Raw genomic sequence first — 576,716 nt, forward strand, 5'->3', positions numbered from 1 at the left:
AGTCAGCTCCCAGGATCACTGCTCTTGCTTTAGATTCTCTTCTTGTGCCTCAATCACAGACATTTATTTCCTTGATTTTTTATTAAATTGCAGAAATTTCAAGTCAGTAATTCTAGAAGCTTTTAGTAAGAATGATTCTATGCTGGCTTAAAGAAAATTATTCAAAAATTCAGAAAAGTGTCCTTTTATGAAGGGCCACACCCACGGAGAGATGTGGACAAATCATAAGTGCGCACTGGATTCTCACAAAGGGAACGTTGGGACAAACACACCCAAGGAACATTCTAGTACCCAGGGAGCTCACTTGAATTTTATTTGGTCATAAACTGCCCCCATCCCAAGTAACTATTTATCTGGATTTCTGATACCGTAGATGAGTTCTGTCAGTTTTTTAGAGAATGAAATATTATTACAGTGGACACCTCCCTCTTTGAACCTGGCTCTCCCTCAGCATTCTGTCCCGGGTCTCATCCCTATGGCTGTGAGTGGCTGTAGTTTATTTACTCTCATGGCTACAAGAGGTTCCATTATATGAACAGCCCACACTTCTTGTCTTCTGCTCATGGGCATTTTTGTTATACCCAGATTTTACAAATTGTGCTGCTATGAGTAATTGCTTCATATATTTGGCTCCCATATGTATGCATGTCTACTAAGTACGTGACTAAGCCTGGAAAAGCTGGGTCATAGGGTGAACGATTGTTTGGGTATCGTAATGTTGCCAGTGGAAATAGGGTTCTTTCATGGAGTCACAAGAAGAGCATTCTGACGACTCACATAGAGAGAGATAAGGCTTAGTTGTCAGATTTAATGTAAGTGGAGCAGACACAAAAGGCTGTTCTGGGTTCAACTCCATTCCGCTGTGGAAAAAGTCCAGACTAGTCTTCATGAGGCCTCGCACAAAGGCCAGTGTCCAAAAGTTCTGTGACATGCGGAAGCTCAGTCCAGTTCAGCCTTTCTCCCCACCTGGCTAACGTAGTCTGTGTTTCTGGTTGTACTCTGGCTAGCCTTGTGTCCAGGCCCACGCAGTCTGCCAAGGGCAATGGGTGGCTGCTAGTGTCTGGTGTCACATGGCTATGAAGAGATCACAGGACTGAACAGGATGAGCACGTTACAGAGAGAGAAGACAGACAGACAGACAGACATCTCTTTGTTAGCCTGATTATATTACCAGGGCTTGAGAAGGACCAGGCGCCTTTTTAAATGAACCAGTCAATTTCCCAAACTTTCACGGGCTTATGATGAGTCCTTTCCCTAATCAAGGTATTTCCTAGATCCTCAGGAATTCTGTTCCCTTATCCAATCTGATCCTTTCCACAAGCTAGATTGACAGACCTCTGCAGTATCATCTTAGTTTCTAGTGTGCGGGCCTCAGAGTAGAAGCACCTCCCCTTTCATCGTCTTGGCTTCTACTGGGCATGCACCCAGCAGAGAAATTTCCCCTCCTCCTTCCCCTAATAATCCGATTTCATACCAGATGGCAGTCCCCCCACCACCCTGGAGATTTGAAAGCTGGTGCAGAATGCTGCCATCCCCTGGGGAGTGTATAAAGCTGCAGCTCCTAACAAAGCAGGCTCAGCATCTGACTTAGCTCCACATTCATTAGGCTCGACAGTGTCTGATTCCCTTGATTTCCTTCTTTACTAATATCTAGCCACCTGCGCTAACAGTACCTCATGCCCAACATTTCTCAAAGTATTTTAATCAACTTACTCTCATACTGGTAAAATACAAGAGAATTAGTGCAAATTCTTGCGAACAATAGATTTAGTCTGAGTTTCTCGTTTTCACGATTCTGGGAGCTGTGCTGTGATATCACATTACAGCTTAATTTGAATTTTTCCCCTCTGACTAAAAAGTCTGAGCAACTTCCTTAAATTTATGGGTCATGTAAATATCCTTAATAAGATGATGGACTGGACTAATTGTTAAAGACTGAATGGGACTCTAGTAATATGTCAGCATCTTTTGACTGTTATGATACTTTTGTTATTAATGAATTTGTAGTCAAAGACCTGTGGTATAATGGAAAATATTTGGTCTTTGTCCCTGGATCCTGGCACAGAGCTCGTAAAACTCTTGGATCTCAAGGATGCCAATGAGATGGCTGTTGCCCAAGGGTCCTGGACAGTTTCAGGACGGGGCTGTTACCAGAAGACCAAGCCTAATCAGAAGGTTGGAAGTTTCAGCCTCACTGCCCAACCTCTGGAAAGAGAGTAAAGAGTTTGAGTTCAATCACCACTGGCCAATAATTTAATCAATCCTGTCTGTGTAGTGTAACCTCTAATAATGGGGTTCAGAGAGCTTCTGAATGATGAACACATCCACATGCCGGCGGCAGGGGTGATACTTTCCAACTCCATGGTTACAGAGGCTAAGGCACTCAGGACTTCCCTACCTTGCCCCATATCCTTCTTCACTGGCTGCTCACTTGTGTTGTTTATAATAAAATGTAATCATAAGCACAGCATTTTCCTGAGTTCTGTGAGTGGATCTAGTAAAGTAATAAGCTTGGTGGGGAACCTCTAACTTTTGTAACCACATCAGACAGAAGCACAGGTAACACAAGGGCCTGAACTTGAGACTCGCTCTGAAGGGAGGGCAGTCTTGCGGGACGGAGCCCTGCCTGTGTGGGGCTTGAAGCTACCTCCAGGTAGTTCACATCGGAATTGAGCTAAATTGTAGGAAAAACAGTTGGTTTCTGAAAATCAGAGAACTGGGTGAATGAAGAAAAACTCATTCACCATCCCACAGAGGAATTCAGAGTGAGAACAAGCAAGTGACCCTCTACCTAAGATGTCATTTATCAATCACTTGTTCTTCCAGCCAAACCTGAGTACCTGCAAAGTACCAGATTGTTCTAGTCTTAGATCTTAGCTCCAAGAATTGAAATTAGTTTTTCTTTCCCACCCCTCACCCCAGCACCAGATCTTGGGCAGAGACCACAATCCTACATGAAAGCAGGACCCCCCCACCCCCAACATTTGTGCATCTGGACACAGTTCGAGGCTCCATCAGTCAGGTGACCACATGCCAGACTCTGACTTGGGACCCGGGAAACAGAGAGGCTGGGCCTGCACAGAGTGCACTGGCAAGGGTGGCGGGAGTGGCAGTAACAGTGTCCAGGTGCTGGAGCACAGAGACAGCAGTCATAGCTGCAAGGCCCAGGGCCCAGCATCAGGGAGTCAGTGGTGTGAGTGGTGACATCTGTGCCCAGGAGCAGGGCAGTGGGTCCAATGTGGGACCCGACCCAGGCTGGACTGTGGATTGTTCCTGGCTGTGTGGCCTCTAGTCTGTTCTGCGGCTTTCCTCAAAATATTATACCATTAGTACCCAATACATTGCTTTATATCTAGATTAGAAACAATCAGAATTCCATTGTTTGCTCCAAGGTATACATCTGGGGAACAGTTTCAGAGAACAAGCATTCAGAGATTTTATTATGCTGATCCGGGGCCCTTCCTAAATCTTCCACCCGACTCTACGCCATGGTAGAGAGAACAACATGTCACTCCCAACATCATGTCTCATAATTGACAATATCTATCCTCCCTCTTCTTTCTGAGGGAAAAAACTACCTTTTAATGTGGATTTAAGACCCCTCCTTACCCTGAGCTCTGTCAATGACCTCAGCAGTCCCCATCTGGCTGAGCCCCATCACATAATCTGCTTCCAGGGTCTTCCCCATCTCTGCTGACAGCTATTCCATCTCTTTGCTTGTAGCCTCTGAGGTTTTTGGTGACCTTGGCTCCACCCCTCATACCCCAGATTCACCATCAGGAATGCTGTAAAGCCCCCGTCAGAAGGCATCCGGAATCCCCCCACGCCCACTGTCTCAGCAGCTCACCCAGGGAAGCATCTCCGGCCTGGAGCTCTGCACAGGCTCCTCCTGTGTCCCCACTGTCTCCCCCACCTCCCGAGTCTGCTCTCAGCACAGCAGCCACAACGATCCTTCAAATGGGACATCAGGCCATGTCCCTCTCCTGCCCTCAGCGGCCCTGTGACTCCCACCCTATTCAGAGCAAGTGTGTGCCCTTCCAATGTCCTCCAGGCCCACGTGGTCTGGCTGTGCCTCTGTTTCATCTCCATCACTCTCTGCTCCATTCCCGCACCACCCTCCACCGCTCCTCACTCTTCCCAGACACCAGATACACCCCTGCCCCAGCCTAGACTGAAATTCCTCCAGACAACCTCATGGATAATCTGTCACATCTCCAAATCTTCCCTCAAGGTCACCTTCCCAGTGAGACCCACACTGACCACCCAAGTCAAACACCCACCTTCCCTGTCCCCACAGCCCACACTGGGAGTCGCCGTCCTCTCTGAGCTTTCCCAAATCACTTGCCCTCCTAACACAGACACATCCTGGTTACTGTGCTCACACACTGTCCTTCCCACACACGTGCTCCACTAGGCCAGCAGTGACCCTGATTAACTTCAGTGATGTTCCCACATGCAGTGCCACACAGCTGTCACACAGCCTATTGGTTCATGAATGGTCAGTGCAGGGCACCTCCCTATGCTAGGCAGTGTCATTGTTAATGTGGCCTCAGACCACAGCTGTTCTGCAGCAGCGACGGCACCACCAGCACTGACGCTGACATCGACGCACCTGCACTTTCCCACAGCACTGCTCCCACTAAATCTAGAGTGGACTCTGCTCTGCGAATCCCGGGGTTTGCACTGGAACCCACACTAGCACGAAGGGCAGGGAGGGAGCGCAGGTGAGCAGAGTAAAATTTCAACAAGAACTTATCTGAGGTGAGAAATTATGGGTCCCAGCTCTGCTCATTTCAGAACCTGGTTCTTTTGAGAGTTTCGGAAAAGATGGGAAGATCAGTCAAGCCCTAGAAGGTGGTGAGAGTAAAATGAGTCTGAAAATTCATCTCTAGGTATCACATACTGCTGTGTGCAGGGAACCCCTGGGCCTTCTGGGGACAATGACAGGCAAAGCACCTCCTGCTGCTGACAGACAGGGGACACCCAGAGAAGAATGAGACCAGCACTCCTAACAAAACAAAAAGTCATATTGCTCTCTAGAGACAAACAAACAACAAATAAAGACCCAGAAGATGGGGGCTGAGGGTCAGACCCAGGCCTGAGCCCTGGCTGACTCAGCAGTAAGAAGCCCTCGCTGCCCACGGTCCTGGACATGTTCTTTATTAGGACAATTTTCAAGGCCTGGATGATGTTGGGTCCCCGTGATCCCAGGTCCTGGTGGACTAGGTCCTACTGAAGGAACAAGGACAAAGGGGCAGAGGGGAGACCCAGGCAAGCAGTGACCCAGTCAAAGAGTAACCACATTCATGACCATGACACACTGAGCACTGGCTGGACACCGGCCCCAACAACGCTTGGTCCTCACAGCCTCTCCCGTCTCAGCAACAGACTCAGCACAATAAACACTTGAGTTCTGGAAATTTCTCGATGCTCCATTTTATTTCTTCTCACACTTTAGACTCTTCAACTTTTTAATTAGCACATCAACAAATTATGGTAAGATTTGAAAAACAAATTTACATCCAGAGTCTTATTTCAGTAAAGGAGTAAGAAGTTGCAGCTCATTGAACCAGGATTAAAGACAGAGATGGTGAGGGCCCAGCCCTCCCTTTGCTGGAACAGGAAACTGAGGGGAGGGGGCGTGGTGGGCAGCGGTGGGCCAGCCTCCCACCTCCTCACAAATGCTGATAGGAACGCAGACATTCAGATGCCAGTTGCAGAAAGAGAAGTGAGATGTTCCTGAGGTCACAAATGGTTTGGTTGGTGTGTGTGTGTGTGTGTGTGTGAAGAGTCTTCCATCACTTATTCCCCGACAAGGCAGCTGTCTCACACTGTGGAAGAAAATAATAATGAAAATTTTCAGGTCAGTTGCTGTAAGTGGTGACATTGCACAACAGCTGACCTTGTGCTGAAAATGTCCCAGAGAATCCCCATTACCCTGTCCTGTCCCCTCTCCCCCAACCCCTCCCCATATCAGGGTCTCACCTTTACCAGCCGTGAGAGACACATCAGAGCCCTGGGCACTGTCACTGCCTGGGTAGCACAAAACAGGACGTGGTCAGAGCCCAGAACAGGAGACTAAAGGATCTCAGGGTCTCAGGGGTCACCCCCTCCATACTCACTGGCAGCCTGAGCATAGCTCCCTCCTTTTCCACCTGCTGGAAGAAAACATCCTGTGAGAGACCAGGGAGGAGGCTGGGCCATGAGGTCCTAAAGGAAGCCCTAGTCCTGGACCCCAGAGAAGTTTCCGGAACTGTGGCTACAGACCCAGGGCAGGATCAGGAATCCTAAGGAAAGTACATTTACAGGAACTGGACCAACGCCCTCCTGGAGGTCTGTCCTCAGCAGTTACCCCACTTCTGACCTGTGACTATTGGGAACCAGGTCCCCATCACTAGAATCATCCAGGTGATCAAATGTCCCTTACATTCACACCTGCCTCACTAAAGAGTAACTGAGAGTAGACAGGCCCCCAGACTGGCAAGCACCCGGGTGAAGATGGTGCTTCCCTTAATGAAGCGGGACTTATGTCTACCTGGGCTTGAAACCCCCAGCAGGACAAGAAACTCAGACCCCACCCCTCCCCTACCTGAGCGCTTCCTCCCCCACATCACAGCTCCAGCTGCCACAACTCCAAGGAGGACAAGGCCAACAAGGAAACCTATGATGATGATGGTGGTGGTGGTGGTGGTCTGAGGAGGCGGCTCTGGAAAGGGACAGGAAGGTGAGGGCCCTGACCCCCAGGCCCCAGCCCCAAATCTGATGAGGTCCTCCAGAGGCCCCCCACTTCCCTGGGAAGAGGCTCTGTGCCCACGTCCCCCCCTCACCCCATCTGAAGGTCCGGGGCGCGGCCAGCCCCTCGTGCTGCACAAGGCACGTGTATCTCTGCTCCTCTCCAGGGGGCACCACCACCGCCGCCCACTTCTGGAAGGTCCCGTCCCCCGCAGGCCTGGTCTCCACAAGCTCCATGTCCTGGGTCTGGTCCTCCCCGTCACGCTGCCAGGTCAGGGTGATCTCGGCAGGGTAGAAGCCCCAGGCCCAGCACCTCAGGGTGACCTCACGCTCAGAGATGGGGTGGTGGGTCACGTGTGTCTTTGGAGGGTCTGAGAGAAGGGTGAGAAAATTCAGGAGCTTTGCATCATCATGGGACACCCCAGCAGCGCTATGTGACCATCCTGAGAATGGACAGGACAATGGGGTCCGGGAGGGAGCGCAAGATCCCGACACCAGCCTGGACAGAGTCACCTGAGATTTACTCCCAGTCTTTAGAAAGTTCTAGAATCAGAGTGACACAGCCCCGTTAGAAGGCAGGTCTCTGAGGGGAGAAAAGGCATTTCTGGGCCAGACCCGGGTGGAGGCCCCGTGACTCAGAGCAGCCGGGTCACACCGGAGACACCGGGTGTGGGGCGGGAACAAGGCCTGAGAGAGAAAGTCCCCGTGGGCCCCGGAGCCACTGCCAGAGTCAAAGGGAACCCATGATCGGTTATTTCCGGGTTGTTCCCCGTGCACCCTCAGAAAGACGGCACCCCGGAGTGTCCCTGAGACGAGGTGGGGGTCACTCTCCGGTCCCGGATTTGAAAATCCCGGCGGGATCGTCTCCCGACCGAAAGCAGCGGGGACTCCGACACTGACGCCATTCCCGTCTCCTCGCTGGGGCCCCGGCCCCGGGGGAGAGGAGGCCCCGCGGCCCCGGTACCTGCGCGCTGCAGCGCCTCCTTCCCCTTCTCCAGGTACCGCAGGAGCCACTCCGTGCACCGGCCCCTCACGTAGCTCTCCCATTGCTCCGCCGCACCGGCCGCCTCCCACTTGCGCCGGGTGATCTGAGCCGCCGCGTCGGCCGCGGTCCAGGTGCGCAGGTCCTCGTTCAGGGCGAGGTAGTCGGCGCCGTCGTAGGCGTGCTGGTTATAACCGCGGAGGAGGCGCCCGTCCGGTCCCGTGTCGCAGCCGGACATTCTCTGGAGGGTGTGAGACCCTGACCCCGCCCCGCGGTCAGCCGCGCCCCCGGGTGAGCCCCGCCCCGCCCCGCGGGGACTGAACCAAAACCGAAAGTGCGACCGGGTCAACGTCCCCGCCGGCTCCTCCCGGGTGGGATGTCGGGGGTCCCGCAGCCTCGGGGAGAAGCTCGGACGCGGCCCCTCAGGCGACCCCCGCCCGCCCGTGGGAAGGGGGGTCGGGACGGCCCGGCCCCGCGTGCTCACCGCCGTCGCTCTGGTTGTAGTAGCCGCGCAGGGTGTTCAGGCCCACTCGGTAAGTCTGCGCGAATCCCTTGAAGACCCGCGTCTGCTCCTCCCAGTACTGCGGATACACCTCCTCCACCCACGGCTGCTCCATCCACGGCGCCCGCGGCTCCAGCCTCGGGTCCGCGGCGTCGCTGTCGAACCGCACGAACTGCGTGTCGTCCACGTAGCCGACGCCGATGAAGCGGGGCTCCCCGCCGCCGGGCCGGGACACGGAGGTGTGGAAATATCTCAGGGAGTGGGGACCTGCGGGCGCGGCGGGGCTGAGACCGGCGACCCCACTCCCGGCGCGGGTCCCGGTCGGTGGGACAGGAGGGGGAGCGCCCGGGAGACGGAAAAGGGAAGACGGGACGGGCGTGGGGTCGGGCCCAGGGGTGGTGGAGACGCCCCTGCCCCGGGGTCCCGCCCGCGCCGGGTCCCCCGCGCCCCCCCGCAGAGGCCGTTCCCTCCCACCCCGCGCTCACCAGCCCAGGTCTCGGTCAGGCCCAGCGCCCCCCAGAGCAGCAGGAGGAGGCTCGGGGACCTCATGACCCGCATCCTCAGGGTTTGGGGAGGATCTGAGGCCGGGCGGGTCACCTGAGACCTTATAACCGGGAACGGCTCTGACGCTTATTGGCGTCTCTAGAAACCGGACACCAATGAGAGTGACAACTGGGGACGCATCATGAGTATCCAGGAAGGAGGCCCCGACACAGGTTGTGAGAGGGCGAAGTGAAACCGGGGAGACGGGGACTCCCCAACACTGGGCTTCCCCGCCCCAGACTCCGCCCTCGGGCTGAGACCCTGACAACCGGGCCTGGGACCTGGGACCTCACCCCCCTCCTGCTCTGAGAGTCTTTGCCACCCTGTGTCCCCGAGTCCTGGCCCAGGGTCTGTCTGTGTGAGGAAACCAGGGAGAGACTCCCCAGGTGGGCCCAGCCCCCTTCCTTCACCTTCTGTTCCCGGAGTCCCTCTCCCTGAAATGGACTCTGCCTCCCACCCCTTATCTCTCCCCCTGGACTCCTCTAGGAAAAAACACACACGAGGGAACTCGATGCCAGAGAGGAGCGCGCCCTGGAAACGGGGGCACAGGGACAGGGGCTTTCTCTCTAACCCTGGAGGAGTTGTGCCTGGAAACACCTGATGGAGATTCTCAGTCCCGTCTCCTGGTTATCTACAAACTGCAGTGGGAACACGATCTTGGAAACCCAACATCAAGAAGCTCATCTGTGAAGAAGTGGTTTTGGCCCCTTGGTACAGATATGTGTCTAAACAGCCCTGCAGTCAGACTCACAGAGCCTCTAAATCCCACTTCCCACACAGTGAGTGTGTGATTCGGGATTGGTACATTGTAAAATGCCCTTCACTCCGAGCCCCAAGTGTGTCCCTGTGAGTCTCGCATCCTCAGTACGAAGAAGCCCGGGGAAGCAGTGTGTTGCTGTGCGTTTGAACAGGAGCATGTGCAGCTCAGAGCTGCAAGGACTCAGTGCGGTCACCCACGTGAAGGAGAGGGAGCATGCGGGTGGGGGAGGTGTCCTAGATCCAGGGCAGGGTGAGGAAAGTTCAGAGGGGGTGTTGGGGAGCCTGGAGCCTGTTGGCCTCCAGAGGATCAATAACCCTGCCTCAGTTTCCCTGCTGTCCTCAGTCGTTGACAGGAAGAAGCCTGTGAGAAGCGAGGTCCCAGAGCAAAGGGACAGCACATTAGAGAGCACAGCAGTGGGGACATCAGTCAGTCACAGTCCCTCAGGATGAATATACAGAATAGAGAGCCCAGAAATAAACCCATGTCTCTATGGTCAATTAATATTTGACAAAGGTGTGAGGAGCATACAGTGGAGTAAAAATCGCCTCTTCAATAAATGTGTTGGGAGAACTGGACTGGTACATGCAAAGAAAATTGAAACTACATCACCAACTTATACCATTCACCAGAATAAACTCAAAATGGATAAAAGACTTAATTAATGTAAGTTATGATACCATAAAAGCTCTAGAGAAAAACGGGCAGTGAATTTTTAGGTATCCCACATAGCAATATTTTTGCCAATATCTCCTAGGGCAAAGGAAGTAAAAGAAAAAAAAAAAAAAAACCAAATGAGACTACATCAAATTAAAAAGCTCCTTCATGGCTAAAGAAACCATTATCCAAATAAAAGGGAACAGACCATATGGGAAAACATATTTGTCAATGATACACTGGACAAGGGTTTAATCTCCAAAATACATAAAGAACACCAGGAAGACAAACAATCCAATTACAAAATGGGCAAAGGACCTGAACAGACACTTCTCCAAGGAGGACACACAGATGGCCCAAAGATATATGAAAGAATCCTCAACATCACTAGCCATCAGAGAGGTGCAAATTAAAATCACAATGAGATATCACTTCACACTGGTCAGAATGACCATCATTAATTAGTAAGTCAACAGACAATGAATACTGGTAAGGATGTGAAGCAAAGGGAACCCTAGTGCACTGTTGGTGGGAATGCAGACTGGTGCAGCCACTGTGGAAAACAGTATGAAATTTCCTCAAAAAACTAAAAATAGAACTGCCTTTTGATCCAGTGATTCCCACTGCTGGGAATATACACTAAGAATCCTAAATCACCACTTCAAAAGAACCCATGCACCCCTATGTTCGTAGCAGCACTATTTACAATAGCCAAGTGCTGGAAACAGCCTAAGTGCCCATCAGTAAAAGAGTGGATCAAAATGAATGGTACGTTTACACAATGGAGTACTATGCAGGGGAAAAAAGAAGGATCTCCTATCTTTTGTGAATGCATGGATGGAAACTGAGAAGATTATGCTAAGTGAAATAAGCCAATCAGTGAAAGACAAATAGCATATGATCTCACCTATAAGAGGAATCTAATGAACAAAATAATGAGCAAAGTAGAACCAGAGGCATGGAAACAAGGAACAGACTGACAGTGACCAGAGGAAAGGGGGGAGGGGTATAATGGTGGAAAGAAGGGGAAGGGGTTAGTCAAAGAGCACATATGGCTGACCAGTGGACATGGCCAAAGTGTGGGGATTGACTGCGGGAGTAGGGAGTGGGCTGGGCAGAGGAGGGCAAAGGGGAAAAATTGGGACAACTATAATAAAATGACAATGATATATTTAATAAATAAAGCTGCTGTGAACATGGGTGTACAAATATCTCTTCAAATTCTTTTCATTCTAGTAGATACTGAGAAGGGGAATTGCTGGATCAAATTGTAATTCTATTTTTAATTGTTTGAGGAATTGCTACACCGTTTTCCACAGAGGCTGTACCATTACACATTCCTATCAACAGTGCTCAAAGATTCCAGTCTCTCCACATCTTTGCCATCCTAATGGGTGTGAGGTGATATCTCATTGTGGTTTTGATTTGCATTTCCCTAATGATTAGTTATGTTGAGTATCTTTTCATGTGTTTCTTGGACATTTATGTATCATCTCTGGAGAAATGTTTATTCAAGTTCTTTGTTCATTTTTGAGTCAGTTTGCTTGTTTTATTTTGAGTCTTAGGAAATCTCTATATATTCTGGATATTAAGCCCTCATCAGATATATGCTTTGAAAATATTTTCTCCCATTCTGTGGGTTGTCTTTTTACTCTGTGGATAATGTCTTTTTTTTCTTTCTTATTTTTCCCATCTTATTGAGATATAATTGACATACAGCCCTGTGTAAGTTTAAGGTGTACAGCATAACAACTTATAAAAGTTAACATATACAGTGATCTCCCACTTACCGCAGGTGTTATGTTCTAGACCCCCACCCCCTCCATGATAGGTGAAAATCCGCGAAGTAGGAACCTTACATTTATTTTAGTATTTACATATATTTTAAGGCTTATAAACCCTTCCCACACACTTATAAACCATTCCTAGTCCCTTATTAACCTTTCCCACTCCCTTATTAACCTTTTCCACACTCTTATAAACACTACTTATGTTCTTAAACATATTCTACACTCTTAAATCTACATAACTTTAACAACATGTACACAGTACTGCAAAATCCCGTGATACAGCGAAAATTTCATGATAATTAAAATATAAAGTTTAAAAAATCCCATGATACAGTGAGGCCATGATAAATGGGCCACCAATAAGTGAACTGTGATATAGAGAGGGACTACTGTTAAGATTAATTTTTAAAAGTCAATATAGATACAAAAAAAAAAATGCTTGTTTTCATTGTGATTACAGCTCTTAGAATCTACTGTTTTAACAACTTCCAAATATACCATATAACAGCGTTAACTGTAGTCATCATGTTGTATATTTTATCCCCAGTACTGTTTTGTTTTGTTTTAATATTTTATTTATTTTTAGAGAGAGGGGGAGGGAGGGAGAAAGTGAGGGAGAGAAACATTGATTGATTGCACCCCCAATCGGGACCTGGCCCACCACCTAGGCACGTGCCCTAACTAGGAACCAGTTTGTGGGGTGATGCTCAACCCTCTGAGCCACACCAGTCAGAGCATTATTGTTTTATCTTATAATTGGAAGTTTGTATCTTTTGACCACTTTCATAAAATTCTCCCCCACCCAACCTCTGGTAACAAATACAATCTCTTTTTCTATGAGTTTGTTTGTTTGTTTGTTTTCATAGATTCCATATAAATAAGTCATACAGTATTGGTCTTTCTCTGACTTATTTCATTTAGCATAACGCCCTCAAGGTAAATCCATATTGTTGCAAATGGCAGGATTTCCTTCTTTCTCATGGTGAATAATATTTACCACCTTATTTACCACTTAAGTTGTTTCCCTGTCTTGGCTATTATAAATAATGCTGCTATAAACACGGGGGTGCAGATATCTCTTTGATATAGTGTTTTCATTTCCTTTAGATATATTCCCAGAAGTGATATTGCTGGATCATATGGTAATTCTATTTTTAATTTTTTAGGCAACATCCGTATTTTTTCCATTGTGGCTGCACCAATTTACAACCCCACCAACAGTAAACAAGGGTTCTCTTTTCTCCATATTTTTGCCAGGACTTGTTATCATTTGTCTTTTTGATAATAGCCATTCAAATGTGTATGAGGTGGTAGCTCATTGTGGTTTTGGTTTACATTTCCCTGATGATTAGTGATGTTGAGTAACTTTTCATGTACCTGTTGGCTATCTGTATATCTTCTTTGGAGAAATGTCTGTTCAGATCTTCTATTTTATCTTTTAAAAAGATTTTATTTATTTATTTTTAGAGCAATTGAAAGGAAGGGAGTAAGAGAGGGAGAGAAACATCAATATGGGAGAGAAACATGATTGGTTGCTTCTCACATGCCCCCAACTGGGGACCTGGCCCATAACCCAGGCATGTGCCCTGGCCGGGAATAAAACCAGCAACCCTTTGGTTCGCAGGCCAGCATTCAATTCACTGAGCCATGCCATCCAGGGTCATTTTGTTTTTTTTAAGATTTTATTTATTTAATTTTAGAGAGAAGGGAAGGGAGGGAGAAAGGGAGGAAAACATCAATGTGTGAGAGAAACATTGATTGGTTTACTATCACATGCACCCCAACCAGGGATGGCCCACAACTGAGGCATGTGCCCCGACAGGAATCAAACTGGTGACCTTTCGCTTTGCAGGACAATGCCCAACCGAGCCACACCAGTCAGAGCCTCTGTCCATTTTAAATCAGGTTGTTTGGGTTTGTTTCTTGTTTTTTGCTATTGAGTTATATGAGTTTTTATGTATTTTGGATATTAATCCTTATCAGATATGACTTGCAAATACTTTCTTCCATTCCATAAGTTGTCTTTCATTTTGTTAATGGTTTCCTTGGCTGTGCATAAGCTTCTTAGTTTGATGTAGTTTCACTTGCTTATTTTTAATTTTGTTGCTTGTACTTGAACTGTTTTCCAAAAATGGTTGCCAAGATCCATGTCAGGAAGCTTTTTCCATTTTCTTCTTTGAATTGTATGGTTTCTGTTCTTACAGTTAGGTCTTTAATCTTTCAAGTTAGGATTTGTGAATGGTGTGAGAGGGATTTAGTGTCATTCCTTCTTAGGTGAATATCTAATTTTTCCACCACCATTTATTGAAGAGAGCATCTCTTCTTCATTGAGCATTCTTGGCTCCCTTGTCAGATATTAGTTTGCTGTATATACATGGCTTTATTTCTGGGCTCTCAGTTCTGTTCCATTGATATGTGTGTCCATTTTTATGTCAGTGCCATGCTGTTTTGATTACTTTAGCTTTATAATACAGCTTTAAATCTGGAAGTGTAATGCTTCTCAGTTTTTTAGAATTGAATTTATTGGGGTGACATTGGTTAATAAAATTACATAGGTTTCAGGTGTACAATTCTATAATACATCACCTATATATTTAGTTCACCATTCCAAGTCTCGTTCCATCACCATTTATCCCCCCAATATTCTCTTCTACCTCCCCACATATCCCTTCAGTTTGTTCTTTTGTCAGAATTGTTTGGCTATTTAGGGTCTTTCGTGATTCTATATTAACTTTGGGACTGTTATTTATACTTCTGTAAAAAATGCCACTGGAATTTTGATAAGGATTGCATTGGATTTATAGATGTCATGGGTAGTATGGACATTTTAACAATATTACTTCTTCCAATATATGAACACAGGATACCTTTCCATTTATTTGTCTTCCTGGATTTGTTTTACCGATGTCTTGTGGTTTTTAGTGTAGCAGTCTTTCATCCCTTTGGTTAAATTTATTCCTATTTATTTTATGGATGCTATTGTAATGGAATTGTTTTCTTTTGCAGATAACTTGTAATTAATGTATTGATGTTACTGATTTTTAAAAATATCCTCACTCAAGAATATGTGTATTGATTTTAGAAAGAGAGGAAGGTAGAGAAACATTGGCTGCCTCCCATACACGCCCCATCCAGGGATCGAACCTGCAAACTAGGCATGTGCCCTGACTGGGAATCAAACCTGCAACCATTTGGTATACAGGATGACAGTCCAACCAACTGAGCCACCCAGCCAGGGCTGATTTTTTGTTTTTTAAGATTTATTTATTTTTAGAGAGGGGAAGGGAAGGGGGAAACATCAATGTGAGAGAGGAACAGCAGAAAGGGTGAGAGAGGGAGAAAGGGAAACATTGATGTGAGAAACATCAATCAGTTGCCTCTCGTATGTGCCCTGACCAGGATTGAACCTGTAACCCAGTCATATGCCCTGACTGGGAATTGAACTGGCAACCTTTCACTTTGTGGGATGATACCTAATGGATTGAGCCACCCACCAGGGCTGATTCTTTGTTAATCTTTTATCTTGCAACTTTACTGAACTTGCTGATTAGCTCTAACAGTTCTGGGGGTGTTTTCTATATATAAAATCATGTCATCAGCAAATAGAGACAATTTTACTTCTTCCTTTCCAATTCTGATGCCTTTTCTTTCTTTGTCTTGCTTGATTGCTCTGGGTAGGACTTCTACTACTGTGCTAACTAGAAGTGGTGAGAATGGGCACCCTTGTCTTATTCCTATTTTAGAGGAAAAGCTTTATAAACTTTTCACCATTGTATGCATTGTTAGCTGTGGGCTTGTCACAGATGGCTGTTAATATGTTGTTTTTATTATGAGTGGATGTTAAATTTTGTCAAATGCTTTTTCTGCATTGAGATGATCATATGATTTGTTTTCATTCTATTAATGTGGTGTATCACATTGATTTATGGATGTTGAACTATACTTGCTTCCTTTGATTAAATCTCATTAGATCACAGTGTACAATCCTTTTAATGTGTTGTTAAATCTGGCTTTCTAGTTTTCTATTAAAAAATTTAAAATCTATATTTATCAGGAATAGTGGCCTCTAGTTTTATTTTTTTTGAAAGAGATATCATTTATTTGTAAGATATGCCATCCATGTCAACAGATTACAGGGTCACAGAACCCTGAGTATTAAGTGAAATAAAATTGCTCCCTTTTACTATCCCCGAAGTCATGGCTAAACTTGGTAAGACAGGAATGAAAATTATATGTATAGATGAAGATCTTCAGTGAAAATAAATGCATATATGCTCAATGTCACAAATGTTAACCTCTAGTATTCTTTTCTTGTCATTATCCCTTGTCTGGTTTTTGTATCAGGGTAATGCTGGCATCATTAAGTTTGGGAGTGTTCCCTTCTCTTAGATTTTTAAGAGTTTCAGAAGGATTGGCTTTTCTTCAGAGATTTTAAATTATTGATTCAATCTCCTTACTAGTAATTGGTCTGTTCAGATTGTCTATTTCTTCTTCAGTCTTGGTAGGTTGTTTTAGAAATCTATACATTTTTTCTATGTTGTCCTCTTTGTATTTCTGTAGAATTTGTAATGTCCTCACTTTAGTTCTGATTTTAGTAATCTCAGTCTTCCCTTTTTTGTCTATCTAGCTAAAGGTTTGTCAATTTTGTTTTTTTTCCCAAAAACCAACTTTTGGTTTTATCAATTTTATGTAGTTTTTCTATTCTTTATTCTCACTTACCTGTGTTCTCATCGTTATTATTTCCTCCTTTCTGCAACCAGGGTTTACTTTGTTCTTTTTCTTTCATTCAATTTTAAAGTGAGGATGTTGATTTGAGATCTTTTGTTTTTAATGTAATTATTTATAGCTCTAAGTTTCCCATTTAGTACCACTTTCACAGCAGCCCATAAGTTTTGGAATGTTGTGTTCATTTTCATTCATCTTTATGTCTTTTTCTTGTGATTTGTTCTTTGATTCATGGGTTGTTTAATCTCCACAATTTTGTGAATTTTCTAGTTTTATTTTTAATTCATCTTGTTGTAGTCTTAGAAGCTACTCTGTATGACCTTTCTTTTTAAACCTGTTGAGACTCAAATGGTGGCAGAACATATGATCTAACTTGGAAAATATCCCATTGCACTTGAGAAGAATGTTTATGCTGTTATTGTGTTCTCTGTATATACCTGTTAGTTCTAGTAGGTTTATTAAGTCCTCTATGTCATTATTTTATCTTCTGTCTGGTTGTTCTATCCAGTAAGAGTGGGGTATCAAATTCTCCAACTGGTGTTGAAGAACTATTTCTCCCTTCAGTTCTGTCCATTTTTGCTTCATATATTTTGATTGCCTGTCCTTAGGTGCATAAATGTTATAGTTATATTTTCTTGCTATGTTGAAAGTTTATTAACATATAACGTCCTTTGTTTGGCAGCCTTTTTAAACATCTATTTTGTCTGATATTAGGAGAGCCACTCTTGCTCTCTTCTGATTACTATTTGCATGTAATTTATTTTTCTATCCTTTCATTTTCACTTGTCTTTGGATCTCGAGTCTTACTGTAGGCAGCATATAGTTGTTTTCTTTTCCAAAAAAATTTATTTATTTATTTATTTATTTATTTATTAGAGAGGAAGGGAAGAAGAGAGGGAGAGAAACATCAATTGACTGCCTCTCCCATCAGGCCCGCAACCCAGGCATGCACCCCGACCAGGAATTGAACTGGTGATTCGTCGCTTGCAGTACGACGCCCAGCCGAACCATGCCAGCCAGGGTGGATGATGTGTTTTGATTCACTCCGCAGATCTCTTTTGATTGGAAAGTTTAATACATTTCAGATATTACTTCTGTCATTGTGCTGTTTTCTCTGTGCCCTGTAAGTCTTTTGTCCCTCATTTCCATATTCTTTTATTTTTTGTAGTAGAATGTTTAAATTACTTATTATTTCCATTTGTGTATACTCTATTGCTATTTTCTTTTTGGTTTCCAGGAGGATTACACTTAACATAAAATCATAATATTCAAAGTTGGATTTACAACAGCTTAACTTAAGTAACTTACAAAAATCGCTCCTCACAGCTGTCCACAACCCTTTTGGTTTATGATGTCATAAAAGAACTATGCATTATGTGTCCAAATACATAATCATTCTTTTTAAATGTATTAATCTCCTAAAGTATACAGAAAACAAGATTTGGAGTTACAGTAATACCAATTTTTATATTAATAATTGTTTAAATCATGTAGAAAACAAAAGGTACTGTTACAAACCATTAGAACAACACTAGCTTTTATTATTGCCTGGTTACTTATCAGTATTGCGGCCTCTATTCCCACACATAGAAGGATTTGAGGTACTGTCTAGTGTCCTTTCATGTCCTCTAGCAGAACTCCCTTGAGAATTTCCTGCAAGGCAGGTCTTAGTGGTTATGAACTCCTTCAGCTTTTGTTTATCTGGGAATATCTGAATTTCTCCCTCATTTATTTTAAAATTATTTTTCTATTACAGTTGTCCCATTTTTTCCCTCATTGCTCTCCCCTACCCACCCACCCCCAGTCAATCTCCCTCACTTCTTAAAGTTTTGCTGAATAGAGCACCCTTTATCTTTGAGAACTTCGAATACATAGCCTCCAAATTTTCTGAGAAATCTTCAGATAACCTTATTGAGGCTCCCTTGTATGTGATCATTAACTTCTCTCTTGCTGTTTTCAAGATTCACTTTTTGCCTTTGTTTTTTGAAAGTATGATTAGAATGCACCTAGGTGTGTCTTTGAGTTCATCTTATTCGGATTCAGTGAGCTTCTTGGATGTTTATGTTCATGTGTTTGATCAAATTTACTAAGCTTTCAGTCACTATTTCTTATATTTGCTTGATTCTCCTGGTACTCCCATGACGTGTATTTGGTCCCCTTGGTGCCCCACCAGATCCTTAGGCTGTTTGCTTTTCTTCAATTTTTCTTTCTCTTGCTCAGCCTCAATAATGTCTGTTGTTTTATCTTCAAGTTCACAGATTCTTTCTTCTGCCTACTCTTGAAACCGTCTAGTCTATTTTTCATTTCAATTATTGTGCTTTTCAGCTCAAAGACTTTTTGGTTTCCTCTTTATTGATATATCCATTTTGTTCACACACAGTTTTCTCATCTTTAATACATTTGCCATGAACTCTTTTTCAGGACAGATTCTGTTGAATTTTTTTCCTTTGGATGGGCCATACTTCCGTTTCTTTGTATGCCTTGTGACTTTTTGTCAAACACTGGCCATTTGAGTCTAATAATATATTAACTCCAGATGTCATAATCTTCCCACACTTCCCAGGGCTGTGTTTCTTGGTACTGTTTTTTTTAATTGTTGTGGGCTGTCCCGCTACTGAGGATCAGCTTCAGGTGTAAACCTAACGTCTTCTCAGAGCCTTTTCCTGGGCATGTATGGTCACTTTCATTTTCCCTGTATATGACTTTTTCTTTCATTCTATTAATGTGGTTTATCAACTCAAGATCCCTAGCATCAACATTATTTGCTTTGGAAAAATATGCAAAGGCAATTATCTCAGTACCAAATAATTTAGCAGCCAAAAGGGAGTGTAACTCAAATTCAGAGATGAAGCAAGGAAGTAAGAAAGAATGAAAGGCCTGGAGCCTGGATCACCCTGTCTGTACACCTCAGTGGTACCTCTGGAGAAAGGTGTGCCATTGCCCCAGCCCCATGCCTCCTTCCTTTTGTAGTGTGTGAATTATGATTCACAGTATGTGACATCATCTCCTTAGGTCTTCAGAGTATGTAACCATGAGTATCTGATGAAATATGCTACTTAAGACATGCATGCTTAACACAGGGTATCGCCTGATATAGGCTTACTTACATTTCACATATTTATTAAAGGGCAAATTAAATCTCTTCATTTCCTAAACTGAAGCTACCTTACAATCACTTAAAAATGGTGGAATACCCACTGGTCAATGAAAAAACAAAATCCTCTTTTCTGCTTATTTGGTTCATTTGAACAAAGATGCATCATTCCACAGCCATGTTAGCCCAGTGTTGACTTCAGGGGCACGTCACAGCAAGGAGCAGGTCAATACTAGCCTTGCCAACTTCATGCCTCACTTCAACGTGGGCCCTACTCATTTTCCAGCCAAAACCTTGCCTGAAAACTATTTAAGTAAAACCAAGAACAATGTGAAACCACAATTTTGTACTTAAGGAACACAAAAAAAGTGCATCTGAATGTTTTTTAAAGTTTTGTTTTTAATTCATCCTCACTCCATATGCAGTCTAAAAGATGGTTCAGGTGCCTGCTGATTTCTAGACCAACTGTTCAAGATGACCAGATTTGATACAAGAATATGTGAAGTTTCTTTTTCTTGAGAGGTGATGGTCACCTTCTAATTGTTTGCTCAGACCCACTCACACACCCTTTCCCCTCTCCTCCACACTCCTGCCTGATCCCACCAGTGACACATACACCTTTGGGAGACAGTTGCTGGGCTAATCTAATTTTGGACATATTTTTGTTTGTTACCTGCAAAAAGCTAACTGGCCCTTATAGGATAAAATCTCAATCTTGAGCTTTCTAGAGTTGTGTTCTAGTCAACATAGCTACAAATGCGAAAGTTAGGCAAAATCAAATTTTGCTTTTCATTATTTCCTGGGTAAGATTTGGGGCTTTTAAAAGAAATATCTCACGGAAAAAGAAAAAAAAGCATAACTCAGAATTTAAAAGAATATTAGTTATCATTAACAGAGATACACAATTCAATTCCATCTGTTCCATGGAGAAGAACCCAGGTATAAAAGGTTGTAACATGGGTCCTAACCCAATAATAAATGTGCTTTGTTAAAATCACCATAAAAATTAAAACTAATCTAAAATATAATGCCAGTGTTCTTAGGATTTAAAAAAAGTGAGATGCTTCAGGTTGAAGTGAGCGTTTTAGGTTGCCAAATGCATTTCCAAGAGTGTTTCTTAGGCTGTGGAACTAGAAAGCCATGCTCAATCTTGTTTACCCGTGGGGACTAAAATTCAACGATGTGTACAGATTTTAAGACTTGCCTAACTCAATGCTGCAGTACTGGAGATCTTACACTAGAAGTACTTGCATGGGAAGCTTTCTTCATTCAGTTCTTAGTCACAACTCGCACCAGAACAAAGAAGCTCTCAGCACAGGAAAAGAAAGCCACTGCATGTCAAATCTGCAAGGAATACTCTAACGCAGCAGCACAACTACTTACTTTTTCGACCCCACAGTTTGTTTTTAAAAATCCAGCTACTTAATAGTAAAAAGTCAAGGTGGTTTTTTGTTTTTGTTTTTTTTTTTTGCATGAGAGAGGATTGTTTCAGAACCAGCATACAAATGTTTATGAGCCAGTAATTTTTTAAAGACAACAAAAAGATGCATTGGGCTTAAATAGATATGTAAATAAATCCACTCCAGGTCAGAGATGTTATAAGAACAAGTCTTACATTCTTATTAGCAAGGGTTAGCATGGAAATCAGGTACTGAATAGTAGCGATGCTAGCAGGCGGTACTATGGTCAACATTACTTCTTCCTAAAAAGAATAGAGGAAGGAAAAAAAGCACAATTCTGATTGCTCTTTACACATTTCAGCCTCTCAGAACTTCATCCAAAACAGAGAAAACTAATACAGAAACTCCCTCTGCTCGTTTTCATTGCTGAAGACTGTTTTAGGAATGACAGAATGACAGACTCCCTCCTCAGAGACAGGCTGCGTGTGGTAGAAATCCATTCTCACAAGGAGGCTGGCTCACCAAGGAGGGAACGAGGCTAAGCTTGCAAGCAAATGGCCTGTGAGGGTCTGGCTTTCAAGTCTGTGACACTGCTGTTGACCTGAGGGGACAAAAGACCCCCTCTACTGTGGCTTCTGTTGGTTAAAAATACGACAGGCACCTCCATGGCACTTCAGTTATTTAAAAAACTTCACCCTCCTTTCCCCCCTCCAACTGTAGGAAAGGAGAAATTCACTCAGCATTTATTTGTAGGTTTCTGAAGTGCTATTAAAATTCAATCACATGTACAAGCTAACAGACAGCTCCAAATTGTTAGGATGATCTCAAGGGACCCCGAACTGGACAGTGAAAGTTGACCTAAACTGAAATGAGCTGGACTTCCACTGTTGGCTCCATCTCTCCACACCAACAGTCATGTGTTTGTTCCCCCCGGAGTGGTCCCGCGCCACCCCTCAATGAGAGCACTGGGCAGCAGCAGGGTGTGGTTTTGGGGGAAGCTACTGGTTTCGCCATTTGCTTCCAGAATCACATAGACTATGACAAACTGTACACTGAACACTGTTTAGTCCTGAGTTGGGAGAAAGCCCGTGGAGGAGGGCCGAGTTCATTAGGACTCTTCCCTCCGTGGCATGGTGTCATACACGGTCTTTAGCTCTCTCTTCTTCCATTGCTGGACTTCTTGTTTCTTTTTCATTGGCGACCCCTTCTAAAGTCTTCTTGCTCACTGCTTTACTGGCCTCATCCTGAGAAGAAATAAGTGAAATGTTCAAGTAATTCCTGGCCCCGCATCCTGTCTGTCAAACCTAACACGAGAGGGCAGTACAAGGACTTTATTTAGGTTTCCCGACTGGGTAAGGCAGGGCTGTGCTGCCAGCGCTCACAGTGGCAGCGTTTACTTTTCTTTGGTTAAAGTGACTAGCTTGCCACCGTTTAGTAAGCAAGCCCATGTGACAAGGGGGTGGGGACTGGAGGATGAACTGGGGACTAGGAAACGCCTCTGCGACAGGGGAGGCTGACCTTTTATCACATTTGTCAGGCTGGCTCCCGAACTTCCAGGTGGAGGGCATGATGGTGGGTCTCCCCACCACAGCACATTTCTGGGAAAATCAGAGGTCTTGACGTGGAAGAATTATTTGAAAAAAACCTGCTGTGCTTGATTTTTAAAAAATTATAAACACTTCAGTAAACTTCTAGGGAATTAATTTTCCTCATCTGCACAGACATGTCAGTGCCTCTAGGACATGCCTTTGGTGAGTAGAACGGTCCCATCCTACCTCTGGACCCAAACCCGCCTCAGATCAGACTGGGTTATCTCCCCTGCTCCAGGCTTCCGGGGTTGGGTGGGCAAGCGGGTTCTGCACAAACCTTGGCGTCCCGCTCTGCAAACTTTGCGAACATGTTGGCGTAGATCCTGCGGTCCCGCTCATTGTGCTCCTTCGCCTTCTTCTGGCAGATGGAGATCTGCACTCTCGCGGCCTTATTCTGGGGGTTGACTTCCAACACTTTCTCAAAGTCGCCCTTGGCCAGCTCAAACTCATTCTTGAGCAGCCGGGCTTCGCCCCTCCTGTACAAGCCCTTCTCGTTGGTGCTGTCCAGTCCGAGGGCCTAAAACAGGTGGTTTATGTTTTAGAAAGAATGAATGTAACTTGTGGGAATTTTAAAGCAGCTCAGTATTTAAATAACTTCCTTAAGTTTTCTGGCCAAGAGAATTAGAAAAAGCATATTGAAAAGATGGGCTCAAGGTTATAATATACTTACCAATCAAAATATAACGAACTACCTAAAGTAATTTCATATTTAATACCATTTCCATGAAGATCACAAAGGCATTTGGAAAGGGTACCTTGAGAAGTTTGTTTTAAAGTTTAATAGAAGGAGTAAATGCCCAAAAATCCCTAAGAGAATCTTGGAAAAACAAAAATAGTAAGGGGACTTGCCTTACCCGAGAAAAGGATATACGATTAAACTATGGGAACAAAAACAGTTTGGTGACCAGTCCGTGGACAAACAGGTCAGTGGAACAGAATGAAGCATTCAGAAGCAGATCATGTAAGTCAGTAGGGAAAGGATTAACTTTACAATAATTGGGGCCAAGACAGTAGCTATCCATGCAGAAAGGAAGGGGTAATTCTTACCTCTTATCACAGACAGAAGAATAAATTCTAAACCAAGTAAATTTACATGCAACCCTCCATAAAAATATAATAGGCTTATTTTTAAATTATTTAAAAATAATAATAAACCTAGTTGGAATAGGTTTTGCAATTACTGAATGGGGTTATTTTTATACTCTTAGGGTAGGGAAGACTTCTAACTAGAAAGGAAGAGACAGATTTGACTATGTAAATATTAACACTTTCTTTACGAAAAAAGATACCATCAACAATGTTAAAAGACAAATAAAGAGAAGAGGTCCCAGCATCCCTGTTGTCAGACAATGGGATAATAGTGATAATGTACAGACTGTCTCAATCAACTGAAAACTCAATGCAGCTGAAGAACATGAACAGGCAATTCACAGAAGTGCAAATGGCAAATGAAAAGATGTGTAATAAATGAAAATAAATTTTTTTTGTTGCCAATATTAGGGGAAAAAAACACTGATAATATTCAATGATAATATATAACACATCAAAAATTTTAAATGTTAATGTATTAAAGTCATGTCTTTTGACCCAGTATTTCTACTTCTAGTAGTTTATCCTGTAGAAACAATCCCACAAGTAAGCAAAGAGAGACAATACATAATTTATAATATCAAACACCTGGAAATCTACCAAAGGCAACTGGTTAGATAAACCATAGACACATACAAGGGATACTACAGATATTTAAAAGAATGAAGGAAAGTTATATGATGGATGAGATGCAGAAAGATGTCCTTGAATTTATATATTCTAATTTTAAAAAATACACATACACGTTACTCTATGTGTAGAAAAAACAGAAGAAATTTGTGTGAGATGAATGACTGGTCTTGGAAGAGATGGTCAATGGGAATTTCATAAAAGGACTTCTACTTTCTTGTATGTTTCTACAATGTTTGAATTTTGAATAACTTTATACTACTATAATAAAAATGAAGCAAAAAGCTTAAAAATGTAATTAAGAGTAAATTTCTTCCTTAGGCAAAAATTTAGTAAAACATGAGAGGGAACATATTGATCCACAAAACTCAAAATATTAAAATTCAAAAATAATCTTACAAAGAATATATGAAATAGTTGCTTGTTTTTCTTACTCCTGTTTATCTTTAAGATACATTCAACTATTAGTTTCTACCCATAGCACAGTATACAACACTGTTTACTCTGAGACTGGATACCTGATGTAAAGTCAGAATCACACTGCGTATTGACACTGTCACAGAGCACCTACGTACTAAAAAACCAGGAACAGTAGTAACAGTACAAATGTAAAAAGGGAGCGGACCACTGATCCTTGATGGGTCTTCCAAATTATTTATGTATATGCCTATTCAGTGAATAAATAGAAGAAAAAGTGACTTCTTTATATATCCTCTACATGAGCAGTTGTGGTCTGTTATATGAAAGTCCTGAAAGTCTTAAGTAAAATCTGTTCTTATTCAATTGAACCTGAGGAGCTGTAAGTGCCATAAAAAGGTTTCAAACTTTTATTTATAATGTGTTATTATAAATAGTCTAGGCATCAGAAAAATCTTTAATCAAAACCTTTCTGAATCTCCCAGTTCATACTGAGAAACAACCCCAAACATAAGTAAATAAAGCCAAATGAAAAACACTCTAACCCTTGGCTGAGAAGATGCAAAAGAAGACCAGGGCTGAGGCGGAGAGAAGGCGCAGAGGACGGGAAGCCCCGGCGCACGCACACCCTACCTTATTGCAGCACTCGACGGCTTTGCCGTATTCTCTGAGCTTCAGGTAGCACATGGCCAGGTTCAGGAAGGCAGCGAGCAGAAACGATTCCGAAGCTTTAGATTCCTTTTCTGATAAGCCGTATTCCATCTCCAACCAGGATACTATCTTCCTATACTGAATCACCGCCTGCATGTACTTGCCTCCCTAGGAGAAAAAAAGGCTGGTAATTACTCTCTGGACCAGCTCTAGAGGGGGTACAACAGAAGTGTAGGCTCAGGCTCCCTGAGAGCCAGATCCTCAAAATGAAAACCATTCTCATATAAAACCTGGGGGGCTGATCCTTTCTTTTTGTTCTTAGGGGACAGCTACCCAGGCACTTTTCCATTCTTTCTGAAGTCCTGGTGCCCTGTGAGCTGCCGGGACAGCCACAGCACAGGCTGTTGCCCCGCACTCACCCCTCCTCCTTTTCTGAGGGGGCAGGAGGGCAGCAAGGCTTTGGGTTATCTTCTTCGTGCTAATGTTTATCTGTCAGACTTTCAAAAGGTTGGTGAGCAGTTTTAGACCATGTCACTAGTTTACTTAAAGGGGAAGTTACTTTTCCTTCTGCTCCTGGCCCTCAGCACTACACAGTAGATACAAGCAGCTATAGACAATATACAAATAAACGAGTGCCCATGTCCCAATAGAACCTTACTAACAAAAAGAGGCTAGAGTTTGCTGATCTATAAGCAATAGGAATATATACAGTTGAAAAAGTAGCATCCAACAAAAATAACTATAAACAACAATCACAGAGGTGTCAGACATGAGAAAAATCTTTCACTTAATCGTATTTTCACTCTCTTACCTTACTGGTAGAATTCAAAGATACCATGAGTAATAATGTGTAATTAATTCACGCAAATTACATGTATGCTCTATATAAGAAATTACAGGGCCGAGACAATGCATTTACTGTCATTTTAGGATGAGTGAAAGAAAGGTGACTATAAAGCCTGAAAACAGGTGACACATCCTACCAGATGGTAGAACTGTAGCCAGACCATTAGGACATTAAACCCAATGTGACGAAGGAACAGTGTTACGATCATGTGACTAAGATTTACCAGTCAAAGCGGTGCATACATCTCCATGCAGAGTGATGTCTCCCCTCGTACTCCAAACCTCACTTAGCGACTAAGAAGAGAAATCACAGCACAGTCTATGAGAATGTTCCTGTTTTAAAGGGGCTGGTGTAAGAAATGAGCCCCACCTGTAGAGGGAAGCCCAGATGCTGATTTTTGGTGAGGATGGGACAGGCCAGTGCCAAGTGGAGAGCCTGGGTCTGAATGAGGGCAAACTTGCATCCCCAAGGAGTATCCCCCTTCACTGGACGTGTTAGCGAAGGGACGACAGAGCTCACTGGATCTGCTCTACAAAGAGCGTGCAGAAGGATTCTCAGGTGTTCTGAAGGAGACGGGTCCTCTCTGCCTCACAAATTTGTGCTACAGGTTCTTTGTAAGACTACAAAACCGGGCCCTTTCATAATAAGTGCTGAAATTCTCGAGGAAATAATATTGTGCTTACTACGGACTAAACTGCCCCTTCCCCCTTTAACAATTCATATGCTGAAGCCCTACCCCCAAAGTGATGTTTTAGAGATGGGGATTTTGGGAGGCAATCAGGTTTGGGGCAAGGGCCCCACAGGTGGTGCCCTCGTGATAGAATCAGTTCCCTTGTAAGAGACACCACAGAACTTCTTCCTCTCTCCCCTCACCCACAAGCACCGAGGGAAACTCCTGTGAGGACACAGCAAGAAAGAAGCCATCTGTGACCCAAGGAGAGGACCCTCATAGACACTGACCCTGCTGGCACCCTGATCTTGGACTCCCTGTCTCCAAAACTGTGAGAAATAAATTTCTATTGTTTAAGTCTAGTCTCTGGTATTTTACTACAGTAGTCTGAGGTAACTAAAACAGTATTTATGTTTTGTCATAGCCACAGGCTCATTACTCCTTTTTTTTGGAACTACAAAAATAATAATAATAAAAATAAAGTCCTCACCCAGTTTCAGGGTTGGGTATTTTCTTTCTGTCACTCTTTCCTCTGGCTGAACTGTCAGCTCCTTTGAGGACAGGAAGCATGTCCTATCCCTTCTGGAGTAGTGAGGATTTAGCACAAAGAGGCCCTCACTGAAAATCTGCTGCGTAAATATTAAGGTCAAAGGAAACTGAAATATGAAGTTCTTCTATCACTGAGGGCAAAAAGGAAGTGTGGTAGATATGAAAGGTGTTGTTTATCTAGATTAGGTAAGGACATTTCTCCCGTTATGTCTAGTTTCTCTTCTCCCTCTCTTCCTTCATCTTTAATGTACCTATTACCTTTCCAATGATCTCCTAATATATTGTTATAGGGAAAGTAAAGAAGAGCCAGGGAGGACAAAGACCCAGATCCTATCACTTAAGTAGGTTCTGAATAATGAGAGCGGTAGAAGGCTATGGTTCCTAAAAAGAAAAACAAGTAACAGATTTCATAGTAGCTCCTTGCCTTGGTAGAGCATTTTAATTTCTTGAAAGCTCTCCCACATATAGGATAATCATACATACTTTTATTTAGATCTAAATTTCCAGTGAGCAAAGATACTTGCATTTTGTGATATTTCTGCTTCTGATCTGCTAAAACAAGAGTTCTCAACTGGGGTGATTTTGGCCGCCTGGGACATTTGGCAATGTTTAGAGATGTTTTTTAGTTATCACGACTGGAGCGGGTGTCTGTACTGGGGGCATCTAGTGAGTAGGGGCAAGAAATGCTGCTAAATCCGCTACAGTGCACACCAGCACAGAACTGTACAGCCCCAAATTTCAACTGTGCCAAGGTTGAGAAATCTCTACTAGAAGAATGTAGGAAGGAGAAAACAGGCAGGGTTGACTCTTATGAGTTTTTTTGTTTTTTAACCTAAATTCCTAGAGTCATAAATGACTTGTTTCTAAATCAGAGCACTGGTTTCTTGGTTCTGCAAAGATGGTCAAAACCTAGTAAAGCCTAGTATGTCTGAAGAAGGTTCCAGTGGTTGAGAGATGATCCTAAACCAGCTTGCTTTGGAAAAGATTTTTTCTCTCACAAGCACAAGGGGGCGCCAGAACCCCATGTCCCTGCAGCGTCCTCACATTTTTTTGCGGCTGAGCCTCCACGTTAGAAAAAGAGAAACACTAACCAAGTGTGATAGCGAACGCTCTTGTCCTGTAGAATGCTGTCGGCTAGGAGCAGAAAAAAAATCACGTTTGTCGAACGGCTTGCACACCACCTGGCATAATGCCATATTGTTATCTAGGCTTAATTATTTTTAGAGCCAAGTGAAGAGCATCCTCTCCTACCTTTCTTCTTAGTGTTCACAGGCTGACATGAGGACTTTACCATCTAAACAGCGAAGTCATTCCCATTTAAAAGCTGACCACAATTCAACCCTACTAAGGGGGAGAGGTTTACCCACTTAAGTGTGAACCAAATCGACAGGTCAATGAAAATGATGCTCCAATGAACTGAGGGCATGAAATGTACATTTTTATTTTACCATATCTGCTGTCACCCAAGAGTCTGGACGCTGTATGTGTACAAGGCTGCAAGTCAACCTCCCGGAAAGACGAGGCCCAAGAGGGCAATGCAGCAGGCTGGAACCTGCTCTGAAATCTGAAAAGGGAATGTGTTACAGGAAACTACTTACTGACCATTTTGAAGCCTTACAGCTAAAACTAGCATCATTGCTGGGATCTTTTACCTATAATTATGAAGGTGCCTCCGGGGAAGTTCTTAGTAGTACAAAATGTTCAGAGACATTCTGGGAGAAAAGTCTTAGGTCAGTGGTTTTGAACCTTTCATTAATTTTCCCCCAATGGACTAGTGTTTTGAAAGACTTTGTCTATCAAATAGCATGTTAAAAATAATATGTTCCATATGTGTGGCAGCTGATCCAGATATTATTCAAAGATCAGTAATTTTAAGAGGGGTCATAATATTATGAAACACACAAATCACTACTGCAGTTGTGATGCTAAGAAGGAACAAAGTTAAGAAATTGTATAGACACGTAATGCTTTTTGCTACTGATCCCACATTCTGGCCAGTTTTCTTTATATATTCAGGACACAGCTATATGGCATGTGACTTTGCAAAATTATTTCATTAGCAATAATGTTCCCTAAAGTTCAGAGTCATCAGCAACCAATTAAGAGTTTCTGAATTGTCAAGCTATTTTCTTTTACTACATTGAGTTGATAGAATTCTAGTTAAACGTCAAGAGACTCAACACACCCCACCCCAACTGTTAATATTCTATTTAGAAGTTTTGGGAAATATTTAAGAAATACATTTAAAGACTTTAACGAAGTCCAGGTATATAAGAAACACAATTCAGGACGTGTGGTCTAAAAAGATTTTACTGAAAATTTTCCTTTTATTCCAGTATTGTGTATTTGGGGTCTACAAAAAGCCCATCTGGAATCTTACTTGAATTGTTTAGAAGTATCCAATATACATAAATTGAGTTAAAAAAAAAATCAAATTTGCAATTCCACTTCTGGGAATTCATCCAAAGAAAACTGAACCAGTAATTTGAAAAAATATATGCACTCCTGTGTTCATTGCAGCGTTATTTACAATAGCCAAGATCTGGAAGCAGCTCAAGTGCCTATCAGTAGATGAGTGGATAGAACAATTATGGTATGTTTACACAATGGAATACTATTTGGCTATAAAAAGGAAGAAAATTTTACCCTTTGTGACAGCATGGATGGACCTGGAAAACATTATGCTAAATGAGCGAAGCAAGTCAGAGAAAGACAAGTAGCTTATGATCTCACTCATGTGTGGAATCTAATGAACAACCCGAACTAACAAGCCAACAGACAGACAGAAAGAGAGAGAGAGAGATAACTTGCTCTCAAGAGTTTAAAAACTCACAGGATTTTAGGGCTGGGAAGAAACTTGGGGATCATCTACTCTAACTCCCTCAACTTTTCACTTGAAAAAATAATGTTTTTAGACCTTACATGACTAAATCATTTGGAGCCATAAAGCCCAGTTTTCCCAGTTTCCATTTCAGAGCTCATCCCACCAAACCCCAACACTTTCTGGGGAGCCATCCATTATTGTAGCATATAAAATAAGTAGTTAGAAACAAATATAAATAATTATATATTACCCAAGCCAACACATTTCGAATTTGTTTAATCAAAACCCACAGTAAAAATGTTTTAAATTGTGATCCAGTATCCACTCACACACAAGTGAACAGAAGATTTATGAAACAAATTTTATCCTTACTACATAAAGCAATATACACTTCCACTAAATTGATTTCATGACCAATAATAGGTCGCCTCCCAAAGCTTAAAAAACAATAACCATGCACGCGGCTCCCTGGCTGTGCTCACTCTGTCTAACGCAGCCTTACATCGCTCTCTAGTTGTGTCATGCGCGTGACTGTCGCCTCTGCTCCCTCAAGATTGTCAACGCCACAGCATGTCTTACAGTCCGTGCTCCATGAAGACTTGTTGGAGCACATTTATGCATCAGCGCTTTAGACTGCTGAAAACATCATCTAATTTTTGTTCCTGGATTGCAGTGGCAAGAAAAAAAATAAGAAAGGAGCCTTAACAACACTCCCTTTCTTCCTCTAACTCTCCTCCTCACTAAGCCCTTCTGCCTGACATGGGGAAGGTACATGGTTGGGGCGGGAAAGCAATGAGGAGCGCACTTTGATTAGAATCGAACAAAGTGCTGTTTCTTTTCTTCTTATATCTGGGGTTTTAGATGTAACTGAAGAAATTACACATTGCTAGATGTTACAAGAAAGGGTTTTTGAGAAGCAGTCAATGACAAAGATCACTCAGAAATTTCTGAGTATCACTCACAAAAGCAGGTGTGGCAGGGATCATCATGGCCATCAAAAGACATTAATCCTCGCCTCCTGTCAGTTTCTTTTGAAATCTGTGCATGTTTTCTTTCCTTTGTCAAGTGCCTTAGTGACTTCACCAGGACAGTGGAAAGGGAAATTATGTAAAACTCACCCCTATGAATTCCATTACTGCTAACAATTTTTCTAGTCTCTTTTATTTCAGCCCACAAACATGGTACTATGTACCATGGCAAGATGCTTCAGGCCTTGAGTGATCCATTGGTGTCTGGGCATGCCAGACCTGGCCTGCCTTTAGGCAGGGTTACAATCTACAGCAGACCATGTAAGACTTTTGTATTCTTTTGTCATATTAATTCATTCTTTCTAATGACTTCTTATACTGTAAATAACAGACTTTAAAAAAAATTGATTGGCAGGGCAGGGCGGAGGGTAGAGAAACACTGATTTGTTGTTCCACTATTTATACATTCATTGGTTGCTTCTTGTGTGTGCCCTGACTGGAGAGTGAACCCACAACCTTGGCTATCAGGGCCGCATTGTAACCAACTGAGCTACCCAGCTACAGCATGTGAATGACAGACTTGTAAAAATTCAGGTTTACTTTAACCCAGAAAGGTGTTGATAAAATTCCAAATAAGGAATACTGGCACAATTAATTGACACTTGAGTATATTCTTTGAGACAGAAAAGGTTATTCAAGAACTCACATACCTTAAAGTACACAGTTCCCTTCTCTTTGACAATGGCAGCCCGCTCCAATTTTTCTTTGGTATCCATCTCCCAGGATTCTTTGGCCTATTGTGTAAATTTGTGACAATGGTTAGGTGAACAGGGAAGGAAAAAGTGTCAGCGATGCCCATAAGAGCAAACAGTAGCTCCTGTGAGGACACCCATACTTCAAACACACTGGCTTTTAAAAGTGCGCCCTTGCCAAGTCATTGCCCGGCTAAAACTCACTTTCCAAGGACAAAGCTGCAGCTAGAGCCCTGCGGCTCAAGAGGGAGGAGCAGGCAAAAACACAGTAAGTGACATAAGCCGCTAGAGACTTCTAAAGAGTGCGTCTTTAGACTTATATGGTGAGGCCACACAATGGAAGCTAGAGTCCCTTTTCTCCCTCCTGTAAACATCACCACTAAACTGCTATTCAGCAAATCGTTTCTCTCAAGCCTCAGTTTTTCAACTCTAAAATGGGAACACTACTGTAGTCAAGTCAGGGTTGTACAGTATCGCCTCTCTATATCGCCGTTCACTTATCACGGCCTCACTGTATTGTGGAATTTGTAAAAATATTATATTTAATTATTTATTGCAGATTTTTCGCTATATTGTGGGACTTTGTGGTACTGTACAGTAAATACTAAAATAAATGTAAGGTTCCTACTTCGTGGATTTTCACCTATCGCAGGGGGGCTAGAACATAATACCCGCGATAAATGAGGGATCACTGTACATTCATGAGAATTTTTAAAATTCCAGGTCACATAGTTGTCTCTTTCACTCTTAATATAACCAGATATAATAAAGCCTCCAAATTGTATGAATGTGCAGATGTATACTTGAAGAATTTCAAGTAAAACATAACGGAGAGGGTAAAGCTAATGCAAAAATATCACTTCAAATCCATAAATAAATGATTTCAAGTCATCTGCTCATTTGTCCTTTAAGGAAAATGACAAGGCTATGTCAGAGCCATTTATGGCGTAGGAATTATGAAGCTTAAGTGAGTAGCTGTAAAATTCTCTCTAAAGACAATTAACACTGTATTCCTTTAAAGTGAATAATAAGACAGTTGTTGCTTCCTAACAACTTGGCTCTATTACTTAAAAATCTAGTAACAAAGGTCCTTTGCATTTTCATATTAGGTTCAGTCTTAACGGAGTATAAAAATATTCTTAAAATGAGACAGAAAATTAAATCACATTGCTTCCAACATGACACACCCTCACATGGTTTCAAATAAAGCTAGCAGCATCCTATGGAATATACAAACTGCCGACGCGACGACAGGCCTGGGCTCACGGTGCAATGCCAGTGAGAGGCTGCCAAGTCCGCAATGCCCACTGGGCCACGGCGGAAGGGGGCAGGCAGTAACTTCATTAAAACGAGAGTAGGAAAGCCCAAGGTCCAAATAAAAATACACTAAAGATTATTCTCTCTAACAACAAATAACGCTGTACTATGCAGATAGCTTTGAAGAATCGGTGCTGAGCTAGCAGCCTTCAGAAAAGGCGACCTGACAACCAGCGATGGTCATGAAAAGAGTGTGCTTGTTTGGGGAATATGAAGCGTGAGGGGTCTGACAGGAACACCACTGTTGGCAGAGACTCCCAGAGCAGTCCTCCTCGGCCTTTCTTAGCCCAAAGATACAGGCCTGTATGACAGCGGTTTCTTTCCAGAACCTAATAATATAAACAGTCATGTTTCCAGTCTGAAGCTTAATGTACCGAACCTGGGGGGCACTGTGGGAATAAGGCAGGCGTACAAAATGCAGCTCTTGAGCTCTTGGGGAAGGATGGGCTTTGGTGATGGATGCAAAACGGACTGAGCTGGACATGACAGAATGCCTCGCTTGGGCACATGCTCTTTGTCTGTCCAGTGGGGCTGCTGCTGGGAGCTTCCAGAGGCAGGCCTGAGATGGCACACACACAGAGGCATACCGTTTCTGGAACACAAGGCGACTGACAAACTCTTTCCTACTGGGACAGGTATGAAAAGAAAAGGCCTGGGGTTAACAGGTTTGTCTGTCGTGTTCCTTGTCACAGAGCCCGGTGGCCCATGAAGCCTTGCATTTTTGGATAATAACTTGGAGCCACAGTGAAGAACTCTTCATCACTCCTGAGAAGGGTACACTCCGTTCAGCACTGGAAAGCTGCATCCCGCCCCCCCGCCCCCTGCCACGGAGCTGCTTGGCAGACCATGAACTTTTTTGTCTTCAGTTGAGGGGGAAAAAGTACAAAAGGAACAAGTCTAGGAACAAATAAGGGAACAAGTCTTGGATCCTACCCCAAAAAGTGAAAAACAAACAAAAACAAAACAAAAACAAAAACGCTGACACGCAGGAACAGAGTAAGAGCACTGAGCGCCTTGCTACGCATCAATGGGGCTGTCCCAGCGGTCCCACACTCTAGTAGCAGTCAGAGACCAGCCAAGAGAACGACGTGCAAAAAACCCCCACCAACCTAGCAATACGTTTTACAATTCATACTGAGTGAATGGAGAAGAAATCTACCATGATTTCAGAAAAGTTGGTATTTTCTCACCTTTTCGAAGCTCTTAAGTATAACTTCATACATAAGCTCAGCATTAGGTTCAATGCCAAATACAGGCTTCCCTGCCTCTCCAAAACCGTATCTGAAATGTAGAGTAAAAATAAATAAAATTTTAAAAGAATTGGTGTATCCCAGGAACTTCCTTCAGTCCTCTGCAGCATCACATTAGCACAGAGCTATCGTTTGCAAACTACACACATCGAAGACCCTGAAGACAAACCAGAGGCTGATCAGACGATTCAGTGCCAAGTGTCACTGTTGTGATTTTTAAGAAACAGGCTACACTGAGTTTTCTTTTCTCCTTCAAATTCACATGTAATGCAACACCTATACTCCCGGGGACAGCATGCTTAAGTGATCTTAAGTGCCACTGCCATTTTCTCTGCTTGATTTTCTGTCTAGTTCTTTTTATAACACAGCCATTCTTTGGCTATCAGGACCCTCCCCGAAGCTTTATCAGCAGGAGGACAGAGAAGGCAGCACTGTCACCGTTACGGTGCTGCTTGGTACAGGTGTGCTTTAGTAAGCTCTCAACTCTGAAGTGCTGTCTCCTTCTACAGTAGCTCTTCCGGTCAGATGAACGGGGGGAGAGGCTCACACTTCAGGGGGTAAAAACACATTTTCACAGTATTTCTTCAATACTTTAAAAAGTACACCAGAAAATATAAATGACATAGCAAATATATAACCAAGAGAACAGCCCTAGGAAGCTGTAACACCTCACCAAGAGAAACACCCTCATAGCTCTGTGGCTCTCACTGTAAAATGCTACACCTTTTACCAAAACTTACAAATAAAATCACTGGGGACATTTACTTTTGTTCTTTCAGATCACATAGAATCTTTAACAAACCCAAGGCATTCAGGGAGTACACATCTGCCAGGACAGAAGTTCTGGCGGAGCTCCGTCTGTCGGGGTCAATGGCTTCCCAGCATTCAGAACAACGCCCAGCATATTAGGAAAGTGTTCACTGGCATATGTTCTCTTTTCATGTTTCAAGCCAGACTACTCTTTTAATATATGGAAGGAGGTTGTAACAACTTAGTAAACCCAAACTTTCATGCTATGGGTTGAAAGATGCCAAACCAGGTTGATGCTACTGAATTTTCTCCGGGGCTGCTCGCACCACTTTCTGTACCCCTTGCCTGAATTTTTCAGGAAGAAAATGCTGACTCACTCACCTCCACTGTTACACAAGAAAATGGAAACTGGAGCCAGAGCGAGGCACTGAGAGCAGGTAGAAAGGGGTGTGGTGGTCCTATTAGCAGGGCAAAGGGCATCTTCGGCAAAGAAGTAAGAGAGGACATTATTTACCAGTGGCCAATTTTAGGAAGTGGTGACTAGTTTTCTACCTGAGCGCTTAGATCTATGTATCTGCTCTTTTGTTTCTGCCATCTGGTAAATAAGAAACATTCCTGAACTGTTGGGAACCAGGTCAGTGGGCGAGCCCTTGCTGAGCGCGGGCTTACTGACAGCACGTTATATTTGGAGCCCTGCACTGGACAGGGGATCTGACACGTGCCTCACACCAGTGGCTCTCAAAAGGGGTGAATTTATTCCTCCCATCCTCGGGTACTTTTGGCAATGTCTACAGATGGGCTTCTCACAACTAGGGAGGTGCCACTGGCATCATAGTGGGTATAGGCCAGGGACACACTGCACAACATCTTACAATGCACGTGACAGTCCCCGCAACCAGGAAACATCCAGCCCAAGTGTCAATAGTGCTGAGGATGAGAAAAGCTGCCTTAGAGACACTCACAAATAGTGGTCTCATGGCTGGGGTGGGAGGTGTGGTGGTTTGGTCAAGGGAAGCACCTAAGTGCCCTGGTTACCATCAATGGGATTAAAGAAGACTGAAGAAGGGTCCTATTTCTATCATCTCTCCTGGGTTCAAATGAAGAGATCCTATGGAGATGCATGTGGAACGAGTCACTCTGGGGAGGGGCATCTAACCCGACTTCAGTACTACACGGTAAGCTGTCTGACATACGCTACATCTTCCTGGGCAAGGAAGGACCCCAGGCCAGAAATGCATCTGAGTAGAAGACAGAACCCCACAAATGGAATTCTAGGACTTAACCAAAAGACAAGCTGGGCTACAGTAACAGAAGGAATCTGATATTAATGTTTTTTTTCTTTTTTTTACATTATAGCTATGTGAGAAGATGGATGTTAGCTGAACATATTTCACAATATATGTAAATTAACCAACATGCTGTAATGCCTTAAACTTATACAGTAACGTACATCAATTATTTTTCAGCAAAACTGGAAAAAGTTTACTTCTATTTGGTAAATTGGAAAAATCCACACGACCTTAGCATCTTTTGAAGATTTTTTAAAGGCCAGAAAGCAAAGTTTAATAAATTCCAAATAAGTAAAAATAAGTAATAAATATAATATTTTTGGATCACAAGTCAATAAAAATAAATTTTTTTTAAGTCAGAGAAAAAATTCCTCCTGGCTAGACATGTTAAAAATTTAATCTTAAACTATTGATGCAGGGCTACCTCAAGAGAAAAGAATGACAAAGAAAACAGTATATGTCAGAATCTCCAGGATACACATAAAATGATACCCATGGGAGCATTTATAATATATATTTTTAAAGATCCAAATTCTAATTTTACTCCTTTTGTATACTATTCATGGAAACATTTGCAGTAAAGGACTTATTGATACACCTTTATATGTATTCACTCCCACTTATGTATACAGGTACAAGTATATAACATACAAATAGGTATTGATTTGAAGTCTTTAACTATAGCTTTAAAATATAATTAAGTTAATAATAAGTAAATAGAACAATGTGTACAATATTAATGTTCTTCAATCGACAGTTGCCTGCAGACAGCAGAGATACAAGTAATGATTATTAGTGACCATTAGCCCTTATGTGCATACAACCACTTGTACCGTAAGTTCTTACCAATTGCTCCCTTTTTACAGATGAAGAAACTGAGGCTCAGAGAGACATGCTTCCTGAGAGTCACACAAAGAGGCAGTGTAGAGCCAGGATTTAAATTCAGACTCTGTGTGTCCCCAGAAAACGGTTTAGTCTTTGACCCAGACTGCCTCACAATTAGACACTATGGCTCCTCGCAGCCTATACTTCTGTTTGGGGTTGGTGCAGGACAGAAACATAAGGAAAAAAAGGAAAAAGGAAAAGTCAAAACTAGCCATACTTAAACTAGATTGAAGAAGACGAATCAGTCACAGTATTTAAAACAAAATAAGATATCGTCCTGACGGGGAAAACATCCTGTCAAGGAGTCTATCAGAGTGGAAGAGAAGGTCTGCCCTGGGACTCTCCTATTGCAGAGCAGGTCCTTCTTCATAACTAGCCAATGTGTTAAAGACAACGATAACATGTTCCTTTTTAACTATGCTAAGTTATTTCCAAAATATATGAAAAAAACTTTTATACCTAGAAATTTATGAGTTGTTGTTGACTACTTTTATGACTCAAACTAACGGGAAAAAAAAATCACCATGTGTTGTAACAGGGTTTCCTTTTTCTAATGGCCTGAGGGCGAAATGGAAAGACCTCACAAGAGCAAAAACAGCTAATATACTGAGGGATTTATATGTGTCAGGCACTTGCTAAGTTCTTTATATAATTATCTCATTTAGTTCTCCATAACTTTATGAGGTAGATACTATTATCCCCATTTCACAGAAGGGGAAACTAAGGATTAGGAGAGTTAAGTGACTTGCAGAAGTGCACACAGCTTACTAACAGACTTTAAGCACTAATGATACAACAAACAATTTAAACTTGCAAAGAACTATTTGCATTAATAAATATAAGGATAATCTGTTTCTCTGTCATTAAACTTGAGATATCTGCCCCTACAAGTACCTTGTTTGCTAGGTTAAAATGTAACAAACTGATTCATACAACATCATATGTTAAGGAACTTAAATCTGAAAGTACATGTATACATTGGAAATAAATACCACTCTCTTTCTTTAAATCTGTGATTTTGGAATGCCAGATTAAAAATCATTAGGTATTTAGTTATGAAGGAGAAAGCCTTTTCTATGCAGTTCTTAATTTTAAAAAGTTTCTACAGAAAAAGAGAAATGGATTCACCTAAGGGTGAACTACAAATATAGAGTAAATGTAAGGCGAACACACGGAAGTGGGACTCCAGTAGTGGGGCGAGTAATATGACAGAGAAAAAGAAGGTATAAAATAAAAGGTGCCCCCAGGGAAGGCTCTAACAGTTTCATGGTGTAGAGCATTTTGGAAGGGCTCTCAATTGAGTAGTGGTATGCTTAAAACATCACTTGAGAAATAGGATGATGGCCCAAGCGTTCCGGCAAAGGTAAATATGCCGCTGACCACTACTGACGCTACACAAAGGCAAGCGATTGTACAGAAGGCACAAGAGTACCTATTGGTACGTGTAGTTCATCAAGATTCTTAATTCCTCAAATTCCTACTGACCGAAATCCTAGGAGCCAGAGAGGGAGCAGACATAAGACAAGCAAGATGCACTTACAGGCAAACAGAACCAAAAGACCCTGGTTTCTCTTAAGGGTCCATTTCTCAAGACAGAAGGGTTGGATTCACGGTATAATTTTAGATCTGAAAATAACACCAAACATGTTTTTACAAGAGAGACTGTTAGTGTCTGATAGTTCTAAGCTTGGAAGTGCTATGGGCATCCTTATGACGGGAAAAATGTAGGCAAAAATGAGTCATCTCCGCTGCCTTTAGATCCAGGAAGAACTTTTTTTCCTTTTCCCCAGAGACTCTGTATAAGAACAGGTGGCACAAATTCAAGTGATAATAAATCATCCAAATGCTTCTTCTAACTTCCAACCTCCACGTGTTTTACTGTCTTCTGCTTAATTTTGAGAAAAGGGAAGAGGGGGCAAGAAGCTCACGTGAGAAGCGCCAACAGCTTCCTGTCCTGGCAACAGGGCAGGCAAAACAAACAAACCAAAAAGCAAAACTTGCAGTCCGTCCTACCCTTAGCGAACATCAATCAAGTAAACAGGCTCATAAGCCTTTGTTATGTAAGGCCCAGTAATTCACCACATCACTAACTACAGCTTGACTTAATTAATTGTTTCTACTGTTAGCATTAACTTCAATGAAAATATCCAATGTTGACTGAAAAAGCAGGCATGTCCCTGTCCTTCAGACAACTTCGCCGTGCACTGAACCGGTGCTGCTTACCGTGGTCCAATATATAAAATGCATTGTTCTCCCCGCTGCATCTTCTCCAAGGCTTTGTCAATCCCAATAGGAATGTCATGGTCTTCCCCTTCGCCAACGATGAAACCCACATCTCTGCAATCAAACATCCTTTCACCACAGTGGCCTTCCAGGTGGACTGAGGGAGAGGAGAGGGGACAGTCAACAAGCTGCTCCTCAGGACTGGCGAATTTAGGGAAATGATAAATGAGTACTTTCCCTTTCTCACTTCATCTAGAGGCGTAAATGGTATGTCTTGTAGAAGCTTAGTTTACCTGGTCTGAAAATTTAAGAGCAATTATGTTTCTTCCTGTTTTCAGTTCAAAACTTCAAATTACTAATTACTGTATCAATAAGATAGTTTAGTGGATAATAAAACAAAGTGAAACATATGTTTAATTTAAACCCTCTATATGGCAGAGGTATCCTCACAGGATGAATACTAGATTATTTAACAGACAATGATCAAAATGCCACAAATATACCATCAAGTATATAACAGCTTAAACATTTAGAACTATACCTGGGCTGGGATGAAAAACAACTGAATGACCATCTCCCTAATGATATACAAAGGTTAACTGAATACAGCAGCTCTTTTTTTTTCCTTAAGGGTCTTAATCTCATTCACAAATATATTTGAATAAAAATGGAAAACCCAAAGGCAACATCACCAACAACTAACATAGCTATATCCCTTGGGGGAGAAATAAATGTAAAGTGTGACAGAATCAACAGTCTACCATAACTTCACAAACCAAAGTACTTAACCATCACCTCTAAAATGTCAAGTGAAAAGATCAGTTTCTTGGGGCCTAATTCCTTGCTCCACTCAAATTCACTCAGCTCATTTCCAGGGTTATTTTGTATTAGATATCAGGCTTTTATGTTTTTTTAAGACAAAATAAGAAAAATGAATATAAAATGTATATTTTTCTTGGTCGATTAGATTTTTTTTTCTAGGATAAACAATTCTCTGAAACTTTCAACTACGTTTAATAGGTCTTTTACTGAATAAGAAAAATGGATTGCTTGTATCATAACACATCAACAATATAATTATTTGTCTTTCATAAGGAAATTTTTACTTCTACTTCTGTAATATAATGGCCTAGATTCAAATGTAGTAATTATCTAAAATGCTTTTTTTTTTGGACTGGTTGCTCTACTTTAGATCAAAAACTTGGTTTAGAGAAACTAAAAAAAAAAAAAAGGCTCGTTCTGTTATGCTCATTATTTTCCAAATATGAATTCAATTCCTACTTATTCTACTTTTGAACTACATGATCTCAAAGGTCCTGTGAAGCTCTAAAATTCTATGATTCTATGACCTAGTAATACAACTCTCAATATAGGCCAAAAACCAGGTTCAGAGGTAATTCCTGTAATTAATCATCTGATCGGCTACCTTTAGCCTGGGCCTGAGAAATGACAGAAATCCTGAAGAGTAAACAGCAGTTATATAGACACTAGTGCCCTTCTGACTCACTAGGATTAATACCATCCTGATTTGTTCCCACTGCAGACATAGGATGGAGTCTAAGAAGTTTGGCCAGACTGGAAAAGGCCTGATTCTCACGGTGGAGTTGGCAAACAGGAATTTTGCTCTTTGTCCCGTACTCGTGAGTGCTGATTATTCTAATCCACTCTTGGAATGCTCTAGATAAAATAAAACTTAATCAACTTGTAGCACAGTGAAAATTCTTTTGAATTGGAAAATATTTTCAAAATAAATTCAACTTTATTATTTTCAAATATATACCTGTACTAGAGAGGTTAAGCAGGGAGTCTAAGGCTTAAGATATTTTCACTCCATCAGCACTAGCTGATGTTTTTAAGAGTTGAAAATTCTGAAAGGTTCGCATTAAATATTTTTAATACTGCACAAAAATTAAATTTAGACTAATGCAATGAAACTTTTCAAGAAAAATGATTTGCTGAGCCCTGACTGGTGCGGCTAGGTTGGGTGTCATTCCGCAGAGCGAGAGGTTGTTGGTTTCACTCCTAGTCGGGGCACATGCCTGGGTTGCAGGTTCAGTCCCCAGTTGGCAAGCGTATGAGAAGGCAACCAACTGATGTTTCTCTCCCTCTCCTTCTCTCTCCCTTCCCCTCTCTCTAAAAAAATAATAAAATCTTTCAAAAAAAAAAAGATTTGCTGAGTGAGCCAAGTGAATTTCAGCCCATGTACTGCAGAATTCCTCAAGTATTGAGATTTATTATCCTAGTAGCTCACAACTTAGTTGACAAATCTTTTTGTCTGAGGCTTATTGTTAGAAGTATCTTCCTCCCTAAAGGAATGTACATTTAGTGGGAGAGGAAATTATCAGTACATTCATTGTGGTTTTTGGTGATCAAATTTGAATGTGTTTTCAAAACAGGAAATCCAGAGACTGCAAAAGATTCCTGCCTGTGTCAGTTTCCTAGCCTGGTTCTGAGGTTCATGCATGTACTAGATAGATATTAAAATTCTATAAATAATTTCATAAGTTCTCTTTAGATCTGATACCCCATCGTATTAGGGGAAAAAAAGACTGGCTACTAATAAACATATTGGGAAAGATAAGTGAAGCAAGCAAAAAAAGAAAAGTTCAAGTCAAACGATAATGAAGGCATAATTAAGCAAAAAAAAAAAAAAATTTTCATTGCAGCTGGTCTAAGAGTCAATGTTTGTAGCCACCTAATAGAAAGGTTAAAAAACTATAATAACTCTTACAAATATTTACTACCTTATGTATGTATGGACTAACCTTTTTTTATTTCTGGTAAATCTAACTCTTCTAAGTTGGACCTAAACAAGCGCTACGTACAGTACCATAAAACCTGAAACTGATAAACTGACCTGCATGCTCACAACCTCCCCCCTCACCCCGCCCAGTTCATATGTATACATAAAACCAGCACCTGTTAGACAAGAGGAGGTATCATAGCCTCCAGGAGTATATACCTCATTGATTCTTTACTCATACATCTACAAGAAGCAAAGGCTATCATTTCTTAACTGGCTTCTAAACTGGGAACACTGGTGTGACAAGTTCTGCAGGACTGCTGACAGGCACTCACACACAGCCTTGGAGCCACACAGATGCATGCCTATTGCCACAGCACGGAACCCCCTTCGTGGCTGTAGAGGCAGACGTGCCTAGCTCCTACAGGGTCAGTGACTATTTTTTTAACTGTCTCAATGATTGCTACAAAGGATAACCATGGCAGCTCTGGCTGTGGAAGAGGTAGGGCTGCGTTTGACCTTGCCTCTCTTAACGCAAATACTCACTTAATAAATATTTAATAATAACCACCATGACTCACTGGGAGCTCAGCCTCTGGGGCTCAGGAGGTTTGTTGCTAATTCCAACCAGCATAATTTACGGGAAATAAATGATCTATGACGTGCCCAAAGAGAAGAAAAGTACATACAGGATGCTTCTACTTAGGGCTTTTTTGGTAGGGAAAGAAATACACAAGTTAAAAAGGGACAACATTTTCTCTTGACTTAAAGGCTATGCAACTTAAGGGAAAGGGTCCTCCAAACCCCACAAAGTCAAACCAAACCAAATTACTCAAGCTTAGCTACGTAATCTGAGGGTAACCACATCAAGTGAGCTCCGTCTGCTGCAAAACATCACTTAAACTGGAGCTCTGACTTATTGTTCTCTTACTGCCCTAGAGCAATTTTGTTTTGAAGAGCACAGAACACCCTGTTCTGAATGTGGCTGGCACATGAACTCAATGTGCTGACAGCAATTTGTACTCCGATTAAAGTGTGTGTGTACGTACTGCAGTTACAAAAACTGGAATGCAAAAACTGTGTAATCTGTATTTTAGGAAGCAAAAGTGAGAAAGAGGCTCCAAAAAAAAAAAAAAAAAAAAAAAACAGTGCTGTAAACGCTCCAGCCGAAAGACGTAGCTCTGGTAAATGTCTGTTTTCCCCTTTTCTAATTATAGTTGTTGGTGTCTGATAGCTTTGCACTCACTCCTAAAACAATTACTGGGTCATAGGGATCTAAGTGGGAATGTTGTAATAGCGTTACTACTAGACAAGGTCAGTCATTCAGCCAGAGAAAACCAGGTTGTGACAGGTTACTCCCACTAGCCAAGGGTTTTCTCTGCTGCCTAATTCATGCCAAATGAGTTTGTCTCTGCCTGTGCCTCCTGCCTAATAGAGCAAGACCATCCAAGAGTCAAGGGGATCTTAATGACTCCTTGAAGAGGCAAATGAGGAAGCAGAGATGGTTTTCTAAAATCAGGAGAGCATATTTAATCACTGATTAGAAGAGAAACTGTTCCCACTGAGCATGGTGGTGAATTTGGGGGCAAACTACCTCCCTTCCTCCTCTGCCCCATTTTGTACTATTTGAGATGAAAAATACCACTGTAAGATTGCTTATGAGACTGAGGGACAGATGCTAACTGACAGCAGGCTTGGAAGCTGGCTACTTGAATAGAATAAAATGTATGTAGATGACATATATCTCAGTCTAAACAGGAAGCATACTTACAGCAATAAATTCTACACCAAGACAAATCCTCACCACTCTTCTTTACACAGGTTTACACTTTAATCAAACCTGGATTCCTGTCCCAGTTTGCCACCTAATGATTGTGGCTTTGGACAAGGTCATTTAAATGATCTGACTCAGTTTCTTCATCTATAGATTAGGGGAAATGAGATTAGTTAACTCATAGTTGTTGAGAGGATTCAATTAGGTACTAATTGAAGCTTCTAGCCCAGTACCTGGCATTCATTCATTCATTCATTCATTCATATAGCGGGGCGGCTACTATGTGAAAACACGGTTTATGTGTGGATACACAGAGATGAACTCAATGAATGTTAGCTATTATTTTCCTGTACTTACACCAGATAAAACATATTTTAGAACTTGCTATGAGGAACCACATAACAGCTCCACAGAGAGAGCTGTCAAGAGTACGAAGAAAACTCAGAAGTAGTTTTGTACCTCACAGTGTCCAACACACTGTTCAGGACCAGGAAGTAAATATTTACTTAATGATTTCTCTTTTTTAATTCAATTTATTGGGGTGACATTGGTTAATACAATTGTATAGGTTTCAGGTATCCATTTCTACAATACATCATCTGTATATTGTATTGTGGTCACCACCCTAAGTCAAGTCATCGCCTTCTATCCCCATTTATCCGCCTAGTTATTTAATGATTAATCTGAAACAGGACAGTAGGGAAAGTGGTAGTAATTTTCCTTTATAAAAATTTTCCTTTTGACATATTAGTACCCCTATGTTTAATAAATTCCAAGAGCTATTTAAATTCTTTACTGATGTGAAGCTTCTGTTTTTTTAATACTATTCTAAAAAAAAAAAAAAAGATCCATTGGCTGGATTCTTTAATAACAAAAAAGCCTATTTTCTACTAAGATTTTCTCTACCTTAAGATTTAAAGATACCTTTTTAAAAGGAGCTATATACATCCAAAATATCTGAAAGAATAAACATTGTCCATTTCAGACCATAGTACATTATTTTGTGAAAACATAAAATAAAATGGTCTTAAGAATTCTCTCTCTTACTGGACAAAATGTGCCCTGACATTCATAAATACTCCAAAAGCATGTGAAAAACCACACTAAAAAAAACCTCATAGCTTTATCTGATCTCAACATGGGCATACATGAAATCTTTCCTCTATTTTCAATGTTTGGTGCCATTTAGTTTTTGGTCTTTTATTTATGAACAGAATATAGCTAGATTTTGTTGTTATTTAAATCTTACGACAATCCCATCCATATTTTTCTGTAATCACTGATATCACTTATTCCTACCATCTTACTTTAGGTTTTCTACATAATGTCTTCTTGTTATTTTTCCTTTATTACATTTACAGGATTGGTCAAATTTTACTTGTTCCTCTACTTCCCCAGTCCTCACTGGGTAGTTCGGAAGTTCTACATGCTCTTCTCACTAGTACCTAGCATTACATTTAAAACAAATCATTTCAAGGCATATATAATCTTATCTATGTTAACAATTAATCAGCATAATCTCTCCTGGAATAAGAAAATCATTTCAGACAATTTTGCCTCCCCTCTTCATTTCCCATCTGTGCCACATGACCCATCTGTAGGTCATTTCTTCTTAGCTCACCTTGGTTCTTCTTTTTCATGGTATTTGCTAATGATTCTTCGTTTTTTGATCATATTATACAGGAAGGATTAAGCAACATGAAATGATTATAGTTACCCAGCATAGTATTTCTAAGCAGTTGAACACTTCCACTACGGGCCTTTTCCCAAAAGGGGTGGGCTAACTGTAGACACCAGACATTCCCTGGGCATGTACTATGTGCTGAGCACAACATGCACAGGAAGATTGTGGACTCCTTATCCATTGGTGGTGTGTGAAAAAGTTTACTTCAGAAACAAGATACTTTAGCATATATACTGTTGTGCACACCTGCTATTTCACCTTTCTTCTCTTCACATCCGTTTTAAAAGTTCAAAGATACATTACACCCTCATCTCCAGTCCAAGTCCTAATATGTGGAATCTTCTGGGGCAGATCCCTACTTTATTTTAAAAATCTGGCCTTACTGGCTTTAGCCTGGGAGCTAAAGTCACAGCAAGACCCTAGAGCAGTAATTCTCAATCCTAAGCTGCAAACTTAGAATCATCTAGGGGAGTTAACACACACACACACACACACACACACACACACACACACACACACACACAACCACTTGTGCCTGACAACAGCAGTCCCAACCTTTTTGGGACCAGGGACCAGTTTCATGGAAGATAGTTTTTCCACAGACCAGGGAGGGAGGGTAGCTGAGGCAATAATTTTAGTGAAGCTTCACTCCCTCTTCCACTGTTCACCTCCTGCCATGCGGCCTGGTTCCTGACCAGCCATGGATTGGTACCGGTCTGCGGCCAGGGGTTGAGAAGTTCCACCCTTTGAGGTTTGAAACTTTTGTTTAAGTGGTCTGGGCTGAAGCCTGGGCACAAGGCTGTTAAAAGCTCCCCAGGTCATTCTAAATTCAGCCAAAGTTGAGAACTACTGCACTAGAGGTTTACTGGCCCAGCTGCTCCATATTGTTATAACAACCCCGATGATTGCCCCATAGCCTGCTTTGGCTCCCTTGCACCAGCTGACTGTGAGCTTGGAGTTCTGCCCAGGCTTGCTGAAGAGAACAGTATGTACCTCTGTAGAGGTCTTCTCTATACCTGTTTTGGGTTGAGTTTCCTTAGTCTAGTTTCCATTAGTCCAATTTCATCCACTTTATATATTCCAGAAATTCTTCATAATTGCTGATCCACTTCTTCTATTCTCCCTGTTTTCCAGCACTAATATGGACTTCTTCCCCTTTTGTGAAATCATTCCCCATCTTGCACTTCAGTGGAAAGGGAAAGGAGGTTAGAGGGATTGGTTCTCCAGCAATCTGAATCCCAAAGATCTGTTTAAATTTTCACATTTGAAAATACTGCCCACTGTCTGCATTCTCTGCATGCAAATATGGTTGAAGGCACTGGGAGGAGAGAGCCTCAGATAGCCAGCCCTTGGATGTGCCTGCTCCTAGCACTGAATTTAACAAACCAGAAGATGAGAGAGACCAGGAGTTGGGGCAAGAGCATTCTGTTAGTCAGACTGGATTTTCTAAGAAAGCAACGCTTAAACGCAACAATGTAGCCACTACTGCCAATTAAACAAAAGTATGATGACTAACAGACACCATAATAATGTCAATAAGAATACCTTGGAACACAGTGACTGTTTTAAATGGAAAAAGTACAGCATCGAATAAAAATTACAAGATGGTCATCTTAATTGAGGTAAGAAAAAGTAGTCTGGAACAGAATATAAGAATTGCCTTGTAAGCATTAGAATCCTGACAGGGACAGTAAAAAATCAAAATTTCTTTGAGAAGACTAAATCCTGTCAAACTAATGTAAGTTTTCTCTTCCACATCAAAAAACAAACAAGCTACTAAAAGGAAGCAAAAGATCACCATTCAATAAAAGCCTTTTGATTCAATCCACAAATTTATTCTTCAAGAAACAAACAAAAATCCCCAAGAAATATGATTTATGTAAAATTACTATTAAGAAGACATTAAAGAAACAACACAAATTACCATCTTTTTCGCTCCATAAGACACACCCCCTCCAAAAGTGGGGGGAATGTCTGTGCGTCTTACGGAGCAAATATTGCGTCACAGACCTGGGGTTCCCAGAAAACTAGAAGAGTACTTGAACCTTAAAGTCTCTCCTCATTTGTTAATAAGTGATGATGGTTCTTAGTACCGCTGTTGACTGCTCTTCATTTTACATGGTTGAAGTATTACTGTTATATTTTATTAAATATTTTAGTACACCACTTGGTTCAGAATATTTTTTTTCTTGTTTTCCTCCTCTAAACCTAGGTGCGTCTTATGGCCAGGTGTGTCTTATAGTGTGAAAAATATGGTATATAAACATAATATAGAGGGTAGAAAAAAGAAATTAAGTGTCCACCATGTACTAGGCACCTTTCTTCATTTAACTGTCACAAAAGGGTGTGAGTGAAAACATTATTTCCATTTTACAGACAAAAAAACTATGTTCAAGGTGGTTAAGTAACTTGTGTAGAGAGAAATTGGGGGAAAAGGGGACAACTGTAATTGAAAAACCAAAAATAAAAAAAATAAAAACAAATACTTCTTGGATTGATAGCAACCTTGGAAAATCAAGAGGAGATGGAATAAGAAGAAAAATAAATAATTTTCAAGGACAAAAAAAAAAAAAGTTGTGTAAAGTCATAAAAATATCCAGATTCCAAATATATCCCAAACCTGTTCTTCCCAAAGCCCATATGGCCCCCTCCCCTGAATACTCACTTGTACACAGAAGTGACAGAAACTTTGTAACTCTTGTGTATCTATAAAGACGTATTATAATGAATGATCATCGTCTATTGCACACTTTCACTGTAGAATTGGATTTAGTTCTAGGATTTCTACGTGGTTTTGAATCTAAGTGTATGAGCGATGCTATAAAAAATGGCAAAACAGTCAAGTCTGAGAAAACTTCAAGGAAGAAGAATGTGATCTTAGTTTCTGACAGGGCCCACTTGTAAGTCAACTGTCTTCCTCCCACACATAGCTAACTTGTTTCAAAGAGGGAACGCAAAACAACTTAACCTTGCTAAATAAAAATACAGGATGATAAATTTTTATAAAATTGATTTATTACAGGCCATGGCTGGGGTGGCTCAGTGGATTGAGTGCCAGCCTGTGAATCAAAGGGTTGCTGGTTCAAGTCCCAGTCAGGCAGGGCACATGCCTGGGTTGTGGGCCTGGTCCCAAGTTGGGGGCCCGCAAGAGACAACCACACATTGATGTTTCTCTCCCTTTCTTTCTCCCTCCTTTCCCTCTCTCTAAAAATAAACAAATAAAATCTTTTTTTTTAAATTTATTCCAGAAAAATAAAAAAGCTTTTGGGAGAAAAAATAAAAATTAACCATTTACTCCAAAATTGCCCAGGACAGTATAACCTAACTCAACGGTTCTCAACCTGTGGGTCGCAACCCCTTTGGGGGTCGAACGACCCTTTCACAGGGGTCGCCTAAGACCATCGGAAAACACATATATAATTACATATTGTTTCTGTGATTAATCACTATGCTTTAGTTATGGTTGGGGGGTCACCGCAACATGAGGAACTGTATTAAAGGGTCGTGGCATTAGGAAGGTTGAGAAGCACGGATCTAACAAGATGAGAGAAAAAAGGTCAGTCATTGGCCTTTCTTAATATATTTAATAACAGAAAATAAAATTATATAGATTATTCAAATATATTTTTAAAATTCCATTCATAGTATATTACCCTTCTTGCAAAAAGGATGGAGATATAAGAAAAAAAAATACATGTATCTGCTCTAATCTGCAATAGAAATACAAGAATAAACCAGAAAACTAATGAGGTTGGTTACCTACAGGAGGAAGTAATGGAGAAATGGGAACAGGTTAGTAAGAATGAGGGCAGAGTAACATTTCTAAGTACATCTTTTGGTATATCCAAGGGTTCTGCATCTGCAGATTTAATCAACTGTGAACAAAAAATATTCAGGGGGAAAAAGTTACGTTGTTGCTGACATGTACTATGTACTTAGGTCTATGATGATTGTGTTTGTACTGAACATGTACAGACTTTTACTGCTTGTCATTATTCCCTAACCAATACAGTATAACAACTGTTTATGTAGCATTTTGTATTAGGTATTATAAGTAATCTAGAGGTGATCAGAGGTATATGGGAGGATGTGCATAGGCTATATGCAAGTCCCATTTAATATAAGGAACTTGAGCATCAGCAGATTTAGGGATCCACAGGATCTGGGGATTGGGAGGAGTGGGGTATGTACAGAGAGGGATGATTGACTACAGATTACAATTTCATGGTAATGTTTCATATATCAGAAAAACAAATGAATAATTAAAGTTAACTAGAGTGTAGAGGGAATCCCAAATGGAATGTAAATGTAAATATAAAGGACTAGCCTAAGCTGGAAAACATGTTTTGAATGTATGCTAAAAGACTAATGACAAAAGTAACTATACACAAATATTTCCTACTTAGGAAATTTATTTTTCATAGGGGCATGCATGAATTGATAATTCTAAAACTATTTCCTGTATATATTATGATTGAGCAAATAAATATATTGTGGATGATGAGGGCCAAGTTTCTCACTTGTGGAGAGAGTTTCAAATAAGCAAAGGGAGAGGCTAGAGCAAACCTGCAGTGTTGAATTGGAAGTGTCAGTGTGTACTCAGTTTTAATATAAATGCTCTGTTTTCTCACAACTTTTTTGAAGTACTTCAGCTCTTTCAAACATTTATGCGTGCAGAAAGCACTTACTGTACACCAAAAATGCGAGTCAGGCACTGTGAGATGCTGGAAACAAAAAGATGAAGAAGCTTGTACTCCTCAAGCACTCGCTGTGTACTGGAGAAATGGGCAGGTGCTGATTACAATATTAATGGACAAGCAGTGTACACAGTGGTATTTACAACGTGCTCTGGGGGGAGGAATGATCAGTCATCGCAGACCTCACAGTAGTATCCTTACTCTCAACTTAGGAAATGAAAAATGAAAATAGCCTCAGGTCACTCAATAAACGGAAAAAGCAAACCTTGCACCCAGGTCTCCTGACATAGAATAGAACGAACACTATCATCCAATTGTGATCAAACTAAAATGATGAATTGTTTTCTTTTTAATCTTGGCTAAGAAGCCTGAAAGGCATTCCAGGCTTCTGCTCTGTTCAGTAACTCTGTAACTGGCAATTTATATGACTCCTCTAAACCCCCTCTTCTCATCTTGGGATAATAAATCTTATGTATAAGGCTACAGTGAGAAATCAGAGAACATGTATGGTAACTAACACAGTTGTTGGCACACTGAGAAGTTCACAGAGTAAGAATTCCTTGATCGATGGGAGATTCTTTTATTTCATTTTTTGAGTCTGTAGTACCTGGCACATACATGTTGAGTAAATATTTACTAAATGAAATAATTATTAAACAAATGTCAAATTTAAAACTATTTTTGAGATATAGTCAGTATATTTATTTCTACAAACAGATTTTAAGAAATCTCCATTTCACCCACATAAATGGAACCCAACTTTTAAGGACTAGTTCCCTCTCACAGCAGCGCTTACTTTGTACTGTTGCTCCCTCGTTGGGAAATGAATAGCCTTCTCCTTTCTGTTTGATTCTTCGGATAATGCCTCCATCTTGAAATAAATCCTCTCCTTTGAAATTAAGGAGTTCAATCTAGAAAGGAAAAGATTTGGCTGAGACAAGAGCCAACAAAGCTGATTTAAGATACTTACAGGCAAGGGCAACCATTTCTCCTTTCACTTTACAAAATAAAATTCTTTTTTTATATTTAGCTGTGCATCTTAGTTATTGGAAGAGTAGGAAAAAAGGAACACTGCACTTTTTAATCCCTGGAAAGAACCTTCATGTGATGAACATGTCTGGGACCACCTCCTGGGGGCAGCAGTGCAAAGCCAGCCAGGAAATACCAGGAAAACTGCCTGGTGGGCAGAAGGCCAGAGTTACAAAGTGCAGGCCCAAAACTACTGAATATTTTGTTTGACTAGAGAGACAACCACTTTTCCAATTCAGACCCATGCAATCCCTTCTTAAAATGTAAGAATAAGTCCTATGAAATCAGGCCTATAACTCCTTAAGGATGTATGTTACCTGGTTGTGCTGTTTAGGCATTTCCCCCTCAATTTAAAAGTTGGGCCAAATACGTGTAATTCAACATACAACGAGTAACATTCTCACCCCCCACCCCACAGTGTCAAATTTGTAAACCTTTATAATATGAAAAGTACCTTAAAGCTTGATTTAGTCATATTTCAATATTTATTCCCCACATTTTCACCCCGTCTTCTAGGCAATTTTAACACGCCATACTCACACCATTCACCAGGACCTTTATTCCTAAGCCTCCTCGTTTGTTTATTTGGATACAACCTTTTTGTGCCACAGACACGCTTATAAGAAAGCACTGGCAAACACCCCTTGGGTTTGTGGGAAACAATTCAAGAAGCCAGGCTCCAAAATAAATAAATTGGATCTCATTCTCAACAGCTCGCTCAGCTCCTTGTTCCGCTGCCCGCAGCTTCAGAACCAGCACTGCAGGAGCGCAGATGCTAACAGGCAGCATCCCATGCATACTTGCCTCAAAAAAGAGAGTTGCATTCGAGGGAATTTTGGGGACACTGCCAGCTGAGCCATATGCGTACTCTGGTTTGCACAGTAAATGGCACATCTCTCCTTTTTTCATGGTGGCCACCCCAATGTCCCACGCCTTGATCACTTGGCCTAAGGAAAAGGAAAAGGTGAGAGGCTAAAACCGCAATCATGTTAGTATTAAGTCTTGGTTTGCTGATGTGGGACTTAACACAAGTGACTTCATTTTGGACCAGTTGTCTCTTTTTTTAATCCTCACCTGAGAAAACATTTAATTAATTTTAGAGAGAGGAAAGGGGGGAGGGAGAAAGAGGAAGAGAGAGGAACAACAATGTGAGAGAGAAATATTGATCTTTTGCCTCCCGTACATGCCCCAACAAACCAGCAACCTTTTGGTGTACAGGATGATCAACCGAGCCACCCGGCCAGGGAAGTTTCTCTCTTTTAAAACAAAAGTTGCAGGCCATATATAAAAAGACTTAACTGTCATTAACACAAAAGTTGAAACAAATTTCTAATTCTTTATACTACAGACTCAGGTAGGAAGTAAGAGCTACAAAAGAACTCAGTAAAAGCTTCACACTTAGGAAACTGTGATTTCTTTTTTTAAGGCTATCAGAAGATACCCTGCTGAGGAGGATGGAAGTATCAACTTCTCAGCTGCTCAAAGATTAAGTCTTTGAAAAGTGGAAGTAACATAATGTTTGAAATGTAGCTGGGTTGCAGTTGTTGCTTAATTTATAATTTCAACCATAATAATAAGCAAATATTTTCTAGGCAGAGATGAAACGAAAATAGTATAGAAAATGGAATTTATCCCAAGGAAGTTTATAATTAGTTGGAAAGACAAAAACAAACTAGAAACAACCAGAAAAGAATAAATTGCATTAACAAGTCCATGAAACAGATTTTTTTTTTTCTTAAAATTTAGTATAAGGGTAAAAAGCCTATTAAAAAGAAAAAGAAAATGGTATGTGTCCTTTTGTCAAATCATAAGAACTATAGAATTCAGATATATATATATATATATATATATATATATATATTTTTTTTTTTTTTTTTTTTTGCCTAATTCCAGGACAAAAAAAGTTAATCCTGCTGCTCAACTACAGAACTATATCAGCCTATATAATCATCTAAAAATAAGTAGTCTCAAATCCTTCGGGAAACAACAGAAAAATGTAGATAATTTAAAAGGATAACATAACAAAATTAAGGTGCTATGTCAATCAAAAACTTAAGTATTCAAAGTGGGATTGGTAAACAATGAACCCCAGAGAAAGTGAATTCTGAAGACAGCCAACATCTTGAACTGAGAGCCAGTAGTAGTAGGACATTAGAATAGGGGACCCTAGACGAGGGTATGTGAAAGGGGAGGGATATAGCATTTGAGACTCATGACTTCAGCTTAGTTTTCAGTAAGTATTGTAACTTTTCACAATAACAGAAACACTAACTTTAGTTAAAATTTTATATAATATACACCTATAATTAAAACACATGAAAAAGATATAAAGTGAAAGATAAAAGGTCATTATTGCCTCCTCGTAAGAAGTCACTTGTTTCTTTTGTTTCCTTTCAGTGTGTGCACACTACACACTCAGTTCTGAGCTGCTTTTTTTATGAAATATATAACAGATGCTTCTTGGCTTGTAATGGGGTTACATTTGGATAAACCCATAGTTAAGTTGAAAATATCAGAGGTCAAAAATGCATTTAATGCAGCAAACCTACCAAATATCATAGGCTAACCAAGCCAGTTTCTACTGAATGTGAATTACTTCTCTACATCTTTAGAAACTGTAAGTCAAGTCTCGAGCACCATCTGTATCCCGACCTTTCTCCATCAACAGAAAGGAGAAAATGCATTTTAGAGGTTCAAAGAGAAGTCTGCTTGAACATCAGACTGCCTGGATTTGAATCCCAGGTCTGCCCCTTACAAGTTGTGTGACCTTGTGCAAGTTATTTAATTTCTGTGCCTCAGTTTCCTCACCTTCAAAATAATAACAGATACTAGTACCTACCATAATGGTTGTTATAGTAATTATTAAACAGACTACGTCAAATGCATGGCATAGCACCTGGCATGTAATATGTACTGAATAAAGGATAACCTCCGCTGCCTTGCGGCATACCTCTTCAGGGGAAAGGCTAAGGGAGTAAATCCCGACAGAAAATCCGGAGCCGGAGTCCCTAAGGCGGTTTGACGTTGTAGTCAACACCGGCAACTCCTGCGGCGCACCTGAAGCCAAGCTGTATTGACTTCGTCTTTCCCTTGGACCCTTCAGCTGCGAAGAGAGGGGGGGTCTGCTGCATGGGCAACAGCAGACCCTCCATATCACCCTGCCCAGGCTCTGTAGCTTCAGTTTCACTGGAGAGGACACTCCAGCGTCATCGCAAGATGTCGACTCAACACGGGAGGAGACAGATACCGGTTATAAGCTCATCCGATTGGCGAAGGAAACGAGCGTCAGGGGTCTCCTCTGACGGTGGGAGAGGTCATCGCACCTCACTGGACAGCTACCGCTCGCCTCAAGCTGGGCAGCCCCAGCCAATTAGGTGCCGTCTCACCATGGCTCGCCTGCCCCACTGGGTGCGTGGGGATCAGAGAGGCGCCTCTCGAAAAGTGGGCCAAAAAACACCCGCACCAGTTAATTCCAAGCAAACAACAAGAAAGAAGCCTCCAGCTCTTCGTCTCGCTAGCTGGAACATCAGGACCATGTGCCCCGGACTTACTGCAGACCTTCCGTGGATCAATGGTGCCAGGAAAACCGCTGTCATCGATAGGGAACTGGCACGACTAAACATCGACATTGCGGCTCTACAGGAGACCCGGTTGGCCGACAACGGAACTATCAGAGAAACCAACTACACCTTCTACTGGCAAGGGAAGTTTCCGGACCAACCAAGACAGCACGGTGTTGGGTTCGCTGTGAAGAACACGCTTGTTAACTCCATAGAGCCACCCACAGGAGGCACAGAGAGATTACTTACCCTCCGATTGTCAACAACTTTCGGCCCAGTCAGCATTCTTAGCGCGTACGCCCCAACCCTCTGCGCCACCATCGAAGAGAAAGAACAGTTCTACCATGCACTGGACGAAGCGTTATCCAAGATCCCCAGAAGTAACGCTCTCTATCTCCTTGGAGACTTCAACGCAAGAGTAGGAGCCGACCACATGGCCTGGCCCACCTGCCTTGGAAACTTTGGGAGAGGAAAGATCAATAAGAATGGTCAGCGACTGCTTGAGCTTTCGTGTCACCACGGCCTGTGCGTGACAAACACATTCTTCAAGTGCAAAGAGATCCACCAGGTGTCATGGAGGCACCCCCGCTCCCGCCATTGGCACCAGCTTGACCTCGTCATCACCAGAAGAACGGATATTGGCAGCACCCTCCTCACCCGCAGCTACCACAGTGCAGACTGCGACACGTACCATGCCCTTGTGGTAAGCAAGGTGCGCATAATGCCGAAGAGGTTGCACCACTCCAAGATGAAGGGTCGCCCACGCATCAACACCAGTTGTGCCAGCAACCCAGTTAAGACCCAGCAATTCATCAACAGGATGGAAGATGCACTCGGCGAGGGAGTGGCGGCAGATGACATTATCGAATCCAATTGGCCACGTCTCCGCGACGCCATATACAACTCCGCCATTATTGCTTACGGGAAGAAAGAGCGGAAGAACGCTGACTGGTACGAGGCTCACTGGGAAGAAATGGAACCCGTGATCGAGGCTAAGAGGAAGGCCCTACTGGCTTACAAGGTCACGCCCACTCCCAGTACACTTCAAGCTCTACGGGCTGCCAGGAACAAAGTCCAGAAGACCGCCCGCCACTGTGCCAACACCTATTGGCTAAACCTGTGCAGAAGCATTCAGGAAGCCGCCGATATAGGCAACGCACGAGGAATGTATGAAGGTATCAAGAAGGCAACAGGCCCAATCCCCTCCAAGATCGCCCCCCTTAAGTCCAAGACAGGTGAGGTCATCACTGACCAGGAACAGCAAATGCGGCGGTGGACCGAGCACTACCTCGAGCTGTACGCAATGAAGAACACCGTAACAGACACTGCTCTTAACGCCATCCCAGACCTACCAGTCATGGAGGAGCTAGACACCCCACCTACTGCGGCAGAGCTCAGCAAAGCCATCGACCGCCTCGCTTGCGGGAAAGCACCAGGAAGCGACGGAATCCCTCCAGAAATCCTAAAGAGCGGGAAACCAGTCCTGCTACAGCCGCTCCACCATCTACTCTGTCGCTGCTGGAAGGAGGGTTACATCCCCCAGGATATGAGAGATGCCGACATTATCACCATGTACAAGAACAAAGGAGACCGCAGCGACTGCAACAACTACCGGGGCATCTCTCTCCTCAGCGTCGTCGGCAAAGTATTCGCCCGGGTCGCTCTTGCCCGCCTGCAGACCCTTGCTTCCCGCGTCTACCCAGAGTCCCAGTGTGGCTTCAGAGCTGGCCGTTCAACAGTGGACATGATCTTCTCCCTACGCCAGCTGCAGGAGAAGTGTCACGAGCAGCATAAACCACTCTACCTCGCCTTTATCGACCTCACGAAGGCGTTTGATCTGGTCAGTCGAAGCGGTCTCTTCAGCTTGCTACGGAAGATTGGCTGTCCACCACATCTGCTTGCTGTGGTCATGTCCTTTCACGACAACATGCACAGCACGGTGTCCTACAACGGCGCAACCTCTGAGGCCTTCCCAGTCAGCAGCGGAGTAAAGCAGGGCTGCGTCCTCGTGCCTACGCTGTTCGGAATCTTCTTCTCCATGCTCCTCCAATACGCCTTTAAGGACTGCAGCGAGGGTGTCTTCATTCACACCAGATCCGATGGCAAGCTCTACAACCTGGCCCGTCTACGAGCCAAGACCAAAGTCAAAGAGGTGCTCATCCGTGAGATGCTCTTCGCCGATGACGCAGCTTTGACATCACACTCCGAAGAGGGACTCCAGCAGCTAGTCACTTGCCTTTCCCACGCATGCAAGGAGTTCGGACTAGCCATCAGCCTGACGAAGACGAACGTTATGGCTCAAGGCACGGGGACTCCCCCATGCATCACCATCGACGGATACACCCTGGAGGTTGTCAACGACTTCACTTACCTCGGTTCCACCATCTCGAGCTCTCTGTCAGTCGACCTGGAGGTCAACCAGAGAATCGCTAGGGCAGCCACAGTTATGGCCAGACTGAACCGGCGAGCATGGAACAATTCCAGCCTCACTGAGAAAACCAGACTGCGCATCTACCAAGCCTGCGTACTCAGCACTCTCCTCTATGGCAGCGAGACGTGGACCACCTACGCAAGGCACGACAGGAAATTCAACAGCTTCCACATGAGGTGCCTGCGACGCGTCCTGCATGTCGCCTGGCAGGATAAGGTCCCCAACACCGAGGTGCTGAAGCGAGCCAATATGAGCAGTTTGCATGCAGTTCTTAGCGAGAGACGCCTCAGGTGGCTCGGCCATGTCAAAAGAATGGATGCAGGCCGTATCCCCAAAGACCTCCTCTACGGCGAGCTAGAAGAAGGCAAGAGGATGACAGGGCGCCCAAAACTGCGGTTCAAAGACATCTGCAAAAAGGACATGACACAATGCTCCATCAATCTCAACACATGGGAAGTTCAAGCAGACGACCGCCTAGCCTGGAGGCTCGCGGTCAGGCAAGGTACGTCACGTGCAGAGGCTGCGCGCAACGAGGAGGCGGTCCAGAAAAGATCGAGGCGGAAGCAGCGTCAACAGCAGCAACAACGGCCATCTGCCTTCACCTGTAACAAGTGTGCCAGGGATTGTCACTCCCGAGTCGGACTGCACAGCCATTCTCGGCGGTGCAGATAGACTCTCGGGAAGCTACGCCATCGTCTCTCGAGACGGACGGCTGCCGACGACGAAAGGATAACCACTGTAAATACAAACAGACCAACCTTGTTCTCGATGATTGCTTAATATTCCAGTCACTCTCCTATTGGAAAACACATTACCAATAGTACTCTAATAAGAACATTTGTCCATATATGTTTACCTACTTTGTGCAAATTCATTTGGAGAGTAAATGCCTAGAAGTGCAAAAGTTATGTGCATTTTCAATTTGATAGATTTCCCCCAACTGCCCTTCCAAAGTGGCTACATCAACTCACATGCCCACTAATGGTTCTACCGTGAAAAAAGCCCTGAACCATCAAAAGAAATGTCAAGTCTGCTGTAATAGGTTGCTTTTCTGTCACTAATGCTCCTCAAAGACTGTTATGTTTTAGTATCAGCCACTGAGAACATTTTTTTAAACTATCAAGTAATATTTTAAGACAAATACTTTACACAATCCTTCAGGAAATCCTTATATTGTGGGGGTTCTACTGTGCATTTGTTCAAGACATTTAGCCAGTTACTGAGGAACAAAGGTCTGTCTAGATACTAAGAATACAAGGTGGTCATTCCCTTCTTCCCTCCAAGGAACACACAACGTAGTACGGCCAGTGGAGGAGAAAAAGACATGCACTGTTCTCTTCCTTCCTTTTTTTTTTTTTTTTTTTTTTTTTTTAAGCAAAACGTGGTGAACACTGAAACTGTGTATAAACAAAGAGCATTTGCCTTGGGGTGAGGGTTGGTATAATCAGCAAAAAGCTTAATTCATAGATGATATGTATGCTAGGCCTTAGATGCTAGAAACATCAACCTGTGAATTAAGTCCACAGGAGTCCCAAGGTAAATAAATCATGCCTGTGCCCTTGCTTTTCTTCTCACTGGACAACATTAAAGCTTCTCATTGAATAAAACACTCAGAAGGAAGAGCTGGAATGATATCGACACAGGCATGTTTCTAAAATTACCAACACTGGCACTCTTTTCTTAAAAAAGCATTTCCCCAATTAAAAAAATAACACTCATTATAGAACTCTGGGAAAGTAGAGGAAAGCAAAGAGAATACAATAAAAAACCTGAAATCTCAGCATCTGGGGTAAACTGTCAATCTCTTGATTCATTTCCTTCAAATTATACAGGGTGGGGTAAAAGTTGGTTTACAGTTGAGAGTACACTGAGGCCAGATGCTACTTGTTTGGGGTTTGTGAACCTTCGGGAGATTTTAGTAAAGCTCACAGCATGAGCCATTGGTATGGAAAAGCCACTGGAAATGGCCTGGGTGGGCTCAAAAGTTGGGTGGGGTCTCAGGGAATCACCAGGGTCGGGCAAACAGTATTATCATTATCCAGATTTTTTGCAACTCAGCTACGGTGTCCAATGTGCCTGCAGGGGGAGGGGTCAGCGAAGGAACAACGGCTTCTGCTAGCACTTCTGTCTGGGATAGAGCTGCCCCCAGCTCTTATCCTGATACCGGGCTCCCTCTATGTCCCTGGCACCTTTTGAGCTGCTGCTCCTGCTCTGGAGCTCAGAGCAAGCGAATCCAAGAAAGCCTATGCACTGGGACTCCAGAAGCCCTCTGTCTCAATCAGCCACAATCCCTGCTGTTTTCACAGCCAGGATCCTGGAGACTTCTCTTCCCAGCACTAAAACCCATGGCTGAGACTCCTTGCTGCTCAGAGGACACCTCCACAGCTGAGATATCCCTCCCAATTTTTAACCACCACATGTGGGTGTAGGCCAAGGTCATTTAACATCTCTACCCCTCCTACCAGTCTCTACATGGCTTCTTCTTTATATCCTCAGTTGTAGAACCTATTCAGCTAGATTTCTGGCGGTTCCCAATTATGTTTGTTCCGTAGCTTGGTTGTAATTTTGATGTGGCCGTGGAAAAAGGCAAGCACAGCATTTACTTATGACACCATCTTCACATCTCTATTATTTTTTAAATTTTTTTTAAAAAGGTTTTATTTATTTTTAGAGAAGGGGGAAGGGAGGGAGAGAAACATCAATCAGTTGGCTCTCACACATCCCCAATTGCTGCAGACCTGGCCTGTAATCCAGGCATGTACCCTGACTGGGAATTGAATGAGCAACCTTTCGGTTCACAGGCTGGTGCTCAATCCCCTGAGCCATACCAGCCAGGGCTTTATATAAATATATATATATATTTTTTTTTTTTTAATTTTAATTTTTGATTTTAGAGGGAGAAGAAGGGAAGGAGAAAGAGAAGGAAAGGAATTTGGATATGAGAGAAACATCAACTGCCTGCCTTCCATACATGCTCCAACCTGGGGCCAAACCCACAACCCAGACATGTGCCTTGACTGGGAATCAAACTGATGACCTTTTGGTTTGTGGGACAACAACCAACCAACTGAGCCACACCGGCCAGGGCTCTATTATTAGTAATTTTTAAAAAACTCTATTAGTGTATGATGCCACAAACATTTCTGATGCACTTCTGTTTCCACTGTCTAGCAGAGAAAGTTGGTCCCACTCAACTCACAGTTTCATTTTAGTGAAAAAGTAAGATGTGATGCTCAAGGTCTGCTGGTAGTCCTGGATCCCATTTCTTCTGCAAAATGTTCCCTACACAGAAGACACAGCAACCTTACCTCATGACTTAGAGAAGAGAAAATGCAAACTTGCTAACCTGAGTCAGTATTAAAGCCCAAACATGTCTCTTAACTTTCGTTGGGTACTACCTGGCCTGCTTTTGTTTCTGTATGATCCACTTGATGCTTTTAAAGTCACCAGTGAGAGTCTATGCTCTCATGGATGATGTCAGGTACCTGCCTTAAGACTTATATCTTGACTTATACTGAGAGGATAAGTTAATTTAAAATGTTGCTTTATATGAACAAGCATAAGAACATATACATACCTCAAACTTTTTCTAATCTTTAAACCTCGTAAAGTACATTAATGCACTAACCTTGTGTTAGAAGGCTAAGGCCTTGTCTCCGAGTGTGGCTCCAGTAATAAGAGTTCCATATCATCTTTACTAGAAAAATCACACATCCTATTTCACTTGCAGTTTACAATGTGGGTTTCTTTAAAGTGTAGTAAGAACCAGAAGACACTACTTATAAAGCAGAATCCTTCTGATAAAAATACATTCTGAATGGACTGTTTTGCTTTTCACCTAATTCGACAGCCATTTTCAATTTTTTAGAATTGATTTTAGAGAAAGAGGAAAGGAGAGAGGGAGAGGAAGGGAGAGAGGGGTGGACCGACCAACATTGATTTATTGTTCCACTTATTTATGCATTCATTGGCTGCTTCTTGTATGTGCCCTGACCGAAGATTGAACCTGCAACCTTTGCATATCAGGATGACGTTCAAACCAATGGGGTTACCCAGCCAGGGTCAATAGCCATTTTAAAAACTGCTTTGAGCAATTCACCTTAATAAGTCTTTCTAAAAATGTTCAAGTTAGTTTTCATAGAATTCCTCTCTTTACACTAATTTCAATGTTTTGTATACTATCTAATAAAATTATATAATTATATAAAGTACAATAGATATAAACAAGTTCCAACTGATTCTTAGCAACAGTTCTGAGGAAGAAAAAAACGGTCCTTAATGTCTGGAGACTGCCTGACACAGAGAGGCCTTAGTGATGTCTGAAGCTGGCTTGGGGCACACAGAGAGGCCATATTATTCTCCTGTTGGACATAAACAATTTCACAAACATCAACATCAGGCAAGGTCACTCTGAGACCATGAGAAAGTGAGACAAAACAAGAAACACTTCAAAATTTTGTCTAAACATGGGACAAAAATCAAGGTTACTGTGTAACCTACAGAATACCAAACACCTCCCTCTCCTGGCTAATCTGAGTGCCTGCTACTTTCCTAGCAGGTATAGTTTGAGTCTCACTCTAGTCAGCCCTCCCAGATAAGATTTAAGATACCAAAGAATTTCCCTACAGTCTAATAATGTCCGATCCAAAGCAAAGCCCCTCTTCCTCAAACCACTCCCCGAATTAACTAATACAAGTCCAAATCCCATATTAAGTCCTTATGAACACTCTTACTGACACATCCCGTGGTGTGCATTCTTCCTAGAAGTAGAATTATTTGGTCAAAGCAGGAACATTTTTGAGATTCTTGATCTTGGGGCTTCTGGTCAAGACGCCCAAGTAGGGAAATGCAGTAGGCCCATCCTCCCACAATCAGAATTACAACTAAACTACAGAGCCACCATCATTCAGAGCCACCTGAAATATAACTGAAAAGAAGTCCTGCAACCAGGATATACAGAGAAAGCCACATCGAGACCAGTAGGAGGGGCAAAGGTGCTAAATGTGCTGATCCCACACCCACATGTGGGGGATAAAATTTGGATGGGATAGCTCTTCTGTAGAGCTACACACTGAGGAACGAGGGAAGTCTCAGACCCACACCAGGCTCCTCAGTCTAGGGTTCCAGTGCCAGGAAGAAAGGTCCCCATGACTTCTAACTGTGAAAAGCAGTGGAGATGGTGACTGAGATACAATCTGGCTCAGGCACCAGAGCCCTGATGAAGTGATGAAGTGAAGCCTGCTCTGTGGGGTTGGCCCCTACACAGCTGATCGTCCACACTGGTCAGGAAGAGTTCTTGAAGCCTATCAGCCTGGGGGTAAATCCCTCCTACTGACATGCCAACAGCAGTCAAGGCTCAACTACAACAGGACAGTGAACACAGCCCACACAACAAGGTAGGGAGGGACCACCTGGAATGCCCAGCTCGAGTGACCAGTGAGGCTATGCCACTGGGCCCTACAGGACACGCACTACATAAAGCCACTCTACCAAGACCAAAGACATGGCAACTCTATCTAATACACACACACAAACACAGAGAGGCTGTCAAAATAAGGCAACAAAGAAACATGTCCCAAACGAATGAGCAGAACAAAACTCCAGAAAAAGAACAAAATGGAGACAAGCAATCTACCTGATGCAGAGTTCAAAACACTGGTTATAAGGCTGCTCAATAAATTCAGAATTTTTATAAAGAAGAAACATAAAAAAGGAGATAGATTTTTAAAGGGGGAAGTCTTTTTTCACTTACTATAATTTCCTTAAGGTTCATCAGCATTGTCACATGTGTCAGAATTTCCCTCTTTTTAAAGGATGAATAATATTCCACTTTATGTATATGACATTTTGATTATTCATTTACCTGTATATAAACACTAGCGTTGCTTCCACATTTGGCTATAATGAATAATGCTTCTATGAACATAAGTTATAAATAACTCTTTGAGACCCTTTCAGTCATCTTGTATATATACCCAGAAGCAAAACTGCTGAGTCATATGATAGTTCTATTTTTTATTTTTAAAAACTTTTTTTTCTTGATTCCAGAGAGAGGGGAACAGAGAGAGAAAGACAGGGAGAGAAACATTGACAGGCTGCCTCCTGCACACACCCAGAATGGGTACCAAACCCACAACCACGGTATGTGCACTGACTGGGAATCTAACCTGCAACATTTCAGTTTGCAGAACACCCAAACAACTGAGCCACTCCAGCCAGGGCAGTAGTTCTACTTTTAATTTTTTAAGGAACATTTTCCTTAGTGGCTGCACCAGTTTGCATTCGCATCAACAGTGCACGAGGGTTTCTCTGTAACCTTGCCAACAGTTTTGTTTTTTGATAGTAGCCATCCCGATCAATGTGAGGTGAAATCTCATTGTGGTTTTGATTCGCATTTCCCTAATGATCAGTGATGTTGAGCATCTTTTCATATTCTTGTAGGCCATTTATATATCTTCTTTAGAGAAGTGTCTAAGAACATTGCCCATTCTATAATAAGGTTATTTGGGATTTTCTGGTTGTTGAGCTATAAGAGTCCTTTATCTTTTTGGATATTAACCCCTTACCATGCATATGATTTTAAAGTATTTTCTGCCATTACATAATTTGACTTTTAACTGCTACTTTATCCTTTGATGCAGTTTTTTTTATTTTGATGTAGTACAATTTATGTACTGTTTACTTTTGTTGTAATATCCAAGAAATCATAGCCAAATCCAATGTCATTAAGCTTTTCCTCTAAGTTGCCTTCTAAGAAAACATAGTTTTAGGTCTTATGTTTAGGTTTTTGATCAATTTTCAGTTAATTTTCATATACGGTGTAAAGTCAGGGTCCAACTTCGTTTTTTTGCATGTGAATATCCAGTTTGGAAAAAACATCATTTTTTGAAAATACTGTCCTTTCCCCATTGAATGGCCTTAGCACCCTTGATGAAAACTACTGACTATATAACTTTTAAATATATGTTGTAATATGAGCATACTTATAATACTACAGGATGAAACCTGTACAGTATTACACAGGAAAAAAAGTACTTTTTCATATGGGAGTAGAAAAGGAGAACAAGAAAGATAAAATTAAAAATTAAAAAAAATTTTATATTTACCCGAGGACGTTGACTTTAGATAGAGGGGTAAGGGAGGGAGAGAGGGGGGGAGAAAAACATCTCAGTGAGAGAAACATGAATTGGTTGCCTCCCGTACACGCCCTGTCCGGGGACCGAACCCTCAACCCAGGCATGTGCCCTGACCAGAAATTAAACCTGTCATCTTTCGGTTTATGGGATGACACTCCAACCAACTGAGCCACACCAGCCAGGGCAAAAGATAAACCATCTTAACTGTAAAAAGTTTTCCTTTAAAATGTAAAAGTTGTTAAATACTTATATTAAATATAAGGTTAATCACTAATAAGTTTCAGATAACTAAAAACACATCTGATTAACTTCTGCTGTACTTTCATTGATGAATTTCCAGGACTTAATACCAATTTCTGATTTGCAATGTTTTTTAAGTATACAGAGTGGGGCAAAAGTAGATTTAGAGCTGTGAGTATGTGAAACAGAGTTTATTCTTGTATTATTACTTATTAGTTATGGTGTTATTTTTCCATACAAACTATAAATGTAGTTTTGTCCCATCCTGTATTTTTATGTTTTTACAATTCTATTTTAAATATTGTCATCACAATAAAATCCCAAGTCAGCATGACTTTCCATTATTTACTTCTATTTATTTCCTTGGGAAAACAGGTACATTATAAGGGGTCAAGAGAGTTCAATGTATAATATGTATGCTATATTCCATTTATATTATTTTTCTTCATTTTGATGAGTATAACTGCTACAACATATGTATAAACACTATCTAATCAATGTTTTTTATTTTACACAGGTTACCAAACACACTACGTTACAGAAATTTTACCAAAGGTATACTGTTCTATTATATTCTTAATTATCACCTTAAGGAAGCTTCTAAAGGTTTGTCATTGTGTTGGTTTTAGTCATGTACAGTTTTTATTCCTATACTCTTTAGAGAAAGTACATGAGTGAAATCATAGACTCAGGACTACTCTTAAAGCTCTCCTTTAGATGCCTTTTTGCTGTAGGAGCAGGGAAGAAAGTTAGGTGACTTGTTCATGTTAACATACCGCAGCAAAGAGAGGAGCCTGGCTGTCTGACTCCCAGCTGGGTGCTCTCCCCACGAGACCATACTATCTCTAAACATGTCTACTCAGTTATCTCTTTTCTCTCTGTTCCAAATTATAGGAAACATAAAAGACTCATTCACCATAGTGTTCTACTGAGAAAACCTGGGTAGAGAAGGTAGCAGTATAAATTCTCAGCAATTATTAAATCTACTTGCAAAGATAACTGCTGAGAGAAGACTTTTCTTAAATCTATCAACTTCTTCCAGACAGAAATTCAAAGAGTAGAGTAAGAGTTTGGAGCAGCGGGAACAAAGAGGTCTCCATGGCCATTTCCTCTGAGATTATCTAAATTAAATAATATCATAGCCGTAACAATGGTCCTTGAAGTTCACATCTCTAAATCAACAAAAATGAAAAAAAATTCTAATTTAACTGTCATTATTATGTGATACATCAAGAAAAGAATCCATATGTGATTTTGATTGCAATCTTACTGAAACACAGAATTAATCTCACATGAGCCATTAACTGACTAAACACCAGATGGAGAAGGGGCAGCGGCACAGCAGCACGGGCACCTGCAGAGACAACAGCTGGACAGGAAGCAGAGGGCACCAGGACCACCTGAGTACCAGGGAAGACAGAGTGGCAGAGAGGCGGAAAGGGTTTAACTCCTTAGCTCCTCACTTGGTGCTTCCTTTCCCAAATCACTGTTAGTTAACAATTCAACTAAATTGTAGAAGCAGAAAAAGAAAGACATTATAGTAAACACAGACATGGTGGTGGACAGGGGGATTAGCCCTTTTCTCCTACACTTAATCTGGAAATGCCATACCTATGGCAAATAAGAATAAAAAGACATTGCACATTCCATTTATACTGGAACCTAATGAGCAAAATACACTAAAAAACAAAATAGAAACAGACTCATATATACAGAGAACAGACTGAGAGCTGTCAGAGGGGAGGGGAGTTGGGTGAAAAGAGGTGAAGGGATTTAGCAAAGAAAAAAAACTCATAGACACAGACAACAGTAAGGTGATGACCAGAGAGAAAGGGGGGTGGGGGAGGCAGAAGAGGGTAAAGGGGGATAACAGTGATGGAAAGAAACTTGACTTGGGGTGGTGAACATACAATACAATATACAGATGATGTATTATAGAATAATACACTTGAAATCTTCAATTTTATTAACCAATATCACCCCAATAAATTCAATAAAATTTTTTTAGAAACACAGTGTAATTCAGCCATGAATTTCCAGCCAGCAATATGGTCCATAAAGTTTTGATGTATAGGCTATTATTTTTCCTACAAGACTAAATAAATAAGAATATTAAATCAACTGAAGACATTTTTGAAAGCATTTGAAAAGAAATAGTAAAAATCACATTTAAGACTTGAAAACAGTGATTATTAACTTTTTTCCTCAGGAATGCTTTACAACATCTTAAAAATTGAGGACCACAAATATTTACTTATATATCTATAGATAGCTGCCACATTAAAAATAGAATTAGTTATTTACTAATTCATTTAAAATAACCTCATTATGTTAATATAATTTATTTTTATGAAAATGATATTTTCCAAAACAAAAAGAATTAGAGAGAAGAGTGGAATTGTTTGATTTTACACATTAAAATATGTCTGACTTAATAAAAGATAACAAGATTCTTATACCCACTTTTACATTCGTCCATTACAATACTGATTGATGTACATGGCAAAAATATCCAAACTCACAAAGACAGATAGTTGGAAAAGGTAGGAGTATTTTAATGGTCTTTTTAAATAATTATAAATATAATCATCTGATACATCAAAACTAGACAAATGGTAGTTTCATAAAGGTTAGTTGCAATGTGGAACCTGAAAACATATCAAGAACTTTTTATATTATACTATAGTAAAATCCATTAGTCTAGCTTACACAATGAATGGATCTTTTCCTCATGCATAACTTTGTAATATCTTGCATTGGTCATTGGGAAAATATTGGCTCACGGAGTTACAGAGATTTTTCAAATGTTAACAGATTTCACCATATAATATTTTTTAAATCACAAACACATTAATACCCACTGATCTCATCAGAAGTCTTTTACATTTTGGGAAGCTGTCAAGCTGAAAGTGGCAGATGCAAATGTCCAAAACTGTAATCTTCACTTGAAAATTCAATGGAAACAAATATTGTCAGTTGTTTTCCTTGAAGTAACAGGTTACTTTATTCGTTTTCAAGAAAATATCTACCAAATATTGAATAATCCTGTCTGAATAATCAGATCTTTTCCCTTTCTAATAAAAATGCTGTTTCATGGGGGGAAAAAAACGCAGCTAGTCCAGCTCTCAGCTAAAGCAGGTGCCCCGGGTCCTTCCGTGAGCTAACCACCGGCCTTGAGCATGCATGCGCTTTATATGTGCTTCCCTTTCTGTCACAAAATAACAAGACTGTGAAACTCAAGGATAAGGGTTTAATAAAATGAGTGTTTTTACACTGTATCAAGGACATTCTTAAGTGAACTGGCTTCCCTATTTTCTAATTTAAACAGTAAATGAGGGTAGTAAAGGATACATGACAGGTGGTAGAGTTTGGTGCCACTGCCTAGATTTGTGCTAAGGTTCCAGAGGTTTTTACCATCCCAGATGTTGTACCATCGATGCAAATGTCAACACAATAAAAAGATAAATAACATTTTAATATTATTATGAAAATAATGTTGCCATTATGGCCCTCCTAAAAGGATCTCAGAAACCCCCAGGGACCAAGTGGTCATAATTTGAGAACTACTGCTTTAAAATATCTTTACTTTTGGCTAGGAATAGTACCCACCGCTCCAATGTAATAGAAATAGCAATAAATCTAAGCAAAACACAACTCAAAAAAACCCTCTTACCTTTGCCAAGATTAAAGACAAATGGTTCACATCTATCATGACTGGACTCAAACTTCTTTCCATTTGCCAACGTTCCTGTGTAATGGACATAAACTTTATCTCCAATCATTGGTGTTTCCTCACTATTCCCCACTCTTTTGACAATCTAGAAAAGACAAAGAAAAAAAAAAAAAAAGGAGGTGGAACTTATAAGTTCTAATCAGAGAATCAAAAGATCACACAGTCCATTTCACATCACTGACAGATTTCCAAATAATTATGTTTTTTCTAAAATGCTCCCTTCCTACTTCTCTCAATTCTCACTACTAGAAAATTGTCCTAATCTACTCTTAATCTTTAGTGCTATATTTAATGTTATTGTTAAACACAATGCTCCCCCAAAATAATTCACCAGTAGATGCTGCTTCATTGGTTTAATGGCCCCCATGCTTTGACACTAAAATCTCGCAATACACAGAGCTAGTCCATATACAACCTGAATCAGACCAAAAAGATTACTTTCAAAAACATTCAAGAAGTCTACAGCAAAGTTTCAAAAGTGAGGTTTTATTTACTTCCCTTCTTTGCTGCAAACATTAGCTTCTGACTAGATACCATTAGTTTGGTTTAATGCCAAAAAGATCAATTTCCTGTACTGGTATAACAGGTTACACTTCCTATTATTTGAATATTCAATGTATAAAAAAATCAGTGTCACTGTACAATTTCATATAATATTGAATAATTTTTTTTATAGTGAAGAAAATGCCAAAAAATCTCCAAGCTGCAAAATTTAGGTATTGTAAAGTCTAGTATATTTATTTCCTTGTTGGCAGAGCAAGCCACTAATGCAATTGGTAAATGCTGGGAAAAGAAAATCAAATCCAGGCATGCGGTGGTGTAACTAATTCTGTCATCCCCTATGTTACATTAATCACTTTTATTAGATAACAGAGGGTGGTAGCTAACATCCAAAGAACATCTTTTTGGGAGAAAGGTCTGAATTTTTATCTAAAGAATTCTGTTATTTGTCCTTATATTCTTCTCTGAGACGTGTCTTTCCTGTCCCTCCCTCATATTACCACAGAAACACTATCTTAGGATCTACAACTTCCTTAGTTCAATAGCTCAGTCTCTAAAGGAAAAGAATCACTACTGTAACCTCATCAAAAAACTGTTAGAACTAATCAATAAATTCAGTAAAGCTGCAGAATGTAAAATTAACATAAAGATACCAGTTGACTTTCTATACATTAACAATGAAATATCTGAAAAAGAAATAAGCAATTCTGGAAATGCAAATCAAAACCACAATGAGCTATCACTTCACACCTGTTAGAATGGCTATTATCAAACAAACAAGGGATAAAAGGGAACCCTTGGGGCACTATTGGTGAGAATGTACACTGGTGCTGGAAAACAACACGGTGGTCCCCCTTGTAGTACAGGCTTCCCCGGAAGGTGAGTATTCTAGGAGCCCATCTGCATCAGTGTACCACCTGGCGATGCTGTGAGAGGCTGCGTTCAGCTTCAGTCAGTTTTTTTTTGAGGGCTCTTTGAGTGTGTGTGCCCATTTCATGATGGATGATTTATGAGCACACCTGCCCATACCGCACTGACTATTCAGCAATTTTTTACCAAAACGACATGATCCCCATGCCCCACCCTCACTATTCACCTGATCTCGCCCAGAGTGACTTTTTTTTTGTTTCCCCAGATGAAAAAAGTCTGCAAAGGGAAATGTTTTGCCAATGTGGAAGAGGTGAAACAAAAAACAGCAGAAGCACTAAAAGGCATTAAAATTGACAAGATCAAAAACTGTTTTGAGCAGAGAGAAAGTCTCAACAGGTGGACTGCAACAAATAGAGAGTAATTTGAAGGTGCCTGAAGTTTAAACATGTAAGAATACATGATGTTTTATAAATAAATTTCAGGGTTTTTGGGTCCCCCCTTATAAACACAAAGGAAACAAAATCACTATCTCAGAGATATCTGCACTCCCATGTCATTGTAACATTATTCACAACAGCCAAGCCTTGAAAGCCACCTAAGTGTCCATGGGTGAATGAATAAAGAAGATGTCACACACACACACACACACACACACAGAATATTCAGCCATGAGAAATCAGAAAATCATGTCATTTGTGACGATATGAATGTACCTCAATGGCGTTATGCTAAACGAAATAAGCCAAATAAAAATCATTGTTATATCACTTACATCTGGAATCTAAGAAAGTTCAACTCACAGAGAGTAGAATGGTGGTTGCCAGGGGCTAAGGGGTGGGGGAAATGGGGAGATCTAAATCAAAGCATATAAATTTTTAGTTATAAAACAAATAAATTTGGGGGCTCTAATGTATAGCACAGTGGCTATAATTAATACAGTATGTTATTTACTTCAGACTTGCTAAGGAATTAGAACTTAAATGTCCTCACCACAAAAAAGAAATGGTAATTAGACTTCCAGCCAAGACGGAGGTGTAGGCAGACATGCCTCACCTCCTACCACAACCATAAGAAGGATAATATCTAGCTCAAAACAAAATACAACCAGAACTATCAGAAAATTGAATGGCATGGAAGTCCAACAAACAAAGATATAAAAAAGTGATACTCACTCAGACAGGTAGGAGGGGCAGAGCCAGGGAGCCAGGGTGCAGAGGACGTTATGTGGTGACAACCACAGCAGCAAAGGCAGTGGCTGTGGCAGGCTGATGGAAAGAGCTGGGAGGGACACCTGGGGGGCGATCCCAGTCCCAGGCCAGAATGTGCAGCTCATGGTTCCAGCGCTGGCAAAATAAAGCCTCATAGCTTCTGGCTTTGAAAACCAGTGGGTGTTGGGGCAGTGGAAGAAACTGCCAGTCTCTCAGGAGAGTCCATTTACAGGGCCCCCACAGTCCTAGAATGCACACAAACCCACCCACTCTGGGAACATCACCAGGACAACTGCTAGGGAGGCACCAATCACACGGAAAACGGGAGAAGTGCCTGGAAAAAGGGCGAGTGCTGAGCAAGCGGCATTGTTCCCTCTCTGACCCCTCCCCCACATACAGCGCCACAAAGTGGTGAAAAGGGCTGCCCCAAACTAAACAATACCTAAGGCTCCACCTCTTACAACTAACAGGTGTGACAGCTCTAAGACGCAGCGGCAAACACAGGAGGCTGTCAAGTTGAGGAGATAGAGTAGTACGGCCCAAAAGAGGGAGCAGAACAAGGCTCCAGAGAGAGAACTAAGCGAAACGGAGACAGGCAACCTAACAGATGCACAGTTCAACACACTGTGCTAGAGATGCTCACTGAAATGACTAAGTACAGCAAACGCATAAGGGAAGAAGTGGAGGCTATAGTAAGTAAAATGAAAAATCCACACAAAACCAATGGTAAAGGGAAGGAAGCCAGGGTTCAAATCAATGATTTGGAACATAAGGAAGAAATAAACAGCCAACCAGTACAGAATGAAGAAACAAGAACTGCAAAAAACAAGGAGAGGCTTAGGAACCTCTGGGACAACCTTAAATGTACCAACATCCAAATCATAGGGGTGCCAGAGGGAGAAGAGGAAGAGCAAGACATTGAAAACTTATCTGAAAAATAATAAAGGAAAACTCCCCAAATTTGGCCAAGGAAATAGACACGCAAGTTCAGGAAGCACCGAGGGTCCCAAACATGCTAGACCCAAAGAGGACCACACCAAGACACATCATAACTAAAATGCCAAAGGTTCAAGATAAAGAGAGAATCTTAAAAGCAGCAAGAGAAAAGCAGAGTTACCCACAAAGGGGTGCCTATAAGACTATCAGCTGATGTCTCAAAAGAAACTTTGCAGGCAACAAGGGACTGGCAAGAAGTATTCAAAGCAATGAAAAGCAAGGACCTACAACCCAGGTTACTCTATCCAGCAAAGCTATCATTTAGAATGGGAGGTCAGATAAAGTGCTTCCCAGACAAGGTAAATTTAAAGGAGTTCATCATCACCAAGCCCTTATTATATAAAATGTTAAAGGGACACATTTATGAAAAAGAAGAAGATCAAAACTATGTAAACAAACTCACAAATATCAACAAATGAATCTAAAAAAGCAAAAACAAACTAAGCAAACAACCAGAACAGGAACAGAGGCATAGATATGGAGATCATATGGAGGGTTGTCAGTGGGGAGGGGTAAGGGGGAAAATGGGGAAAAAGGTGCAGGGATCAAGAAGCATAACTGGTGGGTACAAAATAGACAGGGGAGCATTAAGAATAGTGAAGTAAATGGAGAAGCCAAAGAACGTATGTGCATGACCCATGGACATGGACTAAGGGATGGGGCAGACTGCTGGAGGACAGGGAGGTACTGGGCAAAAGGGGACAAAGGGGAAAAAATTGTGACATCTGTAATAGTATAATCAAAAACATATACTTAAAAAAAAGAAATTGTAATTATAAGAGGTGATGGAGGTATTAACTAACCCTACTGTGGTAATCATTCTGAAACATATAAATGTATCAAATCATCTTATTGTACACCATAAATTTATATAATGTTATAGGTTAATTATATCAACAAAGTTGCAAAAAATAATTCTAATATTAAAAATTAAATTAAGAGCTACTTAAAAAAAAATCATTACTGCCCTTAAAGAACTTCAAAGGGGAAAAAGTTTCAAAAAATTAATTTAAAAGAAATCATATAATATTCTAAAAGTGCTCACAGTCATGAACTGTATGCAGTATTTGGGAGCCTGAGCACCCCTGAGGGGAATGTGCATTTGTAGGCTCATGAACAAGTAACTGGGCATCTGGGATGAATAGCTACCAAGGAGTCAGATAGCTGTCCACACTGGCAAGCGATATTGTATCATCACTTCAGGCTTCCCCAGCAAGATGACCTTCTGCCTAAATCTAGAGTTGCCATGAGACTACAATCTAGTCTCAATTCATTAAAAAAAAAAAAAAGTAAAGCTCCACAATGTAATTTTATCTTCCTGGACTAGTTACTGACTTCCCAGAGCTGCCTTGGTCTTTTTTTATTTTTAATATATATAATAGTTAATTAGAGAGATTACCATAGCTGTGCCACTGTGCCTAATGCTTTATGCCTTCCCAAAACCCCATGAGGGATGCAGTACGGCGGTGGGTACCTCCTTCCTCATTCATCTGCCCCACAGCTCCAGACGGGTGCCGGAACCACTGCGTGCGGGGCTGTGTGCAAGCGCGAGCCCGACGCGGGACCTCCGATGCACCGTGAGAGGCGCCAAGTGCCGAGCAAGAGCCGAGCGCGGAAACAATTGTTCTCGAGTACTGAGGCATGACTGTGTTATTATTCCAATTTTACCAATAAGGAAATTTCATCACAGATATCAGGTCACAAAATTAGTAGACCTATTTAATCTTAACATAAGCTCCACAGTGAAACCTGAGGCTCCAGACAGTGATAAATGATATGATTCAAGACTTACAATCTCAAAATGTTCCTTACGAGCCTAAAAATCTTACTCGTTTTACCCCCTAGAACAAAGCAGAGCCCGAAGCAAGGTGGGGACTGTGTTCTCCGACAGGTGCTCTGAAACACAGAGAGGGCGGTGCCGAGGACAGCCTGCAGCCTGGGACGAGTGATTCTACAGTTATAAGGCTGAGAAGCCATGTTAATGGAGGTGAGGTATCGTGATATAAATCAATAGCACAACACCCTTATTCTGTGGTTACACCCAGCAAGCTGATAGTAAAAAATACATACGTATTCAGAAGAGATTCAGGGGGGAAAAAAAGGCAACATTAGACCAAACAAACTAAAAATTTTCATTTGCTAAACTCAGCGTAGGGGTAATATTTAGAATGTAAGTAAAAGCATATAAACTTTGTAAGATAATCTTTTCAGCAAAAACATTTACACATAAGTGAGTAAACTGAAGCTGAGAGAGGTTAAATGACTTTAGTCATAAGTTTACGATTATACAAAACTTTTATGCATAACAGTATAAGAGAAATAACTTAATATGACTAAAGCCATTTAACCTCTCTCAGCTTCAGTTTATTCACTTATATGGAATATAAATATCTATTTTCCATATATAAATAGAAGAATAAAGAGGTACTCTGTCTTATAAGACCACTTCGAGATACAAGTAAAACAGCACATGTAAAAATGATTAACTACAGAGTGAAAAAAATACAAAGTGCTTTAAAATAAGAAAAGCTAATTGAAAAGTGAGATAGTCTCTGATGAATCCTCAAAAAATATCTTTATTACACAGGGTACACGCCATTTGTATATAAAAACAAATCCTTTTGAACTTTGCAAGTTACCTCTTCTTTTCCCTTAGAAAAAGTCTTTTGAATTGTTATCAGCTAGCTTTAATGTACTAAAATATTATATTAGAACAACAACCCATTTGTACACTCTTAGAACAGAGAGAAACAGCCTTTTAGAAGAGTCAGACATAACTGGGACCTGAGTCCCAGACCTGCATTTACTCACACACATGATACTCGGCAAGGGAATTTACCTAGCTGGGCCTCAATTTCACCAGCTATTGTATAACCTGGGATTAAAAATAAACCTCAAGTTATGAAATGAAATGAGACTTTAGCTTTAATATCTGGTACTTAGCCTCAGTAAATATTATCTACCTCCAGCGCCACCCCCCAAAAAAGATTTTTACAAACAATCTTTCCCGAGAGCAAATTTCCCTACGTGTCACTCATCCCCGTGGTCTCACCTTTAATACCCCTCTGTCTTTTTTAGGGGTGATATCCTCTCCGTGTTCGGCGACAGCTGCTGCTGGCCTTCCCCTAGCCTTCTTGGCACCTCCATCAGTAGTCATTGTCTTTTATGAGCGGAGGGAATACCTGCTGAGAAAACACGTATTTTAGGAGAGATATCACTTCAACATGCATCATAAAATGTTCCCAGGAATCTAGCATTCATAACCTGATCTAAGATTTACTTAGAGACAATAAGGTTAAACACTGAAATGAAAACAAAAACATGCTCTATGAGCACGTGTTGATGTCATGAGGCATCTAAAAGAACATCATCCAACTCTTCAATTTCCCATCCAGCTCTGGTCCCAAATTAGACAGCAGTATAGAATAGGTTTGGTAGTGATTAGATTCCTCAATATAATTACACACTGAGAAGTAGTTCTTTCAGAGCTTTGAAAACATCCTTTTCCTACAGCCATATTCTTGACAGAGAATTAAGACCTTATCAAGTAATCTAATAAGAGAAATGACAACCAAATCATTGTGGTAAGCAGAACAGGCTTTGGAAGCTGAGAGACCCAGTCCAAGTCCTAGTTCCAGCAATATCTGTTTGACATTTGCAAAATTAATCTCACTGAGCCTCCCTCTCACATCTCTAAAATGGACATAGTGCGCTGCTCACAGAGTTACTGTGAGGCATAATAAAATAACATATGCTAAGAGGTTAGCACTGAGTCAAAGCTTTAAAATGTAAGCAATTATTGTGATTATTGGGTCTTCTATAGGGTCACATCTTTCATTTTCTGATCAAAAATATCTGCAGAATGAGGTTCTTCCCTAGGATGATATTCAAGGCCCTTCACAATCTGATCTATCTTGCAGGTCCAGCTTCCACTACCTTCTTTTACTTTTCTCATGCAGTTCATGCTCTAGCCAAACCAGACCAATTCCTCTTCCATAACAAGCCCTGTGCTTTCCCATCTCCACGTTTTTGTTCTCTTTCCTCTCCAGGCCTTCTCCCCCCTCAAATGCTACCTCCAGCACACCAACCTTGACCTTACACTTGGAGGTGGTCTGGCCCTTTCTATACTTCCTTAGCTCTTCCCTTGATCTGTTTTCTATAACATATTCATAAAACGGACTTGTTAGGTTTAAAAGATCCTTGGGAGCAAGGGCCATGCTTTTGTTCATATTTAGATTCCTTAGAATACCTCTACCTTTTAGATTAGTAAAACAGAAATGGCAAGCATTTTGGAGCTCCTTATAAGCTATTTGACATTGGCTACTTTTAACTTCTTATAAGCCTTTTTTCTCTACCTGTGTAATTAGAATAACAATATCGGCTTCCACAGAGTGATCTTCTGTATTAAATGGTATAATGTGCATTTTAGAAGTCTTCTATTCCAATGGTAGCTCTTATCAGTTACCCAAAAGACAGACACTTTGTCATGCAAGGCAAACCAATGTTACCAAAGACTAATCAACAGATGAAATGAAACACACCCCACTAGTTGCTGCCATGATTAATTCCACACTGCTCTCCTGGTTGAGCAGGTAAAGGCAAGAATTAATCATTTCTACAGCTATTCCACAACAGGCTTATAATGAACCTAACATTCTCTAAAGTCACCTGCTGGACCTTCTTATCTACACAGTTCAAAAGAACATTTTACACTTATGAAAACGTCTCGATACAATTGACAATTAGACAACTAAAACATATATTGCAGTGTTTTAACTCATTTGCAACTGACCTAAATTTGCTGTGCCCAAGAATCTTCAAAAAGAACACCAATAAACTCTTTGCTTTATATTCTAGTACAGTTTATGCCAAATACAAGATTCAAATGCTTGGCTCAGGATAAGGGAAAGGCCAGAACAAAGTGTTCTCAAACAACAAAAATTAAGTATCTAGTTGCGTGTGATGCTGGGCTAGATAATTAGGAAAATTCGATCAACAGGGCTAAGTCCCAGCTTCTAGAAACCTACCTCTTATAACAGACCTCTCTGATGCACAAAAACTTGTAGAAGGCACCTCAGAAGCAGGGAGGGAATTCTTGTAAATATTCTGGAGGTTATGGACTATATCCTTGGAAAAATACGTACATGTGGGGGGAGCGTGGCTTTACAGATATACTGAAATCCAATAAACCCCTGACGGAAACCCTGAATTAAATCAATCAACAAATTAAAACCACTAGGTGAAAGGTTATTAGGGAACAGGGCAGTCTCACAATCTCAAAAAATTAACCTACAGACAGATTACTTATTATTAAAAAAGTAAAAAAGGCTTTCCAAACACGTGATCTGACAGATATACCCTTAATACAAGTGATCTGCATGATGACCAAGCTCCACGTCACCAATAGTAACATAAACTGATATCACTGCACCTCCTGACGTGACGTAATGAAAAGCATACATGTACTGGTCCTACCAAAAATGTTTACCCTGAAACCAAGCAAGAAGAAAAGACAAAAATAGGTTAATTAGGTTGTGAGACATTCTACAAAACAACTGGCTTAGACTCCTAATGATGTTAATTTTATGAAAGACTAACGGGGGTGGGGTGGCGGGGGAGGATACTGTTCTAATTTAAGGGAGACTAAAGAGACACAACAACCAAACTTAATGTGTGGCCCTTGTCTGGATCCAGAGTTAGGGGTATAAAGCTTATAAAACTACATTTTGAGAAGAATTTTGAAAAACTGGAAAACACAGTACATTAGATTATTAGTACTGCGTGACTTTCACTTTCTGGAGTGTGCTATGGGACTGGGGTTTTATGTAGAATGACACCCTCATTCTTCGGAGACGTGCTGAAGTGTTTAGGGTGAGGTGTCACAGGTCTGCCACTTACTTTCCAATCATGTAAGAGGAAGCACGTACAAGCACAGATATCACAAAGGCACCAAAACAAAGCCTTGAGAAAGCATGTTTACAACACACCCAAAGTTAATGCTTTTCTTTTGAATGTTCATCATTTGGATCAGGTTAATTTTTTAATGCAAATACTGTCAATCAAAAAATATTTTATTTTTGGTCCTAACCCTGCACTTTGGAAACAATGACTTTCTAACATTCGAATAAATAGAAAACTTGTATAAGTTGATTTGCTACCGAAGTCCCACTTGATAAAGGAATTTGCTCTTCATTCTCAGTTCTCACACTTCAAGGGATGCAAGTATTTTTCATGGTGACCTCAGAGAAGGGCTCTGAGCAGTATGGAGTCCATAAGAAAAGGAGTAGCATTAGTAAGTAAAATGCAAAGATAAAAAGAGCAATAAAACACTTTTTTAAACTTTTGAAGCCAGATAAATCTGGAAGAATAAAGAAATAAACTGAACTTCCCAGTTTTTCTCCTTAATTCCAGTTATGCCATTTGGAGTATATATTTTTGTAAGCAGACAATATGCATTTAAAAAAAATTTCTATGACTTAGTGTTATATGAAAAAAGGCAGTAATAACAGATTATTCCTAAAAACCTGTAAGACACATACTTCTTCAGAATTACTCACTTTTTTTCATAAAAAAGCCTTCTCTACTTGTCTCTGCCCTAGGTTTATACTGAATTTAAAAATCACTATGTAGCTATGGATTTTAATCTATGATAAAACTCGCTGCTCTGAACCGTCCAAAGGAGAGAAGTTGCAACCCAGTACATCGGAGAGGGAACACGCAGTTCCTTCTGTTATAAACATGCCAGATAAGCACACACTCTCAAAAGTGCTATTCAGCAAATACCTAAGACATAACAGAATAATGAGAATACACTTAAAATTTCATCAACTGTATACTGAAAACTTCAACTGACATCATTAAATTGTCGTATCCCCCCAATGAGAAGTCATTTTAAAACTTTGTCCACTAATTCCCCATGTATATTACTTGATGTGTTGTTCTCTTTGTTAAAATATAGGTATCATGTACCATACTGTTCTACTGTATAACAGGAGAATTTTCAAAAAGAAGTAAAAAAAATAAAATAAAAATCATATATATATGGAACAGCTACTTCGTTAGAAGCACAGAAAATTACAGCACCATTCTTTCTAAGTACCACAGATGTCTGGGCCATAAAGGCTTTCAACCTTCTAAAACTAAAACACACACAGAAAGAAAGAAAACACAAGGAAGGAGTATACCTAGGGCTTGTAAGTGAATGCAATAGAAGTACATCTTAATTTTGAAACTATCCATGTAAGGATGAACTGGAAAAAACCTTTATTTACTTTCAACTCCAGACCTCTCTCAAAAACATTCAAGTCCCATAATACAGGAATGTCAGGAGTTATCTCTTTGTAGAGAAGACAAACGTACGAGAGAGAAATATGCATGCAGAGGAAATGAGGTCTAATATAAAGACCAACAACACAACTACATGGAACAGCACACTATTTATTTCCCTACTTTCCTCCACACTGGGGCAGGAATGAGGAGACAAACAATCCTCCTCACTTATTTTCTTCTCCTTTAAAAAAGAAACCTTCAAGAAGATAATACAAATGGCCAATAAGATCGTGAAAAGGTGCTCAACATCATCGGTCAGAAGGAAAATGAAAATCACCATGAGATACCACACCCATTAGCTTGGCTATCATCAAAAAAGAAAAAATGCTAACTGTTGGTGAGGATGTAGAGGAATTAGAACCCACACGCACTGCTGGTGAAAATGTCAATGACACAGCCTCTGTGGAAAATTTGGTGGCTCCTCAAAATGTTGAACAGAATTATCATAAAACCCAGCTACTGCACTCCTAGGTCTACAAGGGGAGACCCCCCCAAATGAAATTTATTTATAAAAAAGTATGCATGTAGTCTTACATGTTTAAATTTCAGTCACCTTCAAAGTACTATCCATCTGATGCAACCCACCTATCGAGATGTTTTCTCCAACTCAAAACAGTTTTTGAACTTCTCGATTTTGATGCCTTTCAGTGCTTCTGCCATTTTTTGTTTCATCTCTTCCACATCAGCAAAACGTTTCCCTTTGAGGACTTTTTTCATCCAGGGGAACAAAAAAAGTGTCACTCTGAGTGAGATTGTGTGAATAGGAAGGTGGGGCTTGGGGGTCATGCCGTTTTTGTTCAAAAACTGCTGATCACTCAAGAGATGTGGGCAGGTGTGCTCGTAAATCACCCATCTTGAAACGGGCCAACACGCTGAAAGAATCTTCAAAAAAAATTTCACTGATGCCAAACAGCCTCTCACAACACCACCCGCTGGTACACTGATGCAGATGGGTTCCTAGAACACTGACTAGTAGGGGAAGCCTGTACTACAAGGCACACACCCTCCAGAAGGTAATTCTGGGGTTTTTTAGGTCTCCCTCTCTTATAACCAAAAGAAATGAAAACAGGCTCAAACAGACACCTGTACACCAATGTTTATAGCAGCATTATACACAATAGCCAAAAGGTGGAAATGACCCAAAAATCCATAAACAAAATATAGTGTGTATATATGGATTATATATTAAAATGAATATTAAGCCATGAAAAGGAATGAAATTCTGCTACATGCTACAACATGAATAAACCTTGAAAGCATGCTAAGTGAAATAAGCCAGGCATAAAAGGACAAATATGACATGATTCTATTTACATGAGGCACCTAGAATAGGCAAACTCATAGACCACGTAGAACAGAGATTACCAGGGGCTGGGGGGAGGGCAGAGGGATTAGCAGTTGTTTCATGAGTACAGAGTTTTTGTCTGGGAAGATGTAAAAGTTATGGAGAAGAGTAGTGGGGACAATTGTACAATATGAACGTACTTAGATGCCACTGCACTGTACATTTAAAAAATAGTTAAAATGGTATATTTTATCACAATTAAAACAAATGGAAACCAATCTGAGGCTAGAGAAGACAAAAATGAAGTGAACAGACTGGTCAGCCAGACTTCATTTCCCCCTTGAGCCCTCCCTTCCCCTTACTGGACGGTGCCTGTCGCATTTCCAGTGTGCTCCCCGAGTTCTGGGTGAACCTGCAGCAGTGATTTCTCCATCAGTTCTCCAAGGACCAAAGGCTCTAAGATGTCCAGTCATGAAAACAGGCAAGAGAATCCTAAACAGAACTACCACCTCATACCTACAAACTATTTCCTTCTTTATTGTATTTCTTAGATACTTAGAGCACTTTGGAAAACTTACTTTTCTTGGTACAAGTAATTACCTCCTGAGACAAGCATTTGAGGCCTCCTTTAGTACATTTAAAAAAATTTGATTTGAAAGAGACAGATAGACATACATTAATTTGTTGTTTCATTTATTTATTCACTCATTGGTTGATTCTTGTTGTTCGTGTTCTGCAACCTTGGTGTATTAGGACGATGCTCTAACCAACTAAGCTAGTTCCAGGGTCCTCCGGAACTTTCTTGACTTTATGGTTTGTCTGTTCTCTCTCACTAGCTGTAGCCTGCTCCACATCAAGTCATGGCATCCCTTAGCTCAAAAGTGTATCTGATATACATCACTGTCCAGAGTTGTGGCAGACTGCTAGTAATTCTCAGTATCCTCTGCTCCACTTCTTTAAAAATAAAACCTCTACTTTTTAACTGGACATGAAGCTTCCCAGAATAAAGTTCCAATTTCCTCCCTTGCAGCTAACTATGGTCATGTGACTAAGTCTAGCCAATGGGATATAAGGAAAATATATTAAGGAAGAATTGGGTAGCCAACTCGGGGGAAGAACACTATAAGAAGAAACATATGAGTTGAAAACTGAAAAGATAAGGGGCCACTCACCTATTCATTCAACAAATACCTACAGAGCACCATGTGCTAGGCACTGTTCTAGGCAATGGAGACACAGTGTAAACAACAGAATTTCTATCTACACAGTAGTTACTTAAATTCTAATAAAAGTAAGGACTTTAGGAGTAAGTCTCTACTACTTGTTCACATTTTTGATAGAAAAAGTAAAAATCGCTGCCTGTGCCACAATGACAGATTAACTTGGATTGATTCACCAGGGCCAAACAGTCTGATTCCAAGCCTAAGAAGAAGCCAGCAAGGTAACATATGGCAAAGGTCTGTAAACTCTGTATCAAGGTGGAGAACGTGTCCTATTCATTTTGTACCCCCACAGCCTAGTATAAATGAATGACATAAAGCAGGCACTCGATAAATGTTGAAATGAGTTGTGATTTGCAAAAACAGTCAACATAAAGACGGCAAACCGTCAGGCAATATAAGCAATCAATGCTGAAATATATTACCAGTGGACTATATTCCTTCTTTAAATCCACTCTGAGAAATCTAATCTGGAGAATTACACAGTACCTGAGCATTCGACTATAAAAATAAAAATAACATTATGTTCCAGTCAGGAGTGGTAATTAAGAAATCCTAGCATAAATAACATACCTCAGAAGTTCACTAAAAATATATGCCTGTCTATATATACACATAGCAGATTTATCTTAGTAATTATATCAGTTTGACATTAACATGGGCAGTCAAGAGGACCACACCTTGCTGTCAGTCTCTGAGCGCAGTAATTCCCCGCCCCCTTATCCATAGTTTTGCTTCCCACAGTTAGTTACCCACAGTCAACTGTGATCTGAAAACAGTAAATGGAAAATTTCAGAAACAAATAATTCATAGGTTTTAATTTTTACATACTTTTGAGTAACGTGTTGAAATCTCACACCATCCTGCTCCATCCTGCCTGGGACCTGAACCTTCCCTTTGTCTAGCGTATCCACACTGTATATGCTTCCCACCCAGCAGGCACTTTGTAGCCATCTTGGTTATCAGACTGACTGCCTCAGTATCGCAGTCCTTGTGTTCAGGTAACATTCTTTTACTTAATATTGGCCCCAAAGCACAATAGTAGCAATGCTTGCAATTTGGATATGCCAAATGGATGCCATAAAGTGCTTCCTTTAAGTGAAAAAGTGCAATAAAATATTTTGAGCGACCATATTCATATAGCTTTCCCTACAGCCTGTTATAATGGCTCTGTTTTATTATTATTTTTATTAATCTCTTGCTGTGCCTAATGTGTAAATTATAGATGTGTATGTATAGGAAAAAACAGTATATGTCGGGTTTGGTTACTATCTGTGGTTGCAGGCATTATACATTAGCGACTAAAGGGAGAGGTGGTTCAGAGAGCTGGAATGCAGAGGGAAGAAACCTAGCATAAATGCTCTGTGTAACATTGTATCCTCTTATAATATTCCCTCATTAAAGCATTGTAATAGAAATTAAGCAGATTTAAAACACGGCTTCACTATATATTCTCAAACTCCATTATTGTACATCCAAGAGAAAAACTGTGCAACAATGAATCTCACTGGGCTAAGAACAAGGTGTTAAACTGTATTCCTTCTGGAGGCCCTAGTAGAGGATCTATTTCCTTGCCTTTGCTAGTTCTAGAGGCCACCCAAATTACTCAGTTCATGGCCCCATTCCTCCATTTCCAAAGCCAGCAATATTGGATCTCTCCGATCATTCTTCTGCAGTCACATCTCCCTGACCACAGCCAGGCAAGCTTCTCTGCTTTCCTAAGTTTCTTAAGAATCTATGTGATGACAGCCTGGACTCCAAGATGGCGTCAGTGGTACCAGTGTAGGAGAAGAAACTCACAGATATGAAAACGGGAGCTGCCAAGCTGATTCTGATGAGGGACTTCACCCCTAAAAGGCCCTTGCAGGAGCGTTTCAAAGAGGTTACTACCATTATCACAAGTATTCAATGTGAAGAAAGGGAGTTATCACTGCGGTTTCTACGGTGCTGGCAGCTTATGTGCTATTGTTGTTGTTTTAATTCTCATCCAACGATATGTTTATTGATTTTTAGAGAGAGGAAGGGAGAGAGAGAGAAAAAAACCCATTAATGTTGTAACATCAACAGGCTGTTTTTCGTATGCGCCCCAACAGGGGATGGAACCTGCACCCTACACGTGTGCCCCGACCAGGAACTGAACCTGCAACCTTTTTGGTGGATTGGGAGGGCATTCCAGCCAACTGAGCCACCCAGTCAGGGCAGCTTACCTGCTTTTCAACATAAGAACCTCAAACGTGAGGAGCAATGCCAAGTATTGTACCACTGAGGCGGGCCCAGTGCAGACTCCACACTGACCATGAGCTTTGCCAAGCACCTCTGAATCCTTTCATATTCTAAGTAACACCTAATAAACGATGACTGGTACTGGGGGAAAAAAGAGAAACCTTGTGGAGAATGTTAGGCCCATCTGGATAATTCAGAAAAATCTCCCCATCTCTGTATTGTTAACCTTAATCACATCTCCAAAGTCCCCTCTACTCTATTAACAAATTTCTGTGATTAGGGTGTAGCCATCCATGGGGAGCTTTTATTCTACCTACCATAGATACCTCGTCATCCAACTAAAGTCATAAGAATTTCTCCCAAGCCTAGAATTCTGCTGACTGACTTAGTTTTATACTTGGAGATCCACAAAATTATTTCCTTTCTCTCCCTTTATTTATCTATCATCCAGTTGGATAACAATCTTCTAATATGACAGTTAAAATTAAACTTAACCTTTGGTATTTATCATCCTGCAAACTCCCTCAGAATTTCAGAAAAATCTAATTGGAATATTCATTTAATCTCTCAATTTTATATTGAGTTCAAATTTTAAGTAAACTTGATATATGCAATACATGTTTTCCTACCTCATCAAACTTCATCACTGAAAAAGTATTTTAAAAATTACTAAGTCCCTTGCATGATTCCACATTTCAAGCAGCATGTTATAAATGTTGAACTCACAAAAATATTTTTTACAGATTTAGTGATGTATACTTAACATACAATACACTACACATATTTAAAGTGTACAATCTGGTAAGTTTTGACACATGTATATATATCCATAAAGCCATCACTATAATTAAGATAATGAACATATTTATGACCCACAAAATTTTCCTGTGTCCCTCTATAATTCAGCCCTCACCAACTCACATCTCCAGGTAATCACTGATCTGCTTCCTGAATAGTTGTATTTCATTAAATTTCATATAAATGGCATCATGTCTTTTTCCACTGGCTTCTTTCTCTTACTGTAAGTATATTGAGAATCACACACATTGTTGGGTGCATCAATAATAATCCATTCCTTTTTACTGTGAGTACCATCCCCCTGCAGAGAGAGTGCATTGCTTATTTAATTTGCTTGTTGATGTACATTTTATTTGCCTGCTGATGCATTTTGATTGTTTTTAATTTGTCTATTACAACCAAAGCTGCTGTGAATATATGGATACAAATCTTTATGTGGTCATACACATCCACTTATCTCGTATAAAAGCCTAGGAGCGAAATGGCTAAGTCACAGGGCAGGTGTACATTTTGGGTCTTTAAGAAAGTGTCAAACTCTTTTCCAAAGTGGCTGTACCATCTTGTATTCCCACTAGAAGTACGAGTTTCAGTTGTTCCCCATCTGCACCAGCACTTGGTACTATAAGCCTTTTTTAACTGAAGACATTCTAACATGTATGTAGTGGTATCTTATTGTGGTTTTAAATTGTATTTCCCTAATGATGAGTTCGTCGGCGGCGGCAGCTGTCCGTCTCGAGAGACGATGGTGTAGCTTCTTAAGAGTCTATCTGCACCGCTGAGAATGGCGGTGCAGTCCGACTCGGGAGTGACATGGTATCTGTCTCCTCCCGTGTTGAATCGACATCTTGCGATGACGCTGAAGCTACAGAGCCTGGGCAGGGTAATATGGAGGGTCTGCTGTTGCCCATGCAGCAGACCCCCCCTCTCTTCGCAGCTGAAGGGTCCAAGGGAAAGACGGAGTCGATACAGCTTGGGTTCAGGTGCGCCGCAGGAGTTGCCGGTGTTGACTACAACGTCAAACCGCCTTAGGGACTCCGGCTCCGGATTTTCTGTCGGGGTTTACTCCCTTAGCCTTTCCCCTGAAGAGGTATGCCGCAAGGCAGCGGAGGTTTTTTGGAGTCAGAGTTTTCCTTCTCTGATGTGCCCTGACTGGAAGATCGAACCAGCGACACTTAGCTCGCAGGCCGATGCTCAATCCACTGAGCTAAACCAGCCAGGGCATAATGATGAGTTATGTTGATCATATTTTCATGTACTTATTTGCCATCTATATAGCTTCTTTGGTGAAGGGTCCCTTAAAATCTTTGGCCTATTTTTTTTTAATCCTCACCCGAAAATATGCTTACAGAGGTAGGGAGAGACAAGGGGAGAAATATATCAATTGGTTGCCTCCCGTATGCACCCTGACTGGGTATCGAACCCACAACCTAGGTATGTGTCCTAACCAGGAATCAAACCCGTAACCCATTGGTATATGAAACGATCCTCCAATCAACTAAGCCACGCGGCCAGGGCTCTTTTGCCTACTTTTCACAGAGTTGTTTTCTTATTAGTGAGTTTTGAGAATTCCTTATATATTCTGAATACAAACATTTGGGAATATTTTCTCCCAGTCTGTGGTTTATCTTTTTGGTCTCTTAAAGGTGGCTTTCAAAGAGATGTTTCTAATATAATATAGTCCCACCTATTATTTTTCTTTTATAAATGTTCAGTGGTGTTATACTTTGGAAATAATTTTAACAAACCCAAAGTTACAAATAATTTCTTCTAAAAATGTTGTAAATTTGGTCTTTACATTTAGGCCTATGATCAATTATGGCTTAACTTTTATATGTGATGTGAGGTATGCATTAAGCTATGAATTCAGGGTTTTGTGTATGAATATCAATTTTTTCTACCACCATTTGTGGAAAAAGACTTTTTTTCCACTTAATTGCCTTGGCACCATACTCAAAATTAGTTGACCATATATTTTTTTGGACTCTGCTATTCCATGGAAGTATCTGTTTATCTTTACACTAATAATACTGTTCTGATTATTGTAATTAAGTTACAGAGATCAAATATTGTTAAGTCCTCTCTGCTTTTCAACACAATTGTTTTGGCTATTCCATGTCCTTTGCATTTCCATAGAGATTTTAGAACCAGCTTGCCACTTTCTACAAATAACCAGCTGGGGTCTTGATTGGGGTTTGCACTGAATCCATCTTTAGAGAAAATTGACAAAATTGAGTCTTCCAGTCCCTGAATGCAGTATCTCTTCATTTAGGTTTTCTTTAATTTCTCTTAGTAATATTTTATAGCTTTCAATAGAGAGGTCCTACATATGTTTTATGAAATCTATCCTTAGGTATTATTTTTAATTTTATTGTATATGGTATTTTTAAGATTTCAACTTCTGACTGTTCATTTGCTAGTACACAGAAATACAATTGACTTTTCTGTATTGATTCTGTATCCTGTAACTTTGATAAGTGCACTTAATTGGTCTATAGCTTATTTTCAGAAATCATAGGCAATCATATCATGTTTTACTTCTTCCCTTCCAATCTGGATGTCTTTTATTTGTTTTTCTGGTCTGACTGCACTGGATAGAAACTCCAGTACAATACTAAATAGAAATGGTGACAGTGGACATCTTTCTTTGTTCCTGATCTTGGAGAGAAAGGATTCAGTTTTCAGTAGTAAGTATGATTTCAGACGCTGGTTTTTCATAGATATTCTTTATCAGGTTGAGGAAGTTCCCTTCTACTTGTTGAAAGCTTTCCTTATCAGCCAAGCATGTTGGATTTTGTTAAATGTTCTTTTCTGCATTTACTAAGTTGATCATATGTTAATCTGTTTAACTTAACAGGATAAATAATATTGATTTTCAAATCTTAAACCAACCCTGCATTCCTGTGATAAATCCAATTTTGGTCATTGTATTTCGTCCTTTTCATATGCTATTGGGGTCAATTTGGTAAAATTCTGTTAATTTTACAACTATATTCATAAGGGATATTAGGCTGTAATTTTCTTTTCTTAGAAGGTATTTATCTGGTTTTAGTATCAGGATAACACAAGTGTCACAGAATGAGTTAAAAGTGTTCCCCCTCATCAACTTTATACAATTTGTGTAAAACTGGTATTATGACTCCCTAAAACATTTGGTAGAATTCATCAGGGAAGTCATCTGAACCCAAAGTTTTCTGTGGGAGGATTCAATTGTTTTTAACAGAGGTAGAATTATTCAGTTTATCTGACTCTTCTTAAGTGAGCTTTGTTATTTTGTCGTTCGAGGAATTTGCCCATTTCATCTAAGTGTCCAATGCATTGGCATAAAGTAATTCAAGTAATTATCCTATCTATTTAGCCTGTTAATAACTATTGGATCTTCAGCTTAAGCAATTCCTTCATTCCTGATATTAACTTGTATCTTCTCTTTTTCCTAACCCAGGCTGTACAGGTTTATCAATTTTACTGGTCTTCTCAAAGAGCCAACTTTTTATTTCATTGACTTTCTCTACTGTTTTTCTGTTTTCTGTTTCAGTGGTTTTGGCTTTTATCTTCAACTCATTTCTTCTGCTTACTTTGGGTTTAATTGCTTCTTCTTTTCTAGTTTCTTAAGGTAGAAGCTGAGGACACTGATTTGCAACTTTATTTATTCTTTAATATAGGCACTTAGCGCTATAAGTTTCCTCTGAGCACTTGCATTGCTATATTCCACAGATTCTGTTATATATTTCTTTATTTTTAATAAGTACAATAAACATCCTAAATTAATCTTTGATTTTTTTTCTCTGACCCAAGACTTTTTTTTAAATCTGTTAGTTTCTAAGTATTTAGGGTTTTTTGAGATATCTTTCTGTACTTTTTAATTTAATTTCCTTTTGGTCAGCTAATATACTTTTTATGATTTAAGTAAATTTAAATTGATTAACATTACTCTCTGGACCAAAATGTCATCCATACTAGTAAATGTTCTGTGTGCAAATTAATAGAATGTATATTCTCCTATATTGGGTAGAATGTCAGATAAATGTCAATTAGGTCAATTGATAATGTTGCTTAAATCTTTTCTGTATTACTGAATTTTTTGGGGGGGGTCTACTTACTCTTTAAATTATTGAGAGGTAAGGTATTGAAATCTCCAACTCTAGTTAATGGATCTATTTCTCCTTTCGGTTCTATCAGTTTCTTTTCTTTTTTAATTGATTTTGAGAGAGAGAGACACTGATTTATTGTTCTACTTACTGATACATTTATTGGCAGATTCTTGTATGTGCTCTGACTGGGATCAAACCCTGCAATCTTGGTGTATTGGGACAAGGCTCTAACCAACTGAGCTACTCGGCCAGTTTCCAGTTCTATCAGTTTCTGATTCATGTATTTTGAAGCTCTGTTACTAGGTTCATAAATATTTAGAACTATTAATTCCACTTGATGAATTAACCACTTTATCATTATGAAATGACTCTCTTTATTCCTGTTAATAATCTTTGCTCTAAAATCTAGTTTGTTTAACAGTGTAGTGATTGTGGAGGGGAGGGGAGGGGTGGAGGTGGAAGACAGTATAGGGGGGAATAAATGGTAATGAAAAAAGTAAAATCTAGTGTCTAAAATTAATATACTTTTTAAAAAGACTTTATTTTAGAGAGAGGGGAAAGGAGGGAGAAAGAGAGGAAGAGAAACATCAATGTGTGGTTGCCTCTTGCATGCCCCCAACTGGGGACCTGGCCCACAACCCAGGCATGTGTCCTGACTGGGAATCAAACCGGCAACCGTTGGGTTTGCAGGCTGGCATTCAATCCACTGACCCAAACACCAGCCAGGACTAAAATTAATACACTTATTCCACTGTACTTGATTAGTATTAGCACAGAATATTTAAAAATTGATATTAGGGAGGGAGGGGTTGGGGGGAGGGATACAAAAGAGAACATCCATCAGCCACCTCCTGTATGTGCCCCAACAGGGGACCAAACCTGCAACCCAGGCATGTGCTCTGACTGGGAATCAAACCTGTGACCTTTTAATGCATAGGACGATGCTGCAAACAACTGAGCCACATTGGCAAGTGTGCAGCATGGAATATTGTTTTCTAACCTTTTATTTTTAGCCTATTTGTATCTTAATATGTACAGTAGGTTTCTTGTAGCCAGCACACAGTTGAGTCTGCCTTTTACCCAATTTACTAAGCTCTGCCTTTTAACTGAGTTAAGACTTTTTACAGTTGTAATTATTGATAGTTTGGTGTAAATCTAACATCTTGCTACTTGTTTACTATTTGTCACATATGTTCTTTGTTCCCTTTTTTACTTTTTTGGGGGGTGGTGGGAGAGCTCTAGGAAATGTTTGGCCATTGTATCTTCAAAAATTTTCCCTTCTTGTGACTACAAATATATGTATATTAAGCCACCTGAAGTTGCCTATCAGCTCATTAAAGCTCTATTCATTGTTTCCTAGCCTTTATTTCTGAGCTTTATTTCGCATAGTTTGTATTGCTATGGCTTCAAGTTACTGATCTTTTCTCTCACACTAATTTGCTGTAAATCACATGTGTATTTTTACGTTACACGTTGTAGTTTTAATCTCTAGATGTTCAATTTGAATCTTTTAAATATATTGCATATATATTTAACATTCTCCATCTTTCCTCTACTTTCTTGAATATATGGAATGTAGTCAAAACTGTTTTAATGTCTTTGTCTGCTAATTCTATCATCTGTGCCATGTCTAGGTCTGTGTCTACTTTTTGATTTTCCGCCTCTTGGGTTGTATTTTTCCTTTTTCATTCCAAGTCTGATATTTTGAATAAAGGCCAAATGTGAATTTGACCTTGGTGAGTGCTAGATATTTTCATATATACTATAAATACTGAGCTTTGTTCTGGGATGCAATTAAGTTACCTGCAAACAGTTTGATCCTTTCAAGGTCTGTTTTTAGGCTTTGTTAGAAGGGATCAGAGCAGTCATTAGTTTAGGGCTTCATTTACTCCACTGCTGAGGCAATTCCCTTCTGAGTACCCTACCCAATATCCTGTGTCTCATGAGGTCTTTTTCTCTTCAGCTGGTGGGAACACAAACTATTCTCAACTCCGAAAAAGAATCAGGGGTTGTTCCCTCTAGTTCTTATGGGTGGTTCTTTCTCAGCTTTGGGTAGTTTCCACACAATACATTCACTTAACAGTACTTATCTGAAGACTTAGGGGGATTCTCTGCAGACCTGTGGAGCTCTCTCCTTATGCAGAGGCTCTCTCTTCTCCAAACTACTGCCACCTAGGCCTCCCTGGACTCCGGGTCTGTCTTCTCAACTCAAGGAGACCAATGGGCTCTGCCTGGGTTCCCCCTCCTCACACTGCAGCCTGGAAACTCTCACCAAGCAGTGAGTTAGGATAATTGTAGGGTTCATCTGTGTCTTCTTTCTTGGGGATCAATGTCCTGTGCTGCCTGTTGTTCAGTGTTTAAAACTTCACATATTTTTTCTGGGGTTTTTGTTTGTTTGTTACACAATTACAGCCAAGACAATAAATCCAATCTGTTATTCCATCTTGGCTGTAAGCACAAGTCCATGAGAACATTTTTAAGCCGGAGAAGGGAGACACACAGTAAAAAAAAAAACCAACACAACAATTATGAATGAAATTCCAAGTGGCGAAAGCATCTGATAAAATAAACACTGTTTAGAAAATATTTTGACAGTTTGAAATTTGAAGGGTATAGTTTTCCCATGACATTACAAAAGCCAAAGCCTGCAAGTGATAATAAAACTCTCTCTCGAATGGCAGATACTTTATTTTTAAAGTTAAAATATAGTTTTGTTCATATTTATGAATAATTGCAGTCTCTTCTTTTTTCTTAAGTCTATTTAAATATAATTATTTTAAACCTTAGAAAACTTTTTAAAATTGTGATTTTAATTTCTATAGGTCATTAATAAATACACAATTTTCAACAATTAATCTTTACTGTATTTTTTCCATTACAATTTAATCCCCTTACACCCCCCTCCCCCCAGCAATCACCACTGCTGTCCGTGTCCGTGAGTCCTTTCTTCCCTTTTGCTCAAACCCTCCACCCCCTCACCCCCTCACTAGCTGTCAGCCTCCTTCCCATCTATGAGTCTGTCCTCATTTTCCTTGTTAGTTCAACTTGTTCATTAAGATTCCACATATGAGTGAAATCACATGGTTATTTGTCATACTCTGACTGGCTTATTTCACTTAGCATAACATTCTCCAGGTCCACCCATACTGTCGCAAAGGGTAAAATTTTCTTCTTTTTTCCAGACGAGAGTATTCCATTCTGTAAGTGTCCCATAGCTCTTTTATCCACTCATCTACTTACAGACACTTGGGCTGCTTCCATATCTTGGTGAGTGTAAATAACACTGCAATTAATATAGGGGTGCTTATGTTCTTTCAAATTAGTGTTTTCGGTTCCTTCCAATATATTCCCAGAAGTGGGATAGCTGGGTCAAAAGACAGATTCATTTTTAATTTTTTGAGGTACAGCATTCCCTCACTTATTGCAGGTATTACATTCTAGACATCCCCTACCCCCCGCGATAGGTGAAAATCCATGAAGTAGGAACCTTACATTTATTTTAGTATTTATATATATTTTAAGGCTTTGTAAACCCTTCCCACACACTTATAAACTGTTCCCAGTCCCTTATTAACTTTTCCCACTCCCTTACTAACCTTTTCCACACTTTTATAAACACTACTTATGTTCTTAAACATATTCTACACTCTTAAACCTACGTAACTTTAACATACATACACAGTACCACAAAATCCAGCGATATAGCAAAAAATCTATGATAAATAATTAAATACAATATTTTTTTTAAACCCTGCAATACAGTGAGGCCACGATAAGTGAACCGCGATATAGAGAGGGACTACCATATCTCCATACTGCTTTCCACAGTGGCTGCACCAGTCTGCATTCCCACCAACAGTGCAAAACGGTTTCCCTTTCTTCACATCCTCACCAGCACTTGTTGTTTGCTGATTTATTGATGATGGCCATTCTGACAGACATGAGATGATATCTCATTGTTGTTTTAATCTGCATTTCTCCGATGATTAGTGACGCTGAACATCTTTTTGTATTGGCCATCTATATGTTCTCTTTGGAGAAGTGTCTATTCAGGTCCTTTGATGATTTTTTAATTGGGTTCTTTTTCAGTGTTGAGTTTTTCAGTGATACTGTACATAGAGAACCCCAAAGATTCCACCAAGAAACTACTAGAACTGATAAATGAATTCAGTAAAGTAGCAGGATACAAAGTTAATATCCAGAAAACAGCTGCATTTTTACATGCCAATAATGAACTAACAGAAAGGGAAATTAAGAAAACAATCCCATTCACAATTGCTACAAAAACAATAAAATATCTAGGAATAAACTTAACCAAGGAGGTAAAAGACACATACTTGGAGAATTAAAAGACACTGAAGAAAGAGAAGACACGAATAAGTGGAAGCACATACCGTGTTCATGGATAGGAAAAAAATAACATCATTAAAATGTCCATACTACCCAAAGCAATCAATAGGTTCAACGCAATTCCTATCAAGATTCCAATGGTGTATTTCACAGAGCTAGAAAAAATATTTCAAAAATTTATATAGAACCACAAAAGGCCCTGCATAGCAACAGTGATCCTGAGAAAGAAAAACAAAGTTGGAGGAATCACACTACCTAATATTGAACTATACTGTAAGGCCCTAGTAATCAAAACAGCATGGTAACTGGCATAAAAGCAGACTCAGAGATCAATGGAACAGAATAGAGAGCCCAGAAATAAACCCACACTTTTTCAGTCAAATAATATTCAACAGAGGAAGCAAGTACATACAATGAGCTAAAGATAGTTTATTCAATAAATGGTGGGAAAATTGGACAGATACATGCAGAAAAATGAAACTAGACCATGTTCTTACATTACACACAAGAATAAATTCAAAATGGATCGAACACTTAAATGTTATACTTGTAACCATAAAAATCATAAAATAAAACATGGGCCACAAAGTCTCGGATTGCTTATAGCAATATTTAATCAAATTTATCCCCAGGCAAGGGAAGTAAAAGAAAAAAACAAATGGGATTACAATATCTTTTTTAAATCTTAGCTAAAAGCTGTTTTTCCCTTCTTTTGATTAATTTAACAAAAAAAAAAAAATACAGTGGGAATCAATCTTAGTAGTTTAAAGTCATAACGCTACAAAGTTGGCTTGTGGTTGACACTGGCATCAACAGTCTTTAGCACGTCTATAAAACTTGCTTTTGTTTCGGAACCAATCTCAAATGGACACCTATAATATGCAAGTCCTATAAATTATTTCAGTCAACTGATATTTTAACACTGGCTAAACTATAAAGAAAAGCCCCAAACTATTTAGAACACACATACTCCACAGTGGCATTTACAAAGAACATGAACAGCAGTCTGTCCAGACTTGCTTCTCCTTGTGTCTATTTAAACTTTTAACTAGCCCCAGCACCACCTGCAGGTCTCTGACCTTAAAGAGCATATAATTTCATAAGAAAACAACACACAGAGTTGCAAAGAAACCCATAAAACACAATGTGGGCAGGGAAGGCAGTAAAAATCTCTGCTTGGATGACTTCCTCTTCCCCCTTGAAAATCGCTTTCCACCGTAGTGGCTGCTGTGCTCAGAGCGCCTTGCCCGGCTCCTCGCCTTCATGCTACTTAACCACTACTCATTCCGTCTGTCACTGGCAACTATAAAACTAGCAAAATCCCCAAATTTTGATCTAAGGAAACTTCTGAGAAAAGTCCTAAGCTAGGGTGTGAGGGAGTGCTTTTTAATGGACTGTGAGAAGGCAGAGAGGAAACTGAAGGAAATTCACTGGAGAAAGAATTCAAGGAGCTGAGGGTTAAGCCTGGGACTGGCTCAATCTAGCTATAACTTTATACCTCAGCTCCTCACCTTCATACATTCTTCCTGGAAAGGTAGGTAACCCTGGTTTTTATATACAGATCTAAGGGCTGCCTCTTGGGTTAAAAAATTAGTCTATTAGCCAAAACTTAAATTTTTAAAATTATAAATGTAATATATTACAGAATTTGGCAAAAAATAAAAAACACTCACCATAATTCAAATATTACAATTTAAGGGTACTTTCTTTTCTTTTTAATGTACTTTATTTTTTTTAGAACAGCTTTGGGTTCATAGCAAAATTGAGTAAAACAGCCAAAAGAACCTTGAAAAGAACAAAGTTGGGAAGACTCACACTTCAGGTTCCAAAACTTACTACAAAGCTACAGTAATCAAGTCAATGTGGTACTAAGATAAGGACAGACACATATATTAATGGAAGAGAATTGAAACCTGAGAAATAAACTCTTAGATTTACTGCCAACAGATATTCAATTCAATGGGGGAAAAAATATTCTTTTCAATAAATAGTGCTGGGACAACTGGATTTCCACAGACAAAAATTGCAAAATTGGACACCTTAACTCACACCATGTACAAAAAGTAACTCAAAATGCATCAAAGGCCTCAATGTAAGAGCTAAAACTATCAAATTCTTACAAGAAACTACAGGGGTCAATCCTTTTTTAATCTATTGATTGGAGAGAAAGGAGAAGAGGGAGAGGGAGAGAAACATTGATTTGTTGTTTCATTTATTGATACATTCATTGGTTGATCCTTGTTTATGCCCTGATTGGGGATTGACCCCGCAACTTGGGAGTATATGGTGATGCTCTAACTATAACTGGGGTACCCAGCAAAGACCTAGGCAAAAGTTTCTGGTGTGAAAATGAAAACACAAGCCAATAAATAAATAAATCAGACACCATGAAAACTAAAAACTTTTGTGCTTCAAAGGACAACATTCAAGAAAATGAAGAAATAATACAAAGGATGGAAAAAAATTTGCAAATCATGTATCTAATAACAGGGTTGTATCTAGAACACATTAAGAATTCCTATAACTCAATAAAAAGTCAACCAATAATAAAACGAGCAAAGGATTCAAACAGACATTTCTCCAAAGAAGATATACAAATGGCCAACAGACACATGAAAAGATGCTCAGCATCATTAGTCATCAGGGAAATGCAAATCAAAGCCACAGTGAGAGGCCACTCCATACCCAAAAAAGACAAATAATAACAAGTATTAACAAATATGTGAAGAAAGTGTAACTCTCATGCACTGCTAGAAGGAATATAAAATGGCACAGCTGCTTTGGAAAACAGTCTAGCTGTTCCTCGTTTAAACAGTTACCATTTAATCAAAACAAATGCTTTGCTTAAACAAATGTAAAAACAGATGTTCACAGAAAAACATGTATATGAAGTGCTCATAACAACCTTCTTCATAATGGCAAAAAGAGTACAAATAATCCAAATGTACACTAATGAATGGATAAGAAAAATGCAGTAAAACCAAAAAATGGAATATTATTTGTCAATGAAAAGTGCTGATAAGATGCTACAACATGAACACTGAAAATATTATGCTAAATGAAAGCCAGACATAAAATGCCATTTATTGTGTGATCCCATTATATGAAACATCCAGAATAAGCAAATCCATAAAGACAGAAAGCAGATTGCTGATTGTCTAGGGTAACGGGGGAAGTAGTGGGTGACTACTAATGGATAGTCGTCAACTCCTACTTTTAAAATTTTATTTATTTTTAGAGAGAGGGGAAGAGCGAGAGAAAGAGGAGAGAATCATCGATGTGAGAAACACCTATCTGTTGCCCCTCATATGTGCCCAGAGCAGGGACCAAACCCGCCTCCTAGGCATGTGCCCTGAGCAGGAATAGAACCAGCAACCTTTTGCATTGTGGAATGACACCCAACTGAGCCACGCCAGCCAGGGCGGGTATGAGTTTCTTTTTGTGGTGATAAAATGTTCTGAAGTGGGATAGTGATAATAGTTGTACAACTCTATGACTATACTGAAACCAATGACTTGTATAATTTAAAAAGGTGAACACTGTTACAAAAACCATTCTATTATATAGATGGGGTATAAAATTCATGATATACACCACTTCCAATTTATTTATTCTACATAACACTGCTATGAACATTTTGTGCCCAGTCTTTTATCATATCATGTAATTAAAAGTATGGATTCTTCAAATAGTCTGCTTCAGTAAGAATTTTGACTTGACAACATAGCAGGTGTATAATCTTGGGTAAATCACGTAATAACATCTTTGTGCCTTAATTTACCCATCTATGACATGAGATTAACAGTATTCATACCTCTTGGGATTCTGAGGGTTAAATTAAGTAATGCATGTAAAGGGCTTTGCATGGTGCCTATCACATAGTAAACTTGCAACATTAGTATCTGTTTAATTGTCATTCTAGTTCATATTATTTTCTTATGATGACTTTCAGTAGTGTCACTGGGTCAAAAGCCATGAACATTTATGTATCTGAATACATTTTGCCAAGCTACATTTCAAAATGTGATGCCAGCAGTAAGTATATGAGAACCAGAATAACCATGTCATAATCAATATTAGGCTATAGTAAATTTGTTTTGTTAATTTAATAAGTATCCCACTTTGCCGTTCACTTTTGCTCCTTTTGGCCCTTAACAACTTGAAACCCAACAGTTGCCGAACAATTCTATGAACACCTACAGAATACGAAATCTGTGCAAGACCCTATACTGGGGGCTACCACAGAAATTAAAATGAGTAAGGCTAAGGATTTTGCATGAGGTAGGCAAAGAAACATTTTAATTTAAGATAGCCATGCTTTAAGTATAAGAGAGCTACAAAGTGTTTATAAGGGTAAGATGGCAGTGTTTGAGTTAGTACTTGAAGGACGGGCATAATTTCAATTGGCAAGGGTGTGGCAAGAGTAAAATAAAAGCTGGTTAAAAGAACACAACATACTCCAAGACTATGCAGCTTGAGAACAAAGTGGCTAGGGAAGGGAATGGTGAGAGGACCAGGGAAGGGTGCTCTAGAAGCACAAGAGGACCCTCAATAACAGAGCCAATGACCCTGTGAGCTAAGGGGGAGGGTTTCCTCACAGGCTAACAGTATGCAGAAAGACACCAAGACACAAATCATCATGACCCATCCAGGGAACTGCATGTAATCCAATTGGGCTAAAGTGAAGGGTACATGCGGGAAGTGGCAGATGATGCTAAATAAATAGGCAGAGGCCTGACTGTGAAGAACCTTGTGTGCCAAAATAAACCATTTGAACTTTATTCCAAAGGAAATAGAGAACTGAAGCATGTTTAAGAAAAGAAAAGACAACCAGACAGCTTTAAAAAAAAATTGCTCTGGCAACACTCCGACAACTTTCCATCTCTCACAGAATAAAATCCGAAGTCTTTCTTAGGTTTAAAACCCTGCACGCCTGTCTCTGAAATTGCTTCCTTTTACTCCTCTCACTCACCCTGCTTCTGCTGCCCTGGCCTTCCTGCTGCACCGTCCAAAATGCCCCTCCTCAGGGTTCCCTACTACCTTACTTTCCAGTTCCACAGCTATCACATATTCTGGGTTTTCTTCATTTCCTTCCTGAATTCCCACAGTTCTCCAGCTGACCTGACCACTTCTGCCTCCTCACTCGCTTCATTCATTCCATACATACTGCCCGTAAAACCTCTCTCACACAGACACCCGCCAGTTCAAGGGCTTTAAACAGTTCCTCAACACAACAAATCCAAACTTCTCAAATCAGCGCTTAGCCTTCAGACTGTCACTAGCAAATGTTTACGTTAAACATTCTTAGGCAGCAAAACACTAGAAAACAAACACCTTGATCTTCCTTGATCTTCCAATCAGTGCAATGCATACCACAGGTTTATAGAGAATATAGTCCACTATCTTATACTTGATTATAACTGATTACATCAGACAATGGGAATATATTACTTAATTTACCATCTTCTGAACATTTCAAATTATTGGGTTGGCCAAAAAGTTCATTTAATTTTTCCTGTATGATGGTTCTTTCTAGTAGTGCTTAGTTGTCTTTTAACTTGATTCAAAACAATTTTGTTAAGACCGTATTGTGACAGCTGTCATACCAGCGTGCATTTAAAAAAAAAAAACAACAAACACATCAAAACTGGTAATTTTTGTGCAGTCATTTTAATATTGAAGATGGAAGAAAATACACATTTTCAGCATGCTAATGCTTTATTATTTCAAGAAAGGTAAAAATGCAACTGAAATGCAAAAACAGATTAGTACAGTATAGAGAAGGTGCTGTGATAAATCAAACATGTCAAAAGTGGTTTGCGAAGTTTCTTGGTATTGACATTTTGGCCAAATAACTTTTTGCTGTGGGTCTGTCTTACGCGTTGGAAGATGTTTAGCAGCACCCCTGGCCTCTACCCACTAGAAGCCAATAGCAGGAGATAGCCGACATATTCAAAATATCCAAGTCAATAAAATTATTGGTGAAAATGAAAAACGGGTCTTTTATTTTATGGAAAAAACAACTGAAATTCCTCTACTAGACTATTATTTTACATCCCCACAGGGGAATATTAAGCATCAATTAAAATTAAAAAGCAGCTGTATATGAACTGATATGGTAAGATGTTTAAGAATGGCATAGTGGGGGTAGCAACTTACAGAACAGAATGTATATGATTTTATTGGTCAAGAAAATGCACATACATTTCTAAGTGCAAGAAAATATCTAGAAAACATATGCCATTAATAGTAGCTAATCTGGATAATGAGATTCAGGGGGGGAAATATGGGTATTTCTTTATTTTTCCTCAAAAAAATAATCTTTTTAAATCCATGCTTATTGATTTTAGAGCGAGAGGAACAGAGGGCAAGAGAGAGGGAAAGAAACATCAATGTGAGAGATAAACATCAATTGGTTGCCTCTCATGTGTGCCCCAACAGGGGACCAAACCTGCAACCTAGGCATGTGCCCCAACAGGGAACAGAACCTGCGACCTTTCAGTTTACAGGACGATGCTCCAACCAACTGAGCCACACCAGCCAGGGTAAGATTTTCATTTTGTGTGCATGTGTGTACATTATCTTTTAAAAAATAATCAGTTTATTAAATTTTCATTTAAAAAAGAAAAGGCTGAGGATAGCAAAGGCTTGATAATTATAATTGATCTTGATTATCCACAGTGCAGGAAATATGAGCTACTAAAATGCTTAATGAGAAGCTCCTCCATTCATTCAACAACTATTTCTGGAACATTTATACAAAGTATTAGGCATTGTGCCTGATGATACTGGCATAAGGGTGAACAAGAAGGGCCTCCTCCCTCCTGCCAAAGAGCTCACAAAGGACTTTGGTCTTCATTTTTCCTGTTTCCCCTGTAAGAACCACTCTGACTACAGGTCTGTATTCTCATTATGCCTATTATACCTACGGTTACCCATAAAACACATACAAAATAACAGAATAACTGTATCAAACAAAAACAAAGCCTTTAAAATTATTAATTCCTATTTCCTTCATAATTAGTTTTAAAACTTATGAGAAGCACAATTTGTAGAAAGAATAGTTCAACAAACACCCTTTCAAAAAAATAAGTAACCCAGATGTCAAATGAAGTTTAAGGAAATCAACTAAGAAATTCAAAATAGGAAAAGAAGGTTATAAGAAATTTTTCTTCTCTGATTATATATGTTTACTAAATTTTTGTACAATGAACATGTATTACATAGCAAGAAAAAAAGTAAAACTTGTTCTTCAAAGAACCACCAATTGCAACAAGAGATCAGCTGTTGGGTAAAGTTACACTCCTTATCCCACTATACCAGACCCTTTGAGGTCTGGCCTTGAGACTCCCCATTTCATCAGCTCAAAGCCCATCCCCCTTCTGCTGGAAACAACATTCTGGGACTTTCTGCTGAGAAACCATGGACCCTCACTTCTTCAGGTGGACCCCAATCCTCAGTCTCTGCCAGTCAGCATTTTCCACCCCCTTGGCCACCACAATAGTTCAGAGGTGAACACGTGACCCTGATAGATCCAAACCAAAATCAGTCCTAAAAACAGACTAATTTTAATGAGGCTATTAAAATAATTATAATTACTGACATAAAAATGCAGCTAGTATTCCTAAGAAGAACCTTGTAATAAATAGGATGTTCATTTAACGTAGCAGTAAAAAGTCATAAATTACCTTTTATTGAAATATACACCAAGAGAACAGCAATAAAAATACATCATCAGAAAATTCCCATTTTAAATAAGCTATTAAAACTCCATGCTTGTCTCAAAGCATAAGAATACAGAATCCACCCTGGTTGGGCTGTTCATTTGGTTGGAGTTTTGTCCCACACATTAAAAGGTGGTGGGTTAAATCCAACTGATCAATGGCTCTCTCTCATCAGTGTTTCTCTCTCTGTTTCTCTCTCTCCCCACACCCCCAACCAGCCCTTCCTCACTCTCTAAAATCAATAAAAACATATCCTCAAGTGAGGATTCTTTTTATAAGTGTTGAATCCATATAAATTACATCCTGTTTAAAAAAAATAAGGTAAGTATAGGAACAGTAAGAAAACAGTTTACCAGGCATATATATATATATATATATATATACATCACATCTCTGATAAAAAAATTTTAATAACTTAAAAATAAAGATTCTTGTGAGTAGTATTTTCCAAGGCACCAAAACACAATATCAATGTTCTACCTCAATAAAAAATTAATAAAACTAATAAAATGCCACAATACCTAACAACACAAGATACAGTTAACTTTTTTAGTTTTGCTCAATTAATCATTTTCTTTTCAATGCTAAGAAAACTATAGAGTATATTAATAAATTATAGGAAAACAAAGTTTAATTCAATAGGAGAAAACTTAACCATTAAAACTTCCTAAGAGTAAAATGAACCATCCTGTGGAACTAAACTAAAACCAAAACTGTAATTCTATGAAAATAAATTCATCCTTGAAGAATTCAACTAATGTGCCAGCTGTTTTATTTCTTGAAAGTGTATAGCTGAATACATATAATAATCTGTTGCATTTTTTTCTAGCATTGCACAATTTTCCTGGCCTACAATGCACATATTGTATCTATTATCACATTTAAGCACTCATAGCATTGTTATAAGAATCTGTAATATTCATCTCTAACAGATATAAATTTTATATTGATAACAGATATAAATTTTAGTCTTCAAATGGTAAGTGATTTCAGTAATTAATAAGCATCATATTTTTTTTCCACAAAGTCTAAATACAATACATTTCCTGAACTTTTAGCTTTCAGTTTCCTGTTCGTCAATGGATACAGCTCTAGAGGCAATGCATACACACACCCCAGACATGGTGTTTCCACTTCTGAAAACAGTGGATGTGAACTTAATATGACCACATACAACTACAGTCCACATAAATGGTACATGGCAACTAATACAGCAGTAGCAGAGATTTATTAAGTATAAAAATATAAATTACATTCCTTATGTAAGAATTTAATAACAAACTCCTTTAATAACTTAGAATTCAGTAAAAGTTTCCCTCTCCTGAAAAACTGATAAGCATTCTTTATCAGACAATAACTATGAAACCCATTCTGTTTCCTTTTTCTCTTGCTTCCCAGGAAGCTCAGAACTAAATTTAATGTTCAAATACAGAAACTATCTTGCCTCAGATTACTGATGTAAAGATCTCTTTGCACTCCTTCATCCTGCTCATTACTTCTCAAGTGATTCATGCTTGTTTTCTGACTTTGTTTTTAAAGGTCTAAGCCCTTTTTGTTTTAATTAAAACCTATCAATCCTCTCAATGAATAGAATACAAATTATAAAGAAATTTAGCAACTTAAAAGATTACATCTTCAAATCACTGAATAATAAACAAAATCTGTAAACCTACATTTATATAATATGTAGACTCTAAAATGTATCTTTATTTTTCTCTTTTAAAATTAATTATTTAGCATAATTCATGACTTAATTTTAGAAAAGCCATTGGCAAGTTTCTAAAAGAATGATAAAATGACAGAGGATAAAAAACAAATTAATAAACTTGGGACACAAGATTAGGAGGATTTGTAATTTTTAAATGTTTTAATTTACTAACAAAATTGGTCTGGCATGGTGGCTGTCATAAAATAACTCATATAGCCCTAGCTGGTGTGGCTCAGTAGACTGAGCACCAGATTGCAAACCAAAGGGTCACTGGTTAGATTCTCTATCGGAAGCCAGCCCTCCAGTTGGGGGCATGCGAGAGGCAACCACACATTGATGTTTCTCTCCCTCTCTCTAAAAATAAAATTTAAAAATAAAATCTTATTACTTTTATCAGCATTCTTAGATGCAAAATAGACCATAGGGTTAAAAATATTTCAATGGTTTAGAAATCTTTTCCAAAAAAGGGAAAATTAGTCATACTTCTTTAGAAATTATAGAGAGGACTTCCAGCCAAGCTGGAGGCATAGACAGACACGCTGCATCTCCTTCCACAACTGAGAAGGAATACAACTATATACCGCAAAACTAGAGACAACCAGAAGTTCCAGAAAACTGAGCTGCATGGAAGTCCAATAAACAAAGATATAAAGAAGAAATAATCATCCAGACAGGTAGAAGAGGTGGAGCCAGGGTTGAGTGGACACAGCGTGGTGGCCTCCTAGTGGGGGCAGGCTGGAGGAAAGCACAGTCACATGTTTTAAAAAGTAGGGAGGGACACCTGGGGAAAGCTTCCAGCACCAGACCAGACTGCACAGCTCATGGTTCCAGCACCAGGGAAAATAAAGCCTGTGAAAACCAGTGGAGGAAGAAACTGCCAGTCTCTCAGTTGAGTTCCATTGTTTAAAGTGCCTAGAAATGGGGCAAGTGCTGAGCAAGCGGCATTGTTCCCTCTCACACCCCACTCCCACATAGAGCACCACAACGTGGTGAAACACGTCACCTCATACTGATGAGTACTTAAGGCTCCGCCTCTTATGATGTACCAGGTGCGACAGCTCTACTTAAGACACAGAGACAAACACAGGAGCCTGTCAAGATGAGGAGACAGAGAAGTACTGCCCAGAGAAGGGAACGGATCAAGGTTCCAGTGGGAGAACTAAGTGATGAAGAGATAGCCAACCTAACAGACAGAGTTCAAAACACTGGTGATAACAATGCTCACAGACTTAACAGATATGCTTGCGTAGAGCAAATGCAGAAGGGAAGAAGTGAAGGCTATTTTAAGGGAAATGAAGGCAAATCCACAAAAAAACCAATGGTGAAGGGAAGGAAAGTAGGGTTCAAATCAATGATTTGGAACATAAGAAAGAAAAAAACAGTCAACCAGTACAGAATGAGGAAACAAGAATCGAAAAAAATGAGGAGAGGCTTAGGAACCTCTGGGACGACTTTAAACATGCCAACATCTGAATCATAGGGGTGCCAGAAGCAGAAGAGGAAGAGGAAGAAATTGAAAGCTTATGTGAAAAAATAATGAAGGAAAACTTCCCAAATTTGTCAAAGGAAATAGACACACAAGTCCAGGAAGCACAGAGAGTCCCAAACAAGCTAGACCCAAGGAGGACCACACCAAGACACATCATCATTAAAATCTCAAAGGTTAGATAAAGAATCTTAAAAGCAGCAAAAGAAAAGCAGAGAGTTGCCTACAAAGGGGTGCCTATAAGACTATCAGCTGATTTCTCAAAAGAAACTTTGCAGGCAAGAAGGGACTGGCAAGCAGTATTCAAGATGATGAAAAGCAAGGACCTACAACCAAGACTACTCTATCCAGCAAAGCTATCATTTAGAATGGAAGGACAGATAAAGTGCTTCCCCGACAAGGTAAAGCTAAAGGAGTTCATCATCACCAAGCCATTATTATATGAAATGTTAAAGGGACTTACTTAAGAAAAAGAAGACCAAAACTATGAACATTAAAATGACAACAAACTCACAACTATCAACAACTGAATCTAAAAAATAAAAACAAAATCCAACTAAGCAAACCAGAATAGGAACAGAATCATAGCTTTGGGATCATTTGGAGGATTATTGGTTAGGAGGGGGAAGAGGGAGAAGAGGGGAAATGGTGCAGGAATTAAGAAGCATAATCGGTTGGTACAAAATAGACAGGGGGAAGTTAAGAATAATATAGGAAATGGTGAAGCCAAAGGACTTATATGCATGACCCATGGACATGAACTAAGGGGAGTGGGATTGCTGGAGGGAAGGGGGGTACTGGGTGGAGGGGAGCAAAGGGGGGAAAAATTGCGACTATTGTAACAACATAATTAATAAAATATACTTATAAAAAAGAAATTATAAAAACAAACATATACATGAAAATGTTCAAATAGGTAATACCAAAATGTTTGTTTAATTTATATGAAAGCATATATTAATTAAATGAATAAAAAATACGAAGATGAAAACAACCCAAACTGACAAATCTAGATTAAAATCTAAACAAAAATATGTCATGAATTAAAGAAAATGTACAATACAATCATATTAAAAACACAAAAGAAATAAACACATTATAACAAGGACTACAGTCTATAAGAGTGCATAATAATATTAAAGCACTTCACCTCTAGGAGCCAGAAATAAAAACCAGAAAATACAATAAGTGGAAGCTGCAAAATGGCCAATTTTATGTAACAAAAGTGACAAAACTCAATTGTCCCGTTTTCTTTCAACATTTGAGAATTGCAGGGCTTATAATCTAAAAAAGTTAAATGATAAAAAAACTAAGAATTCTAAGAATGAAGTTAACTACAATATTTATTACTATATAAATTTTGAAGAAAAGGCTAGCAACCACTCATAAACATATAGTTTAACAGATTTCTTTCAAACAATAAAATAAATCTGCATAAGAAAAAAACATTTAGCCCTGGCTGGTGTGGCTCAGTGGATTGAGTGCCAGCCTGCAAACCAAAGGGTTGCCAGTTCAATTCCCAGTTAGGGCACATGCCTGGGTTGTGGGAGAGGTCCCCAGTTGGGGGTGTGCGAGGGGCAACCACACATTGAAGTTTCTCTCTCTCTTTCCTCCTCTCTTCTTCTCTCTCTAAAAATAAATAAAATCTTTTTTTAAAAAAAGAAAGAATATTTAAAAAACAGAAACACAAAATCCTATATATTATAGAAAAAAATTGGCTAAGAGAAATCTGCACACACACCAATTCAGCCATAAAAAAAATCTAATTTTGAAATATTTCTCTTCCGTTCTAATAGTACATAGAATAAAATCTGTTATAAAGAGTAATCATTCAAATACAAAACAAGAAGAAAGCATAAGAAACAGGGGAAAATCCCCTCTCCCTTCAGAAAAATGAAGACAGGAAAAAGAAACCAAGCCATGGGAAATATAAATGATATGCTACAAAGCATTTAAGACATACAATTTTTTTTGTACAGACATTTGTGGATTATACATTTCAACTTCATATTGTGTAAAAATCACTTAAAATTGCTATTTCAGTAAAAATAAATCTAGTCCAGAAGGCTATTTTTTTTAACATATACAATCTTTACTTTCTTTTTTTTCCCCAATGTTCAGAAAGGAGAAGGGAGGGAGAAAGAGGGAGAGAAGGATCAACTGATTGTCTCTCACACGCCCCCCAAGTGGGGACCTGGCTTGCAACTCAGGCATGTGCCGTGACTGGGACTCAAACTGATGACCATTAGCTGGTGCTCAGTCCACTGAGCCACACCAGCCAGGGCCCATTTTTCTTTTAAGGAATATGGCAGGGTGAGCAGAGGTCTGGAGCATCTTTATGTAACCCATGCCACTTTTTCCTTCTGTAATCATGGGAAAATATATAGAAAATAATTACCAGTTGCAAAATAATTTCACAATAAAATGATGATTAATGTGACTTAAAAAATATTTGTATAATATATACAAATTTTCAAAATGTAGGGAAAGCAGCTTGCCAAAATTAAAACAATACATTTCAAAGGAAGAAAAGTGCTGTTATAGTAATTTGGTGATTAGGAACTGACATTATTTATATATGAGAAAAAATTACCTGATCTGTAAAAAGGGAAGGGAGTATTTATTGAGCAACTAGAGTAACCAGACCCTAAGCTTAGGGTTTTACAGATATTCTATCACATTGCATCTAGGTAGGAAAACAATGTAGAAGGAAACAATGCTTTAAAAAGTTTCTCATTATTATGTGTGGCTATATATTTAAGTGTAAGAGACTAAAGATGATGTAAACTTAGAGACACTGTAATAAAAGTACAGGGTCAGGGGCTGTGATGTGAAAATACAATCATTAGCAATTTGTTATGCTAGTCTTACTATCCTGTCAATCACTCTCTGAAAGAGCCATAATAGAAACAAAAAAATCCACTTTCTTTGATGCTACTTATGTTTATTACACTCTTACATTATAATTTACAACTCTAAAAATGAAAGAAACAAACCCTTTCTTCTTAAAGATTTTAGAGTCTTGGTTTTAAATATTACTTTAAGAATAGTAATGCTCATCTAAAAAATGTAATCATGGGTTTCTCATTAAGAAGGGTGAATTATTAGCACATTATTCTTGGTAAAATTATTTTTTATCTTGGTGTTTAGTAACATTAGTAGAAAAATTATAGGTAGTACTACTGTAATTCCCACCTGGATGGTTGAGAATCACACTAAGATGACATAAAAAAATAGCCTTCATTTAGCACAGAAGATACAGGCCTGCTCACTAATTAGCTGTGGATCTCGAGCGTAGGACTACTTCCTCTGGACCTCAAGGTCCTCATCTGTAAAACAAGATGGTTGGACTAGAAGGTATTTCCCTCCCTTCCTCTCCCTGGCCCTCTGTACTTTATGGCATTGGTGATTTAGGATCTAGACTGAGGCTTTCAAGGACAGAGAGGAAAGCAGTAGCAGAAGCCCACTAAACAGGAGAAAAGAAAGGTACATGTTTATAAAAATAAATGGACAAATTAAAGAGACCTAACAGTTCAGGAAAGAAGTTTATGAGCTTCAATGTCAAAATTAGTTTGAATAGAAGCTTGTTATACTGAAGTCAGAAGAAATAGTGAGAAATGCTGAGATACAGCCTTAGAAATGTTACCTATAACACACAAGAATGCTTCACAAATCACCCAAGAAATCCTCGCAAGTTCCCTCAGTACATATGGAAAAGCTGTCCCACTCCTTGGCTTAATCATTTATAATTGTGCCCTGACATCAGCACCATTATTTTCCAGCAGGTTATTCCCTGTTGGAAATGATGATTTGACGTCCTCATTTCAAACAATACTAGGATTATCTCCCCTTCATTTATCACTCAATCTGAAATGTATTTTCCCTTCTCTCAACTTACAGTAACAACATATCATACTCTAACCATGTTTGAGGCACATTCTAAGTGCTTCACATGCATTTTTCATGTATTTTTAAAGATTTTATTTATTTACTTTTAGAGAGAGAGGAAGGGAAGGAGATAGAGGAGAGAAACATCGATGTGCAAGAGAAACATCAACCGCTTGCCTCTCACGCGCCCCAATGGGGACCTGGCCTGCAACCCAAGCACATGTTCTGACTGAGAATCAAACCAGCGACCTTTCGGTTCACAGGCTGGCGCTCAACCCTCTCAGCCACACCGGCCAGGGTTTGACATGTATTAAGTCATTTAATTATCTCAAAAACCCTAGGAGGAAGGTAAAATAAATTGCTTAAGATTACACAGTAGCAGAGTTAGGATTCCAACACAGGTAGTGGCTCCAAGGAGCCTGTCTTCTTAATTTGCTAATTAGTCCTTCAAAGCTCAATCAAGTTCTGTCATCTTCCTGAAGTTCTCATCTGCTTAGCAATTATTCCTGTCTCTTGAGTCATTAAGTAAAATCACTCATTTGCCACTTACCATGGGACCTAAGTTGTTACTTATCTTTTGTACATATGTTTTGTCTTTTCTAAGAACAGGATCTTGTCTTATTCATTCAGTAAAAATATTTAGAGCCCCACAGAATTTACTACCTGGAACACTAAAGTACTTATTAATAAAACTATAATAGCATTTAATACTTACTGACGACATGTAACAGGCTCAAAGATGTATGAGGCTCCAGACTAAGTACTTTATGTGTATTATTTCACTTAATCCTCACAACAACCCTGAGGGAGGTACTTATACTGCTCATCCCAATATTATAGAGGAGAAACTGAGACTTAGAAAAGCCAAATAGCTTGTCCAATACCACAGAGTGGTAGTGACAGTCTTATTTAAGAGTCTACACAAGTCCTGACTGGTGTGGCTCAGTTGGTTGGGCATCACCCCACAAAGCAAAAGGTCGCCAGTTCAATTCCCAGTCAGGGCAAAGCCTGGGTTGTGGGGATCAGTTCAGTTCCCAGTGAGGGCACATATGAGAGACAAACGATCGATGTTTCTCCTCTCCCTCCTTCTCCCTCCCTTCCCCTCTTTAAAAATTAATAAATTCTTTAAAAAACAAAAATGTCACCGTGGCTGGTGTGGCTGAATGGATTGACTGCTGGCCTGGGGACCAAGGAATCACTGGTTCGGTTCCTAGTCAGGGCACATGCCTGGGTTGTGGGCCAGGTCCTCACTTGGGGGCATGTGAGAGGCAACAGATTGATGTATCTCTTGCATATCGATGTTTCTCTCCCTCTCTCTCTCTCTCTCTCTAAAAATAAATCAATAAAATCTAATAGAAAATTAAAATTAAAATTAAAAAATTAAAAAATATGTCTATGCCAGCCCCGGCCGGTGTGCCTCTGTTGGTTGAAGCATCATCCTGTATAAGCCAAAAGGTTGTGGGTTCGATCCCTGGTCAGGGCACATAGCTAGGTTGCAGGTTTGATCCCTAGTTGAGGCACATATGGAAGGCAACCAATCGATGTTTCTCTCTCACATCTGTTTCTCTCTCTCTCTCTTCCTCCCATCCCCTCTCTCTAAAAAAGCAATTAAAAAAAAAAAAAAAAAGGCCTTCTGGTAAGGACTAAAAAAAATAAGAGTCTATGCTCTTAACCTCCAGCCTACCAGAAAACACCATGAAGAATCAGTCGAAACAATTCAGTTCAACTTGCTCTTACTCTGCAGCACTATGCTGAACACTCATGATTCAAAATTAGAGGTTCAGATGTTGCCCTCAAGAAACAGTCCATTAAGACTTCAGGACCAAACTCTGGTATCATGGGCAGTCACCATCATCAAAATTTATATATTTTAACTTATATCTTAAATCAAAATATCAAAAAATCCTTGGAAACCCTCTTGCACATCATGCCTCCTCTCTGTGGCTCTGCCACTTCCTTCACTCCAGGATTCATCTTCCTAGTTTCTGTACAATAAAGTAGAAGGATCTCGTTAATCCTAGCAACTATTAGCAAGTCTAAATTTAATTTAATGATAGATCAGACTCAAAGGTCTAGCTGATGAATTCCACACCCATAATGAAATATGGGCAATGAAGGACAGCTAGGAAAAAAGCAATGGCAAAGAGAAGCAACAGCAAGAGGGATATGAAAATCACACTATAAAGCAAAGATGATTTAAAAAGTGAAAAGGGCAGGAAAATGGACACAAATAGAAGAGTCCAGAATGAATTCTGTGGAGACACATAAATGAAAACACTAATATTTAATCCATTTTACCAATGCTGACTCCTTTAATTATTTCTTTTCCTAACCTCTAATGGAAACAAAAGAAAGTTTATAAGACAGCCAATGAAAAACCATTAATTATGAACAGTATATAAATTAGTTTTTTCTGAGAAAACATTCATTTCAGAATTTCAGAGCTCTGAAAAGACCTTAAAATACTATCTAATGCAATCCACTCATTTCACAATTAAAACAAGGCTCAGAAAGGTTAAATAACTTTAACTTGCCCAAGATCATATAGTTACTTAGTAGCAACATTCCTGAATTTCATCCCGATGTCCACTCCTACCACATTAGGCTTTCAGAAATGGTGTATTTTTCTCCTCCATTTTCCACTCTTAATAACCATTAAATTAATTTCTGCATAAACATCACAGAATCCCCATAATATTCCTAGTTCCCATAGGATAAAATAATCAGATATTCTGGATTATCTAAAACAATAAGATAATTACCTTATTCCCAAAGTCAGTAATCTTAAATTGGGTCTTGGTTCCTACCAGGAAGAAATGCAAACATTTCCCAGAAGAGCAGAAAGATGAAAGATCCCCATATGCAAGCCAAGTTCATAAATTATAATCCCTCTGGGAAGGAATCAGGCCCAAAACCTTTGGAGGCTGGGCTGGATCACTGTCAATGGGAAGTACAATAGATATCACTTATTTTCCCCTTTCTATTTTATATCCTCCCAACTAACCTCAGTCTCCTATCTTTCTAACAAATGTAGATTCCAGAAGCCTGTAAAGAAAAGGTAAAGTAATAAAATAAGAGTATCATGTCACTTTTGGCAAAGGTGGTTTCTTGATGGAAACTATCGTTGCCAGAAAATAATGGACAAAGGAAAGGAGTTTTATGGTAAACTACAGACCTGTACTTTTAGCCATGAAAACACTAGGAAGTGTGTTATATATATTCTCAGTATTTCCCCCACTGCAAAGCACTCGCAGGTATTCCGGGACTATAAGGAACTCATCCTGTGGTCTGAGAAAGTCTGCTGCTTATATTCCTTGATAAATTGTGGGCCCTGCCAGTCACCATTCATCAGGTTATTTGAGCTGAGTGATTTGGAAATCAGCTACAGTAGTACTACCCCTTTATCCACAATTTCACTTTCTGCCATTTCAGTTACCCCAGTAAATGGAAATAAAGTTCCAGAAACAAACAGTTCATAGGTTTTAAGTTGCATGCCATTCTGAGCAGAATGATGAAATCTCACACCATCCGCTCCATCCCACCCAGGACGTGAATCATCCCTTTGTCCAGCTTATCCGTGCTATGTATGCGACCCACACATTGGTAGCTGTCTAGGTATGGCAGTGCTTGTGTTCAAGTCACCCTTCTTTTACTTAATGAAGGCCCAAAGCACAACAGCAGTGACGCTGACAATTCCATAGGCCAAAGAGAAGCTATAAAGTGCTTCCTTTAAGTGAAAAGGTGAGGACAGTACAATAAGGTATTTTGAAAGACTACATTCATATAACTTTTACTATAGTAATTGTCATAATTATTCTATTTATTAGTTAATCTCTTACTTTGCTTAATTTAGAAATTAAACTTTATTACAAGTACATACATATAAGATAACACATAGTATATATAGGGGTCAATGCTATCTGTGGTTTCAGGCATCCACTGGGGATCTTGGAATTTATCCCCTGCAGATAAGGGGGAACTACTCTGCATCACCCTGGTTCAAATACAATGATTACCTCGGCCTTAAATGTGATGTGTTTGCCTATTAGGCTAACTGAAGCCTTTTCTGAGAGGGAAAAATATGCCCTATTTTACTTTAGAAGCCTAGCCTAATTTTGATATGAAGTTCATTATAAATTAGGAATAACTTCCTGCTTTAACATGTTAACCAAATTAGGACAAATATAGTAGAAATGAAAAGGACAAAAAGATACAAAGAGACATTTTACAGTTAGAAACAAAGTGATTTAGTGACTCATTGAGCTTAAGAACTAAGGGAAGAGTAACAAATGACCAGTAAGAACAATGGAGTCATTAACAGCTAAAGAGGCAAAGTCTGAAGAGAAGTGGTTTTTTTTGGCTAGGGTGGGCGAGCCTTGTTGGGTGTGCAGCTGCTAGAGATGGTATTCAAGCATATTTAGTTTCAAGACATAGGTGAAAATCTGGGCCTCGAGTTCAGACAAAAGATTTAGAATGGAGACCTAAAAAGCATGGCAATAATGGAGCTTTTAGAGAAAAAGAAGGTAACAAAAACATTTAGACAACAGCATTCCTCAGATACTACACTTTGAAGATAATCTAACTTTCCCAACGAACAGTGCTTTACTCTACAGATACAGGATCTTTGGACTAATTTATTTCAAATGAAAGCTAAAAAAAATTAATCTTTCTTTCCCAGGCTACCAATTGACAGAAAGATAAAAACTGTTTCATAATTAACACTGTCCAAAGTCAGGTTTCTGAACTAAAACACACTGCCTTTTAAGTTTCTATTTAATAATAAAACTTTTGGGAAAAAAACTGAGAGAAAATTTTACAGTTAAGAGCACACTAACCAAAGCTGTGATAATTAATAAATCTGGAGAATAGGTACGTGAAGATTATGGTATTCTTTCCAGTTTTGTGTATTTTGAAACTTCCAGAAATAAAAGTCTAAATAAGGCTACCTACAGATATATTTTAAACTCATGTCAGTTAAGGTATGACAACACAAAACAAAATTCTAACAGATAAAAATTTTTCAAATGCTTTATTAGCTCTTAATAAACCAATGAAATTTAGTGGGTATGAAAGGGCAAAAAGGCTCTGTCATTTCAGAGGAACATGAATATATTCATTAACTGGAAAAAGCTAGTCCTTTTATCCATCCATATTGGCAGATGTTGGACATTTTTCATTTTTCTCGTCAATGAACTTACTTTTTTTGTTTAAGAAAAATATATAGGCCACATAAATGTATGATTTTGCTTAGTAAAGTCAAAATAGATGTTTATCCCCAGCATCAATGATTAATTTGTTGAATCTGCTGGTTAGACCTCCTATTACTTTAAATATCTTCCACTCTAGTAAATAACCAAATAAATTACTCTCCATGTAGATGCACACACACACAAAAAAAAGAATTTTAAAAATGAACCAATATCCATAAATTACACCTAATCCTAAATTGTGAACACATATTTAAAATTATATAAAAATAATAAATAGAGGGGGAAAGTTGAATTTTTTTAACAATTATGGTCTAAGTTATGATTTAAATAGATGTGATTTAAATCAAATCATTCTATTGAGACTATGGAAACACTAAAACTAATAGAGAGCAGCGAATTCACTTACCAGTGATCAAGAATAGTTTATGTGGTTTACAAGCACCAGTATTTCCTCCTTATGATAAGTAGTATCATCCAAAAAACAACATTTGGTTGCCTCCTGTCTGGTAAAGACTGCGCAGTAAAGACTACAGATGTCCACAAAACCTAGCACACTATAGACGTGCAACTCTTCTAACAGGAACAATCACCACCTTGAATTCCCAGAAAGCTGCTGCTAACTATCAGTCTCATTCCCTAGGTGACATGCAGAGGGTAGCAAAGTAAAGCCAGGTTTCCTTGCTGGCAGTTCCGCCTTGAGCCATTTTCAGTATCCTATTTCTTCTGACAGAAATATGTCATCCTGACACTTAGAAACAGCATAAATACATGTATGTAGAGACAAAAGACTGTCAGTGATTCTTTTTCCACATCATTATTAATTCTGAATAGAGGTATTTCACATTTTGCAAATATCATTCTCCTATCTTCAACCAATTTTTGTAGCTTCTTCCCTTACTAAAGTAAAAATTACATAACAGAAGATGCACAGATCTTAAGTATTCAGTTCAATAAGTTTGAACAAATGTATACATTAACAATTGGTGAATCTGGACATCCCTTGTACTAACCTTGCAACTTTCTGTAACTTAAAAATTATATGAAAATAAAGTTTCTGAAAGTATACACTTGAATTACCACCACTCAAATCAAGCTATAGGATATTTCCATCTCCCTAGAAAGTTCCCTTTTGCCTTCTTCCGGTGAACCACAGTACCCAGAAACCACTGACCTGATTTCTATCACCACACCTAAGTCTTGCCTCTTCTTGTATTTTTTATAAACAGTATCATTTAGTGCATGTGTGTGTCTGGCTTCTCTTGCTCTGAATAATATTTGAGATTCATATATGTTGTGTAAATCAGTAGTTCATTCCTATTATGAAAAAAAGCTGTTATGAACATTTTGTACCAGTTTTTTTGTGGACATTATTCCTCTTTGTGCTGCAGTAAGATTTCATTTATAAGGGGGTATTCACATAAATAAACCTGGGAAGTCATACAGTATAGACAAATAAGTGGATTTATATATACACATATACATATAGTAATCATATACAGTTACATATATAAAAAGCAAAAATATATAAATTTTATCTATTTACCTGTATGTGTATATATACAGTTGACCCTTGAACACAGGTGTGAACTATATAAGTCCAATGGTACGTGGATTTTTTTCAATAAACACAGTATATGTATTTTCTCTTCTTTATGAGTTCCTTAATAACATTTTCTTTTCTCTAGCTTACTTTATTGTAAGAACACAGTTTATAATAATATACAAACCATAGAAACTATGTGTTAATAAAGTGTTTATGTTATCAGTAAGGCAAAGGCAAGCTACTAGAACAGTTGGCTCTCCACATCTGCAGATTACCAACCACAGGTTGAAAATACTGTTTTGGATCTGCAGTTGGTTAAATCCATGGGTATGAAACCTGTGAGTGCTAAGGGCCAACTATAGTTAAGTTCTGGAGGTCTCAAAAAGACATACTCTGATGTTTAGCTGGGGTTGTGGGGGGTCAACGCCCCTAGCCCCAGCCTTGTTCAAGGGTCAGCTGTACACACACGCATACATACAGATACATAAGTGAACAGATTATGAGAAGTCCACCTAGGATCAATAAAGCATTAAAAGAATTCATAAAATTCATAGTGAAAATCTAAGATGGCAAGATGGCCATCTCAATTTTCCTTAATAAGTATTATGTATTAAGAATAATTCAAAAGAGAAAGAAATTTCTCTCCAGGTTAATTACCCTGTTCTGCTTCAATGAAATACCTTCTTTTCATAACAAATCCCCTTCACAAACTAGAATTTCTAAACATTAAATACTATCCTGCACTGTGTAATAAGTTTTAAGCAAGGGGCAAAACCTAAACTGTGTTAAGATTACAAGATTTTATTTTGTCTTGCTTTTTAAAAAAAGTTAAACATGGAAAAATTCCATCGGTTAATATTTAAAATGGGTAAAGACTTATTTTATCCTCATTCAAAATATATCTTCTCCATTCCTAAAAGTAATTCACCACATCATTAAATCTGTAATAGAAACATTTTGACTTTCAAATTTCACTTTGTAATTTTCAGCAGACAGTAAAGGAGGTTCTTTAATTTCCAGAAGTAGGAAACATAAAGAAACTTATGTGCAGCCCTTGCCAGGTGGGTCGGTTGGCTGAAGCATCCTCCCATACACCAAAGCGTTGCAAGTTCCATCCCCCGTCAGGGCACCAGGGCACAAACCTAGGTTTGTTCCCACGTCTGTCTGTGGGGGTGGGGGAAGCGGCCGGTCAATGTTTCTCTCTCTCTGTCTCTCTGTCTCTCTCAAATCAATAAACATATTCTTGGGTGAGGATATTTTTACAAAATAATATATGTAAATCTTATTTTTTAAGAGATCAAACAAATTTCCATCCCTGCTTCTGATAATCAAATGGTCATTTTCAGGGCACTAGGAGTGGCTCCTCATTTAACATTCATCTACAAATTGCCAAGATGGAGGCAGAATATTACAAACAGTTCTAGAATTAACCACTGCCTGCTTTAGGAAAAGTTTCCAACTACAAAAGGGAAAAAACGCTCTCCTAGTCTTTGTTCTTTCTTCACCTTTTATCCCTTCTTCCAAAAAATGAGTAATTTCAAAAACATACAATTTAATGTACCACATTTTTTATCTTAAAAAAAACATTCATAGTATTTGGATGTTCCCTAACTTTTATAGATACATAACTGTTTACTTAAAAATTCATTCTTTCATTCTGAAAATATATGATTTTCATTTTTCTAATTATTGTACCTCTTTCTAAAAGAAAACAGCCTTAACAGTTTCAAAAATGACAGCAGCTCCAATTCCCAACTTACTTTCAATATCTTTTGTCTGACTGTTTGAGATCTAAATAAAATTTTATTCTTATTTTTAAAGTGTTTTTCTTCCAAACCAAGGGTAGAAAACAAGTACATCAAATATGTAGACCCCATACTCCCTCTGGGGGATTCTTCTCTCTCATTAACCAGATATCTTCCCTAAAACTATAATTAAATACTAAATTTAGCATAAAATGAACTTGCCCCTTTTGAGGACTATAGTCTTACATGGTTAAGTTTCAGCAGAGTATAGGTCAATTCTCATCATAACAAACAATGGGATACAAATTTTCAGTACATACTTAAATTGCAGTGTTTCAAATACTGCTAAAATATCTTTAGTAACCTGTGAGCTACACAGATTATGGTTACAAGGCTACAATAGGCCCTACTATAAATTATCCTAATCTGTCTCATTTGGCTGAACCGTCTTTTTACACAATAAATGAACATCTTATTTGCAAATTAAATTACACTTAAGGGGCTATTGTTTTTAAATAAATAGTTATGGGATTTACATAACTGTCCACCCAGTCTCTGATGAGCGTAGATCTGATTTTCTTTACAACTTGGAGGATTAATGTCAAAAATTAAAAATGCACTGTAACAAAATTCAAAAATGTGAAATAATGAAAAAACAAAATCTAATTACTAATCAGCTAGGTTAGAAAGCTCAAATAGTTCCAAATTATAAAATATACATTTTAATTGTTTAGCAGTAAGTAACTACAGAATTTAATGTGCCCAAATATGTACAATATAGATTCTTCTTTGGGAATTGTGAAGATTATCAGGGTGGGGCAAAAGTAGGTTTACAGTTGTTCATATGGAAAAAATACAATTAATAAGTAATGATAGAAGAATAAACTGTTTCACATACTCCCAACTATAAACCTACTTTTGCCCCACCCCATATATTCCTAATGCCAGGTTAATATGGGTATTACTGTTAAATAAACACTTTTAATGTCTAACAATGTCATCTGACAATAAGATTTGAATATTTTAACATGTCCTTGTTTTTTATGTCTTTATTCATTCAAAAATATTTACTCCCAAACTCAAAAGGACCCACACCCAAAGGTAAATGACCTACAAACACTCCCAATGTTTACTGTATAGATGTGAGAATTCAACTTATGCTTAATTTTGAAACTAAAATGTGGTTGATAATTTTATGATATGGTCTACCACAAGTTAAAATGGACAAAAATCAGTAATTAAAATATCTAAAAACTGAATTTGAAAATGAGCTTTTAATTATAATAAAAGGCACTTTTATAAAGTTCCTAAAATATACTTTTGTGTAAATAAAACTATGAAATATAACTTTAATTTTTATGTGGTATACTTAAGCATCATTATAGAATAAAGATTATAAAACTTCTAATTACCCATAGTAATTAAACTGATATATTCCCCAAATTTATGTGATTCCTTACAACTAGTTATATGGAGAAAAACCCACTTTACCTGAAGAGCCATTGTTCAATCAATATACCCTCAGGGTCAAAAAGCCAATCCAGCTTTTAATAGCAGTAATTTCTACAGCTATAGAAAGAGGATGTTCTTTCTTCTCTATTCTGATTCCATCTAAGAAACCTTTAGGAAACTAAAAATAACCCAAGATATGTATTTCTTTTCCAATCCAAGAATAAACATAAAATTTAAGATTTAGTTGGTTGTCTAATCCAATATTTTTTAATGTTTCTCATGTTGAACTGGTTAAAATTATGTTTTAAAAGGACATTAATCCCAAATTCCCAAAACAAAAAAAATTATTCAGAAACATAGTTGTTTTGTTAAATGTTGGGAAAAACAGACCTTGTAACATATAAGCCTGTTGTTTTAGAGAAATAAAACATTTTACAAAGACCATCCTTGATTATTATTTTTGTAATTCCAAATAGTCACAAACGACTAGTCTCTTGGTTAAGAGTTCAGCTTTAAATAGTGCTGCTAATTAGGTAAGTAAAACTACCAGTCAATGGAACACCAATAAAAATTATAACTTTGTTCTTAAGAAATTATTAAACATATCTATTAAGTATAAATCATATTCAATACAAAGATAAAACCAAACACATTAGGGAGAAAAAAAATGAGTCAACTAAGTCATGTTTCTCACAAATGAATGTTATTAATAACCCTCATTTAAAATATATATTTTAAAAGTAAGTATTATGTTATTTTTAATCATTTTTTTCTGTAGATGTCCTAAATTGGTTAGGGCCATAACTGTAGATTGTTAGATGGAGGTCAGTTGGGAAAAGACAAACAGAAAACGCTAAGTGAAAGTATGGCAAATAAAAATTTCCCACAAAAACAGTAATTTTTTAAGTCTACCCTTGAATTTTGATTCCAACAGCAAGAGAAAAAGCTACTATAATTCTCTAAAGTAAAAATCCCTTGGGGGGGGCATGCAGCAGAACTCCATAGAGTATTAAAAATACTGAACAAAAATATTTCAACTTTTCTCTTGTCCACAATGTAACAAAATGAGAAGACAATAAAAATAAACACTCCTGTCTACCCTCAGAGAGACAAAGAAAGCTCCCACTCAATGCTAAGCTTTACGCCACTGGAAAACATACTCCTGAAAAGTAAATCCAAAACCACGAGCTCAATCTGATTCATGCAGAATTTACTGAATGGCGGCCAAAGATTGTACACGCTGTCCTGAACCACACTGAAGGATATCTAGAGTTCCGAGTTCCCCATTTACAACTTGTACCTTACTATGCTTTCGCCACCACTGCAGAAAACTATTTTTTTTAACAATGAGACTAAAATTTCCTCTTGACTCATCAATCAAAAGAGGTCAAGCTATACGCTGACCGCCCCCCCCCCCCAATTTTTTGTTGTAATTAACACTGGGTTTAACTCCTACACTGTTGCTACGGGGAAAAGGGGTTATAATGTCCCAGGAGCGAAATGAATGAGGAGCCTTAAAACAACTTTTAACTGGGTTTCTGGTGGCATTAGAATAAATCACCTGTTAGAATAGGCGCCGCACTGGCACCCTCCAGAGGGCCTGAGAGCGGGATGCTGTTCCCAGTCTCTGGTCCCAGGGCGGCAGGTGAGGGCTGTGAACGCGCCTCCACACCCATCGCCCGGGGAGAGCAAACCTAAAGCGAGGAGTGCAGCAGCCGGACACTCCGCTATCCTCACTACCCACAGGCCCCTCCTCGTAAGCGAGGCTCCTCCATTGCGCCCTCCGTGTCCCGGCGCACAGCTCACCCCAGCTCGACTTCACCAGTTGCCCTGGCCACCTAAGGCGAAGTTTGTCTCCCGCCCGCGCCGGCAGCTGCTCAAGCGCCGCCCGGCTCTGCGCCGAGTCCAGTCGCCTGATCCGGGCGGCTTCGGTCCCGGCCGCCGGGCCTCCGGCGAGTCCGGGACCGCCGACAGGAGCCGGAGCCGGGACCTGTCAACCCGGGCGGGAAACAAAAGCCGGGTAAGGGTGAGCGGGTGCAACCGGCCTCGCCTCCGCGAAGGGGAGCGCAGCGGGGTGGGGAGCGGCTCCAGTGGCCACCCGGCTCCACGCCTTCCGAAGGGAGCCCTGGCCCCCGGGCCGGCAGGGCTCAGAGGGGCCCCGCAATAGGGCTGGGGGCCTCTGCCGCGCTGGCCTCGAGGCTTCCCGGGCCCCACTCGCCCAGACGCGCCGCTCCTGAGCTAGGGAGCCGCGTGAGGGGGCGGGGAGGTGGCGCAGCAGCAGCCGGACCGCGAAGGAGGGGATTCGGCTACCGGGGAGACGCGGCCGCCCGCCCGATCCCTGCAGCCATGGCGCCGGTACCTGTCGCCGCGGTTGCTCTTCAGCTCCGTCTCTTTCCGCCTCACCCGCGCGTCGTTCGCCCTCAGCCCGCCCACCAGGCCGCCTGCGCGCCGGACGCCGCCACCCGAGACTGGCAGCGCCCGCCAGCCGGCCCGAATCCCCGGGACAGCGCCCGGCGCCGTCCCGCCCCTGCCGTCCGCAGGATCCACCTTCCATTGGGTCCTGGAGCTGTCAATCCGCCCCCAAAAGGCGCGCGGGCTGTCGCTTTGCTTGTCCGGATTGGTGGCCGCCCGCAGTCCATGCAAATGAACCCCGCCCCCGTCCATTTGCACCTCCGCTTTAGTGTAACCTCCCCCTCTTCACGCCAGCCCACGTGTCTGGCCCTAGCCCTTTGTGGGGTTGGAGTGACAGGATGGAGGAAACTGACCAGCTCCCCCTAGACACATATACGCACCCCTTCCCTTACCTCCAGAGGAAGTAATGCATGAACAAGCTAGATGACTTCCAGACCTTTCAAACCGGAGATCCCAGGTGATTTAGACAGCAAAGTACCTTAAAAAATGTTTGTGTTCTATACCAGCACCTCTCCCGCAAAGGGCAGGCCTGCGGAGGAAACTCAGCTTTAAGTAGATGGCCACCTCTGAGTCGCTGCTATAGAGATTCCGGGGCCTTGGGGAATAACTGGCTCAATCACCTCGTTTTTTGAGGAAACAGAAACCAAAGTTCCATAGCTATGAGACTTCATAGTTACCTATGGAAACCTAATATCTCATAGCCGGATTAGAAACCACATCTCCTAGCTCTAGATCTGTTCTCCACACTATATCACGGTGGTCATTTAGGTCTTTATGAAGAGCCACTTCAACAAATCATTCCAGCCTTCAAGAGGTGGTGCCTGGAAAAAAGTCAATTAAAGCTAACACTGAAACCTCAAAGGCAAAGGCCCTGTCTCTGTGCCTAGAAGCTTCCCTTTTACCCAGGTGCCAGGAAGAGTCACTGGAACAATTTATTCACGCATTAATTCAGCAAGACAGTGGTGATTAAAACTACTCTGCATACTAACACCAGCTGATTAAACATTTACCAACAGTAGGTATTTAAGCACTGTGCCATGTGCAGGGTATGCTTGTTCATGCTGAGGTAAGAAGACATTGTCCCAGCCCTTAAGACCTTCAGCCTAGGAGACAGGGATATCCACATTGCATATCAGTGCTCCTTATGTTACAGGGACTGTGACAGATGTCTGCATAGGGCACAGTGAAGGGCTCCAAGGAGGGAGGAATCAGCTCTTCCTGGGAGAGGCAGGGAAGGCATCATTGAAGAGGTGATACTAGAGCTGAGCCTTAAAAGACTATGTTTGCCAGGTGGAAGGATATCGAAGAAGGAGGAAAGGGACTCCCAGACAGTGGGAGGATAGCATGAGCAAAAATAATACAGACCTGGAAAAGCCTAGTAATTGAGGGAACAGCAAGGAGCAGTGCGGGCAAATCTGTGGGGCTGTGTGGCTATGTCATATGCTCTGGGACCAGGCTCTTCCAAAAGGAAGACAGAAAGGCCCTGAGGCTGCCAGGCTGTGTTGTAACACAATGCTGCAAACAACAACAGGCCCTGTACATACCACTATGGGCTTTTTTTTTCTCTTAGGCCAGTGTCTGTGGGGAACAGTCAGTTCCACACTTCCAGTGGCAGCCTAGCTGGCCGTCACCCCTCTCAGAAAACCACTCCGGTCACTGTACTTGCCCTACTCAGCATTTGGAAATACGTGTGCTTGCAATTTCCCTGAATGTTGCTGCCCTTCAGAATTCAGAGATAACATGGGCTATGGCTGTAGACATCTGGGTGTGAGCTGAGCAGCTCTTTCCTAATGCACAGAGAAGTTCTAGGTGGGGCTTGTTACCAAGGCTGGCTTTGTGGGCATGTAACCTGTACTTGGCTTAATGCTCTGTTGTCACCATCTTGAAATTCTTAACCCTTTTTCAACAAGGCACCCTGCCTGCATTTTCATTTTGCTCCAGGACCTGCAAATTATGTAGCCATGCCTACCTTTTACTGTTAGTGCCCTGGGAATGCTTGTGATACTGCTCAAATCACATCTCACTTTTAAAGCACTTGGCATTTACTAGGTTTGTTCACATGAATAAGCCAGTATTACTAGTCCTCTTGGCTAGTTGAGAAAACTGAAGTTTGATGACCTTTTCCAGGTGGCACAGCTAGGAAACAGCAGCACTTATACTTGAACTCAGCCCACCCAAGCCCTATTCCATCCACTATAGAACTACCTCCATGTTGGTTTCAAAATCCTTTCAATGGGGGAAAAAGTGGGACAACTGTAATAGAAAAACAATAAATAAATAAATAAATAAAAGTCTTTTCAAGGACAGATTTGCACATGAATGATGTACTGTTTTAAAAGACAGAACATGTGGCAGTGTAGATATCTGTCATTTCATGGCGGCTTGTCATTTTTTGAATAGTCCTTCATCAATTTTGAAAAATTCTCAGCCATTTGGCCCACATGGCTCAGTTGGTTGGAGTGTGATTCCACGAATCAAAAGGTTGCCAGTTTTATTCCTGGTCAGGGCACGTGCGTACGTTGTGGTTCAATCCCTGGGTGGGTGATATATAGGAGACAACCGGTTGATGTTCCTCTCTCACGTCAATGTTCCTCTCCTCTCTCTCTCCCTTCCTCTCTCTTTAAAACAAACAAACAAAAAAATAAATTCATTTTTTAAAAATGTTCTCAGCCATTCAAATACTGTTTCTGTCCCTTTTCCTCTTTCCTTGGGGAGCCCCACTTGAAACACATGTTGGACCTTCTTGCTACATCCTTTCTTCTATACTTTCCATCTTTGGTCCTTCTATGCTTTGTTCTAAAAATTTCTCCTCACTGTTTTTCAGTTCACTAATCCTCTCTTCAGCTTGAAAAAATTTTCCTCTTAAATCCACCCATTAATCTTTTAAATTAGGTTATATATATATTTTGTTTTAGTTCTAGAATTTCTATTTTGTTCTTTTTCAGATCTGCATTGCCACTTCCTATATCTCTAGTGCCCTACTATAATTTTCAAGCTTGGCTTTTTTCTCCTTAAGCATAGTAAATATAGTTGTTTTATGGCCTGTGTCTGTTAATTCCAATCTGAAGTCCCCATGGGTCTGTTTCCATTGTCAGTTTTTACTACTGGTTCTTTCTCATGTTGTTGTATCTCCTCAAATATCAATATCTGGTTATGTTATAGAGATTGCATTTAAAAATATCATTTGAGGCAACAAGATACTATCTTCCTCTGCAAAGGATTTCCATTTGTTTTTACAGGCATCTGAGGACACTAGCAAGGGAGAACCACCTTAACTCAATTTCAGGACTTCTGGTTTCTGAGTCTCCCAGATGACTTGAAGCTGGACTATAGTCTGTGGAAATGTTTGCTTACTTATGGTTCCCCCTTACTAAATGCTGCAGTTCTTTGAGGTCCCCATCAAAAATAGGGAGTTATTTTAGTTATGAATTATTTCATAGCACACTATCCCAAAATGTATTGTTTTAAAACAGATGTCAACAGACTTGGCCTTAAAGGGCCAAATAGTACATATTCTAGGTTTATAGGCCATATAGTCTCTGTCACAACTATTCAACTCTGTCATTATGATACAAAGCAGTTATAGACAATATACATAAATGAACGACATGGCTGTGTTCCAATAAAACTTTATTTACAAAAACAGGCAGCTAATAAAGGGTATCTATGAAAACCCACAACTAATATCTACTTAATGTTAAAAAATTGGATACTTTCCCTGGGAAACCAGATAAGGAACAAGATAAGAATGTCCATTCTTGCCACTTCTATTTAATATTGTACTAGAGGTTCTATCCAGGGCAATTAGGCAAGAAATAGAAATTAAAAGGCATCCACATTGGAAAGGAAGAAGTAAAACTGTCTCTACTTACAGATAATACAATCTTGTGTACAGAAAATCCTGAAGAACCCACTAAAAAACCATTATAACTAACAAATGAATTCAGCAAGGTTGCAGGACACAAGATCAATAACAAAAATCAATTGTATTTCTATTTACACTTTCAATAAAAAATCCAAAAATGAAATTAAGAAAAATAGTTCACTTATAACATCATTAGAAAGAATAAAATAGTGCTGGCCAGTGTGGCTCAGTTGGTTGAAGCATCGTCCCATGAACTGAAGGATTGCAGGTTCGATTCCCAGTCAGGGAACATACTCTGGTTGCAAGTTTGATCCCTAATTGGTATGTACAATAGGGCAGCCATCGATGTTTCTCTCTCACACCAATGTTTTCTTTTCTCTCTCTCCCTTCCTCTCTCTTTAAAAGCAATAAAAAAAAAAAAAAAAGAGAGAGAGAATACTTAGGAATAAATTTACAAAAGAAGAACCGAACTTATACCATGAAAACTACAAAACATTATTGAAAGAACTTTTAAAACACCCATATAATTGGAAAAACATCCTATGTTCATACATCGAAGGACTTAATATTCTTAAGATGGCAATACTTCCCAAAATAATCTAGAAATTCAATGCAATCCCATCAGCATTCCAGCTGACTTCTTTGTAGAATTGACAAACTGATTCTAAAATTCATATGGAATTGCAAGGAACCTAGAATAGACAAAAACAATGTATTTTAAAAAGTAAAAGGACTCACATTTCCTGATTTCAAAACTTACTACCTGTAGGACTTCCAGCCAAGATGAAGGCCTAGATAGACACGCTGTGTCTCCCTCCACAACTAAGAAGGAATAAAACTACCTAAAAACTAGAAACAACCAGAAGTCCCAGAAAATCAAGCTGCATGGAAGTCCAACAAACAAAGATATAAAGAAGAAATACTCATCCAGACAAGTAGGAGGGGCGGAGCCATGGCGGAGAGGATGCTATGTGGTGGTGGTAGCAGCAGTGGCAGCAGCAGGCAAACGGAAGACATGGTCACATGCTTTAAAAAGTAGGGAGGGACACCTGGGGAGTGCTCCCAGCCCTAGACCAGACTACACAGCTCACAGTTCCAGTACAAGGGAAAATAAAGCCCCATTGCTTCTTACTGTGCAAACCAGTGGGGGTTGGAGCGGAGGAAGAAACTGCTGGTCTCTCAGTAGAGTCCGATTGTTGAAAGGGTCCCTATGATCCTAGAACATCTGCAGACCCACCCACTCTGGGAATGACGGTCAGGGCAACAACTTGAGAGGTACCAGTCCCATATGGAAGTGGGAGAAGTGCCTGGAAAAGAGGCGAGTGCTGGGCAAGTGGCATTGTTCCCTTTCAGGCCCCTCCCCCACATACAGTGCCACAATGTGGTGAAACAGTTTACCCTGTATTGAAGAGAAAACCTAACGCTCTACCCCTTACCATGTAACAGGAGCGACAGCTCTATCTAAGACACAGAGGTAAACAAACACAGAAGCTTGTCAAGAGGAGAAGACAGAGAAATATGAAGAGGATCAGGGTTCCAGTGGGAGAACTGAGTGATGAGGAGATAGCCAACCTAACAGATGCAGAATTCAAAACACTGGTGATAAAAATGCTCACAGGTTTGACAGATATACTTGAGTACAACAAATGTATAAGAGATGAAGTGAGGCTATGCTAAGTGAAACGAAGGAAAATCCACACAAAACCAACGGTGAGGGGAAGGAAACTGGGGTTCAAGTCAATTATTTGGAACATAAGGAAGAAAAAAAGTCAACTAGTACAGAATGAGGAAACAAGAATTGAAAAAAATGAGGAGAGGCTTAGGAACCTCTCGGACAACTTTAAACATGCCAACATCTGAATCATATGGATACCAGAGGAGAAGAGGAAGAGCAAGAAATCAAAAGCTTACGTGAAAAAATAATGAAGGAAAACTTCCCAAATTTGGCCAAAGAAATAGACATACATGTCCAGGAAGCACAGAGTGTCCCAAACAAGCTAGACCAACAGTTCTCAACTTGTGGGTCGCAACCCCTTTGGGGGCCGAACGACCCTTTCACAGGGGTCGCCTAAGAACATCGGAAAACACATATATAATTACATATTGTTTTTGTGATTAATCACTATGCTTTAATTATGTTCAATTTGTAACAATGAAAATACATCCTGCATATCAGATATTTACATTACGATTCATAACAGTAGCAAAATTACAGTTATGAAGTAGCAACAAAAATAATTTTATGGTTGGGGGTCACCACAACATGAGGAACTATATTAAAGGGTCGCGGCATTAGGAAGGTTGAGAACCGCTGAGCTAGACCCAAAGAGGAGCACACCAAGACACGTCATAGTTAAAATGCCAAAGCTTCAAGATAAAGAGAGAATCTTAAAAGCAGCAAGAGAAAAGCAGAGAGTTACCTACAAAGGGGTGCCTATAAGACTACCGCTGATTTCGCAGAGGAAACTTTGCAGACGAGAAGGGATTGGTAAGAAGTATTCAATGCGATGAAAAGCAAGGACTTACAACCAAGATTACTCTATCCAGCAAAGCTATCATTTAGACTGGAAGGGCATATAAAGTGCTTCCCAGACAAGGTAAAGCTAAAGGAGTTCATCAGCACCAAGCCATCATTATATGAAATGTTAAAGGGACTTATTTAATAAAAAGAAGATCAATGCTATGAACATTAAAATGACAACAAACTCACATTGACAACTGAATCTAAAAAATATAAACAAAAACAAACTAAGCAAACAACCAGAACAAGAACAGAATCATAGGTATGGGGATCATTTGAGGGTTATCAGCTGGGAGGGGGAAGGGGTGGAAATGGGGAAACGGTGCAGGGACTAAGTAGCATAATTGGTTGGTACAAAATAGGCAGGAGGAAGTTAAGAATAATACAAGAAATTTTGAAGCCAAAGAACTTATATGCATGACCCATGGACATGAACTAAGAGGAGTAGGATTGCTGGAGGGAAGTGGGGTACTGAGAAGAGGGGAGCAAAGGGAAAAGAAATTGGGACAACCGTAACAACATAATCAATAAAATATACTTTAAAAAAACCTTCATATAAATCGACACTTGGTACTGACACAAGGATAGACGTAGATCAATGAAATAGAATTGAGAGTCTAGAAATAAACCCACACACTTGTGGTCAACTGATTTTTGACAAGGGTACTAAGTGTCGGTGAGTATGTAGAGAATTTGGAACCCTTGTGCACTATTGGTGGGAATGTAAAATAGCACAGCTTCTGTGGAAAATGGCATTTCCTAAAATGTTAAACAGAGAATTCCCATATGACCCAGCTATTCCACTCCTGGACATATACCAGAGGTTCAAACAGACACGTCTACACTAATGCATACATAATTATTCATAATAGCTAAAAGGTGAAAATAATCAAAATGTCTCTCAACTAATGAATGGATAAACAAATGTGGTATATCTATACAATGGAACATTAGTTGGTCATAAAAAAGGATAAAGTACACAACATGAATGAACCTTGAAAACATTATGCTCAGTAAAACAAGCTAGTCACAAAAGACCATATACATGTATTATATAATTCCATTCATATGAAATATCATTGACAGAAGACAGGAACTAGATTAGTGATTGCTTACAACTTGGGGTATAGGGAAAGGAAAGAAAGGAAGATGCTGCATAAAGGGTATAGGGTTTCTTTTTGAGGTGATAAAATATTCTAAAGTTAACTGTGGTGATGGTTACAAATATCTGTGAATATATTAAAAACCACTGAGTTGGATACTTTAAATGGGTAATTGTATGGTATGTGAATGAGTTATATTTCAATAAAAATGTTTTAAAAAACAGGGAGTAATCCATGGGCCCTTATTTGCTTACTCCTGGCTTAAAACAATAACCATTGTATTTATTTGCTCATGATTCTGCAATTCGAACAGGATTCAGCAGAGACAAGTGGTCTATGTGACATCAGTTGGGGCAGCTTGACCAGGCCTGGATGATTTACTTCCAAGATGGTCTGTCCTCACATGAAAGGGCAATGAGACCTCAGCTGGGATGTTGGCCACGATCCTTGCTTCTTCTCCACATGATCACTCCATGAGGCTTAGTTGGGTTTCTCACAGTGTGGTGGTCTCAGGACAGTTGAACTCCTAAACATGGTGACCAGATTCCTTCAAAGAGAAAATGTGGAAGCTATCAGGCCTTCTTAAGGTTTAGGTCTGAAACTGACAGTGTCATTTCCACCACATTTGGTCCATTAAAGCAGGTCATGGGACAGTCCAGATTCAAGGGGAGGAAACTAGTAATGGTATGAATACTCAAATACATGGTTTACTGGGGGCCATTAAATTAACAATTTATCTCTATCCCCTAAAGTTTCACTTCCCTCTACATGTAAAATATAGCTGCCACTCTTAAAACGCCCGAAGTCTCACCCCATTACTGTAATAGGATTGACTTTGAAGTCTATAACTTCATCATTTAAATCAGGTCCAGGAATAAATGAAGTTTCTCAAGTGATGCTCCTCTGGATCTGATGACATTTGAATTAAAACAACTTATCTGCTCCCCACAGAAAATGATGAGGCAGAGAAAGGGAAATCACCTGCCCAATGAAAAGTGGGAGCCTCTCACCAAGCCTCATGTCCAGCACTTCCAAATTGAAGCCTCATTTGGGTGTGTGATTGGTAGAGCTAGGTTACATGTCTATGTTATAGCTGCAAGAGAGGCTGAGAATTTGACTTCTAATTTCCAGGTTGAGGGGTAAAACTCATAATAAGGGAATTTCCCCAAATATAGAAAGGCCATTCAGAATTTTGACCAATCATCCTGTTAAATACAATGTCTGTACAGAAAATATCCAGCCACATACTATGAAAAATAGAGACATTTATACAAGAAATATTGTGCATAGGACAATGACGACTCAGTCCCCTTCAAAGCAGGGCACGTGCCTGGGTTGCCCCTGGTTAGGGGTGTGTGAGAGGCAACTGATTGATGTTTTTCTCCCTCTCTTCCTCCCTCCCTTCTGCTCTCTCTAAAAGTAAATAAATAAAATCTTTTAAAAAATAAATAAAGTAACAGCAGATTAGGGGCAGCCTGCACCAGGTAAGGATTAATTACAAAAAAGGAACATGGAAGTTTTTAGAGTGAAGGAAATTATGTATACTGTGATAGAGGTTACACAGGCAAACACAGTTGTCAAAACTCATCAAACTGTAAAAAAATCCTTTCTTAACTGCTGACTTGTTTGGGGTTAGGTTACCCCTAACCCCAAAGTGAATTAAACCTGTAACCCAGAATTTCCAGCTTTTTAAGCTCACTCCACACCTCAGCCCTCACCACAGAAATGTTTATCTCTATTTTATAGAAAACAGAGGTCCAACATGATTACATCAGCAGGCGTGCTTTCCCTGGAGGTCTCAGAGAACTTGGGAGAGCCCCTCAAAGCCCCAGTGAGTTTCTTTCCTCTGGGGACAATGCCTGAAATTCACAGTCCCAGGATCACCCTTTTAGCACTAGGCTTTAGGACCTGGGAAGGCAGATGGCACCAAGCTTGCTGACTCAATGAATCAGGAGTAACCCCTCGCAGCTGAGCGTTCCATTCCACAAACAGGCCCTGTGGGAACTGGGCCACCGAGATGAGAGACACCCAGGCCCTGCCACTGAAGCATTCACAGTCTCAGCTGAGCGGTCTCGGTTCAAGAGGGCCTAAGAGAGAAGTCTGGAACTCGTTCAAAACACAGACTCCTGGGTGGAGTGTTGTTAACACACTCCCAGGTGTCTCGTGCAAACCATCTTTGAGAAATAGTGGATGGGTCAGAAGGAATACTGAAGCCATTTAGGATAAGTAAAGACTGAAATTGTCCCACATTTGATGAATGAACCCCAAACAAGAGAAACACAAGGAAAACCTCACCATGGCACATCATAATCAAATTGTTAACTCAGGTTTAGGGAATCTAAGACAAAGCTTTTGCAGGATGGGTACGGACATTAGAAGAAAGCCCCAGAACTGGGTGAGAAGGGCAGGAAAGGAGGGAAGGTGAACCTGATAGTTCAAAGTGAATCCTCAAGGTCCTCACGGTTTGCTAAGGAGCAGCCAGTTGGGCCTGCCACTGGGCAGAGGCCCAGGCTCTGTTTTGTAAGCTAATCCCCTCTCCACCTGCCCCTTCACTGTGAGGAGCCAGATTTGTATCTCATCCCAGCCTAGTTCTCAGAGATCTTTGGGCTCTCTTTGCATAGCTGGATGGTGCTCTCACCCTGTCGTGCAAACAACCAACAGGTACAGTATTTCCCAAGCCTGGCTACATGCAGGGCTGTGCGCTGACTCTCCCGGAGGAGACAAGAGCCACCAGCACCTACTCTCTGGGGACTTAGCTCTGGAGACCGGAACGCGGCTGACCCTGGAGAACTGAAGTTGGCTGTGTGCCCCGTGCACTCCCAGAAAGTATTTACTCGGGTTTCATTGCAGCTCTGCTTTCCTGTCCAGGCCCTAAGACACAAAGAAAATTAATCATATCCCAAGAAACCAGTCTATCAGCCTACATAAGGGGCAGAGGCAAAAAGGTTGGGGTTGGGGTGTCAGGGGGACTGACTTAGGACATCTGGCAGCTGAGGAGGATATTGCTCAGGTCAAAAGGAACCACACTAGTGAGAGAGACAGTGGCGAAGGCCAAATCCTGTGACCTAGGAGGGAGATAACCCAGTGAAATTTTGTATCATTTCAAAGACCTTTGATGATATCACTTAATTTTTACAGGACAGTTATTGGAAGCTGGACCTTGTTCTAGATGTTTTAAGTGCCTTAACTAATTCAATCTTCAACAACAATCCCAGGAAACTGTGCCAATGACCTGCCCATCCAGCAAGTGGCAGAGCTGTGGCTGGTCCTGTAAGCCGCACCACCTTTCAGAAGTGAGCATAGGAAGACTGAAGTGGTTGGCTGGTTGGGTGATGAGCCAAGTGTGTTAGATTGGAGAATCAGTGAACTCTCCTATCTGGGGATTTTCGTTTGAGCTTTTCCCCAGACTTAAATGGTCAATTTGCATATAGGATAGCAGAAAATGAAAAAATCAGCCACTTGTCCAAAAATGTACAGCCACCTGGGGTGGAAGTGCAGGCGATTTCACCCCCTTCCACTTTAGCATGAGGTTGGGGCCTGCCTGGTCTCCCCACCCATCATATCCTCTTTTTCTTTCCTGCCTTCTGCCCTTTTGAGCACCAAAACTGGGGGACCAAACATTCTCTGGATTTCCCTGCCCTTTCTCCCATCTCTCCAATTATCAAAATCTTTCAAGACTCATCCCAAATCTCACCTTTTCTGGAAAGCCTTCACAGATACCCCTGTTTGAAACAACTCTGTCCCTGGTCTGTGAGCTGAGATGGGGTGTTCTTTCAGCATCAGCAACAATTTACCTTGCATTAGATCATTTATCAGTGGGTTTGTCTCCCTGGTGGCATAACCACAGGGATGGCTCAGTATGTAGCTGATACCTGCCCGAGTCATGAGCAGCAGGTCATAGTAAGCAAGTCATTAGAAGATCCTGAGGACATCTCTCTTCATTGACTCAAAAAAAAAACTTAGGCTTGGAGAGCCATATAAATTCCAAGTAAAAACCAAAAGGGTAAGATGAAAACATGATGTATGGGATTTTACTCTGAAAATCTATTTTCTTTGAAATTTTCTATGTGATATGTATCTATGACATAGATATACACATTGCATATATAAATATAGATATAGATATCATACACACACACACACACACACACACACACACACACACACACACATTCAGTCAGAATAGTGCCCAGAATAGTGCCTGGTATGTGCAAGTCAAAATGTTGACTTTTAAATCATTATTGTCAGCACTATTATACAATGTCTTCTAATAGAGACCAAGAAAGAACCCCTCAATCTGGAAAGATGAGAGAGTCTTTCCTAGGTCAAGGAGAGGACAGGCATTACAGGCAACGGAAACAGTGCACACGAAGGTTCAGAGCTGTACACCAACTGGGCCGTTTGGGGGACCGGGAAGCTGGGACATCACGTGCAATTGGGGCAGGCTGAGAGGTGCATGGGGCCATGCACGCTGTGCACAGAGGGACAGCTGTGTCATGTCAGGCATGTGTGCTTTCTCCTGATCGAGATGGGGAGGCAGTGAAGAAGTTACGGATCAGTTGTATGTCTGAGCAGGTGGTCATGGCGGCAGTGTGGGGGATGGTATAAGCCTGGAGGTGGGACCCCCCATTTAGAAGCCCTGAGAGGGAGGTAATGAGAGATGTCAAGGCAGTGGTGGTAGGCCCTGAAAGGAGAGAGTGGATGGGAGGAATGAGACAAGAATAACCCCTGGGATGGGGTACCGTTTGGATAGAGTAGAAGAGGGCAGGTCTGGAGTGGCCCCCAACTTTTTGCCCTAGGACACCATGTGATGTTAGTAACCAGTGGAAGAATACAGCCAGTGCACCAGATAGGCGGGGGAGTTTGTGATGCTCTGGGGAGGAGTGGGCAGAGCTGATAACTTCAGTGTAGAGCATGATGTGTTAAGCTCCAACCTCAGGAATCTTTCCACCTGTGTGGTGTTCCCCGGGCCCCCACCCAACACGCGTGCACACATGCACGCATGTACACATACACGCTCTTAGAAGACAGTTACTATGTCTTACTCATTTCTGTCTCCACCCCCTCAACCTCCCTGCCCACCCCAGCATCACTGCAGGCACAGGCATTGTGTGCTCAGGACTGCAGCTGAATTGGGTTAGGGGAACCCAAGCTTGTTCTCAGCGCAACCCAGCAGATCAGATACTCGTGTCACAAGCACAAACGCTCCTCCTCACCAGTGTCTGCATTACACTGTGCTACCCTGGAGGAGGCCAAGAGAAGCCCCCCTTCCATTTGAGGGCCCAGCCTACCTAAGACCCTGCTGTCTGCCCCAGAGCTGCCACATCAGCCTGGGGACTAGGCCTTCTTTGAAACCCTCCCTCGTCCCTCCGCACAGAAAGAGAACCAGGGTCTGAGGCCTCTGCTGCCATGGAAGATGGATGCAATGGAATGGCGAGCATCAGGCAAAAGCAGAGAGAAGAGCAGCCTCACATTTACTGGCCCCACAAAATGATGGCTCTTTGGAGATGTCTGTTCCTACCCCATTCCCGTCAGGCCTCCAAGCAAGGTGCTGCTCGGGAGTGAACTCAGCTCTCGGGACTTCCTGTGCTTCCCACAGGGCCATCATTAAGAAAAGTTATAACAAAAGTCCCCACTTTGATATAAATCTAGAGGCAGCCAGATCCCAACAGCAGAGCACTCTCCTCATGCCACGCCCCCTGGAGGTCCTCGGCTCAGCAGGTATGAATGAACTCGGCCTACCTGAGAACTGAGGATGCATGTATGTATGTATGTGAGTATGTACACTCAAGTGCCTGCGGGTACGACTGTATGTGTGCCCACGTGTACATGTGCGATGCATGTGTACGTGTGCACAATGTCTATGGTGGGGGTGGGGGGCGAGGGAGCATTAGGGTACATTTTTGCAAAGTTGCTAGTCCCTTAGTGCGCATGTAGGACAGAGTGGATTCGGGTGTGGTTGTGGGAGCAAGAGCCATATGTTTGCTGTAAGAGAGGGTTTCTGCCCAGGTGTTTGTAAATGAGGATGGGACAGGTGAGGTGGGACAGCTATCCTTCTGGCTGAGGCCGTGTCTGTTTGTCTCATCCTTCCTGGGGTCACTTCCCAGCATGGCCACCTTCGCCAAAAGTGCCCCAGTTTGATGCCCTGGGTTGGTCGGTCCTGCCCAGCAGGAAGGCACAATTTCTTAGGGACCCTAAGTAAGAATAAGCCCAGTCTTCGAAAGTTGGAAAGGGCTTGTGCAAGTAGGTGGGAGCAAGAATTCACTTCAACTCTCCCAATGGTGGCTGACAAAACAGATACCTTCCCCATGGGAGGCCCTGCCCCCAGATGGGAGGGTCACAGAATGAGGGCGGCTCTGTTGGTCCTGGTCATGGAGACATAGGTGGCCATTCAGTGTGTCCCAAAATGAGGGGGTCTCAGTGGGCAGCATTTGAATTAGGTCAGAAGTGATTGGGAGACCGTCAGAGGAAGGAAGGGGGAAGGAAAGGGCGGGGCATTCCAGGTGCAGAAATAATCAGAGCAAAGGCACTGAGGCAGGAAAATGCGGTACACTGGAGAAAGTCAGAGCTGAAGGAGCCTTAAAGCTCCTCTGGAGGTGGCCTTCCTCCCATGCATAGGAGACAACCAAGGCCCAGAGGGAGGAAGCACTTCTAAGATCCAGAAGCAGAAATGAGGTCTCCTGACTTCCAAGGCAGTATTCCCTGTCTCCCCGGAAAGCCTGCGGGGGGGAGAAGGCCAAGGAGTTGGGCTGTTGATTTTGCTTCATTTGCTCTCTTATCTCCAGCTAGAGAGGGCTGAGTCAGGGTCTCGGGATGTTCTTTGCCTCGCTCTGCCAGCAGCTAGCTGTGTAATACTGAACAAGTCACTTTACCTCTCTGAGTCCCTCATTTCCAATGTGGAAAGGGCATAAGGTCTTGCCTCACCTGAGGATGCCACCTTTGCCTCCATAATGGCTAAAACTTGTCGTAGTCATCCTCCTATCTGCAGCACCCAGCAGAAGCTACAGCACAATGTAGCTGCTCAAATAAGTGTTGTCAAATGAAGGAAGGAGAAACAATGTGCTCTGTGACTGACTCTTCTTCCACCTCCCTACTTAGAGAGCCTTGGTCTCTCCCCTCCCTAGACAGGACAAGGGGTGCAGAAGGCCCAGTATCACGAAGACCTTGAAAGGAAGGTCAGAAAGATAAATACCCTAATTGCAGCGGCCCTGACTTCTCCCTGTGTCAGTGGGTGGCCTGGTGAGCACCCTTCCTTAAAGCCTTGGCTTTGCCAACGACCGCTGTAGTGAGGGGGCTGGAGAAGGGGCACGAGCTCCAGCAGAACGTAGGGGCAGCTGGACCCAGGAAGAGCCCGGGCAGGCCTCGCTCTGGCTCCTGTTCTCTCTTTGGCTTCTGTCTCTCTGCTCCAAGAAGTGCCCCAAGCCATCAGGTCTCAATCCTGAGGAGTCAGGTGGGCTCTGGAACCTCCTGTTTCCCAAGCCAGTGATTCCTTAGTGTTTCTTGCGTTTAAATAACCCTCCTTTTTTGAGGTCCCCTTTTCATGTGAAAAATGTTATTGCCTGCTTCCCTTTTCTATGATGGCAGCTGTTTCTTTTAACCTTGTAAAACACACGCACACACACACACACACACACACACACACACGAATCAAACTATGATGATAGAAATATCATGGTCACTTCTTGGGTAGGGACTGACTGAGAGGGGGCAGAAGGGAATTAGGGGTGCTGAAAATGTTCAAAATCTTGACCTAGGTAATGGTTACATGGTTACATACATGTGTAAAGATTCACCAAGCTGTACGTTTATGATTTGTGCATTTTACTGTATGTAGTTTACCTGAATGAAAGACACACATACAGAAAAACACATAGAACAGACCTGCTCAGCACTGGCTGTAACCAAGCAATTCCCTTTGGACCCCAATGCCCACAGACCAGGCATCTCAACTCTGGACACCATGCTCCCTTTTTTTTTAATTAAAAAAAGAATGTTTATTGATTTTAGAGAGAAGAGAAGGGAGAAAGAGAGAGAGAGAGAGAAATGTCGATGTGAGAGAGAAACATAGATTGGCTGCCTCCCTTACGCACCCACAGGGGATCAAACTGGCAACCCAGGCATGTTCCCTGACCAGGGATCAAACTGCAATCTTTTGGTGTACGGGACAATGCTCCAACCTACTGAGCCACACCAGCAAGGGCTACCTTGCTCCCCTTGCTCCCCAGATGTATGGGAACGTAGACACCAGGGATGGGGTGGAGTCCATGGAACCTAGAATTTCCCAGCAGTGCTTGACTGGAACTCCTGTTCTGGCGAATTGAAGGAACAGAAAAGCACCCATTTCCCCTTTCTGGGAGGGGGGTTTCCATACTGGCCTCTCCAGGCCCAGTCTTAGCTGCGAGGTGGGGGATGTCCCCAGTGAAAGTCCAGAAGAAAGGTGCCTTCCCTGCATCAGTGCTAAAAATACCCCCAGACAGACAGAGACGCTGCCACTGAGCAGCAGGAAGGACAGAAGGGTGTTTTGCTTTAAACCTAGAAGCAGCTCAGCAGTTGGGGGCGAGGGAGGGGTGGGAGAGGGAGACAAAGGATCGCAGAACCCTGGTGGTACTCCACCCCTGCCCCCATCCCCCACAGCGGGCCCTCTCAGGGGTGCCTGGGAGGAGTGAGCGAGTGTGTGGTGACAGGGCGTGAGCAGGAAGCTGGGGAAGGTTGGGGATGAGTGGAGAGGGATCTCTGTCCTGCTAAATGGAGCGTACAGGCTGCTAGAACGGGAGTCACGTACTCCACGTGTCCCCGCCTCCTCTGAGAAGTGCTCTGTCCCAGCCGTCCACGCCAGGCTCCCTCTGTGGTCCCTGCCCTCCTGCAGTATAGCCGCCTGCCCTCAGGGGCTGGTGGCACTCACAGGGCTGAGGACTGTCACTTCATAGTCTCCGGCTCTGTCTCTTCTGCTCTGCCCTAAGAGACTGGGAGTGGTGCGGTCCAGTGGCCAGGAGTTTCGCTGGGAAGGAGATGTGTCAGTATGGGATCCCAGGGGGAAGTGAGTGGCTAAGTGAAGGGAAAAGGCCCTCTAGCCGCCCTCTCCGGGTCGCTCTCCTCCCACAGCTCCCCTGCCTGTCTCAGGCATCAGAGGCCTCATACAGGGGAGTAGCAGCCAGCAGCTGCCCCTAGCTTTCCAAGATAACAATAAAGAACCGCCACGAATTCAATGTGTGCCATGTTCCAGGCACTCTACTGGACCCTTAGGTGGATTATCTCATTTAATTCTCTCACCAAGCCTGTGATATTGGAAACATCACTCTTCCTATGGTGATGAGGTGCTCATCCTAGGATGACAGAGGAAAGGCTTGAAGTCATGATTTGGGACAAAGAATGTCCAGGATAACTGTCCAGAGAATAATGAGATAGGATTTTGGAAACTGTACCTTCTTAAATTATTTATAACACATGGTTGCTATCCTTGATACTTGGGCAGAAAAAAGAGCTGTGGCTTTAGAGCCAAAATTTGTACTACCAGTTATGATTTTGGCCAAGGACTTTAACCATTCTGAGCCTCAGTTTCCATCTCTATAAAATGGGTACAATAATTCTTGCATAGAATTGCTGGTGAGTAATGAATTTGAACCCAGCATTTTTTTCTAAACCTAGAAAACACCAACTCCTTCCTGCCTCAGGGCCTTTGCATGTGCCAGAACCCTAAGCCCCCGGATGTTCACATACTGCTTTGTTCTTATTGTCCAGGTTTCAGCTCAAACATGACTTTCCTGAGAGAAGCCTTTCCTGACTACTCGGACCACTCCAGTACTCTCAATTGCATCATTCTGTTTTATTTTCTTTGCACTTAGCACAATCTGAAATTATTGTGCTGATTTATTTGTTTTATTTCTTTGTTGATGGCCTATCTTGCCTCCCCAACTGCCAAGGGTGTAAGTTTCTTGAGAGCTGGGACTTCTGTGGGATTCAATAGCCCATTCCCCGTGCTCAGAGCAGCACCTGGCAAAATCAGAGCTGCTAAATATTTATGAATGAGTAAATAAATGTGCTTTGGAAACAGAATTATATTTAAGTGTCTGACTCTCCCACAGGCCTCATTGAGCCAAAGGGCAGTAAATATAGGTTAATGGGGGCTCAAGAGAAAGCTCTGGGCCTGGCCTATGCCCAGCCCGGAAGCTCCCAGGTTGCAGGGAGCCATGAAGCTACTTGAGCTTCTGGCTGCTCCAAGATAAAGGTCAACCCTTTTGCTGGAACATGCCTCTGCAACCTTTTGGGCCTGCCTCTGGCCTCATCTCCTTGGGCTTCCCAACCTGTAGTCCATATCCAGGCCAGACCAAACAGCTCCAAGTGCCTGCCAGAGAACATGGAGCAGCTTCACGCCTGTGTGCCTTTATACACACTGTTCCTTCTACCTGGAATGCCCTGCACTCTTGCTCTGCCTGGCTAGCTCCTCAGTCACACTTGAAGACTGGCCTCTTCCGAGGAGCCCTCCCTAACCCCTCTGGCCACACCTAGTTGCCAACTTCCCAGGACATTATAATGATCTGTTTTCACGCATCTTCCCAAGTAGCCCAGAGATCTCTTTAGACCAACAACCAGGTTTTGTGTGCCCACTTTCAAGCACAATACCTAATGCACACAGTAGGTGCTTAGTAGATGCTCTAGCCCAGCTTTTGGACTTTGGCTTCCCAGGCATTAACACAAGTCCTGGAGCACATGGTAGGTGCTCACTGAGAGCCCACTGGGCACATGAACCTGAGCAATTTGTCACTGGCAGAAGCTGAAGGAGAGGTGAAGAGTGTGGTTGGGGGAGGAATGGAAGATGCTTCTTGGGAAACAAGACAGCATCAGAAGGAAGAAGGCAGCAGGGACCTTAGGAAATGTCCCAGGAGAATGGACATACAAACAGCAAAAATAAAGAGCAAACTCAGATGGACAGAGGTGTATAGACAGGGCTCTTACTGAGCAAGGAGAGAGAGAGAAGGAAGGATAAAAGAGGAAGAAAGAACTGGGTGCAGAGGGGACAAAATGTACCCATAAGAGCCACAGAGGACAGGAAGCCAGGGATCATGACAGACCAACTACCGACAGGATATCTGGTGCCCTTGCTTCAGCCCCTGCGGGGAGATAAGAGTGGCATGGACAGTGTGGTGCTGTGGTCACTTCCGAGGGCAACAGGGCTAGGTGAAAGGCCACATGTCACCAGATTTTGGAATATCTTGGGAAACTTTTCCTCTCTTAGCTTAGGAGAGGCCCTGTGTTATGAAAAACCACTCCAGACATCACAGTCACAAACCTAGTTTCTCGCCTTTGGGTGAGCAGCATAGCTGCTCTTGCCTCAGTACCATTCTCCTTACTTTAGAGGAACGTTAAGATCATACTCAGTTAGGACATGTAAATAAAATGTACATAAATGGCAGGGATTGGCACATGGTAGTGACTTCTCCCAAAGCCTCGCTGCGAATGGGTCCCAGGAGAGGCCATGCCACCATGCACTGGGGGCCACAGACAGATCTAGTTCAGAGCCCTGGAGCCCAGGCTGCTCAGCCCCTGGGGTTTAGATCCCAGTGTCAGATCAATACACTCAGGCAAAGTTTGTTCCCAGGTGAGGCGGTGAGTGGCAACAGACGTGACAGCTGGCTGTGGGACAACTGAAGCTACCAGCAGGCCTGACCATCCACCCGCACCACTGCATGTCCTCTGAGGCCTGTTTAACCGGCTGAGGACGCATTTCTGCGTAATCACTTCAAGGTATGCAAGGGCTTCAGGGAGGCAGAGTTCCTGGAATCATTTGAAGGAGGAAGGGAATAAGACTCTGATGCTTGAGACATGGAGGATTTACGATTTAGGCACATGATCTAAGCAATTTCGCTGACCTTTTAGAAGTCTGGCTTTGATGTCAGACACACCTAAATGTGAACACCAGCTAGCTCTGTCCCTTCTCTGAGCCTCAGTTTCCTTAACTGTTGAAGGGGGCTAATACCAGAACCCACTTCCCAGGGCTGTTCTGACGCTTGGGTGAATAAAGCCCTGAGCCCAATGCTTAGTCCCTGGCAGGCAATCCATATTACCTGTTATGTGAAAAATAGCACATGCTCCTGGGGGAGGAAGGCCAGATCTCTGAATATCTACGCCACTCTGAGAAGATTAAACTTGTCATAGCTCAGAATATCACCAAGCGTCAAATTCCATTTTGCAGTATCTATTAGGAAGGTGCGACTCCTGGGTTAGGGAGTGGGATCCCCCCAATGTCCCACATCCCCCATATCTGCTGTGTTCTCTGTGACTGATGGGGAGGACCATGGATTAGCAGGTCTGCCAAGCTTTTGGGGGATGGGGAACAACTTAAACAGAGCCTTCAGTTCACTATTGAAGAATATTGCTAAAGTGCTCAGGTAGCAAGAAGTGGTGAATCAACCTTCGAAGTCCACAAGAGAAACTTCATACCCAATTTGGAGAGTCCATGGCCTTGGAGGCAGTTTTAGGGCTGGGTGATGGGAAAGAGAAAGGGAACCCAAGACTTCACACTTCCAGAGTACAACTTCTCTTCTACAGCGCTCTCTCTGTACCCAACCCCCACCTCCTTTAAAGAGTTCAGAACCTAAGCAAGACCCATTGTGGGGTGGGGGTGGGTATGAGGTGGGCAGATGAGAGCAGGGGTGATTGACGGCAAAATGCCAGGGCTGAAGAAGGAAGTATAAATTTAAAGCAGCCAGTGTAGGACTGGACAGAGGCCATATGAAACATACGGTACATTCCAGCTCCAGTGTAACAAACTGTACCAGCCTTTTTGAGAGCTGGGAGCTCTGACGAGGGGAGGGAAGAGAGCAGAGGTTCCTTAGAGGTTGGCCCAGCTTCCTCCTCCCCCACTTCTCCCACAGCTCACACCGATGGGAAAGTCCCGATGTTACTTTTGCAACCACAGGAAACCTACTATCCCTGCTCATTCTGTACTCAGTGTTCTTCTCAGCAGCTCCAGACTGAGAGGGAGAAATGAATGGGGGAGGTTGGGAGGGGGCAGTGGTGCAGGCAGCCACAGCAGCCCAGGCAACATCGGGGGAGGTAGCAGGCATCACTGGGATTCAGACACAGTCTGTAAGCACTGCAATGGAGGTACAGATGACAGCGAGGTGTAGGGAAGGAAGTGCCTTGCCCAAGGTCACACTGCCAGTTGTTCAGCAGGGTGAGACCAGAGTGTATCCAGAGCTGGGCAGCCCTCTTGGGTGTAGTGTGTAGGAGTGGCAGGCCAGGGAACAGGCAGTACCCAGGAACTGAGGGTGGGAAGGCCAGATCCAAGGCTGCCTCTCAGTTCTGGTTGACTCTGGGCAGGTCTGTCTAGGGCACTGTCCCCTCCACTCTTTCCAAACATACTCCCTCCTTAAATATTAGAGATGATGCATGTAAAGGGTCTAGCATGGATCCAGGTTTGTGATGTCAACCACAATGAGTCACCTCCATGGCTCCTCTCTCCTCCTCCAGACACAGGTCAAGGCCCAGAACCTCCTGGGATCTTTCTCCTGTATCACCACCTCCTTCCTACTGAGTCCCTATAACTCTTACAAACATTTGGCTTAGGTTATTATTTAACCTCACATGCTATGTGTTTGTCTCTTCAACTGGCGTGCAAACTGCCCAAGGACAGGAAATCATTTCACTACACCCAATATTTATTGAACATCAACTCCAGGGCCAAGATTGGCCTGTGGGGGATGAGATGAGTGACGGGGGAGGCCTCAAAAAAGCAGACTTTGTTTCTGCCTCAAGGACTTTCTAATCTGGTTAAAAGAACAGGATTAGTAAACAGATCGCTAGACTAGGAGACAGGCCACACCCTGTGCCAGGAGAAGGGTACAAATCCAGTGATCTGGGCACTCAGAGGGGAGGGAAATCAGATTTGGCTGGTGCTGTTCCGAGTAGGCTTTATGAACTGGAGCCTGAGAGATGGGTGGACGAGGAGAAGGCTCCTGGCACGACAAATGGCACAGACAACTGTTAGGTAGGTAGGAGGGAGAAGAAAGGTTTTAGGAATTGTGCCTTAAGTTTTATTTATTTATATTTATTTATTGATTTGAGAGAGGGAGGGAGGGAAGGAAGGAGAGAAAGAGAAACAACAATTTGTTGCTCCATCCATCTATGCATTCATGGGTTGCTTCTTCTACGTGCCCTGACTAGGGGTGGAACACGAAACCTTAGTGTGTCCGGAGGATGCCCTAAGTAACTGAGCGATACGGCCAGGGCTGTATCTTAAATTTTAAAATGTAATTTAAAGACCCTTCCATACAGTATGTGCTCAGTATGTAAGTCCTTGGTTTGGAGAAGGAACCTTCAGCACTCGCATTCAGTGGTATCTTTCTGCAGAAGGAAGGGTAAGGAGAAAACGTGGCTCTGAATAAATATAGCTTTGGGGGCTGGACAAAGGGAGGAGTCAGCCTCCAGTTTGGGGTCGTCTTCCTCCACCCTACCATCACTCCCACCCGTTAATGGCTGGGCTCTTCCTACTCCTGGCATCCTGCCAGGGGTTTCCCAAGCTGTCCAAAAGGGCTGGCTTCCCTCGCCAGCCCCTGGGAGTCCCTGGAGTCTCCGGGCTGATGTGAAGAATGGATCAGAAAAGAAGCCAAAGGGCTGGGCTCCGTTGGGGGAGCGCTTGAATTGGTCCCCTCTACCCGGCTTCCGTTGTCACGTGGCCGCATCCCGGGGCCCCCAGGTCTGCGGCTGGAGCCTTCCCAGCTATCTGCCAACAGATTTCTGGGCCCCGGCGCTTGTGGAGTTTGGGCGGCGCCTTCTCCCTGGTGGAGCTACACCACCTGTCTGCCCCACCCCCCACCCCACCCGTGCTACTCCAGGTCCCACGCACGCTTGGGGTTCCACACCAGGGTTCAGGTGCGGGATAGACTGGTCTGGGTGCTCTAAGGCAGGTAGCCACACAGGGCTGCGGGGGCCACTCAGCCGGCCGGGTTGCGCGTTCCTGGTTCCCGTGTCTGGCCCAGGCCCCAGCGCACTCGCAGGCTGCGGCCCTGCGGCCAGGAGGTTCCTCGCCCAGCGCAAGCCGCGAGCACAAACAGAGCGAGGAGGCTGGTGTGAGCGCCTGGGCCCGCTGCCAGCGCGCCGGGGCTGGAACACAATGTCCCGAGCGGGCGTGCGAGCGGGGAGCGAGAACAGCCTGACTCAGCAGCTGGGTAAGTGGGTGTGCTCGCTCACCAGATAAACCGCTCTTGCAGCCTGCGGTCAGTGACGACCGACTCTCGAGCGGGAGGGGCGCACTCAAGGCTGGCTCAGGTTCCAGCTCCCGCCCCAGCCTGCAGCTTGCTCCAGACCTCCACGTGGCCGGTTGGCGCATCCCTCTGGCTTCTCCCCCTCCCGTACAGCGGCTCACAGGCCCCCGCCAAGCAGAGCAGGCTCAGCCCACCACGTTGGGGCACTTTCTTTACGCCACCTGCAGGTGTGGGTTGGGCATACAGCTGCTATATACATGTCCCATTTCCTCTAAACCCCACCACTCTGGGAGGCCTCTCCGTACGATGTAACTCTTCGTTGCAGATGGAGGTAGAAATTTGTTCCATCGTGGTAGGAAGGAGAAGAAGAAGATGCTGGGAGAAATAGGCTATGGAGGAAAAAGATCTTCCCCATCTCTGTTCTCAGCTGACCCAGAGTTCAGAGGCTCTTCCTGTTCACGCCCCTCAAAACCACTAGGCCCCTGAAGATTTCCTCAGGGGGAGAGGGAAGCAGGTGGGAGGCGCTTTGAAGCCTGAGACCCTGCTCTTCTGCCTTACCCACCCTCCTACCCAAAGCCACAGCAAAGACCTACAAATACTGCCACCCAGCCACAAAGCTTCTCCTTCCTCCTCTGTGCCTGCTGTCCCCTGTGGTCTGGTGGGGCCATTGTGAGGATGACAGCCAGGAGCTCAGACAGCAGCCCAGAGCAGTACTCTTCCTGGGGGGCAGGGACCTGTCCCACGCCCCAGCCAACTGAGGTGTCTGCAAGGTACCCCAGAGGACATGCTGTGCCTGGAGTGTGCCAGGGCAGGCAGGGAGGGGCTCAGTCCTCTGCTGAGTTCCAGGAAAGGCCCTGGCAGTCAGCACCGGCCTGGGCTCCAGGGCCTTCGAGGGTGGAGCTGGGGGAGGGACCACAGGCTGCTGAAGTGCCTCACCTGGGCCTCACAACCCTGGGCCCCATCCGATGACATCTCTGGCACCCTCTGTAGCCAAAGGTTAGGAGATAGATGCCAACACAGGCCTGGGCCATTGGCTACCTTCCCACACATACAGGAATACTTCCTACCCTTCGCTTACCCAGCCAACACAGAATCTCCCAGGAAGGAGATACCTTCATTGTCATTACTTCAAACTTCTACCTGATCTATGAAACTTGTCCATGATAACTCGTCATTGATGATTCTGAAGCTGTCTGCACACCTATAGTGACAGGGACACTCTCTCACAATGCAGCCCACTGACCTTCTGGACTTCTCTATCTCTAAGCCCAGTCACATACAGGATACCTGCCCTAACATGGCCTACAAAAGACTGAACTTATGTTCTTCACACCAGCTCCTCCCATTGCCCACCATAGCCCTCCCATCCCCCTAAATTACCATTATGGTGGATTAATTTGTAACGATTTTCTCTCCTTCAGCATACTATATCTGATCTTTTACCAAATTCTTCCCTTTGTTGCTTTTATTACAAGATGCAGTTATTTTTCTGTCACCCCTTCCTCTCCAACCCCATAGGTTCCATCTTTGGCCCAAATTTCTATAGCAGCTGCTACACTGTCCTTTTAGTCCAGGTTTTTTCTTCCTCCTACACACCCTGTGGAATAATCTTTCTCAAACAGTGTTTATTGTGTATATTATCAACTTTGGACTCCTCATTAAGTACACTGGGTACACCAGCTTCTAACTTGTGTTTCATATGAAGGGACCTGGATTCATTCATGTTGTGCCCAGACCACAGAGTCCAGCACAGGGTTGGAGCAGTGCAGGAGGGCAGCAAACCATCCATCTGCCAGCAAACCATCTCTCTGTCGGTTGCTCCTTTCTCATTGTAACAGTTCTTTCGCCAGACTTGGTTTTCCCAGCCCCATGAATCCTGTCAGCTTCCTGATGCTCACTCAGGCCCTTTGGTTTGAGGAGCAACTGTTTTTCATTTCCATCTTTCATTTCCCAAAATCTTCAGAGAGGAGTGCGGAAGGTAGAAGCCGACATCCAAGTTTGAGCCGAATACCAACTGCAAAGACCTTGAGTGCAGAGTGGAATGAGTGCAGCTGCCTGCTGAGAGCCTCTGCTCCAGTGTGAAAAAAATACTGAGGAGGGTGGAAGGCAGAAAGGAGAGTGCATGCAACCAGTGGCTTTGGATTTATAGAGAGATCATGCCATTGGAGATTCCAGCCTGTATAGGTCTGGGTCCCTGGTCCGATGCCCTTAGATTGTTCTTTCTCGGCAGCACATCATACACGCACACCCCAATCACCACCTCATAACTTAGCTCACTTTGATCATTTTGTCATCAACTTCCCTCTGAGCCTTATGAGCTGTCTTCAATCTGTCTTATGTTTTGTTTAGTTATTACCTGCAGTACTTTCAATCCCATAGATTATAAACTCCTTTGTGGCAGGGACAGTGTCTTTATTTATTTAATATCATCTATTTTGAGAAGGAAGCAGAGATGGGATGGGACACTCGGACTCTGGAGGCCATATAAACTTGGATCTGGATTCCGGTTCCAACACTTAGCTGTTTGGCCTTGGGCAAGTCTCTTAACCTCCCTGAGCCAGTTTCTTCATCTGTAAAAGGCACTAGTGATACTTGCAGAATGAGGGGCAAGGATGACAGAGAATACCAAGTGCCAAGAAAGTGCCTGTTGCATTGAGAAGACAACAGCTTGTCTTCCCTTCCCTGCATGGTTGGAACCTTCCCTGAATTCAGGGACAAGTTTCCTTAACTACCTTCCCCCCAACCCCCCACCCCAACGAGACACTTTTAAGCATGAAAAGGGACATTATTATTAATTGCATCAGTATTACAGACGTACCCCGGGAGGTATGGCTACCCTACCCTAACTCAATAACCAGTGAGGACAGGTTTTGGATGGAGATACGCGGTCATCCATTGCTTAAGCGTGGCGCCAAGCCTAGTTCAAGCTCAATGAACGTTAGTTGAATGAACCAGCGAGTGAATAAGAAAAGATTGAACAACCCGCCCCCGCCTCCCCCGACCCGCACCCGAGTCCCAATGCCTCTGGCAGCCTCTTTTCTCAACGGTCTCCTCTGGCCTTCTCCAGCCGCTCCCCGCCCACAGTTGCCTTGACAGCAGTGACGTGTCCGTGAGGGGCGTCATCCCTCCGTCTTCTGCCAGAGCCCCAGGCCCCTTCTTATCCCAACCAGGGTTGAGGATGGGGTTCATGTCCTCCACCTTCCCGCCCCAGCCGGGCCTGAAGCTAACTACGCCCACCTGGCCGCCCCGCTGGGGCACGTGGCTCACTGGAGTGCGGGCTCCCACCCCCAGGACCCTCCGTAGCGCTGAACTGGAGGGGGGCGGGAGCATGTCTGTCGCCAGTGGATCCCGAGAACCCGAGCCCAAGCGCTCAGTTCAGGCCCTGCGTTCTCCCGGCAGCCCTTGGGATCCTGGGGGGTAGGCAGGAAGCGGGGGACCCCGGGGAGCGCCGGGCGCCCCAGAGCGCGGGAGAGAAGGAGTTAAACAAGGTGCCGGCGACGGGGGTGGGGGAGGGGAGCGAAGGGAAAGTGAGAGCGGGGGCGCGGGGGGGTGGGGACGAGCGCGAAAGAACATCCTGTGCCCGCCGCCGGATGCGCGCGCGGGGGGGCGGGGGGACCGGGAGAGAGGGCAAGAGGGAGGCCCCGGGCGGGGAACGGCTGTTCCCCGCCCGGGGCCTCCTCCTCTGGGGGAGCCGCCCCTCCGCCCCCTCCGCCTTCGCCGCGTTTCTCCCAATTCCAACGCCTTCGCGGGAGCAACGAGCTACCGAGAGGCCCTGGAGTCGGGTACCTGGGCCGGGTAAACGCTAGCTGGGAGAGGACGGGCTCGGAGAGGGAGGGGGTCCGTGGCAGGGCACGGCCCCCTCTACCTTTCATCTCCCCGCCTTTGGGTTTCTGCGGGGGAAGCTCGCACATGTTGAGCGTCTTCTGTGCACCGACTGAGAACACATTCATTCCTGACTGCAGCACTTCCCGGTAGTGGTAGGTATTAATAGACCCGTGTTCCAGAGGAGGAAATCGAGCCTCAGACTGTGGAATTTGCCCAGACTCAAGCCGGTCGGGACTCCTAAGGCTTTTCATTAGAGTAAGGCAAGTTTCCCTTCGCTTCTGTGCACACAAGCGTTGGGCCCCTGCATAGTCACCCTCCTTAATGACCTAGAACTCTGTCTTGCACCGTAGGACCCCTGTATTGTATTAGGTTTCTCAAATTCCTCTAATTCGAAATTGTTCAAGGCAGGCAGTTAAATGGGTTACAGGAGTCGAGTGATTAGCCTGAAGAAGACCAGGGTGGGAGGGGTAGAGGGTAAGCGGAAGGGGCTAAAGGATGTGCCTTTCAGGCCTCATGGAGGCCCGTCATTGTGTGCTCACAGGCTTCCCACGCCCAACGTTTTTAAACAGGTCAAACCTGATTACAATAGTAATTATCATCGTAGTGAGCTTTTGGTGAGCTGTGTGTGCTGAGCACTGTTCTAAATACTCTACTTACTCCCCATAAACAACCCCCGAGGTAGGTATTAGGGCAGGTCTTATTCTTCCCATTTTACTGGCGAGGGAAATGCAGCATGAAGAAATCACAAAGCTAAGTCAGTGACTGCGCTGGTTTTGAGCCTGACAGCCTGGCTAGAGCCCACACTCTCACAGGACTAAACTGCATCTAATACGATGGAACACGAACCTTGAAGGGAGAAAGCTGGTGCAGATGGCAGAGAGGCATGTACTAGGGCAGCCCATGTCCTTTGCCTTGATGAGGGCAGGTGAGAAACTTGGGGCTGGCTGTGTGTATGTGGAATCTCAGACTTCTCTCTTGCTAGTAGTTCCAGATTTCTGGGTTTGACAGAAAAGCCAAAACAAGAAAACGAAAGCCAAGTGTCCACAAAGGGTTGCAGCTTTCGTTTATGCTCCCTAAGGACATTCAAAACACAACTACCATATGTTGCCATAATTTCATAAAAGCAAGTATATTTTGATTTTCCTCAAACTAAGAAAGACATCACCTGAATTAAAAGCCATAATTCCCAAGAAAGAACAGTCATTGACTTTACACCAGCAAATAGATACTCCTCTGTCTGCTTTTCCGTTGGGCTGCAGACTAGTGAAAATGGCACAATGGGGATGCCACTGCCTCTAAGCCCTTTGAATTGTTTGAGGACAGAACCAAAAGAAATGGATTTTGTCATCTAGTGGTTATGGATTTAATGATGCCTTTTAACCCTGTTGCCAAATCTATTGCCCCCAGAATACAACAAGGATGCCAGCCTGTTAAACCGAGCATGCCATTGTCTGGGGACAGCCAACTGACCTGGAGTCCGCACGATCCTTCCCATGTGGGAAGGCCACCCTCCCCTCCACACCCCCTCTGTTATTAGGACAATGACCATGTCCAGCTTGAAGCAGCTAGAGGAGCACGAGACCTTTGCCCATTGTCCTTTATAAGATCATAAAGGCTCAAGTCTGAGAGAGGGAAATTGTTAGAGAGCGGGAGTCTCCTCAAAAAATAATTTTTTTTTAAATAGAAAAAGAAATGGACTTTAGGTGTAGCAGTAAGGAGCTAGGTTAGAGCCAAGGAAGAGTTCTCCTTGGGAGACCTTTAAAAAGCAGTGAGCGCCATGTTTGCTTAGGATGTGAGGGCTGCAGAATCAAATCCACTGACTGGTGAGACCAGTAGCTCTGGTTCACAGCCCAGAAGAGGGCAGGGACCTTGTTCTGAAAGATATATTCACAGATCTATGAGGATAACCTTGGAATCTAAAACAGTCCTCATCAGGCAGGCGTTTCCTTCCTGGAGTTCTTGGGTGGTGATTGTTGGGCCCATGGCAGAGAGGAGGCCTCTGGGGGCCTCTGCTCCTTGTAGGGAGTCCATGTAGTCACCCACCTTGGGGCTGCATAGAGTGGTAGGAGTGGTAGGAATGACTGAGGACCAAGGATGGCAGAGAGGAAAGAAGAGAATGGCCTCACAAGAGTGTTGCCAACGGCTGGGTGTGCTGGGTCAAGGCTCTGGGTAGACAGGCCTGTCTGGCTATATCATCCTTGCGGAGGCTGTTTTCCTCTTTCTACACCTCTTTCAAGTCCAGGTGCACCCAGGACCCAGAGCCTTCCAACAGGACCTCACAGCTGGGCAGGTGAAGCCCTGCTCAGTGCTGGCTCTGGGCATGAACTCTGGCTTGGGGCTTCTCACTTCCTGGTTCTGTACCAGAAGGTGAGGTCAGCAGGTATGGGGACATGGAGTGAAGGAGGAGGAGAGAAGGGTCTGGTCTCACCTGTCCCATCCTAGTGGTGAAGATTAGGCCACCCAAGTTGGGCTCTCATCTTTCAGGGTAGTGGTGGCGGCATCTTCCAAGTCCAGAGGAGGCCTCAAGCCTCATCCTGCTCTGTGGTGGTGGCGGGGGTGGGGTGGGTGGGTATGATACTCACAAAGTTAGGTCCCCATGGTTTAAAGGCACAGATCTACCCAAATTTTAACTCTGTGGTTTCAGAATGGTAAATCTGGATCTCCTCAGGTTACAAATGCAGAAACTGAAACCCAGGCAAGGGCAGTCCCTTCCTCCTCTGGGGTCACACTGGTTAAATGGGCCTGGAGCCCCTGTATCCAGGTTCTGTCATTGTTCTGCCTTCAAGTCCTCAAAGTATGACAGAAGTCATGACTTGAGCACCAGTAAGTGCAGGATTGCGCTGGATGTGGGAGATGCAGACAGCTGCCCTTAAGAGCTTTTGTTCACACAGGTACATAATACTAGAGAACAAGCAGATGCTGGAAGATGATGGGTTTGCCTCAGGACTCTGCAGAACTTTATAAGTTGCGTCCCTCTTCTCAGGCTGGCCCTGCCTGCAGAAGCACCTGAGGTTCAGCAGTGCCTCTGTGGTGAAGAGATCAATGATAGGAGGGCCAGAGCAGTGAGGGAACTGGCAGTGGGCACATTCCAAACACCCCTCTAGGAAACTTCCAAAGGCCCAGCCCCGACATTGGGCCTCTGCTGCCCTCTAATGGCTTCCCAATGGGGCCCCACCAACCTTGATCCCCTAAAGAAAAGGGGATGTGAAGATCCTTCCTGCCCCAGCCTTTTTATTCCCATAGACTCCTGACCTTCATTTCCTACAGACTCTAAGTTAAACTTTCCTTCCAAGCACTTCTGGCTGTTCTGTTTCCCAACTACCCTCCCTCCCACCATTTCTCCCATTTCCTTTGTTGCCTGAGTTCCGATTCTGAAACTCTGGTTCCTGGCCCTGCCAGAGTTCTGGTTCCGGAAGGTCCCTGCCAGGCGCCTTGGGCCTGGCTCCCACCTGGGCGCAAGGCGGCGCTGAGGACATGGGCAAGAGTATCCAGCAGTGCCCGGGGCAACTGGACATCCGCAAAAGTGTAGTGGGCCTGGCCATGGGCGCCGGGGCCATCTACCTGCTCTACAAGGCCATCAGGGCTGGCATGAAGTGCCAGCCGCCCCTCTGCACCGCCTCGCCCATCTGCATCGCCCGTGAGTGTCTGGGCTCTGGGGAGAGGGCTCAGCCCCAAGAGCCACCTGCTCCTGAGGCCTCCTGTACGGGAGGGTCCAAAGGTGACTCTTCCAAGTTCCTCCTTCCTCTCTCCTCCATCTTCCTTAAACCCACCCTAGCTCAGTGCCTGAGCAGTGGATAGTGCCTCAGGGATCCTCAGGACTCAGCTGGCAGGCCTTTATACATATATTCTACGTTCACTCTGGCTTCCAGGATGCCACTGTGAGAACTGAAAAGGCACCCCTTCTGCAAGACATTTATTGCCATCTGATGGAATATCATTGCCATAAACTAATTATGATGCAATACAACATATTACTGCCAAGAAATTATTATAAATATTAAAACTATAATGTTTATTATATGAATGATACGGCATTAGATATGATGCCCTTGTGCAGTCCACAGCTTGTTCAGCTGTACGTGGTGGTCCTGCAGTAGCAAGAAAGCTCTTCCAAAAAAGGCAAGGCAGCTTTGTCCTCAGGCCCTCCTGCCCCTCTTCCCAACTCCATTCCTTCATCACTTCTGAGTCCACAGCCTGAACTGGGCTGGGTTGGCTCTCTAGGTCTGGCAATTGAACGAGAGCGGCATGGGCGGGACTCAGGTGAGCTCCGGAGGCTTCTCAACTCTTTGGAGTGCAAGCAGGATGAGTACGCCAAGAGCATGATCCTGCACAGTATCACACGCTGTGTGTACTTGCTGGAGGCTGAGGTGAGGGAAGGGAGGTAGGAGGTCCCTCCTAGTTGGCCTGGCCCCAGGGGCCTACAGCTGATCCCTGCCCCCTTGACTGGCCAGACTATGTCCTGGAACTTCTCTCTCTGGCTGATGTTGAGGGAAGTGGTTGTGCTGAGAGGCTGTGGTGACACGGGGGAGGGGAGGGCACGGGCCTAGGATGGGCACTTCTGCTTCTTCGTCTCTCCCCACACACCCTAGGCCTCTGCCTGCACTACTGATGACATCACATTGGTGGGCTCCATGCTGGATGGCAAGGACAACAGTGTCAAAATCCAAGCTCTGAACACGCTTAAAGCTTTCTCTGGCATCAGAAAATTTAGGCTCAAAATTCAGGTGAGCCCAGGGGCAAGAGGCACCTGCAGTCCATTGGTCTTTTCACGGGCATAGAATAAGTGGTCATGTTCTAGACGTTTGTTTGAGACTGAGTTTATAACCCAGAAATAGCTTTTTCCTTAGAAATAAGTGTGAAAATGGAGTCTCTCTGGACCCCAAACAGCAGAATGTCCTCTGAGGTTCTTTCTGGCACCAGCCATCTCTGACATCAACTGGGTGTCCTACAATTCAGTTCGATGCTGACACTACCTGGAGTTAGCACCTACTCCCCAGGTTAATGCCTTAGTCCCACTGCACTGCCTCCTCCACTTCACTTGCTAGTCACAAGTCCCAGCACTTCTGACTGACCAGCTGTATATTGGGAGGTTTCCATGTCCCCCTTTTCAGGTTTGGTAATTCACTAGAATGACTCTGAGAACTCAAGAAAACACGTTTACTGGTTTGTTGGTTTGTTATAAAAGATACAACTGAGGAGCAGCCAGCAGAAGAGATGCACAGGCAAAGTATGGGGGAGACAGATTCCATGCCCTCTCCTGGCATACCTCCCTCCTAACACCTCCAGGTGTTCAACTCAGATGTCTCTGAACCCTGTCATTTGGGAGTATGTATGGAGGTGTCATCATGTAGGCATGATTGATTAATCATTGGCTGTTGGAGATTGAACTCAATTTCTAGTCCCTCTTTTCTCCCCAAAAGACAGGGATGGGGCTAAAAGTCTCAACCCCCTAATTATGACTTGATCTTTCTGGTCACCGGCCTCCAGCCAGAAGCTATCTAGGGGCATGCCACAAGTCACCTCATTTGCATAAACCCAGGGGTGATGGAAAGGGACTCCTTGTGAATAACAACCTTCCAATCAGGAAATTGTGAGGATTTTAGGAGCTCTGTGCCTGGAACCAGGGACCAAGAGCAGATATGTTTTCATACTACATCCCCCATGCTGTGCTGGTGAGAGGTTGGGGGCTGGGCCCCTGATGCCTTTGTTACCAGAGAAACCCTGGTTCTTCTCATTGACGCAGTAAAGAATTACAGATCAGTGAGCCTGTAGCGTGCACGCAAAGTTTATTAGTGAATGAGAGAGCGAAAGCAAGGGTGGCCAAAGGCCGGGGTGACAAACTTGCCCTAGTGTGGGCCCAGAGGGCCAAGAGCGCCAAGAGGGTGAGTCCTTTGTTCTGAGGACTTACATAGTTGGCAGGTTGGGGGATGGAGTGAAGAAACTGCATATTGATGGACAGGCAAAGGTGGTGCTAGCTTTTCAGGACTGGGGTGTGAATACGCAAAGATATTAATGGATTTCTTCCTTTAGGCTTATGGGCCCTTTCCCGCCTTTCTGGCCTTGGAATGTAAGCACAGTTTCAAAAGCTTTCCTTCCCAGATAGTTGAAAGGACACAGAATTCCAAGGATTTTTCTCCCCTGGTGCTAACGTAGTGTTTCTTGTGACATTGGGACGCCTGGCAATATTACCAGACCAGGCCCAAGACCGCTGAGTTAGCGGGTGAGCTGTGTCTCCCTCTGCTACTCACTCTGCCGTAACACGTTCACCGCCCCCGCCCCCACTGCAGAGAAGATAGAGTCCGCCAGATGTCAGTTCCCCCAGCTTCCTACCAGCGGGCCCCCAGCCTTCCCTGTTTCCACACCCATCTTTTCCTGCTGGTGCCATGAAAACCAGGCTTTTTTCCTGCCTGCAGTCACTGTTAGTCCCTGTCTTGGGCACCATCCCATCCCTGAGGGCCTCTCTCCAGGTCAGCCTGTCTATCTGCTGCGGCCGCTCCTGCTCCCTGTGTTCAGCATGCTCCAGTCCCTCCCATCTTAAAAAGCACAGCTAAAACTTCTAACACATGGTCTGACTCTCCCAAATTGAAAATACGTGAAGTATTTAAAATTTAAAAACACTATAAGTATACAGTAGAAATAACCATAAAACAAAACACGCACAACCAGAACCCAGGCTGAGAACTAGAACATGACTAATAGCTTAGATGCCCTTCCCCAGCCCCAGCCTCCTCCCCGACAGAGGCAATCATTTCCCTGCATTTTGTTCATCATTTCCTTGATTTCTTTGTAGTTGAGCCATGTCTGCATGGATCGTCTTATATTGTAGCAGGGCAAGGCAGACAATAAATGAGAAGGTAAAATATGGTTTGGAATGTTTTTAAGCTTCATGTATCTGGAAGTATGAAGTTTGTGTTGTGTGGTTTGCCTTTTTCCCCTTGACATTGATTCATCCTTCCTGCTGTGGATAGTTCTGTTTCCTTCTTTTCCACTGCATTTTATTTCTCCATGTGCCCACAGGTAGACATCTGAGTGTGCATTTGTGCTGTGAACATTCTATATGCCTCTCTCTCTGGTGGACATGGGCACTTCCTCCAGAGTATGCGTGCTGGAGTGGAATGGCGGGGTGAGAGGGTATGCCCAGCTTTTCAAGACGAGTTGTTTCAATGTACACCCTCCACCGGCCCTGTATGAGTGTGCCTGTGTTATTATCTCCTTCCCAACCCTTGCTATTTTCACACCTTAATTTTTTTGGCATCAGACGTTTTTCTGGAGGCGGGGGGGGGGGGGTCTCTAGATCTTCACTTTCTTTCTGCCTCTCCATCCCTCAGCCCTCTCAGTTTCTCAAAGGCTGTGATTCTTGAGTTCATCAGTACTGCCTGGGGAGCTGGTTAAAAATGAAGATTTTGGGGTCTCATAACCAGAGTCCAGTTCAGGAGGGGAGCTGTGTTTGTTTCTCACAAGCCCGTGGGCATCACTGTTCCCCCTTTCCCCAGGGCCTGTATCCTGAAGACCTGAACCCTGTTTCTCCTCTCTCCTGGTGAAAGCTGCCTCCCCTGGCCTCAGTTTTCATCTAGATGAGCTCCCCTGCATCTCTGTCCGCAGCATGGGAGCTCCCCTGACCTCCAGACCTATGGCCAGCTGCTCCACTTAGACAGCCCTCTGACCCAACACATTCAAAATGGAGCTTGTCCCCATTCCCTAAGCTAGACCACCCTCTCCAGAGGGATCTGATCCCATCACCCCCCTGCTTGGTCTTCCTTGAGGCCCCCCACCTCCTTGCCCCAACGCCGGCCATTTACATTGTATCTTTCATGCTCTCCCACTCCCTGGCCTTTGTACCTGCTGTTCTCTCTGCCTGAAACCCCTTCCTAGACTTGCTAACTCCTACCTGTCCTTCAGATCTTAGCAGACAGCCAGGGATGGGGGCAGGGAGAGGCAAGGTTCTAGTGGGAACCACTAGATTCCCATTCCAAGAGTCTTGTCTCCCTTTTATGTGGCTCACAAAGATACAGCTTTTGAGGTTACCTGTCTTGGGTGATACCTCTTGGTCCAAACATCTTGCCTCTCAGAGGCCAAGATCCCTTTATCCATTTAACAAATGTGTACTGAGCACTTAATTTGCACCAAGGCACTGTGCTAGGCACTGGAGATATAGCAGTGAACAGAACAGTAAAGGTCCCTGTACCAGTGGAACTTCTATTCTAGCAGGGCAAGGCAAGGCAGGCAGTACACAAATAAGTAAACTATGACAAGTGCTATGGAGAAAAACATAATCAAGAAGGCGGGGATGAAGGTGGTGTTGCAGTTTCATTAGGACCTAGGGCTTGATGAAGAGTTTGTAGAAATAACACCAAAAAGCATGATCTATAAAAGAAATATATAAATTGAACTTTATAAAAATTAAAAACATTTGCTTTATGAAAGACCCTGTTGAGAGGATGCAAAAATAAGCTACAGACTGGGAGCAAACATTTGCAAATCACACATTTGACAAAGGACTCATACCTAGATTACGGGAAGAGCTTCCAAAACTCAATATTAAAAAGAATAATCCAATTAGAAAATGGGCAGAAGACATGGAGATATTTCACTGAAGAAGATACATAGATTGCAAATAAGTACATGAAAATACAACAGTAAATGCTGGCAAAGATGTTGAGAAACTGGACTTCTCATACATTGCTGATGGGAATATAAAAGTTTGGAAGTTTCTTTAAAAAATTAACTATACAAAAAAATGTCTAACTATACATTTACCATACAAACCAGCATTTGCACTCCTGGGCATTTATCCTAAAGAAATGAAAACTTGAATTTGCACAAAAACCTTGATATAATTGTTTATAGAAGCTTCATTTGTAATCGTCAAAAATGAAACAACCAAAATGTGTCTCAGTAGATAAACAGGCAAACAGGTGGTCCATACCATGGAACACTACTCAGTAATAGAAAGGAGTGAACTTTTGATGCATTCAATAAGTTGAATGGATTTCAGGAGCATTATACTGAGTGAAAAAAATCTCAGATGGTCACAAAGTGTGATACCATTTCTGTAACATTCTCCAAATGTCAAAATTATAAGATGACGAACAGATTAGTGGTTGCCAGTGGTGAGGACTGATTTGGTGGGGAGGGGTGTGACTATAGGGGGTCCCACAAGGGAAATCTTTGTGGTGATGGGACAATTCTGGTGGAATAATCTTGATTACAGTGGTGGTTACATGAACCTACACGTGTGATAAAACAACATAGAATTATACGCCCACATTGTACCTAAACCAGTTTCCTAGTGTTGATATTGTACTATATGGGAGATGTGACCGTTGAGGAAAACTGGGTGAAAAGTATGTGGGCCCTCTCTGTATTATTTTTGCAACTCCCTGTGAATTCATAGTTATTTGAAAATAAGAAATTTAAAAATAAAGTATTATACATGTGACAGTGCTATGGAGGAAAAAAGATGGGGGATAGGAAAGACTGAGATGGGATTGGCGGGGAGTGGGGGTGGTAGCAGCAGGGAGATAGGAGGCTATTGCAGAAATCAGATGAGAGAACAGTGACTTGGAACAGGGTGGTATAAGGTGGGTGGTGAGAAGTGGCTTAATTGTTGATATTTAAATTTTATTTTATTTTTTAACATATTTTATTGATTATGCTGTAACAGTTGTCCCAATTTTTCTCCCTTTGCTCCCCTCCACCCAGCCCCGCCCACTCCCTCAGGCAATTCCCACACAGTTGTCCATGTCCATGGGTCATGCATATATTTTCTTTGGCAACTCTATTCTCTATGCCGTACTTAACATCCCCATGACTATTCTGTAACTACCTATCTGTACTTCTTAATCCCTTCACCTTTATTGCCCATTTCTCTGACTGCCATCCCATCTGACAGCCATCATAACTTGCTCTATATCTATGATTCTGTTTTTGTTCTGCTTGTTAGCTTATTTTGTATTTTAGATTCAATTGTTGATAGATATGTACTTATTGCCATTTTATTATTGTTATTTTTGATGATCTTTTTCTTAAATAAATTCCTTTAACATTTCATATAATAATGGTTTGGTGATGATGAACTCCGTTAGGTTTTTCTTGTCTGGGAAGCTTTTTATCTGCCCTTCGATTCAAAATGATAGCTTTGCTGGGTAGAGTAATCTTGTTTGTATGTCCTTGCTTTTCATCGCTTTGAATATTCCTTGCCAATCCCTTCTAGCTTGAAAAGTTTCTCTTGAAAAATCAGCTGACAGTCTAATGGGAATGCCCTTGTAGGTAACTAACGGCTTTTCTCTTACTGCCTTTAAGATTCTCTCTTTGTCTTTTTGACCTTTGGCATTTTAATTATGATGTGTCTTAGTGTGGGCTTCTTTGGCTTCATATTGTTTGGGACTCTGTACTTCCTGGACTTCTGTGTCTATTTCCTTTACTAAGTTAGAGAGTTTTCTGTCATTATTTTTTCAAATAGGTTTTCAATTTTTTGCCCTCTGTCTTCTTCTGGCACCCCCATTATGCGAATGTTGGTATGTTGAAGTTGTCCCAGAGGTTCCTTACACTATCCTCATTTTGGGGGGTTCTTTTTTCTTCTTGCTGTTATGATTGGGTGTTTTTTGCTATCTTATATTCCAAGTTGCTGATTTGATGCTCAACTTCATCCACTCTACTGTTGATTCCCTGTAAACTGTTCTTCATTTCAGTTACTGTAGCCTTCATTTTGACTGGTTCTTTTTAATGGTTTCCATGTCCTTTTTTATGCTGTTGAAGTTCTCTCTGAGTTCATCTGCTCTTCCCGTAAGTTCCTTGAGTATCCTTATAACCAGTGTTTTGAACTTTGCAACTGGTAGCTTGCTTGTCTCCATTTTGTTTAGTTCTTTTTCTGGAGTTGTGACCTGTTTTCTCATTTGGGCCATGTTTCTTTGTCTCCTCATTTTGGTAGCTTCCCTGTGTTTGTTTCTATGTATTAGGTAGAGATGCTATGTTTTCCAGGCTTGGTAGGATGGCCTAATATAGTAGGTATCCTGTAGGGTCCAGTGGCACAGTCCCACTATCACCCAAGCTGGGTACTTGAGGTGCACCCCCCGAGTGGTCTGTGTACCCCCTACTCTTGTAGTTGAGTTCTGATTGGCAGGTCAATGGAATGGATTTATCCAGGCTGATCAGCTGCAGGGAGTGGCTGTGACCACTGACCACTAACCTCCGACCACTATGGAGGACCAGCTGTGAAAGGGCCCACTCCACAGAGCGGGACTTGCTTTAGCTGGGTTCTGGTGCCCACTGAGTTTGCCCCTTGAGTGTGTTGCTTGTGTAGGTGGTTGGGTGGTGCTCCAATGTGGTCTGTAGCTGTCCACTGGGTGTGCAGGCTCTGGAGCTTCCCAGGAGGTACAGGCCAACATCAGTCACTGCCTGTGTTCTGTCCAAGGCTACCTGACATAAGCTACAGAATAATCTGAACACGGGCCAGCTACTTCTAGTGCCAGGCCTGGGGACACTTAGCAAGAGGTATGGAGCCTGCTGAGGCCAAATGCTGCTAGTTTGAGAGGATTTAGAAAAATCTGAAGCATGAGTCAAGAGAAGTCATTTGTAGGGAAAAGGACTGGAAACAGCTTGGGTGGGCCCAAGAGTGGGATAGGATGGAGCCTCAAAGTATCACCAGGGTGTGGCAAACAGTGTGAGCCACATTGATAGAGTTTCAGATATTGTGCCCACCTGCCAGCAAAGTGGCTCAGTGTAGGGGCAGGCTCAGAAAAGGAACAGCAGCCTCTACCAGAAGTTCTGTCTGGGAGAAAGCTGTCTCCCAGCTCTATCTCTGATGCCAGACACTACAGTTCCTCCCCATATGCCTCTGGTGCCTTTCAAGCTGCTTTCCTGATGTTGGAGCTCAGAGGTAGTGAGTCTGAGTAGGTTCATGTGTAGGACCTTTAAGAGGAACTGCCAACCTCAATCCCCACTGACTTTTACAGCCAGAAGTTATGGAGACTTATGTTCTTGGCACTGGAACCCTGGGCTGGGGGCCTACTGTGGGGCTGGGACCCCTCACTCCCGAGATATTCCTCCCAACTTTTATCCACCACACTTGGGTGTGGGACCAGACCATGCCATACTTCTGCCCCTCCTACCAGTCTCAATGTGGTTTCTTCTTTAATTTTATAGTTGTAGAACTTCCATTCAGCTTGATTTCTGGGGGTTTTAAATGATGGTTGTTCTGTAGTTTAGTTGAAATTTTGATGTGGTTGTGTGAGGAGGCAAGACATGTTTACCTAGGCTTCCATCTTAGCTTTTTCCTGTTGATAAATTTTGAAGGTAAAGCCAACAGGATTTTTAGAAGGATTGGAAAATGCTATGAGAAAGAAAGTAGTCACGGAGGACCACAGATTTTTGGCCAAATTTTTGGAAGGAAGGCATAATGGAGAGCTGAGACAGGGAAGGTGGTGGAAGTAGTAGGTTTGGGGTTGGCAGTGTGTTAACTCTGAGAGGTCTATTCAACATCTGGGAAAGAGGTGGAATTGGCACCTGAGTATATGACAAGTTCAAGGAGAGGTCTAGAACAAACTTGAAAGGCATCATCATATGGAGAGTACTTGACACTCAGTCTGGATGGCATCCCTAGGGGAGTGAGGAAGACAGAGAAGAGGGGTTGGGCAGAAGAACTAGGAAAGAAGTCTGCGAAAGAGAAGTCAAGTGAAGAAAAAATGTCAAAAATATGGGAATGGTCACGTAGGTAAAAATAATGTTGGGCAATGAAGTTAGAGGGAATTGTCTATTGATTTCGACTCAGGCATCATGTGAGGGGTCAGGGAAGTGTGAAGGCAGAGGCTGGGGTCGTGTTGTTGGAGATCATCATATAAAAGCAGACTCTTCTTTTCCCTCCACCCCCAGGAACACTCCATCAAGGTCCTGGAACTGATATCCACCATCTGGGACTCAGACCTGCATGTTGCAGGCCTCAGACTCCTCAACAACCTTCTATTGCCTGACTTTGTGCACCCACAGCTGCGACGGGTGATGCCCGCCTTGATGGAGATTCTTCAGTCGGACTATATCCTGGCACAGGTGCCTCAGGACCATGGCCCAGGCCTGCCCTCCTGACCAGCCCTGGCACAGCACCTAGAGGGAGGAGAGATGTGCATCTTCTCTGCTCAGGCCCAGACTCACCTGCCTTCTCATGCTTTACTATTTCTTTTATTTAGGTACAAGCCGTACGACTGCTGAGCTACCTGGCACAGAAAAATGACCTTCTCTATGATATTCTCAACTGCCAGGTGAGGAGGGAAGTGATGTGGGGCTGATGGATGCCAACTCAGATACCGGGGAAGGAAGAATTGTGGATTCTCCAGGCAGACTTAGCCCTGAGAAGACAGTCTTGTTCCTCTTCCTGCCTCGGCACTAGATACATTGAAAATCACTCTCTTTTGTTATCCCAGTAGAATCAGAATCGGTTTTGTTGGGAGGGGAATCTTCTTTGAGGGGCTTTCTAAACTCTGAGAATCAGGAACACAGGTGACAAAACAAAAGCTGATGTAGTTATTTTAATAGTAGGGAAAAGTTACTTATAACAAAAATCATTATTAGGAATAGATAAGGTCACTACATAATAATTAATGTTTCAGAAGGATAAATCAACTCTAAATTTATATGAACCTAATAATATAATCTCAAAATATAGATGACAAAACTTGGTAGAATTACAAGGAAAATATATTTCTCTTTTTTTAGTTTTATTGAAGTATAATTGACAGATAAAATTGTAAGATATTTAAAGTATACATTGTGGTGATTTGATATATGTATACATTGTGAAGGATTCCCACCATCTAGTCAATCACCACACACATCGCCTCATGTCTTTTTTTCGGGGCGGGGGATGGTGGGTGGGCAGTGAGAACACTTAAGTTCTAATCTCTTAGCAAATTTAAATTATATAATACAGTGTTATCCACTCCAGTCACCATGTTTTACATTAACTACATCTCCCACCCGCAGTCCCTGACAACCATTTTTCTCTGTTTCCATGAGTTTGACCTTCTTTCTTTTAAATTCCACATAAAAATAAAAATCACACCATGTAGTATCTGTCTTTCTCTGTCTGGCTTATCTCACTTAACATAATATCCTCAAGGTCCACCCATGTTGTTACAAATGGTGGGATTCCTTTCTTTCTTACAGTTGAATAATTATAAAGAAAACTTGACACAGCCACTACCACAGTGGAAGATCTGGAGGATTTTAACTACTCTTTCAGCAATTAATAGATAAAAACCTAAAACTAGTTAAAGGTATACTTATTGGGAATAATACAAATAAGCTTGAGCCATTAGACACACCCAGAACATTCTATAATTGGTAAATGCACATTTCCCTCAAACACACAAAATATTTATAAAAATTAGCCACACATTAAACTTTAAAGTTTGTCATAACTTATTTCCCAGAATCAATATTATTACCAAATTACTCATGTTTTATGACCACAATGTAATTATGTTAGAGAATAAAAATGAAAGGAAAACTAAAAAAAATCCCATACAGTTGAATCTGAAACTTCAGTATATTGGGGAGCTGAGGCAGTAGGAAGATGAAAGAAGAACTTTAGGACTTGCCTTGGATTTCATTCTCATCCTCACTCCATCCCCATCACAGGTGCACTCCAACTTCCTGAACCTGTTCCAGGCCACACAACCAGGGAGTCTACTGTTCGAAGTACTGGTGTTTGTGGAGCGGCTGAGTGAGGGTCGGAATACACCACACTACTGTGCTGTGAAATGGCATTACAATGAGCAGTCTCTGCACGAAGCTCTTTTTGGGGACAAATCACGACTGGCAGACCGGCTGCTTGCCCTGGTCATCCACCCAGAGGAAGAGGTTCAGATCCAGGCCTGCAAGGTCATAGTCAGCCTGCAGTGCCCCCAGGACGTGCGCCTGCAGCCCTCCTTCTGCCAGCCCAGTCATTCCTACTTTAATAATGGGGAATAAAATTAAGGAGAGCAAATAAATGAGTGTAGAATAGAAGCTTGAAGGGCAGTATCTGTCCAGGGCCTCCCAGGGCTGGGGAGAGATTTCATCCAGTACAACCCCTGGCCTAGAGCATGGCAAAACATGGACACACCTCCCCAAACATACGCCCACTTCCCTGTTTAGGGGACAGACTTCCTTCTTCTCTTGCTGCCTTTCAAGTTGCAATGCGAAGCCAACCCTTTCAGGCAGTTTCAGGGAGAAGGCAAGTTTGGGGACTGAGGCCAAAGATAATCAACAAAAGATAGTATAACATTGGATTATTCAGGGTGGGCTAGGCTATGCCTCAGTAGCAAATGACCTGAATTTTAGCAGTTTAAAAATGATCAAGATTGTTTCTTATTCACACTATGTGTCAATCGGGTATGTGTGGGGGTAGAGGAAGGACAGGCACCTGTCGCACATCATTTTCTCTTAGGGACCCAGGCTGAGGGTGGCTCTTCATTGTGTTTCTGCAACTCCTAGAGAAGGCAAAGGGAATGTGACAGTAGTCACTGGCTCTTAAAAGTTCCATCAGAAATGACGCTCACCACTTCTCACATTTTACTGGCCAAGGGAATAGGGGAGATTAATCTTACCATGTGTCCAAAGGACAGCTGAAAATATTTGATGACAGCATTAATGACAGAGAACTGTAGGTATATTGGGGAAGACTGAGTTCCGGAATCAGACTCTCAGGTTCAAATCCCAGCTCTGTCACTAGTTGTGTGACCTTGGGCAAGCCATTCACCCTATTGGAGCCTCAGGCTCCTCATCTATAAAAATGAATATAGTCTCTTTCCTCTGCCACTGTGGAATTGCACAGAGGCAGAGGCTTGGGTGCATTCAAGATTCTTCTCCAACCATAACCCACCGCCATGGCCCAGAAAGGCATTGCTGCTGGAGGTGTAATGCACATTAATGCTGCTTTACAAGAGCAGTGTTAACTGAAGACTGCCTCCTCCATGACGGCATAGTACGTGGACTTCACGAAGCTGCCAAAACCTTAGACAAGTGCCAGGCCCACCTTTGTGTGTTTGCATCCAACCGTGATGAGCCTAAGTATATCAAGTTGGTGGAGGCCCTTTGTGCTGAACACTAAATCCACCTAATTCAGATTGATGACAATAAGAAACCAAGGGATGGGTAGGCCTCTGTAAAATCAGCAGAGTGGGAAAGAACCCATAAAGTGGCTGGCTGCGCTGTGTGGTGGTGAAGGACTATGGCCAAGTCTCATGCCAAGGATGTCATTGAGGAGTATTTTAAATGGAAGGAATGAACAAACTTGGCTTTTGTTTTAAATATATATATACATATATATGTGTGTGTGTGTGTGTGTATGTATATATATGTGTATATATATGTGTGTGTATATATATGTATATATATGTGTATATATATATATAGTGATAGTTATTATCTCTTGAGTCTCTCGAGAGGATTCTATGGAGATTATGTGAATTAAGGAACCTAAGTCACAATGTTCTGCCTGAAGAGGGTATACATCAAAGATTGGCTCTGAGGAGCTAAAGACTCATCATTGAGAGAATGAAAGATGAACAGTGAAGAGGTCCTTGGAGGGCACTGAGTCCGATGTTTCTCCTGTCTCTTTGGGTTACGGGTGCTAGGGACTTCCAGAGCCCTCTATGAAGCACCTTGAAATGCCACTGGAACCACAGTGATTGTGTAATATAAAACCATACCATGAAGTCTCCAAAAACAAGAAACTGTCAAACCAATATGGTCACCCATTCTCAGGTTTTCCCATTCACTGCATTTCCCACTGTTCATTCATTGTGTTATCTGTGATCCCTTGCTGGCAAACAAACGAACAGTACTGGTTTCTAATGGCTTAAGAAAACATTATGGGAGAAAACCCTAAAATTGGAGCTATTTGTAGTCTGCTACTACTTGATTTAAGAGGCAGAACATATTGACCCAATTATAGAACCCCAGTGTTCTTCCGACTCAGAATTTGAAAACAACCGTGTAGTCCAAAGCCAAGCCTGGCATTTTGCTGAAAGGAAAACAAGCCCAAACAGGAAAAGTGACTTCCTCAAGGTCACATGACTCAGGCAGAAATAGGATTAGAACCATTTAGTCTTGGGCTTTTTGTTTTCATATTCCTTGGCCTTAGCCCCATGGAGTGGACCATGCATTCCAAACCAGAGTCTATGGCAGCTGGGAAATACCTCAATGCTTCTGGCTTTTCGGGGCAAATTTAGGACGAACTTCTTGAGATTATTTGTCCCTGACCCAGGGCCTCATCACTTGGGTGGGTGGGGATGTGGTGGGTGGAGGGTTATTGATGAGGATGGGCTGATCAGAGAGAGCCAGTTCCTACTAAGGGTCGGTCCTCATCACCATCTCCCAAAGACTGATTGTCACGTCTGCATGGGCAGTCACTATCAGATCTGCATCATCAGTCCTTATCTCATTCCTGAGTTTAGGCCTAAGGCTGCTCCCTCCTGATACTTGGGTACACTGCTGTCACCCCAATGAAACTGACAAAAGCCGAAAACACCCTGCCTACTCTTCATCTCCCTGCGTCATCAGCTTTGTACTGGACACCTTCAACTGCTCCTCCCCACCACATCCAACTGGTCATTCTGAATATTTCACATCTACCCAGTTCTATAATTTCCACATCAGTACTTTTGGATAGTCACTTTCCTACTTCTGGTCTCCATCATCTCCAGCCCTATACACTCCAGAATACTCTTAAAATCCCACATTGCATCGTCTTGAAAAACCCTGAGGGGTTCCCAATGCCATAGTGAACTATTTCTCAGCCCCAAAGCTAAGTCACATGACTAGACAAGTATAAATGTACTTATAGTTTTGTTCTCAGAGATATGGTCACTGGATCCCTTTTATCATGGTAGTCACAAATGAATAAGCTTGCATTTAAGGCCCTCCACAGCCTGGTCATCTTGCCTGCTACTAGCCTAGCATGTCAAGTCCATCTCCAACCAAACTAGAGTGAACTAGTCTTGCCTCTGAGTTTTTGATACAAACTTTTCCCTGGCAACAATGCCCTTCTCTCTCGTTTGCACTGGGCTGGTCCTGTAACCAAGCTCAGGTCTGGCTGCCTGCCACTATGAAAGCCAATACTCAAGAGGCAGGTGCTGCTGTAAAGGAAAGTGGTTTATTTGCAGATGCTGGCCACCTGGAAGATGGGGGATTCATGCCACAAAACCCATCTCCAACTCTCAGGGGAGGCAGAGATTTTTATAAGGAGAGAAAGGGGAACAGAACAAAGAGATCAAGGAAGGAGGTTGAAAAGTTGTCTACGTGCAGACAAGCACAGTCGATTCCAATAAGGCAAGTGATGGTTTGGTGTGCATCATGCTGGCTTCACGTCATCCTGGCTCCATGGTTGAAGGTCAGCAAATCTCCCAGAGCTGGAATGATTGAAGGTTGGAGTCTGTATCTTTTGAAGTTAGTTCCTAGGATTCTTATACAAACATGCTGTGTATCTACAAGGTACATATTAGTCAGAGTCAGCACTTACAGAACAATGTCCAAAGAATGGTGGGGTGGGTTATAATTTCCCACCATTACAATTTCCCACTGTTACAGTCCTAAGTGCTCTACTGCAGCCTAAAGCTTTCTTCAGTTATGCCAGCCTTTACTGCTTCCTGTGGCACTTCTCATGTAAATCTTTCATATGGCATTTGGCAAATTAAAGCTTGGATCTTATCAGATGTATTCTTTTTGCAGTGCGTCATATCTGACTGCTTAAAAGCCTTGCAGGCAGAACCTGTTCTGGGTAGGCATGTGATAACGATTGGCTGATGGTAATGACAGGAGAGTTGGCTGTGGGCAATGAGACGGGGAAGGATGTAATGGCTCTTTGTTTCTGTGTAACAAATTGTAACAAAACTTAGTATATCAAGCCCAGACAAGAAAAAGCTGAAGCAGTTCATCGCCACCAAACCAGTTTTACAAGAAATGTTAAAGAGACTTCTTTAAGAAGAATTTAAAACTATGAATAAGAAAATATTACAAAAACACAGGAGGCAGTCAAATTGAGGAGACAAAGAAGTATGGCCCAAAAGAGGGAACAGATCAAGGTTTCAGTGGGAGAACTAAGCAATGAGGAGATAGCCAACCTAACAAATTAGTTCAAAACACTGGTGATAATGATGCTCAAAGACTTGACAGACAAGATTAAGTACAACAAGCACATAAGGGAAGAAATGAAGACTAAGCTAAGTAAAACAAAGGGAAATCTACACAAAACCAATGGTGAAGGGAAGGAAACTGGGGTTCAAATCAATGATTTGGAACATAAGGAAGAAATAAACAGTCAACCAGTATAGAATGAAGAAAGAAGAATTGGAAAAAATGGGGAGAGCCTTAGGAACATCTGGGACAGCTTTAAATGTTACAACATCTGAATCATAGGCATGCCAGAAGGTGAAGAGGAAGGCCAAAATATTGAAAACTTATGTGAAAAAATAATGAAGGAAAACTTTCCTAATTTGGCCAAGGAAATAGACATACAAATCCAGGAAGCACAGAGAGTCCCAAACAAGCTAGACCCAAAGAGGACCACACCAAGACACATCATCATTAAAATACCAAAGGTTAAAGATAAAGAGAGAATCTTAAAAGCAGCAAGACAAAAGAAGAGCATTACCTACAAAGGAGTCCCTATAAGACTATCAGCTGATTTCTCAAAAGGAACTTTCCAGGCAAGAAGGGACTGGCAATAATTATTAAAAGTGATGGAAAGCAAGAACCTGCAACCAAGATTACTCTATCCAGCAAAGCTATCATTTAGAATGGAAGGGCAGATGAAGTGCTTCCCAGACAAGGTAAAGCTAAAGGAGTTCATCATCACCAAGCCATTATTATATGAAATGTTAAAGGGACTTACTTAAGAAAAAGAAGATCCAAACTATGAACATTAAAATGACAACAAACTCACAACTATCAACAACTGAATCTAAAAAACAAAAACAAAAACAAACTAAGAAAACAACAAGAATAGGAACAGAATCACAGGTATGGGGATCATTTGGAGGGTTATCCACAAGGAGGGGGAAGGGGAGAATGTGGGAAATGGTGCAAGGATTAAGAAACATAATTGGTTGGTACAAAATAGGCAGGGTGGTGTTAAGAATATATAGGAAAAGGAGAAGCCAAAGAACATACAGGCATGACCCATGGACATGAACTAAGGGGAGGAGGACTGCTGGAGGGAACGGGGTACTGGGCAGAGGGGAGCAAAGGGGAAAAAATTGGGACAACTATAACAGCATAATGGATAAAATATAATTTAAAGAAAAGAACTTATACAACTCAACACCAGGAAGACAAACAATCCAATTCAAAAGTAGGCAAAGGACATGAACAGACATGTCTCCAAAGAGGACATATAGAGGGTTCATAGACATATGAAAAAATGCTCAACATCACTAACCACCAGAGAGATGCAAATTAAAACCACAATGAGATATCCCCTCACACTTACCAGAATGGTTACTATAAATAAGTCAACAAAGACTAGTGCCGATGAGCATGTGGAGAAAAGGGAGCCCCAGTGACCTGTTGTTGAGAATGCAGACTGTGCAGCCAGTGTGGAAAACAGTATAGAACTTATTCAAAAAACATGAAAATAAAACTGTCTTTTGAGCCAGAGTTCCCACTTCTGAGAATATATTCTAAGAATACCAAAACATCAATCTGAAAGAATATATGCACCCTATGTTTATAAAAACATTAATATAGATAAGATCTAGAAAGAGCCCAAGTATCCATCGGTAGCTAAAGGGATAAAAATGTTATGCTACATTTAAGCAATGAAATAATATGCAGCCATAAAAAGAAGGAAATCTTACCTTTTGTGACAGCATGGATGGACCTGGAGATTATCATGCTAAGTGAAATAAGCCATTCAGAGAAAAAAGATTCCCATTTGATCTCACTTATATGTGAAATCTAATGAATAAAATAAGCTGATGAATGAAATAGAAACAAAGGCATCAATACATGGAACAGACTGATAGCTATCTGGGGCCAGGGAGATTGGATTTTTAAAAAAAGGTTAATGATTTACCAAAGGACGTATATGCATAACTTATAGACACAGACAACAACAGTGTGGTCATGGCCAGAGAAAGAAGTGGGGGCTGGGCAGAGGTGGACAAAGAAGGGGAAATTGAGGATATCTGTAACAGAGTCAACAATAAATATAAATAATAAAATGTAAACAATAAAAAATAACAAAGAAAAATTCTCATTGACAAAGGCAAATATGATAAAAAGCAGTGGATCAACCAACACTAAAGCTAGTACAAAGGTTAAGAGGCAAATGTAGGAAGATTATGTGTGATTACAACAGTAAATTAAGGGATACACACAAATACACACAAAAGAAGTAGAAAGTAATGACAAAAACATAAATGTGGAGGGGGTGAGTAAAAATGGTAATGATTTTAGAATGTGTTTGATGTTAAGTGACTTCGATTACATGGTAGCCAAAAATCTACAAGAAATATGCAAGAAATAAAGAGAAAGGAATCCAAACACAAGACTACAAAAGGTACAAGAGAGCAGCAGAATAAGAAAAGTACAGAGAACTACAAATCAAACAGAAGAGAATTAATAAAATGGTAGTAACTACATAATCATCAATAACTACTTTAATTATTAATGGGTTAAATGTTCCAGTCAAAAGACAGATGGGTAAAAAGGATGTGGTACATATATTCAAAGGAATATTACTTAGTCATAAGAGTGAAATCTTACCATTTGTGACAACATGAATGAACCTAGCTCAGACAGAGCTAGAAAAATACCATATGCTTTCATTTATATGAGGAATCTGAAAAACAAAATAAATGAACAAACAAAACAGAAACAAACTCATAGATTCAGAAAACAAACTTACAGTTGCTAGGTGGGAGGTGGTTGAGGGGCTGGGCGAAAAGGGGGAAGGGACTAAGAAGTACAAATTGGTTGTTACAAAATAGTCACAAGGATGTAAAGTACAGCATAGGGAATATTGTCAATAATGTTATAAAGATATATATATATATATATGAGAAAAAGTATATGGGTACAAGTTTTATTGGAGGGCTCACTTTGGAAGTTATATAAATGTCTAACCACTATGCTATAAAACTAGAACTAATATAATATTAAATATCAACTGTAATTGAAAATTTTGTTTTTAATTTAGAATTATATTGATCTGGGCCCAATTAAGAGAAAGATATCACACAGTAATTTGAACAGGGAAATTCTACAACAGGGGGTCGGAGTAGCAAAGACCTGGTTGGCAAGAAGTACATGAATAACAGACACGGTAGCAGGCTCTGCCTCCAGGGCTGAGGGTGGGGTACCCAGAGACGAGACATCACCCCATCCTGCCAAGGCTGAAATCCAGACCTCACTGAGGAGAACACAGCATGTGTCTCACCAGATGGCAGAAAAGGCACCGGGGAGTCATGCAAGTGGAACTTGATGGAAATCTGCCCCCTAGGATGCCAAGGAAAGCCATATGTGGGGAGGTGTCATAACAAAGGCACTCCACTACAAGACTGTGGGAGCAAGGAAGCGGCCACTAGCTGCGGGTTGCTGCCTCCATGGACTGCCAGAGCCTGGTGCTGAAGACCCTGAGTGCTGCAGGAGTCTCATGCTGTAGAAGCCATGTGTACAGCATGTACTGGGGGCTGGAGAAACTACAAAAGCTGCAGGTGGTGAAGGCACTTTGCTTCTACTATGCCCTTGAGGGCAGTGCCAGGACAAGCAGCTAGCCACAGGGAGCTGCTGGCCACTCCGGGAACTGGGCACTGGCAAAGCTGTTTGTCCTGCTGGAGCCTGCCAATCAAGCACACTAGAACCATGAAGCAAATTCCTTTTCCTTTTGCAATATTCCTCCAGTTCCCTCCCTCTTAGCAATTTAAAACACCAATAAGCATTTATCTTTCACAGGAATTCAGGAGAATCTTGGCAGGGTGGTTCTGATTCAGTCCAGCTGTGGCTACAATCAAGTCTTTGGCCAGGGCTGCATCATCTGAAGGCTTGACTGGGGCTGGAGGGGCCATTTCCAAGATGACTCACTTCCATGGCTGGCAAGTTGGTACTGGCTGTTGGCAGGAGGCCTCAGTTTCTCTATATATGGGCATCTCCACAAGGATGTTTGACAGTCCTCATGACTTAGCAGGTGGCTTCTCCTAGAGTGAATCATCCAAGAGAGATCAGGGCAAAAGCTGCAAGGCCTTTTCTGACCTAACTTCAGAAATCATATATTATCACTCTACCACATCCTATTCATTAGAAGTGATTGTCCGGAGACAAGTGGAGAGAGAAGGAAGAGTTTCCAGGGTGGGAAACCAGTTGAACTTCACCAAAAGGGAAACCAATCAGTTTCCCTCTGATAGGATTCTGGTAGGGGCTGGGGTGCTGGTAGATGACATTTGGCTATCCAGACTGCCAATACTCCTGTGACTGGTTTCCCAAAGAAGACATGTGAGAATCAGACACAACAAGCCCCACTATATGCTTCCAGCAGAACCCCAAACCACATGCACACACATGTGCATGCGCGTGCGCACACACACACACACACACACACACACACACACACACATGGTGTAGACTGCTAAGCCATGACCCATACCTGATTTTTGTCTGGGCACATGGCAGCCTAGAACAGAGACTACATTACTCAGCTTTTCTTGCAGCTGGGAATGGCTGTGTAACTATGACTAGCCAATGAAATGGAAGAATCCGTAAAGGGAGGGGTCAGGCCCTTTCTTCCCCATCCTCCATTCCAGTGCCTGAAATACAAACAGGTTGGTAAGCAATCTTGGACCATGCTTATGAAGACAATACCTATAAACGCCAGAGCAACAAAATTAAAGTAGCCTGGACCGCTGAGGCTGTGGAGCTGCCATATAGCCCTGGACTGTGCATGCTTAGAATGTTACATGAAAGAGAAACAAGCTATCTTACATCAAACCATTTATGATGTGGTTTCTTTTACTGCAGCCATATCTATTTGTAGATATTACAGCCTTGTCTTGGTAAATGAGGTTCCACTATTAGTGATTAGTTTGTTTTATAATTTATCAGACAAATAGTATTTATTGAGCTTTGAGTGCTCTTGTTATATCCTCTTAAATAGTAGCTGGCAGGTAAGCACAGAGCTGGGGACCAGGAAGAGTAGGTATCATTAAGTGTTTGTTGAATGAATGGATGAACAGATGGGCAAATGGAGATGGCCAAGATGTCTACAGTGAGTCAGGCAGTCAAAACAGATGGTCTCACCCTGACTAGTGTGGCTCAGTTGGTTGGGTGTTGTTCTGCAAAGTGACAGGTTGCCAGTTTGATTCCCAGTCGTGGCACATGCCTAGGTTGTGAGTTTGGTCCCCAGAGTGTGTACAAGAAGCAACTGATCAACGTTTCTCTCCCTCTCTTTTTCCCTCCCTTCTCCTCTCTCTTAACAATAAATTTAAAAAAAATTTTAGGAAGGGATGTAATTTCAGAATAAAGAATCATTCTTTAAGTTAAATATGTTTCGGTCGGTCGGCAGCCGTCCGTCTCGAGAGGCGATGGTGTAGCTTCTTAAGTGTCTATCTGCACCGCCGAGAATGGCTGTGCAGTCCAACTCGGGAGTGACACGGTATCTGTCTCCTCCCATGTTGAATCGACATCTTGCGATGACGCTGGAGTGTCCTCTCCAGTGGAGCTGAAGCTACAGAGCCTGGGCAGGGTGATATGGAGGGTCTGCTGTTGCCCATGCAGCAGACCCCCCCTCTCTTCGCAGCTGAAGGATCCAAGGGAAAGACGGAGTCAATACAGCTTGGCTTCAGGTGCGCCGCAGGAGTTGCGGGTGTTGACTACAACGTCAAACCGCCTTAGGGACTCCGGCTCCGGATTTTCTGTCGGGGTTTACTCCCTTAGCCTTTCCCCTGAAGAGGTATGCCGCAAGGCAGCGGAGGTTTTTTGGAGTCAGAGTTTTCCTTCTCTGATGTACCCTGACTGGAAGATCGAACCAGCGACACTTAGCTCGCAGGCCGACGCTCAATCCACTGAGCTAAACCAGCCAGGGCGATAAATATGTTTATCTTTGACCAAAAACCCCACATTACCCTTATTTTTTCATTTTGCTGTAGACCAGTGAGAACATTTTCGTGGAAAGCACCAGAAGGATACAGGAAAGAAAAAGAGAGACACTGAAGAATGTCAGAGAAGGGAAGGTGAATGGCCAGGAAATGAGAAAAGGTGGAGATAGAGTTCTACAAGTGAGTCCAGGCCTACCCTGAACTGCCCCCCATTCTCCTCATACAAGACTAGGGTGGCCAGATTTGAGCCCCAACCAATGGGCAGAGCTGTGGCCACACTCATAGGTCAAGTGGCTCAGTGACCACCCCACTGACCCTAGAGACCCCGGTGATCTGGCTCTCACCCGCCTCCCAGGGCAAAGGTGTCCTGGACTTGTGCTTGTGTCCAGCACCAACTGCAGTTGGGAGAGAGGCCACTGGTGCCGGACAAAGAGCACAGAACTTGGAGTCAGGAGCCCAAGTTATGTGCCTGGCTTCTCTGAGTCACTTGGGGAAGGCCCTTCCGTCTCTGGGCCTCAGTTTCCTCATCTTATAATGAAGATTCTGAGCTAGTCTCAGGGAAAACTGTAGCTGTCAAAAAAAATTTTTTAAAGCCATGCACAAAATATTTTGTATAGAATTTCAAGGGCTCCATCACCCTCTCAAGGCTTTCAATAAACTTCCCAGGAGTCCCTGGGCCCCAGATCAAGGACCCCAACGTGCCAATAGGGACACACAGCTGCTGGCCTTTGTCTCCAAATTTTCCCTTTTACTAAGCAGTCAGCAATATTTTCCAATTATCTAACTCTCATAATGGCAGGGTCAACTACCTCAGGGAAGGTGTAACTCTATGCAAAGAATTAGTAGCCCCTGGGGTTTCTGGCAGGTTCAGAGTGGAGCTGGAAGACATAATGAACTTCATGGATGGCTAACTAGCTGACCAAAGCAGCAGGCCTCAGGTCTGAAGAGTTTCAGACTGTGACTACTCCAGGGAGAGGACACAGGGTTGACAGAAGTTCCTTTACTGGGGACAAGGCCTTCTGGCCAGCCAAGGTAGTGTAGGGGAGTGGGAAGAGCTTAGGTTCAGTAGCTAGAATGCCCTAGGGTTTATATCTGGCTCTGCGACATAATTGTGCTATTTGGGCATGTTATCCTACCTTGGCCATTTGGGTTCTTCATCTATAAAATGGGGATATGAGTGATGCAGCAGAAATAATAGAATACTGTCACAAGCATTTTATATAGTCTTTCCTATAAATCAGCCAGGCAACTGCTCAACTAGCAGCCCGGCACCAAGGAATAGACAAGAGTCGCACACAGTAGCTGTGCTATTCACTCAGCTTTTATTGAATGCAGGTTCACTCAGAGGAGAACATCAACATGCATCAATATTATATTCGCATGCTAACAATCTAAGAGAATTATAACAACACACAGCAATCAATGGGGGATAATGAATCCGAGTCCCAGAGTCTCAGTCTACAGGTCTGGGAGTCAGCATGGTGGGCATGGGAGTTGTCAGCATCTTGCAAGGAAGGATCTCCAGAGCCAGGTGGGCAGCAGGGCAGGTGAAGTCCTCAGCCCAGCAGGGCAGAGCCTCCAGTGGCTGATGTGGAGGGAGATCAGCGTGGCGTGGAGCAGCACTCCGGTGTGTGGAGCTCAGCTGTCCCAGCAGTGGTCCGGAGCCTGCCTCAGTTATACCTGGAAAGTGGTGTACTCCACCCTTCCGGGTCTTTTGATAAGTATCTTGTCACCCCTGCTGGCAAATGGGGAATTTCCCCAGGAGCCTATCTATAGATGATCCTGCTCTGCACACGTGGCCATTCTGATCACATGTGCAGATATCTTAGCTGTGTCTCCTTGCCAGACGTGTCTGGTCTGACGTAGGTAGTTTCCCTCTTGAACCGAAGTGTCAAGGCTGACTGACAGCCATCTCGATTGACATGAGTGACTCCACTTTGTTTTATATACTTTATGCTCTCCTGACCAGACCAACACCATTTTATCGGTCCTGCTCTCCACAAATACACTGACTATTCCCAGATTCCCTTAATATCCCAGCCTCCCTTGCAGAAGGGTGAGATCATGTAACTAGTTCTGGCCCCTGGCCTATGAGTGGAAGAAGCCTGTGCCACACCTGGCTGGGGAATTTAAGAGACCATATGCTTCCTCTGACTCTCCATCTTCCACAATGACCCCAGAGGCCAGTGTTCCAGGTGGTCTGGCTGCAAGGTGGAAGGAAGGTCTCCTGTCCCATATCAGGCTCTACATGAGTGGCAATTAAAGCGTTGTTGTGCCAAGCCACTGAAATTTCAGGAGTTCTCAGTTGTGAAAGCTAGTGTTCATTACCTTGACTAATACAGGGAGGGCTAATGGAGATAATGGACACAAAACCTTCTGAGACCTGGCCGGTGTGTCTCAGTGGCTGGAGAGTCCTCCTGTAATCGAAGGGTTGGGGGCTCATCCCCAGTCCAGGCACAGTGCGTGTGACCCCTGGTTGGTGGCCCAGATCCCCTCTGGGTGTGTACACAGCAGCTGATTGCTGTTTCTTTCGCATCAGTATTGCTCTAACTCCCTTTCTCTAGCTCTCTAAAATAAAGCAAATGAAAATATCCTCAGGTGAGGGGAAAAACAACCACCACCCCAGCACACCAACCAACCAAACAAAAAACAAAACCTGCTTAGTACAAGGGGGCTGTTTTCTTGGAGTGAAGACCTAGCCCTATGCTAGGCAGCTCGGCAGCCACAACAAAATACCACAGGCTGGGTGCTGACGTGACAGAAGTCTCTCTCTCACAGTCCCCGAAGAAGGCCAGGGTCAGGGCTCGATGTTGGTAAGAGCTCTTTCTGGCTTGCACACAGCCACCTTCTCCCCGTGTCCTCACAGGGCAGAGAGGAAGGGACGGTACCTCCCAAAGGCCTGTCTCCAAATAGCATCCCACTGTGGGGAGGGCTTCCACACCGATTTGGGGGGACGCAATTTAGTCGATAGCACCCCCCATCAAGACAGGGCCCCTCAGGCCTTTTCTTAAGAGCACATTTTTAAATGCAGAAGCAGGGAAGGGTGGGATGGGGTGAGAGTTTCATCCAGGGGAAACCGTAGGGAAGGCCTGCCTCCCCCAGTTGCGCGAATTGCTATAGGCACCCTCCCTTCATCCTCTTCCTTCTGAGTTTTCCCCCTTCCTTCCATTGTGCCCCCACAGATAAATCCTTAGACAAGTAATCGACTCATCGGGACTGGAAGAGGTCATTTTGTCTTACCTCCTGATTCTTACAGATGACAGGACTGGGCCCGGAGAGGTATGAGAAGCACCAGAGGTCCGACTGGTTTCCCCAAAAGGTAGGGGGTGCAGGGCAGTGGGGTGCAGCCCCCAGAGTTAGAAAGAATATTAAGAAGGAAGCTATTTTCATTCCAGTATGTAAGTTTTGCATAATTTTTCAAAATAAAGTTTTGTTTTACAGTTTCGTGTTTTTATTTGAAAGTATTATATAATATATATGGAGTCACCTGGGGCCCCTTAAATCTATAAAATCTGACCTGTCCAAGGCCTGCATCAAGGTCTCCCGGGGGCGCCTATTCCATCCCTTCCCGGAGTGCCAGAAAGGGTTTCCGCCCTAATTGTGCCTCCCTGTTGGGCAGCCTGTGACCATTAACTTTCTCACCCCGCCCCCCCCACCTCCAGCTGAAGGCGGCCCGGGGGCACCGAGTCACGAGTGAGGGAAGGAGACTTATCCCTGAGCCCCCGGGAGCCCCACCGGACCTCTGCAGCCCAAGGCCATGGCCATAGTCCTCGCGCTCTTCGCGGGGGTCCTGCTCCCCTGCTGGGGTGCCTTCCCGCAGTTTAAAAGGGGGTCGGTGAAGGTGAGCCAAAGAGCATTTCGAACCTTGCGCTGTAGTAGAGGGAGGCGGCCGCGTCACAGCCGAGCCAGAGGCACCGGCTGGGCGGGAGAGAGGAGTGGCGGTGGGGCGGGAACCACCCCAGATGGGGGATTTGTTTCCAGGCTGGGAGCTGGATGTTTCTGAACAGACTTCAAAGCCCTGCTTCACCTCCCTGGTGGCTCTGGAGGTGAAAGAAAGTGGCCTTCTGACCGGCACCATCCCCTCCCCCACCCAGTGCCCACTCCGAACTGTCTCAGCCCTGGGCCCCCAACCATACCTTACCGCACCTGCTCTTGTCCCCTCCGCCACCCCCGCTTCTAGGCACAATGACTCCTTCTTCTGTTTTCTGTCTTTCTCCCCACCGCCGCCAGACTTTCTGCCCACGCTCCTATTAAAAGTGTGATCTGGGAGTATTTGCTCCCCTAGCACAGGTCACCCTTTGGGACCTACAGAAATGAGGGACCCCTGGGAAAGAAAAAGCAGAGGGAAAACTCTAAATTTCCACTCTTCCTCTCCCCTGCTCCTCTGAGAGCTGCTGGAGGAGGGAGAGGCAGGCAGGGGTAGGGGGTGGGGGCAGGTAGTGGGGGTGGGACTTGGGGCTGGCCACCTCAGGCTTTTCTTTTTGCACCCCCTGGGGCCCTGGCAATGCCTAGAACCCTCCCTCACCCTTCCACACAGCCACAGAGCTCTGACTCAAGGGTTGTCCCCCCAGATGAATGGGGCTCAGTGCTCCCACCATTCTGAGTGCTTCAGTGACTGCTGCCTAATGAACTTGGACTCCGGCAGCACCTTCTGTGCCCCCAAGGCCAGAAGAGCCATGGTGTGCTTGCCTCAGGTGAGGCTCTGGGGTGGGGCAATCGCTTCTGGTAAGTAGGGCAGGAAAGGTTAAAAAAAAAAACCCACGTGGCTTACCCACTTTTTCACCCTCTGCTTGGAGTGCCCTTCCCCCTTCCCCATCGAGCAAACTCCTACTCATCCTGCAATGCCAGGTGCTCCCTCTGACAAGCCTTCTGTTCCTGGAATCCCCACACCCTCGGCCCCTACCCTCAGCAGAGCATGGGTCTCCCTGATTGGCCATGCCTTCTGTCCGTGTCCACCACTGCTTGGAGCTTTCAAGAGCAGGATTGCAGCATATTCATCCTGAACCCCCTACCCATCAGCTTAGTGCCTGCACATTGCAGGTGCTCAACAAATGTTTGTTGAATGAATGACTAAGTATCTCTACCCTAACATTACTGATACTAAGTAGGTGGGAAAAGACCATTCCCACCCCCCTGCCACAATGACCTCACTTCTAGAGAGGAGCAAGGCACTGGAGTGGCAGGACCACAGCTTTGGAGCTGGACCTGAGTGTAAATCCTGGCTTTTCCACCCCCTGTCTTTGTGACCTCAGGCAGGTCACTTCTGTTCTCCGGGCCTTAGTCTCCTCATCTGGAAAATGGAGTTCAAGTACCTACCCCACCAGGTTGTTGGGAAGAGTATGTGATCCTGGCAACAACGACAGTGCTCAACCAAGCGTGCTGGTTATTAGCTGGTGGAAATGCAGGGAACAAAATGTTCCTGCTCAGTCTTCTCTCGTCTGGCCCTGGGCCCAAACCTTTGTTGGGAGCATGCGCTTGGTGTCCACGTCCCTGTGTGGGGACAGGCCAGTGCCCTCAGGAAGCTGCCAGGCTCTGCACTGGCCTGACACCACAGCTGAGGTGATAGGAGGGTTTTTTCATTATAGACACTTGACTTATTTCTTTCATTTAATCCTAATAACCCTAGGAGGTGTGTTATTACTATTATCCCCGTTTGACAGATGAGGAAATTGAAACAAAGAAGCTCATTAATTTGCCTAAGGCCATGAAGTTACAAGCTGTAGAGCTGACAGGCCCCGGGTTGTCTCACCATCACTTGTGCTCTTGCTCCTGCTCCCCAAGAAGTTAAACTCCCTTCTTTCTTGTACCTTGGTGACCCCCAACTCTTGTACTCATTTCCGACAGACCAAGGGAGCCATCAACATCATATGCCCCTGCCAACTGGGCTTCACTTGCATATCCAAGGACCTGAAATGTCCTCACCGGTGCCATTTGATTTAGAGGAGGATCTGGGTTCATCACCACCCTTCTCCCTCCCTCCTTTGGGGCCAGAGGCTTTGGAGTCCCCACCTTGTTCAAAATGCAGCTCCTGAAACATTAAAGTCACTCCTGGCTCTGGCCTCTGTCTGCATTTCCTGGGCAAAGGAACCTGGTAGAGATTGTTCCTTTGTGGGTGGGGGAGGCAGCGGGTGAATGGGGAGACTGGAGGTGTGAAAGAGCTTCCCATGGGGTTTGGCCTTGTCTGGATGCATAGTGTCTCAAGGCAGCACTGCGGGAAGGGAACAGAATAGGAGTGTGGGTGAGAGGAGGCTGGGTCCGGGAAGGGCAGAGTCTTGGGAATCAGGGCTATGTGGGAGGGACAGGGCTGAAGAATGTGCCTGGAGGGTCTATGTTGAGGTGCCCAAGGATGGGTGTGTGGAGGAGGAACTGAGAGGAGGTATGTGGACACTTTGAGAGGGGGCAAATGGGTGGAGGCCATTGAGAGAGCTATGAGAATGTGTGTGAAGTATAAATGCAGAAAGGAAGTATAAATGCCTGTGGCTGGAAAGGGGCCTGGTGCATTGATGTCTCCACTCACTCAGATATGATCAATTCCATTTTATGGATAAAGAAACTGAGGTTCGGAGAGCTACGTGATTTGTCCAAGGTCATGCTATGGGGGTTTCAGTGAGGACTCTTTCTGCTGCAAGTATCAAAAAAATTAAAAAAAAAAAAAAAGGCAAGGGTATTTGACGCAAGGCTCCAGCAAACCAGCAGCTGCAATTGCTGCGGCTGTCTTCAGCTTCACGATATTTCCACTGGCCAAAAACGCACTAAGTAGTCTCCAGTTTGACCCCTGGCTGGTTTGGCTCAGTGGATTGAGTGTCGGCCTGTGAGCTAAGTGTCGCTGGTTCGATCTTCCAGTCAGGGCACATCAGAGAAGGAAAACTCTGACTCCAAAAAACCTCCGCTGCCTTGCGGCACACCTCTTCAGGGGAAAGGCTAAGGGAGTAAACCCCAACAGAAAATCCGGAGCCGGAGTCCCTAAGGCGGTTTGACGTTGTAGTCAACACTGGCAACTCCTGCGGCGCACCTGAAGCCAAGCTGTATTGACTCCGTCTTTCCCTTGGATCCTTCAGCTGCGAAGAGAGGGGGGGTCTGCTGCATGGGCAACAGCAGACCCTCCATATCACCCTGCCCAGGCTCTGTAGCTTCAGCTCCACTGGAGAGGACACTCCAGCATCATCGCAAGATGTCGATTCAACACGGGAGGAGACAGATACCATGTCACTCCCGAGTTGGACTGCACAGCCATTCTCGGCGGTGCAGATAGACTCTTAAGAAGCTACACGATCGTCTCTCGAGACGGACAGCTGCCGACAACGAGTCTCCAGTTTGAAGCATTCAACAAATAATGGCAAAGCAGATCCACCAGAAATGGACACCTGATTTCCATGACCAATATAGTAATAATGGAGCCACTTTTGTGTTGCTACAGGGACATATACAGCAACACAAATTGGAACAGAATGGAACCTGTCCCCTGCTGGCAGAGCATCCTAAAGGAATGGAGTGATCAGTAATCATCCCAGCTGGTATAATAACGAATTGTCTCAACACAAACTCATAATTGGTGCCAAGTGAAAGCACTGTGTACCCATTAAAATATGACATGATTGAAGAAACAAAGTACTTTCAAAACCTTCACACACACACATACACACACACACACAAAGTCAAATTGGTCCAAAAGATGAGGAAGTTCATTGGTGGTCAGAACTAGACTTCCAGAGGCAAGGGCAGGCCTCATAACTGAATGCAGGTGGCTGCCCACCACTGCAAAAACCAATACTGGAGAGGCAGGCGCTGTTGTAAAGGAAAGTGGTTTATTTTCAGATGCTGGCAACCTGGAATATGGGGGACTCATGTCTCAAAGACTAACTTTCTGGGAAGAATGGGAACTCCCATCTCAAAGCCCTTCTCCACCTCTTATTGGAAGCAGAGGGTGTTTATAAGGAGGGAGAGGGGAGCAGAACAAAGAGATCAAGGAAGGAGGTTGAAAAGCTGTCTACGTGCCGACGAGCACAGTCCATTCCGATAAGGCAGGTGATGGTCTGGCGTGCATCATGCTGGCTTCACGTCATCCTGGCTCCATGGTTGAAGGTCAGCAAATGTCCTGGAGCTGGGTTGCGTAAAAGTCAGAGTCTGTATCTTTTGAAGTTAGTTCCTAGGATTCTTATACAAACATGCTGTTCATCTACAAGGTACATATTAGTCAGAGTCAACACTTACAGAAACAATGTCCAAAGAATGGTAGGGTGGGTTACAATTTCCCACTGTTACAACTTTCCACTTGGTTGCATCCTCAGGTCTGGCTCAACCCAGCAGCTCCATGGCCCTCAGGCTGGATTCCTTCCCAATAGCCACTGAGTTCCAGATGTCACCTAATAAAAACAGGTAGGATGTATTGAGAACCTGGTTATTTCCCAGACATTATGCAATGTGCTTTCTAGTCTGTATTCACTCATTGTTATAAGGTTATAGTAGGCTCTTTAATTATCCTTATTTTACAAATGGGGAGCTAAGGCTCAATAACCCTTCTCAAGGCCTTACAGTAATGGCGGGGACTGGGATTTGGACACAGGCTGTCTTGCTCTGGAGGACAGGCTATTAATCACAATTCCACCTCACACATTGTGCATATCATGCCTTCCAGACAAAGGAAACATCTCTGTCCCAGGATTCTTAGCAAACACCTAAGACTGATTGTGATTGGATTGACCTGGTCTGCAAACTCACCTCTGAATCAGTCATTGCCGTGAAATTTACTGATTGGCTTCACCTGGGTCATGTGCAGGGGTGGAGTCAGCACCTTGGGGTGAGAGTGGAAGGACTTTGGGGCCCTAAAGAGGCTCATCTGAGGGCAGAGGGGATGGACACCTCCAGACACACTAGTCGGGAAGCTCTGCCCTAGTGTGTTCTTTTCTTCCACATAGTCGGAGATGGCTCATCACTGTATCTGCTGAGACCACATTCCAGTTAGAAAGAAGGGGGCAGAAGGACAGCAAATGCTTGCCCTTCCTAAAAGGGCATGCCCAAGAGCAGCATGAATTATTTGCACCTGGGAAAAACTTGGTCACATGACTGCAGCTAGCTGTAAGGGAGACTGGAAAACGTAGTTTTCATCTGGGTATTCATGTGCCCATCTAAAGCTTGGGGTTCTATTATTAAAGGACAAAAGGAGTACGTATAGTGGGAAAAACTTGCAGACACAAAAGCCTTTATTATTATTTTAATAAAGCAAGAGAAGCTTGGATGCCACTACCTAGAGCTAATGGTGTGCTGCTAAGCAGCTCTCTTTTACTCTTTCTTTTTCTTTTTTATTTAAAATATTCTCTTCCAAGGATATGTTTATCGATTTTAGAGAGAGGAAGTGAGAGAGAGAGAGAAACATTGATGAGACAGAAACATCCATTGGCTGCCTCCCACACATGCCCAGACTAGGGATAGAACTTGCACCTAGCCCACAACACTTTGGTGGTATACAGGAGGACATTCCACCCAACTGAGCCACCCAGCCAGGGCAGGCAGCTCTCTCTTGCGCTACACTTCTACTGGGCTCTGCATTCTGGCTTAACCACAGCATTGGAAGGTGGGGGTGGAGGGGAGCATGTGACCCGCAACTTCCAGCAAGCCTTGTGGTAAAAGCCCAGTTGAGTCACTGTTGGAAACATCGTAGAATTATCGACAGTACTCAGGAGAGCAGCTACCTATACCTACATCCATGATCAAGTCATAGTTTTCTTTTCTGCACGAGGTAAATGTGGCAGAAGATTGTACATTTTTTTAAATGAAAAAATCTGAGATTTCTTTCATAGTGATATTTCTCCCCACCCCAAATATTTGACATCATGCCGCCTTTAGGCTTAATGATGTGCTTTGTGGCAGGTGTGACTTTTCTCCTCTAAGTCCCCGGACTAGTAAAGCACCCTGAATCCAGGCTTGAGAAGTGCGAGAGGGACAGAGTAGGGAAAAGACAGAAGCACACTGACTCCTCCCAGGCTGGTGGGTTTGGAAGCAGGGTGTGCCAATCATTCACCTGTTTGCCCTCCTCCTGCTCTGCTCTGTATCCCTGGGAACACATTTCCCAGTTGCCGGTGTTGACTACAACGTCAAACCGCCTTAGGGACTCCGGCTCCGGATTTTCTGTCGGGGTTTACTCCCTTAGCCTTTCCCCTGAAGAGGTATGCCGCAAGGCAGCGGAGGTTTTTTGGAGTCAGAGTTTTCCTTCTCTGATGTACCCTGACTGGAAGATCGAACCAGCGACACTTAGCTCGCAGGCCGACGCTCAATCCACTGAGCTAGCAGTTTCTGCTAATTACAATGGAAACAAAAGTTCCTTATCATCTGTAAGAAAAATATTGTTACTTGTTAAAAACTCTTTTCTAACTATGCTAACAGAATTCTAATCAAATAAAAAACTCCTTTGTTTTCATAACTTAAATGAGAAAATTCCCCTTATTTACTGTGAAATGAACCTGTTGATTTTTCTTGGAAGCTAAAATATAAGGACAGAGCTCAAGACTTCAAATATCCTCAGCAATTCAAAAGACATGTTAATTGTGAAGGCAGTGTGCTGGATGTCAGAAATATAAAACAGGTGCAACACAAACGCTGCCTTTAAGAGTTCAGGCTAACCTCAAATAAAATAATCTAATTATTCACATATTTAATGACCATCTTTTTCACATGTAAGGCCATCATCACAAGATGTCGATTCAACACGGGAGGAGACAGATACCATGTCACTCCCGAGTCGGACGGCACAGCCATTCTCGGCGGTGCAGATAGACTCTTGAGAAGCTACACCATCGTCTCTCGAGACGGACGGCTGCCGACGACGACGACATTTCCCAGTCATCTTTGTCTTCCAGTTTCTAGGACCAGCTGAAGATAGAAGGGCAGGAAATGGGGCACCTTATTATTATTATTATTATATTTATCCTCACCTGAGGGCTTGCTCACTGGTTTCAGAGAGAGAAGAAGGGAGGGAGAGAAACATCTATCAGTTGCCTGTCACATGCGCCCTGACCAGGGACCAAACCCCGCCACCTAGGCATGTGCCCTGACTATTTACAGGATGATGCTCCAACCAACAGAGCTACGCCAGCAGGGGTGTGAGTCACCTCCTGCTTCTGGTGATGTCACCAACAGTCCTCTAGTCTCCTTTAGGACAGCCCCTCCCCTGCTGTCCCCAGGGCCTCCGTCACACAGCCTCATCACACTGTCCCTCCAGTGACAGGGGCATCAGTGTCTACCTGCTGTGGCTATCTCCCTGTTGCCTTGACATCCTGTTTGGCTTCTCTACTCCTCCATCACATCTCTGACCACTTCTGTATATTAAAATTCTCTCTGTTTCAAATACCTAGAGTAGTTTCTGTCTTCCTGACTGGACATTGACTGGTAGAGGGCTTACCACAACCCCATTACACCCCAACTGTATACACTCAATTTTACAACTATTACTCTTAAATAAAATAAAATATTCAACATACAAATAAAAGTATAGCAGATAGACATTTTAACCAGTGCTATAGAGAAAGTACTGCAAGGGAATAATGAAAGAACAGACTAAAGCAATGAACAGCAGAGGTTACCCCTTTGACCTTTTGCATAATGATTTCATTAGACTAAATTAGCAAAGAGACTTAAGCTAACCAACCTAAAACCAGACCTACTATCCACAAACAGCCCTACCGTGCAAAGCTGGTTCTAGAACACCAGACCCTCCTTAAATAGGCAGAATTCACTTGAAACAATTGTTTTGGAAAGAGAGCTGAGAATGGCAGTGACTTATAAGAAGATTTACAAATACTTTTACTATGAAGAACTTTAAAACCAGAAAGATACTTAATAAAAGTTGTGCCAATGACATTTTGCATTGCCTTGAATTAGGCATAATGGGTGGTCCCCTACACATTCCCACTTATCCTATCTAAGAAACAGTTACTGATTTTGCCTGCCAAAGATACATTGCTCCCTCTCTCTTGGTAACCCAGAATTTTCTGTAAGGAAACCAACCCCTTCCATACTCAGTCCATGATGTTGAGGGGTGCTGTATTCACAACAGAAACTGAATCCTCTTGACACAGAAACTGGTTCAGTGGGTGGCCATGAGGCTCCTGCTATTGCTCTGGCTTTACGGGGTAGGTTTGGGAGCACATGACCTGGTTTGTCCAATCAGAGTAAAGCTTAGGATTTGTATGAGTTACCAAAATGTAATACTTTCTCTTTCACTGGACTTGAGCATGGGAGAAAGTCATCGTCGTCGTCGTCGGCAGCCGTCCGTCTCGAGAGACGATGGTGTAGCTTCTTAAGAGTCTATCTGCACCGCCGAGAATGGCTGTGCAGTCCGACTCGGGAGTGACACGGTATCTGTCACTAGGGAAAGAGCATCCCAGGTGGAGGGAAGAGCCAGGGCAGTGGTCTAGTGATGTGACCTTGCCTGGCAGTTTCAAAGAATAACAGAGGAATGAGAGTGAAAATAATAGGAAATGAGTCCAGAGAGATAAAAGGACAGGGTATTACAATATCTTCATTTAGTCAGCTGTTCTGCAATCGGCACCTACTATGTGTGAGGACTTTAATCCTAAGGGCTAAGAAATACCACCGTGAACAAGATTGTGAAAGATCCCTGAGGTTCTAGTAAGAGATGACAATTTTTTTTAAAGTAAAAGAAATAAAGAAGATAATTGCAGAGAGTCACAAGTGTTGCGAACCAGGTAATGGGGACTGTTCTAGCTGGGTGTTCCAAAAGGCCTCAGTGAGGCCAAGAGAAGGAGGCAGCCAGGCAGAGTTCACAGGGTAAGGTGTTCTGGACAGAGGAACCAGCAATGCAAATGGCCCGGGGCCAGCCTAATTGGGTGCATTCAGACCCCTGTGGTGGCTGCAGGGTGCACACACCAGAGAGAAAGAGGGAGAACGAGAGAATTCTCGAGGGGGAGGGGATGGTAAGTTATCTAGACATAGGCAGCGAGCCCTGGAATGAGAAGCTCTGCAGGTCACAGAAAGAGTTTCCGTACCTAAATGCTCTGGGATGTCCTTGGTGGTTTTGAAGTACACAAATAGTGTCATGAGATTTACTTTTTAAAACAGTATTTTGCTAGCAATTTTGGGAAGAACAGATGGCTAGAGAGGAAGAAGAGGGTGAGTGTCAGGTGTGGAGGTGAGGTGACTAGGGTAGGTAACTGGCAAAAGTGGAATTAGAGAGACCAGGAAGAAGCTATTGCCAATCCAGGCCTCCTTTCCTGCTTTGTTTTCTTTATAGCACTTAATCATACACAATAGATATAATTGTTACAATTGGTAATTAATAATTGCATACAGTATAATTCCCAAATCTATTTTTTAGAGGATTTTTATGTCAAACCGATGATATATGCTGAGGAGCATTAACTCAAATGGCCCCGCCAAATCTTGATTTACATAAAAATCAGTGAATTTTAAACCTGTGCACACCCGTATAACCACCACCAGATCAATTTACAGAGCATTTCCAGGCCCCCAGAAGGTTCCCTCAGCCTTGCCGCCAGTCAGCAGTCACAAAGGGAACGCTCTCCTGACCTCCGTCGTTGTAGATTAGTGTTGTCTGGTTTTTATTTTAATGTTTTTCAATCTTGTTTTTTAAAGACCTTTTAAAAATATCTTCACACAAGAATATGTGTATTGATTTTAGAGAGAGAGGGAGAGAGAGAAACATCTCTGTGAGAAACATCAGTTGGTTTCCTCCAGTACACACCCCAACAGAGGACCGAACCCGCGACCTAGGTGTTTCCTGACCAGGAATTGCACCTGCAACCTTCTTTGGGGCGTGGGACAACGCTCCAACAGGCTGGTGTTGCCTGTTTTGAACTTCATATGATGGAATCACACAGTATTTTTATAAATTTGGCTTCTTTTGCTCAACATTATGTCTGTGACACCCTATCTAGTTCACTTATGTACTTGTGATGTCTTCTCACCTAGAGCTGTGCTTGTCCAATAATGTTGTCACTGGTCACATGCAGTTTCTTAAATGAAAATTAAACCAAATTTAAAATTCAGTTCCCCAGTCACAGGAATCACATTTTAAGTGCTCAACAGCCACGTGTGGCTCATGACTACTAAGCTGGGCCGTGCAGGAAAAGCCCAGCTTCATCCCTGCAGGAGGGTCTGTGGGCCTGCTGCTCTGGAACGTCAGCTCCGGGGTGCAGGCTCTTGTTTTTTTGTTCCCAGCTGAATCCCCAGTGCCGGGAACAGTGCCTGGGCAGTAGAGGCTCAGCATTTGCTGGCTGAATGACTATGAACTGTCCAACAGAGAGGCAATGGGCACCAGGGATAGGTAAGATAATGTCCTCCGCTCCAGCATTGGGGGTCACTGATATGTGTTTGTGTGGGTGCGTGAGGAGTAAGTGGCATCCCAGCTTAGGTAAAAAGGTAGGTAGGAGTTTGCAGAAGGAACTGAACGAGCAAAGACAGGAAGGTCTGATACCCCTGGCTGTGTGCTGGAGAAGGAGGAACTTTTTGGGGACAGTAAGAGCAAACCTGTAAACACTGTTCAGTTCCTCTAAGCACAAGTCAGGTCCTGCCGTCACCCTTGTTCCTCACCCCCTATGCCCCTGGTCCCCAAGTAGAGATGGCCCAGCCTGGTGGCAGCAAGGGTGGTGCTGAGGGCACAATGCGGAGGAGCCAGCTGGGAGAAAGGCCCCGGAGGGCGGAGTGGAATTGCTGGCGGGGTCATCTCCCAACAGGACAACGGGGAGATGTGCATCCAGAGCAAGAGGTGCAAGAGCTGATGCTGCTGTCGGGAGCCCTACAACTGCGAGTCGCACAGCGCCGCAAAGGGGTCTGAGGACAGCTTGTGTCACAGGGAGGTGGGTGTAGGCCCAGCGCCGGCGGGGGGTGGGGGCGGTAAGAGGGGAGGGGCTCACAGAAAAGGGGAGCCGGGTGGACTCAGAGCCAGGGAAAGGAGGAAAAGGTTAGTGGGCGGGAAAGACCCGGAGCTGAGAATTCTCTGCTGTGATTGCACCTCCAAGCCTCCTGTGGCCTGGGGGAGCCTGGAGGCAGGGGTTGGGCCTTCCAGGTTGGGAGGTGTGAGGCGTGGCGATGCTTCCCTTTCTAACATGGGTCCCCGTTCTCCAAGGTTCATCTCAGCAAACCCTGAAAGTAGCACTGTAGAAGGGCACAGATAGAAGGTCTAGCCCTACCCATGATTCTACTCTGCCTCAGATTCCCTACCCCCTCCACAGCCCCAGGAGCTCTGTTGTGGCCCCAGGTTTTCCTGGCTGGCGGTGGGCTGAGGCAGCCTCTGAGCTGGGTTCAGAGAGGAGGAGTTCATTTGCCCAAGAAATGATTTAGAAGAAATAGGAGGGCACCAAGCAATCCTAGGGGTCATCATGAAGGAAGCAACCAGAGGCACAGACTCTGAGTAGCTGGGTGAAGGTGTCCTTTATGCCCAGGCTTCTCAGCTGTGTGCAAGCAAATGGGCCCCAGAGCTGGGCTGGGGTAGAAATGGGGGCTGCCTCTCAGGCTGAGGGCAGAGCAGCAGCCAAGGTCAAGGTCAAAGTCCTGCCTTTCCCAGACGTTCATTGGCCTGTATAATGAGTTTCCCTGCCAGCCTGACCTGACTTGTGTATTTCTGAAGAATGAGAAATCATTTAAAATTGTCTACGGCCGTTGTAAGAAAATTGAGAAAAAGAAGACAGCTTAGAGAAGTTTTTTCTAATGTTCCTGTTCCTTGGCTCCTGCCCCTCTGCCTCTACCCACTCCAGGTCTACCAGGAACTGTGTGTTCCTGCCCCTGGGGCCCAAAGCCTCAGCCAATAAGGGAGAGGCAGGGAGGGAGGGATAATGCACCACCATTGAAATAAAGAGCTTTCAATATTTGCTGCCTTGTAGGTGAGGGTTGGGTATGGGACACGTTCCTGGGGCAATGGACACATGGTAAGGAGATGAGGGAGGAAACAGGAAGGGATCGTCTTGAGCTCAGGGTTGTTGAAAAAGGTTTGCAGCCACCAAGCCAGTGCCAACAGGAGTCCCCTGTCTGGGGGGTGTGGTAAAGGAGAAACTTGAGTCAGATGAACAATTCGCACACCCCAGAGATGCAGCCTTCAGAGGAAACCAAAAGTGCCCTTTGCTGAGACACAGGGGAGACCTCCTTTTATCAGGTTCTCATCCTGGTCCCTGATTGGTCTATTGTTTTGCAAATGAGGACTGCAAATTTGCACAGTCTTATTGGTCCAAATATCACAGTATTAATGGATCAGAATCATGTGTTGTGATTGGTCATTATGGAGATGCTCTGATTGGTCAGTAAAAATGCATTGGTTGAAAGACAGTTCCAGGAATTCCTTATAAGGGTTGGCTCAGCTGGGCAGGAACACAGTACTAAAAGCGGGCAGTTTGGTCTGTAGCTTTTCCCTGAAATGCAGATGGGTGAGAAGCCCCTGTCAGCAATGGCTGCTAGACTCTGATTATGAATTTGTGCCCAAGAAACTACCTGGAGTCCTTTTTGGCAGGTATATTCCTTCTCAAAGTCAACAGGGTCTGTCCCTTGTTGAACCAGAATCCTTCAGAGGAGGACTTTATCTGGCTTCAGGCCGCTCCATAATAAGTTCAGTTGACAACAGAGCTCTTGGTTCTCTGACCTTGAATTTTAGAAATGTGAAAGAAAGTGTACAAAGCAAACATGTGTAACAAGAAGTGAATGTTTATTGAGTACTGACTAGATGCCAGGGGCCTTACGCACATGATCTCATTTAATTCTACAAAAACCCTATGAAGAGTAGATACTGTTATCACCCCATAGGTGGGAAAAACAAGGGTCAGGCAATGTTAACATAAGAAACATCCAAACCTGTAGAAAATTTTTATAAGAATTTATTTGAGTCAAACTGAGGACAGTTGCCAGGAGGCAAGATCTTAAATGCTCCCTAGAATGACAGTTTGCAGAAGAGGGAACTAAGGAAGATTTAAATGAAGTTGGGAGAAAGCAAAGTGGGGATTGGATTACAGTCGTGATTTTCAACCAATGTGCCACAAGAATGTTTAAAGCATGCTAAACTTGGCTATTCAGTCAGGGGCTCTGGCCTCTTCCCTTACATTGTCAAATAAAAAATGACAACAGACAACACAACAGTAGCAGTCTGGTGTGGGTGCCTGTCTTGGACCATAAACATATAGTTCATATAATAGAGTTGTATCTTATATTTATTTGTTTGTTTGTTTTTTTATTTTTAGAGAGAAGAAAAGGGAGGGAGAAAGAGAGGGATAGAAACATTGACATGCGAGAGAAACATTGACCGGTTGCCTCTCGCATGCCCCCAGCTGGGGACCTTGCCTGCAATCCAGGCATGCGCCCTGACTGGGAATCAAACCTGCAACCTTCTGGTTTGCAGTATGGTGCCCAACCCACTGAACCATGCCTGTCAGAGTGAGTTGCATCTTATTGGCCACATGGCAAAATAAAGTTGCATCTGATTGGTTAATTCTTGGTACCAAAAATCCTTATACACAAGTATAGGTACCTGATGTTAAAAAGTCACTTTGGAGCAAAAAGGGTAGGTAATTACTATTATTATTTTTTATCAGTCAATCAAAATTATACCTGTTTTTTCTATCAGTTCAGCAAAAAATATAATATTTTTTTGGTGTGCTGCAGAATTTTGTGAATAGTTTATGTGTACCATGAGATGGAAAGGCTTGAAAAATCACTGTATTACAGGATAGTTAACAAGATTATGAGCTCCCTTGAGGGTGGTTATGCCTCCAAAGGGGTCTGGAAAAGAGGACTGCTTCTGGCATTTCAAAGGTGTGCTAACCTAGATGCACAAGAATAAACCTTTTATAGCCTCTCAACAAATGCCAGCACTTTCTATTTCTAAACTTCTTGATTTATGAGGAATATATGCCCTTATTTATTTAAACCATAATTACTTGGGTTTTTTGTTATAGCTGAATCTAGCTCTAATTCATAAATCTCATGGTTACTCAAAGGGTTCATTGATCCCAGAACTACAGAATCCTGGGGCTGGGAGAACAGTTCGGTTTCATTTAGTCCACTCTCCCACAGCCTTTGTGTGAATCTTCTCTCCAGCATCCCCAGGGCAGAGAATATGGGTCATTATAACCCCCCACCAAAGATGTGTGTGTGCGCACATACACACGTGTGCTTGCCTGTCTGTCTTGTCTGAGAACGTGGGGGGTAAGGAGGGTACCTCAGGAAGGTGCAATTGCTCCCCAGCAATGGAGAGATTCTCTTCCTCACAACCTTGTCCTCGGTCTGTGAAGCCTCATCTTGTCCAGCTTCAGACCCATCCCTTCTTCCTCTGACCAGTTTGATGCCTGCCCTAATGGGGCAAAGCCTTTATGAACGGAACATCAAGAAAGACGCCAACTCAGCAATAACATCCAGGAGCCTGGGGAAGGTTTGCAGGAGGGGCTTTAATTGCCAAGAACCCAATCAGAAATCAGAGGTGCTGGTCAAGGGGGTAGCCAGCCATGGAGAGATATTAAAAGAGCTATCCTGGGCTGGGGTCGGGACTGGGTGGTTGGTTTCACTCCCTGGAGCGTCCAGCATCTTGGCAGATGCCAAAGTTCGTGTTGGTGATGGAGCCCACGATGGACTTGTCCACCTCGCAGGTCAGGCCCCGCTCACAAGGACACTTGTAGTAAACCCCATAGAGCGTCTGCAGAGACATGGAGCCAGGGGAGTCACAGGCTGTGGGGGGCTACTTTGGGGATCATTTGCCTTGGGCCCGACCCTAAGGAACCAGTGAGCAATCCATCTTTTCAGATGGTGCTTCTCCTCCTGATTGCCTCCCCAGGGGACGCGGGGGCCTGGAGGACTCGGGTTCTGGTTCCCATTCTGGCTCATTTGTTCCTACTAACTAGACATCTCTGGGGAGCCTTAGTTACCCATCCGTGAAATGGGGATACCAAATCCCTGTCCACATGCATCTCTGGTCAGTTGTGAGAGACCATGAGATGGGAAAGTGCTTTGAAGCCTGTTGATGTTCTTTTTTTGTCTCAAGATCCAGGCTGACCCTCCTCCATGATCCCCTCCTCCAGCCTGGAGGGCTGTCCTGCTCTGGGCTGCCCCCCAAGTGCGCGCGCGCGCGCACACACACACACACACACACACACACACACACACAGCCCTTCTGCACCCACCTTGGCAGAGCACTCGCTGTTCTCGCTGGCCTTGGGTGCGCAGCGGGCCAGGCTCAGTCCACTTGTCCGATGGCAGCATTTGCTCTTGCACTGGGCGCTGTTCAAGCAGAGCTCACCCTCTTCCTGCCGGGGCAGTGGTCAGCCAGGACCTCTCCCTCCAGGGGGTCCTCCCTGACAGTGCCTCCCTGCCCGCCCCACCCCCACGCAAGTGAGAAACAGGCAGTGTGGTGCAGAGAAGCAGCCCTGGGCTGTGGGGCCAGGACACCCGGTTCTAGTGCCGGCCGCACTACCAACTCCCTGGGTGACTCCGGGAAAGTCACTGGTCCACACTCTGCCTCAGTTCCCATGGAGGGTACACATGTGGCCCCAACAGGTGCCAAACCTCTCTGAGCCCCACACCCTCTGAGGAAGGAGCCTGTGAAAAGTAAGGGCCCATCTCCCTGGAAAACACCCTCCCAACACAGACTTTTGCACATCATCTTAGGGGATCCTGACTCCCAGGCCCATGTATGGTACCAAGTTAAGAACCTCTGGACTGGATGGGTGGCCCCAAAGGGGTTTTCCTGATCTGCCCTCAGGGAGGCAGTATGGTGCAGTGGGGAAAGCATGGTTCTGGAGCTGAGTCCTGGGCTCCATCCCTGCCCAACACACCTGAGCTGTGACCTCAGGCAGGTTTCTTAACCTTCCTCTACGTCAGCTTTCTGCCTGGACACAGCGCTGATAGCAATAGTATCTGTCTCAGGTGGTTAGTGTGAGGACTGAATGAGTAAGTATTCATGAGGTATTTAGAACTGTGTCTGGCAAGCTGGAAGTATGCACTGCAGGTCGGAGCCAGAATCACTGGGGGAGCTTTTCAGACCACTGGGCTCTGAGCCAGGGTTCCCAGGGGGGCTGCCTAGGGCTCTGGAGTTTTTAAAGCTTCCTTAGCCAGATCAAACCACTGCACTGAGCATGTGCCATGCTGATCAGTCTTTTCTCAGGCCCCTGGGCAGAGGCACAGGACAGGGGACATCACATGATGCCTCACTTCCCAGCCCTCTGGCAGCCCCAGGTGGAGACATCAGAGGTCAAGAACCAAGCTTAAAAATATTCCCACCTGGGGGTCCAGATGACTCCTCCCCTAATGAGCCTCTTACCAGGTTCATGATGATTCCCCGGGGGTCGGGCACTGCATAAGCCACTGCGAGGGTGACAAGCAGAAGGACAAGGATCTTCTCCATGGTGAGTGGGCACAGCTGGTATAGGTAGTAGCCAGCAGAACAGGATGGGTGGCAGAAGACAGAGCCAGTTGGGGTGGCGGGGCTATAAAAGGGGCCCTGTCCACGTGTGATCCACCTTCCCCATCTCACAGGGTATGCCGTGGGCAGAGGACCAGCTGTGGCCAAGCTTCTGGAGGGGAGGGGGGCCTGATAAAGTAAGCGGGTGGCAACTGGGCACCTGGTACCTTTTCATGTGTGGGGGGAAGGTGGGTGGTGGTATTGCAGCATGGTTAAGAGGGTGGACTCAGGAACATTAGCTGGACAAGTTATCTGTTCGGAGTCTCAGTTTCCTTATCTGTCAAGTGAGGATAATTTCAAGAGCTAAAAGGGTTAAGTGAATTCACATATGTTATATATAGCACATATTAATAGGTAGGTAGCTAGAGCTTACGGCAGGGCTTGGTACTTGTAAGCAGTGTGTTAGCTGCTGTTATTGTTGCTGTCTCTCACTTCTAGTGCCCTAAGCTCCGCGGCAGGGCTGGCACTAGAGTGAGGCAGGAGAGGCACCGGGGTGTAAGCACCTCCTTAAATATTTATCCTAGGTACCTCTCTTGCCTCACTCCAGGCCGGCCCTGCTTTTGGCCTCACCCAAACCCGGGTACCTGGCAGTGTCAGGCTCAGGGAAGGAAGGGCACCAGATTCCCTGCTCCTCAACCTTCTAGGCCCCCTGGGGGATTTTAGGGCAGGCCCAGGCCCCTGCCTTAAAAACACCATGAGGGTGTGTTCTTGCTCTGGGTGTACCTCCTCCTGCCCTTGCACCAGTGCGCTGTCTCCAAGGGTAATTTCAGAGGCCCTTAGGAAGTCCTTCTCAAATTATTCCCTCCAGTTTCTTTTTTAAAATTTGACTTAACATCTGCAATTCCAGTATGTTAGACTCACTCCTTTAGTTAAGGCTTCCACTCACTCTGTTCCCTACCCAAGGCCATGTGTGAGTGGGAGGAAGGAAGTCTGTGAGCCTCAGGCTGGAGGCTGGGAAGGGCGCAGCTGCCTGGGTATGCTCAGGTGTGGGACCCAAGCAGCTTTCCCAGGGTGACTGGTCACTGCAGCCAGAAACCCCTTCCCCAGCCCAGGTGGTGGAAAACGGTTCCCCTATGGTGGCCCCAAATTGGGTTGCCTCCAGCACAGCTTTGATCTGGACAGACTTGGTTTCAAAGTCCAGCACAAACTAGCTACATGACCTTGGGCAAGTTATTTAAATTTGTAAGCTCCTGGAGCCTGTTTTATCTATCTAAGGAGGATGAGGGCTCCTTTGTTAGGTCAGGATTGACGAAGACAAGGTATGTGGTGTGGCAACATGAATGGGCCTAGAGGGTATTATGCTGAGTGAAATAAGTCAGACAGATAAAGACAAATACCAACAGAGTAAGACAAATACCACATGGTCTCATATATATTCGGGAAAGACAAATACCACATGGTTTCAGGTATATGCAGGACCTAACAAAACAAAATAAACTAACTCACAAATACAGAGAACAGACTGATGGTTGCCAGAGGGGAAGGGGCTTGAGGGACTGAGTGAAAAAGTGAAGGGATTAAGAAGTACAAATTAGCAGTTATAAAGTAGTCACGAGATGTAAAGTACAGCACAGGGGATACAGTCAATAATATAGAAAAAGTGACGTATAGTGCCAGTTGGGTATTAGACTTATGGGAATCACTTTGTAAGTTATGCAAATGTCTAATCACTATGCTGTACTCCTGAAACTGATATAATATTGACTGTCAACTGTAATTGAAAAATAAAATAAATTTAAATTTACATTTAAAAAAGACAATGTATACAGAACCCCTGTGGAAGTGCCTGGTGCAGTGGGAGCTCAGCCTGAATCCTGCCACTCCTTCCCTTGCCCCTGACACCACTGGAGGACAGAATAAAAGGGAACAGCAGGAGGAATCAGCCAGAGCCCCTCAACATGAGAGAAACCCACCCAATTCTGGAGACACAGAAATATCATTGATTAAAGAAACAGTGTCCTCTCTTATTTTTATGGAACTCAGTGTTTAAAACCACTTTTCCCATGAGCTCATCCTGGCGCCTTCTGCTCTCTCCAGCCCCTTCATCCCAACCCTGCTGTGAGCTGAGCTGCAGGGAGGCTCTCCGTGGTTCCCTTCCCACAAGCCAGGACTAGGAGGCCTGGGAAGGAAGAAGACATGGAGGAGCTATTTCTAGCTGTGAATGAAGCTGTGAAAACACATCAGTCCTCTCTCCAGCTGGTCACTGCCAACTTCCCAAGCAGTAAGAATGGAGTTTTTTCCATTACAAATGAACAGCATGGCAAAGAGAACACTGGCAATGGGTTTTCAAAATGTTAAGTAAGAATTAAGTACTTTCTGTACCGAAATCTCATAAGATTTAACCACCCCATTCCCAGTCTAAGGAGTATTATGCTTTGGGTTTTCCCCTTCAGAAAAGGACTGAGTTCTGGTTCTCACATGCATGAGTGAGAAAAGCCATAGACAAACAAATACAGACTGTGATTCCATTTACGTGAAGTTCAAAGGGAGGCAGAACTAACCTATGGTGATAAAAATCTTCAGGGTTGCTTCTGGGAGAGATACTGACTGGGAGAGGGCAGGAGGGGGCCTTCTGGAGTGTTGGAATTGTTCTAAATTTTGATCTGGGGTATTGGTAGCACATATGTAAAAATCCACCTAGTGGGGTGATTAAGATTTGAGTATTTTACTATATGTAATGTAGATACTGCACCTCAATTAAAAAACAAACAAAAAATAGAGCAAAATTCTCCCTGATCAAGTTCTACCGCGTGGGATGCTGGGGATTGGGGTGATGTCCTGTCTCCCACTGAGTGGGCTGGGACTCAGTGGCTGTGGACCTAGAAATGCGGCCACCTCCTCTTGGGTGTCTCCCAGTTTCCAATGTTTAAGAGGTGTCCCAGACACACGAGGGTGGACCTCTGGCAGCCACGCTAGGAAACGGGCCTGTTTTTGCTCCCCACAACAGACTGAACAGGGATGGACCTCTAATCCAAGCGCCTCTCCTAGGATGTACACTGCCCAACAGCTCTCCCAACAGCTTGCCCTCGAGCTGGTCTGAAACATGGAGCTAGGGAAGCCCAGGAAGGCAGTTTTCTGAAGAGCTGATGAAGAAAAGGAAAAAAGCTGGTTAGCAGAGGGAAGGAAGGATGGATTAGCCTTTTAGGAAGAAGCAGCGGCAGCCATGCCCTGACCTCCAGATGAAGTTCCGGGTCCTGGTTATACGCGCGCGTGCACACACACACACACACACACACACACACACATGCACACACTCCCTTCCCATGGTGAGCTGCATTCCTGCCCCCGTGGGGCCTGAAACTCCCCTGTGTTCCTATAATAATCCCCTTCTCTTAAACCACAAACAGACAACTCAATTCTGGGAAAGAGCTCACTGCTCTGGATCAAGGTCAGATGTGTAATAACCCAGGACAGAGCAGGGAGCAGACAGGGAATCCACTTAAGATTCAGATTCCCCATCAAGAGACTCAGGTTGACTTAGCTTGTGTCCTCCAACCCCTACCCATGGTCTGCCCCAGGCCTCATGGAAGGGGGAGGGACAGTTCCCCAAAGAGAGAGCGGGGTTTTGTTACCAAAGAAAAGGGGAAGGATTCTGGGCAAACAACAATAAATACCTCCTCCTAGCCCACAGACAGCATTTCTCCCCCAAGAAACAGGCTCAAGTTTCAGTTGAGTTGTGCTGTAGTTGTAACTTTTAAATTCTCTGACTATCCAATCTCCACCTTGTTTAGGTGAGGATACGCAGTGAGTCTCAGTGACTTCCAGGTGGCCAGTCTCTTTTTAATTCAATACTTGGCCTCTAGGGTTCTTCTCAGCACCCCATGCTCCTGACCAGGATTGGGCTGAGTATGGATGGAGTGAAGCTTACGTGGCTTCAAGGAAACAGGGCCAGGGGTCTTTATGACCTTCTGGGTCTTCTGTGGCTGCTATGAAGATGTCTCTTGTTCTACCTCATTCTTCTGGTACAACTGAAATCTGTGCTCTGTTCTCTCAGTATGGTCCTTCCCTTTAGCTGGTCAATAAACACATGAACCCGTTTTTCCATATTTAAAATCCCCATTCCTTGCCAGTGTTCCCCTCAAACACACCACACCTATCCTCTGTAAGACCAAAATGCAGTGACTGGTCCAATGTTTCATCAGCCACTGCCCCAGGGCTGTCCTTTTACTTTGGTCACAACCACATATCAATATTCTGCAGCTTAGAGGCTAAATTGTAAAGCTAGCCACCATCAAAAAAGAAAGAGTTATAAGATATATAAATATACACATGATACAGCAAGGAAGATCTGGGTAAATACTAGAGTCCTTTCTCAAACGCCACCTGGCTGTGAATAGTACTTATGACTTTCATCCTCTACCCCCTATCCCTTGTTTCTGTGCTCTCAGCCAGCATCTCTGTTGCCTAGGGTTCTTTATGCTGTACAGTGACCCAGACCTTCTATTCCTGAGCTATCTAGGCCCTTGATGGGCCTGCCCCTGTGTTGGGTGGCTGAAGTCTTCATTCATGTTTCTTCCTTCCATTAATTTTTACACTGGACTTGGCAGTAGCAGGAGGCAGCCCAGGCATTTATGAGTTCTGCACATGCTCCTTCTGCTCCCTCTGTGTATCAGCACCCACTCCTCTGGGAAGTCAGGATTTGGTACCCTACTAACAATCAACATTAGTATTTCCCCATTTAAAAAATTAAAGTACAGTCAACACAATAAAACTCACCCTTCGTAGTTACAGTTCTTTGAGTTTTGACAAATGCATACATCATGCATCCACCACCACAACCAAGATACAGAACACTTCCATTACCCCCCAAGATTCCCTGTACTGCGCCTTTGGAACCAAGCCCACCACCAAATCCGGGTGACTACCAATCTGTTTTATTTCTCTATAGTTCTGCCTTTCCCATAATGTGATGTAGATGAAATCACAAAATATGTACTTTTGGGAAATCTGGCTTCTTTTATTTATTTTTTATTAAAAACACTTTTTATATACGTTTATTGATTTTTGAGAGACAGAAAGGGAGGCAGAGAGAGAGAGAGACATTGATGTGAGAGAAACATCAATTGGTTGCCTCCTGTACATGCCCAGACTGAGGATCGAACCTGCAACTTAGTTATGTGCCCTAACTGGGATTGAACTTGCGACCTTTTTGGTGCACAGGACAATGTTCCAACAAACTGAGCCACTGACCAGGGCTGACTTCTTTTATTTTTTAATTTTTTAAAATCCTTGAACATTGTTTCAGTGCTTTTAGAGAGAGAGGAAGGGAGAGAGAGAAACATCAATTGGTTGCCTCTTATACATGCCCAGACCGGGAATCATACACACTGGGACCAGATCAAACCCACAGCCTAGGTATGTGCCCTGACTGGAATCAAACCACAACCTTCAGTTATGGGATGCTGCTCCAACCAACTGAGCCACACTGGCCAGGGCAGGTCTGTCTTCTTTTACTTAGCATAGTGCATTTGAGATCTGTGCATGTTGGTGCAGGTTTCAGTAGTTTGTTACTTTATGTTGCTGAGTCCACTGACAGATGGAGCCATTTCCCAAATGAAGGACATTTGGGTTATTTCTGAAAAGTTTGGGTCAATTATGAATAAAGATGCTACACATATTCAAGGCCAGGTTTTTGTGTGAATACACGTTTTCATTTCTCTGGGACAAATACCCAAAAGTGAGATGGCTGAGGCTCATGGCAAATGCTTGTTTCAATTTCTAGGAGATGTCAAACTGCTTTCCAAAGTGGCTGACCCAATGTGCATTCCCATCAGCAATGTAAAGCTCCCAGTGGCTCCAGATCCTCACCAGTACTTGGCATTGTCCAGTTTTTTGTTTTTGTTTTTTAAGTTAGCCTTTCTAATAGGTGCGTAGTGCTATGTCATTGTGGTTTGATTTGCATTTCCCTGCTGACTAATGATGTTGAGCATTTTCTCATGTGCTTATTTGCCATCTGTATATCCTCTCTGATGAAGTGTTTGTTCAAATCTTTTGCCAGACAATCTTTAATTGGGTTGTGCGTTTTCTTACTGAGTTTTGACGGTTATAGATGTCACACCAGGGAGCTCAGAGTTTGTTGAGATTGTTGGGAGCCAATAATGACTGACTGTGTTGGCCTTGGCAGAAGACTCACTGTCTCCATCTGCCCCACGATGCACATCTTGTTATGAGTCTTTGAGCCAGTGCACGTGGGGCTGGGGTGGGGGTGCTGAGGAAGGAGGCTGGCATTTGTAGAGTGAGTTGTCCTGCCCCTGATGTTAAAGCCTCTGCAGTGCCAGGCCTCTCAAGAAGGTTCTCATAGGGCCCAAATACTCTCTGGTTTTGCCTCCATTCCAAGAGCTCCATCTACCCACCCTTTCCCAAAACTCCTACTTAACTCATTCTACTTACTCTGTCCACAGTGGAGTTCATCTACTTCAGGCTCTCTCTCCTTACAGGAGAGGTGATATATTTCCCAAGGCTGCCACAAATTACCACAAACTTGGTGGCTTGAATTAACAGAAAATTTTTCCCTTACAACTCTGGAGCTGTACTCCCTGCAGAGGTCCTGTGGGATAATCGTCCCTTGCTTCTTCTAGCTTTTGGCAGGCACAGTTTCTTTGGCAGTGGCCACACCAATCCAGTTTCTGCCTCCGTGGTCATGTCCCCTTTTCTTTTCTTTTCTTTTCTTTTCCCATGCTTTTATTTTATCATTTTTTTAAAGTATATTTTATTGATTATGTTGTTACAGTAGTTCCAATTTTTTTCCCCTTTACTCCTCTCTGCCCAGTACCCCCTTTCCCTCCAGCAATCCCACCCCCCTTAGTTATGTCCATGGGTCTTGCATATAAGTTCTTTGGCTTCACCCTTTCCTATATTACTCTTAACTTCCCCCTGTCTATTTTGTACCAACCGATTATGCTTCTTAGTTCCTGCACCATTTCCCCATTTCCCCCCTCCCCCCTCCAGCTGATAACCCTCCAAATGATTCCTATACTTATGATTCTGTTCCTATTCTGGTTTCCTTAGTTGGGTTTTCTTTTTATTTTTTAGATTCAGTTGTTGATAGTTGTGAGTTCGTTGTCATTTTAGTGTTAATAGTTTTGATCTTCTTTTTCTTAAGTGAGTCCCTTTGACATTTCATATAACAATAGCTTGGTGATGATGAACTCCTTCAGCTTCACCTTGTCTGGGAAGCACTTCATCTGCCCTTCCATGCCAAATGATAGCTTTGCTGAATAGAGTAGTCCTGGTTGCAGGTTGCCTTTCATCACATTTAATACTGCTTGCCAGTCCCTTCCTGCCTGCAAAGTGTCCTCTGAGAAATCAGCTGATAGTCCTATAGGCACCCTCCTGTAGGCAACTCTCCTCCTCTCTCTTGCTGTCCCCAGGACTCTGTCTTTATCTTTCACCTTTGGCATCTCAGTCATGGTGCGTCCTGGTGTGATCCTCTCTGGGTCCAGCTCGCCCGGGACCCTCCGTGCTTCCTGGACCTGTATGTTCATTCCTTTGCAAAATTTGGGATGTTTTCCTCATTTTTTCAATTCTTGCTTCCTCATTCTGCACTGGTTGACTATTTTTTTCTTCCTTATGTTTCAAATCACTGATTTGAACCCCGGTTTCCTTCCCTCCACCACTGGTTTTGTGTGGATTTTCCTTCGTTTCACTTAGCATAGCCTTCACTTCTTCCCTTATGCATCTGCTGTACTCAAGCGTATCTGTCAAGCCTGTGAGCATCTTTATCACCAGTGTTTTGAATTCTGCATCTGTTAGGTTATCTCTTCATCTGTTAGGTTGGCTATCTCCTCGTCGCTTAGTTCTCCCACTAGAACTTTGATCTGTTCCCCCTTTTGGGCCATACTTCTCTGTCTCCTCATTCTGACAGGCTCCTCTGTTTGCCTCCGCATCCCAGGTAAAGCTATCGCTCCTGTTACATTGTAAGGGGCAGAGCCTTAGGGATTCATTAGTACAAGGCGACCTGTTTCACCATGTTGTGGTGCTGTATGTGGGGGAGGGGTCTGAGAAGGAACAATGCCGCCTGCCCAGCACTTGCCTCTTTTCCAGGCACCTCTCCCACTTCCACACTGGACTGGTGCCCCTCCAGCTTCTGCTCTGGCTGTCGTTCCCAGAGTGGGTGGGTCTGCGGACGTTCTAGGACCGTGGGGGCCCTTTAAACAAGTGGATTCTGCTGAGACTGGCAGTTTCTGCCTCCGCCCTAACCTCCATTGGTCTGTACAGTCAGAAGCAATGAGGCTTGATTTTCCCCGCTGCTGGGACCATGGGCTTCGAGGTCCGGTGAGGAACTGAGAACGCTCCCCAGGTGTCCCTCCTGACTTTTTAAAATGTGTGACTGCACTGCTGGCCTGCCGCCGCCGCCACGGTTGCCACCACCACACCACATCCTCTCCGCCCTAGCTCCACCCCTCCTACCTGTCTGGATGAGTATTTCTTCCTTATATCTGTGTTTGCTGGACTTCCATGCAGTTTGATTTTCTGGAACTTCTGGTTGTTTCTAGTTTTGAGGTAGTTGTATTCCTTCTTAGTTGTGGAGGAAGAAGCAGCGTGTCTGTCTACACCTCCATCTTGGCCAGAAGTCTGTCATGTCACCTTTCCTTCTTTGTCTGTCTGCCCCTCTGTGTATCTCTTAGAAGGACACTTGTCCTTGAATTTAGGACCCAGCCAGGTAACCTGATAGGATCTCCTTATCTCAAAATCTTTAATTGTATCTGCAAAGAACTGTTTTCCAAATAAGGTAACCTTTATAGGTGCTGGGGATTAGGATGTGGATCTTTTGGGGATAGGTAATTATAACACTTGAATTTTACTGTCCATGAAGATTTCCTTTCTCCACTGTCCTTGGGGCCATCTGGGTGTCAGTGCCACACCAGAGAAGTCCACTGCTAACTGGTGCCAGCACACCATCAGAACTCTCTAGAGCGGGCAGAGGAAGGGTCTTCCTCAGGGAGACAAGAGGCCCATTCTCCCCTCAGGATTCACATAGCAGGGCATCACCCACACATAGGAAGGAGTTTAGGATGCCGGTCAGCCAAAAACAAAAAGAAAAACAAACAATGGGACAAATGTCTACTAGAAATAAGAATCACCACTCCTGCCTCTTTTGAGTCACTAATAGTGACTAATTTCTATAACTCCCTTGGGGACATAACAGTATTTTTGATTTATTGTTTGAACAGTGAAAGGGAGCACTAGGGGCTTTGGCTTGGCTTTTCCTGGTCAGGGGCCAAGGGGCCAGGTAAGGATTCCACCAGTTCCTGAGGTGACCTGGTCTAACCGTTCAGGAACATAGGATGTGTTTGAGGCCTTGATATTCATACTCTCATACCTCCTGAATCTTATAATATTGTAATAGCCCTATTGTAGGGGCACCAAATAGTCCCTGTAAAAAGTTTCAATATGTAAGTACGTAAGGGCTTTAAATGTTCTTTGTAAGAAGTAGCAAGGACTTGCTAAAAGGCCTTGGAAAAAGGAATGTAAGAAGGAGTGTTATAGCAATTAGTGATTTACAAGCTAAAAGGACTTCAGCCTCTATCACCTCCCATTTGCTTGCTTGTGTCTGGTTTATAGCATTTGTGAAGGTTGTGCTTTGAAGAATGTCTAGCCCTTTGAAAATAAATTGCTTCACAGGGAGTTCGTCCCTGGCTGAAGAGCTGTGTTGCTGTCGAAGATAACCTTTAGCCTTGCGAATTTCTGTTCCTGTTACTGCCAAGACATTCCTGCAGTCCTGCCCAGCCCCCTCTTCCTAAGGCTGTTTCCCGCCAAAGAAGAAACAAAGAGACTGCACCAGTATAAAAACCCAGTGTTTAGACTCCATTGTAGGTTGGAGCATGTTAGAGACCTGCTCAGGGTCTGCCCAACTCCTGGCCATTATTAAAAATCCTTTGCTTAACTTTATACACCGCTTCAGAGTGTTCAATCTCGCCTATGTAGCCGTAACATTTTGGAGGCCCCAGCGAGATGCCTCTGTAAAGCGGTGCCGCCTTCGGTGAGCCCCCGGGGCTTCGTGCGGTCCCGTGTGTCTAGCTGACGTGTGGCAGGACAGCGGCCGCAAGCTCTGATTGGGAGCAATTCCCTGCGCCTTCAGGAGACACTCGGGAGCTGCTAGAAGCCCTGACGGCCCAGTCTAGAGTAAGCAAAGGACAGAGGACAGCCTCGGCGACAGGTGAGTGGCAACCCATTTGGGCAGCGGACTTGGGCCACTGCCACTGAGACTTGGTCTCTTTTGTCCTCTGGACGCAGAGGTACATATTCCCGAACAGGGAATTTGTTGAAGCCGGCTTGGCTAGCTTCATTTGGATTGTATAGAGCTCTTTTGGTTTTGGGGTTCTGCTGCCTGTAGCCGATGCTGTTCATCTAATCTCAGAAGCCTAGGCGGGGTTTGGGTGGGATTGTTTAACCTCTGAGTGAATGTGTGAGTGAATGTTAAGGTTAAAGTAAAAAAAAGTTATTTCCTCCTTTTTGTGTGCCTCCACAAACTTCGGTCTATGGAGTCTGAGTGGGCTCTAGCCTCGCAGGAGGAGAGGCCAAGCGGGCATTTGTTTGGCTTCCTTTGGGAGCTCCCAGCCCGTGTTTGTCTGCGCCGTGAGGGGTAATTGCTCCTGTGCCTTGTGTTCCAGCTCCTAATTGTAATCCAAATTAAGTGCATGTTTGTAGCAGTCACGTTAGCCAACATAAGGGGACGCCAGTCTAAGCCTCCACCCACAGTTCTTGACTGTGTGCTCCAGAATTTCCCCAAGTACCGGGGACAAAATCCCTCCATAAACTCTGGCACCCTGGAAACATTCTGTAGGTCAGAGTGGCCTGCTTTTGGGGTCGGATAGTCCCACCCCCCCTTGGGAGTACTTTAAATCTAAATATTATAAGTGTAAAATGGTGTCTCTCGGGAAGCAAAAATGCAACAAGCAGAAAGGAGAGGGGGGTGGGGAACATGAAAACCAAGGCTATCAATATGGGCAGTGTCCCAAAAAAATAAGCCTAGGACCCTCTGTGCTGTCTCCCGCTGCCTTGTAGCCCTGGCCAGAGGGATGAGGCTCCTTAAAAATTTCCCCAGAGAACTTGCTTGCAGCATTTCTTTCCACCCCAGGTAACTTCTAGCAATACAGTTTGCATCTGAATACTCCCTGCTGGAGCTGCAAGGAGGGACAATGTTAAATTTGCTAGCGAAGCAGCCGTCTAATCCCCTTGCTACAGGTTACAGAAACAGCAGAATGTCTGTCTCTCCAAGATGGAGGAAAAAAAAAAGTGACACTTTTAAAACTCAGGCCGCTCTTCAAACTGGTGCAAGCTGCTTGGGTGCCAATCAGCAACACCTCTAAAGCTGTAACTAAAGAGCCTTCAATCTCCTCACTGCTTCAGCAGGGGGAATGTGCCTGTATCTTAAGGAAAAGTGTTGTTACACATGAATAAAACTAATGTCCATTCTAGACATCCTCTTCAATAGGAAAGAAAGAGGAATAATCAGGTGGGCTGCTATAAGAATATAAAAAAAATGCAAGCATCCTTCTGGTCAGGGAATTGTCCTGGCCAAACAAAAGGTTCCCAATAAAATCCTAAATAGAATAGTAATAGGTCAAATAAAACAATTGAAAAACTTCTCAGGAAAGCTCAAAAGTGTATGTTAGAAAAAAAAAAAAGAAGAAGCAGGAAGCTTCAGAAAACTGCAGAATATCTATAAATCTAGGGAAATTTTAGCTGCTAAATACTGAGTTCGAGTAGAGTCCTTTACAGTGTGGAAAAGAACAAGAATTGGAAATAGATTATGGTTAAATCTGAATGGGTAAATATATGGAAAGTTTGTGAATGTTGCAGAAGGCCTGTGGAAAGTCATAAAAATGTATAAAAAGGTTGTGAAAGTTTTTAAACCTGGGGAAAGGAAACCTCAACTACTTGTGGTCTAATTGTATGGTTACTGTACCTCTGTATTGGCATTTAGCCTTGGGACCTATGAAAGGTCATTTGGAATTCCCAGTGTTGGAATTGACATTAGCCATTGGGGACGTAGAAAAGGTCTAGAATTCTCTGTATTGGTATTAGCCATATAATCTGAAAGGAAAATTGAGGTTTCCCAGAGAGAGTTAAAAAGAAAAAAAAAAAAAAAAAAGAAAACTTCACATGTAGGAAAGTGAACAAAAGAAAGTATAAGGCATGGAAATGCAGTTTTAGTAAATATTAGAAGAACAAGGATTTTCCTTCACACTGTATATTTTTCTCCCTACTGATCCCTCCAGAATTTGGCAATTTAAAGAAGTAAGTAATGACATTAGGTTTCTTTGCATAAAACTAAAAAGACCAGTTGTTAATAAAGGTATTGTTAACCAAGACATTGACTGGAATAATATGCCTGAAAGAGGCATGCTTAGGCTCTGGTTGTTACCAGGAAGCCCTAAGGAACTGGATTTAACTTTTGAAGCTAAGAAAAGCCCATGAGAAAAAAGGCCTGACACCTTGGTTGGTTGTGCGGTTCATGGCAGTCTTTCCAGGGAAGGAACGAAGGTTGCTTTCCTGAAAAATGGCTAGAAGGAACCTCAAGGCACAATGAAAAATCCAAAGGATTTGGGAAAAGCAGGTGTTTACAGGCAAGGCTGAATGGCAGGTGTGTGGCTCAGCTTCTGTGCCCTAGTGGGCAGACTAATAGTCAGCATGAAGGTTCCTTGTATAAGTTCCAGCAAAGTAGACTTAAAAATCATATGTGGTCAATCACTGCTCTTGTTGTGTTTATGCAAATGAACAGGCTAAATTAAAACTGTATTTAATGCAGTTCCTTTAATAACAAGGAGGGTAATCTTAAGGAGAAAAATCGTGACTCAAGGAAAATTGCAATGCTCAGTGCAGCTAACTGTCTATAAAGTTTATCTTCACTTAAATGTTAAACCAGGTCTGTGACATTATCAAGGATGCTTAATTTACAGGCAAGAAGAATGTCAAGTGCCTTGCAACTGAATGTCTTCCCAATAAGACAGTCTCTCCAATTTAAAGACTAGTTTGTGAATTGTGTTGTGTGAATTAACATGTGTGTTCTTTCTGTTTTCATAGGGCATAAGTCTATGATCTCATTACCTGAGTAATTGTCTGTACTTATAGGCCTCACTTAAGAAGCCCATCTGCAGTGTGCCTCCTAAGACTCAACGGTTTGGCTGAACTAAGTGGTTGGGTTGGTAAAGTATGGGGTAGTCTGTGAGCTTCACTTTAAAAACTTATTTCTCTTATCTATCCTAATGACTTGGACAAAAAGGGCCTAAAGGTCTGAGAGGGGGGAAAAACCTAAAATATTTCCCTCAGCCCCAGCTAAGTATAGTGAGCAAAAGAATTTTGGACAGGTGTGACATGCCCTGCACACCTTCCTCCAAAGAAGCCATTTCTTTTCCTAATGTGGGACATTGAAAAATTAATTTCTGTCTTTTGTCATCTAGTGGTTGTGGGTTAAATGATGCCTTTTAACCCTGTTGCCAAATCTGTTGCCTCCAGAATATGACAAGGATGTCAATTTGTCCAACAGTGCCAGCCCTTGGAAACCAAGAATGCCGCTGCCCGGGGACAGCCAACTGACCTGGACTCTGCAAAATCCTTCCCCATAAGGGAGGGCCGCACTCCCCTCCACCCCCACTCTTATTAGAAATTCCTAGACCCTAGGGTAGGTAGGACGACGACCATGTTCAGCTTGAAGCAGCTAGAAGAGCACGAGACCTTCGCCCATTGTCCTCATAAAATAAAAGGTCTTAAGTCTAAGGAGGGGAATTATACAGGGGCTTCAGCCATTCCTTATAAGAAAAAAAAACTGGGAATTAGGCTAATTCCTCCCAAGTATACTGCACTACACTGAAAAAAAAGGGTAAGGCAAAAATAAGTACAGTGCCATAAAATTTTCTATCATTTTGAATGTAGTGCTTTCTTTGTTGGGCATTTCCTTAATTGCTATTAATCCTTGACTAGTTTTCAAAGCTGTAAAAACTTATTTTAGTCAGTTCCTAGTTGTTAATTTAATGTTTCCATAAGGGTCTGGAAATTTGTTTTCCATCATCTTGCTAACATTCCATTTGCTCTTCTTATTAATCATTAAATCTACAATGCATGGCACATAGCAAGTGCTTAACAAATGTCTGCTAAATTAAATTGTAAGTGTTTGCTTTAGGTTTGTGAGATATGTTGCTGGTATTTTAATAGAAATTGCATTGAATCTATGAATTGCTTTAAATAATGTGGACATTTTGGAAATGTTAATTCTTCCCATCCGTGGATGTGGTGTATGCTTCCACTTATTTGTGTCTTTCTTAATTTCTTTCTTCAGGGTTGTGTAGCTTTCCGAGTGCAGGTCTTTTGCCTCTTTGGTTAAGTTTATCCCTGAATACTGTTGTTTTTCTTGTTGCTATAGTAAATGGAATTTTTTTCTGGTTTCTATCTCTAATGTTTTGTTGGTATATAGAAACGCTTTTAATTTCTGAATATTAACTTCGTGCCCTGCTGTTTTGTCAAATTCACTTATTAGGTCAAGTAGTTTTTTCGTAAAGTCTGTAAGGTTTTCTATGTATACTATCGTGTCTTCTGCAAGTGGTAACAGTTTTGTCTTCCTTACCAATTTGAATGTCTTTAATTTCTTCTTGTCTAATTGCTGTAGTTAGAACTTCCAACACTGTTTAAAAAAAAAAAAGAAAAGGAAAAAAAGTGGACATCCTTGTCTTGTTCCTAATCTCAGAAGGAATGTTTTCATTTTTTGTCCATTGAGTAGAATGTTGGCTTCAGGTTTCTCATATATAGCCTTAATTGTGTTAAGGTATGCTCCCTCTATTCCCATTTTGCTAAGGGTTTTCATCATAAATGGGTGTTGTACTTTATCAAATGCTTTTTCTGCATCTATTAATATGATCATGTAATTTTCGTCATTCATTTTGTTTAGGTGATGTATTATATTTATTGATTTGCGAATATTAAACCATCCTTGTGTCCCTGGGATGAATTCCACTTGATCGTAGTGTATAATCTTTTTGATGTATTGCTGGATCCTGTTTGCCAATATTTTGTTGAGAATTTTAGCATCTATGTTCATTAGTGATATTGGCCTGTAGTTTTCTTTCTTTGTTATGTCTTGAACTGGTTTTGAAATTAAGGTAATACTGGCTTCGTAGAAAAAGTTTGGAATTTTTCCCTTTTCTTGAATTTTTGGAATAGTTTGAGAAGGGTAGAAGTTAGTTCTTCCCTAGATATTTTGTAAAATTTGCCTGTAAAGCCATCCAGGGCTTTTGTGTGCCGGGAAATTTTTGATTACTGTTTCAATTTCCTTCTTTGTTATTGGTCTGTTAAGACTTTCTACTTCTTAATTCTGTTTTGGAAAATTATATGTTTCTAGAAATTTGTCCATTTCATCTAGGTTGTCAAGTTTCTTGCCATATAGTTGTTTATAGTAATTTCTTACAATTTTTTTGTATTTCTGTGTTATCGATCATAATATCTCTTCTTTTGTTTCTAATTTTGTTTATTTGGATTCTTTTTTCTTTATAAGCCTAGAACCAGCCCCTGCTTTTGTTAATCTTTTAAGTTGTTTGTTTAGTCTCAGTGTCATTTAATTCTGCTCTAACCTTAATAATTTCCTTCCTTCTGCTTGCTGTGGGCTTTGTTTATTATTGTTTTTCTAGTTTTTGTAGCTGTGGGGTTAAATTTCTGTGTGGAGTTCTTCTATCCTCTTTGGGTAGGCCTGTATTGCTATGGACTTTCCTCTCAAAAACTGCTTTTGCTGTGTCCCTTTTAGTTTTGGGATGTTGTATACTCATTATCATTTGTTTCTGAAAACTTAATTTCTTCCTTGCAGCTCCTGAAAGCTAGCATTATAAATACCCAACTCCTTATCCTTGCTACTAAGCCCCTCCTGAAAACCAGGGTTTAAAAACCCTACTTATAGTCCCTAGACGTCCCTAATAGGTTTAGTCCAGGGACTAGAGGGGGGATTATGTAGGGGCACCAAATAGTCCCTGTAAAAAGTTTCAATATGTAAGTACGTAAGGGCTTTAAATGTTCTTTGTAAGAAGTAGCAAGGACTTGCTAAAAGGCCTTGGAAAAAGGAATGTAAGAAGGAGTGTTATAGCAATTAGTGATTTACAAGCTAAAAGGACTTCAGCCTCTATCACCTCCCATTTGCTTGCTTGTGTCTGGTTTATAGCATTTGTGAAGGTTGTGCTTTGAAGAATGTCTAGCCCTTTGAAAATAAATTGCTTCACAGGGAGTTCGTCCCTGGCTGAAGAGCTGTGTTGCTGTCGAAGATAACCTTTAGCCTTGCGAATTTCTGTTCCTGTTACTGCCAAGACATTCCTGCAGTCCTGCCCAGCCCCCTCTTCCTAAGGCTGTTTCCCGCCAAAGAAGAAACAAAGAGACTGCACCAGTATAAAAACCCAGTGTTTAGACTCCATTGTAGGTTGGAGCATGTTAGAGACCTGCTCAGGGTCTGCCCAACTCCTGGCCATTATTAAAAATCCTTTGCTTAACTTTATACACCGCTTCAGAGTGTTCAATCTCGCCTATGTAGCCGTAACACTATGTTCTATAGCAACCAGCCTTAACAGATTCTTTGAGCCATATCACATAAAGGTCCTAAAGTTTATTTAATTCCTTGAATCAATAATCTAGAGAGATTGAGATTGTCTTGCTTGACATTATTCAATGCCATTATAAGCAGCCACTCTATTCTGTGTTTCTGGTTTCTTGAGTCCCTATAAATCAGTTCACGGCCAAGTCCACACAGTTCCCCAGAATGTGAGCCTCAGAGGGCACATGATCCCTGGTGTTTGCAGCAGCTTATAATTTGATTAGCTGTTTCTCCTCTGTGTACACCATGGGCTGCTGTTTTCCCAGTGCTGACCATAAATGGGACTCTCAGGGGCTTTGTCCTGAAACTCCCATTCTGGTGTCAATATTTAGCCAATACATTGGTCAAAACCTACTCTGGCTAATAAAAGCAAAAGGGAAAGGAATGGAAGGATACTGGGTGGGTCAGAAAGTTGAAGAAGGAACAAGGCTACCTATTTCAGGTCTGAAACTCCCAGTAGCAGGAGCTCATGGATTGTTTCTTGAGGATATTGCCATGACATGACTATGCAACAACTTTTTTTCCTTATGTCATCTCACCAATAATTCAGATTCCCCAGCCCTGTCTAGGGTCTTCATGCCATGTGGTTGGCTGTCCCGCCCAAACCTCAGGAAGCAGAAGAGACTACTCTCAGAGGCCAGGGAACAATGCTGAACAGGACAAACAAAGGGTGTCCACCAGCCCCTCAGAACTTGGCCCCAGCCTAAGGCTTTTTCTAAATGGGGAGGGTGTGGGGAAGAGTCCCTACCCTGGGGAAGCTTCCAGTCTGATGCTGGAAACTGGTCACAAAACCAGAGATTTAAGAGAAAGAGGGAATATAGGTAACAGTGCAAATATGTTCAAAGCAGAGTTCTTTTTTTTTCTCTTTAATCCTTGAGGATATGCTTATTGATTTTAGAGAGAGTGGCAGGGAGGGAGGGAGAGAGGGAGAGAAGCATTGATGTTAGAGAGAACATTGATCAGTTGCCTCTTGCATACGCCCCAACTGGATCCCCAAATGGGGACCAAACCTGCAACCTAGGCATGTACCTTAACTGGAAATTGAACCCATGACCCTTTGGTCTACCAGATGATGCTCCAACCAAGTGAGAAACTGTCAGCCAGAGCACTAAGGTTCTTTTTAATAGTGAAAAACCAGAAATTGCCAAAACATCCCTCGAAGGGGAAATGATTAAACAATTTTTATACAAGCATTAAAATGTTTTTGAAAAAAAATAGTAATATAAGAAAATATTAATGGTGTAATGTTAAGTGAAAAAATTGAATACTAAACTGTATATACATTATTATCTAACTGTGTAAAGCAATATATGCAGAGAGAGGGAAATATGCCAAAATGTTAACAGGTAATAATAATAATAATAATAATAATAATAATAATAAAAAAATTTTTTTGAGCAGTTTTATATGTGAGGCCCTGGGCTAAAGAGTTTACACATAATACTTTGCCTGATCTTTATGTGACAGAAAATATTATCCCCGTTTTATATACAGAGAAACTGAGGTTCAGGAAGCTAAATTCATAGATGATCACTTAGCTAATAAGTGCCGACTTAAATCCAGATCTGTCTAAAGCCGAAGTCTGTCTTTGAAGGTCATCTGTGGCATGAGATCTAAAGCTGCCCTTGCCACCACCAACACAGAGATTTTGTACCGACTCCCATTATTAGTGCTGAAATGCCTCAACCCGAAGTTGAAGAAGCCACCCTGGGCGAACATGCCCTGGGACATGACCGTGCACGCTCTGGTGGTGGTGTCTTACTTCCTTATCACAGGAGGAATAGCATATAATGTTATTGTTGAACCTCCACGTGTTGGCTCTGTGACTGATGAACATGGGCATCAGAGACCAGTGGCTTACTGAGCCTGCAGAGTAATGGACAATAGAATATTATGGAAGGACTCGCATCCAGCTTCCTGTTTATAATGGGAGGTTTAGTTTTCATAATTCTAGACCAACCTAATGCTCCAAACATTCCAAAACTCAGTAGATTTCTTACTCTAGTCATTGGATTTGCCTGTGCCCTATTGAGTTTTTGCATGGCTAGAGTATGCATGAGAATGAAACTGCCGGGCTATCTGAAGAGTTAGAGTGCCTTCTGAGAAGAAATCTGTGAATACTGGATTTGTTCCTATTACTGAAGTTTTAAAGACTATAACAATTCTCTGATATAAAATATGGGAAAGGATGAAAGCAGCAGAAAAGAAGCAACTAGTAGAAAACATGGGAAGCATATTAAAGCTCGAATATCTTCTTGGTATCAAAGAGACAAGCTTATCACAGTGTTTTCTCCTGCTGACCTACACCCTACACTGACATACCAATGATGTTAAGTGGCATTTTCTTCTTAGTTTTTAATTTCTTAAAGAAAATATACTCCATTTCTACAACTATAATATTGAATAGAATGATTATTTTTTTACAACTCTCTTAACATTTTTTGGCGATAACATTTCTGACTTTCAGAAATTAGTGTAAAAGCAGGAAGCATGATCCCGTGAGTGGAGGACTCGGGACAGCTGACCAGCTTCACTTTGCCTTTAAACAGTGTGTGACAATACATGCACGTAAGGCTGTTTTCTGAACAATAAGGTGTATGAAGGGAGCAGAAATAAATAATCTTTCTTATTAAAAAAGAGATAATCTTGTCTTTCCTTCACTCCTGATGTTGGGGTTATGAGTGATTTTTATTTTATGTAACTTTCATGAGTTTTCCTAGTTCTCTACACTATCTACTTGCCTATAAAACCAGGAGAAAGATGTATGTTTTGAAAAAGCAGGGAAAAAGAAATATGCAACAAAAACCATAAACAAGAAGAGAAAGACATTGTATCAAACAAAAAGCATATGTTAAGGTCTGAGAAATCTTGTAAGAAACGTGTATGTTGTAGTTGCTTCTGTTATCAATCTGCATTGCAAATATATATAATGTATTTATAAATAATTATAAAATATTTATAAATAATATGATATATTTAAATACCGTGCATATTTACTTATATGTAATTATCTCACTGTTTTTGAGGGCAGGGGCCCTGCCCTTTTTATCTCTGTGGGTTCTTGCTTAGGAAAGTTATCCTCCAACATAAGGCTTAGCACAGAGTAGGCTCCTGGTAACTGTTGATCGAAAGATAGAAACTAGAAACTAGTGACCTGAAGATAAAATCAGAAGAGGCTTTGCTGACCTCCAGGGGTATTAGAGGTTCTGGGAGGGCGACCAGGGAGCGGGGGAGGTGGGGGGAGCGGGGGACGGGAGAGGAAGAGGAGGGATGGGATGGGGACAACACGCAGGAAGCGGTTTTGAGGCTGGAATTGAGTGAGAGGAATGTGACAGCCACAGTCCCACCCTCCCAACTCCTGTCCTCGCTTGGGAGAGGGAACAGGGGCCTCGGTTCCCTCTGGCAGCGGGTGGGTCGGGCAGGGTCGACCCCACCCGGCCCCGCCCTGCCCCGCACAGCCCCGCCCTGCCCCGCACAGCACCCTGTGGCAGTCTGTCCCGCCCCTCCTCCTGGAGTCCCGGGGGCGCTGGCCGCGGTGCTGAAGCAGCGGGCCGCGGAGGGAGGGAGGCGGGGCCGGGCCAAGGGGCGGAGCTCTCTGGGCTCTGAGCTGAAACGGACGGGGGCAGGGCGGCGCCAGCACGCCCAGGACCCTAACGGGCCTGAGAGGAGACAGGAGACCCGAGACAGGCCAGGTAAAGCGGACACAGGCACCCGGACCAGCTTTCCTTGAAGAAGCCAAGGTCGTCCTCCTTGTCCTACTTATTAATTCTCTTTCCTTTACCTTGGAGGGACCCTCATCTTGTACCCTGACCTCAGCCTCCTTTTTAGACCCGGCTGAGGAGTGAACAGCTTCCAGAAGCCGCAGACACCGACTTCCAGCCCACAGGCCACAGCCCAGGCCAGCCAGGCCCCTGCGCCCTCACCATGGTGAAGTTGCTGCCTGCGCAGGAGGCCGCCAAGATCTACCATACCAACTACGTGCGGAATGCCAGGGCGATCGGTGTGATGTGGGGCACGCTCACCATCTGCTTCTCCATATTGGTCATGGCTCTCTTCATCCAGCCCTACTGGATCGGAGACAGCGTCAACGCACCCGAGGCAGGCTACTTCGGCCTTTTCTCCTACTGTGTGGGCAACGTGCTGTCCTCTGAGCTCATCTGCAAGGGTGGCCCTCTGGACTTCTCCTCCATCCCCTCTAGAGCCTTCAAGACTGCCATGTTCTTTGTGGGCTTGGCCATGTTCCTCATCATTGGCTCTATCATCTGCTTCAGTCTGTTCTTCGTCTGCAACACCGCTACAGTCTACAAGATCTGTGCGTGGATGCAGCTGGCTGCGGGTGAGCAGAGATAGTGGGCGCGCAGGTGGGGGCCCACCCAGAGGCGGATTTAAGGGCGGGCGCACCGGGCTCGCGCCCTGGGCCCCGACTTCTGAAGGGCCCCACAAAACCCCAACTTTACACTTTTTTCTAATGACACCAAGTTTGGTTTCATTACTACGCTGCATAAAATATGGTTAACATATATTTTTATTTTCCCTGTCTCTCTTATTTTTTTTAAGGGGCTAATATTTTCTTCTGTGCCCAGAGCCTCAACTGACCTTAATCCGCCTCTGGGCCCACCCCAGGCCATAGGTGAAGCTGCCCCATCCCATCCTCTGTGGAAGCTCTGGGTATCCTACTCAGCTGTCCTCCTTTATCCCAGCCCTACTTAGTGCTCTGCAGAAGCCTCAGAGGAGTAGAGAATCTTAGAACGGCTGAGATGGAAAGGACCTTAGAGACCAAGTTGTTCAACTGCCTTATCTTGCAGCTGAGGAACTGAGGGCCAGAGAGGGCAAGTGACTTTCCCAGGAGCACATAGCTAATTGGTAGAAGAAATCAGGTGTCTTGACTCCCAGGTTATTACACCAGGGGCTGTTGCCACTCTGGGAGGGAGGAAAAAGAGAGCTCCCATTGTCAGCTCTGTGGGAATGCGACCAAACTGCAAGGCAAAATAGTGATGCCAGTCAAGCACATTCTAGTTGTTCACATCACCCCCTTCTGTGAATTTGTTCTTTCTCCTTTAAGGATTCCCCAGATCCCTGCCCTCACTTTTCCTTTCCTACCCCAAAATGCTCTCAAGGAGGACTCTAGGGTCAGTCATTGATTTAGAGTGTTGTGCTGCATGTGACCTCTCCAACAGAAATTTACATTTAAGGTCCCTCTTACAATGTGGAATAAAAGTCTTTGTTCCCTAATTATAGGATTCCATACTTGAGGTAGTAAGTGGGAGTGACATTTTGTGATGTGGACGCGGGTACTGTCTAGGGTCTTTAAAACCATGTAGGGTAGGTGGTTACTTGTGGTACTCAGAGGAAAGACCTTCCAAGGCCCCTTTTCCTGCTCTTAGCCCAGGCAGGCCTCAGTGGGCCAGCTGGTCCTACTCTCTAGAGCCCAGGAAGAGATGGCTTAAGACTTGGTCCTGCAATCATTGGTCCCTCCCCACCCCAAGGACTGTACACACCTTGACCATAGTGGAGAGCGGTCCAGTGCTGGGGACTGCAAACAAAAGTGAAACTGCTTGGCTATGGTTGACTAGAATGAAAAGCGGTGTTATCTTTAACAGCCGGAATGAAACAGGGATCAGAATCCCAGACAATTAATACATGGACTCAAGACTGTCTGAGGTGGAGGGGACCCCAGGGAAATTCAGCCCCTGCCCCCTACTATAGATGAGGAATCTGGGGCTGAGAGAGATGGTAAGACTTGGCCAAGCTATAGCAGATCAGCTAGCAACCAAGCACCTGGGAGAATGAAGGTAGAGATGCTCATTTACGCAGTGTAATAATTTGCAGAGTACCTTCACATATATCATCTGCAATGAAGTGGGTATTCCTTCCATTTTACATGTAAGGCTCCTAGGAGGTAACTTGTCTTTGAGCACATAGGTAGTGAGGGACAGAACCTTTGATTCCAAATCTTGTACCCAGGCCTTTCACCAGCCTTCAGAGCTGCCCCCCTGCCGTATTCCTTTCCTCTGTGGTCTCTCTATATGATGAGGGAAAGGCTGGGGGTAGGGATAAAGCAAGCCTTGGTGGGCAGTGGGAGGAAGAAGGGGGAATGAAGATTTAGCAGTTTTGTGACGAAGTGGAGTAGAATGGACCCTGGCATGCTGCCAACTGGTCCAGCATATCAGAGTTAGGGGATGCTATGAACACAACCATCCCTTTCTTTCTCTACAGTGTCCTTCCCCCAACCTCCCACAACAGGTGTCATTTGCCAAATGACAGTGCTGGGAGGGCCTGGGTAGGGGAGGGGTCACCTGGCCATCTGAGCCAAACTCTGAGTCATGGAACTGGAGACACTGTTAGCAAAGGCAGCCAGGTACCATCCCATGAAACATTTACATTGCGGGAGAGCAGAGGTGGTGTCATGTTCCATTGTTCAGTGCTGGGGAAGGGAAGATGAGCCAAGGGAGGAATCAGGAGGTACTGTGTCCTGCAGCCAGCAGCTGGGAGATGCATCTATTTGAAGAGGCCTTAACCAGTTAGCTTGACCTTGCTAGGAAGCCTGGGACCAAGAAAGGGATCAGGAAAAGGGCAAGAGGACTGATGACTAGATCAGCATGAGGCTGCCCTTAACAACATTAGATGAGCTTCTGGATGCCAGGGGTAGGCTGAGAGTGGTCCCAGCTCCTAGAAACACAGGCAAGGCAAGTTGCTTGTCTCTTTCAGTCTTGGTAGCCTCATCCCCTATCACAGGGTTCTTGTGAGGACAAGATGATATAATGCACGCAAAACACTTTGCACAGTGCCTGGCACATGGTAGGTGCTCAGGAAATGTAAAAAACACAAAAAACAACTTTATCCATCAGGATGGCTGTGGTGACACCACAGTAACAAACAACTCAAATCTTAGTGTCTCAAAATAAAGGTTTGTGTCCCCTCATGGTACACACTCACTGAGGATCAGTTGGGGGCTCTGACCTCACTCTTCTTCTCTTCTGGAAACAAGGCTGATAGAACATCATCTGTCACTGCAGAGGGACAAGGAGCTCCGGATGGTCTCCCCCAAGCTCTTAAATGTTCTGGCCTAGAAATGCACACATTTTATTGGCCAAAGAAAGTCAGATGGCCTCAACTAACTTTAAGGGAGGGAGAGGGTCAAGGAAGCAGAATCGTACTGTGTACCTGGAATATTAGTGAACAGCTTAATGACATCCACATTCACCCAAGCTGCCATCCTTCTGACTTCAATGTCAATAATAAGAGCCACTACTAACATTTGTTGGCCACTGACAGTGTACCAGATACTATAGTAAACTTTCTATATATAATCACACTTAATCCTCATAACCCCGATATTTCAGGTATTATTATCCCTATTTTACAGATGAGAGAATGGAAGTCAGAAAGGGTAAGTAAACTTGCATAATACCTTACACAATGCTGGCCTCTACTTATAGCCCTGAGGCACCACAAATGGGCTGCAGGTGGATGGGTGGGGCGCTTACAGAGGGCTGTGGTGCCCATAGTAGTAACTTGTTCCCAAGTCAGAGGCCCTGGGCCCTTTTCCAGAGCCCTCATAGGGAGACAGTGTGGAAGGGGAAGGGGCCAAGGGGAGAAGCGATGGGGAGAAAAGTCCAGAAGGGCAGCTCCTGTCCACATTTACCTATGCATGAACATTTGTGTATGTGTGTGTGTGTGTCCCCAAAACCCCCAGTTAATCTGGGGACCATGCCAGGCACCAAAGGCATGAGGGGAAGCCCACAGGTTTTATCTAAGTATCTTCCTGAAACACTTCTCAGCTTGTCGCTAAGTCTGAAATGCCACCACTAAACACATTCAGCTCTTTGGAGAGATGTCTCAATCTGGGAGTAGAGGGAATTAACTTTGAAGTCAAGAAAGTCAGGAGCCATGAGCTCAGGACTTGGCTCTGCCATAGCTGGATGACTAGGCAGGTTACTTAGTTTCTCTGAGACTTCAGTTTTCTAATCTGTAAAATGGGTCATTAATATACGGCCTACTTCACAGAACTATTGTCAGGGTCAAGAGAAAAATAGTACATGAAGTATTTTGTGATCTATAAAAGCACAATGTAAATGAGTTTCTCTTATAAAAAAATCAAAGGAGGGTAGATAGACTTAGGGGGGGGTGGCGAGACCCTGATCTTTACACTTCCCTGTGCACTTGTTTGCTCTGCTGGCCTTCCTTACAGGAGCAAGCTGAACTCATATTAGGTAAGTGGGTCCTGAGAGGTGCTTCTCTGAGGGGCTCCTGGGTAGGCACAGCCTTGAGACTAAAGGTCCTCCTGCCTGCGGAAGCAGGGCCTGGATGGGAAAGAAGCCGCCCCTGCCTGTATGGTGGCTGTGCTAGGGGTTACTGCAATCACACCCCAGGAGTATGTCACCTGTCTGTGCAGCTAAGGTAGTTTGATGGGGAGGCATGGGAGAAGTGAGGGGAAAGGGAGGAAATGGACTCTGTGGCTGTGAATACTGAGTCAATGAAAGCACTGGGTGGGATAATAGGAATAACACTCACACATGTCAAGTATGTGCCAGACACTGTTCTGAGCACTTTTCCAATATTAACCCATTTGAACCTCACTGCAATCTAAACAGATAGGTACTGTTATTATCCCAATGTTACAAATGAGGAAACTGAAGCAAAAAAAAAGTACAAGTAGCTTGCTTGAATCACACAGGTCGTTAGCAAAGAACTGGGCTTGAAGTGAGGCAGCCAGCTCTTGTGTTTCCCAGCTGTTCCCACTGAGACGATCACCTGGAGCAGTGCATTTAAAACAGCAGTTCCTGCCCTGGACAGTGTGGCTCGGTTGGTTGGATCATCATCCCGTAAACTGAAAGGCTGCGGGTTGGATTCCTGGTCAGAGCACATGCCTGGGTTGTGGTTTCAGTTCCTGGTTGGGGTGCATATGAGAGGCAACCCATTGATGTTTCTCTCTTTTCCTTCCCCTCTCTCTAAAATCAATGGGCATGTCCTTGTGAGGATTTTAAAAAAAAAGGAGGGGGGGTTCCTAAGCCCACCCCTGATCCAGGAATTAGCATTTTAAAACAAATATTCCAGGAGATTCTTAAATTCTGGGAAGTGCAGGCAACTGCACTGTGCTGGCCTGGGTGAAAATGAGAAGACCCGATGGCTTAAATGGAAGGTTCATGAAGGAAGCAGTCAGAGATGGGACTGGAATACTTCCTGTGCTCATTGAATCTAAGATACCTGAGTTGTAGGACACACCATTATTCTATGTGCTGTAAAAAGGAAAATAGTGGGATGGCCAAAAAGTTTGTTTGTTTTTTCCATAAAATGGCTCTAGTAGCATTTAGTTGTCTTTAACTTGATTCGAAACAATTTTTTTAGATTGATTTGTGACAGCTGTCATATCATTGCACACTTAAAAAATCATCAGAATTGGTGAATTTTTGTGCAGCCATCTTAATATTGATGATGGAAGAAAATACGCAACCTTTTTGGCATATTATACTTTATTATTTCAAGAAAGGTAAAAACACAACTGAAATGCAAAAAAGATTTATGCAGTGTATGGAGAAGGTGCTGTGACTGATCAAATGTGTCAAAGGTGGTTTGCAAAGTTTCGTGCTGGAGATTTCTCACTGGACAATGCTCTGTGGTTGGGTAGACCAGTTGAAGTTGATAGTGATCAAATCGAGACAATCAATGTTGTATACCACATGGGAGGCAGCCGACATACTCAAAATATCCAGATCATAAATTTATTGTGTCTTTTACTTTATGGAAAAAACCATATAAACTTTTTGGCCTACCCAATATTTCTAATTAAACTATGGCCTGAAGCTTTCTCATTACACTTACTTCAGAGATGTTGAGATACGAACAAATGTACATACATCTTAGGAGTGATGAGTTCTCTGGGCCAGGGCTAGATTTTGGAGGGCTTCAAAGCAAGGGTAAGTGGTGCCTCGTCAAGTCCAAAATGAGGAGAGCGGCTGAGAGCATGGTTGGACCCCATGTTGCTGTGGCAGAACACGCCCTGGGGTGCAGAGCCCGACTCTCTGTTCTCTCCCTCTGCCTCTGCCTGCTGGCTTCCAGGGCAAGCTGCTTTAGCTCTTGGAGCCTCAGTTTTCTTGCGTGTGTTCTACAAGAAGGATGGTGGGAGATGTCCCTTTGTGCCTCTCAAGGCTGTTAGCTCAAGGAGAATGGAGGTGACAAGATGACAGCAACTCGAGGCGGGAGGTGGCAGACTGAGCACACCCAGACTGACACCTCTGCTCCCGCCCACTCAGCCACAGGCCTGATGATTGGCTGCCTGGTCTACCCTGACGGCTGGGACTCAAGTGAGGTGCGGCGCGTGTGTGGGGAGCAGGCTGGCAAGTACACGCTGGGCTACTGCACCATCCGCTGGGCCTTCATGCTGGCTGTCCTCAGCATCGGCGACGCCCTCATCCTCTCCTTCCTGGCTTTCGTGCTGGGCTACCGGCAGGATAAGCTGCTCCCTGATGACTACAAGGCTGATGGTCAAGGTAACTCGCCCTACCCCAGGGAGGTGGGGCTTCCTCTCAGCCAGTCACTGAGACTTGGCCCCTGGCCAAGAGGTGGGGACACCAAGTCCAGTCAGACACAGCTCTTGTCTCAGGCCAAAGGCCAGCGGAGGCTTGCAATATGGCAGGTGATAGACCTGTGGGGGAGAGGCTGTTCCTGGTGAAAGGATGTCCCCCTGCCCCCTGCATTCTCAGGGTCTACCGGAGAGTCCTGTTCCAGCATGTGGAGCCAGGTGTGACCTCCCTAGAAAGTGGCCCAGGGGCTGGCTCTTGAAGTAACACTGTAGGTTTGCTAGGTGGACCATGGGACAATAGGGGAGCAGAAGGGGTGACTTGTTGGGGAAGGAGAAAGTCATGCTAGGGTACAGACGGGACAGCTCCTGGACTGAACTCCCTGGGGTTAGGATAGTCTTGGGGTTCTCCATGCGCCCATCCTGTTTCAGTTTCCTCTCCTCCAAATACTCCTCAGTCATCAAAGTCAGTTGCAGCCAACCCTGGAGGCGCAGGCGGACCCTTCAGGAAGCCTCTTCTGACTGCTTCCCATGGCCTCCCTTCCTCCAGGGCTCCTGTCTCTCATAGGCTCTCCCTCTATCTTGAGGGGCTAACTTTTTCAGCACATACATTTCATCACCTTGTCATAGGGCAGGGCCTGTCTCACACCCTGTGAATCCTGAAATGCCTATTTCCAGCAGGTAGCCACTATGAGGGCCCTGTCACATCTCAGAGACCTCTCCAGTCTCCATTCCGCACAGTTGTCTTCATATCACCCTAGGACCTGAAGTAGAAGACACAGCCAAACTCCCTTTTCCCCTGTGACCACAGACAGTTCTTAGGGTAGAACTCAAAGCTCACAGAAAGGTGGAAGCAAGGAGGGACACAGAACTCAGGTCTTCTCTGGCTCAGCCCAGGGCCCACTTCTCCACAGGGAAGTAATTGGGAACATCTCACCATTCTTTGGAAGTGGAAGAAGAGATTCACAAACCTAAGTTATATGGTTAAAGATGGAAACAAAATTACCAGAATGAGCTGGGCCAAAGGAAAGAAGAGAGATGCAGTTCTATTGCAGCAGTCCTATAGTTCCTGCGTCCTGGGCACCCTTAGGACCTGGGTGCCTTGTAGACTCCATAAAGGGAAGGGAAAGGGAAGTAGTATTTACTGAGGTTCTTCTATGTGCAGGAATGATGTAAGGTTTGTTCTTAGAGGCCATTTTTATTTCATCCTCACAGCAACCCTGTGAGGAAAGGTTGGAGGTGGGGATCCCAGCAATCTGCAGATGTTCTGCATAGAGGGAAGTCCTCCCAGGGAGGCCTCAGCAGGAGCTCCAGAGGCAGGTGTCTAGCTCTCAGCCTCAGGGGCCACCCTTAAATCCACCTGGACACACACAGAGCATTTTTATATTATTTATTTGTATTCTTTTTTTCTCAGAAGGGATTCTTTTAGCTAGAAATTTTATGCATATTAATTCCTCTTTAAACTGCTTTCTTATAGATGGTTTTCTTCCTTTGACACTTTCTTTACTAATCAAAATGTCAATTCACTTCCCTCTCCTTCTGTACCCCATGCATGTTGCCTTCAATCTTTTCAGATGTTCTCCTCTGTGTACTTTAGTCCCCTCACTATCAGACAAGATTCAATTTACTCTTTTTATTACCTGTTAGAAAACACACACATAACCTTCCTGAATACATCTAACTATTCAATGAGGTAGTTATTGTTTCTGTCAAAGCACAAAATTGGGTCAGGAGAGCAGAGTTTGAATCCAAGTTCTATCTATCTATCTATCTATCTATCTAGTTATTTATTTATTTAAAATAGAATTTATTGGAGTGACATTGCTTAATAAAAGTATATAGCTTTCAGCTGTACAATTCTATAGTACATCATCTGTATATTGTATTGTGTGTTCACCACCCAAAGTCCAGTCTCCTTCCATCACCAATTATCTGCCCCTTTACCTTTTCCACCTCCTTCCACCCTCTTCCCCTCTGGTAATTACCATGCTGTTGTTTGTGTCTATGAAGTTTGTTTGTTTGTTTTCTTAATCCATTCACCTTTTTCACCCAGCCCCAAGCCTGCCCCTGACAGCTGTCAGTCTGTTCTCTATGAGTCTGTTTCTATTTTGTTGTTTTTGTTTTCATTATATTCCACATGAGTAAAATCATATGGTTCTTGTGCTTTTCCTGGCTGGCTTATTTCACTCAGCATAATGCTTTTCATGGCCATCCACACTGCTGCAAAGGGTAAGATTTCCATTTTTTTTTTAATGGTTGAGTAATATTCCATAGTACAAATGTACCACAGCTTTCTTTTCCACTCATCTACTGATGGGCACTTGAGCTGCTTCCAGATCTTGGCTATTGTATGAATGCCAGTTCTTTGAAGTCACTTTACCTTAGTGTTCTTTCCAGTAAAATGGGGGGCACTAATCCCTGCTCTGCTACCTCAATTGTTGTGTGGCATAGAAGAAACAACGAAAGCAGAAATGAAGCATTGCACAAGTAGATAGTTGCTGATCTACTCTTTAGGGATTAAGGAAGCAAAGGAAAATGACTATGGGCTTTGGAGTCAGAGCTTGGTTTAAAATTTTGGCCCCATTGTTAACTAACTGTGTGACTTTACAGAGGTTACTTAACTTCTCTGAATCTCAATTTCCTGATATGAGCCTTATTTCCATGGAGTTAAGTAATCTACTTCCAAAGATTGTGCTTAGGAACAAGATAAGAACGTCTGCTCTTGTCATTTCTATTGAAGATTGTACTGGAGCTTACAACCAGGGCAGTTAGTCAAGAAAAATAAACAGAAGAAATTGAGTTTGGAGAGGAAGAAGTAAAAATATCTTTTTAACAGATGACATGATTTTCTATATGGAAAAGCCTAAATAATCCACTAAAAAACTATTAAAGCTAATATGCAACTTCGGCAAGGTTGTAGGATATAAGAGCAACATACAAAAATCTAGTGGATTTGTGCCCTGACTGGTGTGGCTCCATTGGTGCATCGTCCTGTAACCAAAAGATTGTGGGTTCTGTTCCTGGTCAGGGCACATACTTGGGTTGTGGGTTTAATCCCTGGCCCGGATGTGTAGGATCCCCAGTCAAGCACGTGCAGGGGCAACTGATGAATGCTTCTCTTTTGCATTGATGTTTCTTTCTCTTTTTCTCTCTCTAAAAGCAATGAAAAAGTGTCCTTGGGTGGGGATAAAAAAATAAATTAAAATCTAAAATAATTTATTGGATTTGTGTACACTACCAATGAACAACCTGAAAATGAAATTAAGAAAATAATTTTGCCCTGGTTGGTGTGTTTTAGTGGGTTGAGTGCCGGCCTGTGAACTGAAAGGTCGCTGTCCATTGGATTCCCAGTCAGGGCACATGCCTGGGTTGCAGGCCAGGTCCCCAGTTGGGGGTGTGTAAGAGGCAGCCCATCGATGTTTCTCTTTCACATCGATGTCTCTCTCCCTCTCTTTCTCCCTCTTTTTTTCTCTCTCTAAAATATAAATAAAATCTAACAAACAAACACAATTTCATTTACAATAACATTAAAAAGAATAAAGTATGGGAAAATGTAACAAAATAAGTGCAAAACCTATACATAAAAAATTTAAAACATTGTTGAAAAAAATTAAAGGCCTAAATAAATGAAAGCATTCATGTTCATGGATCAGAGGACCTTAATATTGTTAAGATGGCAATATTCCCCAAACTGATCTACAGATTACATACAATTTCTATCAACGTTCCAGCTCATTTTTTCCAGAAATTGACAAACTGATTGTAAAATTAATGTAGAAATGCAAGAGACCCAGAATAGTCAAAACCATATTGAAGAAGAAAAAGTCAGAAGATGGATATGTCTTGATTTTACAACTTACTTCCAAGCTACAATAATCAAGATGGTGTGGTATCTGCAAAAGAGTAGACATACATATCAATGGAATAAAATTGAGAGTCCATAGTGGGGATAAATGATAACAGGAAGAATAAATAAATAAATAGTCCAGAAATGAGCCCCAAAATCTAGGGCCTATTTTCAACAAAGATGCCAACACCAGTAAATGGGGAAAATAATAATCTTTTCAATAAATGATGTGGGAACAACCAGATATCTATATGCAAAAAAAAAAAAAAAAGGTTAAGTTGGATCACCTACTTTACATCACATATTAAATTAACTCAAAATGGAACAAGGACCTAAATGTAAGGTATAAAATTATAAAACTCTTAGAAGAAAACATAGATGTCAATCTTCATGACCTTGGATTAGGCAATGGTTTCTTAGATATAAGAGCTAATACACAAGCAACCAAAGGAAAAAATAAATTGAATTTCATCAAAACTAAAAACTTTTGTGCTTCAAAGGACACTATCAAGAAAGTGAAAAGACAACTCAGATATTGGGAGAAAATATTTGCAAATCTTAATTATAATTATAGTATAATGATAGAATATATTAAAAACCCTTACAACTAAACAATAAAAATACAAATAATCCAATTTTTAAAATGGGCAAAGGATTTGAATAGACATTTCTTCAAAGAAGAAATACAAATGTCAATAAGTGCATGGAAAGATGCTCAACATCATTAGCTACCAGGAAAATGTAATTCAGAACCACAATGAGATATCATTTCACACTCATTAAGTTGGCTATAATAAAAAAGATAAGTGTTGGTGAGCATCTGAGAACTTGAAACCCTCATACACTGGTAGTGAAAAATGTAATATTTTGCAGTTGTTGTGGAAAACAGAATGGCTGTTCCTCAAACAGTTAAACATAGAGTTACCATGTGACCCATAAATTCAACTCCTAGGTATATATGCAAGAAAATTGAAAACATAATTCATGTAAAACTTGTGCATGAATGTTCATAGTAGTACAATAGTCAAAACACGGAAACAACCCAAATGTGCATCAACTGATAATGGGTAAATTATATATATATATGTATATATATGTGTATATATATATATATATACACATATATATATACACACACAGTAATCCCTCTCTATATCGCGGTTCGCTTATCGCGGCCTCAATGTATTGCGGGATTTAAAAAAATATAGTTAATTATTTATCACGGATTTTTCACTATATTACAGGATTTTGCGGTACTGTATATGTATCTTGTTAAAGTTATATAGGTTTAAGAGTTTAAAATAAATGTAAGGTTCCTACTTTGTGGGGGCGGTGGGTGGGTTTAGAACGTAATACCCGTGATAAGTGAGAGAATACTGTAGTCAAACAATGGAATATTATTCAACCATTAAAAGGAATGAAGTACTGAAAGTTGCTATGATGTGTGTAAATCCTGAAAAATTACACTAAATGAAAGAAGCCAGACACAAAAGACCATACAGTGCATGATCCATTTATATAAAATGTTCAGAATAGGCAAATCCATAGAGAAAGAAAGTAGTAGTTACCTGGGGCTAGGAAGAGGGGGAAATAGGGAATGATTGCTAATGGGCACAGAACTCCTTGTATGAAAACGTCCCAGAACTAGATAGTAGTGACAGTTGCACACTCTAGTGAATATCCTTTAAACAACCAAGTGAAGTAAAATTTATGTTAGTGAATTATATCTCAAGAAAAACAAGATTGTGTTGAGGATTAATAGTGCATATAAAGCACTTACAGTGCTTGCATATTATAGGTGATTAATCAATATTAGCTCTCTCCCCCTTCTATCTTTCTAGTATCACCACTTCTTACATTGTCCATCTGCCCAACCAATAACAGCTCCTGTGCTCAGTTAGTTGCCCACTGGAACCTTCAGAACCTGGGGGTCCAGTGGTGAGGGAAGAAGTCTAATTAGGACCTTATGGTCTGATAATGGAGACAATCTAGCAATGTGGAATCACAAACTGGTAAACATTATGAACAAAAAGTGCAAGCTTTCTTGAGAATGAATAAGAGAGATTGTTAGGGGAGTTCCCCTGAAAACAAGGCTTGGTTGTAAACAAACACTTTTCTTTCTCTTTTTTATTGCAGAGGAAGTCTAAAGCAGCTGAAAGGTCTGGTGAGTAATGCCACTGGAGGGTGGTCTGCATGCCTTTGGATGGGCTGTGGCTTCTGCTTCCTTCTTGAATTTCAGCTGGAATGACTCATGGGACTGATCTGTGGGCTGTGGGGACGACCTAGGGACGGGCGCTAACTGGCATCTGAGCCCTTCACTGAGGGGTAAACGGGAATGCTTTAGCTTTACTTGTGTCCTGAGAAGTGGAAAAAGAACAGGGAGAGAGGAAAGAATTTAAAACAGGCAGGTAGTTTCATAGACTCATCTTTCTGTGGAGTGTGGCAAACAAGAACGACTTTTAGAACTCATTATTGTAATTTGGACCCTGATTTTCAGAAAGAATTTGGAGTGCTTTGTAAGCCATATACTAGAAAAACCTAATAAAATAGAAACCAAAATTCATAAGGAAAACAAATATTCCAGAAAGCTAGGCTAACAGAATTACTGTACTGAGTATTAAATTAAACTCCATGCTTCCTGATAGCTGAGGCAAAGAGAAAGACATGATATAACCAGTTTTAATGTATGATTTAAAAGGAAGCACAACATATTAATATCCTTATTGTCTTTTAAGTTTACAAAATGTGATTTAACAAGAACATTAAGGAACACATTTTTTAAAAAAGAAAGGAAAGCCCAGGACAGCCCTGGCCAGTGTGGCTCAGTTGGTTGGGTGTCGTTCTGTGAAGCAAAAGATCGCCAGTTCAGTTCCAGTCGGGGCACATGCCTGGGGTGTGGGCCTGGTCCCGGTTGGGGCACGTGTGGGAGGCAGCTGATCCATGTTGCTTTCCCTCTTTCTCCCCACCTTCCTCTCTCTATGTAAATAAAATCTTAAAAAAAGAAAAAAAGAAAAGTAAAGCCCAGGACAGTATCAGCTCCAAAACAGTTGTCGTTTATTAAGGATCTACATACTGCAGGCCAGGCACTTTGTGTGGGTAAGGGGGAGTATCTCCCTTTAAACTATTCTTAAACTTTTGCAAATTAATTTCCAATCTGTGACCACATAGCTATACATTTTTTGAATTATAAATCAGCATGGCACCCCCACCCCACCCCCAGGATGCTTCTCAAACTTTAATATGCATCCAATCAGCTGGGGATCTTGTTCAAGCACAGGCTCTGACTCAGTGGGGGAGGGAACACAGACACTGCATTCCAACAAGTTCCCCCATGATGGGTGCTGGAATTGGGATCGCACTTTGAGTAGCAAACTATTAGAATGTAGATATTTTCCCAATGTTCATTATGGAAGTTTTTAAAAACTGCCAACTCCACAGCACTGGTGTGCCATTTAATTGTCAAATCGAACCTTGGTTATTAGCCATTTTGGATTGCTGTCACAGATAATGTTGATAGCTTCTGGAGTGGAATTACGGAGTTACAGGTAACTGCCCCTCTGTGTTTGCTTCTCCCTCCCCTTTTGCACTACATCTTACTTACATTTTAATGGACATAAATATTTTTCTGGAGGGATATGGAATACTTTCTTATATAGTGCAGAAGATTGCATGCCTGGGTTGAAATGAATAAAAATGTGAGCATCCCTGAGGAAGTTTTCATTTCTATTGGCTTTAAAAATGTCAAATTTTATAATCTTAAATTCTTTTGTTGTTTTAAAAAATATCACAGGCCATCTGTTTCCCTGACACTGTAAAATTAGGGAATAGTGTTCTTCAGAGATGAAACTTGTTCCTGCCCAGCACCCCTGTCCCCAGCTGCTAGAGACCTGAAGTCCTGAAGCCCTCACCACAGAACTGGAACCTGGCGCTCTCCCGAGACAACGCTGCCTACTGTCTACAGAGAACTGTCAGGTGAAGCAGAGAAGTGCGGTGACCCTCATCAATGATATGCAGACACAGGTCCCTCTCTCCTGACCAGGGACCCAAGTTCTCTTCCTATCCCTTCATATCCGCAAATCGCTTTTCCGTTTTTGGACCTCGCCACTGTGAAAGGAGAGGGTGGAGTGAGTCCATTCTAAGGGCCTCCAGGTCTGAGACTCCCACAACCCAATTCACCAGGGACACCTCCTTTGAAGGCACACCAAGGGATCGCCACCGGCTCTAAAGAAATCTGAACAAGAGGCAGCTAAGCGAGCTGGATCATTTCAATATGTTTGGGGGGTCCTTTGCTTCTCCTTTCTCACATTTTATTTTCTTACTGATGCTCAGAAGTGGGTAAGGAAGAGAGAAGCCACCAGAACTTGAATCTATCAGATAGTCTAATAAAGATTAGGTGAAATAGAGCCTAAGAACTTGAGACTAAATTGACTTTTTTCCTTTTGGAACCCCAAATCACACCTCTTTATAGTGCCCACGCTGACCCAATCAGAGCTGGCTACCAGATTCAGAAATCTGTTGTGTTCAAGTGATTTGTTATAGTAATTGATAACATTTCTTGTAAAACACTGGATTTGGCACACTAAATGGCAAGTCTTTGCCAGCCTCCAGAGGGGAATTCAGTTTGGATAATACCTCATTGTAGCAAATGCCAAGACAATGACAAGTTCCTCAGGCCACTGCCTGTCTGGGGAACAGTGTGTAGAAACAGGGTGTTGTTGGGTCCCGGGGAACAGGTGTTTTCTGGCCTTCAGTTATTTACTCAGGAAAGAGAAAATGCGGGTGCTGTTCTCACAGGCGAGATGGGTACATGCTGAACAAAGCTGTAATGGATCTTGTCACAGCTTGATTCAGGAGCAGTCAGGGATATGGGACACAGCGGGCGTCTCACTCCTGGGCTGTAGAGTGTGATGTTTCAACCAATGCCCTCTGACCACGTGCCCAGTCAGTTCAGACGGGTGAGGAATGACAGCCTCCCAGCACTGTCCCGGTTATTGCTGATGGGAACGTTTTAGAATGGGACTTAAGAATAATCATATTCATATATCCTTTTGTTATGGCTGAGTTTACTGTATTTTTAAATTACCATTTATCCCCTCACATTTCCCCCCCTCCGACCTGCAATCACCACCCTGTTGTCCATGTCCACGAGTCCATTCATATTTTCTAGCGCTGACAAAATTATTTCAGAGCCAGGCACCTACTTTATGAAAGTTAGATGAATGACAGAATTCCACAAATTCTGTAGCTTATTGAGTTTTCTAGCTGTATTTGTTCATTTATTTCTTATAATTTTACTTTTTATAGAAGGCAAAAAAAAAATTCTAAAAGCCTATTGTCAAAATATTTCTCACTGAAATGGCAACTACAGTGAATCACAGAAGCTTCCAGGGGCTTAAGGTGCACCCACCTGCCAACAGCTTGCACTGTTCTTGCTGCGAGCAGCGAGCTTCTTCAGTGCTGGGGGAGGATCGGCAAATGTCACCACCCAGTGTCTCCCCTTTAATCTTCAAGAAAGCTCAGAATTCAACCTCTCCATAATATTAACGATTTTTGTTGATATCTAGTAACTGTCTCTCAGCTAAAAGTGGCGTTACCTTTAAATTCTTAAAGAGCAACTCAAATCTCAAATTTGACAGTATATAGAAAATCAATAAAACCAGCACCCCTCTAACCAAGTTGCCTTATTCCTTTCTTTCTCATTTCTGGTTTGCCCAGCTTGGGCTGGGGTCTGGGGCCAATTGTGATGCCCGTCTCACCGACAAGGACCAGCCCTGTGCACATACGGCCGAGCGAGGAAGGAGTCGTCTTTTATTCCTGAAATGTCTACTGAAGGATACCCCAAATACTTTCATTCTTACACCTCTGTATTACCTATTGCTGCATAAATTACCCAGAACCCAGTGGTTTTAAAACATGTTTGTGTGGGTTAGAACCTAGCAAGTCTCAGCAGTGTCTCTGCCTCCTCCAAGTTTCTCACGGGGCTGTAATTACGGTGTTGGATGTGCTTCCAGGCTCAGCGCTTGTCCACAGGTCGTTGTACTGTGGGCCTCTCCACAGCAGAAACCACATGACACCTTGCTGCCCCAGAGCAAGGGTTCCAAGGTGAGCAACAGGGTACAGACAGAAGCCACACCCATTCTGTGACCATCTCAGAAGTGATATCCTGTCATGTTTGCCTTCATCTGTTAGGACAAAGTCCAGCCCACATTCAAGACAAGGGGATTGAGTGTGTGAATAACAGGAGTGGCAATCTGTGGGGCCCTTTTAGAAGTTGTTTTCCAGCTACTCATAATTAACTGCTTTATTTATTCTTGGTGTCATAATTAACTTCTCTAATTTCCTGCTGCAATGGGCATTTACCAGTAAGCTTTATTGGAACAGATTAGATTCTAATAACCTCAGATGCTGCCGATGGATGTTTGCTTTACCATAAAGTTGCTGGAGATGAAAGAAGGGCGCTGGAGATGAAAGAAGGGCTCTAACCCTCATACTCAGTCCACTTTTGTTACCTAACCTCAAGAGGATTTATAGTAAGATCCACTAATTCCCAACAATGACTGTACTTTCCTCTATATTTAATAAATCCAAAACTACCAATGCAGTATCTTAGGGGTCCAACTTCTAAGAACACAGTTCAAAATGTAGGCCGCCGATGCACCTTCTGTAACACAGTCCAGTTCTGCCAACTGGAGGAAAAGTCTTGTTACTGTATTAAAGTGAGGGAAAGCTAAATCTGAATTAGGGATGAGAGAAGATTGCGATAAAAAGTGCATTTGGGAGAGTATAAAATCAAGTGGATCGCCTCCCTTTATAAGGAATGGTACAGTGGGCAACAGAACTAGATACTAATACAAACTTGCTTAGTTAAAACTTTTAAAACACTTAACATGATCTCAAATTTTCTGGCTTTTAAACTGGGATATTTGACTTCACAAGGACTGGTGTGAATTAATATTTGTGCAAAGACTTAAAGACAAATGCATCATACATTTAGTTTTTTAATTGCAACTTTTAAAAACAAGACAGCAGGACAAAGTTCTTCCTCAGTAGGGCTGAAGGTCCCTATATTATCTTTAATGTTTGTATTTTTATCTTTATATAGTTTTGAAGACTAAAGAGCAATATAAGTTACCAGTGCCTCAGTAACTAACTCCAAAGGTACCAAGTTGGTGGACAAAACACAAAGCTTCCTTGGTATCAAGACCTGATTTTGGGAGCAAATAAAAGTCCAGATTATATTATCAATAAATCACTAATTTTCTGTGCTAAGAGCAAATCACTTCCTTTGTTAAGGCCAAACGAACTCTACAGGCTTCAAAAATAAAAGAATGGCCCTGGCTGGTGTGGCTCAGTTCGTTGGAACACTGTCCTGTAGACTAAAAGGTTGCAGGTTCAATTTCCAGTCAGGGCACACACCCAGGTTGCGGGTTTGACCCCAAGTCGATCAGGGCACGTTCAAGAAGGCAGGCTATCAGTGTTTCTCTCCCCCTCTCTCTAAAAGCAATGAAAAAATGGCCTTGGGTGAGGATTAAAGAAAAAAAAAAAAAAGATAGTAATGAAACCTTTTTGTAACCTGGCCATTTTTGGAGTAACTAAATGGCCTCCCTGTGAACACTCAGGGCAGATGAAAAGTTAAAAGAGGGGTTGTAACTTCGCCCTAGGTTGGTCGTTCTTTTGAGATAGCAATAAGCTCTCCTAGAACAGCACTTCAGTTTTCCAAAACCCTCTGAGTTTTCCGTCTATATATTTAACGCAAGGCTAGATTGGTCAGTGTGGTGAACGTACTGGTTTGATGAATCCTGATTACGTATTTTTAGGTTGTTTTTAAAACAGGTTCCAATATGGTCAACATTATAATGTGAATACACCATGTATGTCTTAAATACGGCACAATGAAAACAAATTAACTAGAACAGTTTATGGTTCAGGCGTAAGAACTTTCTATTAGTAACACTAAAAAATATCACAAATAAAAATAAAAAGCAAATTAAAAAACTAGAAAAGAATGTGATGGAAAAAGACAAAATACATTACCAAGTCCTTACCAAGTCACCAAATAGGGAAGTACACAAAAGAAAGCTGGGTAACTTGGGTAAATCACAAACACACAAAAAATACAAATGGACAATAAGACCCATGAAAGAAGTTTCTGACCTCACCAGTGACCAAATATGAAAATTATTACAAGACACTCCTTTTTTGGGCAAACTGGCTATTAGGAACAAAATGAGTGAGATTATAACAGGCTCAAACACTCTTGGTCACAGCAAAGCAATCCAACTCTTCGCCACATAAGCCAGGCAACATTATTGTCTTAAAATGTGCTTACTCTGGCCCAGCCATTCGATTTCTAAGAATTTATCCTAAGGATTAAATCAGACAAGTGTATGAAACCTGTGTGCACGTGTTCACCATGCCAGTGCCTCAGAGTTCGCAAACCTTTGGTACTTTGCACATAGAGCGATTGTAACCTGACGGGGAAAAAACACACCAACAATATTCTGGGACTAATGCTGCCAAATGTAGGGAATAACAACTCTGAGAATCTTCTGAAATGTACTGAGTCCACAGCAATCCCAATTCAAAGATAGAAGAAACATTAGAAACCCCACAAGATAGCACGTGTTCAGGTTGTACAGTTTCATTGTATATTTAAGTTCAAAAGAAAAATGAACTCAACCCCTTCTTGCACTCTGAAGCTTGGGTCAGACTAAAATGGGCAGTGAGTGAACACAAATCTTCTGGTAACATGTAGGTTATTAAATTGTTTATTGTATTGCATTTACAAAGAAAACAGACAATGCATCCAGTAGAAAGAATAAAAATGTATTCAGGATTTTAACTGACAGCAAATAGAAATCCTTTAGTGAAATTGTGGCAATTTGACAGTATTATGATTAAGTTCAATAAAGTTACATGGGGTACTCGGAAGATCAAATTCTACAGCTGCCTCTTTCTCTGGCTTCTAATTCATCTGGCTCCTTAATGATGGGGAAAGCCCTTATTTTACGAGAAATGGTTCCAAAATGAAGTTACAGGTTTTCCTACTAAAACTTCTTTTCATGCCGATTGATAAAATGGGGCTTTCTATTTGTATTTTGGTTATTTCACCTTAATATCGCCATCAGAATTCCTGTAATTCCACAACTGTGATTTTACAGTATAGAAAATAATTCAGTTCTAATCTGCTATTGCTTTAGATGTGTGTGCATATATATATATATCGCTGAAAATCCGAAGATTAGAATTGCTGAAAGATCTTCCCTGCCGTTGTTTGATGCAATCTATTTATTTTCTTTATTCTTGATAGGTGCATAGATAGCCTCACTTAAAATTCTTTCTATAGGAACATGTCTGATTTCAGGACTGCCCAATCAAGGATCCGATGAATGCTGGCCAGTTACTCAGCCTAACACGTTTGAGTTAAATGGATTGCATAATTGTACCACTTTTTCCTTTGCCACCGTTGGTGGATAAATGACAGAATCTACATTCCAATTCCCATATAGGAAGTTGGCTATCCAAAAGTCTCATTGGTAGCTTTGCTAGTAGAGCCTCAAGGTGCACCTCCTTGGCTTCTGTAAATCAAGAGTCCTGTAGCCGCTTCCGGAGAAGGCTGTATCCCCAAGGCCCACTTGGTCCGAGCTGAACAAGTGGCTGAGACCTCTATCATGCCCCTTTCGCTTTGCAATCCGACCCAAGGAATACGCAGTCTAGGGCAAGGTCAAGAGACTCATCCTAAAATAATATTCATCAAGTCTTTTCTCATTAAAAAAAAAAAAAAAAAGAAAAAAGAAAAAGCCTCAAGTACATCTTAATCACCTCAAAATTGCAGTTAAAAACTTACACTATACAAGGAAATAGCAGCAGAGAATGGCTAATCTGCAACCAACCAACCAACAAGGAAACGAAAAACAAACAACCCCCCCCCCCCAAATAATGAAAAAAAGTGCCATCCCACCCCTTCCCTTGGTTCTTTTATCTTGGGGTTTCACTTAGGACTTGGAGCCTCTGAGAAAATGAAAAAGGCAAAGCCACAGAGGGAAACGGCTTCAAAGCTACATTTTGGACAAGGCAAAGTAAAAGCTGTCAGTAAGTTTGGGGGCTGTTTGTAAAAAAATAATGAATTCTAGGACATTTTCTTCTTAGATTGGAAATCCCTGAATCCAGATCTCCTTTCTCGAGTCATCCTGAATCCTTTAGTTACAGGGCAATAAACATAAGTGAAATGAGTCAAGTGCCAGCCAGGGATTAAAACAGAAACAAAAACAATGCAAACAAATAAAAAAAACCTCCAAACAACCAATCAAAAGAACTCTTCTGTTAGGGTAACATGAGACACATAGGAAAGGACTGTTTGCAGAACACCTGTGGTTCTGAAGAAATTACTAGTCAATGGTTCTGTTTTCGTTTCCATCAAAAATCAGACTGAAGTTTCAAGGCTCTTAGACTTATTAAAGGAAGAAAAGAATATGACAGTGTTTTGAACAGTGATAAAATGATACTCAAATTTGCTGTTTATACAGCTCATTTAAAAAAGACAGTAGCTTGAAAGTCGCAGGAAAAAATGTGAACATAGAGAACATAAACAATCCAGGAAGATGATGCAGCCCGGATACAGCACGTTTAATGTCTCTGCTGTACAGAGAAGTGACCCCCTGCCCCCTTCTCATCCTTATGCTGGCAGCAGGATATGCAACTAGAAAATTTGACTCTTAGAGTCAGTGAATAAAAGGATGAGCTCATATATCTTCATAGCTCTTTTTAAAAAGGCTGCTTATAATTTAAAGGATGTCCTAATGGAAAGACAAGGGTACAGGGCGAGAGGCTGTTCCACATTTTAGTCCGTTAGTCTTTGGCAAAGCCCAATCAGGCCAAATTCACCTAGGATGCCCAATGGCTGTGGGGGAACCTCCACAGGGTCAAGTAAGCAAACCCAAATGAACATGTTGGATTAAAAAACAAAAACAACTCCCCGCCCCTAGAAACCCTTGAAGGAGGAGCTTCACCCTGAAAAGGGAAGGGGAAACGCTTGGAGGGGCGGGGCGGAGGGCCGGAGGGTCAGCACGTGGTCTCTGCTGCAGTGCCGGGCGCGGCTTAGGAGCTGAGCCAGGGGTGGCGGAGGCAGTCGGCGGCCGTGGCCCTCTTCTCGGGAACCAGCTCCAACATGGGCAGTAAGAACTCGGTGAAGCCGGCTGCCTCTTCCTGAGACCACTCATACTTCTCCACTAGAACCTCAAAAAGGCCCCAGGGTTTCAGCTTTGTGATGTGTTTCAGGTCACCTACGGTAGAAACAGCACAAAAGAAACTGACCAACACAGACACGTGACAAGACTCTGTGGAAATCCAGGAACTAATCCAGGTAACTATGAACAATCAAGTTTTGCCATCAGAATCTAACCCTCCATTTACAAAGCACCTCTCTTCTCTGCTGCATTCCTTGGAAATAAGTGCTTCCATTTTTTCATGAGGGCCTAAAACTTTAAGAAAACTTGTTCACTTCACCATTCCAGGATTTTAGCCCCAGTCAAATTGGGTAGGCTATCGGGAACAGGTATCTACTAAAATGAATATTCTGGAACATCAACCTATTTTTCACTTGTTTGATGTAACAGTTTTTAAGAACGACTAAGTCGATTATCAGCGGCTTATTAAGGTAAATTGCTGCTTTAAAATTTTTTCTTATACAACACTTATTTCAAACGCCTTCGTGGGCAGTGTGTGCCTATCCATTCGCTACTTGGTACCGGCATGCCATTAATCGGATGTTGCACACAATGAGGAACTCTTATGAAGCACTTCACCATTTTCCTGCCCAAAAGAGGAACATTAAGAAATATTTCTGAGTATGTTCATTGTCAGTGTTGAGGAGTTTTCTCAGCAATAGTGTACAAGTTGTGAGAAAAAAGGGAACCATGGCAAAAAGGAAAAAAAAAAAAAAAAAGGGCCAGTTTCTAGTCCCTTCTAAGCCAGGTTGTCACATTTCAGCTTTTAACCTTTATTTGAAATGCAGAATACATATTTAAATATGCCAATATATATTATCAAGCCAGAAATTTGGGTTTTATCTTTGTTTCCTTTACTAATAAGTGATAACAAACTTATGAAACTACAAAGTGTAAAATTAATTCACATGACTGACGTGTTTAAGTGACTGTATTAGGTGTCAATGCTTGCCCTTTGATAGAGGCAGTTCTTAGGCCAAAGGCTAGCAAAAATTTGCCCATTTCCCAGAAGTGCTGTATAGAAGTAATCAATCAAATTGTGTGCCAGGTACCATACACACATGAACTAATTTAATATGACATAAACACTATTATCCCCATTTAGAAATCAGAAAACTGAGGTGTGTCAATGGCCCCTTAACTAGTGGAGCCTGGCTTCAGTTTCTGCTCCTGACCACACTATTGCTCCTCTGCCAAGTAGACCGTTCTTCTGTAGGTGCTGGGAACATGTACCCAGCTGTACTTACCTCGTAATTTTTAAACACTTTTGCCCCCTTAATGTCTAGGAACATACAAACACATTTATTTTACCTTTTTTGGTGAAAAACTCCTTGGAATATTTTCCTGCCACAATGAGCTTGCGAGGCACCTTCCCCAGAAGTTCTATGATCAATGCAATGTGATCTGTATGTTTCAAACATTTCAAAAGGGGGGAGAAAAGACATACATAATAGGAGTAACAGATACAGTTCTAGACATTGGCAGAAAGAGTAGCATGCACACCTCTTTGTAAAGCATTTCAGGCTTGTTTTCTGTCCTAAGTGGGAAGAAGAGGACTCTATCCATCTAATGGAGAATCCAGAAAAACCATAAAAAATCAGGTGCCCACTCCAGTGGCATTTGAGCAATAAGTAAAAACAATCTTGATGTGAATGCTCTGCTTCCTGAAGTTGTAGCCCTGGGGCCTAGATGAAAACTCATGTTAACAATACTACCTCTGTGATTGAAGAAGTCCTGTGAATATTTCCCACTGAGGGCAAAGCGTCTTGGAATTCTGCCTATCAGCTCTATAATGTGCGCAATGTGGTCTAAAATAGAAGGGTAAGAAGAACAGGATCAAGGACAGGCTTATATAAAAGAGGTTTGTCTATGAATAGCTTTTCAAGGACTAGCTGTTTAAAAGTAACTACAAATAAAACCAAGGCTACTCAAGGGGAGACTGGGAAGGCCAAGAATTATTTCAGGTGGCTGGTCACCTGATAGTAGCTGGCATGTCCCTTATGGAGTTTAGAGGCTTATCTACACTTTTATTTCTATTTTGTCTATATACCTAAGTTCAGGTGGGATTTTTAGGAAAGGTAAAAAAATGTAACAATGTGCTTTTAAACATTCTAGAACTATTGTTTATTTATATAAATGCTCATGGTGATTAATGCACTAACATATGATTATATGAATTTTTCACAATCACCTGGTACAACAGGCCAAAGATTTATACACCATTTTAAAGGTGATAAAATGGAACTTCAGAGAGAATGGCCTACTTGAAGCTATAGGGCTCATTAGAGCTGGAATGCAAACAAAAACCCATATCTAAGTCTAGTACAAAGTTGTGTGTGTGTTTTATTTTTTTGAAAGATAAATCACATTTTTAAAGTAAAACCAAGCATTAAGTTTTAAAAGTATAGCTACCTGACTATTGGTATGCCACTGAAACGTCCAAGTCACGTAGTGCCCGGTACTGCCACAGCATAAATATGGACTGTGAACACTAACAGGGACACGTGCAGGCTGTCAGCGGGAACTGGGACCAGGCAGCATCCACACTTACAGGCAGGCAACAGAAACAAGGAGTATGAAGAGGTATGATGGCTCCTAGCCACAGAACTTTATAAATGAATTTAATCCTATAGTCATAGAATCATCAATGTGAAAAAAAGATTACTTGAAAGTTCTAATAACGTATCTTCTAGGGGAATAATATGCTAGACAGCCATATAGCTGGGCATTTGTGAAGGTTTCAGGTCACATCCGTTTCTCATGTAGAGAACTTACTGGTGACTTTTTAAAAGGGGTTTTACTATACGAAGTCCCTATAACCTTTGGGCAGTTTTAATTGAATTTATGGCTTGGTAACAAGTACTTTGCTGACAAAAAATTTCTGCCAATTTTAGGCAGGACCTATGAATAAATATCTTTGTATAAATTCTTTGTGAGACTATAGTTTATCTTACTGTAAACTTCCAAGTAAAACATTCTTTAATATTTTTCCTATACCAAGGAATTATTTTTCCCTTGAAATTGTTATTTCCACTTAATTCCAACAACCTATCAACTAATCGTTGGACTGATATATTTGATAGGCAAAATGATTATCAAGTATTATTCCAAGAGCCAGGGCTGTGGAGTGTCAACATTAACAGAGTACGTGCTACTCAGGCCCCAGTCCTATTGTAACTTGCAACAAACTGCATATACTGGGCAGGGGTAAGGGTCTGCTTTCTTTTTGCTCTTATGGACCAAATTGTAGCAGTCTGAGGTTTCATCTAAGAACTGTCAGTATTGACTGGTACTGGAAGGAAAAATTAGGATCTAAATATCTAGGGCAAATGGTTCCCCTTTGTCCCTTACATTTCAATTTTCAGGTTTGGTAGCATAAGGTCCTACACAATATAATGCTAGCCATAATATGTGTTCTGTACCACACACTATTTATAGAGTCTAGGGTAGTAAAGAGAAGAAAATTAATTTCCCTTCTAAACAGATATAGTAGGACATTTCTAAAACAATATAAATCTACAGCCCCAAACTTATAACCCAGAAAAAAGGCAAGCAGAGAAGAAGAAAATCAAGTGTATACAAAGGTCATAATTACAGTATTTCCTTACACAGAGCTTAGGCATAGAAAACACGTCCTAACTGCACCCACTATAATAGACACTTGGCTATGGGAATTAGTTAGCACAGCATCTTCTGAACAGTACTTGATAGGAATATCAGTGGCCCTACCAACATTGCCTCTTAGTATCCCAGAGGACCACAGTTTGAGAAGTAAAAAGCATTCTTGTTTCTATAGAGCATAAAACCTGATATCCCAAAGCATCAAGGAAAACACAGAAAGTAAAGGACTTATTTTCCACAATGGCAGGGTACACTGCTACTGTTCTTTCAAAGTACGTAATCCCATTAATCTTGAAAACAAAAGCTGCCTAAAGTGCATAACAGAAGGTAAAATATTTAATAGTTTTTTTTCATTCACATTATTACCTCATCTAGTTATTGGGATGCTACCATGATAGGGGGAAAAAAATCATACATTCAGCTGTATGCTTTTATAGCCTCCCAAAGGAAATGACATTTTGGGCTCTTCCCACTGGTCATCGCAAAATGTAAATTAATATTTTTTCAAAAATTTATTTTCAGAGAGAGGGAAAGGGAAGGAGAAAAGAGAGAGAAACATCAATCGATTGCTTCTCACATACTCTCAAATGGGGAGCTGGTCCTCAATCCTCTGAGCCATACCAGCCAGGTCTATAATCTTTTGTTTTAAAATGGAATTCTAAATGTTAGTATAATTTACAAAGAAAAAATATGGATCAAATTTTCATAAAGAGGAAAAAAGAATGCTAAATGTTAGAGAATTTATATAGACAAATTAAGATACAGTCTCTGCATTCATTAACAGTATGTTTGTATATTAACATTATTAATTTCTAAATAAAGTTGGAGGTATAACTGAGCAACAAGTTGATAACAGGTAAATTCAAACTGAGTAAATAATGAATCACCACTGATTTATATTGGAAGGAAGATAACTAGATGTTTTAGGAGAATGCAAATTTTAGTTTAACCAATTGTGGCCTCTTATCCTCATATAGGGTTCTTTAATATCTATTATAAAATATCTAGTTTATCTAATACATAATATAAAACATCTTATATTTCTATCTTTTCTGGAATTTATATATACTTAGTCCTGAAGAACCTTGGTCTTCTTGGTGGGCTAACTACTGATGTCAGCCACATGTGGGAGGTGTAACTACCACACAAACATCCTCAGTTAAGGAGACTCACCTTCATCTCGAGTGTACTCTTCCCCAGAATGAGGTTCAAACAAATAGTCACCTGTGGCCAGCTCAAAGGCCTAAGAAAAACAGGATAGTGTATGAAAGCATTAAAAAAAAAGTCCTTTGGGAAGCTTATTTTTATTTGGCTTAACATTAAGTAACCTGCAGATAATCATTAAATCAAATATCTAAGAAATTATTCCTAAAGAGCTTTCCTTGTACAACTGTTATCTTTAAAAAAATGGAGCAGGAAAATAGCAAAAACTCAGTTAATATCAGTATGTGGAGGATCCCATGTCCTCCACCCCCTCACTTCCCTCCAAATCAGTAATTCAGATCCCAAGTTCTTTTGCTCAGAGGGACACATCTGGATAATAAGGTGACTTTAAGTTATTAAATTTTCATGAGATGAGCAGGTTTAATTTTCTTACATTATAATTTTACATGGCTAGAAACTGAGATTCTATATCCAAAATTGAAACAAAAAAATTCAGACATTTTTCTACCTATGACTCTTTAGTGTTTGGCAAAAAAGTACATTTTAAAGTTTTGCTTTGGAAAGCACTCCTTAAACTATCCCAGATAGAGTTCCCAATTCCTAGTCCTACAGAATATCAGAGAAAGATGAAGTGTAAATGGGGTCAGGAACCACTCAGCTGTGTGACCAGCAGGTTAGCGTTCACCAACCAGGAAAAAAAAGGCACATGTCTTCTATCACAAGAAAACCTCATATAAACGGTGTTCAAGAGTGTCTGAAAAGTGATTTCCTGTGGAATAAATGCCAAGCAGTATCAAAGGACAGCATCTGAGTGATGGGGCAATATTAACTTTTCATTGATTATAATGGATTAAAAAAAAATCAAACAGTTTTAAAAGAACCTTATTGATATATAAGTGCAGTTATAAACAAGTGCTAGTTGTGGGTCAATTTTGATTGAGTTGATGGTACTAAGTGGTCCAGACAATTTTAAGAGGTGTGGGGTGGATTTAGTTGGGGCACATTCTCAATCTAGACCCATATTTTGGTCTCGGTGGCTTGCCTGTGTCAGATTCTGCAGTTTCACAACAAGACAGCCTTTCTCAAAACAGTGTTACATGGGCTGTACTATCACCCAGAGTAAGGCCACAAAACCAGAAGTTTTACGGTTACTTCTAAAACAGTGGTTCTCAACCTTCCTAATGCCGTGACCCTTTAATACAGTTGTGGTGACCCCCAACCATAAAATTATTTTCGTTGCTACTTCATAACTATAATTTTGCTACTGTTATGAATCGTAATGTAAATACCTGATATGCAGGATGTATTTTCATTGTTACAAATAGAACATAATTAAAGCATAGTGATTAATCACAAAAACAATATGTAATTATATATGTGTTTTCCGATGGTCTTAGGTGACCCCTGTGAAAGGGTTGTTTGACCCCCAAAGGGGTTGCGACCCACAGGTTGAGAACTGCTGCTCTAAAATGTCAGGGATTCTATGGCTTCTTGCTAGGCATAGCTTGTTTTACATTTCAGCAGTTCACTAGGAAACTAAACCACACTGATAGAGCAGATAATGGTGTTACAGTCCTCTTAATTATCCTGAGGTTTATAGTCCTAAGGCAGAACAGAAACAAACTGTGATTCTTATTCATCAACATTTGTTAATCTCTTCTGAAATCAGTACTTTAATTTTTCAGTCTCATAGTGGGAGTTCAGTAAAGATACTGAAATTAAAAGTTCCAAAAAAAAAAAAAAAAAAAAACAGAAACGTTTCTAAAACTTAAATTTTCTAATTTTTTCCACCTACATACTTACATCAAAAGTTCTCCAAGAGAACTTTATTTTCGAAACATAATGTACTTGCTAAGTAGTTTTACAAACAAGATAACAGCATAAAACCCACACCAAACCAAATGATCATGTTAGAATCAAAACTAGCAGGAGCTCTAGATAATAAAACACCTAGTTGAACACCCGTCCTTTACAGATGAGAAAACCGTGACCAAACGGAAAGACAAAGCCCATCTCACAGCCCGGGGCTCTCAATTCCCACTCCCATGCCTGTCTCACACTGACCAAAGAGCCTGTGCCACATCACTCAGGGCAACAGTGACAGACACAGGCAAAATCAGTTATAAAATCCAGTGTGCTGGCAATTCCAGACAACGGAATTACACCATGCTAAAAAGATATGAGCTATCAAGTCATGAAGACATGGAGGAACCTTAAATGATTATTACAAAGTGAAAGAAGCCAACCTAAAAGGCTACAAACTGTATGATTTCAAGTATATGATACTTTGGAAAAGGCAGAACTATAGAGACAAAAAAAGATCAGTGAGGCCGGGACTGAGGGGAGGGGAGGAGGGGAAGAGGGATGAATAGGCAGAGCACAGGATTTTTAGGGCAGTGAAATATTCTCTCCTACTATAAGATCCACAGAGTGTATGGAGAATTTAAAAACATCCATTCTTTCCTGATTCTTGATGTTCTTCACAGAACATTGCCTTTATATAACTGCCCTTCTAAGCTTTGTAGTCTCAATCATTAATGGTGTAGGTAATCTCACAACTTGTTTCTTTACCTCTCAGAAAGGGTCCCAATCTTTCTATCAATTAATTACAGTGGATGCCGGATTCATCTCTCCAGGCACTTCTGATATTCCAGGATTTATTTTTATTCTTTGAATATGGCCAAATTTAAGGCAACATTTCTATATCAGCAAAATGAGAGTTTAGGGGGGAACTTGGGGCTCAAGTTCTCACAAAACTGTCTCATGTTAAATAAAATAAGTGCTCTCCCTCCCAGTCAAGAAAATTCTTGCATGTGATCTGGTCCAAATAGGGGGCAAGGCTGATCCCTCTTTGATAGTTTTTTGGCCTCACTTCTTAAGCCTTACACAGTAAAAACTATGTTAAATAGCAAGCAGGACCTAGTGCCCTCAAACAACTCACTAATAGGAACCACTTATTATCATAATAAATCAGGTGCCATCTATAAACTACCTATATTTTGTAGTTGGTGATATCTCATTTATTTTCTCTAACAGATCAATTCGAATCAAATTCCTCAAATTCACAGCTTTGAAGTATGGCAAAAAGAAGTCAATTTTACTCCAATGTTTTTTCATCTAGTGTGTACAACACCAAATCTTACTTTACTTCAAGCAGTCCTCCACTCTAAAAGACAATGACATGCCATAATAAAATGACTTATGTAGTCACGTCTTATTAACAACACTGTTTTAACTTTTACTGTGAGCGTAGCCAGTGGGCTAGTTATTAATAAGGAAGAAAGTGAAGGGAATTGGACCTTATTGAGCCTAATGGGCCGGGGAGCATGAGCCTGTTTGCTTTACCAGGAAGCTACACCTTCATACACTCCAGGGGATCACAGCATTGCCCCACCACAGATTAACACCCCTGCCTCCTCCACTCCAGTACCAGCTCATTGGGGGGAGCAGGTGAAGGTAAGCACATGCACAACAGAAGTCAAAATGGTGCTGGGGGAGGTGCTTGACAATAGAGGCCTGCCAGTCTAACCTGGGAAAGGGATCCGTTGGCAAGGAGGGTGGACCCATCAAAAGCCTGCAAAAGCTTGCGAAGTTGATTGGTTATTTTGAAAAAGCACCTGGCCCATCCCAAGCCTAAGATAATATAACCCAGCTTAACAAAGATCCCCCTCCCCCTCCTGAAGAACACACACACTCGCTGTTCCTTTGCACGCTCTCTCCATAGTAACCATGTGCTCTAGCAGCTGCGCAAACACAGGCACAGGCGGGAGCCTGGGCTCAGCAGCACAGCTCGGAACAGTGCTAAGCTACCTGGATAGGGACTGAGACCGCTTAGCAGCCTCCTGAAACAGAAACTCTTGGACACTAGCCTTTGTTTTGGCCTTCCTGAGGACACGGGTGGACTTTTTCCATGGCAGGATGGACACTGGGAACCCAAAGGCAGCCTTCTAAATCTGAAGGCAACCTGAATAAATCTTGCCACACCACAATCTCCTGTGTGTGGGTCTGTGAAATGCTTTCCTTGCCATCCTGTGAAAGAGCCCCACTTCAACTGGCAAAATTACCTTAGGAACTACAGGAATGTAGATGTCAAGAAATCTGTGACTCAAATAGGTAGAGGTTTCTAACCTGTACTTTCTCTCAAGTTTTCCACACAGTTGACTATGAATACTAAATATTAATCAAAATGACAGTTTAATGTACATTTTGCTCAGTTAACTCATTATACAGTCCACAAATATTCATTAAGTACTGTTGTAAAATAAAGAATTTGTTTGGTCTTTTCCCCTGTGTCCTGGAGAGATCTTCTGAATTCTTGGGATTTCCAATGTTATTCATAGTGGAACCCAGGGGCACACTTAAATTTATCGGGATGAGGCTGTGAGTCATTCTAGCAAATTATTTAATCTGAAATGATAGTGGAATCCCCAAATTTGCTGCCAGTTGGTTCGAAGTGCAGGTGGTCTATGAAACTCAAGAGCTTTTGGCTGTTTGTAAAGTGATGTGGAAACTATGCCCTTAACTTGTGAAGTCTGCACCAGAACTGCATTGCAAACACCCACTCAAAATGTCCGAGGGCTTTAACCAGACACTTTGCTGTATGTAATACCATGATTCCTGCCAGCATGGCACTTAAACCTAGGGAACAGAAACAAGCAAATACACAAGTAAAGAGTACACTTCATTTCAGTAAACAATGTAACATATTCCAACATGAGGCTATTTGTTGGAAATCATTTAGTATCAGCTAAATTAACCCACTTGAGTAGTTGCCAAGGACAAAGCAGCAACCTAGGAATCTACTGATGATTGAGCTTCACATCTAATGAGGTACGAAGATGTCTGAGTAACTGCTGAATTGTACAGGCTGAAACAGTGTCCAAGGGTTTCCCTACTCTGAAAATAAAATCAGAGTTGATAGGCAAGGGTATCTGTAACCTAATCAGAAGCAACACCACCTCAGAGCAGTTGTTTTCAATCCACCTCCACATCCCACATCTCCCAACTCCCAATCTGTAGTAAGAATCTTTTTGGTTCCTTCACCTAACAGGAATTTGGCAGGAACCAAATAGAAAGCTAGATGTTTATAACAGCTTTTGAATTTAGACTGCTCCAGACACAGGATTTAGAGCACCAGTGATAAGTTACACACACAAAAAACCTTTTCACTTCGTTAATTTGCTGCTCTGCTGAAATGAACAAACAGCACAAGGTATGTCATTACCAAATAACAAGTGAAGGTCAAAGGGGAAAGATTACCATGCATGCCGTGCTCCAGATGTCAGCTGGGGTGCTATAGCCAGATCCTATCAGAACTTCCAAGGAGCGGTACTGCCGTGTTTGAATATCTTCAGTGAAATGTTTATGCTGAGTAAACGAAGAAGGAAACAGTATTTTAAAAATTTATTCTAAAAAGTAACAAGTAATGATTGCTTAATAATGGAGATTAAAATAAATTCACTGAAGTTTTCCCTAAACCAAAGTTTTTATTTCGCTAATTTCTTAAGTATAATTTTCATGCTATTAGCTCCAAAAAAGCACTTTGCTTTACAGTCTACTCCACATTATTTTTGCAAACATATGAATCTAAGCTTAATATACACAGATTAGAGAATAGCAATTTCTTTTTAAGATGTAGGTTTCAACTTTCAAGAACCCTAAAAAACAGCACCTACAAAGAATTCTTGAGAGTGACATCAGCATCATGGCAGAGTGAGACACACCCTTGGTCTTCCCCCTTCGATCTACAATGAGTGGAATATTTGCAACTCAACAAAGATTCCTCTGATAAGCACACTAGGATTCGTGAGAGATCCATACATCTGTACATCTGAAGGTGGGTGGATTGGAATGCAAGGGAAAGCAGAACTGGGGGACAGGAGGGATGGTGCCTGATACCCTGTTCTGCAGTGGCAGCTGAATCCACAACCCCAGTGAGCAGTGGAGATGGGGCTTGTGACTATACCCACCATCCCCAGTGAAGGAAAAAGGCCGCAGCAGCATTGGCACAGGCAACCCCGGCCCCCTCCCCTGGCTGCAGCAGTGTCTGTGGCCCTGGCTCCCCTGTCACGGCGGCAGTGTCCGAGACTGAGACAGCCCTGGGCACAGAGGGGCACACAGCATCCTGGTGACTCCAGTGAAACCCGTGGCTGCAGCAACACTGGAAGGCACCAGTGACCTTGGAGGCAGAAGCAGCTACAAAGACACCTCTGAGACACACTGTGGTACCACTGGCAGAAGCTGTGGGGGGTGGAAAATGCTAGTTCTCAAATACAGCCAGTCTGCTTACTCAAGAGAAACCAAAAATTTGTGCTATAGTACCACCTACTGGAGAACAAAAAAGGCGCTATTTTACTACCAAACAGTCGGACTGTTAAAGTTAAGCTGTATTAAGTTAGAAAAGTGTTCACTACTTCAAATGAGCCAGCAGAGGGACCAAGCACCATGAATAATTATGATAACACAGGATCACAAAAATAAAATGACATTTGGCAGAAACCAAACTCGGTGTCATGTAACATTGTGATCTAATTGACAGATAATCCAAAACAGCCATCATGAAAAAACTGAATGAGATACAAGAAAACTCAAGAATAAAATTAACGAAAAGGCATGCTTTACATTATAGTGAAACTCTAAAAAAGAACCAAACAAACCTCAAAAATAAGATAAAGAATACACTGGAAATGGAGCAGACCAGATGGAAGAGAATTAACAAGCTCAAAGATAAAAATCTAGAAATAATTTAAGAGTCGAGAGAACTAAGATTTTTAAGAAAGGAAACTCTATGAGAACTATCCGGTTCCACCAGAAAGTACAACATAAGGGTGATAGGTTTCCCAAAAGGAGACGAGAAGAAGAGGACAGAAAGCCTATTTAAAGAAATAGTCTAGAGGCACAGGACATACACCAAGGTCACAGAACACCTAATTATTTCAGTACAAAGAAACATTCCCTAAGACACATTATATTAAACTGCCAGGCAGCCAGGGAAAAAAAGAAAGTAACATACAAAGGAATCCTCATCAGTCTATGATCAGACTTCACAGCAGAAACTCTACAGGCTAGGAGTGGAATGACATATTGAAAATATTGAAAGATAAAAACTGCCAGCCAAGCATAATTTATGGAGCAAAGTTCTCCTTCAGATATGAAGGGGAAAGGCTTTCCCAGCCTAAACAAAAGCTGAGAGAGCTCATCACCACACAATTGCCTGACGAGAAATGCTGAAAGCTCTTCTACTAAAAACAAAATGGCAAAAGTACAGAAAACATCAAGTAAGGCAATAAACAGAATCAGAAAAATTGTTACTCTAATACAGAATACGGTATTAAGAACTTAATTACAGCATAAAGGTTAAAGGGGAAAAAATTATTAAAAACAACAGCTACTTCAATTTGGTAATGAACACTCAACCTAACAAGGAATAATTTGTCAGTAGTAAGTTCTCATATATCAATAATCACCTGAAATGTAAATGGACTGAACTCACCAAATAAAAGGCACAGAGGAGTTTGATGGATTAAAAAAACAAGACCCAACTATATGCTGACTTTTCAGGAGACTCACCTCAGCTCCAAAGATAAACAAAGGCTCAAAGCAAAGGGGTGAAAAATGACACTCCAAGCAAATGGTATCCAAAAGAGAGTATAGCCATACTTACATCAGACAGAGTAGACTTCAAGCCACCAAAAGTAACAAAAGGCAAAAATGGACATTATATAATAATAAATGAGACAATCCATCAAAAAACAGCATTTATTTATATGCACCAAACTTAGGAGCACTAAAAATATAAAGCAATTAACAGACCTAAAAGGAAAAATGACATAAATTTAATAGCGGTAGGAGACTTTAACACCCCATTCACACCAATGGATAGAGCATCCAGATAGCAAGCCAACAAGGAAACATCGGCCTTAAATGACAAATGAAATCAGATGGACTTAATAGATATATACAGAACATTCCACCCAAAAGCAACAAAATACACATTCTTCTCAAGTGCACATGGAACATTCCGAGGCTAGACTGTATGTTAGGACACAAAATAAGTCTCAATAAATTTAAGACTGACATCATATTCAGTATCTTTTCTGAACACAATGATATGAAACTAGAAATCAACTACAAGAAGCAAGCTAGAAAAACCACAAATATGTAGAGATTAAATGACATGCTATTCAACTTTGGGGCAACGAAAGAATCAAAGGAGAAATCACGAAAAACACGAAGACAAATGAAAATATGACATACCAAAATCTATGGAATATGCAGCAAAAGCAGTATTAAAAGAGAAGCTGACAGCAACACACGCATCCCTTGGAGATACTGTGAGTTTGACTCCAAGCCACAATAAAATAAGTTGTAACCTTTTTTGCTGGTGGTGGGTCTTGCTTTCAATTTGTAAAAATGCAACATTTGTGAAGCTCAATAAAATGAGATATGCCTATAAAAGCCTAGCTCTAGAAACAAAAAATCTCAAATAGATATTCTAACCTTAAACCTAAAAGAAGGAAATAAGAATCAGAGCAGAAATAAATCAAATAGACTAAAAAGACAATAGAAAAGATTAATGAAATTAAGAGCTGATTCTCTGAAAAGATAAAACTTTAGCCATGCTCACTAAAAGAGAGCAGACAGAAAATATTCAAATAAAAAAATGAAAAAAGTTACAATGAATACCACAGAAATACAATGGTTCATGAAAAGCCATATGCCACTAAATTGAACAACCTAGAAGAAATGGATAAATTCCTAGAGCACACACCTTCCTAGACTGAATCATGAATAGAAGATCTGAATAGACCAACCACTAGTAAGGAAATTAAAATAATAATAAAAAATCTCCCCCAAAACAAGTCCAGACAACATGCATCACTGGTGAATTCCACCCAACATTCAAAGATTTAGTATCTGTCCTTCTCAGAACATCATTCTCGTAATCTTCTTGTTGGTGGCCACCAGACTTAGGTTTAGTAATGAAAATCTGAACAGGGCTGTCGGAGCGGGAAGAATTAAGTCCAAGGACATTGACAGGAAAAAAAAAAAAAAAAGCACAATTAAAAAATTCAATGGGCACATGTGGGAGACAGGAGGAAAAGCCAAAAACAACTCTGTGGGAGAAGCCTATAGGGTTCACTGTCTGTTGACAAAAACAGAGATGAAGAGACTTAAGAGAGGGAAATGGTTTTATTTGAAAACAAGGGGTTCCGATACTGAGTTTGAAGCAGAACTGAACTGCAGGTGACACATTTAGAAAAAAGGACACATTGTTCAAAGGGGTTGTCTTTATTCACATTAGTGCCTCACTAATGCCTTACAAAGAGGCTGTAAATAAATTAGGTAAAGTATTAGCAAAAATAAAGAAGGTGGATTGGATACATACACACATATCCACTCCTGAAACTCTCCAGTGTTAATTTTTAAAGCATTAACTGACAGAGAGTGACAAAGAAGAACAATAAAATTTAGAAGCTGGAAAGCAGAGATATCTTTGGTGAATGTCTTAGTGGATCCAAGAAAGCTGGACAGTAAGCCACTGGTAAATTTGAAAAGCAGTGTGATGTATATACTATAGTACACCTCTTTCAAGGCTAAGGATTTGGTGGTATCAAGCATCTCTGGAAGTAAGGATGAAGGTGGGATTCAACACAGAAATACCGTTTTAAAATATCTTTTAAAGAAACAGAGCTCCAGAACACAGGGTTTGATGTAGTCTAATAGCCCCTTCCCTGGCCTATAGACCATTTGGAGGTTTTCTCTGGAATGAGTACAACAGGGTCTCTGGAGGATGGTCAGCAGAGTTGAGGGGAGAACAGCATTCAGAAAACAGGGAAATTAAGTAACTGTGTGTAATTTTATATTGAACCTTGAGTTTTCTTGCATGCCAACTGTAACTGAAAACTAAAAAAAACAAAACAAAAAAGCCCAGTGAATAAGAGTCAACAAGACCCACTCAGGCAGAACTTCCAAATGGCTTTCTAGTAACTTCCTTCATATAGTCATACTGTCCTTTGTTTCGTGATCCTATAGAAAGAAGGCAACAAGATACCTTATAAGAAGAAAATGTCAAAACTGGAAAAATAATCAATATCCTCTGAGAGATGACCAGATAAACAAAAAACTCTTGGAGAGAAAAACTATAAAGGGGAAATGAGAAAAAATAAGGCTGACATGTTGAGAAATCTCCCAGAAATTAAAACAAAAAGAAAATTATAGAAAATAGGACAGAAAGGCAAGAAGTGAGAGCACCTGTATAGAGGTCTAACATTTGAATAATGAAAATTCAGAGCTAGAGAACAGAAACCAAGGAGTAGAGAATTTTTAAAAAATCAAGAATGAGGAAAAACCCAAGTACCAGAGTTTCACTATTGAGTACTTAGCATAATGGATGAAAATAGACCTAGTGAGGCACAATCCTGTGAAATGATGATCCTGCAGACTTCCATGGGGTAAAGGTTTTATACAAAAAACAAACAAACAAAAAAAAAACCAACTAAGAATCAGAATGGCATTGGTCTTTAGCAGCAACAAGACGGAAACTGAAAGACAATGAATGGAGAAATGACAACAATTCAGAGGGAAAATGATTTTAACCTAGAACCTTACACCCAGCCAACGGACTGCAGAAGCACAATAAAACCGTTATCAGATGTGCAAGGCTCCCTTCTGCCAACCCAATCTCACACCTTTTCTTAGGAAGCTACTGAAGTTTTATGTGCTCCCAAAAAATGAAACAAAAACAAAACCAAGAGATCAGAGAGAGAAAACAGGGGATATAAAGAGAGAGTAAAACAACAGTCTCCAAGATGATAGTAAAGAAAATCCCAAATGGCAGGCATATGGCAGGCCTAAAGGACAAGCCAAATGATGAACACAGATTAGAAGACTCTACGTTCTAGACAGAGGTCTTCAGGAAAAAAGAAGTGGAAAGAATACCATGGTATTTGTATGTGTTAAAGTGTAAGTATTTACACCACTGGGTGAAAATGTGGGGATGAAGTAAACGATAAGTGTACAAAGACGACTACTCAATGAAACATAGTGTTAGGCAGAAAGGGAAAAGGAGTTGTAACACAATATATTCTCTGTTCAGCTAAGGATAGCATTAGAGTCCTAAAAATGTACACATGGAATGATTACCTAGCCAAAAATAATATTAGAGTCGGGGATGGGTGCAGTGGTGGTAGATTAGTCCTACTTTGCAGGAGGAAGAAATAATACCTAAAATTGAAAAACAGAATTGGGAGCAATATAGTTTATTTATTAGTGACATGAAGATAAGCACTATTATGTGGAGAGTGAAAAACTGGAAAAGGAAGGAGAGAGAGATTTTTAAATCAAAACATATATAACTGTCTCTAAACTATACACATGCATATGTGATAAGCAAAAGTATAATATTTTAAAAAATCAAGCTATTTGAAAATCACATATATGAATAAAAAGGAAGTCTATAATAAACCTGACAAGTCCAGTGACTGAAAATAACCTCATAGAGTAATCTGATCATAAATACCTAACTGGGTAGGACTGCTTCATTATACCAAGATCTCTACTTTAGTAAATATATTTAAACTTTTCCATAATAAAAGGTTAAAAGAAGTGAAAAAATATTCATTAAAATGTTAGCTGGAAATCTGGGGTATAGAACTGAAGATGTTTTCTTCTATTAGCACAACTAGGTCCAAATTCTCATTCATTACTAGCCACTTCAAAACAAAGTACTGAGACAAGTTTAACTTACCACCCAACAAGCATTTCCAAGATCAGCAATCTTCACCTGGAGCTTCTCTGAATTTTTTGGATCAAGGGGATTAACAAGGAAATTTCCAGCAGTGGATTTTCCTATAGACAACAGGCATTATCAGTAAGACCGTTCAATGAACAAAGGCCAACACAACTCCGAGGTCATACACCCAGGCTCCCAATGGGCAACCTACAATACCCTTTCTAAGACAAAAGGAGTATAGCAACACCTTGGGTTTCCAGAATTAAAACCTTCATAGCAACAAGTGAAATGCTGTGGACCCATTTACATGACCAATAAAATTCGAAGTTACCTACATTTTTTCACATGAAGGTAACTTGGACACCTGCTGTAAAGCTATTTACAAACCCCATGGTACTTTTAGTCTAGAAACATATATATGTTTTGAAGAGAAGGAGTACTGGGGAAGTATGTGTGCACAGGTACCTTTGTTGTCCAGTGGTCCATTATGTTCTTGGTCTTGTTCGTCTTCACAGGGTATCTCTGCCCGAATGCTTTCCTGAAGTTGGCTGATGTCTTGTTCACTGAATGACTGGTTTATATTCGATGAAGACTGGCACACCATGGTATCTGACACCTCAGAGGTTACAGGGGTACAAGAGTCTGTTTCTTGAGATGTGCTGCTGTCACCATTTTGGGAGGTTAGGAAATTAGTTTCCTGCTTCAAATTTTGGACATCACAGTCATTAGCATTATGTAGATCCTCTTTAAGCCTCAATGTTTCTTTATTACTGTTCTCAGTATAATTAATGGTTTCAATTACTCCATTGCAATTAATTTCTGTTGCACCACCCTCTACACCACGTTCCATAAGTGTTTGATCCTGGTCAACGGTACTTGACTCTTCTAAGGAACAAACAGACAAAAAGGATGTATGTGTATGTGTAGGAGGGAAAGAACAGAAAAATTTCTCTATGAGATTAAAACATTTTCTAGAACTTAGTTACATAGAAACATGACAACATCTAAAACCTACTTACGGAAGGACAAAGATCCTCTTATCCTCACCCAATTGCTAAATAAAGTCTATGTTGCATTTGCTGAGAAAAATTAGAAATTACATTTGAACATCACCTGCCTAACATTTATGACAAATTCTGTATTCTTACTGTATAAGGACACCCCCAGAGATGTGTTGTATGCATGAAACCACTACATATAACAATGAAAATGTTAAAGTTTGCTATAAAGTAATTTTTGTGATGCTCTATTTATACCAAGTTTTTCTTGGGTCATTTTATTAGGTGGGTTTTCTTTCAAGGGTCTTTCAACAGGACTCTCTGATTCTTCTTCCTTGTTTGGTCTTTTTTGCCCAGGGCCCGACTCTTTCTCCATTTCCTCAATTTCCTGCATTCGCTTCTCTAGTAATTCTGCCTGGCGCTTCTGCTTCTTCTTCAATTTCTTCTTCTTATTCTTTGACATTTTGTCAGCCTGGGCGGAGATTACAAACAGATAAAGCCTTCAGGTGGCTAATCCATTACCCCTAGTTGGATAACTTTAATTATTTCCTAATCAAATGTCACTCTTTCCCTAACACAGCACTTAAGTTTTTCATTAACTTAAAAAATGTGTACATTCTTATCAAAGTAAATAAAAACAAAATCAATGACAAAATTGGTCCTCTGAGCAGTCTGCAGGGCTGGTGTACTCTAAGACACAACAAATGTATGGATGCCTCACCAATACCAACTTGTGGAAGATGTATGGGAATTTACTGAAGAAAATTATAGAAGCGTAAGAATATTTTTTCTTTGGTTTTCAAATTCTAAACAAACTGTGATTATCTATAACAGAAGAACCCCTGCCCACTGCTCATAGATCAGAATTAAATACAGAAACACCTTATACTTACTGGTTTAGGCTGGGGCGCAGTACTGACTGAAAAGAAAAAAACAAAAACAAAAAACAAGTAAGAATCTTAGCACTCAGCAGGCAATGTAAACTTAATGCCCATAGAGATACCACACCAAAACCTACAGTTTATATTGTAGAGACAACTACTTAAGCAACTTTGGTAGAAACAACATTACTTTTTATAAAAGAACAAATAATTCATATAAACGTTGACAAACTAAGTTTAAATAAATTAAATTCTTCAGATAACATAAATATATGCAGAGCCAGGCCCTTTTTTCCGGTTTCCATATTAATGCTGCTAAAATCCCATTCCTACATACTGCTTACAATAGACTGTGATAGGCAACAACATCCTCATCCCCATCCAGGACTCTCATCTCAAATTCTTCCACTTATTCCCTTGTAAGTTTTAAAAGAGTGGCATCAAGAGCTGTAGTAATTTGTTACTAGCATATCATGGAGGTAGAGTCTATAGTCTCTCTTTAAAAAAGTTCTTAAATTGTGGTAAAAACACATAAAGCTTCCCTCTTAGCCATTCTTAAGTGTATAGTTCAGTAGTGTTAACTGTATGCACACCATTGTGTAAAGTTTCTAGAACCTTTTCATTTTGAAGAAAATTAAAAACTCTATGCTCAAAAACTCCCCATTTCCCCCTTCTTGAGTTTTCCTTTTTAAAGGAAGCCTATGATAACTGATACTTCAACTTTAAGATCAAGAAAGCTCCTCAATATAAACTACTAAAATTAAAATCTGTACCTCAAACGGAAAAAGAAATACCATAATCATAGTAGCCCATATTTGTTTAGTACAAAACACTATGTGGCACACTGCCAAGTGTTTTAACATGACATTTAATCCCAATAACTACTGCATGAGAAAAAAATTAAGTCAAGTGACCCAGCCAATAATAAAGCCAGAATTCAAACCAGGCCTGTTCATGTCAGTGCTTAAACTCAAGCTCTTAATAGCAATATTGTCTTGCTCCTGACCCCAAAATAAGCATGTATGATCATGGTAAGAGGTAAACACATCAAAAACAGCCATCGAATAACATGAGGAAACATTTTAAAACAACATGAATAAGCTTATATATATCTGACACAGGTTTGAACTGCATGGGTCCACTTGAGGATTTTAAAAAATAAATACTATAAGTGTATTTTCTCTTACTAACAATTTTCTTAATGACATTTTTTCTCTAGCTTACTTTACTGTTAGAATATAGTATTACCATAAAATATAAAATGTGTTAATCAAACTGTGTTATCGGTAAGGCTTACGGTTAACAGCAGGCTATTAGTAGTTAAGTTTTGGGGGGGTGAAAAGTGGTAAACTGCAAGAAAAAAATTCTGAGATGTCCTAGGTTAAATTACAGCAGGCAGGAGGATTAATGGAAGAGATGAGAGGTTAATCAGTTAGTGACTGCAAGCCCAAACCAACAAAGACTGATAACATTCCTGAACATATGTTGAAACTTGCAAGTAACCTCCAGGTGGCTGTTTCTGAGAGTAGCCCGAGAGCTGATCACCAGGCACCAACCACTACATCCTGCTTAAGCATGCTCTTTCCAGACTGTTGCACACAACCATTATTTTAAAGAGCAAACACTTCTTCCTTCTGGACTATGCACCTATCCCAGAACTAAACTTTGATAGCTAAATTCTTTCTTTTAAAAAAAGTTTTCACCTGAGGACATGCTTATTGATTTTAGAGAGGGGAAGGGAGGAGAGAGAGCAAGAGACATCGATGTGGGAGAGAAACCTTTATTGGCTGCCTCTCCCACGTGCCCTGACTGGGACTGACCCTGCGACCTAGGCACGTGCCCTGACCAGGAATCAAACCAGCAACCTTTCAGTCTACGGCATGACGCTCCAACCAACTGAGCCACACCGGCCAGGACCTGTAACTAAATTCTTTCAAAACAACTTACATCTTTCTTCTCTAAACCGTTTGCATAAAAGAGCCCTGTCAATCCCAGGATGGTGGACATGTTGTCTTCATCTAGACCTGCTGCTGCTGGTTTTGACACATGCCCCAGGACTCAGTCCTTTTTCTGGCCAGCACATGGCTCAATCAAGTTTTTCTTATAGAAGAACTTTTGGCCATGAGTTAACAAAGCGAATTTGTGAAGGTATGGAGGTCTGCGTGCTTAACTCCCTGAGTGGTTCAAGGGTCAACTGTACAACATATGTGTGGCTAAAAGGCAGTCTTCTCCTTCCAATATGGAAGCAATACTGAGAATGTAAAAAGTCTTTGGAAGGCTGGGACTATTTCTTACACATAAGCACTTATTCTATCTTATTGTTAAATGAATGAGTGGTACTTAACTGTCTGGCAAGAAAATAAAAATAGAAATTTAACTTCTAATGAGAGCAAAGCCCCAAAGCAAATATACCTGCAGACCCGGAAGGTGGGGGAGCTCCAGACCGCTGCCATTCCGTTGCTTCTGCAGCCAGCCTCCGGATGTACTGCTCATTCACTGACAACAAGATGTTTTCTGGTTTAATGTCAGTGTGGATGATTCTGCACTTGCTATGTAAATAATCCAGACCCTGTAACACCTAAATGGGAACAGAGCAGGAGACTTGCAAACACAAAATACAAGTCTTTCTGGAGAAGGAAGAAATCACAATATAACATTTAAAGAAATAAAAATATAAAAATGATGTGGTAGTTTTCCACAGAGAATAAAGCACTTTTTAAAGCACAAAAAAACTTCCTCAGAAAGATTACCTGAACTATGAATGAAGGCAAGAGTTTATTTACAATAAAAAGTTCTTCCAAGTTTTACAAAGCTAATTCTATTTGGAGATATCTTTAAGTACATTATAAAGACTAGAGAATAAATGGTCAACATGCCCTTTAAGTGTTGAAATGTAGGTGATGGTAGAGATTTAGATATCTTTTAATTTAAATTTTCTTGTTGATGAAGAACTGAGGTCTCTTTCTTCCCAGTCTGGAGCTCTTTCCACCAAAACACATTATCCAGATTATTTGCCCTTTGAAATATTATTTCCTGATAGTAAACTACTTTACTGAACACTGAAAGGTATTTGCAATATTAGAAAATGCCCATGTTATATAAAAAGATTTTAACAATTTGACACAGGAATTATTTATTAACATAGAATCAATATTCAGAACCAGAATTTCTGAATAAGAGTTCCAGATTCACCCAATCAGGAACTGTACAGTGCTTCCCCTCTAATGATTATTACAGAAGATGAATGGGGGGGGAGGGTTATAATAAAAAATTTAAAAACAATAAATACAGTACACTCTAGGGGCTGAATAAAACAATTTTAGCAATTAAAAATAACACACATAACAAAACCCCTAGTAACTTCTATTGGAAATGGGAAACTTCTGACACTTTAAGACTATAAAACAATCACCGCATAGAAAATACTAAGATACATACTTGCTGAATGATTTTTTTGACACAAGGCAGTGGAAGCCCTTGATAATTGGACTTGATGATCCACTTCAGCAGATGATGCCCCAAAACTTCAAACACCATGCAGATATCTAGAAGTTTGTTAAGGAGGAAAAAGGGAAGCAAATGTGTCCCGCCCCAATTAAATTGTTATTATATTATTCTTTCAGTATAGAAAGTTACAGAATTTGACTTAAAAAAAAAAATCAAGCTGTCAGTATTCTGAAATTCCAAAGGTAAATTAATGCTTTAGTCACTGAAAACACCCCCAAAAATAGAAAATTCTTGTAGGTTGGTTAATCAATAAAACTACGCAAGGAATTTAACTTGCTTTATGCTCTGTAGTTCACAAAACTAATCCTAATTCCAGTGCCACCACATGTCCTTATGTGTGAGCACTGACACACAGCAGGACACTTTAAGCCTAGTAGTATGCAGAGCACTGCAGGGATTTTAGTAGCAAGAAGTTGGTATCTTCCATTTCTAGAAGCTCCTACATAAATTGGAAAGTCAAAACATGCAAATGTAATAATGACCTACTGCCCAGACTTTCATTTTAAATAAAGTTCTCCACTAAAGAAAATCCTGGTTCCTTGAAGAAATGGCCAAATCCAGGGTGAACCTTAATGAGCCAACAGGATAAATGTCAAGAAGAAATAGGATGCCATTAACCAAAGTTGAGAACATTTTAAAGAGTGAGGTTATATTAACTTATAAACTAAAAACAAAATGACTCTAAATGGATACTAAAATAAGTGTGTATTAGGAGGGAAATACCTTCTTTAGAGAAAGTCAAGTAATAAATATACTAAGTCTGACAGAAATAGGAAATCACCATTTTACAATTAACTATAGTAATAACTGATTCAAGTAAGAATCAATGAATACTAAAACTACTGAATGAAAGACTGTTGGAAAAAACTGTCACAGTATCACCCCACAGATTGCTTGAGGAAAAAGGTACATTTAAACAGGGAAATCTGGAAATGGCGCCTTAAAACCTGATCAAAATTACTGCCACCAACGATAAGCACAAATTCACATCATGTGTCCTCTAAGAAAAACAAAAACATTTCCATGTAGTATACTTGACAAAAATGACTAACTCAGTGGGTTTAACTATGAAGAAACAATTAGATAAATCCAAATTGAGAGAGAAAATAACTGGCCTGGATTCCTAAAGAGCTAATGCCCTGAGAAGAACAATTCTAAATTAAAGATTAAAGGGACATGACTACCTCAGGGAAACACAAATCAAAATTACAGTAAGATACCATTCAAACTCTCTAGAAAGACTAAAATAAAAAGACTAACATGACCAAATGTAGATAAGAATGTGGGGCACTTAAAACTTTCATACTATGTTAGTAGAAGTAGAAAATGGTACTACCACTTTGGAAAACTGGTCGGAATTAAACATACAACTAGGAACTTTTGCTTTAGCCAAGATGGGGTAACAGAAACTGGATTTATCCTCTTGCTTGAAATGACAACAAAAGCAGACAAAATACATAAAACAACAGATTTTAAGATCCTGGACATCAAGCAATGAAATCAGTGACCCCTGAAAGAAGGTAAAAAAATAAACTAAAGCCTACGACTGTCCCATCTTACTACCTTGAGACTTTCTAGGCAGACCCTGTAAGTTAAACATATGGAGTTCACAGAGATGAGAGAGATCCAGAAAGAGAACCCTGCAGATCTATAAATGAGGAAACTAACAGACACAGACAGAAATCTCTTGAGGATTAGAAGAAATAGTGCCCAGCATTCCCATAAGGCACTAACTGTGAGTTCTCATCGAAAAACTAGGAAAACTGTCACCAACCTACACATACATGGTCAATTAATTTACTACAGAAGAGCCACGATTATACAATGGGTAAAAGGATAGTGTCGTCAATAAACGGTGTTGGAAAAACTGGACTATCATGTGCAAAGGACCACTGGGCTCCTATCTCACATCACATCCCATACTTAACTCAAAATACCATGCCTTTTTCACCCTGGGCCCAGAAGGATGATGTGGCTGGGTCTTCACTGGCCTCACTATGATCTGAGTAGTCCATAAAATAACTCTAAAACTAGATCTAAAGAGGATCTGGTCAAGATGGCAGCACATGCAGACATGGCTTCCCTCTTTGCACAACCACATCAAAATTACAACTAAAATATAAAACAATAATCAGCCAGAACTGTCAAAAATCGAATTGGATGGAAGTCTGAAAAGTACAGAATTAAAGAAATGACATCCACTGAGACGGAGCCGGCAAGCTGGTGCCACACCTGAGACTTCATCAACCTGGCTAACATTGTCTGACTCACCTGGTGGATCCCCACAGCCTCTGTCCCACCCAACTTACAGGAGTCCACCCAAGCTGCTTTTCCACATGAATGGCTGGTCTTGGCTCATGCTTCACTACTTCCTAAACCCTATCAAACAAGCCAACAGCTGGCCTCAGTGAGCTCCCGGTCCACTGGCACTACCAACAGCCAGCTTAGATTCACAGCTTGGTTTTCACCTGGGAATTTCCAAGCCCAGCACAACTAGCAGCCATCCCAGATTGCTTTATAGCTCAGGTAGGGTGTCCTTGGCAAAACACAGGTGGAAACTGACCTTGGCTTGCACCACCTGAAAACCCCTGGGCGAGTGCACCCAGTGGACAGCTACTGATCACATCAGAGCACCACCACCCTACCCCTGCACAGCTGATCCTCCATGGAGGGTGGAGATTGGTGGTCAGTGGTTACAGATAGTCCTTGAGGCTGACTGGCCTGGGTAAATCCCTCCCATTGATCTGCTAAGAGCAACCAAGGCTGAACCACAAGAGAAGGGTATACTTGGCCCACACAAAGAGCACACCTTGAGTACCACCTTAGGTGACAGGGCAAGTTGTGCCACTGTACTCTACAGGACACCTACTACATTAAGCCACACTACCAAGATATGAAGTCAAAGCAGCTCTACCCAATACACAGAAACAAATACAGGGAGGCTGCCAAATTAAGGAGGCAAAGAAACATGGCCCAAATGAAAGAACAGAACAAAACCTGAGAAAAAGAACTACACAAATGGAGATAGACAACCTATCAGATGTAGAGTTCAAAACACTGGTGATAAGGATACTCAGAGAAATGACTGAGTACAACCACAAAATAAAGGAAGTGAAGGTTATACAAAGTGAAATAAAGAAAAATATACAGGGAACCAACAGCGATGGAAAGGAAGCTGGGATTCAAATCAACAATTTGGAACAAAAGGAAGAAATAAACATTCACCCATAACAGAAAGAAATAACAAAAATTGAAAAAAAGAAGGAGAGGATTAGGAATCTCTGGGACTTTAAATGTACTAACATGTAAGAAGGTGAAGAGGAAGAGCAAGAAATTGAAAACTTATTTTAAAAAATAATGAAAGAAAACTTCCCTAATGTGGCAAAGGCAATAGACACAGAAGTCCAGGAAGCACAGAGTCCCAAACAAGTTGGACCCAAAGAGGACCACACCAGGACACATCATATTTTAATACCAAAGGTAAAGTCAAAGAGAGAATCTTAAAATCAGCAAGAGAAAAGCTGAGAGCTACCTACAAAGGTGTTTCCATAAGACTTCAACTGATTTCTCAAAAGAAATTTTGCAGGAAAGAAGGGGCTGGCAAGAAGTATTCAAGGTGATGAAAAGCAAGGACCTACAACCGAGATTACTCTACCCAGCAAAGCTATCATTTAGAATGGAAGGGAGGATAAAGCACTTCCCAGACAAGGTAAAGCTAAAGGAGTTCATCATCACCAAGTCATTATTATATGAAATGTCCAAGGGACTTATTTAAGAAAAAGAAGATTAAAACTATGAACATTAAAATGACAACAAACCCACAACTATGAATAACTGAATCTAAAAAATATAAACAAAAATGGAAACAAACTAAGGAAACAACCAGAATAGTATGGGGATCATTTGGAGGATTATCTGCTAGGAGGAGGAAGGGGGGAAAAGGAAGAAAGGGTACAAGGATCGAGAAGCATAATTGGTTGGTACAAAATAGAAAGGGGGATGTTAAGAACAGTATAGGAAAGGGAGAGGTCAAAGAACTTATATGCAGACCCATGGACATGAACTAAGGGGGGGTGGGATTGCTGGAGGGAAAAGGGGTTACAAGGGGAGGGGAGTTACCGGGCAGAGAGAGCCAAAGGGAAAAAAACTGGGACAACTGTAACAGCATAATCAATAATATACTTAAAAAATTAACTCAAAGTTAATTGAAGACTTAAACATAAGAGCTGAAACCATAAAATTCCTAGAAGAAAACACGAGTGATAACTCCTTGACATAGACCTGGCAATGATTTTTCTGGACTTGACACCAAAAGCAAAGGCAAAAAAAGCAAAAATAAACAAGTGGGACTATACCAAACTAAAGATCTTCTGCACAGTAAAGGAAACCATCGATCAAGTGAAAAGGCAACCTACAGAATGTCAGAAAATATCTGATAAGAGGCCAATGTCCAAAATATAAAGAAATTATATAACTCAACAGGAAAAAACTCAATCTGATTAAGAAATGAGCGGAGGGTCTGAATATACATTTTTCTAAAGACATACAGAGGGCCAACAGGTACATGAAAAGGTTCTCAATATTATTTATCATCAGGAGAATGCAAATCTAAACCATAATGAGACATCAGCTCACACTTGTTAGAATGGCTATCATCAAAAAGACAAGAGTTGGTGAGGATGTGGCGCAAAGGAAACTCCTATGCACTCTTGTGTAAACTGGTGCAGCCACTATGGAAAACAGTATGGCGTTTCCTCAAAAATATTAAAAATAAGCAATTCTACTTCTGGGTGTTTATATGAAGAAAATGAAAACATGTCAAAGCATTACATGTCATGTCATTACAGCATTATTTACAACAACCAAGAGAGGGAAACAATATAAGTGTTCATTGAGGAATGAATAGGATGAATGGATAAAGAGGCAGTATATACACACAATGGACTATTATTCAGCCATAAAAAGGAAATCTCACCATTTGTGACAACATCTGTAGGCCTTAGGGGCATTATACTAAGTGAAATAAGTTAGACAAAGAAAGACAAATACAAGATATCGCTCATATGTGAAATCTAAACAAAACCAAACCAAACCTCCCAAGTTTATAGATAATGAGAACAGACTGGCAGTTGCCAGAGGTGGGGGTAGAGGAAATGGTGAAGGTGATCAAAAGGTACAAACTTCCAGTTATAATATAATACTGTACTGTGTATTATCATTATGCTGTACATCTAAAACTAACCATATTATATGTCATTTATATCTCAATTTTTAAAAAAGACTAGAAAAACCTGTAGTCATGGAGCAGTTGGTAATGATTAGACCTAGACTGCTTTGGATCCATCTAGCAAATCATAAAAGTAAAATTGGAAAGGATCAAACTGTTCCCAAGTAATATAACCGCTTTCCAGAACAAAGCTCAAGAAGATTTATAGGAATAAAAAATATCCAGCAGCCAAGGTGAAAAATCACAATGTCTCGAAGATTATCAGGCAGCAAAGATGCAGGAAAGTATTATCTGAAAATTAGAATAATCAATCATTTGAAACTGACCCAGGACTGTCACAGATATTAGGATTAGCAGACAAGAAAATTAAATATATAGCTGTATTATATAAATTTTTTAATTTATTGATTTTTAGAGAGAAACATGGATTTGTTGTTCCACTTGCTTATGCATTCATTGGTTGACTCTTGTATGTGCCCTGACCAGAAATCAAACCTGCAACCTTGACGTATCAGGACGATGCTCTGACTGGCTACCAAGCCAGGGTTTCTGTATTCTATATATTGAAAAATAGACACAGAAGGTATAAAAGAAGAGACCTAAACTGAACTTCAGAAACAAAAAGTACAATGTGAAAGATCAAAAAACCACTAGATGGGATAAATGGCACATAAGACACTGCAGAATAAGGATTAGTGAACTTGAAGGCATAGCAATAGAAACTATCCCAAGTGAAAAACGAAAGAACAATACGAACCAACCACCCACACAACCCACAGGGGTCAATTTCAAGTGACCCCAGAAAAGGAAGGAAGTAAAAGAAATGGAGGTATTGCTCTTTACAATAGATCAGTAAATCATAAAAGTAATGGCAGTGATCAACCCAGACAGGTGTACTAATGCTGAGATTCTGCTCACCATTTTCTGCTATATGGAGTTAGGGCTTCTTAGAGAAATGGATGATTCCAGGTTCCTGAAACATCTTGATGTGCCAAATAATAAAGAAACTGTCAAAGATCTTATGTGGATCCTGACTTAAGAATAAAAAACTAGAAGGAAAAATGAGACATTTGGAGATACTGAAACACTGACTACCAAATGACTAAAAAATTGGTCCCAATTTTTTTTAGGTACAATTGTGTTGAGGTTGTATTTTAAGAGCCCCTGTCTTTTGGACATACATTCTAAAATAATTATGGGTGAAATAATATATCTACTATGGGTCAAAGATTATTAGGAGGTATAGACAAAACAATATTGACTCTGAGTTGATGATGCCTGAAATGGGGTAATGGATCTGTGGGGATTCCTTGCTCTATTTTTGTATATGTGAAATATACCAACAGAGTTTTTAAAAATGCAGATTCCTTAACAAAAATATTTGGATAAAAATAGCAAAAGGATAGATGAAAAAACATTTCTGGGTGACACAGTGTAAAGAAAAAAAACAAAAGGCTGAACACTAAGTGCCACATTTAGAATGCATTTTGAACAAGAGGAGCTACCAAAAGACGCAAAATACATACTAGGAAAAAGAAGTATCCTAAAGACACAGTAGGTTAGTCACATAGGTAGCCAAAAATGATGCTCACTGGCTAACATCCTATACAATGTCTAGACCAGCTGTTCTTCTTAGTCTCTTCTCTCCCCTCACCACTCATGGAAATAGAACAAACCAATTTATATTGAACTCTACAGAACTTCCTAGTTTAGCATTTTTATATTTCAATATGAGAAAAGATAGGGCTCCAGGGAAAAAGCAGCACACAAAACCCAAAAAACCCAAATACAGTTTCATGCAAGTATGCTTGTATTGTGGAAAGAGATGAGGAGGAGAATAACCTGTCAATCCTTAACTCAGCGCTCTCAGTTCTACCCTTTTCAATCTCTGGAGGCAGATAATACAGTAGCCAAGAGATCTGAGAGACAAGTAGGAGGAAGGGCAGAAATGACTAAGGAAAAAGGGAGAAATGAATAAAATAGGGACGGAGTGGACAGAAACTGCAGAGAAACCATATAGTAATGTTTTTGAAAATATCTTGCAGCTTGAAATTCAAATCTACTAGATATTTCAGTAATTTTTAAAAAGCCTTCTTGATTTGGGTCAAGTAAAGCCACTAACTCACTCAGCATTGCATTTATCTGTAACCTTCACAAATTAGTAATCTAGTACAAGATCAAATTAATAGGAAAACAGAATTAATGGGTGTCATGAGATACTGTGTATGTTTTTATTTCTTGGTTAGCCTTCTTAATTATTTGTGTGTGCACGTGCACGCACACACACACACACACACACAGAGTAAGCCATCTAAAAAGTGACCACAATAGACAGAAAATACTGTTTTAAAATGGGCTGATTCTTGCAAGTTTTCCTTAGAGAATGGGGATATGATTTTCACTTCTTCAAGGAAATAACTCACAACTAACTTCAGAATGATAAAATCTTTTCACATCATCAACTGTTCTGCTTTCTCATCTTCTCTTCTTGCTTCTCTGTTCAAAACTCTTACCACAGTCCGCTTGATGCTACAGAGCCATACATAGCCTGGTTCCTTAAAAAAAGAACATTAGGAGAAGCCAAACACGCACGAAAATTGAATGAGATATAAAATGTATTTCCTTTACAATTTAAAAGTTTATGAATAAGCAGTTTTAGGATCTCCAATACGAGTGGGACTTTTATTCTGAAAAATCTGATAGGCCTTTATTAGCATAGCTGTTACAACAGCCTTTCAATTATTTTACTGCATGTTGCTCTGAAATTAACTCATAAAGAAAACCAGCTAAGCCTTGTCCGACTCTAAAATTCTAAGAATCCAAATAAAAACATAAAACAAGTCAGTTTTTTCATTATGATAGCATGTGAACAATTATACCTGTTTAGAGTTTAAGCATTAATTTACATGCACAACCTCTTCCATGTTGGGGCCTGGCAGATAATAAAATGTTTTAAGTTCTTGTTTACCCAGTATTTACCATGAAAAATTAGTTTCTTTAACATTCCTGTGCTAATTGATAAAAATCACAGAATCTTAGTAATGCAAGGCTATTTTCTAAAAAAGTTATTTTCTTCTGACTTTGGTTTGGTTTAATTGGGCTGAAAAGGGAAAAAAAACTAAAGCAATACCCTGAAAAATCGCAACATGTAAAGACAGTCATGATTCATATCCCTGGTCAGAAATTTACAATGAAAGAAAGGAATTTGATTATAGTTTGCCTTGAGAAAGGAGAATAATCCTGTTTATACAAATCTGGTTCCTTTTTTGGGATAGTTAATTCATGATTTATTTTCAAATAGGTTCTTAAAAAGGATACGTGTTCCATTAACTCCTGATATTTTAAAGTCATCTAGCAGCTGAACAACCATTTCTCTATTTGGATCATTAGGGTCGGAATTGCGAACCTACAGTGGGGAAGACAGTATTTAGTAAAAAGGAAAGCAATGCAATAAACCAAATGGCTACCTGCAGCAAATGTAATAAAAGATTAACTACTCCAAGAAAGAGCTCATACAAATCTATGAGAAAAACATATTAAAATTTTAATAGCTCAAATAGTCAAAGAACTTAATTCACAAAGAAATACATCCAATACACTATTGTTCTAAATCAACCATTTTGCTACTCAAGGTATAACTCCAAAATTAACCGATGGTAACCAGGCCATGAGGAATTAAGGAGCTTTTGCAGGATGCAAATCAACCACAGCACCAACCACACTGTTTATTTAGCTAATTTCTTTTTCCATAGAAAGACTTTCTCAATGAAGGAAGCAGTACATTAATTTACTATTTGGGCACAAGCTCCTTATTCTTTCACAGACTGACACTTTGAAAAGTATTTCCTTAGAAGTCTCCTGGTCTGAATCATCACCTTACAAATGAAAAATCAAAGGCTCAGAAGAAATAAAATGATGAGTTGAAGCATATGTTGGGATAGCGCTGATTATAAAACCCAGGTTTTCTAACTGACTTTAAGCTCCTTCTACTACACTGGAATCTTCCTAACTAATAATAAAATTGAAAATAAAAAGTTTTTGATAAATGTACTTAAGTTTTCAAGTATAAAGGAATTAATAACTACGACATTTTAAAACATAAAATAGATGTTATATACTTATTAGCACACCTTTCCTTTTAACCATAGTAGGAAAGAAAAAACATTCTTTGTGGTATCTGGCACATAAAACATGCTCAACAAACCCTTTTATTTGAAAGTTTTTCCGATATGTGGGCGGAATTCCTGTGACAGCGTATTCCATCATCAGTCCTCTACTACACGCAGAGTGTGTAAATATGGTTGTCTTCCTTTACATCTTTAAAGATATTGGAACTCTTAAAAAAATCCTCACCCAAGGTCATTTTCTCATTGCTTTTAGAGAGAGAGGAAGGGAGAGAGACAAACACTGATGCGAGAGAAAAGCATCAATTGGATGCCTCCCATGTGCACTAGGACCGGGAATAGAACCCACAACCTTTCGGCTACAGGATGGGCCAACCAAGCCACACTGGCTAGTGCAAGGTACTGGAACTTTATAGTAAATATTAGCCATGTTAAACAATTTACACTTCGTATGTCTTAATTCAATAAAACTGTTTATTGAATGCTTTGCAGTTCACACATATGATCTAATAATACTCACTGATTTCAACAACCGGATTTCATCTAGTGCTGTTTCAGTATAATGTTCAGCGCTTTTAACTACTTTCATGGCTACAAACTTCTTCCCCCTGAGAAACAAACACAGACAGTTCAGATGAAATGTCCTCCCTTACTTTAGGAAGCTAAGAGTCAGCTATAATTGGGACACAGCGACAAAAGTACCAATACTGATTTCATGTTTCCCTGTATTCAAACACAGGCTACTTCAATGGGATAACTTATACCTATCAATTAACTGGCCACTTAATTTACAGAAAGAAAATCTGTTCTTGGGTAATGTCAGTAACCAAACATTTTCTCTAAGTGTAAAATCTACCTTCTTAATGTCTCTCTCAATCCAAGTAAAGCCATGAAAAGGGAATAAATAAGGGAGGAAACTGCACCAAATCTGAAGTAACTTGTCTATCTGGCAAAAGCTAAAAGGCTAAAAGAAGCCAAAAGAAATACTTAGGTGGAAAAGAAAAGATAAAAAAAAAAAAAGTGCATAGACAGCAATTACTGTCTCATCAAAAAGAGATGGTACATTGTTAGGTAAACATTCAATATTAACTGCCTGTAATTATTTTATGTAGAGAATAGTTTTACACTGTATGGCTGAGCAAATCTGTTACCAAAAGAAAATATAAGATTATAAGTCTCACACAGGTTGGTCTGGGACAGTGATTTTTAACCGATGTGCAGCAAGAATTTAGTCAGGGGCACTGACCTCTTTTCCCTTAGCTTGCCGGATTAAAAAATGGCAACAAACAACACAACAATAGCCATCCAGTGTGAATGCCCTGTCTTGAGCCATAAATATATAGGTCATATAACAGAACTGCATCTTATTGGTCACACTGCGTAATAAGGTTGAGTCTAATTGGTTAATTCTTGGTACCCGAAATCCTTATAAACAAGCATAGACAACTGATTTTTTAAAAAGTCACTCTGGAGCAAAAAGGGTAGGTAATTACTACTATTATTATTTTTTGGTAAATCAATTCAACTGTACTCCAGTGATAAAAACTATGAATTTACATGCCATATTTCCACTTGTTGTAATGCTTTGAATATGGGAATTCTAAGTATCTTACTAATACTAATTTAATTAATGTCTTTCTCTAAGGTCTTCTTCACTAGAGAAGAGTCATTTGCCCAAGAACACAAAGATTATCAACAACAAAATTCTAAGCAAGGAATACAGTCTACTCTGGCTTCTGTTCAGAGCGCACAGATCTTTTGCTTTTTACTAAAGATTTCCATCGAAAGAAATCAGTATAGTTAGACTGAAGGCAGACTGGCTCTGGAAAATCAGACAAAAACATTTAACCATTACCTAACTAATTCTTCTGCAGGACCAATGTAACTTACTGAATATCCCATGATAACCACACTGTTGAAAAATGTCCCCAGCCCAACTTTCGGATCACATGGTATCTCCCATTGAATAGATCTCCAATTTTCACAAGATGATAACCTCCTGGAAGAAATAACAGGAGGGAAACAAACAGTTACTTAAGTAGTATGAAAAGGTTATCTCATATCCCATTTTCAACCATTTATATGTCTTTTATAAAGTAAAATTAATTTCTTCTATACTATCAACAGAAGAAAAATTCAAGTCAAATCGCCACATAGCATCATTAAGCTCATGTTACAAAAAACATCTTGGAGAATAAGACTAATGATTCAGAGGAAGCAAGTGATGTTCTGTAGAACAACCAACAGCTACTTAAAAAAAATAAGCATCCTTAAACAAAAGGTTATATAATACATATTCTTGCCCCTCAGTAATCCAACAGATTTATCTAATCATATAATTCTATTTACAGTTGCAATCTCAGGACTTTAAAAGGGAGATCAATGATTTCAACTTACTTAACTAAACAAACAAACAGGATCTGTTTCTCTAAAACACAACACAGCAAAGCCCAGGAAGGACTGAAAAGGCTTCCACTAATGGCAAGAATCAAGATATTTTAACATCTACCTTTGCCTGCTGAGAATAATAAGAACCAGGCTCTCCTAGATGGTAAGACACATTTTAAGTACAAGAGTCTCATAGAGAAACAGAAAAGATAACAGGCAATCTTATGACACAGTTTAAGTATCTATAATTCCAGTTTAACTCGTCTTAGCAATCATCATCATGAGAAACAAGTAATAAAAAGGTGTTTTACAAAAGCCTATATATAAAATCTTATCACTGGTTTCTTCAGAAAGCATTAAAGGTTTTTATTTTCTTTTTAATGTATTTCTGAAATTCTCTAAGGAAATATACACTATTATTTTTAGGGAAAATAAAAGGTAAAAACAGATTTAATATAAAATGAAGCTTTAAATAAATTAAGTCAGACTTCCGGCCAAGATGGAGGCCTAGACAGACACACTGCATCTCCCTCCACAACTAAGAAGGAATACAACTACCTCAAAACTGGAGACAACCAGAAGTTCCAGAAAACTGAGCTGCATGGAAGTCCAACAAACAGATATAAAGAAGAAATACTCATCCAGACAGGTAGGAGGGGCGGAGCCGGGGCAGAGAGTACACGCTGTGGTGGTTGCATCAGTGGCGGCAGCAGCAGGCAGGCAGAAAGCACAGTCACACATTTTAAAGTCTGGAGGGACACCTGGGGAGCGTTCCCAGCACCAGACAAGACCGCGCAGCTCATGGTCCCAGCACCAGGGAAAATCAAGCCTCTTTGTTTCTGACTGTGCAGACCAGTGGGGATTGGGGTGGAGGAAGAAACTGCCGGTCTCTCAGCAGAGTCCACTTGTTTAAAGGACCCCCAGGTTCCTAGAACGTCCGCAGACCCACCCACTCTGGGAATGATGGCCAGGGCAACAGCTAGAGAGGTACCAGTTCCATACAGAAGTGGGAGAAGTGCCTGGAAAAGGAACGAGTGCTGAGCAAGCAGCATTGTTCCCTCTCAAGTCCCTCTCCCACACACAGTGCCACAACGTGGTGAAACGAGTGGCCCTGCACTGACGAATCCCTAAGGCTCCACCCCTTACAATGTAACAGGAACGACAGCTCTGCCTAAGACACAAAGGCGAACAAACACAGGAGTCTGTCAAGATGAGGAGACAGAGAAGTATGGCCCAAAAGAGGGAATGAATCAAGGTTCCAGTGGGAGAACTAAGCAACAAGGAGATAGCCAACCTAACAGATATAGAGTCCAAAACACTGGTGATAAAGATGCTCTCAGGTGTGACAAATATGCTTAAGTACAGCAAATGCATAAGGGAATAAGTGAAGGCTATGCTAAATGAAACAAAGGAAATTCCACACAAAACCAGTGGCGAAGGGAAGGAAACCAGGGTTCAAGCCAATGATTTGGAACATAAAGAAGAACAAAAGTCAACCAATACAGAATGAGGAAACAAGAAATAAAAAAAAATGAGGAGAGGCTTAGGAACCTCAAGGTTTAAACGTGCCAACATCTGAATCATGGGGGAGCCAGAAGGAGAAGCGGAAGAGCAAGAAATTGAAAACTTATGTGAAAAAATAATGAAGGAAAACTCCCCAAATTTGGCAAAGGAAATAGACATACAAGTCCAAGAAGCATAGAGTCCCAAACAAGCTAGACCCAAAGAGGACCACACTAACACATATCATAATTAAAATGCCAAAGGTTAAAGATAAAGAGAATCTTAAAAGCAGCAAGAGAAAAGCAGAGAGTTACCAACAAAGGGGTGCCTATAAGACTATCAGCTGATTTCTCAAAAGAAACTCTGCAGGCAAGAAGGGACTGGCAAGAAGTATTCAAGGTGACGAAAAGCAAAGACTTACAACCAAGATTACTCTATCCAGCAAAGCTATCATTCAGAATGGAAGGGCAGATAAAAGTGCTTCCCAAACAAGGTAAAACTAAAGGAGCTCATCATCACCAAGCTATTATTATATGAAATATCAAAGGGACTTACTTAAGAAAAAGAAGATCAAAATTATGAACATTAAAATGACAACAAACTCACAACTATCAATAACCGAATCTAAAAAATAAAAAGAAAATCCAACTAAGCAAACCAGAGTAGGAACAGAATCATAGATATGGGGATCATTTGGAGGGTTATCAGCTGGGACGGGGAAGGGGGAGAAATGGGGAAATGGTGCAGGGACTAAGAAGCATAACTCGTTGGTACAAAATAGACAGGGGGAAGTTAAGAATAATATAGAAAAGGGTGAAGCCAAAGAACTTATATGTACGACTCATGGACTGCTGGAGGTAAGGGGGTTACCAGGTGGAGGGGAGCAAAGGGGAAAAAATTGGGACTGCTGTAACAACATAATCAATAAAATATACTTAAAATTAATCAAACTAAGAGGAAACACTATTTCCTATACTTAGAGATAAAAATGCAGTAAGAAGGCAGATGGCGGGCACACAGTACAATATACATACAGATCTTGGATCATAGAAATGTAAACTTGAAACCTATGTGCCCATTAACCAAGGGTACCCCAATAATTTAATTAAAAATTGGGTGGGGGTACTTTACACTGATAGAGCAAATATTCAAATGAGAAAATACGTATTCATGGATCATGTCTCACTTAGTCTCTCCTTACAGAAAGCCTTACCTTTACAATAATCATTGGGATCTTCCTGCTCATCATCATCAGATCCCAGAATCTCCTCTTCCTGTTCTGGTGGTTCACTTTCAGAGTGGGGAGCAGAGCCTCGGTGCTGAGTTTCAGATCTAAGAAATAATACAAACATGTTCAGTCCAAATGTAGAGAAGAAAACAGGACTGCATATAAAATCTGGAAAATATAAAGGGTGGGGCAAAGGTAAGTTTACAGTTGTGAGTATGCAAAACAGTTTATTCTTGGCATTATTATTTTTTAGCGTCTTTTCCATACAAACAGCTATAAAACTAACTTTTGCCATACCCTGTATATAAAAGTACAAGTACTTGAATCAAAATATCCAAACACAATTGCTGATAAAACTATTAAGATTTTCTTTATTTTGTTGTATTTTTACTTAAAAATATATTTGTAATCATATACTATATAAAAGTTTGTATCCTGCTCTTCCTTCTACATTGTAAACTTTCCCTCATTTCTATGTAATCTTTTAAATCTTACATATTTCCCTTAGAAGTACCAGCACTTGGGCACTTTCTGTTCAGCTGGACATTTAACTTGTTGAATATTTTTGGATAACCTTAATTCTGTATTTAAAATTATTTCCCTAAACTCATACTACAAGATCAGAAATATTCTCCTATTTATAAAAATAATATGTTAAATGTAGAAAAGTTGGAAAGAAATTTTGTTTTATAACAAATTCATTCTGAACTAATTAACATTTTGGACTATTTCCTTCTATTGTGCGGCCACAAACAGTTTATATGATTATAGTATGACTTCTCTAAAAGGGTTGTATTATACTGAGATGCATCTCCAGCCACATATGGGCTTCTGGTATTACAAAGGTTAGAAAACTTAGCTTATTTGATATGCAAAAATGATCTCATTTATTATGCTTTAAAAATTTCTATTGATTTTTTTCTCCACAGGTTGTCAGCTAGTTATGTCAAAATGTTTACGTACTGAGAAGTCCAGAAAAGGTTTTAACACTTATTAGCTGCCTGCTTTATAAAGCTTCAAGCAAAAGAAGCAGGTACATAGCATGTCTTTCAGTAGTTGTAGTTCCCATTTTTCAATATTTTATTTACCTTCTCATCAACCGGTTTGATCAGATTTTTTTCCCCCAAAAGATTCAATGAAACAGAAAAAAACAAAATGAAACAAAACCCAGCAATAATAACAGCAATACCAGTCACATAGGCTATTAAAAAATAAGAAATAGAAATACCTTGGCAAGCATGATTGATTCAGATTTAGATTTCTGGTGGCCATTCCAACCTGCCTCAATTTTTGGTACATTTTTTGGTCTCCCAGGGAATATAAAAGTAGCGCTAAAACTGCACGATTTAGAGAAAACATATCTTTGGGAAACGTTTTTAGTAAGAAACTACCAGGCACACTTTCCTAAGTAAAAATGTTAAGTCTGAATGAACATTTCCAAATTTAAGATTAAGATGAATTTCTAAAACAGATTCTCTGATTTCAGGCTTGTTACCTTTTAGAATTAAAATGATTGTAAGAAGTACAATTGTGAAAAATTTGAAATTCAGTGAAATATAAGTAGTAAAAACCAGACAAAAAATGCCGGAATTAGAATTTCACAAGTATCATGAGGTAGTAATGTTTAAATTATTTTCTGAAGCAAATACATTTATTTGTTAGGAATTTTATTGATTCCTTTATTTTATAATTTCTTTTATTGATTCTTTATCTTTGTTTTTTGTTACAAAACTAAACATTAAGTATTAGTTTCAGTTAAATGTTTCAACCTGAAACCCTGAATTATAAATTACAAGTCACAATGTGAAATACTACAAGTCTCCACCTGACATGTGTTGACACAAAAGAAAATTTAATTTTAAAGGACAGAAAAACAGATTACCTAAGGGAAAAAAAATATTTAACTTTTAAATTTCTTTAAAATATATTTAATTTATATTTAAGTATTAATTTTTCTTTTAAAAATTTACATGTCTTTTTAATAAAGAATATTATTGTCTATATTCTCTATGCTGTACTTTACATCCCCATGTCTATTCTGTAACAACCAATTTGTACTTCTTTATACCTTCACCTTTTTCACCCAGCCCCCACCCCCTCGTATCTGGCAACGGTCAAAATGTTCTCTGTATCTATGAGTCTGTTTCTGTTCTGCTTGCTCATTTTTTTTTTTAAGATTCATTTATTGATAGATGTGTATTTAGTGCCATTTTGTAGTTCATAAAGAAGATCCTTTAACATTTCATATAATATTGATTTGGTGGTGATGAACTCCTTTAGCTTTTCTTGTCTGGGAAGCTCTTTATCTGTCCTTTGATTCTACATGATAGCATTGCCGGGTAATCTTGGTTTAAAGTCCTTGCATTTCATCACTTTGAGTATTTCTTGCCAGTCCCTTCTGACCTGCAAAGGTTCTGTTGAGAAATCAACTGACAAGTCTTATGGGAGCTCCCTTGTAGATAACTCTCTTCTTTTCTCTTGCTGCTTTTAAGATTCTCTCTTTCTCTTTAACCTCTGACATTTTAACTATGATGTGTCTTGGTGTGGGCCTCTTCGGGTTAAGCTTGTGGTCTCTCTGTGCTTCCTGGACTTGTATGTCTATTTCCTTCACCAAGTTAGGGACTTTTCTGTCATTCTTCTGTGGAGAGGGGAATTACTAAATGTTTAATAGTAAAGAAATGGCACAATAAAAACTGGCATACCCATTCTCAACTGCTTTAATGAAAAATGAATTCACCTGTGCAGTGACCCAGTTCAGGGCTTTTGTTTATTGGGATTTTTTTGTCACTATTTTTTCCAATAGATTTTCAATTTCTTGCTCTCTCTCTTCTCCTTCCAGCGTCCTCATAATGTGAATATTGGTATGCTTGAAGTTGTCCCAGAGGCTCCTTACACTATCCTCAGTTTGGGGGATTCTTTTTTGTTTTTGCTATTATATGATTGGGTGTTTTCTGCTTCCTCATCTTCCCAATCTCTGATTTGACCCTCTGCTTCATCCACTCTACTGTTAGTTCCCTGTAATGTATTCTTTATTTATGACTGGTTCTTTTTTATGTTTTCCTGTTCTGCTTTTATGTTTCATTTCTCTTTGTTGGAATTCTCACTAAGTTCATTGAGCATCCTTACAACCAGCATTTTGAACTCTGCATCTGGTAAATTGCTTGTCTCCATTTTAATTTTTTTTCTGGAGTTTTGTTCTGTTCTTTCATTTGGACCATGTTTCTTTGTCTCCTCATTCTGGCAGCCTTCCTGTGTTTACTTCTATGTATTAGGTAGAGCATCTATGTCTTGCAGGACTGGTAGAGTGGCCTTATGTAGTAGGTGTTCTGTAGGGTCCAGTGGCAGTCTCCTAATCACCCTAGCTAGGAACTCAAGGTACACCCCTCATGTGGGCTGAGCACACCCTCCTCTTGTAGTTGAGCCTTGATTGCTATTGGTATGTCAATGGGAGGAATTTACCGCCAGGCCAGTCACCTGCAAGGACTGGCAGTGACCACTGACCACCAACCTCTAACCACCATAGCGGAGGAGGGGCCCACCCCACACATCAGGACTTACTTCAGTGGGGTTCTGCTGCCTGCTGAGTCCACCCTTTGAGTGTGCTGCTTTTGGAGGTGGCTGGATGGCAGTGCTTCAACATAGTCTAAAGCTGTCCACTGGGTGACTGGCTCTGGGGCCTCCAGGGAGGTGCAGGCCAAGGCCAGCCGCCGCCAGTGTTCTGCTTGGGGCCACCTGGCATGAGCTACAAAGAAATCTGCAGATGGCTGCTACTTGAGCTGGGCTTGGAGGTGCCCAGATGAGGCCAAACTGTGAACCAATGCTGGCTGCTACTAGTGCGAGGTCAGGGCCCACCAAGCAAGAGGTACAGGACATGCAGAGGCTAGATGTCACTTGTTTGAGAGATTTTAGGAAAATCTGAATCATGTGCCAAGACATGCCATTTGTATGGAAAACTATTGGAAACAGCTTGGGTGGGCCTGAAAGTTGGGTAGAGTGGGGCTCAGGGAATCACAAGCGCTAGGGAAACAACATGAGTCAGGTTGATGGAGACTCAGATATGGCATCCACCTGATGGCTTTGTGCAGGGAGGGCTCATCAAAGGAATAATGGCCTCTGCCAGCACTTCTGTCCAGGAGAAAGCAGTCCCCTCATAAACTCTCGCCCTGATACAAGACTCCCTGTGTGTCTCCGATGCTTTTTGAGCTGCTGTCCCAGTGCAAGAGCTCAGAGGGAGTGAGTCCAAGTAAGTACGTGCATGGGCCCTGTAAGAGGAGTTACCTGGAACTACAGAAGGCCTCCACCTCCCTTAGCCTCAATCCCTGCTGGTTTTTTACAGCCAGAAATTATGGAGACTTCTCTTCCTGGCACTGGAACCTGGGATTGGGAGCCTGGTGTTAGGAACAGACCTCTGCAGTTGAGATATCCCTCCCAATTGTTATCTGCCACACATGGGTATAGGATAAGCTCCTTCAGCGTCTGCCTCTCCTATCAGTCTTGATGTGGCTTCTTTAATTCTCTAGTTGTAAATTTCAGGTTGTTCTGCACAATAGTTGTTTTGTAGTTTAGCTGTAATTTTGATGTGGTTGTAGGAGGAGGCACTTACCTACATTGCCATATTGACTGGACTAAATATTAATTTTTAATCCTTCATTTTCATAGACTGTATTTACCAGTAACTTTCAGAGAATGAATGCATATCTTAATTTTATCCTCATCCATGACTTCCAGTCTGGTACAAAATAAATTGCTCTGTTGCCTTCTAGCTTTCTGTGGTGCTACTCCTAACTATCCAATCAATGCCTTCTGATTTCTAAGCCTCAAAATAGGGCAGCCCCCCCCCCTTTAAAGAATCTTCTCTTTAACCCCCATTTTCTGATATTTCCTGAAGGGCTTTTTAAAAAAAATTACTTATTTGTTTATTTATTTTTAGAGAGAGGAGAAAGAAGAAAGAGAGAGAGAGAAACATCACTGTGTGGTTGCCTCTCACTCGCGCCCCCAACTGGGGACCTGACGTGCAACCCAGCCATGTGCCCTGACTGGGAATCGAACCAGCAACACTTGGTTCACAAGCCAACGCTCAATCCACTAAGCCACACCAGCCAGGGTCCTGAATGGCTTTTTAAAAAGTCTCTCTTGCTAAGTGCTCTTTGTTTACTTGCAAACTAAAGATTCAGTCAGTTCTGATAAAATTTGTTGTATTTCACTGAAAACTTAATCCCCTTAATTTTGTCTACTCTCTCAGGAACTCTTCTTTCAGTAGTGGATCCTCTGGTCAACCTCATCGATTTTCTTTCTTCTTAAATTTTTTAAAAACAATTTTATTATTTATTATTTATTTATTTATTTAGAGAGAGGGGAAAGGAAGAAGAGAGGGAGAGAAACATCACTGTGTGTTTGCCTCTCACATGCCCCCAACTGAGGACCTAATGTGCAACCTAGTCATGTGCTCTGACTGGGAACCGAACCAGTAACACTTGGTTTGCTGGCCGACGCTCAGTCCACTGAGCCACAGCATGCAGGGCTTCATTTATTTTATGTTTTCTCTTGCTGTTCTACTTTCTAGATCGATATTCCTAACTTGTGTTGTCTTTTAAATTTCTACTACTATATATATATATATATATATATAATAAGTATATTGATTATATTGTTACAATAGTCCCAATTTTTTTCCCCTTTGCTCCCCTCCACCCAGTACTCCCTTTCCCTCCAGCAATCCCAACCCCCTTAGTTCATGTCCATGGGTCTGCATGTAAGTTCTTTGGCTTCACTCTTTCCTACATTATTCTTAACTCCCCCCTGTCTATTTTGTACCAACAAATTATGCTTCTTAGTCTCTGCACCATTTCCCCATTTCTCACCCTTTCCCCTCCCAGCTGATAACCCTCCAAATGGTCCCCATACCTATGATTCTGTTCCTATTCTGGTTGTTTGCTTAGTTGGATTTTCTTTTTATTTTTTAGATTCGGTTGTTGATAGTTTTGAGTTTGTTGTCATTTTAATGTTCATAATTTTGATCTTTTTCTTAAGTAAGTCCCTTTGAAATTTCATATAATAATGGCTTGGTGCTGATGAACTCCTTTAGTTTTACTTTGTCTGGGAAGCACTTTATCTGCCCTTCCATTCTGAATGATAGCTTTGCTGGACAGAGTAATCTTGGTTGTAGGTCCTTGTTTTTCATCACCTTGAATACTTCTTGCCAGTCCCTTCTTGCCTGCAACGTTTCTTTTGAGAAATCAGCTGATAGTCTTATAGGCACCCCTTTGTAGGCAACTCTCTGCTTTTCTTTTGCTGCTCTTAACATTCTCTCTTTATCTTTAACCTCTGGCATTTTAATTATGATGTGTGTTAGTGTGATCCTCTTTGGGTCTAGCTTGTTTGGGACTCTCTGTGCTTCCTGGACTCATATGTCTATTTCCTTTGCCAAATTTGGGGAGTTTTCCTTCATTATTTTTTCACATAAGTTTTCAATTTCTTGCTCTTCCGCTTCTCCTTCTGGCTCCCCCATGATTCAGATGTTGGCACGTTTAAACCTTGAGGTTCCTAAGCCTCTCCTCATTTTTTTTTTATTTCTTGTTTCCTCATTCTGTATTGGTTGACTTTTGTTCTTCTTTATGTTCCAAATCATTGGCTTGAACCCTGGTTTCCTTCCCTTCGCCACTGGTTTTGTGTGGAATTTCCTTTGTTTCATTTAGCATAGCCTTCACTTATTCCCTTATGCATTTGCTGTACTTAAGCATATTTGTCACACCTGAGAGCATCTTTATCACCAGTGTTTTGGACTCTATATCTGTTAAGTTGGCTATCTCCTTGTCGCTTAGTTCTCCCACTGGAACCTTGATTCATTCCCTCTTTTGGGCCATACTTCTCTGTCTCCTCATCTTGACAGGTTCCTGTGTTTGTTTGCCTCTGTGTCTTAGAGCTGTCACTCCTGTTACGTTGTAAGGGGCGGAGCCTTAGGTATTTGTCAGTGTGGGTGACCCGTTTCACCACATTATGGCACTATCTGTGGGGCAGTGGTCCGAGAGGGAACAATGCCACTTGCTCAGCACGTGCCCCTTTTCCAGGCACTTCTCCCACCTCCGTATGGGACTGGTGACACTCTAGTTGTTGCCCTTGCCGTGGTTCCCAGAGTGGGTGGGTCTGCGGATGTTCTAGGACTGTGGGGTCCTTTAAACAAGTGGACTCTACTGAAAGACCGGCAGTTTCTTCCTCCGCCCCACCCCCCACTGGTTTGAAAAGTCAGAAGCAATGAGGCTTTATTTTCCCTGGTGCTGGGACCATGAGCTGTGCAGTCTGGTTTGGTGCTGGGAGTGCTTCCCAGGTATCCCTCCCTAGTTTTTAAAACATGTGACTCCACTTTCCGCTGGCCTGCTGCTGCTGCTGCCACCACACCACGTCCTCTCTGCCCCAGCTCCGCCCCTACTACCTGTCTGGATGAATGTTTCTTCTTTATATCTTTGTTTGTTGGACTTCCACGCAGCTTGATTTTCTGGAACTTCTTGTTTTCTCTAGTTTTGGGGTAGTTGTATTCCTTCTTAGTTGTGGAGGGAGATGCAGCACATCTGTCTAGGCCTCCATCTTGGCCGGAAGTCAATTTCTACTATATTTTTAATTCCCCACAACTTATTTTGCTTTTGAATATTCCTTTTTTACAGACTCTTGCACTGTTTCAATGGTGTATTGTCTTCTTTTATCTTAAGGATACAATTTACTTTCAAGTTTCCTTCTCATCCCTGCTTTGCCTTGGCTTTCTCAAACTGCCCATGTTTTACTAATGCTCCATTTTATTTTAAATATGATGCCCATTAAGGAACATCGAACACAACTGAAAAAGGTCTTTGTCGAAAGACAGAAAATAAAGATAAATTTTGAGAAAAGAGAAATAGTTAATATTAATGAGAATGATAAGGTGATGACATAATTAAATAATTCAAAATCACTGCAACTCTGATAGTGTTAATAGTAGGGTAAAAAAAAAAAATCAATGCCATAGAAATTTCAACTTCTTAACAGTAGACATCAAACGCTATTCTTCCTTGAACAAAAAAAGGAGAGTTTGAAAATAATTTCAGTGTGGCCCTGACTGGTGTGGCTCAGTTGGTTGGGTGTTGTCCCACAAAGAAAAAGGTCACAGGTTTGATTCCTGGTCAGGGCACATGTCTGGGCTGTGGGTTTGGTACCTGGTTGGGATGCATATTATAGGCAACCAATCAATGATTCTCTTTTGCACTGATGTTTCTCTCCCTCTCTTTCTCCCGCCTTTCCCTTCTCTCCAAAAATAAATAAATAACCTTAAAAAAATAAAATAAAATTTCAATCTGTGCTTTTAACTCTTCATACCTATTTCATGTCTCAACTATTTGTTACCCATGTTCAAAAGAAAAAACTGTCAGTACTTTAAAGCTTTCAAAGCATATAAAATTTAACCTAGTACTATCTTCAAAATCTAAATTAAACTAAAATAGACAACATACCAAATTTTAATAGCATTATGCTTTCAAAGTAATCAAATAATTAAGCTGACCAAAATACCAGTAATGTTAGAAATAGGAATATACTTGGCTAGGGTACAGAATAGAACCAAAGCAAAATTCTGGGAAGAAGGCAGAAAGCAGTGTAAAAGCTTGACAATATTGCTCTTCTTAAAGTTCCAAGCTAGACTTGACGTAGAAACTCTACCGTGTGAACAGGGAGATGATAAAGCCAAATAGAAGCATTTCTTTTAATTTCTAAAAGATCCTTTAAACTCAGATTCCATTTCTGGTATAACCTTCATTCCTAATCACCCTTCATCCCAATACTAATTATCCAAATAAATAGTAAAACCAAAGTCCCAAACAAAAGTTACCCAGCTTTTTGTGGATAAATATTATATATTCATAATTACCATGAATATTTCATAAATATATATATACAAGTTAGTTACATGAACACCATCATTTTAAAAAGTCTTTGATCCACTAAATTGCTTTATAACCTATTAGTGAATTGGGTCTGAAAAGCACTGTCCTAGAAATTATTTTTAACTAATTTAGTAAGATACAATTCACATGTCATGAATTCACCAATTTGAAGTGGTTTTAGTATGTTCAGTTATGCAATCAGACCACAATCTAAACTTAGAATATTTCCATCACCCCCATAAAAGGCCCAAACCCATTAGTAGTTAATCATCCCTACACCCTTCCCCCACACTCTAGAAATAATCTACTTCCTGTCTATATGATTTTTGCCTATTCTGGACATGTCATATAACTGGAATCACACAATATGTGGTCTTTTGAAACTGACTTCTTTCACTTAGCACAATGTTTTTGAGGTTCATCCATTTTGTAGGGTGTATCAGTACTTCATTCCTTTTTATGACTTAATAATATTCCATTATATGAGTATACCTATTTTATTTATCCAGTCATCAGTTCTGATAAGACATTTGGGTTATATATACTTTTTGGCTGTTACATATCATCCTGCTATGAATGCCTTAGGAGAAACGTGTCCAATCTTGTTTGTAATAATAAAAAAACAGGACACAACCAAATGTCCATTGAGAGGAGAATGTATAAGTTACAGTATTCTGAAATAATCAACTATTATATGAAAATGAACTAGCGACACGCCTCAGAATGAATGGGCTGCACAAACATAAGATAAAGTAAAAATAGCAAGCTGCAGAATATATACAATGTATCACTTCAACCAATTAAAAAACATACAAAATGGCAAATATATTTAAAATATAAAAAATTACAGAACTGCTAGTAGGTAAATAATTCCTGGAGATCTAATACATAGTACAGTGATTACAAACAACGAAACAGTAATATAAACATTAAACTTTCTAAGAGACTAGATCTTAATTGTTCCCCAAACTACAAGAGATGCTAATTATGTGCCTCAACAGAGATGTTAACTATTGGCAACAATGGTATGTTGCACATTTTATAATTACAAGTATTATACGTTAATTATGTCTAAAAAAAAAAAAAAAAAAAGCTGAGGAAAAACACCACAGCAAATTCATGATTCTACAGGGGGAACTATAACATAGGGATATGATCGAGGAGAAAACACGTGTTATCTGGTGTATGGTAATGAGATTTTATTTCTTAAGCTGGGTAGGAGCTATTTTCTTTATCATTTATTCTTTTTGTATGTATCAAGTATTTTATTTAAAAAATATCAGCTGCAATTACTTTCAGTTTCAAGCATGAATTCAATACACGGCTTGTATTAAAATTTTGACTTGAGATTTTGCTGAAGCATATCCCACAGTTGGGCATCTTATTGACCTTATCCATCAAGTTATCACAAAAAGTGACTTTGTATTACCTGAGGTTAATCATGCATTATCATAAAATACAATGGGGTGGGGGATGGGCAGGAGAGATTCAACTGCATGCTTTAATTCATTTTTAAAAAAAACCTCTGTACTGTACCTGCCCCAAAATTTTCTATAAGTTGAGTTACTTATCTGTTTGTTTTATGGAGAATAAATACTTCAAATAAACAAAAAGTGTAGATAATTTAAATAACAAGCTTATTCTAAATAGGCATATTTGTATGTATAACTTCATAGCCATTCTTTCCAAACACATCAAAAAAAAAAATTCCCCAAATTGGGCATACTGTAGAATAAAGTAAAAATATCCTAGTAGATCTCGTTTTAAAAAGGAAATGAAATTTTAAATTTCAAAATGAGTGCATTACATGTTAAAATTTGTGATATATTCGGTTTTACTCAAGAGAAAAACTTATAACCATGCATATACCAATTAGAAAATAAGAAAAGCTGCTATTAAATGAACAAATAGAGCTAGAAATAAAAGTAGAAGGAATAAAAGTGTGAAAACTCTAAACCAAAACTTAATTATTTGAGAAGGATTAATAAAATAGACAAGCCTCTACCAAAACCTTTTTTTTTAAAAAACCCCAGAAGGATATAAGTCACGGAAATGAAAAAACTGAAGAACTACCCCTAACAAAAGAAATTAAGTCCAAACAGTTTCAAAGTCAAATATTACTTTTCAAAGCGTTAATTCGGTAGTTCTCTTTTTACGAATAGTTCCAGTGCATCCTAAGAGTTGAACAAGCTTTCCACTTAATCTGAGATCACTAATATATCACTGACATGCAAAGCAGAGAAGAATATATACAAGTACATGCACGCACAAAACAAATAGAAAGCTATTTGTCAGTCTCACCAATGAACTTCATGTACAATTACTGAGTATTTAGGTCACAGCAGACATAAAAGAATAATTCAAACCCAGAACTATCTAGTAAAGTTATTCACTATTTAATATATGAGGGGGCACTCCAGAAAACCAGAATTATCTCCTAAAGGGTGGGCCCATTATAGTACAGGCTTCCCCTGCTAGGTGAGTGTTCTAGGAACGCATCTGCATCGGTGTACCAGCTGGTGGTGTTGTGAGAGGCTGCATTCAGATTCAGTGAATTATTTTTTGAAGACTCTTTCAATGCCTTTGCCCATTTCATGATGGATGATTTGTGAGCACACTTGTCCACACTGTGTTGAGTGTTCAGCAGTTTTTGACCAAAAACGTGATGACCCCATGCCCCACCTTCCCTAGTCACCTGACCTTGCCCCAAGTGACATTTTTTGTTTCCCCAGGTGAAAAAAGTCCTCAAAGGGAAACATTTTGCTTATGTGGAAGAGGTGAAACAAAAAACAGCAGAAGCACTAAAAGGCACCACAATCAACAAGTTTAAAAACTGTTTTGAGCAGTGGAAAAAAGTCTTGATAAGTGTATTGCATCAAATGGAGAGTACTTTGAAGGTGACTTAAATTAAACATGTAAGAATAAATACACATTTTTATAAATAAATAAATTCTGTTTTTTTGGGGGGTCCCCCCTCATACATATAGAAGACCAAACAAAAATTATAAAGACATTTGATAAAATTCAAGATTGAAACACTTGGTAAATAAGAATAAACTTACTAATTAAGTTAAGAGAGCCTTACTCAACTCAATTAAATATATCTACATACTAGAAACCCAAAGAAACAGTCCCACGAAAGACACATCTTCATTACAATAACACAGCTTTCTGGCTACTCTTCAAAGTTAAACTTGCATTCTTTGATAGTAATTTAAGGGAAGAACAAGAACCAGAACTGCAACCATGACAAAATGGCTATATACCTAGAAAATTAGAGAAAAATAACTGAAAAAGAATTACAACCAATACTAGGTTTAAGATAATAAGGAGGTCACAAATTACCATATAATTTTTAAAAGCAACAGTGTTTCTACATAGCAGCAATAGCCAATAAAAAATGTAGTGGATAAAAAGCAAAAAATGTATAATAGCAATAACAATAAAAATATAAGAATATAAGAAACATATGCATCTGAAGGGTATACGATATCCAAACAGGAAAGCTACTGAATATTCCTAGATGGGAAGAATCAAAAGTAAACATATCAACTTTCCAGGAAGTAATCTATAAATTCAAAGTAACCTCAAATTAAATCAACAGGATATTCTGTAGAAGTTTCCTTGTAAAAGGAAATAACAAAAATAGCCAATAATATTTCAAAAAGGAGAGAAGTGACTGGAACTTGGACTCCAGATAGTAGGATAGAATAAACAGCTATAGTAATTAAAATGCTATAGCATTGATACTGGATTAGAATGAAATCTAGCCACAGATTTAAGTAAATATGGAAATTTAGTATTAGATTAAAATGGCATTTTAAAACGATAAGAAAAACATGAACTGTTTATTATAATCAGGGGGAAATAGCTATTTGGGAAAAGGGTACTTCTAAGAGGGAGTCCAGGAAGGTTAGAATGAGATGTGATAACAGTGTTAGGAAGGGGCCATGAGCCAAGGAATGCAGATGACCTCTAGAAGCTGGAAAAGACAAGGAAACAGATTTTCCCCTAGTCTCTAGAAGGCACATAACTTTGTGTCCTTTTAAGCTACTAAATTTGTAGTAATTTCTTATAGTAGCAACAGGAAACTCAACTCATACAGCAGTTTACACTACTCAAACTAACATGTCAATTCAAGAAAAGATTCAAGTGGTTTGTAAACACATAAAAAGATCTCAAAAATCAATATAAACAGGAAAACCATTAAAACAAAGATCTTTTTAAAAATAATGCCCAGTGACTTGGCAGAAATTTAAAAGGATTAATTTCACATGTTGACAAGGATTTGGGGAGTGGGTTGGCATTCTTTTATGCTATGGATGGCATCAAAATTGGTGAATCCATTTTGAGAGGTAATTTGGCAGTTTCAAGTTTAAAATACTCACATCCTTAGATTCAGTAAGTCTGCTTCTGGGAAGTAATCATTATGGAATGGTTAAGAGTACACAGGTTATGCGGGGTGACTGCCTGAATATGAATCCCTGTCCTATCATCTATAGGATGTGTGATTGTGAGTCACTTAAGAACCCTAGCTTCACAAATGACTCATCTACAAAATGGGCATAACGGTTGCTGAGAGAATTTGACACTTGATGTAATTAGAATAATGCTACATAGGCAGTGTTTAACAAATTATTAGCTGTTATTAATGTATTCTAAAGTACATACAAATGATTAAAATAACTATGTTAGTGAGGATGTGGAGAAACTGCAACCTTTGTTCATTGCTGGTGGGAATGACTATGAAAAACACTATGGAGTTTTTATAAATTAAAAATAGAATTACCATATAGTCTGACAGTTTTACTTCTGGGTATATACCTGAAAGAATTGAAAGCAAGGACTCAAAATGTTTAATGGGTAGAGGGTATCAGTCTTACAAAATGAAGAGTCATGGGGATGGACAGTGGTGATGACTGCACAACAATGTGAATGTATTTAATACCAATGAACTGTATGTGCATGTAAATATGGTTAAGATGGTAAATTTTATGTGTATTGTACCACAATTTGAACAAGCACTGGAAGAAAAAATTTCCAATCCAAAGTATTCTACCCAGGAAAATTATCATTCAGAATTGGAGAGAGACTTTTTTTCCAGATAAGCAAATACTTAGGGTGTTCATCACCACTAAAACAGCCTTATGAGAAATGTTAAACAGACTTCTTTAGACAAAAAAAGAAAGGGTGCTGACTGATTACAAGAAAACATATGAAAGAATAAATCTCATTAAAAAGGTAAATATATAGTAAAGGTAGTGGGTTAATCACTTATAAAGTGAGTGTGAGGATTAAATGACAAAAATAGTAAAACTACCTATGAATTAGTTAAGGGATATACAAGTAAAATGTGGCATCAAAAACAAAATGTGTGATTTCCTGTCAAGATGGAGGCATAGGTAGACACGCTTCACCTCCTTGCACAACTGCAAGAAGAATCACAACTAACCTCAAAACAAAAAGCAACTAGAACAGCCAGAAAATATATGGAAGTCCAATAACCAAGTATTTCAAGAAGCCATATTCATCCAGACAGATATGAGGGGAAGAGCAGGGGGGCCAGAGGAGAGAGGACACAGGGTGGTATTGGAGAGGTGGTAGCGGAACAGGCAGTCCCACATTCATGTGTGGTGGATAAAAATCATGAGGGATACCTTGGGGGTGAGAAATCTCAGCACCAGGCTGGACCAGCAGCCCACGGTTCCAGTGCTGGGAAAGTAAAGGCTCATAACTTCTGTCTATAAAAATCAGTGAGGGTTGGGGTGGTGGAAGAAACTGCCAGCTTCTCAGGAAAGACTGTTTCAAGTGCCCACAGGGACCCAGAATGTATGCAAACCCACTCGCTCTGGGAACCACCACGAGGGAAACAGCTAAAAGAGTGTCAGCATATATGGGAAGTAGGTGAAGTGACTGGAAATAGGGTGAGTACCAGGCAAGCCTCCAGAAGCCAGGCAGTGACACTGTCCTCTCACCTACTCCCTCCCCCACCCAGAGCCACTAAGTGAAGTGGGTTGCCCAACCCTGGTGAATACCTAAGACTCTATCCCAGACAACTTAACAGGCGTGCAAAGACAGGGAGTCAAGGCAGCTTTACCTAATAAACAGAAACAAACATGGGGAGGCTGCCAAAGTGAGGAGGCAAAGAAATACGGTCCAAATGAAAGAACAGAACAAAATCCCAGAAAAGGACGAAATGAAACAGAGGTAGCCAACCCATCAAATGAACAGTTCAAAACACTGGTGATCAGGATGCACAGAGAACTCACTGAATATGGCAAAAGTGTAAGGGAAGAAATGAAGGCTACACTAAGTTAAATAAAGAAAAATCCACAGGGAACCAACAGTGAAGGGAAGAAAGCTGGGGTTCAAATCAATAATTTGGAACATAAGGAAGAAATAAACAGTCAACCTGAACAGAATGAAGAAATAAGAATTCAGAGATACGTTTGTTAGATTACTCCTTTCTGCCAGTGGACGCTGCTGAGTAAGCATCGTTCAAGTCTCCTGCCCTGAAGTCGTCATGTCTAAGTCAGCAGAGTCTCCCAAAGAGCCGGAACAGCTACGAAAGCTCTTTATTGGAGGTTTGAGCTTTGAAACAACAGATGAGAGTCTGAGGAGCCATTTTGAGCAACGGGGAACGCTCACAGACTGTGTGGTGATGAGAGATCCAAATACCAAGCGCTCCAGAGGCTTTGGGTTTGTCACATACGCCACTGTGGAGGAGGTGGATGCAGCCATGAATGCGAGGCCACACAAGGTGGACAGAAGAGTTGTGGAACCATAGAGGGATGTCTCAAGAGAAGATTCTCAAAGACCTGGTGCACACTTAACTGTGAAAAAGATTTTTGTCGGTGGTATTAAAGAAGACATTGAGGAACATCACCTAAGAGATTATTTTGAACAATATGGGAAAATTGAAGTGATTGAAATCATGACTGACCGAGGCAGTGACAAAAAGAGAGGCTTCACTTTTTTTTTTGTTTTGTTTTGTTTTGTTTTTGAACCAGGTGATTTATTGTTGTAAAAATATCAATGTTCCCTAGACTGATATAGAAATAAAATGTTGCCTTCCCATAAAAATTCCAACAAGTTTATTTTAGAATTTATTTAGAAGAATACATAATAATGCACAGATAAAATTTTTTTAAATGTGTTTTATTGATTAAAATATTACATTTGTGCCAATTTCCCTTCCCTCTGCTCCCCTCCACCCGGTGGCTCCCCTCCCTCCAGTTGTCCCCCCCTTTTAGATTATGTCCATTAGTTGTGCATACAGTTCCTCCCAACCTCTCTCCGTCTATTCCATTCCCTCCTACCATGATCCCCAATTCCTATATCATCTCCCTCCCTCTTCCCACTCCCCCTCCCTGTTGACCTCCCCCCAATATGCTTCCCGTACCCACAGTTCCTTTTCCACTCTCGTTGCCTGTTTAGTTTGCCTTTGTTTCATCTCCCTAGCTTCTGTTTTTTAAACCAGTCCCTTTAACATCTCATATAACAGTGGTTTGGATCTAATGAACTCTTTCAGTTTTATTTTGTCCTGGAAACACTTTCTCTGTCCTTCTATTCTGAATGACAATTTCGCTGGATAGAGTATTCGTGGTTGTAGGTTTTGGATTTTCATTACTTTGAATATTTCTTGCCAGTCCCTTCTTGCTTGTAGGGTCTCCCTTGAGAAGTCAGCTGATAGTCTAATTGGGACCCCTTTGTACATAATTCTTTTCTTCTCTCTTGCTGCTTTTAAGATTCTCTCTTTATCTTTAATTTTTGACATTTTGATTATAATGTGTCTTGGAGTGGTTCTCCCTGGGTCCAGTCTCTTGGGAACTCTCCTTGCTTCCTGGACCTGCAAGTCTATTCCCTTCCCCAAGTCTGGGAAGTTCTCCTTTATTATATTTTCACTCAATTTTTCAAGTTCTAGTTCATCTTCCTCACTCTCTGGCAAACCAATGATTCTTATGTTGGGCCTTTTATAGCTGTCCCAGAGGTTTCTGATCCTCTCATTGTTGCTTCCCATTTCCTCTCGCTGCATTGGTTGACTGCTTGTTCCTTCTCCATATTCCAGTTTGTTGAAATGAACTCTGGATTTTTTTTCCTCACCATCTGTCTCATATGTGGTTTTGTTCCTTTCGTTATGAATGTTTTTCGCTTCTTTCTTATCTTTTTCCTGCTCTTTTGTGAATTCTGTAAGCCACCTGATAACAATGGCCCAGAACTGAGCCTCTGACAGGTTTCTTATCTGTTCATCTGTCAGGTTCTCTATCTGCTGCCTGGTGAGTTGTGTCACCGGGATTTCTATAGTTGTCTGCCTCATTTTGACAGATGCGTTTTGTTTTCTTGGGCCGGCTGTAGGGGGCAGCGCCTGTGTACGCGTCACAATTCAGCGAACGGCGCCTGTCCGCGACCTGTTTCGCAGCCCTGTGGTGCTTTCTTTGGGGGCGGGGGTCCAAGATGGATTCACACAGTTATTCAGCTAGGAGACCGGGATCCGTCCTCCCGCCCCCCTCGGTCTCACTGTTCAAGGCGATGCAGTGGCTGCTTTCCCCAGCGCTGGGGTCGCGCACTGCCAGGGGCTTGACTGCAGCCGGGATTTTTCGCTGCCCCGCCGCTGTCCCAGGTGCGACCGCAAACAGCGCTGCCCTCTTTAACTCTTACCTGCCCAAATGGCACCGCTGGTTTATAACTTCATATGTTGGGCTTCCGTGTAGTTTTATTTTCTGGAATTTCTAGTTATCCTTTGTTTTGAAGTAGTTGTATTCCTCTCTAGTTGTAGAGGGAGACCTAGCGTGTCCGTCTAAGCCTCCATCTTGGCCGGAAGTCCGAGAGGCTTCACTTTTGTTACCTTTGATGACCATGACTCTGTAGACAAGATTGTCATTCAGAAATACCATACTGTAAATGGCCACAACTGTGAAGTGAGAAAAGCCCTATCTAAGCAAGAGATGGCTAGTGCTTCATCCAGCCAAAGAGGTCGAAGTGGTTCTGGAAACTACGGAGGTGGTCGTGGAGGAAACTTCAGCGGTCGAGGTGGCTTTGGTAGTAGCCGTGGTGGTGGTGGATATGGTGGCAGTGGGGTGGCTCTAATGGATTTGGTAATGATAGAAGTAATTTTGGAGGTGGCGGAAGCTACAATGATTTTGGCAATTACAACAATCAATCTTCAAATTTTGGACCCATGAAAGGAGGAAACTTTGGAGGCAGAAGCTCTGGCCCTTATGGTGGTGGAGGCCAATACTTTGCCAAACCACGAAACCAAGGTGGCTATGGCGGTTCCAGCAGCAGCAGTAGCTATGGCAGTGGCAGAAGGTTTTAATTACTATCAGGAAACAAAGCTTAGCAGGAGAGGAGAGCCAGAGAAGTGACAGGGAAGCTACAGGTTACAACAGATTGGTGAACTCAGCCAAGCACAGTGGTGGCAGGGCCTAGCTGCTACAAAGAAGACATGTTTTAGACAATACTCATGTGAATGGGCAAAAAAACTCGAGGACTGTATTTGTGACTAATTGTATAACAGGTTATTTTAGTTTCTGTTCTGTGGAAAGTGTAAAGCATTCCAAAAAAGGGTTTTTAATGTAGTTTTTTTTTTTCCTTTTTTCTTTTTTTTGTACCCATGCTGTTGATTGCTAAATGTAATAGTCTGATCATGACGCTGAATAAATGTGTCTTTTTTTAAATGTGCTGTGTAAAGTTAGTCTACTCTGAAGCCATCTTGGTAAATTACCCCAACAGTGTGAAGTTAGAATTCCTTCAGGGTGATGCCAGGTTCCATTTGAAATTTATTTACAACCTGCTTGGGCACACTAGCCATTCATTGTCTTCAGAAACCTTGGTGTAGTTGAATTGATAAGTTACTGTGTTGTGACCTGGAGTTCACCATTAAAAGGGTCACCCAAGCAGAGTCATGGAGTTTATTTGGTTATTAATGATTGTTGGCACATCCTATGCAATATATCTAAATTGAATTATGGTACCAGATAAAATTATAGATGGGAATGAAGTTTGTGTATCATCCATTATCATGTGTAATCAATAAACGATTTAATATCCTCTTGAAAAAAAAAAAATAGAAAAAGAAGACAATGACGACTATAAGAAGACGGGGACATCAACAAAAGTGTCAACATCTGAAGCATAGGGATGCCAGAAGGAGAAGAGGAAGAGCAAGAAATTGAAAACTTATTTGAAAAAATAATGAAAGAAAACCTTGTTAATTTGGCAAAGTAAATAGACACACAATCCCAGGACGCACGGAGTCCCAAACAAGCTAGACCCAAGGAGGACCACACCAAGACACATCATCATTAAAATGCTGTATGTTAAAGACAAGAGAGAATCTTAAAAACAGCAAGAGAAAAGCACAGAATTACCGACAAAGGAGTTTGCATAAGACTATCAGCTGATTTCTCAAAAGAAACGTTGCAGGCAAGAAGGGACTGGCAAGTATTCAAGGTGATGAAAAGCAAGGATCTACAACCAGGCTTACTCTATCCAGCAAAGCTATCATTTAGAATGGAAGGGCTGATGAAGTGCTTCCCAGACAAGGTAAAGCTAAAGGAGTTCATCACCACTAAGCCATTATTATATGAAATGTCAAAGAGACTTAACTTAACAAAACAGAAGATCAAACTATGAACATTAAAATGACAACAAACTCACAACTGAATCTAAAAAACAAAAACAAACTAAGCAAACAACTAGAACAGGAACAGAATCATAGGTATGGAGATCATCTGGAGGGTTATCAGCTGGGAGGGGGAAAGGGGAGAATGTGGGAAAAGGTGCAGGGGCTAAGAAGCATAATTGGCAAGTACAAAATAGGGAAATGTTAAGAGTAATATAGGAAATGGAGAAGCCAAAGAACTTAAATGCACAACCCATGGACATGAACTAAGAGGCGGGGTGGGAGATAGCTGGAGGGAAGAGGAGTTACTGGGTGGAAGGGGCAAAGGGGAAAAAATTGGGACAACTGTAACAGATAATCAATAAAATATACTTAAAAAAATGTGTGTGTATGGAGGGGGAAATAAAAATGCTGAGCGTTAGAATGGGAGCAAATTTAAGTTATCAACTTAAAGTAGACTGCCATAGATATGTTTTATGTGTTAAGCCTTATAGTAACCATGAAGCAAAAACCTATTGTAAACAGCAAAAGAGAAAGAGAAAGGAATGTAAGTACACCACTGTAGAAAATCATCAAAACACAAAGGAAGACACACAAGAGAAGAAACAAAACAAACAAAGAAAAAGGAACAGAGAAACTACAGAAAGACATTAAACAATTAACGAGATAGCAATAAGTACATGCCTATCAACAATTACTAAATGTAAATGGTCTAAATTCTCCAATCAGAAGACAGAGAATGGTTAAATGGATAAAAAACCAAGACCCATCATATGCTATGCCCAAGAGACTCACTTTAGATCTAAGGACGCACAGAGTGAGAGTGAAGAGATGGAAAAGGTATTCCATGCAAATGGACTCCAAAAGAAAGCTGGAGAGGCTAGTTATATCAGACAAAAAAGGTTTTAAAAGAAAGAGTGTAATAAGAGACAAAGATAGGTGGTACATAATGATAAAGGGTCAATCCATTAAGAGGATATCATATTTGTAAACATTTATGCAGTCAACATAGGAGCACTTAAATACAAAAAGCAAATATTAATAGAACTAAAGGGAAAAACAGACTGATAAAATAATGAATTTTACACCCCACTTAGATTAATGGATAGGTTGTCCACACAGAAAATCAACACATTAGAGTAGATGGACATAACATATTTACAGAATATTCCACCTAAAAACAAATAAAATACAAATTTTCCCCAAGATTACACAAAAAATTCTCCAGGTCAGATCTATGTAAGGCCACAAAATAAGTCTTAATAAATTTAAGAGTGAAATGTTTTCAAGCATCTTTTCCAGCAACAATGGTATGAAACTAGAATTTACAAGTATCTGACAATTAAACAACATACTAAACAACTAATGGGTCCAAGAAATAAAAACTAAAAACATACCTTGAGGAAAATGAAAATGAAAACGAAACTACAACATATCAAAATTTATGGGGTGCAGAAAAACAGTTCTAAGAGGACAGTTCATAGCACTAAACGCCTATCTGAAAAAACAAAAGTATCAAATAAACATCTATCTTTACACCTCAAGAAACTAGGCACACACACACACACACACGCACACACTGCCCCAAGTCAGTAAAAGAAAGGAAGTGACTAAAAGAGACAATAGAGAATACCAATGAAACTAAGATTTTTTGTTTGATTCTTTGAAAAGATAAAATTGACAAGCTTTTAGCTAGACTCACCAAGACTGTGGACTCAAACATGTAAAATCAGAAATAAAAGAGATGTTTCAACTGATAACATAGAAATAAAAAAGATTCATAAGAGACTACTACAAACACAATTGTATGCTACCAAACTGAACCTAGAAAAATGGATAAATTCCTAGAAACATACAACCTACCAAGAATGAACCATGAGGAAATAGATAACTTGAACAGACCAATTACAAAAGTTAAGGACTAGAAGGCTTCACTGGTAAATTCTACCAAACATTCAAAAAATTAATATTAAACCTTCTCAAACTCAAAAAACAGAAGAGAAGAAACTACAATCTACAAGCTCATTTTGTTACCAGACTCAGGGAATTTGCCACTGGGATGCCCTTTTCAAAAACAAGACGTGGTGGCCCTGGCAGGGTAGTTCAGATGATTATATAGTTTCTGGATACACCAAGGTTGTAGGATCAGGGCACATACAAGAATCAACCAATGGATATAAATAAGTGGAACAACAAATTGATGTCTGTCTGTCTGTCTCTCTCCCCTCCCTCTCTCTCTAAAATTAACAAAACAAACAAATAAAAACAAGATATGGTGGCGGCAAGGTAGTTTTATTTACTTGCAGCAAGTAAAGGAGGCAGGATTCACACACAAAGCTCTGTCTCCTGGAAGGAAGGCTTAGCCATTGCTTATATATACTATTTGGTCAATTATATGTTGGTTTCTTCTTTGCAATTGGCTATTTTTATCTGGTTGAGTTCCTGTAAGCTCATCCTATTTACTGCTACGCCCACAAAATACTGTGCTAGAAATATAGCATTTAGTAAGAATGGGCCCAACTTTGAGACCCTTGTCCTAGCTAATGATTTCATGAGGCCAGCACTACCAAAACCAGACAAGGATGCTACAAGAAAATTACAGGCCAATATCCCTGAAGAACATCAATGAAAAAATTCTCAATAAAATATCAGCAAACTATTCAACAATGCATTAAAAGAATCATACACCATGATCAAGTGGAATCTCTTCTAGGGATGAAAGGATAGTTCAACACCCACAAAGCAATGTGCATCATATGTCAATATACATAGACATATAACATGAAAGTAATAATGTTATGTCAGTTATACCTCAATTAAACAAAAAGCAAAAGAACAAACTACAAAGAAACAAGTAAAAGTAGTTGCCCTAGGAAGTAGGCCAATGACTGGGGAAAGGGTAGAACATAGGCCTGCGTAGCTTTTAATTACAAAGGCTTCCACTTTTTTTTTTTTTTTTTTTTAAACACCAAGAGACATAACCTCTTGGAACAAACTGGAAACCTCAACATCCAACAGGCTGAGTAAATTTATTGGCTGTATAAATCACCTTTACTTGTTTATGTAAAAACTGATTACCAATCTGTTCATTTGAGGTAAAAATTGTAATTGCTAGAATCACCTTTAATCAATATGTTCCACTTTGAATATTTATTATATATAAAAATGTTTTTATGCAACGAACTTCTAAAATATCCATTACTATCTTTTTTAAAAAGTTAATTTATCGGGCTCTCCTCTCTGGAGCACGTCCATGCCTTTCTTCTCTCTTCTTGCCCCTCGAGTGTATTATCTTTGCCTTTCCCTCTCCTAAGCTCCCAGGGCCCTTTTGCTTTTCCTGAGCCTACACAGCCCAGCTGGCTCACTTCTGCTACCTCTTCAACTTCTAAATAAACTTTCTCTTATAATTTGGAAAAAAAAGTTCACTCATCATACTACCTGGTTCTTCCTGTGTCTTAAGCATACCATCTTGCCTGTGTTTTCCACAACATTGCCCTATGACCTCTGGTTCCAGTTCAGATTTCCAAAACCAAACAACAACTACAAATGACAACAAATACACTGTACACCAAACACTTGCAGAAGGAAAAAGAGTTAAGCATTACTCCTGCATCTTCACAGTACCAATAAGACTGTTATCTTTATCAGGGAATTCATGGCAATTCAGATTAGGTAGAAAAAGAAAACAGATTTTCCTCTATACAAAAGGACGACAAGATCTTAAATTCTACAGATATATGTGCCTGTTTATCTTCCCTGTTCTAGAACCTCAATGCTAATCGTATATCACCTATCATGAAAGACAACATAGAGCAGCGATTTTCAACCAACGTGCTGCAAGAGTTTTTAAAACACGCAATACCTGACTATTTGATCAGAGACAGACCTTTTTCCCCTTAAGACTGTCAAATAAAAAAATGACAACACAACAATAGCTGTCTGATGTGAATTCGTCAAAATTATAGCTATTTTTTGATAGATCAGTAAAAAGTATAACATCTCTTGGTGTGCCACAGAATTTTGGTAATTAATTTATGTGTGCCATGAGGTGAACTGAATATCGCTGATATACAGAGTAAGAGATGGGACTCTAGCTAACTTGCCCCTATGATCTGGATTTGCTATTTACTTCCTATGTGATCTGAGGCAAGTAAAACTTAACCTCTCCGAGTCTATTTCCTTATCTGTAAGTCATAAAAATAAAAGCACCAAGTTTACAAGGTTGCTATGAACATTAACTGAATTAGTTCCTATAAAAGATTTAGAATAGTGTTTGGCAACAAGTGCTATTATTATTTCATAGAGAAATTTACATAGTCTCTTTGGTCTGGAGCTCTTTAGTGGGGCTTTTCTCTACGATAGGCAGATATTAATGAATATTGGCAGCTAGGCTGAGGAATGCAATTTAAAAAATTTGGGAGAAAGGTAATAACAACAGTGCCTGCCTCTAAAATCCTCTCATATTTAACAGAAACACCACTTATTAGGATATTAAAATCCAAACAAACTAATTCTATCTCTATTACTGTCAAAAAGTAAGGGATTTTACTGTGCTGTTTTGTTTGCCTTTTTAAAAAATTACTTAAGTGATTTCAGTAAAACTTGTGTGATAAGGCAAATGAAAGCATTTCGACACTGAGAGAGAGACTGGGCCTTTTCTTGTTATTATAAAGTAGTTTAGTGTGCTTATCTATCTGTCCCTGATGCTCATCATACACCAGCACACCAGTCAATACAATGCTGTCACTTTTCTCAGGGAAGGGTAGTTGTGTTCACTAAAAGTAGGAAAAAAAAAAGAAAGGAAAAAAAGCCTGAACTTATTATGTAATGTCCCCCCTTTACTATTTCAGTTGAAAATATTCAACTCATTCACGCAATTATTAAAAGGTACAGTAACCTTGAAATAACCTTTTACTTCAAATTATTACATTTTGCCTAAAACCTTATAGGAAAGGCAGTGACAACCCCTATCTTGGAAAGTTTCTCTATTCTAAAGGAATATAGTTTAGAAATTCCTGATCATAAACACGTTACATCTACATCTACCCTCCACAAAGACAGATCAAATTCAAAAGAAGCAATGTTAAACAAAAACATCAATTATAAAAACTGTATACAACATATAAATACTTTTCAAATTAATGATACCCAAAAACTAAATTTTCTGGGTTTAGTCCAATTCAAAACCACAAGAATATTAAAGTCCAACACTGCTCTGTGCAATGAGTGCATAACTGAGGACAACTTTTTTTGAGTATTCTGTACATGGGAATACAGAACAAGGTTGCATTGCTGATCGAGAAATAAAACCACTACTTGTTGTCTAAGTCCTTTATGTGCTCCTGAGAACAGCAGACCAGGAGGAGAAACTATGCAACAAATGCAAAACTCGTTCTCCCATTTGGGGGACAGAAAAGCCTTCAGGTTCAACATAATCACAAGTGCTAATATTTTCTAATTTAATCAAAGGGGGGAAATGCACTGTAATGGAATAACAAAGTTTTACCTTAAAAAATCTTCAAGAACTAGATTCCAATAACCATATAATCAAATTTCCCATAACAAATATGATACAATATGAAGTACACAGCATCATCTTGAATACTCTGATCAAAATGTTTAACTGAAATCCAATCAACCTTTTTAGGCTTAACTTCCAATGTAAAGGAAACACAAGACAAGAGGTAGGGAACAAGTTAAAGAAACCACGGGGATACAAACAAATCCAGAGTGTGGGTTATTTTACAAGGCAATTGGTCTGATCTCCTGGAAAAGTCAATGGTATAAAGGAGTTTGGGGAGAGGGCAGGGGGATTGTTTTATATTAAAAGAGAAAACATCTACATCCCCAAAACAATATGAAAACCTTAATTGAAACAATTTTTAAATCACAAAAGACAGTTATAAGGCAACTGAAAATATGAATATAGGCTGGCTATAAAATGCTAGCAAGCAATTATTGTTAATCGTAATACTATTATCACGGCTAAGAAAAATATGTAAAAGAACATCCTTGCTAGCAAGAGCAAGCCTAGATTTTCAGGGATAGGGTGTCATGGTATCTGTAATTTAACTTTCAAATAGTTCTGTAAAAAAAAAAAAAAAAAGAGTATATGCACATATCTAATATATCCAGACGGCCAAGTATACAAGTGTTTAGTATACTAGTCTTTCAACTTTTCTGTATTTTTGAAATTTCAAATGATAAAGTAACTGGGAAAAAGGATTTAAACTAAACTCTTCTTGTGCTTCCTATTATATATATTTTATTAACCATTTTATAGTCATATTTAAAAACATTAACATTCCACAGCTGTTTTGTTACTTCTAACTTGTTGGAAATTTAGGTTGCTCCTGTGATTAACAACTTCAAACATTAAAAAGTGAGGTACACAAAAAAAGCATTAAACCTACCTTCTTGACGTGGAAATAATTATAATGATTTTCTTGTGGCTTATGAAAATCTAACAAAGGTATAGTTAAAAATTCCACTTGTCAACCACCAAAGCAGATACTTCCAAGTAGACATTTGCTCAAGAATGGAGAGTGGTTTTTGTTTGTTTGTTTTTTTTGACGTCTGGTCAGTTGGATTGTTATTAGGTAGAATGTTTGTGTAACAATACTAATTTTTCTTTGTCATTACCAATCTGAAACTACACTAATTTTCATGAGGACATGAACTGTGTCTTATTCACTTTTGTTTTACACACTGACTTATAACTCATAGGCGTTCAAATGTTTTCTGATTTGGACAGATTTTTATTTTTTCGTGCCATTATAAATTATAACCATCCTTCAATTTTACCTCAAGGTTTCATTTTACCTAATGATTTGATGAAAGGAAAAATGCTTTCTTGTTGACTTCATTTTTATGCTCTCCTAGGGTCTGTCATTCACTCTCCACCTAATTTTTCTGGTTCCACCAACTGAATGGGTGCTTCAGCCTTGAAGGCTGCTTCCCAGTGCTGGCCATCACTACTACAAGCTGGTCATTCCTGCAACCACTTGCCATCATCTGGGCCCAGTTTTCCTGGCCAGAGGAATAGCACCTAACATATTAACAGCATGAGGCAGGGTATCGGAGGCCTTTAAAGATTTCTCAGTCTGACTTAGTACTCAGAATTCAGATCTAAAAGTTACCTTTTAAAATTATGATCAATGCCCTGGCAGGTGTGGCTCAGGAGATTGAGTACCGGCCTATGAATTAAAAGGTCGCTGGTTTGATTCTTGGTCAGGGCACGTTGCAGGCCAGGTCCCCAGTTGGAGGCATATGAGAGGCAACTGATCAATTATCTCTCGCATGTTTTTCTCCCTCTCTTTCTCACTCCCATCCCCTCTCTAAAAGTAAAAAAAAAAAATTAAAAACACTAAATAATAAAATAAAATTTTGGTCAAAATTAAAGCCCTCCCTCAGAGTTAGTTGTTTTAACAGTAATAAAATGACTAATAAGCCCTGGCTAGTGTGACTCAGTGGATTGAGTGCCGGCCTGTGAACCGTAAGGTTGCCAGTCCGATTCCCAGTCAGGGCACATGTCTGGGTTTCGAGCCAGGTCCCCCATTTAGGGACATGAGAGAGGCAACCAATCAATGTTTCTCTCTCACATCGATGTTTCTCTCCCTCTCTTTTCTCCCTCCTTTCCCCTCTCTCTCAAGTAAATAAATAAAATCTTAAAAAAAAACAAAAAAAAAAAAACACCCAAAACCCTAAAATGGCTTATCAGAGAAAAAAAAGCTCTATAATAACGGAAATGAGAAACTGAGAACATTTTCCCTCCTAACATTAGACAAAAATTAAAGATAACAATATTAAAAATGCTAACAATATAAAGTTTTAGTAAATACTAATAATGATAGTATATGAGTAAACCAGTTTAATATTTTGAGAGCATTTCGCAGTTTAGATCAAAAGGAAGATATTAAATTCTATTACTAGAACTCTATCCTACAGAAATATTTGCATAAAAGCAAAATAAAACTAAAATATTTTAAGAATATTTTAGCTCTATTTGTAATACTATAAAATTGAAGATAATGTAAATGTCAATATTTAATTAAATTATACCAAAATAAAATTAAGGCAATTGGGAAAGATTTACATGTAAACCCAGAAAACATCTATAATAAACGTGTTGAAATAGAGTTTATATAATGCCTGTGATTTTTCTTAACGGCATGTGGGGTTGAAGATTTTGTTTTAATCTTCATATACTTCTCTGTATTTTATGGGAAAAACAAGACAAAAAAGACACAATACTTCCCTCTCTTGCTCCAGAAGTAAACATAAAAGCTAAAACTCTAAAACTTTGAGACTAAAACTTAAGAAAATATCTTCACAAATTTAGGGTAGGCAAATATTTCCTAAAACATAAAAAACACACTGATGGAAAAAAAAATTAAGAAAAAATAAACTGGACTTTGTCAAAATTTAAAAACCTCCGTTTTTTAAAAGATACCCTTAGGGTATAGAGAATATAACACATATATCTGACAAAGGGCTTGTATCCAGAATATAAAAAAACTTATAACTCAATAACAAACCACCCAATGAGCAAAAAAATTTGAACACTTCAGTGGAAAAGACATATAAATAGCCAGTAAGCACTTCCAGCATTTAGTCATCAAGAAAAAATAATTTAAATAAAAATTAAAAACAAAAGTGGAATAACTGAAATTCTCGTATACTGTTAGTGGTAATGTTGAATCAGTAGTCATTTTGGGAAAGTTTGGCAGTTTTCTAAACAGACCTCAACTATATCCCAGCACTTCTAATCCTATAGACAAAAACTATGTCCACTCATAGATTGGTACAAGAATAGAAACTTTGTTTATAATGGCCCCCAAGAGAGAAAAAAAAAGAAAGATGTCCACCAGTGAAGAAGACCTTAACAAACTGCAAGGTATATTCTTGCAACAGATTAGCATTCAGCAATAAAAAGGAATAAACTACTAACACATGTGACCAGCACAAACAAATCTAAAATCATATGCTGAACAGAAGCTAGAACTAAAGAGTACATACAGTATAATCTATTTATATGAAATTGTTGACCAGAGGTGGTTGCCTAGGGCCAGGAAGAGTGAGACAGGATACAAAGAGACACACACAGAGAAGTTCCTGCAGTGATGAAAATGTTCTAGCCTTGACTTGGGTACTGGTTATATGGATGCATATATTTGTTAAAATATACTAAAATGCACTCTTAAAACGAGTTCATTATATTGTTTGTAAATTACACCTCAATAGAGTTGATTTAAAAATAAGGTACAGTGGTCCTTCTTTATCCGCCGGGATACGTTCCAAGAGCTCCAGTGGATGTCTAAAACCATGGATAGTACTGAACTCTATGTTTTTCCCTATACATGCATACTTATGATAAAGTTTAACATATAAATTAGGCACAGGGAGATTAACAACAATCACTAATAATAAAATAGAACAATTACAACAATATACTGTAATAAGTTATGTGAATGGCTTTTGGAGCCATTATTATATAAAATAAGCATAACTTGAACACAAGCACTTCGATACCACAACAGCAATCTGATAACCGAGAGGCTACTAAGTGGCTCATGGGCAGGTAGCTGCTGGCGTGGATACGCTGGACAAAGGGGTGGATGTAGCAGGATAGTGTGAGGTTTCATCATGCTACTCAGAATAGCACCCAATTTAAAACTTCATAATTGTTTATTTCTGGTTCAAGAAGATGGCAGATGAGTGAAAAGAGGCTGCCCTTGCTTGCTCCCGAGACTGGTCTATAGTTTCAGCTGAATGTGGACAGAGCATCTGTTAACATCTGGATACTGGCAGGAGTTGAGCCTTGGCGCTACGCTACTGGCAGTGGAGCAGGCTGCCTTTGTGCGACCTGTCTGGTGAGGTACGGGAGGAGACACGGGAGAGGCGTGATTTCTCTCAATACCCCTGGGTCTCCCCTGAGAGCAGTCGGAGACAAAGATCCAGGCTGTGCCCACCGGCAGAACCAGGACTTGGCCGAGTGACGAATGGCTCTGGAAGGCTGGGAGCAGCGATTATTTTTGTGTGTGTGGTTTGTTTTTTCATTTTCTCTCTTTTTTTATTTTTTAAAATTTATTGCTTTTTGTAGATGGGGAGAAAGGGCTAGGGGCGGGGAGAGATCCTTGAGGAGCCTGCACACAGGAACCCACTTGCAGGGATGCGCTGGGTCCCCACATCCACTGCCAACCAACGTCCGCCCCGCAGTACGCAGAGGACCCCACCCCCACCCCGGCTGCGTGCCAGCACAGGTGAACGCACCACCCCCAACCCTGCTGCCACCGCCCTGGCCCGCCTGCCGCTGGCAGAAAAAACTACACTTCCTACGCTCAACCAGGGCTGCAGCTGAAAGAAGGTGAAATGAACTAGAGAAGCTCTGGAAAACTTTGGACACTGGTTCTGGAGAATATAACTGAAGGAGCATCAGACCAGATCCCAGGGCTGACTCAACCTCAGTGCTACGGGAGAAATCTCATAAGCAGATTACTCCCCTCCAAGAGGCATCAGCCAGAGGTAGCTCAACTACTATCAGAAGTAGGCAGAGTTACTCTCAGCTAATTAAAGGAAGGACTCACCAAAGAGCAACACAACAAACAAAACCAAAATACTAGTAGAGTCCAAATAAAAGGCATCAAGAGCATCCCAAGAGCATCAAGTTAAGGAGACCAAGGAGTCTGCACCACTGAATAACACAGATTCCTACGCAGAAGTTCACACCACAAAGGCAGAAAATAAAAGCAGATCAATCTAAGAAGCAGGAACAAACAAGAGCGGCGCCCAAAATGGGGAGGCAGATAACACCCCACCAAAAAGAAACAACACCCCACCAAAAGGAAAGGAGGAATTCCCAGAAGGAAGGATAGATGAAATGGGGCAAGCAACCTATCAAACATGGAGTTCAAAACAATAATAATGAGGAAGCTCAATAAACAAACTAAAAGAAAACTATAACAAACTCCAGGGGAACTACAAAGAACTCCAGGGAAGTTACAAGGAACTTACTGAGAACTACACCAGCATAAAAAAGGACATGGAAACTATCAATAAGAACCAGGAAGAAATGAAGAATACAGTTTCTAAACTGAAGAACACAGCAGAATCAATCAAAAGCAGGCTAAATGAAGCAGAGGGCTGGATCAATGGGTTAGAGGACAATGTAGAAAAAAATTCCCAAACAATGCAACAGAATGAAAAAGGACTGAAAAAGAATGAAGAGGGTTTAAGAGAACTGCAGGACAACTATGAAACAAAACAATATTCGTATCATAGAGATAAAAGGAGAAGAGGAGCATGGGATAGAAAACCTGATTGAAAAAGTAATGACAGAAAATTTTCGTAACTTGATGAGAGAAAAAGTCATGCAAGTCCAGGAAGCACAGAGGGTCCCAATGAAGATGAACCCAAAAAGGTCCACTTCAAGACATATAATAATTAAAAAGGCAACATTCAAAGACAAAGAGAGAATCCTAAAGGCAGCAAGAGAAAAACAGCAAATATAATACAAGGGAGCCCCAATAAGACTATCAACTGATTTCTCAACAGAAATACTACAAGCCAGAAAGGAATGGCAAAAAATACTTCACACAATGAAAAATAAAGGCCTACAACCAAGACTACTCTACCCAGCAAGGCTCTCATTCAAAATGGAAGGTGAAATAAGGAGTTTCCCAGACAAAGGAAGACTAAAAGAATACATCTCCACCAAACCAGCATTGCAAGAGATGCTAAAGGGAATGCTTTAAGAAAAAGAAGAAAAAGAGAGAGGGAAAGGAACACAGGTACAAAAGGAAATGAATAAGTATCTGTCAATAATAACCTTAAATGTAAATGGATTAAGTGCTCCAATCAAAAGACATAGGGTACCAGAATGGATACAAAAACATGACCCACATATATGCTATCTACAAGAGACACACCTCAAAACAAAAGATTTACACAGACCGAAAGTGAAGGGATGGAAAAAAGTATTCCAAGCAAATGGACATGAAAAAAAAAAAAAAAAAAGCTGGGGTACCAATACTTATATCAGACAAAACAGATTTCACAGCAAAGGCCATAAAAGAGAAAAGAAGGACATTTCATAATACTTAAGGAGAACAATCCATCAAGAAGATATAACCCTGGTAAATATATATGCACCCAACATAAGAGCACCCAAATATATAAGAAAAATCTTGGAAGACTACAAGAAGGATATCAATAGTAACACACTCATAATAGGTGACTTTAACACCCTACTGTCAACAATAAACAGATCTTTGAAGCAAAGAAACACCAAGGATATTGAGGCATTGAACAATGCTCTAGGTCAAACGGACTTAGTTGATATATATAGAACTTTTCACTCCAAAGAAGCAAAATATACATTCTCTTCAAGTGCACGTGGAACATTTTCAAAGATAGACCACATGGGCAGGACATAAAACAAGCCTCAACAAAGTCAAGAAAATTGAAATTGTATCAAGCATCCTCTCAAATCACAATGCCTTGAAACTAGGAATCAACCTCAAGGAAAAAACTCAAAGACATTCAAACTCATGGAGAATGAATAACATGATACATATTAAATAATGAATGAGTTAACAATGACATCAAGGAAGAAATCAAGAAGTTTCTGGAAACAAATGATAATGAACACACAACAGCCCAAAACCTATGGGACACAGCAAAAGCAGTCCTGTGAGGAAAGTTCATAGCAATAGAGGCCTACCTAAAAAGGACAGGAGAATCTCAAATTAAAAGTCTAACCCTACAGCTACAAGAACTAGAACAACAACAACAAACAAAGCCCAGAGCACGTAGAAGGAAGGAAGTCATTAAGATCAGAGCAGAATTAAATGACATAGAGACTAAACAAACAATTCAAAAGATCAACAAAAGTAGGAGCTGGTTCTTTGAAAAGACAAACAAAATCGACAAGCCTTTAGCCAGGCTCATCAAGAAAAAAGAGGACTCAAACACACAAAATCAGAAATGAAAGAGGAGAAATCACAACCGATATCACAGAAATACAAAGGATTGTTAAGAAATTATTACGAACAACTGTACAGCAAGAAACTTGACAACCTAAATGAAATGGATAAATTTCTAGAACCATATGATCTTCCAAAATTGAATCAAGAAGTAGAAAGCCTGAACAAACTGATAACAAAGAGTGAAACTGAAGCAGTAATCAAAAAACTCCCAGCACACAAAAGCCCTGGACCAGATGGCTTCACATGTGAATTTTACAAAACATTTAGGGAAGAACTAACACCTACCCTTCTCAAACAATTCCAAAAAATCCAAGAAGAGGGAAGACTCCCAAACTCTTCCTATGAAGCCAGTATTACCCTAATTCCAAAACCAGGTCAAGACACAACAAAGAAAGAAAACTACAGGCCAATATTGCTGATGAACATAGATGCTAAAATCCTCAACAAAATATTGGCCAACCCGATCCAGCAACACATTAGAAAGAGCATACACCACGATCAAGTGGGATTCATCCCAGGGATGAATCAATAAATGTAATACACCACATAAACAAAATGAAAGACAAAAACCACATGATCATATCAACAGATAAGCATTTGATAATGTACAACACCCATTTATGATGAAAACACTCAGCACAATGGGAATAGAGGGAGCATACCTCAACATAATAAAGGCCATATACGAGAAACCTGAAGCCAACATTATATGAAATCAACAAAAACTGAAAGCATTCCCCTGAGATCAGGAACAACACAAGGATGTCCACTCTCTCCACTCCTATTCAACATAGTCTTGGAAGTTCTAGCCACAGTAATCAGACAAGAAAAAGAAATAAAAGGCATCCAAATCGGAAAAGAGGAAGTAAAACTGTCATTATTTGCAGATGACTCCACTAAAAAACTACTTGACCTAATAAATGAATTTAGCAAAACAGCAGGGTACAAAGTCAATATTCAGAAATCAAAGGCATTTCTGTACACCAATAATAAAATATCAGAGATAGAAACTAGAAAAAAATCCCATTTACTATAGCAACAAGAAAAATAAAGTACCTAGGAATAAACTTAACCAAAGAGATAAAAGACCTGTACTCAGAAAACTATGTAACACTGAAGAAATTAAGGAAGATACAAATAAATGGAAGCATATACCAGGTTCATGGATAGGAAGAAATAACATCATTAAAATATCCATACTATCCAAAGCAATTTAGATTCAACGCAATCCCTATTAAAATACCAGTGACATATTTCACAGACCTAGAACAAATACTTCAAAAATTTATATGGAACCAAAAAAGACCCCGAATAGCCACAGTAATCTTGAGACAGAAGAATGCAGTACGAGGAATCACAATATCTGACATCATACTATACTACAAAGCCACTGTAATCAAAACAGTCTGGTACTGGCATAAGAACAGACATATACATCAATGGAACAGAATAGAGAGCCTAGAAATAATTCCCAGTCTATATCGTCAACTAATATTCAACAAAGGGGGAAGGAACATAAAATGGAGTGAGAAGAGCCTCTTCAACAAATAGTGCTGGGAGAACTGGACAGGGACGTGCAAAAAAATGAAACTAGACCAGCAACTTACACCACACACCGGAATAAACTCAAAAAGGATCAAAGACTTAAATGTAAGACATGATACCATAAAAGTTCTAGAGGAAAAAGGCAGGAAAACTTCAGGTATCTCATGTAACAGTATTTTCAATGATACATCTCCTAAGGCAAGGGCAATAAAGGAAAGAATAAACAGGACCACATCAAACTAAAGAGTTTCTGCTCAGCAAAAGAAAACATCAGCAAGATGAAAAGGGAACCAATCATATGGGAAAACATACTTGCCAATGATACCGTGGACAACGGTTTGACGGTTTGATCTCCAAAATATATAAAGAACTTATATGACTCAACACCAAGAAGACAATCCAATTAAAAATGGGCAAAGGACCTGAACAAACACTTCTCCAAGGAGGATATACAGAGGGCCCATAGACATATGAAAGAATGCTCAACATCACTAGCCATCACAGATGCAAATTAAAACCACAATGAGATACCAGCTCATACAGTCAGAATGGCCATCATCAACAAATCAATAAACAACAAGTGCTGGCGAGGATGTGGAGAAACGGGAATCCTAGTGCACTGTTCGTGGGAATGCAGACTGACGCAGCCACTATGGAAAACAGTATGGAATTTCCTCAAAAAACTAAAAATGGAACTGCCTTTTGAACCAGCAATTCCACTGCTAGGATTATACCCGAAGATTCCTGAAACACCAATGCAAAAGAACCTATGCACCCCCATGATCATAGCAGCACTATTTACGATAGCCAAGTGCTAGAAACAGCCTAAGTGCCCATCTGTAGATGAGTGGATTAAAAAACTGGGGTACATTTACACAATGGAATACTATGCAGCAGAAAGAAGGAAGGAACTCCTGCCATTTGCGATAACATGGATGGAACTAGAGAATTATGCTTAGCGAAATAAGCCAGGCAACAAAAGAAAAATACCATATGCTATCACCTGATACAGGAGACTAATGAACAACACAAACAAATGAACAAACTTGAACAAAGAAGAAAGTAACAGTTATCAGGGGGGAGAGGGGAGAGAGAGAAGGGGCTAAGTAGGGGAAAGGTTTAGTAAAGGAATTAGTATAAATGACTCATGGACATGGACAACGGGGTGGGGACTGACTGTGGGAGAAGGGGTGGGCTGGGTGCGGGGGGAGCAATGGGGGAAAAGTGGGACAATTGTAACAGAAAAACAATTAAAAAAAATAAAAGTCGTTTATTTCTGGGATTTCCCATTTAGTATTTTCAGATCATGGATTGCAGGTAATTGAAATTGCAGAGAGCAAAACTGCAAATAAGAGGGAACTACTGTATTCCCTTCCTTCTATTTTTAAGAATTAAAGCTATCCCTGGATTAATCCAAAACCAAGGAATTAAGAATCTCCTTGCTTACTGAGAGTTCTTGACATCTGGCCCATGGCAAACTAATAGCTCTTCATAACAAAAGGTCCTGGGATGAAGTAGAAACAGCAGTAGCAGGTCTGGAGAAAATCTCTTTCCTATTTTGGTAATTATATTGTGATTAAGTGAATGTCCTTATTCTAAGGGACTATGTAAAGTATTTATGGGTGAAGGGGCCCAATGTCTGTAACTTACTTTCAAATAGTTTATAAATGAAGATATTTCTTTTCAGGCATCCATATTTTCCATTTACTGTATATGACTGAGCTGGTAACAAAAACTTCTGTAGAGCCTATTTTCTGGAAGGCTTACCCACATTTATGATAAACAGACACTAGATGGCACTCTGTGACCTAATTCCAGCAGACTAGGTTTCCATAGGCAGCATGTCAGACTCACTTAAAAAGAAACACACAAAAGCTGGTGATTTTTGATAAAGCACCAAAATAGGCAATCACTACATTCAAAATAGATGTTTTCACCACAGCCTACAAGGCCTTACATGATCTGACTTTTCATTGCCACCCAAACCTATGACCTTCTCTCTTTAGATCTACCTTAGTGTTAACTTTTCAGAGAACTTCCCTGACCCTGATATCTAAAGAAGTTGGCTGCATGCCAACCCCTACCTCCTTCACCCTGCTTTGGTTTTCTTCAGCACTTGACATGTAATAGTCTTCCTCCCCACACTCCCAGAATGTAAGTTTCACAAGGATAGACTTTATTTTGCTCACTGTGGTATCCCAAATGTCTAGAAAAGGGTTACATACGTACAAGGCATGCATCTTCTCTCTCATCTCTCACTATGAATCATCATTCTTCAATTGAAGTTCACTACATCCTCCACCCACCGCAACCCCCACAAGACCAGTACCCTAGTGGAACTAGACTATGAAGAGTTTTAAATGATTGAAGTATTTTATGTGAAAGGAAGTCAACTAAAGACTTAAGCAGCTGAGTGACCCTACAAAAGCAGTTCTTTAGAAAAATTCCTTTGGCAAGCAGGTGGTAAAATGTAACAGGACATTTTAGATACAGAAGACACTGCAGAGGTCATTCCAGCCCAGGTCTCTGGTGTCAGGAGACTTAGGTTTGACTGTGGCTCCATAGTATACCAGAGCTCCATGACTAAATAAACTGCTCATTCAAGAAGCTCTTAGTGCCTCAGTTGCCCAGTGTGTAAAATAGGGCAGGAAAACTACCTCATAGGGACTATAAAGGTTATGCTTATCCTATGCTTAGTACAGTGCGATACATAAATTTTAGCACTGCATGTAGTAAATAAGAGAAAAGGGACAAGCAAATATTTTTTCATTTATGCAACTTATTTTTAGAAACCAGTCTTCTAGTTCCTTCTGCCTTGAGGAATGAAGAATTGTAGGGTCTCCTAATACAGAGAACTGTCTTCTAGGGACTGTGTGATGTGTTGAATCGTGTCCCCTCCAAAATAGATATATTGGAATCCTATCTCCAGTAACTATGAAGATGACTTTATTTGAATATGACTTTATTTGAATACAGGATCTTCAAATTAAGATGAGTTCATTAGAATAAATCCTAATCCAATTATGACTAGTGTCCTAATGAAAGGGAGAAATATAACACAGACTGAGACACACAGAGGGAAGTAAAATACAGCCTCTTTCAAGTCAAGGAGAGAAACAGATACTTCCCTCACAGCCCTCAGAAGGCACCAGCCCTGCTGACACCTTGATTTCAGACTACTATCCTCCAGACCTGTGAGACAAGGCATTTCTGTTGTTAAAAGATATTTATGGTACTTTGTTACAGTAACGCTAGCAAATGAAATAAGCCAGGAAGAAAAGCAGATCCATATACTTATCTTCCTTAAGAAATCACAAGCCTCTTGAAGGGAAGGACTGTTTTAAGTCATCCCTGTACCCACCGCTGGAATATCTGATCTCATGAAAAAATTTAGTTAAGATATTATTTTAAGTTCCAGCACCTATAGGCAGTGGACCTCAGTAAAGGCTAAACTTCTCCACACTACCTTTCCTATATTTATTTTTTCCTGACAGATAATTTCTTTCTCTTGCAAACTGGCAAACTAAACTTAACTTCTGAGACATACTCAAGTAGTAATCTCAACTCAGTAACCCTAAACTGGAGCTAGGGTTTGGCAACATCAAAATTAAAATTTGAATGCCTAAGTTTATCAGGTATTATATACAAATAATTAAATACAAACTATCCCTGATCTTTAGGCAACTATACTCCACACTGGACCTGATGCAGATACATAAACAGGTAATGCCAACAGCTAAGTTAAAACCATCAGTGTGATACATGACTAGTAGTAAGAAATGCCACGTAAAATTCAAAGGTAAACCTATTAAAGGTAAGGAAGAAAGCATGAGGAAGGGAGTAGCCACCAGAGTTCTTTACTCCAGCTCAACGCACATGCCATTTCATCCTCAGAACTTTATCCTACAGATAAGGAAACTCAGACTCAGGAAAGTCAAAGGACATTGTCCAAGTTCAACCAACAATAGTGTTAGAAGCAAACCGGAACCTGGGACTGTGTGATTCAAAGAACAAACACTTTTTGGTAAAGGGCATAAGGGGATACAACTGCAGTATATTATCCTTCCACCGAGAAACATGAGCACGAGTTGCCTAACTTACCCCCATTACATTTTTAATATGATAAAGACAAGTGCAAAATACAATTCCTGTTAAGTCTATTCTCAAAGGCATAGGCAGAGAAAAGGAGTATAAGACAATCAAGGGAGCTAGCTCATGTACAGACAGAACCTGACATAGGTCAAACTTGCTTTGCTGAAAGGACATTCAAGAACATTCACAGGCTGAAGAGCAACAACAGGATTAAGAGCAAAGTGAATGAGAAGATACAACACTGCTGCCCATAAATCACATGTATAATCAGTTTCAAAATAAGCCTACAGCAATATTTTAGGAAACAAAAGTTCAAAAGGATGGGGAGCCTTGTTTAAAATGCCTACTCACTCAGAAAAAAATAATTTGGAATTTGAGTAAATTAAAGAACAAAGATCACCAACATGGTTCATGGTACCAATATCAACCTTTATGGCATTGATGTTTGTTCACCAATACTGGTGACAATTCTCATATAGTAGTTAAAATATATATTAAATGTTCTCAAATTCCTTGATAAGCTACCCTAAAATACCTATCAATATTGACCAAGACACTTATGCCATCAGAAATGTTAATACCCAACAGTAACGTATGACATCTGGCCTTAATCTTCATCTGTACAACTAAAGGCATGTCATGGCAAATCAACAAGACTTTTATTTATCTAGCTCCTGCCAACTGACTTTGGTGTCCACTGCTACTATGCTTCTCTGAAATGAACAAAGTATATTTAACTTATTTTGTGGTTTCTGATAACTTTCTGAAATCATTTCTTGTTAAAGTAGCTGAAAAACTAAATACTCTGATCTTCATAGCTGATCTCTTTTGGTCTTTTTCAAATTCCCAAAGTTAATCCTTTCATAAGAGGCATACAAAGCACAACTGAGCTTACTGTCATTTTAGAGAGGGTGCTTGAGACAGTATTAAGCCTGTTAATGCATAACCCTCACCCTGGAAACTCAATGGCAGAAATTACGGAGTGCAGGCTCTAAGCCAAATCTTGCACATAAGCTTTTGTTTACAATGGATGAAAAAAAATTTTAAGTACCTGTGAACACTAAACAATCTGGAGAATCTCTCAAAAAATCTAATGACCTGGTAACACTGGATTCATCTTCCCACTAGACAACCAGCAAGAGCTACAAAGTCTTTTCTTCCTTAGATATAAAGATAAGTCCCACTCAACACATTCTAATCATCACGATTCCCTTTTTGCTTACCACAGTATGCTTCATAAGCCACATTCTAAGAACAAATCAACACAATCACAAATTACATATATTATTCACTTTGAAATAAGAACACAAAGGACCCAAATTCTGCAAGGTTAGGTTTCTTTCAGAAGACCAAAGATTATGTAAAATAATACAAATAAATCTATGTAACTAGGTGGTAACATAAACATTCACCAAGGAACTAGCCTATGTAACTTGAAAACTCAGTGATTTGATTCTATAACCATAGAATGAAATATACCCTAAGAACAAGAACAATAACAATTAACAGAAGTCATTAACTTTCTTCAGTAATCATACTAATGCTGTTGAGAACTGGGGTTTTCAGTCTAAGCAAAAGGAGACAAGAGACATAAAATCAAAGGTAAGAAGAGTCCCTGGGTCACTTGATGCTCAAGTATAACATAAATTCATGATTTTTTAAAAAGAAAAAACACAATTTATTTCCTAGCTCTAATCACAGAAGAGGCTTAGAAACAATGACTAACTCAGTAGGAATAAGCATCTTAAGTGCCCAGAAAGGCTTCTTAAAGGGGACGGGGACTGCAAATAAGTTTGGATAAACTGTCATATCAGATGCAAAAAGCTATCAAAGATGCCTCAAATTAAGTCAAATGGACTCAGGGGCCATTATGAAGGGACTCCACTGGCCAAAGACAGGACAATCAACAAAAATAACTACACATACTACAAAATTAATGAATATTGAAAACATTATATAAAGTAAAAGAAGCCAGTCACAAAGCTTATATGAAATGCCCAGACCAGGAAAATCCATTGAGACAGAAAGTGGCTTAGTGGTTGCCTAGGGTTAGAAGTCGGGGTAGCACGGGAGGTAATGAGGAGTGACTACTAATGGGTACAGGATTTTTCTAATTAGATCTTGGTGATGGTTGCACATACTAAATATCACTGAACTGGCACATGAAACAGGTGAATTTTATTTAAGTTATAGCTCCATAAAGCTCTGTACAACTGACTGAACCACAAATATGAGTTTATAATCAAACAAGGTTTTACTGGTCATTTTGGAGTATACTAGGACTCCAACTATTATTTTGAAAATTGTGAAGGACCAAGTATTTCTCTTCTCTCTCAGGCATATGAAGCATCTCTCTAGGTAACCAAAGAGATGAGGTGAAGTTTCTCTTTACAGAAGTATTACAGTTAATAAATTCAAGAACAACAGATCACCATTTTGCCATTTTGCAACCCTATATAAAATAATGGATCTAGAAGATTATCAATGGCCACTAACATCACACACACACAAAAAGTCAACCAGACAGTAGGTGCCATCTGACAGAAGTATACAACATCACCTATGAAGCAGTCTGGCAAAAACAAAAACCACGGAGAAGCTCTAGATTAAAGACTTTTCCAACAATGGCAATGTAAGGACCTTATGAATCCTGATTCGAACTTAACATTAGCAGGAAAATTTAAACATGTTTGGGTATTTGCTATTAAGGATTTGTCTAAAAATATTTTAGGTGTGATAATAAAATTGTAGTTATATTTTTAAAAAGTAAGAGTCCATATCTTATAAAATGATGTGATGCCTGAAGTTTGCTTTAAAATAAGATGGAGCAGAGAGATATTGTGGATGAAACTACCTAGCCATAGTTGATAATTGCTTAAGTTGAGATGAGTTCATAAAGTTTATTTCGCCATTTTCCCTTACTTTGTATGCATTTGAAATTTTCCACAATAAAGCTTTTAAAAAAGACAATAATTTTAATTCTACAGATTACTGGAATTACTGGACTTCATAAAATCAAACATAGATATGTCTCCCACTATTTCATATCTGAAGTTTAGACTTACTTTATAGCAAATGGTTTATCAGTTTAATTGGTACATTTTTTTCTTAGTGGTACATAAAACGGTGTATTTTAAAACTGATTGCACCTTAAATTCAATTAAAAAAACTGTATTATAAATATACATGGTGAGGCAAAGGAGGTTTACAGTTGTTCATCTGAAAAATATAACAATAAACAATACAAGAATAAACTGTGTTTCGCATACAACTATAAACCACTTTTGCCACATCCTGTATTTAGATATCTATTTCTCCTTAGCTAAATCATTATTTGCATTGTACCTGGAAAGGAAAAGTTCAAAAAAACTCTTGGCTACCTAAATTTCCTTACTATAATAGAAGAAACACTAATGTAAACAAAATTTACTAACCTATATAAACAAATAACATAATGAGAAACAAAAGACAAGAAAGTATTTCTGACAAGACCAAACTTAGATATGCAATTTTGCCAACTGCCTACTCTAATGTAATCACAAATTAAAAATGCAAGTTTTTAAAAGATATGACAGTTGACATTGAAAATTTCAGGGCCTTCCAGTCAAGATGGTGGCATAGGCAAACATGGCTCGCCTCTTCACACAACCGTATCAAAATTACAACTAAAATACAGCAACACCACCATTCAGAACCATTAGAAATTGAGTTGAATGAAAGTCTGACAACTATGAAATTAAAGAAACCACATCCATCCAGATTGGGAGTACAGGTGCAGACAGGACGCAGAACAGGCTGGTCCCACACCCACATGTAGCGGATAAAAATTTGGGAGGGATATCTCGAGAGTGAGGAGTCCCAGCCCCACACCAGGCCCCCTAGCCCAGGGTTCCAGTGCCGGGAAGATAAGTCCCCACAACTTCTGGGTGTGAAAACCAGCAGGGATTGAGTCAGTGGAAGAAACTGCTGGAGCCCCAAGCGGTTCCTCTTGAGAAACCCAAACAGAGACTCACCTACTCACTCATTCCCTCTGGGATCCAGTAATGAGAGTAGCTTTAAAGACACCAGTGGCATATAGGGAGAAACTGAAGTGTCTGCCATCAAGGTGAATACAGGCCATTGTCCCTTTTCTAAGCCCATCCCCACAGAGCTGGAAAACTAGTGACACATCTGAGACTCCATCAACCTGGCTAACACTGTTTGACCCACCTTGGAAATCTCCACAGACTCCGCCTCACCCAACTTCCAACTTACATTGCTTTTCCATACGAATGGCTGGTCTTGGCTCAGGCTTCACAACTTCCTAAATCCTATCAAAAAGCAATAGCTGGCCTTAGTGAGCCCCAGGCCTGGCACTAGCGGCAGCCAGCTTATTAGATTCACAGCTTGGCTTCACCTGGATCTCTAAGCCCAGCACAAGTAGCAGCCATCTCAGATTGCTTTACAGCTCAGGCAGGGTGGCCACAGGCCAAACTCAGGTTGGGGCTGACCTTAGCTTGCACCACCCAGGAAACCCCAGGGCCAACGCACCTAGTGGACAGCTACAGACCACCCTGGAGGACCACCACCACCCTGCCCCTGTACAGCTGATCCTCCATGGAGGGCAGAGGTTGGTGGTTAGTGGTCAGTAGTCACAGCCAGTCCTTGAAGCTGACTGGCCTGGGTAAATCCCTCCCATTGATCTGCCAAGAGCAACCAAGGCTCAACTACAAGAGGAGGGTGAACTCAGCTCACATGAAGGGTACACCTCATGTACCCAGCTTAGGCAATAGGGGAGGCTGTGCCACTGGACCCTACAGGAAACCTACTACATTAGGCCACACTACCAAGACACGGAGTCAAAGCAGCTCTACCTAATACATAGAAACAAACACAGGGAGGTTGCCAAAATAAGGAGACAAAGAAACACGGCCCAAATGAAAGAACAGACCAAAACCCCAGATAAAAAGCTAAATGAAATGGAGATAAGCAATCTATCAGATGCAGAGTTCAAAACACTGGTTATAAGGATGCTCAAGGAACTTAGTGAGGTCCTCAACAGCATAAAAAATATCCAGTCAGAAATGAAGGATACACTAATTTAAATAAAGAATAATTTACGGAAAACAACAGTAGATTGGATGAAGCCAAGAATCAAATCGATGATTTGGAACATAAGGAACCAAAACACAACCAATCAGGGAAGCAATAGGGAGAAATGTGTAATAGAAAAACAAACAAAAAATTTTAGTGGGGGAAAAAAAATGAAAGCAAAATAAATTAATAAAGGAGCCAGCAAACCCCGCACAAAAAAATAAAACATAACAAAAAATAACCTCACATGTAGGACAGTGAACAAAAGAAAATGTAAAGTAGGGAAATGCAATTTTAGTGAATATTAGAAGGACAAGGATTTTCCTTCACACTGTATATTTTTCTCCCTACCTGATCCCTCCAGAATTTGGCATTCTAAAGAAGCAATGACATAAGGTTCTTTGCATAAAACTAATAAGACCAGTTGTTAATAGAGGTTTTGTTGACCATGACTTTGACTGAAATGTGATGCCTAAAGGAGACATGCTTGGGCTCTGGTTGTTACCAAAAAACCCTGAGGAACTGGAATTGACTTTCAAAGGTAATAAAATCCCACGAGAAAAAAGGCCTGGTACCTTGGTGGACTGTGCAGTCCATGGCAATCTTTCCAGGGAAGGAACGAAGGTTGCTTCGTGAAAGATGGCTAGAAAGGACCTTAAACCACAACTGAAAACCCGAAGGACTGGGAAAAGACAAGTGTTTACACGCAAGGCTGAATGGCAGGTATGTGGCTCAGCTCCTGTGCCCTTAAGGGCAGACTGAAAGTCACCCTAAAGGTTCCTTGTGTAAGTTCCAGCAAAGTGGATGTAAAGATCATATGTGATCATTTGCTGCTATTCTTGTGTTTATGCAAATGACCAGGATAAATTAAAACTGGATTTAATGCGGTCCCTTTAATGACAAGGAATGTAATCTTAAGGAGAAAAATCGCAATTCAAGGAAAACCACAATGCTCAGTAGTTGAAAGTTAAACTAGATCTGAGACATCATCAAATATGCTTAATTTACAGGCAAGAAGAATGTCAAATGCCTTGCAATTGAATGTCTTCCCAAAAAGAGAGTCTTGCAGATATAGAGACTGGTTTGTGGGTTATGTTGCGTAAATTAACATGTGTTCTGTTTTCAAAGGGCATAGCCTATGATCTCATTACCTAAGTGATTGTCCATACGTATAGGCCTCACTTAATCCTGTCTGCATCGCTGCCTCCTGAGACTCAACGATTTGGCTGAAATAAGTGGCTGGGTTGGTGAAGCATGGGGTGGTCTGTGGGCTTTGCTTAAAACTGGTTTCTCTTTTCTATCTTAATGGCTTGGACAGAAAGGGTCCAGAGGTCTGAGAGGGGGGAAACCTAAAATATTTCCCTCAGCCCAAACTAAGTATAGTGGGCAAAAGGGTTTTGGACAGCTGTGAAGTGCCTTGCACGCCTTCCTCCAAAGAGCGTTCCCTCCACCCCCAATATGGGAGATTGAAAAATCAATCCCTGCCTTTTCTCATCTAGTGGTTATGGATTAAATGATGCCTTTTAACCCTGTTGCCAAATCTGTTGCCCCCAGAATACAATAAGGATGCCAGCCTGTTAAATCAAGCACGCTGTGGTCCGGGTACAGCCAACTGACCTGGAGTCCGCAAGATCCTTCCCCATGTGGGAAGGCCATCCTTCTCTCCACACCCCTACCCTTATTAGGGATTTCTGGACCCAAGGGTAGGTAGGATGACGGCCATGTCCAGCTTGAAGCAGCTAGAGGGGCATGAGACCTTCGACCATTGTCCTTTATAAGATTATAAAGGGTCTTAAGTCTGAGAGAGGGGAATTGTTATTTTTTATTGTTATAAAATTAATTATTTTTAAAAAGAAGAATATAGGAAAGGGTGAAGCCAAAGAACTTGTATGCATGACCCATGGACATGAACTAAGGGGGGGTGGGATTGCTGGGGGAAGAGGGGTACTGGGCGGAGGGGAGCAAAGGGGGAAAAATTGGAACTATTGTAACAACATAATCAATAAAATATACAAAACAAAAAACAACCAATCAGAACAACAAGAAAAAAGTATCCAAAAAATAAGGAAAGTATAAGCAGCCTCTGGGACAACTTCAAGAGGTCCAACATTCACATCATAGGGGTGCAGAAGGAGAAGAGAAAGAAGAAATTACAAATCTATCTGAAAAAATAGTGAAAGAAGACTTCCCTAATTTGGTAAAGGAAATAGACTTGCAAGTCTAGGAAGCACAGAGTCCCAAACAAGATGGATGCAAAGAGGCCCACACCAAGACACATCATAATTAAAATGCCATATGTTAAAAACAAAGAGAGAACCTTAAAAGCAGCAAAAGAATAGAAGTTAGTTACCTACAGGGGAGTTCCCATAAGCTGATTTCTCAAATGAAACTTTGCAGGCTAGAAAGGAATGGCAAGAATTATTCAAAGTCATGAAAAGCAGGGACCTACAGCCAAGGTTGCTCCACCCAGCAAAGTTATCATTTAGAATGGAAGGGCAGATAAAGAGCTTCCCAGACAAGAAAAAACTAAAGGAGTTCATCATCACCAAGCCATTATTATATGAAATGGTAAAGGGACCTATTTAAGAAAAAGAAGATCAAAACTACGATAATAAAATGGCAAAAAATACGTATCTATCAAACAATTGAATCTAAAAAAAAAAGCAAACTACTGGAACAGAAACAAAATTATAGATATGGAGCTCGTTTGGATGGTTACCAGTTGGGGGAATGGGGAGAATGAGAGGAAAGGTACAAGGATGAAGAAGCATGATTGGTTGGTACAAAAGAAACAGGGCGCTGTTAAGGACAGCATAGGAAATGGAGTAGCCAAAGAATGTATATGCATGACCCATGGACATGAACTAAGGCAGTGGGATTGCCAGCAAAAATGAGAGGGTACTTGGTCGAGGGGGCCCAAGGCGGGGGGAAATTGGGACAACTGTAATAGCATAATCAATAAAAAATATATATTTTTAAAAACATACTGAAAAACCTTTAAAAGACCTTAAAAAATAATAAGGCTGCACTATATGGAACTGACGTAGAACCCATTTTTAAGGTATACTGTTCAGTGTTAAAAAGTATCCAATATCACTTAAGTTTTAAGCATTGGTTCAAGCTTATGTATTCACTACTAGATTAAAATGTTGGAGTTTTAAAGTATTTTTCCCTCTAAATTTTTAATGTAACAATTACATTTTTGGAAAATTAAGAAACAAAACCATAGAAGTTAAGTGCTACAATAAGCAAAACACTTCTCCAGTTCAAATAACTTTACTACCAAATATATACTAAACGCACTAAGTTTTTCAACTGCAAATAAAAAGAAAAGTACTGTCCAGATTAACTTTCTAAGTAATAAAATTGTTAAATATAAAATCCATTCTGGAATTATGTTCCATAAAATGATTTTTAAAGCAGTGCAACTGCATTCAATTATAAAACCTTATGACAAAAGATAAAGGCCCAGCTACTGTTATACATATTGAAAACTGAATGCTCAAAGGGAGATAGAGCATTCTGCCCCTTTAGAGCCATCACCAGTGGGCCATGAAAGGGTACCTAAGGCATTCAGAGGTCCCTTACTCAGAAGCCTCTGTTCACTCAGCCTCTACCTCATTGGTCCTCACCTCAGATACACTAAAGAAATTGTCATTTGGTGATAGCAATGGTTAGTTAGTACCTAGGGCTTTGGGGTATGTTAGATCTGGGTTGGAAACCTAATTTTACAATTTTATAGGAGAGTAATCTACAAAATCAACTTTCTTATATGTCAAGTAAAATACAGATTACCACCAAGTTAATGTTAGTAAGACTACAGTGTCTGGAAAAGTGAAACACAGAAGGAATTCTTCAAATAAGACAACTAAAAATCTCTGAAGTAAAATGTTTCAACATAGTGAAAGAACCCAAATGGAACAATCCCTAAGGAGCACTGAACTGGAAGGCAGGAGTCCTGGATTCCAGTTCTGATCCTGCTATAAACCAGCTCCAGCTCCATGGGCACATTATTTCATGTAATTAGGTCCTAGTTTTAAGGTCAACAAAATCAGAGGCCTGAAAATCCTTTCCACCTGTACCATACCTAGACTAAATTACCAGGATGCTGTTACTGTTGTACTTTCAGGTTTCTAAAATTTTTCATTTAAATGTTTGGTTTTTATAACTTCAAATCCTGATCAGTTTTCATTATGACTGAGCTACCAGACATTAAGAGCATATAAGACTATTTCCTTAACTAAGTTATCCAAGGTCAGGTTGCTAAAAAGCAGCAAAATCAAAATTCAGACCAGGTCTAACTAACTCTAACCAACCTCGGTGGCATGCTTCTTCCTCAGACCCTCTCCCTAATTAATGTCAGGTAACTAACACCTTGCCTTTGCAAAATGACTGAAGTAAGGAGTCATGGAGCAGAATAAAGTTACCTGAATCACATGGGGCCTTAACTTCTGATACAGTACTCTAACCAATTTAATTAATTAGACATTTCAGCTACTTAAAGGGAGGCTGGAGGAAAAAAAAGGTAAAATTATCAAGAAAATGTATTAATTGAAGACAAAAAAAAAAATAAAGCACCTTTGACACTACAAGTAAATGGGGTCAGTTCATTCACATATATTTCAGGACTCAAAGTTGCAAAGGATTAAATACTCAGCGAAATAACTGCTAGATTATCTGTACTATTTGCTTGTATAAATAAGGAAATAATTAAGAACAGAAATAAGGAGGTTACTCACAGAAGTAAATGAGTAACATAATTCAAAGTACATATAATTCAGCTTTAGAAATAAGGTATATGGTCTAAATAGGTAATCCAAAGTAATAAGTATACATGTTAAAATAAAGTACATGATCACCTATATGTACACCTCCCAAATTATAGGTTGATTCAGGTTAATATCAAAATTAGTTTCCATGTGGAGAGACCAAGACAAGGGACTGCTAAATAATACAGTGAATAATAAAATCACCATCTCCCTACATCAGCAAAAACTATGTTTTATAACACATTATCAGCTCCACAGGGAATAACAAAAATAAAGTACAAAAAGAAAGTGAGTAACATTTAAATTCCCACGGCATGCTAGAACCAGGTTAGCTCCTTCCTGTTTCCATTAAACCAATCTGGGATTAAAAACTGATTTTCGAATAATCCATACATGGATAATAAAGAGGCAAATACACACAGAGATATATATAAAGTCACATTTAAATGTGTTGATTACCAAGCACTTTACAAAATAGAAAATTTCCTAAGACAGCTGATAGAAATGGAGCAAGAGGTGAGGTCACCTACCACTTAACTATTGATATAAGTCATTATGTGCTCTCATCAAACATTAGGTAGTCACCAAAACAACATACACCCCTATCTGGTATTGTAAGTCAGAAGAGCAACCTAGGGAAGCCTCTGAAATGTGTTTTATCAGCTCAGAAAGAATGAGATGGTATACATCTCCACATAACATCAGGTAAATGCGGAAGTGTCAAGAAATAATGCATTTTTTTTTCTTGAATACGAATTGTCTAAAAGACAATTTCCAAGACCCTTTGCAATTAAACGTTAGTACAAGAGAAAACTTCAGACTGAGCCTTACTTGCAGAAGCCCTCTACTGGGCGTTTCTACCAAGCTGTGTCCAACTTTTGTGTTTCCCACAATAAGCGCTGAGGTTATGCATCCTGCTGATAAAACCGGACATGTGGCATCTAAGGCACCAAACCAGAATCACCAACAGTGCTGGCTAAACCGTCGCTATTGGGATGCCCACTCCAGACGGCATCTGCACTGTGAGTGAGGACTTGAGCTCGGTGAGAAGCGAAGCTGTGTATGCAGTGAGTGGTCTGCCTGCACAAGCAGCAAGGCAAGGCTCGGGCAGCTGACTAACCCAGGACAGAGCTCCTTGCCCTCCTCTATAAAGGGAACGTGTGCCTGGCAGCCCAAACGGCAAATTCATTCAAGAATTCTCAGGCGGCCTACCGTGCAGACGTCTGAGGCAAGTTAAGATGCTGGGAAGCAGGTATGGAAAAAAGAGACCAGAGTTCACGCACAGACTGGTAATGATCCACCAGCTCCGTTGGGAGGCCCAACTAGGGGAGCCTGTGGTGCCTCCTCCGGAGTTGGGGAGGTAACGACCGGACGGGCTCCGGTTGGTCCTCCTGCAACAGCCCTTTCCAGCAGGGATGGGGCTGCTGAGACCCCGGTCTGGCCTTCGGCAACAGACGCTCCCTTCCACCAGGCTCACGGAGAGCGACCCTCCGAGGCCGCCCCAGGCCATGTGGCCGGGCCGCAGGGTGCACGAACCCGGTGCTGGTGAAACAGAGGTGAGGGAGGAAATCCAAAGAATGGGGTGTTGGGGTTCAAGACTCACTTCCTTTGGGCTTTGTCCTTCTTGGCCTTGGTCCTTTTCTTTCGGGCCTGGAGCGCAAGCACTGCAGGAGAGAGGGATGGATGAAGGGCGAATGTGGAGGAAAAGAGGCGACCAAGGTGAAGGTGGAGACCTAGCAGGGGGGCGAGGCCCGAGTGCCGGGCCTGTCTAAGGGGCGGCTCCGCGGCCAGCTCCGCGGCCAGCGCCGCGGCTTCGGCGAGGCGGCCGGCCAGTGGGCTGGCGGCTCACGAGACGCAAAGCAGCGCCCAGGAGGGGTGCGCCGGAGGGGGCTCGGGCCAGGTCAGGGGGCCGGCGGCCGGAGATCTGCCTCTCCCGCGGAGGGCGGGGCTGCAGTGGCCCCAAGGGGAACAAGGGGCGAGAGCTGCCGGCGAGGAAGGACGCCCGGGCAGAGGGGCGCGGACCAGCAGCCCAGAAGCAGGGGTTGAGGGGCCGCACCACCTAAGTGGAGGGGCGCCGCAAGCCCGGGTACCGGACTGCGGCGGTTAGGCCGAGCTCTGGGCGCTGACCCGGGCCTCGCCCCGGCGGCCGTTGCCCCTCGTGGCGAAGGCCGCTTCACCGCTCACCTTTCCGCTCCATGGCGAGACCGGTAACCGCCAGGCGCCTGCGCACTCGAGTGGCGGTGCCTCTCGCTCCCGCCGCGGCCCAAAAGCAAGCCCGCGCACACCCCGCCCCCCAAGTTCCCGCCCCGCCCCACGACGGTGTGCGCCTGCGCGTTGAGCGCGGAGCCTACCACCTGCTCCCGCGAAGGGGGACAGTAAAGTATGGGGGAGCGGGGAGCCGGGGAGGAAAGAATGTGGAACGTGAACGCTAAAGAGGGATTTGAGAACGAAGCTTGGAAGTCCGACAGGGTGCGGTTTGTTCTGTTTGCTGAATGGTTACCCCTTAGGAAAGGCGGAGAGTGGCTTTTGAGGGCTCCCGGCGTGCTGCGTCAGAGTTCCGCAGTCAACTGGGATTGGCCTCAGTTTCCCGGTCTGTAAAGTGGATTAATCAGGCGTGTCATTGTGCTTTTGCAGAGTTCTGGGGCCAATTGAGATACTATATAAAGAAAACGAAGGGAGAAGTTACAAGTGAGAAAGAAAAGGAAGTGGGAGCAACACGAAAGAAAGCCTGGAAGGAAGGAACCTGTAACCTTGTTGTCACTTAAATAGAAAATATAGTCAGTAGTGTCGTAATGACTGCATTGTGCCAGGTGGGTCCTGGAAATATCAGGGGAACACTATAAAGTATATGATTGTCTAACCCCTATTCTGTAACTAATACAAAATAATATTGAATGTAAAAAAATATAAAAATTGAATTTTTTCTTAAAATTTCAAGTTTAAATGAAGGCTGTGAAGGAAGGGGAGAGTAGAAAGTGTTTTGTTTTTTTCATTTTACCATTTTATCATCACTTCAGCACATGATCAACACAGTTGTCTTTATAGGATGCTTTTATACTTTTCTAAGTGCATTGTTTTATTTAATGTTCGTGGCAACTTCAAAGCAAGATAGTTATTACCTCCACTACACAAAGAAAGGAAAACTTGGAGAGGATATGTATGTAGAATCTTGGTGTCTGGACCCAGTGATTCAATCCTCAAACCCTTAGTGTAAAGCAGGGTTAGTAAAGATTTTCCGTGAAGCGCCATATAGTATATTAACGCATGTGGGTCATAAGATCTCTTTTTCAACATCTCAGTTCTGCCACTGGGACTCAAAAGCAGTCATAGAAAGCAGAGGCTGTGTGTTACAACAAAGCTTTATTTATGGTTTCTGAAATTTGAATGTTATGTAATTTTAACAAAATGTTCTTCTGTTGATCTTTTTTCAATTATTTCAGCCATCGTTGGCTTAGGCCTTAGTTTACCAACTCCAGTTGTAAGTTCTGTAGCTGGACAGGATGGGAGTTCTGAAGACCCTTCCGCTAAAAGAAGTTAAACTCTAGTGGAAAGACAGACAAGTAATTGACCAAGAAAGGAAGCCGACAGTACAATAGTATTGCCCAAGCCAAGCGTGGGGACTTGGGTGGGATTTTATTGAGCAAAGTAAGTCAGTCCAGTCTGGGAGGAGACAGCTATTTACCTGGATCTTGGGAAATGTGTAGTATTTCCATAGGTGGAGAAGGAGATGTCTGGCTCTCCTGAATAAGAAAATCAATTGAGCAAAAAGGCACAGACTTGGAAATCATGGGCAGGGGCTGGGGCTGGGGCTGGTAATGACTAAAGGGATGAAGTGGAACATGAGGCTGGAAATGTTGGTTTGCCAAATTTGAAAATTAGCTAATTAGTATCTGTTGCATGAACCTGAATGATAGCATTACTGGGCATATTGCAAAAGAGGGCAACACCTGTTGGCCAAGGGAGACTGCAACCCAGTTTCCTCCCCGGTCCGTACTTGAACACAAAAGGAGAGTTGGAGCAGACACTGAAGCCCTGGAGTTTGAGGATTCTCCTAGCTCAGAAAACCACATGTGGTTTAGGAAAAACAGGAGAGAACTGGAGGCTGAGAAAACAATTCCAGGATTAGGAAATTATTCCCCACCAGGAAGCAAACAATATGAGGGTAGGGACCTGTTTGGATTTTCCTTTATATAATCTCAATGCCTAGCACAGCGTCCAACACTAACAATAAATGATGCACAGTTTATGAGAAATGCCTGGACAAGAGAGACAACACTGAGAGGGACAACATGAAAGCTGTGCTAAAACCTGAATGAGTGCAGATCCATCAAAAAGGAAGTAAGTTGTGCTTGGCATGAATCGGTCATACTGACTGTGAGTGACTTGTTTCTCTAAGAACTTCACTACTCCTCTGTTTAAGAACTCACTTGAGATTTTTTCCAATGTCAAGTTCACTGGACTAAGTTCCCAGAATTGACCATTGACCATTTCTCCTTTTTTTTTTAACCCGTTTTTTTCCTCGTTCTTCTAGCATGCTTCAGTTCTCTACACCTGTTCTAAAATCTCTGTAATTGTTTATATGCGCCAGTTTGTATTTATTTTTACCCTATTCTAAAGCCTATACCTTGTTTTGTGCTTCTTGCTTTCAGGGTAACCTTAAATATCACTTTTCCTTCTCGCCCCCAATTTCCCAGGGCTCGTCCTATTCTGGACTTTACCCTTCCAAAAATTATTCTTAAACATATTGGCCATTTTTGGCATTCATTACCATTTACATGCATACCTCTCTCCCACAACTATTTTTCTGCAAGTCCTATTAAAAGTAGAATTATTCAGAGAACATGAGCCATCGTACGTTTTGCTGCTCATGGGCAGTGTCAGAATTTAATTCCTGAGAAAATCCCAATCCCCTTGAGCTAACTTACTTTTTAAGCCTTCCCTGGAGCCCTGGCCAAGTACTATAGTTCAGTTGATTAGAGCATTGTCCCAGTATGCCAAGGTTGTAGGTTCAGTTCCTGGTCAGGGCACATATAAGAATCAATTGATGTTTCTTTCTCTCTCTTCCTTTTTTTTTTTTTTTTTAACCTCTCTAAAAGTCGATTTAAAAAAGAAAAGAAAAGAAAAGACTTCCCTGGGATCTTCCCTAATGCTTCCTTGAAATTTTTGAATCTGAGTACCTAAAGTGTAGGACAGGTTTCATTCCACCCAACATGTGCTGTGTTGGTTACCACAAATGCTTATACCTGGTCCAAAGTTTTGATTTGAATTAAATCCAAACTAACACTTCCCCTTATGGCTTCCCCAATGTCCTGTGAAATGAAATGGACAACAGAAGAAAGTGCAAATATGTCACATACTTTATTTTGAATGATAGAAGATTCCCAGTAGATGTCTGCATAATTGGAGAGCCCCAATAGAACTTTATTTGCTCTTGTGAGATAGTTTCATGAAGTATATTGGGAAATAATTATATGTATTCTAGACTTGAGTATCAAGAAACAATGCACATTCAACAGAACAATTTAACAGAATTGAATGAAGGGGTTGAGGTGTGGGTAGGGATAAGGGAAACCCACAGGGAGTATGAGGCATCCAGGGACTAAGAGCAGGAGTCTTTATCACCTCTAGGCTTGAAGGCGCAAAGGGTGGAGGTGTTACCAGAACCCAGCAACAGCTTGTGAGTCTGCTGGGGCTGCCATCACAAAGTACCACAAATGGGGAGGCTTAAACAACAGAAATGCATTGTCTCACAGGTCTGGAGGCTTGAAGTCTGAAATCAAGGTGTTAGCAGGGCTGGTTCCTTCTGTGGACTGTGAGCGTAGGATCTGTCCTGTTTCCTTGGCTTGTAGATGGCTATCTTCTCCATGTCTCTTCACACTGTTTTCCCTCTATGTGTGTCTCAATCTGTGTCCTATTTTCTCCTTTTCATAATGACATCAATCATATTGGATTAGGGCTCATCCCAGTGGCCTCATTTTAACTTGATTACCTCTGTAAAGACCATATCTCCAAATAAGGTCACTTTCTGAAGTACTGGGTTTTGGACTGCAGTGCATCTTTTTTTGCGGGGACACAATTCAACCCATAAGAGCTATAGTGTTAAGAAAGGACTCCTGACAGCAGCTGTGCCCTTTGATAAAAAGGATATAACCATGGCCCAGCAGGGAAATAAATACCCAACTTCTTTCTCCTCTCATCTTCTCACATTAATGCCTTCCATTGACAAAACCCAACTGGAAGTCAGAAGGGTGCCTGGGTGATGCAGTCCATGCAAGCCAGCCTCCTAGGGTACAGAGCAGGGCGGAGAAGGGTGGAGGGTGATTATGGAGGGTCAGACAGAATACCCAGCACAAGCCTGTCTGGCCAGTCTATAGTATACACCCAAATCAGCTAGCACTTTACAAGCAAGTAAGCCAGCTTCTTGGGCTCCATGATCCCTGGAGAGGCTTGAGAACAGAAGATACTGAGAGATAACCCCCTTTCTGCCTTTGTTCTATAAAAACTTAAGCTTCACAAGGGAACTGAGCTGGAGTGAAAGGTTGGGGGAGTAGGTGGAGGAGAAAGAGTAAAAGCTTTGGCTTGATTGGGTAGGAAACGATGGAAATTCTTTGAACTCTCAACTCTGTCCTTTTGGATGCTCTTGCCGTGCATGAAGGTTGCAAGAGGGGAGGACAGTCTCTAGCAATGAGGAGGTTATAGAGATCCGTGTTTCCAGAGGCAGGTAGGGCCCTTGCTCTGCTTCCTGGAAGTGCTCTGGTGAGGCAGCAAGGTGTTGCAAACTGACCTAAGCCGATCATGTCTAACGCTTAGTTCTTTTTCATTGGTAACAATACCTGCCAGAGAAGTTTGAATTGATGAGGACTTGCCTGCCCCACATCATCACTCTTGGGATATAAAGAAAACAAGTTAACATTTGTTAACCATTCATTAGCAGGCAGACACAAAAGGGCTCCTATGACCTCTAAGTTCTTCTGGGTTTCTCTGTCCTTTTGGATGCTCTGGCCGAGGCTTGAATGAAGGGTTTACTCAAGGCAGGGACAATAGCATCCCAGGGGCAGGACTCTGTCACCTTCGTAGCTGTCATCAGGCAACCAGAGAAGGAGATTCCCTTTTACTTTGTTTTGCTTTTCCAATCCTAATCAGTGCCAGAAGTGTTATTGAAACAGGTTTTCACTGCTGAATTGAGTTGCTTGTTAATTCGTGTGTTATAAAAAGAGCTATCATTGGCAAAATTTGGGGTATTCATTTACTCTGACCCACTTTATCAAAGCCACCTTCTGCTAACCATTCCTGGTGAGGGAATTGCTGATTAGAATACAAGCTGCACCTGGGTGTAACTTCAAGTAACTGACAGCTACAAATGTCATCCTGCCTTTGCCAAAAGTTTTAATACGCCCAAGTATTTTGTTTTGAAAAAGTAGGTGTTTTAATAATGCCAGTTAAAAAATAAGCAATCTGGGAGTGTGACACCAGGGGAATGGGTAAACAAGTTTTTTGGTATGTCTGTGTGAGATGCCACAACAGGGACATGTTGGAGCTCATCTAAGGTCTGGAAGTACCAGAAGAGCTTTTTCAAACATCTTCACCCAGAATATGCTTCTCTTGCCTCAATTCCAAGGATAAATGCCAAAATATTTTAAGGTAAATTACGAACATCATGAGAGGCCTTGCCCTAGGTGACTGCCAGGCCAGGAAAGATCCTCTGCTATATTTAACTTGTTCAAAAGATCATGCAGTCTTGGATGATAAAAATAATGGACTGAAAATCAAAAGTCCTTTCCCTATTTTGAGCAGTGCAGAAACTTCCCAGACTTGTGGCCCTAAGGAGAGGGGCACCATAATGACTGGGATTTAATTTCTCTAGCTTGGCAGTCTTAGAGTGAAGACAATTTAGGAAATAGACTGAAATGGGCAATATCCTTTTTTTTTTTTTCCAGATACTTTGCACCATGCTCACCCTTATGACAAACGTTTATTGAGTACCCACTGCAGGGCTGTGTAAAGCATAGAAGAAAAAAATCATAGGCCTTGCTCTGTAGGACTTAATAGCTACCTCTTACATAATAATTGCTATTTACTAGACACTGTTGTCAACCCTACATGATAGGTACTATTATTATCATCAGTTTGACAGGTGAGGAGCCTGAGACATAACCAAAGTCACACAAACTTGTAAGAGGCAGGATTTTGCATCTGGACAGCCAGACTCTCAAATTCATACTCTTAACCAAACACTGTATCACCTGTCTAGTTTAGTGGTGGTTCGGGGCGGGGGGGGGGGGGGCTGCATAAATAATTAAATGCAATGCACAATGGTAGATGCACAAAGTGCCACAGGAGCTCAAAAAAAGAGGCCCGCTTAGCTCAGGATTTGAGGAGTGGTGAAGAGAGAGGCATTGCCTGAATGAGATAACACCTGGGCAGCGTTTGAAAGCATGAATAGGAATCAGCTGGGAATAGAGGGGAGGAAAGGAAACTCCAGCCAGAGAAGACTGAATGGTGTGTGTGTGGGAACCGTAAACAGCTTAGTATCACTGCAGTATAAAAACCAAGGGGAAGGTGGGAGATAGTTTGCTCCACAGACACTTATTGGGTCCCTTTTATGTGCAGGCACGGTGACTGGTGCTGGAGGTATTGCAGGGACAGGGCATCTAAGGAACTTGAACTTCAGCTATCAAACATTTTGCTCCTTTACTCACTAAAGTAACTTTTTGAAACTACTCCCATTCAAAATACTCCACAAACTAGAAATAGAAGAGAACTTCCTCAACCCCATAAAGGGCATCTATGAAAAAACCACAGCTAACATCATAGCCAATGGTGAAAGACTGAATGTCTTCACTTCTAAGATCAGGAACAAGACAAGGATGTCCATTCTCACCACTTCTATTCAGTATTGTACTGGAGGTTCTAGCCAGGGTCATAAATCAAGAAAATTATATAAAATGGACACAAATTGGAAAGAAATTTAAAATTTTAAAATAAAAGTGTTACATCAGTTTTTAATACCATCTTATAGAATTTAAATACAATAGCAATTCGATACTCACCATCATCCATTTATATGTGCAAAATAGTAATATCACTTTGTTAACTCTAAGAAATCTTATATTACCTCCTTTTCTGCTTGAATTGGTATTTCTATTCCATTTTTCTCCCACAGAAGTTTATCCTCAGGTAATATAATTTTTTCTTGAAAGTCTATTATACTTCTCCACATTGAAATTTAACTTGTAAGAACATTTCCAGAGATAGTGATCCTCTAAAAACTTTTTTACCTCTTTGCAAGTATTATTATTGCATGGTTAATTAAAATTACATATAGCATCACTTTTTTTTTAATGAGGTCTGCCTGTACTCTCTTTTTATAAATTTTTATTTATTTATTTATTTATTTATACTTTTAGAGAGAGAGGAAAGGAGAAAGAGAGGGAGAGAAACATCACTGTGTGGTTGCCCCTCACGCGCCCCCAATTGGGGACCTGACGTGCAACCTAGTCATGTACCCTGACTGGGAATCGAACCAGTGTCACTTGGTTCACAGGCCGACGCTCAATCCACTGAGCCACAGCAGCCAGGGCTTTAGCATCACTTTTTGATAAAGGAGATTTTATTGCAGCTATATCTCAGTACAATGGTAGGTGATTTTTCTCAATAAGTCCTGCATCATTCTATTCCTTTTCTTTGTTTTTTTTTTTTTTTTACAGTGACTAAGAAAACTTGTTCACATAAAATAAATAAAGGGGAATGGAAAGTGTTTTGCTATACAATATTATTCAGTTTTTTAAAAACTCCTTCCAAATAATGTGCCCCAAATCACATAGTACATCATCAAAACTTATTTTAATGACCCATCATGGGGTCCTTATTTAATTTTATGGAAAGCAAATGATTGGAAACCATCTGACTTGCAAAAAGATGTGTTACCCAGTCATTAAAGTTGTTTATCAGTCTGAACACTGGTGTTTCAATATGTCCCTTTGGACCCCTATGAGGTTTATGTGGTGCCTAGCAATGCATCTGAGAGTGATTCTTTGGGGAGGGAGAGAGGCCTTTGTCATCGTTTTTGCTTATTTGTCTTGTGTGCCCCACTATTCCTTGGAATGATAGTGACTTTTGTTCACTACTGTATCTCCAGGGCCTAGAAAAGTGTCAGATACATAGTAGGTGCTCAGTGAATATCTGTGGAATATTATGAAAGAATGTAAAAACCATGGGTGTCAGGGTGTGTGTATAAGGGGACAAGGAGAGGAGGCAGACACAGAGGCATCCCGTGCACTGATTTGGGTTTTTCAGTTCAAAGACACCAAAAGTCCACCTTTCTCCAAATCAAAGCAGCACTGAGGAGAGGAAAGGTCTAATCTTTAGCACCCAACCTGGGTTTGAATTCTGATACTGACCTTGAATAGCTGTGACTTTGAGCAAACTCTCAGTCTTACCCTGGATCAAAGGGATAATTTGAGGATAAAAAGAGGCATAAAGGGAAGTGACCATGAAACACAATACCTGTGAAGTATCTGCACCATCTCACACTCCCAGGAAATAGGAATTGTCCTTCATTTGAACTTGCTTCTTTTCCTTTGTGGGGCATCACCCTTCCCTCTTACTAGGCCGGAAATTGGACTCACCCTGAAACTCCGCTGCTGCAGATGCTAAGCAGTAGACAGATGGTAGTTAGGAGTCTCAGGTGAAATCCAGGGGAGAGGGACTTCCTGTCCTGCAGTTTCCTCATCTAGAAAACAGGAGTAGTAACAGCTCTACCCCACAGGGCTGTTGTGCAGAAAAATGTGTTTAACTTTTGTGAAGCATTTAGAAGAGAGCCTGGCACACAACAAAGGGTTAACAAAGGAGAGTAACTATTTTGGCCTGCCTTTAGGCCACTGATAAAAATACATGTGTTATCTAGAAGAGAAGGGACACCCCAGGGTAATAGTGGAGTGGGAGAGTGGGGACCTTGCTCTGTCTCCCATGCACTATCTGTAAGATTTGTTGAGATGTCACAGAGAGCTAGGTTCTGCCAGAGGAATAAAAACCAGGGGACAAGTTTCAGTGTCCTTAGCAGGTTAAGGATACCATGGGTATCTGTGGCCAGAGGAACCACACATTTCCTTCAAGGCTCTTGTCCTTCCAAAGCCCCTTTCACAGGAATCCTGCCCCTCCAAAGCCCCTCCTGCTATTGGTCACCATCTTATAATCAATGGATAAAGTGGGGAAAATATGGAATAACTTCAAATTCAGGTGTCAGAATGTCTTCAGTCATAAGGGGGAAGCCATAGTGAACTACAACCTATGTTTGTCAAAGATAAAAACATCAGTATAGAAGAATCAGCTCGTCAGCAACAAAGCAGTCCCATTATAGAAAACGTTGCTTTCCAATGGGATTAAAGCCTTTGAAGATTTCTTCAAGGAGAAACCAAAATTATGCCACTGAAATTCCTGAGGTTGTTGAAATAAGCATTAAAACGGATAATGATTTGCATATCAACCTGGGAGCAAGATTTACAAAAAGAGATTGCTATTCTTGACCTGCTCTGTGGGTGGGAAGAAAAAACATACCTGTTCTACAAAGACACAAAGTTCACTGGATGCTGATAAAAAGTTCAGTACAACTCAAAGTGGATGTCAAAGGAGAGAGAGGTGATGTGGCGTAAGCTCCGCACATGATATGGGCAGCATTTCCAGACCACCCATAGAAGTTTCTCTCTGAGACAGAGGTGCAGGATAGTGTGGGCCTGTGTTTTCCCATGAAAATTTACAACAAGTAATCAAAGCCCTTCTTTTCTAATAAAAGAAAAACACACCTTTCTGAACTAATGCTTGAGAAATGTGCTTTTTCTCTTAGCTCAGATTTAGGCCCAAAATGGTATTGGATTAAATAGCATTCAGTCCCTGTGAGTCCACATTCAACATTTTTTGATACCTTTGATTCATCCTTGGCTTCTACAGAAGATGTAGACAAGCTTAGAGAGAGAAGGTAGCTTAGTATTGAAGAAGAGGTTGACCTCCTCCCAATGAGAGATACATTGCATTTGGAGCTACTATACAGGTTCATTTGTTATATAAACTAGGACCAAAGTTGGCTCCTGAAATGACTGAAATATGTGGGGACAATTATGCAATTTCACAAGCTAATTGTGACTCAGAAGAGGACACAACCACACTGTGTCTGCAGTCACGTAGGCAGAAGCACCTCCAGGTATCTGGACACAGCCATGCCCACACCAGCAGACACAAATTGATTACATTCACTGCTTCATGCTTGATTTGCTTCAGATTACAGGTAATTTCTGTTGCTGGAGAGTGATGGACCATTATAAAGCAGATGCCTTTCTTTAATTTTAATTTTTTTTTTTTTTAATTGATGAGAGAGAGAGAGAGACAGAGAGAGAGAGATGCATTCATCCATTGTTTGATTCTTGTATGTGCCCTGACTGGGGAACAAACCGCAGCTATGGCGTATCAGAACAGTGCTCTAACCAATTGAGCTATCCTGCCAGGACCAACCAGAAGCTCTTCTTGGAGACAAACCTGAAGATACCTTTTTGCTCTGGGGCTGTGCAAAAGTTCTCTTCTCTGTGAGCTCCCACACTACAATGAATACTTGCCTGCCTGAATTTAACAGTAGAATCACAACTTTAGTTTTGGTGTTCATCACTCTTGTGTATTTCACTCCTCCACTGTAACAAGACTTCTGGAACATTATAAACATTCCAGTTCGCACATGCTTTTGAACCATTACTTGCTATGTCACTAAATAGGGCTTTCCCCCTTAGCCCACAGTTTGCAGTGCAGTAATCTGCAAATATACTGCATATGATGGAATGAATGGGCTTCCTTTACCATTAATGTTACAGGATTTTTAAAAAGCGTATAATTATAACAATAAGTTAGGGTTCACACGTTAGAATGAGAACCAGTCAAGGTAAGGTAAACTATGCTGTCTCCAAAGGGCATTAACTAGATCTACTCCAGCACACCTATAGCAAGGACACATATCTGTGTTAAGTTATTCAGTACAGTATGTAAGCTTTGGGTTAGTATCCACCAGATACGATGTACTGTTAGATAAATATGGTGCCCACTGAGACAACAGACAGAGGCAACATTTTGCCAATGTAGCTGTTTCGTTATTTGTTATTTTTATTTTTTAAAATTTATTGGTGATTTTTTTTTTTTTGAGAGAGAGAAATATATATCAATTTGTTGTTCCACTTATTTATGCATTCATTGGTTGATTCTTGTATGTGCCCTGACTGGGGATCGAACCCACAACCTTGGTGTATGAGGAAGACACTCTAACCAAATGAATTACCTGGCCAGGGCCAGCAGTTTAATTTTTAATAACTGTAGTTATTGAGTGAGGCAACTTTGGGGCATTTACTTTGAAAAATTTTATTTCTTATTTTAAGTATATTTTAATTAATCATGCTGTTACAGTTGTCCCAATTTTTTTCCTTTTGCCCTCCTTTGCCCAGTGCCTGACCCCCCATCCCTCCAGTAATCCTTCTCCCCTTAGCTTATGTCCATGGGTCATACATGTAAGTTCTTTGGCTTCACCCTTTCCTGTACTATTCTTAACCTACCCCCATCTATTTTGTTCTTACCAGTTCTGCTTCTTGATTCCTGCACCATTTTACCCCTTACCCCCCTGCCCCTTCCCAGCAGATAACCCTCCAAATGATCCCCATACCTATGATTCTGTTCCTGTTCTGGTTGTTTGCTAATTTTGTTTTTGTTTTGTTTTTATTTGTTAGATTCAGTTGTTGATAGTTGTGAATTTGTTATCATTTTAATGTTCATAGTTTTGATCTTCCTTTCCTTAAATAAGTCTCTTTAACATTTCGTGTAACAAGGGCTTGGTGATGAATGAACTCCTTTAGCTTTACCTTGTCTGGGAAGCACGTTATCTGCCCTTCCATTCTAAATGATTGCTTTGCTGGGTAGAGTAATCTTGGTTGTAGATCCTTGCTATTCATCATTTTGAATACTTCTTGCCAGCCCCTTCTTGCCTGCAAAATTTCTTTTGAGAAATCAACTGATAACCTTATGGGAACTCTTTTGTAGGTAGCTCTCTGCTTTTCTCTTACGGCTTTTAAGATTCTCTCTTTATCTTTAACCTTTGGCATTTTAATGATGATGTGTCTTGGTGTGGTCCTCTTTGGGTCCAATTTGTTTGAGACTCCTTTTGCTTCCTGGACTTGTATATCTATTTCCTTTGCCAAATTAGGGAACTTTTCTTTCATTATTTTTTCAAATAGCTTTTAATTTCTTGCTCTTCCTCTTCACCTTCTGGCACCCCTATGGTTCGGATGTTGGTACATTTAAAGTTGTCCCAGAGGTTCCTAATTCTCTCCTCATTTTTTTTTTCAATTTTTGTTTCTTCTTTCTGTTCCTTGTGAATGCTGATTTCTTCCTTCTGTTCTAAATTGTTTATTTGAATCCTGGCTTCCTTCTCATCACTGGTAGTTTCCTATATATATTTCTTTATTTCATGTTGTATAACCTTCACTTCTTCCTTTATTTTGTGGCCATATTCAATCATTTCTCTGAGTATCCTGTTCACCAGTATTTTGAACTCTGCATCTGGGAGGTTGGCTATTTCCATTATGTATAGTTCTTTTTCTGTGGTTTTGTTCTGTTTTTCATTTGGGCCATATTTCTTTTCCTCCTCAATTTGACAACCTCACTGTGTTTGTTTCTGTGTATTGGGTAGAGCTGCTTTGACTCCGTGTCTTGGTAGTATGACCTAATGTAGTAGGTGTCCTGTATGGTCCAGTGACACAACCTCCCCGATAACCCAAGCTGGGTACTCGAGGTGCACCCATTGTGTGGGGTGAGTACACCCTCCTCTTGTAGTTGAGCCTTGGTTGCTGTTGGCAGATCAATGGGAGGGATTTACCCAGGCCAGTTAGCTGCAAGGACTGACTGTGACCACTGATCACCAACCTCTGCCTTCCGTGGAGGATCAGCTGTGCAGAGGAACCTCTGGGGTAATTTAAATGTACAACATCCAAATCATAGGAGTGCCAGAAGGAGAAGAGAAAGACAAGAAATTGAAAACTTCTTTGAAAAAATAATGAAAGAAAAGTTCCCTAATTTGGCAGAGGAAATAGACATACAAGTCCAGGAAGCACAGAGTCTCAAACAAGTTGGACCCAGAGAGGACCACACCAAGACACATCATCATTAAAATGCCAAAGGTTAAAGATAAAGAGAGAATCTTAAAAGCTGTAAGAGAAAAGCAGAGAGTTATCTACAAAAGAGTTCCCATAAGACTATCAGTTGATTTCTTAAAAGAAACTTTGCAGGCAAGAAGGGACTGGCAAGAAGTATTCAAAATGATGAAAAGCAAGGATCTACAACCAAGATTACTCTACCCAGCAAAGAAATCATTTAGAATGGAAGGGCAGATAACATGCTTCCCAGACAAGATAGAGCTAAAGGAGTTCATCATCAGCAAGCCCTTTGAGGCGGAGATGCCTCACACACCCTAGGCTTGGTTGGAAGTTGCTCTGTCCAGCAGAGGCTTCACAACCATGGCAGAACAAATTTACCCAGGACATTTTATTATGTCTGGGGAAAGGAAGATGGCTGCTCTCTCTAGTGAAGAACAGCAATCAGACCTCCGTCCTTCATGCCTTTTATTGAGGAGGATACACATGGGAGATATAAGGTCAAAATTCATGAATCATCAATAGCTTTTAGGCATTAGGATTACAGTTGGCAATAACAGATTACATGTACCAGTACAGAGAGCACAGTGACCAGTCTGTGTCAGGGTCTATCAAACATCTGACGCCACCTGGCATTAGGTGCAAGGTTTCATGCATTCCTTGCTAGAGATTGTTTATGTTACATTAATCAAAAGAAAGCAGAGCAAGTTCTAAAGCATAATAAGCATTCTTTAAATCCAATTCCCACAGATACCGCCTGAGTGGTCTTCAGTTATGTTCCACACACAGCCTTATGTTGAGACTTAAAGACAAGCACAGCCGGAATGTCGGCAGCAGTCATGCTCAGGCTGGGGCTACGATTCCCTAAACCACAGAAGCAGTTCCCTACAGCTCTTGTTACACGAAATGTTAAAGTAAGTTATTGAAGAAAAAAAAAAGGAGATCAAAACTATGAACATTAAAATGACAACAAACTCACAACTATCAACAACTGAATCTAACAAATAAAAACAAAACAAAAACAAAATTAGCAAACAACCAGAACAGGAACAGAATCATAGGTATGGGGATCATTTGGAGGGTTATCAGCTCAGAAGGGAAAGGGGGATATAGGGGGAAATGATGCAGGGATCAAGAAGTAAAATTGGTAGGAACAAAATAGACAGGGGGATGTTAAGAATAGTATAGGAAAGAGTGAAGCCAAAGAACTTATATGTATGACCCATGGACATGAACTAAGATGAGGGAGCATTGTTGGATGGAACATGGGTACCAGGTGGAGAGAGGCCAAGGGAAAAGTATTGGGACAACTGTAACAGCAAAATCAACAAAATATACTTTAAAAATGGATAATGAAACTTAGGGTTTTTCTCAGAGTCTTATCCCAAATGGACATTAGTCCTGTTTAGACATGGCTCCCCTGCTCATCTTTGGTCCTTTGAGAACCTTGCATTTATCCGTGCTGGTTTCAGGTGGTCCACTGAGACTTAATATTTATCAAACTTAATGACATATTAAGTTTTTTCTCCTTGTTTGCCCCTTCCCATGTTTTGATTAACAGAGTTCTCCCTCCCCTATTTTTCTCTGTACTGGCTTGGAAATTACATGCTTTGTTTATTTTAGTGGCTGACCTTAAAATATTGCTATACATATTTAATTTGAAAAATACAGTGTATCACCATCTCTATCTTTCTCCTGATAAATATAAGGAATTTAGAATATTTTTTTTCTGCACTGAGACAATTGTGTTAAAAAAATTTCCAACTGTGCTCATAGATTTGTCTGTTTATCCTCTTAGTTCTGTCATTTTGCTTTAAATGTTTGAAACTATGTTTTAAATACCCACAAAGTTAGGATTGTTATGTTCTGTTTAATTGACCCCTTTTATCACTATGCAATGTAACCTTTATCCTTTGGGAATACTTTTTATCTCACAACCTACTTTGTCTGATATTAATATTGCCACCCCAACTTTCTTTTGGTTACTATTTGCTTGGTAGTGTGTTTCTCATAAATAGCATATATAATTGGATTTTTAAAAAATGTTCATTCAGAAAAAATCTGTATCTTTTAATTGAAAGGTTTAGTCTATTTAGTTATTGATATAGCTGAGTTTAAGAATGCCATCTTGGTATTTATTTTTGATTTGTCCCATATATTCTTTGTTCTTTTATTCAGTTTTCTGCCTACTTTGGGTTAATCAAGAGTTTTGATTATTCCATTTATCTCCTTTATTAATTTTTCTCTATTAATTTTTAATTATACTTAAAAATATTACTTTAGTAGTTTTCCCAGATATAAAATGCATCTCTGACTTATTATAATCTACTTTAAATTAGTTCTTTGCCACTTCATGAATAATTTAACTCCATTTACAACTCTTGCCTTTTGTATTTTTAGTCATATAATATACTTTTACATTATGTTATAAACTGCCCAAGATAGTTATTATGGTTGCTTTAAGCAATCACAATCAATATTCTTTTATATGGATCCACATGTTTAACCTTTCCAATGTTCTTCATTCCTTTGTGCACTTCTAAGCTTTCCCCTGGAGTCATTTTCCTTCCACCTGAAGAACTTTCTTTAACATTTCTTACAGAGTGAATCTGTAGGTAACGAATTTTCTCAATTTCTGTTGGTCTAATAATATCTTTATTTCATCTTTATTTTTAGAGGATATTTTCACTGGGTACAGGTTATTTTTTCTTTCAGAACCTAAATGATGTCATTCATTGGTCTTCTGGTTCTCCATAGGTTCTGTTAAAAGTTAGCAATAGTGTTATTGTTGTTCTCTGCAAGCCTGTGTATTTACTGCAGCTAATATTAAGATTTTCTGTTCATGTTTGTTTTCTGTGCAATTTGACTATGATAGGCCTATGCTTAGTTTTCTTTCTATTTATTTATTTATTTATAATTTTTTTATAGTTTAATGTATTTTAATAGCAAACTTACAGGAACAGCACAGAAGACAGACAACATTAAAACATGTACTTGCATGTAGGACAACTCAGTTAGAAAAGTATAGCGAATGAATGGAATCTACTGTATGATAAAAATGCTACAAACACTATTTAGTTGCCATCAATAAGAAATTTACTTGTTTTAAAAAAATCCAAATTCTGGCACTGTCCAGAAAAACTTAACAGGTTTATTTATATTGTTATAAAGTTGAACTCCTGAAACTTGTTCACTGGAACATCTTGACTTGCATTAATGCTTTATGTCCCCGCATTTATATTAAAAGAATTCACACACAAATGAAAATGGAAAAACTGCCAATACCTGATTTCTGTCCCCTATTTTCCACTTGCAATCATATACTTAGGTACCTTTTGACCCCATGGGAAAAAATATCTAACGTTCAGAACTACCAATAACAGGAAGAAGAGAATTTTTTTTTTTTTTTTAAAGAATGAAATGTTTCCCATCATAGTGGATTCTTAAGCACGTTCTCCACGTATGCAGTGTGCTAGCTGGATGTCTTTTGGCATAATTGTTACACGTTTGGCATGGATAGCACACAGGTTGGTGTCTTCAAAAAGGCCAACCAGATAGGCTTCACTTGCCTCCTGCAAAGCACCAACAGCTGCACTCTGGAAGCACAGATCTGTTTTGAAGTCCTAAGCAATTTCTCGCACCAGACGCTGGAAGGGAAGTTTGCGAATCAGAAGTACAGTGGACTTCTGATAACGTCTAATTCCACGAAGTGCCACAGTACCAGGCCTGTAACGATGAGGTTTCTTGACCCCTCCAGTAGAGGGCGCACTCTTGCAAGCGGCTTTGATAGCCAGTTGCTTCCTCGGTACTTTACCACCGGTGGATTTGCGGGCAGTCTGCATTGTACGAGCCATGGTAGAGAGACCTTTTTAGTTACCCGCCTTTTCTTTTTTTTTTTTTTTTCTTTTTGCTCTCTCTCTATATTTTTTAAGTATATTTTATTGATTATATTGTTACAATAGTTCCAATTTTTTCCCCTTTGCTCCCCTCCGCCCAGCACCCCCCTTCCCCGACAATCCCCTCCCCAAGTCCATGCCCATGGCTCACCCTTTCATATATTCTTCTTTTTTTTTTAAATAATTAATTAATTAGTTAAATATTTTAACAATAAAAAATAACAATCCCTCCCTCTCAGACTTAAGACCCTTTACAATCTTATAAAGGACAATGGACGAAGGTCTCGAGCTCCTCTAGTTGCTTCAAGCTGGACATGGTCGTCGTCCTACCTACCCTTGGGTCAAGAAATCCCTAATAAGAGTGGGGGTGTGGAGGGGAGGGTGGCCTTCCCACAAGAGGAAGGATCGTGCAGACTCCAGGTTGGTTGGCTGTCTCTGGACAACGGCATGCTTGGTTTAACAGGCTGGCATCCTTGTTGTATTCTGGGGGCATCAGGGTTAAAGGACATCATTCAATCCGTAACCACTAGATGACAAAAGACAAGTATTAATTTTCCAATGTCCCACATTAGGGAAAAGAAGGGCTTCTTTAGAGGAAGGTATGCCAGGTACATCTCACCTGTCCAAAACCCTTTTGCCCATTATACTTAGTTTGGACTGAGGGAAATATTTTAGGTTTCCCCCCTCTCAGGCCTCTGGGCTCTTTCTGTCCAAGCCATTAGGATAGAAAAGAGAAACCAGTTTTAAAGTGAAGCCCACAGACCACCCCGTTCTTCACCAACCCAGCCACTTAGTTCAGCCAAAACATTGAGTCTCAGGAGGCAGCAATGCAGACAGGATTAAGTGAGGCCTATACGTACAGACAATCACTCAGGTAATGAGATCGTAGGCTTATGCCCTTTGAAAACAGAAAACACATGTTAATTTATGTAACATAACCCACACACAAGTTTATAGATCAGTAGGACTGTCTTATCGGAAAAACATCCAGTTGCAAGGTATTTGACATTCTTCTTGCCTGTAAATTAAATTAATTAAACATCTTTGATAATGCCACAGACATAGTTTAACTTTCAAATGAAAACAAATTTTAAATGAAAAGAAACTTTAAAGACAGTTAGCTGCACTACTTTATAGTCTACCACTGGGCATTGTGATCTTCCTTGAATCTTGATTTTTCTCCCTACGATTACCCTCCTTGTCACTAAAGGGACTGCATTAAGTTCATTTTTAATTTATCCTGTTCATTTGCATAAACACAACAAGAGCAGCAAATGATCACTTATGATCTTTAGTTCTGCTTTGCTGGAACTTACGCAAGGAACATTTAGGGTGACCTTCAGTCTGCCCTTCAGGGCACAGAAGCTGAGCCACATACCTGGCATTCAGCCTTGCCTGTAAACACCTGTCTTTTCCAGGTCCTCCTGGTTTTCCATTGTGCCTTAAGGTCCCTTCTAGCCATCTTTCAGGAAAACAACCTTCGTTCCTTCCCTGGAAAGATTGCTATGGACCGCTCATCCATCCAGGGTACCAGGCCTTTTATCTTGTGGACTTTTATTACCTTTGAAAGTCAGTCCCAGTTGCTCAGGGCTTTTTGGTAACAACCAAATCCCAAGCATGTCTCCTTTAGGCATGACATTCCAGTCAAAGTCTTAGTCAAAAAATCGTTGTTAACAACTGGTCTTATTAGTTTTATGCAAAGAAACTTAGGTCATTACTTACTTCTTTAGAATGCCAAATTCTGGAGGGATCAGATAGGGAGAAAATATATACAGTGTGAAGGAAAATCCTTGTCCTTCTAATATTCACTGAACTTGCATTTCTATTCTTTATATTTTTATTTTTTCCCCCCACTAAAAATTTTCCTGTTTGTTTGTTTTTCCATTACAGTTGTCTCACTTTTTTCCCCCTCTTGCTTCTCTGCACCCTGTCCCTCCCTTCTCCCATATTCAGTCCCCACCCAGCTGTCCATGTCCATGGGTCATTTATACATGTTCTTTGACTAGACCCTTCCCCTTCTTACTAGTTCTCTCCCTCCCATCTCCCCCTTTGTTACTGTTAGTTTATTCCTCGTTTACATACCTCTGGTTCAATTTTGCTCATTTGTTTGTGTTGTTCATTAGTTTCCTTTAACAGGTGATAGCATAAGGTAATTTTCTTTTGTTGCCTGGCTTATTTTGCTAAGCATAATTCTCTCTAGTTCCAATCATGTTGTTGCAAATGGTAGAAGTTCCTTCTTTCTTTCAGTACTTATTCATTGTCATTTTCCCCCTTTGTACTCGTGTTCCTCTCTGTCTCTCTCTGTTTCTTCATCTTCTTACAGCAGACCCTTTAGCATCTCTTGCAATACTGGTTTGGTGGAGATGTATTCTTTTAACCTTCTTTTGTCTTGGAAATTCCTTATTTCACCTTCCATTTTGAATGAGAGCCTTGCTGGGTAGAGTATTCTTGGTTGTAGGCCTTTGTTTTTCATTACTTGGAATATATTTTGCCATTCCCTTCTGGCTTGTAGCGTTTCTGCTGAGAAATCTGATGATAGCCTTATTGGAGCTCCCTTGTATGTTATTAGTTGTTTCTCTCTTGCTGCTTTTAGGATTCTCTCTTTGTCTTTGAATGTTGGCATTTTAATTATGATGTGTCTTGAAGTGGGCCTGTTGGGGTTCATCTTCATTGGGACCCTCTGTGCTTCCTGGACTTGCATGATTCTTTCTCTCTTCATGTTAGGGAAGTTTTCTGTCATTAGTTTTTCAAAGAGGTTTTCTATCCCTTGCTCTTCTTCTACTCCTTCTGGAATTCCTATGATACGGATATTATTACGTTTCATGTTGTCCTGCAGCTGTCTTAGAGCCTCTTCAGTCTTGTTCAGCCTTTTTTCATTTTGTTGCACCGTCTGTGAGTTTTTGTCTACATTGTCCTCCAGCTCGCTGATCCGATTTTCTGCTTCCTCTAGCCTGTTTTTAATTCCTTCTACTGTGTTCTTCAATTCAGAGATTGTATTCTTCATTTCCTCCTGGCTCTTATTGATAGCTTCCATGTCCTTTTTGATGCTGGTATAATTCTCAGTAAGTTCCTTATAGTTCTTCTGGAGATCACCGTAGTTTTTCTGGAGTTCTTTGTAGTTTCCGCTGAGCTCATTGAGCTTCTCCATAATACATGCTTTCAATTCCATATCTGATAGTTGGCTCCCCTCTATTTCATTTAGCACTCTTTCTGGGGATTCTACCTTTCCTTTTGATGGGGGGTTGTTTCTCTGTCTCCCCATTTTTGTGACTCCTATTGTTTGTTGGTGCTTCTTAGAATGATCTGCACTTCCTGGATCTGCCCCTGGTGGCGTCAGATCCTGTACCAGTCTGGGCCTAGGCAGCCTGTTGGAGACTTCCAGGGATCTACTGCCTTTGTCTGTCTCCTTTAGTTGATAATCTATTCAATCTGTGATTAGCCGTCAGGCTTAAGGACCGTGGGTGTGGCAGCTTAATTCCTGTAGGCAGGGCCTTTGCTTCCCCTCAGTCTGATGCCACTTGGCCGGGGATGGTCTGCCGGCCACGTTGTGATGTAGCGGCCTTTTTTGTCTCTCCGTGGTTATAAGACTTCTCTCCAGCTGGTGTTCGGTTGGTTATTCCAGATGATTTCTCCAAAATTGCGTTGTAAATCCAGACTAGTTCTTGGAGGAAGTTAGTGTAGCTTCCACTTACTCCTCCGCCATCTTGTTTCTCCCTAGTTACCCACCTTTTCCTTTGGCTGGAGCTCTGTGAGCTGAAGGAGGTGCTGGCGTTAGAGAGTGATGGCGGCTGCGAACACAGTTTTCTTTCTATTTATCTTGCTTAGAGTTTGCTAACCTTCTTGCATCTTTGAGTTGCAATCTTTCATGTTTTGGCAAATTCTCAGTTATTGTATCTCCAAATATTACTTTGCCCATTCTCTTCTTCTTGGAACTCCTAAAACACGTTTTAGGCCATCTGATTATGTTCTATATGTCTTGAATGCTCTTTGCTGGTTTTTTCCCTTACTTTTTTCCTCTATGTGTTTCATCTTCAATATTTTTTACTTATTGTCTTTGAGTTATATAAGCCTATCTTTTGCTATGTCCAGTCTGTTGTAAAACCTGCCCAATAATTTTTTTCCCCAATGAGTTTTTATTTCTAATATTTTGCATTTCACTTCTAGAATGTTCATTTGATTCTTTTTCTGTAATTATAATTCTCTTTTGAGATTTATTCCTCTTTTCATTTATTCTGTAACTCTTTTACTTACTTTCTTGAACATATTTGTGATAGTTACTTTGATGTTCTTGACTGCTGATGTCAACACTTGGCTTATCTGTGGGACTGCTTCTATTGTATACTTTTTCTTAATTATCAGACATTTTTCCTGCCTCTTCAAGTGTTTTGTAATTTTTTTCTTAATTGTATGCTGGGTGTTGTACAAAAAATAGAGACTGAAGTCAACATTATTTCTCCCCAGATAGGCTACATAAGGTGAGGGACTAATCTCAATTCCATTAGAAATTGAGCTTTGTTGTGTCTTTAGTTAGACTTAATCCACCTCTGGTTTCAGATGTCACAAGGTCAGATCTTTTCCCTTCCAGAAGTAGAAAGTATTTTCCCTCACATTGAATCAAGGCTGGCCTTGTCAGTTACTTTGGTCAACAGAATGTGATTGGTGACACACTGCCTCCAGCAGCCATGTAAGGTCCAGGTACCCTCTTGGAGAGACCATATGGAGAGAGAGAAAGAGGGGCCTGGATAGCCTCCAGCTCTTCCTGCCATCCCAGCTGAGGTGTCAGACATGTGTAAAGCCATCTTCGATTTCTAGCCACAGGTGAATCTCTAAATGACTGCAGCCTTATGAATGGGCCCAGCTAAAGTCAGCCCAATAGCAGAACTATGAGCAAATGAATACATGATTACAGTAGTCCCTCTGTACATTGTGGTTCACTTATTGCGGCCTTACTGTATCGTGGGATTTTTAAAAATATTATATTTAATTATTTATTGCGGATTTTTTGCTATATCGCAGGATTTTGCAGTACTGTATATGTATGTTGTTAAAGTTACATAGATTTAAGAGTGTAGAATATATTTAAGAACATAAGTAGTGCTTATAAAAGCATGGAAAAGGTTAATACGGGAGTGGGAAAGGTTAATAAGGGACTGGGAACAGTTTATAAGTGTGTGGGAAGGGTTTATAAAGCTTTAAAAAATATATATAAATACTAAAATAAATGTAAGGTTCCTACTTCGCAGATTTTCACCTATCGTGGTGGAGGGATGTCTAGAATGTAATACCCGCGATAAGTGAGGGAATACTGTATTGTTTTAAGCCACTAAGTTTTGGGGTAGATTATTATATAGCAAGAGGTTACTGAAATACAGAGTGTTTGAGATATAATGAGTCTTCCAATAAGTGTTTATTAAATTTAATTTAATTGTAAGAGATTAGATGGGTAATTAGACTAGATGATCCTCATAGTCCCCCGAGATGCTATGGTCCCAAGATCATTAATGACCTTGTACTGCCATTACTTCCTCTATTTCTACTGATAACTGAGAGTTGAATCTAGATGTAATAGAGTTAAGTTCTTGGGTGTCTTAGTCCATTTGGGCTACTATAACAAATACCATGCACTGGGTAGCTTATAAATACAGTAACAGAAATTTCTCACAATTCTGGACTCTGGGAAATCCAAGATCAAAGAGCTGGCAGATCTAGTGTCTGGTGAAAAGCCATTCCTTTGTTCATGGATGGCCATTTTTTTGCTGTATCCTCACATGGCACAAGGGAGGGAGGGTCTCTCTGAGGCCTCTTTTACAAGGGGAGTAATCCCATTAATAATTATAAGGGTGACCTTATCGCATTCCAAAGGCCGCACCTTCTAATACCATCACCTTGTGGGTTAGGATTTCAACATCTAGATTTTGGGAGGACACAAACATTCAGACCATAGCTTTCCACCCCTGACAAATCCCCCCACCCCAATTCATGTTCTTCTCATGTGTCATCAACTCAAAGTCTAAGTCCAAAGTCTCATCTAGATATCATTTATATCAGACATGAGTAAGACTCAAGGGTGGCCATTGAGCTTTGTGACATCTAACATATTTAGAGACAGCAACCTAGGGTCACCTATTTTGACCTGTTTCTTCTCCAAACCTACTTTTCTGCAATTCTGTTGATTCTACTTAATTCTTCCCATATAAAAATTATGCCACAAACCCCATTGCTATAGAACATAAGCTTCTTTGAGGTTTTTTATTCAGTAATGGAGAAAAATCTGTGCTAAGATGTTTATACTTTCAGATCCATTCTGTACTAGTTTTCAATCTTTAAAAGTTTCCTCTAATTTCTCATTAGGGAGATAAAAGCTTCAATGATGGCAATGCTATAAAAAGTAACTAACCAACCAGTCCACAGCATTTTGTAAAGTTTGTAATGTTTTAGAATTTTGGGTGATCTGTATTTTGGAAGAAGAATAGCCTTTTAACTGTTACTTACTTTACTAGTTGCTATTAACAATCAGTTAGCCTTTTTTCTTTTCTTTTTTTATTGTTGTTCTGTTACAGTGGTCCCATCCCCCCCGTTGCTCTCCCCTGTCCTGCTGACCACTCCACAGTCAATCCCTGCCCTGTTGTTCATGTCCATGGGTCATTTGTACTAGTTCCTTGGCTACTTTGGAAGAGGCTGGATGCTGTGGGTCTATGGCAAAATATTCTTTAAAGATAGACTGTTATCCAAGCATCTGATTGGTCTCTCTGAGGTCAAGCATGAAAGCCAAGATTTAGCTACTTTGCAGTTGTAGCAGGAAGAACCGAATTCTAAACTCTACTATTTGCTGCCCAAGTGTCAGAAGCCATTGATTTTGTGTTTAAAGACCGTCCTCTGACAGAAATGTGGGACCAGAAGGGAGTGGGAGTGAGAAGGTGGCAACCCACAAAAACTGGGCTCTCCATGTACTTTCTCATTTTTTAAATGCATTTTCTTGGTTTTGACACATTTCTATGCCTGGCCCTCTCACCCTGACAGTTCATTTCTGGTTTGATCCAGTTTCTTGTGGAGACTTCGGTGTCATGGTAATTACCCTTAGGCTCCGTCTGGCTGTGTCCCTGGGTGCCCAGCTTCTGTACTCACCCATGGTCACCGCTCTTGGTCCACCATTTGGCTCTGCGCTCCTGGCAGTTGCAGTCATTGGAACTTGCTTTAAATCTAACTTCTACTTAGCATTCAGAGGCCAAATCTCATGTCATTACTATAGGAAGAACTCCCTTGACACCCAAGATAGTTTCAGGTCCTCTTAATGTATGCCCATGGAGTTCCCTGTATTTTACCTTCAAAGTACTTATCACGGTGTCCCTGGCTGGTTTGGCTCAGTGGATTGAGCGTTGGCCTGTGAGCTACGTGTCACTGGTTCGATCTTCCAGTCAGGGCACATCAGAGAAGGAAAACTCTGATTCCAAAAAACCTCCGCTGCCTTGCGGCATACCTCTTCAGGGGAAAGGCTAAGGGAGTAAACCCCGACAGAAAATCCGGAGCCGGAGTCCCTAAGGCGGTTTGACGTTGTAGTCAACACCGGCAACTCCTGCGGCGCACCTGAAGCCAAGCTGTATTGACTCCGTCTTTCCCTTGGACCCTTCAGCTGCGAAGAGAGGGGGGGTCTGCTGCATGGGCAACAGCAGACCCTCCATATCACCCCGCCCAGGCTCTGTAGCTTCAGCTTCACTGGAGAGGACACTCCAGCGTCATCGTAAGATGTCGATTCAACACGGGAGGAGACAGATACCGTGTCACTCCCGAGTCGGACTGCACAGCCATTCTCGGCAGTGCAGATAGACTCTTAAGAAGCTACACCATCGTCTCTCGAGACGGACGGCTGCCGACGACGACCCCACAGTTTGGGGTGCTGTGTATATAATAGGTGCTTAGTAAATGTTTGTAGACTGGGTGAATGCACATGCTATCTCTGTGATAAAAGGCACCTTTACAAGGACTTCTTCTGTCTAACAGATGAGAGAAATTGAATACCTAAGCAAGAGGAAACTTGTTTATTGAGTGGGAAATAAAATTCAGGATCCCATATGCCTTTGCCCAGGGGTCTATATTTCTCTTCTGGTTTTAACTTCATACTATATTTTTTTAATAGGGGAAAGAGAAATTTTTTTAATGAATTTGGACCAAACTTGTAATAACATTTTTTCCAATTCCTAAAGGATTTGTGCCTGTCACGTATTTTTAACTAAGTTTGGCCCACAAAGACTATAGATTCTGGATTTCATGTACCTTAAAAACCTATAAAAAAGAAGCAATGGTGAATGTGAATCTGAAGACCAGGGAAAGTTCTATAGATCTAACATTCTTGTCAATTGGTACTGCTGCGTGGCCTTCTGAAACAGTGGCAGGATAAGATACTGACCTTGGAGAGATAGTAAAAATGCTTTCAGCCTAACAATTCCTTGTCCTACATGCCTCAGAGGCTGGTCTAGCTTAACCTGCCTATTTCCACCATCAATGCAGAAAAGATATGTTGCATATAAAATTCAAATGCTACCCAGTATTTCTTTTTCTTGCTTATCTCTTCTTCACCATGCCCACCCACTTTTGGTATTTCTCTCACCCATTTCCTTAGGCTTACAAAATAGAGAGAAAGGAGAAGATGCAGGAACTAGACTTATATATTTTATTTGAGCCTCATCTCTTTGGAGAAAGGGAAACAGCCAAAAGGAGTGCGTTAGATGATCTGATAAAAACAGCAGAGGCAAAGCATGTACAAAGAAGGAAATCCTTCATTAGAATATCTGCTGAAGGTGAGATGAGGTGAACCTGGATAGGGAATTCTTGGTACTTAGCATTGTGATCTGAGAGTGAGATCACACTGCTGAGCAAGGAAGGACAGCAGGTGGAGGAATCCCAAAATAAGTACTGCGAGTCTGTAACTAGTCTGGGGCTACTGACCAAGTGACCCCGTTTGGGTGGTAGGATTTGTCAAGGGAACCTGATGCTTATTCTCAGTTCTTCTCCCAGGGATCCTTAGCATCATTGTCCTTAAATGAATATGAATTCATGTGTAGATGCCTCCTGTCCGCTGACCATGTCCTAGGCTGAGTGTGACTTGGGGAGCTGGGAGGCCGGTACTGCTGCTGAGGATAAGTCTGAGCCCTTGGCCTAGATCCAGTCTTAGGCTCAGGCTCAAGCTCCAGCTCCAGTTCCGATTCAGGTTCCACCTCTGACTCAGGCTCTGTCTCGTGATCTAGGTCCAGCCCCGTCTCTTGTTCCGACTCCAGCGTGGGCTCCAGATCCATGTCTATCTCTGACTCCTCCTCTATTATTGGCTCTTGGATATTGGTGAAGCTGGGACTTACATTTTTGGAGACTTCTATGATACTGCTGCTTGTTTTATGTTTTGAATCTACATCCTGAAATATATACAATTAGATGGGTTAAAATTTTCAATTAAATTTAACTTTTGAATAGTCAAGGAATTTCAAAATACAACAGCACTATGGTACCAAAAATCATGAGTTTCTGGCAAAGCAGAAAACGTTTCTTGCCTAAATCTGCTTTTCATCTTCTTTGCACTCTCTGGTTCCTTGGTTACTCACTATTCTTTAGGTTCAATCAATCCATAACTCATGATTTCTCTGGATTTTCTGACTAGCCTGGATTTCATGGTCAGCCATGTAAATAACAATGGTCTTGGCAGCATTCTGAAACATCTTGTCTTCTTGATCTTGTCTCTTCAACCCCCAATGTAATCCTTAGCAGGACATGTGAGGCCCTTCACAACCTGGCCTCTTGTCATCTGTAGCTTTATCTCCATCTGCAATCCCCAGCCTTAGCTCTAGCCATGAAGTTAACCAAAGATGTCTGACTACTACTTACCTTTGCTCTCATGCTGCTCCCTGTGCCTGCTTGTCCTTCTCCCTCTCAGCCACTTACACTTATTCATTGTTCCAGATTCACGTCAAAGATTACTAACCAGGATCTTAGCTTCCTCTGTGTTCCATCTGTATCTCACTCACATCTTGATCATAGTACCAGTAATGTATTGCCTTGCAAATCTACCTCCCCTATTAGACCCTAAGCTCCTTGAGGTAGAGCAGGGCCTGGTTCCTGACATTCCCAGTACAAGGCCCTGAGCTTGTCACCTAGTAGGTGCCACAAAGGCTTTGTGAACCATCCTTGCAGCAGCATTCCATGGAATTAACACCTTTCACCCTTTCTGAAACATTTTTTTCTCTTCCATCATATGACACACTTTTACTTTTCCTCCTTCCTTCCTGGTTGCCTCTTCCTGGTCTCCCTCTGGTCTTCTCTACTTCTTCTGAATGTTGGTGTGCCTGAGGCTTGAGCCTAGGACCCCTCTTTTCTCCATCTACACGGCCCCCATAGGCAATTTTGTTTAGTCCCATACTTTTCATTGTTATCTACGTACTGATTACTTTTTGGTTATAACCCTTCCCCTGATCAGCTGGTTCATATATACAGTTCCATTTGTGACTTCTCCACTTGGATATTTAATAGGTATCTTGAATTTAATACATCATAATGGAAGTTTTTCCTCTCCTAGTCTTCCCCAGTTTAAACGCTAAGGAAAAAAATGATATATTCAATACTAAGTCTTAAGTTCCCATGAGAATGTTACTAAACTAGAAAAATACTTTTTAAAAACATAGTAAATATAATGTCCATCTTAGGTCAACTATTACCACTATCCTTAATAGAAAGACATAAGAAGTTTTTCTCCTTAAATTTTGGAGTAAGACAAAACTCACCATTATTACTTAAATTGTTCTGGGGGTGGGGAGGGGCCTAGCTAATGCCATAATATATGATACTAAAATAAGAATTTTAACAATTAGAAAATAAGAGATTTATATTATTTGTAGAAAATATTTTTTTTTTATCTAGAAAACTCAAGACAATTAACAATGAAGCTTTCCTGGGCTAGTAAAATAATTTACAAAGTGACCAAATAATTTAATCAAAATCAGTAGGTTTTCTATATACCAGCAGTTGCCAGTTAGAAGGTATAATGAAAAAAAGATTCACTTTAAAAAGTAATAAAATTGTAAAAGATAAAGTATAAAGTAGCTAGGATATTCTATATGAAGAAAGTCACAAAATCTCACTATGAATACAACATTTTAAAAGACTGAATAAATGTAGAGGCTGCCCATATAGAAAAAAAATATGTTCAAATCTAGCTATGGAGGAAAATGTTATTCTGGATAAGCAGAAGCATATAACCTGTGAGAAGTCTCAACAAAGATAGGCAAATACTTGGAAATAGATTACTTAGAGATAGAAAAAGGGCTATCTTTTACTTATTAAAGCTTTTGTAAACACTTATTACTCTGGTAATTCTTTTGTCATAAAAATTCAAATGTTATTGAAATGTAGTAAGTCAACGATTCAGGGGTTTAATTAAAAGTAATGTCTAGTCATTGGGTGATATTTTGGTGCCCATCTGTGTTTTAGTTTTCTTTCTTTTTTTTGGTGGGGGCCACCATTAACCTTCAAAGATACTGATTTGAAAACACTGAGGTAGGCCCAGCTCTTTACTTAGTATTAACAAATGGCTAAAAATTCTGGCATGTATTTCATTGTCCTTTGCATTTGTTAAGGTTGAGTAAATCATATTACCCAGAGTGGAAACAATAGCCAAAGTATTAGACTGGTAGATCTTTACCTCCAAGAGTTCATCAGTTTTATTATTCATCCCAAGCGTGAGTTGGGGGTTAATTCTAAAGGCACAGCTAGAGGAGATGTTTAAGATATTTAGTCATTGATATGGCAATCGCACTAACCAAGCTTTCTGTAAAAGGGCCCTTGAGGCCTCTGTTGGGTTGGGTAACCCTCTCTTCAGCTGGGAAAGGGCCCTGAATGTCACCCAGATGCCATGGCAATGGGGGAACCTGGGACTGAGGTCCACCACTATTTACCAACTAACTGATGAGCATTTCAATGTCTCAAAGTTTGGCACAGCCAAACTCAACAGCCTTTCCTTGACGGTGCTCATCTATCTGATCAGGTGTCTCTCCTGATCTCACCCCCTACTTCACCCCCCACCTCACCCTGATGCTTCACATCATCCAACCTTTTCTGTTTCTGAGTAGGTTTCCTGTATCATGGTCTCAGATTCATCCACGCTTAACTCGGAGGACTCTGGAAACTTCCGTGTCAAAGCAAACAGCACAGCATCATGGAGGGTGAGGAACAGTTGGGCCTTGGTGATGCCAGCATCAAAGAAATCATTTCTCTCAAAAGCCCTGACCACAGAAGCTGCAAAACAAACCCAGAAGACACAGAATCAGACACCTGGGGAAGAGAGCACCCAAATGCAAAACCCGGCCCTCGCATGGGGTGAAAGCTACTTACAGTGACTACCTGCAATGAGCACTCGAATGTTGGCGTTCTGGAAGGCGTTGCACATCTGCAGGGAGGGAGTAAGTCAGTGTTCAGGATTCTCACACTCACTAGGAAAGAGCCCTCTAATTAGCTGAGCTGTAAAATCCCTTTGGTCATTCACTTATCTGGGGTATATGTACCTTTATATCCAACTCAACTCTGTAAACATTTGATGAGTGGACTTCTGTATGCTAGGAGGTGTCTAAGGTGCTGGAACTACAAAAGAGAATCAGACCCAGGGTGGGGAGTGAGACAGAGGAAAACAGTTCACGTTAAGAGAGAATGTCATGTAAGTACAGTGCTAGGATAGAGACAGGCACAGGTGTGATGGGAACACACTGGACGTTCCTCAAGAACAACTATATCATAATATTAGTGCTTGGTGTTTGCATGTGACCCCCTTCTTCCTGGAGTTCACTAAGCAGAGGGGGCAAAACATGGCCCAGAGGTGGTCAAATGATACAGTAGGAAGTGGAAGTTAGAAACCCTGGGGATCATATTCAGAGCTGCTCTGCAAAGTTGCACTTGACTTTAGTAAAACATCAGCTATTTAGAAGTACCAGATTAATAAGTATCTGATATTGACCTCAAGTTTACTTCAGTCAATATATATGCTCTGGGACAATGGATAAAGTTCAATTTAAAGCAAGTCAATATTAAACTTAATACTCTAAGATTGAATAGACCAACTCTGAGCACTGTTAAAATGTGAAAAGAAAAAAACAAAACAAAACACAAAACAACTAAAACAGACCCTATTTCTTTCACTTTCAAGAGGAAACAAGAAAGTCATTCTTGATCACATGGAAAATCAAAAAGTCATTTGATCAATAGCTACAATGGACACATTCCAAACGACAAGCAGTGGGAGATTGAAATCCCATGAATTAGGAAGAAGCTTAAACTGAGTGGTTGTCTCTAGTAAGAATGGGATTTTTCTTATTAAGTTAAAGTTTTCAATTATAATATTTGGAATCATTTCCTCCAATACGGCAACATAGAACAATTACAGAAGGAATGAAGAAACCTGTATTTATAAAGTGTAAAAGTGCACCCTGAGTCTGAAGACTGTTCAGGTAGGTGTCTGATATCACTTCCATGTTGGGGCTGGAGCAGAAAGTCATCAGCATCAGCAGTTGTGGGTGGATCATGCCAAGGACCAGAAGGCAAGAGAAGAGATGGAGGAGGAGATGATAGCACAACAGCTTTAAGTTCCAGTGATGGACAGATGCTTTACTAATTGTGAGCCCAGGACTCTTAGGGGGAAATATGGCTTGTCTCTCAGGGCTGTGTGAAGATTAAGTAGAATCAGGTATATAAATGTGCCCAGCTAAGCACGGCATGTAGTAGCCATTTAATAAAGTACGATGAATGAACTCTGAAGTAACAATTAGAACACAAGCCTGGAAGCAGAGAACACAGCCCAGTAGGATGACCTAAGATGGAAAAGCCCAAAAGACAAGACATTCTCCTGTATATTTGAATATGAAAATGGGATGGGAAAAAGGGGTCTCATGGATGAAACTGAACATTAATCTCTTCCATGCCTCTCACTTTATAGAGGAAACCAAGACCCCCATGCAACTTAGTAAGTTACCCCCAGTCAGATGGACAGTGAGCACCCACCAGAGTTCTTGCTGCTTTGAGAGTAGTATTCCTGTAGGAATAAGGTTTGATATCATGGGATTCTAAGAGCAAAGATGGAAAATCAGCCAAAGAGCGTATCTCAAGAAAAGGTGGGTACAGTCAGAGCCGGGAAGTGGGTGTTCAGAATGTTTAAACCTGAGCCATCACCGGCAGAGGCAAGAGTGAGATAGCAGACTTTAAACTGAGATAAGCTGGCTGGAAAAAGATGTTGTACTTATGGGACGTTAGACAGTAAAACCAATATGGTTAGTTGTGCATCTCCACTGCCCATATTGTATAAGAAAGAGAGAAAGGAAAACTGTCAGAGAAACCAGAAAGCAGGAGAGAAGCCAGTACTTAGGGACACAGCTTTTGAAGGAAAAATCTCCCCTGCCCTTTTCACCCAAAGATGCAGGCAATGGTGAGGGATCTGGGGACGATCCTACAGGTACTGGGCCAGGCAGCCCCAGGCTTGCCATGCCTCTCATCACAACCTCCAATCTGAGTGTCTTTTACAATGCGTAGCTCAGAGCAGCTGAATAGTGGAGAATTCTGGGTAAGCTTTTTTTTTTCTGTAGCATTTAGATCTATTCCTTGAAAAGACTTGCAGCTAACTCCCAGGATACATGCGTTGTCGCTGGGTGAAGCACAGATTGCTATTTCAATGGTGTTAACAATTTCCCGTTTTTCATTCCTTGAGCAATAATATACTATGCTTAGGGAACCAACTCCAGTTCAGTAAATCAGAGTTGGTTCATTTTCTGTTTATTCTGGTTGACCTTAACTATCTCAGTATCCAAGTTTCTAGTGGTGTAGGAATTATATAGTAACTGCTCAGTGACTAGTACAATTCCATCAGGGTTGGGGTTAGGGTGCTGCTGGTAGGTGGGGATCAGAGCTTTTGTTGAAGCTACCTCAGTACCTACCTGTCTTAATATGACTGAAGCCTGTGAATCCACAAAATGTACCATGGAGAAATCCAGGATGATGGTATGGGTGCTGGGTAGAAGAGACGATTCTGAGTGAGGGATGACTGATCTGCTCCTGACCTGACTTTCAGCAGCATCAGGAAGTGGTGTTGATCTGTTTCTAGAGAGGTTTTTAGGAAGCCAGATTTTCTCCCTATCTTCATAATTTTCCCCTCGATTTCTCTGAAATGTGGAAGATGCTATGTATGGTACTTGTTCATCAGAGGAAACTTGGCTTGTGTTCCCGCTGTCCAAACGTGTGCAGCGGATCAGGTTGATGGAGGATCCACTGTGGTCTCGTTTACTTTCAAACCGTTCTGTGTAAACAACCTGGGACAAGGGTTGGGGGAAGACTGCGGTAAGACTGAAGCAAGGGCTAGAAGTGCCTGCAACTATGCCGCTCCTGTCTACTAACTCACCTCCCCCTCCCTCAGGAATCTTCTCCACAGTACATACCTTTTACTTGGGTATCTCACTGTCACTTCAAGCTCATGACTTGAAAAGACATGTTCATCTTGCTTTACCCTCACCACTCAGAAGCTTCCCCTCCCAACTTCCCTATGTGCATCAGTGACATTATCATGGTCCTAGTGAGCTGGACTTAACATCATCTTTGATTGATTCCTTTTCCTTATCCCTGAGTTCTAATTAGTCTCCACTGCCTTCTAATGCTCTGAAGTATTTCTTCCATGAGTTCCTTTTTTCCACATCACCTTCTTTGATCAGTGAAACGATGTTCCTTAAAAAGAAAAAAACCTACTCGAGCAGGGATGTCTTTACCTTTTACTCCTTTCATCCTCCCAACAGGCCTGGATGCCTGCTACTGCTGAAGTTCACTATCAAGCACCCGGGATACAATGGCATACAAGATGTGAATGCCAGCTCTGCAGTTACAGGGACCAGTTTCCACCCAGGGAAACATGCCCATTCAAAGGATAAATAACAATACATGTGGAGAAGAACTATAAGGCACATGGATAAATGGAAAGAATTCATTTGCTAGAGTGGTATAATTTGGGAGAAATTCTTTTTCCTTTTCCCTAGTCTCCTATTTCTGGGCACATAGTAGGAGCTCCATAAATACCAGATGATTCTATTCTACTCTCAGATATATTTGCTGATGTCCTGTAAATGCCCTCTATAATACTCAGTGCAGTGTGGCTATAATGTAAAAATTAGACATAGGGTTAATTCTGTCCTCTTGGCAAGAAAGTTGGTATTTTCCGGGAGCTCAGTAGAACCTACACTTCATCAGAGCATATGACAACCAGGGTGGCTGCTTCATGTTTGCAGGGGCCTGCATGAGGAGGGGGCTGGGAAGTGTTTGTGTACAAGTATAAATCTGTGTGTGTGTGTTGGGGGATGTCTGTAGATAAAGCTGCTCCTCCCAAGTGTGGATATAGACAGGGTAAAAGGCTCCATAGCTAGAAATGAGTAGCCCTGCTCTGGGGAAAGGGAATATTTAGATCAAGTCTGAGTTGGAAATAATGAACACTGTTCATCAGCTGAAATAACCTTCAGATGCTGTAAAATCCCCATCTGTGCTTATCAGCCCTTCATAGCCCATCCTCACTTCCTTGGTCACAGGCACACAGCCGGAGACCCTGGCAGATCCTTGAGAACCCCAGCCACCTTGACCTGCCTGAGTTGGAATTATAAGACAACCTTTAAATCCCTTATTTTCAGATATCTAAAGGCAAGCAGCTAAAGGTCTGAAAAACAGGCACAACTAGGGAATTATTTTCTGCACTAAGTGAACCTCTAACCATTGAGTAGGGACTCAAGAGTCACCATGTACTCCTACCTACTTTCAGGTCAAGATCTGACCCTCAAAATGGAACTTGCGTCTTCATTTCTGAGTAGAAAACTTTAATTTCCAATTACCAATTAAGAGTCAAAATTGCTGAGGGGGCTTGATTTTCTTTTCTTAAAACAACAACTAACTGCCTGTGCACGTCTTTATAAAATGTGAAGAAAGCCCTGGCTGCTGTGGCTCAGTGGATTGGGCATAGGCCTGCGAACCAAGTATCGCTGGTTCGGTTCCCAGTCAGGGCACATGACTAGGTTGCACGTCAGGTCCCCAGTTGGGGGGCGCAAGTGAGAGGCAACCACACAGTGATGTTTCTCTCCTTCTCTTTATCCTTTCCCTTCTCTCTAAAAATAAATAAATAAACAAATAAATAAATAATTTGTTATTTTTTTTTAATGTGGAGAAAAATGCAGAAAAGAAGAGGTTTCTAACCCTGGGCGGTGGCTCCACTTCATCACAGTTGCAGAAACACCGACAAATCTTGCCTTCCTGTGAGCTGTCTTCACGTTCATGGAACAGGCCGAACACCTCTTCTTCTTTAAGCGGCACTCTTACCATCTCCACCTGAAAGACAGAAGAGGGCTCTCACCTAGATGGCAAGTGGTGGAGAGTGGCAGCGAGCCAGGCCCTGGGGCGGGCGAGGGGTGCAGGCGGAGAGGAGTGGGCGGGGAGCCCTCGCCTCCTCCAGCAGCTTGTGCTTCAGGTGGTGCACATTTACAAACGTGATGGAGTTGCAGCACTGGAAGATTTTCACCCCAGGAATGGCTGCAATCTGCAAGACAAATGTAAAGTTCAGAAAAACTGCTCAGCTCTTTGATGGAGCAAGGAAAAATCTTTAGAACCTCCTGGAGACTGTATTCTTCATTATGAGAGGCAAGAACAGTCAAGTTCCTTCCTCCTGTTTTCACCCCCTGCCTTTCCTGCTTTCTTTTCCCCCCTCCATTTCCTCACTCCTCTCTTTCACTTTGGCCTTCCACCCCCTAAAGTACATTTTTAAATTATTCTTAACTGGCTGCAGGACTCTAGGATTTACCTACCTCATTAAGTTCCCCACCTCTGCCATTATGTGTACCTCTCCCTGCCTTTGTCAAGTGTATCTGCAGTGCAGCAAATAACAGCAAAGGGATTTTGTAGAAAAACTAAGCAGCACCCCATCCTTTGGGCAAAGAAGTGGAACTGATTTGGAGTCTTACCTCCCGGTAGTCATTGATGCTTCTATAAATGTTGGTGTTGGGGATCTGACCCAGGAGGAGAATCTTAGTTCTGAAAGGAAATGCATTTGCCTGTTGGTCATAGTTGCCTCCCCTGCCACGGCTAACCTCCTGTTACCTGAAGCTAAATACCTGTGTGACTGAACAGTGATCACAAAGAAGGCAAAAGCTATTGAAACAAGCAGTCCGATGTCCAGCCCCAGGAAAATCGCAGATGTGAATGTCACCATCCAAATAACCTTATGGAAAGGGGAAGGAGGGAAAAGGAAAACCATGATAACAAGCAGAATTGAAGAGAACTACCAGTCCTGTCTCTCAGCGCACCTTCACCCTCTCCCTCCTGACACCTGGGATTTAGAGAACAAATTCCACAGCCACATGAACTAATGCCGTCATGAATGGCTGCATCCCAAGGCTGCCTAGCAATTCTCTTATGCTGCCTTGGTCATTTCTCTCTTTCATGCTCCCTTGAAACTTCAGTTTCCTCATGTGCAAAACAGAGATAATAATATCTACTTTATAGGCTTTGTTGAGATTAGAAATGCCATTTGTAAAGCAACCCAGAACACTTACCAAATGGCAGTTGCTGTTTTAAAACCAATAGTAGTTACCCTTTTCAAGCCCTTCTCCATCACCCTCAGCAGATGACTGACCTGACTTTCACCCTCACAGAGGGGACAGGCTGAAACTCCCTCCAATGTTTACTTCCCCTTCCAGTTGCCACTTGTAGGTTAGGGTCTACACTCGACTTTCCTCCATCCTCTCCAGTCCTGCTGGAAGTGCTCTCTCTCCTCCTACAACCAGAAGCTCTGCCTGTGTCCTGGACATACCCTCTTAGTTCCTCAGGGACCTGATTCTGAAAATTCTCTCCTTTTGTATCTCTTCTGGGTCCTTCTCCTCTCAACATATCACCAACACCCCCATCTTTTATTTTTTGCTGCTTCCCCTTCTGTCCCCTAGCTCTGTGCCTCAGAGAGATGGGGGACACTGCATCACTTACTCTGGCAAGACATCCTTTCCTCTCAGTAGGATTTGTGTTTCTGGGTTAAAAGTCGTTCACATATGCAGTGCATGGCAAACCCTTTGCATTAAATGTGTATGTGACTATAGCCACTTCATTAATTCCCTTTTATTTAACTTTGCATAGTTGGAATGAGGTCTCAGTACTTCCAAGTACCAACAACTTTGAATCCCTATTTAAGACAAAAGTAGAGTCCTAGGCCTCAGAATTGCTAGCGTCTTTCGTGCTGATACCTTTTGTTTGTCCTCTTTCCTGCTGTCCAACCTTCCTCTCCATCCACCCTACCTCAGCCAGTGCTTCTATACTCACACAGTCATATTGGCTCTGCCTCCACAGACTGGGGAGGTAGTAAATGGTTTCCAGGTAGGGTAGGATGTTGCCCACAATAATACCAGCCAGCACAGCCTGTGGGGAAACAATAAACCCTGCTTTATTTTTTCCTTCTGGGGTAAAACTCCCAGATCTTCACAAAGGAACCACCAAAAGTTAGCCTTGCCCCTCAAGATATGAGGCATTGATATTTCACAGAAATATCATGTTTATGCTTGAACTCATTGTCTAATCAAATAAGTATTCCCCACATTTTTCTCTGTTCTTCTCCATTATTTGGCAAACATGGAGGACAAGGCAAGGACAAGGCCTGACTGAGTCAGCCAGGAAAGCTTAAACAAGCCCCTTTCAGATTCCCACGGCAGGAGGAAGAGCAGCCAGAGATTGCAGTCCTCTGGCCCTTTTGTGTCCGTGCTTTTGCTTTTGGTGGGAGAGGACCCTCAGGGGCTGGCCCCTTAGGCCACTTGGCTTTGCTTCGTCTAGTTTGCTTGACACATCCATGTTAGTACGTTGGCCGAGGGAACTTCCATTCAGAGAAACTCTAAAATGGTTTCCATTGGGCTTTTATTCAAGTCTAATCATGATACACTATAATTATTTCAACAATGAGATACTGTTTTTTTGTCCATAAAATCAAATTAGCAAGTTGAAAACACCCCATATATATGGTTGTTGCATATAAAAAGGTACAACCCTTTTGGAAAATAATCCGGCAATATATCAACACATGCTGATATGCTTTCACACAGATATTTTGCTTTACTTTAGAAATCTATCTTAAGTATAGAAAAGGGCAGGTGAAAAAAATTACTCATTGTTGTGTTATTTATAATAACAAAAATTTAGACAATTTAATTTCCAGTAATAAAAAAATAACTAAATAAGTTATAGTATGAAGTAGCATGCTATTTATTAAATATAAACAAGAATACAAAGTTGTATATCAAGTTAGGTTACAACTATGCAAAGTAATACCCATTCATAGAAAATAATATTGATCAAATATATGGCAAAATGTTAATAGTGGTTTATTTGTATTTATGGATGATATTTTTACCTATTATGAATTATCCAAAATTTTAAAAAATAAGCATGTCTACTTTTCTAATGGAAAGAAAGATTCTTTTTTTTAAAGTATATTTTATTGATTATGTTGTTACACTGCTCCCAAATTTTCCCCCTTTGCTCCCCTCTGCCCAGTACCCCCTTTCCTCTGCGTAGTACCCCCCTTCCCTCCAGTAATCCCACCCCCCCTTAGTTCATGTCCATGGGTCGTGCATATAAGTTCTTTGGCTTCACCCTTTCCTATATTATTCTTAACTTCCCCCTGTCTATTTTGTACCAACTGATTATGCTTCTTAATCTCTGCACCATTTCCCCATTTCTCCCCCTCCCCCCTCACAGCTGATAACCCTCCAAATGATCCCCATACCTATGATTCTGTTCCTATTCTGGTTTGCTTAGTTGGATTTTGTTTTTATTTTTTAGATTCGGTTGTTGATAGTTGTGAGTTTGTTGTCATTTTAGTGTTCATTGTTTTGATCTTCTTTTTTCTTAAGTAAGTCCCTGTGACATTTCATATAATAATGGCTTGATGGTGATGAACTCCTTTAGCTTTACCTTGTCTGGGAAGCACTTCATCTGCCCTTCCATTTGAAATGATAGCCTTGCTGCATAGAGCAATCCTAGTTGCAGGTTACCTTTTATCACCTTGAATACTGCTTGCCAGTCCCTTCCTGCCTGCAAAGTGTCCTCTGAGAAATCAGCTGATAGTCCTATAGGAACCCCCCTGTAGGCAACTCTCCGCCTCTCTCTTGCTGCCCCCAGGACTCTGTCTTTATCTTTCACCTTTGGCATCTCAATCATGATGCATCCTGGTGTGGTCCCCTCTGGGTCCAGCTCACCCGGGACCCTCCATGCTTCCTGGACATGTATGTCCATCTCCTTCGCAAAATTTGGGAAGTTTTTCTCATTTCTTCCAATTCTTGCTTCCTCATTATGTGCTGGTTGACTGTTTTTTTCTTCCTTATGTTCCAAATCATTGATTTGAACCCAGGTTTCCTTCTCTTCACCATTGGTTTTGTGTGGATTTTCCTTCATTTCACTTAGCATAGCCTTCACTTCTTCTTTTATGCATTTGCTGTACTCAAGCATATCTGTCAAGCCTATGAGCATCTTTATCAACAGTGTTTCAAATTCTGTGTCTGTTAGGTTGGCTGTCTCATCTGTTAGGTTGACTATCTCCTCATCGCTTAGTTCTCCCACTGGAACCTTGTTCCGTTCTGCCTTTTGGGCCATACTTCTCTGTCATCTCATTGACAGGCTCCTGTGTTTGTTTGCCTCCGCATCCCAGGTAGAGCTCTTGCTCCTGTTATGTTGTAAGGGGCGGAGCCTTAGGGATTCGTCAGTACAGGGTGACCTGTTTTACCACGTTGTGGCACTGTATGTGGGGGAGGGGTCTGAAAGGGAACAATGCTGCCTGCCCAGCACTCACTCCTTTTCCAGGCACTTCTCCCATTTCCGTATGAGACTGGTGCCTCTCTAGCTATTGTCCTGGCCGTCGTTCCCAGAGTGGGTGGGTCTGTGGACATTCCACAACCATGGGAGCCCTTTAAACAAGTGGACCTGCTGAGAAACCGGCAGTTTCTGCCTGCTCCCCAACCCCACTGGTCTGCACAGTCAGAAGCAATGAGGCTTGATTTTCCCCAGTGCTGGGACCATGGGCTTTGAGGTCCAGTGAGGAGCTGGGAACGCTCCCCAGGTGTTTCTCCTGACTTTTTAAAATGTGTGACTGAGCTTTCTGCCAGCCTACTGCTGCTGCCACCACACCGTGTCCTCTCTGCCCCTCCTATCTGTCTGGATAAGTATTTCTTCTTTATTTCTTTGTTTGCTGGACTTCCATGCAGTTTGATTTTCTAGAACTTCTGGTTGTTTCTAGTTTTGAGGTAGTTATATTCCTTCTTAGTTATGGAGGGAGACGTACCGTGTCTGTCTACGCCTCCATCTTGGCCAGAAGTCCTGAAAGTTTCTTAAATATGAGAAAGTGAAAATCTACATTCATGCCCTGACTGGTGTGGCTCAGTTGGTTGGGTGTCGTCCACAGGGTGAAGAGTTGCCAGTTCAATGACTCCTCATCAGGGCACATGCCTGGGTTATGGTTTTTGTCCTGGTTGGGGCACGTGCAAGAGGCAACGGATTGATGTTTCTCTCTCGCACCAATATTTCTCTCACTCTCTCCTTCCCTTCCCGCTCTCTAAAAATAAATAAATAAATCTTTTAAAAAATCTATACTCGTCAGATGTAAAAATCATCAAGGCCTTGAAACAGAACTAACCTACTTTAAGAAACATTTTTGTGTGTTCATGAAGTCCTAGAACTGGCTTAACATTTCTCAGCCTTTTCCTAGTCATCCTCTCCTCTATATACTCTGCCTGCAAATTAGAACTGATCCTACGCCAGGAAGACTGGATCCAAACTTTCTCTGGTTTTCTGAGGTTACTCAGTGACCAGCTGGACTCAACAGAAGAGGAGGAAAGAGCAAAGATGAATTAGCAGAAATTACTTCTTTCCCATTTTCATCTTCTTTCCAGCCTGGCATCTCTAAACTTTCTGCAATTTGCAGGGAGATGTGGTGAGAAGAAAAAGAATTTCAATTTCATAGGGTTTTTGTAAGACTTTTGGCTTGAGAGAAGGAATGGGAAGAGAAAACATATTTTCATAAATAAAAAATTTACCTTTCTAAATACTAACGTTAGACATGCTCATGTGTAAAGAAGAATTAAATTTATATGTCATTTCCATCATTCAAGAGATTACCATTGTTAACATTTTGGTATGTTCTATTTTTTTTACACCAATTTAAACAATATTGAATATACTATATTGTATCATGTTTTAAAAATTTTGTGTTCGTCCCCTTGCTAACTAATTGATATCCTAGCCAGGATGTTCCAACAATTCTTCCAATATGGATTTTGCAAGAAGCTATTTATAGTCTTTCAAAGAAGACAGGAATCTTTAATACCCACAGAGCTCCATCAGAATAGTAATTCAGATATTCCACCGATTAGATTGTGTTCACATTTTCTCACCAGAAACATCCTAACAAGATGCTGTAAAAATAATGTGACATAGCATGGGTAGCCAAAAGCAGGGATTGTTCTGTATCTAACATATTTATAATAAAGGAGTGCTACCTACTTTTATCACTAGCCTTCAGAGAATTCTGACAGATTTTTATTTGTTTGGAATTTTAAAAAATTCTTATTCTTCTAGCTATGAAGAAAAAAAAAAATCAATGTTCAATGTAAATTAGTGAATGGATTTGCTAAAACAGACTCCAAGGGCGATTGCACCAAAGGTGCTATACAAACTAAATTCTGGAGATGACTTCTGCTGGGAATCAGAGGCCAGCTAGTGTAATAAATAACAAGCTTAATCCCACCCTCCAGGCATAGATGATTCCATGGCTGGGTTTCAAGGGCCCTGAATCACAAGAGCAGAAGGCAGCAACAGCCTTGAGGTGGTCCTGCTCTGCAGCCACCTGATATTCACCAGGTGGAATCGGCATGTTCAAAAGGATGGGGGTGGCAGTTACAACCACTCCAGCTTCAGGACTGCCACCTCAGTGTGTAACCAAGCTGCCAACACCAGGAATGAAACCTCCTCCCCCATCCCTTAGTACTACCTAAAGGGAACATTAAAGAAATTTAAAAGGAAATTATGGTGACTGAACATTGATTTCTATTTTAACTTAGAATAAATTGATTATAGCCAGTAATTAACACACCTGGAATCTCTCAATGCAAGGTGGTCAGTTTCATGCAAAGGGAAGAAATGGAACATAAGTATATAGGAGCATCCTAGCTGATCACAGTTATAACTCAACTTTCAGACCCTGCCTTTTAGCATTGTAAACTAACCAAGAGACAGTGTGGAAGCAAGAGAGGGATCGAGTTCACACGAATGCAAAACAAGGCCTTCTGGAAACAGTTTAGGAAACCAGATGGCATGAGTGCACAGTGAGTAAGCCTGTGTTGGAAATGGGCGTTCTGGCATCTGAAGTCTATTTTGATCATCTTTAACTGAATCCTTACTTATAAAGCTTACTTTATAGTTTAAACAATTAAAATGATTAATAAGGATGCAAATAATACAATAATGACTAATATTTCTTGAGTGTTTATTATTAGCTTAACACTGTTCTCTCTATATTATGTAAAACATCTTAATTAACTCCCAGTTCTGTGAGGTAGATGCTATTATTTTAAAGGAAGGGGGCTGGCGACAAGCGGGGGCAGCCACTGGGGACAAGCTGAATGCAATTCTCCTCAGAGATACCCACCAAGATGCAATCTGGAGATCAGGCTTTCTTGGCTTAGTTATTAGATCAGACTACTTACATTTGGCAGTTCGTAGAAGAAGTGTCCCACCTTCACCATCAGGAGCAGCATCACGCCTGCTCCTACCAGAGATGCAAACTGTGGAGACAGAGTGGGTTGGAGAAAGACCATCAGGAGCATATCGGTCCCTGCCTGCAACTGAGGCCTTCGGCTTGGTAAGAAGCATGTCAGTTTTTCTTAAAAGGAGTTGAGTATAATCATCAGCATAAGTGCATTTTTGTTGAACTGATATTGTCAGGTCTTGCCTAAGTGCTAAACTAACATGCTAAATACATAGTCTTTGAGTGAACACATAACTGCTTTCTGAAAAGTTGCAAATTGTCTTGGATATTTGAATCTTTATTGCCATAGCTTTTTGCTATGAATCTGAAGTCTCCTAAAACCCTGAGTGCATTCCTTCCTAACTTGAACCCCTCCTTGAACAGTTTAGAAAAGCCCCAGTAGAGTCATCACTGTCAGCCCTGAAGTCCCAACCATTTTACTTTTCTTATCAATAAATATCCCACCGCTCACTCTTGAGCACGGGGACAAGGCAAGGAAGCCAGTTCTTGGAAAGCAGAGAAGAAGGAAAGGAACCCACTCAGGGAGAACAGGGAAGCACTGTGATCCGAACTGAATAAGCAGGAAGGTGGACGGGGGGACAATCCAACTGGACATAGGCCTGGGGCTCTTCACATCCCTTCTGCTGTGGGCCTGCCAACACCTCAGGCCCAGGCCATGGCTGGAAGGGCTGCAACAAGGGAAGACAAGTGGGTTCTAGACCAGGAAAAATTAAAGAGAAATTCAGACACACAAATATACACAGCTTGTATTTATGCCAGACAAAGAAAATAAAGCTGCCCTTGGTGGCAGGTCATGTCTGAGGGGTTCAGAGCCAGACCCCTAGCTTCTCTTTAGTCCTAAGGAAAGTTGAAGAAGTAGAGGTGTTCTCATGAAGAGTGAATCAAAAGTCCCCAGAGAGAAGGGGTGGAGGGACCACCCACTGATGAAGAAGGCTGAACTAGTCTAAGAAGCTTTTGCGGGTCCAAATCAGAGTGGAGGTTGGGCGACTTCCATATGCAGGGCCAGGGGCCAGCAGCATTCTCTGCCTGAACTAGTGATTTGCACTGAGCAAATCAGGGCCTCAGAAACATGCCTCCCAAGAAGGGTCACTGCAGAGAGCTGCCATTGGTAGGAGGGTGTGCTGCACCAGAGAACAATGCAGCAACAGAGAACAGGACGAGAGCCATGGGCTGCCGTGGAGGCAGGCACTTGGTCCGGCAGGCACAGGCCACTCCCAGGCTGACCTGAAGCTCTTCTCCCTTCCCACCATCTATATGTATCTAACCCTCCTTCCATAACCCCTGGAAGTCCCCCTTTCTCCATCACTCTCTTACTTGCAATATTTATGGCACTTTTTATTTGTTGTACTTACTCTGCACTTAATTTTACTTGCACTGTGATTTAGTTTTTTCCAACTGTGTGCACCTTTATGTTATACTTATGTACTGAATCAACAGTGTGTTGTCAAAAGTTACTGGGAACTAAAGTCTGGAATTGCCATTTCCATGTCTTCCTATCATAAAACCCTCTCATTTTGACTTCAATTTTTTTTTTTTTGCTCTTGCATAAAACACCCTTCTTTTTTAACATAGTTCACCTTCTTTCTGTTCATGAGTAAGGGAAGAGGGCTACTCCATAAAGCCAGTGAATCTGGCTCCATAACAACAAAGTTCAATCCACATAGACTGATATAAAGTGGTCTTACTCTAGACTCACACACACTCTTGCCCCTGCTTAATCTTCTGACTTTTATTAGCTTTCACCTTATATTTCACCAAAATTTAGCCATGGACTATGACACTTTACCTTTCCCCATTACAATTTAGTGTCCATTCTTCTGACACTTCAGTTTCTGAGCATGGCTATACCTGCTTACCATGCTTTGGCAGCCTAAGCTTGTCTTTGACCTTTGTTGCTGTTTCTCTGCCTTCTGAACCATGACCCATTCCCTGGTTTCAATTCTGACAGTTCTTTGACATTTCATCAGGCTACATAGCTGAGATGGCACACTTCTCATGTTGTAAAGTTATAACTTTTATCTAGTAAGTTAAAAATTCATGAACATTGCCCTCATGCCTGCAGTTAGACAAGGAGGTTTGCCTTCAGAGCCACCTTACCATCATTCTCCCTTTCCCCCGCCCCATCCTCCGGTGCACATTGTTTCAGTGACTAACTCAGAACACCTGAAGAGAGACTGACCTAGATAACTTTCTCTTACCCAAGGCAGAGTGGTCATTAATTCTACTAGGGAGTCTCATCTAGACAAAGACCTTACTTTCTATCATAAGAGCCCCATGCCAGGCCCTTGGAGGCAGCCAGGAAAGTTTCTAGTTTGGCTGCCAGGATACAAAGTTGTATTATTGCTTTCCCAGACTAGGACTGAAAATATATCTCTCATAGAAAAAAATGTTAATAGGTGATGGTTGGTTTACCTGAAATATTACCTTTTAGAGATGTTATATGGAAAATAGGTGTTTTGGGGTTTGTTTGTTTGTTTGTTGTGTAGGCTAATATAGAGAAACTTCTCACATAGAATAATACCACTATAGAAAATGACTTTCAAGTTCCACAATGACAAATAACTTTTAAGACACAAACCTATGCAAAAATTAAGGCAAGCATGAAATCCAAATTCTTCCAAGAGATCTTCCCCAACAAGTATAACGTTGAAAAGTAATAAAATGGCGAACATTATACAAAGTGAAATAAGCCAGTCAGAGAAAGACAATTACCATATGATTTCACTCATATGAGGAATCTAATGAACAAACTGAACCGACAAACAAGAGATAGAGAACAGACTGACAGCTGTCAGAGGGGAGGGGCATTGTGGGGCTGGGTGAAAAAGGTGATTAAAGAAAGAAAACAAAAAACAAAAAACCTCAGAGACACAGACAACCACATGGTGATTACCAGAGGAGAAGGGGGGTGGGAGAAGTAGAAGAGAGTAAATGGGGGATAAATGGTGATGGAAGGAGACTGGACTTGGGGTGGTGAACACACAGTACAATATACAGATGATGTGTTATAGAATTGTACAGCTGAACCTATATAATTTTATTAACTAATGTCACTCCAATAAATGCAATTTAAAAATTAAATAACATCATGATTAAACAAATGCAGTTCCTTTCTATGAATATATATATATATATATATATATATATATATATGAATAGACATAAATATCTTTATAGGTTAGAGATCAAGTTCTGTTGCAACATACCTGTTGTCTTCCTCCAGATTTATCCTGGATAATAGTGCTGACAACAGCACCAGTAAACACACAAGATCTGAAAAATGAGCTGACGACATTGCAAAGGCCAATGACTATTAAATCCTATAAAGAAATGGCAAACAATTTAGGCCCATTATTTGTTGAAGAATGCTGATTTAAGTTTGAACAGAAGATACCCTATCTATTTCTTGTGTATGAGGATAGGTTGTTTATATCACTTCAAATAACACTGAAATATTCTTAGAAAGAACAAAAGGATGGCAAATCTGATTTCTAGATTAGGGTGAAACTTCATTTTAGCTAGTGATTTTCAAAGTGAGAAAAGGAGACTTTTGCATTTTATTCTCCCTCTGATGATCACTAGGACTTAGAATGACAGAGAGAACATAGTACTTTTTTTTTTCTCTCCCTTCTAAACTATCTTGAAAGTCAAACTGGGACACCGCGTGCTTTCATATTTCCTTTTTGAGTCCTAGGGAAAGGGATGAACTCAGAAGGAAATGTTCCAAAAACAAAAAAGACAACAATTTCTGGGAGATCGACTTAATTATATATATCAGTAGCCCGGTCTTATTGTTCCATATCATTTCTTATGGCACCTCAGAATGTGGCTGACTTCTAAGGACTTGGTGGAAAGGAAGATAAATTTAAGAGGAGAGGAGCTCTACTAGCTCAACAACATGCTGCCATACGTTACCTTCTCACATCCCTACACCCTATCTGCTCTAGAGGAATAACATGTCAGGTTCAGAATTAAGTGTCCCACACTTCTCAAAATTCCTTTGGTAATTAGAGTTTAAATGATGGTCCAAGTGATTCTCTGGTTACTGAAGAGTCCAGTCTTCACATTAGCTTGAGTCTCAGATTAGAGAACAAAGACTTAAGTGTCAGAGGAAGTAATAGAAAGGCCCGTCCTCTCACCTGGTTGGAATTGACATTATAGTTATGGAAACTGGCAATCTTCTTGCCCAGAAATATGAGCAGTGAGGAGCTCACTAAAGCTAAGAAGAAGGCTTCTAAAATAATTTCCCGAAGAATGTTGAAGTCTGGCGTTACAGGAAACAGGAAGCTGGAATAAAAGCGTGGAATTATTCCTGGAGAGCAGGAATTATTTATTGGCACCTCCCCAACTCCATCCATGTTATACAGGGTGGACCTGATGCTTAAAAATCAAAACTGAAAACAAACAACCAACCATCCAAAAACAGAGAGAAGAACAATTGAGGCAGCAGCCTGCCAAAGCTGCCCACAAACTGAGCCAAACGACAAAAGCCATTAAGAGAACATGCTCTGCTGTCTTCTAGTTCAAGGTTTCTGCCATATAGCAATGGGAACAAATAGAACAGACAAAACCACAAAGATTGATGAGAAATGGTTTACTTACAGTATTTGAGACTATACCACTGGGCAAACAATAGGCAGATATCACACCTAAGATGGTTTAGAGCTAAAAAGCTTACTGTGTTCCCTTCTATTCACACTCAAATCATTCAAGGTGTGATTTTAGTCATTTTCCTTTATACAAATTACTTCCAATTCTATCCACACCTTCCCTCCTGTGTTTTTTTTCTTCAAGTTTTTGTTATTGTAGTAAAAAATGCGTAACATGAAATTTACCACCTTATGCATTTTTAAGTGTACAGTTCAGTAATATTAAGTACACTCATAATGTGCAACCATCATCATCATCTTGTAAAACTGTACCTCTGTATTCATTACTCAATAACTATTTCCCCCAGCCTTGGCAACCACCATTCTACTTTCTATCTTGATGATTTTGACTACTCTAATAGGTACCTCATATAAGTGAGTTATACTGTATTTGTCTTTTTGTGACTGACTTATTTCACCTGGTATAATGTCCTCAAGGTTCATCCATGTTGTAGTATACATCAGAATTTCCTTCCTTTTTGAGGCTGAATAATCTTTTATTGTATGAATGTATGGACGGTATTTTGCTTATCCATTCATCCACTGATGGACACTTACAGTTTCTTCCACATTTTCACTATCATGAACTTGGGTTCACAAATAACTTGAGACTCTGCTTTCAGTTTTGCAGGGCATATGTTCAGAAGTAGAATTACTGCCTCATATGGAAATTCTATTTTTAATTTTTTTAGGAACTGCCATACTGCTTTCCACATTTTACATTTTTATTAACTGCACAAGGATTTCATGTTTTCACATCTTTACCAACTCTTGTTATTTTGTCCTTTTTTAAGTAGCTATCCTAATGGGTGTGAGGTGTTATATCATTGTAGTTTTGATTTGCATTTCCCTAATGATTAGTGATGCTGAATGTCTTAACTTGTGCTTATTGCCCAATTATATATCTTCTTTGGAAAAATGACTACTCAAGTCCTTTCCCCATTTTCTGAATGGGCTTTTTTGTTATTGTTGTTGATTATCAGGAGTTCTCTATATATTTTGAATATTAATCCCTTATAAGATATGATTTGCAAATATTTTCTATTCTGTGGTTACCTTTTTACTCTGCATATTGTGTCTTTTGATGCACAAAAGTTTTTAATTTTCATGAAGTCTAATTTGTCTCTTTTCTTTTGTTGCCTATATCTTTGGTGTCATATCCAAGAAATCATTGCCAAATCCAATGTATGAAGCTTTTGCCCTATGTTCTCTTCTAAGAGTTTTATAGTTTTAGGTTTTACATTCAGGTTTTTTTTTATCAGTTTTGAGATAATTTTCATATAGATATTAGGTAAGAGTCCAACTGTATTCTTTTGCATCTGGACTTCCAGTTTTCCCAGCACCACTGTTGAAAAAACAGTCCTCCCCTGCTGAGTGGTCCTGGCACCCTTGTCATTTGACCACGATGTGAGGGTTTATTTCTGAGTTCTCCATTCCATTGGTCTGTATGTCTACCTTTATGCTGGTACCACACTGTTTTTGATTACTGTTGCTTTGTAGTAAGTTTTAAAATTAGGAAATGTGAGTCCTCCAACTTTGTTAACCTTTTTCAGAATTGTTTTGGCTATTTTGGGCTCCTTGAGATTCCGTATGAATTTTAGAATTTTTTTTTTATTTCTGCAAAAATCTTCATTGGGATTTTGATAGGGATTGCATTGAATCTGCTGACTGCCTGAAGATGTATCTCTATTTATTTTTATCTTCTTTAATTTACTTTACCAATGTTTTGTAGCTTTCATTGTGTAAGATTTTCACCTCCTTGGTTAATTCCTATATTTTTATTCTTTTTGATGCTATTGTAAATGGAATTGTTTCCATAATTTCCTTTTCAGATTGTTCACTGTTAGTGTATAGAAAAGCTGTCTTTTTGTGTGTGTTGGCTTTGTGTCCAGCTACTTGCTAAATTTGTTTATTCATTCTAACAATTGTTTGCCTGTGGAATCTTTAGGGTTTTCTATATATAAACTCATATCATCTACAAAGGGAGATAATTTTACTTCTTCCTTTCCAATTTGGATGCCTTTTTTTAATGCCTACTTGCTCTGGCTAGAACTTCTAATACTATGTTGAACGGAAGTGGTGAAAGTGAGCATCTTTGCCTTGTTCCTGACCTCAGAGGATAAACTTTCAGCCTTTCAACACTGAGCGAGATGTTTGTTGTAGATTTTCATATATAGCTTTTTAAAGTATATTTTGTTGATTATGCTATTACAGTTGTCCCAATTTTTCCCCCTTCGCCCCCTCCGCCAGGTACCTCCCTACCCTCAAGAATCCCACCCCCCCTTAGTTCATGTCCATGGGTCATGCATATAAGTTCTTTTGCTTTACCCTTTCCTATATTATTCTTAACAACCCCCTGTCTATTTTGTGCCAACTGATTATGCTTCTTAATCCCTGCACCATTTCCTCATTTCTCCCTCTTCTCCCTCCCAGCTGATAACCCTCCAAATGATCCCCATACCTATGATTCTGTTCCTATTCTGGTTGTTTGTTTAGTTTGCTTTTTATTTTTGTTTTTTAGATTCAATTGTTGATAGTTGTGTTTGTTGTCATTTAAAAAAATATTTATTCATTTTTAGAGAGAGGGGTAGAAAGGGAGAAAGAGAGGGAGAGAAACATCAATGTGTGGTTGCCTCTCACACGCCCCCCAACCAGGGATCTGACTCACAACCCAGGCATGTGCCCTGATGGGAATTGAACCAGAGACCCTTTGGTTCACTGGCTGGGGCTCAAACCATGGAGCCACACCAGCCAGGGCTCATTGTGGTTTTAATTTCTGTCTCTCTGATGGTTAGTGTTGCTAAGCGGTTTTTCTTATGTCTATTGGCCATCTATATGTCCTCTTTGGAGAAATGTTTATTCAGACCCTTTGCCCATTTTTAATTGTATTGTTTGTCTTCTGGGTGTTGAGTGTATTTTGAAAATTAACCTATTATCAGATGTTTCATTGTCAAATATGTTCTCCCATACAGTAGGTTCCCTTTTTATTTTGTTGATTGTCACCCAGGCAGGACAACCAGCTTCACAGCTTTGTAGTACTGTCGGGGGTGGGGGCAGTCAGAGAGGAGACAGTGCCACTGCCTGGCTTCTGGAGGCTTGTTTGGTACCAGCCCTGCTTTCAGTCACTTTCCCCACTACCCCTATGTGATTGGCACCCATTCAACTATTGCTTTGGTGTTGAATCCCAGAGTGGGTGTGTTTGCATACATTTTAAGACCATGCAGGCCCTTTAGATGGACTCTCTGAGTAACTGGCAGTTTCTTCCATCACTCCAACCCCTCTGGATTTTCCAGGAAAAAGTTATGAGGCATTCTTTTCCCAGTGCTGGAACTCTGGGCCATGCAGTCTAGTCTGGGGCTGGGATCGCTTGCTCCCAAGGTATCCCTCCTGATTTTTATCCACCACGTGAATATGAGACCACCTGTTCTGCTGCTGCTGCCACCTCTCCATACCATGCCTGGGCTCCTTGTCTCCATCCCTCCTAACGGTCTGGATAACTATGGCTTCTTTAAATCCTTGGTTGTCGGACTTCCATACAGTTCGATTTTCTGGCAGTTCTGGATGTTTTTTGTTTTGAGGTTAGTTGTGATTCTTGTGGTTGCACAAGGAGGTGAAGTGTGTCTACTTATGCCTCCATCTTGAATGAAAGTCTTCGGACCACAATTAGCTTTTTAAATTTAAAGTCTATTTTGTCAGATTTTAGTATATCCACTCCTGCTCTCTTTAGGTTACTACTTACATAGAATATATTTTCCCTTCCTTTCACTTTCTATTAATTTGTCTTTGGATCTAAAATGTGTCTCTTGCAGAAAGCATATTGTTGAATCATGTGTTTTTATCTATTCTGCCAATCTCTGTCTCTTGGTTGGAGAGTTTAACCCATTTACATTTAAAGTAATTACTGATAAAGAGGAACTTACTCTTGTAATTTTGCCATTTGTTTTTTACATGCCTTATAGCTTTATTTGTCCTTATTTCCTGCATTACTGTCTTCTTTTGTGTTTAGTTGATTTTTTTGTTTCTTAAAATGTGTTTCTTTCTGTTCTCTGTATTGAGATACAATTGACAAATAAAATTGTAAGTGTACAGTGTGGTAATTTGATATTTAGTTGATTTTTTGTAGTGAAGTGTTTAAATTTCTTTATAATTTCCTTTTGCGTATATTCTATAGCTATTTTCTTTGTGGTTGCCATGGGGATTACATTTAACATTCTAAAGTTATAACACTCTAATTTGAATTTATACCAGCTTAACTTCAATAACATATAAAAGTTTTGTTCCTTTACAGCTTTATCCCCACTCTTTTGATTAGTGATGTCACAAAATTCCACCTCATATGTTGTATACTCCAAAACATAAATCATTCTTTTAAAAGCATTAGTCTCTTAAATATATGTAGAAATCAAAATATGGGGTTAAAAAGGCATTGTAACAATAATAGTAACTTATAATTGCCCAATATTTACTTTTTTTTTGAAAAATAATTTTTTTATACAGCTTCAAGTTATTGTTTAGTGTCCTTTCATTTCCCCTTGCAGAACTCCCTTGAGCATTTGTTGCAAGGCAGGTCTAGTGGTAATGAACTCCCTCAGTTTTTGTTTATCTGGGAATGTCTTAATTTCCCCTTCACTTTTAAAGAAGTTTTGCTTGATATAGAAATCTTTATTGATCCTTTTTTTCTTTTAGTATTTTAAATATGTTGACCCATTACACTGTGGCCTCTAAATTTTCTGACAAGAAATCTGTTCATTATTTTGTTGTGGAGCCCTTTGTGTGATGAGTCACTTCTCTCCTGCTGCTTTTAAGATTCTCTTTGTCTTTGGAAAGTTTGATTATAATGTGTCTAGGTGTGGGTCTCTTTAAGTTCATCTTACTGGGAATTTGTTGAGCTTCTTAGATGTTTATATTCATATCTTTCATCAAAGTTGGGGTATTTTCAGCCATTATTTCTTCAAATATTCTCTTCACCCATTTCTCTTTCTCCTCTGCTTCTGAGACTCCATGATGACTATGTTGGTCTTCTTGATGGTGTCCCAGAGGTCCCTTAAGCTCTGTTCACTTGTCTCTGATTTTTTTTTCTGTTCCTCAGACTCATTAATTTCCATGGTCCTGTTTTCCAGTTCACTGATTCTTTTGATTGCTCAAACCTGCCTATGGATACCTCTACAGCCATGTATTGCTTAACGAGGGGGATACATTCTGAGAAATGTTTCATTAGGTGATTTCATCACTGTGCAAACACCATGGAGTGCACTTACACAAACCTAGATGGTACAGCCTCCTATACACCTAGGCTATGCAGTACCATTGCTTCTAGGCTACAAACCTGTATAACATGTTACTGTACTGAATACTGTAGGCAATTATAACACAGTAGTTAAGTACTTGTGCATCTAAATATATCTAAACATAGAAAAGGTACAGTAAGACAATGATATAAAAATAAAATATGGTATATTTGTATAGGGCATTTACCATGAATGAAGCTTGCAGGACTGGAAGTTGCTCAGGGTGAGTCAGTGAGTGAGTAGGAAGTGAATACAAAAACCTAGGACATTACTGTACACTACTCTATACTTTATAAACACTGTACACTTAGGCTACACTAAATTTCTTTAAAATTTTTTCTTTCTTCAAGAATAAATTAACCTTAATTTACTATAACCTTTTACTTCATAAACTTATTTTTTGTTACTTTTTGACTCTTTTGTAATAACACTTATCTTAAAATACAAACACATCATACAACTGTACAAAACATTTTATTTCCTTATGTCCTTGTTCTATAACTTTTTATTTTTTTATTTTAATTTTTTCCTTTTTAAACCTTTTGCTTATAAACTAAGACACAAACACACACATTAGCCTAGGCTTACACAGGGTCAAGATCATTAATATTACTCTCTACCACATCTTGTCCTACTGGAAGGTCTTCAGGGGCAATAACATGCATGGAGCTGTCCTCTCCTATGATAATAATGCCTTCTTCTGGAATACTTACTGAAGGACCTTCCTGAGGCTCTTCTTGAGGAGACGTCACTCTTTTTAGAAATTATGTCTATGGTGGTCTGTTTGGTTTGTTTCTTTTTTGTCATAATTTGATTATAAGCAGATAATGCACCATGAACATTTCTATTAATAAAAACCTTTCAGTGTTGGGTCTAGGTTTTCAAAGAGCTTGTTGAGATCTGCAAAGCTTCTGTTAAACCTTCACTGTTAATTTTGTTGAGGGTTCTTCTGTTCCTGCAGTTTCCTTTTCTCTTGCTGGTTCTTCAGCTACAGGATCCTGTTCCAGTTCCAACAATTCCTCATTAGTCAGCTCCTCAGGAACTGCCTCTGCAAGCTCCTCAGTGTCATCCTGACACACACCCAGGTTAAAGTTGTTTGCCTGCTCAACCACAGCCTTGTTGATTTGTGCAACCTCCTTATCCTTGGCAAATACTTTGAAGTCATGGAAAAAACTTGAATGTCTTCTTCCAGATGCCATGCATACACTCCTTGGTGACATCACCCCATGTCCAAGCAAGGCTCTGGATGCAGTCATGTATGTTGTATTACTTCCAGAATTGCATCAGTGTCTTTGTTTGTTGCAGCAGTAGCCAGAGCAAAGGTCTTCATTGGATCAAAGAGGTAATGTTTAGAGGGAGAAACACCACTTTGATATTGGAATGAAGATCACCAATAAAAGGAGCATATTTGGGAATATTATCAACAATAAGCAGAATCTTGAGAGGTATGTTATTCTCTAAACAGTACTTCTCCATTGTGCTGTTAGAGTAATTCAGGAGAGCATCTTAGAAGAGGATCTGGGTCACCCAGTATGTATTGCTCCTGTGTACACTGGCAATGTGTGCTTATTGATATACTTGGAGGTGCTGGGGTCTTCACTGTGCCAGGTCACAAAGGATTTCCATTTTTAGCCTGCAACATTGCCCCCAAGCAGGACTGTTATCCTGTTCTTAAAAGCCTTGAGACCTGAAATTGCTTGGCCTTCTTATGGATGGAAGTTCCTTCAGGCATCCATTTCCAGAATAGTGAGGTTTTTCATCCATATTGAATATTCATTCTGGCAATAATTTCCCTCCACAATCAGCTTATTGAGAGTTTCCTTCACATCAGCACTCAGAGACTTGCCACTCTCTTTCACATTATGTAATGAATCTTCAATCATTTAAGACACCCAGAGCTAGCAGCAAATGCAACACTGTAGTTGGGTCCAGTCTTTTCTCTCAACATCACAAACTTTTTGCTGTGGCCCTGATTGTCATGGTGCTGAGAGACATAATTCTATGTCTGGTCTCTGATCCAGAACATTAGAAGTTTCTTCATGACCTATATAGCCCTTTTTGAGTTTTTGTTAGTCTTGTTGCCTTCAATGAAGTAGATCCTTTAACAGGTGCCAAGATCCTTGCTTTTCAAGATCATAGCTATGGTACAATGGAATGTATGCGACTTGCAAGCAATAACCATTACTGATTTTCCACCTTCATAGTCCTTGATCACTTTTAATTTTGTATCCAGTTTAATCATTTAACGTGGCCTCTTACTGACAACCTTAACAGTAGGTTTTGTATGCTTAGTGGCCACAACGAATGGAAACAACACAAGATTAAATCAAGCACAAAAGAAAAATGATGCAATCAGAGGCGTGGCAAACATGAAATGTATGAGGCTGCTGCTGGCGTAACACAGACCACTGTTTAACAGCAAACTTTTTTAATAAGTAGAAAGACTACACTCTAAAATAACAATAACAGTATAGTATAGAATATATATAAACCAGTACCAGTCATTTATCATCAGTATTAAGTTTTATGTACTTGTTCACCATTAAATGTGCTATGCTTTATATGAGTGGCAGTGCAGTAAGTTTGTTTATACCAGTATCACCACAAACACATGAGTAATGCATTGCTCTACAATGTTAGGATGGCTATGATGTCACCACATAATAGGAATTTTCCAGCTCCATTATAGTCTTATGGGATCACTGTCATGTATGCAGTTTGTTGTTGAAATGTCATTATGTGGCACACGATTGTAGTGAGTTTTTATTCAGTTATTATACTTCATAGCCCCAGACTTCCTTTTCTTTTAGTTTTTCTCTTTTTTGATATTTCCATTTTGTTTATACATCATATTCTTGACTTTCTCCACATCTTCCTTTAGTTCTTTAAGACAATTGTTTAAGTCTTTGTCCAATAGACTGCCCATTGAGTCATTTTCAGGATAGTTTTTTTAATCCTCACCTAATGATATGTTTATTGACTTTGAGAGAGAGAGAGAGAGAGACACCTAAATGGGAGAAACATAAATGGGAGAGAGAAACATTGAAAGGTTGCCTCCCGTATGCACCCTTTCCAGAGATCTAACCTGCGACCTAAGTATGTGCCCTGATCTGGGATCGAACTGCAACCTTTTGGTGTACAGGATGATGCTTCACCCAACTGAGCCACCTGGCCAGCTTTTGATGATTTACTTTTTTCCTTTGAATAGGTCATACTTCCTCTTTGTATGCCTTCTAATTTTTGTTGAACACTGGATATTTGAATCTAATAATATGGTAGCTCTGGAAATCAGATTCTCCCCCTTCCCAAGGTTTGCTGTTTGTGTTATTGTTTTTTTGTTGTTGTTGTTGTAGGCTGTTGCTATACCAAGGATTAGCTGAGGTAAAATTTAAGGTCTTGTCTGGTCTTTTTTGAGCCATTCTCTAATTTTCCCTGTATAGGCAGTTGTTTTTCTAATGTCCTTATCATCCGTGTCTGAATTCCAAAGGGGGGGGGGGAAAGAGAAAAATGAAAAGGATAGAAGGGGTCTCTGGTCCTTCATATCCTATGGAAGTCACTTCAGCCAGAGGGAGAGGGCTTTGCAACAATAGGGGTGAGGTGGAAAAAGAATGGCTGCCCACCTCTTGTCTGCACCTCTGTGATGGGAAACAGCAATCAGTGGTCAGAGCACAGATATTCTAATTTGGAGTAGGGCATCCTTTTGGCCCACCCAGGCTCCTGCAAGCTGTGTGCAAGCTGCTCCAGGAACATGTGCATGCTGCCTGCCATGAAGGTGGGGTGAGGTATGACGGCCACTACTCTGTTAAGAGCTTAAATTGACTGAAATTAAACACAGTTTCCCATTCAAGTCTTCCTCTTGATATTATAAGCCTTCAATAGGCTCCAAAGTTCCAAAGTAGTTACATTAGGCAGATTGTGCCAGTGCAATTGTTGCTTCAGTGGAGGGACAGATTCCTAGTGCCTCCTACTCCACCATCTCCCAGCATCTTCTCTAACCTCCTTTTGTTTTGAAGTCGCCAGAATTTTTAGACTTGTTCATTTTGCTTTGGTCATCTGATTCTACTAAGTCAATACATTCTATTTCTACTAAGATCATATCATACAAAACATTGCCAAACACATATAACCATGATCAGAACTTATTCCCAGGTACATCTACTACCATATTGTTAACTAGGAAACTCTCCTTGAGACAATAAACTTTCATCTTTGTCAGTGTTACTATAAAAGATTTCTGATCAGAGAATTAATGACCATCCTAATTCTTATAAGAAACAATGCTCGTTTATTTGTGTATGGTTTGGTAATTATACTCTGTTGCCAAGAGTATCTGTTAAGTCAGCTTCTGTGTGATAAATTTTAGGCTGTGATTTCTTAGGGGTTCAGAAGCTATGTTTTTGGTTCCCTTTATATGCATGCAACATAGTACCACGCACAAATGTTTGATCTTTTATTTTAAAAGTGAAAAATTTCCAAACATAGGCAAAAGAAAGAATAGTATAATGAACCCTAGTGTACCCATCACTCAGTTTCAACACTTAACAATTTATAACCTCTCTTATTTTATATGTAACCCTACCCAATGCCTATTCCAATATTATTTTGAAGCAAATTCCAGGTGTTATATAACTGTAAATATTTCAGTGTACCTCTCTAAAAGATATACACAAATTTTTTTACTGATTTCTTAATGTTATAAAACATATAATTAATGTTCAAATTTCCCCAATGTCTCATATACATATATTTTACAATGTGTTTAAGTTAGAATACAAATAAAGTCCATACATTACAATTGGTTGCTAAGACTCAAATCCCTTTTAAGCTTTAGATTCCCTCTATACATCTTTGTTTTTTTTCCCTGCTATTTTGTTTGTTTGTTTTTTGTTAAGAAAGCCTGTTCATTGGCCCTATAGATCCCACAGTCTATATTTTGCTGATTGAATTCTTGTCATTTAACATAGTCTCCTTGTATTTTCTGTAAATTGGTAGTTAGCCCTTCAGGTTTGGTCAAATATAGGACAAGGTGAGGGCAAAAATACTTCACAGGTGGTATGTATACTTCTGTCAGACGGCACACAGTGTCTAATTTTCTCTTTTTAAAAAAATTTTATTTATTTATTTTTAGAGACAAGAAAAGTGAGGGAGAAAGATAAGGAGAGAGACATGGCTATGTGAGAGAAACATTAATCATTGATTGGTTGCATCTTGAACACACCCCAACAAGGGACTGGCCCACAACCTAGGCATGTACCCCAACCAGGAATCAAACAGGCAACCTTTTACTTTGTGGGATGATGCTCAACCAACTGAGCCAAATATGATTTCATATTTGTATATATTGTGAAATGATCAAAATAAATCTAGTTAACATCTGTCACCACACATAGTTACAAATTTTTTTCCTTAGGATGAGAACTTTTAAGATATACTCTCTGCAACTTTTAAATACACAATACAGTAGTATTAACTATAGTCACCATGCTATATGTTACATCTCTATGACTTATTTATTTTATAACAAGTTTGTACTTTTTGACCCCCTTCACCCATTTCACCACTCACCAGTCCCCACCACTGGCAACTACCAATCTGTTCTCTCTATCTATGAGTTAGTTGTTTTTGTTTTTATTTTTTTAGAGTCCACATATAAGTGAGATCATGTGGTATTATCTTTCTCTCTCTGACTTATTTCACTTAGTATAATGTTCTCGAGGTCCATCCATGTTGCAAATGGAAAGATTTCCTTCATTATTACAGCTGAATAATATTCCATTATGTATATATACATTTTCTTTATCCATTCATCTATCAATAAATACTTAGGTTGTTTCCATATCTTGGCTAGTGTAAATAATCCTGCAGTGAACATGGGGGTGCAGATATCTTTTTGAGTGAGTGGTTTCATTTCCTTTGGATAAATACCAGAAGTGAAATTGTTAGATCACATGGTAATTCTATTTGTAATTTTTTGAGAAACTTCCATTCCACCATCAGTACTCAAGGGTTCCCTTTTTTCCACATCCTCCCCAACAATCATTGTTTCTTATTTGTTTGTTTGTTTTTTGATAATAGCCATTCTAACAAGTATGGGTGATATCTCATTGTGGTTTTGATTCACATTTCCCTGATGATTAAAAATACTGAGGATCTTTTCATTGATCTATTTGCCATCTGTATATCTTCTTTGGAAAAATGTCTTTTCAGATCCTCTGCCCATTTTTAAATGATGTTGTTTGATTTTTTTTGCTACTGATTGTATGAGTTCTTTATATATTTAGGATATTAACTTCTATTTCAGGTATATAATACAAAAATTTTGCTCACATTTGACAGACTGCCCTTTCATTTTTTTGATGTTTCATTTGCTATGCAGAAGGTTTTTAGTTTGATGTAGTCCCACTTATTTAGTTTTGCTTTTGTTTTTTTGTCTTTGCTTTTATGAGTCAAACAAAAAATATCATCTCCAAGATCAATGTCAAGAAGCTTACTGTTGAAGGGGTGGCAAGATGGTGGTAGGGTAAGAAAATTTATCTTGCAGGACTTCCAGTCAAGATGAGGGTGTAGGTAGACCAGCTTCGCCTCCTCACATAACTACAAGAAGAATGACATCTAACCTCAAAGCAAATAACACCTAGAACTGCCAGAAAATTGAACTGTATGGAAGTTCAACAACTAAGGATTTAAAGAAGCCACACTTACCCAGATGGGTCGGAAGGGTGGAAACACAGAGTTGGGGTGGAGAGCTGAGGAGACACAGTGTGGCATGGAGAGGTGGCGGCAGTGGCAGTGGTGGAATGGGTGGTCCCACATTCTTGTGTGGTGGGTAAAAATTAGGAGGGATACTTTTGGAGCAGTTGATCCCAACCCCAGCCCATACTACATAGCCCTGGGTTCTAGCACCAAGAAGATGAAATTTCATAACCATGGTTATAAAAACCAGTAGGAGTTGGGGCAGTGGAAGAAGCTGCCATTTACTCAGGAGAGTCCATTTAAAGGACCCACACAAACTTAGAAGATACATAAGCCCTCCCACTCTGGCATTCACCACTAGGGCAACAGCTGGAAGGGTGCCAGTCATATATGGAAAGTGGGTTAAGTGAATGCAAACAGGGCGAGTGCCAGGCAAACCTCCAGAAACCAGGCAGCAGCACTGTTCCCTCTTCAAGCACTCCCCCTACAAAGAGCCACAAAGCAATAAACTGGGTTGCCCTGCCCTGGCAAATACCTAAGGCTCTACCCCATACAACTTAACAGGTGTGCTAAGACAGGGAGTCAAAACAGCTCTATCTAAAACAGAAACAAACACAGGGAGGCTGCCAACTTGAGGAGACAAAGAAATATGGCCCAAATGAAGGAATAGAACAAAACCCAAGAAAAAGAGCTAAATAAAATGGAAATAGCCAACCTATCAGATTCAGGGTTCAAAGCACGGGTGTTCAGGATGCTCAGAAAACGCACTGACTACAGCAACAACATAAAGGAAGAAATGAAGGTTACACTAAGTGAAATAAGGAAAAATCCACAGGGAACCAATAGTGAAGGGAAGGAAGCCAGGTTTCATATTAATGAGTTGTAACATAAGGAAGAAATAAACATTTAACCAGAACAGAATGAAGAAACAAGAATTCAAAAAATGAAGAGAGTATAAGAAGACTCTGGGACATCTCCAAAAATGCCAACATCCAAATCATAGGGATGCCAGAAGGAGAAGAGGAAGAGCAAAACATTAAACACTTATTTGAAAAAAATAATGAAAGGAAACATCCCTAATTTGGGAAAGACATATAAGTGCAGGAAGCAGAGAGTCCCAAACAAGTTGGATCAAAGAGGACCACACAAAGACACATCATAATCAAAATGCCAAAGTTTAAAGATAAAGAGAGAATCTTAAAAGCAGCAAGAGAAAAGCAAAGACTTAACTGCAAAGGAGTTTCCATAAGACTATTGCTGATTTCTCAAAAGAAACTTTGCAGGCTGCAGGTTCCCAGTGCTAAGACCTAACACCATACCACAGCAGCCATTCTCCTTGAGAAGAGCAAGTCCCTTCCAGGTGGAGAAACAATTACCCTTCCCTGTGGGAAAATGCTGGCCCCAACCTCTGAAAACCTCCTAGCCTCATCCTCTGGAATCCCACTTATCATACCCTTTGAAACCGTGCTTGTTCCAACCAGAATCTTTCTTTTTCTTTTTCTTTCTTAACTTCCCCCAACCTGCATCTTATTCCCTACTGAGGAGAAAGAACATAGGCAGACTCAGGGGTATTAGAGACTGGCTTTAGACACAGCCATTCCATTCACTCTCCTGGGAAACAGACTGGTGCTTCCCCCTCACCACAGAGCCTAAGATCATATTCCTGGTTCCTTACAAACCCAGACTCTGGGCTTTCAAGGCCCAACCTGCTACTTTACTAGGGGCTTTTCCCTGCCAAGTTCAGGGAAATACTTTGGGATAAACTCAGACATGTGAACACACCATCTTCCCTGAAGTCTGAGGGCACGACCCACAGGAGATCCAGCAGTCCCATTCTCCAGATTCCACTAGAAGCCCTCTCAGAAACAGACAGGTCAGCAGCTAGATCAGGACTAACAGCAGGACCATAGGCAGAGGCAGGTGGAGGTGGTACTGCGGTGCTTTCAGTCATTAGTTGACCCACTGCTGGGCCTTGTGCTGATAAAAAGCCAGCAGTGCAGAGCAGTGAGGACCATCCTGGATGCAATCAAGCCTGAAGGAGACAGCCACAGACTGTGGATCACTCGTAGCTTTGAACAGGCTGTCTAAAGTTAGATGGGGACAGCATCTTGTACCAACTTCAAACAACACCAGCACTGCATCCAGAAGCCAGCAAGTAAGCACAAAATTGCTGAGATGAATTCCACTGTTTTTTTCATGATTTTTCTTTCACAGAGCTTTTTAATGCTTTTTCTTTTTCTTCAGTTTTGTTCCGATTTTTTCACTATTTTAAAATTTCACATCTTATATTTTACTGTACCCTTTTCTTATTCCATTTTGCCTTCTTTCTTCCCTTTCTTAATTTCATTTAAAATTTTATTTTTCCCTTTCTTCAACCTCTTGTGGTGATTCCTTGTTCCTATTCCTTATTCTTATTATTTCTCATCCCTCTATCCTCTCAAAATCATTTCTTTCCTTTAGTCATCTCATAGTCTTTTCTTATTCTTTTTCCACATTTATTAATATTTGATCATTTCTCATCGATATTGCTGTGGTTGTTGGGAGGTATTGTTGCTGGTGTGGGTTTTGTGTTTTGTGTTGTTTTGTTTTGTTCTGTCAGCACCTGTACAGCAGCATATAAGATGTGGTGGGGGTTGAGACTCTCAGTCAGCAGATGGAGGGTAGAAAGCACCAATGAACAGGCCAACAACCAAAACCCAAATATAACAGGAGAACCCACACAAACTGTACAAAGGGCATCCTTGAGCTCAGGAGATCAAGGAAACTTAACCACTGAGTCCAACAGGACTCCTACCACAGAAGGCCACCCCACAAAGACAGGGAGTCAAGGCAGATCAATCTAATATCTAGAAACAAACAAAGAGAGTTATCTAAACTGAGGAGACAAAGAAACAACCCCCAATCAAAAGGTAAGAAGGAATCCCCAGAAACAGAGCTAAATGAAATCGAGGCAAGCAATTGATCAAACATAGAGTTCAAAGTAATGGTTATAAGGATGTTCAAGGAAGTTAGTGAGAACTACAAGGAACTTTATGGGAGCTACAGGGGACTTAGTGGGAACTACATCAGCATGAAAGTAGACATTGAAACTATGAAAAAGAACCAGGTGGACATGAAGAATACAATATCCGAAATGAAGGATACGCTAGAAGAATTTAAAAGTAGGCTAGATGAAACAGAGGATCGAATCAGTGAGTTGGAAGACAAGGTAGAAAAAAACAGAGCAACAAATTTTTTTTAAAAAGACTTAAAGAAAAGGAGGATAGTTTAAGGGAGCTTTGGGACAACATGAAACATAACAACATTTACACCATAGGGATTTCAAAAGAAGAAGAAATGGAGCAAAAGAAAGAAAGCCTGTTTGAAAATGTGATGACAGTAAAGTTCCTAACTTGGTGTAGGAAAAAGTCATACAAGTTCAGGAAGCAGAGAGTCCCAATCAAAATGAGTCCCAAGAGGCCCACTATAAGACATATCTCAATTAAAATGGTAAAATGTAAAGACAGAGAGAATCATAAAGTTGTAAAGGAGAACTAGCTAGTAACATACAAAGGAGCTCCAATAAGGCTATCAGCTGACTTCTCAACAGAAACACTACAAGCCAGAAGGGACTGGCATGAAATATTCCAAGTAATGAAAAGCAAGAATCTGAAACCAAGACTACTCTATCCAGCAAGGCTCTCATTTAAAATGGAAAGCAAAATAAAGAGCTTTCCAGATTTATAAAAAGATTAAAAGATTACATCTCCACCAAACCAGCATTGCAAAAGATGCTAAAGGGACTGCTTTATGAAGAAGAAGAAATAGAAAGAGGAGGGAAAACAGGTACAAAGGGGGAAAATAGCAATGAATAAGTACCTATAAATAATAACCTTAAACCATGTGCACGGATTAAGTGCTTCAATCAAAAGACATATATGCTGACTGCAAAAGACCTGCCTCAGAACAAAATATTTACACAGGCTGAAAGTGAGACATGGAAAAAATATTCCATGCAAATGGACAGGAAAAAAAAAAAAAAAGCTTGAGTAGCAATACTTGTACCAGACAAAATAGCCTTCAAAACTAAGGCCATAACAAGAGTCAAAGAAAGTCATTACATAATACTTAAGGGAGTAGTCCAACAAGAGTATATAAACATTGTAAACATATGAAGTATGTGCATCCAATATAGCAGTACCTAAATATATAAAGAAAATCTTGGAGAACTTTAAGAAAGAGACCGACAGCAATACAGTCATTATAGGGAATTTAACATCCCACTGTCAACAATTGATAGACCTTCCAAACAGAAAATCAACAAGGATATAATAGCATTAAATGACACTCTATATTAAATGGACTTAACTGATATTTAAAGAAGATTTCACTGCAAAGAAACAAAATATATATTCTTCTCAAATGCACATGGATCGTTTTCAAAGATAGACCACATGGTAGGACACAAAGCAAGCCTTAAAAAATTCAAAAGAATTGAATTATATCAAGCATCTTCTAGGATCACAATGGCTTTAAACTAAAAACCAACCTCAGGAAAAATACTAAAAATCATTCAAATACATGGAGGCTGAATAACATGTTTTTAAAATAATGATTGGATTAACAATGAGATCAAGGAATAAATCAAGAAATATCTAGAAACAAATGAAAATGAACACACAACAACCCAAAACCTATGGGACAAAGCGAAAGCAGTCCTGAGGGAAGTTCACAGCATTATAGCCCGACTAAAGAAGATAGAAAAAAATCTCAAATAAACAACCTAACCCTATATCTACAAGAACTAGAGGAACAATAACAAACAAAGTCCAGAGTGAGCAGAGGGAAAGAAATAATCAAGATCAGAGCAGAAATAATTGACATAGAAACTAAAAGAAAACCTTTCAGAGGAACAATGCCTCCAGCTGGTTCTATGAAAACATAAACAAAATTGACAACCTTTAACCAGACTCATCAAAAGAGAGAGGGGAGGGGGAGTGAAAAGGGAGAGAGGAGAGAAGGACCCAAATAAATAAAATGGTAAATGAAAAAGGAGAAATAACAACTGATAATACAGAAATACAAAGGATTGTAAGGAATTACTATGAACAACTATATGCCAAGAAATTGGACAACCTGGGAGAAATGGATTCATTTCTAGAAACATACAATCTCCAAACACTGAATCAGGAAGAAGCAGAAAACCTAAATAGACTGCTAACAACTAGTGAACTTGAAGTAGTAATCAAAAATTCCCAGAATGCAAAAGCCCTGGACCGTATGGCTCCACAGGCAAATTTTACCAACCATTTAAAGAAGAACTAACACCTGTCCTTCTCAAACTATTCCAGAAAAATTCAAGAAGAGGGAAGAATCCCAAACTCTTTTTACGATGCCAATATTATTCTAATTCAAAAACCAGGTAGACACAACAAAGAAAGAAAATTACAGGCCAATATTGCTGATGAACATAGATGCTAAAATCTTCAACAAAATATTAGCAAACCAGATCCATCAATCTATTAAAAGGTCATACACCATGATCAAGTGGGATTTATTTCAGGGATAGGATAGTACAATATTCACAAATCAATAAATGTAATACATCACATAAACAAAGTGAAAGACAAAAATCATGTGATCATATCAATAGATGCAGAAAAACATTTGATAAAATCCAGTACCCATTTATGATAAAAACAAAACAAAACTCAGCAAAGTGGAAATAGAGGGAGCATACCTCAACATAATAAAGGCCTTAAATGAAAAACCTACTGCCAACATCGTACTCAATGGGCAAAAACTAAAAGCATTTCCCTTAAAATCAGGAACACAAGGGTGTCTGCTTTCACCACTCTTATTCAACATAGTAGTGGAAGTCCTAGCCACAGTGATCAGACAAGAAGAAGAAATAAAAGGCATTCAAATTGGAAAGGAGGAAGTAAAACTGTCATTATTTGCATATGACATGATAGTGCATATAGAAAACCCTATAAACTCAACCAAAACACTTAGCTGACCTAATAAGTGAACTTGGCAAAGTAGTGGGATACAAAGTCAATATTCAGAAAGCAATGGCACTTTTGTACACCAACAATAAACTATCAGAAAACTAAAAAAAAAATCCCATTTACTATAGCAACAAAATTAATTAATTAATTAATTACCCAGGAATAAATTTAACCAAGGAGGTAAAGACCTGTACTTGGAAAACTAGAACACTGAAGAAAGAAATTGAGGAAGAGACAAATAAATGGAAGCATATACTGTATTCATGGATTGGAGAATTAACATCATTAAAATAATACTCCCCAAAGCAATTTCTATTAAAATACAAATGGCATATTTCACAGATCTAGAACAAATGTATATGGAACTTAAAAAGACCCTGCAATCTTGAGAAAGAACAAAGTTGGAGAGATCACAATATCTGATATCAAACTGTACTACAAGGCCACTGTAATCAAGACAGTCTGACACTGGTATAAGAACAGACACATAGATCAATGGAACAGAATAGAGAGCCCAGAAGTAAACCCATGTCTCTATATTTGACAAAGGGGGCATGAGCATACAACGAAGTAAAGATAGTCTCTTCAATAAATTGTGTTGGGAGAACTGGACTGGTACATGCAAAAAATGAAACTAGACCACCAACTTACACCAGACACCAGAATAAACTCAAAATGGATAAAACACTTAAATATAAGTCATGACACCATAAAAGCCATAGAGGTAAACATAGGCCATAAAATTTCAGATACCCCATGTAGCAATATTTTTGCCAATATATCTCCTAGGGCAAGGGAAATAAAATAAACAAGTAAACAAATGGGACTACACCAAATTAAAAAGCTTCTGCATGGCTAAAGAAACCATCAAAATGTAAAGGGAACCAACCTTACAGGAGAACATATTTGCCATTGATACATCGGACAAGGGTTTCCTCTCCAAAATATATAGAGAACTCATACGACTCAACACCAGGAAGAAAAGCAATCCAATTTAAAAATGGGCAAAGGACCTAAATACAAACTTCTCCAAGGGGGACATACAGAGGGCCCATGGGCATATGAAAAAATGGTCAACATCACTAGCCATCAAAGAGATGCAAATTAAAACCACAATGAGATATCATCTCACACCTGCCAAAATGGCTATCATTAATAAGTCAACAAACAACAAGCACTGATGAGGATGTAGATAAAAGGGAACCCTAGTGCACTGTTGGTAGGAATGCAGGCTGGTGCAGCCACTGTGGAAAACAGTATGGAGTTTCCTCAAAAAATTAAAAACGTAACTATCTTTTGACACAGCTATTTCACTGCTGTGAATATACCCTAAGGACCCAGAAACACCAATTCAAAAGAATCTATGCACCCTTTGTTCATAACAGCACTATTTACAATAGCCAAGATATGGAAACAGCCTAAGTACCCATCAGTAGATGAATGGATAAAAAAGCTGTGATACATTTACACAGTGGAATACTATGCAGCAGAAAAAAAGGATTTCCTATCTTTTGTGACAGCATGGTTGGAACTGGAGACTATTATGCTAAGTGAAATAAGCCAGGTGGTGAAAGACAAATACCATATGATCTCACTTATAAGAGGAACCTAATGAACAAAATACACTAATGAGCCACATAGAATCAGAGGCATAGAGTCATAGAATAGACTCACAGTGGTAAGAGGGGAGGAGGGAGGGTTGAAAGAAGGTGAAGGTATTAGTAAAAAAAACATATACAAAGGACCCATGGACATGGACAATGGTAAGGGGATTGACTATGGAAGGGGGCTAGACTGGGCGGAGGAGGGCAAAGGGGGAAAAACTGGGACAACTGTAATAGCATAAAAAATAAAACATTTTTTTAAAAAGGAGCTTACTGCTTAAGTTTTCTTCCAGGAGCTTTATGGTTTTAGGTTTTAAGTTTAAGTCTTTACTCCACTTTGAGTTCATTTTTGTGGTTCAGTTTCTTTTTTCTGCATGTGGCTGTCTATTGTTGTAAATTAATAGATCACATATGCATGGGTTTATTTCTGGGCTCTTTATTCTATTGCTTTCATCTATGTGTCTGTTTTTTCTATCCTGATACCATATTGTTTTTATTACTGTAGCTTTGCAATATAGTTTGAAATCAGGAGGTATAATGCCTCCATCTTTGTTCTTCTTTTCCAAGATTACTTTAGCTATTTGGGGTCTTTTGAGATTCCATAAAAATTTTAGTATTGTTTGTTCTATTTCTGCGAAATATGAGATTGGAATTTTGATAGGGATTACATTGAGTGCATAGATTGCTTTGGGTGTACAAACATTTTAACATTAATTCTTCCAATCCATAAGCATGGAATATCTTTTCATTTATTGGTCATCTTCAATTTTTTTCATCAATGTCTTATAGTTATCAGTCACAGGTCTTTCACCTTCTTGGTTAAATTTATTCTTAGGTGTTTTATTTTTTTATACAGTTGTAAATGGGATTGTTTTCTTAATTTATCTTTCTGATATTTTGTTATTAATTGTCTCTTTTTATGATCTTAACAGATGATATGCTAGTATGCCTTAATGGTGATATTCTAATTCTATAATTATTTCTCCTTTTATTGAATATAATTCTTCTATAAAGTGAAATGTCTTATTATCAACTATTTTGATACTCTAAAAGAGCAGTTCTTACAGAAAGACATGTTTTAATACTTGATTTGTTTCCTTTAACAATTTTTAAAATAATGAATTGGTTCCATAGCATTTTCCAAGGGTGAAAAGTTTATTCTTTTAGCATGTTTATGTATTAATGGATTTAAGCATATTTCATGTATTTGGTGAGAGCATCAAAGCAATATATGGATTCAATGTAATCTGTATCAAAACCCCAATGACCACTTTTGCAGAAATGGAAAAGTTGATTCTAAAATTCATATGGAATTGCGAAGAACCCTGAAATAGCCTGAACCAATCTTGAAAATGAATAATGAAGTTGGAGGACTCACACTTCTCCATTTCAAAACTTACTTCAAAGCTACAATAACTGAGAGTGGCATAGCATAAACATGTAAATCAATGGAATAGAATCAAGAGTTCAAAAATAAACCCAAACGTTAAATGGTGAATTGATTTTCAAGAAAAGTGCCATAATCATTCAATCAGGAAAGATTCTTCAATGGTGCTGGGGCAACTGGATATTCAAATGTAAAAGATAAAGTTGGATTCCTATCCTACAATACAGGGGTTGGGTGGGCGAAAGTAGGCTTACTGTTGTGAGTACATGAAACAATTTAATCTTGTATTATTTATTTGTATTATAACTGTAAACCTACTTTTGGCCTCCCTTTATATACAACAATAAACTTAAAATGGATCAAAGACCTAAATGTTAGACCAAAGACTATAAAACTCTTAGAAGAAAACATAAGAGTAAATTTTCATGACCTTGGATTAGGTAACTTTTTCTTCAGTATAACACCAAAAAGACAAATGACAAAAGAAAAAATAAGTTGGATTTCCTCAAAATTAAAAACGTTTGTGCTTTCAAAAATCTATCAAGAAAAGTAAAGGACAACCCACAAAAATGGGCAGAAATACTAGCAAATCACATAAATGATTTCATATATAAATAATTCCTATAATTAAACAACAAAAAGACAAATAACCCAATTAAAAATAGCTAAATGAGTTGAATAGACATTTCTCCAAAAAAGATATACAAGTGACCAATAAGCACATGAAAAGATGCTCAACATCATTAATTACTGTGGAAGTGCAAATCAAAGCCAGAGTGATATATCACTTCATATGTGCTAGGAGAGTGGTAATAATAGCAATAACAACAGAAAATAACAAGTGTTGATAAGGATGTGGAGATATTGGAACTCTGTGCTGGTGGGAATGTAAAATGGTGCAACTGCTATGGAAAATAGTTTGGCAGTTCCTAAAGAAGGTAAACATAGAATTACCATATGACCCAGCAAATAAATCTACTCCTAGATAGTTTCAAAAGAAATGCAAACAGGAATTAAAGAAAAACTTGCACTTGAATGTTCATAGTAGCACTATTCATAATAACCAATAGTGGAAAATAACTGAAATGTCAATCAGCTGATGAACAGATTAACAAATGTGGTATATCAATATAAATGGAATATTATTCAGCCATAAATAGGAATGATCCATGGTACAACATGGATAGATCTTGAAAAAAATTATGCTAAGTGAAAGAAAACATAGTCAAAAGAGCACGTAATTTATGATTCCATTGATATACAATATCCAGAATAGGCAAAACCATAGAGACAGAAGTAGATTAGTGGTACCCAAGGGCTGTAGAGAGTGGCATTTTGGAGTGCTAACAGGTACAGGATTACTTTTGAGGGTGATTAAATGTTTTAACATTAGATAGTGGTGGTATTTGCATAACTTTGAGAATATACTAACACCCACTAAAGTGTATACTTTAAAATGGTGAATTTTGTGGTATGTGAATTGTATATCGATAAATCTGTTACTAAAACAAGAGAGTATTATAAATAACTTTTTATGTTGTTATAAATATATTTGACAACTTAGATTAAATGAAAATATACTTTGAATCACTAAAACTAATAAAGTTGTCTCAAGAATAAATAGATAACCTGAATCATAAACAATGATTATATAATTTAATAAAAGTTTTATTTAGTAAATAGCCTATTTAAACATTGAATTTGTAGTTAAGAACCTTCCCACAATGAAAATTCAAGGTCTAAATATCTTCACTAATGAACTCTATCAAATATTTGAGAAAGATGTAATGCCAATTCTATGGAAACTTCTCTAGAAATTCAAGATGAGAATACATTGCAAATCCTTTTATGATGGTAACATTACTCTGATACCAAAACCAGACACAGATATTACAAGAAAATCTTAAGTTAATATCCTTCATGAACATAGCCATAAACATTTTAAATATCTCGTTAGCAAATCAATATTTAAAATTATAATGTATCATGACCAAGTGAGATTTATCCCAGGATGCAATGTTGGTTAACATTCAAAATTCAATCATAAAATTAACAGACTAAATAAAGGAAGAGAAATCTTTTTGATTTGGAGGGCAGTTTTTTCATAGACCCACAGTAGAATAATTCTTTAAAATGAACTTGAACCCTGGCTGGTGTGGCTCAGTGAATTGAGTGTTGGCCTGTGAACCGAAAGGTTGCCAGATCAAGTCCCAGGGAGGACACATGCCTGGGTTGTGGTCCCTGGTTGGGCCATGTGCAAGAAGCAACCAACCGATGTTTTTCTCATGCATCATCAATGTTTCTCTCCCTCTCTTTCTCCCTTCCTTCCCCTCTCTCTTAAAATAAATAAGTAATCTTTAAACTAAATTTGGAAGCACAGGTATGCAATGATTTTCATATCTCCAGATTTTTTTTAAAGTTGTATGAAAAAAAAGTCCTTAGTATTTTAGATAAAGTTTGCTATTTAAAATGTTTATTCTTCTGATTAGTCATATCATTTAGTCAAGACACAGATAATATAAAAAAAGACAGACATAGATATATGACTCAATGATTGATTTATTTCTGAAATTTTGTGTAAAATCCAAATTCAGTAAAATAATTAATGTATTAAATACACTTGGGAAAATTTTTAAATTTTGAGATATATTTTAATGCCTTACCTAATTAAAATTTCTTATTAGTTTATGCACTTGAATTTCATTTTCCTTAAAGTAGCATCACTGTCAGTACCTGAAAGTGCTACCTCTTCCTATCTTCCCATTTCTCACCATTTTTATGTGGAAAAAATCTAAATTCTTATTTTTGAATATCTTTTTCTTCATTATTCAACTATGTAAATTTTAATTTCCTATTTATAACATACTTAAAACTTTAAAGCACCTTGGTGCTTTCCAGGTAATGAGCAATATAGGAATATAGCTAAATGTTCAAACATAGATATTTAACTTTTTATTAAATTTTCCCCTTTTGTCCTTAAAAAAATTTTTTTGTATCCTCACCTGAGGACAACTCTTTCATTGCTTTTAGAGAGAGAAGAAGGGAGAGAGAACCATTGAAGTGAAAGAGAAGCATCAATTGGTTGCCTCTCAAACATGACCGAACTGGACCAGAACCAAACACACAACCTAGATATGTGCCCTGATTGGGAATTTAACCCACAACATTTCAGTTAAGGGACAATGCTCAAACCAACTGAGCCACACTGGTCTGGGCCCTTTTTTGTAATTTTAAGAATTTAGGTAAGAATATGGCTGTCCCAAAGAGGTACACAGTAAAGGGAATTTATTGCCTAAATATATGTTAGTAAACCTTAAATATATTTAGTATGATAACAACACCAACTACTGTTTTTCTTTTCTGCTGTTCTCTATAACATACAATTCTTAGTTAACAGCTTAGATTGAAAGGGGACATGGATATTGAAGGACCTAAGTTTAATTGGTTTTTTTTTCCTAGTCCCTAACAACTTTGGATAAATAAATAATAAAAAAGGAAGTCAATGCAATACCTAAAATTAGATTTTTGGAATGCTCACTTGTCTACCTATACCCTTGAATTTTATAAGATATGAACAAAAGTTGACTTTGTGGTTTTTCAGTCATTAATAACAGAAGCATATTGAGTATAATAGAGGGGTTATGATCAGCTTTTAGAATTAAAAAGAAATGGGATCCAACAGTAGTTCAGCCACTGACCAGCTGCGTGAGCTTGGATGAGTAATTTAAACTTGATAAGTCTTAGTTTCCTCAGCCATAAAAAGAAGATAATATCTACCTAATAATTAATGTGGGGAGCAAATGAAATAAAATAATTACATAAAGTATCAATCCCATTGTTCATGTTATTTCTTTCTGAGGGTAGAGACCAAACCTTATTTACTGTCACATTCCCTGGTAAGTCTGCTCACTTTTTTCCCCCCAATTTAACAGAATTTCAAATGGATTTAACCATCATCAGATTTTACTGACAACTGGTAGGATATGAGACTACAGCGATCTCTCACTTATTGCAGGTATTACGTTCTAGACCCCCTGTGATAGGTGAAAATCCGCAAAGTAGGAACCTTACATTTATTTTAGTATTTACTGTACAGTATCGCAAAATCCTGCGATATAGCGAAAAATCCGCAGTAAATAATTAAATATAATATTTTTTAAAATCCCGTGATACAGTGAGGCCGCAATAAAGGTGAACTGCAATATAGAGAGGGACATAGTCCCTTATCGCAGCCTCACTGTATCACGGGATTTTAAAAAATATTATATTTAATTATTTATCACGGATTTTTCATTATATCGCAGGATTTTGCAGTACTGTATATGTATGTTGTTAAAGTTACGTAGGTTTAAGAGTGTAGAATAAATTTAAGGTTCCTATTTTGCAGGGGGGCCTGGAACGTAATTCCCACGATAAGTGAGGGAATACTGTACTGTAATTTAATCTGGTTGTGTCAAAGTAGCCTGTTTCATTATCCTGGGGGCTAGTCAGTAACTCTGACTCTTTGTAGTGTTCCCTCTTGAAGAACATGGGGAAATGAACAATGTTATTCAAAAGCCTGCCTCAGTCAACAAACTGCAGTATATTGCTTTTCTTAACAAAAGTGATTCATCTGATCAAGGTTAAAGAAATTATAATTTCCTAACGGAAGAAAGAGTGATGTCCCATAGTCACTGGTAGGAATTATAATGTAAATTAATTGTGAGTCCATAAGAACTGTGTTTGCCAGATGATTTGATGACAGCTTTCTACTCAGAGTAATAGCATAACGTTACTCAAGAACACCGATTCAGTCTCAGTGGCTGAAGACAGAAGGAATGCTGATCTCATGAGCACTGAACCCCAGGAGAGAAGCTAGGAAAACAGAGGTGCCTCTTGTTCCATCCTTGACAGTCAATCAAATAGGTATGGAGGTTGAGAAGGCCCATAATGTATTAGGGAAAAAATGCGTGGGTCTCTCTGGTACCTCATATACTCAACGATTTACTTGGGTAAGGGGATTGATTCCACTATGGAAAGAGAGCCAGAGACTGACCGGAGAAGAAACAAGAGGTTGTACTAACCCTGCTCCTTTCACGGAGCTCTATGTTCTAAAATGAATGTGAACTTAGTGACCTGAATGGGGCTGTGGCTTACAGATTGCTAGTGGAGAATATAAATCAAGCTATGTGGTCAGAGGCTAAGAGGAGGTCACAGAAAGGGAAAACTGGTCTTGAAAAGTGAAATTACTAACCTATAAGGAATCATATCAATGAACATCTTGCTGGTTTCTGTGGCCATGTTTATCCTGTTTGCAAATGCACTGAAGCCAAGAACCTGTAGGGGGTTAACAGAAAAAAAGACATACAATCATGTAACTATTATTTTATGTATTGCTTCCAGGAGTGGAGGTGCCCTTAGCCTATGGCAAGACCGAGAATGAAATAAGTGTCAGTCCCTGTGCATGAAGGCTGGAGAGAGAGGCAGGGCCAGTTCAGGCATCAAGGAAGGCAGAAGTCCCCCCTGACTCTTTTAGTTCTCCAGGCTATTTTGAGCACTGTAGCCTGAACAAAAAGCAACTTCAGCCTTGGTCTCTGACGTATAATGTGGACAAATGAATGCCCTGGACCTCTTTTTCCTCACCAACTTTAAACATCTAGAGCAAATATAAGCATGTTTTCAGGTAAGAGCTGTATCAAGGCCTTGCTTTTAAAAGTTTTTAGATCTATGTATGCTGTGCTCATATAAATAACTCTTTTGGGGGGACTGTTGAGGTATATTGAGAATTATATTACTGACCAACCCTTAATAATATGGAATGGCATTTTATAGCACAAGGAGAAAGGTCTTTAGCAAAGCAATTACTTGTGTTTTTTCCCTCCCCATTCATTAATTTCTTAAATGGCAAGTCTCCCTTTTGTTTCAACTAGAAGGAAAATAGGTAACCTAGCTGCTGTTACACCTCTTAAAGACCTCATACCAAAGCAAATTAAACCATGGAGAATATAACTCAACACCTAGGGTTAAAAAAAACTCTTTAAAAATTTACTGATTTCAGAGGGACAAAAAAGTGTGGCAAGTGGCCAAGGAACTCTTTTATTTCCAGTGTAAAGATAATACTTGCTCATAAAGAAAAATAGAAAAAATATGAACAATTAACAAGCAGAAAGAAATCACCCAAAGGCAACCACTTTTTTGATATTTGCTATACAGTTTAACTGCAGACACACAAATAAATGATGAACATAAAATATGTATCACTTCTTATAGCTATGGGACTCATGAATTATTTGTCAGTAGCTTCTACCTGGATCTCAGATACAGCCTTGAACATTTTCCTTATATTTTAGACTACCACCTTAAGGACAGGCCAGATCGGTGGGTGTGGGACAGTTCCTGCAGCACATCTACAGCAGTTTCTCGCTGGGCCCTGAGAAAAGCTTGTTACACCTCAGGCCACGGAAGCTATTATCTTCCCTCTCCCATTTCTCTCACCAGCAGGGGAAATATAGAGGTCTTTTTCCAGTTTTAACCTATATCTCTAATCCCCACTATGTGGCAGAAAGTGTTCCCAATCACTTGACATGTGTAAGTAGCACATTGTACACTTCAATAACCTCTGAATATAAATTAAGTCACAAAAAAGTTTAATACCTAAACTGCAATAATTCTAAGTCTTCTGCTACTTGTATTACGGGGCCTCTGGTTCCTCCCTCACTTCACTTCATGGTGCCTCCTAATTATTTCCAGCATTCCCCAAAGGGAAGTCTTAACTGTGGCTCACAAACCAATCTGTCAGCCACAGTAAACCCACAGCATCCTCTATGCTGTAATTCCCTCCTTTCCTAATAACCCTGGTTAATGTTCAATGCCTTTGAGGTTGCTTGAAGGAATAGCACTCATTCCTGTTGCTGATGACTCGTAAGAGAGGGTTGATTTGTGTCACTATGGATAGGTCTTAATGGCATTATGATAAGTGAAATAAGCTAGACAGAGAGAAACAAATACTGCCTGGCGTCACTTATACGTGGAACCTAAAAACAAAACCAGTCACACCCATAGAAATAGAGAGTAGGGACGTGGTTGCCAGGGACTGTGTGATGGAGGAAATAGGAAAAAGTTGATTAAAAGGTACAGACTTTCAACTACAAAATGAATAAGGTGTGAGGAACTAATGTATAACATGATGACTATAGTTAATAATTCTGTATTGTACAACTGAAATTTGATGAGAGAGTAGAGCTTAAAATGCACCCCCCCAAAAAAAAAGATAAATATATGAAGTGATGGATGTGTTAATTAACCAGACGGGGGAATCCTTTCACAATGTACCAATATGTCAAATCAACATGATGCACACTTAATATTTTACAATTTTATGTCAGTTATACCTTGATAAAGCTGACATGTGAGAGCTGATGTCTGTGTCACAGATGCCATCTGCTGGTGGCGCCAAAGCCTCGGTTTCCTAAGGTGCCAGAAGCGGGCTGGGTTCCAGGGAAAGGAGAGGCTGCCTCTGATGCCACTTCCCGAACTGCACATGCACATTGTCTCCTGGGCACCAGGGCACCCGGGCACCACGATTTGTGTACAGTGTTTTTGGAAAGTCTTTTGTAAAAGCAGCCCTTCAGCTTTTGTCCTTTATGAATTAATAGCTTTTCAACTGCTCCACAGAAGAAAGAATATGCACCTCTCTAAGAAGTAAACAGTGATGAGACTGAGTTTGGTCTCAATTTCCAAAGCAGTTTCCATGCTCTTCCAACCATGAACTGTATGGATCTGGATTAGTTAGTATAGGATAGGTATGCTGTGGCAACATAAAGCCAAGAGGTCTCATATAAAAGTTGTTATTTGTCTGCACCAAGTCCATGGTGGGTCAGTGTCTCTCCAGGGCAGCGTCTTTGCAAAGGATGCCTCAGGGATCCAAGCTAATTCCATCTGCAGTCTCTCATCTCAACATACAGCCCCCGTGATTACCATAGCGGGGGAAGGAAGTACATGGGGACTCACACCTAGCCTCCTATGCTTTGGCTCCAGTCACATGGTCTTGCCTAACTACAAGGGTGGCTGGGAAATATTGGGGAGTACAAGGATATTTGGTGAACTTTAAGTATCCTTGCAGCAGAACACTTCTTAAGGGGAAAATAATCCTCAAAGATGCCCAAGGATTCAGCAATCCTAATATGAGAAATACTGACTTAAAAACTTAAGCTTTATTTATGAAAATGTCTTTATCGTTCTAAGAATGTTCATTAAAACTGCAAAAGATAAATTTTTCAGTGGATTTTTTACAAAAAAACAAGAAATGTAATTACTAGACAGTGGTGAGCCCCAGCTCTGCCACTTAATAGTGACGTGGATTAGGTCATGCCTTTCACATCTCATTCTCCCTCGGTTTCTTTACTGTGGCGCGGTGAGAATGGAAGGAGGCTTAAGGACAGTACGTGCGGCTAGGCTGAGACAGGAACAAAACGTCTGCGTAGGAGAAGATGGAAGTTCACCAACGCTGAGCATAGGCCTGTCATGTATTTGTTTGGAAGACAAAAAGATGAATAACTGAAAATCTAGAAGTATCCATTATAGTTGACTTTGGGTGGTGCAGCTACAGGAATTTCTTCTCTTTCTTTTTTTTCTTCTTTATGTTTTGCAAAATTGTTGGGATGAGCCTGTATTGCTTCATAAGAAGGAGAAGTCTTTTTTTTTTTTTTAATAGTATGAAAAAGAGGCAAGAGATGAAAGTTCTTCGAAAATAAGTATGTTTTACAAATATAAGCTAACACTTAAAACTAAATGTATTCAGCTTTGTCATAATTCAACATATATATTTTTAAATTATTTTTACAGTCTTCCCCTTCTTAGGTTGCTTTTTATTTAATTTTTTAAGAAGATAGGTATTTTAAATGATCTGAATCATGAATTTGGAACATCAAAACACCTACCAGAAAAGCTTCCATGGGAAACTCAATGGGGTACTGATTGAAGGTAATTCGGATGAATTTGTTGATTCTCAGAGCGACAACAGCAGTGAGAAATAGTAGGATGCTGGTGGAATTAGCTTTTGGGAGCAACATACAGTAGTTAACTATGTTCTGAAAGAAAACAAAATTACAGAGTCTTAGAAAGGAATATATAATTGCCTAAATCTAGGGGTCCCTAGGCAGTGTTGCTGGGCAAAAAGTCTTGACCAAGTGTGTAGATATGTATTTTTTTAAGTTGGAAAAGTGATATTAAAAGGCAGTCATGTCCAAGGAGGAAATAACACACTTTATATATTTCAGTGTAACAGAAGGACCCAGGAGTTCTGTTTGTTAGCCTAATCTGTATTAATTTTCCCAGACCATATATGTACTTCAGCTTAGCTCCTATGCCATTCTTGCATTCAGGGATTAGTTAGCAATTTATATTCTTTAGATGTCTTAGGATACATGTCTGTTATGAGGCATGTAATGGGAAGAATTATGATAGGTATAGTATCTTAAAGATCACAATTTAATGTAAATCACTTTAGTTTAAAAAGCTGTGCAACATGGTTAATGCAACTGAGAACATGTCCAACTGGTATCTCCAATTAATCCAGACTGTAAATCTAGGAGAAAGAAAATTATTTCCAGAACCTTCTTGACTCAACTGCCTATGGAGGAGTCTCTCCATTTGGATCCACTTCTTTTGGGGAAGCAAGGGGGCAGGGCATTTGTAATTTGGATGAGGGTCGAAATTACTCACATAGAAGAAAGAGATGGGGCCAGCGTGGAAACTAATTATAATCCCGAAGATGCAAGTCAGCTGGGACTGTATAATGTGTATTGCCGTGGCAGCCAGGTACGCACTTACTGCAGCCTCCGGAAGGTAAGTGGCCGTGAGGCCAAAACCTAGCATGCCCATCGAGAGCTGCAGGGGGTTCAGATGAAAAAGAAAAATAGAGGCAAAATGTCATCAAACCAGCAATGGCACCAGTTAAGTTCTCTCCAGGGGCTTTCCAACAAGCAAGTTAGGTTAGGCTCCCCCTGATAACTTCTGTTTCTCCTTCCCTAATCAACTGAAATTAATAGATACAGTAGGTCCTTGTTCATTGGGAGACTCCCTACAGGCACTAAACCACACTTATTTCTTTCTTCACAAGCACCTAAGCTTAATTTCTTGCCCTAGAATCCACTGAACTTGTTGACTTAAGATCAACAGTAACAGAGTAATCAGAACATGCCTTTGCCTTTTTAAAGAGCCCTTTCATTAGAAGCTCTGAGAACCCTTTCCAGGAGATATTAACATTCCTGTGAGGAATGAAGCTTTTCACAAAGGAAAAGACAATTTAAAAAACCTATGTTCCAGCTCAAACTTCTTGGTCTGTGACTCCTATCTTTACTAAGAATGATTAAACTGAATTTACGTCTTCAGGATTACATATATACTACATATGTGTATAAAATAGTATTCTACATGCACATATGCATATAAAATATATAAATATATTTTAATGTTATATAATATATAATAAAATAAATGTTATATATTTCTAAATATACAAAGAATCTTAAAATATAAACATCAAACTATTAATAGAAGTTACCTTTGGGGGATGGGATTAAAAGTTGATGGCATACTTTATAATTTATATTTTATTATTTGATATTTTTGCAACATACATATCCATCTTTTATAGCAAAAACACAGTTGGAAAATTGATGGTTAAGGGCTGGACCCCAATCCCCTTAAAGAGGGTAGGTTCAGAAAACTAGCTCAAGCCTAATGAAGAAGATGGGGAAAATAAACCAAAAGTCTTGAAGCCTGCTATTGTCACCACTTTCTTTATTTTCCACTGGACTAGCAGCTCTCAGAAAACAAACTTGAAAGACTAAATCTTTTAGCTTTAAAAGCTTTTTGTTTCAAAGCTTCCCATCAACTGGGTACTGTGTCTCCATCTTAATCTCCTGTCACTACAACTCAACACTCTCCTCTACTCTAACCAGGCCAATCTGCTTCCTGTTTTTGTGATCGGCTGATTTCCACTTCTGCGCTTATGCATGAGCCCCTCTTTTTAAAAAAAAAATTCTATTTATTTATGTTTTTAGAGAGTGGGGAAGGGAAAGAGAAAGATGTGAGAGAGAAACATCAATCAGTTGCCTTTCACATGCGCCCGGACCGGAGACAAACCCGCAATCCAAGCGGGACCTTTTGCTTTGCAGGATGATGCCCAACCAACTGAGCCACACTGGTCAGGGCACAAACCCCTCTTTTTTGCCATCTCTGGCAATTCATGTCCATACCTCTTTCAAGAGCTTAATAAAACACCCTTTCTTTAGGAGTTGTGATGAAAAGATCAAGATTCCTGGGGATGGAGAACTTGGCTTCAGATTCTGACTCTGCCACTCATTGGCTGTGTGAGTTTGAACAAGTTAACTAAACTCTCTGAGCCTCAGGTCTGAATCTATAAATTGTGAATAATAGCACATTGTGCCTTGAGTGTATTACATTACACAACACATGTAAAACACTTAGCTCAAATTTCTGAAAATATTGGCAGACGCAAATACATATCACTCATTCTTCATGCCACCTTATAAATGGCAAGTACGAGGGATCCCCCAAAATGGAACTTATTTATAAAAATTGTGTATTTATTCTTACATGTTTAAACTTCAGTCACCTTCAAAATACTCTCCATTTGATGCAATACACCTATCAAGACATTTTTTCCACTGTTCAAAACAGTTTTTGAACTCTTCGATTTTGATACCTTTTAGTGCTTCTGCTATTTTTTGTTTCACCTCTTCCGCATCAGCAAAATGTTTCCCTTTGAAGACTTTTTTTTCATCCAGAGGGGGGAAAAAAAAGTTGCTCGGGGCAAGATAGGGTGAATAGGGAGGGTGGGGCATGGGAGTCTTGCCGTTTTTAGTCAAAAACTGCTAAACACTCAGCGTGGTACGGGCACGTGCAATCATAAATCACCCATCATGAAATGGGCAAACACATTGAAAGAGTCTTCAAAAAAATTCACTGAAGCTGAATGCAGCCTCTCACAACAACACTAGCTGATACACTGATACAGATGGGTTCCTAGATTCACCTAGTGGGAGAAGCCTTTACTACATGGGGCCCACCCTCCAGAAGATAATTCCGGTTTTTTAGGGGTCCCTTCTCTTATCTATAACAATAGAACTCTTTCTTGCCCAGCTGTTATTTAGTATCAGAATCTGTGTTAACATAGTTTTCTAGGCAGCCATTGTCAATCAGTCAGTTGTCTTGTGACATAAAGCCTATCTGCCATTCTTATAGAAAGAAAGCAATTAATGTTCAATGAATACAAGAAAGGCTCAACAAATGATTGTTTCCTTCTCAGGCAACTCCAATCCAGCTAAAGATTATTCCTTTATTTTATATTCTTATAACACTAAACACTTAACTTTTATTAATATTAGTTTGTACTTTAAGATTATCTAGAGCACAGATTCTGGAGGTAGATCACCCTGAGCCTGAATCACAGTTTGGGATCTTACTAGCTAAGTTATCTCAGGCAATTAACTAAACCTCATTATACCTTTGTTTTCTTAAAATAAGGACCATAGTAATGCCCACCCTCAAAAAGGGAATGTTGTGAGGATCAAAAGAGATAATACATATAAAATACTTTGAACAATGACTAGCACATAGCAATAAATGTTAGATATTATTATCTAGTTTAGAGTTCTTTAAATTTATACTTTTTATTTTCAATAATTGTGGATTGACAGGCAGTTGTCAGAAATAAAACAGAGAGATCTGGTGTATTCTTTACCTGATTTTCTCCAGTAGTAACATCTTGAAAAATTATAGTACAATACCACAATTAGGATGCAGAATAATTCCATCAGCATGGGATTCCTCCTGTTGATCCTTTCTGGCCAACCCCCACATGCCTCTCACCACCCATCCCTACTCCCAACCTCATTCACCTACCTCCACCCTCATCCTTAAACCCTGGCAACAATCTGTTCTCCATTTCCCTAATTTTGTCACTTCAGGAATTTTACATAGGAATCACCAGTATGTAAACTTTCCTTTTTTCAATTTCATTCATTTTTGTCCTTCATTATTTCCCTCTGCTTATCTTGGATCTAATCTGCTCCAGTTTTTCTAGGTTCTTGAGGTGGGAGCTTAGACTATTAATTTGAGACCCTTTCTTCTACTGTATGCATTTCAGTGCTATAACTTTCCCTCTCAGTACTGCTTTAGCTGTATTCTGCAAATTATTGAAAGGAGTGTTGAAGTCTCTAACTGTAACTGTGAATGTCTGTTTCTCTTTTCAGTTCTATTCATTTTGTGTCACATATTTTGTAGCTCTGTTGTTTGGTGCATACATACTTAGAATTGCTATGTCTTCTTGGTGGAGTGATCTTTGATCATTATGTAATGTCTTTCTCTATCTCTAGTAATTTTCTTAGCTCTGAACTCTACTTTACCTGATATAAATATAGTCAATTCTGCTTTCCTTTTATTCATACTTGCATCTCATATCTTTCTATCCTTTTTCTTGTAATCTGTTTATATAATTGTATTTGATGTTCCTTGTAGACAGCATATATTAAAGTATATCAATCTCTATCTCTATTTTTCTGTTTGTTTTGACTATTTTCATTTCTCTTTTTCCTGACTTTGAACATTTCTAGAATTCCATTTTTATTTGTTTATATTGTTTTTGAGTGTATCTCTTTGTGTAACTTCTTTAGTGTTTGCCCTAGGTATTACATTATATGTACATAACTTACTACAGTCTACTGGTGTTAACCTTTTACCAGTTCAAGCAAAGTACAGAAACCTGACCTCCCTTTCTGTTTGTTTATAAAATAACTGTGTGGTAATTTTGCTTTAATCATCAAACATAATTTAGAAAACCCAAAAGATAAGAAAAACCTATTGTATTTATTCACTTTTTTACTCTTTCATTCTTCCTGATGTTACAAAATTCCTTCTTTGATTATTTTCTTTCTTTTTAGGGAACTTCCTCTATCCATTCTTTTAGGGTAGGTCTGCTTGTGACAAATTCCCTTAATTCTCCTTCACCCGAGAATGTCATGACTTCCACTTCATTCTTGAATGATGTTTTCACAGAGTATATGATTTTGGATTGACAGTTCTTTTCTTTCAGTAAACAAAAACTATTGTGCCACTTCCTTCTGGCCTACATGGTTTCTGATAAGAAATCCGCTATCATTTGTTTTCTCTCTATAGATAAAGTGTTTCTCTCATTGCTTTCAAGAGTTTTTTCACTGTTTTTAGTTTTCAGAACTTTGACTCTGATTTGTCTTATTGTGGATTTCTATACATTTATTTTCTTTTGGATTATCTCAGCTTCTTGAATCTGTAGGAGTAGATATTTTGCCAAGTTCGGGGAGTTTTCAGCTATTATTCTTTCAAGTAGTTCAGCCCCATATTTTTTCTCCTCTCATTCTGGACTCTTATGACACAAATGCTGGATCTTTTGTTATAATCCCACTTTTGTTCCTGAGGCTCTGTTAATTTTTTTCAGTCTATTTTCTCTCTGTTGTTCAGATTGGGTAATTTCTATTGTTCTTTCTTAAAGTTCACTGATTTTTTTCCTCTGTCTCCTCCATTCTGCCATTGAGCCCATCCTTTAAATTTTTAATTTTGTTTATTGTATTTTTCAGTTCTAAAAATATCCATTTTGGTTCTTTATAATTTCTATTTATTGGCTGAGGATAGATTATTTTTTTCAGTTTCATCAAGTATGTTTATAATTGCTTGCTGAACCATTTTAAGGATGGCTGCTTTAAAATCTTTCCAAACAATTCTAGTATCTCTGTCATCTCAGTGTGAGCATATTTTTATTGGCTTTTTTAATTCAAGTTGAGATTTTCCTCATTCTTAGTATGACAAGTGATTTTCAATTCAGTCATACATTTTGGGTATTATGCTATGAGACTCTGAATCTTATTTAAGCCTTCTGTTTCAGCTAGCTTATTTTGACAAAGTGCTGGCAGGGGAAGGATAGGGTACCACCTTGTTATTGCCTGGTAGAAGTCCAGGTTCTCCTCTCAGACTCCACTGACACCTGAGGCACTCGGGACTCTTCAATGTTGTTGGGCAGGAGTAAGAGTTCTGGCTCCCCACCAAGCCTCCACTGATACTAGCCAGGCTGAGATAGACAGGAATGCTTTACTTCTCACATGAACATCACAGCAGGGGGGGTGTTGTCCTTGTTACTGCTGTGGGGTGAAAGACCTGACTTTTCAGTCGGCCTTCTCTGGCATCGCCCCAGCATGAAGTAGGGTGAGCGTCTCATTACTTCCCAGTGGGGATGAAAGTTCTGGCTCTCTATTTGGCCCTCCCTGACAACATCCCAGTTGGGAGTGAATGGGCACCTCATTACAGCTAAGTTAGGGTGGAAGTCTAGGCTCCCCACTTGGCCTTTGCTGACATGAATGGTGGTGGTATCATAATTCTGGTTTTTGTTGGTGCTTGCCTGGAGTAGACTAGCCACTGCAGAAATGTTTTCAGTCTTGCTAGCCTTTCCTGGTCCTGTGGCAGACTTTTGCTGTGGCTTTTTGTCTGCACCTATGGGCACTTTGAGTTTCTGGCCTCTTCAGCACCAAGATTAAGATATATGATGGACAAAAAACAGGGAACTCACCACTGTGTTTTTCCTTGTGTCCTGAGGTTCCAAACCCATTTGCCTTCCTCTCTCACCTTTTAGAGTCTTCTTATATTTGTATTACATATAATGTTCCAAGGTTTTTAGTTGTACTTAGCAGGAAGAATCGGGAAAAGTACATCTATTCCATCTTCCTGAATATGCAATGTCTCCTCCTTTATTAAATGAAAAAACTGAGGCTCAAAGGAGGGGACAGAACACGCCCAAAGCCATTTAGATTATTAAAAGGTTACTGACTTATTGCCTATTATTTTGTCTTCACTTACAACACTGAATTTTTTTAACTACAGGAATGATATCTTTAAAAAAATATTTTGTTCTCTGTTAAAGTATCAAATTTATCTCTCTGGTTTCAGTAATTATAACTTATTGATGCTTACTAAGTGACAGGCTCTGGGCTGAATGTTTTACATGCATTTTCTCACTTAATCCTGACAAGAACCCCAGAAAACAAATATTATTATTCCCATTTTAGGCATGAGAAAACTAAGGCCCACAAAGATAAGATAATTTAAGTATATTCATACAGCTGGCTAATGTCAGGGCTGGGGTCCGCCTACCATAATAGCTTACCTTTGTAGGGTCCCAATAAATCCTTACCCAATGAAAGATAGTCTCAGGGTAGATCAGTGAAAATTAGCTAGAAGTGGGTTAGTTGAGAAGAAAGAGAAATAAATCTGGACTATGTGATTTTAGTTAGGTGAATTAAGCTTTAGATGGTAGACTCTCAGAGAAAAATGAAAGATATTGCCAGAAGTAAATTTTGATATTTTAATAAGTCATTGATTGTCCTTTAGCTGTGGTCCTGTCATTGCAGAAAAAGGATTCTAGGTCTGACTCCAATGCTTACTAACCCAAAATATAGTATTTGAGCCTATTGGTGCTATTCTTATTGAAAGACTATAAAGGAATTTTTAAAAACACAAAATCACAAGTAGAACTCTAGCCCATAGTCGCCAGCACCCTTCTTTAATCTTCGAGAAGGAACTGGTGAGTGTGTTTAGTGTCTCAACTAAAACCAATGGTGGACAGCTTTTTCCTCCTCTGGGGATGGTGTCTCCAGGCATTCAAATAGCCCTGGTTTTGACATACTGGTGGCGGCTGTCCTACAATACAGCCTCTAACAAAACCAGGCTGTCCCAATGCCCTGGTAACAATTCCGTTATCAGGGGTTTCCCAAAAAGGTTGGGAAATAACCACAATCTGCAGATGGCATGTGCCCAGCCGACTTCGTGGAGTTTGTGTTGTGAGACCTAAAGTTCTAGTGAGGTTGTCTAAAATGAAAATACATGACAGGAGGACCTGTGGTGGATCCATGTGTGCTAAATGGTGGATCCATGTGTGCTAAATGCGTCGACAGGATCAAGCGTACTTTCATTAGTGAGGAGCAGAAAATCGTGTGACAGTATTGAAGGCACAATCACAGAGTCAGAAAGCTAAGTTTAAAAAAATGAAGCTGTTTTGGATAATAAATACAAAAAAAAAACCAATGGTGGATGATTTCTGACAAGGGAGAAATTTTGTCACCGTCTATCCACACATTCCACAGGTTTTCCAGAAATAAATCACTGAAGTTCCGGATGTATCATAATGGGTAGCGGGAGTGATTAGAGGAAGGAGTCTATTCGTAGCCCCTTTATTTATTTCTTATTCAGAGGTTTGGAGACTCAGATCCTACCTGAATAACCCCAGTCAGAAATGTTGTGGATGCCACCACACTCAAGGATCTGTTATAGGCCGTAAAGAAGAGGGGGTCAGAAAAGTCCTCTTTGATGAAAGATCCCAGTACCAGGTGGCCACTGTTGAATGGGTACAACTTCAGGACATTAATCACCAGCGTGCTCAAAAGGAAGAAGGGACCTATGAAGGAAGATGTTAAAGCAGAAGGTAAGGTTTTAAGTCCATGTAAACTGAAGATACTGACAAACTCTAGTCCTTGATCTGAAGGACTTCTTATTTTAAAGTGGCCATTGAGAAGTAAGAGAGAGCAAAAAAAGAACTCTGGCTCCACAAACTATGACCATGTCACAGAATTTAGATCTCGGTGGTCCAGGTAATAATCTCTTTTATTATGGGCATATAGAGTGGGAATCAAAGAGAAATTGACTGGAAATATGTATCAGGTTCGGCCACTGTGCATGCTCTTAGAGGTGGTGAAAAATGAGGTGGTGGTGAAAGTATCAGAAAACAAAGCTAAACAATAACATTGTAAGAAGACAAGGAATACCCAACACTTATGAAGGATTTACTAGGTGCAAAATGAGACTGAGCTATACCTGTTTCAAACATCACTTCATTTTGTCTTCATATAGACAAACACATGGGAGCAAAGGCAAACCTTACTTTTAAATTACCTAACAGAAACAAGACTCTACTAGCCCTTATTATCAGTATTTGGAAATAATTGTGATGTGCCTTAGGAATATGGAAATAAAATTGTTCTCTAATGTTCAAATGTAAAATCCACACATAATGGATTTTAGTAAAAATATGTGATATTGTCCTTTCAAAAGGCACAGTAACACTCCACATCTGGAAGAATGGGATGGTCCCAGATTGAACAAACACATCTGGAGAAAAATAGGTCAGTCGTAATTATCATTTTCGGTTGAGTGGGGAAGCCCAGGAAAAGGCACTTTACTGAATGAATGTTGACAATGCCCTTCCAAGACTGCTGGGGCATTTTGTGATTTGATTTCTATGCAGGTTCCCCTAGCAAATGTGGAGTAAATGTGCTGCTTATATGACCTTTAATTAGTCTGGTTCCTGTAAGTCATTTCTAATTATAAAATACTAGATGGACTTTTGACTCTGAGAAAGAAAGTGCTTATCTTACAGATTTGACTGCTTTGATTACTATGACAGCATTTTCTCATTGTAAATTAATAAGCTAACATGTAATTGTAAATCAGGCCCATGAAATTTGGTTATCATGGGTCCACTGAAAGATGATCCACTCTAGAAGTATTGGCAATATTGTTTCTGGATCTTCCTGGTGGAGGGCAGTCAGATTCCAATGTCGTTTAATTCCTTTGGGAAACAGCTTTCTGGCCTGCTTATCTGGTGGTGACATTAATAATGACCCACTAGAAGTGTTTAATTTCCAAAATCTAAACACTAATCCTATGAATGGAATGTCTATCCCCTGTCTCCTTTCTTTCTACCTTAAACATAGCTTTAACTTGGGTTCCTTAGCAATAAGTCAATAATTGAGGTGGGGACTTCATCTACCTCCTGTGGTTCCAGTGCTGAACTCACCAATGGACATTTGATGACATGATCCAAAAATTACATAAAGTATTGAAGAACAGAAAGCTGCATATGAGACATTGAGAGGAGGAATCAGCTGCCTTGCCAGCAAACTGAACATCAGGACTGAAAAGCAAGATAAGTTACGTAAGAAAAGGTAGCCTGGATTTTAAAAGTCACCTTAAATAAAAACTGTAAAGAATATTTAAAATAAAAATGATCTATGTATACAGCTGAGTATGGTATTAGTATCTCCTGTCACAGCCGTTAAGTAGTACCTTTTATTACCTCCTTTGATTCCTGGCTTCTCTTTCTATTGTACCAAATGGTTTTACACTTCAGTTCTAAATCATGGGCTTAAACACCTTTCACTATGAGGTCTTCATGCTTCATGGAAAGCGAACATCACAGCAATCAGAGCTCAACTTCCAACAGCTCAGAAGCAGCCCCACAGCCACCCCTAGCCTAGCACAGGAAGGCCCTGATAATTTTCCAGAACTGAAGACAAAGCTGGAGAGCAAGGCAAGAATCACACTTAAATGACTTGACCACAACTTGATATGTGTTGTCTCTCTTCCATGTGCTATTCAGTCTCATCTCTTCCTTCTGCTCCTTCTTCAATACTTACTTTCTTTTCTTAAAAAACACCACAAGAATCAGGACATTTTGAAGCAAATAGATTAACCTGCATAGTGTCATGTTTTTGATGTCTCAAGTCCCAGAGCACCTATCCTTGAAGGCCTCAACTCAGATCATACCAGTGAGCCCTCTGAGCCAATTTATTGTCTCGGATGAGCAAGGCTCCTTGTTTTTAATGAAAAAGTGCAAACATATACAAAAAGAGTATAATGAATTCCCACTTATCCATCACCTGCTTCAACAATGGTCAATTCATGTCCAATCCTGTTTCACCTACACCCCTACTACTCTTCTACTCCATATTATCTTGAAGCAAACCCAAAGACAGGAAATCATTTCTATCAGAACATGGTGGCAGCTGGACTGCCCACCTGAACTTTTGACATATGCAAATGAACTGTATGCAAATCAACCTGGTCCTAGCCCTGCCCATAGGAAATGAAAATGGACTTTGCTCATTCCGAGAAAAAATGTTGATGGACATACCCTGTTTCCCCGAAAATAAGACAGTGTCTTATATTAATTTTTGCTCCTAAAGATGTGCTGGGTCTTATTTTCAGGGGATGTCTTATTTTTCCACAAACAAGAATTCACATTTATTCTTGAGCAAAAAAATCAACATTCATTAATATACTGTAGTCATGTCATCACAAACATCAGCATAACCAGTCAAACTCTGAATTCCATCAAGAATTTGGGGGGAGCTGTAGCAATGACTGCCACTAGGTCTTATTTTCAGGGGAGGTCTTATATTTCTAAGTTTGAAAAGAATTGCACTAGGTCTTATTTTCGGGCGATGTCTTATTTTCGGGGAAACACGGTAGCACCACATATTGACTGGCCTGGTGGGGGAAAAGCAGGGAGGTGTAAATGACCTGCCGAATGTGTTGATGGGTAAACTCACCCTAACTGAATGTATGTTCAGAAAGGTGTTGAGATGGCGCCTACAGACACACAGGCAGGCGATTCCCACAGGCTGTTGTAGGTGATGGGGAGCGTCCACACCCTCTTTCTATTCTCTCCACCCTTCCCTCTTCCCCCTTCCCTTGCTCCTACAGGCCCTCTAATTAGTCTGGGAGTTTCTTCTTACCTTTAATCCCTTTCCCTCTCTCCCTTCAATAAACCTGGTGTAAAAATTCTAAACTGTTCTCTAGGTGATTTCTCAGAGCAAGGCTACCTGACAATTTCATCTGTAAATATTTAAGTATGTATCTTTAAAAGAAGACCCTTTTAAATTTAACTATAACATCATCACCACACCTAAGAAATAATGGTTGTTTAACATTATCAAATATCCAGCCAGTGTTCACATTTCCCTGCTTATCTCACAAACGGCTGTTGTGGTCAAGGGCCTCTAAGATGGTCTGCAGTGGCTAACTGGCGTTCGTGCCCTTGTGTGATCCCTAACCCTTAAGTGTGGGGTGGACCACATAAGTTGCTTCTAATAAATAAACTACAAAAAAAAAAAAGATTGGATATTACTTTCAAGAATAGGTTGCAAGAGCACTGTGGCTTCTGTCTTGGTTGCTCTCACTCCCTTTCATGCAGGTCACCAGCCACCAAAGTTGGCTTCAAGTGTGTGTTAGTGATACAATCACACAGAGCCCTGGGCTTCATGCTCTACTCTGACCGTTTTGAAATTCTGAATAATTTTTGAACTAGGGGCTGTGCATTTTCATTTTGCATTGGGTCCCACAGCGCAGTTGGTCCTGCCAGCTGCTATGTTGTTAGGACACTCAAGCAACCCATCAAGAGTCCCACATGGCAAGAAAACCAGGCCAGCCTTGGCCAACGTGGCTCAGTTGGTTGGAGTGTTGTTCCCTAAACCGAAAGGTTGCAGGTTTGATCCCAGTCAGGACACATGCTTGGGTTGCGGGTTTGGTCCCCAGTCGGGGCCTGTACAACAGGCAACCAATACATGTTTTTCTCTTGCATTGATGTTTCTCTCCCTCTCTCTCTCCCTCCCTTCCCCTCTCTCTAAAATCAATAAGCATGTCCTTGGATGAGAATTAGAAAGAAGGAAGGACGGGAGGGAAAGAGGGAAGGGAGTGAAGGGGAGGAAAGGGAAGGGGAGGAAAGGGAAGGGAAGGGAAGGGAACCAGGCTTGCCAGCAAACCTGTGGGTGAGCCTGGAAACTGATCCTCCATCTCAGTAGAGCCTTGAGATGACTGACACTTTAGCTGGAACCTCATGAGAGACCTTGAGCCAGAAATATAGTGGGTTTGGGGGTAACCTTTAAAAAAATCATTTGCCATTATATGCTGTGCTTTCTTTTACAATCTTTGTTGTTTACACCAGGGCTCAAATATGACTTTCACATTGATCACTGTATTTCTGAAGTCTTGTAATTTATAGGTCCCCCTTCCACATTTTTTCCGAAGCAAGGCTCTATTAATTACAAGAAACAGAAAACCTGCTCAGATTAGCTTAAGCAAAACAGGAAATTTATTAAAAGAGTACAAAGGGCAGTTGGGCCAGACCAGAGGCTGGAAGCAGAACTAAAAAGCCATCAGGATCCAAGGCAGCTACTGCCCCGTTCTCTTCCTCTCCAGGCTTCCACAGTCTCCTGCCTTTGTTTCCAGTTTGGAGCTATCATGAACAGTACTGCTATGAATATTTTTATACCCAGGTACATGGATGTATAAGTTCCTTGAGATAATATACCTGAAGCATAATTGCTGGGACATTTACCAGAAAATGCCAAACTGTTTCCAAATGGTTGTACATTATACTCCCACCACCAATGTATGACAGTTTCCATTATCTCCTCTGTATTAGCACATGATAGTGTCAGATTTAATTTTAGTGTGTATGAGTTAGTGTGTAATTCATTTTAATTTCAATTTTTCATTTCATTGATTACCAATAGTGTTGACCAATGATAAGTTTCCTTATAGATTTGTAGGTGTGTGTGCGTGTGTGTGGTCAGTTGTTGGGTATATTGTTACAAATATCTCTCCCATTCAGAGATTTGCTTTTCATTCTTCATGGTGTCTTTGAATAAACAGTCCTTAACTTTTACTTAATTCAATTTGTCTTTTCCTTTTAGGCTAGTGCTTTTTTGTCTTCTTTAAGAAATCATTTTCTACCTCCAGATCATGAAGATATTCTCCTATATTATTTCTAAAAATGTTTATTGCTTTACCTTTAATGTTTAGGCCTTCAATCTACCGGGAACAGATTTTTGTGTATGGTGTGAGGTAAAGGTCTAAAATTTGTCTTTTCATATAGGAATCCAATTGTTTCACATAATTTATTTATAAGTCTGTCTCTATAGTAATACATCTGACATAAACTATGCAACTTATATATGTGTGACTTTTTCTGTTCCATTGGCCTAATTGTCTATCTCTGCAATAGCATACTATCTTTATTTCTTTTTTTAATTATATTTTATTGATTATGCTATTACAGTTATCCTGACTTTTCCCCCATTGTACCCTTCCAATCAGCACCCCCACTCCTTCAGGCAATCCCCACACCATCATCCATGTCCATGGGTCATGCATATAAGTTCTTTGGCTACTCCGTTTCCTATACTGTACTTCACATCCCCATGGCTATTCTGTAACTACCTATGTATACTTCTTAATCCCCTCACCTGTTCATCCATTTTCCCTAACCCCCCTCTGATCTCGGAACCATCAAAACACTCTATGTGTCCATGAATCTGTCTCTGTTCTTCTTGTTTGCTTAGTTTGTATTTTAGATTTGATTGTTGATAGGTATGTATTTTTTGACATTTGTTTCTTCATAGTTTTGATCATCTTATTTTTCTTAAATAAGTCCCTTTAACATTTCATATAATAATGGTTTGATGATGATGAACTCCTTTAGGTTTTTCTCGTCTTCAAAGCTCTTTATCTGCCCTTCGATTCTAAATGATAGCTTTTCTGGGCAGAGCAATCTTGGCTGTAAGTACCTGCTTTTCATGACTTGGAATATTTTTTGCCAATCCCTTCTAGCCTGCAAAGTTGCTTTTGAGAAATCAGCTGACAGTATTATGGGAACTCCCCTGTAGGTACTAACCTCTTTCCTCTTGATGCTTTTAAGATTCTCTCTTTATCTTTAACCTTTGGCATTTTAATTATGATGTGTCTTGGTGTAGGCCTCTTTGCATCCATCTTGTTTGGGACACTCTGCTTCCTGGAGTTGCATGTCTATTTCCTTCACCAAATTAGGGAGCTTTACTTTCATTATTTTTTCAAATAGATTTCCAATTCCTAGTTCTTTCTCTTCTCCTTCTGGCACCCTTATGACACAAAGGTCGGACCTCCTGAAGTTGTCCCAGAGGCTCCTTATACTATCCTTATTTTTTTTTATTCTTTTTTCTTCTTGTTGTTCTAATTGGTTGTTTTTTGGATCCTTATGTTCCAAATCATTGATTTGATTCTCAGCTTCAACCACTCTACTGTTGTTTCCCTATAAATTGTTCTTTATTTAAATTAGTGTATCCTTCATTTCTGACTGGATATTTTTTATGCTGCTGAGGTCCTCACTAAGTTCCTTGAGCATCCTTATAACGAGTGTTTTGAACTCTGCATCTGCTAGATTGCTTATCTCCATTTTGTTTAGCTCTTTTTCTGGAGTTTTGATCTGTTTTTTTCATTTGGACCATTTTTCTTTGTCTCCTCATTTTGGTAGCCTCTGTGTGTTTGTTTCTATGTACTAGGTAGAACTGTTTTGACACTGTGTCTTGGTAGTGTGGCCTAATGTAGTAGGTGTCCTGTAGGTTCCAGTGGTACAGACTCCCCATCACCCAAGCTGGTACTCAAGGTGCACCCTTTGTGTGGGCAAAGTACACCCTCCTCTTGTAGTTGAAGCTTGGTTGCTGTTGGCAGATGAACTGGAAGGATTTACCCAGGCTAGTCAGCTGCAAGGACTGGCTATGACCACTGACCATCAACCTCCACTCTCTGTGGAGGATAAACTGTGTAGGGGCTGCATAATAGTGCTTTGATGTAGTCTGTAGCTGTCCACTGGGGCCACTGGACCTGGGGTTTCCCAGGTGGTGCAGGCCATGGTCACCCCCACCTGTATTTTCCCCAGGGCACCCTGCCTGAGCTATAAAGCAATCTGAGATGGCTGGTACTTGTGCTGGGCTTGGAGAGTCCCAGGCGAAGCCAAGCTGTGACTATAAGCTGGCTGCTGCTAGTTCCAGGTTTGGGGCTCCCAGAAGCATGAGCCAAGACCAGCCATTGACATGGAACAGCAGCTTGGGTGGGCCCATAATATGGGTGGGGCAGAATCTCTAGGGATCTCCAAGGCATGTCAAACAATATTAACCAGGTTGATAGAGTCTCAGATATGGCACCAGCTTGCCAGCTCTACTGGGAGATGGTTTAGAACAGGGACAGTGGCCTCTGCTTGCCTTGATGCCAGACACTTCAGTTCTTTCCTATATGCCACTGGTGCCTTTCAAGCTGCTACCCTGGTGCTGGATCTCAGAGGGAGTGAGTCTGACTAGGTCAGTCCATGTGGGGGTTCTTTAAGAGGAACTACATGGGGCTCCAGCAGTTTCTTCCACCTACTCAACCCCTGCCAGTTTCTGCAACCAGAAGCTGTGGGGACTTATCTTCCTGGCACTGGAACACCGGACTGGGTGGCCTGGCATGGGGCTGGGACTCCTTGCTCTCCAGATATTCCTCCCAAATTTTTATCCACCACACACAGGTGTGGGAGCAGCCCATTCTGTGTCTGTGCCCCTCCTACCAGTCTGGATAGATGTGTTTTGTTTAAATCCATAGTTGTCAGATTTCCACTCAACTCTATTTTGTACTTGTCAGACTTCCATTCAACTTGATTTCTGATGGTTCTGTCTGATGGTTGTTCTATATTTTAGCTGTAATTTTGATGTGGTTTTGTGAAGAGGTGGTCCATGTCTGCCTAAGTCGCCATCTTGACCAGAAATCTCCCCCATATTGTCTTCACTACTGTTTTAGTAATTAATTTGGTAATAGTTTTGATAATTTAGTAACCTCCATTTTCATTTTGAAATATAATATGCACATAGAAAGTACATTAAAATAGGTATTGAGTTTAATATTTATAAAATAAACATCTGTGTTACTACCACCCAAGTCATTGATCACAACTCCATTTCTCCCCATACAGATATTATTTTGGCTTTTGTGATAGCAATATCTTTGCTTTCTTTATAGTTTTACCACTAATGTACATATCTCTTAATGGCCCTGGCTGGTTTAGCTCAGTGGATTGAGCGTCGGCCTGCGAGCTAAGTGTCGCTGGTTCGATCTTCCAGTCAGGGTACATCAGAGAAGGAAAACTCTGACTCCAAAAAACCTCCGCTGCCTTGCGGCATACCTCTTCAGGGGAAAGGCTAAGGGAGTAAACCCCGACAGAAAATCCGGAGCCGGAGTCCCTAAGGCGGTTTGACGTTGTAGTCAACACCGGCAACTCCTGCGGCGCACCTGAAGCCAAGCTGTATTGACTCCGTCTTTCCCTTGGACCCTTCAGCTGCGAAGAGAGGGGGGGTCTGCTGCATGGGCAACAGCAGACCCTCCATATCACCCTGCCCAGGCTCTGTAGCTTCAGTAGAAGCTACACCATCGTCTCTCGAGACGGATGGATGCCGACGACGACGACGACATATCTCTTAACAATATAATTTACTTCAGCCCACTTTTGAACTTTATATTAATGTTTATTACTGCTTTTTTTGCTCAATATTACACACACACACACACACACACATATATATATGAGTCTTCCATGTTGTGGTGAATTGCTTGAGATTGCTCGTTTCCATCTGTGTGTTTCAGTATATGCATATATGAATGTTTATTTTTTCTTTCTACTTTTGCTGTACATTATCTTAAAAAATGTTATAACTTTATGTTAAGTCTTGATAGCTGGAAAAGCAAGTCTGTCTATTGTCGTTCTTCAAAAGAATTTGGCTGTTTTTGCTTTACATACATTATAAAATCTGGTTATAAGCCCTGCTGCTGTGGCTCAGTGGATTGAGCGTCGGCCTGCGAGCCAAGTGTCGCTGGTTCGATTACCAGTCAGGGCACATGACTAGGTTGCACGTCAGGTCCCCAGTTGGGGGCGCAAGTGAGAGGCAACCACACAGTGATGTTTCTCTCCCTCTCTTTATCCTTTCCCCTCTCTCTGAAAAAATAAAATAAAATAAAATAAATAAAACAAACAAATAAATAATTTTTTTAAATCTGCTTATAATGTTTTATTAAGAAGTCCTCTTAGAATTTACATTGAGATTCTAATGAATCTATAAATCAATTTTGGGAGAATGGAGACTTTTTTTTAATATGCTTTATTGATTATGTTGTTACAGTTGTCCCAATTTCTTTTCCCTTTGTTCCCTTCCACCCAGTGACACCCCTCCCTCTAGTTGTCCCCCACTTAGTCCGTGCCCATTGGTTCTGCATATAGTTCTTCTCAACATCTTCCTGTCTACTCCACTCCCTCCTACTATGCTTCTTAATTCCTGTACTATCTCCCTCCCTTTCCTCCCTTCCCCCTAACCTCCCCCCAGTATGTTCCCCATACCTATAACTCTTTTCCCACTCTCGTTGCCTACTTAGTTTCCCTTTGTTTTGATTCCCTAGCATCTGTTGTTGGTTGTTGTAATATAGTTTTCATTTTAATGTTCATAGTTTTGATCCTCTTTCTCCTAAACAAGTCCCTTTAACATTTCATATAACAGTGGTTTGGATCTGATAAACTCCTTCAGTTTTACTTTGTCCTGGAAGCACTTTTTCTGCCCTTCTATTATGAATGACAGCTTCGCTGGAGAGAGTAATCGTGGTTGTAGGTGTTTGCTTTTCATTACTTTGAATATTTCTTGCCAGTCCCTTACTGCCTGCAGAGTTTCTTTTGAGAAATTAGCTGAGAGTCTTATTGGGATGCCTTTGCACACAATTCTCTTCTCTCTTGCTACTTTTAAGATTCTCTGTTTATCCTTAATTTTTGACATTTTGATTATAATGTGTCTTGGTGTGGTTCTCCCTGGGTCCAGTTTTTTTGGAACTCTCTGTGCTTCCTGGACCTGTAAGTCTATTCTTCCTCCAAGTTAGGGAAGTTCTGCTTCATTATTTTTTCACATAATTTTTCAGTTTCTAGTTCTTCTTCTTCACCTTCTGGCAACCCTATGAGTCAGATGTTGGTCTGCTTATAGCTCTCCCATAGGTTTCTGAGCCTCTCTTCATTTTCCTCACTTTTCATTTCCTCTTTCTGCACTGGTTGACTTTGTTCCTTCCCTATGTTCCGATTTGTTGATTTGATCCCTGGTTTTCCTTCCCTCATCACTTGTTTTGTATGTATTTTTGTTCATTTCAGCAGGACTAGCCTTCATTCCTTCCCCATCTTGTTTAAGATCCACTGTAAGATCTGTAAGCGTTCTTATAACGAGAGCTCTGAACTGAGCCTCAGAAAGATTATCTATCTGCTGGTCCGATAGATCATGTATTTGCTGTCTGGTCAGCTGCGTGACTGGGATTTCTATCATGATCCCTGCCATCCTGACAGTTTTGTGTTTATCTTTGCTTTCTGGGCAGGGCTATCACATTTCCTATGCTATAGGGGGTGGAGCCCCATGCACTCATCACTACTAGGCAACCCTTCTCACTACACTGTGGTGCTTTGTGTTGGGGCAGGGGTCCAAGATGGATTCCTGCTGTTCACTCTCTGCTGAGAGACTGGGAGCCTCCTCCTCTGTCCTCACGCCCTCCAGCCCTCACAGTCCGAGGCAATGGGGGTCTGCCTTCCCCGGTATTGGAATCGCGAGCTGATGGGTTTGGTCTGCAGCCAGGGGTGCTCCCCAGGCACTTCTAATCTCCCCTTATATACAGGTGTCTGTGCTTACCGCCGTCCCACCGCCGTTGCTGCAACTGCCACTGCCAGCACAGCTTGATCTCTCCGCCCTGGCTTCGCTCCTCCTATCCAACACTTGTTTATAAATTCATATGTTGGACTTCCATGTAGTTTTATTTTCCAGAACTTCTGGTTATTTCTGGGTTTGCGGTAGTTGTATTCCTTCTTAGTTGTGGAGGGAGACAGAGCATGTCAGTCTCAGCCGGAAGTCTGAGAACTGAGACTTTTAAATATTGAGTCTTCTAAGCCATGAGTATGCTACCTTTCAATTAATATAGAGTCTCATTTATATTACTAAGTGAAATTGTGTATTTCTCTTTAGAAGTCTTATACAGCTTAGTTTTATAGAACTTAATTCATATTTATTATGCTTTTGTAAATAGTATATTTAAAACTTTTTTTTCACTTCGGTTTCTACAGGTATATAGGAATGTAAATTGATTTTTATATACTGATTTTATATCCAGCAACGTTAATAAAATCTTGTGAATTCTATTAATTTTTCTGTAGACTCTCTTCAATTATCTACATTTTAAAATATATGAATAGTTTTATTTCTTCCTTTACAAACCTTATCCCTTATATTTCCTGTTCTTGCTTTAATACACTGCCAATGAATTTCAATATAATGTTGAACAGCCCCTGTTCACTCTTGATAAGCAACATTAGCTTGAAGAGTGAGTCTTTTGAAATGTAGGGTTTCGAAGAACTTACCTATACAAGGAAGGTAAGAGATTTAGTTGCTAACAGCCTGACACTAACTTATCTAGTCTCAGTTAAGCTTTGGCTATGGAGAAATAGAAGGAAACCAAGTTTCCAAACTTTCCAACACCCTTAAAAACTTTAAAATTTGAACTAATTTTACAGAAGTTACAAAAATAGAGGGTTTTCACATATTCCTTAACATATGTTCCCCTAATGTTAACATTTTATATAATCATATTATCAGAACCAGGAAATTAACATAAGAAATTAACTAGAGGCTTGATTTGAATCTCACCAGTTTTTCCACTAATTTCCTTTTTCTGTTCCAGGAGTCTATGAAGAGCCCCACATTCCATTAAGTTGTTATTTTTTCTTAGTCCTGCAATCTGTGACAGTTCCTCAGTCTTTATTTGTCTTTCTTAACTGTAACACTTTGGAAGAGTATTAATAGATCAGTTATTTTGTCAAATGTCCCTTAATTTGGAGTTGCTGGGGTTTCCTCACGATTGCAGTAGGTATCCATTTTTGGTGAGAATTCTACAGAAATTATGTTTGGTCTTTCTTAAACCACCATTGCACAAGATTTGTGGTCTCCATATGTCTTGCTGCCAGTGATGACAGCATTGATCACATAGTTAAGGTGGTTTCTCCCAAATCTCCACTGTCTAATAGTTGAGTAGTTAATAAATATTTTGAGGAAGATACTTTGAAACTATGCAAATTCTATTTCATGGTTTAAAAACTTTTACCCACTAATTTTAATATCTCTTAATGGATTTTATCTACAATAATTATTAATGTGGTGTTTCTCTAATGGTAATTTTCTATTTTCTTTTACATTTACAAATTGGAATTCTACTGTAAGAAAGATCTATAACATTTTTAGTAAAGTCTTCACCATGTGGTATTTTTGTTTTATTTGAAGAAAATTATTAAGTCATTAGATACTACCTATTTAATATAAGTAAAACTATTGAATTATTCATACTATAAATTATTTCATTATTCATATTACTTAAAATAACACACAATCTCTTAGCAAGAGTTACATGGATTCATTCATTCATATAGTTATGTGCTGGATGCTAGGTTTGCTTATACAACCTAATCCCTTTCTTATTTTAGTACCAAATTACACTAATGAGTTGGTAATTTAGCAATAGGATGTCCTCAAACTCTGACCATAAATGAAGGACCTTTGACAAGTGGAAGTGAGTAGGGGACTCACAGCTAAAGCTTTAGTGCCAAGAGTTCAGGTCTTTCATTGCAACACCACAGGGATGCTCAGGAGGCTTCCTGATACCTTCCTGGAAGTGCATGTACTCATATAAGGGGATCATTTTAGTTTGTAACTGCCAGTTCAATATTTAAAAATCAGTTAATGTAATCCACCATATTAACAGTCTAAAGGTAAAAACCACATGATCATATTAATACATGAAGAAAAAGCAATTGGCAAAATGCAACATACACTCACAATAAAAATTCTCAGCAAACTCAAATAAATGGAGAATTCCTTCACCTCACAAGGGGCATCTACATTGCTGATGGAAATGTAAAATGGTAGGTATAGCCACTCTGGAAAACAGTTTGGCAGTTTCTTATAAAGTTAAACATACACTTTACAATATGACCAGCAATACCACTCCCGGGTATTTATCTTAGAGAAATGAAAACATGTCCACACAAGAATCTGTATGAATGTTCATAGCAACTTTATTTGTGACAGCCAAAAACTGGAAACAAAAAGTCCATCAAAAAAAAGTGAGTGTACAGGCAAGGATGAATGCCAGATATGTGGCACAGCTTCTGTGCCCTGAAGAACAGACTGAAGGTCACCCCAAATATTCCTTGGGTAAGTTCCAGCAAAGCAGAACTAAAGATCATAAGTGATCATTTGCTGCTCTTGTTATGTTTATGCAAATGAACAGGATAAATTAAAAATGGACTTAATGTAGTCCCTTTAAAGACAAGGAGGGTAACCTTAGGGAGAAAAATTATTATTCAAGGAAAATCACAATGATCAGTAGTAGAGTATAAAACAGGGCAACTAACCGTCTTAAAAGTTTCTTCTCCAGATTTAGAGACTTGTTTGCGGGTTATGTTACATAAATTAACACGTGTTTTTTGTTTTCAAAGGACATAAGCCAATGATCGCATTACCTGAGTGATTATCTGTACGCATAAGCCTCACTTAATCCTCTCTGCAGCGCTGCCTCCTGAGACTCAACGGTTTGGCTGAACTAAATGGCTGGGTTGGGGAAGAATGGGGTGGTCTGTGGGCTTCACTTTAAAACGGGTTTCTCTTTTCTATCCTAATGGCTTGGACAGAAAAGGCCCAGAGGTCTGAGAGGGGGAAAAACCTAAACTATTTACCTCAGCCCAAACTAAGTATAATGGGCAAAAGGGTTTTGGACAGGCGAGATGTGCCTAGCACACCTTCTTACAAAGAAGCTTTTTTTTTTTTTTTTCCCCTAATATGGAACATTGAAAAATTAATCCCTGCCTTTTGTCATCTAGTAGTTATGGATTGAATGATGTCTTTTAACCCTTTTCGCCAAATCTGTTGCCCCCAGAACACAACAAGGACACCAGCCTGTTAAACCAAGCACGCCGTTGACCGGAGACAGCCAACTGACCTGGAGTCTGCACGATCCTTCCCCATGTGGGAAGGCCACCCTCCCCCCCACACCCCCACTCTTATTAGGGTTTTCTGGACCCAAGGGTAGGTAGGACGACGACCATGTCCAGCTTGAAGCAGCTAGAGGAGCTTGAGACCTTTGCCCATTGTCCTTTACAAGATTACAAAGGGTCCTAATATTTGAGAGGGGGGGGATAGTTAATTTTTACGAACCAGGGGTATGGACTTGGGGGGATTGCTGGGGGAGGGGGGTGCTGGGTGGAGGGGAACAAGGGGGAGAAAATTGGAACTGTTGTAACAATATAATCAATAAAAAACATTTAAAAAAAAGTGAGTGGATAAAAAACTGGTACAGCCATACAATGGAATATTACTCAGCAATAAAAAGGGACAAACTATTGATGTAAATAACCATTTGCATTAGTTTCAGAGACCTAATGCTGAATTAAAGAAGCCAGCCTTCAAAAGTTACATACTGTATGAGTCCACTTATACGATATCCTAAAAAAGACAGAGCTATGGTGATGGAGAACAGGAGTTAGAAGTTAGGGGGGGATGTGACTAAAAAGGGGTGGCACAAGAGAGATTTGAGGCTGATGGAGCTGTTATGTATCTTGATTGTGGTAGTGGTTACATAAATTTATATATGTGTTTAACTTCATAGAATTGTACACCAAAAGGAAAAAAGTCAATTTTACTACATGACAATTTTTTAAAGAGGGATTTATTTCATCCAACTAACAGTTCTGTGTCAGAAAGCTACCACTTGCCCTTTGGTTGGCCTCTTTTGTACTATGCACAACCTGTACAATCATAAGTTTCAATCCTGCCTACTGAGCCCCAGAAAAACAGAGAAATAGCCCTGGCTAGTGTGGCTCAGTGGATTGAGTGCCAGCCTGTGAATCAAGGGGTCGCCACTTCAATTCCCTGTCAGGGCGCGTGCCTGGGTTCTGGGCCAGGTCCCCAGCTGGGGGTGTGTGAGAAGCAACCACACATTAATGTTTCTCTCCCTGTCTTTCTACCTCCCTTCTCCTCTCTCTAAAAATAAATAAATAAAATCTTTTTTAAAAATAGAGAAATGGAAGTGTTTAAAGACTATGTAGGGAACTGTGAACCACTGTGAGTAAAGAATTAACAAATCCTTCCTCTGAGGATAAATTTGATCTCAGGTTAACTTTCTAGCTGGGTTTTTTTGTTTGTTTGTTTGTTTGTTTGTTTGTTTGTTTGTTTGTGGAAACCTGATAACAGTGGAATTTCTTCTGTGTTACCAGCCAACACTGGTTATATACTACCTATTTAAAAATGAGCTTGATTAGTATATTCTATCTGGACCAGAGGACTGTGAATGAAAGATAAATATCCAATGAGAAGCCCTAGCTTTGGCTTCTCTGAGCACAATGATCTTGTAACTGGGCATTTTGCTTGTGGGACTCTGGAAGCAAGTGTTAATGAAAATTACCAGAGAGGTTGGTTTCTGTTTGGGGAAATGAGACTTCTAAAGCCCTACCAGCTCTCTACCTATTTGCATGATCTTGTTGCCTTAAATCTGAACTGCCAAATGGAAGACCAAAGAATAGCTCCTGGACTGCTGTGTGTGTGACTTGCTGAAGAGATGTTAGCATGCTATGTTTCCTATCCTCCACTTTGCTAAGTAAAACCAATGGCAATAAGCTCTAGTGTAGTCATGTGAGAATGAAATGTCTAGTTAAGCAAAAAAAAAAAAAAAAAAAAGAAAGAAAAAGAGAAAGACTATGAACGGGCATTACGGATACTCTTCAAGTATTCAGGGGTGCAAACTAAAGGGAGTCTTTTGGAACCATCCTGAACTAGAAATCTGGCAGTTAAGGGAACAAATCAATGGTAATGATGTGAATGGAATTCACATTTTTTCCTATTCATCTAACAGAAGTAATTGTTTACTCTGGGCAAGTGGACAAAGTGTGATGTGTTGTCTGTGGGTGAAAGGTTTTGTATCTTCCTTACCTTGGGGAATTCGTACAAGGCCAACACTCACACCAGCAAGTAAGTCTCCAAGAAGCCAATCCTTGAATCGATACACACACATCCATTCTAGGAAGGGAAAGATCGTAAGCATGCATCTTAGAAACTTGTGCCATGAGCAGCTGTGAGAAAGAAGAACAGAAACTTGATTACAATCTCCAAAGAAAAAGCCCACATAGCTAAGAAAAGGCACAGTGTATAATTCTTCCAATACAGCAGAGCTCCTTGTTAGTACTGTCAATATTTTGATATACCAGACGGGATAATTATTTGTTGTGAAGCTGTCCTGTGCATTATAGGAGGTTTATCAGCATCTCACTAGATAACCCCTCCCCCAGTTGTGACACTCAAAAACATCTCCAGACATTGGCAAATGTTGCCTGGGAGACAAAATCACCTCCAGTTGAGAGCCATAGTCATATATATAGCAAAATCGAAGCTTTATAAGCCCAGTGTACAAATCAAGTTTGTATTTTCATAGGATGTTTAGAAAGATTTAAACTTATCAACTTCCTAGTAGAAAATTTACTGTTAGTGCCTTCTCTTGATAAGGACAGTTTTTTGATATGTGATATCGTTGAGTGGCAGGGGCAATGAACACAAGTGATACCATTCCCATATACTAAAACTTTTACTAAACATTAACTCTGTGTAGTTTTGACCTATAATATGTAGAAATTTATTAAAATATAGGATATGGAGTTGCCATACTTAAGGAGTTAGAAGTGTAAATAAAAAGCAGTAAAATAAGACTTTGTTATCCTTTAACACAATAGATATCAACCAGAAGCAATTCTGTTTCCCAGGGGGAATTTTTGCAAAATCTGGAGACATTTTTTTATTATCATGACAGGCATCAAGTAGGAAGAGCCCAGGGATGCTACTAAACATCCTAAAATATACAGAACAGCTCCCCAGAAGAAACAATTTTCTGGTCCAAACTGTGAATGATGCTAGAATTGAGAAAACCTATTTTAACCTTTGGATCATCTAAAACAGAAGGTTACCATAAGTCAATCAATCAATTAATTAATTAGTAAACCTAGTTTGGTTTTAAAATTGCTTCTTACTATTTACATTTTACTATGAGCTAAAAAAAAAAAGAGTATGAAGATTTTTCATGTATGAGTTGTAGCTGGATAATTGGGATTTGATTATAGCAACAAATATAACTTCAGTGTGTGCAAGGCTAAAATGTGTGCTCAGAAGAGAATATGTTCACATATGTTTGACTCTCACAACTATGAGCATTATTATCCCTAAGGTAATTAGGGCCAAATAAGTGTAAATGATTTTGCCAAGGTCACAATAGTAACTGTGGGTAGAGCCGGGGCTAGAAACCAGGTCTTCTGATTCCTAGTTTAGTGTTCTATCCACTCTATTACTGCCTCAGTTCCTATTGACAGCTGTTAAATTCTGCTCAGGAGCCATGAGCAAGACCATTAGTTTAAAAGGAAAATAATACTGCTATTTTTATGAAAGTCCTTAGGTGTAAGGTGCAGAGTGTGCTCTCTCCAATTATGGCCTTCTATGGAAGTGTGTAGACCATGGCATGGGACAGTTTTTTATTCATCTGGTTCAGTCTCCCTTCCTCTCCTCCATTCCAAGTGCCACTTGGTAAAAGACCAGATGCCCTAGGCAGAGTCATCAAAGCTCTTTAGTATGGCAAAAAATAAAATAAACATGGAATATTGAGTATCTAAGACTGAAAGGAATCAAGGAGGGTGTTAGAGGAACAGAAATTGAAGTTAGTGGGGAATAACATAAGGATTTGCCATGAGTCTATATTTTAGTTAAGGCATCTTAAAAGTGAGGAATGTAAGTCAATATGACAGCCAATGGGAGATTTTTACTAGAAAGGGTGTATTTGCAGTTGCTAACTAAGAGGTAAAAAATGAGAAGAGATTAGGTTTTCTGTAGAAAGGAAGAGATGGTGTTAAAAAACTTTTTTTTAACTAAAAAAATTCCACTTATATCATGTTTTTCAGTTTAGTGCTCTACAAATATGCCTTAAATCCTCACAATTGACAAACCTTTAGCCAGACTTATCAAGAAAACAAGAGAACTCAAATAAATAAAGAAATGAAAGAAGAGAGACTATAGTCAGCACCACAGAAACACAGAAGATGATAAAAGAATATTATGAACAATTATATGCCACTTATTGGACAAATTGGGCAACCTAAAAGAAATGGATAAACTCCTAGAATCATAACACCTTCCAAGAATGAACCAGGAAGAAACAGAAAATCTAAACATACCTATTACTAGCAATAAGCTAAAGCAGTAATATTTTAAAAAACACCCAAAAAACAAAAGCCTGGGACCAGATACTTTCACCAGTGAATTCTACCCAACATTTAGAGAAGAATTAATACCTATCACTCTCAAACCATTACAAAAAGTCGAAGAGGAAGAACACTTCCAAATTCATTCTACAAGGCCAGTATTACCCTGACACCAAAAGCAGACAATGATACTAGAGAGAGAGAGAAAGAAAGATAGAAAGAAAGAAATAAAAAAGAAAGAAAAAGAAAGGAAGAAAGGAAGACAATAGAAAATTGTAGGCCAATATCCCGGATAAACATAGATGTAAAAATTCTCAATGAACTACCAAACTGAATTCAACAACACATTAAAAAGACTATACCGCATGATCAAGTGAGATATATCCCAGGATGCAAGGATAATTCAATATTTGTAAACAGTGTGATATGTCACATCAACAAAAGCAAGAATAAAAATTATATGATCATCTCAATGGATGCGTGAAAAGCATTTGACAAAATTCAACACCCAAATATGATAAAAACTCTCAACAAAGTGGATATAAAGGGAACTTACCTCAACATAATAAAGGCCATATGTGACAGACCCGTACCTAACATCATACTAATGGTGAAAAGCTGAACAAGACACTCCCATCGCTGTTATTCAATATAGTATTAGGATTCCTAGCCACAGCAATCAGACAAGAAAATGATATTTGAAATGCATCCAAATAGTAAAGGAAGAAGTAAAACTGTCACTATTTGCAGGTGACATAATACTATATATAGAAAACCCTAGAGACTCTACCAAAAGATTAATAAAATTAATAAATGAATTCAATAGAGTAGCAGGATACAAAGTTAATATACAAAAATATGTGGCACTTCTGGTCAAGATGGTGGTGTACGCTGACATGGCTCACCTCTTCACACAACCACATCAAAATTACAACTAAAATATAGAATAATTATCAGCCAGAACTGTCAGAAATTGAGTTGAATGGGTTCCTCAGGAAGGAAAAAAGGGAAAAACCAAACAGTAAAGGACACAATGAGAGATATGTTAAGAAAGACAGGAAGATCAAATTTTAAAGACCACATTTACTACATCTCTGCTAGAATCAATGAAAAAAATACCAGCATCTAGACATATTCTGGTAAAACTTCTGAATTTCAAAAAGCAGAACCCACAGTTATATTTTAAGCCTCTAAAGAGAAAAAAATCTCTGAAGGAACAAAAATCAGTCATGTCTCAGACATCTTTTCAGCCTTATTATCAGAGGACGATGACACAATTTGGCTTTAGAGTTGTGATAATAAGAAGATTGTGATTCTTAAATTCTATATTCAGTCAACTGTCATTCCTTTATGAAATAAATAGGAAAATATTGTCAGACTTACTTAGGAAGAATATTGTTTACATGCTTTTCTTGAAAAGAAAAAAAAACTTAGTGAAATATTCCAAGCAGCTGAGAAATGAACCAAAATAAAGAATTCTACTTGGAAGAAATTGTGATATATAAGGAATATTTGTGAGTGTGTAACAATAAATATTGAATTAAGTTTAAATCATTGTTTCAAATATAGTAGCCCCACAAAATGTAAAATCAAAATGAATTTTGAAAGAACAGAGACATCAAATAGAAATGGATAGTTTCACAAATAATTACTAGAGTCAAAAATCTCAAATTAAGCCAACCAAAAAAGTAGAATTATGAAAGAAAGGTATAGTGTAAGTAAATGTGTGCTGATTTCCTTATCTGACATTGCCAGGTTTTCAATAAACACTGTTTCATTGTATTTAACAAAAAAAAAAAAAAGAAAGAAAGAAATTGAGTTGAATGGAAATCTGACAACTACAGAATTAAAGAAACCACATCCATTGAGACTGGTAGGGGGGGCACAGGCATGAAATGGGCTGGTCCCCCACCTGCATGTGGTAGATGAAAATTCAGGAGGGATATCTGGGAAGCAAGAAGTCCCAGCCCACACTAGGCCACACTGCCCAGAGTTCCCATGCCAGTAAGCTAAGTCCCCACAACTTCTGGCTGCAAAAATCAGCAGGGAGTGAATCAGTGGAAGAAAATTCTGAAGCCCAAAGCAGTTCCTCTTAAAGAACCCACACACAGACTCACCAACTTAGACTCACTCCCTCTGAGCTTCAGCACTGGGGTAGCAGCTTGAAAGGCACCAGTGGTATAAAGGGAGGACTGAAGTGTTTGGCCTCAAGGTGAGCAGAGGCCAGTGTCCCTTTTCTAAACCTCCTTCCCACAGAGCAGGCAAGCTGGTGCCATATCTGTGACTCCATCAATCTGGCTAACACAGTTTGACCCACCTTGGAGATGCCCTGACACTACACCCCAACCAACTTATGGGCCTACAAGGTGAAGGTTTGTGGTCAGTGGTCACAGCCAGTCCTTCAAGCTGACTGGCTTGAGTAAGCCAAGAGCAACCAAGGCTCAACTACAAGAAGAGAGTGCACTTTTCCCACACGAAGGGCACACCTCGAGTACCAAACTTGCGTGATAGAGGAAGCTGTGCTACTGGACCCTACAGGACACCGACTACATTAGATCATACTACCAAGACGTGGAGTCAAAGCAGCTCTACATAATACATAGGAACAAACACAGGGAGACTGCCAAAATAAGGAGACAAAGAAACACAGCCCAAGTGAAAGAACAGACCAAAACTCCAGAAACAGAACTAAACTAAATGGAAATGAGTAATTTATCAGATGCAGAGTTCAAAACACTGATTATACAGATGTTCAAGGAACTTAGTGAGGACTTCAACAGCATAGAAAACATCCAGTCAGAAATGAAGGATACACTAATTGAAATAAAGAACAATTTACAGGGAAACAACAGTAGAGTGGATGAAGCTGAGGATGAAATCAATGATAAGGAACATAAGGAACCAAAAAACAACCAATCAGAACAACAACAAGAAAAAAAGAATCCAAAACAATGAGGATAGTATAAGCAGCCTCTGGGACAACTTCAAGAAGTCCAACCTTTGCATCATAGGGGTGTCAGAAGGAGAAAAGGAAGAGCAAGGAATTGGAAATCTACTTGAAAAAATAATGAATGTAAACTTCCCTAATTTGGTGAAGGAAATAGACATGCAACTCCAGGAAGCAGAGAGTGTCCCAAACAAGATGGATGCAAAGAAGACCACACCAAGACACATCATAATTAAAATGCCAAACGTTAAAAATAAAGAGAGAACCTTAAAAGCAGCAGGAGAAAAGAAGTTAGTTACCTACAAGGGAGTTCCCATAATACTGTCAGCTGATTTCTCAAAAGCAACTTTGCAGGCTAGAAGGGATTGGCAAAAAATATTCCAAGTCATGAAAAGCAGGTACCTACAGCCAAGATTGCTCTGCCCAGAAAAGCTATCATTTAGAATCGAAGGGCAGACAAAGAGCTTCCCAGACAAGAAAAATCTGAAGGAGTTCATCATCATCAAATCATTATTATATGAAATGTTAAAGGAACTTATTTAAGAAAAAGAAGATCAAAACTATGAAAAATAAAATGGCAAAAAATATGAATCTAAAAAACAAACTAAGCAAACAAGAACAGAGACAGAATCATGGATACAGAGAGCATTTTGATTGTTGCCAGATGGCAGGGGTGTGTAGGGTAATGGGTGAAGAGGTGAGGGAATTAAGACGTACAAAGAGGTAGTTACAGAATAGCCATGGGAATGTAAAGTACAGTATAGGAAATGAAGTAGTCAAAGAACTTATAGGCATGACCCATGGACATAAACAATGGTGGGGGGATTGCCTGAGGGAGTGGGGATGCTGGGTGGGTGGGTGGGGGCACAAAGGTGGAGAAATCAGGAGAACTGTAATAACATAATCAATAAAATATAATTTTAAAACATCTGCGGCATTTCTATATAGTAATAACAAATGACCAGAGGAGAAAATAAGAAAACAATCCCATTTATAATTGCATCAGAAAGAATAAAATACCTAGGAATAAATTTAACCGATGAGGTGAAGACCTATACTCTAAAAACTAAAAAATATTTAAGAAAAAAGTTGAAGAAGACCCCCCAAAATGGAAGGCTATATTATACTCATGTATTTAAAAGATTAATATCTTTAAAATGTGTATGCTACCTAAAACAATCTATAGACTCAATGCAATCCTTATCAACATACTAATAGCATTCTTCAGAACTAGAGCAAATAATCCTAAAATTTATATGGAACCACCAACACCACATATAGCCAAAGAAATATTGAGAAAAAAGAAGGAAGTTCATAGTATCACTCCCTGATTTCAAACTATACTACAAGGCCATAATAATTAAAACATTATGGTACTAGTACAAACACAGACACACAGATCAATGGAACAGAACAGAAAGCCCAGAAATAAACCTTTGCATTTATGGTCAATTAATCTATGACAAAGGAGGAAAAAATATACAATGAAGATATGACAGTCTGTTTAACAAGTGGTGTTGGGAAAACTGGACAGATACATGAAAAAAAAAAACTGGGCCATTTTTTTACACCATATACAAAGATAAACTCAAAATGGATTACAGGTAAAGACTTAGACATTCAACCTAAAACCATAAAACTCCTAGAAGAAAACATTGGTGATAAACTCTTTGATATCACTCCTAGTAATATCTTTTTGGATATGTCCCCCAGGCAAGGGCAACAAAAGAAATAAATAAATGGGATTACGTGAAACTAAAAACCTTCACAGTGAAGAAAATTATCAACAAAATGAATACAACCTACTGAATGGAAGAAGATAGTCACAATGATACTCGTATATCCAATCAGGGGTTAATATCAAAAAATATATAAGGAACTCACACAACTCAATAACAACAACAAAAACAAAAACAAATGAAAAAATGGACAGAGGTTCTGGCCAGTGTGGCTCAGTTGGTTGGAACATTGTCCTGTACACCAAAAGATCACCAGTTCAATTTCCAGTCACAGCACATACCTAGCTTACAGGTTGAATCCTCAATCAGGGCACCTACAAAGACAACCAATTGGTTTCTTTCTCACATTGATGTTTCCCTCTCTCTTTGTCTCTCCCTCCCTCCCTCCCTACCCCCACTCTGAAAATCAATGAACATGCCCTCAAATGAGAATAATAAATAAATAAATTTTAAAAATGGACAGAGGACATGATAAAAACATTTCTCTGAAGAAAACATACAGACATATGAAAAGATGCTCAACATCACTAATCATCAGAGAAATGTAAATCAAAACCACAATGTGGTATCACCTCATACCAGTCAAAATAGATACTATAAGAAAGTCAACAAATAACAAGTGTTGGTGAGGATGTGGGGAATAGCGAACTCTTGTACATTCTTAGTGGGACTATAAAGTGGTGCAGCCACTGTGGAAAACAGATGAAGATTCCTTAAAAAGCTAAAAATAAAATACCATATGACCCAACAATTCCACTTCTGGGTGTTTATCTGAAGAAAACAAAAACACTAATATGAAAAGATATATTATACCCATATATTCATTGCAGCATTATTTAAAATAGCCAAGATATGGAGCAACCTAGGTGTCCATTGATGGATGAATGTGATATAATGGAATATTACTCAGCTATAAAAAAATTAAATCCTGCTACTTCTGACAACATGGATGACAACATGGTATTATGCTAAGTAAATAAGTCAGACTGAGAATGGCAAATACTACATCATTTCTCTTATATGTGGAATCTAAAAGAAAAAAGAAACAAAACAAAAACCAACTCACAGAAAGAAAGACAAAATGATGGTTGCCAGAGAGGAAGTGGTTGGTGGAGTGGATATAAAAAGTGAAGGGGAATTAGTCAATAATACTGTGGTAACTTTGCCTGGTGACAGATAGTTACATGACTTAGTGTGGTGATCACATTGTAAGGCATATAAATGTCAAATCACTACGTTGTACACCTGAAACAAATATAATATTGTATACCAACTACACTTTAATAAAAATCTATAAACGAATCCTCACAATCACCTTATGAAATAGGTGGTATTACCATCCCTATTTTACATGTGAGGAAACTGAAGCACAGTAGGGCTGGATAGCTCACCTGAGGCCACATAGTTGGGAAGCAGGAGAACTGGGATTCAGAATCAGGCAATCTGCTTCTAAGTCCTGCTCTTTCAGGTTAAAATTCAGAAGCGGATAAAACTGTATATTTTAGAAGTAGGGATTAAGAACTGCTACGAAAGCCCATGGGAGGAAGAACAGGTCTGATTTAAGTGTCTTAGGCTAGGGTACAGGAGGGGTAGTCATATGTGTTTAAGATGAGGAATAAGTTAGGAAAAGACTATCTTTTTTTAGAGACAAGGCCAAAGTGGCCTCCAAATACCCTCTTTAATGTATGATGTCTGACCCATCCTGGAGCAGAGAAAATAAAGAGTAGTGTTGTAAGACTGGGAGGGACATCCAAGACCACAACCTGCAAAAGTCAGGTGACAAAGGAGAGGGCCTCAGAGAGAAGAGCGTCTGCAACTGAGCTGTGTGGAGAAGGCCCTCCTCACTTGTTACCCAACATATGCCAATTGTGGGTGATAGATCCAGAGTGTGAGTGAGGACAGCTTGAGTAATCAGGGTTAATATCACGAGGTAGGTCACAAAGAGTTCGTAATCATAGGCCTATAGACTCCCCAAGTCTGTAGATAAAATTCATGGAGGTATGCAAACTTAGGAAAATTATATCTTTATTTTCACTAACCTCTGAAACTGAAATTTATCATTTCTTTCAATTATGAATGCTAACAACAAACCAGAGTAGTATCAGCAAAACTTGACTTGGTCACCAATAGAAATCACAAATATTTTCATGTTATATTAAAATTGATGCAGATATCTTAAAATACCATTTATATTCATCACCACTTTGAAATTATGGTAGTTATTAGATCCACATTATTAAATAACATAATTTTGGGATTTTTCATATTTTGGTAAACTGTATTTCAATAAAACTGGTTTTCTTTATAAGCTTATGTGTTTTATGCATTGAAAAATTCAGGCCAAGACTATTCAATGGGAAAAGAAGTCTCTTCAACAAATAGTGCTAGGAAAATGGGATATCCACGTAGCAAGGAATGAAGTGGGACCCTTACTTTACACCATATGAAATTAATTCAAAATGAGCCAAGGATATAAATTTAAGAGCTAAAACTATAAAACTCTTAGAAGAATATATAGGAGGAAATCTTCATCATCTTGGGTTTCAAAGCAGTTTCTTAAATATGACACCAAAGTCACAGGCAACAAAAGAAAAAAAGATAAGTTGGATTTAATTTAAAAAAACAAAAACAAAAACTGTTGTGCACCAAAGAACACTATCAAAAGAGTGCAATGACAACCTACAGAATGGGAGGAAATATTTGCAAATTATATATTTGATAAAGATTTAATATCCAGAACATACAAAGAATTCCTACAACTCAACAAAAGACAACCTAATTTTAAAAAGGGCAAAGGAAAATAGACATCTCTCCAAAGAAGATATACAAATGACCAATAAACACAGGAAAAGATTGTCACCATATGTAGTTATTAGAAAATGGAAAAACAAACAGAATCCACAGTGAGATACCACTTCATACCTACTACGATGCCTGTAATTTAAAAAATGGTAAATAATAAATGTTGTAGAGGATATGAAGAAATCAAAACACTTGTACGTTGCTGGTGTGAATGTACAATGGTATAACTGCTGTAAAAATGTTTGGCAGTTCCTCAAAAAGTTAAACAGAATTACCACATGATCCAACAATGCTACTCCTAGGTATATACTTAAAAGAACTGAAAACAAAGACTCAACAGATACTCTTATGCCAATATTCATCACAGCATTATTCATAATAACCAAAAAGTAGAAACAACCCAAGTGTCCATCAACAGGTGAATGGATAAACAAAATGTGCTATATACATATAATGGAATATCATCAGCCATAAAATGAAGTACTGATTCATGCTACAACATGGATGAACCTGGACAACACTATGCTAAGTGAAACAAGCCACTTATGAAACACAAATATTGTATGATTCCACTTAAATGAAGTATCTAGAATAGGCAATTCATAGAGACAGAAAGTAGAAGAGAGGTTACCAGGAGACGGGTAGAGGGGGAAGTGGGGAGTTTTTACTTAATGGGTACAGAGTTTCTGTTTAAGGTGATGAAAAGTTTTGGAAACAGATAATGGTGTTGATTACACAATATTGTGAATGTCATTAATGCTGATTTGTACACTTAAAAATAGTTAAAACTGCTAATTTAGTTTTTGGGGTTTTTTGCACAATAAAAAAGTAAAAAAAATATTCTGCAAAGAGGTTCATAAGCTTTATCAAACTGCTAAAAGTTTCACAGCGCAAAAACAAGTTAGGAGCCCCTGGACTGTAGAACCACATAGTCTCAGTTAGTATCAGAGGAGGTGGGTCCCCTGTTGATGACCATGAGTACTGCATGGGCACAGCTGGATATGAGATTTAAAGGATGTCATTCCACTGCCATGAATTAATCCACCATGGTTGCTTCTTGTTGTTGTTTTTAGGAGACTAGTCATGGTGGTTAATCAAACAATGTATTTATTCAATATCATCCTTAGGTGCTGTGGGGGACATCCAAGGTCTCTGTGCTCAAGAAGTTTACAATCAAAAAGGTGCTACAAGACAAAGCACACACACACATACAAAAAAAGAAGAGAAATTGCACAGTAAACTAAGGGTTCTGATGACAGGAGCTCAGAGGAGGAAGACAGAAGTAGGCACCAAAAGGAGCCAAACAGGGTTATGCTGCTGCCAGCTTGGCGGCAACCGAGTGACCACACACACGCACCGGCACTGGACATGGTGTCTGAAGGTGGTGATGTCGATGTCCACGTTCCCAGAGGAAGCGGACTTCCTTCTGTGTTCCTGTTGAAAGGTCTCCTCATTGTACACATCTCGCTTAACATCGTAAGTGAAAGAACCTTCCCTGTATTTAGAGTCAAAACCGTAACTGCTACTCTCTGGTTGCATCATTCCTGGATGGATGAAAACAGATCAAACAAAAAACAATTTAAAAAAACCCAGACCGTTTTAAGTAAAATTTCCATATAATGATACCTTACATTTGCCTCACACATTGAAGTATTATAAAACTTTCTCATGGGTTTTACAATTTTATATTCAAAACCACCCTATGAAGAATGCAAGGTGAGAATCATTCTCATCTTGGAGAAACCGGAGCTCGGAAGTTTAAACAGACTTGGCTGTTACATAATTAGAATCAGGACTAGAATCCAGGTGTCCTCCTAGGAAGCCTAGTCTCCTTTATATTCAATTATGTTGTAGGAAAATGATGAAGAGGTAAAAGTCAGTATAATACCAATTTTCACTAAAATGCTAAGCATTAAGTGGTCAGTCAATACAGTGTCTTCTAACTCCTTCTCTGGTGAAATAGGGTACCTATCATTATCTCTTTATCCTTTCCTGTTCTTGCCAGCAATTGCCAACACCTGATTTAGTACTTGTCTATTTGGCCATTGTGTGTTTCCCACAATAAAATGTATATCTAAGAGGCAGAACTTTGACTGTTCAGGGCTTAGAATAGTGCTTGGTACTTAGCAGAGCCTCAACAAATATTTCTTAAATGACTATGAAGCATTCAATTAGTGGTATCATGGTGTAGCAGAATAAGCATTGCACAGGGTCTCAGGAAACTGTGGATCTAGTCTTGGCTGTTGTTCTAACTAGCTGTCTGATTGGGGGCACGTTTCTTAGAAAATAAGTTTCAGTTTCCTTGTCCATAAAATGACATGGTTGGACCATATGATCTCTAAGGGTCACATTAAGCTTTAAAACCCTGTATTGTCTTGCTCTTTTAAGAGAATGAGAAGGAAGAGTTAATGAGAATGGATACAGTTCCATCTCTGCGAGAAAGTACAACCATTCTTGATCATCTGTGTTTCTGAATAATAAATAAACTCTAAAATTCTTCCACATAAATGTAAAAAATTATATATATATATATCATAGCTATAAAATATACAGATAAACACAAAGTATATAGATCATACAAATAGTTCATTAATAGGTGAGGCTGGAAACAAGTTAAATGTATCATCAACTTCATTTTCCTTCAGAATGATCATGTATCATCATCATCGCCAACATTTACAGAGCACTTACTATATAGCAAACATTGCACTAGATTTTTTTCACGAGTTTTTCATTTAATTCCCAACAACAATCCCAGTTTTACTGTTATTCCTATTTTGTAGGTGATAAAACTGAGGTTTTAAAAAAGTTAAGTAATTAGGCCATAGTTACATATTGTAGTTTTACCCTGAAAGCATTGGGTAGCAGTAGTGTGCTATATAACACCTAAGAACTAAAAGTGACAAATTAAATAAAGAAGTGAGAATGTGGTTGGGGAATACAGAAGAGGATGGAAGAATTATTTTACAATGTGTCACTTAAGAGAATTAGTACTTCATGTCTTTTGCAGAAAAAAAGATAGAACTGTAAATTAATTAATCCGTCAGTCGGTCGGCAGCCGTCGTCTCGAGAGACGATGGTGTAGCTTCTTAAGAGTCTATCTGCACCGCCGAGAATGGCTGTGCAGTCCGACTCGGGAGTGACACGGTATCTGTCTCCTCCCGTGTTGAATCGACATCTTGCGATGACGCTGGAGTGTCCTCTCCAGTGAAGCTGAAGCTACAGAGCCTGGGCAGGGTGATATGGAGGATCTGCTGTTGCCCATGCAGCAGACCCCCCTCTCTTCGCAGCTGAAGGGTCCAAGGGAAAGACGGAGTCAATACAGCTTGGCTTCAGGTGCGCCGCAGGAGTTGCCGGTGTTGACTACAACGTCAAACCGCCTTAGGGACTCCGGGGACTCCGGCTCCGGATTTTCTGTCGGGGTTTACTCCCTTAGCCTTTCCCCTGAAGAGGTATGCCGCAAGGCAGCGGAGGTTTTTTGGAGTCAGAGTTTTCCTTCTCTGATGTGCCCTGACTGGAAGATCGAACCAGCGACACTTAGCTCGCAGGCCGACGCTCAATCCACTGAGCCAAACCAGCCAGGGGGGATGTCTATATAATACATGTATGTATACATATTATGTTTCCTTCTTCCAGATGATAAGCTGAATAAGGGCACAAAATAATGTCTGTTCTATTTATTGCTGCTTTGGCTCAGTGGATTGAGCGTCGGCCTGCGAGCTAAGTGTCGCTGGTTCGATCTTCCAGTCAGGGCACATCAGAGAAGGAAAACTCTGACTCCAAAAAACCTCCGCTGCCTTGCGGCATACCTCTTCAGGGGAAAGGCTAAGGGAGTAAACCCCGACAGAAAATCCGGAGCCGGAGTCCCCGGAGTCCCTAAGGCGGTTTGACGTTGTAGTCAACACCGGCAACTCCTGCGGCGCACCTGAAGCCAAGCTGTATTGACTCCGTCTTTCCCTTGGACCCTTCAGCTGCGAAGAGAGGGGGGGTCTGCTGCATGGGCAACAGCAGATCCTCCATATCACCCTGCCCAGGCTCTGTAGCTTCAGCTTCACTGGAGAGGACACTCCAGCGTCATCGCAAGATGTCGATTCAACACGGGAGGAGACAGATACCGTGTCACTCCCGAGTCGGACTGCACAACCATTCTCGGCGGTGCAGATAGACTCTTAAGAAGCTACACCATCGTCTCTCGAGACGGACGGCTGCCACCAATTATATAGACATGCAGTATAATATAATAATACAATAAAACTTATAGTATAACAGAAGATAATAAGAACTATAGAAAAATAAAGCAGGGAAAGGAGATAGTGTGCATCAGGAGAGTGGAAAGTTGCAAACAAAATGGGGGCAGGGGGCAGGAAAGACCTCACTGACGTGACTCTGAGTAAGGACTTAAAGCAGAAAAGAAAAAGATGCATGTGGGTGTGGTGATGAGAGGATTTTAAAAGAGGAAACAGCCAGTACAAAGACTCCCATACAGAAGTGGTCCAGCATGTTCAAACTAGGGCAGAGAGGACAATATGGCTGAAGAAAAGAGGGTGGAAAAAATATTAGTAGGAGATGTGCTCCAAAGTGTGTAGGGTAGCATAGGTCATTAGAAAGACTTGGGATCCAGCTTTTACTCCGGTGAAAGATGGATCTCCATTGGGAGGTTTTGAGCAGAGGAGTAATAGAATCTGGCTTAAGTTCTAAAAGAATTTGCTGCTAGTATTGGACAGTAGGAAGTGGGATACAGAACAGGGCGATCAGTTGGGAGGCTGTTGCTAAGATAGGGTAATAAATAGATGACATTGACCAGAGAGGTAGTCGTGGAAGTGGTCAAAAGTGGTCAAGTGATGTATCTGCACAGAATAATAGAAAAAAGGCAAACTCTTTTTATCCCTGGTTATTCATGATAAAAGTTATTTTAGTTATGCGTATATCGAGATAAATATTTGGGCCTTCAGGTGAGTTTAAATTACAGAAATTATTTTAAGCCAACCTATTCAGATACACCATCTCCCCTGGTCCCCAGTCAATGGCCCACAGTCTCTAAATTTTCTGAGTTTGCTCCCAAAGCAAGTACAGCGCTGTCTAAACTGTACAGATTGATATGTGCATGTCAATCAGTGACACATCATCATTATCTAGGGACACTCCAACATTCACGTGTGTATTCAAAGATCTCCCTGCTGGTTCATCCTATACTCTTTGAACTCTCTTTTGCCCATTTTTCACATTTAGTACAGATGTGTCTAATTGAATTATGTAAAGAAGATAACAGAGTATCTGACATCTAGAAAAATGGTGTCTGTTCTAAAGCTTTTAAAATGCAAAACCAATTTTTAAATTTAAAAATAAACCTTACCAATGTCATCGATATGAACTGCACATTGTGATGGATGACCAGCAAGCAGGCATACTTAAAGAGACAATTAGTTCTAGACCATTTCTGAGGTTAACAAAAAAAAACTTGAGAAAAAATGATATTCATGAGGCTAATTTTTGGTGCAATATTAATATGTATATATTCTAACATAAAGTAAAAGTCTAACAATTATGTAAATTTTTATTAATTTAAGTTGTATACTCAAGGAACAGCTAAGGGACACACTTGTACTGGTGTTAACAGCACGGATTTTGAGTAAATTTGTTAACTGAAAAGCATTTGTTTGGGTTCCAATTCCAGGTGTGAGAGTAAGCACACTCTATCACCTTTCCTGGTGAACAGGGCTACAGATCTTGGGCAGAATGCACGGATTTGCTGAGGGCTCTGAAAATTAAATAGTAGCAGCAGGTAGATTGGGGAAGATGGCCATTTGCAGTAGCTAGAAACTGTGGAGAGTTTAGCTGTTATTTTTTTCTCCACTGTCCCCAGCCTAAAGTCATGCAGCCCCCAACCTGGAAGCGGGGGGCTGGAGTATGGACAGAGCTCTCACAGACGTCAACCAGTTGTGTGTCTAAGCAATCCTGTAGCTGTAGCAGTAGCATCAGCACGGGGGCCCCACAGGAACCAAAATTATCAGGGAGTAGAATCTCCCTATCCAATTGGTGCAGCTGTAGTCCCAAAAGAGTGGACTGAATTAGCTTTGAAATTCTTCCTTGTAATTTTGTCTTGGCCCCAGATGTTGGCACAGCCATGGAACTATGTACCAGAGTCAGGTACCTAAAGGCCCAGCTTTCTGGAAAAAGGGCCAAAATGGGAAGCCCATAGGGTACCAGAAAGTACCGGGGAAATTACAAAGAAAGCTCAGGAAAGAAAACTCGTAAAGTTATTTATAAAATCCTGGGCTCCTCTCCCAGAGCTGTGCCTGCATGACTCTGATCCTAGCCAGCAAATTAGACTCTTGAGAACTCAACTAACAGAAAACCTCCCATTCTACACAGGCCGTGGGGTGCAGAGCTCTGCGGTGAGTGAACAGTACCACACAGACTCTAACTGAACTGGGATTGAAACCACCGCCATACTGAAGCCAGCTGAACTATTACTGTTTTTTTTTCCCCCACAAATACGGAATCGACACTTTGCTACATACTTTGCAAAAATGAAAATGCTTACTTATTGGTAAATAGCTTAGTCTAACAGAGTAGTTACTCTATTACAATTAATTAATACATGAGTAATATTTCCCCCTTTATTCCCCTACCCATAGGAATATTTGACCCAGTCTTCCTTTTTTTTTTTTTTTTCATATAATCTTACAATAAATTTCCATTACTAGAATATATCTTTTCCTGGCAACTAAAAGAGCCGAATTAACCTGTTAATTATATTGAGATTATAGTAACTGCTATCCTGGGTTAGATCCTGGGTCTAGAATCCAGCATCTTGTTTCTAAAAGCGGCACTAAGGACGGGTTGGTGAGAAGCAGACCATGTGTGAACTCAAGAAGAGCTGAAACAGTGGGGCTGGGGGAGGCAGCAGCAGCTACTCAGCTCCAGCAATTGTTGTCACAGGTTATGTTGGGCCCAGCGTGGCCAGATCTGATCTCCTCCAAGAGAAGCCATAATTCCAGATTTTATGTGAACTTCTGATTTCTAAATGTTGTCAATTACTTTACATATTTTTTAAAACATAGTACACACCTAACTAAATCCCTCTGTAGGGTGGGTTCAGTCTGTGGACCACCATGTGTCACTTCTATATCAAAAGCCTTGTTATTGAAGACACACACACAAAATCCTCTTCTCTTCCCATCACAAATTATAGTTTATCCCCCAAGAATTTCCCTCTTTTCCAAAGCCGAAGTATTTGTATTTTCTGTTGTCGTACCCTTTGGAGGTATCCTATCCCATTAGTTCACGGAAAGTAGTGTTTCATTTTATTGACTTCAATCTCCATCATTTATATTTCAAGATGTGGCCTTCATCTACTATACTTCGTTATACTGTTGAATTTAGTGAGTTCCTCAGAGTCCCACCATAATAGCAGGACCAGAATCTGAACTCAGCCTTTCTGATTCCGAAATAGATACCATATCCTAATGCAATGTAATCTCCTCCAGAGTGGAATTAATAATCCCAACCTAGCAGGATGAGGAAGATCTTCTGGAGCAGATACAATTTGAGCTTTGCTCTGTCTAAACTGGATGCAGGGAGTAGAATAAGGTATGTTAGAAATAGGACAGGATACACTTCAGAGATAATAAGGCAAGTAATTCAATAGATCTTAGTAAAGTCAATGTTAGGGCCCAAAACGTAGGTTGAGGCCTATTCTTAGAGGGTCTTGAATGCTAGGTTAAACCTGGATTTTTTAGCTACTTAAAGAGTTTGAGCGAATATAATATGCATAGAGACATACTTAGGGAAGATGAGTTGTGTCAATGCTATAATCTGGAGCTACGCTGTCTGGGACAGCAGCCACTAGCTGACTGAGGCTATTTAAATTTAACGTAATTAAAATTTTAAAAATTTCAGTTCCTCAGTCACACTAGCTACATTTCAAGTGTTCAATGACCACACGTGTCAGGGGCCACCATACTAGACAGCACAGACATAGAACATTTCCATCATCACACTAAGTTCTACTGAACAGTAATTGGAGCTAGAGACAGAGGTAAAAAGACAATTGGAGACTATTCCCATTACAGTAGTTTAAGGGAGGCATGATCAAATCACAACTTGGAGGACCATAGTGAGGATGACTAGGAGGGGCAAGTGGAAGGCTGTCATTAAAGGGCTCAGCCCACGACTGGCTCAAGGTAGTAAGGGAAAACACATGATTTCCTTACTGGGTTTTATTTTAGAAGTCTTCTTTGGAATTTCTTCAGCTCCATTATGTCTTTCTTGATTTCACAGAAACCTCAGTGGTTCATTTTTATGCACTAGCAGACCCTTTCCCCACAAGGTGCAATGACCAACTCCTACTGACAAGTGGAGGATGCTCTTTGGTGTGGAGAAGGTGATACATTTCAGAAAAATGTCATTCAAACTACATTGATGGGATAATGACTTTTCAGCCAAGACACAACACAATAAGGAGTCTCTGTTACTGTCTCCCAAGCATTAGCATGATGGGGCCTTTACACGAAGTGAGATCAACAACATGCTAAGCTCTACCCATAATCTTGAAGATAAATATTCACTTAGAGAACAATTCTCTGGTGCTTCCTGGCATTAGATAAAATATTTAGGTAGATGAACTCCTTACAGTTTCATTTTGTAATTCTATAAATGTGACAAAATTTGGGGTATATGGGTTCACTACAAACTAATAGAAATTAGTTTGATCTCTGTAGCCACACTCTGTCCTTAAATAAAAAGCATCATCACCACCCGGGAACTAGGTTAGAAATGCGAATTCTCAGGCCACACCTAGCAAGACCTAATTAATCAAAAACTCTGAGGATGGGTCAGCAGTATGGTTTAAGAAGGCCTCCAGGTGATTCTGATACACAATAAAGTATGTGAACCACTGTAAATGTAGCCAATTATTTTTATTTAGCCTTTCAATGCTAAGTTTGGGTCACTGTTAAAATACAGGCACTTTTGACCTAGCTCCTTCATCCCCGTAAAAGACCGCTATCTCCTCGCTGCTGTGGCTCAAGGGATTGAGCGTCAGCCTGCAAACCAAGTGTTGCTGGTTCAATTCCCCATCAGGGCACATGCCTGGGTTACACGCCAGGTCCCCATTTGGTGGCGCATGAGAGGCAACCACACATTTATGGAAAAAGAAAAAAAAAAGAAGACCCCTATCTATCCAGCCACCCATTGATTCATTTACATAATGTTGAAAGTACTTTAAAAGTCAAGAATAAAAAATTTAAACGTAACCTAACAAAATGTGAAATTCTGAACCGAGTTTAGTTGCAAGTATTTTTCTTCCAATATTGTCATCGTTCGTGTTCTCTATAATCATGGGAAGGTAATTTACTTCCAAATTTTCAAAATAAGCATTTGGAATTCCATCAGAAACACTTCCTTGTCGGTTACCACCGACGTTTTTATGGGGAATGTGTCTGGAATTACAGAAGAGGCACAAACAAAGAGCATTGCTTTCAGTGTCCTTCAGTCACTCTTCCTAGTGGCTGGGGAAGAATAAGAGGACAGGCCCCATGAAGCCGACTACTGGACACAGAACCTATCTTCTTGCAACGTGATGAGAGTATGACAAATTAGGGTGTGTTGGAGCGAACTCATTATTGGAGTGGGGACGTTGAAGAAGGTTTCACAGGAGGTCACTGGTAATAGATAGGGTTTGAAAAGAAGAGAAAGGAGCTAAGTGGGGGCAGTAGAAGTGGGGACTCAGTCACAGGGAACAAAATGAAGAAAGGCAGTGAGGTCTGAAGATAGGAGGCACATCTGGGTAGTCAGGCCTCAGGAGGAGATGGATGGGTGGTGGCCTGAGGCCGACAGCGGACCAGTTCTGGGGCTTCTGACTACTCAGGCCAACGAGTTTGAAAGGATTCACCTTGCAAGACGCACACAACTGTCATTGCCATTCCACGCGGCCTTTCAAAATTAGAGACAATACCTCCGAGAGATAAGCTCCGAGGGACGACGGTCATTCATTCATTCCACAAATTTTGACTGAGCTCCCGCGACGTGTCTGGCCCTGCAGGTGACGGACGCGGCCCCCGCCCGGGGACTGCGAAATGTAACCGGGGGCTGTCCCTTGCACCCGGACGCGGGCGCCCCCGGGAGCCACTGCAGCCTCGCCGCTTGTACCTGCAACCCCGCTACCCGGGCGTCTCCTGGCAGCGGCTCACCTGATTCCTCGGCGAGGGCGGGAGTGCGGGCGCCGGAGGCCCACGCCACTGCTGCGGGGCTGGCGGCGCTGCTGACCCGGACGCCGGCGGTTCCCGAGCCGTTGCGGTCGAACCTGCGGGCGTTCCGGCGGGCGGGCGAGGAAGGGCAGCGCGGGCAACGCGGGTGGCGAGCAGGGTACCTGGGCTCCCCTCCCGTGGAAGCCCCTAACCCGTGCCACCCAGGCCTCCACTCGCTTCCAGATTTGACTACCCTTGATCGAGGGCCTTCCTGATGCCAGGCCTCGTGCCCCGCACCCCACACGCAGTAATTCACTTGTAGTCTCCCCACAACTCCATCAGGTCGGATGAGGCACGAGGAAACTGAGGGTAGAGGGTCACCCAGATCTCCAACCCAAGCTCTTGATCCGCACAAGCCTGACTCCTTCCACTGAAGGACACTGCTGCCCAGGTCTCCTGCTCTGCTCTCTCCCCACTTACCCGCTTTAACCTCCTTCTGAAGCTCAGTCCCGGTCACTTTCTCACTATAGCCTTATATTCCTGACCGGCTGTTAGAATTTTACACTTGCTGGGCTGCTATATTAATGCCTAACGTTATCCACTTTACCTGTTCCTTTTTGTAAGTTGTCTCACCCCTAAAAGGGCAGGAATTTTTATCTTTCATTGACAGCTAAATCATCAGTACCGTAAACAGTATGGCAGATACAGTAAGTGCTCAATACATTTGTGTTGAGTCGTTGAATGATTGCCCTGAAGTTAATTGTAAGCTCGTGCAGGCAGCAACTGTGTGTGTTTTTCAATCCCCCCTCCATCAGAAGTGCCTGGCACCTAGTAGGCATTCAATGCCTATTTGTTGAATGAGTGAGTAAATGTAATGCTCACTTCATCTTTACCTTTATGGCCACTCTCACCTCATCATCCCAATTTTTTGGATAAGTTTATGAATTTCTTCCAAGGTTCCTCTCTTGCGTCCATTCACTCATCCCCTTGATTCCGCACTCCCAGCCCTCATTTTTTTGACAGTCACATTTTTGTTCTCATTCCTTCTTCAACTTTCATTACTTCTTTGAAAGCTCCCTAACCTGCAGGTTGGCTTCGAACATATTCAAGCACCATGTCTTTGTAGAATAGAGAATCCAGGCTAAACCACATTTATTTTAAAAAAAAAAAAAAAAAAAGGTTCACGCGACCCATGAATCAGATTTTAGGTTTTCTTTTTTTCCTTGAGGAGCACTGAGGATCCTGCACCACCTCTTAAATTGAGATCATAGTCATTGCTCATAATTTGTTCAACAAATATTTATGGGGTATCCGTTATGTTCTAGGAACTGTGCTAGATGTTGGGACAAGATAGGCAAAGTCTGAGCACTGCAAGGGATGCATAACACAAAGAGAATAATCATGGGAAGTGATGAGAATTGTCCTGACTTGGACCTACTTATTTCTTTTAGGGTTCAATTCTTCTGCTTACAGTAATAAGCTTTTGCATAGGAATAGGTTGGTAATGCTGGGGGTAGGTATGGGGTTATAACTTGCCCATTCACAATGATCTTGGTCAGCTTTATAAATGACCCTGTTAGGTGGAAATGTAAGAAAGGAATTCTCTTTCGCATGAACTGGATCTAAGGTCTAAGAAAGATCAATTAACTTGCCTAATAATACCACTCTGCCCTGTTCTCACTCTGAGAAGCTTGAATTAAATGCTTAACATCCTCTTCAGTAGAAGCTTTTCAGAGCAGGAGTCAGTTTCAAACCCTCAGGGTAGTGGTTTAAAAAGTGTTTCTCAAAGGGAGATACCAGAGACTTTCCTGAATCAGAACTGTCTGGGGTTTATTGTTAAAATATGCATTCTTGGTGCCCATCTCTGATCTATCTAATTAGACTTCCTGTGGGTCCTGGAAATCTGCATTTTAAACTCCCAAGGTGATTCTTATGCACATAAAAGTTTGAAAACTACTAGGAGAGTTTGGGTGTGATACGTCGCCTTTAATGCAGGGCTAATATTTGCTTTTGGACACATATCATCAGAATTCCGAACAGTAAGCCATATGTCCTTTGAACAGATGGGAATGCAACAGCTTTCTGGCAGGAACCTTTCTCTTTTTTTAATGCAATTATTTCTTGGAAGTTGGGGGTTCCACTGAGCAGGTGCTCAGCTACTGGTGGCGGCTAGTTGCAGTTCAAAGATCTTTTGGCTCTTTTCCCGACACCCTATTTGTCACTGTTGCTTTCCACCAAGCATTTGCCCCGCGGACCACGGTGAGGCGCACCCGGCATGTGTTACCAGCTTATCCTCTCCTTCCCAGGTCCGCCTTCGCGCCCTTAATAGGAACCAACGGCGGATGCCAGCTGTTGCTCTCTTCTCGCGAGAACTGCTTCTCCCGTCCTCTTCTCTCCTCAGCCCCCTCCCATGGGCAGGTTCCATATTGGGTAAAATCTCGGTTCGCGGAGAGTCCCGGGAGTTCTTCTCGCGAGAGTACGGCGAGAGGCTCCAGTTCGCTGGCTCTGGAACAGCGACCACTGGAACCTCAGCAGGCGCAGCAGCTGCAGCGGTAGCCGGGTTGCGCAGCCTCGAGTCGGCCTGAACGGGGAGAGGGTGCAGGGAGACCGTGGTGGGCGCAGCCTTGAGCTCCGGAGTGCGTCCTTCCCATTAGTAGGGCTTGTCCCAGTCGCCGAGGCGCGTCCAGCCGTTGCGGCTGGTAGGGGCCGCGAGCGCAGGAGTTGGCGGGGTCGCGGCTGGCGCACCTGTACAGGCAGCCAGTGCGGGATCCCCGCTCTATCGCGTGGGTAACGAGGGCCAGGGAGCGGGTGCGGGTGCAGGCGGGGCCCCGGAGGGCCATCTCCTCCCCCCGCGGCCGCCGCTGGAAGATGTCTCAGGAAAGGCCCACGTTCTACCGGCAAGAGCTGAACAAGACAATCTGGGAGGTGCCCGAACGTTACCAGAACCTGTCCCCGGTGGGCTCCGGCGCCTACGGCTCAGTGTGGTGAGTGTCACTGGGTCTGGGGCCGTGGTCGCTAGCTGGCCCTTTATGTCCAGAGCCAGGCCTGCCCCCACGTCTCAGCGATGCACCAAGCGGCAGGAATTTTCCTTGAGGGAGGGCATCGCTGCCCCTTCGACCCCTGTCCAGCACCTCCTGTGCCCTTGCACCTCTCACCCTGCACACCTAGGCGTGTGGTCATCTGTGTGCAGGACGCAGGTCCACGGTGGGCGGTGGGTGGTGATGCTTGAGCTCGACCCTGGCTTGCACCCTGCGCATTCCCTTTTGGGGGGTGGCTGCTCCGAGGGCAGGCCGGGGGAGAGGGTCTCCCTAATGGCGTCGAGCAGAAGGACCCTCTCCGGAGGTGCGCCCACCCTGGGCGCGGGAGCCTGCCCTCTGAGCAGACAAGCCCGGGGAGCTCCCGGGAGAAGCAGAAGGGCAAAGCCCGACCGGGAGGTTGCGGTCATCAGAGCAAAACTGACGACGGAGGGCGTTCTTTCAGGGTTTTTTTTTTTTTTTTTTTTTTTTTTTTTTCAAACCTCTGTCGAAATCCCATTTCGAGAAGCGTTCTTTTTGAATTCTCAGTTGAATTAGCAGCAACCCAGAGAGCTTAAAATACCGACTTTATCTCGGTGAGCACCGTGCCAGCTTGAGTGGTGTGTTTCCGATTCGGTTGAAAGCGTATTTCCTTTTCGCAGACTGGGGGGCGGGTGATAGTGCCTGCAAGAACAGTGCAGCCTGAGAAACTGGCGGCCCCACTGATTAGTCACATTCCACTGCTCATTTAAGCATTGTTTGACAAACAATTTACTCATTTGGAGCAAGTGAGATCCGTTGGACGCCCTCAAGATCAAAAATTTCTTAACAATGCTGGGAGATATTGTAAATATTTTTTTAATTACGATAATTCTTGTGAACAGTATCGTGTTTTTAAAGTCCCTGAGAGAGTTTGCAGGGGACTTACCTACATTTATAGCCTGAGGTACACGATGGTTTTCATAAGGATGTGGAATATATCCGTTTTAATTTACACTGTGTGTTTTAAATTGCATTAATACCATTAAATTTCCAGACCTGAAGCATTAACTAACTTCACTAACTTCTCTAACGTCCAAGGTTTCATACGCTCTATTTTAGATTTACTGTAATTTGAGAGCTCCTGATCTGAAACAGATTCATGTAATTCATGCCCATGCAACATATGAAAAGGGGTCTATAAAATTATTTCTTGTTTTGAAACGAATTCCAGCTTTTTGAACATATTAATCTTTAAATATAGTTTCTGTGTTTCTTAAAGTCACATCATGAATTTCCGGTTTGGTAGAACCTTCTGGGTAATTGAGATTGTGCAATTGTGTCCAGAAACAGATCATATTGCATTATCTAGTTCAAGCTGCTTGAGCTATGTTGCTGATGACACCATGCTTGACATCTTTTCCACGTTTTTATAGTACAACAGCCTACATTTTAAGGGAATTTGCAGCATTTAACTGTATATATGTGTGTTATTGACTTGCTAATTTTCAAAGATGTATTTGGATCATTGCTCCTTTAATAGCTCATTAGTATACTTTTTTTTTCATTCTTGAATTGACACATTAATTTTGTAGTATCAAGTTTTTGTTACCAATGATACAGCAGAATAGTTCAACTATGGTGAGTTTGGTGAACTTGAAAAGAACTGCTTGCAAGATTTCCCTGCTGTTGGTGAGAATAGCTCGTGCTGCATCTGAAGATCCAGATTTACAGTGAAGTGCCATTAAAAGAAATCCTCATTTCTTTAGTGCTAGTATACCTTTCTGACTTAGAAGCCAGACACTTGGAAGTAATTTTGTTAAGCAGATTTTTAAAAATAGGTAATACGTTCACATTGTACAAAATTCAAAGGTATAAAAGGATATTCAGTGGAAAGTATTTTCTTCAGTTCTGCAACAATGCTATTCCTTTCCTCAGAGACAACCACTCTTTAAGTTTCTTGTGTCTTTCCAGGGAGGCAGAGTTTGTTTGTTCTTTTGTAATATTTTTGGGAAGGAAATTTAAAGTATAACCTATAGCACATTGGTGGAGGAAAATACAACTGATATATGTCACAATTGACTGTAAACAAATATAACTGATTTTGGATTGAAAATGTCAATTTAAATTTACAAGTAAGTGTTATTCAGAGTAGTTATTTGAAGTTGTTCTTTCAATTAGCAACTTTTCAAGTGTGGCAGAAAATACTTTTTTTTAAAAAACTTTTTTTAGAGTACGTTTTGGAGCCTGTGTTATTTTTCACTGTCTTCAGCCTTTGAGTGCAGATTTGATTTTAGGGAATAACAAAATGAAATTGAATCCAAATAATTTAGAGAATTTGTACTAAAATCTGGTGAAAAAGATTTAGCAGTCAGGTTGGTGACACTGTTTCATACCTAACAGGAGTCTTGACTGAGAAGTAATGACACAGCCTTTCTTGTGTGGCTTGTAGAACTCGATCTGAAGTCGGGTCCCAGAAGTATTGCTGAAAGTGTTTTCAGGAAAGCAAGGTCACTGAAATATGTGTCAGTTTCTTAATTAGATTGTTCTGAAGTGTGATATACTTTAATGTATAATGTAAACAAAAATTTATATTAACTTTTTGTTATTTTAATTTGTACTAAGTATATAATAAAAAAGCAAATAGAGCCTGTGTAATAACCATCCATGAATCAAAGATCAAGGAACCATACTACAAATTTGAGAATTGAGAGGGCTTTACAAATATGCCTTTCCTTTTTAAGGGGGAAAGGGAACTAAGCTAAGTCTTGCAGTTTTAAGGAACTTTGTGCATTGTTTGAGGGGAAATGAAGCAAAATTGTTTAAGAATACGTTGTTGCAAAGCATTGATTTTGTGGTTTTGGGATGGGAATCTTTGTTGTCATTTTAAGGAAATACAAACAGGAACTTAAATGCCTTTTCTCAGGAGTATGGTTTTCCAGACCCTTGCTGTTGATTAGAGAAGGTGGGGGGCACTGATAACTGTAAAATAGGTGAGAGTTGAGAATTACTCTTAAATCATATTCAGTTGTTTATTCAACAATATTCATTGGTATAATTAGGGACCTGATAGGGGACTGGGTTTCTTGAGGTAGAGTGCTAAACAAGACAGAACAAGGTAATACATTCCCCTCATAGAGCTTATAGCCTATTGTGAATAGTGATCACATTTTATGGATTGTTTACTATGTTCCTGGCATTGTGCCCTGCGGTTATATTTATCATCAGTATATAAAGTACATAATAAGACTTTTAGTAAGAGGTTGACAAAATTTACTAAGAAATCAAATCCTGCTCCAAGATTGTATATTAATGAGTATAATAAAAATAAATGAATCTAATTATTTTAGTATTAATATCCATTCACCATTTTAAATCTTTTATTTATTTTTATTTTTTTAGGATGAGCCAGGCACAAGTAGATAAAAATATGTCATTGAGTATGCAAAGATGACTTTCTTGACATCTGAACAATGAGAAGGGCTCGCCCTTTACTATTATTTTGGTGATAATAGGCCCATGCTGATCTTTCTTTCCATTTGCTTTTCTTTATAACCAAAGGTGATGTCATTGACTGCATGTTATCAGTGCTAACAAGTAAATATTTAAATATTCATAAGGCTATATAAAGACTTTAAAGAAGGAGTTTAGTCAAGTTGGCAATAAAGTCATTGTATTTACCAAATCTCATTTTTCTACTGATACTTTTCCACTGGTTCCCATCCTAAAATAAGGATATCCTGGGCCTCTAGCTTTTCAATTTCACCAGTTTAATTTCTTCTTCTTTTTTTAATCCTTGTCCAAGGATATGTTTATTGATAAGAGAGAAAGGAAAGAGGGTCCAGGGAGAGAGAGAGAAACATAGATCGGTTGGGTAATTGACCTGACAAGGGCACCTGCAGCCTAGGTACGTACCCTGACCTGGATCGAACCTGCAACCTTTTAGCATATGGGACGATGCTCCAACTAACTGACCCAACCGGCCAGGGCTGCCACTTTAATCTCTTGATACTAAGAAGTACATACTTTGCTTTTGAGTTCACACTAACTCAGCCTCAGAGAAGACTTGTGTGATGACTTTGCCTTTCATGGGCAAATGTGCAGATAGTGCTGAGCCCCTGCGGCTTAGGATTCAAAGATGGAAGAATTCACTGTGTTCAATCACTCACTTTAGAATTCACTGATATTTTAATGGGATTTTATACTTTATAAAGTATTTTCATCCAAAGTATTATCATTCATTCTTTCCTGGCTTTATGAAGGCTGGTATTATTAACCCAGTTATATAGCTGAGTAGCTGGACTCATTCATTAAAGAAATGGCATACCTGTCAATGCTACTTTGGATTTGATTCTGGGGTTTCAACACTTTAAAAGTTTCCTTTCCTGTACCTGCTGAGGTTGTGCTGTTTGCCTCCCCCACCCTTCCTTTTGTGAAGAAAGGGGTTGCTGGGTCACTTGTAATAGAGCTGTGATTATATGAAACCAATCTCACTAATGCCATTGCACAGCAAGTCTGTGACTTGTTAGAGTCACATCTTTTCCTCAGAATTGATAAACCAAAATGTCCAGATTAAAATTTTCCCCAGAGAATTATTAGATGCAGTGCACATAGTCATTCCTGAATTTATGAATCTCGTTGGTTTGAAATTCTTCAGTGTGCATTTTGTAAAGTTGGGACTTCTGTGTATGTTTGTGTTATGTAAGTATAAGATATAAATAAAAATAATTGCCTCTCCAGACCTTTGAAAATACATTGGGTTTTTGTCCTTTACTGTGAAATTTGGTATTGATTTGTTCCTATCCAAGAGTTATAAGTAGTGTAGTGCTTTAAAAAAAAACCCAAAACCTCATTATAAACTGGTTCTCTGACTTGGAATCTAGGGGTTTCATCTCAGGGTCACCATGTACTTGGAAATCATGCACGTGTTTCTTCAGAACAACAACAAAAAGATCTTTTTAAACTTGAATTTCTTTTTTTGTAAATGAAGCTTTCACTATTAGAAATAGTTTGTCTTTGTATAGTGCTTCCATAAGTTAAGTATATGTGTGTTAAGGATTTTAAAAATTAACTGGTTTTTCAGCATTTCATTATTTTAAAAATTTTACGCTAGGGAAGAAGAAAATGGTGGTCTGTAAAATCTGCAGTTTCAAGAAATAGGTCCTGGGTTCTGACATGCTTGATTTTCAGGCTGAATGTGGGGGAGAAAGGTACAAAAAAGGGAGGAGTCTAGGATGACCCCCTGAGTTTTGGCTTAGGACAAATGGATAGGTTTTAGTGCCGTTATCTGAAGTTGGGAGTATTACAGGGTATATGATTAGGAGGCAAAGGGGAAAGAAGATGGGTTCATGCTGATCTCTTTTAGGATATGACTCTGTATTATACCAATACTTTGAGTACCTACTGGGCAAAACAGACAAAAAATTATGCCCATAAGAAACAATATTCTAAGTGGGGTGGAAATCGTCGTCGGCAGCCGTCCGTCTCGAGAGACGATGGTGTAGCTTCTTAAGAGTCTATCTGCACCGCCGAGAATGGCTGTGCAGTCCGACTCGGGAGTGACATGGTATCTGTCTCCTCCCGTGTTGAATCGACATCTTGCGATGACACTGAAGCTACAGAGCCTGGGCAGGGTAATATGGAGGGTCTGCTGTTGCCCATGCAGCAGACCCCCCCTCTCTTCGCAGCTGAAGGGTCCAAGGGAAAGACGGAGTCAATACAGCTTGGGTTCAGGTGCGCCACAGGAGTTGCCGGTGTCGACTACAACGTCAAACCGCCTTAGGGACTCCGGCTCCGGATTTTCTGTCGGGGTTTACTCCCTTAGCCTTTCCCCTGAAGAGGTATGCCGCAAGGCAGCGGAGGTTTTTTGGAGTCAGAGTTTTCCTTCTCTGATGTGCCCTGACTGGAAGATCGAACCAGCGACACTTAGCTCGCAGGCCGACGCTCAATCCACTGAGCTAAACCAGCCAGGGCTAGGGGTGGAAATAGAGGTAGAAAATAAATAAGTAAAATTTATGGTATGTCAGGTGATAAGTACTATGGGGAAAATGAAGCAAGGAAAAGAGAGGGAATACTGGGATGGCTCTGTTGTGCTTTTAAGCTGGGTAGACAGGGTAGGCCTCGGTGATAAAATGACAATTGAGCAAAGACCTGAAGGAGGTGATGTAGAACACCTGTTGGATGTGGGTGTGGAGGAAAGAACATTTCAGGCTGAGGGATCAGCAAATGCAGAGGCCCTGAGGCGAAGACCCTTTGTTCTCCAGTTTGGCTAGAGCTGAATGCACCAGGGGCCAAATAGTAGTAGGAGAAGGAGGTAGAGGGGCTGCAGATGTGCAGGGATCATGAAGGGTCTTATTTGCCTTTTACTCGAGTGAGAGGGGAAGCCATGGAGGGTTATGACCAGAGAAGAGGCATGATATAACTTATGTTTTAATAGATCACTCTGCTCTGGGGTCCCTTTTTTTTTTTCTTTTTCTTTCATCAATTAGAGGTGCTAATTGTATTGGGTTGGCCAAAATGTTCGTTTGTTTTTTTTCCATAAGATGGCTCTAGTAGCACTTGGTTGTCTTTAACTTCATTTAAAACTATTTTGTTAGATTATATTGTGACAGCTGTCATGTCTGAGTGCATTAAAAAAAAAACTTAAAATTGGTGAATTTTTGTGTAGCCATTTTAATATTGAAGATGAAAGAAAATATGCAACATTTTCAGCATATTATTTTGTTTTATTATTTCAAGAAAGGTTAAAACAACTGAAATGCAAAAAAGATTTGTGCAGTGTGTGGAGAAGGTGATGTGCCTGATTGAACGTGGCAGAAATGGTTGGCGAAGTTTCGTGGTGGAGATTTTTCACTGGGTGATGCTCCACGATCGAGTAGACCACTTGAAGTTGATAGCGATCAAATTGGGACATTATTGAGAACAATCAACGTAATACCACACGAGAGATAGCCAACATACTCCTAGTATCCAAATCAGTAGTTATTGGTGAAAATGAAAAATGTGTCTTTTATTTTAAGGAAAAAAACTAAATGCTCTTTTTGGCCAACCCAATAGTTTAGGGTAGAATGGCAGAGTCAGGTGAATTGGTGCACAGCCTCAACCGATGCTCACAACTCTCATTCCAGAAGGCTCAGAGCACCAGAGCCAGTACTCTTGGTGGGCCCTGGAAATTGAGGGTACTCAAGCTCTTTAAATAACATGGCCTTACAGTATTCCCAACCCTGGCTGGTTTGGCTCAGTGGATTGAGTGTCGGCCTGCGAGCTAAGTGTCGCTGGTTCAATCTTCCAGTCAGGGCACATCAGAGAAGGAAAACTCTGATTCCAAAAAACCTCCGCTGCCTTCGGCATACCTCTTCAGGGGAAAGGCTAAGGGAGTAAACCCCGACAGAAAATCCGGAGCCGGAGTCCCTAAGGCGGTTTGACGTTGTAGTCAACACCGGCAACTCCTGCGGCGCACCTGAAGCCAAGCTGTATTGACTCCGTCTTTCCCTTGGATCCTTCAGCTGCGAAGAGAGGGGGGGGTCTGCTGCATGGGCAACAGCAGATCCTCCATATCACCCTGCCCAGGCTCTGTAGCTTCAGCTTCACTGGAGAGGACACTCCAGCGTCATCGCAAGATGTCGATTCAACACGGGAGGAGACATATACCGTGTCACTCCTGAGTTGGACTGCACAGCCATTCTCGGCGGTGCAGATAGACTCTTAAGAAGCTACACCATCGTCTCTCGAGACGGACGGCTGCCGACGACAGTATTCCCTCACTTATCGCGGGTGTTATGTTCTAGACCCGCATCCCCACCCCACCCCGTGATAGGTGAAAATCCACGAAGTAGGAACCTTACATTTATTTTAGTATTTATATATTTTTTAAGGCTTTATAAACCCTTCACACACACTTATAAACCATTCCCAGTCCCTTATTAACTTTTCCACACTTATAAACACTACTTATGTTCTTAAACATATTCTACACTCTTAAACCTACGTGACTTTAACAACATACATATACAGTACTGCAAAATCCCTTGATATAGTGAAAAATCCGTGATAAATAATTTCATAGTTTAAAAAATCCCACGATACAGTGAGGCCGTGATAAGTGAACCGCGATATAGAGAGGGACTACTGCTTTTTCAGGTTTCTGTTGCCAAAAGGAAGGGAGCAAAGAGATTATCTCTAGATTCCTGACAAAAGCCTAGCCTGCTGGCAGGTTAAATGTTTTCTAACTTTGGGCTTCTAGGTTTTTTCTTACTATCAGGTCATATTTTAAAAGTGTTTTTTACCTTCCTGCAACATGTAAGACCTCATTTATTTGGCCCTTCATCTACTTTACATTCCTCCACCATTTCAGTAATTTTAGCAGAGGTGGGATTGTTACCTATTACTAATATTTTGGCTATGAGGCCTCCAAACTTCTTTGTTAACTTGAAGAAGTTTTATAGATTGAAAGATTCTACACATATATGACCCTATAAAAATCTGTAGGATTTATTGTCTTCACTGCCTTTCGAGATACAAGTTTCTCTTTCATGAAAGCTATCCCACCTTTCACTGCTCTGACACCTACTTGCAGAAAATACGTGTTCCTAAACACAGATTCACATGGCAACATAACAAAAAGGTTATAGAACAAATGTTTATTTTGTTTAGCTCTGCTGTCTGAGTAACTTTAGACCTTGAACATGTTAGCTCTTGTTACTTTGAATGATGTTGTTACAGATTTCCTTATTTTCCTGAAAACCTTCTCCCTTAGGCCTTGATGGCATTGTCACGGTGCCCGTGACATGGTGGAAGGTATGTGAGTATGCGCGTCTCTTACTTTCTGTCTACCCACAAGTATGCTCTGGTTGCTTTTCCAGTCTTATGATCCAGAGTGTAGGCATCACGGAGCTCATGACCATGCCAAAAAAAAAAGCATACCAGTTGTCGCCTTTGTTTTCTTAAATTAATCAATTCAGTATCACCAGTGCCAGGCACTGTACTAGGTGTTATGCTTATAAAGATTTAAAAAACAAAAAAGCAGGAAGGGTTTCTGTTCTTGAAAGTGTCATTCTACAAGGGACATATTTATGTTGCTTCCGTGGATTGCTGTGGAAGTCCTCTTTTGGAAGTAGCTTTTCTTTGCTGCATTTTTTTTTAAACTTGAATTGTCCTCTCAGATCTACCTTTGTATTTCTAATACTTCCCTTGAAATCATCTTTTAGATTCTTCTGTATCTTAAATCTAGTGACATACTGGTCACTTTTTACATCTAGGGCAACTTTCCAGGATATGTGTTGGAAATCTGTCAGAGAAGCCTTTCCATCTGATGATTCAGATTGAGAAAATGATGACATCAGCATGTGCCTATAAGAGGTCAGAACTTCTTCTTTTGATCTGCCAAGGGCTCAGGAAGGCTTGTTTTAGGGGAAGGAAGTGACAAGGAGGGTAAAGGTCCTCTAAATTTTTAACCCAGCCCTATACTTCCACCTGTCTGCTGTGACTGTTTCTTCTTCACAAAGTAATCTGCCCCTAATCATGCCTTTCGTCTGTCCTGTGACACTCAGCTTGAGGTGTCTAGCTTACGCAGATGAATATTGGACTCAAATTTCCTCACCCCTATAGTAGGTATAAATTTATTCCCAGAAATAATTGCTTTATTCTTAACATCCCCAATAGCTAATTCTTTATTTCCTCTAATGTCAAATCCTGCATCTTGGGCTTTCGCTAACTTGAACCTTCTTGTACTTAGACTTTAAAATAATAGTTTCTATTTGTGTTTCCTTCTCCAGGCTTCCAAATGCTGGTGAAAATCTTAGTTATCTTCCTAATTTGGTATAATAAAATATGATTCTCTAATACTCGTTAGTATTAAATGTAAGTGAAATATTGATGTTGGTATCTTATATTGATATATTTCTAATAATTTCCTCATCTGACATTATAAATTTAGCTTGCTTCATTTCCTGATTCCTAGTTTGGGGTCGTAAGTGCCTTTATGCTTTGAAATGAACAATCTCAATAAATGGTATTGATACTAACAGGAGCAAAAGAGGGGAAAATAGCTAATTAAGAGAACGGAAAGTATTATGAGTATCTATCAAGCTGTGTTTACATTCCCTAGTATACATAGTCCTACCTAGGGTTACTCAATCTATTGACTTTTTGGGTGGGGTAAATTTTTTTGTTGTGGAGGCTAACTTGTGCACTGTAGGATGTTTAACAGTGTCCCTCTACCCTACCCACTAGATGCCAGTAGCAACCCTCAGTTGGTACAACCCAAAATATATCTAGACATTAACCCATCCCCCCGGGAGTAAAATCACTCTTGGGTGAGAACTACTTACATATCCTGTGTATTTGAATGGATTGTTCGTGAATAAAAATGAGATAGGATAATTTGAACCTTCCACCTGCAAAAAAAAAAAAATAGAAACAATGTGCTTTCTGTGCATATTCCTTTGGAACTCAATACCTGATACAGTCTCCACAGTGGCCTTGTGTGTATACTCTGTGTCCAAGTTTGTACTTCCAAACTTAATCTCAAGAATATCTCGTCCTTTGGATTTCAAGTCTATTGAAATGTAATGTTTCATGATTTCCCTCAATTATTTTTCTACACATTATTGAGGACAAAGCACTCAGAGAAATGGCACTAACTACTGTGGGAATAGATTCATGTTGTAAAATTGTATGGTTCAGCCTTAGATATGGAGAGCTGATATTTGAAGAAAGTTTATCATTAGGTGGATGATAGTGGCATGAAAATTATAATCATGAAATGAGCTAATTACCTGAAGATTTCTATTAGTCTAGGCATTTAAGGCACCATGATTTTGAAAGTTTAAAATATGTGTATACGAGGTCTGTCTGGAGAAAGTCCAACCATTTACCAAGAACAGTTTGCAGGACATGGTTATAACCTGGCAGCCAAGAAGAGTGGACTGGAATGCGCATGTGTGAACAATGATGACTTCACTGTACTAGTCAGTGAGGGCAGTAGACACCATTGAATGGTGTGTGGTCATCACGTTCAGAATGACTGAGTGAGTAGGGCCACCAATCTTGTGTGTTAAGCTTGAACGTTCCTCCCTGGAAACTTCAGATGATTCAGAAGGCCACAGCTTTGGGCAGCTCATGATGGGCAGCTTCATCACAGCAATGTGCCTGCTAATGCATCATTTCGTGCAGAGCTTTTGGCAAAACATCAAATCACCCAGGTGACTGCTCCTTTATAGCCCAGATTTGGCGCCCTGCAACTTCTGGCTGTTCCCCAAACTAAAATCACCTTTAAAAGGGTAGGGATTTCAGAACATTGATGAGATTCAGGAAAATATGATGAGGCAGCTGATGACAGGAGAACTGTGTGAGATCCCAAGTTGCCTACTTTGAAGGGGACTGAGGTCTCATGGTCTTGTGCACAATGTTTCTTGTATCTTGTATCTTCTTCAATAAATGTTTCTACTTTTCATGTTACTTGGCTGGATACCTTCTGGACAGACCTTGTATATATTTATGTTTATGTTTTCGACTTACGATAGGAAAGGAAATCTGTTGGTATATATCAGACAGTGTTAAATGCTCACTAGTGTATAAAAGGAATAAACAAAATATTAATGAACTGTATATATAAAAAGGTATTGATGTATATAGAGATGGGGCGTTATGGGCTGTAGTATTAATCGTTACATGGTTTCATGGAGGGAGAAGGATTTGAAGATTATTTTGAAGGATGGGCAGTATTTGGAGAGGAGGAAAGGGAACATTTTTAGGTTACTGGGAGAAACCATAACTGAAAGAATTAGATTTGAGATGGATTGGCCTGATGGAAGAATATCTCAGTTGGGTGAACCCAATTGTTCTTGTGCTTCAGAATCACTTGTAGACAGGGGAGAGAAATGGGAGGAAAATGGGACAACTGTAATAGAACAACAATTTTTTTTTTTAAAGGATCACTTATGGAGTTTTTTAACATACAGGTGCTTAGGTCAGACCCTCAGAAATTAAGAATTAGATCTGGGCCCTGACCAGAGTGGCTCAGTTGGTTGGGTGTTGTCCTGCAAAGTAAAAGGTGTGGGCTCGATCCCTGGTCAGGGCACATGCCTGGGTTGTGGGTTTGGTCCTTGAATGGGGCACGTACAAGAGGCAACCGATGTTTCTCACGTTGATGTTTCTCTCCCTCTCTCTCTTCCCCTCCCTCTAAAAATAAAATCTTGGAAAAAAGAATTAGGTCTGGAATAGGGCTAAAACAACTGCATTTTTGTAGGCAATAAAGAGCTGTTAATAGTTTCTTGAGTTTAAAGTAGTGAGGAAAAGTGTTCCTAAAGTGATCTGAGTGGAGGTACAGAATAGATTGCCAGAAACAAATGTGTTGCTTTGTAAAAGTCTTCAGTAATTTTTTAGTGTGTGTCTGTTCATTCTGACTCCCCAGCTAGATTTCTCAGTTCCTTGAGGTCAGAAACTATGTGCTTAGGTGTGTATTAATTAATCTTGCAGTATGTTCCAGGCACTGGGTAGAGTCTAAGGATAAACTGTAGCTTCTGCTATCCCTCACAGTCTAAATTGGGAAACAAATATATAAAGGAATCATTTTTTGCAGATCAGTACCATTAAGTATTGGCTACATTGTATTGCTGGTTTTAGTAGTTCTTAGATTTTATCGAATAATTGCTGAATAAGTATGCATATTAACTTATAGAAACTGTATTTTAGTTATCCTTAAGGATTTGGGCCCTCAATTATGTTTTAATAATCTTCCCTCTTTTACTGTTATTTCAGAGATACACTTAACCTCAAATTTGAAATTAAGAGATTTAAAAATATATATTGAGACTTGACTATGTGATAAGCTCCATGCATGTTTATTTCAACTTGGAATATTTAAAATTACTTGCCTTATACAGTTCATAATACTTTCACATAATTATCTTGAGCCTTAAAAACAGCAGTGTGAGATAAGTGGGGTTGGTCACACCATCATTTTATTGATTTGGAAACAGGTTCACAGAAGCTTTGGCCAAGATCACCTGCTAGGAAGTGCGAGAACCAAAACTACTACTACTTTTCTTTTCTTGTACCACACTGCATGTGTTTATACCTACTAGAATTTTTCGAGATCAGGTCATTGAAGTACTGTAAACAGAGACCATTTACTAGGATGCAAAATTTGCTTTGTTAAATGAAATTTCAGTGATTTTTCTAGAGCACTAATAAAATTTTATCTAGTATTCCCAGAAGTAAATGAGCTGTCTTGAAAACTCCAGTATTTTGATTTTAAAAATAATAATAAAGTTGCTTTCTGGTGGTGAACACACAATATTCTATTCAGATGATGTATTATATTATAGAATTGTATACCTGAAACCTATATAATTTTATTAACTGATGTCACCCCAATAAATTTAATTTGAAAAAAAATTAAGGTGTTAAGTGTAATGATTTAAAAATATGGCCATAAATTATTTGATACTCCTCCCTTCAAGAGGTATAGCTTAATTCTCCTCCCTTTGAGTGCAGACTGTACTTAGTAACTCAATTCTCTAATGTGTAGAATGTGACAGGAATGATGGAGGGTGACTGTCCAGAAGAGGTCATAGAAGACACTGTGGCCTCTCTCTTACTCTTTCTCTGAGATTAGTTTCTCAGCCTCGGTATTATTGATGTTTTGGGACAGATAATTCTTTGTTGTGAAGGATGTTTAGCAGTATCCCTAGATGTCAGTAGCACCCCCTGTACCCCAAACACATATACACCAGTTGTGACAACTAAAAATGTTTGACATTGTAAAATGTCCCCTTGGGGGAGGGGGCGGTACAGTTGCCCTCTGCTGAGAACCACTGCTTTAGGGGAAGCCAGCTGTTATGTTGAGAAGACACTGAAGCAGCCCTATGGAGAGGCCCACAATGTGGAGAAGTGAGGCCTGTCAACACCAGGTGAGTGAGTTACCTTAGAAGTGATCCTGCAGTCTCTATCAAGCCTTCAGATGCCTGGAGCTGTGGCCAGGATCTTGACTACAACCTCATGAGAGACTGAGCCAGAAACACCCAGCTAGACAGCTCCCAAATTCCTGACTCACAAAAACTGAGATAATAAATCTTGTTTAAGACACAAAATTTGGCAGTAATTTATTATCTTGCATTAGATAACAAGTGCACTGAGTATTGCTGTAAAAAATATGTACATGTCATAAGATGGAAAATCACAGACTGAGCAAAACCCCGAAGTTGTTAAGACACGTTAATGCCTGTTATGTACTTCTGTACTCGTGTTAATAGCATATATTTGTAGAATGCTTTTCTGGACATGAAGCTTATAAACACTGTTACTGTAAAAACCTTTTAATTGTAGCAGCAGAACAAAGTTGATTGATGATCATACTAAATAGTTACAATGTAATATATGGTTAGTCTATTTAATATTTCAGATTTGCTTGAAAGGAGTTAAAATTTATGATAACTTCAAAAACACTTTATTATTGAAATTTTCAAACACAAAGAAGTAAAGATGTACTGATGGTGACAATATTCTAATAGGATTTGGAAAATACTTGGTTTTAAAAGAAAAAATAATCCACATATAATATTTTTGCAATCAGTATGGGATAGCCATTGCTCTCGATGCAGATATATCACTTGACATTTGCAATCAAAGAAATATGTTAACAGCTTCAATGGAGAAATATAAAATCATTGTATTTTCAGATGGACCTTACAGCAAATGAAGGTGAATTGCATTTTACATTTTCATGCAAATGGTTTTGGATTTTTAGATTGTGTCTGAGTAAATTTCTACATTGTTTGAATATTAGTTTTCATCAGCTCAGTAAAAATTGAAGCACTTGTGAAAAGTATTTTTGCTCCAGTAGAATGGCAAGTATCTACTATGTGTGTTGTCATTCTCTGAGTCCCTACCCCATGGCTAAAGTCCCCAAGAAATCCTACCACAAATATATTTTTCTATTTGAATAAGATTTTCATGAAAATAGTGAATTTGCATAAAATTTATTGAACTGTAAGTTCTGCAAGGCAAGGTAAGTGATCAATTAAATGAATGTTTTTTGTATGTTTTATTGATTATGCAGTTACAGTTGATTTCTTTTCCCTTTTCTCCCCTCCACCCAGCAACCCCCCTCCCTCCAGCAGTCCCACTTTTAGTCCATGTCCATGGGTTGTGCATAAAGCTCTTGTCAACATCCCCCTGTCTATTCCTCTCCCTCCTACTATGCTTCTTAATTCCTGCACCATTTCCCTTCCTCTCCCCCTTCCCCCCACTCTGGGAACGATGGCCAGGGCAACGGCTAGAGAGGTGCCAGGCCCACACAGAAGTGGGAGAAGTGCCTGGAAAAGGGGCAAGTGCTGAGCAAGCAGCATTGTTTCCTCTTAGAACCCTCCCCAACACACAGCGCCACAATGTGGTGAAATGGGTTGCCCATATGAATTCCTGAGGCTCTGCCCCTTAAATGTAACAGGTGTGACAGCTCTACCTAAGACACAAAGGCAAACAAACACAGGAGCATGTCAAGATGAGGAGACAGAGGGGTATGGCCCAAAAGAGGGAATAGGAATAGATCAAGGTTCCAGTGGGAGAATCAAGCGACGAGGAGATAGCCAACCTAACCGATGAGGAGATAGCCAGTCTAACAGACGTAGACTTCAAAACACTGGTGATAAAGATGCTCACAGGCTTGACAGATATGTTTAAGTACAGCAAATGCAAAAGGGAAGAAGTGAAGGCTATGCTAAATGAAACTAAGGAAAAGCCACACAAAACCAATGGTGAAGGGAAGGAAACCAGGTTTCAAATCAATGATTTGGAATATAAGGAAGAAAAAAACAGCCAACCAGTACAGAATGAGGACACAAGAATCGAAAAAAATGAGGAGAGGCTTAGGAACCTCTGGGACAACTTTAAATGTACCAACATCCAAATCATAGGGGTGCCCGAAGGAGAAGAGGAAGAGCAAGAAATTGAAAGCATGTGTGAAAAAAATAATGAAGGAAAACTTTCCTAATTTGGTGAAGGAAATAGACACACAAGTCCAGGAAGCACAGAGAGTCCCAAACAAGCTAGACCCAAGGAGGACCACACCAAGACACATCATAATTAAAATGCCAGAGGTTCAAGATAAAGAGCATCTTAAAAGCAGCAAGAGAAAAGCAGAGAGTTACGTACAAAGTGGTGCCTATAAGACTTATCAGCTGATTTCTCAAAAGAAACTTTGCGGGCAAGAAGAGACTGGCAAGAAATATTCAATGTGATGAAAAGCAAGGACCTACAACCAAGATTACTCTATCCAGCAAAGCTAGCATTTACAGTGGAAGGGCAGATGAAGTGCTTTTCCAGACACTTGGAGTTCATCATCACCAAGCCATTATATGAAATGTCAAAAGGATTTAAGAAAAAGATAAAACTATGAACATTAAAATGACAACAACCTCACAACTCTCAACAACTAAATCTAAAAAATAAAAACAAAATCCAACTAAGCAAACAAGAGTAGTAACAGAATCATAGGTATGGGGATCATTTGGAGGGTTATCCGCTGGGAAGGGGAAGGGGAAGAAATGGGGAAATGGTTCAGTGATTAAGAAGCATAATTGGTAGGTACAAAATAGACAGGTTGAAGTTAAGAATAGGGAATAGTGAAGCCCAAGTTTATGTGCATGACCCATGAACATGAACCAAGGGGGGTGGGATTGCTGGAGACAAAAGGTGGTAATGGGCATACGGGAGCAAAGAGAAGGAACAATTGGGACTACTGTAACAACATTATCAATAAAATACACTTTAAAAAAAAAGACAGATTTGGGTTTGAATCTCACTGCCTATGAGTTATGTGACCTTGGGTGAGCTGTTAATGTTTCTGACAATTAGTTTCTTTCTTTGGAAAGTAAATATAACTTTATCTCATTTTGGAAAGTAAATAAAAGTCTATCTTATAAAGTTATTAATATAAATGTTAAATTAAACATTGCCCAGGTAACATTTGGCATAATCAGGTATTCAGAAATTTGAATTTCTTCTCAGTTGGTTGCTTCTCCTTTAATTGATTTTATCAGGTAATTTTTTTTAATTAGGAATTCTGCTTTTGATTATTACAATGTTCATTTTAGGATAAGTATGTGATTTCTCCCCTCTCCAAATACTGCTTTGATCAGTGATAGAAACAGGAGGCTATTTCAGAGCAATTAATTGTTTAAAGAGGTATGAGCAGGAATGAATTGTATATTTCTTGCTTCAGTAGCTTTTGCTATAGCAATTACTAATAAATAGAGAGCAGTTCTCTTTGGTGAGTATAATATGTTTCAAAAAGTGGAGTGTGTCCTTTGAAATAAAAATTATTCATCTGTGCTGAGGAAATCATGCAATTATGAAAAAAGCAATTAAATTAAGATATCCATTGTATTAGTATTTATATTCTGTGTGTGTGTGTGTGAGAGAGAGAGAGAATGGAATGGTTATAATGCCCACCAATAAGAATCATTGAGTAGACTGTGGCACAGATATTTAATGAAATTATTGTTAATGATAAATGTTTTAAAAAATGGAAAATGCTTATGACTGAAGGATACAAATTTATTTGTACAGGGGTAGGAGAAAGAAAGTTTACAGTTGTGAGTACAGAGAACAGTTTATTCTTGTATGATTTATTATTATATTGTTTATTTATATTACAACTGTAAACTTAGTTTTGTCCAGCCCTGTATATTATGAATATAACCATGTAAGTATCATCTGAAGGGAATATTAAAGTTTAAGTGTCCTTGTTTTAGGGTAAAAGAACAACATGGATGACTTATGCTTCTAACTGTACTAAAGTCCTTATTAAAAGATACAAGCTCATTATTTTAAAAAATCAGAAGATGGAAAAATATAAAACAAAAATGTTACAAATCTGAGTATTTAGACATTTTTTTCTGTACATATGTGTATACATGTGTATAAGTATACATTTCCACCCCACAGATAGGATCATTATTCTGAATCTTGTTTTCTTTCCCATCAATAATATAACATGTACAGATTAGTATGCAGAGATTCTTGTTAATAGCTGTAATGTATGGTACATGGGAATGTGCCATAATTTAAATTCCTCCCTGCTGGATGTCAGGGTAGTTTCTGGTTTTGTTCTTGTGAACAGGCTGCAAGGAAAATTTATATATTTTTAACCTAATTTATATATTTTATATATAAAAATTTAAACCAAATTTACACATATATATATATCCCCCCCCCCACCCAGGGACATGCTTATTGACTTTAGATTCTTTGGTTCATAGGCAGGAGCTTACTCCACCGAGCCACCACAGCCTGGGGTCATGCTTACTGACTTTAGAGAGAGGGGAAGTGAGGGGGGGTGGAGAGAGAGAGAGAGAGAGAGAGAGAGAGAGAGAGAGAATCAGTCGGTTGCCTCTCATAGGACCGGGAATTGAACCCTAAGCCTTTCAGTTTGTAGGACAACACTCCAACCAAGTGAGCCACACTTGTCAGGGCCTAATATACATATTTTTTAACCCACTGTTTTTTAACCCTTTTGATGCTGACAAGTTTTTCCAAAAGTGCCAGCCTCACTTCCAGTGACTTTTTTCAATGGCTATGAACGTAAGTAACAATGGAGTAATTCATATTGTGTGTTTTGTTCTCTTTTTTGTACCTCGGGTTCTATATTGATTAACTTTTTTTCATGTTAATTCAAATTTCAAATTTTTACACTTGTTCAAATACTGACATATTAATTCTGTTATAATTTTTACTTACATTTTAAATGGTCCTTTTAATTTCATTTATCTTTCCAAAATAATTGTCAGAACTGCAGTGTGCATGATCAGGAAGCTTTTGCTGATGGACATTTTCATTGCTTCATGGTATAGCATTAGCATTTTGTTTATAAACTTTTTTACTGTTGATATATGTCTCTAGTGTGAATGCTGTTTGTGTTCGTTTTTTTGTACGTTATGAAGTTTTCTTTTTTCAAAAATGTATGCAATATTTGGCATACTTCTTGCTTGTTATCCATGTTGCTATGTGTTTTTTAAAATTATAATCATAGGTTTTATATTATGCCATATATTATACTTCAAAAGCCATATTGAAGGGAAGAATTTATTTTGCTTAAATACTTGTTATAATAAAATAATTTTAATGCAATAAATTTTTGGCTAAATTGCATCAAAGAACACTGCTTACAAAACAAGAGTGTATTTACTATATGTCATGAAATTTTCAGCAAATTATTATGAATAATAATGTTTTTATAGACATTTTTCATAAACTGCATTTCTCAGCAAAATGGCCTGGCATTTCTCACATGAATTTTAGCAATTATGCATGGCACTCAAAGGGTTAAAGTGGTCAACTGTCTTATGTAGTTGCACTATATTATTGGGCATTCTTTGCTTTCATGTATGTTTCATCATCTTAGATGGTATGTTCTATGATATCAAGTTCTTTGTTTAATGTTTCTTTTATACCCACAAGAATCTCATGAAGGAAATATTTCAGTAAATACTTAGGAAGTGATGTTGGTGTTTGTGAGATAACACATCATTGATTCCTTCAGTATTTTACTTTCACAGAGAATACATAGTAAAACTTCCAGGGATTGAAAACTTCTTAATAAAGGATCTAGAGTGAAATTTATTTCTTAGGAAATACTTTCTATTAATACTCTTCTGAGTTCAGTGTAAGAGTACAGGAAAATCTTTTTCCTTATGAAATGCAATTAATTGTAGTGGGAAGCATTTTTCAAGAAAAAAGCAGAATCCATACAATTAGAATATATTTTAAATGGACCTAACTCTGCTTAGCAAAGTTGAACTTGGTTTTCCATTATGGTATAATGGGTAAGAGTTCCCACTTAAAACACACAACTTGAATTTGAATCTCAAGCTCTCCCGTTTTCTGTCCATCCCTTGGGTGCATTACTTAACCTCTTTGTGCCTTGGTTCTCTCATGTGTAAAATGGGAATGATAATAATGCCTTCTCATAGTTTTGATAATTGAACATGTTCATTCTTGTAAAGATCTAAAAAGTGACTAGCAATAATAAAGAGTAAATGTAAATTTCTAACATTAATATGAGTTTCTTGTTAGAGGCTACTGAATTTATATAAATTGAGAACCAAATGAAAAGTTAAAGTTTTACCTTTCATATTTTAGATAACTATTGTTATAAAATACTCTTTTATAATTTTGTTAAGCATTTATTGAGAATATACCATGTTCCAGTCAGTATGCCAAGTCCTCTATGTACAGTAGTGAATAAAACAGACAACACTTCCGGCGCTCGTGATGCTTAGAATGAGTGGGAAAGGCGGATATTAGTAACATCAGGCTGTTTGCTAAATGTACTGCAAAAGTTATTACATCTGATCCTAACAAACACCCTACAGATTAGATAGAAACATTATCTTTATTTCATATATGAGGCTGAGAGAATTTAATTAACTTTCTCAAGATTATATAACTTTTAAGTGGCAGAGTGAATTAAAATCCAGATAGTCTAATACTAAAAATCCAGTCTTTATTTAAGCACTCTGCTGGATTTTAAGTAAACATATAGTAATAAATTATAATTGGGGTCTGTAGGGTACTGATTAACCTAACCTGCCCTTTGATTAATAGACACAGAAGTCAAATAGAGATTGAAATCTGTCTTTTATTACTATAAAGCTGGCATGGAGAACGCCTTCTGATGGCTGGGACATGCAGCTCAGATGGGCTTCTTACTGTTTCCTTACTGAATTAAACTTGCACACTAGGTCACAGGCAGCTCAGCTAGAAGCCTGACGACATTCCTTGCTCTGGGAAGCCCCAGCAGGCTTACCCGTGGGGAAGAGGAGAAGGTGCTTAGCCAGGCAGACTCGGAGGTGGAGGGTGGGGAGGGGAATGGGTCACACAAGAACAACGGCCATTTTTCAATCTCACCAGAGCAAGTGAGGCATTTAGAGAAGAGTGTAAATATACCTGCTACTTCCAAGGGGGAAGAAGTTACTGTTTCATGGGTGTGTGGGAACATGGGGAGTAGAAGAGAACTCCCCTCCCTTTATGTTGGATAAGGTAGGAAGTGTGAGGGTGCTGTGACAGAGGGTAACTGTTTGGGACCCTCTGAAGGGGTCACTAATAAGCCTGTGCTCCAAGGAGGAGGATTCAGCTGTGCGGCAGGGTGGCGGTGTAGAGGTGTGGGGAGAAGAGCATTCCAGGAACCAGGATCCACCTGCCTGCAATGGAAGGAACTCGCAGTTGCCAGCACGTTCAGAACACAGAGTCCTTGGTGGGGAGGAAGGAGCAGCCCAGGAGCAGGATGGGATGGTCATCAGTGGTCATATCACTGAGCCTTGTAGGCTGCTGGGAAGATTCCATTTTATTTTACATTCCAGGAAGCTCTTTGAAGGATCTGAAGCAGGGGAGTGATGTCATCTAAGTTGTATTTTTAAAAGATTGCATTGGATGCTTGTGGAGAGAGTGTTAGAAGGGGAGCAAAACTGGAGGCAGGGAGAGCAGTAAAGGAGGCAGGCTGGGGAGGAGGAGGACAAGGACTGATGTGGAAACAGTGAAATGGAGAGAAGTTGAGTTAGAGAAGGAAATTATACTTTCTGAGGGATTTGCATGGGGGAGGGGACAGGTGACTAGAGGAAAGGAAGAAATCAAGGGTGGCATTTGAATATCTGGCTTGAACAACTGGATGAAAAGGGCATTTGTTGAGATAAAGGAGGCAGGGAGAGAAATAGTTCTGGGTGTTTAGGACTTGGCTAAGTTTAAGGTGCTTATGTATTTTTATGTGGAGATGGCAGGCAGGCAGGCAGGCTCAGGAGAGTTCAGTGAGACAGATTTGAAAGCTTTCAATATATAGACGGCATTTAATTTAGAAGGAGAATGTGGGAGACAATAGAGAAGAGGGCCCAGTACCATGAGGAACTCCAGCATACAGAACTGCAGCAGAGGAACCACGTGCCATGGAGATGCAAGGAGCTGGCACAGAGGGCATGGAAACCCAGCAGAATGTGCTGATATGAACTCCAGGATGGAGAGTGTTTAGAGAAAAGGAACATGGTAACCATGTCCATTGCTAATCCAGAAAACTGGCCACTGGATTTGGTAACAGAGGTCAGAGGACACTGGGAGAGCAGAGTAGGAGACTGAGGAAGGAATGGAACCTGAGGAAATGTGTGGATCTGTGCTTCTCAAACTTTAAGATTTGTATGAGTTACATGGAGATCTTGTCAAAATGTGGATTCTACTACAGGGCCTGAGAGTCTGCATTTCTAAGAGCACCCAGAGAGCTGCTGGTCCCTGAAATAGTGGTTCTCAAATTCCAGTGTGTGTTAAAATTATATGAAGGACTTGATAAAATACAGATTACTGGACACACTTTAGAAATTTTGATTCAGTAGGTCTGAGATGGCACCTGAGAATCTGCATTTCTTATAAGTTCCTAGGTGATACCAGATCTACTGGTCTAGGGACCACACTTTGAGGACCACTGGAAAATTTTAACTGATGGAAAGCTGCCAAGGGAGATTTTTCATTCGTTTCTTGGGGATAGAAATAAGTAGGACATATTTATGCTGATGAAAGTGGTACTGTAGATAGGGAGAAACTGATGGTGTAAGAGAAAGGGAACAAAAGAGTTGAGTCCTTGACAAGATGAGGGAGGAGGGTTCTGAAGCATGCATTGAAGTCCCGGGGTTTTATAAGAAAGGGCATGCATCCTTAGCTACAGCCAGAGAGAAAGCAGGAAAGGTGGCCGCAGTGCAGACGGCTTTGTGGGTGTAGTGTGGGCAGTAGGGCTCTGACCGCCTGGCTTCTCCTGAGGAAGGAGGGCGAGCTGGGGGTTTGAGGAGAGAGACTGTGTCAAATGATGGCTTTGAGTAGGAAAACCAACTTTAAGGGGAAAAGTCTCAGTATTGCGAGCCTTATTTGAGATTCAGGTCAGAAATTAATAGTGGAACCAGCCCTAAAGGGTGTGGCTCAGCTGGGTGTCGGTCTGTAAAGAGAAAGGTCACTGGTTTGATTCCCAGTCAGGGCACATGCCTGGGTTACAGGTTCCATCCCTGGTCAGGGTGCATATGAGAGGCAACCAATTGAAGTTTTTCTCGCTCTCTCCCTCCTTTCCCCTCTAAAAACAAATGAAATCTTTTTTTTAAAAGAGTGGAACCAATCTGTATGATTGTGCTCCCCGCCCCCTTCAACCACAATTAGTTCTTGGATTCATACATGGAGAATTAAATAGTTGAGCTCTCCCAGAGGTAGATTTTATGTAGGTGAGTGTGTCAGAGAGAAAGGTGCAAGGGAAGCCAGGCCTACAGTCTAAGCCAGGCACAAAGGGAAATGAAGACAGGAGAGGGCTGCAGGGTGGAGATGAGCAATGATGAGGAGGCCGATGAATTACCATAGTCAGGGTACAAGTAAACTAAAACTAAAATGCATAGGTTTGTGATGGGAAACCAATGCTAGCATTCAAAATTTTGTAGGCAGGGCACTACTTGCTGGTGATAGAGGTCCAGAGTGTAACCAGATGGGTGGCTGAATGAGGTGGAGTTTCCTGGAGAGGTCAGGAAACCGAGAGGCCAGGATGTTGGCTGTGCCCTCCACGTGGATGTTTAAGTTGCCAAGAGTGATGGCAGAGTTGGGAGTGGAGAGAGACTTTGAGATAGGAACTAACTTTTAAATGAATGATGGAAAATTCCCAGTCAGTGGATAACAGCAGCAGAGAGGGAGAGAAGCGTGTGACGGGGACTTTTATGAAACAAAGGGAGAGTTATGGTCTTGAAGTGGTGATGCTTGGCAAGGCAGGCAGGCATTGAGGTACCTGGGATATGAGGGACAGAATGCCTTCCAGGTGCCAGGCTATAAGAGAACTAGTGTCTTCAAGGTGCTCTTTGTTTCAACTAAGCAAAGAGATGGAGGGGAGATTTGGGAAAGGGGTTGAAGATGTACAGGAGTTTATCATAAATTGGGAGCTGAAGAGCAAGGACATAGTGTAAGGATTGGGAGTGAAGGTAGGGAACTTCTAGAGTCAGTCCAGAAAGAGCTTGGTGATAACAGATGATCTGAAAGTCTTGAATGCCCGTCAGAGGCTGTCATAAACAGGAGGATGAAGCATGATAGAATTAGCTGAGTCTCTAAAAATAGTAACATACACATTGAGTTTGTTGCTGAGGATGTCCTATATGATCATCCTCTGCCTACATCGCTGACCTCATTCTTTTGCCACCTGTGCTCTCACACCATCTCTCTCTCTGCCACTCCAGTGTGCAATAGATTTTCTGTTTCTTTTTCCTTTGTTTGCACTCACCCTTCTGAGAGGTAGCATCCAAAGTGGTTAATAGCCTGAGCTCTGGATCTAGACTTCTGCCCTGCTACTTTCTAGCTTTGTGATGGTGGGCAAGTTACCGTATTTTTCGCTACGTAAGACGCACACCACCCCCCCAATTTGGGGGGAAATGTCTGTGTCTTATGGAGCAAATATTGCGTCACAGACCATGATGTGTATTACCTGACCTGTCAGTGGTGGCGACAGCTGTTAGAAGAGGACGCAGTGGGTCCACGTGAAACCCTTGGGGACGCTTAAATGTCCCACTTCACTGCTGAATCTCAGGGCGTCTGGTCAGTTGCCGTCCGTCTCTGCCCATCACCCAGGACCAGGGAGAGTGCAGAGAGCCGCCTGACACTCCCAGCTACAACCGTTGACCTGTCGAATCAGCTGAGGCTGATAACAGGTATGAGGCACAGTGCCAGTTGCCAGTTGTCTTTGACACTGGGTGGGGTTGTGTCGGTAGGACCGCCTCCAATTACCAATCACTGCGTCTTAAGCTCTGCCAATCACGAGAGGCAGATGGGTGGAGCTGAAGTAATGTTCTCGGCTGGCTACTGGCTGTGTTAGGTGCTACTGCTGTTTCGTCTACCTCCGTACTGTTTCCATTCCACAACAGATTTCTGTGTGAGGAGGCCAGCAGTAACTGGGTGAGCAGCCATAAATGCTGAAGTTTGTAGTATATAAAGGGAGTTATTGTGGGTCGCTATTCTAGTTGTTAACACAGGCACTGAGGAGATTAAAGGGTATCACTAGCCGTAACAGGCACTGGCGGTAGTCCGCCAGAACCTGTAACTAGGATAGTGATACTCTCAGTGACTGTCAAACTAGTGATACCTCTTTAAAACTCCCTCAATGCCTCTTATTAAAGGCCCCTATAAGTTCTGACACTGGTGGTGATGAGTTCTTGGGGTTCCTAGAAAACTAGAAGAGTACTTGAACCCTAAAGTCTCTCCTCATTTGTTAATGACAGTGATGATGGTTCTTAATACCGCTGTTGACTGCTTCACTTTACATGGTTGAAATATTATTCTGTTGTATTATATTTAATATTGTAGTGCACCATTTGGTTCAGAATGTTTTTTTCTTGTTTTCCTCCTCTAAACCCAGGTGCATCTTATGGTCAGGTGCGTCTTAGAGTTCAAAAAATACAGTAATTAATCTCTGTGCTTCAGTTTCCTCATTTGTAATGGAGGAATGGTAACAGTACTTTATTAGCTATGTTGGGGAGTGAAAATTAATTTTAAAAATTAATGTGAAAACTTAGAACAGTTCCTTCTATGCAGTCGTCGGCAGCCGTCCGTCTCGAGAGACGATGGTGTAGCTTCTTAAGAGTCTATCTGCACCGCCGAGAATGGCTGTGCAGTCCAACTCGGGAGTGACACGGTATCTGTCTCCTCCCGTGTTGAATCGACATCTTGTGATGATGCTGGAGTGTCCTCTCCAGTGAAGCTGAAGCTACAGAGCCTGGGCAGGGTGATATGGAGGGTCTGCTGTTGCCCATGCAGCAGACCCCCCCCTCTCTTCGCAGCTGAAGGGTCCAAGGGAAAGACGGAGTCAATACAGCTTGGCTTCAGGTGCGCCGCAGGAGTTGCCGGTGTTGACTACAACGTCAAACCGCCTTAGGGACTCCGGCTCCGGATTTTCTGTCGGGGTTTACTCCCTTAGCCTTTCCCCTGAAGAGGTATGCCGCAAGGCAGCGGAGGTTTTTTGGAGTCAGAGTTTTCCTTCTCTGATGTGCCCTGACTGGAAGATCGAACCAGCGACACTTAGCTCGCAGTCCGACACTCAATCCACTGAGCCAAACCAGCCAGGGTGTTTCTATGCAGTAAAGACTCAATAAGTGTAAATATTTATTTCTAATGCTTGAAGCTCTTTTTCCCTGTTTCTTTACATGGTTGCTACTTTCTTATCATTCAATTATCTCAGCTCAAATGTACTTCCTCAGACATCCTAGCTAAAGTAGTCTGACACCATTGGTTTTTTTACTCCTTATTCCGTTATATTGTTTTATTTAGTCATATCATTCATCACTGTTTAGAATTATTTTATTATTCCGCTCTTCGCTTCTCCCCTAACCCCTTCCCCTGAAGGCAAGGATTTGTTGACGTTACCTACTGTATCTCAACTTCTAAAACGTGTCTGGTACTTCATAGGTGCTTGAGAAATTTTGGTACCAATTGTCCTGAAAACATGATGGTCTCCAAGGCCTCTACTCTGATCAGACCGCATATGGAGGCAATGGGACAGTGAGACTCAGAGAAGACAGACAGAATCTAGCTCCTTGCCTATTAGTTTGTTGGGTCATCTAGGTCAGGTGGCCTCTTTCTGTGTTATTAGGACACAGCCACATTCATTTTTAAATCTGTTTGGCTGCTTTTCAGCTACAACGACAGAGTTGAGTAGTTGTGACAAAGACCCTGAACCTCACAAAATCTAAAATATTTACTGTCTGGCCCTTCACAGAAAAGTTTGCTGACCTCTGATTTAGGTGGATAGGGGGAAAAAAAGACTAGAAGGAAGCACCAAAAATAATAACAGATTTGTTTGGGTAATGGGATTATAGTTCATTTTAGTTTTTATCTTTATACTTTTTTTGTATTTTGTTACCCATTTAATTTGGAAACGAAAGAGCGTTATTAATGCTAATTTTGCATTATTTAGAACACATTTAATGAGGGTTTTTTTTTTTCCCCTTAGTGCTGCTTTTGACACAAAAACTGGGTTACGTGTGGCAGTGAAGAAGCTATCCAGACCATTTCAGTCCATTATTCATGCCAAAAGGACCTACAGAGAACTGCGCTTACTTAAACATATGAAACATGAAAATGTAAGTTCTTCATTCAAGGAAGAATAAATTCTGCTCTCGAATAGACTAGAAAAAATTGTTTTAATTACTCCCATGGAAATACATTAGAGTGTATCAGACTTTGGACCATGCTTCTTATACTGGGTGTTAGTGGCCACTGCATTCTGTCAAGTAACTCAAAGCCTTGGGGTGAAATCGGTGCATCTTCCTGGACTTTGAGTTATACTCAAAGATTTTTAGAGGGAAAGTATTAAAAAATTATTTTAATAAGAAAGGATATATTATGAAGTATAACAATTTATAAGGATTTTCAAGAGAAAATATTACAAAGAAATTTTGTATTCTTTACGTGGTTTACTTAAGGCTAGCTTAAGTTTTGGGTTATTTCAGTGGAAAAGTTTGAGGAAGTGTGCCCTGGGCTCCCTGTAAGTTTTATCAGAGATGGCTCTAATTTTATATACAATTTAATGCTTGTATTCTAATTTTTCTTTTTAATCTGCAAAAACAGCTTTACCAGATTTGGGTATTTTAATAAATGTGACAAAAATATTGTTTAAATTAAATAACTTTTCTATTAATTTGGAAATTTCAGAACAATGCCATCCTATGAAGGGGTGCTCAAAAGTTTTAATACAGTAAATAAATGGGTACAACTGGAATATTAACTGACAGTGAAAAAACAGTTGACTGATTATTATCCTGTATTTAAAGTCAAGTTAAAAAGAATTTATATGATTGCTTTATGAAAGAAACTGTAAATTTTGTAGCATTTTAGAAAAAAATGACCATAGATTTTGTTTTTTTAATTTTTTGATTTGAAAGAGAGAGGGAGAGAGAGATTTGTTGTTCCACTTATTCATGCCTTCATTGGTTGCTTCTTGTATGTGCCTTGCCTGGGGATCAAACCTGCAACCTTGGTGTATCAGGACGATGCTCTAACCAATTGAGCTACCCTCTAGGGCCAATCATAGAGATTTTAGAGTCATTTGACCCTATTGATTGTTACTGTGTAGAAAAAAATTCAAAATCTCAATTTATTACTTGTCTATTCAGACTTTTTGTTTTAATAATTGAACTTTGTTTTCCATAGTAACAGAAAAATAAAAGATAAGTGATACTTTATTAATATACATTTGTTTCACAAAGTATAAATTTATTCTAAATTGAGAGCCAGACTAATTTGGAATTGGATTATGGGTGCCATTATAATCACAACTGCACCTTCCTATTTATTTTTGTGTTTTATTTAAATTGCAAACTGTTGAGAAAATCCTGTTTTCTACAGGTAACCTTATTCCTGGGTATTTTATGTGACTGTCATGCGCAAACCTGAGTTTTTAAAATTGTCAGTGCAGAGCCGCAGCCTTTCTAATCAGTGACATGTTTACAAGAAATTGAGATTATGGGGAAAACTGGCAAGAGAAGCTTTCTTCCAAGATCTGCATAAAATCAGGGTGGCCTGGCAGCTTAATAAATTTACATTCAATTTTCAACACTGTTGAATATATATGCTGCTTTTCATTACACATTAATAAGTGTGACAGAGACATTGTCACAGCTTTTTAAATATAAAGAATACTTTGAAAATGGAATACAGGCTAAACATAGAACCCAGTAGACCTCCAGGAGGCCCTGGGATCCCACTGATGTTGCCTACACTAATTTAAGAACATCTGGTTGATCAGTGCTTACTGTATTGTTTTGCTTTTCTTTATAGACAAATTAAGCCAGTGTTTAGGGCACAAATTATTTTGGGTTATCTGAATCCATGCATTGGCTTTTCTAGTGATCATAAGCAACAATCTTATTTAGTTTTTATGTTTTACTTTTCCTTAATGGATCATTTCAAGTGTATCTCATATGATTTTGGGCTGGTTACCTTTGGGCCATTTTGTATTTGTAGAAATGAGGAGGCCACAGTGATGGATACAATTTTTCTAATTTAGGAAAGGTTACAAAACTTTAAAAAGCGGGCTGACACTATTAGAAAAACAGGATTTTAATTTAAATAAATTGTCTCATAAGCAACTTAATAGCAGCCCATCATTTTTATATTATATTAATATGTTTAGATTTTAGCAGTATCAATGCAGAAGGTCACCTATACTTAGATATTGGTGATTGGTTGTGTGAACAAAAGAAGGCACATGCTGAATGTTCCAGTTATCTATTGTGTTGGCAAATGTTTGAAGGGGGAATGGGAAGGGACCGAAAGACTTTGGTACAATGTAGAGAAGTTCCTGAATTCCAGGCTAATGTACAAACAATTGTTAGGCGCTTTACAATGTAAAATAGTTTTACCTAGTAAAGAACGAAGACTTCCAAGTAAGCCTATCTGAGGATTTTAAAAGGAATTCTTCTCTTTTACCGTCTTCATCCTCTTTATTTTTAGAAAAAGTGACTGTTTTGTGCCAGGCCTCTAAAGACAATAGCAATAGCAACAGCTTAAAACTCTTTAAAACTAAGTAAATATTGGTAACAGAAAGAAATTTAAGGTGCCAGAATGCGCAGGTGATCTTTTACACAAAAATGTCTCTGATCCACAATTCTTAGTTATGTTATTTCTTTCACGATAATGAATGACAGGTTTACATTTATCAGATGGGTAACAGCTAGGTGATTTTTCTGTGACTGTAAGAGTTACTCTGAGCAAAGGTACCTGGTTCATTCTTGATTGAACTTGTGACCTTGCTCTCATTAACACCTACTCTAAGGAAAGATTAAAGGGAAGTAGCCTGCCAGCTGCATCCTTTTGCTGTCTGGGCAGGTACTGCAGTACAAAGACTGCCCAGTTAAGGACTTGGAGGTCTGCACGTTTTGAAGTGTCTTTTCTAAAAACTTCGACTCCTGGGCTACTTTTAAGGTGTCATATAATGGCAGCAAGAGTAAGAAAATGAGCCAAAATATGACTTGAATTAAAAGGAAAATTTCATTTAAGAAATGAGTAGATTATGGAATATTACTAAAATGTTTGCTAGATCTATTTTAATGCTGGGAAACTTTTTTTTTTTATAGTATTATGATTAACACTATAAAAATGCTTAATAGCGAAGAGATATTTTGTAAAAGCCCACAAAAAACTAAAAATACTTTTGATGTAACATGGATAGTTTTAATCTCTAAAATGTGTGTCACTGAAGAAAATTAAAATTTGATTGGGCATTTACTAATATGCTTTGCTGTATTTTTTCTAAATTAATTTAATTGTACTTCTTACAGCCATGCTTTTTAAATTATTTGAATAATTTAGTTTAGCTTTATATCTCAAATGTTGCTACTGGAAGTAACTGCTTCAAGAAGTTTGTTTCTGTGATTTATATTTTGTAATTCTTTATAAAACTAAGGATGTGATCACCACTAACCTCAGAGGAGATACCTTTCTTTCATTTTTTTAACAACTATTAATTGAACTGCTGTATACTAGGCACTATTCCATGAGCTGGAGTCATTGGAATGAAAAAGACAGGAGCTCATGGACTGGAGAAATCACAAACAATGGGGTTCAGACTTACAGCTATTTGATTCCAAAATGCCTGTTGTGTTTTCAAATTGAAATTGGAGCTTCGGTTTGAAAATCTTTCAGACCTGTTTTGTTTTACTGTTCTTGAGGTAACTATTGCATGAGTAATCCTGTGTAAATCTGATCTCTAGTGCTTTAATTTTATGTTGACCTGAGGATAATTTTTCACAATCACAATTGATATGGTGTGAAACAATGTAAATTGTTTTAAACTTCTCTTGTATTGAGGCGATGGGCAACTCAGATAAAAAGAATCAGTGATTAAAAGATGTTGGAACAGGTGAATGAAATTGGCTTCTAGAGTTCAGCTACTTTAAAATACAAATGAGTGTAGGGAAGAAAATAGTAAAAACAATAAAAAATAAACAGATTTTAAGGCAGGAGTGTATCAAACTCAAGGAAAACAATTGTGGAGAAAGAAAATAATTTCACTTAAATTTAAAACATTATTTAGAGCCATTAATAAGGTCATGGATAGATACACTATTGGTGGGAATGTAAGTTAGCCTCATCTTTATGGATGACAATTTGATAAGATTCAGATCCTTAAATATACTGGTGTCCTTTGAGCATGCAATTCTATTTCTTAAAATTTGTTCTCTAGAAGAAAGTACAAGATGTGCAAAATACACACACAAACACACATTGCAGTGTTCCTTAAATGTCCAAAGATAGGGAATTGGTTGAATTATGATACATACATACAAATGATAGAGCATATTACTGAAAATAATTTAAGGACATGAGAATAGTTATATATAAAGTGACAAGGCAGGATATAGAAGTATATGCACAGTACAATCCTGATTTAATTTATGAACATCAGAAAAATCAAAGGAAATCTCTCAAGAGTGTTAATGATAGTTATAATAGGTGGTGCAGTTATGGGTAATTTTGGTTTTCATGTATATAGTTGTCTGAGTAAGGATCTGACAGTGACTGTATCTCTCCTTTGGAACAAAAGAGATGCAAAGAATTGAAAAACTATTTTCCTTGAATTCTGAGGTTGTTTGTTTGTGTTTGTTGCTTCATATTTTTTGTTTTCCTTTTGAGTTCAGGCTATATAATTGAAATTGTTTTTAAAGTCTGGTATTTAGATGAGTGAAGTAACATCCTCATTAGAAATGCTTTTTCATGATAATGTTTGAGCACTGGCATATTTTATTCTTAGAGCCCTTTGCTGAAGGTTAACTTGGTTGGTTGGCGCAGCATGCTGATGAGGCCACAGTCATAGGTCACTTTTTATAAATGCAATTGACTTTGGTTTGTTTCATTTTCAGATACCCTTAAATCTGGCTAGGCATATTACAGATGGATTCTAGTTCTTGTTTGCCTTCTCAGTGCCTAATTTTGTAGAAATGAATGGTCTGGGTTTTACTAGAAAAGGAGGGGAGTCATATGTGGACTAATCAGTTATAAATCCTTGACCAGAAAAATTGCTCAAAGACCATGGATTACTGAGTATTAAGTAGCTCTTTGCTTTAACCTTGTATAAAGATAACTTTTTTCATTTTTAAATTGTCTTATCTAAATACTTGATAATTATTAAGAAATTATCTTAATATTAAGAATATTATAAGAATAATATTAAGAATATACCAAAAGAATATTTGGGTTTTTCTTTAAAATGTTAATTTTGAAAACTACATAGTAACAAGAAAGTTTCTTATGGAATAACAATACATTTAATAATAATAATAATATATTGTAGGGATGTGATTTTTTTCTATTTCTTAATCAGACTATTATTAGTATATATGTTAAGTCAAGAGCCCTAAACCTTTTTGCTTCCTGATAAACTTATGGTTATATGTTACCAAATCCTAAGGAGTTGAATATTTTTAATAGTAAACTAGATTTTTATGAGAAGTAATGTTAAAGAGTAAAAACAAAAGCATAATTTGTATAGAAAATAAATTATAAAGTATATATATGATTTTATGACATTATTGAGCTCAGGTAATGGGATTTGGAGTTCCATTTATTATCAAAGACCTGACGGGTACTATATAATAAGTTCAGTATTTATTTACTATTTGATTTTTATGTTTTCTTATAGGTGATTGGTCTGTTGGATGTTTTTACACCTGCAAGGTCCCTGGAGGAATTCAACGATGTGTGAGTGAATCTTTTGCATTTGCCTTCCTCAGCTGGAAGATGAATATTAGCAGCCCATTTCTGTTCCTGAACCATTTAGCAGTATATAGACTTCAAAATTTCTTTTTATTTCTATCATCCAATTCTTCTGGGAGATGGGATGGATATATAATAGGAGTGGTGAGTGTATTTACATCATTTCAGACATATTGTGCTCTGTTCAGAGAGTCAGTGGTGAGTCCTTGCAAGAGTTCAATGGACAAGGGCATAGGGAGTTTGGACTATGATTTTTGTTTTCGAATTGCCTGTCTCAGCTTTTAAAGGGAATCCTTTACATTGTTACATCAAGAAATATAATGGAGGCCTGGTTCCATATAGGTTCTTCCTTCTCTTTTATTTCACTCGTACGTGGGAAATGGTACTAGAACTGCGTGCTGATCCTTGAAGCATTGGATTTATGCACTGGGACAAGTGATGGGCCTCACGTGCTGAAAAGCTGATAAATAGTGCTAAACCTCCCAGTTTCATGACCATCCCTATTGTTTTAGCCTGGGAGTACCCTGGAAAATGGAGCTGAGATTCTCAGAAATCAGTAGTGGGGGCCTAGGGAAAATGAAACAGAGAAGGAGAGGAAGATGCTGCAAGGATGTGTTATTAAGTTGGTCAGCATTGTGAGCAATGGGGCTAAAAACTGCCGGGATCCTCTAGGAAGCTATAGAGTGTACTTCAGATGGGGAGCATTTATCCACTGGCTCCTGACCCCATGTGGCAAGGGTTACTCCATGGGGCATCCATGCCCTTGCATACCCAGGTTACACGTGTGTGAGTGCAAGATACATAAGTGCACTCATTTGGGAGCAAGATAGATTCCAGCAGGCGGTGTTGTGTATGTATGAGCGCTGCACCGTAGCTTTCCCAGTATGGGATTAGCACACCTCCCTCCCAGAGTGATACATTTTTTACCAAAGTTGAACCTACATTGACACGTTATAATCACCCAAAGTCCATAGTTTACCTTAGGGTTCACTCTTGGTGGTGTATAGTCTGTGGATTTGTACAACTGGTAACAGTGTATCATTAGGACATCATACAGTGTATTTTCACTGTCCTCAGGATGATAGGTTTTGATATTCCACCTAAAAATAGAAGAAATGCTGAAGTAATGTGTTTGTAAATTACTTGGGAAAAACATTTGATTCAGGTCTGAGCTATATCCCAAAATTTTAGTTACAATAAGGATGGATTTATTTAACAAGGAAATTTGCTGACCTAGGCAAATGCTGTACTTTGGCTTAATCAGGCTTTATGGAACTGGATTATGAACCTGCTTTTCCTGTGTGAAAAGACCTTATTTAAGGCTAATGTCTATTTGAATGCCCGTCCACTTCAAGCATGTCCACTGGACTAAAGTTGCATTTTTTTCTTCATTCAGCAAATAGCATAGCTGTTGAGCAGGAATCTGTTCTTTATTCTTAACTGTAATGGTACTTATTTAATTGTTTTCAGCATCACTGAGATATACTTGACACACAACATTGTGTGAGTTGGGTTCTGATTATAAACAAGAACTGAGTTTGTCTCTTGGAAGTAAATCTTAGCACTACTTATTGAATACATGCTGAGTGGAATGTCAGAACTCATGCAGAATAATCAAAACACTAGTCTTTGCCCTGATGAAATAAAAGTCTTGTTAGGAAAAGTAAATTCAAAATGCTTTTGTAAGTTACCAGTTGGCTGTATGACCTTGGACAAGTCACTTTGCCTCTCTGGGCTCCAGTTAACTTCCTGGTGAAACAGTGAACATTGAGGTGGTTGACTTCTGAAGTGTTTTCAATCCCAGAGAATCTTAAAATAGAATGATGAACCTAAGGTTGCCTTTAGGAAAATGTTTCATTGTTTACTTTATGATGTGCTTGTATTACTGAAAAAAATTAGTGCTTATCCAGGAATATGGTTATTTCAGTGTTCTCCAAAGTCATTAGAAGTTGCGTAAGAGAACAAGCATCATCACCTACAGTTGCAAGGTTTGCAAATTTAACATACCTGAATTGAGAGAGGATCTGAATTGTATAATACCACACACACAAATTGCATACATCCCAATTCTTTTGACTCAAATTTATATTTCTAATAACATTTTTCTTGATCTAGACCTATGATTATTATTTGAAAGTTTATTAACTCTTCTTAATGGGTAAATACAGTGCTTTTATCCTTTGAAAATAGGCTGAGTGGTCAAGACAAGTAATATAGGAATAGAAGCAATCTGGGAGAAAGACGAGTGAGTTAACTGTATTAACAGTTATATTTGCAATTTAATTCCTCATCAGAGAGGTCTACTGAAATGAGGGTGGAGAGTTAGTAAAGCTCTTTGTAGATATCTTCATTGATTCATATTTCAAATCTCAATGAATTTCACACCCTTTAAGAAAATGCAATTTAGTTTTTGTCTCAGATCATCAATAAAATGCCTCTTTTTCTCAGATCAGCTGATATAAAAAGGTAAAGAAGTTTCGAGGCCTAGCTTATACAGTTCGAGCCCTTCAAGAAATCTTTTCCTAATTAACTCCTTCCTAAGTCTGGGCTGGAGACCTCCCTCCTGGGGGTTCTCCAGCACCTTGATGTTCCCTTTTTTAGCTCTGGTCATGTCCTGTTATGGTTATATATTTACATATGCCTTCCTCTCATCTAAATGCTCTGTCTTTTCCACTGTTCATCAATTATTGATGGAGTGATGGAATGAACGAATGGCCTCGTGTGCTCTTCTTTATAACAGGTTGCTGGTAGCAGCCCCGGTCCATTCTTTTGACTAGCTTTTTTGTTTTTATCCTGTAATGTAAACTATCTGGTAGAATATTGAGTCTGGTTTGGTTGATGCAGGTACTGTAGGGGGCAACTTTTCAGTAGTTTTTGCTTCAAATGAGAGTAGTTTGTTTTGAAATAAGCTGGCTAAGCTGCCTGCCTGGTGGCCGAATGATGCTTTTACCCCTTATATTAGAACAATCTGGTCTGCTTACCAGATAAGGTCTTTGCATGAGTATTTCCATAACATGTGTTCTTTCTTGGTCTTACTAGTAATGCTACATGAGTTCTCGTGGGTCATTCGATCCAATTTAGTAGTAATTGAGAACCTACTATCTGCCAGACACTATTCTGGGTACATTAGGTACTCAGGAAATAAAAAAAGAACCCTGTTCTCCTTGAATATTGTACAGATTAATAGTGATAAACAAGGAGAAAATAAAAGAAGAAATTAGCTAATATTGTAGCAGGTAGTAATGCTATGGACAAAAAGAAACGGTAGAGCAGGGAAGTGAGGGAGATGCAATTTTAAATGAGGTGGTAAGGATATGCTTCTTTGAGGAGGTAAATTTTGAAGCGGAAATTTGAAGGAGTGGAGGAATTAGACTCCTGGATGACTGGTGGGAGAGCATTCCAGGCAGAGGGAACAGACAGTGCAAAGATCCTGCAGCAGAAGACTGCCTGATGTTTGGAATTGCAGCAAGGGGGCCAGTGTGGCTGTAGTGAGGCTGGTGTTGGCTGAGTGAGAGCAGACAAGAGAAGTGAATGATGAAGTGAGAGTGATAATTGGGGCAGGGCACTGGATTATGTTGGGCTTTATTTGCAATTGAAGGGATTTTTGCCTTTTGATAAGAGGGGTGACATGATGTGATTTTTATTTTTTTAAAAAATCACTGTCTGCTGTGTTGAGAATAGACTGTAGGATCATTCAATGTATGTATTTCAGAGGCTTGTGATTACATGTTGTCAGTCCCTGTGATTATTTTAAGTAGTTTCTTTAAATATGGAAATGATTTTTGCCTTTTTATAATTGCTTTATCAAATAAGGCTGACAGTAGTACAGATTTTTTTTTCTACATAGGATCTTTCTGACTGTATTATGCTTTAAAAATAAAGGTGGGTCCTGACTGGTTTGGCTTAGTTGATTGGGCATCATCCCACAAAGCAAAAGGTCGCAGGTTCAATTCTTGGTAAGGGCACATACCTAGGTTGCAGACTTGGTCCCCAGTCAGGGTGCGTGCGAGAGACAACCAGTTCATGTTTCTCTCCCTCTCTTTCTCCTTCCCTTCCCCTCTCTAAAAATAAATAAAATCGTAATAAATAAATAAATAATGGTGTTAAGGTAGGAGTCTTGATGATTGGGTGTTATCCAAAAAATGTTTAATAAATGAAGATCTAGACTAGGGCACTGTCTACAGAACCAAAAACCACTTACTGTAGACTTCTGCCTTTTTGCTGGTACAGTACATTTTAGTTGAATCACTTTGGGAAATGGTGGTTTATGCTCTTTATAGTCTGATTAAATTTAAAGGAGACCATCTTTACAAGAAAAGTGGAAAACAAGGTATTGATAGCTGTCCAGTTGTTCTCAAGTCAAACCTTCATTAATTTATTTGAGATGTTATGAACAATGACAGTAGTAGGCATGTCTTCACAAAGAGGTAATTAAGTTTGCTTTCCAGAGACAAATACTGTAGAAACTGCGTAGCTATCTATTGATGCTTCTTTTGGAATTGACTTATTTTAAATGGCTCATCTATGTTTTCTTCCCACTCCTTTGTTTACAACTTATAAAAATTGGTATGTCTTCCACAAGCATTCAGTAACTGCACGATGCTTGCTTTAGTCCACTGTTGCAAGATTTATTTGAAAACCTTTCTGTATGTGATGAGTTGGAATTTGACAATTGGTTGTCATGGATTGGTCTTTGAGATTTGTGGAAACAGCATACAGTGATTTTGTTAGTTCCTGCAAGACATTCTGCCAAGAGTAGTGCTTTTCAGTTGATTTGATGGCAGCCCAGCAGCAATGCTTGATAGTTATTACTGTATAGACTGATTAATGTTACATACTTACAGAATGTTTAGACAGTCTCACCTTCCGTCTGGAAATTTTGGTGATAAAATGGATGTGGTCTCTTATGGGGAGGAGTCTTGAGGGAAATTACACAGTGGTGGAATATTCTAAAAGTATGTTCTCTCTCTCTCAAGCTGTGCAGTCAGCGACCTCCTTGCTATATAGGATTTCTTGTCACTGGTAACCATTGAAACTCAGTAGTTATACTTGAAATTACTGTGCTGTGTTGGTAATACTGTTAACACTTTTGTGAAAAACACAGACATGTCAGAGCAGTGATTTGCAACATTTTTCATCTCATGGCACATAAGCTAATTACTAAAATTCTGTGGCACACTGAAAAATGTACTTTTTGGCCACCTGACAAAAATAATAATTTTGATCCATTCACACCCGATGGCTATTATCGTGTTGGCTGTAGTCATTTTTTTATTTGACAATCTAAGGGAAAAGAGGTCAGTGCCCCTGACTGAAAAGTCAGGTACTGCATGTTTTAAAGAAAGATTCTTGTGGCTCACCTGTTGAAAATCGCTGTGTTAGAGGGTTAAGATTTTTAGGTTTTATTTCAAGACAAATTAAGACAGATTCTAGGTGGAATCATCCAAAGCAATGTTTCCTCTTTCAGATTGTTTTTAAAGGGGGAGAGAATAATCCTTTTACTACTTGATGCAAATAACTATAATTATTTGCAAAGCAGTCTTATAAAACAGAAATTGGATTCTCTCTTCCTCAGCCTGAGCCATGCATTTTGTCATAGTTGGTGTCATGGATGTGGCAGCCATTAACCCAGGCTTTCTCAGGGAAGTTCTGATTTCAAAATATTAATGGATTATTCACGGTTTTCTCTTATTAGTCAGGTTATGTGTCATTTCAGGGTTAAAAAATACAGTGAATGATTAGGATGGAATATTCATTGCTGTTTTTTGCCAGCTTTCTTTTTCACTAAAGGTTGACTTGATAGTAAATATTGAGAATTGATAAGAAAATTATCAGGAGGTACTGCTTTCCTGGTTATTATGACATTTATAAAACATTTTTTAAGAAAATCATTCTCTCAAATTTAATGTCAGCTAGAAGAAATTGGAGGCAGTATATGCTCTGGCTAAGATCATGGTCTCTGAGATCAGTTTTGGATGCACCCCCTGACATTTACAATCTTTTAACCTTGAGCAAGTTTTTTATTCTTGTTCTGTCTGTTTGCTCATCAGCGAAATGGGAATACCAAGGGGACTCACCTCACAGAGTTGTGGAGGGAGTACATGTGACACGGGCATAATAAATAGTGCTTGGCACAGAGTAAGCACTCACTGGCTTTGGATATGCTACGTTGAGCTTGGGACGTCTCTTAAATAAAAACTACCTTTATGAAAACATTTTAGAAAGTCCAATTTACACTTCAGATTACATTTATAGTTTATCCTTTCCTCCAGGCAATATAAACATGCAAGTTTTAAACATATGAAATGCTAAAAATCTTACATTAAGGTCATATCTAGGCTAACTCCTTTGGATCTTAGTGGGATTGGGAACTGATCATAGTAGCCCAACACAGAAATTAGGAAACAGAAAAAATTTCAATTCTTCTCTGAGGAAAAACAATTAATAAATATAATGGGGTGTGTGTGTGTGTGTGTAAAGAGAGGTCATACACATATTTATTCATATAATACATTGTAGTGGATTTAAATTTACTGTCTTGATTTCTTTCCCTTCTAATTTACTTTTGAAAAAGAAGCAGAAATGAACTCAGCATTCTTTTAAGCTGAACTAGTATGCATTATTACTCAGCTTGAGGAAGGGGTAATTCTTACACAGGAGATAAAACCTAAGTCTTTAAAATTCTGTCTCTTTAGTACTGATGTGGTTTTTATGTTCCCATCCCTGTGTAATACAGTAATGACTGGGTAAGGCATTGCGTCTAGAATATCTGTGGTGAACCTGTTGGGCTTGAATGTAATCGTTCCCTAATCTTACCGTGTAAAAACAGGACTAATTGCCAGCACCACACCTGTGAGGAGACGTTCTGGAATGCCTCATCTTGCTCACAGATAAAATGTGTTCCTCCTTCCTTTGAAGTAAATGCAGGAGTATTGTCAGTGAACAATAACCTTTTACCAGTCATTGCAGAACAGAATTACAATTTGAAATTTTAAAGATACTCCTATTTTAGAACCTCAGAGGGTTTATAATGAGGTGAAAATGTAATGATGAATTTAAAATACAAGATACTTTATTATGGCCATGCATTTAGTTATAGTGTATATTTCTCATGCAGTAGCTGTTTTAAAGTAAAGTGATATTAATGCATATCATTCTTGTATCCATATTTGCTGTTTACTTTTTCTTTAGAGAACCTGGGAAAAGATATGTCAGCTAGGAAAGAGTATGAAATTCTTAGAAAAATATGACAGGTGATAAAGTTAGAAAAGTGGTGTTGAAAATAAACCCCTGTGAGACATTACTAAGCTTTCAGCTGTCACTGTGGTACTTACTGGGTGGCCTTTTTTAGAAAAGATAAGGACTTTCATAAGGTTTCTGGGTTATTTTGTAACTCTCCATTAATTTCTAGGTATCTGGTGACCCATCTCATGGGGGCAGATCTGAACAACATTGTGAAATGTCAGAAGCTTACGGATGACCATGTTCAGTTCCTTATCTACCAAATTCTGCGAGGTCTCAAGGTACAGGCAGTATGAGGAACAATTTTGAGATGTTGAATGTTCTCCTCTCTCTTCCATTTAGGGCTCACGAAGAAAAAAAACAAAAACCTTTCTTATGGAAAATTTCTTATGGAACTCTCATATAATCATAGTATAATGAACCCCTGTGTTTACTCAATGACCACAATTAACCAACATATGGCCACTTTTGTTTCATTTGCATTCCCCAAGCCCTGGATTATTGTGAAGCGAGTCTAGACATCATCTCATTCCACCCATAGATACTTCAGTATGTGTGTCTGAGAGTGAAGGACTCTTTATTATGACATCTAAACAATAATAATTTCTTGACATAATCTTAATATTTGCTCAGTGTCATGTTGAAACTTTAAAAACATCCTCAAGGAGGCTAATTTGTTTGCGGGGGAATAGATAAATAGTGTTTTAAAATTAAACCACTTTTGATATTTAGCAGCTTTGAGTCCTTATTGAGAACCAGAGAACCCACTAGAAAACAAAACTGAAAGCTGTATTTCACTCATGCTTCAGCTCTGAGTAGACGTGATGGTATGAAAATTATAGTTAAGATAGATGTACAAGGTCTGTCCAGAAAGTATCCAGCCATGTACTATGAAAAATAGAGACATTTATTTATGAAGATACAAGAAACATTGTGCATAGGACAGTGATGCCTCAGTCTCCTTCAAAGTAGGCACCTTGGGACCTCACACAGTTTTCCCAGCATCTCTTCCACTGTTCAAAACACTTTGCAAAATCCTTTGTTGGAATAACCATCAGCTATGCCATCGTATTTTCCTGAATGACATCAATGGTCTGAAATCTCTTCCCTTTCAAAGGTGATTAAAGTTTTGGGAAAAGCTAGAGGTCTCAGGGCACCAAATCTGGGCTGTAGAGGGGCTGAGTCACCTGGGCGATTTGATATTTCACAAAAAAACTGCATGATGTGATGCATGAGTGGGCACAGTGTTGTGGTGAAGCTACCAGTCACCAGTTGCCCATAGCTGCAGCCATTCTCGTCATATTGCATCTCTCAACTGATGAAGAACACTGAGGTAATGCTCCTTATTAATTGTTTGGCCTAGAGGGGTATACTTGTGATGGACAACACCTTCCCAATCAGAAAACACAATTAGCACGGTCTTGATCTTGCTGTGACTTTACCGCTACCACGCCTTTTATGGGCATGAGAACCAGGCAACTTCCATTGGGACAACTGGGCTTTTGTTTCTGGATCATAGCCGTAGACCCATGATTCATCTCCATTTATGACCTTCTTGAGGAAATCTGGTTCATTGGTAACACTTTGAATCAAGTCATTAGCAACTGCAGCATGATATTCCTGCTGCTCTTATAGCAGAAGCTGTGGAATGATTTTTGCCACGATACGTTTCATGCCAAGATCCTGTGTCAAAATCTCAGACACAGTTATTTTTGGAATCCCCAGATCAACTTCCAGTCCTCGCACTATCAGTCACTGATCTTTATTGATTGCAGCCCGTACACCTTCAACATTCTCAGGTGTCCTGTTTTTTGCAGGCCTTCCGTTACATAGATCACTTTCAACATATTCTCGACCATCTTTGAAGCATTTGTGCCACACTTTTATTTGCACTGCACTCATTGTATCTTCCCCGAAAGCCTTCTGAAGCATCTGAATAGTTTCCAGAAGGAATGTTCAAGTTTAATGCAAAATTTGATGCAGATTAATTGCTCTACTCACTCAGTCATTTTGAATGTGACAGCCACACAGTACACACGCTCACTCAACGGCATCTACTGCCCACACTGACTAGTACAGTGAAGTCGTCATGGTTCACACATGCGCATTCTAGTCCACTCTCCTTGGCTGCCAGGTTACATCAATGTCGTGCAAACTATTCTCGTTATATCGACAATGGCTATACTTTTTCTGGACAGACCTTGTATAGACCACTACTAATTACTTGTTCTAATTTCTAATCCATTGTTAATGCTAGCAGTTCTTATTGATTTATGAGAATATACGTCTAATAAGTCATATAATGTGGCAGCAGGAGGTTGTAGATAACTTTTCATCTAACTGGCTTTTTTCTATTTCACAGTATATACATTCAGCCGATATAATTCACAGGGTATGTCTTGTGTTTTTATTAAATTATTTTGGGGAACTGGGATGGGTAGGTGTGTGGTGGCGGGGGGAAACTGTCATTTAGCCCAGATCCTAATCTAAGCTTACTTCAGCCATTCTAATATTGATTAATTACAACTTTACTCTAGGTTTAAACTGATTAGAGAACAAAGATATATAGTTTTTACCTGTTGAAGGCTAATTAGGACTAGATAGTGACTGCAGAATGGAGATTGTTTATAGCTGGTAGAAGTCTTAAATTTATGTTTGTACCTTCATCGTTACCTCTTAGGAGAGAATTTATCACATGTCATAAAGTTGATCCTCTCCTTTCTGTACTTGCTTCCTAGGACCTGAAACCTAGTAATCTAGCTGTGAATGAAGACTGCGAGCTGAAGGTAAGGTGAAGAGGCAGTGGGAAGTATTTGTTTCACATTATAATTGCATGTTTGATTAACCAGGCAAATTTATATAGGAAATGGTTTATAAGTCATGACTTTTTATCTGAAAATTTATATTGACCTTAAGAATATCAAACTTTGAAATTTAAACCATAGACTTAGTAAGCTTTAGTTTTAAGTGACATTAAAGGTGGTGTCAGGTATCTTGTTTTAATTCTAAAAGTTAAATTTGAAATTTAATAATGAGTTATAATAAAGGAAAATTATAGTCTAAATATCAACTAAACAATTCTGAAGAGATAATTATTAGATTAAATAGAAAAAATGGCAGAAACCTACTCATTCAAAATAATTCAAGTAAGATATTTTCTTTTTTTAGTAATTATTTCTAGTTACAGTTGACATGCAGTGTTATGTTTCATTTCATTTTTTATTCAGTGTTTTTGAAACATAATTTACATCTAATATGCATCATTTTAAGTGTACATTTGACAAATTTATATATCCATGTAGCCACCAACTCAATTATGATAAAGAACATTTCCATCACCTCAAAAGTTCCCCTAGGCCACTTCCTAGCCTGTCCCCACCCCTCTACCCCTAATCCTGGCTGCAGACAGCCAGTGATCTGCTTTCTGACACTTTAGATTTATCTTTTCTGGAGTTTTATACAAATGAGTCACAGTACACTGTGTGTGTGTGTTTGTGTGTGACTTCTGCTTGGTATAATATTTTTGAGATTCATCTGTACTATATGTTTCCGTAGTTCATTCCTTCTTTATTGCTGAGTAGTATCCATTTTATAAATATACCACAATTTGTTTATTGATCCATCTATTGGTAGACATTTGCTTCAGTTCTAGTTTGGAATTATGTAAAGCTGCTATGAACATTCATGTGCAAGTCTTTGTGTGGACATTTGTTTCCATTGCTTTTGAATAAATATCTAGGAGGGGCATTCTTGTTTTGCTTTTTGTAATTTCGTTCTTCAAAGTACTTGCTGTGTCTGTTGTGCATTCTGAGCATAGACCAGTAAATATGTCTGTGAAAGTGCTATATGGTCCTCCCTTTTTTTAAGACACTAGAATTTTTTTTGCTCCTACTTTACCAGTCATAGGATTTTGACTCTCTCAGTGCCTAATTTCTCTTCTTTCCCTTAGATCTTGGATTTTGGACTGGCTCGACATACAGATGATGAAATGACAGGCTATGTGGCCACTAGGTGGTACAGAGCTCCTGAGATCATGCTGAACTGGATGCATTACAACCAGACAGGTATTGCTTACATTGGTTATTTAGGGCCTATTAATGCCAGCTTGGGTGTGTTTGGGATTCTCAGAAGTAGAGATGGTGGAAATAGGAGGAAACATCTTTTCTTCCCTCAGTGATCCTTTTAAAGTCCACAAATAGAAACTATTTCAGTTGCTCAGATAGAGAAAGTGAAGTTTTAATACATAGCTTTCAAACATTGTGACTTAGCAATTGGGTTTTTATTTATTAAGATTTTTAACGTATTCTCTGAGTATTTCTACCTGAAGGCAATGGGTTCATAATCTTAATCTTTCAATATTAGTTGGGAGAATCCACCATTTCTATCAAGAAGAAACTTTTGCCCTATGTGAACAGTTTATTTCTCTTGCCTTAATTATGTTTTGACTTATCCTACCTATGAAGCCCTTTAGTGGGGTAAAGGTCTTAATAAGCTTTCTTATTTCTATAAAAATGAGTATGATTGTTTAACCTCAGATGTCTTAAATATTCATTTGAGTCTTTTGCCCCAGTTATAGTTTCATTTGTGACCAGGTATGATAATAGTGACATTGTATGCACTTTTATTTCCCTTTAATTTTGCCAGTTGATATTTGGTCAGTGGGATGCATAATGGCCGAGCTGTTGACTGGAAGAACATTGTTTCCTGGTACAGACCGTATCCTTTAAAAGTTTTGGATTCATGTTTTTTAACTGTGTTTCTGTGTCTACAGGAAGTGTACTACTTCTGCCTGTCTCAGGAAGGTTCTCAATTACTTGCCTTTAGAGTCCACATATGCATGCGACCTGCCCTCTTGCTGAATGTCTTGTGTTGGCAAGAAGGGGGCCTCATTTTACTTTTGTGAGTTAGAAAAAGCCCTCACAAGCTGAAAAATCCTTCTTGCAGTGAGTTTCTTATTCACATTCTGCAACTTGAGCGTATTCACGAGAAGCTCTAGGTTTCAATGGCTGGTTTAGTCTGCTTGTACAAACACTTAATGAGCACAGATACCCAATTTATAAGTCAGCAGTATCTTTTTTATGTTTTGTTTACATACTAAAAGCCCTATTTGGTCTCTGTAATGATAGGCCTGCTGACCCTTGTTATGTTTGTTTAAGCAAGAAGAGGGAAGGTCACCCTGTCCAGTGCACCTTTCTTTTTTTTTTTTAGCACAACATAGTTTTTATCCCAGATTGTAGCCAAACCTCAATTTACTTGCAGATTTGTTTTCTAGTTTATGGTTTATCATGGGCTCTTTTAACACTTTTCCCATCTGCTGCATGTCTATTTCATGGTTTAGTAAGAATATCAAAATAGGCTTTATTGGAACTCCCTTTGGTTCTACTTGTTGAAGATGTTTATGTGAGAAAGAATGTTGAAATAATATTTCTAGAATTAGGTTTGAGGATTTTTGTAAAATTCATTTGACTAGCCTTCAGTGGGGTAGGCTGGGCCTTCAGAGGTGCCCCTGCTACCAGGTTCTGTCATGCTTAGGGACCCGGAGGCAGCCTAAGCCCCTCGGCTGAGCAAGCCTGGCAGGTATAAACCAGAATGTCAGTTTATTTGCTTACAGTCTGGCCTATGTTTCTCTGGTGACTGTGATGTTCCTGTTGTCTATCCACATATTCTAATTGTCTTCTTTCAGAGAAAATGTAGTTTCCTAATGAACTGAAAAGGCCTCTTCCCTTCGGTAAAGCTGTTTATTTTCCTCTGAATATTACTGGATTGACAGAGTTCAATCTCCTTATATTTAGCTCACCTTATTGCTCCTTATCTCCAGATTCGAAGTTAGTTTAATAACTTGTGTTCCTCCTTTGCCTTTTGCTTCATCCACTTTATATCTGTTTCTTAGAAATTTGGCATATACATTACAATAAAGCTAAGAGAATTAGGAGAAATTCGTATTTCTCCTTTCCTCAGGCACATATCTCAGAGTCTGTCCTGCGTCCTCTGTTCGCCTCCCCTTCCCCTTTATATCTGTCTCTCCATCTTCCTTCAGTTAGTCTGAGACACTCACACCGGCCTAGGTGCCGGATCATACTTCCTGGGTTTAGATTTGTTAGCTCTCTTACCCCCAGCTGTGTGACTTTGAACAAGTACTCTAATCTCTGTCTCTCGGTTTCCTGAACTATAAAATGCTGATAATAGTACATACATCACAAGGTGGTGTGAGAATTCAGTGAGATAATATGCGGAAAGTGCCTAGAACGGAGCCTGCCGGGAAATGTTAGCCATCTTCATTAATGATCTTTGGGAAGCAGTTTCTCCTTTCATCTTCGACGCTGTTGTCTACCTATGAATCACTAAAGCATAACTTTTTGTCTCATGTACATTTTGTGATGGGCAGTAGAGGATGGATCTTCTTGGCAAGCTGTTGGTAGGTTTCAGAGCAGTTGTGCCCCGCAGGCCCACCTGAGAGACAGCTGCCTGCGCCCTGATGGCTCGACCTTTTAGATGTTACCTTGCAACCTGCGAGACATCTTCCCTTTTACGCATACTTCGTTTCCCCCTATAACTTTAGATAGAAAACCTTGCATTTAATTTTTTTACTCCGTGATTCTTTTTTAATACATGAGAATTCATTTCAAAGTTCTCATTTTTAGTAGTGTTACAGAATCCCAGCCTATGCTGTTCTGTAACAGCTGTGGAGTCCAGTTGCCCACTGCCAAGAAGCATGACTCCCAATGCACAAGTTTGGTGGAAAAGGAAAGGGGGTTGTCTATTTAAAGGTTATAGAGATTTATAATAATGGTGGGTTTCTGCCATTAAGTCCCACTCCCTTTAAAACACCCAAAAACATATAGTCATGCCTCCCCCTGCCAAACCAGCCAGTTTCAGAATACACCAGTCAGAGGTACCATTTTTGGAAAAGCAGACATCAGCAGCTCAGCATTCCTGGTCACAGTTCAGCATTCCAGGAGTCTCCCGTTAACCCGTGATTGGTTAGGCAGGTCCCCACAATTCTAGCCTTATCAGCCGTGCCCACCCTGTTCCCCAGGCAGATTTCCCAGTGGGTCTCCTCCTTCTTACTCCACTCTTAATCCAAAACTGCATGGCACCTTCTTATTCCAAACTGTTTGGCACTTCCTTTCACATCAGACCTCATGGCAGATGGGGGAGGGGGCTTCCACATCCTTTGAAACCACATGGCTCCCTCCTTCATGGCTGGCCACCCAAATTTTAAATGCCGACCCGGAGCTTCCTGTGTGACCTCATACTTGGCATTATACATACTGAAAATCACTAGACCTTTTTACCCAGGTGGCAGCAGTTTCCCTTCAGGAAGGACACTGCTATCAACCTGCCATTGTTAGAAGAATCTTAAGCCATATCATCTGCTTCTCCCCTACCCCCAACCATGGGCTGTAGGGGACATCTCTGCTTCAGGGACCTCTCTCTCTGCCCTCCATTTCAGTAATACGCTGTTTCCTACTTGGCTCTTTCTGAGGCAGATATTCTCCTGGATCCAAAAAATCAAATTCACAGGATGTATTACCAACGTTACTGTTTCCTTAGTAGAGTTTTATAGGTTTATCTGCTTTACTTAGGTCTTTGATCCATTTTGAGTTAATTTTTTATGTGATGATGTGAGGTTAGGGGCCCAATTTTATCTTTTGCACATGGAAATTCAGTTGTCGTGTTGAATGGGCTTGGCACTCCTGTCAGTGATTGAGGCCATTGGTCTTTATATCTGTCCTTATAGCAGAACCACATTGTTTTGATTGCTGTAGTTTTATGGTAAGTTTTGAAATCAGGAAGTGTTAGTCCTTCAACCTCATTCTCATTTTCAAGATTTTTTTTTTTTTTTTTGGTGGTTCTCTGGGCTCCCTTATAATTCCACATAAATTTGAGGATGTACTTTTCCAAATATGCAAAAAGACTATTGGAATTTTGATAGAGATTGCATTGAATTTTTAGATCACTTTGGATAACATTGACATCTTAGCAATTTTAAGTGTTCTTATCCAGGAACAGGAGATGTCTTTCCATTTATTTAGGTCTTCTTTAATTTTCTTCAATGATGTTTTATAATTTTCAGTGGACAAGTCTTTTGCCTCCTTGGTTAAATTTATTCTTAGGCATTTTATTATTTTAGATGCTATTGTACATGGAATGTTGTCTTTATTTCCTGTGCTTTGTTCATTGTTGGTGTGTAGGAACACAATTCTTTTTTTTCTTTGCTCGTGTACCCTGCAACTTGGCTCAATTTGTTTACTAGCTCTAGTAGCTTTCTTGTGGATGTTAGTATTGTCTATATATAGGATCATGTCATCTGTGAAGAGATAGTTTTACTTCTTCAATTCCAATTTAGATGCTTTTTCCCTCTTATCTAATCGCTCTGTCTAGACCTCCCAAATACAGTGTTGAACAGCAGTGTTACACATACACGTCCTTGTCCTTTCTTACCTTAGAGGGAAAACTTCTGGTCTTTCACCATTGAGTATGATTTTATCTGTGCATTTTTCTTAAATGCTTTTTATCACGTCAAGAAAGCTCCCTTCTAGTCACAGTTTTGTAAGTGTTTTTATCTGATCTGAATTTTAAATTTCATTAGGCTTGATTTAAATTACATTTAAATTTAATCACATGATATTACTGTGCAGTTTTAGATCTCTGCAAGTCTTTCTGTTTTATTTTATCTTTTCTTTTTTTGTGTGTGTTAGCTTTTTTCTTTAGAGATCCCTTTGGTACTGGTTGTTAATAATCCCTGGACTTCCCCTAAAGATGTAAGGAATATTAATTTTTGTCTTGAGGTTATATATATATTATATATATATATATATATATATATATGATTTTATTTATTCATTTCTAGAGAAAAGGGAAGGGAGGGAGAAAGAAAGGGAGAGAAAACATCAATGTGTGGTTGCCTCTCACATGCCCCCAACTGGGAACCCAGCCCTCAAACTAGCCCCCAACTGGGAACTGAACCAACAACCCTCTGGTTCACAGGCAGGCATCCAATCCACTGAGCCACACCAGCCAGGGCTGTATGTATTATTAGGTTTGAAATTATTCTCATTTGTGACTTTGCAGAACCCTTCCAATGAACTCAGAATAGAATTGTAATTTTTTTTAAGAATTCGCCCTTCCCTGTAAGTCTGGTTGACTGGCCACAGCAAGTGGACACAGCTGGCAGAACTTTAGAAGAGAGTGAGGACCCAGATGGTCTCTTCAAGTACAGTGATAACTAACTGTAAACAACCATTGGTTTTGAAAAGAGTGAGCCAGTTAGAAAATGTCATTGCTAAAACTTAACAGTCTGCAGCCTAAGGAAGAGAGAAAGCAAGTTTTGTAGCCCTGTTGCACATCAAATACTGTTTTCTCTTCCAGAAGAAACAGCCTTGGTTCACTGTTACTTTCCTTTCCTAGGTAATCAGATGAATTTCCTTCACGTGTAAAAGTTTTTTCTCCCAGTATTTTAATAAAAATGGTACTCTTAAGACATTAACTGAAGGATAATGGGGCTGGTGAGTTATAATCCACTTACCATCAGCTTGCTGCCTTGCTCCATATGAATTTTTTGTAGTATATTAAATTTACTCCTTAACTCTGCTCAATTCATTTCCTTTTTTCAAATATTTTATTAAATACTTCAGATATAAAAAAGACAAAGAGTAATAAATGAACACCTGTGTTCATATGGCCCAGATGGTGAGATAAAACACCTGTGGAGCTGAAGCTACTGGTGTCCGCTGGCTGTGGAGTAACGGTGTCCCCTCCTGTCACAAGCAGTAGTAGTCACAGCAGGCCCTGCAACTGGTCCTGTCGCATCTGCCCCTCGCTTCCAGACATTGATTTCAAATGTTTGCTCTCATTTTTAAGATTTTATTTATTTGTTTTTAGAGAGAGGGGAAGGGGGGGAGGGAGGGAGAGAGAGAAACATCAATGTGTGAGAGAAACATCGACTGGATGCCTCTCACACGCCCACAGCCAGGGGCCTGGCCTCCAACCCAACTATGTGCCCTGACCAGGAATCGAACTGGCAACCTTTCCATTTGTGGGATGATGCCCAACTCACTGAGTCACACCAATCAGGTCTTTGCTCTCATTTTTAAAACGCAGCTGTACTTTAGACACTAAAAGTTAAGTGTCCTAAATGAATGTTGAAGAAGAAAAATACAGTGGAACTTTGGTTCTTGAACTTAATTCATTCTGGAAGGCTGCTGGAAAAGAGATTTGTTCAAAAACTGAATTTTCTTTGTTGCCTGAGAGACACGTGATTGATCATACAGGTATCAGCATGACAGGAATGTTTGACAACTGAGACTTTTTTCGTGAACAACTTGATCGAGAACTGAATCGTTCAAGGTGGGAGATGTTTGAGAACCAAGGTTTGACTGTATTTTATTAGGTTATTTGCCATCCCTTTTCTAATATTTTTCCAGAAAAACTAGAATTCTCAGGTTTGTTCACAGACCTAGAGTACCTTTAAGAAATTTTCTTTACATGACATTGAAAACAACTATTTTGGTGACCAAGAAAACAGGCAAGTAGGTTAAGTCTCCTTCTGGTCCAGCCTTTCTGTCACCAGGAGGATTTCCTACCGTCCAAAGACCAGTGTTCTAGCTTTGCCCCACGTGGATTTTTTTCATTGAAAACTGCTGCCCACAAGCAGTAGTATCGCAGACAGGCCCTGAAACTGGTCCTTTTAGTCATCTTCAACTCTTCAACATGTGGAGGTTTTCTAGGAAATGCCTAGAACGCTCAGAAGTGACTAGAATATCCCTCTTACCTTCCCGCTAGTTCCCCCACTACCCTGAGGTTTTTCCCTCACCTACTCCTTCTAGCTTCCTTTTACTTTGGTTACAAAGGACCTCATCTAAAGAGTAATTGAAGGCCAAAGTCACTGTTTTAGGAAGTGTCACGAGATATATGATTTAAATTTTTGACATTGTGCTCATTATAATTAAAACATATTCTTAACTAACAGTAAAAATAACACCAATCTAGGGGGGAGGATGTTAAACCTATTATGAAGGATGGCTTGCTGTGGAAATAACTAATTGTTTATGTGGTAAATTTTGCTTTGCTTTGCTTACATAGCTACTTGAAGCTCCTTCTGGCCTTAACTGCCTGGACAAATTGTAGTGGCCTTACAGTAGCTGGCACTGTTGGAAGACTGACCTGTATTTCAGTGGATTTGCCAGCTCTTGGAGAACCTGTGGTGATGTCTTCTGAGGTTTGCATGCTTTCACTTCCTTCGTGCAAGTGCTTTTAGCTACTAAGTAGATTTTCGTTTGGCGTTGTGTCTTGACTAATCTCCTAACATTGGCTGTCACATTCTACCAACTCCCTTTGTCCATAGCCCTTACACAGTGATGGCACAATATTTGTATACTCTTCATGTTGTAAACACTTCAAATGGAGTGTTTGAGAACTTGCAACATGAAATGATGCCATTTTTCTTGAGTATTCTCTTATACATAGACTCTTCTATATATAGAGTCTGGTTCTTCCAGATTTTGAGGGCAAGGCAGAGGGGTGGAGCTGAGTTGAAAAGCATATTATAGAAAGTTCTTACACATTAATCAGTATTTACTGAGCTACTCTGTGGAAGGTGCTAGGGATAAGATCGCACCTCTCCCCCAAACCAGAATGATCATACTCAGTGGAAGGGGAATTACAGGAGTTACTTGAACAAATTTCCACTCTCTGATTACAATACAAGACAGAGTGAGTTTTAAAAATACTGTAATAGAGGTCTAAATGAGTTACTGAGAAGCAGTGATTAATTCAAACTCAAGATAATGAGGACTACTTCATGGCAGAGTTATTATTTAAGCAGGACTTTGAAGAGTAAATAAGAAGAGAAACGGCTTGGTTGGAGGGGAGAATGGAGGGTATTCCTGTTTGTGACTTGGATGAGTAAAAAGTTGGAAGCTTAGAAGTGCCTGGAATGTTTGTTATGAATTTAAGCCTTGAGTGCATTAAGGGATAATAGTTTGAGGCAGAGTCAGAAGAGAAGCCTGGAGCCAAGTCAGGGAGGGCCAGGAACTGGGATTTGATTCTTCAGGTCTGAGATTGTCCATTCTGGCAGAAGTGGGAAAAAGACACAGGGTCCCCACCTCATTGCTGTAGTGAGCTCCTAGGACTGGCGGGAGTGGTGTAGTCTTCAAGTGTGTTGGGGTGAAGTGAGGACAGTTGAGAAACTCACAATCCAGTCTTCTGTCTTCCTCCAGGAGCATGAAACACAACTCTCATTTTCAGTAGTCCAAAGTCTCTTAAAAACAAGACTACCAGTCTCAGCATTATTTCTAGAGATTAGTTTGTAAAACTACCTGTTTGGGAGTTGAGGTAGTCTAGTTTATTTTTCATATGCAATATACTTTATCTTGTGAAATAGTTGCCTAGTTAAACTTATTTCTGAAGGAGCAAAAAGGATTCTATATTAAATTCAGTTGTAATATAGTTAGATTATTTCAGAGCAATATGGTATCCATCTCCTCTCTGCTCTGTCCACATTAATATATGCTTTAAAATTTTTTTCCCAGTAAGACCATCAACTGAGATATGAAATAAGTATTGAACTATTAACCTTCAGAACATCTTAATTTTTGCTGTTTGCAGATGACAGAATTTTCTATTCTTAATTCAGAAATAACTTGTGTGAGTGGACTTGTTTATAATTTCTAGAACACAAGTTGTTTGGGTCTAGGATGGGGTTCTGTAAACCTTTTCTTAAAGGGCCAGGTAGCAAATAGTTTAGGCTTTGGGGACCTTATAATTTCTGTAGTAACTGCTCAGTTCCACTATGTCGGGTGCAGGTCGACATAGACATATAATATGGACATGGCTGGTTCCCATAAAACATTATTTTCAAAACAGGCAGCAGGTTGGGGTTTGCTGACTCCTGTCTAGAATTTTCTTCCACTTAAGCCAATTTCATAATCTGTGGAAGGAAAAAGAACAGGGCAAGGTGCCAGTGATATTATTGCATCAGCAATTCCTGTAACTTAGGCAACTGTGACTTGCAGAGGCCATTATTTTTAAGTTCTGCTGTAATGCCTTTATATGTATAACCATAAGAAGAAATATTTTCTTCCGTCTTCCTCTCCGTCCTGCTCTACCTTCTCCCCAAACATTCTGAGTGCCCACCGTGTAGCAGGTGTTAGGCTGGGCCCTGGAGGTAAGTGGTGAACAGGCTACAGATCAGCAGAGGGGGCAGACAGTAAGAAAACAACGTAGTTACAGATTGTGATAAGCACTGTGGTATTTTCAAGCATTGTGCTGAGACGAAATGATGGAAGTGGGGGCTTCTTTATAAAGAGAGAGTAGGGGGAAGCCTCTCTGAGGAGGTGAAGTTCAAGCTGAGACCAGAAGTGGAGGAGAAACCTAATCATGCAAAAAACCTGACAGGGATCCAGAGGTAGTCATCTTGCCTTCCTTTTCCCTCGAATGTCAGTATAGATGGGGACAAACTCTTCATATTTTCAGAGATTATTAAAAGCTATTTTAGAAGTTTTTTCCCCTCTCTTTTTAACTTTCTTTTTAGGCAAGGCTAAATGCAGTCTTCTCGTTAACACATGCACATACATGGGCATACCTGGAAGACTTGGGTACCAGAATAAAGGTGTGGGCATTGTGGTCTATTATTTAGAGCCTTTGGTATGTATGAGGTTTGTTAATGCATTTCTGAGGTTGAAACCTCCTGTGTCCTGCTTTATCATGGCACTCCAGAAGATCTGACACAGTGGGGTGCGAGGCCCTCTGCTGGCTGTCACTCACGGTTCTCTGCCTGCTGGGGCCTGCACAGAGGAAAGGCATCTAGAGGAAGCTCCAGGGTTACGCTGAGGGAGCCACACAGGCCCCTACCGTATTCCAAGCTCTACAGGTCTGGTCTCATGGGAATATTTACAGGCAGGTTTGTATGTCCCTGGCCCCTGTGCTCTGCTGCTGCTCTCTTACCTGTACACTCTGCTTACCACTCCCCTTGGCTTACCTGGCTACTGATGCTTTGGTGGAAGGTGAGGAGGTAGGTGTGGACTGAGCCTACGGACTGAGCAAGCTCTTGGGTTTCCCCTGCTGTCTTTGTCAGCTGGGTATCCAGCTAAAGTTGCTTCACTTTACTAATAGGGGATATTGACAGGTGCACAAAATGAATGTGAATTGGCATGTGTGTAGCAGCATTTTGAACCTTTGCACAGGAGGAGCGTGTTCTACATGACGTGACCATCCTGCAGAAGCCTTGCCTAGATGAAGTCACCGTTTTCACTTAGTTTGGGTTTTTAATTTTTGTTATTGGGATATTTTGTTTGTTTGCTTTTGTTTTGTTTTATTTGTTGTTTTTCATTTTTATTTTGTCCCAACATTTTCCTTTATAGTCCACCATTAGATATTGATCAGTTGAAGCTCATTTTAAGACTCGTTGGAACCCCAGGGGCTGATCTTTTGAAGAAAATCTCCTCAGAGTCTGTGAGTTGATGCTTTGATTGTAATTATCTGCCCTGTTGGCAGCCTCTGCCACTTGCCTTCCATCAATCTGTACTGTGACCCGGGTGTGTTTCTAAGCTCATGTTCCCTTGGTGTGTTGTTCCAGGATGAGGTGTGTGTGTGTTTGTGTTTGTGTGTATGTGCACGTGTGCAAGTGCCCGGTCACATGCCTGAATGTGTTTTGTTTTCTCTCTACCTGGGTATGTGCTTGGCTCATGGGAGCCTTTGTTGAGCAGTGGCACCCTAGTAGTAAATGAGATTTGAGATTCTAGTTCATTCCCAGAGATGAATGGAAAATTTAGGTCTCTGTTCTCCAGCCCTGACTTCATTTTTTTCAAAAGTTTCACATATACTCAAGGGCTCTTTTCACTGTTTGGTCAGTGTTTATTCTCAGAGCATGAGGTTCACCATGTAATAGTCTCACATCATCACTGAAAGAATGAAATGTGTATTGTCTGCACGCTATTGCACTTCTCCAGAAGTTCCTTGCTTTCTATTGTTTTAGGACAGACAACCCCACAGCTTGTGTCAAGTCTATCCAAACAGGGGCTCCTCTACTCCGTCTCCAGACCAGCAGAGGTTCCATCCCACTCCTGATTCCTGAGGACCCCAGGAGGAGGGTGGGAAGCCTTCCCCCCACAGCCCGCTTCTGACTGTAAATCTTAGTGACCCAAGACAAAGCGTGGGCTAGCGCTTCCCTGCCCCCACGCAGGCGTCTACAGAGAAGCCATGGGAGTGTGGCTCGGGCTTCCTTTGGCTGCGATTTCCTGCTGTTGGCCATTTTCTTGGGCTGGAGATGTGCGAGAAACCATGAGAGCCAAGCCCTTCTCCCTTTCCCCCTCCGTCTGCTGCCAGGCAGTTGGATGAAAGGGAAAAAGAGCTGTGGAGCCAAGCTTCAGGGGTGCCTTCCTGGATTCTCCTCCCAGCATTTCTGACTAAAGGGGTCCCTTTGCCCAGTTGGGAAGACTGCTGGGTAGCTTGAGGCAGGATTGGCCAGGTGAGTTTGAATGGTTCCTCATGTCCCTGTGGAAAAAAAAAAAGAAAAGAAAAGAAAAAGAATAAAGACTAGTGCATCTGGTATGTGTATGGTACATTCCTGAAAAGAACCGCAAAGCCCTGGGAATTTATGAATTTGCGCTCTGAGGATGTAAGGGAATGTGCTGGCCCTACTTCATTTTGTTTTATTTACTTATTTAGGATGAGGAAGCAGAGACTTGCCTGAGTCATGCACTGAGTCACTCAGCAGAGCTGAGTATAGATCGCAGATGTTCTGATACCGTGAGCTAAACCTTACTCTCATGTGGTTGCACACTGTTTTGAAAGTCATTGTCAGTTATTGGCCACAATGTCAACCTGAAGGAGTGTTTTCTTTTGCTTCATGATATGCAGAAGAAGCTGTATTGGGGTGAATCAAAAGAAGCTATGAGAAGATGCTTAGAGAGGAGAGATGGTGTTTTTTTTTGTTTTAAATGCCTTTGCTTAGAAAGATTGGCTAAAGGACATGAGGGTAGAGGAGTAGTGTTGAGAAGTGGATTTATTAATGAATAGTGCTAATGAGATTAAGATAGCAAATTAATTCCCTGCCTGGGGATGGCTTCTAGCTTCTCCTCAGTTCCCTCTCCCTCTCCCAGTTTTCTGCCCTGGGGATATGTGCCGTCAGTCGCCAGAATTTCTAAAAGAAAGGGTATGGGTAAAATAGTATTTACCTAACATTGACCCACCATTTATTTTTAAGAAAGGAACAGCACCAAGTGCCTGACCTAATATTGAGATGTCTTTATTTTTTGTGAAATAGGGCACATTATATATTACAAAGCTCTAATGTGGAGCTGAGCATAATAAAACTGAGTACTAGAATTCAGAACTTACTAAGATAATATTGTACCAGGTGTAGAAATAAGAAAGGTTTGGGTTTTTTCCCTACATAGTTATGGCAAGTGGATATAAGTAATTTTAACTTTCAGAAAGGTAGGCAAGATTAATTTGGTGTTAGTAATGCTGCCCAAGGACCAATTTATTTTAAAAGCACATGTTGTATGGAACACATGATATGTAAATAACAAAGCCAGGTGAGTAAAATTGTTTAAAGATTTTTAAAATTAAAAAGAAAAATGTATTACTGAAGGAATGTAGTAAACAGAACGACAATAGCTATTTTCGTTCCTCCTGAAAAGCAGTGCAATAGTGTAGAAAATTCAGTGCGTAAAGAGCAGGGCATTCAGAGTGAGGGACCGCCCGTGGACGCAGGCTACAGGTGCACTGAGGACGCTGAGGACAGGAGAGTGGGTGGGGATGGGTGGCTAAGGAGGTCAGACTTGTTTGGTTGGTAATCCCGTAAAATGTCATATTATGGAAGCGGAAAAGAGCCCTTTCACTGAATCACTCACATTTTTCTCTAGAAATTTACTTTATCTTACTCCCAACGAGAAGGTGATATAATAACCTATTTGATTAAAGGAGACAAAAACAGAAAATGTACAGGCCAAGTACACGGTGAGGCAAATATATTTACAGTTGTGAGTACACAAAACACTTTTTTGTATTATTATTTATTAATTATTGTATTTTCCATACAAACAACTGTAAGCCTACATTTGCCCCACCCTGTATTAGTCAGAAGAAAGAAGAGAGAGGTGGCAGGATTCTAACATTGTAAAGCCCAACTGGTATTCTGCTATTGCTGGTTTACTGACCCATTTTCTTATTTCTCTTGGCATACAAAGTACTGTTTGTTATGTAATTTGTTTCTAAGTAAATCTAAACTTTGTTGTGAGGATGCTCAAAGGGCTTCATGCCACCTTTTGAATATGCTGGTCTTGGGCGTAGGGAGCTTAAAAGGCAGGGCCGGACCCAGTGCTTTTCTGGGGGTCAGCCTTACACATATGTTAGTAGGAATCTGACCACAGGGAGTCTGAGTTCAGGGAATGAGCTAAAGGGGAAAAATTACTGAGGGAAGCCACAAAGAAATGAAATCACTTGACAAGTGTGCTTATTGAAGATAATGCTGCAACCAAAGGAGGGCAATAATGGTTAAGAGGAAAGGGAACACAGCAAGGTTTTTATTGAATTGTGTTGAGGAATTTTAAAATCCCACCACTTCTGCTTTAATAGAAACACATGATAACTAGCAGTTCTTGTAATGCTTTGGAGGAGGGAGGATTGTGTTAAAACCAATGGCACAGCTAAAAGAGAGACGTTTGGAGTACAGCTCACATACGTGCTTGTTTCTATGGAAGGCTTCATGGTTCTGCCTTTGTCAGGAAATTGCAGTGTTTTGTAAAGTTTGTCCCAGCTGTTTGTTAGGCGAAGTCAGTGTGGTCACCTGTTAAAGAGACTGGGAGAAATCACTGGCGTGCAGCCTGTGACTTCTATTTTGTCTTTGCCAATAGCTTCTAACTCACCCCCACGTTCCCTTTCTTCACTTACCTGTGTGTTTGTGGCATGTATTGGAAATGTACAGCTACTAATGTCTCTGAAATTTGGCACTGCTTATCAACCCATTCACCCACCTCTGTCTTACGTTTGGAAGGGGCGGTACCTTGGAGAATCACCAGAACCTGTGCCGCAGAAATTTAACCTCTTCCTTAAATGGATATATTGGATATATTCTTTTTTCCTGAGTTGAGTCAATTATTTCCTGAGTGATCTCCATTCACCCACAAGCAAGCAGGTTCTGGCCATCAGTACTTGAAAACAGTTCTCTGGCTGGCATCCTGGATCGAGGGGCAGTCTCTTTCCAAGGAGCCTAAAATATTTCATGTTAAAGATGATGCTAAAACCACAGAAAATTTTCTTATCGGCACGGCCAGTCACTGGCTACGTGCCCAGTAATTCCCATGCCCTTCATAGAAGCATGCTTTACTGTGCAGCCTCGGGCTCTGGCCTAGAGTGGGTGGGATGGTGGGGAGTAGGTTTTTTATTTGTTTGGGGTGGCTTTTGGCCTTTTAAAACTTGAGTTAAAAGTTATTTTTTGCACTGTATGTTAACAATGCCCTTGACTAGGCATCTAAGATATTAACCAGCTTCAGCAGATTATGCGTCTGACGGGGACACCCCCTGCTTATCTCATTAACAGGATGCCAAGCCATGAGGTGAGAACAAATAGACTGCACAGGGATATGTAATTCAGGAGGCCACATTCACATTTTATTGCCACTGTATAACCAGCCCAGTTTTTAATGTCACTGAATGCCTGCATGTGCCTTGAGGGCTACGAGGTAATGGCTGCCTATGTGCTATTGTAAGATGTTGATATTTGGGATAAAACCTCAGCCAATCCTGTGGATTGAGAATACAAGTGACAGACTTGTATGTAGAGATGATGTTACTTTTATATTTGGGTGCTCAAGAGGCTGTTTTGTGTCTCCTGGGTGCTGTGCCCGCGGTGAGGTTACGCCCCCGCCGATGCCTCTCCGCCGGAGAGGCCGCTGACTGAAGGCAGTAGCACGCTTTCCTAGTCACCAGTTTGTTTTGTTTTTCTTCCGTGAGCAAAAGAGGAATTATTCCATTTTAAAAACCTCAACTATCCAACCACTAAGAACTATATTTAAAAGACTACATAAACAATGTAGAATAAATATGAATTCCTATGCAGGATTTTTTTCTTTTTTAACAATTCTTCTTTTTTTTAACCAGTTCTTAACTATTTAACCTAACTCTAGTTTTATCATCACAGATGATTGGGCACTTTTTCCTAAGTGGCCTACAGTCTCTTGGGAGCCAGGCTGGCGTCACAGAGCCCTGCCCTCAGCTCCGTGTCCCCTTCAGCTACGCTCAGTCGCCTTTTTATCTGTGGTTGTTTGCCTTGTCGGAGGGATGACTGTTCTCTGTGGGAGGCAGGTCTCTCTTTGCCTCTGCTTTTCCCTTCAGCCTTTTATCTATATGCTCAAGTAGGAAGGGATTGCAGCCCGAAGATATTCAATTCCTAGAACTTTATTGTTTTCGAATTGGAAAGATTCTCAACTGCTTTTCAAAGCAGATCTTGCCTGCTCACTGCAGGTAAAATGAGAAGACGGTGAAGTTGCCCTAGCAACCAGAACTTTTTCTCACCTTGTGTGTGGATGTGTGTGTGTAGGCACACATACATGAGAGTACTTTACTGTTGAGGAATTGTAAGGTGGTGGTTTAGATTCAAAGAAGCTTTATCTCAACTAAGGTGGGCTGCAAGTGGGATTTGCTCATTGAAACAAGGAAGGTCATCCATGTAGTTTAATACATAATGCCTGAAGAACACAGTTATGAGTTACATTTGTATTTATGTGATTATTCTCAAGACCAGTTTTGGTTTTGCCTTGATTAGAGCTGTCAGTCCTTGAAAGAATTTCACCTTACGCTCCTTAGAATGAAGCTCAGAAATTGGGAAATTGGAACGTCCTTAGGAGGTGAGGGCAGACTTCCCTTCTAAAGACAGCAGTCGGTGGCAGCAGCTGCTGTTTGGTGCCCCATCACGGGGGCCTGGGGCGTGCTAGGACAGTGCTGGTCTGCGATCACTAACCCTCCTCCAGCACCACAAAGCAGGCACTGTCACCGGTCCCCTTTACAGATGAGGAACTCAGGACTTAAAGATAATAAGTAACTGGCCCAAAGTATTCAAGGCAAGATTCTAATTCAAGCCTGTCCCACCCCAGGGACCAAATGTAGAACAACTCTATTGGTAATATAAACATTGTGTCAGAATTCGAGTTTGAAGCTCTTTCATGACTTTTATCTTGCATGAATAGCACAATAACCATATGATATAGGCAAGCCAAACACTGACATCTAATATTAATATTTTGCAGATGAGGTCACTGGTATGTTACCCGAGACTTGCCCAAGAAGAGGTAGCTTATAAGTGGTGGGGGAGGATTTCCGCTTGGGCCATGTAACTTATAACCCACTTATTAGTTTAGTATTTTTAAAATATGTTTGAGCCTCTTAGGATAATAAACTAAGCTCATGTTTACTTTCTTCTTACCAAGATTACTTCATTAGCAAGATTTAATACTGACATCCTTTTGATGTACTAAAAGCACCTACTGAGATCGGCACCATTGAAAGACTGCCAGTCCTAGACTTTCTTTAGGAATACCAATTCCTACACCGATTTTAGCTTTTAGGAAGTCCTGTCTCAGAAGGGGCTACTTCTTAGATATCTTGGCCTCATCGTTTAAACTTCTGATCCTGTGATCAGAAAGCTAATGAAAGGGAACTTGATTGGTTACATTCTCGTCCACTTGAAACATAACTGAGCTATAGCAGGGATATAAATAAAGGTAGTGATCATAAATAAGGACATTAGGGCGGCAGTAAGAAAGAAGTTGAATGTCAAAGACATTCATAAACATAGAAGCTAGCAGACTTTGTCAATTAACACTTGTCGCTTGACAGGACCAAGACTCTTTGAGGGCAGTAACATTATTAAACAAAAAGCCATTTTGAAAACCCTTTGTTTTCACAGGCAAGAAACTACATTCAGTCTTTGAACCAGATGCCGAAGATGAACTTTGCAAATGTTTTTATTGGTGCCAATCCCTTGGGTAAGTTGACTGTGTCCTCCTGTAGTGAATATTAAATTGGTTATGACATAAGTTAGGGGTCTGAAGCCTGTGACCTGCTCACAACCGCCGTCATTTCTTCCCCGGGCTGAGGGTAAGAACAGGCGAAGCACAGCGGTGTTAGCGGACCAGCCGGGAGCTCCTGCCGTGGCCCTGCTCCGCCTGAGGCTCCGGTGCTCCGGGGCCTGTCATCTGTGTGTGTGCTTTCCCTCCCTCTCTTCTTCTGCTCCTCTGACACTTAACCGTTCTCACCAGAGGAGCCAGTTTGCCACCTCAGACTTGAAGGAATGGCGCTTTCAGGATTCTTGACAAAGGGACATGACGCAGCAGCTGCGGGATCTGTACTGCCTTGGCTAAAAGAGTTGCTCTCCTCCTTAAAGCTGGGAGCTGAGTGTGCTTCAGCTGTCCCCTGAAAGTGGCACTGTCTGAGGCTCTAACGCCCCGACTCTGGAGGGCACAGTGGGTAGTGGCGGACACAGAAGAATCAGGCCAGGACCTCCCTCTGACAGGAGGGGCGCAGTGAGAGGCTATGATGATAGTATACTCAACCCCCTCACTTTTGTGAAGATTGTGTAAGTGGGTCATCCATCTGCTCAAGGGTCCCAACAGCTGTGCCTCAGGCTCAGTTTATCCTTTCAAGGCTGACAGCCACGTGGACCTCTTCAGAAGCTGGAATGAAGGCTAAGTGGTGTTACATTTCTGAGTACTTCTTCCATCATGAGTGTTGACAGGGCTATCAGTATCACTGTGATAATTCTTATAATGGCACAGAGGCTCCCACTCTATGAAGTGTTGGGCGATTATGGATGAGTTCCTGTCAGCCTTGGAGATGGAGGGTTTGTCACATCTCAGCTGGGTCGCTCTTGTTTCCAAGAATGAATGCACAAACTCATCATGGGTGCACAGAACTCTTCTGGGGTTGGTTTAGGTTTGCATCTGCCCTGCTGGGCTCACACTGGCTTTGTATGATTTATTGAAGCTTTATTACCTAATCCAAGGATCTCTTGAGTCGTAAATACTCCAAGAAGTGGGGAGATGATGTTGTATGCTGATAGCTTTCTTGCCTGTCATTCTAGTCTTGAATTGTTTTTCATCATATCAGCTCATGTTTTAGACATGGCGATGGTCCATGTTGGACTTCCTATTAGTTCATTCAGATTGGCTCATTCATTCTTCTGTGGAAGGGGAGATATGTATGAGTCCCAGCAGCTTATTAAGGCCACATCCATCCTGATAGGTGTTCCCTTCTCTGGAATTATGACATTTAACCGTTTGAGTGCCGTGCATAATTCAAAATTTGGGTCAACATGAGAAAAATCATATCAATATATAACCTGAGGTACAAAAAAAGAGAACAAAACATTAAATACGAATTATTCCATTGTTATTTACACTTAGAGCCACTGAAAAAAGTCTCTGGGAGCAACACTGGCACTTTCTGGAAAACTTGTCAGCATCGCTCACAACAACGTTGACACTCAAAGGGTTAAACATTCAAAATACTAAATCTCACTCAGCAATAGGATTGCAAGTGAGCAGAGTAAGCAGTGAAGTCCTCAGAGTTAAGCAGGCCTAGCAGCCCACTGCCGAACAGTGATGTCACATAGGCTCTTGCAGACTCCTGAGAACTTGGTGTTACTGACCACGGACTTGTGCCACCATATTAACTGGGTAGGGTTACACCAACGGAAATCCTGGCATCTCTCTGTCAGTCACTGACTTTGTTTCACCATTACTCTCAAAACATGAATTAAAACTTAAATTGCCCTTTGATGTAGTATGTATTTGTAACTGTCAAGATCTCAGAGGAATCTTTTTCTTACCCTTGACCTTATTCCTTATCAAAGTATTGGTTGTAAGAACATGACACTTATTACCCTAGGGGTGGCGAAGACCATATGATTCAAACAAAGCCAATAAAGCTTATTTTTTTTCTAAGAAGAGAAGAAGAATATATACCTAGGCATTTCTTCCAGTGCTTTAAAGTGTAAATGTGTGAACTTGAATCAACACATAAAAAATTCACCTTGTTTCTGTATGCCTCTGAAAACCACATTTCTTTGGATTACTCTGGAACTCAGGATGCAGGACAGGGGTCTTTTAGAACCTCCGCGTGCACCACACAGTAGGTCTATAAAGGAATGTGTCCTCCTCCTCACTCCCCTTCTGGCCCCTTTCCACAGTTAAGGAACTATCAATAATTTGCAAAGCTTCAAAAACCTTGTTTCACCGAAGTGATTCCCGTGGTTACAGCATTATTTGTCATGCACCATTCTGAAACTCAAAACATCCTCACTTGAAAGAATTTGAAAAATCACCATTTTGTGACCCCTAATGAAATAATTGCTGTGAAAAAATATCAGTGGCTGCTAAAAGCCTTAATTGAAAAGACCTGATGCTATTTATGTGGTTTCAAAGTATCCCACAGATTACTTGCTTAGGGCAAAATAGAAACAACCCTGTGATCAAATTTAGCATCATTTATAGTGAGACAAATGGCCTTAATGCTGCATCAGGTACACAGAGTCCTGTGAAATATTCTTGCCAGAAATGTTTAACCCAATTTTAACAGATTTTTATATCTAATGTGGTTTTCAGGGAATACAAAGGGTAGAGGAAGATAGGGGTATAGATACATGATGGATGGTTTCAAGACAACTGGACTATCTTTTTGAGGTCAGAATAGGAAAGGGAGGTATTCTAGATTCAGAGAAACTAAAACCCAATCAAATGCAACATATGACCCTTAGTTGGATCTTGGTTTGACCAAAGTTGGTGTAAATGACAACTTTAGGATAAGTGGAGAAATTTTAACTTGAACTGGATTTTAGATGCTATATGGGAATTATTTATTTGTCAGATGTGATAACAGTTTTATGATTGCACAGGAAGATGTCTTTATGCTGAAATATTTAAGGGTAATATATCATGTCTATAATTTTATTTTTAAATGGTGTAACAAAAAATAGATACATATATACAAAATGTTAACTGTTGGATATGGGTGGTCATATTATGGACATTCAGTGTATTTTGTATATTAAAATTTTTCATAGTGAAAATTTTATCCAAATACTGTGTTTGTCACCCACACACCCATGTAAACACCTCAATTTATCCATTGTTTGGAGACCTGTTTGATGAATATTCATTTGCCTTATGTTAGTAAGTAAACATGAAGGAGGACAAAAAAGTTGAAAAATTAAAAACTAGCCCTACTTTCCTCTTCTAGATCACGTTAGTTACAGGCTTTCATTCTGACAGTTTGACCACAGTGATAACAGTTAGACACAGACATCCCACAAAAGGTTGTTGAAACAGAATCCCAGTTATTTTTTAAAAATTCTTTAGTCATGTATTCTTTAAAAATAATACAAAATGCAGCCAAATACACACACACAGGAGAAAAGGGGGGATACGTCCTAGAGCTGACACTTTGGAGGAGAATTCTTTGTTTAAGCTTGAAGGGTCAAAACTGTGTCTGCTTAATAGGCATATTTTTGTAACATGTTAAAAATAAAAACTTCTTTTTTTCCTTCCAATCTGTGGTCCTAATAGCTGTCGACTTGCTGGAGAAGATGCTGGTACTGGACTCGGACAAGAGAATCACAGCAGCCCAAGCCCTTGCACACGCCTACTTTGCTCAGTACCATGACCCTGACGATGAGCCCGTGGCTGACCCTTACGATCAGTCCTTTGAGAGCAGGGACCTCCTTATAGATGAATGGAAAAGTAAGTCATCAAGGTAGCCTTGCCATCTAGCTGGAGAGTTTAGGTGTGAAAATCTCTCCTAGGTGAGCCACTAACCAAAAGCTGTGGGGAAAAAAAAATTTCTGGCTATAAACCAACTCGTGAAAACTTGTGACCAGGGTCTCTCATGCTGAGTGAACGTGCCCCTCAGGTGGAAACTTGTAGATGGTGACGCTCTGTGGAGTCTCAGGGCGCTTGTGTCTGGTGATTTTGTATACAGCCCTCACATCTGCCTGGGTCTTGGAGGTTCTCAGAACCTTTTTCTTCACAACTTTCTGAGATGAGTAGGAGAAAAGGCATTTTTACAGTTTTGTGGTTGATACAACTGGGGCAAAGAGTTTATATCTCAGCTATTATCTTAGACCTGGTTAGGAACACAGCCTGACATGGAACCTATGCCTCCTTTGTCCAGTCTCACATCCTTTCCATAAAACACAGGTTCAGGACTCCGGGTACATCCCAGAAGCCACGGTTGTCTGTTGCTGTAGCTCGTAAAAGTGCTCTGTTATTCCTGGGCTCTAAAGAGGAAGCACTGAGTAATGAAAGGAAAAAGAAAAGAAGGCATTTTTATATGTATCCTTGACCTTCTGTATAATCCCATGATCCATTAGGATATCACACACAAGCAACTTGAATAATTACTTGAAGTAGCTCATCAAAGCTCTAGTATGGACAGGGAGGAGGGATCTTGCGCTTAGAAGTTACAGAGCTTGTCAGCAAAGAGAATAGTCTGAACTCTCACATCCTGCTTTTCCTTTTCACTTTCTAGGCCTGACCTATGATGAGGTCGTCAGCTTTGTGCCTCCACCCCTTGACCAAGAGGAGATGGAATCCTGACCTCCTGCTTTCTGTTCTGTCGATCCCACCTCACTGTGAGGGGAAGGCCTTTTCACGGGAACTCTCCAAATCTCATTCAAGTGCCTCTTGTTGCAAAGATCTCCTCCGTGGTGGAAGAGGGGTGTGTGTGCGCGTGCATGCGTGTGTGTTAATGTATGTGTGTGTGTCTGTCTTTGTGGAAGGGGAAGATAATAAGAGCAAACTCTGATCACAGTGACTGTACATGGGGTTACAGATGCTCTGTGACAGACAGCCTCTGCTTGTGCTTCTTTGTGAGAGTCAGCTCGGGCCGGCAAGAGCTGCCATCGTGTTAGGGTTAAATGCAAAGTAAAAAATAGTAAATGTCTCAGCTCTCAGTCATGCTTTCAGCATTTTGGCCTCTCCTATGGCCCCTCCTTGATGGTGGGGAGTCACCTCGACCACGGTGGCACAGAGAAGGCTCACACCTCTGGCTGGTTCATACGTGAAGTTGTTACTCAGTGATGCATACAGCCAAAAAGGACCAACTGGCTTCTGTGCTCTTGTCTAGGATGAATTTGCGTTGTATGATTCTCAGAACTCAGCAGGTGTATCTGAAACTGTAAATATGTTTGTGCCTTAAAAGAAGAAAAGGAAGTGTAGATAGTAAGAGAATGCAGCAGATGAAGTTCTGAGCCAGGCACGCGCAGTCAGCTTGTTGGACGGCCACTTGTGAAACAGGGAGCCTTCACAGGCACCGTGTGTGCATGTGTGAGCATGCGTGTAGTGCTTCTCTCGCTCCCCCTCACCTCCCAGGTGTTGTTGCCACTTCTCTGCAGTATTACCCCACCTTCAGTGCAGAGGTTTCTTGAGTATTGGACCCAGTAGCCAGAAGCCGGTTCTTGCTGTCTGTGAACTTCTTGTGTGCTCTTCCTTCCTAGCAGAGTGACGATGTGTTTTGCACGTCTTGCTGTTTGAGCATGCACAGCTGCTTGTCCTGTTTTTTTTTTTTTTTTTTTTTGGAGGCCCTGGTGCCAGGCAAGTTTGCCAGTGAAGACTTTTTGGGTAGTTCAGAACCCACGTCACGTTGGCTGGTGTGTGGGCAGGTGATACCGTCTTCTCTTCAGCCCCCAGTGCTATTTTGTGTTGAACACAATTGATAATCCAGGTGCTTTTGATGTGAAAATTATGAAGAAATGGAACAGATGGTTGTATAGCATTTTTCTCACCATCTGGTTTTTAACAAACTATTTTTGGGGAGCCATCATGGGAAAGATAGGGCTTTTCCCAGGAGTGTCTCAGACTTCGGATGACAAGTTATTCTCTTCACTCCCAATAACCAGCGCTAAGACATGCCGAAAATCAAAGTGAAAAATTTAGAAGCTCATCAGGCCAGAAACTCCTTTTGCTATTTTTATCTAAAGATGGTTTTGTTTTGTTTTTTAAAGTAATGAAATGTCTTTTCCATCCTTCTTTGGAAAAGGGTCTTCTTGGCAGCTTAAAATTGACTTCTTGGTCTTGGTTAGGGAGAAATGAATTTTGTATATTGTAGGAATCCTTTGAGAATGTGATTCCTTTTGATGGGGAGAAAGGGCAAATTATTTTAATATTTTGTATTTTCAACTTTATAAAGATGAAATATCCTCAGGGGTGGAGAAGAGTTTTCATAATTTTCTGAATTTCAGGCATCTTGTGCTATATAAGGGCCCATATATTTAAACCTTTTATGAAATAAGAAAGTGGAAAGCCACTTCCAGTGTTGGCCATGTGACAGTGTCATGTACTTGGGCCAAGGTGTTTCCATTTCTCTGTCACAGTGCAGTACTCCATGCACTCCAAAGGGACAGGGTAGGACCCGGGTCAACTGGAGCAAGAAGGACGGAGGCAGGCTGGTGGTGATCACACCACACCTGGGATTCTCCCCTCTTTAAAGGAAAATGAATGCAGAGGCCTCATCTCCTTGATACGCAGTTCAAATCCTCACAATCCGCCGCCAGATGAATTTTGTCAGCCGTGCTGGGTTGTAAATTCTAGTGTGTGTGATTTCCTATGGAACTGCTCTTGAGTATTTTTTTCCTAAAGGTCTTTGCCGTTATGACCATCTGTACGTCAGGGGGCTGAGTGGTCCTGGGAGCCTGGACTCAGCTGGCGCCTGAGGAAGTGCTCCTTGGTTTCTGAGAATAATGCTCCCATCTCCTGATTTCTCTGAACAGAATGCAGAAGAGAGAATGGGGGAAACTGCTATTTTATTTGTATCCGTAAACTTGGCTGTAATCAGTTATGCCATATAGGATGTCATACAATACCACTGGTCAAAATAAAGGCTATTTTTCAAATTTAGTGAGTTTCTCAATTTTATTACATTTTTCTCTTGATCATTTTAATTTAATGTTCAATATGGCTTTATATCAGTGTTCTTTCAACTGTGGCCTGGCATACGTTTCTGACAGATCTTAATAATTACTCCTAAAATTTAGAAGACATATATAGAGCTCCTCAGTTGTACACTTTATGGTGAAGCAGATCTGAGTCTTTGAAGCTAATGGATAAAACAAAGAGCAAATGAACAAGGTGTGGCGCAGCAGGCCCAGTGCTACTACCCTTGGGTGTCAGGGCGGCCTGGGAAGGGGGTCCACAGACCTCAGCACGAGCACCAAATCCAGTCATACCACCTCTTTCTGTGCAGCTGCTAAAAACGGTTTTTACATTTTTAAATGGTTGAAATAAGGACAGTATTTTTGTAGCATGTGAAAAATAATCATGTAAAATTCAGATTTCGGTGCCACAAATAAAGTTCAATTTGTCGGTGGCTGCTTTTGTGTTTCAATGACAGAAATGAGTAGTTGCAACAGAGACCATGTCTAAACTATTTACATTTTTACAGAAGACATTTACCAACCCCTGGCCTAGGATTTCCAATTCCTCATTTGTAAACTGAAGTTTTTTGAAGTAGGTGTTTGAGTTCTGTTCAGCTTTGACATTCCAAGATGATCTGCAGAAAGTATATTTTTATCTTTAAATTTCTAGAGATAAGGTTGGATTTGTACATATGTGTACAATAGACTTTTAAGCAAATGTAGTTTGACTCTTGTCTATGGCCCTTGACAATATTCTTCAAAACTACTGGATTGAATCACAGAGTTTAAAGGGCCACAAGAGCCCTGGCTGGGTAACTCAGTTGGTAGACTGTCATCCTGAGAGCCAAGGTGGCGGGTTCAATCTCCAGTCAGGAGACATACAAGAGTCATCCAATGAACAACAAATCAATGTTTCCCTCTCTCTCAAATCAATGAATATGTGTGTGTGTGTATGAACATATGTATGTATATCCCATGAGAGGCCATAGATGTTTTTGGGTTCTGTGTTGGTGTGCTTCCTTCCGCAGTGGCCTGGGAATGCTGACAGGTGACTCAAGGTGGATCATGTGGCTGGGTTTTGGTCCTGTGCCACCTAGTCCCTGGCTGGCAGTGGGAATGACGGCAGCAATAGAAGGCACACCAGGCACAGGCTCTTTTCTTCCTCCTGTTCTCAGTGACTTCTTAAAGGGCTCAAAGAAAAGGCACCCAGTTTGTCACATGTGATACATTAGCCCCTATAAGGATCAGATAGTTGTAGGAAATATTTCGCCCTCACATATTAGACGTGAGCACTGTGACACAACCTTCCTCCTAGGCTTCTGGGGATGGAGGGCCTTCTTAGCTCAAGGATAGAGTTGACACCAGAAAAAGCTCACCTAGAGTGAATCCACATGAAATGGGGACCAGAACTTCATAGTATGTGGTGGGGACTGAAATAGAGAGGAAATCTGATTGGGACTTTCATCATGAAAACAATAAAATTATTAAGATATTGGTAATTTCAAATGAATCAAGTGTTTGGTTTTAAAGTGAAACCACAGTTAGTATCCTACAATATCCTTCCCATTTGATTTTTGTAGCATAGGTAATTTGCAAAAATATTTGAGGTGTCCTCAGTTTTCCTATGGACCCCAATCTTTTGCTATAACATCTTCCTTTTTATAAGTATCTATTGCTGATCACTTTACCAGTTTTCCCTTTATTGTTAACGGGACTGAGTCTGCCAGTCCACATTTTCAGTGGCTTTGCTTGAGATTTGAGCAGTTTTCTAGTATTGTTTATAAAGTTCATCAAATCCACCATCTTTTATAAGATTTGCAATTATTGCTGTTAATCCTCATTGTATTGGGTTGGCCAAAAAGTCCATTTAGATTTTTCTTAAAGGACACATTTTTCATTTTCATCACTAACTGTTGATTTGGGTATTTTGAGGATATTGGCTATCTCCCACATGGTCTAACATCGATTATTCTCAATATCTTGATCTGATCACTATCAACTTCAGCTGGTCTACCCGATCATGGAATATCATCCAGCAAGGAATCTCCAGCATGAAACTTTGCAAACCCCTTTTGACACATTCCACCAGTCAGAGCACCTCCTCCATACACTGCACAAACTTTTTTTTACATTTCAGTTGCATTTTTACCTTTCTTGAAATAACATGATAATGCCAAAAATGTTGTGTATTTTCTTTTATCTTCAAAAGTAAAAGAGCTACACAAAAATTCACCAATTTTGATGGGTTTTTTTTTTTAATGTACACTGCTATGACAGCTGTCCCAATACAGTCTTAACAAAATTGTTTCAAATGAAGTTAAAGACAACTAAGTGCTACTAGAGCCAGCTTACAGAAGGAAACCAAACGAACTTCTTGGCTAACCCCCGTTTGTGTCATTTGCCATGCGTTTACAATATAATCAGTTAAGAGACCAACAGAAGACCAGACCAGAGTGGATAGGACAGTCCATTCAATGAGTGTTTTCATGTGATGCTTTCACAAAGACTGAGCTGATGAATATGAGAATGACCAAGACCCTTTTTTATTCCTAATGCATACCCTTTAAATTTAGCATTTTCACTTCTCACTAAGAACTTAGAGGCCTCAAATGTACACAGGAAAAAGTAAAAAGGTTATTTGGCATTATATTCTCTATAATAGAGCATTGGAAGTAACCCACATACCTGTCAATAGGCCTTGATTGAATATGATGCTCATCTGTACAGTAGAACACCATACAGCTAGGCGTGGACATGTGCAAGGTGGGTTATGAGTGACCAAAACTAAGGAGCACACCACACACTCCCCTCTTTGCACTGATAGAGCAAAAACACATGGCTAGGAAAAGCCATAGAGGAACACACACCAAATTCTTAGCAGTCTCCTCTAGTGGGATTGTAGGTGGCAATAATTTATCTTTTAATCAGAGAAATTTATTTTGATAAGCAAGAACCTTAAAGTCCGTGTGACCCAGGGAACCATTCCCTGGTTTTGGGTTTGCCAGGGCCAGAGCCCAGCTCTGCAAGACAGAGCACTTGCTGGAAGTGCTCCCCGCTGTCAGGCCTTTAGCAAGCAGATCACCACCGCGACTCTGAGCAGGATTCTCCCCTACTTGGAGAGCTTGGTAGTTTCTGTCCCAGCAGAGAAGAATGTATTTTAAGGATCTGAAGCAGGGTTTTTCAACTTGAGAACTATTGACATCTTGGGCCAGGTGATTCTTGTCCTGGGGACTGACCTGTACATCATACGATGTTCAGCAGCATCCACATCTTCTACTCACAAGATGACAGTAGCATACACACACACACACACACCCGCCCCCAGTTGTGACAGCCAAAGATGTCTCCAGACCATGGCCAGTGCCCTCTGGGAGCAAAACCATTCCTAGTTGAGAACCACTGGTCTAAAGCTTGCGACAACGTCTTGCGGAGTACCAAAGCCTCTCTTCTTGAAATAATTGAAGGTTAACACCTACAAAACTGGTAAGCACTCATAGAAGTGACTTATCTAGTGGGGAAGTACAACTATGAAAAGCCTTTTAAAGAACTGAATGTATATCTGGGGGAATAGAAAGATACTAGGCAGTTCAGAAGTATATTCAATACTGAATTACGGCTATTCCATTTCACACACACACACACACAAATGAGGTGAGTGCTGAGTGAATAAAGTTACCCTTTGTTCAGAAGCTCTTTGGCCATCATCCACAGAATACCTAGTGATTAAACTGGGGGTGACTGCGAGATTTCCTTAGGTAGGCAGGTGATGGGTTCCAGTGGGAAGATAACTAGGTTTTGAAGCCACACAGACCTGGGTTCAAATTCTGGCTCAAGCTCCTGTCAGGTATGTGACCCTGGAATAATAGTTTCTAGCTTTCAAGTGGTTGTAAAGGTTTAATGAAATAACAAACCTCAATGTGCCTGATACGTTATGGACACAAGATGCTGGTTTCCATCTCCCTTGAGTTGACCTTGGGCATCGAGGCTGTCCTATTAGAGTGCGGAGTGTTCTACCTCAAACAATGTGGGTTTCTAAAACCAATTTGGAGGAGAGCTCCTGAAGACGAGATGGCCGGGGGCTAGCTCCAGTGCAGCTTCTGGAAAGCGTCCATTACTGAAGCCACAGCATGTGTTCTGAGTGAGTACCACAGCCCGTGGGATACTGTGGTACCGCTAACCAATTTGATTCATTCAATTCAAAGAATGTGCTTTGTTTAGAAGCCACTGAGCAGTTAAGTGGGGAAGTAACCCTAAGTCCAATTTTGCAATATGTATGTATATGCCACCACATTTGCAGTGTCATTTGAGGGGGGAAATACATGTGTAAAACCACACGACTAGCCTCACCCCCTGACAAAGACCAGTGGTTCTCAGTACTATCAGATCCAACACCTTTGGTATAATTTATATTGTGTAACATCCCTTTCATGATCCTGAAGTGAAATCCATAGGTAGCGTACATATATACACACAATTTCAAAGAAAATATAATCTATATAAATGATGGGTAAAGGAAAAAGATTCTTCAATATGTATGTAACTGTTCAGGCACAACTACGTAAAAGATGATGCCGTTAGATGCTGGCCCCCAAACACAGGATCGCCTCGAATATGCCAGCTGCATTTTGCTGTCTCCTCAAATACCATGACTGGCTGCTGTCGGGCGTGTGACTTTCCGAAATTGGTGAGCAGTTCTTGGGGAAGTTTCAAACTAAACAAGTATTATCATCTTCTTTTTAAAAATTTACTCAGTTGTGATGACATTTTAAGTATATTAATATGTAAAAAACTTTGTGTTTTATACACGAAATAAAGTTACAGTCTAGGTAAGCTCAGGTAGCCAGGTTTTGCTACCTCCATGAGTGTTCAGCAGGATGCGTGCTTGTGATGGGAAGCAGCTGTCACTGGGAATCCCACTGCGTGGAGGCTCCTGCGTGCGAAACATCAGGAACGCCCTGGTCATTGTGACAACAACCAAAATGGCCCCACAGATTTCCAAAGTTCTGACACAGATGAAATGATTCAGGAGGTGTGAAACCTCCAAATTGCAGGCCAGATGTGACTTTCTATTCTCCATCCTTCACCTCCTCCCCACTTCCCTGCTAAAAGTAGCTACTTTATTGAACCCCTACCAAGTATTAAGCCATTTATATTTTTACTTGTATAACATCTCAAATTCTTATCCAGAGTCATGTTACAACTGAGGCTGGAACCAATGGACTGTCCCAGTATCAACATCAAAGGACTCCTAGTTCCAGAGTTCTGTAGCATTAACATTAGATGTGCCCCTCTTGGTTTGGAAAGAAAATCAAGAAAAATTATTCATTCCGCATAATTTCCCAAAGGACTTGCTGGCTACTGCTGGCCAGACAGAGGTGTAAAAAGGGTACCACTGTCCATGACAGGCACAGCTGGGCACTTGGTGCTTTATCTCATCCAGCGCCCATGGGGCTTCTCCCAGGTCCCAGCCCCGTCTCCCTTGCTTCCTTACTCATTTGGGATAGAAACTCACCTCCAGGCCTCTGTCAGGAGACAAGGGGGCTGTGGAGGGGCTGCAACAGTGACCATGTGCCCCGCCCCCTGCCCCCGCCCTCCAGCCCAGCCCAGTTCCATCAGCCTCCTTCTCGGAGCTTCACATCACTTCTTTCACTCTCTGCCACTGCTCTACATGAACAATGCCACCGTGTGTGGGACAGTCCCTCTGCCTAGAACCCCAGCCTTCTCCCTCCACACTCCCCCAGGCCAACTGTCTGTATCACTCCAACTGTAAGTCCTCCCTTATCATCCCCAAGCTGGGGTCAGGTGGCCCTTCCAGGTGCTTCTTGTACTCAGCTGCATTTATCAGTGGTGGCACTGATCACACTGCTTTGTCGATGCCTGGTGTTTGTGTCACCTGCTCAAGAGAAAAAACATAAAGCATCAGCACACAGGCTCTGGAACCAGTGTGCCTGAGTTCAAATCCCAGCCTCTCTGTGTCCTAGGGGTACGGTCTTGGGCAAATTACTTAATTCCTCTGAACCCCTCTCACAGAGCTGTTGTGAGGATTAAATGAGTTGAAACATGGAAAGCCCTTGGCATACATTCAATGCTCAATCAATGTTAGGGGGACAGACTGTCTTGCTCACTACTGTGTCCCCATCACCTAGTATCACACCTGACACACAGAAGGCATCCAGTCTTGATTCACTGAGTCAGAGAATGACTATCATATTTTAATCATTGCAAATCATCTTGTCCCCTGCTTCCTGTTTTTACAATCAACAATCTTTAGAAGCAAAGATTATCTAAAGAGAGAAGCCAAATATGTTCAGATAACCTGCCTTAAAAAACATTGCTGTGTGTCAGTTCCCAGTCTAAGAAGAGACACGTGTTAGGAAAATTGGATTCCGATTCTCCTGACTACATTTTACTGTGTCATTCAAATTGGATACAAACAACTTAATGAATCAGAATAAGAATCAAAAAGGTTATTGGTCTGGGCTGGTGTGGCTCAGTGGATTGAGCACCAGCCTGGGAATCAAAAGATCGTTGGTTTGATTTCCTGCCAGGGCATGTGCCTGGTTGTGGGCCAGCCAGTTCGTGCGAACGGCAACCAACTGATGTTTCTCTCACATATTGATGTTTTCCTCTCTCTTTCTTTCTCCCTCCCTTCCCCTCTCTCTAAAAATAAAAAATAAATAAAATCTTTTTTTTAAATCCACGACCTTGAAAAAAAAGATTATTGAAGGTGGTGACAGTCATGATCCAGGTAAGTGCTACCCTCTTCCCATCCATCTGCCACTTTAAAATGAAAATATTGCGGGAAAAGAAAGGGACTTGGAAGTCAGTATGGCATCTTGTGCCCTCACTCCACCATCCCACAAACACCTATTAGGCCACTTTGCTGTGTCAGGCACTGGGAACATGGGGAAAAAAAGAGTCCTGCCTCTTGGAGTCGACATTCTAATGGGGGGTGGGGACAGTTGGAAACAACGACTGTTACCATTTTCCTGGCACCCCTAGAACAGTGCCTCTGAGCGTCTGTTGCTGAGCCATTTCTGGACCAGGTGTACCTTTGCTCCACCTCCCTGGTACTCACCTGACAGACAGATGTTTTCCGTGGGAGTCCTAGGCCTGTGCGTCCTCCTGGGTGTTGCCTTGACCTGATCAGCTGGCTCCTCCTGCCGGGCAGCCCGCCAAGGTAGCCATGCGTTTCCAGCTGGGAGGTGAAGTCACCATCCAGCAGCATCACACAAAGGCCCATTTCCCCTCGGCCATTGCTCAGGCGTGATGCAGCCAAGGGCCTGGGCTCTGCCCAGTGACAGAGGCAGTGACTGTCTGACAATGGCTGCTGACAAAGTGCTTGTGGTGGGAGTGTCTCCATTTGGAGGCTGTTCTGCTCCCAGCTAGCCCCACCCTGCTCCCAGGTTAGGGAACAGCCGCCCCGCCCCCCACCGAGCCTCTCCCGGCCTCCAGTGGAGTCAGCTGCCCACTCCAGGTGTTTCTGTGACTTGCACCAAGCTTGCTGGTGTCAAAGCACTCACCACATTATTTTTGTAATTATATTATTCTTTCATGACACAGATAATACTTGTTTATTGCTGAAAAGCTGTAAATGCAGCCAGGTAACATCCATTATCCCACCACCCAAAAGAAGAGCTGTTGACAGGTTGGTGTGAGTCCTAGAAAATTTCCCATATTTGTAAAAATACATACCTTTTATAAAAATGAACACATATTGTTCAGTCAACATGTCAATAAGTGGCGTTGAAACTCCTTTCCTCCTTTAGCCACAACCACTTCCAGGCAAATCAAAGACAGAAACGGAGACAGGCTTTTGAAGCAGGTCACAAAACCCAGACGCCAAGGAAGAGGCTCATGAACGTGTAATGAACGTGACTGCACAGAAGTGGTAAGACTTCTCACATCGGAAGCAGTGTGGCAGGATTTAGTAAGGGTGCAGGCTGCCCATGCCTTGTGATCCAGCATTCTACTTCTACATAATTTTATTCAAGAGAAAATTTCCCATTTGGGCTCAAGGAAATGAACACAGGAACTTCCCACTCAGCATTATTTGTAATAGCAGGAGAAGACCTGAAACAAATCTCAAAGACCATCAACAGGAAAATAAATTGTAGCACATTTACAGGACAAAATATTATACAGCAGTGAGAACAAATGAACGAGAATGACTTTGCCTAACTCCAGATTTTGTCTGTGCCCCAGGGAAAACTGGCAACTTCTGGAGACATTTTTGGTTGTCACAGTGGGGGTGGGGAGAGAGTTACTGGCATATAGTGGGTAGAGACCAGGGATGCTGCTACCATGCACAGGACAGCTCCCCTCCACCCCTTGTCTCCCACCCCCCACCCCCCACCACATGTACGACAAAGAACTACTGGGCCCAAAATGCCACTGGTGCCGAGGAGCCGAGGCTGAGAAACCCTGAGCGAGACTGAATCTACATGGGCAGATCTAACGAAGAATCTTGAGTGAGAGGAAGTTGCAGAATGATACAGTGTGATAACTTGACGGATGCAGACTTGCAGCACAAGCAAAAGGCACGCGTGTCGCGTCCAGGGACAACGCACAGCAGCTCTCCAGGTGTGGAACAGCCCGTCCAGGCTTTTCTTCTTTCACTTTTCCCCATGATTCTGGAAACATCTCTTTGTTGATGATAAGACAGTGTTAAGTGTGTGCCCCTTTTCTGTTACGACTAACTCGGTAGCCCTGGAATTGTTGGGATAAATGAGGTGCACGTTTCATCATTTCGATAACAGTCAGCTCTGAAACCGTGGCCCATTTGCGCTCCCACCTGCAGGGGACAGTGTGCTGTTTCCTTTTCTGCTCTGCTCCCTCACTAGGTATGAGCTTCTTGAGGACAGGGACTGTGACATTTGCACATGCCTCCTCAATATCTTGGCAATACATTGCTAAGTAGGCACAGAGGACAGAGAGAAATAAGATACCGAGGCCCTCAAGAAACTTACAGTTTAGTTTTGTTTGAAAGCTAACTGACAATTCAAGTCTTAAGACCCTCCACGCCCTAAGTCCTACAGGAGTCAGAGGAGGGGAGGGCCCTTGGGTAGGAGTGGCCTGGCAAAGCCAGGTCTTGAGGCCTGAGGGGCCCCGTCGCCCTTGGCAAAACTGAGGAATGGCATTCCAGACAAGCTGCAGGGGTGAGTAAGGCAAGTTTGTGCAATGGCTAGATGGAGGATATTTGCGCACAGGTGCCGTGGAGGATCCGATTGGCAGGAAAGACAGGGCCCAATGGGGACAAGCCCTGTCCCACAGGCCAAGGAGTATAAACTTTATCCTGGAGGCAACTGGGTGCTGATGCGTGGGGAGTGTCAGGAGGAGAGACTGCTCTGACCAGGAAGTCATCCCAGTTGGGCTGCCTGTCACAACCGAGCTGTACTGTTCTCAAGCTGTCCAGCTGGTGTGCCCTCTCCAGGTGATGAAAGCCAGGTTCCCCTGGTTGGGGGTGGGGGGAGGGGGCAGCCCCAGGAAGTGTGAGGCTGGAGGAGCATAGTCCCCAGGGACAAAGGATCAGCTGGTGGTTTGTAGCCCAGTAATCCCTTACTCATCCCTGTCGCCACACCTTTGCTTGGCTGACAGGTGTGCTGGAGATCCTTTGTTGTGGCTCCTTTTTAAAAAAAATATATTTTATTTATTTATTTATTTTTAGAGAGGGGGAAGGAAGGGAGAAAGAGCGGGAGAGAAACACCAATATGCGAGAGATACATCAATTGGTTGCTTCTCACATGCATGCCCCCAACCAGGGACCTGGCCTGCAACCCAGGCATGTGCCCTGACCAGAAATCAAACCACTGGCCAGCTCTTGGTTGGCAGGACAACACCCAGCCCACTGAGCCACGCCAGTCAGAGTCCTTTGTTGTGGTTTTTGAGAGATGATTTTCTTCTCAACTCTATGTTCAGTGACATCAGGTTGGTAGCTTCAACTTGGCCATGGTGGGAGCTTTTATACCACAGAAACTGACAAACACTATGCATTAGGACTCCCCATCCCCCGTGGCCAGTCCACTGACAAGTAAGGGAGGTGCAGTTATTAGATTTGGAGAAGGGCAGGAAGGTAGAGTCTTGTTTAGGGAGGCCAGATGAAACCGTTAGGAAAAGGGTGTTTGGCCAAATAATGGAGGCACCATCAGAAGTAAATTCAGATTCCTAAACGGCAAAGGCTGGTCCTTCACAGGCACTATCCAGGGCAGCAGAGCAAAGTGGTTACCAGCACTGACTCTGCAGGCAGACTGCCTGGGCCTGAATCCTGGCTCTGTCATGTATGTACCAGCTGTGTGACCTTGGGCAAGTCACTTTACCTCTCTGTGCCTCATGTTTGCCATATGTAAAATGGAGGATATTATTAACCCATCTCATAGGGTTCTTAAGGGGATTAAATGAGTTACATGTATATAAAGCTCTTAGGACAATTTTGGGCACATAATTAGCATGCCCCTGATATTTTGTTAAGTACATAAAATAGAAAACTGAAGTACCAAGAAAGCCAGTGTCTTACCTAAGATCACACAGCAAATTCAAGGCAGAGCTGGAATTAGAGCCCAAGCCTCCATCATGGCAGGTAGTCTTACTAATCTTGTCTGGATTTCTTTGACCTGGACAGGAGTTGTGGGGCTCCTAAGGGTGGCCCAAGTGTCCTGGTGTTGAATGCTTTTACATGAAGGGATGGAGCAGGTAGACCCAATGACCTCTGCTCTGAAGGGCAGGTTGATGAGGTGGCCTCCAGGGTATGTCCAGGGTATACAGCTTCTCCTGCTGGGGCAGGACGCACAGGAGCCCAGGCAGGGCAGTGACCCTATTCCTGCTGTTTGGCAGGTCACTGGAGCCAGGACTGCTCCAGGCACAAAGGTGAGTTTGGCCAACTTATGCATAGTAATAACAGTAGCTTCCATTTATAAAGCCCCTACTATGTACCTGCCATTCAGTCAGTCATGATATGTTGGATTTGGCTTTCAGCAATGGACATAGTAGATAAAACCCCTACCCTGGTGGACCTGACATTCTAGTGAGAGTTGACAGATGATAAACAAGTAAACTGAGGGAAATATAAGGGCTTGAAGGAAAACAAGGCCAGGTAAGGCAGATGGGGCACAGCTGCGGATGGAGCCCGGGAGGACTCTCAGCGGGGGTGACAAAATGAGCATTTCTAAAGGATGGAAGGGAGCACCATGCACAATGCTGGCAGTCTTATCAATCACAGTCTCATTAAGTCATTTACTGACGAGGAAGCTCAGAGACATGCAGTCCACCTACTAAAGGTCACACAGCTGTAAGTGTTGGCACGAGAATCAAGTTCAGCTCTGTCTCCTAGTCCTCGGCTGCCCTCCACTGTCTCACAGGGACTCACGTTCACCCAAAGAACAGGGACATCACAAAACCTGGATGTGTGTGGTGGAGGCCCCTGGAGTCACAGGGCCAGTTGGGTATGTACAGGGGTACTGGGTGAGAAGGTATGGAGTTCACTCCAGAGCACGTCTTTAAAGACCAGGAAGGGAGAGCAATTCCAAAGGGTAGAGGGTCTGGCTTATCTAGAACCTCGGTGGGAAGAGTGAGGGCCATGGGTAGGGAGGAGCCAGTTTTGGAATGGAGTTTGGTACCTATTCTTGGCGACAGAAGAAATTTCTAAATTTGGATTGGTCCCCCTGGCTCTTTCTCAAAAACTTTTGCCACCACACACAGGTCAGGCCTTGTGCTAGCACATGCAGGGCCACACAAGCATACCGCTCCTAGGCCTTGTCTTGGGGAGCAAGGAAAGAACAGAGAAACGCCAAAAGCTTTCCAGAGCAGACTGTGACCAGCTAAGTAGAGACCACACATCCCAGATGTCCCACGGGACATGATTCCAAGCCCATTTCCTACTATTCCTCCTCAATCCCACCATCTGAGACTTCAAACCACATCCCCTCTCTGCCTCTTATTCCCACAAGAGACACTAAAAGTCTTTGGTTCATCCATTCACTGTTTCCTGAGCCCCGACTGTGGGCCAGCACGGTGCCTGGGCTCAGCGGTGACCAAGAAGCTTCCTTGCCCTCACAGGGTCATTTTCCCGGTGGCAGTGATGGCCATTCCACAGAGGACAATGCAGATTGATTGAAATTGTGCTGAATACTTCACAGGAGACAGTGCAGAGATCAATGGAGCACAGGCCTTGCTGGAGTGTCCCACCAGACCGCCCCGGGCCACATCTTCACAGGATTGGGCCAAGGGCCCGTCCTGCAGGCTGGGTGAAGGGACGTGGGTCCTAGGGTGCAGTGAGGAGTGGGATGGGGTGAGGACCAGGGCGGTGCACCTTGTGAAGGGGAAAGTCTACCTTCTGGGGTCCAAAAAGGCAGGCTGGTAGGGGCCACACGGCAGAGCGGTCCCTACCCCTGTCCTCCACCAGGGGGTGCTAAAACTGAGGGCAGGGAGAGAGGGCCAGGTCAAAGCAAGGGGCTGGGAGGCTGAGAGAAAAGCTCATACAGTTGAGGGGCCCTGTGAGAAGACAGAGCCTGATATTTTGGTCTTGGGATGGATGTTCTGCTCAGACCCTGACCCGGCCCAGAACCTAAGAAGGAAAGAAGTACAGTACTAGGGAAGGATGACCCAATAAGCCAAAGCCAGCAAGCTGCCCCAGGTATGCTGAGCTGGGTCTCCACAGGGACTGACCAGAGACTGCTGAGGATGGGGGGTGGGGCGTTAAGGGAAGAAGGAGGCTGGGGGCAGGGGAGTCAGATGTGGGAACAGAGTGGAAAAGTTTAGAAGGCTCACTGCTTTGACCATTCAGGTGTCACTCAAAAGTGGCCTCCTCAGACAGACCTTCTCTGACACACAACTAGGCTGGGAGGCAAAGTTGGTCAGGGCTGGGGAAGAAGCATCTAGCAAGCATCTGCTACGTGCCAGGCAAGAATTAGACACATCTTGTGTCATCTCTGTTAGCCCTCATGACAGCCCAATGAGGTGGGTATAATTGCCCACTCCTGTTTTACAGGTGAGGAAACTGAGGCTTAGAGAGGCTAGCTAACTAACTTAAGCTACAGAGCAGCCCCCACATACAAAGCTTTCCCCTGCATCTCCCTTTCTCTTTGAGCTTTTGATTGCTTCCTGGAGTTTTGAGATGTGCGGAGGAGCATGGGAATCTCTGAGTTAGGGCCAGAGCTCTGGGGCTCTCTTGTTGTTTCATTCCCACGGGACCCCAGGAATGTCAAAATTTTTGTTTGTACATGCCTTGTGGCCGATCACGGTGGGGATCTGAGTTGCTGGCCCTGCTGTTTGGGGCAGAGAGAGCTCTAGTGTTTGAGGAGCTGCCACATTCCTGACGTAACATGGAGCCTGGGTGGTCAGGATGGGGACCTGGGCAGCCAGCCTCATAATCATGCTGAGCTTTTGTTTCAGGTTTATGAAACCAGTCATCAACCCCCAAAACCATGTCCTTGGCCTCCAGAGGCTCAGAGCTGCACTAGGAAGCCAACACTACAGTGACAGCCACTTCTCAGACACTTGCCGGATGCCGGACAGTCTAGCTGGTGGTTAAGTGTGCAGACTGGAGCAGGTTTGAAGACCATGTCCCCACCTTCTTGGTCATGTGTGGCTTTAGGCAAATTACACGCCAGGCTTTGGTGTGGCATGGAGCTGGGCTGGCACAGCTCAGTCTGGGGGTGCGCGTATTGAACACAGACAAGGCCATCTGTGACCATGATGGATCAAGACAAAAACAGGACCACTCCTTAGTCATGTCTGAGCACATACAAAACATGAATATTGTCTAAACCACAAAAATGACTATTAAACATCCCTGACCTAGCTAATCTGAGTGAAGCCTGCTTCTTCACCAGTTACAGCTCTCTGTTTTATTTGTCCCTTCTCCTAGGTAAGACTTATTAAAATGCTTATCAGAGAATCAGCTCCTTTTCCTAACAGCATCTAATCCAGAACAAAGTCCTTCTTCCTTAAACCCTCCACCAGTCACCTAATACCAGCCTAAACGTTACAGTAAGTCCTTTCTAACACCTTATCGAGAGGCCCCATGGTCCCCATGGTGCAGGCCCCTATTGCGGCAGTGAGTCATAAACCCAGCTTATTCATCCACAGGTGTTTGTGGTGACCTTTGGCTGGTGGCACTGGGCTGCTGTCATACTGCACTTAAGATGATATATCCTCGGGACTCTTTAAATATACTTGCCATGCTTTAATATCATTTCCATTTTTCAAAGGGGAAGCTCAGAAAGGGGAAGGAACTTTGCCTAAGTCACACAGCTGGTAGTACAGAGCTGGGATGGAAATTCAGGTCTCATTCCAAAGTTAGTTTCCTGCATTAACAGGGCAGAAACCAACACTATATTGGGCCAGTGTCTGGGGTGAGCAGAGCAGAGAGGCCAGAGCTCAGAGGAAAGAAACCCTGGGGCTGTGGGAGGGGAGCACCCAGGACATCCTCAGTGACCCTTCCCTCTTCCTGGGCTATTCGTGACTTCCCTGACTGGATCCTTCCCTCCAAGACTGCCAGGCTGATGAGTAAACACAGATCCAGCAGAGGCTGAGGAGGGTGTTAGTGGCATCAGAGCCCAGGGCCTGAGTCACTTCCTGACCATTGCCTAAGAGGAGTCGGGAGCCACAGCCTGAGTGGTCAGCTTGTGCCCTTGCAGGATTGCACCAACTTGGGCAGTAAACACTTCCCTGGTATTCCTCACCTTCCTGCGCTCACTTCCAGCACACTTGGGTTTTTCAAGTTTTCTAAGACACAACAGAGAGGTTCAAGCCCCATCCCTACCCTGGAGAAATGCATCTTCAACTCAGAAGGAAACCTAGGTCTCCTGGACGGTTCTCTCTTGCCTGTGCCCAGTCCTGAACTCTGACTTCCAGGACTCTGTTCCAACTTCAGAAATAGGATGCCTTCCACCCCAAAGGTCCAAAACTCCCCTAGGTCTCCCAGGCACCTAGACCCCCTTTTTTTCCTCCCACAGGGCCTCAGGGCCAGAGTCAGGGGTGGCACAGGGAGGAGGGTAGGGAATGTGTCAGATGCTGAGTGACATGTGCATGGTTTGAGCAGTAGACATATCCTCATGATGTGGGCGAGGCAGATTATTTCAAATGTGGGCCATTTCCTTTGAGGAGCAATGCCTCTCAACACTGAGATACTGCATAGCCTCAGGGCCAAGAGTCTGGACTCTAAAGCCAGGATGTACCAGCTTCTTCAACCCTGCTCTGCCTATTAACAGCTGTGTGACCTTCAGCAAGTTACTTAACCTCTCTGTGCTTCAGGTTCTCTTCTCCAAAATGAGGGTAATAATAGTACTGACTAATAGGTCTTTCGCCGGGATTAAGGGAGTTGTGTTTGTACAACACTTAGAAAAATGACTGGCAAATGGCAAACACTAGTGTTCATTAAATAAATATTTTTCCGCTTCTAATGGGCTGACTCTTCCATTCATTTCCCATACATTTTTGATATCCTACTATGTGCCAAAAATGAATAAGACTGAATCCCTGCCTGCAACGCCTATTGGGCATTTCTGTTGGGTTCCCTTTTCCCCTCCCTCACAAATGGTCTTCAGGACTGTGTCTGATGCTGGAGGACTTTCTGGTAGGGGCGGTAGCACCAGGCATGAGGCCTGCAGACATCCTAGGGAGGCCCCCAGCTTGTTGTAGGCCACAGGCAAGTTCCCTTCCTCCTTAAGCCACCTTCTCTCTGTTTGACAAAGTGAAGCAAGTAGTCCCCACCCCATCTACAACCCATCCCAAGTGCAGTGAGAGGTTAGACAAGTCAGGCTGGGCACTTGGACCTCTTGTGTCCATTCTCTGAGCACTACCCTGTTCCTGGGAGGCCTCTGTGATTTAATTCAAGCACAGAGTTTTCTTTAGGCTGCATAAGCCACTAGATAGGTGTCAGAAGGCCCTGGCTTATCATTGCTTTCTAGACCATTAGGAAGCTAGCAAACACTGTATTTAAAATTGGAAATTTACACCTGGACTCGGTAGTTGATTATTATAGAATTACTGTTATTAATTTTAGGTGTAAAAATGATATTGTGGTTATGTTTTAAAAACAATCCTTATCTTTTAGAGATATGAAAATATTTACGGATGAAATGATATCATACCTCGTTTTGCTTCAAAATAATGAGGGGAGGAGGGATGTAGATGGAATAAAAGTGACTAAGTAATTGTTGTAATTGTCGAAGCTGAGGGATTTGAGTCATGGAGGTTCACTAGAACCTTACCCTCAAAGTGTGGTCCAGAGACCCTCTGACCTTGGGAGCTGGTTAGAAATTCAAAATCTTGGCTCTACCCCAGACGGACTGAATCAGAAGCTGAGTTTGAATAAAATAAAATTCTCAGGGGATTCATGTTCACAGTCAAGCATGAGAAGCGCTGAGCTATCTTGTCTGTTTTTGCACATGTTTGAAACTTTCCATAATCAAAAGATTGTAAAGTTTTGTTTCGCTTTTTCTGAAATTGTCTCCAATATCCCCGGGAGATCTCCCTGCAGGGTCCGGGGCTGTAGAGAGCTGGGAGACGCTGTCTTCCCTCGCGCGACCCTACGCGGGACCCCTCGGTCTATGGAACCCCAGCCCCGCGCCAGCCTCCGGCCAGGAAGCACCGCTTCAGGCAGCGCAGCGCACCTGCCGCTCCGGCTCGGCTGCTGTCCCTGCGGAAACCCGGGACTCCGCGCGGGCTGTCGGGCAGGCCCGGGTGGGCGGAGCAGCGCGGCTCACCTAGGGGAGCCGGCAGGTGGGATGCACCGCTCCGGCCCCGCCCCCGCGCGGAGGGCGGAGAGCGGAGTGGGCAGGGCGGGGCAGGCGCGGCCAGATCGGGGACTCGGGCCTGGTGCGGGAGCCCCGCGGGCCGCGAACGCAGCCGCGGTGCTGGGGCAACCGAGATTTGAGTGCGCGGGATGAGCCTCACTTGGAAAAAGGGCTTCTACAAGCAGGACATCAACAAGATCTCCTGGGAGCTGCCCAAGACCTACCTGTTCCCGGCGCACGTCGGCAGCGGGGCTTATGGCTCCGTGTGGTGAGATCCCCGGGCCTGTGCGCCCGCTGGGGCGTGCGAGGGATGTCGGGGGGGCCCGGGGCGTCGGGGCGTCGGGGCGTCGGGGTGGGCAGACGGCTGCTGCCCAGGTCACGGAACTCAGGTGGAACCTCCCGAAGATCGGGGCCGGGCTAATGCACCTCTTCTGCTCTCCGGAACCTGCCTGGGGTTTTCCCCTCTCCTGCTGGGCCCCCGGCGTCTCGAGCCCCCCACCTCGGCCGAGAACTACAAGGCCCTGGGCCCAATTGGGGAAGCTGGGAGGCGAAGTAGAGTATGAGCGCCGAGCCTCAGGCTGTGGCAGAGGTTGCCCTGGGACCACCCCAGGCGCCACGTCCCTCTTTCCCTGACTTTGTGGGGTCTCTGTGGGTTGAATTAAGAGTGGGTCTGGTTCCCAGGACTTGAACCTTATAAAGGACCCCAGAGTTTTTCTGGGTGAATCCCCATTGTCACAAATGAGTGCACTGAGACCCAAAGAGGGAGAAGTGACTTGCCGTGGCCCTGGACCTCCTTGATGTTAACTGTGTCTGACCCTGGTGCATTGACCTTTCTGTGTGTCTGCTCCCTCCTCCAGCCCCCAGCCCCCAGCCCCCAGCCCAGAGCCCCACTGTGCTTCATCAGCTCCCTCACATTATACGCCCTGAGCATCAGCTTTCCCCACCCTAGCCTGCAGGCCAAGAGGGGTTGGGGTGAGGATGGCCTGGGAAATACCACCAGGATCTGAAGTGGCACTGCTCAGGGAGGAAAAGTGCTGCCTGCTGACCTGCCTGTGCCCCTACAGCTCCGCCATCGACAAGCGGTCAGGGGAGAAGGTGGCCATCAAGAAGCTGAGCCGGCCCTTCCAGTCGGAGATCTTTGCCAAGCGGGCCTACCGAGAGCTGCTGCTGCTGAAACACATGCAGCATGAGAACGTAGGCTGAGGCTGGGGCGGCCAGGGGAGGCGGGAAGCACCCTGTGTGTGGGAGAGGGCCCCAGAGGGCACAGAGTGCTCCGGACAGGGCCAGAAGAAGGGCACCTTCCTTCCTGCTCCTCTGATCCTCGCGCCTCACCTCATTATTAAGATGGGGTGCAGGACCTGCCCTGCCTACTTCCCAGGAAGGGTATGTTTGGCAGTGGCTCAGAACAAGCTTTGTGAGGTACAAACTTACTCTCTCGCTGTTATAAGGAAATGGCACAGAAGAACTTTGTAATGTGCACTAGATCTAAGAGCTGGTGCCCAGAATCCAGGTTACTGTTGTTTGCACACGTGACCCTGATAACAACAACAACAATAATAGATACGTACAGTATTGGGCACTTATTATGTACCAGGCCACGTTCTAAGAGCTTTGCATAGACCAACTTGTTTAATCCGCAAAGCACTGTTACTCCCATGTACAGATGTGGAAACTGAGACATACTAACCCATGGGTAGTCAGTGGCAGAACTGGAATTTGAATGTAGGCAGCCTGGCTCCTGGCCTCAGTGCATAACCATTAAACTGTCCTATCTGGGATAGAAACAGCTAGAAAACTAGTGACCCAGCATTGGGCCCAGCAGCCAGGCTTTGTTCTAGGATATCCAGATTGGAAGGCAAACATTTAAAATAATGATTTCAAATTTCTGTGCACATTTTAAGCCCCATTTCTCTCCAACAACCCTCCCTGTGGCTTCCAGCCAGAAGTGATCTTGCCCCTGGCTCTGAACCAGCCCTTTGGCAGGCAAGGATCGATGTGGAAGGAGACCCAAGGTCAAGGGCCTGAGCCTGCTGGCAGGAAGGGCCCTTCCCTGTTCCCTCCTTGATTTCCTTTACCAATCCTGGGTCCCTGCTTGAGTTGAGAGTGGGTTTGTGCTGCTTGCCCTGAACACCAGCCTTGGGGCAGTGAGCACAGGAATGTGCACCTCCCCTTCTCCCCTGCCTGACTCTCCCTCACTGTGCACCACAGGCTCCCTCCCAATTAGGGGTGTTGCTCTGCTGCCTCTGCCACTTAATTGCTTCCAAGAAGGCTGGGATCCTTTCTCCTGCTGGAGATGGTGTATTAGGAAAGGGTGGGTGGTCTTGCGCATGCCTGGGCCCCTGGGGAGGCGAGGAGGGGGCTCAGTGGCTGCCCAGACCTCACCAGCAACCTTCTCCCCAGGTCATCGGGCTCCTGGACGTCTTCACTCCAGCCTCCTCCCTGCGCAGCTTCCAGGACTTGTGAGTCTGGCTGCACTGGGTTCCAGGGTATAGCAGTCCTTACTCACCACTGGGGCTTCAGATTCTCTCTTCTGGGTAGACGACTTCCTGCCCTGGCAGTCCCTGTGCCTTTGGGTTGTTGAGGTGTGATTCTTTCTGGAGAGATCCTTTCAGCCAAGGGTGTTTATTTTAGGGGCAGTAACATTTTATCTTTTTTTTCCCAATCTCTTCCTCTTCCTCTTCTCCTTCTAGCACATCTATGATGCGAATGTTGGAATGCTTGAAGTTGACCCAGAAGCTGTTTACACTATCCTTGTCTTTTTTGATTCTTTTTTTCTTCTTGTTCTGATTGGTTGTTTTTTTGGTTTCCTTATGTTCTGAAAGTTTTATGTTTCAGATCTTATGTTTAAGTTTTTAATTCTTTTGAATTTATTCTTGTACATGGTGTAAGAATGTGGTCTAGTTTCTTTTTTCTTTTTTTTTTGAATATATCTCTCCAGTTTTCCTAATACCATTTATCAACTAGACTGTCTTTACCTCATTGTATGTTATCGCCTCTTTATCATAGATTAACTGACTGTATAGCTATGGGTTTATTTCTGGGCTCTCTATTCTTTTTCATTGATCTGTGTTTGTTTTTATGCCAGTATCATGCTGTTTTGATTACAGTAGTCTTATAGTATAGTTTAGTATCAGGTAGCATAATACCTCCAACTTTGTTCTACATTCTCAAGATTGCTTAGGCTGTTTGGGATCTTTTATGGTTCCATATAAATTTTAGGATCACTTATTCTAGTTCTGTGAAAAATACCATTGCATCAAATCTAGAGATTGCTTTAGGTAGTATGGGCATTTTAACAATGTTAATTATTTCTATCCGTGAGCACACTATATGCTTCCATCTATGTGTGTCTGCTTCAATGTCTTAGAATTTTCCAAGTACAGGTCTTTTACCTCTCCAGTTAACTTTATTTCTAGGTATTTTTTTTAATGCAGTTAAATGGGATTGTTTTCTTAATTTCTCTTTTTGATCATATATAAAAATGCAACCAATTTCTGGATATTAATTTTGTGTCCTGCCACTTTACTGACCTCATTTATCAATTCTAGTAGTTTTTTGGTGGCATCTTTAGGGTTCTCTGTAATTGGACAGTTTTACTTTATCCTGTCCAGTTTGGATGCTTTTTATTTCTTTTTCTTGTCTGATTGCTATGGCTAGGTCTTCCAGTACCGTGTTGAATAAAAGTGGTGAAAGTGGACCTCCTTGTCTTTTTCCTAATCTTAAGGAAAACACTTTGAGTTTTTCATTGTTGATTATGATTATTGGCTGTGGGTTTGTCATATATGGCCTTCATAATGTTGAGGTATGTATTGAATGGAGTTTTTCTTATAATGCTATGCTTAACATTCAGAGTTTAACATGACCAGTCCCTCTGGCAGAGTAGGGGTCTGGGAACGGTGAGGATGCAGTTTCTACATGAATGTTAATAGTAGTATGGTCAGTGCTCTAGGTATGGTTAGAGTGCTGAGGACTGCATGCTGCCTTGGAAGGTTTCACAGAGGAGCCAACATTTGAACTCAATCCTGATGGATGAGTAGAAGTTTGCCTTGAGTAAAGGGCCCAAAGGTATCCCAGGTAAAAGGAACTGCAGGGGCAGAGGCCATGGTGCATGGAAGAGACTGAACTGTTTGGGCAGTATTGAGAAGTTTAGTGTGGCTGCTTTGGTCAAGCTAAGAGTCTGGACTTGATCCCACAGGCAGCTTCAAGTCCATGGAGGTTTTGAGCAGGGAGGTGATGTGGTCAGATTGGATTTTAAGGATGTACTGTGGTGGTAGTGAGAAAAGAACAGGGAGCAGCTCTGGGGTGCGGAAACCCAACCCTTGATCTAAATAGAATAGAGGTGATGGGATGCCAAGAGCAGATCGGAGTCCCTTGGGATGCAGTGGCTGGGAGAGGTGGTGTAGGTCAAGATGCCAGGTTCTTACTTGGAATACAGGGTGCAGGAAGAACAGGTCTTGGGAGAAAGATAATGAACTTCATTTTGGAAACTTCAGTTTTAAAGAGCCTATGAACATTCAAGTGTTTATTCCAAAGCTGTAAATAAATCTGGAGCTCAGGAGAGGAAGGTCTGGGCTAGGAATGTAGATTTGGGTTGGAATAGTCACCCATGGATGATAGCTGAAGCCCAGGAGCAGGCTAGTATAGAGCATGACACGATACTGTTGATGACAATATCAGCATTCCAGAGACGGTCCAAGAGGATGAGCAGATGAAGAGCCGAGAGCACCTGATCAGAGGCAGAGGAGAATTGGCAGAGAATCTTGAGGGAGTGTCAGACTTTGCAAAAGATCAAATAGAAAGAGAAGGAGCCAGGGGTGTATTGGACCATTATTGGTGACCTTGATCAGAGCAGTGTTGGTGAGTGGGGTGGAGGTGGGGGGCAAGAGCAGACGCCAGGTTGTTGGAGGCCCAAGAGTTAAGGCAGTGGGGTCAAGAGGTGTGGACCACTCTTTCTAGAAGTTTGATGGGGAGAAAAAGAGGGGGAAGCGGCAGTTACTTAAGAACAAAGTCAAGGGAAAGTAGTTCTAGCTCGTTGAGACTTCAACAAGGTTGTGGGCCAAGTAGAAAGAACCAGGGTCCACGTAGTGATGAAAGACCAAGTGGGGAGGGGATTGCATGGAGCAGGGTCTGGCAGGAGGGAGGGTGTGGTCAGGCAGAAGAAGGCTTCAAAAGGTCACAGGCTCATGCAGATGGCCTCCATCATACACTGTTTTATTTTGGGGTTTTTTGTTTGTTTGTTTGCCTTTAATATTTTGTTTCAGTCTTTTCATTTTTTGTTCTGGACTCTGCTGTTATTACCTTGAGTAACAGTTACATTTTGCTGACCTTGATCTGTTTTGCAATCCCGTAAGAGGGTGCAGGGGCTTAGTCACCTCTTTCTTCCATCCTCCCGGGAAACGTTTGATTGTTTGCTTCTTGGAAGGGCAGACATTTTTGGTTGTTCCTGGAGCCATCTCAGCCAGGCATGACCCTCTGGGAGAGAGAAGATTTGGACGGAAGCAAAAGGAAATATTGAGAGATGCTCCTAACTTACAGCTCCGGCTTTCTGTGGGCGTAGAGGAGGGCAAGGAGAGGGCACCTTTGAACAGAGGGAATGTAGCTCCACCTGGTTTTCCTGAGCATGCTCCAGCTGAAATGCTCACCCTCAGCTCTGCCAGGTGGGCGGCCACTGTGGCCAGGCCAGGAGCCAGGAGCCAGGAGGCCCATGGGGGGGGTGGTCTGGCTGGTTCTGTTCACACATGGAGGTCCTCTCTGAGGCCCCTGTTTTGCCCCAGCCCCTCGCCCCTACTCTGAGCCCAGACCCGGGCTGGGTGGGACTCAGGACTGGACACAAGCCCCGTGCCTTGCAGCTACCTGGTGATGCCTTTCATGCAGACAGACCTGCAGAAGATCATGGGCATGGAGTTAAGTGAGGACAAGATCCAGTACATGGTGTATCAGATGCTCAAGGGTCTCAAGGTCAGCGGAGGCATGGAGGATGGTAGAGGGGTTGAGATCTAAGGTTTGGGGGAGGCCAGGCCTCAGGGCCTGGGAGAGCACAGTGTGGCAGGGCAGGGGGCTTTCTGAGCCAGCCTGGGAAGCCTGGTGTGAAGCTGGGCACAGGACCCACTCTTCTCTCCTCCCACCCCCCACAGTACATCCACTCCGCTGGGGTCATCCACAGGGTAAGTGCCTTCAGTACTACACTCCCTCCCGCCCTGGAGGGGTGCTTCTCAGCTGGGGCGGTAGCGGGGGAGGAAGGGGCAGGGCACAGTCCTCCGGGACCTGGGATATGGATTTTTCAGGCCCAGCCTTGGCCTAAGAAGGCCTGCCTCAAAGGAATAGCGGTGTTCCGGGGAACTTCGGGCGGAAATGCTGCCAACAAAGCAAGCCCTAGTGTTTCAGGCTCCAAGAATCAGGAGCATTTTAGAACTGACTGGGCCTGCAGGACAGACACCCCGTGCAGTCCTCCTACCCTCGTTTTACACCTGAGGAGCCTGACGCCCAGGGGCAGGGGTTTAGTGGGGTCGCGTGCTGGGTGGTGACTAAGCCAGAACAAGCTCCCATATCTGCCTCTCAGCCTGATGGGCACTCTCTCCTCATCCAGGACCTGAAGCCGGGCAACCTTGCTGTGAATGAGGACTGTGAGCTGAAGGTGAGTGGCCCAGGCAAGGTCAGCTGGGGTTGGGGTGGGCTCCTCTCCTACAGAAGCCCCCCAAAACTGCTCCAAGAGACTCTTCTCCTCAGCAATCTCCTTCCTTATGTCCCCCGAGTCATAGATCTTGGATTTTGGGCTAGCGCGGCACGCAGATGCCGAGATGACTGGCTACGTGGTGACCCGCTGGTACCGGGCCCCCGAGGTGATCCTAAGCTGGATGCACTACAACCAGACTGGTCAGTGGTCAGCTGCCTGGGGAGGGGCTGGGGCTGGGGCTCTTCTCTGGCAGCTTCCCAAGGCCATCTCGGTCGCTCTGGGTTGGCTGACCGCTGGGTTGTGGTCAGCGGTCCCCGTGACACTTCCTCCCCTCCCTTGGCAGTGGACATCTGGTCTGTGGGCTGTATCATGGCGGAGATGCTGACAGGGAAAACGCTGTTCAAGGGGAAAGATTGTATCCTTTGCTGGAAAAGTCAGACTCCATCCAGGGATTCACTTCTTCAACAGACACTTTCTTATTTAAATCTCTTTCTCTCTTAATGTGGAAGTGATACATGCTCACTGGAGAACAATTTTAAAGTGCAGATAAGCAAAATGATGAAAAGTAGCCTCCTGCCGTCCTACCACCAGGGAGGAAATACTTCACATGTTGGCATCACGCTGAGTGCCTATGTGTTTGCAATGCAGGCATGGACGCGAAGGTGTGTGTCTGCCCTGCCAGAGGCAGGGTGGGGGAGTGACGAGGACACCGATGAATGTGACCGAGTGGGATGAGGGCCGGAGGTGGCAGGTCCAGGAGCATTTGTGGGAGGGACCCTTAACCTAGCCTGGCTAGGGAAGCCTTCCAGAAACCGAAGCAGGGAGGTCAGGTGTCCGGAGCCTGGGTGGTTGCCACAGGGCCTGGCTGGGAGTGATGGAGCGCTGGCAGCAGGAGCAACTTCAGATCCTCCAGCAGAGAGTGAGGCTGAGCCTTAACCTGCTACCAGACCTGGACCAGCTGTCCCAGATCCTGAAAGTGACGGGGGTGCCAGGTGCAGAGTTTGTGCAAAAGCTGAACGACAAAGCGGTGCGTGGCAGCGGGCCCAGAGGACCAGGGCGGGCGGGCTGCAGGCTCTGGGAAGGAGGGCTTACCTGTGCCTCCCTCTGCTGGGGCCCGCACTTTAGCCTTCATCCCACTTCGGATTCTGACCTGAGCCTTCAGCCCTACTGGGGCTTCTCTCTGCACCCCAAAGCCTGAGCTCTGAGGGGCTGATAATTGGGGGTTACTCAATGCTTTTCTGTCTTCCAGGCCAAGACCTACATCCAGTCCCTGCCACAGAGCCCCAAGAAGGACTTCTCTCAGCTGTTCCCACGTGCCAGCCCCCAGGGTGAGTGTCGGGTCTGGGCCTCTGCCTTCTGTCTTGGAGGCGGCCTGGCTCTCCCAGGCCTGGTGTGAGGCTCGTGCTCTTGCTGCAGCCACAGACCTGCTGGAAAAGATACTGGAGCTGGATGTGGACAAGCGCCTGACGGCCTCGCAGGCCCTCGCCCACCCCTTCTTTGAACCCTTCCGGGACCCTGAGGAGGAGACAGAGGCCCAGAAATTTGATGATTGCTTAGAACATGATAAACTTTCGGTGGACGAATGGAAGCGTAAGAGCTGCGGGCTTGGGCTCCTTCTCTCTGCCTGCAGCTTCTCTGTCCTTTTGCCTTGGTTTTCATGCCTGGCTCTGCCAGGCCCTCCGCCCTCCTGGAGACTATTGCCTCCTTCCATCTGAGCAGATACAGTCTCCTGCGTGCATCTCTTCCTCCCCAAGCTGACTTACTACTCCATGCTGCGTCGGTGGGGACAGGGGATGGGCTCTTTCTTTCCCTCAGCATCCCCTCCCCACCTTGAACTCTGTCTTTCTCAGAGCACATCTACAAGGAGATTGTGAACTTCAGCCCCATTGCCCGGAAGGACTCACGACGCTGTAGTGGCATGAAGCTGCAGTGACTCGTCCGGCTGACCCCTGGCTGAACCCTGGGACCACCACATGACACGCCCTGCCAGACACTGCCCCTCGGACCAATATTTATTTGTCACTACTGAGCCCTTCTTGGGTTACAGCCTTCCAAGCATAGGGCAGAGGGCCCTTGTCCTTGTGTAGGAAATAGGCCTACTAGAGTGAGGTTCCAAAGACGCTGCTTGGGAGAAACTAGCTCCGATCATAACCCACCACATTAAATGCCTTTCTGGAGAATCGCCCGTGTGTGGGCTCCTTTCCTTCTTGGCTCTCGTGGGGCTAAGAGGGGTGGACTGTGCCAGGGTTGGGGTCTATGTCTATTATGGTGTATTAGGTTTTTAGAGCTGCTGTAACAAATGACCACAAACTGCATGGCTTAAAACAACAGAAATTGATACTCTCACGATTCTCAAGGCTAGATGTCTGAAATCAAGGTGTTGGAAGGGCCATGCTCCCTCTGAAGGGTCTACAGAAGAATGAATCCCTCCTTGTCTCTTTGTAGCTTCTTGTGGCTCCTGGGATCTTCGGCGTCCTTGGTTTGTGGCTGTGTCAGTCCACTTTCCGCCTCTGTCTTTACAGGGCTTTTTCCCCTGGGTATGGTTGTAAGCCTTCCCCTCTTTTAAGAACACCAGATTTATTTTTTTTCTATTTTATTTATTATTTATTTATTTTTTGGTTGCACAACAATGTGAATGTACTTAACACTTTTTTTCTTTTTTTTTCCATTCCCATGTATCCCCTTATACACTCCTCCCGGCTACAGTCACCACACTGCTGTCCATGAGTCCACTTCCCTTTTTCTCTTGCTCCCTCCACCCCCTAACCCCCACCCCCAGAGTTAGGAGCCTGCTCTTATCTATGAGTCTCTATTTTGCTTGAACACCAGCTATTAAATGTATTAGGTCCACTCTAATCTAGTATGATCTCATCTCACTCCTTAATCATTATATCTTCAAAGACCCTATGTCCAAATAAGGTCACTTCCTAAGATTCTGGGTGGGCATGACCTTTTGGGGAACACTATTCGATGTACTGTAGATGGCCACGAGGGAGGGCCCTTCCCCAGGCCCAGTGCTCTGTCATGGAACCTAACGTGTTTGCTAAATTAAGAAAGTCTTAGAGTGAGCTGCAGCTAGAGAGACATGGCGTGCAGGTTATTTTGGGTGAGTGATAAACAATCAAGATATGAAACAACAGCAGACTTGTTGGGAGCTGCAGAATGCAGAAATGGGCTTTTTTCAGGCTTTCCAGAGAACTGTTCTGATCCATCTCTGCCAAGCCTTAAACCTGACAGTGGCTGGGTTCCTTCTGCTCAGGTTTGGAAAACTGGTCAGATTCCCCTGCACAGTCAGGAGCCTGGCCCTGTAGTTCTTGCCCTGGGCCCAGTCCATCTCCAGTTTCCCCATGTGCCAGGGTCCTGGTTAACATGCACAGTCCGGGCCTCATCCCAGGGATTCTGATTTGGCAGGCCTGGGGCAGAGGCCCTAGAATGTTTGAATAAGCACCCTCTTCCGTCAACCAAGCCAATTGATTCTGGTAGGTACCGTGCCCTGTTTAGAGAAATATTTAGCTAATTTCTGTACCACTTCATTTGTCAAAAGGCCTAAATTAGGAACCTACAGTGAGAGACTGAGGGGTTTAGATGAGCTTCACACATTTTACAGATGTTAAGGCTGAGGCTCAGATGGCATTTTTAGGGTGAAACTGGTCTGTATGATACCGTAATGCTAGATACCTGAAGTTACGCATTTGTCGCAATCCATAGAATGTACACCACAAAGGGTGAACCATAATGTAAACAATGGGCTTTAGTTAATGATGATGAAACTGATAATAGTTCATGAATTGTAACAAATGTGCCACACCAATGCAAAATGTTAATAATAGGGGAACTACGGGGACAAGACGGGAGTATATGGAACCTTATGTATTTTGGTCACAAGCTTATAAATCTAAAACTGCTCTAAAAATAATGCCTTAATAAAGCCTCAGATAATGTCTATTAAAAAACAAACCAACAAACAAAAGTTTGAGGCCATACTGCCCCCTCCCTGAGAGATTCAGCCAGAGACCCTCAACGAGGAAGTAGTGGACTCAGGATTTGAACTAGAGTAGCCTTGACCACTATGCCAAAGGCTCTTAACCCACACTTGGATTCCAGGATTGCCCAGCCTTCCCCCCCTTCTAGCCTGGGTTTTGTTTTCTTCCCCCCCAGAGTGTCACTGGGAGGGGCTGGCTATGTCCTGCCCTAGCCCTCACCTTGCTGGTTACTGAACTGCACCAGGACCCCTGAGTCTAAATCTCTCTGTCAATTACCTTCTGAGACTCCTCACTGGCCCCAGGGAAAACGTCCAGCCTTCTCGTCCTGGCATTCAAAGCCCCGTGCATTCTCTCTGACCTCATCAGCTCCTTTGCCTCCCATTTTCTTTTTATGCCAGCGTAACCTGCCATGGAGCGTGAGTCCCGGGATACACCACGAGGCTAACCCTGCACGTTAACTGATTAAAGGCCCTGACAAGTCCTGCAATAAATGTTCGCCGTTGTTTAATCCAGACTTCCTAAATGTACTTAACCGCAGGGCCCCTTTTTCTCCTAACAGATGTCACACAAAGAGCCTCTGCCCAGTGCAGCCTGGTGCACAGGTCCCAATACCTGGGGCTTCTTTGGGAGCCTCTGCACAGAGGCCCTCATCCCTCTCCTCACTGAGGAACATTCTCCTTATTCTTCAAGACTTAGCCTCAGGCCTTCCTCCAGGAAGTCGTTTTCCAACCTGCCCCCTCTCGCCCCAGGCCCTCTGTGCAGGGCGTTTACAGTGGGCGTTCTGTCTGCTCTCCCCAGGGTCCACTGTCTGCTTCTGCTAGGAACAGGTATCTGTGAATGAGTGAATGAACGAATGATGTCCTGGGTCCTGGTGGTCATTTGTCTGCCCCGACCAGAGCAGCATGGTATCAGGAGCAGCCGAGAACCAAGCAGGAAGCAAAGTGGTGGCCTGGCGTGCACTTTAGAGTCCCTCCCCCGAGAACCTCGAGGCCCCTGGGCTCCCAGGCCTCACCCCATCATCACCAGGGGCCTCCAGTCCGGCCCAGAATCCAACTTCTATGTGTTGCTTCAGCCCCTTCCCTATAATTACCTCAAAGCTGAACAGTTTCTCCAAAGGGAGATGAGGGTGCTGAGCAGTTGGAAGGGGTCCATGGATCCCAGCCTTTACCCCATGGGCACATGGCCAGAGAGAAAGGAAATGAGTGCATTCTCAGGCTGGCTGGGGACAGAATGGCTGAGTTTGGGGGCTCTGGGCCCCGTAATCTCACAGTTGGCCTGCAGGACCTCAGGCAGGTCTTGTGTTTTCAGGCCTTGATGGATAAGGTTGGGTTTTGCCCTCTGATCAGTGGGGTAGCTCAAAAGGTCTTAACAGAGAACAGGAAGCCAGCTTCAGGGACTGGGGACAGTTCAGTAACAGCCACTGTGTCCTCGACTCCCACCTCAGTGAAATGAAGGGTGGTGTCCCTGCTTAAAGGCTCAGCTCCTCTCCCAGGGCAGCAGGGGCCTGGCCATCTGTGTCCCCCAGGGCAGGGCTTGCCGGGTGGGGGGCGGGGCACTGCTCCTAGTGAGGGGCAGCGCGTGGGGAGGTGGAGGGCGAGGCTGCGCCCTCACAGCGGAGAGCCGGGGCGCACTGATGCCTCAGCGTTCACCTGGCGCAGGCGCGCGGTGCGGGGAAACTTCTCACGTCCCCCAGCACTGCTAAATCACGGGCTGGAAGGGAGGGAGAAATCCCGCCTCTCCTCACTCTTGGCTTTTGTGTCCTTAAATTCAGCGGAAGCATCCCCTAAGAACCAAGGCCGTGGGCTCCCCTCCCTTTATTCCACCATGAGCTCCTGCTCTGCCCTCTTTCTCCCTAAATTCCCCTGCGATTTAAGCTGACAGGCTGGTGATTTTCTCCTTTTTCACAGTGGGCAGCTGAGGCCCAAGGCCACTCAACTAACCTGCAGGCATTAGTGGGCTGTCCCTGGGATTCCTCACCCCGCCCTCCGCCCCCAGCTTTCCTGTGGCAGGTGGAGTTCTGACCTGGCTCCCCCGCAGAGCCTCTGCTGAGCGGCTGCCCTCCCTCTGGACCAGAGTGTCAGTCAGCAAGACGCCCCTCATGCGGAGCTCTGGTCCTTTTTTGGGCCATGGATCCCTTCTCAAAATAATGTTTTCATATGCATAAAATAAAATACACAGGGTTGCAGACCAAACTAGTCATGTTGGAATACAATTGTGAAAATATTGTTTAAACGTGTGATGTTGTAAGACATGGATTTCTTTATTAACACATTAAAGAACAAAATCTAGGGGTGAGTCTGATAAAGGACTGTAAATGCGAAGTGGAAACAAGTGCAAATGACGTTTCAGGGCATCCGCAGCCGCAGGCGAGGGAGGCAGCGAGCCCTGTGCCGCCCGGGAACCACCAGCACAGCTGTAGCTCGCTGCCTGCGTTCAAACACAGGCGAGCGGAAGCAAAGTTGTGATCTTTCCCAATCCAAGTTCATGGGCCTGTGAATTCATGGACAGTCTGTGGTTTATGGACCCCGGTTAAGAACACGTGTCCTAGATACTGAAATGTGACTTTCATGTCCTCTGTGATTTCTTAACTGCCCCCCACGCCCACCTCATTGGCTCATGCAGCCAGGGTGCACCCAGATGCCTACAACACATACTACGACGCGGTCCCCTGCGTCTCCCGGCCTCACTCTCCAGGGAGAAACAGGTCTGACAGGGATGTGTCCTAGGGAATTCGCCAGGCCTCTACATCTGCTGGGCGGAATTCTCCCATCCCCACCCCAGAGCATTCCCTGTAAAGGATTTTACTGATGAAGATATTTGGGCCCAGAGTGGGGTCTGGGGCCCAGGCCCCCTTCTATTTACCGCTATGCTGTTCTTCCCACTGCAGTGTGGCATGGGTGTTTACTGAGGTTAGTGTGTGGTTCTCACTCCCTGCATTTCTGTCCCTGTCTCCCCAGCCACCACAGGCATGAAGAGAGCCAGGCCTAGGGACAGATTTGTGTCAACTGGCCAAGAGAAGAAGCTACCAGAAAAACAAAACAAAACACTTGTTGCTCTTTTTCCCAAAAGTCTCACACTGAGAATATTTTGCTAGGACTCTAAGAGGGGAACAGGTTGGAAGTGAGTTGGGGAGTACATCTGAGAAGCCACAGGGCTCAGCAAGGCTGTTTCCCCTGACTGGGAAGAGGCAGAGGACAATCAGTGCCCCGTCTTTTGGGACTGGGTCCAGCTGCTCATCAACTCTGGCAAAACTCAGGAGGAGGCTGTGGGTACACTCAGGGAGGCTGGGCCCCGAGCATGGAGGTCCTGGTTTAGACTGAAATTCCTGGGCCCTGAGTGCGTCCTGGGGCAGCAGAAGCAGGTCATGAAAGAGCCCTGTGGACTGGGGCAGCGGTGGCCTGTGACAGACACAGCTGGTTTCCTACCCATCAATTATTTTCTCTTCTTCCTTAAAGAACCCACATTTTGTTCAGGCTGCAACTTGTGCAGGATGGTGGGCCTCTCCTCCAGCCCCAGGTGGTAATCCATGATTGTTCTAAACCAAGCGAGCTAATGTTTCCTCTGCTAGTGATTGGTTTAGGGCTCAGTTCTGACCCAGAGGACGTGGGAGAAGGCTGGGCGGAGACCCAGGCGATCTGCATCGGCCACCTACCCTGAAGATGGTGTGCGAGCCCCGTAGCTCGGGCAGCCTTTAGGGACCATGAGGAAACAAACCTAAGGATAAAAATATCCAGACCTAAGGATGGGAATATGCTGAATCCTTGCAGACATCAGGAAGCTGTAAAACCATTTCAGGCACTACCCACCTTCAGACTTCTTAGGTGAAATAACTAAATATGTTTGCAGGAATTTACTTAAGCCACTATCACACAGGGTTTATCCTACACAAAGCCCATAAATTCTTCATTGATGCAGCATCTCAGTGGTTTTAAGTACAGACTGATGATCAGAGAGGGTTTTCTCGTGTTGCAGGTTCCTGAAAATCCCAGAACTTTTGTGTAATCCGAGGAGGAGACCCAGTAAAGATGGGAGTTGGACTTCCTCCAGCGCAGCAGGATAGGGCCTCGGCCTTAGAAACCCAAGCTTGGTCTTGGCTCTCCTTATTGTCCTCCATCATAAGAGTAACACCTCTGTCTCATCTGTTTCTTTCCCTGTGAGCTATACTCAGTAGTTAGGTGTCGGGCTCTTGGGGCACACTGCTGGCTACTCTGCCATTAACCGGATGTGTGATCTTGGGCCTCAGTTTCCTCATCTGTAAAATGAGGATGATAATACAAAAGAAACTGATATAAGAAATGCACTTACACGGTGCCGGGCACATAGGAAGCACTTGCTAAACATGAACTGTTTATAATTTTCTCTACCGCACCCACTTCCCTCTGTCATTACCACATTTTCCTGACTTCTTCACTTCCTCCTTCTCAACAGCAGTTTTCTCCACTCACCTGGTCTCCTTCGTGTTAAACCCTCCCTCAGTAGGTCCTTAAAGGGTCTGGTTCCAGTTAGTCTTGGTTCTATTACAACTCTGGGATATGCAACCCCTCATGCAGGGCCCAGGAGGCAGCAGGGTGATGTGTTAAGAACATGGGCTTTGCATGGACGAAGACCTGGGGTTAAGAGAAAGAGGGGTTTAAGGAATTGGCTTATGCACTGGGGGACAGGGGGTGAGGGCTGGTATGTCTGAAATTTGCAGGGCGTGCTTGTGAGCTGGAAATTTATAGTCTTGAGGCAGAATTTCTTCTTCTCTAGGAAACCTCAGCCGTTGCTTTTAAGGCTTTCAACTGATTGGACGAGGCCCACCCACATTACATAGGATAATCTGCTAAAGTCATCTGATGGTAAATATTCATCACATCTACAAATTCTTCTCAGCATCATCTAGACTAGTGTTTACCCAAACAACTGGGTACATAGCCTAGCCAAGCTGACATATAAAATTAGCTATCACACCTTGCATTTGGTCGAAGGGTATTTTAATCCTCAGGGGCTCATTGTTTTTCTTTAGAGTGGAATAATAGAACCTCCCTGATAGGGCTGATGAGAGATAAGCGCATAGGGTGCATGGGAAATGTTAGTTGTTTGTACTTACCGTCGTGGCCGTACCAGAAGCTGCTCAAAAAACACATGTTGACAATGACAACACTCATAGGATTGTCAGGAAGCACACCCATGCTGCTACGCTCATGCTTCTGCCTGAGCTGCGCGCGGTCCCACAAAGCCATGGATGCGCTCTGCGCCTCTTCCCGTCTGACTTCCCGCCCAACACACCAGCCCAGAGCCTTACGTTCATGTGAGAACCCCCAAAGAAACAAATCTTTAGGAATTCTTCACTCTCTTCTCTGTGGGGAGAGGAGGAAAGTTTTTCCACCGGGCTTCTTCATCTTTGAGACGGTGTGGGGCTTGGAGCAATAGGTAAGAGACAATTAAATTTCTCTTTTTCAGCAGCCATTTCACATTTTATATAAACTGCATATTCACATTGGTAAACAGACAAGTAGAAACCAGATGACAGCTCAGTTTTCCTGGAAATCAGCAAATCATTCAAGCTGCCAAACCGAAATTTCTACATGGTGAAATACTGCTAATATTCTGGAAAGTTGTTTTAAGTAAAAGTGACTTTTAAAAAGGGAAATTCTTTCTTTCTTTCTGTCACTCCCTCTTTATCCCTTCCTTCCTTCTTCTCTTCCTTCCTTCCTCCCTTCCTTCCTTCCTCCCTTCCTTCCTTCCATTTATTTAGCCAGTGTTGCCCGCTGTTTGACTAGTTCTCCTGATGTGTTCAGCCTAGGCATGAGTTTTTAAAAATAGATGGGATTGGGATGACACAGAGGTCTCTCTGCCTCTCTCTGAGACCTTTCCATTGTTCTAATTAATTGGCACCCTTGTCACCCTGTCCAGGAGTCTGCTTGCTTTTCTGTCCCTCCTGTTTCCTGTCCTTTCTCATAGTGCATCCATGATTTCATCCACCTCTTTCAGAATCAGGAATACAACGATTCCAAAAAGCCTCTAAGGCTGTCCTCCCTCTAACACCCCAGCTCGGTGGGAAACGCCCTTCCAGCAGAGGTTTCAGGATCACAGCTGAGAGAACAAATTTATCTACGATGCTGTATTTTATCTGGAGGGATGGGAGGTGGCAAATCTCTCTAGTGGAGAAGTTCGCAGAATTCCCGTTTCTCGTGCCTTTTATTGAGGAGGGGATTTGGGAGATACAAGGTCAAGACTTATGAATCGTCAATAAGCTTTCAGACACTTGGGTTACAGTTGACAGTTACTGATTACAGATATCAATATAGAGAACACAGTGACCCATCTGTGTCAGGGTCTGCTAAACATCTTGACACCATGCCGACATCAGGTGCAAGGCTTCATACATTTTTAGCTACAGATTGTTCATAGTTAACTAAGAGAGAAGAAAAACAGAACAAGCGCTAAAGCATAATATGCATTCTTTAAATCCAAATCCCATGGGAACTCTCTGAGTGGCCTTCGGTCCTGTCTGCCTCTTAGCCTTCTGGTTTTTGTTGAGTCTTAGAGATCTCTCAGTGGGGGGGCCTGGCTCATGACTTGGTCTACAATTCCGGAAACCACAAGGAGCAGTCCCCTACAAACCTCTGCATCCAGTATCCAGCTGTACCTTTAAAGGAAATGTGTGTGCGTGTGCGCGTGTGTGATTGCAAGTATCCAGCCATGTAATATGAAAAATAGAGACATTTACAGAAGATACAAGATACAAGAAACCTTGTACATAGGACAATGACACCTAAGTCCCCTTCAAAGTAAGCACCTTAGGACCTTGCACAGTTCTCCCAACTGCAGCACAATGTTCCTTCTGCTCTTTTAGCAAAAGCTGCAGAATGAATTTTGCCACAACACGTTTCATGCCAAGATCCTGTGTTAAAATCTCAGACACAGTAGTTTTTGGAATCCCCAGATCAGCTTCCAGTTCTCACAGTCAGACACCGATCTTTATTGACTGCAACCCGTACACGTTCAACATGGTCAGGTGTCCTGCTTGTTGCAAGCCTTCTGGACTGTAGATCACACTCAACAGATTCTCGACCATCTTGGAAGCATTCGTGCCACACTTTGATTTGTGCTGCACTCATTGCATCATCCCCGAGAGCCTTCTACATCATCTGAATAGTTTCTGAGGATGAATGTTCAAGCTTAACACAAAATTTGATGCAGATTAGTTTCTCTACTCGCTCAGTCATTTTGAATGTGACAGCCACACAGTAAACGCGCTCATTTAATGGTGTCTACCACCCCCACTGACTAGTACAGTGAAGTCATCATGGTTCACGCATGCGCATTCCAGTCCACTCTCCTTGGGTGCCAGGTTACATTGATGTCACACAAACAATTCTCGTTATATTAACAATAGCTGGGCTTTATGTACATACACATAAATATTTTAAATACACTTTTTATTTTAGAATAGTTTTAGATTTACAGAAAAGCTTCAAAGAGAATACAGAGAATTCCCATACACCATTCACCCAATTTCCCTATTATTGATATCTTACATTGCATGGTACATTTGTCACAAGTAATAACCCCATATTGATATACAGTTATACCTTGGTACTCGTTGACTTCAGAAATCATCATACCCTGTACTTGTCACATTTAACAAGAAAAAGTGTGTCAGCACTCAGCACTTGCTCAGGACTCATCGCACTTGCTAGAATTTGTATGAGTCACGATGCCGCCACACAAGAGAAAATGCTTCGTAAGGAACTTGGAGGACCTTTATTCTATTTGCATCAAATAATAAAGCTAAATACAATAAATAACATTCATAGGCATTCTAGCTATTCTTCTGTTGCATGTTTTCTCAGTGCACTGTTTTGGGTACTTTAAATATATTATTTATAATTTCCACACTAAGTGCAAGGTAATTATTATTCCCATTTTAATTTACATACATGGAAACTGAACCTGTGATAATTTAAAAAATCCCCTTGAGGTTTTCTTCCTACTATACAGTTTGCTCCCTCTCAGTAGTTTCCTTCACTAGTTCCTCTTCTTCTCATCTACTTCCTATGTGACCTTGAGCAGGCCACTTCCCTCTGAGCCTCAGTTTCTTGTCTGGCAATACTGTTGGGTGAATTCAATGAGATGCATGGAGAGTCTTCCACGCAGAGTTCAATAAGTGGCATCTGTTATTACTGTTAATTTAAGAAGGATTAAATTAATATTTTTTAAACTCTCTGTTCTTTGTTCTACTTATGCTCACTTATAATGATCGCTTCTGCTCTCACGGCTTTAAATATCACCTATATACCAATGAGTACTGAATGTGTTATCTCACCTTGGACCTTTCCTCTAAATTGCAGACAAGTCAGCATCTTCACTTGAGCATTTTAACACAAAATTAGAGATTATTCTTCCAGTAGTGGTGGAGTAGCCTGTATTGTATTATAATAAGTAGGGACTGTAGACAAAATTTTAAAAACACAATTATTTGAAGGGACTGGAGAGAACAAACACAGGCAGAAACTGAAGGGGAGCCAACCACTGATAGAGAAAGGTGAGTGGTTGAGATTCGTGATTATAAGAATTTTGCCTGAAGGCACCATCGAGAACTTGCAGCACTGGATGGCCAGAATTCAAGCATAAAGTTGCTAGTCTTACTGGTCTGACAAGTCAGAGATTGGGGTTTAGAAAGGAAATTCATGAAAAGGAGAAGCCACAATGGCTTTTTAAAAGTGCATATAAAATTTGACCAAATCCTTGGTTGACTCCTGATCAGTGTAGGGGATATTCCAAGGATCCCAGCAGAAAAAAACGACTGAAAGCTGAGAGAACTGAGGAGAAACTTTAGCTGCTGCCAATCTGAGGGGACAGAGAATGTGGAATATTATGCCCATCTGCTTAAAAAGAAATACTCTTTAGGTAGAAGATAAAAGAACCTAGATTTCCTACATTTTATCATCCACACTGCCCAGTATTAAAAAAAAAAAAGTTACTAGACAGGGAAATGTGACCCATAGCCAAAAGAAAGGCAGTCAATATAAACTAATTCTGAAATAACTGAGATATTTAATCGGTAGATGAAGATTTCAATGAGCCTAAAATGAATATATTCAAGAAGTTTAAAAATATATAACTGAGGTGGAGGTGCCTCCCACACCCTAGGCTCAGTTGGAAGCTGATCTGTCCAGCAGAGGCTTCGTGACCATGGTGGAACAAACTTACCCAGGACATTTTATTATGTCTGGGGGAAGGAAGGTGACTGCTCTCTCTAGTGGAGAACAGCAATTAGACCTTCTCCCCTCGTGCCTTTTATTGAGGAGGATACACATGGGAGATACAAGGTCAAGATTCATGAATCATCAATAGCTTGAAGGCATTAGGATTACAGTTGACAGTAGCAGATTACATGTACTAGTACAGAGGGTACAGTGACCAGTCTGTGTCAGGGTCTATCAAACATCTTGATGCCACACTGGCATTAGGTGCAAGGTTTCATACATTCCTTGCTAGAGATTGTTTATGTTACATTAATGATAAAGAAAGCAGAGTAAGTTCTAAAGCTTAATAAACATTCTTTAAATCCAATTCGTATGGAAACCCTCTGAGTGGATTTTGGTTATGTTTCACACACAGCCTTATGTTGAGTCTTAAAGACAAGCACAGCTAAAATGCTGGTGGCAGGTCATGCTCAGGCCAGAGCTACAACTCCCTAAACCATGAGGAGCGGTTTCCTACATATAACCATAATGAATGAATAGATGGGCAAATTCAACAGAGACCTAGACACTATAAAAAAGAACAAAATGGCAATTCTAGAATTAAGAAGCACAATATCTTAAGTAAAAAATTCACTAGTCTAAATAGAATATTGGAGATGGAAGAAAAGTAAACTTGAACAAAAATTTTTTTAATGTACACCAATTTGAAGAATAGAGAGAAAAAAATTTGAAAAAATAAGCAAAGCTTCATTGACTTGGAGGACAGTATTGAGTCATCTAACAAACATGTAATTTAATTTCTAGACGAGGAAATAGACGATTAGAAAAATTACTTGAAGAAATAATGGCCAAAAAGTTTCCAAATTTGATGATAAATATATAAACTAACAGATCCAAGAAACTTAGAAAACTGAAAGCTTGATAAATACAAATAAAAATACTCCTGAAACACATCATAATAAAAGTACAAAAAAGAAAAAAAATCAAGTATAGAATGAAAATCTGGGAAGTGACTAAGAAAGCCAACATAGTACATACAGGGATCAGTGGTAAAAAAGTCAGCTGACTTCTCATCAGAAATAATGGAGGTAAAAACAATAAAATATCTTACTCAACATGTTAAAGTAAAACCTGTCAGCCCAGAATTGTATATCTAGCAAAAATATTCTTCAAAAATGGTGATGAAATGAAGATACTTTCAGATAAAGAAAAAAACAAGAACATTTATCGCTAGCAGATGTGCACTAAAAGAAATGTTAAAGCCAATTCTTGAGAGAAAATGACAACCAATGGACATTTGAATCCACAGGAGGGAATTAAGAGAATGGAAATGGTTAAATGTGGGTAAACTTTAAAATGTATACATATTTATGTGTATATATTATTTATTAATTTTTAAAAATAGTTTTTTACTTATAGTTACAGTTGATGTACAATAGTATATTGGTTTCAAGTGTACAACCCAGTGATAGACATTATATAACTTACTAAGTGATCATCCCAATAAATCTTGCTCCCATCTAACACCATATACAGTTTTTAGAACATTATCGACTATATTCTCTATGATGTAGTTTACATGTCCATGACTATTACATAACTACCAATTTGTACTTCTTAACCCCTTCACCTTTTTCATCCATCCTCCCAACCCCCTTCCATCTGGCAACTGTCAAGTTGTTCTCTGTATCTATGAGTCTGTTTTTGTTCTGTTTGTTTGTTTATTTATTTATTTATTTTTTAGATCCACATATAGGTGAAATCATCTTGCATCTGTCTTTCCCTGGCTAACTTATTTCACTCCGCACAATAACCTCTAGGTCCATCCATGTTGTACAGATGGCAAGATTTCATCCTTTTTGGGGGGACTGAGTCATATTTAATTATATATATGCACACTTCTTTATCCATTCACCTATTGATGGGCCCCTAAGTTGCCTCCACTTATTAGCTATTATAAATAATGCTTCAATAAACATACGGATAGAAATATCTCTCCAATTTAGGGTTTGGGGTTTCTTTAGATAAATATCCAAAAGTGGAATTAAGTTCTCTTTAATCTCTTGCTATAGCCTTGGTTTTACAGTTTATTTTGTCTGGAATAAGTATGGCTACCCCAGCTTTTCCTTTCATTTTCATTTTCATGAAATATATTTTTCTATCTTTTCACTTTCAATCTGTGTATGTCTTTCAATCTGAAATGAGTGTCTTGTATACTGCAGATTTAAGGGTCTTGTTTTGTTACCCACTGAGCCACACCACCATGCTGCTGGTTGCCCTGGCCTACTCTTCTCTGCACATCAACTCAAACAGCCCAATACAGTGTTAAACTGAAGTGAAGATAGTGGGCGACCTTGCCTTGTTTCAAAGGAAGTGCTTCTACAATAGTGTTGCAATAAAGTATGAATATTTATTGGTCTTTCTTAGATACACTTTATCAGGTTAAAGAAGTTAGCTTTCTTCCTTATTTGCTAGTTTAAAAAGAATTAAGTTGAGTGTTAAATTGTATTGAATGCCTCTTCTGTAAAATATATATATATATATCATGTGGTTTCTTTTGCCTTTAAATCAGTTAATATAATGAATGTATTAACAGATTTTTCAAATGTTAAACCATCCTTAGACTTCCATGGTAAATCCTTCTTGGTCATAATACAGATGCATACAAAACACAGATACTATGTGTCTTAGTGTGCTATTTTCTTTTCTCCTCTAGTTTTATTTAATGGTAAAGAGGTTATAAAATGACTGGGAATTTTTTTCTCTCTCTTTCTCTCAATTTTGCCAGAGCTTTTTTACTTTTCTAACTTTCTATCTTTCTTTTCATAAAATCAACTTTTGGCTTTGTTGATGTACTGTGTATATACTTTTAAATTAGTTTCTGCTCTTAACTTTAGTATTTTTTAAGGGTTATCTTACTGTTCTGTTTATAATTTCTTAAATTGGATACTTAGCTCCTTAATTTTCAGTTTTTTTTCCTTTTTTAATATATATGTGTAAGGCCATAGATATGTAATATCTTAATTATTATTTTTCAGATTTTATTGTGATTTATTTGGGGGCCAATAAATTACAGCTGAGCCTTGAACAATGTGGGGGTTAGGAACATTGATGCCTGCACAGTTGAAAATTGTGTATTCCTTTTGATTCCCCTAGAAGTTACCTACTAATAGTCAACTGTTGACTGGAAGCCTCACTGCTAACATAAACAGCCAAATACCACATTTTGTGTTATATATGTTACATGCTGTGATCTTACAATAAAGTAAGCTAGAGAAAAGGAGATGCTATTTAAAAATCATAAGGAAGAGAAAATACATTTACAGTACTATACTGTATTTATTGATACCATAAGTTTATATCATCTGCTTACAAGATGAATTGTCTGTCAGTACCTACATCAATATTGTCTTATATGATACAAAACACTGTAGATGTTATAGGTATTAGTAACACTAGATATCAAAAAAGAAAAGATGTGAAAAAAGAATTTATATTTACGTGTATAACGGTTCTTGCACTGATAATGAAGAAGCAGCAATACGATTGCTTTATAGTAGCCTGGCATAATCCATACGATTGCTTCACAGTGGCTTAGCCCAGGCATTCATGAATGAATAATTGTAAATTTTTTATGGCATACAGTATTATAGTCATATTCATAATACAGAATTGGAAACATTATTACATGAAAGAAAACATTTCCTGTGATGATAGGCTGACATGTAGTTTCCCCAATTATGAAAGAGGCATATGGCAATATGACAGCAAAGTTATAAAACTTTGTAAGAAAACTAACATATTAATTTTATATGAAACATCACTGGCCCCATGCCTACGTAAGAATGGGCTATCCACTTCTATACAAGTCTTGCATGTGGTGTTCTACACCATGAACACTTAAGCAATGACGGTGATGACACTAAATGTCTCATGCAGTTCTTGCTGTACAGCTATTAGATTTGCACACAGAGACACGCACACACATACAGCTAATAAGTGGTACAGCATGATGATTATTTACCAGTCTTTAAGTGGAAGTGGATCATTACAAAGGTTTTCATTCTCATCATCTTCATGTAGAGGAGGTTGAGAAGGAGGAGGAAGAGGAGGCGCTGGCCTCGCTGTCTCAGGGGTGCAGGGGCGGCAGAGGTGGAAGAGGTGGAAGGGGAGGCAAGAGAAGAAGGCACACGCAGTATAACCTCATGGAAATACATTGTAATTTTTGTCTGATTTCTTTTTCTTACTTATTTCTCTAAGAATATGTCTATATGGTACCAGTCCTTCCACCAGTTTGCTCTGGTTTCAGTGCCTATATCATAGAAGAGTCCACATGGTAGAAGAAATCAAGAGCAGTCTTGAATAGCTGGATCCCTTCTGCCAGATTGTCTAAGGCCAGTTTGCTTTCTGGCTCTGCTTCTTCATCTTCTTCCTCATCGTCTGGCACTGGCTCGGAATCACTCTTCTTTGTCAAGTCACCTTCTGTTAATTCCTTGGATGTGGTGTCAGTTAGCTCTTGAATTTCTCCCAGATTCATATATTGAAACCCTTCACCCTGACACACGAACCTTTTTTTCCCCACATCCACAATCTCTTTCATAGCTCCCTTGACTGGTTCTGTTGTAAATCTTGTGAGGTCATGCTTGGCATCTGGATAAAGTGTTCTCCAGCAAATTTATTGTTTTGGTCTTGATGGTTTTTGTGGCTTTCTCTATAATAAGGGTGCATCTTCAGTGGTGTGACCCTTCCAGACTTTCATGATATTCTCTTTATTGGGGTTCTCTTTCCATAGCATGGACAATCCTTCCCATAATTACTGTGTGTAATGAACTTTAAAGGCTTCCCTAATCTAGAGGCTGAATTAGAGACATTGTGCTAGGAGCAAGTAGACCACTTCAAACAACTTCTGTGTTGAATGCATGGGATTCTGAGTGGCCAAGGGCATTATCCAATATCAGAAGAACTTTAAGAGAAGTCCCTTACTGGCAAGGTGCCTTCTGACACCAGGGACGAAGCATTGATGGAGCAAATCCAGGTTGTCTTAGTGGTGTCTGGGAACGCATCTGCTCCCTCTTAGCTGGCAGAAACTGCTTCTCTATTATCTTGACTTTTTTAAAGCCAAAACTTTTTTTTGGTTGTCCCACTTGCTTATGCATTTATTGGTTGATTTTTTTAAAGATATATTTTATTGCTTATGGTATTACAGTTGTCCCAACTTTTCTGCATTTTCTCCCCTCTGCCCAGTACCCCCTTCCCTCCAGCAATCCCCCCCTTAGTTCATGTCGATGGATCACGCATATAAGTTATTTGGCTTCTCCATTTCCTTCACTATTCTTAACATCGCCCTGTCTTTTTTGTACCTACCAATTATGCTTCTTGTTCCCTTCACCTTTTCCGCCACCCTCCCCCTCCCTCCTACCCATAAAGCCAAAACTTTTTCTGAAATTATCAAATCATTCTTTGCTGACATTAAATTCTCCAGCTTTAGATCACTCACCTTCCTTTTGCTTTTTTTCAAATCATATTAGAGTCTAAAGGTATGCCTTTCTTATAGGGATCCTGTACCCACATAAAAACTGTGTTTTCAATATGAGATGGAGTTTTTTCTCAAAAAGTGCAAGGCTTTCACACCTGCTGTGATAGCTGCGGTGACAGCCTCATGAATTTCCTTTTCTTTTTTTACTTGGGCCTTATGCGGGATTTATTAATCTGGAAGTGGTGAGCAACCACAGCTGCAGTCCTCAAGCTATGGTACACATCAAGCAATTCAGCTTTTTCTTATAATGTCTCGCTGTTTCTCTGCTTCTTGGGAACCCTTCCAGCATCATTAGTGGCACTTTGTATGGGTCCCATGGCATTATTCAAGGTTTATGGTATTGCATTAGATATGAAAAATGCACAAGCTCACTTCCTATTGCCATATGCAATTTACAGAAGTGATGAACTGCTCACATGGAGATTAGTGTCACACGGTGTTTTGAGTGGGGATGCTTGCTGCACTTGAGCTCACTGCCATAGCAACAGGAGGTGACTACAAACTGATTGCAGTATGATTTAACACTGCATCTTTACATTTGCTTACATTTATCTTGACTGAAAATGGTGCCATGCATAGTCTGTGTTTGTGTATGTAAGTTTTGACAAATTTTAACTTTTTATAATAGGTTGTGCATGTTCTATGGTAATAAATGATAAAATAGACTAGTCTCTCTCTATATTTTATGTATTCATGACATACCTAACTTTTTCTTTCTTTTTTGATATTTCTAGGTTATGCAGTTTGTGAATTTTTTCAAATTGTTGCATATCTCCAAGATTTTTTCAATATGTTTATTGGAAAAATCTTCATATAAGTGGGCCCATACAGTTCAAACTCATGTTGTCCAAGGGTCAACTGTAATTATAATTTTTTACATTCCAAACATGAGATTTTATTTATTTATTTACTTACTTATTTATTTATAGAAAGAGGGGAAGGAAGGGACAAAGAGAGAAAGAAAAATATGGATGTGAGAGAGAAACATTGATCGGTTGTCTTGTATGCACCCCAACCAAGGACTGAACCAGAAATCCAGGCACGTGCCCTGACCAAAAATAGAACTGGTGACCTTTTGCTTTGTGGGATGATGCTCATCCAACTGAGTCATACCAGTCAGGGCACAAACAGCAGATTTTAAATTTACCTTTTTGTTATTCATTTCTAATTCAATCCCATTGTGTCAAAGAACATGATATGGATGCTAGTGATTTTTTTAAAAAATAAACTTTATTTCTTAGAGCAGTTTTAGGTTCACAGAAAAACTGAATAAATACCCAATACAGGGTTTCCATGTACTCCCTCTTTCTCCCCACAAAGTTTCCTATAATATTAACATCTTGTGGTACCCGTATTACAATTATTGAATCAATATTAATACATTCTTATTATAAATTTCATAGTTTACATTACAGTTCATTCTTTGTGTTGTACATTTCCATGCATTTTGATAAACGCTTAATGTCATGTATCCTCATTACAGAATCATACGGAATAGTTTCCCTATCTTCTGTGCTCCATCTATTCATCCCTCTCCTTCCCTCCCGCCGTTTTCAGAGTTTAGTTCATACAGTAGGTAGCTTTTTCACACTGGGTTTTTCTTTTAGCAATATGCATTGAAAATTCCACCATGGTTTTTTTTTTTTTTTTTTTTTTTTTGGTGGTTTAATAGTGCGTTTCTTTTAAAAAAATTTTTTTTCGTATTTATTATTGATATTTTAGAGAGAGAGAGAGGAAGTGAGGAGAGAGAGAGAGACGTTGACTCGTTGCTCCACCCATCTCTGCATTCATTGGTTGCTTCCTGCACGTGCCCCAAGCGGAGATCTAATCTCATCCACCAGCCCAGGGCTGATAGCACATTTCCACCCTCCTCCCGCTTGGAATATATATATTCCATTGTCTGAATGCACCGGTTTGTTTATCCATTCACCCATTGAAGGACATCCTGGTTGCTTCCAGTTTTGATCTGTGAGTTGCTATAGACCTGTGTGCAGATTTTTGTGTGGGTGTAAGTTGCCATATATTGACTGTTATCAGAGTGTGCGACCCAGGCATGTGCCCTGACCGGGAATTGAACCGGTGTCCTTTTGATTCACAGGCCAGCACTCAATCCACTGAGCCATACCAGCCAAGGCTTAGTTACTATTTTAAATAAAACTTCTTCCATTCATCTACTGATTCTTGAACATTAATTTTGTACTCAGTCACCTAAAGACACTTGTTATATATAGTAATTTTTACATTGTTTCCTGTAGGTTTTCTAGTTGAACAATTATATCACTTATAAATGATAATTTTTACTTCTGCTTTTCAATTATTTATACTCCTTAGTTGTCCCTTGTATTGTTATTTAAAGGGTACAGCAGGAAAATTACTCAGAAATGTAATCCATGTTCTCATGAAGGTCTTGGTCGTTACTCAGTAAAGTATTAAGTAACCTTTCTATTTTGAATTGTCCCTCATGATTACCACGAAAACAAATATATTTTGTTAGAGTTATAAAGAACATATTTGAGACACAGTTAAGCTCTGTAGAGATAATTTTTTAGGGGAAATTCACATAACATAAAATTAACCATTTTAAAGTGGACAATTCAGTGGCATTTAGCATATTCGGTGTTGTGTAACTACCACCTCTATCTAGATCCAAAACATTTTCATCACCCCCAAATAAACCCCACAGCCATTAAACAGTTACTTCCCATTCCGTCCTACCTCTAGCCCTGGCAATCTCAGGTTTTCTATGGATTCACCTATTCTGAATATTTCATATAAGTCATACAATATGTGACCTTTGGTGTCTGGCTTCATTTACTTTACACAATGATTTTAAGGTTCATCCATGCTGTAGCATGTAACAATATCTCACTCTTTTTCATGACTAAGTAATATTTCATTATATGCATATATATATACTTTGTTATCCATTGATGGACATTTGGGTTATTTCTACCTTTTGCTTATTGTGAATAGTGTGCTGCATTGGTGTACAAAGATTTGTTTTGAGTCCCTGTGGAATTGCTGGATCATATGGTAAAATCTGTTTAACTTAATGAAGAGATGCCAAATTGTAAGAGTTAAAATTTAAAGGTTTTTTGACTCAAATTATGGGAGAGCAAATGCAGGCTGCAGGGGAGAAGATAATGTGCAGGGGAGAATGGACACTTCTTTAGATGGAGAAGTTTCAATGTGGTTTCCTAGGAATTAATGTAGATATAATCAATTTGTTATTTTTTTTAATCTCGGAAAATGAGTGCCATGCTAAGTGAGTTTAAAGATGACATTAAATGAAATGCCAAGCAAGCTGGGACAAAGTGCAGGAAGGTGTCATGAAGCTGTATAATTGGTTAGAATATTAGCAAATGACCTATAATATGAGCAAATACAAACAGAAATAAAGTGTGAGGATTATGAATTCTAAACTATTATTAATAATGAGAAAACAGCTCTCAGTCATAAGTGATTCCCAGGAAGTATACCGGAAAAAAGTAAACATCATCCCGTTGTAACACGTTTGAAATTTAAAGTCATGACTCAGATGTACAAAGAATTATATCTTTATTTTTATTCTTCTAACTAATTTCAACCTTGCTGAGTGTCAGTCATTTTTCTCAGTGGCAATAACATGAATTCTTGCCAAATAAATATAAGTCATCAGGCTGGATTACAAATAAGTCTCCAGGTTCCCCAGACTGCGTGTTCCCCAGTGTGGCATTTCTTATGGGAACAACCACGGACAGGGGATTTGCCTGCTCTATCACCTAGTGAATATTTAAATGACTGCAAGTGTCAATCTCTAGCTCTATCTTTGTTAAAGGGAAGATGACAAAGGCACTCAAAATAAAAGGATATGAGGCATGACAGTCTTTCAGCCATTTAAAATATGGATTGTCACTATCAGGAAGAGGGTCATTCATGCTATCTCTGGCGTACCTGTCCAACCCCTTTGTTAAGTGTCAGGGGGCAGAGGCCCTAGCACAGAGTGGAAGTCTTTGATGAAACATCAATGCCAATTTTTTTAAATTTAATTTTATTTTAGGGAGTGGAGAAAGAGGGAGGAAGAGAGGGAGAGAAACATTGATGTGACAGAGAAACATCAATCGGTTGCCTTCTGCTTTCTGAAAGCACCCCAATGGGGGCAGAGCACAAAGCCCGCACCCCAAGCATGTGCCCTGACTGATAGTCGAACTGGGGTCTTCTCAGTTTGCAGGATGATGCCATATATTATTTTATTTTAATGTCTTTTAGCTTGTTTTAAAATAATCAGTTACAGTTTTGATCTGCTGTTTGAGCTTGTCCTGGCATGTGTACATTAGCGATAGGGATGTTAGTCTACATATTCTTATTATTACAATAATTTTGTCTAGGATTAATCTTGATATTTTTCTGTGTCTCCTTTTACAGTTTTTCAAGTTGTGGCAAAATACACCTAAAATTTACCATCTTAATTGTTTTTAGGTGAACAGTTCAGTGGCATTATTGTAAATACATTCATAATGTTGTGCAACTGTAACTGCCATCTGTCTCTAGAATCTTTTCATCTTGTAAAACAAACTCTGTAGCCATTAAATAATAATTCCCCATTCCTCCCTGCCCCAGTCCCTGGAAACTTTTTTCATCTATAGTTTTGTCTACTGTAAGAATCTCATATAAGTGGAATAATATTTGTCTTTTTGTGACTGGCTTATTTCACTTAGCATAATGTCCTCAAGCTCATCTGTATTGTAGTATATTACAAAAATATTTTTACAGTTTAAGACTGAACAATATGTATATACACAGTTGTCTTATCTACTGATAGATACTTGAGTTGCTTCCATGTTTTAGCTATTGTAAATAGCACTGCTATGAACATAGCTGCACAAATAATTCTTTGAGACCCTGCTTGCAAATAATTTGGGTAAATACCCAGAAATGGAATTGTGGAATCATATAGTTGTTCTATTTTTAATTTTCGGGGGAACCTCCATATGATTTTCTACAACGACTGTACCATTTTACATTTCCACCAACAGTACACAAGAATTTCAATTTCTCCACATACTCACCATCAATTGTTGCTTTCTATTTCTTTTTAATAGTAGCTACCTTAATACATGTGAAGTGGTATCTTATTGTAGTTTTGATTTGCATTTCCCTAATTGTTAATGATATTGAGCATCTTTTCATGTATGTATTAGTAATTTGTATATCTTTGAAGAAGTGTCTGTTCAAGTCCTTTGTCCATTTATTTTTATTTTTTATTATTTTTTAAAGTATTTTTATTGATTATGTTGTTACAGTAGTTCCAGTTTTTTCCCCTTTGCTCCCCTCTACCGTGGATTGCCATTTTACTCTGTTGATAGTGTCTTAAAACATTTTTTTTTTAAATCCTCACCCTAGGACATCTTTTTTTTTCATGGCTTTCAGAGAAAGATAAAGGGAGAGAGTAAAGGAGAGGGAGAAACATTGATGTGAGAGAGAGAGAAACCTCAACTGGTTGCCTCCTATATGTGCCCAGGCCAGGGATCAAACCTCAAGCCTAGGTATGTGCCCTGACCAGGAATCGAATCTGCAATCTTATGGTTACAGGACGATGCTCCAACCAGCTGAGCCACACTGGCCAGGGTGATAGTGATAGTGTCTTTTAACACACAAAATTTTTTAATTTTCATGAAGTTCAATTTGTCTATTTTTTTGTTGTTGTTTTCTGTGCCTTTGGTGTGAAGCCTAAGAAATCTTTGCCAAATCTAACGTTGTGAAGCTTTTGTGCTATTTTTTTTTTCTAAGAGTTTTATTGTTTTAGGTCTTATGTTTAGGTCTCTAACCCATACTGAATTAATTTTTGCATATGGTAAGTGTCCAACTTCATTCTTTTGCATGTATTGTTTGTTGAACAAACTGTCCTATCCCCCATTGAATGAATGCATCCTTGTCAAAAATTATTTGAATATACTTGTGAGGGTTTATTTCTGGGCTCTTTATTCTATTCCATTGGTCTATATGTCTGCTTTTCAGCATGTTCTACACTGTTTTGATTACTGCAGGTTTGTAGTAAGCTTTGAAATGTGAGTTCTCCAGTTTTGTTCTTTTTAAAATTTGTTTTTCTAATTGGGGTTCTTTGATATTCCATTTAAATTTTAGGATGAATTTTCCTATTTCTGCAGAAAATGTCATTGGGATTTTGATAGGGATTGTATTGAATCTTTAGATTGCTTTGGGTAATACTGACATTTTAACAATATTAAGTTTTCCAATCCTTGAACATAAGATGTATTACTATTTATTTAAGTCTTCTTTCATTTCTTTCAGCCATATATTGTAGTTTTCATTGTCTTTACCTCCTTGATAAATTCCTAAATATTTTATTCTTTTCGATGTCATTTTAGATGAATTGTGGGTTTTGTTTTATTTTGTCTTGTTTTTTGGAGAGGGGGAGGGAGGAGCATGAGAGGGAGAGAAATACTGATGCGAAAGAGAAACATCGATCAGTGGTCTCTTATATGGAGCTGGACCCAGAACTGAACCTGCAACCTAGACATGTGCCCTCACTGGGGACTGAACCAGTGACCTTTCACTTTACAGGGTGACACCCAGCTGAGTCACACCAGTCAGGGCTGTTTTTAAATTTTTTATAAGTGTTTATTGGAGCTAAATTGATGACATATACCAGGGGCAAGATCTCAAATGCTCCCATGAAATATTTTTTATAATTTCCTTTTCAGGTTGTTTATTGTTATTATATAGAAAAGTAACTGATTTTCGTGTGTTGACTTTGTATCCCATTTCTTGGCTGAATGTATTAGCTCTAGCATTTTTTTTTGTGTGTGTAATCTTTAGTATTTTCTACATATAAGATCATATCATCTGTAAACAGAGATAATTTTACTTCTTTTACATTTTGGATACCTTTTATTTCATTTTATTGGCTAAATGCTCTGGCTAGAACTTCCAATATTGTGTTAATAAAAGTATTGAAAGTGGACATCCTTGCTTTGTTCCTTTGGTTGCTCATTTTTAATATGAAACTATCTTCTCTGAACTTTTAGAAGGAAGCGTGTTCAGAAGAGCTTTTCTAATGTCATAGAACTCTTTTATATTTTTGTAGTGTTCATTTTACCTTCTGGGATTTTTTTCACTCTATCTCCCACCTCCCAATTTTATTTTGCTTTTATGTTTTCTTTGCTCCTTATATGGTCCATGTTTTGCCCAATTTTGATTCCATTCCCCAGTTTCTCCTCAGCATGGAGGTCCTAGGATGTCAGTCTCGTGAACGAATAGCGCTTGACCTTCCTGGCTTTGCACTGAGTGGCTACTGGAGTGAGCAAAATCCCTCCTGGCCTGTGCTCTTCTCAGAATCCACCACTGCACTCTCCAGCAATAATTTTGGGGGCTACTTCGGGTTTATTTTCTCAGGTCCCCCAGACACACCATTCTTTTCTCTGCTTCCTCTCACACATATGCTGATACTGTGCAGATGTATGACTGCTGTTTTAGTTCTACTTTCTGTTATTTTGGGGTTTGTCACCTAGTTTTGTTATAAGTATCATCCATGAGATTTTCATTTCATTATCTATCTAGTTATACTTTTTTAATATTAGGGAAAATTCATGATAATACTCTCAAAAGGTCACATAATGTGTGATTCCATTTATATAACATTCTTGAAATGACAAACTTATAGAGATGGAAATGGAGTGGTTGCCACTGGTTAGGGATGATGGAAAGAAGGGACCAGAGAGATCTCTCTGGTGATGAAATAGTTCTGTATCTTGAGTATACAGTATTCCCTCACTTATTGCGGATATTACATTCTAGACCCCCCCCCCCACGAAGTAAGAACCTTACATTTATTCTACACTCTTAAACCTATGTAACTTTAACAACATACATATACAGTACCACAAAATCCCCCAATATAGTGAAAAATCCGTGATAAACAATTAAATATAATATTTTTTAAAATCCCGCGATACAGTAAGGCCGCGATAAGTGAACCATGATATAGAGAGGGACTACTGTAGTGGCAGTTATACAAATCTACATATGTGATAAAATAATGCACACATTGGGTACCGATGTCAAATTCTTGGTTTTGACATAGTACTATAGTTGGGTAAGATGTAACCATTGAGAGAAACTGGGTGTAGAGTGCATGAGACCTTCCTCTCTGTGTTATCTATGCAACTTCCTGTGAATCTATAATTATTTCAGAATCAACAAAATTTTAAAGGAGGAATGAAGTGTTGGTACATGCTACAAAACAGATAAACATTAAGAACATGATAAGTAAAAGAAGCCAGTCATGAAACATCACATATTTTACAACTCAGTTTAAACGAAATGTCCAGAATAGGCAGGCCTAGACACAGAAAGTAGATTAGCAGTTGCCTAGAAGAGAGAGGAGAGGTGCAGGGATCTTGCTTTATAGCAAAGTCCTCAAATTCCAGGAAGTGACTACCAATGGATATGAGGCTCTTTTGGTGGGAGTAATGAAAATATCCTAATATTAGATAGTGGTGATGTTTGTACAACTCTGTGAATATTCTAGAAATCATTAATAGTATACCTTAAGTGGGTGAATGTTGTGGTATTTAAGTTATATCTCAATAAAACTGTTTTAAAAATTTTTTAAGCTGACTATTGCAAGTATTGGTGAGCATGTAGAATCACTGGAACTCTTAATACACTGCAATGTAAATAGGTATAACCACTTTGGAAAACAATTTGACAGTTTCTTAAAAATTTAAACATCAACCTACCATATGATCCAGCCATTCCACTCCTAGGAATTTACCCAGGAGAAAGGAAATACAGGCCCACAAAAACTTGTTCATGACTGTTCATAGCAGCTTTATTTGTAATAGTCAAAAAATAAAAAAATCTAAATATCCATCCGCAGGTGAATGATAAACTGTGGTACAACCATATAATGGAATTACTACTTAGCCATCAAAAGGAATGAATTATTGATACATGCCACAACACAGATAAATCTTAAAATAGTTATGCAAATAGGAGTGTATACTGTATCATTCCATTTACATACCATAGATTGCTTTGGAGGGGAGGCAGGAGAATAAGAAAAAGGAATTACAAAGAGGCCTGACCTAACTTTTGAAGGTGATGGATGTGTTCATTATCTTGATTGTGGTGATGGTTTCATGGATATATACATAGATCAAAACTTATAAATTTATACTTTACACATATGCACTTTATTTTATCTCAATTATACCACAATAAAGCTTTAATTTAAAAAACTATGCTGTTATCATCATCTTCCTCAAATCATCATAGTTATAATTTTCAAGATTCTTTCCTGTACTTTGTTCCTTTCTTCATAGTACTATGATTTATTTTTCTGTAAAAAAAAAGTTACATATTTGAGAATATTAACTATTTGTTGTTGTTATTGTTTCTAGTCTATTTCTTCAATTGTCTCTGTTGTCAGATTTTTTTTCTACTTTTTTAAGTCTTGGTTTTCCACTTTCGTGCTATAGAGGCTTTTCTCAATGTCGAGTGATCTTTGGTTTTCTGTTCATGTTATAAAAATAGAAAGGAGGACATCTCAGTGAGGGCCATATGCACAGCAGGCCTGTACTGCTTTGGGTAAGGTGCAGGACTCTTGCTTTACACTGAAGTCCTCACATAGTGACGGCTTTACTTGGGGTGCTAAAACCTAGCTGCCCTAGATCCCTTGGGACTCTGTGTACTGTTCTTGTTAGAGAATTATTCTGTGCTCTGTGCTACCACTTGGGTAGAGTGGATTGTCAATTACCCTCCTGTTTTTAACTTCAATGTGCACTTCCACTTTTATTTGCCATTAAAACAATCTCTCCTCCCTTATCTAATGAAGCTGTTTCTCCCTTGCTTGAAAACACATCTACCCCTTCCCTTGCAAGAGAAAGGCAGTCCTCTATAACTAGAGTCAGATCTGGGCATATTCTGGGAGGGAAAAATTCAAATCAAATCTTGGAGAAGGTGACTTATGCACAAAAGATTTATTATAGGGATTTTGCTAATTTATAACAGGACTGGGTTCTGTGTGTACCCACCAAGTTAGGAGGCATGTAATATTAGATTGGAATTAAATTTATTGATGTGAGTGTCCGTACTCAAGATTTTGGACTCACTGTACTAGCAGCTGAAAGTAGTTTGAACAATTTCCTCAGTTGGTTAACCAAAGCCCAGATCCACTTTGGTCTTCACTTAACGATGGACCACAACAAGTTGAGGTGACAGAAATTTTAAAAATACAGGAAAAGAAAGTTCAAGACTTAGAAAGACAGAAAGGCTAGAACAATTTATCCTATGTAAATACCACCAACCAGCTTTGTGTTCATACAGTTATAGGTCCTCAGTGAGCCCAGAAGGTAGTCACTTCACTCAAAGGCTTAAGACATCATTAGTAAGGGGGTGCCAGCATCTTTGAAAAGCACTTTAATGTCTCTTCTTTGGAAGCCACTGATGTTGCTGGAACATGAAAATGAGATGAAATGCCTAAATTTAATGGGGTTGGGAAACTCCAGGGTGGCAGAAGTTATATATTGGCACTTAAGCACCAGAAGCAAAGTGGGTATGGTTACCAAAAAAGGCAGTAGTGATCTTAGAGGTGTTTAGTTTGAGTCCATATTCATTCTGGTATTTGATTTTCCAACATCTGTTCCACCTCAAATGATTAGTCTCTAAGTCAATTACGGTCCTCTCATTTCCTTTGCCAGTGATGGGTTTAGGACTGGACATGTCATCAATTCTGGCCAAAGACATATGAATTCTCCTGAAGGCTTCTAGGAAATGTCTCCTTAGTTCTGAAACAAGACACCCACACCCACACAGGAAGGGGAAGGGAGGGAACCTCTCTTTTTCCTTTGGACTTTATGTCTGGATATGACACAGAAATGCCGCAGCCACTTTGTGATTCTGAGGGAAGCTAGCCTGAACAAGACCGCCACTCAAAGGGATGGAAAGCAGAGCAACAGAAAGAACCTCTGTAATGACAGTACTGAGTGCTAATCATAATGAACCCTATTGAATTGCAACCCATATAATGAATCACAACTCACCCTACTGCTAGACCTCTAATTTCTGCAAGATTGTAGCTTTTCTTGTTTAAGATAGTTTGAGTTAGGGTTTTTCCTATAGTCAAAAGCATCTTGATAAATCCCTGGGATGGAAGAAGGTGTGCGATATACTCAATACCTACTTAATGTATATAACTGAAAACCTGTAGTGGAGAAGCAGGGGATTCTCTCCCTTATCCTTTATGGCCCAGTGGGTCCAGCGGTGTCCCATGAATGGGTGGCAGATGAGAATGCCATATGCAGTCTGTGGCAAGAATCTGAGCAGAAGCCCCTGGAGTTATGAAGCAAAGCTCTGGCATCTCAGGCAAATGACTATTTTCATTTAAAGAAACTGCTCTAGCCTGCTCCTTGGTCCATGGGGAACCCAGATGCTGCTGTACATATCGAAGCTGCCCACTATGAGTTATCTGAGTCACCTAGCTGTAAAGGAGGGCATTCCAAGCAATGCTTTATCACTACCTGGAAGAGGTATAACATTCAGGATTGGGTTCCAGGCATTTCTAAAGACATAATAAGTTGTGTGAGTATGTTAATCATACTTCCTTCACGCCTGGACCAGCAGCTTACCTCATAAAACAGCTGAGTGACCTACTGAAGATCCAGTTGATCCTCCAACTGGGACAACACCTCATGAGGTTGGGATGCTGGCCTGAAGGATGGTTTATATGTTTGGAATCATGAACCAATGTATCTGTATGTGTTGCTTCTCCTATGTAATTAGACTATGTAGGCATGGGAACTATGAGGTACAAGTGGGATAGTGCCTTTCATGATTAAGTCAAATAATAGCGAATAAGTCATTTGCCCTGCTGACTTGGCATTTGGGGAAATAAGAGATAATTGCTTCCACAAGGTGAAAAAATGTTTCCAATGCTGGTAATTTGGGGCTTTTATACCACAAGTGATTAGGCAAAAAGGAGGTAATGGTGTTAACTGGGCTGACTGATCCTTAATAATCTTGACTATCAAGGGGAAAAAATGTTGCAGCTCCAAAGTGAGCTTGAGGGAATCTTAACAGAGTTGTTGTTCTGGAGCAGGTCTCATACTACCACATCCAATGGAAAAGTTAATGGAAGACTTTCATACTCCTGTAAAGACAGAATTATCAAGGGCCCAGATCCCTGTGACAGTAAGTTTGGTAAGAAACCTCAGGTCACTGAGTCAAAGGAAACATGACACAAAGTGTCGTGTGTCGGCAGCCGTCCATCTCGAGAGACGATGGTGTAGCTTCTTAAGAGTCTATCTGCACCGCCGAGAATGGCTGTGCAGTCCAACTCGGGAGTGACACGGTATCTGTCTCCTTCCGTGTTGAATCGACATCTTGCGATGACGCTGGAGTGTCCTCTCCAGTGAAGCTGAAGCTACAGAGCCTGGGCAGGGTGATATGGAGGGTCTGCTGTTGCCCATGCAGCAGAACCCCCCTCTCTTCGCAGCTGAAGGGCCCAAGGGAAAGACGGAGTCAATACAGCTTGGCTTCAGGTGCGCCGCAGGAGTTGCCGGTGTTGACTACAACGTCAAACCGCCTTAGGGACTCCGGCTCCGGATTTTCTGTCGGGGTTTACTCCCTTAGCCTTTCCCCTGAAGAGGTATGCCGCAAGGCAGCGGAGGTTTTTTGGAGTCAGAGTTTTCCTTCTCTGATGTGCCCTGACTGGAAGATCGAACCAGCGACACTTAGCTCGCAGGCCAACGCTCAATCCACTGACCCAAACCACAAAGTACAGAGGGAGAAAGTCATACATACTGACTATATCATCATAAGCAATTAGAGAATTAATACAGTCACCTTGCCCCTGCCAATGTGGCTTGGTTGGTTGGGCATTGTCCTGCAAACTGAAAGGTTGCTGGTTCTATTCCTGGTCAGGGAGCATGCCTGGGCTGTGGGTTCTGTCCTCAGGGCAACTATGGAAGGCAGCCGGTCAATGTTTCTCTCTCACATCAATATTTCTCTCCCTCTCTTCCTCTCTCCCTTCTCTTCTCTCTAAAATAAAAAATCAAAAATAATAAATTTTTTTTTAAATTGTGACAAGAAAGTATTTTTAAAAAGACCATCACCTCTATATTCTAATGAATTTTTCCCCACTTCCACTTCTATATTTGGCATGTGAATAGTGGTTAACCATACAATTTTTAAAATATATCAGGTTTCCGTCGGCAGCCATCCGTCTCCAGAGACGATGGTGTAGCTTCTTAAGAGTCTATCTGCACCGCCAAGAATGGCTGTGCAGTCCAACTCGGGAGTGACACGGTATCTGTCTCCTCCCGTGTTGCATCGACATCTTGTGATGACGCTGGAGTGTCCTCTCCAGTGAAGCTGAAGCTACAGAGCCTGGGCAGGGTGATATGGAGGGTCTGCTGTTGCCCATGCAGCAGACCCCCCCTCTCTTCGCAGCTGAAGGGTCCAAGGGAAAGACAGAGTCAATACAGCTTGGCTTCAGGTGCGCCGCAGGAGTTGCCGGTGTTGACTACAACATCAAACCGCCTTAGGGACTCCAGCTCCGGATTTTCTGTCGGGGTTTACTCCCTTAGCCTTTCCCCTGAAGAGGTATGCCGCAAGGCAGCGGAGGTTTTTTGGAGTCAGAGTTTTCCTTCTCTGATGTGCCCTGACTGGAAGATCGAACCAGCGACACTTAGCTCGCAGGCCGACGCTCAATCCACTGAGCCAAACCAGCCAGGGTGATATCAGGTTTACTGAGGTATAATTTAGTACAGTAAATTCATTTTTTAGGTGTATAGCTCAATACATTTTGACAAATTTACAGTCATGTAACTATTTCCACAATTAAGTTATCAAATATTTCCTTTGCCTCCAAAACTCCCTTGTGTCCCTTTGATGTCAATTTTCTCCCCAGCTCCCAGTTCTTGGCAGCCACTGATATGAATTTTGACCCTACACTTTTGTGTATTACAGAATGTCATATATTGGACTTGTACATTATGTACCCCTTTGTGTCTGTCATAGAATATTTTTAAATGTATGAAATGCTTTAAAAAATAAAAATGCAGCCCTGGCTAGGTGGTTCATTTGTTTGGAGTGTTGCCTTATATACTAAAAGTTGCAGGTTTCATTCCCTGTCAGTGCATGTACCTTAGTTTGCAGGTTCAGTTCTCCATTGGGGCATGTATGGGAGGCAGCCAATGGATGCTTCTCTCTCACATTGATGTTTCCTTCTCTCTCTCTCTTTATCCCTCTCCCTCTAGTTCCCTCTTTCTCCAAAATCAAAAAACATATCCTTGGTGAGGATTAAGAATTAATTAATTAATTATTATAATTATATTAATTAATTAAAAATGTAATCACACTCTGAGTGAACAACAAGAAACCTAAAAAGGAACAAAGAGATATAAGAAGTTGAAAAACTCTGAAAGAGAGATTAAAGGGGATAGAATGCAAAGATCTAACGTAATCTAATCAGTCATAGAAAAAGGGAGTAAAGAGACTGGAGAGAAGCAATGTTTGGAAAAGCAATTACTGTGAATTTTCCAGACCAGATGAAAGGCATGAATCCTCAGATCCAAGAAGCAGAATGTATACAAAGCAAGATAATTTTTAAAAGAACCACATCTAAACACAATATAGTAAACCTCAGAACATGAGAGACAAAGAGAAGGCTCTAAAAGCAGCTAAAAAGAAAAAGGCAGATCACCTACAAAGGAACACCAAGCTGACTAGTAGCTGACTTTGCAACAGTAAGAACAAATTATAGAATACTGGGATAATTGCCGAAGTGATACAGAAAAGAGCCATCAATCTAAAATTATATGCCATAAAATTATTTTTCAAGGAAAATGATGAACTAAAGATATTTTCAGATAAACAACAAAACAACTACCCTTAAGAATTTCTAAAGGGTTGGAAAATGATCCCAGTAATGAAATCTGAGATGAAAGAACAGTAGGCTAAAAAAATTGTAAACATGTAAGCAAATTTGAACAAACATTTTATAAAATGGTATTAATGAAAATGTATTATATGTAGGTTAATAAAAGGTCAAGGCTTGTCGTAAAAAAATTACTAAGAGCAATTTTTCTCTTCTTAAAGATGTCCTGCAAAAAACTGCAAGACAGCTCCGGCTCCAGACGCAGCAGTTGCCGCAATGTTGATGCCCAAGAAGAACCGGATTGCCATTTATGAACTCCTTTTTAAGGAGGGAGTGATGGTGGCCAAGAAGGACATGCACATGCCCAAACACTCCGAGCTGGCAGACAAAAATGTGCCTAATCTTCACGTCATGAAGGCCATGCAGTTCCTCAAATCACGAGGCTACTTGAGGGAACAGTTTGCCTGGAGACACTTCTACTGGTACCTTACCAACGAGGGCATCCAGTATCTCCGTGATTACCTCCACCTGCCCCCTGAGATCGTGCCTGCCACTTTGCGCCGCAGCTGGCCTGAGACTGGCAGGCCAAGGCCCAAAGGTCTGGAGGGTGAGCGACCTGCAAGACTCACTCAAGGGGAAGCTGACAGAGACACTTACAGACAGAGCACTGTGCCCCCTGGTGCTGACAAGAAAGCTGAGGCTGGGGCTGGGTCAGCAACTGAATTCCAATTTAGAGGCAGATTTGGTCGAGGACGAAGTCAACCACCTCAGTAAAGTTGGAGGGATTATTTTGTGTTAAATAAACTTGTGATCAGAAAATAAAAACAAAACAAACAAACAAACAAAAACTGCAAGACATACAGGGGATAAAAACAAGTAAATCCCATTTTAGACTGAATGACAGATATAATCTGTATACTTAAAAATGCATTAAGTGCTACCAAATCGCATACAGAAGCCACACGGGCATCGAGTGCAATAGTTATCACAGGGGATTACGTAAACAGAAAGGAAACAGAGATGGCAGATCTCAGAATATATTAGTAAAAACTACATTTCCTGTGGTTAAAGGGCTCACCCTAAAGTGAACAACCCACATCGTTTACACACCACAGGAGTTGAGAGAGCTGAAAATTACCAGGCAGAAAGTAACTGGTCAGAGACTGAGTGGGTGTAAGTACAATAATGATGAAAGGAGAACAGAGGAAAGAACCAGAGGTGGCAGATTTCAGAAAATGCCCACATAACACACTCACCTAAGGAACCTCCTACAAATGCTTGAGCCAGAAAAACTCAATTCATTGCATAAAAAGTAAGAAAATCAGGGACTCGCATTAACAAAGACATAGGGTGGGGCAAAAGTAAGTATTGTAAATAATACAATAATTAATAAATAAGAATACAAGAATAAACTGTTTTCAAACTCACAACTGTAAACCTACTTTTACCACACTTTGTAATATAAGAAAAGAGGCGGGACAGAATAGCAAAAGTTAAGAGATGAAGAACCAGACAAGGGAGAGATTAAAATTTTGACCAAAAGTTAACTAGAAGTAAAATAAAACAAAACAAGCAAATGCCTCAATGAAGAAAGGCTTCATAGCAGAAGTACAAGAAATCAAGGAAGAGATGGCAATAAAACAGATGAAGCATGAGTTGGACAAACTTAAGAAATAAATAAAAGAGGAAAAAGAAACCATCTCTGAGTATCACAGTAAGGGACAAAAAGGACAGATATGAAAAAAGCAAGCAAAATGAAATAGAAATAAAAGTTCAAGTGAGTGGCCCTGTCCAACAGAATTTTTTATGGTGATGGAAATTACATATATAAATATGTATGTTGTACATTGTGGTAGTCTCTAGCCCTGTGCAGCTATTGAGCACATAAAATGTGGCTAGCACTAACTAAATTTTTAATTTAAATTTTAATTAATTAAATGGCCACATGCAGCCAGTGCCTACCATACCAGACAGTACAGGATTAGAGAGAAATGACAGGTATAGAGCATAGGCAGAGGAGATCTGACCCTGAACATAAATGGAATCCCTGAAGAAAACCAGACCAATGGGACATGTATTTATGAAATAGTTCCAGTTATATTTCAAGATATAAATTTTAAAATCTTTCCATAAATAAAAGAAAATTTGCATCTTCTTTTCAAGTCAAAGGACATAGCATGAGCCAGGGAAACTGATTCAAACATATTAAAATTATTGGACCATAGAAATAAAGAATTGGTTGGGCAACCAGGTATCTCACCCCCAAAATAAAGTTATTTATGAAAGAAAAAAAATCACACTGCCTTCGTATTTCTTTTTTTTAAGTATATTTTATTATATTGTTACAATAGTTCCAACTTTATACCCTTTGCTCCCCTCTGTCCAGTATCTCCCTCCCCCCAGCAATCACACCCCCCTTAGTTCATGTCCATGGGTCATGCATATAAGTTCTTTGGCTTCACCCTTTCCTATATTCTTCTTTTTTTATAAATTAATTAGTTAATTTCTTATAACAATAAAAAATAACAATCCCTCCCTCTCAGACTTAAGACCCTTTATAATCTTATAAAGGACAATAGGCGAAGGTCTCGTGCTCCTCTAGCTGCTTCAAGCTGGACATGGTCATCGTCCTACCTACCTTTGGGTCCAGAAATCCCTAATAAGAGTGGGGGTGTGGAGGGGAGGGTAGCCTTCCCACATGGGGAAGGATCTTGCAGACTCCAGGTCATTTGGCTGTCCCCGGACAATGGCGTGCTTGGTTTAACAGGCTGGCATCCTTGTTGTATTCTGAGGGCAACAGATTTGGCAACAGAGTTAAAAGGCATCATTTAATCCATAACCACTAGATGATAAAAGGCAGGGTTTAATTTTTTCAATGTCACACATTAGGGGAAAAAAGGCTGCTTTGGAGGAAGGTGTGCAAGGCACGTCACACCTGTCCAAAAACCTTTGGCCCACTATATGTAGTCTGGGATGAGAAAAATATTTTAGGTTTACCCCCTCTCAGACCTCTGGGCCATTTCTGTCCGAGCCATTAGGATAGAAAAGAGAAACCAGTTTTAAAGTGAAGCCCACAGACCACACCATGCTTAACCAATCCAGCCACTTAGTTCAGCTAAACTGTTGAGTCTCAGGAGGCAGTGATGCAAACAGGATTAAGTGAGGCCTATATGTACAGACAATCACTCAGGTAATGAGATCGTAGGCTTATGCCCTATGAAAACAGAACACACATGTTACTTTGCACAACATAACCCACAAACTAGTCTCTAAATCTGCAAGACTGTCTTATTAGAAAGACATCCAGTTGGAAGGCATTTGACATTCTTCTTGCCTGTAAATTAAGCATCTTTGATGATGTCACAGACCTAGTTTAACTTTCAAATAAAAACTAACTTTAAATGAAAATAAACTTTAAAGACAGTTAGCTGCCCTACTTTATAGTCTACCACTGAACATTGTGATTTTCCTTGAATCGCAATTTTTCTCCTTAAAATTACCCTCCTTGTCATTAAAGGGACCGCATTAAGTCCAGTTTTTTTATAAGTATATTTTATTGATTATATTGTTACAATAGTTCCAATTTTTTCCCCTTTTTGCTCCCCTCCGCCCAGCAGCCCCCTCCCCCAACAATCCCCCCCCCAAGTCCATGCCCATGGGTCGTACATACAAGCTCTCCTGCCTCACCCTTTCATATATTCTTCTTCTTCTTTTTTCTAAATAATTAATTAATTATTTTAACAATAAAAAATAACAATCCCTCCCTCTCAGACTTAAGACCCTTTATAATCTTATAAAGGACAATGGGCGAAGGTCTCGAGCTCCTCTAGCTGCTTCAAGCTGGACAAGGTCGTCGTCCTACCTACCCTTGGGTCCAGAAATCCCTAATAAGAGTGGGGATGTGGAGGGGAGGTTGGCCTTCCCACATGGGGAAGGATTGTGCAGACTCCAGGTTGGTTGGCTGTCCCCTAGTCCAGTTTTAACTTATCCTGTTCGTTTGCATAAACACAACAAGAGCAGCAAATGACCACATATGACCTTTACATCTGCTTTGTTGAAACTTACACAAGGAACCTTAAGGGTGACTTTCAGTCTGCCCTTCAGAGCACAGCTGCTGAGCCACATATCTGCCATTCAGCCTGTAAACACCTGTCTTTTCCAAGTCCTTCAAATTTTCTATTGTGCCTTAAGGTTCCTTCCAGCCATCTTTCAGGAAAGCAACTTTCGTTCCTTCCCTGGACACACTGCCATGGACCACACAACCAACCAATGTACCAGGCCTTTTTTTTTTTTTTTATGTGCTTTTATTACCCTTGAAAGTCAATCCCAGTTCCTCAGGGCTTTTTGGTAACAACCAGAGCCCAAGCATGTCTCCTTTAGGCATGACATTCCAGTCAAAGTCATGGTCAACAAAACCTCTATTAACAACTGGTCTTATTATTTCTATGCAAAGAACCTTATGTCATTACTTACTTCTTCAGAATGCCAAATTCTGGAGGGATCGAGTAGAAAGAAAAATGTACAGTGCGAAGGAAAATCCTGGTCCTTTTAATATTCACTAAAATTGCATTTCCATACTTTACATTTTCTTTTGTTCACTGTCCTACATGTGAGTTTTTTTTGGGGGGGGGGGTTGCTGGCTCATTTATTAATTTATTTTGCTTTCAGTTTTTCCCCGCACTAAAAATTTGTTTGTTTTTCTATTACAGTTGTCCCACTTTTTTCCCTATTGCTTTCCAGCACCCTGTCCACCCCTCCTCCCACAGTCAGTCCCCACCCAGTTGTCCACGTCCATGAGTCATTTATACATGTTCTTTGACTAGACCCTTCCCCTTTTTACCCTCTTCTCTCCCTCTCCCCTCCCACCTTGTCACTGTTAGTCTACTCCTTGTTTAAATACCTTTGGTTCAATTTTGCTCATTTGTTTGCATGGTTCATTAGTCTCCTCTATCAGGTGATATCATATGGTGTGTTTTTTTCATTGCCTGATTTATTTCACTAAGCATAATTCTCTCTACCTCCATCCATGTGGTTACAAATGGTAGAAGTTCCTCCTTTCTTTCTGCTACATAGTACTCCATTGTGTAAACGTACCAGTTTTTTGATCCACTCATCTACAGATGGGCACTTAGGCTGTTTCCAGCACTTGGCTATTGTAAATAGTGCTGCTATGAACATAGGGGTGCATAGGTTCTTTTGAATTGGTGTTTCAGAATTCTTCGGATATAATCCTAGCAATGGAATTGCTGGTCCAAAAGGCCGTTCCATTTTTAGTTTTCTTTTTTTTGAGGAAATTCCTTACTGTTTCCCATAGTGGCTGCACCAGTCTGCATTCCCATCAGCAATGCAGTAGGGTTCCCTTTTCTCCACATCCTCACTAGCACATTTTGTTTGTTGATTAGTTGATGATGGCCACTCTGACTGGTATGAGGTGGTATCTCATTGTGGTTTTTATTTGCATCTCTCTGATAGCTAGTGATGTTGAGCATTCTTTCATATGCCTATGGACCCTCTGTATGTCCTCTTTGGAGAGTGTTTGTTCAGGTCCTTTACCCATTTGTTAATTGGGTTGTCTGTCTTCCTGGTGTTGAGTCATATAAGTTCTTTATATATTTTGGAGATCTATCATTGGCAAATATATTTTCCCATATGATTGGTTCCCTTTTCATCTTGCTGATGTTTTCTCTTGCTGAGCAGAAACTCTTTAGTTTGATGTACGTAGTCCCATTTGTTTATTCTTTCCTTTATTTCCCTTGCCTTAGGAGATATATCAGTGAAAATATTGCTACATGGAATATCTGAAATTTTCCCGCCTATGTTTTCCTCTAGGACTTTTATGGTGTAATGGCTTACATTTAAGTCTTTGATTCATCTTGACTTTATTCTCGTGTATGGTATAAGTTGGTGGTCTAGTTTCATTTTTTTGCATGTCCCTGTCCAGTTCTCCCAATATCATTTATTGAAGAGGCTCTTTTTACTCCATTTTATGTTCCTTCCCCCTTTGTCAAATATTAGTTGACCATATAGACCTGGGCTTATTTCTGGACTCTCTATTCTGTTCCATTGATCTACATGTCTGTTCTTATGCCAGTACAAGACTGTTTTAATTACCGTGGCCTTGTAGTATAGTTGGTATCAGGTATTGTGATTCTTCCTACTGTGTTCTTCCTC

The 576,716-nt window shown here is 41.0% G+C and overlaps 10 protein-coding genes and 6 pseudogenes across 12 annotated transcripts; 10 read left to right on the forward strand and 6 right to left on the reverse strand.

Moving 5' to 3' along the window:
• Positions 1-5,772: 5,772 nt before the first annotated feature.
• On the reverse strand, positions 5,773-8,789 carry LOC150006901 (patr class I histocompatibility antigen, A-126 alpha chain-like). The gene is made up of 8 exons (XM_090282286.1): positions 8,702-8,789; positions 8,199-8,483; positions 7,697-7,972; positions 6,828-7,103; positions 6,590-6,706; positions 6,123-6,155; positions 5,986-6,033; positions 5,773-5,831 (listed from the first exon to the last, which is right to left on the reverse strand). Exons 1-8 carry the CDS (start codon positions 8,772-8,774, stop codon positions 5,827-5,829), a joined length of 1,113 nt encoding a protein of 370 aa, XP_090138412.1. The 5' UTR covers positions 8,775-8,789; the 3' UTR covers positions 5,773-5,826.
• An 11,372-nt stretch (positions 8,790-20,161) lies between these two features.
• On the reverse strand, positions 20,162-121,030 carry FKBP5 (FKBP prolyl isomerase 5). The gene is made up of 11 exons (XM_090282284.1): positions 120,893-121,030; positions 75,537-75,669; positions 68,850-68,994; positions 52,614-52,756; positions 51,577-51,691; positions 39,883-40,039; positions 34,676-34,766; positions 32,127-32,210; positions 25,541-25,726; positions 23,049-23,288; positions 20,162-22,426 (listed from the first exon to the last, which is right to left on the reverse strand). Exons 2-11 carry the CDS (start codon positions 75,639-75,641, stop codon positions 22,319-22,321), a joined length of 1,374 nt encoding a protein of 457 aa, XP_090138410.1. The 5' UTR covers positions 75,642-75,669; positions 120,893-121,030; the 3' UTR covers positions 20,162-22,318.
• A 29,017-nt stretch (positions 121,031-150,047) lies between these two features.
• On the forward strand, positions 150,048-162,446 carry ARMC12 (armadillo repeat containing 12). Its single transcript, XM_090282289.1, has 6 exons — positions 150,048-151,180; positions 151,684-151,829; positions 152,052-152,186; positions 160,333-160,506; positions 160,644-160,715; positions 162,094-162,446. The coding sequence occupies exons 1-6, from the start codon at positions 150,937-150,939 to the stop codon at positions 162,424-162,426; spliced, it is 1,104 nt and encodes a 367-aa protein (XP_090138415.1). The 5' UTR covers positions 150,048-150,936; the 3' UTR covers positions 162,427-162,446.
• An 856-nt stretch (positions 162,447-163,302) lies between these two features.
• LOC150006904 (small ribosomal subunit protein eS12 pseudogene) lies at positions 163,303-163,723 on the forward strand (annotated as a pseudogene).
• Positions 163,724-176,280: 12,557 nt separating this feature from the next.
• On the forward strand, positions 176,281-178,510 carry CLPSL2 (colipase like 2). 2 transcript variants are annotated; one of them, XM_090280419.1, is made up of 3 exons: positions 176,281-176,367; positions 177,098-177,220; positions 178,371-178,510. In XM_090280419.1, exons 1-3 carry the CDS (start codon positions 176,284-176,286, stop codon positions 178,464-178,466), a joined length of 303 nt encoding a protein of 100 aa, XP_090136545.1. In that variant the 5' UTR covers positions 176,281-176,283; the 3' UTR covers positions 178,467-178,510. The 2 variants fall into 2 exon arrangements, with proteins under 2 accessions (XP_090136545.1, XP_090136544.1); XM_090280418.1 differs by having other exon boundaries at positions 176,284-176,379; positions 177,113-177,220.
• Positions 178,511-190,904: 12,394 nt separating this feature from the next.
• On the reverse strand, positions 190,905-192,945 carry CLPS (colipase). The gene is made up of 3 exons (XM_090282290.1): positions 192,790-192,945; positions 191,654-191,776; positions 190,905-191,169 (listed from the first exon to the last, which is right to left on the reverse strand). The coding sequence occupies exons 1-3, from the start codon at positions 192,871-192,873 to the stop codon at positions 191,038-191,040; spliced, it is 339 nt and encodes a 112-aa protein (XP_090138416.1). The 5' UTR covers positions 192,874-192,945; the 3' UTR covers positions 190,905-191,037.
• An 18,158-nt stretch (positions 192,946-211,103) lies between these two features.
• On the forward strand, positions 211,104-213,227 carry LOC150006907 (oligosaccharyltransferase complex subunit OSTC pseudogene; annotated as a pseudogene).
• On the forward strand, positions 213,142-229,529 carry LHFPL5 (LHFPL tetraspan subfamily member 5). Its single transcript, XM_090280420.1, has 4 exons — positions 213,142-213,833; positions 219,751-219,987; positions 226,000-226,027; positions 227,654-229,529. Exons 1-3 carry the CDS (start codon positions 213,422-213,424, stop codon positions 226,008-226,010), a joined length of 660 nt encoding a protein of 219 aa, XP_090136546.1. The 5' UTR covers positions 213,142-213,421; the 3' UTR covers positions 226,011-226,027; positions 227,654-229,529.
• Positions 229,530-234,460: 4,931 nt separating this feature from the next.
• SRPK1 (SRSF protein kinase 1) lies at positions 234,461-321,718 on the reverse strand. Its single transcript, XM_090282292.1, has 17 exons — positions 321,643-321,718; positions 321,062-321,122; positions 271,449-271,567; positions 268,235-268,343; positions 266,865-266,952; positions 265,539-265,626; positions 256,925-257,031; positions 255,899-256,064; positions 253,499-253,524; positions 252,864-253,077; positions 252,073-252,492; positions 251,623-251,723; positions 245,133-245,240; positions 239,883-239,952; positions 236,804-236,896; positions 236,400-236,471; positions 234,461-235,145 (listed from the first exon to the last, which is right to left on the reverse strand). The coding sequence occupies exons 1-17, from the start codon at positions 321,653-321,655 to the stop codon at positions 234,961-234,963; spliced, it is 2,040 nt and encodes a 679-aa protein (XP_090138418.1). The 5' UTR covers positions 321,656-321,718; the 3' UTR covers positions 234,461-234,960.
• Positions 321,719-330,655: 8,937 nt separating this feature from the next.
• LOC150006910 (suppressor of cytokine signaling 5-like) lies at positions 330,656-332,389 on the forward strand (annotated as a pseudogene).
• A 5,455-nt stretch (positions 332,390-337,844) lies between these two features.
• LOC150006911 (histone H3.3A-like) lies at positions 337,845-338,485 on the reverse strand (annotated as a pseudogene).
• An 8,752-nt stretch (positions 338,486-347,237) lies between these two features.
• SLC26A8 (solute carrier family 26 member 8) lies at positions 347,238-433,995 on the reverse strand. Its single transcript, XM_090280421.1, has 19 exons — positions 433,811-433,995; positions 422,660-422,799; positions 407,848-407,964; positions 406,268-406,449; positions 398,670-398,834; positions 397,886-398,035; positions 394,201-394,283; positions 367,496-367,643; positions 366,563-366,676; positions 363,295-363,372; positions 357,872-357,967; positions 356,674-356,780; positions 356,524-356,593; positions 356,010-356,102; positions 355,763-355,894; positions 353,479-353,850; positions 350,897-350,951; positions 350,616-350,800; positions 347,238-347,931 (listed from the first exon to the last, which is right to left on the reverse strand). Exons 1-19 carry the CDS (start codon positions 433,993-433,995, stop codon positions 347,524-347,526), a joined length of 2,880 nt encoding a protein of 959 aa, XP_090136547.1. The 3' UTR covers positions 347,238-347,523.
• On the forward strand, positions 405,640-406,096 carry LOC150006913 (large ribosomal subunit protein eL34 pseudogene; annotated as a pseudogene).
• An 11,096-nt stretch (positions 433,996-445,091) lies between the features above and the next one.
• Positions 445,092-513,528, forward strand: MAPK14 (mitogen-activated protein kinase 14). Of its 2 annotated transcripts, none has more exons than XM_090282295.1 (12): positions 445,092-445,627; positions 472,632-472,761; positions 478,320-478,378; positions 485,805-485,916; positions 487,998-488,027; positions 488,374-488,421; positions 489,585-489,699; positions 490,280-490,351; positions 504,119-504,198; positions 506,547-506,625; positions 510,202-510,375; positions 511,163-513,528. In XM_090282295.1, the coding sequence occupies exons 1-12, from the start codon at positions 445,512-445,514 to the stop codon at positions 511,228-511,230; spliced, it is 1,083 nt and encodes a 360-aa protein (XP_090138421.1). In that variant the 5' UTR covers positions 445,092-445,511; the 3' UTR covers positions 511,231-513,528. The 2 variants fall into 2 exon arrangements, with proteins under 2 accessions (XP_090138421.1, XP_090138420.1); XM_090282294.1 differs by lacking the exon at positions 504,119-504,198 and adding an exon at positions 500,010-500,089 and having other exon boundaries at positions 445,095-445,627.
• Positions 513,529-530,318: 16,790 nt separating this feature from the next.
• MAPK13 (mitogen-activated protein kinase 13) lies at positions 530,319-539,131 on the forward strand. Its single transcript, XM_090282293.1, has 12 exons — positions 530,319-530,546; positions 531,343-531,472; positions 532,679-532,737; positions 536,128-536,236; positions 536,413-536,442; positions 536,865-536,912; positions 537,037-537,151; positions 537,295-537,366; positions 537,899-537,978; positions 538,201-538,279; positions 538,368-538,541; positions 538,802-539,131. The coding sequence occupies exons 1-12, from the start codon at positions 530,428-530,430 to the stop codon at positions 538,882-538,884; spliced, it is 1,098 nt and encodes a 365-aa protein (XP_090138419.1). The 5' UTR covers positions 530,319-530,427; the 3' UTR covers positions 538,885-539,131.
• Positions 539,132-570,809: 31,678 nt separating this feature from the next.
• Positions 570,810-571,319, forward strand: LOC150006916 (small ribosomal subunit protein eS10 pseudogene; annotated as a pseudogene).
• The last annotated feature ends 5,397 nt before the right edge of the window (positions 571,320-576,716 follow it).

The sequence above is a fragment of the Furipterus horrens genome, unplaced genomic scaffold (genome assembly GCF_987537825.1).
Source record: "Furipterus horrens unplaced genomic scaffold, mFurHor1.1.pri manual_scaffold_6, whole genome shotgun sequence".
Lineage (NCBI taxonomy): Eukaryota > Metazoa > Chordata > Mammalia > Chiroptera > Furipteridae > Furipterus > Furipterus horrens.

Bases quoted from the DNA above. Each gene is read 5' to 3' on its own strand.
- LOC150006901 (XM_090282286.1), bottom strand. From the start codon at position 8,774: ATGCGGGTCATGAGGTCCCCGAGCCTCCTCCTGCTGCTCTGGGGGGCG. The intron at 8,484-8,701 runs GTGAGCGCGGGG...CCGCGCCCGCAG, and splicing joins CCTGACCGAGACCTGGGCTG to GTCCCCACTCCCTGAGATAT. The intron at 6,034-6,122 runs GTGAGTATGGAG...TGTGCTACCCAG, and splicing joins GAGCTATGCTCAGGCTGCCA to GCAGTGACAGTGCCCAGGGC.
- FKBP5 (XM_090282284.1), bottom strand. From the start codon at position 75,641: ATGACTACTGATGGAGGTGCCAAGAAGGCTAGGGGAAGGCCAGCAGCA. The intron at 68,995-75,536 runs GTGAGACCACGG...TGTCTTTTCTAG, and splicing joins AAGACAGAGGGGTATTAAAG to ATTGTCAAAAGAGTGGGGAA. The intron at 51,692-52,613 runs GCAAGTATGCAT...TTTCCTTTCTAG, and splicing joins ATGCAACTCTCTTTTTTGAG to ATTGAACTCCTTAATTTCAA.
- ARMC12 (XM_090282289.1), top strand. From the start codon at position 150,937: ATGGGCAAGAGTATCCAGCAGTGCCCGGGGCAACTGGACATCCGCAAA. The intron at 160,507-160,643 runs GTGCCTCAGGAC...TCTTTTATTTAG, and splicing joins CGGACTATATCCTGGCACAG to GTACAAGCCGTACGACTGCT. The intron at 160,716-162,093 runs GTGAGGAGGGAA...TCCCCATCACAG, and splicing joins ATGATATTCTCAACTGCCAG to GTGCACTCCAACTTCCTGAA.
- CLPSL2 (XM_090280419.1), top strand. From the start codon at position 176,284: ATGGCCATAGTCCTCGCGCTCTTCGCGGGGGTCCTGCTCCCCTGCTGG. The intron at 176,368-177,097 runs GTGAGCCAAAGA...TTGTCCCCCCAG, and splicing joins TTAAAAGGGGGTCGGTGAAG to ATGAATGGGGCTCAGTGCTC. The intron at 177,221-178,370 runs GTGAGGCTCTGG...CATTTCCGACAG, and splicing joins CCATGGTGTGCTTGCCTCAG to ACCAAGGGAGCCATCAACAT.
- CLPS (XM_090282290.1), bottom strand. From the start codon at position 192,873: ATGGAGAAGATCCTTGTCCTTCTGCTTGTCACCCTCGCAGTGGCTTAT. The intron at 191,777-192,789 runs GTAAGAGGCTCA...CTGCCCCGGCAG, and splicing joins GGGGAATCATCATGAACCTG to GAAGAGGGTGAGCTCTGCTT. The intron at 191,170-191,653 runs GTGGGTGCAGAA...ATGTCTCTGCAG, and splicing joins ACAGCGAGTGCTCTGCCAAG to ACGCTCTATGGGGTTTACTA.
- LHFPL5 (XM_090280420.1), top strand. From the start codon at position 213,422: ATGGTGAAGTTGCTGCCTGCGCAGGAGGCCGCCAAGATCTACCATACC. The intron at 213,834-219,750 runs GTGAGCAGAGAT...CCGCCCACTCAG, and splicing joins GTGGATGCAGCTGGCTGCGG to CCACAGGCCTGATGATTGGC.
- SRPK1 (XM_090282292.1), bottom strand. The intron at 257,032-265,538 runs GTATCCTTTTTA...ACAAACTTCTAG, and splicing joins ATCAGGAGTTAATGGAACAC to ATATCTGCATGGTGTTTGAA. The intron at 239,953-245,132 runs GTAATCTTTCCC...TGTTTTTCTTAG, and splicing joins TCTGGAGCACGGCATGCATG to GCCTTTGAGCTGGCCACAGG.
- SLC26A8 (XM_090280421.1), bottom strand. From the start codon at position 433,995: ATGATGCAACCAGAGAGTAGCAGTTACGGTTTTGACTCTAAATACAGG. The intron at 356,594-356,673 runs GTATTTAGCTTC...ATTTCCTTTCAG, and splicing joins ATCACTGTTCAGTCACACAG to AACTAAGATTCTCCTCCTGG. The intron at 350,952-353,478 runs GTAGGTACTGAG...CCCTCCCTGCAG, and splicing joins CTTCAGTCATATTAAGACAG to ATGTGCAACGCCTTCCAGAA.
- MAPK14 (XM_090282295.1), top strand. From the start codon at position 445,512: ATGTCTCAGGAAAGGCCCACGTTCTACCGGCAAGAGCTGAACAAGACA. The intron at 445,628-472,631 runs GTGAGTGTCACT...TTTTCCCCTTAG, and splicing joins GGCGCCTACGGCTCAGTGTG to TGCTGCTTTTGACACAAAAA. The intron at 489,700-490,279 runs GTATTGCTTACA...TAATTTTGCCAG, and splicing joins GATGCATTACAACCAGACAG to TTGATATTTGGTCAGTGGGA.
- MAPK13 (XM_090282293.1), top strand. From the start codon at position 530,428: ATGAGCCTCACTTGGAAAAAGGGCTTCTACAAGCAGGACATCAACAAG. The intron at 531,473-532,678 runs GTAGGCTGAGGC...CCTTCTCCCCAG, and splicing joins AACACATGCAGCATGAGAAC to GTCATCGGGCTCCTGGACGT. The intron at 536,913-537,036 runs GTGAGTGGCCCA...CCCGAGTCATAG, and splicing joins ATGAGGACTGTGAGCTGAAG to ATCTTGGATTTTGGGCTAGC.